Below are 576,716 nucleotides of genomic sequence, written 5' to 3'. Positions count from 1 at the left end.
TGTGGGGAAAGTGTTTTGTGTGTGTCTAGGCCATGTGGTGGGCCGATGGTGACAGCAAGGTCACGGTGGCTCAGGCCTTCTGGGGCCCTGGCTGTGCATATGTAAGTTAGACAGAGCCAGGCATGGCACTCTGAGATTTCATTCAAGGGCATGCAGGCTATTGGCTCGGGGACAATGACCACCAGTGAGGAGGAGGTTGTTCACTGTTCCAAGAGGTCACAGTGGCACAGGGCAGTGCAGCAATGGACTGGGTGTCAAGAAACAAAAGTAGGGGCCGGGCTACTTCTCATTGTGGTTTCTTAGGAAAGAATATAACCCAACGCCAGTTCTGCAGTCTTGAACTACCCTGATGCAGGTGGTTAAATAGAGTGAGACTCCATGGGAGACTCAGACCAGTGATGGTGAGTAATAACAGTCTAGAAACAGACTCAGTCTGAGAGATGGCACTCTCAGGGTCATCATAGGCCACCGGCCAGAGCATTAGACCCCTCTCCAAAAAGACTGAGGTTAATACAGCATTAAAGACTGGGAGATTGTCCTCGTTTGGGTGACTGCTGCTGGGATAAAACACCGGGACCAACCAAAAGCAAGTTGAGGAGGAAAGCGTTTATTTGACTTACACTTTCATATCGTAGTCCATCACTGAAGAAAGTCAGAACAGGAACTCAAACAGGGAAGCAGGCAGGAGCAGATGCAGAGGCCATGGAGGGGTGCTGCTGACTGGCTTCCTCACCATGGCTTGCTCAGCCTGTTTTCTTACAGAACCCAGGGGTGGCCCCACTCACAGTGGACTGAGCCCTTCCCCACTAATCACTAAGTAAGAAAATGCCCTGCAGACTTGACTGCTTACAGCCCAGTCTTCTGGAGGCATTTTCACAGTTGAGGTTCCCTCCTCTCAAGTAACTGCAGGTTATGCCAAGTTGACGGAAAACTAGCCAGTACAGGGGCCAAGCCTCAGGCACCAGCTGTGCATGATCGAGTGTCCTTGGCATCTGCCTTTGGAATGTCACCCAAGATGATAACCTGTTTCTAGTTTATTAAAGAGTTCAGTTTAATGCTTGACAGTTTATCAGTACGGTTAAAATTTAGCTTTATGAATCTGGTGGGCATTTAAAATACGTGCAAAGGTTCTCTAACACTGCCAAGGATGAGGCCTGATGCTTTCCTGGAGATTCATTGTAGGAGCCTGTGTCTAAGAAGCTGAAGAAGCAGAGATTCAAAGGTGCTTGATCAAGGTCAGGCAGGTTGCAGGATCTGTGTGTGTATCCTCTCTGGGTTGCTTGACCTGGAGAATGTGGAACCGTCGTGAGGACCTGAGAGGCAGCAGGTGATTCTAGGGATCGTGTGATAGGAAACTCTCAGGACTCACTAAATCACGTTTAGGTAGAGAATCTCTCAAATTCTGGCTACTTGGAATTTTCACAGCCTACCTGCTCCTCACACAGAGCCCGCAATGAAGTCGGATGGCTTTCTAAGCCAGCTAACTGCTGGAAGGGCACAGGATGGGCACTCCAGCTGCCTGGATTTGGGGTCTCTACCACCTGCACACAGGCACCCATTCTCCACGCAGGGACAAGAACACTGTGGTCCAGGAACCACTGGATGTTTCGTCTGGAAGCCACACACCAAGCTTTTGCCTGTGGACTTTTGTCCAAGCTTCTCTCACGGCCCCTAGAATCACACAGCCCCTGGAAGGAAAGGATGTAAAACCATTTGAGGCCTGGGAGGTGACCCACCACAGACTCCCACACAGGCCTATCTGCACCCACTGGGAATGCTGAGCCTGGCTGCTGCTTACCCAGGGGAGGCAAACCCTAGCTAACAGGACCAACACCCTAGAAACTTCTCAGTCAATAAGAAGGGATTCTGCCGGTATTCTTGCTGCCAAATGCCATTAATAAACTAACTGAAAAGCCAGGGCCAGGATTGATTTTTCTCAAATTTACAATGAAATACTTCAGACACACACATGATTAAAAAGATAAAATATGAAGTTCCAATGTGCCATTCTCCATCTTGAAAATAAAGCATTGACTTCTTTGGCTGCAGTGCCTCCCTCTCCTACAGAAACACCAAGGCCATCCTGGCTATCGCTCCTGGCATGAGAACCAACCAGGAGATTCCATCTGGATTTGTAGTATTGGCATTCTCATTTTGGTTTTGGGCTTTTGGGTTTTTTGAGTTTTTTGTTTTGGTTTGTTTTGGTTTGGTTTCAGTTTCTTTTGTTGTTGGTTGTTTTGTTTTATTTTGTTTTTGTTTTTCGAGACAAGTTTTCTCTGTGTAGCTTTGGCTGTCCTGGACTTACTTTGTAGACCTGGCTGGCCTCGAACTCACAGAGACCCACCAGCCTCTGCCTCCCAAGAGCTGGGAATAAAGGCACGGCCACCACGGCCAGCTTGTTTTGGTTTTTACTTGTAAGATTTTTGTGTGCATGTGTACTCTGTATATACACCTGCATGCTTGAAGGGAACATCAGATATCATTATAGATGGTTGTGAGCCAACATGTAGTTCTTGGGAATCAAACCCAGGACCTCTGGAAGAGCAGACACTGTTCTTAACCGTTGAGCCATTCTCTAGCCCCTTGGTTTTGAATTTTAAAATACTGAATTGGAACAATCATCATCATTTGAATAGAGAGAAAATCATTTATCAGTAAAAACAGTAGTTTTTTTCCCTCCCTAATAAGGATTTTGTGAGTCTACACAGGACACCATTTCCTCCTCAAAGCAGCCATGGGAAGCTGTCCTTGGCACTTCCTTGCGGAACTTCATCTCCACTGAGAAGTGGTTTAGGTTCTCCAGTAAGACACTCCAACCTGTGTCTGTGGGCAGCACTCAAGGGAAAACAAAGGAGAACCCTCACTTCTGAAGGGATGCCAACCAAGATCGCGTCAGGTGGTAGTGAGCGACGGGCCTTCCATGTCCCTCCTGAGACAGTGGTTCCCTCCCAACATGGAAGTCTTGATGCCCACAGGGAGCTACATATCAGACATTTACATTATAACTCACAACAGTAGCAAAATGACAGTTATGAAGTAGCATTAAAATAATGTTATGATTTGGGGGCGGGGTCACTGCAACAGGAGGAACTGTAGTAAAGGGCGCAGCATTAGGAAGACTGAGTACCCCTGTCCTAAGAGCTCAGTTATGCTGGAGAGATCCTAGCCCCCTACAAGGATGGCCCATCAGCAGGACAGATGGGCTTTCTGATGAGCCCATTGCTGAGTTTGAGAGGCCCCAGCTGAAGCTGATGGATGGGACAGTGACCAGCCAGCCCTAAGAGCCTACTCTGCTTCTTGTTTCTTGTTTTTTGTTTTTTTAAAGACTTATTTATTATTATGTATACAGTGTTCTGCCCGTATGTGTGCCTGCATGCCAGAAGAGGATACCAGATCTCAATATAGAAGGTTATGAACACAAAGTGACTTCGGAACTCCAGTGGCCAGAGGCACTGAACCCTCTGTTCCCTCCTATTCGCACCTGCTCCCGAGCATGCTTGTAACATGGCAGCTGTGGTTAAGTGGGGACAGTCACCTCTGCCTGAAGGTCCAGGCATGTCTTCTGTGCAGTATCCATACACTTCTGGTATCTGCTCTCTACCCATGGTATCCTGGGTCCTTTGCAAACCAGTCACAATAGCCTGGGAAAGGCCACATACTCTTGGCTGGGGCTTAACCAATCATAAAAATCTAGGGGACCCTTGCAGCAGAGGATAGGTTGATTCTTCCCTAACTCCCCACTTGGGCAGTGAGGCACAGACAGGAGGCCTGGAGTCACAGCCTCATTGTCTGCTAGGTCAAATTAAAAGGGAGAATTCCTCTGTGATCCCCTATTGATTTGCTATTGAAGGACACACTTTTACATAAATACAAAGTTCCTTATAAACTCCTGGGGCTTAAAGGCACCTTGCAGTCATAAAAGTAAAATAATTTGCAAATTGAAAATAAAAGCAAACTACCAAACTGTTACAATTCAAATTAGCAATATTAATGTGCTGCGATATGCTGATTTGGCTAAAGTAAGGCTGATGCTCACACAGCAAGAGGCACCATCTGCCAATGGACAGCCTCTCCCGGCTCAGTGCCTTGATTACAGCTTTTACCTTCCACTTCAGGCTTCCCTTAATTTCCAAATGGATAAGTGCAATCTTTCTTGGGAGACCCAAAGAGGCTAAGGTGCCAGTTCCTCATGAAGTTGTCCTTGAACAGCCCAGGGAGCTGGAGTCATCCTGGAAAAGCTGGAAGTCCAACAAGAAAATGAAAATGAGACCCAGACAGGAGTTGCTGTCCCTGTCTTGCTTTGAAGCTGGCCTCAAGCTCCTGGGCTCAAGCGATTTTGTGCCAGCCTCCCAGGTACCTGGGGCAGCAAGCACACCACCACACCTCGGCTGGATTTTAGCCAATTTAAATGTGTGGCTCAGTAGCATTATGTAGAGTGCAGTGCCCCTCAGCCATCCCTATCACATACCTAGGACAGTTTTCTCTTCTCAAACTGAAATTCTACCTGCCAGACACTAATTCTCCCAATCTCCCTCCCACCAGTGACAGAAACTTCCAGTCTTTGACCCTGAGCTCTCTGGGTATCTCATAAATGTATAATTATCCAGAATTTGACCCTTAATTTTTTGCTTTATTTAATAGCTAATATTTAATAAATAGCTGCCTTATTTTTTCTTTATCATGTTCTGAGATTTACCTGCATGGCTACATGTTTCAGAGCTCTCTTCCGTCTTCACATTGAATCACGTCACTATGTTTGGACATGCCACACTGCCTGTCTCTTCATCTGCCGATACACACTTGAGTTACCTCCTGCCATGTCTGCAATATTGAGAGAGGTGCTTCCACAGACATCAGTGGGAAAGCATCTGCTGGAGCTTTGCCTCTCACTTCTTTGGGACACATACTTACCAGTAAAATAAAATGCTTAGGCAAAGTTTATTTTCTGTTATGCCAGTCAGAACTAGAAAAACAAAACCTTGCAATCTGCTATACACATGAAAACAAAATGGATCTAGTTGCTTCTCCATCCAGGACAACTTTTGTTTTGTTTTTTGTTTTTCAAGACAGGGTTTCTCTGGGTAGCCCTGACTATCCTGGACTCACTTTGTAGACCAGGCTGGCCTCAAACTCAGAGGGTCTGCCTGACTCTGCTTCCGGAGTACTGGGATTAAAGGTGTTGGCCACCTCTTTGTTTGTTTGTTTTTGTTTTTTCGAGACAGTGTCTCTCTTTGTTAGCCTTGGCTGTAGTGGATTCGCTTTGTAGACCTCGAACTCACAGCGATCCACCTGCCTCGGCCTCCTGAGTGCCAGTATTAAAGGCATGCGCCATCACGCCCGGCAGTGTGCCGCCTCTTACTGAATCACCATAACTAAGAAATAATGAACATAATAAAAACTTTAAATGCTCAGTGTGGTGGGACACCCGTAACCCCAGGACTTGGCAGGTCGAGGCAAAGGATCAGAGTTCAAAGTTAGCCTTGGCTACATAGTGAAGTAAAGGTTAGCCGTGCTTCATGAGATTCTGTCTCAAAGTCGCTCCACCCAGCTACCCAAAAAACAAGAGGTGAGTGGGGAGATGGTTCAGTCGGTAAAGTGTGTCCAGGTCAAGTGCGAGGGCCTGAGTGGGATTGCCAACACCCACACTGCTCTGGTTTCCTCCTCGCCTGCGAAGAGCAACCATGGGAGGAATAGATTGCCTCTAGCTATTGTCCATCATCAAGGAAAGCCGCACAGGAGTGTGAGGGCAGTAACTGAAGCAAAGGCCGCTCTGCATATTAATCCCGGCTGTGATGTAGAGTTTGTGGAGATTTCCCGCTGGACCCCCGCCCCTACCCGCTGTGCAGTATGGTTTTGATTTTATGGAATCTCACTTCTCAGTTCCTGGGATAGTGTCCTCGGCTGCTGTCGCGTTTTTCAGAGAGTCTTTGCCTGGCCCCGTATCTGGAAGTTTCTCCCCTCTGTTTTCCTCCAGCAATTTGAAAGTTTCAGATATTACATTAACATCTTTAATGTATTTTGAATTGATTTTTGTGCACAGTGGGAGAGTTGGATCTAGTTTCACTTTTCTACATGTAGACATTCCACTTTTCCCAGCACCATTTGTTGTAGAGACTGTCTTTTTCCCACTGTATGGGTTTTTTTTTTGGGGGGGGGAGGGGGGTGTCCAGGGGGCATGTTTTGTTCCTGTTTTTCTGCGACAAGATCTCTCTAGTACTAAGCCCTGGCTCTCCCGAGCTCAGGGAGCTCCGCCTGCCTCTGCCTGCCACCATGCCAGTACTAACACATGTTTTTGATGGCTTTGTCAATTTTAGGTGGCTCTAATTGTGTGAGTCTGTTTCTGGGTATCCTATTTTATTCCATCAGCCTACACGTGGTACTTGTGTCGACACCATGTTGCTTCTGCTCCTTTGGCTCAGTGCTTTGAGATGGGGTAATCTGATACCTCCAGCATTGCTCTTGCTGACTACAATGGACGGCATTGGCTATTTGGGGCCTTTTATGTTTCCATATGAATTTTAAGATTTGGTGGAGAATATCAATGTAATTGTAATAGGGATTGTGTTGAATATGTAGATCACTTTTTTTTTTCCAAGATAGCGTTTCTCTGTGTAGCCTTGCCTGTCCTGGACTCCTTTTGTAGACCAGGCTGGCCTCGAACTCACAGAGATCTGCCTGCCTCTGCCTCCCGAGTGCTGGGATTAAAAGCGTGCTATAATCACGGGAGGGCTTTCTGTCTTCTAGTGTCTCTATCAATTTCTCTTTTTTTCTGTTGTCTTGAGGTTTTCAGTGCAGAAGTATTTTATCTCCCCGGTAAGGTTAATTCCTAGGTATCTTATGTCTTTTTAAGACATTGTGAGTGGGACTTCCCCCCACCCCCACCCCGATTTCTTTCTTGACAAGTGCATTATTGACATCTAAAAGACTGCAGGCTATGCCTGATGATTTTGTAGTCTATTCCTTTACTAAGTGTGCACTAGAATGAAGAGTTTCTTTCTTTCTTCTTTTGTTTGTGTTGTCATTGTTTTTGGTTTTGTTTTTGGAGACAGGGTTTCTCTGTGTAGCCTTGGCTGTCCTGGACTCACTTTGTATAATACCAGGCTGGCCTCGAACTCACATTGATCCACCTGCCTCTGCCTCCCAAGTGCTGGGATTAAAGATGTGCGCCACCACGCACCCCCATATTTATTTATTATGTGTACAGTGTTTCACCTGCATTTATGCCTGCAGGCCAGAAGAAGACACCAGATCTCAGTATAGATGGTTGTGAGCCACCATGTGGTTGCTGGGAATTGAACTTTTGGAAGAACAGTCAGTGCTCTTAACCACTGAGCCATCTTTCCAGCCCCCAAGAAACTAAGAGTTTTTTTTTTTTTTTTTAGCAACTTTTGTTTATGAGAATATATCTTTAGGAGCTAGAGAGTTGGCTCAGCAGTTAAAAGAACTGGCTGTTCTTCCAAAGGACCAAGGTTCAATTCTGGCTTTTATATGGTAGCTCATAACCATCCACTAACTCCAGTCCCAGGGGACTTGACACTCTCTTCTGGCATGCTTGGGCAGTGCATACATGTGGCACACAGACATACATGCAGGAGAAATACTCATACATCATCATCATCATCATCATCATCATCATCATCATCATATTTCAAACAGGGATAGTTTGACTTCTTCCTTTCCTGTTTGTAGCCATTTTATTTCTTTTTCTCACCTTATTGCTCTAGCTAAGATTTCAAGTACTAACTTGAGTAAGAGTGGATGGAGTGGGCACTTATCTCATTTGTAGTTGTAGAAGAAATGCTTTCAGTTTCTTCTTATTTAGTATAGTGTTGGATATGGTTTGAATATGATGCTTTTGCTATATTGAAGTATGTGATTTCTCCTTAGAGTTTCTTCAGAGATTTTTACCATGAAGAGATGTTGAACTTGGTCAAAGGCCTTTTCTGCATCTGTGGGATGATCTTGTGATTTCTGTCACATACCTATTGTATTGCCTCCATTGATTCACATGAAAACAACCCTGAATTCCTAGGATGAAAACAACTTGGTCATGATGTATGATCTTAATGTGTTCTTAAATTCTATTCTCAAATATTATATTGAAACTTTTTCCATTTATGCTTGTTATTAAAGACATCACTTAATTTCTTAAGATCATCTTTATTTTTTAAAAAAGATTTTTTTTTCTGAGACAGACAGGCCCTGGCTGCCCTGTAATTCACTATGTAGACCAGGCTGGCCTCAGATTTATAGATATCTGCTTGAATTTGCCTCCTGAGTGCTGGGATTAAAGGTAAAGTGCCACTATGCTCAACAAGATCTCCCTCTCTCTCTCTCTCTCTCTCTCTCTCTCTCTCTCTCTCTCTCTTCCTGTCTGTCTGTCTGTCTGTCTGTCTGTCTCTGTGTGTGTGTGTGTGTGTGTGTGTGTGTGTGTGTGTGTGTGTGTGTCAGGGGGTGGGGGCAGTGCCCTTAGAGCCCCAAAGAGGGCATTGACCCCACTAGAGCAGAATTACAGGGGGTTGTGAGTTGCCTGACATTGGTGCTGGGAATCAAATTCAAGTTGTCTGAAAGAGCAGTATGTACTTTTAAGTGCAGAGCTGTTTCCCTAGTCCTGTTGTTGAGCAATTTTAATATATCATTACTAACTATAGCAACACACTGTACAACAGATTTTTTTTGGTTTTTTGAGACAGGGTTTCTCTTGGCTGTCCTGGAACTCTCTTTGTAGACCATGCTGGCCTCGAACTCACAGAGATCTACCTACCTCTGCTTCCCGAGTGCTGGGATTAAAGGCATGCGCCACCACGCCCCTGACTACCACAGATCTTTCTAATGGCCTGTTTTCGAAGAGACCAGGTCCTTTGTCCTTGAGTGCATGTTGTACTTGTGACAGGTGTGAGAAGTCACTGAGGTAAGGTTCAGACTCCATTTGGCTGCTCCCACAATAGTATCATCTGTGTGGTAGACTAATCATCACCCCAGATCCCGTTGTCTCTTACCATGAAGATAGGGAGAGATTCTGGTTCATGACTCCAATAGATTCCTTATTTGTTTCTTAGTGATGCAGTGCTGTAGGAAAGGCACAGCCCTTAGTGTAGGGTCTAATTCATGCAAGATGAGTTAGGCTCCCTGCTTAGCAGTTCTTGGCTGGCTCCACATACCAGCTCTGAAATACCAAGCTGCTTCCTGAGCGTTCTCAATGCTTCCAAGCTAGAATAGAGTGTTAAGGTTCAGAAATGGGGCAGGTGAGATGAACGACAAGGAACAATCTCTGTCACTCCCAATCACTGTAAGGAACCATGGGCCCAGCACTGGCATGCCAGGCAGAGAACATGCCAAGAGGCTGGCCATTAGGACCACAGCTAAGACCGCGAGCCCATTCCACTTTCAGAGGGATGTACCTGGCAAGACAGCAGCTTGTGACAAGATCTGATCTGTGGTTTGTGAAGAACCTTGACTTTATCCCCCAGTCAAGAGTAAGTTTCAAAGCATCAGTTAATAAAGTCAAGGAATTTTACACTATTACTCAACTCAGGCTTAAAAAAGAAGGAATTCTGACAGGCATAGTAGTGCACACCTGTGATCACAGCACTCCAGAGGCTGAGGCAGAAAAATTGGGAATTTGAAGCCAACGTGGGCTACAGAGTCTCTCTCTCTCCCTCCTTCTCTCTCTCTCTCTCTCTCTCTCTCTCTCTCAGAAGAAGAAGAAGAAGAAGAAGAAGAAGAAGAAGAAGAAGAAGAAGAAGAAGAAAGGAAAAAGAAAGAAAATGTGGGCATGGTGGTACATGTCTTTAATTCCATCACTCAGGAGGCAGAGGCAGGTAGATCCCTGTGAGTTCAAGGCCAGCCTGGTCTACAGAACAATTTCGAGAACAACCAGGGCTACACAGAAAAACTGTTCTGGAACACAAAAACAGAAACAACAGCAACAACAAAAAACAAGAAGAAGAAAAATAAGAGAGAATTCTTCTTCAAGAGCAGGGCAGTGCAATCCTCCCTCTCCCCAAAAGTGACTAAACTTGGAGGCACTGCCCCAAGGTCCTGGACAGCGGCACCTTCCCCTCCCCTCCTCTGCTCCTCCTCTTAGCTTATTTTATTGATACATGATAATGCCCACATTGGTGGACATTCCCCAGAACTTTTTCTTCTTCTTCCCTGTGTGAACCTTCAACGCCCAGTCCTTGACTCCTTAAGATTATTGTCCAGAGAGATGTGAGACTGTGGCCCAGGGCTTTCTGAGAGCTGCTCAGAAATCCTGACCTGCCTTTTTTGTGAGGGGTGTTGGCTGTGGCCTGGTGACTTTTTTTTTTTAGTTGTGTCAAACTCCTCCTGCCTTGGCCTCCTGAGGAGAACCACCAGGTCCAGCTTGGTGAGATATTTGTAGGTCCCTGTGATTGTATCAGCATCTATTGCCAACTTGTTGCCGATGAGAAGCTCTGGGGAAAGCTGGAGAACTGGCTACCAGTGCATAGCATTAAAAGGGGTGTGTACTTTTTAAAGATATGAAAGAAGAAATGAATCTTGGAGGAAGACGAAGCCACCTACAACAGTCATCAGCGGAACCCCGGGTCCTCCTGAGCTTCGAGAGAATGTCACTGACCCTAAAAAGAAATTCATTTTCAGGAATTATTTTTAAAAGCTTGAGCCTTTCCAGCAGTCTTGCAACATAAATCATGCCTTTCATGAAGACCCATAAAACACTCAGCTGTAGATGAGATGGAATCAAGACAGGTTCAATCTGCGGCTTAGCCCTGAGATGGGCCTCGGCAGGGTCCTGGGTCTCAGAGAGGGAGATTCTCAAAGCGGGTGCCTGCCTGGCTGCCACCATCTCCACTCTCTGGGTTGGTAGGAGAGGCTGCTCCCATCCTTCCAGGGTAGCACACGCTCTGCTGGAGCAGGTCTCTGACAGACACAGCAGGCAGCCTCTTCAGAGCCAGCCTCCAGCACAGCAGTGGTTCACAGAGGCAGCCTCACTGGAGATTCTTTCATGTTGTTCTGGTCAAGCTAGCATGACCTAGCCCTGGCCATGATTTCCCACAGCCCTAGCTCCATGTCACAGTCCATATGAGATCCCAGAACAGCAGCCTGCTATACCTGAAGGGGCCCACACAGAGGTGGAGACCTTCTGAGAGACAGCAGCCTTCAAAATGACAGTTGAAACAGTTCCTCAAATTAGAATAAGCCAGGCACAGGAGTACATGCCTGGAACTCCACCTCTTGGGGGGTGGAGGCAAGAAAGAAGGTCAGGAGTTGAAGGTCACCCTTGGCTATGTACTGAGTTGAAGCCAGCCTGAATGAACGCCAGGAGACTGTCTCAAAATACAAAAAGTAAATAAACAGACGAGAAAAATAGGAACAGCAAGTAGGAGCCTTTGTTGCTCTTTAAGAGGACCAGAGATTGGTTTCTAGCACCCATGTTAGGTGGCTCACAACTGCCTATAACTCCAGCTCCAAGCATCCGAAAACCCTTTTCTGGTTTCTGAGAGCACCTACACACACACACACACACACACACACACACACACACAGTATCTCAGCCAGGTGTGGTGGCACACACCTTTAATCCCAGTACTCAGGAGGCAGAGGCAGGCGAATTGCTGTGAGTTCGAGGCCAGCCTGATCTACAAAGTGAGTTCAGGACAGCCAAGGCTACACAGAGAAACCCTATCTCGAAAAACAAACAAACAAAAAAGTATATTATGATTTATAACAGTAAAACATTATGATGCAGACAGAGTCGATGGTCAAACTTTGCAAAGACACGGTAAGCAAGTCCTCAATAGTTTCTGCCGCACAAATTTGTCTGTCAGAGATATTGGGCTAGAAGGCCGAAGATGATGCTCCAATGTTATAGAGAGTGTTGGGTGACTGTTCAGGCAGCAAGTTGTCTCTGTCATTTCTTTCACTTTGGAAGTTGCTAACCTGCACTTCCAGTTCACTCAGGTATTTAAGTTTTATTCCTTCTCAAGTCTCTGATGGGGTTGAGGATGAGATAGTTTAGTCTTACAGTTAAGCTTAGTTGGTTAGGGGTTAAGATATTTTAGATCAAGATAGATGTTTTAAGTTAATAGAGGTGAGATATGATAGATATTGATTTTCATTCAGAAATTTAGAACCAACAAAACAGGAAAGATGTTTACTTCAAGTTTGACAAGTACAAACAGCCAAATCACTATCAATGTAACATTTATATAATTCCTTATTGTTTCATGGGTCTTCCTGCTATATGTAGTTTATTATATTCATGTGTAATAAAATAAGTATATATGCTAAAAAAGAAACATATAAAAAATGAAAAAAGTTACAGTTATGCGTAGGCATAGTGGCACATGCCTGCGATCCCAGAACTCAGGAGGCAGAGGCCGGTGGATCTCTGTGAATTCAAAGCCAGCCTGGTCTACACTTAGGGTCCAGGACAGCCAAGGCTATATAGAGAAACCCTGTCTTGGAAAAAAAATTACAGTTATGAAGTAGCGACAAAAATAATTTTATGGTTAAAGGTCATCAAAACACGAGAAGCTGTCCCTAAAGGGTCGCAGCATTAGCATGATTGAGAACCACTGGTTTAGAAAAGAGTGAGCAAGCATGCGGCACACAAATAAGGCTAGCTGGGAGGCAGGTGCCTACAAAGCTCAGGCCCCAGGCATCCTTGAGACCTCTATGTCATGCTGCTGCTAGTGTTGGCCTAGAGGTAGGTGACAGGCGGTGGTGGCACACGCCTTTAATCCCAGCACTTGGGAGGCAGAGGCAAGCGGATTGCTGTGAGTTCAAGGCCAGCCTGGTCTACAAAAGCGAGTGCAGGACAGCCAAGTCTACACAGAGAAACCCTGTCTCACAAAGCAAAAACCAAGGGTGGTGAGCTATGTAGCCCCTTAGAAGTCCGGTAGCCCAGTGGGAAGCTAATACCTGTGTTTCCCACCAGAGCTCTGAGTCAAAACTGATAAATCCAAATAACTACCACCAGGCATAGTCAGGAAAAAAAATCAAATTTGTTAAATAAGTTTATTCTGGATCTGGAGAGATGACTTGGAGGTTAAGGGCTTTTGTGGCTCTAACAGAGGGACCCAGCATGGTAACTCACAATCATTTGTAACTCCACTTTTACCCTTTTTTGGCTTCCTGGGACACTGCATCGATAAGGCACACAGACATACATGCAGGTAAAAGTACTATACACATAAAATAAAAATAAATGAACTTTTAGGATTAAAAAAAAAAACCTTGCTATTTTAATATAGCCCCCACCAGGCAGGCACTCTTCCTCAGGCTCCAAGGCTGGATGCTAGTGTACACAGCCCTGTGGCCACGCTCCATCTGCCTGCACGAGGGTGGTCCAGTCCGGAGACACGCATCCTTTACCTAATGCCTCTGACTGTCTGGAACAAGATGATCGAATGACCCTTCCTTGGTTGGACTTTGGGCATCCTCCTTTATATGAAATAAATCAGACTCCTTAATGAACAAAGGCCTCCATGATTGCCAAAGCCATGAATTAGTTTGTGCTCTACCTGCGGGATCACAGAAGTGCAGTCGTTACAATTAATGGGCCCCATCTAAACATGAGGGCCTCCGCATCAGGTGCTAACGCAGTCCATTCTGGCATCCTTATCGCCCTTTAATGATAATTGATGTACCTGGGAAGACTGTCAGCTGCATCATTTCCCACAGGTGCTTGCCCCTCCTGCCGGCCATCCAGGATGACAAGCAACGTGGTTTTGATGAAATCCAAATTTATTAGGGTTATTAAAAGTCATTAATTATTTGGCACCCTCTAGATTTCATTTGCTTCATTCTTAATGAAAATTGACAGCTTTATATTTTTAGGCGTAAAAAGTTGAATTTAGCTTTAAATACTTCCTGTCCTAGTTGCAGGGCTTTGGGACTCCCCTATCTTCCCCAAGTTTCTGTTCTGACCTTGCTCCCCAGGTATTGATTAAAAATAAGTTCTGTTTCGGGCAAACAGGTCATTTGTCTTCCCCTGAGTCCCCTTCCACAGCCCCCGTGGAGATTCCCCACCAAACTCAAGGACAGTGTTTTTGGCCCAGAATAAGCTTTGGGAGGCTCCCCAGAAAAGACAGGGCTAGAGACCAGAAGCCTCTGCATCCTGAAGTGAACCCCATGATATCTTCTTCTCCCACAAGTGTGTGGGGGTGGAGGGGGCGCCGCTTGGGTGATCACCTAGGCTCAGCCAGAGGAAGGAGCCTTGTGTGTGGCCACTTCAGCCAGGCTTGGCAAGTAAAGGTGTGAGTGTCCTTAGGAGGTGGCCTGGCTGAATTCTTTTCCTCCAAACAGAAAACAACAGGTTGTCCAGAACCAGGGTGGGACAGAACCTCAGTGGGGGCGGGGGAGCGGGGAGCTGTTTCTAGAGGACTGGTTTCCGGTCTGCAAACCTGTCCTAGCAAAAAGAAGCCATGGCACTCCCTGTGCTCTTCGTGATTCGCTCTGGGAAGAGAGTTAGTAATGAAGATGCCCGACACTGGTAGAACTGTGTGCTACTCCCCAGGGAACGGGCTCGGTTTTCCTGAGGTTCGCCTGATGTCTGGGAGAGGCCAGCACAGGCTCCAGCCGCTCCGGCTCCGCGGCTCTGCTGTGCTTGCTGCTCACTTAGGCAGAAAGTTTAGGTGCAGCACAAATTATGGGAAGAATGTCGCTACATCCGTCATCCTCCCTCAGGAGCAGTGGCAATTTGAAGAGTTTTAGCACTCTGAAGGTCAACATTAAGAACTGAGTAATTAATTACCACTGATTTAGGGATAACATTGTGCCAATTAATCAATTGCTCAATGTGAAGAATTGACAATTAATTGACGGTTTTGTTCCAGCCTGGCAGCACTTTTGGAGTTCCACTGAGAATGAGATGAGCGCTCTAAATTGAAAGGTTATGAGGGTATCTTCCAAGCTTAAAGTGGAAAAAAATAAAATAAAATAAAAGTGAGCTATTCACAAAACACCGACTTGGAACATACCTGCCTTGACTTAGCGCAAAGCTGTTTCACTGAGCGGCGAGCCGTACACACTGTGGAAATGAAAGTGGGATCTTAATGATTGGCCAGCACGTGCCCATTTTATCCTGTAAACAACCATGGTTCTCTTTACAAACACCCTAGGAATTATGAACTGCTTCATCTTCCAGAGGGTGAGGTTGCTCTGGGGAGCAGCCAGGTCTTTTCTGAAAGATTCAAAGAAGGTTTCTCTAGGCCTTCTGAACAGTACTGAGGGTGTTCACTGCTCTAAGGGCCAAATCCAACATCACAAAGGCTACAGCCAGCCTTTGGGCTAAGATGACATGTCCCTCCTGACCCACCAAGGCAGGCAGTGTGGAAAGGCAAACCTGGGAGGGAAAGCCTCAGGACTCAGCCAGGCCACAAGCAAAAAACAAAGCCATCGATCTAGAAAGCCAGCAGATACCTTTGAGTCTTGCAGAGGGCAGAAGGCATTTCAGAAAGCCTGTGAGATATGGGGTGAGTGAGAAAAAGCTTAGAGTGTGGGGGAAGATCTTGGCTACTCCTCCAACCTCTAGAATCACTTCTGTCATTGATGCCTCTGTTCCCAGCTTTCCGGAATCACCTGTGACCTCTATGTCCCTGTCCTCGGCTCTGCTGGATGTCCCTGTGTTCCCAGCCTCTCTGCTCCTCCTATTTTGGCCCAGATTCCTCTGTTCTTCGTCCCCACCAAAGAAGAAAGGTGTTGGAGCACAGGAGGCTTTCCACAGGACCCTTCCAGAGGAAGTACAGTCAATAAAGCTAACTCCAAAAGACCACACTGGACCTACCGCCATCACAGCGGCTGGGGCTGATGTTTAGGAAGGAGAAATCTCTCCATTGCTATCTGAATAAAAGAGAAGGAGCCGGGGCGTGGTGGCGCACGCCTTTAATCTCGGCACTTGGGAGGCAGAGGCAGGCGGATCGCTGTGAGTTCGAGGCCAGCCTGGTCTACAAAGTGAGTCCAAGACAGCCAAGGCTACACAGTGAAACCTTGTCTCGAAAACCAAACCAAAACCAAAACATAAAAAATTAAAAAAAAAAAAAAAGAAAGAAAGAACGAAAGAAAGCAAGGAGAAAAATACAACCAAAGAGGAAGATTCGAACTGCCCTGTGGCTAACGAGCTTCCTCCAGTCCTCACTGAACTTCTCTCAGGCCCTAAATGAATCTTGCCACCTGGCTCCAGCAGCCAATTTCTCCCAAAGACAATCTCTTTGGAAGTCTTGCTCATTTCCTCTGATTAGCGCAGAAAGCCCAGCCAAGTTCCTGCCGGAGGATAGAGGAGGAAAACCAAAGAAGACACTAGAGCTCCTGTCAGCGGTGCAGCCGCGGAAAGATGCCCACTGCCCCTCTCTGAGGTCTATCTTTTTATCCAGGTCCTGAGTCACCAGGCTTTGCCTCTGTGAGTTCCCTGGGAGGGCGGAGAGGGCTGAGCCTCTCTTGCCTACAGGGGGATCAAAAAATGGAGGCTGGTGTAGGAACACACACAGGAGAGGCTGGAGGGGTCACGCCCAGCCCAGCTGAGGTCAGGAACCCAGAGGTCAGCATCGGTGTGGCCAGGACCAGAGGTGCTGATGCAGCTGTCAGGGAAGCTGACCCCATGGGAAAGGAATGCAAGGAAGCAGTGGCATGGACTGTGGCCCTGAGCAATCCTTGGTCCCCTCCAGGCTCCTGGAGTAACCGCTGGGCACAGAGTCTGGAGATCTGCCATCCCTGAGGAAGGATATCTATGCACCTGCTACGAGGTACAGACAGCAGGGACGCCCGTCTCATGCATGTCACAAGTAGTCTAGGGTAGCTGACAGGGGCAGCATCTCGAAAGTGAGCCAGAGATGCAGGCCCTTGCTATCTGTGTCACTTCCTAATACAAAGGCTATTTCTGGTGTCAGGCTGGCAGAACTTTCTGGACTTCATGCCCATTTTCTGATCTCGTCTCATTTGGCTGAACTTCTCAGAAGTCATCCCTCAGCTGTGGGCATTCATTGCTCTGAACTGAGTTACACAGCAGCCTCCCAGACACCATGCTGATTGGACATATAGTGTCACATGAGCACTTGAACATTTCCCACTGGTCAGAGTGGTACCATTTCCTACAACGAGGAGGCTGCCATCACTACGGGTGAGCTAGAGTGTGAGATTTAGCCATTTCCCAATGAACACACGAGGCCTAGACTGTTGGAGCAAAATGCAATGTAAGAGTTTAGTAAAAGCTGCCTGGCTGGAAAAGGGGGACCACCATGACCTGAGCTTTGTCATCCCAGGCAGGAAGTACCTCCAGCATGCTCATGAGGAAGGGTGACCTGGAAATCGTGACTCTCCACAGGGACATCCAGCTTCTAGATCAAAATGTTCTTCAAGAGTAATCTCAGGTGGAGACCGCTGGATCATTTCTCTTAATTAGGAAACCAAATTCATTGCAGAGCTGGGATTCCAAGAAGTGAAATCTGTCCTTGTGAGCTCACAGCCCGGTCTCCAAGTCAGGCCAGCGGTGGCGGCAGCAGGTGCTGGCCCTCTCCGCTTTCTGAGGGTGCTCAAGCTCCCCAGGGGTAGACAGCCCAGCATCCCGTTCTAAGAAGCCCAGCAGCATCCATGAGCCCATGCGGTTGCAGCCTGGCCATAACGTAGCTCTTTCAGACGCTGCTGGAGCCTGTCCATAAGGAGGAGATAATGAAAAACGCTGCCCAAATGGCAAGGATAATACAGTTAATGCATTACTGCTTTTATTATTTTATCATCTTTCATTAATTGCTGGCAGCGTGCCTGCGGGAGTTGGTTCTATGGAAAGGGCTTTTAGTTAAATGTCTGAGTGAAACGACCACTTAGAACCTGGGAACAAGGTTGAACCAAGGTTCACTCGACTTCAGTAAATCTTGTCTAAAGGGGGTACAGGGAGGCAAGAAGGGGCTTTCTTCAGGGACGGCCGAGCCCTGCGAGGCTTAGACACCCCAAGCTATTCAGAACCCACAGTCTCAAAAATCTGAAGAGAAAAAAAAAATCTAAAAGCCTCCCCTGTCTGTCCTGTGTTGGCGTGTGACCTTGAACAGGTGACTTGCAGTCTCAGCTTAGGTCCCTTCAGCTGCATCTGACTCAGCAAACACTTTTCCTGGCCCCAAGCTAATTACCTGGCAATTTAAGGGTCACAGCTCATTGTTAATAGACGGAGGAGGGGTGTGAACAGGCTGGAGACTGCTGGGTCCCAGTCAGCGCCTCCCTGATGCCTCAAGCTGCTCTTCACACTCTGCTTCCCACGCCCTCTGTGGACTACAACACAGTCCCCGGGAATGAGGCAGGCACAGTGGGGTGGAGATGTTCTCCTGGTCTCCCACGACCCATCAGGGGGCTCCCCACCCCCCACCCCATCCCCACATTGGCCCACCCAGAATACAGAGACTTACAGCACCTAACTCAGCGTTTCACACCAGCTCTTCACACTTCTCCAAGCAACCCCGCTTCACTCACAGCTAAGTGGCACTTGCTGTGCCCACGGTGTGCATGTGGAAGTCAAAGGACACCTTGCAGGAGTTAGTGTCCTCCTTCTACCATCTAAGTTTCCTCACCCTCACCCCCCACCTTATCAAACAATGGCAGCAAGCATCTCTAGCCACTGAACCATCTTGCCAGCCCCCATTTTTAATTTTAAAAGGAACTGCAAGCACTTAAGGAGGCTAAGGAAAGAAAAGGGTGAGTTAGAGGCCAGCCTGGGCTATTTAGCTAGAAAAATCTCAAACAAACAAACACCCACAATGAATTAAAAACAAGAATTTTTTTTTTTTTTTGGTTTTTTGAGACAGGGTCTCTCTGTGTAGCCTTGGCTGTCCTGGACTTGCTTTGTAGACCAGGCTGGCCTCAAACTCACAGTGATTCCACTGCCTCTGCCTCCCAGGTGCAGGGATTAAAGGTGTGTGCCACCACACCTGTCCAAAACAATAAATTCTTAATGGAACTACTAAGTTTCTTTCACCGTAGTTATACTCACATCCTCACCAGCAACCTGTGAATAATTTAATTTTTCCGGATTCTCATCATCTTTTGCTACCATTACAGGTTAAAAAAAAAAACCATTCTAATAAGTGGGCATCTCTAGTGAGCAAAGGGTTGATCCATGAACATCTGTACAGCAGGTAGCATGGTCTGGAAACACTTGTCAGTGGGCAGCTGTGTCCTTTCTCGAGACCTTCAGAGCCCGCCCACAAGAGACTGAAGACTTCCTCTGAAGAACTTGACTAAAAGCAGGGCTCCCCACCTCCTTGGGGACGCACACACGGGGAAAGTAGAAAGAGGAGTTCTCAGAAGGCAGGCAGCCATGAGCCGTGTCACCCCCACCTCACCCCACCCCAGCCAGCACTTGAGAAGGAGGTGGAGGTGTCTGGGTATCTTTGTATCCAGGAGCTCCCACACCCAAAGCCCAGCTTGTCACCTGACCACACACAGAGGGTGACAGAAGCTGAAGGTGCCACCACACGTATACCGTCTGGTGCTGTGTAATAAACAGGTCACTTCCGAGCATACTGATACAAAACAATGTGTGGTTTGCCTGCCGCTACAGAATCAGCTTCTACAACAGCTTCTTGCAGGGCTGTTAGCTGGGTCTACTCCCAGTTAACCAGGGCCTCTGCTCCTCACCTCATGGGCCTCTCAGTTAGCTTGCCTGGGATTCCTCACCAGCATGATGCTGAACCTGGTGACAGGAACTCTAGCAAGTAGAAGCCACTGGTTGACAAAAAGCACAGTAAGAAAAGAAGAGGTCAGATCCACTCATGCTCCACACCCTGGGCTCTCCCTGAGCTAGAAGACCCAGATGCTGGTGCCCTGCAGCTCACAGAGGCTGGTGGCAGAGGGCGCCTGCAGAAACTGTTGCACCAACCAAGGACAATGCATGCAGCAAATCTAGAGGCTCTATTCAGATCTAGCCAATGGAAAAAATGCATTCTCCGCAGTTGTGGGGAGAGTGGGGACTGACTCTGACATGAACTCTGGTATCCCCTATTTGATCACTTCCCCCTTGGTGGAGAGGCCAGGGGGACACTTAGAGGAAGGGGAAGCAGGCTCTCTGGATGAGACATGATAGACTGTGGCCATATGCTGGGGAAGGAGGTCCCCTTCTGTCAGAGGTCTCGGGGAGACGGATAGGGCGGAAGAGGGAGGGAGGGTGGGAACGGGAAGATACAGGTGATTGGATACATTATAATAAGTAAAAATTTAAAAATAACAATCAAAAATAAAGGCAAAATATTCAAAAAGAAAGAAAAGGGAAAAAAGGGGGGAGGGGAAAAGAAAGGAAGGGAGGGTCTGTTTTGCTTCCCAGGGTGGAGGGTGGGCAGGAGCAGCTCTCAGCTGTGGTGGCAGAATCTGGAGGCTGCTTGCTCACATCAGGGCAGAGCAGAAATCAAGGCAGATAAATGCTGGTCCTAAGGCTTAAGGAAACCCTGCAGGGGGCCTCGGCTCCTTCACAGATCCCTCAGAGACCTCTGTGGGGGCAAATTTGCACTGAGGTTTATGAGGTTAGTGGGGGCCCAGAATTTCCAAATAACCGAAGTGTTTTGATTGTCCCTCAGCCAAGTTTCTTCTACTCCTCATCCCACCCCTACCCTGTGTATGTACGCAGGGGTGCATACATGCATTTGTGTGTGGGTACCTGGAAGCCAGAAAACAAACTCAGGTGTCCTCAGGTACTGCCCACCTTCTTCTTTGGGGGTGGAGGATAGGATCTCTCACCGACCTGGAACTGGCTAAGCGGGTTGGCTGACTCGATGACCCATGAGTCCCAGGAGCTGCCTCCCTGCCTCCCTAGGATACTGTGTCACACAGCCACACCAGGTTTTAAAACAAACACAGATGACAACAACAACAACAACAACAACAACAACAACAACAACAACAACCCAAACCAAACTGGGTTCAATCCCAAGCCAAGCACTTTACCAACTGAATTATCGTCCCAGACTCCACCCCAACCTCCGGGTATTTTGATCCTGAATCAATTATCACCAAATTACTCCCCATTCTCACATCTTTGCCCATATGTGATCAGTCTACAGCCAGCCAAACTGTGTCCTTTGTGGAAGCCGCAGAGGTGAGGTCCGGAACAATCACCTACTTCAAGGACCCCCAACAGGACTAAAACTGTCCAAGAGCCTTGAGATAAGACTCAGTGCTGGTGCCAGATGCCAAGTCAAGAAATGCAGCCTTACTGGATCTTGACCCAGAAACCTGGGAGGTGATGTTCTGAAGTGTCCAGTGTTTGGAGCTGGAAACTAGGACAGGCTCATTTGTGTGTAGGACACTGATTGCCAACAGTTAATCACCAAGGGTAAGTGAAAGAAATCATTCCTGCTCATTTGCAAATGGAAATCAAACGAGGACTTTGCCGAACACCAGCACTTTCATTTCCAAATGCAGGTTTGCTGACCTTGGGTTGCCTGGCAGGCGCAGCTGAGTCCAAAAGTCTGCTTTGGGCACATCTGGGAAAGCTCAGGATGTTCTCAGCATCCCTGCTCATCTCGTGGCAGATCTATTTAGTCCAGGAAGTCTGGACCATTTTCAGATGCTATGAATTCGTGTGCACACACAAATATCCACGTCTTCCCTCTTTATTGCTCTACAGAGACACAGTTCACCTTGCTTGAAGGGCCCCAGCAAATCATGCTGAAACTCTTCCAAGAGCCAAGCGATACACTTATTACCACCCCCTTCTTGGTGAAATGCAAGCCCCAAGAGTGTTTGTGTCACTGAAATGCTCATATACTGGGGGAGTTGTGGGACTTTCCCCCCTCCATCCCCAACTGAGGAATGTTTTCCATTTACAGGGCAGTTTGTTAGTACTGCAGTTTATGCCCTCAAAGGAGTGTGCACTGAGTCCTGGAGTAATAGCCCTGTGTATGCAGTGTGTAATGGATTTCTCTCCTCGAAGTGGGCTTCATTACCATGATTTATGGCTGTTTTAATGTACACAGCCTTCTCAAACAACTTAGAGTTGATTGTTCTGGAACTAGACTTGGGTCCAAGATTGCTCTGGAGCAGAGCCATTGTGCAAAAAAGTTATCATTGTCCCTGAGGTAAACAACCTTGGACCACCGGCATCAGATTTGCCATGAATGATGACCAGTCACACATTCATGCCCAGAGCCATCAGGAAGCTGTTTCAGGCGTGATCTCCACTGCTATCCTTGAGTGGCTCGGTACCACCCAGCTGGAAGGCTGTGCACCCTGAGTAGCTCCCCTGTGTTCACTAGGTGTTGTCACAGCGCTGTGACAGGAGAGCTGCAGGCAGACCATCCACTGTCACCAAAACAAGCTCTGGGCTACCAGAACCTAACCAACTGAGCCCTGTGGCACTGGTTTAAAGATGTTCAACTAATTAAGAATGGCTTAGTGTACTGTCATTGTGCATGGCCATAATGTCTCCCTAAACCGAATTTACCTTCAGGGAAGGGCTTTCTCAAAGGGCTGAAAGCACAAGGGAGGAAAGACATGCTGGAGAGACCCTTTTGCTTTATAGAACAGAGCTGTCTGTGTGGGCTTTGGCAGGATAGGACTGGCTTCCAGCCCAGAAGGTTCCAGAAGGTGCAGAGGGGCTTCAGAGCTCAGCAAAGGAAAAGAAACACTGTGCAAGTCATATCCTGAAGTGAGGACCACAGTGACATCCTCAGTCCAAAGGCTCCAGACCATCATGTCCAAGAGATAACCCCATTGTACCCAGTTATAAAAAGCTTTCCAGAAACAAGTGACCATTGGATCCAGAGGGCAGGGTCCTGTGCTGGAGACATCTTCTTCCTTAGAAAACTGAGCTCAGAGCTGGGGGGTAGTGGAGGAAGCCTCTAATTCCAGCACTCAGGAGGGAGAGGCAGGATGGCTGCCTGCAAGTTTAAGGTCAGCCTGATCTCCATAGTGAGTTCCAGACTACCAGGGCTACATAGCAAATATCTGTATCAAAAATAGCAAACAAGAGGCTGGTGAGATGCCTCAGTGGTTAAAGGCACTTGCTGTGCAGCCTTGGCAACCTGGGCTCAATTCCTAGAACCCATGTAAAGGTGGAAGGAAAGAAGTGACTTTACAAAGGTGCTCTCTAACCTCCACAGGTGTGGTGGCATCCTCCTGTGGTCCCAGCTCTCGGGAGGCAGAGGAAAGTGGATCTCTGTGAATTCAAGGCCAGCCTGGTCTACAAAACAAGTCCAGGAGAGGCAAGACTACACACACACACACTACACACACACACTACACACACACTACACACACACACACACACACACTACACACACACACACACTACACACACATACTACACACACACTACACACACACACAAACACTACACACACACACACTACACACACACTACACACACACACTACACACACACACTACACACACACACACTACACACACTACACACACACACACTACACACACACACACACACACACACACACACACCTGTCTTGAAAAAAAATCAAACCAAACAAATAAAGGAATACCAGCATCCAGAGGGCTTGGTGTATCTAGAGCCTCTCATGTAAGCATCTGGATTTCTTTAAGAGACGACAGTTTTAGAGCTCAGAGGCATTCTTGCTTTGCTCTTCTGTGTGGCCCTCAGCTGGTGCCTCCAGCTAGGCAACCATGGCGCTGACCTTGGCTGGGCTTCTGTCATGTTCCACTCTGGTTTCTCCTGATAGCCAGGAGACACTAATATTGCCATTCTTTTCATGAGGCCTGATGAGCACTTGTGCAGCTTGTCTGAGGCCCCCTGCTAGTGATAGATCAGTCCAGAATGTTCAGTACCACCCACCTGCCCCTTTAGGACAAACACAGGATCCTCCATAGGGGACATGTGGGGGCAGATATTGCCAACTGGCCATGTCAGAGGGCTGGAACAGAGGTCCTGTGGCACTCTGTTCTGATGGGTGGCTGGGTCTAAGTTGTCTGTGCTTCTCCTCAATCCTCAATCTTGCTTCTCCATGAGCAGGGATCTCCTCTGAAAACCCGAGGTAAACTAGTGCTGTACCCACCCCTAAGAGCAATTGAGAAGAACCCGGCACAGAACCAGGGGCCATTGTCTCAGTGCCAAGATCCCTTGTGGATTGCTGGGCGTTTAGAGTAGCAGGTCATCTGGGTTCAACTTCAGGCTCACTTCTTCATGTTTAATGTGAGGATGTTGACAAACATTCTTGTTCCCTAGAATGACAGAGTATCTCTCCAGAGTCCTTGCATGAAGGAAGTTCTGTGATGTGAGATGCCAGTGGGGGCTGCAGGTCTTTGGACCTGTAGAAATGGATCTACGTGGAAAAGCTTTCCACAGACATGGAAAGTGCTGGGTTTCCAGACCACACAGCCCTGTGAATCCTGGCTCAGGATTCCCCTACTGACCCTGAGTCCCAGGACGACTCCTGGCTCCTGGTATCCCTACAGTCCTCTGGTAACACAGGGACAGAGATCAGCCCTCCACAGGCATTTCTGGGTACAAGAAAGAGATGGAGGAGGTGACAGTGCAGAATCTGTCACCACAGAGGATTGAACAAAACCCAGAGGCTTTCAACAGGGTGTGTGGACTGAAAGAACAAAGAAAACAGCAATAGAACCAAAGCAAGACCCTCAGAAAGGAGAAAACAAAGGCAGAAATAAAAAGCATGTCTGTAGAAACTAAAGATTCAGTTCAAACACCCAGGACCGAGCTAAAGAGCTGCAGAAACACTCTTCCCAGACAGGGCAGAACAACGAAATGGAAACCCTAAGACTTAAAATCCTAGAGGCTACCTCAAAGAGGATGATGAACATCAAAGAACCTCCTTATGGAGATGGCTTCAAATGTGGCAAACAAGCCACTGGGAAAAATGTCCTCATTTCTACCACAGACGGAATTCTGCCTAAAAAAAAGGGCAAGCTTAGATGCAGACAGAGTTGATGGCCAAACTCTGCCAAGACAGGGTAAGCAAGTCCTCAATAGTTCCTGCCTCACAAATATGTTTGTCAGATATATTGGGCCAGAAGGGTGAAGATGATGCTTCAATGTTATAGAGTGTTTTGGGTGACTATTCAGGTAGAAAACTGTCTCTATCATCTTCTCATTTGGGAAGCTACTAACCTGCACTCCCTGTATACTCAGGTAATCAATTTTATTCCTTTTCAAGTCTCTGATGGGGTTGAAGACCAGATGGTTTAGTTTTACAACTAAGCTCAATTTTTTAGAAGTTAAGATGTTTTTAGGTCTAGATAGATGTTTTAAGTTGATAATGATGATATATGATAAATATTGATTTACATTCAGAATTTTAGACACGCCAAGATAGGAAAGATTTTTTTTTCTTCAAGGCTGTCAAATACAAATAGCCAAAACATTGAGAATGTAACATTTATGTAATTTCTGATTGTTTCATGGTTCTTCTTGTTGTAGGTGGTTTATTGTATATATGTAATAACGTAAATATAAATGTAAAAAATATTTAATAAAAAACAAAAATAAATAAAATCCTCGAGGGCTACTGGCCACCTAACAAGAGTTCTGCATAAGGAGAGAAAACAGCAGAGAATTCATACAAGACACTCACCCCAGTGTGCAGAAAGGTCTTCTCATGACACACGCTTCCAGCACCATCAGAACTAAAGAGGAATGACCCCACATCTCAAGGCTTTCTGGGGAAATTGCCCACTAAAAATCCCAAGAGTATCTCTTCAGGAATTTTCCTACAGAGTAATAAGACTCCTCACATCTCTTTAAAAATATTTATTTATTTTTAATTTATGTGTATGTGTGTGCCGGTGTGAGTTTGTGTGCACCATATCCATGCAGGAATCTGCGGCATCTAGAAGGTGTCAGATTACCTGGAGCTGGAGTTACATACCGTTGTGAACCACCATGTGGGAGCTGGGAACCAAACCTGGGTCCTCTGCAAGAGCAGAAAGTACCCTTACCCACTGAGCCGTCTCTTCAGGCGTATCAAATTTCTTACTAGAAATAATATACAAAATGCAAATGAATTAAGGCCTTCAACCCCGAAAGACTGTTTTCAGTCTTAGAATTTTCCAAAATATGAGCAATTAGCCACCAGTGATGGTTAAAAATAGATAGTTAAGCACTCAGTAGAGAAAGGTGCTTCTTGAGTTCAAGGCCAGCCTGGGCTACTTGGCATGTTTGAGGCAAGCCTGAGATACTAGGGAGATACTATCTCAAAGTGAAGGATGGTGCTATATAACACCTGAGAACATCACTCAAGGAGGTATTTCAGGAAAATGGAAAAAGAAAATTGTGTAAGAAAGATGGAAGAGAAAAGCATTTGGGCTTTGGGCCCTTCCCATAGGTGGAGGGGTCCACCCCATGAAGGCCTGTGAGCCGCATCCAGCCAACAATGACTATAAAATGTCTTCCAATGTAAGGTAACAACTTTTGTAACACTATGAGATTTTGGTTTTGCAAATTAAAGATTTTTAAAATCATGTCTGCGTGTTTGCAAACGTCTATGTGTGAGAGCCCATAGAGGCCAGATGGGGCCACTGGACTCCATGGAACTGCAGTTACAGGCACTTCGAACATCAAGTCTGAAGGCAGAGAGGCCCTGCTTCCAGGTCTAGCCATACTGACTGGCCTAAGCAGAATGTCATTTGTACAATCCACAAAACAGTCTGAGGGACTTGGGAGGTGGTGTTGCAGTTAAGAGTCTTCCTGAACTTTCAGAAGATCTGAATTAGGTTGGACCCAGCTCTGCCTGTAACTCCAGCCCTTAGGTATCTGAAACCCCCTTCTGGCCTCTATTGGTACTGCACACATTTGGCATAACACACACACACACACACACACACACACACACACACACACACACACACACACACACACACAATTAAAAATAAATGTTAAAAAAGCTTTCTTGGTGTGTACTTCACAAACTATACAACCTATAGTGCAAAGCATGGTGTTCAGTGGCTTTTAGCATACTCACATTTGTGCAATAACTGTGAACACGTTTACTCCAAAGACACTCCCAGGGCCAATTGGTAGCACACCTCCCGACCTATTCTGCCAATACACTCACCCCTTCCTTTGCCCCATGCAGCTAGAGTCTATTTTCTGTCTCAGGATTTGCTTTTGGGGGGCATTTCACGTTACTAGAAGCATATACTACATAGTCTTTTGTGACTGGTGTCTTCTGCTTAGCATATTGCTCTCAAGGTTCCTGTGTACAGTGCATTGCCCTTTCACAGCTTTGTGGATGGGCCACACTTTGTTCTGTGTGTCACATAACTCCCGAGAACATCACTTAAGGAGGCTGTCCAGTTCCTGGGCAGTTGAGGGTGTTTGTGCATATTTGTGCATGAATTTCATGTACTTTTGCATTTTTATTGCTTAGAAGTGTGTACTTAGGAGTGGATTCTGCAGGTCATACAGCAAGTTTAACTTTTTGAGAAATTTACAAACCAGTCCTCAAAATGGCTGTACATTTCACATCCCCATGCCATTGTGCAAGGGGCCTGGACAGCCCAGCAGGTAAGAAGTGGTGGAGCATGGTGTGGTTCTGACTTGTATTTTCCCATGGTCTGTGCCATGGACTGCCTTTTCAATTTAGAACTGTCTTGTAGACAAAATGGAGAGACTTGATTATAATGACAAAACAGAGTGTCAACATAGAACTTGAGCCTGTTAAAATGACAGCTAAGGAAAACTAGAAGATAAAGGAGAGGGATATAAAAAGAAACGAACACATCAAAGTCTTCTTTTGTTGGGGAGGTACAAACTCTGGTGCCCCATATTTGACCACGTCCCCTGCATGGGGAGGCCTGGTAACACTCAGAGGAAGGATAGCAGGCTACCAAGAAGAGACTTGATACCCTATGAGCATGTACAGGGGGAGGAGGTTCCCCTCAGTCACAGACATAGGGGAGGGGAGTAGGGGGAAATGGGAAGGAGGGAGGAATAGGAGGATACAAGGGATAGGATAACAATTGAGATGTAATATGAATAAACTAATAAAATATATTTAAAAAAAGAAGAGAATGAAATATGTTCATTTGAATAACATCAGGAAACACAGAGAAAAGGAAGGAGGCACCCGCAGGCCTGAAGTTCACACTCTATTTGGTGAGGGGGGGTGGATATTGCCAGTACATGGTGCTTATGTAGGTTCACGACAGCAGAAGCTGTATGGAATACATACAATATGTAATGTACTTTATTTTACATTTGAGAAAGGGTTTCTTACTAGAAAACCCTGGCTAGTCTCAAATTTGATATGCATACCAGGCTTACCTCAACTCACAGCAGTCCTCTTGCCCCAGCTTTATTATGTATTTACAATACTTCATGTTGTTTATTTCTTCACTGGTAGAACTAAAGCCATAGGTTGTTAAGAGTACAGTGGAGGAAGGGAAACTTTCATCTCACTGAAAATGCACAGAGTTCACTGCTGTGTATTGAGCTACTGTATTCACATGCCAACCTGAACTATACAAACGGAGCTCTCTCTCTCTCTCTCTCTCTCTCTCTCTCTCTCTCTCTCTCTCTCTCGTGTGTGTGTGTGTGTGTGTGTGTGTGTGTGTGTGTGTGTGTGTGTGTAAGCAACCTAGAAGAATGTTTAAGAGTCGGATGGGGAGAATGTAGGCTGGCTTTAGGGAAGAACTTGGCTTATTATAAGTCACAAAAATACTTTCTCATAGTTTTGATTTTGGTTTTCTGTCTGCTTGCTTGCTTGCTTCTGTTGAGACAGGACCTTGCTCTATAGCCCAGGCTGACCTGAGGCTTGTGATTTCTGACTCAGCCTGCCAAGTGCTGTGATCATACACGTTCTCCAAGACCCTGCTTGTCCACATGAGAGAGGGCATGCATGCATGTGGAGGCCGGAGGTCAACACTGTCTTCCTCAGCCTTTTGCAGTTTATGTTTTGAGACAGGATCTCTTACTGAAGCTGGAACTTGTTGACTGTACAGACTAGCTGGCCAGCAAACCAGGAATCTTCCTAGCATTCTTAGGTAACAAACATGCAGTCCCTTCTTGGCTTTTTATATGGGTCTAGGAGACCAAACTCAGGTCTTTCTACGTCTGTGGTACTCACTTCACCAACTGGCCCATCTCCCTATCTTCATTTTAAAATGATAAATCAGTTCTACATTCATAAAAATGTCCCTTCGCAAAATAGGAGGTGGAAATTTCTCCTGGTTGTGTGGTTTGTTTTTTTTTTTTCCTACCATGGCTTCTTTCTGAATGGTCTCTCTACTGCCTCTCAGCACATGATTACAACGTCTTCTAAAGTGTCATCCTACTGTGCAGCAGTGGGACTCTGCCCATGTCCCCTGGCCTTTCTAAAAGCCCCATTGTCTGAGCAATTGCTCAGAATATTTCAGTATGAGTGGCCTCTGCTAGGGGCGAGGGGAGAGTCATTCAGAGCATGCAGGTGCCAGTTAAGGATGCTGCCTGACTCCTCGGCTGTGAGGGACACTATGAGTGGGTGAGCCGAGCAAAGCATGTGAGTGTTTAGCAGTATCACAGTGGCAAAGACATTCTCACCACACCAGAAAGTCCAGGAGTGACAAAAGAAAAAAAAATTGAAACATTTTGATTAAATAAAAGCATAACGCTTTGCAAAGAAAATACTCAAATCAAGCCAACAGACCAGAAACAAATTGAAAATGGATATCCATAACATATACAGAATGCTGAAAGCTAATCTTCTCAATTTGCAAAGAGCTCCTAAAAATCAATAGGAAAATACCTAATAATCCAAGAGAAAAATCGAGCCAAGGACATAAATAGATGAGTCTGAGGAAAAGAAATACCAATGAGTTTTTATTCTTGTTTTGTATTCTTTTCAGGCAGAGTCTTGCTGCATAGCCCTGGCTAGCCTGCGACTTGCTATGTGCTACAGACTGGCCTCTAACTTGTGGCAATCCTCCTGCCTCTGCCACCCAAGTACTGTGACTAGGATTACAAGTGTGTGCACCAAGTCTGGTTTCAAAATTTTTTTAGGCTTTTTTTTTTTTTTTTTTTTGTTTTTAGAGACAGGGTTTCTCTGTGTAGCCTTGGCTGTCCTGGACTCCCTTTGGAAACCAAGCTGGCCTTGAACTCACAGAGATCCGCCTGCCTCTGTCTCCTGAGTGCTGGGGTTAAAAGCGTGCACCACCATGCCCGGCCTTCAAATGTTTTATAGATAAGAAAAGAGCACTCCTATTCCCAAGTCCACCTGAGAAACCTGTTGTTTTTCCCCATCCCAAGGGGATTCTTTCATTCCTCTTCAAGCCCTCCTTGCCACCAGCCTCTCTGGGTCTGTGGACTGTATTGTTATTGTTGTTGTTATTATTATTATTATTATTATTATTATTATTATTATTATTATTATTATTTGGCTTTTCAAGACAGGGTTTCTCTGTGTAGCCTTGGCTGTCCTAGACTCGCTATGTAGACCAGGCTGGCCTCGAACTCACAGCGATCCGCCTGCCTCTGCCTCCTGAGTGCTGGGATTAAAGGCATGCACCACCATGCCTTTAATGATTATCTTTTACTTTATAGCTAATATCCACCTATAAGTGAGAACATACCATTCTTGTCTTGTTGTGTCTGGGTTACTTCACTCAGCATGACTTTTTTCTAATTCCATCCATTTAAGTGCAAATTTCATGTCATTATTTTTTACATCTGAGTAATTCTCCCTTGTGTAAATGTACCACATTTTCTTTATCCGTTCTTTGGTTGAGGGACACGTAGGTTGTTTCTAGTTTCTGGCTATTATGAATAAAGCTGCTATGAACATAGTTGAGTAAGTGTCCTTGTGGTACGGTGGAACATCTTTTAGGTATAAGCCTAGGAATGGTATAGCTGGGTCTTGAGGTAGACCAATTCTAAAATTTCTGAGAAACCACCATATTGATTTCCAAGGTGGTTATACAAGTCTGCACTCACACCAGCAGTGGAGGAGTGTTCCTCTTGATCCACATACTCCCCAGCATGAGCTGTCACTTGTATTTTTACTTGTTGTTGTTGTTATATATTTTTGTTTCTTCAAGACAGAATTTCTCTGTGTAGCCTTGGCTGTTCCAGAACTCCTTCTGTAGACCAGGCTGGCCTCAAACTCACAAAGCTCTGCCTCCCAAGTGCTGGGATTAAAGGCATGTGCCACCATCATGCAGCTTGTTACATGTGTTTTTAATCTTAGCTATTCTGATAGGTGTAAAATGAACTCTCAAAGTCATTTTGATTTGCATTTTCATGATGTCTAAGGATGGTGAACATTTTAAAAGTGTTTTTCACGCATTTTGAGATTCCTCTGTTGAGATCCTGCTTAGATCTCTATCCTGTTTTTTAACAAGGTTATTTGGTTTGTTGGTGTCTAGTTTCTCGATTCTTTATGTATTTTTGACGTTAGCCCTTTGTCAGATGTAGGGTTGGTGAAAACCACTTTTCCATTCTGTGGGCTGCTGTTTTGTCCTAGTGATGGTGTCCTTTCCCTTACAGAAGCTTTTCAGTTTCATGAAGTCCCATTTATTTGTTGTTGATCTCAGTGCCTGTGTTATTGGTGTTCTGTCCAGAAGTCTCCTCCTGTGCCAAGGTGTTCAGGGATATCCCCCGTTTTCTCTTCTTTCAGGTTCAGCGTATGAGGTTTAGTGTTGAGGTCTTTGATCCACTTGGACTTGAATTATATAAGTTGTGGGGAGGCATTAATGACTGGAATTGGGGTGGGGCACATTTTAGGAGCAAGGTAGAAACCTAGTGCAGTGGAAATTCCATTGGAATTACTCTGCAAGAGTAACCCTGGCATAGACTCCTCCTAGTCATGAGGGACACAGAGCCCGAACCGTCCATCTTCTGTAGCCAGGCAAGGCCTCAAGTGAAGATATTGGGACCGCAACCCAGTCACAAAATTTCTGACCTAAAGTTTGTCCTGCCTGCAGAGTGTGCTGGGACTAGTCATCAGAGAAGCCAGAAAGACTCCATCCATCCAGCAGCTGATGGGAGCAGATGCGGCATCCCACAGCTCTGGGAGTCGTGCGGAACAGGGAGGGAGGATCAGAGGAGCCAGAGAGGTCATGGACAAACCATGAGAACACGGCCCACCGAATCAACCGACGGGGAATCAAAGGGTCTCACAGAGATCGAGGAGCCTGTAGGGGTTGACCTAGGTCCTCTGCACATATGTTAGGGCTGAGCAGTTTGGTGTTCTTGTGGGATTCCCCACAGTGGGAGCTGGCGCTGTCTCTGCTTGTGGGACCCTAGTCCTCCTTTGCGGTTGCCTCTTCCAACCTTGATGTTATGAATGATAATGTGCCTGGTCTTATTGTAGCTTGCTATGCCCTGTTTGGTTGATGTCCCTGGGAGGCCTGCTCTTCTCTGAGGGGAGGTGGGGTGGGTATGGATCTGGGGGAGGAGGAAGGTGTAGGGGACACACTTGGGGGGAAGGGAAAAGAGAGGAAATTGCAGCCAGGATGTAATACATGAGAGAATAATAACAATAAAAAGATCCCCATCTTCACAAGAGACAAATGCAAATTACGAGCAATACTACTAAAATACTATTTCTCACCTGCCAGGTTGGCAATGGTCATCAAATCCAAGTTGAGGTGAGTGAGGAGTAAGGCCCTTCTCACATAGACAGGAAAGGAAGGCAAATATAAAAGGCAATTTTGTATCTATCAGATTTTCAAATGAACACACACTCTACCCCAAGGCTTGCTGCAAGCAGCCTTGCAAATGCACATCTGGCTGCACACTTATAATGCACATCTGGCTGCACACTTATAATGTACATCTGGCTGCACACTTATAAGGCTTAATGATTCCAGAAGCGTAAGAGTTCATCACAGTGGAAGGATGTAGCAGTAGGCAGGCATGGTGGCTGGAACAGGAAGTGACAAGTCACATCCTCAACCACAAACCTGAAGCAGAGAAAGCAAAGTGGAAGTGGGTCTCAAAGCCTGGCCCCAGTGAGGTACTTCCTCCAGCGAGGCTGCACCAACAAAACCTTCCCAAACAGCATCACCAAAACTGTCCAAGTACCCAGGCACAGAAGTTATAGTTCTCCTCCAAACCACTACACCAGGACTAGGCCTGCTGGCATGCACCTGTGATCTGCCGCTCACGGTAGAGGCACCCCAGAAACAGCCCAGCTCCATAATGAGGTTTTGTTGTTTTGTTTTGTTTTGTTTTTGAGACAGTGTCACTCTACATAGCCCTGGCTGTCCTGGAACTCAGTCTGTAGACCAGACTATGCCTCAGATTCACAGAGATTTGCCTGCCTCTGCCTCTTGAGTGCTGGCATTAAAGATGCACACCACCATGTCTGGCTACATATAGAATTCGAGGCCAGCCCCAAGTTACACAAGACCCTGTCTCAAAAAAAAGGAGGAAATATATAATAATAAAGAAACCTCATGAATTGAGTAAGAGGATTTCGGAGGCTCAGAGGGTGGCAGGAAGTAGAAGGGTTAGGTAGCAGACATGCAGGCATGGCCCCTCACCAGGGACAGGCCAGCTAAAACTGCCTGATACCATCACTACTCTGGGACGAATCCTCAACTGTCCATTTTTCTATGTCATTCTCTTCAGGTAGCACACATGAGGAAGCTGCCTTTGGATAAGCTAAGCGTGATGTGGCAGAATCCTTTCAGCCCTTGTGGGAGATGCAGGTTCCCTCCCCTTCACTCTCAGGTTGGTAGCAGGAGCTTTGCAGGCATCACTAAACACCTAGCACAGCACTGGGACTCATTTGTTCCATCAATCGGTATTCATGCAATGAGCATCAGGACAGTCTTTCCCAGCCCTCCTGAGAGAAGTAGCCCTGGCCCCAAGTCTGGGCATCTTTAAAACTATGCCTTGATGTTCTTCCTAGAGCCGGCTACATCAAGTATGAGCCCACAACCAGAAGAGAATGCTGAGCTGGTCGATTTCTCCTCTTCCTCTGAAAACAAGAGACCAAGAATTACCAACTAACAGAGTTGAATATTCCAAGACAGAGTCTAAGCAGAGGCTAGTCAATGTGTGCACGTGTTTGCACGTTTATGTGTGTGTGTTATACTTGGGTGTGCACGAGCATCAGTGTGTGTGCACCTGTGCACATGCGTGCACACAAACACATGTAAGCATAGGTCATCTGTCTCCACAAAATTGGGAGAAAAGCCTTGTCTTCCACAGCTCAGTGTGTCTTGGACACACATAGCCCACCTCTGTTTGGCTCTTGTCTGCAGTGTCTACAAGGTGGCCAGGTCTTTCTTCAGCAAGACTGTGCAAACCAAGCAGGCCTGAGGCGGTCTGAGTTCCTCCTATCTAGAAAACCCTTATTAAAAAGACACCTTTGCTGGGTGTGGTGGCACACACCTTTAATCCCAGCACTCTAGAAGGCAGAGGCAGGTGGATCCACAAGAGTTTCAGGTCAACCTGGACTAAAGAGCGAGTTCCAGGACAGCCAAGGCTACATAGAGAAATTCTGTCTTGAAAAACTAAAAACCAGGCCCGGAGAGATGGCTCAGAGGTTGAGAGCACTGGCTGCTCTTCCAGAGGTCCTGAGTTCAATTCCCAGCAACCACATGGTGGCTCACATCCATCTATGATGAATCTGGTGCCCTCTTCTGGCGTGCAGGTGTACATGTAAATACAACATTGTATACATAAATAAATAAATAAATCTTAAAAAAAAAAAAAAAGAAAGAAAGAAAGTAAGAAAGAAAACAAAACAAAAAAGAAAAGAAAACCTAAAAACCAAAACCAAAACAAATCAAACAACAACAACAACAACAACAAAGGTACTTTCTACACAGGAGCACAGGGAAAGGGGTTTGTGGCTGACCTGACCCCTTTCATCCTTCTCCTGCGCATATAGGATGTAGGACCACAGGGGGCTATGAGGCCTTGGGGCACTTCTCTAGCTTAGCCCCTACTGAGTACAGTGGCCAGGTTGGATAAAGATGCTTATCTCAGCCAAAGGCAAAGCTGAGCCTGTGTGAAGTTCTCTAACTAGACACTTTCTACCCTGCCCCATGTACCCACCAAATGCAGGCTTTGCCCCCATTGGCTATTCCTGCCCTCTTCACAGGTGCGATAGCCCAGGTCTGCCGGACTAACCAGGAGATTCTAAGGCCTTTGTTGCTACTTTCCGCTTGTGAATAGACACCTCTATTATCACAGGGCAACAGTGTGCTACATCTGAACCCCAGCTGACATGTATTAATCAACTGGGCACCATGATAAACGGCTCTGCCTGACACTGTCAGCGCAAGCTCTGCTGGTTTATAGCTCACTGCCTTGATGGAGGGAATTCGAAAGACCAGGAGAAAAACCAGCCAACACCAACACACGCCTCTACCGGTCCACACAGCGGCCAGTCTACCCAGACATGGAATTAGAGGCAAGTCCAGGGGTCTGGGTAAAGCAGGCTCACTACTATTTACTCAATTCTACCAAACCTCTGAGACAAGAGAACGGGACACCATTTCTCTACTCAGAGGAGTTTCCCATGTCATAAGATATGATATGCATTTCTGGTTATGTCCTCTTCAATATCACAGGCTAGAATCCTAATGACCCCCCAGGGGCCTTTGTATTTGAAAATAAGATTTTCGAAGATGTAACCAAATTAAGATGAAGCTGTTAGGATGGTTCTGAAGCCAGTGTGAAGGTAACATTATGGAAAGAAATTGAACACACAGGGATGCCATGTGAACAGGGAAGCAAAGACTGGGTGATGTAGCTACCAAATGAGGACCACCAAGAATTGCCAGCAGCCAGGAGAGGCTAATTGGGGCTGAGACTCAGCCTTGCTCACAGCCCTCACAGGGAACTAGTGCTGAGGACACTTTGACCTTGACTCCCAGCCTCTAGAAGCAAGACCATACATCGCAGCTGTTTAAGCTGACCAACGGCATACTTTGTTACAGGATTCCTAGGAAGCTAATAATACAATGTACATCGTAAGTCAGCATGGAAGTCGGCCTCCCTGACCCCATGAGTAATAGAGCCAACACCAGATCCATAGACACAGGTCACAGGGATAAATGTGTCCCTTACCAGTTCATTTAATTACAATGTAAAATAAGAACAGTTTATTGAACAATTGGTATAACTGAGTCTTCACTCTTCCCTCAGCAATTTGCCAGAACGGACTTTTCTTTTCCTTTTTCTTTTTTCTTTCTCTCTCTCTCTCTCTCTCTCTTTTTTTTAAGATAGAGTTTCTCTACGTAGCCCTGGCCATCCTGGACTCACTTTGTAGAACAGGCTGGCCTTGAACTCACAGTGATCCACCTGCCTCTGCCTCCCAAGTGCCAGGTTTAAAAGCGTTCACCACCACAGCCTGGCTGGACTTTTCTTTTTTGAAGCAAGGTCTTATATAATCCACGCTGGCCCCAGACTCACTCTATATCATAGAGTGGCCTTGAACTCCTGACCCTCCAGCCTTCACTTCCGCAGTTCTGGGATTACAGGTCTGTTTCACCATTCCTGGTTGCTGTGGTGCCTGGGATGGTACCAGGAACATGTTAGACAAGTGCTCTATCAATGGAGCCCCATTCCTTAGCACCATGACTGGAGGGTCTAATTCAGGAATATTTCCTTCCCATGATCCTGGGGTCAGCATGAAGGGGTCCTTCCAGAAAGGTACAGGCTGGCTGGCTGCTGTGTGCTACCAGCTGCCCAGGGATAGCGACTCTGTGACCCAGTTAAGGACTACGGCAAAGCCAAAGACGCAAGCACATGCCTGCATTAGTGAAAGGGGCCGCCCACACCACTACTGACTAATGGTTTGTTTGGGGCCAGAAAACTGTCTCCTGTGAGAAAATATATTATTCTATAATTTCCTTAAAATATTAGAAGCGGGGTGCTGCTGCAAGAGGCCAACCTGCGTGTATTGGCACTGTCTGCAGGAGGACAGAGCCGAAGGGCTTGGGGAAGCTGAGCCTGCTCTGCCTTTTGACTTTGGAAGGCTGTCCGCGATGAGGGGGCTTTTCTGTTCTTCCATCCAGCAGGGCCCTGAACCCGCCCAGATTCGACTACTAAAGTACTTTGAAGGAATCATGCTCTGGTGGGCAGACACATGTGGGTAGACAGAAACAAACCCCGCAAAATCCTGAAACCTACAGAATGCTGTATTGGGGAAAGGTTTGTGAAGACCTCGGTGTCACGGTACACAGGGTTTTAGCCTGGATCGTAGAGATCATCAGGGAGGCTATGGATAAAGTTCGATTCAGAGCTGAGGAGACAGCACAGAACTCTCCGGAGGGCCCGGGTTCAATTTCCAGCACCCACATAACAGTTCATAACCATCTACCCCATGTTTTAGGAGATCCGGATAGAAAAATCATGGACAATTGGCTATGGGACTGACCCCTTTGTATCTGGAAGGGGGGGGGGGAATCTCCAGGAAGATGAGGAAGTTGGGGTGAGAGTCATGTCAGACATTAAGAATATTGTGCTTGCTTGAAGTACCCAGGCAGTGAGGGGCCACAGAGGGCAAGGGATTGAGAGCAGGATGATTAGAGCTACTGTTTCCCATCAAAGCAGCAAAAAGTGGGTCACTTTGCCTTTTGTTTAAAATGAAAAAGAAACCATCTCACTTTCACTATTTGCAGTATCTGTAATTAGTTATTACAGGGGAAAGGTCTTGTTCCTCACACCCACAAAGGAGTGGGGGAACTCTTCATGCGAATACGCAACCAGGACAGCAGGGTACAAGTGAAGGAATTAAAACCGAGGTGGGGGGTTGGGGGGGTGGGGAAGGGAGGGGGTGGGGGAGGGTGGTGGTGGTGGGGGGGTTGCCTTAGTCATGTTGTATTGCTGTGAAGAGAGACCACGACCACAGCAACTCTTCTAGAGGAGAGCATTAACTGAGGCTGGCTTTCAGTTCTTGAGGTGCAGCCCATTGTTGTCATGGCAGGGAACATGGAGGCAGGCAGGCAAACACTGTGCTGGAGACGGAGCTGAGAGTTCTACTGGATCCTCAGGCAGTAGGAAGGAGAGGGAGAGAGAGAGAGAGAGAGAGAGAGAGAGAGAGAGAGAGAGAGAGAGAGAGAGAGAGAGAGAGAGAGAGAGAGAGAGAAGAGAGACTAGGCCTTGCTTGAGCTTTTGAAACCCCATAGCCCCACCCCCACCCCCAGGGACACACTTCCTTCAACAGGGCCACGCCTCTTAATCCCTCTCAAATAGCACCACTCCCTAATGACCAGGCATTCAAATCTATGAGCCTATGGGGAACATTCTTTTTTAAAAATATTTTTTAATTTATTTAGATTACATCTCAATTGTTATCCCTTCACTTGTATCCTCCCATTCCTCCTTCCCTTCCTCTTTTACCCTGTTCCCCTCCCCTAGGTCTGTGACAAAAGGGGACCTCTTCCCCCAAAATATGGTCACAGCCTATCAAGTCTCATCTTGTTAGCCTGCTTATTCTGAGTGCCACCAGGCCTCCCCACCAAGGGGAAGTGGTCAGATATGGAGCACCAGAGTTCGTGTCAGAGTCAGTCCCTGCTCTGTACACAACTGTGGAGAATGTGCTGTCCATTGGCTAGATCTGAATATGGGTTCAATGTTTATTGCATTTATTGTCCTTGGTTGGTGCAATAGGTTGAGCAGAGTCCCCTGGGTCCAGATCTGCCCTTTATTATGTTCTTCTTGTGGGGTTCTAGGACCTTCTGGATCCTTTTATTTCCCTATTCTCCCATATTTCCCTCACCTAGAGTCCCAATAGGAGGTCCACGGGGGCCATTCTTATCGAAAGCACCACAGAGGGCTTGGCAGAATAACATCAACTTCATGCACAAGGCCCCCGGCTCCAATCTCCTATTGTGCCTTTTTTGGAAAATAGGGATTCAGGTTGGTGGCTACTCAAGTAGCAACAGAGCTAGTAAGTGACAAAAATGTGTCAAAACCTCACCATCATTTTCAAAGCAGATAGAACTGTCAGGGGGTGAGTCTGCCAGATGTCAGAGACAACTGGAGCAACCCAGAACTCCTAGGTCCCCACTGGGGGTACAGTAACACCTCCCAAGTTCTGGCTTCTTCTTTCATCCTGTGATCTGCTCCCTTCTCCTTGGTCAGAAAGCAATTCCTGGGGAGCCATGGGACTCAGCTGGCTAGGAGCCAGAGTAGAAAGGAAAGGATGTGGCCAGGACCCAGGGCAACAAGCCCAGCTGAGGGCCGTAACGCTCCTCTATGGTCTTGCCCTCCATGGATGCTCTCCTGATCCCCCACACCACACTCCCAGCCTCACCACTGCAATAGTTCGGAAACTAAATTTAATCTGTCAACAGCACGTCAGCCCAACGCCCACCTGGCCCAGGACTGCTGAGCACTCTAGGGGGCAAGCCTCACAGAGCCCAGGAGCCTCTGTCGCAGCTCCTCTGGCCAGGCAGGCCTTGCAGGGCACAGTTAGAGCAGCGGGGATGGTGCCGGAGGAGTGCTGGAAACTCAGGCCTCCAGCTCGTCTGCCTGTACATCTGGAGTGATTAGCTGGCCACTTCCTTCCTCCTTATCACATCTATAATAGCAGGTCATGTTGGGCTACAGACACCACCGAGAGACACGGAATGGAATAATGGAACCCTCGTATTGATTCATTCAGCAGCAGCCAAGCTTGGTCTAGAAAATACAGTAAATATGGGCGGTGTCTGCATGAACTAAAACAATTGCTGGCTTATTAGCTCTTGGCACCCGGAATAGGCCTGGGATTGATGCCTGGGATTCCCTCTAATCTTATCTATTTTACAAGCGGGCCGGTCTTCCCACCTCTTTGTAAGAATTGCAGTTTTACATCAATTACATTTCAATTAGCATTGCAGATCTCCCTTTGCCTTCCACTAGCAGGCTGCACACGTACTGAATGTCAATATTTTCTCTCATTTTATTATGCTAATCCCACGAGGAGTTGGGGAGAGAGGGTCCCTGCTGCAGTCTGAGCTGTCCACCCTACTCAGATGCACCATTTACAAGCAGCCCGCTTTCCCGGGCAGGCACTTCCCACATCCACAAAGCCATGCAAAGCTAATGGGCTGGAGTAAAAAGAATGTGTCTGCCTAAGTGACCTCCTCGTCGTCGTCTTCGTCGTCGTCGTCAGGCATCTGAGTAGCGAGAAGTCATACAACTCCTCCATCTGTGTATCCATCAGCTGCTGTTCCACCGCACAGCCGGCAGATGCAGAAGGGACCAGAGCCGGAAGAAGTGAAGCTCAGAATCAGGTGTAGGAAGTGAGCACTGCTCGTGTCCTGTGCTCAATGTGCCTCGCCCTGTGCCTTCGTCCTATGTGAATGCCAAGGCTGACCCTACAGTCATGATAATGGCTGTTCCTCAAAAGAGCAAACAACGTGTATTTGATATCTCTGTCCTCTGCCAGCAGGAAGAGGCAGACAGTCCCCACTGAAGGAGGACTTCAGTACAAGCGAAGTCTGTGACACACACACACACACACACACACACACACACAAAAATGTTCAGGTTTTCAAGGCAAAGCGGCTGCTCCAGAGTAGAGGGTGCTGGGTCCAGCAGGATGGTCCTGCACGGAGGCTAGCCTTGCCAGGACCCTGGGCAGTTCTTCAGAAGGCATCTGTAATTCATCCTGCTCTGATGGAAGAGCCAGGCCTTTTCTTGCCTGCTTCGGGGCTTCTACCAGCCAGTCCTCCCAACTGTGGGTAAGCCTAGGTCAGGCCCAGGACCTGGGTATCCTCCTGACCCAATGACCTGCTGATCACTTTCTCTTCTAAGACACTGCCACTGTGTCCTCTCTGCTCGATGATTCTTCAGTCTTTCACAGATGCCTAAACCTATTCCTGCTCCATTTCTGTCCATTTCCTCTCTCATCCATTCCTGTGCCTCTTCCACTCACCTGGAAATTTCCCCTCACTTCCTGTTCTGTTCTCCCTCCAGTCTCCTGTCTTTCCCCCCCACTGAATCATACAAATCTTCATGTCTCTGAGGCCTGCTCAGATAAGAACCTCAATTCAACCTTGTGGCACCTTCCCTCACGTGGTCCTGTACAAATGCATGTTAGATTCACATCCTCACACACTGAAACTCCTCAACGGTCGTGTTATGGGTAGGATTATAGCCTCAAGAAAAAAAAAAAAGGTGATGTCTCTACTGCCTTAGCATGTGACCTCATTTGGAACTAGGATTGCTGCACATGCAGTTAGCGAGCATGAGGTCATTCTGGAAACCTGGACTACACAGAGAGACCTGCCCAAGGCAGGTAGAAGAGGAAGAGAAAGAGTTCATACACTTGAGCACGAGGCTGTGGTGCAGTGGTAGAGCACTACCACTGGGGTTCCAAACCCAGGACAAAGAAAGAAAGAAAAGGCAGGAGGGAAGGGAGGAGAGGAAGTCTCTTCTTGAGACTGAGGAGAGAGAGAGAAAGGGGAGCAAGGGATGGAAAAAGAGAGGGCCCTTATATTTTCTAAGGGCCACTGTTGGAACCTGTCTGCCTAATGCTTAGCGTAGAAGTTTTGTTTGCTGTTTATTTTCAGTCTGTCTTATTGGCCCTCTGCCAAATGACCGGAGATTAGACAGTGGACATCTTTGGGGTTTTAGGGCTTTACTCTGCCTACCACATATATCCATTCTAATGACAGCACTGACTCCTTTCCTTCACCCATGTCCCTTCCAGGGTATGGGCATGGCCAGGGCCTCTGCTCTTCAGAGAGGATGGTGGCCTGGGCAGGAGAGATGACTATAGAGGAAACTCTCATAGACTTGAGAGAATCATCTCAGTGAGGTGGCAAAAGTGAATCTGAAGGCCAGAAGTCATTATTTCCTAAGGCAGAAGAAAGGCATGTTTGGAGGAGGCGGCCAGCCTCTGGGCCTGGGCCTGGGCCTGTGGGGCTGCAGACCAGGTGCTTGGGGAAACATCGGCAAAAGCAGGATGCAGGAGTCCAAAACCCATGCAGAGATCCAAACACTGTGGTTGTCTGTGTGGGGTAGCAGTTAGACACTTGAGACCTGATGAAAGCCTCTTGACACTGGGAAGAGATTTGAGGAGCTGTCCAGTCCCAGAGACAAGAGGCCTGAGGAGAAGCAGCAAGGAAAGTCCAAGAAAACCTGAAATCCAAGACATAAGTAACCCACAGCATCCGTTGCTAGATGCAAACGAAGAATTAAGTGGCTGTTGGCAACACCATAGGCTCTGAGCGTAGGGGGAGGAATTCCAGGGTCATGGAAGGGCAGGGCTGAGTGGAATGGGCCCACGGACTATGGAAGATCGCCATTAGCCAAAGGAGAACCCAGAGCAAAAATTTAGCTTCTGAATTCCAAAACACACTCCAAAGCTGCAGAGTTCAAGACAGAGAGGCTGGCATGGGATAAGCACATGTCAATAGGGCAAGAGCCTCTCTTGCTTAATCAATATGTTTCAAGGAAGTAACCAAGATGTGCCAGCACCAAAGGGATGCTCTGCTCCAGACAGATGCAGGGACAACTGGATATCCACGGAAAAAGAAAGACAGCCTCTTTCTTGTGTTATTTTTATTTTTGGTTATGAGTTTAGCCTTTAACAGCTGAGCCATCTTTCTAGCTCTTTTGTTGTTTTGTTTTTGTTTTTGTTTTTTAATGCAGCCTAAGAGGACCTGGCTTAATTCCCAGAATCCACATGACAGCTTACAATCATCAACTTCTCCTCTGGCCTTCACAGGCACCAGGCATGGTACACAGACAAAATACATTCAGGCAAAATATTTGTACCCATAAATTTTTTTTAAAAATCCATTTAAAAAAGATAAATAATGATAAATAAGTGCTGGAGAGATGAGAGAGAAAGGGAAGCATTTGTGGATTATGAAGAGAGGCTGAACTGAAGCCGCAAGGGTAGCGAGGAACAACGTGATGTGAGTAGCCAGTGCTGCCACCTGAGGCCTTGGTGAGGTCCTGGCCCGTGAGGACCACATCTGGGTCCATGGCCCAGCAGTGTAGGTCTGTGTCGATGTCCATGGCCTATGTTACTACTAAAGGCCATGTGGACAACCCAGGTCTGGGTTGCACCCTGGGGCCATGTTGATGTCAGGGGGCTGCACAGAGTTCGCCCCGCTCCTCAGTGGCTTGGGCAAGGGAAATACGGCCCCAGCCCTTGAAGGGGCTGCAGAGCATGCCGCGCACCTCGCCAGAGCAGTGCTGGAGAACTGGCCATGGTGATCAACTCAGCTATGTTCAGGCCCAGATCCAGGGCTTTGAGTTGGTCCATCTGCCCCATCTGTGAACTGCTGGAGTATGTGAGTGGGCTGGTCCTTCGGAACCAAAGCTTCGGGATCTCCGTGACACCAGCATCAACAGGCTATCCAAGAGGAGTCTTGGTGAGGATCCAGTATTGATGGTGTAGCAGAAGCCAGAGACCAAACCAGACCAATGACTCATTGTAGTGAACATTTGCAAGAAAAGCTGTTTAGGCAAAAAAGCATACTGTGTGACAAACCATGAAGCTTCCTGGGTGAGAGTTTTATTTTGTTTTGTTTTATGGAGGAGGTTGTAAGGGTGGAGGAGATGAGGAGATAAGTAGGACTGGGGTGCATGATGTGAAATTCACAATCAATAAAAAGATTTTTAAATAGATAAATACCATGTTAACACTGTGCGTAAAAGATATAAATGAGTATATCTTTAAAGAAGATGGTGGTCTAACACCTGAAAAAAATGCATGGCATCCCCAGTGCTCTAAGTAAAACCACACTGAGATACAGCAGCACACCCACTCAGCTGCCTGGGATACTGAAGACTCATAATGGGTGCTGCAAGGGTGCAGATGACTTCAGAAAACATGTTTGCAGTTACTCCAGAGTTAATGCTCGATGTGGTGGTGGTGCACATCTTTAATCCCAGGACTCAGGGAGGCAGAGGCAGGAGGATCGCTGTGAGTTCGAGGCCAGCCTGGTCTACAATGTGAGTCCAGAACAACAGGGCTACACAGAGAAACCCTGTCTCAAAAAACAAAATGAAACAAACAGAAATGTCAGAGTTGGGTCAGTAAGGCAGCCAGTGTAGTGTCTCATGTTCCCTGTTACACACTCCTTTTTCCACTGCTCATCTCCCTGAAAGGACACATGCTGCTGTGTGTGGCTTTGTGTGGGTTCTGGGGAGCTGAGCCCATCCTCACACTTGTGCAGCTTCCTTCCTTCCTCTCTCTCTCTCTTTCTTTCTTCCTTCCTTCCTTCCTTCCTTTCTTTCTTTTTTCCTCCCTTTCTTTCTAAGGCAGGGTTATACTATGTAGACCTGGCTGACCTCTACATTGGTTATGTAGATCAGGCTGGTCTCAAACTCACAGATCTGTCTGCTTCTGCCTCCTGAGTGCTTGGATTAAAGCCCCGTGCTACACCTGGCCTGCTAAAATTTTGGTGAGGGCTCTAGGAGGCAAGCACACTCACTAGTCAGTTTGCCTCTGTTCCATGTCAGAAGTCAGGCAGTACCTGACATTACACATGCCCAAGGCTGTGGCAGATGGAGCTTCTTTCCCAGAGCTCCCAAATCCAAGATAAGCAGCTGCAGCAGCGGGGACACCCATACATCCGTGAGTCTCCAGGTCAAATGGGCCAACCTGGTAGTGCCAGAGCCTACTCTGGTCCTTTGCTGTGGAAGTCCTTCTAGACGATAACAAAGCTGATAGTCCCTTGCTTAGTCCTGGAGTGAGTCTGAGGACCACCAAATCATGGTCTTCCAAGAAACTCTTACTCCTGAGTCAGGAAACCAGAATCCTTTAATTTGATTTGAGCCAGAGGCACTGCTGAAAAATCATCTCTGGCCATCCTTCTCTCTGTAACTATCTGTGGGTTTGACAAAACTTTGTGAACATCAACAAGATTTTCCTTCACAAGGAAGATGATTGACAGGTGGGCTGCAAGGGCACTTTGCCCTAGGGCAAGGATGGCCCAAGTTTAAGTTGACCTGACCGTAAGAGGAGGTTCTGCTCAGCCACAGCAATGCTTCAGGAAGAGAATGGCTCCTCTAGAAGAGTGGCCAACCTGCATGGAGGAGCCAGTACTGCCCAGGGAAGGGGCTTAGGGACATTGGTCACTGGTAGAGACCATACCTCTTTCATACTTGCCCAGATAGCCACCAGGGCAAAACTGAGCCCCAGGCAGGACATGAGATAATTCGGGAATTATAGCCACCAGTCCAGGATAATGGACAAATGACTAAAGACTCTCACAAAAACCAATCAATACATGGGTGGCCCTCCTACAGGTTGGGTAGGTTTTGATTTTCCAAGACAGAGTTTCTCTGTGTGCATCCTTGACTGTCCTGGAACTCGCTCCGTAGACCAGGCTGGCCTCGAACTCACAGAGGTCTGTCTGCCTCTGTGCATCACCACTCTCTGCCATGGCTGGTCCTTCTAATGAAGTGGAGGGAGCTACAAATATGATATTCCTCTTACACCTCTCTGTTCAAATTGCCAATTAAGTTCCTACTCAGAGAGGAACAGACTCTCAAAGGGCAGGAAGGCGGCATCTAGATCCCAGGGTGCCAGGCAACTCTGGTGATAGACCTGACCAGCTGCTGTTGACCTACTCTTGACCCCACATCACAGTGTTCTGGGGAAAGACACTGACCTTGTGTGAGATGGCTCCTAGATGCTGCCAGTCTCACTGCCCAGAGGCCAGCTTTTTCTCTCTTGTCCTGATGACTTTGACCCTTTCTGTTTCAGCTCTTTGTAGATTGTGGCTTGTCACCCACTTCGCTGGGCTTCAGTGAGAATCAGAGGAAAATGCCAGCTGCAAAAGTCATTGGGGGACCACATCTGGCCTCTGCATGAGCTTTTATGTTTTGCCTGGGCCCACTCCAAGACACTCATATGGCAGCTGTCTGTAACTCCATTTCCAGGGGATCTGACACCTTAACACAGACACACAGGCAGGTGAGACACCAATGCACATAAAATAAAAATAATTCCTAAAAATATAAATTTAAAAAAGAAAAATGATGCATTTATCTCCTACAGTTGCCAGAACATAGTGAAACTGGGAAGGCCAAATAACAAAAATTAATTCTCTCATTCGAACAAAGTATATAATACACACATTGGAAAACACCAAAATGAAACCTATTCTTTCACAAAATGATTCTATACTCATAGAAATGTCATTCTCTCAGAGTCTAGAGGACAGGAACCAATGTCCTGGTGTGGGCAGAGTCACCCTCTCCCCAGCTTCCCACAGCCCTTGGCTTATGGCAGCATCAGGCCAGTCCACACATGACACTCCTCTGTGTGCACGTCTGTCTCTGTTTATAAGGACACCGCCCATACTGGATTAGGAGCACCATAATGACCTCCTCTTCCTACAGCGGTCAACTGTGAGGACCCTCTCTCCAAACAAGGTCTGAGGTACTATGGATTCAGACTTCTGTGTCTCCTAACCAGGAGAAAGCAGGCCTCTGTCAAAGGGACAAAATGCAGAGCTTTGCAAGAAATCCATGACATGACACTTTCCAGGACCATTAGCTGGATGACCACAAAAATTAACTGGAATTAGGACACCCTACAGAGATAGTGTCCATATTGCAGGATGCCCAAATTGATCCACCAAACAGCACGGTGAAAACAGGACAGATTTACATCACAGTTGCTTTGTGGGGTTCACTATCAAAACGGAGGCAACTGATGAAATAAACAGCGTCAGGAGAGCTCAGTATTAAACTGTCATTTTGTCAATAAAACGTCATTTCATCAATATAATGTCTGTGTGCCTGAATGCTTCTGCATAGCTAATTCTGCTGATGCATTAGGCAATGTTCTACACACTATTAATCAAAAAAGTAGTGTCAATAGAAGGGCAATATATAAACCCAGATATAAAGATTACAAACCTCTCTGAAAACACTTCTCATCTAAGAATATTTGTATTCTTTTCATAGAACTGCAATTTGAAAAATTAGCCAATGAAAACCAATCAGAGTAATACAGAGAAGTCCCCTGGGAAATTAATTTCTATAAAACATCGTTTGATAAATTGAGCTTAATGTTTGGAAAGTCTTCTGACGATGAAAATGGTCACTTCCCTGGTGCCTCGGGGTGGCTCTCCTACCTAGAACCTGGCACCTGACAGAGCTGTGGGTCCTTGAACGCAGCCTGAAGCTGCAAGGCTCTGGACAGCTCTGTGGAATTTACGCTGTTTAGATGCTCCTGCTTCCCCACCCGCTAGCAGGAAAGTAGCTCTTTGCAACTGGCCAAAGCCCCTGGTCCTTCACTGCTTCCTGCTCTTGCTCCAGCCTGGGACTCTTGGCACTTCCTCCTTTCACTCCTGGTCTTATTATTACCCATGCCCTGTTCCAGCCCTCATCTCCTGGCCTGAGCCTGCATCCCTCCGAGAGGCCTCTGGAAGCCAGATTCCTATTCTCAAAGGCCCTGATCCTGAGACCACAGTGTGCAGGGAACTTGTACTCCTCACCTGGGATCAATAGGGACAAGGGACTCAGAGAAAGAACTCCACAATAACAACAGAAACGCACTCACAGTCTCCCCAGAGGATTTGTGGTTTGGGTTACCTTGTCCAGAGCAGGTTCTGCCGAAGATTGGACCTACCAGACCTTGAGCCTAGCACAGCTGAGCCAGAAACCCTACCTGCCCAGCAGGACCTGGGGCTGTGCTGATGCCCAGGCCCAGACCCACCTGGAGCAGTGGGTCTTACCTGCTCCATTTGCTGTTCCTGCCCAGATTGATCCTAGAGAGGTACTCTAGGCTCTGGACACAGCGACAATGGCAGAGATCTGCATCTGGCTTCCTGGAGCTGGCACGGGACTCTCTGCTCCTGCAGTAAGAGATTTCTCGGGTCCTGGAAACCTACAAGAAGAACTTTATGACAGGCAGATTTGGGTCCTGGGGTCCTCCTCAAACTAAGGCACCAGCCAAGGAGAATATAGGCAGTAAACTTCGAACCCCTACCAAGACCTAGCCGATGAACATGATATTCTCCACCGTTGAGTGGAGAGTGCCCCTTTTCTGACCACATCCTCTGGATGGGGAGGCCTGGCGGCACTCAGAGGAAGGATAGCAAGTTACCAAGAAGAGACTCGATATTCTAAGAGCATATATAGGGGGAGGAGGTCTCCCTCAATCACAGACATAGGGGAGGGGAGAAGGGGGGAAGTGGGAGGGAGGGAAGAATGGGAGGAAACAGGGGAAGGGCTAACAATGGAGGTGTAATATGAATAAATTAATTTAAAAAAAAAAAGAGCTTTCTCCATTGTGTGCATCTGAGAAGAAGGGTTAATACCAATACCAACTACTCATGGAAATGGTAAGACTTGATGGTGCTTGGGAATGAGCCTGGCTTCAACCCCAGGTAACCTAGTGATTGGCTTACAAAAGCTGACAGTTTGATAAAGGCTCAGAGCCCCTGATCTCGCTTCTGCCACCTGCTCTCCTGTGGGACTGACCTCACCCCTGCCAGGATGTGTGAGACTCTACCATGCAGTGGTGGTTTGAATACGAATCCCCCCCCCCCATAGGCTCATATATTTGCATACTTAGTCATCAGGGAGTAGCGCTATTTGAGAAGGATTAGGAGATGTGGCCTTTTTGGGAGAAGTGTGTTACTGGGGGTGGGAGGGGGGCTTTGAGGTTTCAAGAGTCCATGCCCAGTGCATGCTCTCCCTTGCTCTCACTCTCTCAGTCACCCCTCCCCGTCCCTCCCACTCCCCCACCCCCCACCCGTGCCCCCATCCCACCTGCCTGCAGATGGAGACGTAACTGTAAGCAAGTAAGCCCCAATCAAATGCTGTCTTTTTTTTTTCTTCTTCTTATGACACATATGTAAGTGCTGCCTTTAGAATCAGAGTCACAGCATTTGTCCCTGCTCTGCCTTATACCATCTCTATAGTCCTGGACAAAGAGCCTGGAAAGCCACTTCATTCTGTGAGACTGCCATGTGGCACTTGCCCAGTTTCTGGTCCTTACATGGCTACTATGATTAGATAATTCTTTAGCTTGGACAGAGTGAAAAAGCTGAGACCAAGAGGGCATCTTTGGGAGATTCTAATCCCCCAGGGTCTGGCAGAGCGGGCATCTGAATTGCTTAACCACTTATGTACTTGCTCAAGACCTGGCGGGGGCCAGTCTGGAAGGAAGGGAGGTCAGGATACCCTGGTCACAGCCAGAGAGGCTCAGGTTGCAAACTCCCAAAGTCAAAAGGCAAAAATGTGAGCAGAATCCAACAGACCTGGGTGCTTTGTTCAGGACACCTGCGTCTCAAAAGCACACAACCCCCCTCACCTATAGGTACCAGGCATGCACATGGAGCCATCTCTTCAGTCCTTCTGGTAAATATTTTATTTTTAACAAAAAAATTAACAGTATTAGAGAAGCATTTTGTTTTCTCATGAAATTTTTCAGAACCGACACTTGACACACTTAATTCCAAAGGGCAAAGAAACACTGGTGGAGATCACCTGACACAGTCTTTTAAAACCTCTTTAGCTGGCAAGAAAGATACTATTAGTTCTGTATATCACTAAGAGGGCCACGTTGGAATCTAACAGTCCTTATTAATTTAATTATCAAACCAAATTTGCAATCATTACAATCTCTTTGAAAAGAAAAATTGTATTATCAATATATTTCCCATCAAGTATTCCTAGGAGCTTACAATTATCTATAGATATATTCACACTCGGGAAGAGGTCCTGTGTGTTAAATATTTTATTTCCATCTGATAGCATTTATCATCTAAAAATGTTTTATAACAGTTTGGGAAGGAATATCTTTTAAGTTCTAGGCCATCAGTTAAAAGGAAGGTAATTTTGATATATTTAAGTCATGCAGCAATTTTTATGCATATTTTGACTAGGTTGGAGCCAAGCAAGTGTTTTCCCTCGGTGGTGATATAATTATGAAAGATTCACTAACTAAAAATAAGTGGAGCTTGGACATCATTTAGGATGACGAAAAGGCGACAGTGACGCCGATGTCGAGAATATTAATAAAATGTGTTCTAAATTGCTCTTTAACTAAATCAATAACCCCACTCAGGGCTTAGATCTCTAGTGTACAGAGGGCAGCTCAGGAGAAGGGACGGCAGTGCCCTGCAGGCCACCTCAACATGGTGAGGGCTAATGGAGCCCTTCCTCCCCTCTCTTCTATGCAGCCCTTAGCTAAGTCCTCAGTCTTGGGTCAGAACCAGATGGTCTCTGCTCAGCTCAGAGAATCTCTGTCCCATGGGCCAGGAAGAATGCCTGGATTTGCTTGGTAGGTTGTTTAAATGTAATGCATCATTTTAAATAGATCTATATGCGACTATTAGATTTACAGGCCAGAGCTTCTTGGTGCAAAGCTTGGAGCATAGTGGCATGCTCCTGTAATTCCAGCACTTGGGAGGCAAAGGCAGGCAGACCTCTAGAAGTTTGGGGCCAAGAAGAAGAAGAAGAAGAAGAAGAAGAAGAAGAAGAAGAAGAAGAAGGAGAAGGAGAAGGAGAAGGAGAAGGAGAAGGAGAAGGAGAAGAAGAAGAAGAAGAAGGAGAAGAAGAAGCGGCAGTAGCCAAGTAAATAAACTACAGAATGACTATTACAGATAAATGTATTGCAATTTATTTTATTCATTTATTTTACTTTATATGTAAGAGTATTTTGCCTACATGGTGTCCACAAAGGCCAGAAGAGGACATCGGATTCTCTGGAACTCGAGTTACAGATGGTTGCTACCCACCACATACATGCTGAAAACCACCCAGGGTCCTCAGGAAGAGCATTTCGAAAATACTAAGCCACCCCTCAGGCCTCACAGTGGATTTATAGTGAGCACGAAAGTGAAAGATCATAAATCATCATAGTAGACTTTTCACTTAAAAAAAAAAAAAAGACTAAAAGAATACACAAATCCGGAAGAGAAAATAAGGGTGATAACATTAGATACTAGAAGCATCTTCTGGACTCCATGGCACAAGAACAACATTCTGGTGCTGGCAAGATGCTCAGCAGGTAAAGGTGCTCGCTGCCAAGCCTGATAACTTGAGTTCAGTCCCTGGGTTCCCTGTAAAGGAAGAGGATAATGGAGTCCTACAAGTTGTCCTCTGACCTCCACACATGTATTTCATCCCCCACCTCTACACACACACTAAATAAATAAGCACGCACACACATATATTGTCTTAACATATATATTCTTAAACATAAGATGTTTAAGAAAAGCATGCCGAGAGGCTGGAGAGATGGCTCAGCAATTAAGAACACTAGCTGCTCTTCCAGAGGACCCAGGTTCAGTTCCCAGCACCCACATAGCAACTCACAAATTATGAATTGCAGGCCATCATGGCCTACAGATTAAAATCCTGTCTCAAAAACAAAACAACCAAGCCAGGCGTGGTGGCGCACGCCTTTAATCCCAGCACTTGGGAGGCAGAGGCAGGCTGATCGCTGTGAGTTTGAGGCCAGCCTGGTCTACAAAGCAAGTCCAGGACAGCCAAGACTACACAGAGAGACTCTATCTTGAAAAACAAAAACAAAAACAAAACAAAACAAAACAAAAAACCCCAAAAGCAAACAAACAAAGCAACAACAACAACAAAACAAAGCAACCCACCTAGCAACACCCTAATTTCTGAGCAGTGGTGGCATACACCTTTAATCTCAGCACTTTGGAGGTAGAGGCAGGCAGACTTCTGTGAGTTCGAGGCCAGCCTGGTCTACAGAGTGAATCCAGGACTGTCAGACTACATAGAGTACCTGTGGGGGGGGGGGCAGAGATCACAGAGTGACAATTTCTTGTTTGTTTGTTTTTGGCTTTTTGGTTTTTTGAGACAGGGTTTCTCTATGTTATCTTAGCCATCCTGGACTCTCTTTGTAGACCAGGCTGGCCTTGAACTCACAGGGATCCGCCTGCCCCTGCCTCCCGAGTGCTGGGATTAAAGCTGTGCTCCACCACGCCCAGCTCAGAGTGACAAATTTTATAACAGATAAAGAAATTATATTCATAACATATTAAAAATTGTACACAGAGAAACCCTGTCTTGAAAATCCAAAAATCAAAACCAAACAAAAAAACAAATAACAAAACAAAACAAAACAAAAACCAACAGGGAAAAAAATAATTCCTTGCAAGATTTTACCAAGAGAGTTCAGAGGTCATAAATGGTAGGGACTCACCAGGAACCAGAATGAACATCTGGTTTATTCTGTGGTCAAAGGGGTGCCCAACATACAAAGTTCACCCATGAGAACCTTGCCAAACACACACACACACACACACACACACACACACACACACACACACACACACACACACACCCCTACCTCACTCTCTGATGTTTTACATGTGTTTACAACTTTGTGTTAGGCAGCATTCATAGGTATCCTTGGCTGAAAGTAGGATACGCTTCTACAACACTCCTCTTTAAAAAAAAAAAAAAAAAAAGGAGGATCATCAAACGGTCCACACAGAGCCCCTGGGTTATTTCCCAAGCCCTCTGTTCTGCACACATTCCGGAATTTTGAATCCTAGAAACTAAAGACCTAACCCCAAAGAGCAGTCAGCTGTGTGTCCAAGACAGTCACCTCCCTGGGCTCCCTAGAGGACTCCTGACTCTTGGTTTTTCAAGGCCTAGCAGCTCTGGGGAAGGCAAGGTCAAGCTTGCCTGATTTAGGATATCATTAGCTGTTTATACAGTACCGAAGCAGCCCATGACGTATGAAAGATGACTTTCCGATCTCGGGGAATAAATCAGGTCCTGCGAGTGATTCCACTTAATACTTAGCTTGAGCCAATAAAATATTACACCTGCTATTACTCAGGGCAAACACAGCCCCTTCCATTTGTTTATTGAGGAAACCATTTATTTGAGGACATTTAATTGCAATAGTGAAGCCTGGCTTGGGGGTTAATCCCAGTTTATCGATGCAATTAAAAGCAGTGTGTGCTGTGTCTCATATTTATTATCTAGAGGTAGAATGTTGACACAAGCCGGTGTGGAGATGGGCGTGCTTGAGAATATCCTTGCTGTGCGAGGTGTGAGGTAGGCTTGCTGTCTCACAAACACCGAGTGCTGTGCGGCTCTGTGTCAGCGTTTGCAGAATCTAATTGGGGAAAGACTTCTAATTTGATTTTACTTGGAGCAGTATGAGTTCAAATTGTTATATAGATCCAGCGCTTGTTTGGTTTCTTGTCAATGATTCATGGGACTTTAATGCCGGTGGGCAAACAGTCTCTTCATCACCAACTTGGCAGGCTTCACAGTCACCTTGCCCTGACTCTCACCTCCTGGCCCTTCCCTGATTGCTGGGTCCAGTCCTGTGTTACCATCTCTCATCTAAGTCAACTCCTGGGTGGCCGTCCTGAGGCTTGTCTCCTTGGTGCACACTTACCTGGGTGCTGTGAGAAGGGGCCGGAAAGGCTGCCCCTTGCTGAGATCACGTCACTACATCCGAGAAGGCAGCTGAACTGTGTCTTTGGGGTGAGGTGACTAGGTCAGTGGGTAAGAGGACTTGCTGTACAAGCACTAGGATCTGAGTTCAGATCCCAGTACCCACAAAGAAGCTGGGTTCGGCTGTAACACCTGTAAGCCAGCTCTCGGGGAACACAGACAGGAAAATCACTGGGGTTTGCTCTCCACCAGCCCAGCTCCAGGTTCAGCGAGAGATCCTGTCTCAAGAGAATAAGACAGAGTGTGACAGAACGGGACACCTTACGTCCTCCTCTGGCCTCTGCTCAAGCACAGAAGGGTGTAATTGCACATGTGTATGTCCACTACATTCACACACACACACAAATTAAATTTTGGGCTGGAGAGATGGCTCAGTAGTTAAGAGCACTGACTGCTCTTCCAGAGGTCCTGAGTTCAATTCCCAGCAACCACATGGCTGCTCACAACCACCTACACCCTCTAATGTCCTCTTCTGGCATGCAAGTGTAGAGCACTCATATGCATAAAATAAATAAACAAAATCTTTAAAAAATAAATTTTTTTAAAAATTAAGTTTTAAAAAAATGTCTTCTTGGGATTAGAGAGTTGGCTTAGCAGTTAAAAGCATTGTCTGTCCTTCCAGAGGACCCGAGTTTAGTTCCCAGGCCCCACATGGTAGTTTGTAGTCTTCTTCATTCCCCAGGGATCCTATGCTTGCTTGCTTTCTATTTTTAAAAATTTTGGGTTTTGGTTTTTCAAGACAGGGTTTCTCTGTGTAGCCATGGTTGTCCTGGACTCACTTTGTAGACCAAGCTGGCCTTGGACTCACAGAGATCCACCTGCCTCTGCCTCTGTGGGTGCTGAGATTACAGGCATGTACCACCACACCCAGCTCCCAGACACTCTAGATCAAATGGTACTAAATATAAAGATTCTATGCCTTTTTTGGCTTCGCCAGGAAACAAAAATTCATATGGTCTCTCTATATGGTTCATATATATATTCATATGTGCATATATATGATCATATATATTCATATGTGGACATATATTTATTTATATGTTCATATCTATGCATATATAGGCAAAACCTTCATATACGTAAAATAAAATTTAAATAAAAGAATTCCTCTCTCTCATATACACATTCTCTCACACACACACTCTCACATATATGCATTACATCACACACACATACCACACACACACCATGCACACACAACTCTCTCTCACATACACATTCTCTCACACACACACTCTCTCTCACATATACACATCACATCTTACACACACACATACCACACACACAACATATACAGATACACATATCATACACACACCACACATACACACACACACACACACACATGCTCTCTCTCTTACACACAGCACCCCATACATGCACACACTCTCACACATGCACACCATACACATGCACTACACATACACCTATGCACACCATGCACCATACTCACTCTCTTTTACATACACACACACACCATACACCATATACACAGTCTCTGTCACACACACACACACATATATATACATACCACACACCATACACATACACCACACACACCATACACACTCTCACACACGCGCTTTCTCTTACATACACCATATCCTACACACATTCATTCACACATACGTCCACTACACATACACCTACACACACCATGCACTATACTAACTCTCCCTCTGTCACACATACACACATATATGTACACACCATACACACATACTCATATACACACTCTCACACACATGCTCTCTCACACACGCCACACCCTACACACACATACATGCACTACACATACACCTACACACACCATACACCATACTCATTCACTGTCTCTCTGTCACACACACACACACACCACACCATACACACTTTCTCTGTCACACATACACATATATACGTACACAACCCTCTCTTTCACACATACATACATACACACACACCCCATAAAACATAATAACAATTTAAAAGAGTCAGTAACATCTCTACATCTCCACATACAATCATGTATTATCTGAAAAGGCAACTAAAGCAGTCCCATAAGAGAGAGAGAGAGGGCTGGAGAGATGGCTCAATGGTTAAGAGCACTGTCTGCTCTTCCAGAGGTCCTGAGTTCAATTCCCAGCAACCACATGGTGGCTAATAACCATCTATAATGAGATCTGCTGCCCTCTTCTGGCCTGCAGGCACACATGATAAATACCATAAATAAATCTTTAAAAAAAAAAAGAGAGAGAGAGAGAGAGAGAGAGAGAGAGAGAGAGAGAGAGAGAGAAAGGGAGAAAAGAAGAAGAAGAAGAAGAAGAGGAGGAGGAGGAGGAGGAGGAGGAGGAGAAAACAACCAGGCACAGTGACACACATCTTTAGAGGCAGTCAGATCTCTGTGAGTTCCAGGACAGCCAAGAGACCCTGTCTCAAACAAAAAAACAAAAAACAAAACAACAACAACAAAAACAGAAGACGGGGGCTGGAGAGATGGCTCAGTAGTTCAGAGCACTGGCTGCTCTTCCAGAAGTCCTGAGTTCCATTCTCAGCAACCACATGGCAGCTCACAACAATCTGTAATGAAATCTAATGCCCTCTCTTCTGGCATGCAGGTGTGCATGCAGACAGAGCATTCATTTACAATTTAAAAAAAAGATGAAGAAAGAAGAAGAAAAGGAAGGGGAAGGGAAGAAAGGAGAAGGAGGAGAAGGTAGAAGAGGAAGAGAAGAAACTTGTACAAATTCAACAGAGGTGAAAGATTATATACATTAAGAACTGTAAACCACTGGTGAAAGAAACCAGAGGGCTACAAACAGTAAGGCAAAGCTCATAGAGAGAAAGGCTAAATTCATGGATCTGAATTCACACTGAAAAATGTCTTACTTCCCAGAGAGATCTACAGACTCAATAAAATCCTTAGCAGAAGTATAGGGGTGGGTTTCACAGAAGAAGAAAAAAAATTAACTGTGTGCAGTGGTTCGTGGGTGTAATCTCAGATATTGGGAGTCTGAGGAAGGAAGATTGTCCTGAGTTCAAAGCTAGCCAGGATTGCATAATCAATTCCAGTCTATCTAGATTTACAGAAAGGGAGCTTGTCCCAAAAAACAAACAAACAAACAAACAAACAAACACACAGGGACTGGACAGGCAGCTCAGTGGTTAAGAGCATTTGTTGCTCTTGTTGTGGGCCTGAATTTGGTTCACAGAACACATATAGTGATAAACAACTCCACCACAACTTCAGTTCCAGGCAACTGCAACCCTACACATATTTCTGGCCTCTGCAGGCACTAGTCATACATGTAGTTAGTGCTCATACATAGATGTAGGCAAAACACTCATTCACATAAAAAATAAAATAAACAAACCTAAAAAAAAGGATCCAGAGGGTCCTAGAAACCTACAAGAACATTATGATGGGCGGATCTGGGCCCAGGGGTCCTGCGCAAACTATGGCACCAGCCAAGGACAATACGTGCAGTAAACTTCGAACCCCTACCAGATCTAGCCAATAGACAGGACATTCTCCACCGTTGAGTAGAGAGTGGGGTCTGGCTTTCACACAAACTCTGGTCCCCCATATTTGACCACGTCCCCTGCATGGGGAGGCCTGGTGGCACTCAGAGGAAGGATAGCAGGCTACCAAGAAGAGACTTGATACCCTATGAGCATATACAGGGGGAGGAAGTCCCCCTCAGCCACAGTCATAGGGGAGAGGAGTAAGGGGAAAATGGGAGGGAGGGAAGAATGGGAGGATACAAGGGATGGGATAACAATTGAGATGTAATATGAATAAATTAATAAAATATATTAAAAAATAATACACAACCCAACACACTAACCAGCGGACAGACAGGGCGTGCTCACCACTGAATGTGACTCAGCCACAGTAGAAAGAAGTCCGGCTTATCCTTGCTCCATTCTGCAAAGTTACCCAGAGGAAGACTCACCCACAGAATCGAGACAGTCAGACCCAGACCGACAGGGGGATGCTGTTTATACTGCATGATCCACTTCTAATTAGACAGACGGAATGAGTTGTGGGGTGATGGCTGCAGTTAGTGAAGTACAATCCCTTGGCAGTTATTAAGAGGGACGATTCTAAATGTTCTCAGTACACACAGTATGTACACACACACACACACACACACACACACACACACACACACACACACACACACTTGATATTCTATAACATTTTATTCACACGAAACTATATTGTTCACTGCAAATTTTGTGGTTTGGTCAGTTATTCCTTTAAAACCCTATTTTCCTCTATTGGTTATCTTCCCCATTCTTTTTTGGTTTCTTTTCTATAATCTGCATCTTGTATTTCACATTTTAATCTCTAGTTGTATTTATGTTTAATACGTACCTCTCAGGAGTTGCATCCAATGAGTGTCCTCCTTTGAGTGCTCCTTCTTAGCCTCCTCCCCTGCCTGCTCCCCACCCCCTTTCCTTCGCCCCAGGCCTCCTACTGAGGCATTCCAGCAGCCTATAGATGGCCAGCCACACTCCTTCTCCCCACCTGCCTGGAGCAGTGAGCTGCTCCATCCAGACCTCTCTCTACTCCCATCACCTGGTGTTGCAAATACTCAGGTGATTGAGCTGTGACTTTTTTTTTTTTTTTAAATAAAGGAGGACGGCAAATTCTCCTCTCTGCTTGCCTACAACCACTTTTCATTAAGGGTTTCAAGGTGAGTTTTAAATCCTATTTCTGCAGCTGCATCTGTTTGCTAGACTCTTTCTCCCCCATCCCAAGCCCTTGAATGCTGGGATCACTCACAGGTGTGTAGCAGCATGCCTTTATAAACCTAGGAGTGAACACTTGGTGTTCTCCTGTTCATCCAAGGTGTTCAAACAGTCTGTTGCTAAGCATGGCCCCCCCCCCCCCCCCGCCAGACTCGAAACTCTTAGAGGACAAAGACTGAGACTAAGATCCTGGAGGCACCTGGGGTCTGTCTTCAGGTAGGGGGCACCATATGTCAAGCTTACAGGGCAGAGGTCGCAGGCCACACCTCTCCTGTGTAAAGTCCACCCTCAGTACCCAGTCAGTGAAGGACCTGGACCAGGAGCTTGGCCTGAGGTCACATGCAGCAGTCACACTGTATCGGCTTCTCAGGCAAGGGATGGAGAGGTGCTCAGCAGCTCAGAGGACAAAGTTTGCCTCCCAACAGTGCCTCCCAACCACCAGTTACAGGAGATCCAAAGACCTTCTGATACACATACATATGTGTGGACAAAGCACTCAAATAGAGACAAAATAAGTAGCTAAAAAAACAAAACAAAACAACACAACAACAACAACAACAACAACAACAACAACAACAACAACAACAAACCCAGCTTTTTCCAGACAGGGTTTCTAACTCATAGAGATCCACCTGCCTCTACCTCCCAAGTGCTGGGATTAAAGGTGTGAGCAGCTGCCACCACCACCTGGTATAACAATAAATTTTAAAAGGACTCTCAGCTGGTTTAAACCACTTCCTCTCCATGAGCTACTGCTATATTTAAAAACCACAAATGAAAGTGCTTTCCTTACATTTGATTATTTTATAGTTGTCAAAAATGACTCTGGAGATGGCAAAATAAAATTTTCATAATGATGACACTGAAACACAAAGATATAAAACTGGTTGGCAAGTTAAGTAATGTAGAAATTGAGGGGACCAGCAGGACGTGTAAGTGAGAGGTGATGCAGTGCTGCCTCCTGATGAGGTCTGGGAGGAGTTTCTATGACACACTCCTTCACAGATAAATGCCAGCCTCTGTGTTTGGCTCTTCCAGAAAGACTTCTTCCTTTCTCACCCTTCCCTCGTTTTTTTTTCCCCCCACACACATTTTTTTCACACATGCATACTTGTCCTCCAGCACAGAAATGGTTCTCTTAGAACCAAGCTGGTCACACAGGCCCTAGAAAGGTCTCTCCAGCTTAGATTGTGTTGAGTAGCCTAGCTGTGGACAAGAGAGCAGAAAACCCATATTCCAAGAGTGACTTGGAGCAGGGAGGGACCAGTGAGGTGGTGTGGATGAACAGAGGCAGGAAGGTGGATCTGTTCTACTCTGGCAAGTGAGCAAACAGCTGGTCTCTGGCAGCTGCTTTAATCATGTTCAGACTGAGTATCCACGTGAGAGGTAGCTCCTTCGGTCTGGCCTCCCCTGCCCCCACCCATCTTTCCATTCCCCACCCCAGCCCCCTCACCCCGACTCTGGTCCTGAGTGGAAGAGGACCGGGGAGATGTATGCAGATGCAGGTCAGCTGGTGCTCTGGAACTGCTGAATTTATTATTCCCGTTAACTACCTCAGTGGACAAGCACTGAGGGTACCTGAGACGAGAAGCTCAGCGAAAGGAACTTTCAGATTAAAGGGATGTTCGCAAGTCCTCTGGGAAAGTCTCCCTCCCCGCGCCACAGGGGTCGGTGTTAGAGACTTCTGAAAAGGATCTGTTCTCATCCTGTCAGACTCTGAAGTAGTGAGCTTCCCTCTCCAGCGGACCTCAAGTCCACTTCCTCTTAAAAATGTGATTGTACCTGAGGCCTGGTGGCAGAGGGACATTTTGATGTGGGGGTCTGGGTCTAAGGTCCTACTTCTGCAGGGGGCCCCCCGCGTTCGGGGTCTGTGCTGTCGCCAGAAACTCTGTGGAGACCTGTGATCCTTCCTCCCACTAACTGTGAGGAACAAGGAAGGACACTACCTTCGCTGTGGTATGGATGATCACCGTTGAGCAGGAAGGACATGGAAGGCTTTTGTGATAGCCCCCATCCCCCACTCCCACCTCCTAAAAAAAGTAACAGTGTAGACAGGAAGCCTCGAATGAACTCTTAAAAACTGTCATGGGGATGCTGAAGAGTAGCTCCACACAAGCGATGGCTTCTGGCGAAGGTACAGGAGGGGACGGACTCAGTTCTATTTAAGGGGCAGGCCACTGAGAGTGTGACCATGCTCCAGTGAGTATAGAGCACAAAGTGTTTTGTTTTGTTTTTCTTATTTTCTTATTTTCATTTTTTTTTTAATTTCTTTTTTTGGAGGGGAGGTCTCACAAGGGGAGGCAGACATGGAAGGACTGGGTGATAGGGTACGTGACGTGAAACTCCCAGAGAATCAATAAAAATATGTAGGGAAAATATGATGTAGAGAAGTCGTAAACACACACACACACACACACACACACACACACACACACACACACACACACACACACACACCCCTCAGGAAAGAGGCCTAGGCTTAGAGGGAGACCACTTCCCTTCTTTCATCTGGTGTCCCCAGATGCTTGGAATGTGCAAGTTTTGAATGACAAATACCCCCAGGCAGTCAGCAGGGCTTTGCAGAGGTAAATCCAGGTGATAGGCCGTGTTGTTTGGACAGTCGTTTCTACCAGGGGACGAAAGAGACGTGATTTCCAACCCAAAGTAGCTGTTTTCCTAACTTTATTCCCCTCATGGTGTGGAGAAGAGGCTTTTGGACTCTGGTTTGGCAGACACCATAATCTAGAGCCCCACTCGGGGAGCCCGAAGCTAGGGAAGATGAAACTGGCAAAGTGCAGCCTACCTCCTGGTGCACAGTTGATGTAGTGCCTCGTGGGGCCTTGGAGGAGATTCTCTTCTGCAGCTTGGCAGTCCGTGGAGGACCTGCCTCCTAAATTACTCTGCAGCCATGAACACACCAAGATATGTGGAGTACTGAGGAAGCTGAGATTGAAACTGTTGGTGGCTGGTGGCCCAGCGCTGTTGAGGGTCTGAGGCATATGTATGCCCCATCACTGCAAAGGCAAGGGGATAGGGTAGAAAAAAAAGGGGGATCCAAAGCCATATATTTAAAAGTAACTTTGTGAGTAGAAGTGGTGGCACATGCTTGCAAACCAAAGGCAGAGGCAGGAGAAAAGGCATAAGAAGGTTGGGGGGGGGCAGCTTGGGCTATGTAACTCCAGAGCTGCAGGCTAGAAAGAAAGGGCCAAGAGGCACACGAGGGGACAAGGTCCACAACTGACCAGCATCCTCATCTTTCTCCGCTTTGAAGGGAACACAACCCCTCAGATATTGAACTGCATCCTTGCCGATAACCTTCTGCAGTTCTGCTTGTCCCCAGACTCAGTAAGCTGGACGCATTGAAAACAAAAAATTCTGGACAAAGGCCCAGGCAGCTGGTCTTTGGTACTGGACTGTGCATGCGGGATCTGGGGAGCTCGGAGGGGCCATGGAGCGGGGCACAGACCCCAGGAAGGAGACCTATGGGGGCCAGGTGTTTAAGACAGATGGGGATGAGTAGTTAAAACCCACATTATATAGTTCTGTCTAGTATAAAACTGAATGCATTGACCTATATATTCTAACTGGAAACGGACTTGAGTCGCTTAAAATATTGCAACGTCGATAGGACTAATTAATTGGAAATAAGAAACGAAAGAATACAATTAAACGAGAAGAGAATCATTTTCTAATTTAATAGAGGGACATTTATAAAGATCACAAGCTAAAAGGCATCGAATGATTCTATCGACATTCTATTAAATCAGCCCCGCGACCCCGCAGGGAGGAGGACTCCGCAGGCGCTGCCTCTGGGCCTGGGTCCGCTGCACCCGCTGCACCCGACTTGCTTGCTGCACCCCAGTGGCTGCGTAGGAGCTGGGAAAGGACTGGACTCTGCCTGCTGCTCGCCAGACCTGGCCTTCCGCTCCGTGACTCTGACCCGCCACTCTGACCGCCCCGGCCCTGGGGGATCCTGTCTCCCTGGCCAGAAGTCCGGGTTCGCAGATATATTACAACAAAATTACTAATTGGAAAATGAAATTGTCAATAAAGCACACCCCCACGCGTGTACTATATCTTTAAATATTATGATGTTTTATTAGTCCCATTTCCTTACAATAATTTATTGCAATAAAACAGACACTGCAGGTCCCCTTAAATTGTCTTTTCATAATGAATAAATTTAAGCGGGCTAATTAATATATAAACTAGCCCAATTTGTCAAGCTGATTTGTATTTTAGTTAATTGTGAAAGTAATTACCACATGGTCAAATTAACAGCTTTCTGGAAATGACCAAGCCTGAGGTTTTATTTCCTTCCTGGGTGAAGAAAATTCATTTTTCCAAGCTCTTGATGTGATGAATAAAAGTCATAAATCTGGGTGATTGGTGCAGGCAGAGTCTAAATGGCTTCATATTTCATTTTAGGTTTAATAGAAATATTCATGCTCTGTTTTAATGAAATTAAATTGAAGGGGGATGGGACCCTGGAGGCAGCCCTGGATGGGGGCTTAAAGGGACAGTACACATTTTCCTTTCTTCACCTAAGGGCCAGGGCTAGAGGTCACCTCCATGTCACTGCCCGCTGATTGAAGGGGCAATTCACACCTGGACCAGCTGTATTCTCATCAAGCTGGTTCCTTCTAGTTCCTTCTCCCGGAAAAATCAGTCACAAGGGTCCTGCAGCAGAAATGAAGTGGTCAGCGTGCTGCAGGCAGGCCTGTCTTGGACCTGCCTAAGCGGTTGATATTCTCCTGCACCCAGCTCCTGGGGGCACAGACACATCCTCAGAACCACACCTCTGGTCAGTCGGCCCCTTCTACTGCACATGATCCCCCAGGCTCCATCCTGCCTGAGGGTGGCCTGGCCTAACTTGAATTAGAGAGAGCACTCTTTCCAGATCCGAAAAGACCTAATGTAGTCCGGGGCCAACCCGCTGCAGTCAGAGAAGGGAAGGAAGCCTCCAGACTGCGCAATTCTATCTACCGTACTCATGTTAGGGTTCCCCAGCTCAGGGAATGTCTCATCAACACCCCTCCCTGAGGCAGGTCCTGATTAGCCCGGGCCCCGAATGGTGCTGACCTGTGACTTGTTGATTCCGTTGAACAAATACGACTTTGATGCGTTTCCAGCCGGAGTGGTTAGCTGATGAATTGACAAAAACTAATCAGCTTTATTGGGAAACAGGTTTAAGGGCACGGGCGTGTCAATAACGCTCAGCCTGACCCCCTCGTCCATTAGCCAGGCAGGCTGATTAGAGTAAGAAGACCCTCTCGCCGATTGCACCGAAATTGCTTTCATAAACTCACATTATTAGCAGTCGATGTGAGCGGCTAATTTAGAGAAGACATCCAGGCCCGTCACATCGATCATCGGGTTTATGTATCATTATCTCATTTACAGAATGTCGCAGTGTAATATGTGTTTTTGGCAATAGGCTTGGCCTCACGCCGGCCTGTGCGCCGCTCCTTTTAGCTACATTGCAGGGAACCTACTCTCCGCGTGAACAAGGAAGCCACCTTACACAAAAATGCACACATGCGCCCAGGCTCTCAGTGAGCATTCATTTGGTGTATACACTTATGGACACATGCTCTTACATGCTACCTGTGCTGCCTGTCTCCAGTCTCCAGTCTCCAGCTGGGATGCTGAGGTAGCAGCGCCTTCTCCTTCGATCCCCTGGTGTCAAGCTCAACACAGCGATGCGCACAAACCTCGGAGTCAGATGAGAGTTCGAGGTTCGGTTCTGGCACCAGCATACAGTGACCGTGGGTGGAGGTACAATCAGCCCCCCTCTCTCAAGGCCTTGGCCACCCAGTTGTCAAGCGTCCTGGGATCTACATGCCTGCGAAGGCCCATCTCAGTCCCCGCCTGGCTCGGCCCTGACCTGCCCTCCCCTGGGCGGACCGTCCTCTTCCCCTGGCGGCTGCAGTTCCAGGCGCAGCCAGATGCGTCTAGGCGCCCCGAAGTGGGCCACCTGTTCCGCTGGGTAATTATTTTAATGTAAGGGGGCCTAGAGTCACCACTTTGCGCCTCCTGCAGTGACAGACGGCAGCAGAACTGCAGAGCGCTCACAGCCTTTCAGTGGAATTTCCCAGATGGGCCAAGGGGAGGCCAGGGCGGGTCACCAGGGGCCCTTTAACGAGTTCATTAGCCAAATTATCTTGCCCGCAGCACAGGGCCCAAGAGACTCTAGGGAGGGCTTGGGAGAGAGGGTAGGTCTTTCTCCCTCCCAGCTGGTCTTTGCAAGAACGGTTGTAAGTGAGAGAGAGAAAGGACACCCTCCTCAAAGTGGCCTAGGAACACCAGAGGCAGCCTGGTATCTCTGATGTGACTATACGCCTCCGCCACTGGTATGAGCCAAACCAGCAAAGACCTCTGTCGGAGTGGTGGGTTGGTGGAGGAAGAATTATAACAATTGGGAAACAAGGAGACCCTAACAACCAATGCAATGTGCTTACACTGGGGACCAAACTCAGTGCAGATTTGAAAGTCATCCCTGGGACTTTATTGTGTGCTTCTTAAGCAAAGAGCCAGGTCGGACATCTTGACGCCTTGGTTTGTCCATCTGTAGAATGGGGGCTAGGTGTGTTTCCTTCCACAAGTTTGTGAGACCGCTGCCATAAGAATGCGGCACATGGAAAGAGCTTCTGGGGTAACCCAGCTGGGTCCTTCTGGCAAAAGGATAAGGCCCCTCTTAACACCTGTGGTAAGAGGCAGAGGCAGGATTGAGGTGAACCTGATCCTAGACATAGATGGCTGGGCTGGGGGCTAACCCGCACTGCCACCTGTCTTCCCCCGACCCCCAGCTCTGAGATGCTGCCCACGAGGGGGCTCAGCATCCCTGCCCCCCTCCCTTGTCCTCACTCTGCCTCCTGCAGCCTGAGCTTCTGCCACCTCAGCAAGTAGTGAATAGACCAATTAGCCAGGACTTCCTGCCATTATCTGCTGTAGACTTGGGCATTAGCACGCCCTGATTCACCATAATTTCAAGTCAGAACACACTAAAAAATTCACTCACCGAGGCATTAAAAGGTTCCCGGGCAACATCTGTGTTTGTGTATCTGCGTTTCTTCCCTTAGTGTTTGAGCCACGGCTGGGATTGCTGTTTTTGTTTTTGTATTTTTAAAGCAGGCATTATATTGTTTGCCAGTGCTTGTAAACTATGTTTCTGGGGCCTCAAGATTGCTAGTGTCCAGCAGTATAGCCTTCTCCTTCTGCCTATCAGGGGCGAACTAGTGGTTTAGAAAGGTGTGGGAGTGCCCTCAAGAACAGCAACTGGAGCCTTTGCAGAGCCAGGCTTTGCTTCCAGAACATGCTTCACACCGGTGATGGAAAGCTGGCTTATCATAAGCACACTGCTCTGCACTTCAAAACGTGTTGGTCCTTTCTGTGGAAGACTTAGCAGCCCAGCAAGCAGGTAGCAGTGGGGATGGAGGCAGGGCTGCACAGCCACTTGGCGCTAGCTCCTGTTCTCTGTCCTGACAATGGTGTGAAGTTACTACACAGCGAATTTGCAGTAAAATGAAATGAGACCTTGGAGCAAGACCCACAGGTTTCCTGAGAAGTCCCTTCTTCTGAGGGTGCTGTCCCTCCCCACCCCTGCCCCTAGAGGATTAAAAGAACTGAGGTGATCCCTTTTAGCCTTGTTTCTCTTTATGACCCACAGTCACGCTTCTAGGATGTGTAAGAGAAATTGAAAATGTTTTTGGCTTCCTGGGTCAGAAAGAACCCAGTGCAGGGCTAAACTCAGCCTCTTTCCATGTTCCAGGGCATACAGGAAGAAAGAAAGAAAGAAAGAAAGAAAGAAAGAAAGAAAGAAAGAACGAACCATCTTCAACAACAACAAACCCTTGGTATCTAGAATACATTTTCAAATGTAGAATACCAATCTGTTGCTGGGATTTTGCGATTTTATATCTGTTTTTCTCCCACACCCCTTACAGCCGAAGTTGGGCTGGGTTTTGTTTTTTTGTTTTTTGTTTTGTTTCTTCTTCTTCTTCTTCTTCTTCTTCTTCTTCTTCTTCTTCTTCTTCTTCTTCTTCTCCTCCTCCTCCTCCTCCTCCTCCTCCTCCTCCTCCTCCTCCTCCAATGAGGAATGGGGCTGGTCCAGCACTGTAAGCTTTAGCATAGAGGGGGGGGGGCAGAGGATGCTGTCTAACAAACAGGAAATCCAGGTGTGCAGGAGAAGCAGCAGGGCTGGCAAAGAAAATGACTGCCCAGTGTCCTCCTCGGCAAGAGCAGTTCACCTCAGCCTGGAACAGTGGGCTTCAGGTCTCCATCTTCTGAGCCACACTTGCAAATTGTCCCCTTTAAGAGCTGAACTGGGGATGGGGGGGGTGTCTGAGGAGAGGAGTCGGAGAAGAAGTCAGCAGATCAAAGGATGGTGATAAAGGAGTTGATGGTACCTCTGACCCTCTGGCTCTACAGGGGCTGTGATGAATGGGGAGAACTCAGCAGACTCCCCTTCTCCTGATCCCTACCTTCCCCCAACCCCAGGCTCTCCACTGGAATCTGTGTGTCCTCGGGCTGGGGGATAGGTCTCCAGGGAAATTCTAACCACTGATGCCAGCCAGGCCTGAAGGAGATTGGTCTATCTCCTTCCAGGTCCAGCACCTACCCTCTCTTCTTGCTTTCCATACTCCTGAACTACTTATATAGCCTGGGAAAATGCCACGCCCACCCCCATGGGCTTGTGTCCTGGCTCTTGCTAGTCACACTGCACCCTCCAGCCTCATTTTTCCTGAAGGGAGCCTTAAAATGTTGATCTGAGTTAACGCCCATGGAGGTTCAATAGGGCTGAGAAGTCAATCTTCACGGGCTTTTCTCCATGAGACTGGGGCAGGGGGTTATTTGTTTCAGTTCTGGAAACAGCCAGACAGATGTGTGGAGAGAGGTACAGGGAAAGCTCCCTTCTATCCAGTCTCCCAGCCATGCCTTCAGGCCTTTAGCCCTTTTATTAATGGCTATTGTAAGCTGTACCTGCCACATGCCACAGGAAGGGAAACTCAGTGCTGGCCTGACATCTGTAAACATGGGCACATACAGGCTTTGCCCTGAGTTCCTGTATAATTCCAGGTGTAAAAGATGTAACTTATAACATCTTTTTTTAAAAAAAGTTTTATTTTTATGTTTTAATTATGTGTGTCTTGTGTCTATTTGTGGGTATGCATACATGAGTGCAGGTACCCAAGGAGGCCCTAAGAAGGAATCCAACCTCCTGGAGCTGGAGTTGCAGATGGTTGAGTGGATGCCGGAACCCAACATGGGTCCTCTGCAAGAGCAGTGCTCACCCATAAACCCTGAACTGCAGAAATGTCGACCCACTCCCACCATCTTATTTCTTTGTGGTTGTTTGTATAAATCAACACTCCTTTATCAGTCATGAGAAGAGGCTCAATTCCAGGCTGTAGTCAGTCAGTAACTTGCTTAATGCAAGACCCCCCCCCCCAAAAAAAAAGAGATCCTAGGCTGTCCACCCTGATCACCCTAACCCTGAGAGAACATGACCAGAGAGGCAGATGATTAAAGGTACAGCTGGCCTTTAATCCCAGCCTCCTTTGAGTTAGGAGAGTTCTTCCTCCCTACTCCCCCAGAGCCTCAATTGGCCCCTGCGGCAGCTGGAGAAAGGAGCTACCTGGAGGCACAGGGCTGGGAACATTGCTGGGACCAGACCTTTGATCTCTCCTGGAGCCCCTAGTAAGCCCCCTTCTCAGTCCTAGGCTGCAGCAAAGCCAGCTGGGCTGGGTCAATAGACACTGGGAACAGGAAGAGACCCAGCATGCTCACTTCACACATTGTAAAACACACAAAGATCCCAAGTCCAGATAACTCTGTCTCTCTCCCAACTCCCACCTCTCCGGGATACAAATTTCCAGGCACCTCCAACGTGCATTAATTTATGCTCAAACAGAAGCAGAATTTATGGTCATATTTAAGCCCTATGACTTTAGAGAGTCTGTTTGGCCCAATACCCACTTTGCCAAACGGAAACTATATCCACCAAGTCCAGCATGCAAAGGTTCCCTTTTACTGATACAGCCTCACTTGGCCCACAGGTGGTGGGCACTGGGGGATGAGGGCCTGGTGAATGCTCAAGCTCCAGACAAAGCAGAGAGGGGTTTGAAAAGGATTTAGAGGCTTTTGGAGCACACCCCCCCACACACACACACAACAAACAGACAATTAATTCTTCTGTTAGGATGATTTCCCTAAGGAAATGCATCTCTAAACTCAGTAGACCCAACACTGTATCATCTACAAAAACAGCCGTGGTGGCGCAGTGGTTCATGGAGAATGCGGGTCACTGAGGTCCACCACAGGGAAATCTCACCTGCAGTCATTCTCTTCCTCCTTCTCTTGCTTTTGTCCTCTTACGCCCAGACAGTTTTTCTCTATGTAGCTTTGGCTGCAGTCCTGGAACTTACTCTGTAGACCAGGCTGGCCTCAAACTCTCAGAGACCCACCTGCCTCTCCCTCTGCCTCCTGAGTGCTGGGACAGCCATTAGGGTGTCTTTCTTCTTGGATCTTTCCCATTGGGACCAATCAACCTATCTCATCTGGGAAAGGCCCATCGGCCTTAAAGCCAAGCTCCTGCAAGTGCAGTGGGGTCAAGACTGCATCCTGGGGGGACAGGACGACAACCCAGCATCCTTACTTGTCTGAGTTGGGCTTCCTCCATATGACAAGTAGCAGAGGATCTCAGGTCTCCTGTATAATGTGTCTTGTCCACAGAATCAGGTGGGGTGAAGGACTAGGGCAATACAGACAGACAGAAGCTCCACGGGCAGCAGGTGGGACCTGTGTGGCCCCCAAAAGCAGATATAGTCTTAGCTTCTTTGAACCTGTGCTCCAAAAAACAAAGATGATTAACCCCCCCCAAAACCAAACAAAAACAAAAAGCAAAACCAACTCTTGTAGGATCATAACAAAGATTTAGGATGAGAATTACAGAAAACACATAGAAGAGAGAAGGTATTCATAGGACAGAAGTGCTCTGTCAAGTCTCTCAAGGAGAAAAGTATAATCTTTACATTTATCTTTCAAAAAATATCTCTCATGAAATAGCCTTGCCTGCTACTTTTAAATCCACCCCGCACCGATCGTCTTAGGGGTCCCCTGACCCTCCCTGACCCATTTCTGACCTTTTATTAGCCTCTCACCTGCTTAGGAACCCAACCTGCAGGAACCTGGAAATCCCTGCCACTTTCTTCCGTGTGGGAAAGGTGCCTGAGGATGGAGCTAGCAAGAAATCCGTGTTGGTGGCCGCTTGATTCCCAACCTACTTATTCATTCGTTACACTAAAAAAAAAAAAAAAAAAAAACCCAAACACCTCTCTGGGAGCGCTTTTACTGTAAATATTTGATGTGTGTGCAGGATGAAGTCTGCATTCACACTCCAACACCTTGTTCAGTCGGAAGCTATCTCTTGATTTTCCTGAAGGCGGCCGGCAGGAGGAGGCACTGTAGCTCTCTTAGCCTTGGGGATGGTGCAGTCTGTGGGTGCAGTCCTAGGCAGTCTCCCGCAAAGCTTTCCGCGCCCTGCCGAGAGAACTTTGACGTCACCCAGGCCGGGCTGAGGGGGTACCCATGCAAACGACCTTCAAGTCAATGTACATCTCTCAATCAAAGTGTTAGAAAACTGCTCTCTCTGGCCACCCTTATCGAAGTGGGAGCTCCTGACAAAGATTTGTGGGCGTCAAACTCTCACTAACATTAACCCTGCAAACATCGGGAGGCTCTGGAGACCTTAGGGGGAGGGCAGATAAGAAGGTTTGACCCGCAGAAAGTTGGTGACTAGGACGCAAACTACCTTCAGGCGCCCAAGACTCGGGACCTCCAGAGATTCTGGGAAACCGAATGGCCTTTAGTGTGCTATGATCAGGGTACCGGTTTGGGTCCCTACTGCGTATGGGGGTGAAGAACCACGTAATACCCCAGTGCAGACCAGTCCACAACTCCCACAAGGTCGCACGAGTAGCTTGAGTAAGATAAGACTTGGCCTGTGGCTTCTAGAAGAAGGTGTCACGGGGATTCAGAGGCACTCACTGGGACAGAGAGTTACCAGCTCCTGCCACCCTCTCAACACTAACGAAGCGGCAAGCTTGCATTCAGTCTCCAAACTCTTCCAACCTGCCTCCTCTCGGCCACCGACGTTGCACACTACCCGCTGCTTAGGACCTGGGGGCGCAGGGGCGGAGCGGCAGGCTAATTGGACCGTGACAGGTGCGCCCCTTGTCCAATCGCCAGGCGGACACCCCTCCTCGGGCCCCCGCTGAGACCGCCAATCCCAGACCGCGCTGAGCTTCAAGTGTGCGGAGGGGCACAGGTCCCCACCAAGGCGCCAGCGGCCTCGGTGCGGTCGCTTGAGCGCTCAAGAGCAGAGAGCCGGCCTCCCCAACCCAAACTCGCAGGAGCGCTCGCGTGGGAGTTTATTCCATGAGTGGAGTGCAGTCTCTACGAGGACTGCCAGGAGAAGGCTTCTGGACCATGGTCGCTCTCGCCTGAGCTTCCGGCTGCGACTTTAATTATTAGCAAATAATCGCAGTAACAATTCCGAGCCCCAGGGCTGGCCACCGTCACGCTCAATCTCTGCAAGCCCGCTCACGACCGCATCTTCCACCCTTGGCCCTGATCGTCAGCTCCAGTCTAGCCGATGGAAAAATCCAAAAATTTCCGCATCGACGCCTTGCTGGCGGTGGATCCCCCGCGAGCCGCCTCCACGCAGAGCGCGCCTCTGGCCTTGGTCACTTCATTGGCGGCCACAGCATCTGGCCCCGGCCGCGGCGGCAGCGGTGGCGGGGGGACTAGTAGCGGGGCAAGCCGCAGCTGCAGCCCCGCGTCTTCGGAGGCTACCGCGGCGACCGGCGATCGGCTGAGGGCTGAGAGCCCGTCGCCCCCGCGCTTGTTGGCTGCACACTGCGCGCTGCTACCCAAGCCGGGATTCCTAGGCGCCGGAGGAGGAGGCGGCGCGGCGGGTGGGCCAGGCACTCCCCACCACCACGCGCACCCTGGTGCGGCTGCAGCCGCGGCTGCCGCTGCGGCCGCCGCCGCTGCCGGCGGCCTGGCACTAGGGCTGCACCCAGGGGGCGCGCAGGGAGGCACGGGCCTCCCAGCACAAGCGGCTCTCTACGGACACCCGGTCTACAGTTACTCCGCCGCGGCTGCAGCGGCCGCCCTAGCGGGCCAGCACCCGGCGCTTTCGTACTCGTACCCTCAGGTGCAGGGCGCGCACCCTGCGCACCCTGCGGACCCCATCAAACTGGGCGCGGGAACCTTCCAACTGGACCAGTGGCTGCGGGCGTCTACCGCTGGCATGATCTTGCCCAAGATGCCGGACTTCAGCTGTGAGTACCTGCGCAGCACCCGGGCCAGTTCTCATGCGCATCCTCCTCTCCTGCACCCCCTTTCTTTCTGCCCTCGGCTCCCAGCAAGCTGTGGAAGCGCGCAGCGAAGCCGCCACGGTTCACCCCTGGGCCTTTGATGCCTCGCGTGGGCCGCGGGGCGTGAAAGGAGTAGCGAATTATTAAGATGGCCACAAGCAGGCCTTGCTTTCTTCTCGTTCTCTCTTAACGGGCAGGGGAGGTTGGAGGTGTGAGGCTGAAATCTAATGATTAACCTGGAGGCTGGAGAAGGAAGTGCGCGGGAAGGCTAGCCAAAGAAGGCCTCGATTGGGGCAGGTTTTAGGGTTACTGAAACCGGGGACATCCGGGAGAACATGAACTTGGCCAAGGGTTCCGTAATAGGCTACGGAAAGCCACATCAATGGGTCCAGAAGTAGCTAAGGAAAAAATGGTCTCCTATAGTTACAGTCAGCTCTTCCTTGGCCCTTGTCAGCATTCAGCATTCTGCCTTCCTCTGAAAGGCAAGGTGTGTGTGTGTGTGTGTGTGTGTGTGTGTGTGTGTGTGTGTGTGTAATGTGCGCGGGGAGTCCCTGCATACACTGTCCAAGAGAGTCTCAGGGACTCTAAATAGAAAGTGTCTGCTTGGGTGCCCAACACCTTAGGGAGCTCCCGTTCAAGGTAGGGACAAAGAAGGTCCAGCCTTCTGTTTCTTCTCTGCCACCCAAGAGGGACAACCTTGCAGGAGCCATTTCAGACTTCCTTGGCACACACAGCATCTGTGTATGGCACCCTAGCTCTTGACTCCTGCCCTGTGCCCCACGTGAGTAGGGGCAAGCCGCGTTTCCATCAGGATGATCCGAGGATGTATATAGCTTTCCCCTGTCAGCCGCCCAACACCCAAACAAAGAGACCCCATTGTTTCCGTCTGAGTGGGTTTGTTTAGACTGGGGAGATGCAGGCACTTGAAGGAAAGAAGAAAAAAAAAAAAAGAAAGAAAGAAAGAAAAGAAAACAGAAATAAACACTTGCCAGAATTCAGATTCCTCTGCTGGAAGCGGTGCTTGTGACTAAACAGAGAAAAACAAGGGCCCCAGAGAACTGCAGAAGTAGCAAGGTGGTGAGAGAATCCCAGCCTGCACACTTGTTTGCTCACAGCCACCCAGGCTTTTCCCAGCTTGGCTCCAAGAAGGCCAGCCAGCCTCATTTGTTCATTCTCAACAAAGAGGGAAGGCTCCCATTAACCACAGTTGGGCTGCATGCAGCTCAGAGATTAATGAAATTATTCCTATCTACTAAGTCCTGGGCAGGACCTGAGCCTGGCCCAGGGACCCAGGAAACCTCTTCAGATGGAAACCTATCCGTGAAGAACGATCCAGAGAGGAGCTGGGCAGTGGGCACCAACAGGCCTCTATGGCTCTGGGTTTCCTGGCCACTCAAGTGCTCCCTGGTGGAGAAAGGATATTTTCGTGGAGGCCATGGTCACTCAAAATCCATGCAAGTGGGACCCTTCTGCCAGCACGCCCAGCGCACGGTGTCTCATGGTGGCTGCATTAGGAAAAGGATGCCAAGTCCAACAGACTCTAAGGAATGCAATAGGGAAAGGCTGAGTGTGTTGTATTCCAGAGACTTCTCTCTCACCCGGGAAAACTAGCTTTTTAAAAATTGCTTATTTCTAATAGATAGCATTTCTCAAATGATCCTTTCCAAGACAGTGTTTTAATTAGAGTTCTAATGTATTGTCAAGTTGGGAATTCGTAGCCTTGTTTAACTAAAGCAGGGGGCGTGGAGCTTCCTATAAAGCAAATTGCTCATCCCAGGGGAGCCTGAGCTCATCCCAGCCAGGGGCTGGCCTCTTTCTTTCCTTTGCTTTCTTTCTTTTATTGTCTAACACTCTTTGGACTCCTGGGAAATCAAGGGAAGTTTCGTTTTGAGGTCATAAAATTCTCTGTGATGTAACCGTGCGAAATTATGTAAATAAAACTGGACAGATCTCTTGGAACACACACAGAAAGCCAGACCGACCCACTCCACAGCTCAGCCTTTAATTTGAGTAATGAGAATCATCCGAACAGGCTTCCGGTCCTCAGCCTTTGCCCTCCGCACCAGAAGGAGGAGGGAACTTGTCAAAGCAGACTCGGAGACCCCCTGATGAATGCTGTCCTTACCCTTCCTTCCCCCCACCCCACCCCCTCCGTTTAAGATGATGGTGGGATGCAGAGGATGGGTGCTCCTCCTGCTTGAGGCGAGGGAAGGCCGTCCAAGAGAACAGGGGCGACTTGGTTTCTTGCTGGTCCAGCCCAGCTACCCAAGCCTTTTAGACCAACTCTCTTCCTACCAGTGTTCATTCTGGTAGCTGCTACCCCTCCACCCCCCACCCCCGCGACCCTCAAAAGAAAAGATTGTCTGTTGAGACAAGCTCCCCACTTCCACTTTGTCTGAGATGTGGGTCTCCCGGTCCATGGGGGAGTAGGCACTGATGTTGAAGAAGAAGCCCATGTCTGCAGGGTGGGCTCTGGAGGTTGGACCCTAGGAGGATAAGGGCAGCAGTGGGTGGAACTCAGCAATGGACGAACTTACAGAGACTTTTTGCCCTTTTGGTCCACAGCCCAGGCGCAGTCGAACCTCTTGGGGAAGTGCCGAAGGCCTCGCACTGCCTTCACCAGTCAGCAGCTGCTGGAGCTGGAACATCAGTTCAAGCTCAACAAGTACCTGTCGCGGCCCAAGCGGTTTGAGGTGGCCACCTCGCTCATGCTCACTGAGACTCAGGTGCGTGCCTGACACCGCCCTCCCCCCAACACCCTGTAGCCTGTTCCCCCTCCTCCCCCCAAACCGTCCAGGCGGGTGCTGCTTTGGGCAATTGAATCCCAGCTTCTTGACATTTCGGTTAGGTATTAATTCTCAGTGGGCAAGGTTCTGGGGTGACCCAGAGCATCTTTCTGCACCTGGAGGTTTGATTCAGTAACTTGACGTGCAGGCTGAGAATCTGTATTTAGCAAGCTATTCTGGAGAAGGTGTCCCTCAGGCCACATTCTAGGAGTTTTGTTTTGATTTTTTTTGTTTACCCTAAAATGGTACCGACTTACGAACTTAGTTATTTGCCAGCTGCCTTGGTGCCTCGGTAGACCCAGGGCGTAAAGGGTTCCCAGTTGGGGAGCTAGGGGTACCATGTTCATGGGGTTACTGATAAATAGGGTGGATGTAGTGGCGAGAAAGTGGAGAGGCTGCTGCCCAGTCAGTCAGTTTCTAGTCCTCTAGGGAAGCCCCTTCTAGAGTGAGGGTGGGCCGAAGGGCAGGGGTGCTCGCATCCTCTGGATTTGTGGGGATGCAGGTGGTAGGTTTCTCACGCCAGCTTATCCCTGCAGGTGAAGATTTGGTTCCAGAACCGCCGAATGAAATGGAAACGCAGCAAAAAGGCCAAAGAGCAGGCTGCGCAGGAGGCGGAGAAGCAGAAGGGCGGCGGGGGCGCGGGCAAAGGCGGCGCAGAGGAGAAGGCGGAGGAGGAGCTGCTGGGGCCCCCGGTTTCGGTGGACAAGGCCAGCGGCCGTCGCCTGCGGGACTTGCGGGACAGTGACCCGGATGAGGACGAGGATGATGATGAGGACGACAACTTCCCCTACAGCAATGGCGTCGCCAGTGCCCATGCCGCCTCTTCCGACTGTTCATCCGAGGACGACTCGCCTCCCCCAAGGCCAAGCGGGCCGGGGCACCAACCTCTGCCCCAGTAGTTGACCTAAGCGCGGCAGCAGGGACGCGCAAGACGGTCACCAGGCTTCTTCGGGGTTCCAACCTTGTCCTGTGGCCTGCAGCCAGGTTGGCAATCTCTCCTCGGACCATACACATACGTGCAGGTGCGGGCTGGGGTGAGAATATTTTGGGAGAGAGGGAGAGAGGGAGAGAGGGAGAGAGGGAGAGAGAGGGAGAGAGGGAGAGAGGGAGAGAGGGAGAGAGAGGGAGAGAGGGAGAGAGGGAGAGGGAGAGAGAGAGAGAGAGAGAGAGAGAGAGAGAGAGAGACGCGCCAATGTGAACTTTTGTTGTTTTACATTTAATTTCGGGTTGTGTTGGCCAGAGGTGTTTGTGAGACCATTTCTAGGAGTGGCTCCTGCCTGACTCCTTCTTCATCAGAGAAGGGGGCAAAAAAGACAGTGTTAAGTGACCTAAAGCTTGAAACCTCCTTTGGAGCCAACCATTCTGCTGAGAATTAAAAACAGAGGGAAAAAAGAAAAGAAAAAGGGGGGGGGGGAAAGGTTTTATGCCTATGTATGAGGGAGGGACGGGGTGTCATGATCATTCAGACTGCTGGAAAAAAACACCTCAGAATGGTAGTGTATTTTTGTACATTGTATTTATATATAAAGAAAGAAACGTATACTTATGCATGCTAAATTATTATTTAGCTTCTCTATCCCCCAGGGTGGAGATGGAATGTAAAATAAATTGGTTTTGTACTGGATGAGAGTCGGGGTAAAAAAAAAAAACCTTTAAAATTTTAGAAGGAGAAAATTTAACTCAGGACAAGTTAAGCAAGTGCTCCTGCCACTAGGCTGCTCAGCTAGCCTAGAAGATGCAAATCTTGTGGGGTTTGACTGTTTGGGGTAGGGTGTCTATTTCGTGATTATCAGCAAAGGCTAAATATCAGAATGGCAACTGGGTGTCAAGACCAGCTCCGTGCCTGGGCCCCCAAGACCGAGCCTGTTTCCGGAGGCTGAAGGGACAGGAGTGGGTGGGAGCGCAGGTGTGAAATGTTGCTAAAAATATCCAAGGCCAGGTGTCAGAGCTAGCCAAGGACCTGGCTGAAACCCTGTGCTGCGGCGTGACTCTTAGATAAGTTATTTTGAATAGTTCATTTCCCATTTACTTGCTGGATCTTTTAGCGTCATTAGCTTGGAACATGGTATTTGAAAGTTTTGGAGAATAAGCTGCCAACAACTAGGTGTTATAGTATTTGGGGTCCTAGCGATCGCGGGAGCTAAGCAAGCACTTTTCCGGGAAAGGCGCTTAATGGAGCCGTGAAACGCATTCTCCTTTTGACCCGGACCCCTCCGCCAGCACTATGTCCCTTGTGCTAGCCAGGAACAATTCTGTTGGATCTGTGCAAATGTCTTCTGAGAGGACAGCAGCGGGAGGCAAGAATGCCCCACTCCAGGGCTGCAATGGCTCTGGGTTAATAAACCTCTGCAGCGAACACCATCAATCATCCAGCCTCTAGACCATGTGCAGCACACATGCGGGACCCAGCCCTAGGCTCGCGCGGCCTCTGCGTCCAGACTCTGTCTAGAGGACATAGGTCCATCGGGTCTGGCTTGTCCCCACTCCCCATTCCCTTTGGCTGTCTTAGTAGCCAGCCTCCGTCTAAGACCTGCCAAAGAGGGACCCCTCACCGTCACCTTCCACGGGCGGCCTTCCCTCCGTCACTTTCTCTTCTACACCTACTTGAGGGCGAGCAGCCCCCTCCCCTTGCTTCGGCCCTCCCTCCCACCCATCTGGTGAGAGTTCAGAAGGGCCCGGAGTTTCATTTGGGTGATTACAGAGGGGCCAGCGGGGCGCTCCTCCATCTCTGAGCCAAGCCAGATTAATATCCTCCTGGCAGCTCATTATCACCCCGGCCTCCTTCCGTCGAACCCAAGCAGGCCTAGGCGGGGCTGGAAACCAGGCAAAGCAGCTGCTGAGCGCAGTGCAAGCGATCCAAAGGCGTTTTGGGGTGAATCCAGACTGAGTCTACAAATGGTGGAGAAAATAAAGAGCTTGAGGAAAGAAAATAGGAAAATCTGAGACAGTGGAGAGGGAAGCAGACGCCCCCTTTTCTTCTTTTTAAAAGATGTATCTTTAATTTTTGTTTTGTTTTGTTTTTTGTTTTTGCCGGGCGGTGGTGGCACAAGCCTTTAATCCCAGCACTCCGGAAGCAGAGGCAGGTAGATTGCTGTGAGTTCGAGGCCAGCTTGATCTACAAAAGCGAGTCCAGGACAGCCAAGGCTACACAGAGAAACCCTGCCTCGAAAAACCAAACCAAAAAAAAAAAAAAAAAAAAAAGGAAAAGAAAAACAAAACAAACAACAACAAAAAAATATTTTTAACACATTGGTGAGGTTCAGCCAGCAGCAGTCTTTTCGCAGGTTTGCAAACATCTGGGGGTTACTTTCCCTCTGAGGTGGCCTTCCTAGTCTCAGACCTTGAAGCTCTAAACCCCGTGCAAACAGAAAAGGGGGAGGTCTGGGCCTGGGATGAAGCCTCCTCACTACTGACCTAGGAACTCAGGGTACCCTCACCCCCAAGGGAAAGTCGCTCCCCTGGAACAAAGGCCAGGGAAACAACCACAAGGTCCCCCTTTCGTTTCTCCCTACTCGGGTACAACACAGCAGCAAATCTCTAGTTTGGCGCGCACATCCGCCGGCCTCAGTGTCTCAAGCCAGCAGCTTAATCGCAGCGGAATTTATCTCGCTAATAAATTTAATGATCAATTCGTTCTTGTCACTGTAGCTCTTCCCCAAATCAATTATAGCAAATTTAAATATAATCACTGGCTCGGTCTAACAACTGCCTGGAGGCCTTCTGGCGCGTGTGGAAGGCCGCGCCCGGCCCCCTCCAGGCTCCGCACTCAGGGTCACGGACTTGGCTTTGCCACAGGCAGGAGCTGCCTTGGGCCTCTCCTTCCTCTACACTCTAGCCTCTGCGACCCAGGCCGATGAGGGTGTGGATGTGGAAGCTTTGCAGTCTAAAGATTTGGGTTCCCAGAATCAATCCAGCCTGGTCTACATAGTGGGCGTCCTGATGTCCGGAGTATCATACTCAGACATTCAGACATCCTCATGTGACTCAGCCAGCAGCTGGCCAAGTCTAGTCCTTCAACCTGAATGTACTTCTGTAAAGCAAGGCTACAGCCCGGCACTGTAAGGTCTGGGTCCGATTAGAGGCCCCCCATCTAAAGCTGACCTGCACTCCCAGCTCTGTTCTCTTATATTTTTGCTTGTGAGCCTAGCATTTAATGAAGGGAGCCATTTCTCCAGCCCCCAGCTCTGTTCTCCTAGCCTAAAAAAAAAAAAAAATCTGACTCTGAATACTTATTTCTTTAGCGATTTGATAAAGCAACATACACTACAAGGGGCCTTTACAGCCCTTGAGGCTGAGGTGAGAGACCATGCAGACAGGTTAATTAATAGAAGGTCTGGAAGCCCAGAGCCAGTAGAAAGTACTCTTTTCACAGTAGCCTGCTCCTGCCCAGCGTGCAGATGGGAGTCAGCTTGGAGAGGGAAACTTCTAACATTATGATCCCTAGAGGATGATTATGACCCCCTAGGGGTCAACCAACTAAACAAACAAACAAACAAGGAGACTGATGGGAATCCATCCCTGAAAAATTTCAAAGCCATGAAGGACACAGTAAACAGGAAAGTCCACGTAGAAAAGACAGAAAACATTGCAAGCCAATGGGCTAACATGGAAAATAAAGAGCTACAATTCAGCAACAGCAAAAACCCAAACTAAGACTCATATATACAAAGGTCATGCAGTGGTGGCTCAGTCCCAGCACTTGGGAGGCAGAGGCAGGTGGATCTCTATGAGTTCGAGGCCAGCCTGGTCTACAGAGCGAGGTCCAGGACAGCCAACGCTACAAAGAAAAACACTGTCTTGAAAAACCAAAATAAAAAAGTGTGTATGTGTGTGTGTGTGCACACCCGTGTGCATATACATATGTCTGTGTATATGCTCATGTAAGCGCAGGTGCCCTTGGAGGGTAGAGGCAGCAGATCTAGATGCCCTGGAGTCACAGGTGGTTAGTGAGGCCTTACGTGGGAGTGGGTACTGAACTCAGGTCCTCTGTAAGAGCAGAAAATGCTCTTAACCACGGAGGGTCTTCCTACTCCAATGGCAACATTTTAGACCTGCCAGGCTTACAAAGTCTTCTGGTTGTTGCCAAGGGGTAGAAAAAGATGGCAGGGCAGTGGTCCTCAACCTGAGAGGGGTATTGACCGATCCTGTCATAGGGGTTGTCTATCAGATATTCTTCATATCAGATATTTACATTATGATTCATAGCAGTAGCAAAATTACAGTTTTGAGGTAGCAATGAAAATAATGTGATGGTTGTGGTCACCACAACATGAGGAACTGTATTAAACATAGGAAGGTGGAGAGACCCAGTGCTCCGGGGGTTCACAGGGCCAGAGCTTCAGTTTGGGAAAATAAGAAAGTTCTAGAGATTTGTTAATTACCTACAAGACGCGTTTAGTTGCCGTTATTGTACTTTACACTTAGAAATGTTGGCGAAGAAGTTGGGGGGGGCACATGCCTGTCACCCCAGCACTGCGGAGGATGGTGGATCTGAGCTGGTTTGGTGATGGATGGTGTCTGGAGCCTGTAATCCCTGAGCTCTGAAGGCTCAGGCAGGAAGATTGCTAGGGGCCAATGTGGGCTGCATAGCAAGACTCCATGCTAAAAAAAAAAAAAAAAGAGGTGAAGATTGTTTTAAGCTTCCATTCCCAGCCTCTGCATTCTTACCCACCCCTGACACACACACACACACACACACACACACACACACACACACACACACACACACACACACACACACACACACGTCCTTACAAGTTAAGGCAGGAACTCTGGAGAATCAGCAAGCTCCAAGCCCGATGCTGTCCATTAGCTTTGCAGGGCTAAGTGCGGTTCGGTGCCCCGCCTCGTGCTTCAGAGTGGTTCCAGCGCACACCTCTCAGGATTACCAGCAAAGGAGCCCAGCAGTCCTCCCTATCCTCTGGGGTGCAGGGCCAGTTTGAGAGTGTCCTCCTTAGAGTCAGTCCCAAGGCTAGGGGGAGAGTAGCCCTGGGAGGCGACCTGGAGGTGTTGGAGACCCTCTCGGAAGCGTCGCAAGGGATGGGTGCCATGCGGAATGCTCCCCGCTCCCCAATATCAAAGTCCCGCGGTACTCTGTGTCTCCCTCAATAAAATTAATCCGTCGGAGGTGTGACCTGTGCCAAGAATGCCGCAGTGTTCAGACTACAAGGGCGAGTATGTTTTTCAGATTTGGATTTTATGGTCGGATTAAAGTTTATTTTCCATAATAGGACACCTAATAAAACGCATAAAGCCGGCCGGTGCTCCAGCTGGTGGCCTCGTTTAACACTTTCACTTCGTAAATCACTTAGGGCGCGCCAGGTGTGCGGCGCGGGCACGCGGGGCTGGCGGTAGAGACTCGGGTCCGCGCCTCGCACCACCACCAGTGCAGCTCTTACCTCCCAGAGTCCGCATCCAGCAAGGGTGCCGGGTCACCAGCTCGCAGGGTTCCCAGCCACTCGGCCCCGCGCCGACCCCGCATTCCGCCGCCCGCGCACCTGCCGCCCCGCCCCGGGTACACACGGAGCCTGACAATGTGCCGCTCCAACCCATTGTCCCGGGCGACGCAGGGGCGGGACGCAGGGTGACACCCCTCGGAGGGCGCGGCGAGGGCGAGAGCGCGGTTTACCCAGCTGGGGAGGAACAAAGGCGTGCGCCTTATCTCCACGGCCCGCGCAACCGACTCTGGGCAGCTCTGCGAGGGGTCAGGCCCGGGGCGCGGGGCGGGACCTAGGCTGGGACCGCGAAAGAGAATTACCACCTGCCCTTGGGCTCCACTAAGTGGTGACTCTGGGGGACTCCTGGGATGCTTAGGCCCACTCCCCAGGACCTTGATCAGCAGGTGCTACAATAGGCCCCAGGAGCTATGAATATAGTAGAAGGGTGCGCTCTGGCCCTGGGTTCAGCCTTAGCGTACCTGCCGCTCCCCATAGGCTCCTGTAATGCTCCAGGAAGAGTTGTGGGTGCCCTCATGAAAAAAACAAGGAGGCAGACAGCGGAAGTGTACTAACGGGAAAGGCACCGTTAGTGTTGAAAGCCTACCTGGTTTCACCAAGATGCTTGCAGGTTTTATATTTGTTATGCCTTAATTTTCCTGACTAAAATAGTTCTTCCAGCCATAATATTTATTTTTATGCTGGAATTCAATAAAAGAAAGAAACGGAAGAAAACGAAATAAAACCTCCAAAAGGGGGCAGGGAGTGTCCCAGGCGGTTGGTGAGCCTCGGTTTGTTCAGCTCTCTCAGCTCGGGGCTCCCAGGTGGTCACAGGCTGCCTGGGTTAAGCCCTGGCTTAGCTGCCTCTTGCAAACTATGGCTCAGCCTGTGCTGGAGGCCCTTCCCTGCAAACAGGTCTGGCTGGCCCTAGCTCTTCAAGTCAGAGGCCAACGGAGACAGGAAACTTGCAGGGTATTAAAAAAAAAAAACAGCAATAATTTACAAGGGGAATGTAAATCGTGTCTTCCTCACACTGCGGCAGGCATCTCACCTTCGCAGTGTCTTTATGCTAGGTGTACAGGTTTATGATCAGCCTTAGATTAAGTACCTCTGCCAGCCAGAGTAACTAATCCCTCTGTAGCCCCTTTCTTTTCTTTCTTTCTCTCTTTCTTTCTTTTGAAACTTTAATTTATGTGTATTTGCCTGTATATATGTCTGTGTACCACTTGTATGCAAGGTATCCTTAGAGCCCAGAAGAGGGTGTTGGGTTCCCTGGGACTGGAGTTACAGAAGGTTGTGAGCTGCCAGGTGGGTGCAGGGACTCAGACCTCAGGGCCTCAGCAAGAGCAGCCAGTGCTCTTAACAGTTGAACTTTCTTGGGGCTGGAGAGATGACTCAGAGGTTAAGAGCACTGACTGCTCTTCCTGAGGCCCTGAGTTCAAGTCCCAGCAACCACCACCATCTATAATGAGATCTGGTGCCCTCTTCTGCAGGTGTACTTGCAGGCAGAACACTATATAGATAATAGTAAATAAATAAATCTTAGAAGAAGAAGAAGAAGAAGAAGAAGAAGAAGAAGAAGAAGAAGAAGAAGAAGAAGAAGAGTTGAGCCTTCTCCTGAGCCTCTTCCAGCCTTCCATCTGCAAAAGAGCACTACCTGGCTCAATAGATGGCCCATTCAGTCAGCCTCTGGTTTGGCCTCATTTCCCTTTTCCTCTGCACCTTGGATGAGACTGTGACTGACCAATGGGGCACTTGCACATACAATACAACCAGAGCCTTAAAACATAACTGGCACTCTGTCTACTGCTCTTGGTAGCCAGTGGGCACTTGGAGAGGCTGGCTGGAGACACCCCTTCCCCAAGACAAAGATTTTAAGGCCCTCCTTAGGCTGTAGTACCCAGAGGCTCCTTGATACAGTGAGGACCTTGTCACAGCTCATATTTCCTAGCCAAGCCGTCTTGACGTCCCTGAGCTCTGGCTGGTCTACAGTTCCCTAGCCTGCTGCCTAATTATCAAGCAGTATTTATGCAGGTACCTGACACTGCCAAACAGAGGACATGTGGAGAGAGCTTGAGCCCCTAAGGGAGGGGCCTGCAGAGCTGTCCTCCACACATGCAAAGGCACTGTCTTTCACTCTTACTTGGCTGCTTAAGTTCAAGGAGCCTGTCTGACAACACATCAGGATTAGGGTAGCTCAGATGACAGGGATGCTGGGTAACTGGTAACAGACAGAAGTTTCTTTCTTAAAAAAAAAAATTATTTATTTATTATTCTGTATACAGTGTTCTTCCTGCATGTACACCTGCAGGCCAGAAGAGGGTACCAGATCTCATTATAGATGGTTGTGAGCCACCATGCGGTTGCTGGGAATTGAACTCAGGACCTCTGGAAGATCAGCCAGTGCTCTTAACCTCTGAGCCTTCTCCCCAGCCCCCAGCAATTTATTTCTATCTTTTTTTTTTAAAAGATAAGTTGTCTATTTATTTTTGTTATGTACATTGGTATTTTGCCTGCATTTGTGAGAGAGTTGGATCCCCTGGAACTGGAGTTACAGACAATTGTGAACTGCCATGTGGGTGCTGGGAATTGAACCCAGGTCTTCTGGAAGAACAACCAGTGCTCTTAACTGCTGAGCCATCTCTCCAGCATTTATTTCTGTCTCATGTGAACAGGCTGTCCAGGGCTGTATTTACTGATGCACACAGTTGAGTTTGACCATACTCACTGATGACTAGACTCTTTCATTTGGTGACTTTCCCTCCCTGGCTCCATAACCCAGCCAGTAAGGGGGTGGGAATAAGTTTAGTTACTTTTTACAGGGCTGGAACTAAACACCTGACAAAGAAAGTAACTTACAGGAGGAAGGATTTATTCGGGTCCAGGTGGGCCTGGTGGTGCACACCTTTGATTCTAGCCGAGACAGGCAGATGTGTGAGTTCTAAGTCCTGCTCTACAGAGTGGTTAACAGGATAGCTAGGACTACACAGAGCAGCCTCGTCTCAAAAATGAAAATGGGGCCCGGGTATTGTCCGTCTTGGCAGGAAGGCCTTCCTTACATCTCTTTGGAAATGACTGCAGGTGCAGATATATCCTAGGTGATTCTAAATCTAGTCTAGTTGACAGTGGTAATTAGCAGGAGATAAGGACTGATGAGTGCGGCTCCTCTGTGCTTCTCCCCGTCCTACTGGCTGGCATTTACCACACAACCACACAGAGCCTCTGGGGACAAGGAGGGAGTTTCCACTTTTAGCTTACCATGGACTTGGCTGAATTGTGCAGCTTGCATGGTAGGGTAAAAGGATATTGAGAAACAACAAATCCTGTCACAGGTACTTGATATGAATCTTTTGTTACTGTGGCAAAATGTACATATTATTTGCCTTTTACTGTAAACGGCGCCATACATATGGCAACCTCCACTCTCTTATTTCCATCTTCCAAACCTCAGCTCTGAGATCTGCAACTCAGTCTCTGAGCGGCCAAAGACAATCTGCCCCACTCTTGTGCTGCTGCCTGTTTCAGGAGCTTGGTTCATTTTTTTAAAATGTAAACATTCTTTAATGTTTTTGGCTTTTTGAGACACGGTTTCCCTGTGTAGCCCCGGCTGTTCTGGAACTTGCTCTGTAGAGCACATTGGCCTTGGAGCTCAGAACTGCCTCCCAAGTGCTGGGGTTAAAGGCATGTACTACCACCCCTGGCAGAACCTAGGGTTTCTGTTTTTTGGTTTTTTGAGAGTGTCTTTCTGTGTAGCGCTGGCTGTCTTGGAACTCACAAGTTGCAGAGAAGGCTGACATCAAACTCACAGCGATCTGTCTGCCTCTGCCTTCTGAGTGCTGGGATCAAAGGTGTGCGTCACCACCGCCCTCCCTATTGTTTTTGTTTTTTAATGTTTCATAATGTGTGTGTGTGTGTGTGTGTGTGTGTGTGTGTGTGTGTATGTGTGTGTGTGTGTATTTGCACCATAGCACTCATGTGGAGGTGAGAGGACAAATTTATGGAGTCATTTTTCTCTTTCCACTTTTTTTGTTTTGTTTTGAGACAGGGTCTTACTGTGTAGTCCTGATTGACCTTGAACTCCTTAACAAACTGACTTCAAACTCACAGCGCTCTGCTTGCCTCTGTCTCCTGAGTGCAGAGATTAAAGGTGTGCGCTGCCACACCTGGCTCTCCTTCAACTTTTATGTGGGCTCTGGGGATTGAACTGAGGCCACCAGACTTGCACAAGAAACTGTCTTAGCCTCTGCTAGCCCATCTTATTGGCACTTTAAAAAACTACTCTTAGGAGCAGAAAAGCGGTCCTCTGAAAGGTTCCTTTTTGTCTCCGCAGACATAGAAAACATCATGTCCTCGAACAGCTTGCTTTTGAACTTTTCAGAAAAACCTTGAGACAAGGGGTCCCAGAAACCCTAGGGGAACCTCTCCCGCCCTCCTGTGGGTAGCTGTGTCATTACTAAATCCTAGCTCAGCACCCAGCACCCAGCACTCCCTTCCCTTCTATGGTGCCCACACAGTCCACATCTAGAGTTTTGGAGGCCTTCCCCTCTCTATCTTCATAAAACAAAGTAATTTGCTTTTAATGACTCCTGGTGTTTTCTTTCCCAGTTCTACTGGAGCAGATAATGTCTGCAGCCTTCCCTGCAGGTTAAACCGCCATGACCTTCACAATCAGAGAGCAGAAATAAATTATATTTGCTCATATATGTTACTCTGTCTCAGGGCCTGGCTGCCTCCTAATCGCAAATGCTGTGATAGTGTTTTGCTTTTATCAGGCCTCTCCCTCACAGGTAACAAAGCATTTATTATGCCATTAAGAGGGGGGAGTGCCTGAGCCAGCGGTTTGCACTGTGACTACAGTGACACTTGGACTTCGACCCTGGGACTCTCCCACGGTAGCAGAGCTCCTTACCAATTATCCAGGCTGTGAGAGACATAAAGCCTTCAGACTTGGGTGACATGGATTTGGACTTGAAAGGACCAGGAGTATAAGCTGGAAGGTGCATCTCCTGGATTCCAAGCTGAACACTGGTGCTGGGACCAACTCCAGCTGCGTCCCAGATGCCCTGTGGCTGAGCTGCGTTTCTGCTGGGGAGCAGGAAGGTGCTCTGGAGTCCACTTGTAAGTTCTGTTCCTTACCTGCCTTGGGGGAGATAGGCCAACAGGGTGTGGACTTCTGGAGGGCAGGGTCCTGGGAGGCCACTGGGCCCTTTGTTTCTGGGCAAAACAACTCCTAGCAGACCTGGAAGGGGTGTGGGGCTATGTTGAGATGTCCCAAATGGTGACAGATGGCACTATAACACCAGGACTCTCTAAGGATGTGTCTGGGTTCTAAGGCAGCCCAGACCTGGACAGAACAATCTAGATGAATACTTCTGCCATCCTGGAGGACTAGCTTAGCACTTCTTTGAAAGAGCAGAAGGACCCTCATATGTTCATACACAAGTGACACCTGTGTGTAGCAGTCTCAGTTTGTGGCATATGTACCATTGTTTTACATTCCCCAGGTAAAGCATGAGGTGGCCGATTCCTGCACCTTTCCCTAGGCCCAGCCTTCTGCTCCAGTGTGACACCAGTACTTATCCACAGTGTGTTTTACCAGCAAGTCCTGCTGCTGCTAAAGTGGAAATGCAGGCCTATCACTTGCTGAGCCTCACCAGAAGACAGAGGGCTTCCAACCCACCATCACCATCCACAGAGTGCTGCTGACCACAGACCACCATGGGGTATCATCCACTGGGGCCAAACCCACTAATCAAATGGTGGAAGGGAAGGACAAAATAAATGCAAATAATCACATTGTGTTTTTGATGAGTTGACTGAGTGTTTTATGCCATTTGCTTTTCCGTAGCCTCAGGCTCTGGATAAGTACTTATGGAAAGTCTGGTTTGCCTTTGCCTGCTTCCATATCCTGTCTGATAATTACGCCTTTGGGCACAGCTGCTTGGGGTTGGTTCCTTCTAGGAAGTCAGTGTTTTGACCAAGGCTTTGCAAAATTAAATAGTAATAGTATTAATGATTTTGGCCCTGGTTTTGTGATGTGCCATCTCAGATCCTGCTCACTGAGATGCTGAATGCCAGGCTCACCTGGGTGCTTTGGGTCTTGTCATGTTTGAAAGCATCCCCAGGATTTGCCTTACTCCCCCTGCCCCTAGACAGGGTTTCTCTGTGTAGCCCTGGCTATCCTGGAACTCCATAGACCAAGCTGGCCTAGAATTCACAAAGATCTACCTGTCTCTGCCTCTCAGTATGAGTACTGGGATTAAAGGTGTGTGGTACCACCACCCCGTTTGCCTTACTCTTATTAGGAATTATTTTCCTGGAGTGAGAAAGTGTCCTACCCATCAGCTTTGAAGTATTATAAAACAGATACTAGGTTTATGACTGTAGCTTGTTTACAGTGCTCCCATATGATACTGGGCTTAATTCCCAGCTCTGTATAAATCTGGCATGGTGGTCTATGTCCGGAGTCCAGCACTTGCGAGGGTCAGAAGTTCAATATCATCCTCATTTACCCATCTAAAATATGAAGAAGAGGAGGAGGGAGAGGAGGAGGAAAGAAAAGAATAGATAGATAGATGATAGATACTAACATAGATTCTTATAATGACAATCATGACAAATCAAGAAGAAAAGCTGAGGTGGCTTAGCAAATAAAATGCTTGCCTACAAGCCTGAGGGCCTGAGTTCAAGCCCCAGCAGCTACATAAAAAGCCAGGTGTGACTGTATAGTCATATAATCAATCCCAGGGCTAGGGAGGGAGAAACAAGGATCTGGGGCTTGCTGGCCAGCCAGCCTAGCTGAATCGGTCAGTGATTGTCTCAAAAACTAAGTAGATAGTTCCTGACACCCAAGGCCGAGACACACACACACACACACACACACACACACACACCACGGAGAGAGCCAGGCTCTGCTCTCAATCCACAGTAGACAAGCCCTTTCTATGGGTCAGAGTCTACTAGGTGACCAACAGAGCACCAGATCTTTTGACAGACAGACCATCTAAGAGCAATAAAGCACTGACTGGAGTGCCCAGGGCCACAAGTTGTCAGGGGTCAACAGATTGCCAGCTCTCTGTAGGGCAGTGACACAATGAGGAACCACTGAGGACAGAGACACATGCGGTCACAGGGGCTGTGTGCACAGCAGCCCAGCTTGCTTGCTCTTGTTCTGCTGCGGCTCCCATCTCATACCTTGTCCACAAAGATGTCACTAGGTCTCCCTTAGTACCAAGTGTGTCTGCTGTGGCAGAATGACTGATCCACCTGGTTGGTGAAAATTTCTCAGGTTCTGAGACAACCCCACCTAGCCATGGACAAACCAGGGCTGGTGGTCACCTTCCCAGCACCTCTGTCAATAGGAACAGTAGGAATAGATCAGTAGAAAGAATAGCACCTTGCCTGGTCTTACAGTGGATGGCAATATCCCTGGGGATAGCCAGGTAGGGAGCGTGGTAGGAGTGATGAGCCTTACAGACCGATGCAGTTCGGGGACTCTGGCCTTAAGATGGGCCTGGGTCTGATGTGTTTGGTCCCTCTTGGCCTTACCAATGCCTTGTGGTCCACGGGACTGTCATCACCTGGCTACAGTGGCACCACACAAGTGTGAGGCTTTCCTTTCTAGTTACTTTTTGAATAGTTCAAGGATAACAGGAATGGCATTTTTATTAACAGTATGCAAGACCACACCCCAAACATGGGCCTTGGGCCTCAGAAGGTAATGCTGGGGCTTTAAGGTGGTGATGGTGGTTGTCAGGGAAGGCAAGCCACATGCAGCCTTTCCTCCCACCTGGCTTCATCTCCGCATGCCACCTTGGAAGAGAAACCAGGAAGACGGTTCCTATCCAGGTCACTTCTGGTTATGCCCCCATCCCTTTTGTAATTCCACTGGTGGCCCTGGATCAGTTGGGCGTGGTCTTTGCTGGGGGACAGTGTATCTGTGTGTGTGTGAGTGTGGGCATGTGTTTAGAGGTCTGAGGACAAGCTTGGGGTTCCACCTTGTTTGAGACAGGCTCTTTTGTTGTTTAGTTTATACTTGCTGTATATGGGGCTGGCTGACCCATGAGCTTCGGGGATTCTCCTGTCTCTCTGTCTGCCATCTTGCTACAGAGAACCAGGCCTTCAGATGTGAGCCACCACAGCCAGATTTACTGGGGTCTAGGGATTCCTGCTCAGATCCCCACATTCCACTGAGCCATCTCCCCAGCCCATGTCTTACAGCTCAAGCTAACAAAGGAGGAAGAATGACAGATAAAAGATAGCTGTTCCAAGACCCAGGTCACAGTAGACACTGATGAGGTGTCTACTGCAGCAGGCAAGCCAGAAGGGAACTGGATGATGACCCTAGCCAAGACTCCTATCAACAGGGGATATGGTACCTGAAATGGCTGTGTCCTGAACCAGGCAAGACTTCCAGCTGGGGGGAATGGAAACCACAACCCACCTACAAAACCTTCCACCCAAAATTTGTCTTGCCTATAAGAGGCGCAGGAATAATGATGGAGCAGAAATTGAGGGAATGACTAACCAATGACTGGCCCAACCTGAGACCCACCTCATGAGAGAGAGGCAACCTCTGACACAATTAATGATACTCTGCTATACTTGCAGACAGGACCTAGCATAACTGTCCGCTGAGAGGCTTCACCCAGCAGCTGATGGAAACAGATGCAGAGACCCACAAACATTAGGTGGAGCTAGGGAATCTTGCGGAAGAGGGGGGCAAAGGATTGAAGGAGCCAAAGAGTTCAAAGACACCACAAGAAAACCTAAAGAATCAACCAACCTGGGCCCGTAAGGGCTCGTAGAATCTGAACCACCAACCAAAGAGCAGGAATGGGATGGACTTAGGCTCCCTACAACATATGGAGCTGATGTGTAGCTTGTTCATCATGTTGGCTCCCTAACAACTTTAGCAGGGGCTGTCTCTGACTCTGTTGCCTGCCTTTGGATCTCTTTCCCCTGACTGGGCTACCTTCTCAGGCCTCAATCGGAGATGTGCCTAGTCCTACTGCAACTTGATATGCCAAAGGAGGTTTAATATGCACAGAGGGCTCCCCTTCTCTGAAGAGAAAGGGAGGGGCAAATGGGGGCAGAAGAGAGGGAGGGACTGGGAAAAGGGGAAGCTGCAATTGGGATGTAAAGGAAATAAATTAATGAAATGGGAAAAAAGCCACATGTATTTCATTAATATGAAATTTAAAAAATAAATAATAATAATCATGGGAAAACTATTCCCAGTATTGGGGCTGAAGGGATGAGGGCCCAGAGGCTGAGCACAGGACCTGGATTTGATTCTCAGCACCCACTGGTTGGAGCCTGCCACTCCAGATCCTAGGCATCCAATGCCTTCTTCTGATCTCTGCAGGTGGTCACACTCAAGGCAAAGCATTCATACATATAAAATAAGTATATCCTCTTTAAAAAGGTTCCCAGGGTGTAGGAGAATTTAAAATGGGGAGCAGGGTGTTCTATATAAAAGAAAAATAAGAAGTAGACATGACATTTGAAACACATTTGTTCCTTTTTATGGAAAGCGGCTATAGAGATAGGCCAGCCAGGAACAGCATGCCTGGCAACCCATATGACATGCGGGGCTCCTGTGCATAGCCTCAGGGGCTGTGAGTGTGCTGAGGGTATAGAAGTCTGCATGCATGGACAGGGAAGGCTGAAGGTCAGGAGTGAAGTCTGCTCATTTGGGAAATAGTGTCAAAGTGTATATAAGCTTGGATATGTAACTGTATATGCAAACATACAAAAAAGTGAACATGGTTAGCCCTGTAGATTGTGAGCAACCAGAGAACCAAAAATAAATTACAAATAAAGACAACAAGCTGCTCTTTTCTTGGGAACACTTTTGAGAAAGTAAAATGAATCAAATAGCCCGTTATCAAGATTTATTAAGAATACCTGTCCAATTGTTTTTCCTCCCTCTGACCACCTGACAAAGGTGCTGTTTTTGCTTTTCTCTCTCACATGTGCTGGGGTAATTGACTGCCAGCAGGGAGCCTGTCAAGGAGTGACTGACAGCTTGTTCCTAGGCTGGGAATCAGGGGCACAGCCTACTGTGAGGTGGTCAGTTACCTTCAGAAACTATGCCCAATTTGGTTGCAGAAGTGATCTAGGGACCCAGGCAAGGTCAGCAGCAGTCACAGCCTAGTCTGGACTCGTGAAGGTCACAGTCACTCAGCATGGGCAAAGGACACAGCTGCACTGTGGTCTTCAACATGCATGAGAGCCACGGCCTGGAGATCACCCTTCAACCTGGACCTCGTCACACTGGGCCCAATGTCCCCTCTCATAATCGCATGCAAATGTAATTTTTTTCACTATTTTCCTTCTCTACTCAAGATAAATGTCCCCTTCTCATGAGCTCCACTGCTAAATAGACAAGTCCCTCCCTACCACTGTGCCAGTACAACCCATGGCACAAGACATAAAGGTGAGGAAAGGCAAAGTGGCCCTCCCCTGGCAAGGCTGCCTTCATGTGGACCGTTAGTCCCCCTGTGGTTACATGATCCACACCCAAGCATTCCAACAGACATGGGCTTTTCCTGGGCAGGGTGCCGATGAGGCTCTGCAGAGCACACAGCAGAGCCCTTCCATCCCAGAACCTACACTCCCACCATGTGTGTGCCTTGACTGGACAACTGTGTGGGCTATGTCCAGAGGTCCATTCACAGCACTCTGCCCTACTGCTCTGCTCTCCTCCAGGGGTCCTAGACGCTGGGGGTCCACAGGCTCCTCCCAGAGGTGGAATGGTGAGGTCAGCTTGGCTCTGACAGCCATAGCTTAATCCCTCAGGTCTTAGAAAATGTCCTTGGACCTAAATAGCCTTTCTCCACACCCCTGCCCTCAGCCTCCAAATTTGGGGCAGCGTCCGCTACTGCAGTAGAGTGGTTTGTTTCCAAAGGTTTGTGGGCTGGGAGCGGGGGCCCCATGGTGCCAGTGTGGGGCCTGTGAAGCATTTAAAAGGAGAGCCTTCTGGGAAGTTATCAAGAGACAGGTGCTGCCCTGGGAAGGTACTGGCACTGGTTTCCTGCAGTGATACTCTTTGTGAGCAGAATGCTAGGTTTCTTCTTTCTTTCTTTCCTTTCTTTTTTTCCCTTTTTTGAGACAGGGTTTCTCTGTGTTATCCTGGCTGTGCTAGACTCACTTTGTAGACCAGACTGGCCTTGAACTCAGTGTTCCACCTGCCTCTGCTTCCCAAGGGCTGGGATTAAAGGCGTGTACCACCACGCCCAGCCAGAACAGAGATCATTCCAACATCTTGGGGGATTTGAACACTAAACAGATGGCACATCACCTAAGGGCCCTGATCTTACCATCTCGTCTCTTCAGGAGCTCTTCAGGATTTCAGCATAGGCATCCAGCTGGAGAGCAGGCTGCAGCAGGAGAGGCTGAAGCATCTTCATGCCTGGCCTCAGGGCTGACTTGCAGGATGACCTTGGATAGTTCCAATGGCCAGGCTGTTGTAGTGTTGGGAGATGTACTACCAACCTCAGAAGAGATGCAGGGGTGTGAGAGCGCAGCAGGAAGCCCATGCTCCCACACCTGCCTCCATAGGTTTGAGCCAGAGACGGGACCTATCACAGAACTCCCGGGTGTCCCCAGTTCTCATGCCAGGTGGGACAATGGTGAGTGGGCATGTCTGCCCCACTCTCCAGCTGTGCTCCTGCACGTGTCCAAGCTTGCAGCTCTCATCACACCTGGAGCCCTTAGTGAGCAGGAGAACCTGGAGGGTGGGATGAAGCTGGCACGCCCAGCCATTCACAACTCCCAGGCTGACTGACCAGCTGCCCCCACATCTGCTTTCTGTCTTGTCACTCTGTCCCATAGTCATTATGTTCAACGTCTCTTTGCATAGTTCCTGCCATGCAGCACCCCCTTCAGCCCATCTTCTGGCATCCTTGGCCGACTCGATGAGACACAGCCCCACTGGATGCCCCAGCTGGGGGAAGCTGGAAGCCTGAAGTTGCATGCCTTGGAGTCCATTCTGATGCAGTCCAGGCAGCTGTGGCAGGCATGGGAATGGAAGCAAGCTCCCATACGGTGAGTGTTGACAGCTCCAGGGTTGTGGGCATGTACAATGGCCTCAGGAGATACAGAGTGCAGAATGGTATACAAAGCCAGGCAGAGTCTTAATGTGGTTTCTCATGAGAAACCGAGAGAACAATGAGGCAAAATATGGAGAGCCCAGAGCATACACACCTCACATCACCTCAGAAGCCTACCGAGATAGCAAAGAGGCAGGCCTGCATGCAAGGTGGGGTGAGGGCCCCCAAGAGCCACAGCCAGCTGGCTTTAACCCACAATTCCTGCCATGTAATCAGAACCACAAAAAGCCACACAGCTGCTGCCACTGGCAATAAGCCATAGGCTCACAGCTGTGGCACACCAGAGGCCCACATCTGGTTTACTGATAAACAGTAATATCTGGAATTTCAAAGGTTCCTTGTTCTGGAACATGTCAGAAGGACACAACACACAGTAAAACTTCATGACTATAATGGTTTGTTAAAAGTAGTTTACAATCTATAAATCAGAAGGGTGGAGGGCGGGCTCAAGTGGAGTACACACAGAAACCACCCTGCTGTCTACATTTCAGAAATGAGAACCAACCCTCTTAAGAGCATCAGGTGCTTTGGCTCTGCCCTCAGCGCGGGGGCCCAGAGGCCCAGAGGCCCAGAAACACATCTTGAAGTAATCACAAAGCTGCCTACAGCCTTCCAGTCAGCCAACCTAAGTCCACGTTGTACACTATGAGACCGAGCAAGTAAGTACTGTTTGTGACACAGAAGGAAGCCGTAGGTAAGGAACGGGAAGGGGGTGACTGCTGAAGTGTTGGGCAGGTACCTGAGTCATCTTGGTGAAGCAAACACAAATGTTATGTATAAACATATGAATTACATATGACATCCATAGGATTCCCCCCCTGTTCTGTAAAAGGGATGGGAAGGAAACCCGGTATCTCAGAAATGAGTGGCACACTGTGCTGGCAAGTTTACATCAGCTTGACACAAGCTAGAGCCATCTGAGAGAGGAGCACCTCAGTTGAGGAAGCCACCTCCAAAGACGGTGCTGTAGCTGGGCCTGCCTCTTTGCCCTCTAAAGCTGTAAGGAAAGCCATAGACAAATGTCTTCTTTTTTAAGACTTGCCTTGGCATCTCTTCATATCAACGAAACAATAACTAAGAGGAGCTCCCTTCTGCCTTGAGACAGAGTCTCACTGTGTAGGCCTGGCTGGTTGTGCTGGTCTGCCTCTGCCCTGTGAATGCTGGGATTAAAGGCATGCACCACCATGACCTGCTTTTTTACCCTTGACGTCATTATCTTCTCTTACACCAATTCTAAAGATTTGATTATTTTATGCCTGTGTGTTCTTGAGTGTATATGCATGCACCATATATGTGCAAGTGCCTGTGGAAGCCGGAAGAGGGCATTGAATTCCCACGAAGCCAAGTTACAAGTAAGCTGTACAATGTGGACCCTGGGAATTGAAGCCAGGTTTTCTGTAAGAGTAGCAAGTGCTCTTAACTGCTCAGCCAAAAAAAAAAAAAAAAAAAAAAAAAAAAGGGTTTCTCTGTGTAGCTATGTAGCGCTGGCTGTCCCGGACTTGCTTTGTAGACCAATGATCTGCCTACTCTTCCTCCCAAGTGCTGGGATTATAGGCATGAGCCACCAAGCCCAGTTGCTAATGAGCATTCTTAAACCTGAAATACAGAGTTTACTATAATGAGGGTATGAAAATAATTTTTATCCCTAGCATAAAAGAGACAAAATATTCAAAATATTATATTATATTAAGCTGTTAATAGATACATCAAGAAGTGTTAAGTGTGACACAATAAAATAAGTGCACACGTGAGAACACACTATGGAAAAGCAATAGGGTAGTAAAGTTAAGTTGCTGTCAGCTTAAAATCAGCATTAGAGGGCTGGAAAGATGGCTCAGAAGTTAAGAGCATTGTCTGCTTTCCCAAAGGCCCTGAGTTCAATTCCCAGCAACCACATGGTGGGTTACAACCATCTATAATGAGATTGGTTACCCTCTTCTGGTGTGCTGGTGTATACATACAAGCAGAACATGCATACATAATAATAAAATAAATCTTTTTTAAAAATTAGCATTAGAATTAGAAGATCTTTATGTAAGCCTTGCGGAAATTACAAAGAAAAATCCCCATAGTGGAGACAGAAAAGGTAAAAAGAAAGATGTCAAAGTGTGACAGTACAAAAGACTCATTAAAACAAATCAAAACAGGAACAGAGAGGAGATGCAGAGCTGGCCCCAGTGGTGTGGGTGTGGGAGAGCTAATAGGCTGACCAACTCAGCTACCACCCAAGGTCACATCAAGGGCTGTGACTTGGCCCATCCCTAACACCCACCTCAGCTATGATCATGTGATCATGTGAAAGGGCCAGTCCTGCAGATCCAAAGCTGCAGGGTCTCCATGACACAGGGCAACACTGAGGATCCACTGCTGATAGTGTAGCAGAAGCAGGAGGCCTCAAACCAGACCAATGATTCACTGCAATGAACATTTCCAAGTAAAGATGTGTGGGCAAAAAGGGTGTACTGTGTGACACACCATCACACACGAAGCTTTCACGGTGAGACTTTTGTTTTGCTTTGTTTTGTTTCTTTTGGGAGGCTGTAAGGGTGGACGGTGGATCTGGAGGGATGGGGAGTTGAGTGGGATTATAGTGTATGATGTGAAATTCACAAAAGAATAAAAACTTAAAAACAAAAATGAAACAAACAAAATCTAACAAATCAAAGAAGACGACAACCAATAAAACAGCAGTAGCTACACTTAGCAAAACTCAACTTTATTTTTCATTCTTACTTTTGCAGTGCTAGGAACTGAAACACAAACTGAATGCAAGTGATTTGTTACTTAGAAAACCGTGAATATCCCATATTCCTAGCCCAATAATATGAAAAGCTGAACTTCTCTATCGAAAGATAGGTGGATGGATAAGAACAACCTTCCTCTCCAGCTGCCCCAAGATCTGACAATCACCGCGCCAGGGACTTAATCTATAGCTAAGGACACAGGCAAAAAGTGGAAAGTGAAAGAACGAGATATGGAGTAATGGAAAGGAAACAGGGCAGACACAGATAAAAGGCCACGTCTCAAACTGTCTCAAGTGCCACATTCCCTCCACTCCTCAGTGCAGTCTCTATCAAAATCCAATGGCATTTCCTTCCCACAAAAACAGAAACAAATACTCCCAAAATTCATTTATAGTACAGAACATAAAGAGCCAAGTGAACTTGAGAGAAACAAAGCCATTTACTTCTCCCTGATTTCAGACATCATGGTGGCTGTCATCAGAGCAGAATGGTCCCTGCACAACAGACAAGAGGACCAAAGCAGGATCAATTCACACTTACACAGGGTACAAAGATGAGACAAAAGAGTCATGTCTCAAGAAGCAGTACCGGGAAAACTTTCAGGATGGGTTAAGGCATTTGTAAATCCTGTATCTTATCTGGGGTTAATATCCAAAATACAAAGGGAACTCATACAACTAAACAAAAGACAAACATCAAACCCCAAAACTTGATAACAAATGGGCAAAGGATCTGAATAAGTTTAAGTATGAAAAGGGTCCACATCATTAATCATGAGGGGAATGCAAATCGAAGTCATAATGCGGCATGGCCTCACACTTGTCTGTACGGCTACTGCTAAAACAACAGACCATCACAAGGGACGAGGGGTGTGAACAAAAAGGGAGCTCTTGTACTGTGTGTGTGGGATGAAAATTGGTACAGCCATTATGCAAAAGAGTGGGGGAAGTTCCTCAAAAAGCTAACAATAGAAACGCCACAGGGTACGATAAGCCCACGGCTGGAACTGAGGTCGGAGTTCACTGTAGGAGCACCCACAAGGGCCTGAGTGTTCAGGGATGGGTAAATGGATACAGAGAACATGGTCTAAACGCATGCTCAGCCATCTCAGAGAGAACAGTCCTTCATTTGTGACCACATAGATGGCACCACTGAGTGAAATAAGCCAGATACAGGGAAAACAGTAGACCTCACCTTTCCATGATTGCTAAATCAAACTCAGCAGCTGAGTGGATGGTGCTGGTCAAGGGCTGGGGGCAGTGATGCTCGCAGGTGCCACAGCTAACAGCTGTGTCATGTACTTAACTCACACACACCCAAGCCACCAGTATTAAGGGGTGGGAATGGGCTTTGGAGGAGGGGATAGCCCATGACTTGGTGGTGGTAAGTTTCATGTGGGCCTACTTTCCCCCAAACTCATTAAGCTGTACATACTGGAACTGTACAGATGTTTGACTGTCAATCAGACAAAGTATTACAGTAAGATGGAGAGATGGCTAAGCAGTTAAAAAAGCACTAGCTGCTCTTCCAGAGGACCCAGGTTCACAGTACTCCCATGGCAGCTCACAACATATACACAGGCAAAACACATAAATAACACATACATAAATAAAGCAGGCCGTAGTTCCTTGCCTATACTCAGGTAGAATGGGGATCTAGGTGTCCATAGTGATATCAAGTGGAGAAAAGGGTGCTGCATCTTAATGCAGACCTGAACAAACACAGAGGAGATAGAAACGTCACCTCTGTCCAATCTAGGATCAACACAGAAGGCTAAGCCTGAGATGTGCAGCTACTTCCTCCATCTGGACATGAACATGGCCTTCTTGTATCCAACATGTTTTGTTTTTTTTCAGGAAAAGTCTAATGATAAAGGGAAGAGTCTGGTGATGAACTAAGTATGAACAACCTTACACAGCCTTGTGCCAGCAGCTTCTGGGATGGACCCAAGCCAACCTCCCATAGACCCACGCCAGCCTCAGAACTCTGGTGGTGACACACTACAGAAAATGGCTTTAAGTTGGGTGTGGTGGCACACGCCTTTAGTCCTAGCACTCAGGAGGTAGAGGCAGGTGGATTGCTGTTAAGTTGGAGGCCAGACTGGTCTACAGAGAAACCCTGTCTCAAAAAACAAAACAAAACACAAAACAGAAAAACAACAACAACAACAAAAGCTTTAAAAAGGTTTATTTTTTTTTAAATTTACATCTTTATTTTACAGATTAATGTCTCCATTTTCTTTCTTTCTTTTTTTTTTTTTTGGTTTTTCAAGACAGGATTTCTCTGTGTGGCCTTGGCTGTCCTGGACTCACTTTGTAGACCAGACTGGCCTTGAACTCACAGCGATCCGCCTGCCTCTGCCTCCCGAGTGCTGGGATTAAAGGCGTGCGCCACCACCGCCCGGCTTTCTTTTTTTTCTTTCTTTCTTTTTTTAAATTTTATTTATTATGTATACAGTGCTCTGCTTGCATGGCAGAAGAGGACATTAGATCACGTTATAGATGATTGTGAGCCACCCTGTGGTTGCTGGGAATTGAACTCAGGTCCTCTGGAAGAACAGTCAGTGCTCTTAACCTCTAAGCCATCTCTCCAGCAATGTCTCCATTTTCAAAAGTGATTCTATATATGTGTTTGTTGCTGTTGTTTTGATGCTGTTTTTATGAGACCTTTATGAGGTCTCAATTTGTTCTGGCTGACCTGGAACTCACTATGTAGACCAGGCTGACCTCAAACTCAGAGATCTGCCCGCCGATGTCTCCCTGAGTGCTGGGATTAAGGCATGTGCCACCATTCTTGACCCAGTTTTTGAACTTTTAACCAATATTTTAGAAGATAAGCCGGCTGGTGGTGGCACACGCCTTTAGTCCCAGCACTCGGGAGGCGGAGGCAAAGGCAGGTGGATCGCTGTGAGTTCAAGGCCAGCCTGGTCTACAAAGGGAGTCTAGGATAGCCCAGGCTACACAGAGAGACCCTGTCTCAAAAACAAAACAAAACAAAACAAAAAGAAGAGAAGATAAAAAAGCCATCCATATATGATCTTGATCCTCCTCTCATGGCTTTCCTTTGATCTGCTATCTACATACATATACATTTGACCCTGGGTCAAAGCATCCAAAAATAGAATATTAAACCAAGACAGAGCATGGCATTCAGAGCAATTCCTCCTGTTCTTACAGGCAGGACAGGCCTTTGAATTCAGTCATGTCTCCTAGTCAGATGCTCACTACTCTTTGGCTACATTCTCAGGATGGCTTTGCCTTGTAAAGACTTGGATGCAAGGCCTGCTCTTTCTCTCAGCAGACTGGCTTCCTCAGCACTCTGGTGAGCCTGTGTGTGCTTCAGTAAGAAGTGGCTAATGAAGAGCTTCAGGCCTTCTCGCAACATTCCCAGCTTTGGGTTGTCAGACACTCTGAAAGGGAATTGGAGACACATGTCAGGGAGAGGCTTGTCTTCCCGACCTCAGAGCTTGGTGCCTCAAGAAGCAAGGCAAAACCTAGTTTTAGGCATTTTGGGGGTTGGGGGGTTGGGTGATGGGATAGAGCCCAAGGTCTTGCATAGCATAGGTGTCTCCTAGTGAGACACCCCAACTGTGTATTTTTAGGCAGAGCCTTGCTATGCTGTCTAAGCTGCCCTCAAACTGCTGGCCTCCAAGAATCCTCCTTGACTCAGCCTCCAGAAAAGCTGTAACCATAGGAATGTCACTATATCTGGCTTTTAAAAAAAGGGTAACCCAGAGTGGTCTCAAATTTGAAATTCTAATGCCTCAGTTTCCAAGGTGCTAGGATTCCTGGCACCCAGTATGCTGGGTGCTGCCATAACTGGTGGTACCCAGTTTACTTATTTATCTAATGTATCTACCTACCCATCTGTCTGTCTGTCTATTTATTTATCTGTGGGCTTGTTTTCTTTTTTTGTTTCCCCTTAGACAGGGTTCCTCCAAGTCCTGGCTGTCCTGGAACTTGCACTATAGACCAGGCTGGCCTGAGATTCAGAGATTTACCTACCTCTGCTTCTCAAGTGCTGGGATTAAAGGCATGTGCCACCACAGTTTATAGTTGTGAACTACAACGTCCAGCTTTCACCTAAGAATTTCCTGAGGACTAGGGACAAGGCTCGGTGGTAGAAGCATATGCTTAGGTTGGGCTCAAGTCCCAGTACCTCATACGTAAAAAATGAAATGAAACCCAAGGAAAGACTTAACATATCTACTTGTTATAATTTGCACAGGCCTGGCTTTAAAAACTAACAGCAATGAAATGGTAGTGATCTCCATGCTAGCTCAAACAGCAATCTCTGCCTTTTCCTGTGTCTCATCAGGGAATACCAGGCACATACCTTGAAAAAATTAAACCCAGGTCTTCTTCTTCTGTTTCCATCAGCAGTGCAGTCAACACTCTCCGTAGGAAGTGGACTCTGGGTTTATCCAGTTCACTGAACTCAACTACCTAAGGGTCAGGAGACAGGAAAGCATCATCATGCTGATTCATCTTACCATGATTTGTGACCCTTCCTGCTCTGCAACACTGGCTGCCAGGAGCCAACTGCTGGCAACGACAGAGTACTGCTGGCAGGGTAGGCTGCTGCCCAGGCTGTGAGCTATACAGCCCTATGAGCGCCTGGGAGCATAGCTACGGGGGATATACACTCCAAACCTGAATTTAATTTGTAGAGGGGAGACAGGTCTTGCCTCTGTATTTTGAGGTAGCTCTTTAGTTACAACTCCACACAGAGAATTTGGTTATAGGAGAGGCCAATTAGCACATACATACTTCTGTTTTCTAGAAAAGAGACACAACTGCACAAAGCCTCAATTTTAGCAGGAGGATAAACACACTGTACCTACCCTGTGCCCACCACAGAGAAGTCACTAATTAGAGAGCCACAGACAGCAACATGGAGAGAACACAAACTCGAGCTGAACTTACAGACAGCTTTACCATCGTGTTCAAGCATGCTTTCCTTAATACTTGGGCTTTTCCTCCAAAAATTTGGGCTTCTTTATTCTTTCTCTAAATCCTCCAATGTTATCACACACACAGCTATGTGTTTTGACTTGGGTCTGACTTCCATGTGAGCTTGAATGGACTGCATGATCATTTTCCCTTCTCTCTTATGGCAGCTGTTGGGGTTTTACAGCTTGTCTGTAGTTGCCCCTTTAAAAATCCTAATAAAATTGTTCTTGATCTTTATAAAAAAAAAAGCTTCAGGAGGATAGAGTATGGTGAAAAGTACTGCCCAGAGAGGCTTGAGCTATGCCCACATATGCTCTGCTTGCAGATATAGGCACAGGAAAGCACAATAGCCTGGGAACAAGGCTGTTTTGAGTAGATCCTCTGAGGCAGGTATGATGGCTCGCACCTTTAATCCCAGAACAAAAGGAGGCAGAGGCAGGCGGATCTCTTTGAGATAAGAGGCCAACCTGGTCTACAAGTCAAGTCCAGGATAGCCAAAGCTATACAGAGAAACCCTGTCTTGAGAACCCCAGCCTCTCTGCCCCCCAAAGAATAGCTCCCCTGAGAAGAGCAAGGGACACAGATAAGAGCCCAGGAACAGGGTCAGGGATGTGCCCTGAGCCCTATAATAGCTACTCCTGGTTGTCAACTTGACCTCTGGAATTAACTGAAATCCCAGGAAGTTGTGAGGATTCTCTGATGAAAGGCAGGAAGGACAAACACACAGGACATAGGAGGCTGCCCTGCAGAGCAGCAATGTTACACACAGGACACAGGAGGCTGCCCTGCAGATCAGCAGTGTCACACACAGGACACAGGAGGCTGTCCTGCAGACCAGCAGTGTCACACACAGGACACAGGAGGCTGCCCTGCAGAGCAGCAGTGTCACACACAGGACACAGGAGGCTGCCCTGCAGAGCAGCAGTGTCACACACAGGACACAGGAGGCTGTCCTGCAGACCAGCAGTGTCACACACAGGACACAGGAGGCTGTCCTGCAGACCAGCAGTGTCACACACAGGACACAAGAGGCTGTCCTGCAGACCAGCAGTGTCACACACAGGACACAGGAGGCTGTCCTGCAGACCAGCAGTGTCACACACAGGACACAGGAGGCTGCCCTGCAGAGCAGCAGTGTCACACACAGGACACAGGAGGCTGCCCTGTAGATCAGCAGTGTCACACACAGGACACAGGAGGCTGCCCTGCAGACCAGCAGTGTTACACACAGGACACAGGAGGCTGCCCTGTAGATCAGCAGTGTCACACACAGGACACAGGAGGCTGCCCTGCAGAGCAGCAGTGTCACACACAGGACACAGGAGGCTGTCCTGCAGACCAGCAGTGTCACACACAGGACACAGGAGGCTGTCCTGCAGACCAGCAGTGTCACACACAGGACACAAGAGGCTGTCCTGCAGACCAGCAGTGTCACACACAGGACACAGGAGGCTGCCCTGCAGACCAGCAGTGTCACACACAGGACACAGGAGGCTGCCCTGCAGAGCAGCAGTGTTACACACAGGACACAGGAGGCTGCCCTGTAGATCAGCAGTGTCACACACAGGACACAGGAGGCTGCCCTGCAGACCAGCAGTGTCACACACAGGACACAGGAGGCTGCCCTGTAGATCAGCAGTGTCACACACAGGACACAGGAGGCTGCCCTGCAGAGCAGCAGTGTCACACACAGGACACAGGAGGCTGTCCTGCAGACCAGCAGTGTCACACACAGGACACAGGAGGCTGTCCTGCAGACCAGCAGTGTCACACACAGGACACAAGAGGCTGTCCTGCAGACCAGCAGTGTCACACACAGGACACAGGAGGCTGCCCTGCAGAGCAGCAGTGTCACACACAGGACACAGGAGGCTGCCCTGCAGACCAGCAATGTCACACACAGGACACAGGAGGCTGCCCTGCAGAGCAGCAGTGTCACACACAGGACACAGGAGGCTGCCCTGCAGAGCAGCAATGTTACACACAGGACACAGGAGGCTGCCCTGCAGAGCAGCAGTGTCACACACAGGACACAGGAGGCTGCCCTGCAGAGCAGCAATGTTACACACAGGACACAGGAGGCTGCCCTGCAGAGCAGCAGTGTCACACACAGGACACAGGAGGCTGCCCTGCAGAGCAGCAATGTTACACACAGGACACAGGAGGCTGTCCTGCAGAGCAGCAGTGTCACACACAGGACACAGGAGGCTGCCCTGCAGAGCAGCAATGTTACACACAGGACACAGGAGGCTGCCCTGCAGAGCAGCAGTGTCACACACAGGACACAGGAGGCTGCCCTGCAGAGCAGCAATGTTACACACAGGACACAGGAGGCTGCCCTGCAGAGCAGCAGTGTCACACACAGGACACAGAGCTTAGCACTCACCCTGAATCCCACCCCCCACACCCCCGTGCCTAGGCTTCACTGTCTTCAGTACTTGTGCTTCAAGGCTCTGAAGGCTCCAAGTGCAGGGGTGGAGAACTATCGTCTTATGGTATTTGGCAGTGAAGATCCACAAGTGCATCTTTAGAAGGAGAAAAGCCTGAGCTAGTGTCATCTGAGAGAAGGAAACCTAACTGAAAACAAGTCTCCATAGGATGAAGTGATTGGTGTAGGAGGGCTCAGCCCATTGTGTGTGTGGGGGGGGGCATCCCTGGGCTGGTGGTCCTGGGTTCTGTAAGAAAACAGGCTGCGTAGTGTTCCTCCAAGGCCTCTGCATCATCTCCTGACTTCCTTTGGTGATAGACTGTTATTGGAAGTGTAAGTGAAATAAAGCCTTTTCTCCCCAAGTTGCTTTTGGGCATTGTGTTTTACCACGGCAATTAGTAATCCTGAATTCAAAGTCCTACTTCACTCTATGTTCCCCACGGAGCTGTGAGCAGTTCAGCACTGTATAACCAGGAACAGGATATTAGCCTCACTTGATTATCAAACAGCCTGTTACTGGGGCTGATGAGATAGCTCAGCAGGTAAAGGCACTTGCCACCACCCCTGATGTGCTCAGAACCCATGTGGTGGAAATAGATAACCAATTCTGTTGTCTTCTGACCTCTGGCACATATGACCTTCCCCTCCACCCCCTCCCCACTCAATAAAGCAGAATAAAACAAAAACAATCCCGAGTCTGTAACTAGACACTAATTCTCTAAGTAAAATTTCATAATGTGGTAGCTGGGTATTTTCTGTGATGGCTATGACAACGAAAACACTCCCAGTACTCTGGGAGGCAGAGGCAGGCAGATCTCTGTGAGTTCGAGACCAGCCTGGTCTACAAAGTGAATCTAGGACAGCCAAAGCTGCACAGAGAAACCCTGTCTTGGGGGGAAAACAAACAAACAAACAAACAAAAAAAAAAAAAAAGGAAAGAAAGGAAGAAAGAAAACGCTTCATAGCTGGAGGGTAGGATGGCACACCTTTAATCCCAACACTCGGGAGGCAGAAGCAGACAGATGTGAGTTCAAGGCCTCTCTGGTCTACAGATGGAGTTCCAGGAAAGCCAGGGCTACACAGAAAAACCCAGTCTCGAAAACCAAAAAGAAAAAGAACACTTCAGAAGCTCAGAAAACGCATTTAAAAAACAAAAATAAATAAAAAGAAATATACTATCTTGGCTGCTTTTTCTAATTTCTTGCATTATACAAACCTTTAGAACAGAAAGTGGAAGTGATTTTGTCTTCAACAAGTGTGCCAGCAGATGAACCAGATTTGAAAACTTAGTGCTTGGCAAATTTTCTAAGTCCCGAAATTTGTCCCAAATGCTGAACTGGAAAGTCATCTAGTTAACAGTAAAGAAGAAAAAAAAGTTAAAATGTAACAAATCAGTGGAGGACTCAGCTGGATCCCACTTTAAAGGTACTCTATTCCTTAGTTACCTATCAATAAGCCAAACCAGGACTAAGAACAACTTCACTGTCCTTTCCTGACACCATAACAGAAGTCCCTTTTGGTTGTAGTTTTGTTCCACATATCAACAAATGGGTTTGAAGAAACATTAGCAACTTATAAAAGAGACTGGTACCCTGAAATACTCCAGTCAGCCTGGCCACAGTCTTTCCAGCTGTGACAGACAAGATGCCTTGGGCGGGACCCCTTTTACCTTACCCTACCTTTCCAATGCACAGACGTCGTCTTCTTCTTTTTTTGGTTTTTCAAGACAGGGTTTCTCTGTGTAGCCTTGGCTGTCCTAGACTCACTTTGTAGACCAGGCGGGCCTCGAACTCACAGCAATCTGCCTGCCTATGCCTCCCAAGTGCTGGGATTAAAGACGTGCGCCACCACCGCCCGGCTTCTAATTACCTGGAATCTCCTTTCATAGCTGCAGAACTTGCTAGCCAGGAAAGCATAGAACGGGTTGTAGGTTTTCTCTTGCAGGCAGCAATCCATGAGGATATGAACGATCTCTCTCTCCTGCTGGTCCTTCAGCCCAAGCCTGTAGACAAACAGCCAGAATAAGAACATATCTTTTCAATTTTTAAAAACTTGTATCGATCCTTTGTGAATTTCACATCATGAACCCCAATCCAACTCATCTCCCCATCCCTTTGTATCTGCCCTTCGCCCTTGCAACCTCCCCCACAAAAGAAAGTAAGAGTTAAAAAAAAAAATCAAACAATGAAAAAGAACCTTATGGTGGAAGCTATAGTGTGTCACACAATATACCCTTTTGTCCACACATCTTTACTTGCAAGTGGTCACTGAAATGAGTCACTGGTCTGGTTTGAAGCCTCTGGCTTTTGCTACACTGTCAATACTGCATCCTCACCAGGACTCCTCTAGGATACCCTGTTATTGCCCTGTGTCACGGAGATCCCACAGCTTTGGATCTGCAGGACCAGCCCCTTCACAAGCTCCAGCAGATCATAGATGGGTAAATGTTGGGATGTGCCAACTCACAGCCCTGGCTGTGGCCTGAAAGGTAGCTGAGTCAGTTAGCTACCAGCTCTCCTGCATCCACACCACCAGGGCGAGCTTTCCAGTACTGCCCTGGCTAGCTGATCCAATGCAGCAGCCAGCAAGGGTCAGCTTCCCTGCTCTCATGTCCTCGGAGTCGGCTCACCTGTGCCTTAGCCACAGGGTCAGCTCTACTGTGCCGAGGCTGGTGAACGGCAGGACCAGCTCTCCCACCTGCTACAGGCAGCAAGGGATGATGGAGGTCTGCTTTCAGCTTTTATGGCAAAATCAGCTCCTTCCCGTCTGCGGTGTCCAGTGGGAAGTGAGTTGGTAAAGACGGTGGTTGCAGCCACATATTAGGCCACTGTCCAGTCTTGTCCCTAGCTTCTGTGGGCCTGTTTTCCCAAAAACATGGCCAAATGTCTTGTAAGGCGCAGCACAATGCCCAAGTTATATAGAAGCTACAAAGCTGAGGACTGGTTTATGTTGTTAGGTGGCTGTGGTGCTGTGTAACAATAACCCAACACTTAGGAAGCTGAGATGGGAGATTTGTGAGCTCAAGACCAGCTTGAGCTATACAGGCAGACGTGTCTCAAACCCCCAGACACCCTCTCTACAGGTAAAACTCACAGGAAACTCCATTCTGTTCTGTGTGCAGTCCTGTGAGTATGGACAGGGTCAGGTAGCAACCACCACAGTGGAAACACAGGAAGTTCCACAGCCCCTAAAACTCCTTCTTCCTTTGTAGCAGGCACTCTCTCTGAAACACAGGCCACCATGACAGTTTTCTGTGACTCTAGTTCTGTTGTGTGAACATGTCAACAGTCCTGAAGTGGCTGTCCAAGTCTGGCTTCTTGTCCCAGGGAAGAATCTTTTAAATTACTCGTGTTGTGGTGTGAACCTTGCTGCTCAGTCTTCTGCAGAGCTGACAGCCAAGAATCACACGCACCAACAGGACCACAGCTGCTCTACCCGTCAATGGGAGTAGACATGAATGTGAGCTTTGGCAGTTAAAAACAACTGACTGCCCTTCTTCTTTCTGGGGAGGAGCAATTAGAAGTTGAACCCACAGCCCTGCACATGCCAAGTGGACCTCTACCACTGAGCCCACTTAGCCCCAGCTGTTTGCCCTCTGAATCCAATCTCTGTAGAGAAAGGCAGCTCTATGACTTAGGAGAAAATAGCAACTCTGCTGTTGGTCGTACCCACGCCTTTTCAACCAACCAACCAACCAACCAACTCCAACAGAAGCAGCGCTCTGCTCAAGGTGTGTGTGGGCCATCCAAACAACCAGTTTCATTTCAGCGGCACTCATCAATCCATGGGGTTAAATGTCCACAAGAACAGACAGTGATTAAAAAAAAAAAAACAATTGCAATGCTGGAATGCTAGAGTCCAGGGCCTCACACTGTTGGGGTACAAGCCAGCCTGGCTAATGAGTTTGATAAATAAAAGTTGGGTGGGCAAGGAGTAACTGTTAAGTCCGGTGCAGCCTGGAAGCATGATTCTCCAGCGTTAGCCTCACAGTGCTAGGACGATAGGCTGTACCACCTTGCAGCACTGACTGCGGCAGTCAGTGCTATTGACATTCAGTAGACAATAAGGTCTCAGAAACGTAAGCAAGCCCAGGCTTCCATTATCAATAAGGCCCAGTTCAGAAAACCCAATCATCAGACGTGCACTTATTTCTAAGTTTAAAGCAGATAAAGGAAGGGGTTAACATTCAATTGTTTAGAAACATGTAGTAAAAGTTACAGTTATGAAAACCATACTATAAGTCATATATATACATATATATATGTGTGTGTGTGTCTTATATTAAGAGTCAGAAAGGTGGAGATAACAATTCCTGACAAGCAACAGTCATGGCTGGTCACCTAATACTGCCAGCCAAGCTCTCAAATCTTGCACTACACAATGCTATTTACCAATGACACACTACTAGGGATCCATGTCATATGAGGGTCACATGGGACTCAGAGGCCAGGTGAAAGGACAGTAACAGGGATGACTCAGTTGCTCAAATTATCCAAAAGCAAAAACCTCAATCAACTTACTTCTGTTACGCCTATTAAAGGTCAAAATGCTCTCACCAATGCTTACCTCAACAGCTTCTCAAAGGCATCCAGGAAGTCCTCACTCGTCATTATAGTGCAGAAGATGTTCCTTCTGACGTCAGTGTTCATTCTCTGCTTTCTAGCAAGCTCCAGCATCTTGGAGCTAACCTGAAAAGAGAGAGATCGGTGCCCAGACCCTCCCACGTCCTCAGAAACAGACACATTTGAGCACACGGTGACTGTGAACTGTACGTATATAGTGCATGTAAATATCATGCCTGTACTCTTAGGCAATGCCTGCAAAGGGAGAAGAGCTCAGTAGGAGCCTTCTCAGGAGGTGGAGGAGACCTGTGCACAGCTGAAGACCAAGTTCATACAGCTGCTACCACAGCCTCAGAGCCACAACTACCAAGTGAGACGAGGGTCCCAGGCAGGAAAGACAAGAAGGGAATTGGAGCACAATTTGAACGCACAGTAGGGACTAGAACCTATACCTCGGGGAGTAGCATGCACCCAAGTTCCAACAACAGCTCCTCTCAAATGAATTTCATTCTCACGCCTCTCACATTCCATTTCTAGATTTTGTCTGAATTGAGTTTGGAACTTTTTAAGAACTCTTAACAAGCAGAATGACAGAGGAATCATAGCCGACACAAGCTACTTCTATGACACGTCCTGTGCGGTACCCTTCAAGAACTCAGCACTAACAAGGGAGGTACTTTAGACAGCGCAGACTTCTGACACAGCAGGGAGCCCATGGCCAGGCACTGTCTTCATACCGTTCCTCCAAGTGGCTTCTGCAGGTGTGCGTGATGACTGTTGTCAATCATCGGGGTCCCACTCCATGCAGACCCCACTATCCACCAGCGACCAGTCTGCTCTGCATTCAAGATGCCATCCCATGAGATTCGAAGCCGAGTCTCGGAACCCGAGCCAGCACTGCGTACCTGGTTAAAAGAAAAGGCTTCCTGAAGGGCCTCAGCTGGCTCACACTCTGCACTTCTGTCATGCTCTGTTTGACAATGGCAGTTTTGGTGTATGACTATGGCAATGAATGATGGACAACTGGGACAGTTAGCTTGTTTGGAAAAGTGCCACAAAGAGCCATCAACAACCAGTGTCCTGTGTGTGAGGTCTGTGTGCCCACCAGCCACATGTATGTAACCTGGGCTCTGCATCAGTGACTATGACATGGTGACCATCTCATGCTGACTGGTAACACTATATGTGGAACATCTGAGGAGAGCTACTTGGTCCAGGTGGGGCCTGGCCTTCTGAGTAGCAACAGAGAAAGCTATCATACAGTTCAGCACCTGGACAGTCAATAAACTTGATGGTTTCTATGCATGGAGGCTCCGCAATCTCACTACAGATGTAAAGTTTATTTTTGTTTCTTTCTCTTTTTTTGTCAAAACAGCAGTTCTCTGTGTAGTCCAAGGCTGTCCTTGAATTTAGGAGATCGGCCTGCCTCTGCCTCCCGGAGTGCAGGGATTAAAGGCGTGCACCACCACCGCCTGGCGAGATGTACAGTTTCTAAGACTTGTGCTGAACATAGGCTAAACCATTGTCACAATGGGTCCCTAATGACACGGAGGTTCAGGACAAGCCAGAATAGGGTGTTACTCACCAGAGCTCTCTGTAACTTCCTCAGTTTCTCCACAGGCTCAGGATCGTAGCCAGGGATTTTACGCATGTCATTGTTCTTCAGAGCCAGCATCGTCTCCAACATAAACCGTACCTTACAAGAGACAAACCACCCAAACTCTCATCAGCAGTCACTGGCGATTCACAGTGGAAGCAGAGGCCACCACTGATCCGCACACTGACAGCCTAGATGCAGTCTCGCCTATCTTCAACACTTCATTCAGGGAGGCAGGATTTTCAAATAGTGGTATCTGCACCCTCAGCACCACCCAGAGGCTTTCCCTCCTCCACTCCACAACCCCAGGCCTGGTTTGAGGGTGACTCAGAACCCTTCCTGGCAAACCCATCCCCAAGACTTATCTAGATGCCAACTTGACTATTCAGAGGCAGCTCTCCTGCACGGCCCACAGGGTGATCCCAAACTCTCATCCAAAAGTTACTCAGTTCTGACTCTGAAGGCTACACCCACTGCCACCACAGCCTATTTTTGTTTCAATATTCCTGAAGCCCTTTCCCCTGCTCTGGCCACCTCCCATCATTCTACACTGGGGTCAAAGTGGCCACCAAAGTAGAGCATCTGCCAATGAACTATTAGCTCAGATCTTCCTCCACCCAAGAAGAAAACCTGGTTCCCTGGGCCCATGTGTGACAGGCTTCAGACCTGGCTTATCGTCTCTCTAGCCAAGCCCTGGGCTCCCACACTGGTGTCTCTTTGAGGGCTTCTCAGGTGCTGTCCTAACCCCTCAGGTGAGGTGGGACCTATGAGTCCATTTTACAGATGGGGAATTGATAGGTAAGACCAAGCCTCTGCTGCTCAGAAGCAGCGCCACACATCTGACCCAGGCTGACACTCAAGCCTGTGCGTAGCCTCCTGGGAAACAACTTGAGGGCAAACAAATCCATTTCAACCATAAAATATGTACGAGCTCTTGAAGAAACCAGTTCAAGCAGTGTATGGTGGTACACATCTGTAACCCCAGCACCGGGAAGAGGATCATGACTCTGAGGCCAGCCTGGGCTACATAGTGAGACTCCATCTCAAAAATCCAAGGAAACAAAACAAAGCCCTCACAAACAAGGTCAGTCTGCAGACTAAAGACAAAAGCACACCTAGCTAAGGCAGAGAAGAAAGACCACTGGGGCATGGACACTACAGTGAGCAGCCAAAAACTCATTTACGTGCTGTCATTCTGCTTCATGGGTGCTCAGCAGGTCATGTGGCACTCCTACCCTGTTCTGGTCCTGAAACTTGCTGCCTGCCCCACTGGCCTTGGCCTGGGCTTCTGTGATCAGCTCCTTAAGTGACAAGGCGTCATCTTTTCTCAACGAGAAGCCCACATTTTTCAGCATCAACAGGATCAGCTCAATGTCTTTTTCCGTGAAAGTTCCAACAAGCTTCTTCAAAATGTCAAAGATGAGCAGAGACTGTACCACGTGGAAGTTGTACAAATGAGCAATCATGGCAAAGAGGTTGTCCAGTTCTTTCCCCTCACCTCCATCTCTATAGACATCATCAAACTTCTTTACCACAGCCTCAAGGAAGCAAGCACCAACCTGCAGGAGATGGAAAAAATGTCACCACGTCACTCTGGGACCTTGCATGAACACCTACCTGTACAGTGCAATGTGACTACAGGTGGCATAAGAATTCCAGCAGGGGCGTTGATGACTAAGAATGCAGACTTCAGTAACTAGGGCTTCTTCATACAATGAGAAGATTCCAGACAACAGACACAGTACTGAGTGCTTGCCTGGGCATACGGATCTTTTCTGTAAAGATACTCTCATATCTTTAGAATCATCAACCAGGTGGCTTTTACCCAGATATCACTGTAGCTCCCTGGGAAAATTTATTTTAAAAAAATGTGCCACTGAGATGGCTCAGTATGAAGGAGCCTGCTTCCCATCTGGGGACATGAGTTTGATGTTAGAATCCATGTAAAGATGATAGCCAGGAAATGGCACCAGGCCAAGAACTAGCAGAGGATGGGTGAAGCTGGGCAAGATGACTATGGCACTGTCCTCTTGCTGTTCTGGAACATTCTATTTATAGTGTCTAAGTGTGTGCTGGGGAGGAGGAAGGCCAGGACTTGAACCTATGATGGTTCTGAACGAAGGCAATAAAACCTGAAGGCAGAAATAGCAGTGACTCCTGCTGGTGGCATCATCTTGTGACAATTTTCTCTTGCAGAACATCCAGCTAGGAGCCGAGTAAGGCAGCTGTGATAGATGGGGGAGAAAGGGCTGCTCACACAGTGCTCTGGGGCCGACAGGCAGGGCAGGCACCACTGGGTGTGATTCCCAGCATTTGGTCTGGGTCTCCAGGAACTAGGCAAGGGTGAATATGTTGTGGGCAGCTGGTCAAAATCTGGTTCAATGTCAGTGGATTTAAGCTAAAATTCACATGAGGTATGGCACGTGTCTACAGGAGGGCTCATGAGATCCATAGCCAGCTCTGAGTGTAATGGGCAAGCGCACACAGGATTGCTAGACTGCAAAACAACGATGCTGAAGAATCCAGAAAGATACAACAGACTGGCAATACTGATTTCTGGAGGCCTAAACTAAAGGCCTGAGGCTCGATCCCCAGTTCAGGACACCTTTCCTAGCAGTACATCACCTTACACCCAGGCACAATGTTAACACAGTCGGCATGCTTCAGAGCAAGAAACATTGAGATGCTAATTCAGGTATGTTTTCAGCACACAGGTATGTCCAACGAAGCAACAGGCTAAAGTTTAAATTCTATTATGTCTTTAAAATTAAACATACTAGTACAACTTAAAAATAGGAACAAAAATCATGTTATCACTGAATCTATATGTGACTTTCAACACAAATCTGCAAAGGCCTGAACGTTAAGTGACTGAGGGAAGGTCCCTCTAAGTGGCTGAGAATGCCTTTAGCATTTTTCCTTCCATGAGTTCCTGCGTGGCTTTTCTCAGCAGTTTAATGGGAACCAGCAGCATCCTGAGAGTGTAGCGTATCTGGCAGCTTTAGTGGATGCCATTAGCTAAAGTGCCGTAATGACTTCCCCCTGAACAAGTCATCTCATTGTCCTTCATGCTATTAGCAAAGGTTGAAATGGGAAGCAGGACCAATAATTTCAGGTTTTCAAACCAAGCAAATTCCTGATGCGCTGTGGTGGTCACATCTATGACTTTTAAAATAACTCACTCAAATGCTGTTAAGTCTGTTGAACTGTCTCAGTGTGGTCTAGGATGGGGAGGCACCACAGCAGCCACAAAACACTGTCAATTACTGTGATCATAGGGCACCAGGAAAGCGGTCCAGGGCATCCATTACACTTTGTAATGGCAAGAAAATGGACTCAGACATTCATATGTGAAAATAAGCATAGTGCTTGGGGGAGGAGGGACACCACAGAAGCACAATTCCTAAGAAAGCCAGGGCGATATTGCACAGCAGGCTTCTGAGGTAGTTAGGCCACGGCCTTCACTTCTCAACCTCACTGACCATGCTGGAGTACCATTCCAGATGACATGGCTCAGGTACAGGGAAAAGGCACCCACCTCTATTCCGACCGTGTGGTGAAGGATGCTGACTAAGAGGACATGCTCCATCATCAGTCTGCTGGGCATGGCTGAGGCAGTGACGCAGGCATCCATGAGGGCAGCAGTCAGCGTGTCTGTCATGTGCTTCCTGCTGTGGGCCATGTACAGCTCCTCTAGCTGCCCACTTATAGACGCCATGTTTGGCTCACTCAATCTGGAGTGGAGTGTGAGCAGAGAGTCACTGATACATTCTATTTTAAGTATATGTCTCACTCAGAAACCATGCTGACTTCACTGCAAAACCCTGGTGCATACTGCTCATAACACACTCTAGAAGCCTGAAATAACGTAACCGTCTTTGAGCAGAGCACAGCCACTGAAGCATAGCTTGGGATACTCTCTAAGTCTGTACATATGCCCACAGCTAACCTGATCTAATATCCTCCCCAGAGGCAATGATCATTCCTAGGTGGTGAGTTAAAAAAACTTGAGCTGGAGCCAGGCGGTGGTGGCACACGCCTTTAATCCCAGCACTTGGGAGGCAGAGGCAGGTGAATCGTCTACAAAGTTAGTCCAGGATAGCCAAGGCTACAGAGAAACCTTGTCTCAAAAAACAAAACAAAACAAAAACAAAAACAAAAGAGAGAGAAAGTGTAAACTTGTATATCTCTTGGATAGCACAAACACTTGGCTCTTATAGCTAGCGTGTCCCTGCGCTTATGCTGAACATGCTGTAAAACGACAGGAAACGGTGAAGTGACAGGATATGATGGGATTTAGTACAAGGAAATGAAAACTGCCGGGCGTGGTGGTGCACACCTTTAGTCCCAGCACTCGGGAGGCAGAGGCAGGTGGATCACTGTGAGTTTGAGGCCAGCCTGGTCTACAAATTGTAGTCAGAACAGGGTGCCCCCCCCCAGGCACCCTGGAGGACACAGAACCACGCCCTGCTCCTTCCTGCTTCTCAGAATGACCCAGTGAGCTGTCTTCAAACATGGCAAGGGCAATATCAAACAGCCGAGCATCCTACTTCTTCACGGTTAGTTCAGTTATCTCACACCAAGAACAAGCATCCAAAACCTTGTCTAGTCCTGCCCCCACCATCTGCACTGCAGATAATGTCTATGGCTTAGTGATCGTAGATCATAATTCTGCAAGGTTACCTGTTAATTAGGCCTTTAACGTGTTTCTTAAGCCTTTCTAGCTCTTCTTTCTTACGGACATCCACTGCTTCCTCACCCCTCAACCCAGGTGGGATGTACTTTTCGCCACTTTCAACACCGTGATTCTCCTAGAAGACAGGAGTAAAATTGCAACTAAAATTTACCAACCTCATGAGAACTTGGGGCAGCTGTCATCGCCCCCTCCCCCGCCCCCCATCAGACAGGGTTTCTCTGGGTACATAGCCTAGGCTGTCCTCGAACTCAGAGGTCCACCCGTCTCTGCCTCCTAGAGTGCTGGGATTACCGTACACACCCGGCCTGGGCAGCTATCGTTACAGGATATTGCTGTTTAATGAAGTGAAGCTTTATAAATACCTAGACCGGCCCCGGGTAGGGCTGCCCCTCAGCAGGCTGCGGCTGACACTATGTGTCAGTGCTAATGCTGTTTGTTCTGCACCCTGCCCTCTCACCCCGTTTGGAGTGACAACCTAGGAGCCCTACAGATTGTTTGTGTTATACCTCATGTTCTGGGTCATCCTCCGAAGAACTTTCACTCTTTTCTACGACTTCTGCAAAGCGTACTCTCTTCTTCCCTTTACTTTCTGCTTCTTCCCTTTCCAAGTTCACATCCTCCTCATCCTCCCGCTGCGATTGCGAGACTGAGTCCTCCTCACTTTCCTCGGAACTGCTCTCCAGGTCACTCTCCAAGAGTGTCTGTGCAGTCTCCACCTTGGCTTCCTCCTCTTCCTCGCTACTTTCGTACAGGCCTCCGCTTTTCCCACATTCCAGGGCCCCCAGGATGTAGTCCAGCCCGTCGCGCGCGAAGCTCAGCGGCACCGAGTTACCATTGCCCTTCTTCTTGCGCTTGTTCAGGCCGAGGCATCGCTCCAGCTTCCGGATCTCTCGATCCTCCTCCTCGTTGGCCGCTAGAAGTGCCCGTTTCCTGGAGGCCGCGGTGGCAGGACTGGGCTTTCCGGGGGCACCTTTGGCTTTGGCTTGAGCTGAAGTCGCCGTGGCTTTGGAGGAGGAAGGTTTGGCCTTAGCCTGGGTCGCCGAGGCTTTGATGTTAGCGGAGGAAGCCTTGGCTTCAGCGCGAGTCGCTGTGGTTTTGGCGGGGATCAGTCGTATCTCAGTGGGCAACGGGGTCTCCCGGCCGCCGTTAACGATACCTCCCTCTTGGTCCCCTGCCCCAGAGCCCACGGTCCTCTGCAGGCGCCGCGCTTTCCTCAGGTGTCGCTTCTCCTTACGGAGCTCCTTGCGGCTCTTTCGCCCACCGGGCCGGGAGCGCGACACAGCGCCGCGGCCCTCGCAGGTCTCGCTCTCGGAGGTAGCCCGCACGAAGTCCTCCACGGCCAGACGCAGCCGTTTCAGCGGCCCCTTCCCGCCGCCCGGACGGCGGCAGCTGCCGGTACGCTTCGTTTGAGCCATGCGCCCGTGCACTCCAACACGGTCCGCAGCACCCATGCCTGCAGACGCCGCTAACTTCCGGGATGTTGCGCTGCATCACTTCCGGCAAGGGCGTGACTTCCGGGTGAGCGCTTCTGTCGACCAAAAAGTTGGGATGGGAGGGAGGTGCCCTCTGCTGATCGGAGGGCTGCAGTCACAGACACTAATAGAGTCCTTTGAAAACTGAAGCGCTAGTTCTTTGTTTTGGTTGTAGCATAACTTTGCACTTCGCACACATCCTGGCATTTCCGTGCAAGTATGAGTAACCAAGGAAAGGTAGCAAATGCTGTTTTTCTGTGTATCTTTTCTCTTTTCTACTTTGAGACCGTTTCTCAGTCTGTAGCTCAGACGGACCTTGATTTCTCAAGAATCTTTTGAGCTGAATGCCATAGCTCACGCCTTTAATCCCAGCACTAGGGAGGCAGAGGCAGGCAACTCTCCGTGAGTTAAAGGCCAGCCTGGTCTACAAAGTGAGTCCAGGTCAAGCCAAGGCTATACACAGAGAAACCCTGTCTTGAAAAACAAACAAACAATCAAACAAACAAACGAGCAAGAGGTTGGCTTTTGTAAAATGACTGTGATGATACTGCTGACCTTATGGGTATGAATAAAGATCAGGTGAGGTAACAGTTGTGGAGAGTTTAGAACAATGCTGAATACATGTCCAGAGGCAGGAGCTGACAAGGTTACTGCTATTGCTGGTAGCAATGGTGCAGCTCCTGCTTGAGTTGTACAATTTGTGACTACAGGGACCATACAGCCTAGTGTCTTCGCCAGTGATAGGACATCCTGTAGAATCCCACGGGATACCAAGAGAATGTCTTGAAGGGAGATGGGCTGCTGACTAGCGCAGGAGGAGAAAGCCTGTCTGGAAGAGGATGCCCTGCCTGTGTGATGGTTGCTGTGCTGGTTGGCTTTTTGGTAAACTTGACACAAGCCAGGCTCATTTGGGTAGCGGTGACCTCAGTTGAGTAGGCAAATCTTGGTGGCATTTTCTTGGTTAATTATTAGTGTAAGAGGGCCCAGCCCAGTGTAGGTGGTGCCACTTCTGCCCAAGCAATCAGGGGGAGGTATAGGAAGAACAGGTGTGATGGAGCTTGTGACTCCTGGGAAAGACCATGGACTCAATCAAATTGTAATTAAATGATTTATGGATTACCTGCTAGCAAGAGGAGCAATCTCTGAGCCAAATTTGAAATTGTCATGAAGGAAGGGTATGGGGAAAGGTTTTTTAAAGGAGAAACCCACAAGAAGACCTTCAATATCTATGTAAGTAAACAAAGACTGGCATGATCTGTCAAGTTAAGTGGTTAAGGCAACTCAAAACCATCTTTGGGTATCTGTCTAAACAAGTTAGAGAAGACAAAAAGAAAAGAAAAACAGTCATATCATATCGAGTAGATGGTCAGCATTTTGGGGGTTTGTGGAGAAAGGGGTGTCACTGACTCAGGGTTACTGGGAACTTATCTTCCAGGGACTGCAGTCAGAGACAAATGGCCAGTATGTGCCAAGATGGATGCTTAGAATAAAATGGAGTTAAAGAATTTAACCATCACATAGAAATGGCAGCTGAACAGAGCTTGGGAGAGATCCAGCAAACACTGTTCTTCTGCCGTCTCTGCTGCAGTTCTTACCTCCAGGTTCCTGACCTGAGTTCTTGCTGTGACTTTGCTGCTGTGATGTGACAGTGTAAGCCAAATAAGCCCTTTCCTCCCCAAGTGCTGCTGGTCATGGTGGTTATTGCAGCTACAGAAAGCAAGCTGTGACTGGGTTTATGATCACCCGGGACACTGATGCTCTTTTTTGGTTCGTCTGTTGGGGCATATCCAGAGGGATGAGCTTTGCATTACCTCATGGGCAGGGTCCAGATGAAATGGAAAGGAAAAGGAGCAAGCCAGGGGCACTCGAATTGTCCTTCTCTCTGCTGCCTGGGCAGTTGCCATGTGAACACTCTATTGTGCATGTTCCTGCTGACATCATCTGAACCAATCTTCTAGGCCTTTCCTGCTGTGGTGGACAGACACCCTCTGGATGATCCCAAATAAGTGTGCTCTTCTGTAACTTCCTTCTGTCAGGCCTTCTGCCACAGAGACACAAAAGCAATGGATACAGCCTTTTGAGAGACAGATGGAGTGTCTGTCTAAAGCAAGGGGGTCTTGGCTAGTTTTGTGTCAACTTGACACAAACAGAGTCATCTGAAAAGAGGGAAACTAAATTGAGAAAATCTAGCTGTAGGGCATTTTCTTAATTAGTGGTTGATGGAGGAGGGCCCAGTCCATTGTGGGTAGTGCTATCCCTGGGCTGGTTCTATAAGAAAGCATGCTGAGAAAGCTAAGAAGAGTGAGTCAGTAATCAGCAATTCTCCATGGCCTCTGCATCAGCTCCTGCCTCCAGGCTCCAGATCTCCTTGAGTTCCTGTCCTGACTTCCTTCCGTGAGGGACTACGATGATGTGGAAGTGGACTCCAAATAACCCTTTCCAACAACCTTGGTTTGGTCATGGTATTTCATCATAGCAATAGTGACCCCTAACTAAGACAAGAGACATGGGGGCTCTGTCTGAAGAAATTACATGGAGGACCTGCCCCCAAGAAGTTAGATGGAAGTTCCGTGTAGAGGAGGGGGACACTCGCTCTGTTTGGAGAAGTTAGATGGAGGACTTTCTTGGGTTGAGGACCACAATGATGGACACTCTGGTTTACCCAGTGTGGTATGACTTGGAATTTTGTCACTGCCTTTACATCATGAGGTGTCATGGGGTTGAACTATGAGGCAGCTGTGTGCTGCCTCACTGGCTTCCTGGAGGAGGAGGATGAAAGAGTCATCTGGAGGAGGTTGTAGAAAATAATGGAGAAGGCTGGAACCTTCTTCTGAAAAGGCCAGATAGAGGCCCTTTTCCAAAGAGGCTTTCCTGATACCCTAAGGTCTTGAGAGGATCTTCATGAACAATGTGTTGGTATAGATGTGGGTTACCTTTGTAGTGGGGGAGCAGTGAGAATCACTTTGCTGGAGTGGAGGGGCAGGCACTGGGCAAGAGGAACACAAGACTGGAGCCAGAGCACCTGTCTCCCTTGGCCGCTCCTCCATTTCAGATCTTTAGCAGCTCTGTCTCTAATCTACAGTATCACAATAAAGTGGGATGAATGTCTCAGCCTTGAAGGCCCAGCCTGTGTTAGGCAGGGTATGACCAACCTCTGCTTTGCCCTTAATCTTCCAAGGGTTCCAGGTAGGAGTCCTCCATGCTCCCACAGGTGTGAGAGGTGCTCCACTAGCGGTCCTGCTGGGATTCCTTGTGGTTGGCTGTCTCCGTGCCGGTCTCTAGAGAGCAAAGCTCAGATTTGGTCTTGCTCTGCTTCTGCAGTGCAGCCCTCCTCACTCCTGGAACATAAGAGCCATTCTGACATTTGCTGAGCAAATGAATAAGGGAAGGAGAAAGAAAAAAGAAAGGAAAGAAAAGGAAGTTTCCTGGCTAGTTTGTGTCAACTTGACACAAGCTAGAGTCATCAGAGAGGAGGGAACCTTGATTTGGAAAATGCCATGAGATCTGGCTGAAAGGAAGTGTCTTAATAGTGATGGATGTGGGAAGGCCCAACTCACTGTGGATTGTGCTGCCCTAGGCTGGTGGTCCTGGGTTCTATAAGAAAGCAAGGCACAAGGAGGAAGCTAGTGAGCAGCACTCCTCCCTGGCCTCTGCATCAGCTCCTGTCTCCAGGTTTCTGCCCTGTGTGAGTTCCTGTCCTCGGTGCTTTTGATAATATGAAACTGTGAGGGGAAATAAACTCTTTCCCCTTTGTGGTGGTTTGAATGAAAATGTCCCCCATAGACTCATAGGAGTGGCATTATTGAAAGTGTGGCCTTGTTGGAGTAGGTGTGGCCTTGTTGGAGAAAGTATGGGGGTGAGGGTAGGCTTTGAGGTTTCAGATGCTCAAATCAGGCCCAGTCTCTGTCTCTCTCTGTCTCTGTCTCTGTCTCTCTCTTCCTGCTGCCTGATGATCATGATGTAGAACTCTCACCTGCTTCTCCAGCACCATATCTGCCTGCCTGTCACCATGCTTCCCACCATGATGATAAAAGACTAAATCTCTGACCCCAATTCAAGGTTTCCCTTATAGGAGTCACCGTGGTCACGGTGTTTCATCATAGCAATAGTAACCACAACTAAGACAGGAAGGGAGGGAGGGAAGGAAGGAGAAAGGAAAGGTGGAAGAAGGTCTTTCTATATACTTTGGGGCTGTAAGGCAATGGGGGGGTGGTGGAGGTGAGGTCTGAGAGGCTCCTGATCCTCTGTCTTTTCCTCTTGGAGTTCTTATGTAATGGCTCGACTGAAAGTCTAGGGGCTCCATTTCTCTCCATGAGCCTTGGACAGCACTTGCCTATACAGTGTTGTCACACTGGCCTTAAAGAGGGACACTGCTGGCCCTGTGGTAGAACTTTGGTGTTCTCACCAAGTTGTCCACAGGGGAATGAGATGTTGTTTATTATGAGTTAGCTGTAGGTTACTCATCCTTTGACACGCTCATCCATTCATCAGATGAGTAAGGAGTTATCCTGGACCAGTGGCCTTGCTGACATCTCTCACATCGTGTAAAAGGAGAAACAGCTGAAGTTATATGTAGTAGTTTTCAGTATCCTTAGTTTACAAGCCAACTGTTTATCACATTAGGGCATGGATCCATAAATAAACTTGAAAGCAGTAATACATCTGGGTCTTCGCAGACCTCAACTTGAGTCAGTGACTTGTAAATATATTTGTCTGTGTCATTGGTCCCTTTATTATTAATGCTGTGGCTTTCACTGTAGTTATCAATCTCACCCAATTACCAAGGTCCTTGAGAAGCCTTTGTTCCCACTGGTCTGTCCAGCCCATCTGCGCAGTGGAAGGCTGCATCTGAGACTTTCAGAGGCATTATCCCTTCCTGCTAGTGCTTTGATTTTCCTCTACTTTCCTCCTATTCTCTCTGCGTTTTTCTATTATCAAGCCCACAGGTCCCTAAACTGTGGGTCACAAGTCTATCCTGGGTGTTATGAAACATTTGGTAACTGTAAAGGCTTTTGAGTCTGCAGCAACCAAACAATAGTTTCAAATGGACTACTCCACAAAGGCAGGTATTTCTGGCTGTGTTTAACTGTGTCATACCATGTGACTTTACCACAGCCCTGGTCTGCAGCCCCAGTTCTGTTTTGCGAGGCAGGGGCTCACTCTGTAGTTCCAGCTAGTCCGAAATGTGCTATGTAAGCCAAGATAGATTTTAACTCACAGATATCTTCCTGCCTCTGCCTCCTGAGTGTCAGGCTTGATCACAGGGATGAGCTACCACATTGCCTGTTAGCCCTGGTCCTGAACCTGTAACAGACACACTTTGTATTACACATGTCATCCATGCCGCATCATGACAAACACTGAAGCACAGGTTATGAATTGTAGTTAGGTTTTGCTGTTGTTGTTGTTGTTTCCGAGACAGGGTTTCTCTGTCTTAGCCTTGCCTGTCCTGGATTTGCTTTGTAGACCAGGCTGGCCTCAAATTCACAGAGATCCTCCTGCCTCAGCCTCCTGAGAGCTGGGATTAAAGGCGTGTGCCACCAAACCCAGCTGACTTGTACTGTTTTTACTGTACTGTACATGCAAAGTTTTCTGCTCCCACAGAATCAACAGTTTAATTACAGAACACAAGGACTTAATGTTTTCTACTTCTAGTCCTCAGTATACAAGAATCAAATGTGTCTATCTTTAAATTATATTATGTTAAGAGTTTTTAGTTTTAAAAGTTGCTCTTTGATGAGGCTGGAGAAGAAGGCTCAGTGGTTAAGAGCATTTTCTGCCTGTGCAGAGGACTCAGGTTGTCAAGGATTAGAGTTCAGAGCCAAGCACCCATGCCGGGAGGCTCCCAAGCCTCTGTAACTCCAGTTCCAGGGGATCTGACACCAGCTTCTGCCCTCTGCTGACACCAGCGTGCACAGCACCCACACATACATGTAAGTAAAAATAAAATTAAATGTAAAAAGGAAGACAGACCCTATACACCAGTAAAGTCAGAAAAAGGTTTTCATTGCTGCTGTCTTATTGCTGTGGTAAGACACTGACAAAAGCGACTGGAGAGAAAGGGTTTGTCTTGACTTACAGGTCGAGGAGAAGTCTGCTGTGGCTTAAGGCATGGCTGCAGGAGTTTGCATCCACGGGAAGTAAGAAGAAATGTTGGTGCTCAGTTTACTGTGTCCTGTTTTATGTAATCTAGGACCACAGCCCACATATAGGTGGGTCTTCCCCCTTCAATGCATTCTACCTAGATAGTCTCTTACAGACATGCTCAGAGATTTGTGCCTAAGGTGATTCTAGACTCTGCCAGGTTGGCAATACAGACATCAGAGTTGATGATTGAGTTTTATAAAGTCATGGGATAGTCCTGGAAGATGGCTCTGTGGTTAAGAGCACTGGTTCTTACAACACATAGTGACTCACACTGTCTGTAACTCTAGTCCCAGGAGAGCTAAAGCCTTCTTCTGACCTTCAAGGGCATCAGGCATGTACATGACATACATACCTGTATACATACATACATACATACACACACACATATATACACATACATATAGGCAAAACACATACATATATAATGAAGGAGGAAGTCCACTTCCAAAGAGCAGCTGCCAAGAGCTGGGGATCCTCCATGGCAAGCCATTTATTAAGATACCCCACAAGACTGACTGCATCTGGGATATTTTTTGTTTTGTTTTGTTTTGTTTTGAGATAGGGTTTCTCTGTGTAGCTTTGCCTGTCCTGGACTCTCTTTGTAGACCAGGCTGGCCTCGAACTCACAGAGATCCACCTGCCTCTGCCTCCGAGTGCTACGATTAAAGGTGTGCATCACCACCACCCAGCCCTTAAATGTTTTTCAAAGATACATGTAGAGTTATCAAAATGATAAAAGCTTTAAAAATTTATTTATTTAATGTATATGAGTGCTCTATTTGTGTGTACACCTGCAGATAAAATCTTTTTAAAAAGCAGCTATGATCAAAAATTAGAATTTATGCCTGTGAGCTAGACATTGTGGCACACGCCTTTAATATTAACACTCTGGAGGCGGATTTCTTGAGTTTGAGGCTAGTCTGCTCTACCTAGAGCATTTCAAGCCAATCAGGGCTACATTGTAAGATTCTGTCTAAAAACAAAAAACCCAAAATGCGCATAAGGTTATTATGTAATTCAAATGCTGTTTTCAGTACAATACCCTCCACTCCAATCTGGTAGCAGTCATTGTTCTGAGATTCTCCTGTCTCAGTGCTATGTAAACACTGCTACCCAGCTGTCCCCTGATATGCCAATAAAGCAGTTTATAGCCAATCACTGAGCAGAGGAGAGAATAGGGCTGGACTTCCTGCCAGCCAGAGGAGGAGGAGGAGTTAGAGGAGGAAGTAGGCAAAGGTCCAAGAGACACCAGGAGAGGAGCTGAAGCAAGGAAGCTACAAAGTGCAAGTATCTCTGGGATGTAAGTTGGGAGGAAACCAAATTAGCTTAGAGGGTTAAGAACTGAGTAATAACTGTTCAGTTCTTGTGTTGTGAAGCTTATTATTAAAAAAAAAATAAAAGACTCAATTATTTGTGTGATAGCTGGGTTGTGAGAAAAAAAAAGAAAAACAAACACAATTTTATAAAACTAACACTAACAAAAATGTGTCTGGGTATAAATTCTCCAGAGTGGAAGAAGTTTTAGTGATACCTGTGGGGCTGTGTGTTTATTTTTTTCAGTGCTGGGGAATCCGTGCAGATGTCCTTGTGTATCCCAGGCAAGCACAGTACCACTGAGCTAGTTACCTTGGCTCTAAAATTAAAACTCAACATTTATATTGTCACAAATTTTATATTGTTCTTTCTGATTTAGTAAGAAAGGTTAAATATTTCTTCATTTCTCCTGCTAAGGACAACTAAAATAATTGCAAAAGAAATGCAAAACAACCTAAGAACAATCTAAGAAAAGCTGAACGCTGAGAAGAGAGACTCACTAGAGATGCTGGAGCCAGAGGGTACTACGGACTGGGTTTCCTGGGTTTTCTTTCTGCCTTCTGTGTCTCCGAGTTGGAAGGGAAGAAGGAGAAACCCAGAAACACCAGCCAGCACAGACGAAATGAGCTGCCTTTCATAGTCAAATAACCAGGAAAGGGAAAGCCTCTAACACAGGAGACGAGGTCTCACTCTGTAGTGGTGGCTGTCCTGGAACTCACTATATGGACCAGGCTGTCCTTGAACTCACAGACATCTGCCTGCCTCTGCCTCCTAAGTGCTGGAATGAAAGGCATGTGCCACCATGCCCAGCACTGCGATAAGCTTTTAGATGAAGACTGCTCCATTCAAATCAAGCTCCACAGGAAAACCAACCCCTGAGTGTCAGCGAAGACTAGATAGAGTTAGGGCACAACATCCATCTTGTGACGCCATCAGGAGACAGCCAGTGTTTGTGCTGCATGGTGCCATGGGAGACCATATAGAAAACCTGGACTTTATACCTATCTGGCAGAGATGTCAAAATGTTTATTTTAACAAAAACTTTTAACACAGCTATGATAAAAATGCCTCAGCTAGTGAAATAAAAATCCCAGAAGATAAATGCAAAATATAGAGAAAAACCAAGTGGAAATTTCGGAAATGAAAAAAAATGAAATAATTAAAATGAGAAGCTCAGTGGGTGATTTCACCTACAGGGTGAAGGGGAAAGAGGGAGAGTGAACTGGAAGAGAGAGGTGGGAATGTCAGAGAAGGACTGACAGAGAAAATAGACTCGGGGCTGGGAAGAACAGCTTCAGGAAATAAAATCTGACAATTGCATCCCTAGAGCCGCAAAAGAGAGAGGAACAGGCTACAGCAACTGTGAGCAAAGCTACATGAAGAAGTAGTCACAAACTACCACAGAAAGCTTACAAATAGGTTTCCTGTTTTTACTTTGTTGCATTGATTGATTGATTGCTTGAGGGCATCTTAGAAAGACAAGGCAAAACATAGATACAAATAACATAAACAAGCTGGGTGTGGCGCAGGCCTTTAATCCCAGCGCTGGGAGGCAGAGGCAGGAGAATTTCTGTGAGTTTGAGGGCAGCCTGGTCTACAAAGTGAGACCAGGACAGCCAGGGATACAAGAGATACCCTGTCTCAAAAAACCAAACAAACCAAACAAAACCAAACAAAACAACCCCAACCAAACAAATAACATAAACAAAATGAAAAATCAATGGCAGGTGTGAGAATATTGTATTGTATTGCTAGTTACACAAAATGTCAAGGACAGAGATTAACAGAGGAGATTTAAAGAAGATGAGCCAGTCACATGCAGTTGAAGGAACTCACTTCAGATATCAAAAATGGTAGTTTGAAAGAAAAAGTTGACAAAGATATATCTGATGTAACATGAAAGGAAAACATGGTTGGTTAGTGTAGACTTAGATTTTTCACAAACTTACTTTATTTAGGTTTTTTTGTTTATCATTATCATTATTATTATTATTGTTGTTGTTGTTGTTTGAGACAGGCTTGCTCTGTGTAGCCTTGGCTGTCCTAGACTTGCTTTGGAGACCAGGATAGCCTCGAACTCACAGTGATCCACCTGCCTTTGCCTCCCAAGTGCTGTGATTAAAGGTGTGTGCCACCACACCCGGCTACTTAGGGTTCTTAAGTGCTTCTACCTACCTCCCTTCCAACCCACCAACCAGAGGTAGGGTGATTCCATTCTTCATTGTCAGAATACCAGCAGTTCCATCAAATAGCAAACACCAAACAGCAACACGAATCAGTAGCAGCAGGAAGATCCAGCAGAAACGGCAAAACTCCACCAAGTCAGCACGCGTCAGAGGACTCGGCCAGAGTGCCACGCATGAGAAGGTCTCTGGAGCATTTCTCTCTGCTAAGAGAAGCGTAGAAAAACAAAGACCAGAGAAGCAATGTGAGCCATTGCAAAGCTTAGTGGTGCAAAAAGCATTCTCACTGTCTGTGGGTTTCTATTTATAGTCTCTTCTCAGAGTCTACCGTTGGATGATTTCAGCTGGCCAAAATCACAATGCTCACACAAGACAGCTTCCAGCAAAACCTCACATGACACAACCGAGTTTTTAAAGGAAACCAGAAACTACCACTTCAGGTTAATATCCAATAAAGTAGGCTTAAGACCAAAGAAAATTATCAGAGACAGAGAGGAACATTATATAGTAATATTATGAAACAGAAAATTCAGCAATCCTAATTAATATACACTGTTGTATAGCTATTATGCATTGAAACATTTCCTCAATGTTTCAAGAGGGGACTGATAAGACTAAGAAAACTCAAAAAGTTTTAAGCACCCTCTTCAAGCATGTGATGTGCTGGCTTGTTTTATATCAACTTGACATAAGCTATAGTCATCTGAGCAGAGGGAGCCTCAGTTAAGAAAGTACCTGCATCAGACCAGGCTGTAGGCAAGCCTGTAGGGCATTTTCCTATTTAGATATTGATGTGGGAAGGCCCAGCCTATTGTGGGTAGTTCTATCCCTGGGCTGGTGGTCCTACGTTCCATAAGAAGGCAGGTTAAGCAAGCCATGGTGAACAAGCCAGTAAGCAGCACTCCTCTGTGGCCTCTGCATCAGCTCCTGCCTCCAGGTTCTGGCCCTGTTTGAGTTCCTGTCCTGACATTCTTTGATGATGTTCAGCGATGTGGAAGCATACGCCTAATAAATCCTTCCCAAGTAGTTTTGGTCATGGTGTTTCATCACACCAAAAGTAACTCCAGCTAAGATAAGTCAATAGAAATTGCCTCCATCAGATTAGCCTGTGGGTAAGTCTATGGGGGCATTTTCTTTATTAACGACTGTTGTGGAAGGCCCCAGCACACTGTGGGTCCTGAGTTGTATAAGAAAGCAGGCAGAGCAAGCCACGAGCAATGAGCCGATAAGCAGCACCACTCCAAGATTTCTATTTCAGTTCCTGCTTCCCTGTTCTTGCTTTGAGTTCCTGTCCTGATTTTCCTTCACGAGGGGTTGTAAGCTGTAAAATGAAATAAACCATTGCCTCCCCTATCTGCTTTTGGTTGTGGTGTTTACCATAGCAACAGGAAACAAACTAGGGCAATGTAGAGACAGAGAACTCAGCAATTCGAATTATACAGGCTGTAGTGTAGCTCTTCTGTATGGAAACAGTCCTTCCTTCATAAGAAGTGGAGTAAACATCGGACCCCTACCCAGATCTACCCAATGGACAGGACGTTCTCCACAGTTGAGTGGAGAGCGGGGACTGACTTTCACACGAACTCTGGTGCCTCATATTTCACCATGTCCCCTGGATGGGGAGGCCTCGTGGCACTCAGAGGAAGGATAGCAGGCAACCAAGAAGAGACTTGATACCCTATGAGCATATACAGGGGGAGGAGGTCCCCCTCAGTCACAGTCATAGGGGAAGTGATTAAGGGGAAAATGGGAGGGAGGGAGGAATGGGAGGGTACAAGGGATGGGATAACAACTGTGATGTAATATGAATAAATTAATTAAAAAAAGCTTAGACCCTTTTCTAATAGTCTCATGACCCCTCCCCAGGGTTATACAAGCAGCAGGTGGTTGCTGGGGAGAAGGTGCCTCTTCTGGTGGAATTGTCTGCAAGTTGAGCCAGACGCTCTAGGGATCTAGCTCCCGTCTGAAGGCAAGGAAATTGGGCCTCTTAGCAGGGAGAGCCAGGAGTATTGGAGGGCAGACCTCTTACAGCCCCTTGCAGCTTGCTGAGGGGTTTCGAACCAGAATGTGCTCCTGGGACTCTGTAGAATGCGTGCTCCATGGTGCCAGTACGAGTTAACTGGCTGGAGATGGCACACGGGTGGGGGGGGGGGTGAGACCTGTGTGTTAGGAAGTGGTATGGGTGCGGCTGGAGCTGAAATCTTCAGCAGATGTTGAACTCTGAGTAAGAAGGACTCCCCAGAGCATGCAGATGGCCCACATCGCCAGAGCCCTGAGGTGCTGGATACTGCAGATGAAGGATGGGGAGATGTCCTGGGCCGCCATCCTCACCTCAGAGACGTTCTCTCTTCCCTCTGAGACAGCGCCACACATGATGACAAATGTAACAGCTATTCATTGAAACGTTCCCATGCAGCCCGTAGTGGAGAGTCCTCATGTGCCCTTGGCAGCACCTACGTGAGTAGACACTGGTGCTGCTGGACAGATGGGCTACCTCACACTGTGCCCGTGCAGCTGAGTGGTGCTATCAATCCGCACAGGGACAAGGGGCAGGCCAGGCTCCATTCCTCTCATCCCTGTGCCCACAGTGGGTGCTGTTGCTGATGGCTGGGGTCTGGGCCAGGTGTTTTCAGGTCCTAAGAATTGAAATAAAGGCCTACACAGGTTTGCAAATGTAGCAAAGAAACCTCTCCCAAGGAAAGTGGTAAAAAGGGCAGTTTATACTGCAAGAGAGCAGTGGTCCATGACAGTGAAGCTACTCAAGGTTACTGTTTGGGGTTTCCTTTTATGGGGTTCAAGAGATGGAAGGCAGCCAGGCATGGTGGCGCACGCCTTTAATCCCAGCACTTGGGAGGCAGAGGCAGGCAGATCTCTGTGAGTTCGAGGCCAGCCAAGTCTACAAAGTAAGTCCAGGATGGCCAAGGCTACACAGAGAAACCCTGTCTCGAAAAAACAAAACAAAACAAAAACAAAGACAAACAAAAGAGATGGAAGGCTTTTGGCTACTAAAGGTATAGTGAGTATGGTTCTGTTTTAATTGGTAGATTAGGGCACATAACCATATTTCTACTGCTTGTACCCTTTCTGATAATATATCTCATTTTAATCATATGCACACCCATTTATGCATAAGAATATGATCATAATAAGAAATGTTCCTTAAAACTTTGCTTGAGTACATATGTACCTAAAACCACTTCATACTAGATTGGCCTATATATATATTGAGGTTATGTGGTGGTTTGAATTTGTATAGCCACCATAGGCTCATGTGTTTGAATGCTTGGCCCATAGGGAGTGGCGCTATGAGGAGGTGTAGTCTTGTTGGAGTATGTGTGGCCTTGTTGAGGGAGTGTGCCCCTGTGGGAGCAGGCTGTGAAGTCTCCTATGCTCAAGCTATGGCCAGTGTGGGACACAGTCTTCTTCTCCTTGCCTGCAGATCAAGATGTAGGACTCTCGGCTCCTCCTGCACCAGCCTGCCTGGATGCTGCTACGCTTCCTGCCATGATGATAGTGGACCAAACCTCTGACAGTGTAAGCGAGGCCCAGTTACAAGGTCTGCTTCATACGAGTTGTCATGGTCAGTGGTGCTGCTTCACAGCAATAAAACCCTAACTAAGACAATATATGTTTGAGTATAAAGTGTCCAGGTGTGATGGTTGTCAGCGTAGGGGAAACTTACCTCAGCTCAGAGAGGGGTGTACACTTAGCCCACGCAGGTGCGAGTCTGAGGCTGCCAACAGATGCCTAGGTGCATGGATGAGGGGGGCGGGGGGGGGAGGTGTATACACACAGCACATTTAGATAAACAAGCTCAGCTACCAGATGGATTATTAGAAGAAGGATGTACACAGGCCAATCCAAGCGGAGTCCCAGCTGCTAAGCTATTATCCATGCTCTCCTGCCTCACAGCCACCCTTAAACACAAGAGCAAACGCCTCTGTGACACATGTGACTTCAGCACAATACTGTGCGAAGCCAGAGCTCAATCATTTCCATCTGTCTATAGCCTGAGTGACAGTGACCTGGGATGGATTATGAGAGCCCTGTCATCAGTGAGGCCTACTGACACACCTGAGGGAGAGCTGCACCGGGCAGTGGTGGTGCAGGTAAACCTCCAAGTTTGAGATCAGCCTGGTCTACAGAATGAGTTCCAGGAAAGCCTGGGCTACACAGAGAACCCTGTCTAGAAAAAAAAACAAACCAACAATAATAAAGAGCATAGGGTCATATGTGCATCAGCCAGGCAGTGGGGCTTCTTGGGCTCCCACAATGGCCACTAGTGCCCTTTCTAGTGACTGCTCTGTGTACAAGGTTGCAGCATCTGCTTTACTGCAGAGGATCAAACCCAGTGGTCTCCCGTGGTTGGTTTCCTTCTAGACCAGTGATGTGAAGGGCGTGGTACCATGAGTCATTTGGAAATAAAGAAGCAGAGTCTGGGCTGGATGGTATAGCTGTGTTAGTAGGGTGATTTCCCAGCTTGCATGAAGCCCCAGAGTTCCCTCCAGCAATAAACTGGGCCTTGTGGTGAATACCCACAATCCCAGCATTGGGAGATGGATGCGGGAAGGTCATTGTTGCCTGGAGAAGCTGTGGTCAGCCCGGGCTACATGAGACTGTCTCAAAATAAACACTCAAAACCTAACGTTGGAGGCAATTGGGAGGAAGAGAACCTCAGGTGTCACTGCTTTGATTTTAAATGTTGACAAAAGCCTTTTTGAAATGAGGAGCCATTTGCTCAAATCCCCTCCCCATAAAAAAGAAGAAGAAGAGAAGAAGAAGGAAGAGGAGGAGGAGGAGAAGAAGGGAAGCAGAGTCCACAGACATGTTCTGCATGATGGCAGCACATCTGCGTGTGTGTGTGTGTGTGTGTGTGTGTGTGTGTGTGTGTGTGTGTGTGTGTGTGTAACTTTAATAGGATGCAGCCAGCTGCATCAGGACCGGTGAGACAGCCAAGTTGATGCCTGATTTGCAACTGTATTTTACTTAGGTAAGCCTCTACCTCCCTTCCACCAACCCCTTAGCCCTGGGTAAGAGAGAACAAAGGTTAGTGGAGAGAGGGCGCAGGCCCCTTCCCTCCTCCTGGCTGTTTAGGGTCACTTGGGTTCTTTTTGGGGCAATGCCAATCTCCATCAACAGCAAACACAGCAAGCAGTGTCCTCCGTCTGTCTCCAAGCCACCATATTGTCTGTTTCTGGTCTCTCCAAACTGCTATATGCCACAGGCTGCCACCACACAGCACACCTCTCCTATTTACCTTCCTCAGAGTCCTAGAGCATGTCCCTCTCCTTGCCACACGAGGCAGGCCATTACCAGCTGACAAAGACCATGCCCTGCAGGAGGCAGTTATCCACTGTGGACACACTAAAGTCCAAACTAATATCCCACACTTGGGATTAAGACAAAAACATATTTACATAACATAACTGAGTTTACAAAGAAACCAAAACTTCCATTACATGGGTCTCTACACCAACCCTGCTAACCCGAGTTTAAGGCCCAGGTCCCAAATGGAGGAAGCAGAGAACCAACTCCCATTTGTTGCCCTCTGACCACAACCCACAAACTGTGGCAGATGTGCACGTGGGCATACACACACACACACACACACACACACACACACACACACACACACACACACACACACACACATTTTATACTTTTCTTTTAAAGAAGTGCTTAGGAAGCTGTGGTGTGCAATGCTTTGGGGTGATCAGGCCAGGAGTCAGCCTGAGGAGCCTTTAATTCTTGAGTAGTGGACAAATGAGCTTATTACATGCATTCCCCCTTTCCCGCATAACAATATCCACTAGCCCCTGGTCTTTGGCTTTACAGACCTATAATGTTTAAAGATGCAACCTCATAGCTGGGCTGGGCGGTGGTGGTGCACACTTTTCATTCCAGCACTCGGGAGGCAGAGGCAGGTGGATCTCTGTGAGTTCAAGACCAGCCTGGTCTACAGAGTGAGTCCAAGACAGCCAGGGTTATGCAGAGAAACTCTGTCTCGAAAAACAAAAACAAACAAACAAACAAACAAACAAACAAGATGCAACCACAACTACATGGTTCACATAGCCTAGAATGATCTTGAATTTGTTATGTAACCCAAACTGGCCTTGAGCTCCGGATCCCTTTGCTACCACTTGTACTTGCGCTGGGATTGTAGGCATACACTGCCATATGCATGCTTGGGCCCGTGGAGGCCGGAAGAGGGTGTTAAATTCCCTGCACCTGGAGTTAGAGATGATGGTAGCCGCTGTGTGGGGGCAGGGAACCAAACCAGGGTCCTCTGCAGGAGCAGCCAGTGCACTAAACTGCCGAGCTGCCCCTCCAGCCCCATATCAGGAATGGTTTTAACTTGCTCTTCTAGATTAGACTTGAAGCTGTTAAGCTGCTACTGTAAGCTGGGACGCAGGGATACCTCTCTGTGCCGGCTAGCCATCTTCCTTGGAGTCGGAACACCGGACTTCTCCGAGAGGCCATTGTTTCAGATGGCTAATGTCCCTAAGCCCTGTGACATAAAGCTGTCATGAGGAGTTGTCAGTTAGTTTACTGCAAGGCCTCTTTGAGGCATAGGTTAATATATTAATGAAGACGGTGGCTGCTACCCTCCATTAAATAATGACCATGAGTGACTGGAAGGAAAACATCCCTGTGTCCCCTGGCAGCATGCAGGATTGATGGGGATGGATTGCCCTGCCAGGAGAGAGCAGAAATATGACAACCTTTATTCCTCTGCAGCCTGGGTGAGGGTGTCTTCATTTCTATGTTATTATTTTTAAAAACCTTTTACGATGATTCTGAGCTAAAAACACATTAAATCACATATTTAATTATATTGAAACAGGACCCTGAGATTCTGTCACTAATCTAGCCTAATCTTGACATCTCCTCTTCTAATATTTTATTTCTCTTTGGGTCATATTAGTCAACTGGGCATAGGCAGCAGTATTTATTTATCTTGCTAGTTTATTTTGGTAAAGTAGTAAATTATGGTAGAATTATAATAATTCCCCAGTTAATATGCATCTCACAATCACATGCAGATGGCAGTTTGAAATATGATCTAGCTACAATATTGGCATCGACACTGCCTTTTCCACTTTTCTAGGACAGCTTAAGTGGTTTGGAATGTTCTAGATTTTTCCTAAACCACTTTTGTTTAGAGTTCCATCTGTAGTATTACTTCCGTGTGCAAATCCAAACAGAGCCACCTGTTTGTGTGTGTGACAATGAGCTTTCAAGCTAGAGAAGCTGGTGAGGGGTGGGGCCTGGTGTGGTCCTTGAAGGGCAGCAGGCCCTGTGCTAGGTGCTGTCCTGTACCTGGAATTACCCCTGGCAGGCAAATCTCTGCAAGCCCAAATGCTGCTACCCTAGGGCTGCCTGCTTAAAGCCTGGTGGAGCCAACACCGTGCTTTATACCCATCCGTCACATTCCCCTCACAAGGCCAGATTCATCAACTTCTCAGCTTTTTCACGGCCTGGTCCTGTGTTTAGCTTCACTGATTCAGAAATCCAAAGCAATGGAAGACTCAGAGTTGGTCTCAGGCCGTTCATGCTCATGACTATGAAGACATCATGAGGTGGGTGGAGTCACAGCCTGAAATGGGTGTAAAACCAATGCACTTGGGTCCCTGCTGCAACCAGCTCCCAGCTGTCTGGGTGCAGGTCCTGATAGAAAACGTAAACCCCTCAAGACAACTGGGCTCAAGGCTACAGCACCAAAGGCATAGAGGAAAGGGATTCTGTAAAACGAGCTGTTGTTGACTCGGTGCTAGGTGACACCATCCCGGAGGATGCAGGCACAGGGCACGCAGGTCCTGGGTGGGGGCCATGGAGTCGAAACCTACCACCAGCAGCTGCTGCCCAGGGCTGCAGCCTCTCACTTCCCTGATGTCTAAGCAACTTCCTTGAACTGTTCTGTAATGGTACTTCTGAGAAAAATTCTCTCATTTTTCTTACCTTCAACCATTAATTAATTTTTGAGAAAAGGCCTTACTATGTAAACCAGGCTGGCTTGGAATTTGTCATCTTGCCTCGCGAGTGTTGGGGTTAGTTTACATGTGTGCATCAAGTTTATTTCGCTGTTTTGTTGAAGGTACAGATATTGTTTTGATTTTTTTTTCTTGAGGGGCTTATCATCTAGCCCAGGCTAGCCTAAAACTTGAAGCATTCCTCCTGTCTCAGTCTTCTGAGTACCAGGATGGCTGCATGGGCCATCACATACGTGCGTGCACAACTGCTTATTGTTTGAGACGTTCATATAAGCATGTAATGTATTTTGATCATCCTTACCTCCCACTCCCTCTCTGAACTCCCCAAAGCTCTTGATGGCACCTTCCCAACTTCATCTTTTCCCATAACCCACTGAGTCCAGTAAGTGTTGCCTACACACTCCTGGGTTTGAGGCCATCTACTGGAGTACGGTTGAGCAACCAGAGACCACACCCTCCTCTAGAAGTCGCCAACCACTCAGCTAGAGGTGGGGACTAAAGAGAAGTGCCTCTGTCAACTGGCTTGACCTCAGTGCAGGGATCCGTGCCTGCTCTGAGTTCTTGAGCACAGCGGTCCTCCTCTGTCAAGAAGACACTATTTTCTTTTACAATCTCTCTGCATCCTCTTTTGAGATGGTTCCTGAGCCTTGGGGAGGAAGCTGCACGGAAACAGGCTTCATTGTCATCATGTTCTCCCCCACAGGAAAGATGCTGTCCCACTCTGCCCCTGACCTTTCCCCACAGGAAAGATGCTGTCCCACTCTGTCCCTGAGACGCCCCTGCCTTTGGTTGAGTTGAGTTGAGTTGAGTTGTGCTGTGACTTGGTGTGAATTTCTTTGGATTTGTTCTGTTGCAATGTGCTTTGTGACTTGAATGCATAGGTTTGTCTTTTTGATAAATTAGCACATCTCTTGACATAATTTCCTTGAATATATGCATGCTGTTCTTAGCTGGGACTCTGATGATCTAATGCTGGGACTTTTGTTACTGTCTTGAGTCTCTTGGCCCAGACCTCTCTGATATCTCGTTTTCTGTGCTGGTTATTGTATTTTCAGTTTTCATAATGTTCATTTCTTCTCCTTTAAAAAAAAAACAAACCAACAGGCTCTTTTTCTTTACTAGAGTTTCTAGTTTATCACTTGTTTCCAGGGAAGTTACAGTTATTCACGGAAACTTTTTTATTGCCTTCTTAACTTATTTGTTAGTTCTCGGGGTCAAATTCAGGGCCTCAGACACAGTAAGCACACACTTTGCCATGGAGCCACACCTTCAGGCCCTGAAGCATTTTTATTCATGGCCACTTCAGTTTTGTGCCCAGTAACTCTGACCCCTGATGGTCTTGACATCGACACTGTCTGATCTACAGTCTCTTCTCAGGCTATGATTCTCTTGGCTCTTGATCAGACAGGTCATATTTTTTATTGCATCCTGGTCATTTTGGCTAAAATATTAGGAAATTGGGAGATGACTGGGAGGGGTTTGGCGCCTCTGTGTGCTGTTCTCTGTCTCTGTCTAAAAACATAGAAATGAGTGGATTGGGTCTGGAGTACAGACTCACAGCTACAGCTACACACTTCCTGGGTCCTCCCACCAGGTCCTGGGTGCAGCAGGGAACCCCTTGCCTGGACCTGGTAGCACTGAATTGCTTCCTGGTTCAGGCCTTCCACAAAGACCAGGCTGCCTGTGCAGTAACTGCTCACTCTCATCACTTTTTCACACTGGCCTTTTGAGAGGAGGAGGGTAAAGTTGAAGCAGTTTAAGCCTTGTCTCTTCTGGTCTGTGGCGAGTGGCCCTGGACCTTCCACAGGGCCAGTCTGTGAGCCTCGTACTATACTATTTTGTTCATAAGGTAGAAGTGAAGATTGGGACTTTTACAGCATTAGACACTTGATTTCTAAGGCAACTCATTTAGTTATTGTCCAGAACCTAGTCTGTTCACTGTACCACTCTGATCTTTAGTATTATCAAATGCCTAGAAGGAATTATCTGCATTTGAATTCCATTAGGCTAGAACATTTGTGCTTTCAGAATAAACCTCATCCTATCTAATACTGAAAATTAACCTGCTTATTCCCATGAGAACTACAGTGCTTCTTGAACAAATCTCTCAGAAGAGGAATGCTGGTTGGTTAAAAAAAATTTTTTTTATTATTTTACGAGCCAACTATATAAAAAGATACAGTGGCTTTAAAAGACATCACATACCTCCCCCACCTAATGTTACATACTTATTTGCCTGCTTTTAGCAACTAAGCTTTCTCATTAAATTTTATCACACTCCCCACCAGGCCTCCTGTGAAGATACGTGCACAGACATTGTTAGCATGCATGCTGAAGAGGAGCAGTGTCAGGGAGAGTAATAACTCAGGACTGCACACTGACACCTTCACCAAGGCTGCCTGTGGCATCACTTCGAGGAAGAGGGGTCCTCAAGAACCCACATATGTGTTCTCTCTCTCTCTCTCTCTCTCTCTCTCTCTCTCTCTCTCTCTCTCTCTCTCTCTCTCTCATTGAAGACTGACGGTGGGACAGGTCTTGAAGTCTTAATCTTTAACTCCTTTTCTGTTTGTTTTATGTTCAAGACAGAGTTTCTCTAGTCTTAGAACAGGCTGGCCTTGAACTCAGAGATCTGCCTGCCTGCACTGCGATTAAAGGTGTGTGTCACCATGCCCGGCCCTCACTCTTTATCTCTTCAAATTAGCAATGAGGCACTGGGCATATGGCTCAGATGGTAGAGTGATTGCTTCTCATGCACAGCTCTGGGTTTGAGGTATAAGATACCTTCCCTGGAGTTGTTGGTCAGGGAGTCCCCAAAGACCCCCCAAAATACAGCCTCTTACCACTGTTGTTGGTTATCCACTGGAACTTGACAGTGAGACGCAACTGATACACAAGATGTTGGAGGAGCACACCTTTAATCCTGGTACCCAGGACGGAAAGGCAGAAAAACCGCAATTCAAGACTGTACAGAGAATTCTTGGCCAGCCTGGGCTACCCATGTCTCAAACAAATGAAAAAAAAAATCAAAGTCCATAGTTAATGATAAAGTTACAGGACAGGAAATGAAGTTATCTCCTGAATTCATACAGTGTAACCAATATGTATCATTTAGCCCAAACTCCACTTCTATATAGTATCTTTAAGACAAAATTGTTACTTGCCTATATTGTAACTGCACTGTCAGATGACATGGTAAAATACCAACTGTAAGGTAGCAGTGTAACAGAAAAATTACAACTATGTTGGAATACAATCCAGTACCTCTAGCTGGCAGAGACACAGACACAGACACAGACACAGACACAGACACAGACACAGACACAGACACAGTCTGTCTCCCTACCCCCATTCCCCCCTTCTGCTAGCTTCCTAACTGCTGAAGCCAGGCTTCAGCAGGGACACTGTATCACCAAGGCACTCAGCACAAGTATAGGCTTAGGCCAAGTCTGTGGTTACTGTGGATGCCAGAACAAGCCCAGAACACCTTTGCCTGGGTGACAGAGCCAAAGGCTTTGAAGATGTGATTAGTCAGCACTGTAGGCAGACCAAAATCATTATTACAGATGGGCTCTTCAAATCAGCAGTTTTCAGCGCTCAATAAACATCTATCCAGGCTGTCAGCACAGGGAACACACCTACCTCTATCTTCAGAATACCAAAGCGTGTTCTGGGAGCATTCATAATTCATAAATTGTGGATGGATGTTTTCTCACATGCTGGCCAATATAACTCATGCAGGGATTACTTCTCGTCCTCGGAGCCTCCGCTGCCCTGCACACTATAGGAACGTCAGGCCGGATTTATCTAAGAGGGTCTCGGAAGGAGGGGTTATTAATGGCAAGTGGGTCTCCAGATAGAGGAAATCATAAGTACTTCTGAAAAAAAAAAAAGAAAGAAAATCCTTTTTATTTGAAAGGGCTATAAATCTGCAAATAATCTTGAATTCACAAGCAAACCTTTAATGCAATAAGTTGATAGCAGATACATTACCTAAGAGGCAAACACATAATTATCTTAACATCTACCACGGCTGGAAATGTAGTGAAGTTCCAAATTAGAATTCATTTTATAATAGTAAAAATATACAATAACATTTTTGCTTTTTTGAGTTTTAGCTTTTATCCTCATATATAGAAAGACAAACACAGACTGTTTATAACTTAATACCCAGGCTATCCAGGAAGTCTTTACACTGTCCAATTGTGGAAAAAAACAGACTTTGATGACAAGGAAAAGGAATATTTGAATCTCTTTTTTGAAGGGTTGGTTGGACTGGGCATGGTGGCGCACACCTGTAATCCCAGCAGCCTGGGAGGCAGAGGCAGGCAGATCTCTGTGAGTTTAAGGCCAGTTTGGTCTACACAGTGAGTCTAGGACAGCCAAGGCTACACAGAGAAACCCTGTCTCAAGGAAAAAAAAAGTTGGCTTGGCTAGTCATTGTGGCTTTAATTATAGCATCATGTGGGGGAGAGGTAGAGGGAGGTGGATGTCTGTAAATTCAAGGCCAGCCTGGTCTACATATTGAGTGCCAGGCTAGCTAAGGCTACATTGTGAGCCCTTGTTTAAAAAAAAAAAAACAAAGCTGTTCAGCAATCAGCATAGGCATCATTTCTGGGTTAGGTCATACATTATGTCCACTAAGCTGGAACTTTTGTGGACTGAAGAGGCTGTTAGGGGCTGGGCTGTGTGCACAGGTGTGGTCCAGCTGTGGAATAGAGTGTCTAGTATGGCCAGCACAAAGGGATGCTTGTATCTATGTCTTTCTTTGTATTAACATCTAACAATACATAACTATATCTACATCCAAAACCAGTAACTAGATCTGTATAAATAGTATCTATATCCATAATCATAATTGTGCCTTTGTTTGCTTATATCTATACCTATAGCTGTATTTAGGACTGCCTCCATATGTGGGTCAATATTACCAACTCTTTTTCTTCTCTCACAGTTTTTTTTTTAATTGTTGAAGCTAGTTTTTTAAAAAAATAATTTTACTTGTTGGGTTATTGAGAAATTAAATAATGTGAGTTGTGGAAATCTGTAAGATACTACACAAAAGTAAATATGATAACTGACTAAAATTTCTGGACCTAGTTTGGGAGGTAAAATAAGAGGGTGAGGTTTTGTTTTAAAGTTCTGTAGAGAGTCATGGGTTCGTATGCTGTATCCACAGAGGGAGCACCCCCAGCCCAGGAGCAGAGAACTCTGGTGTTGCCCTTACTATCCTCATCTGGGCAAGGAAGCTGATTGCCATCCCCCACCTCCCACGTTGATTTCAACTCTAAGGCTGTGTAGGAAGAATTAAATGTAAAGATAAGTATGGATGCTGGGAGTAGTGGCAGAGGCAGGCTGATAGATGTGAGTTCAAGGCCAGCCTGGTCTACAAAGAGAGTCCAGGACAACCAAGGCTACACAAAGAAACCCTGTCTCAACAAACAAACAAACAAACATGATCAGTAACATTAACTTTGGCTGAAATTATTTTAATACTCTTAGTTCACTATAGCTTGGAACCCTTTCAGGAAAAGACAGAGCGCGAGTCTTCCTGGATCCCAAGCGCTGCACGTGGCACTTGCGCCCCCTAGTGGTGCTCATGGCCTATAGTGTGTTGTCAATGCCTCTCAGCAGTACAAAGGTTGCACAAAAAAGGCTTCTCCCTCTCTAGATCAATTAAGCAATGGAATGGTGGTAAGAGACTCCAGCTAGCTCTTCCAGGGAGGCTGTGGGCCTTGCCTTATAAGATTTGAAATTGTCTGTGCAAAACAGAACTCTCACCTCAAATGGAAAGAGAAAGAGACTTTATTCTAGGGCCAAATATTAGTGGCCAGGGCCTGGGAACACAGTCAGTTGCCCTGAAAGACAAGCTCCACTGAGGAAGTGAGTACATGAGATATCACTAGTTATAGAAAAAAGGAAGATGCTGGGCATGGTGGCCCATGCCTTAAATCCCAGCAGAGGCAGGTGGATCTCTGTGAGTTCAAGGCCAGCCTGGTCTACAAAGTGAGTCCAGGACAGCCAAGGCTACACAGAGAAATCCTGTCTTGAAAACAAAAGAAAAACAACAGGAATAAAGGAAGTCACAATCAAGAAATTTACCAAATAAACTGGTGGAGACTGCAGGTAGATGGCTTATAGCAAAGCAGGGGAGATTCTGCTATAGGCTCAGATGCAGTCTGATAGCAATCTTAGCTTTTGGGTTGCTGGAGGACAATGTAGTGAGCTAAGGGTGCCTTTTAAAGGTTTTGATCATCACAAAGATATTAGATCAGACGTAGGAGTGGGCCATGAATGGCTACTGAGGTGAATAGAAATAACCCAAGATAATTCCCATCTGCAATATTCTGATTCTCAACAATCAGTTGGTCTTCAACACAGGTGTGGACTTTTTCTTCCTTTAGGAACTTCAGTTTCTAAAACTGTACCAGGAAAATATATTAGCCAGGGTACTCTAGAGGAACAGAACTTATAGTATATATGTGTGTATGTATGTATGTATGTATGTATGTATGTATGTATGTGTATATATATACACACATATATATACACACACATATATTCATATTCATAGTGTGTGTGTGTGTGTGTGTGTGTGTGTGTGTGTGTGTGTGTGTGTTAGTAGAATGGCTTACATACTGCTCCAGCTAGTTCAGTAATGGATTTATACTAAGAGTCCAGTAGTTGCTTGCTTAGTCTATGAGGCTGGATGTCTTGGTTGGTTTTCCAAAATTCCAAAAAAAGCTGTCTCTAAAGCCAGTGAAGAAATAGACTTGCCAGCAAGAGTAAGAGCAGGCAGGCAAAGAAAGCAAGCCTCCTTCTTCCATGTCTTTTAGATAGGTTGTGTCTTTAAAAAATCTTTTTATTGATTCTTTGTTAATTTCACATCATGCACCCCAATTCCACTCACCCCCTGTCCATTCATATCCACCTTCTGCCCTTGCAACCTTCCTTCAAAAGAAAAATAGAAACAAAAAACCCCAAAGCAAAACAAAAAAATACAACCTCCCAAGTCCCCCCAAAACAAAACAACAATAACAACAACAAACCCATCTTGTCGTGTCCACATACCTTTCCTTGCAAATGTTCATTGCAATGAGTCACTGGTCTGGTTTGAGGCCTCTGGCTTCTGCTGCATGATCAATACAGGATCCTCACCAGGACTCCTCTTGCATACTCTGAGTCATGGAGATCCTGCAGCTTTGGTTCTGTAGGACCAGCCCCTTTCATGCACTCCAGCAGTTCGTGGGGCATTTGGGATGGGACAACTCAAAGCCATGGATCTGGTCCTGGGTGGTAGCTGAGCTGGCTAGCCCTCCAGCTCTCTAGCATCTGCACTACCAGGGCTAGCTCTCCAGCACTACCCTGGCTAGTTCACTCAATACCTCAGCTGGCAAGGGGCAGGAGCAGCTGTCCTGCTCTCATGTCCTCAGGGTGGCTCACTTGCACCCATGGCCACCAGGACCAACTCTACTGTGCTACCCAGGTGAGGTGTACTCTCTTCTGAGCAACTAGCTGGTAAGGGGGCAGGGACAGCTCTCCTGCACTCATGGCCCTGGAGCCAGCTTTCCTGGGTGCCAAGGAGCCTGGCCCGGGGCATCTCTTGGGGCCCATGCCACCTCATGGCAGATACATGACAGTCCCAGTTCTCCCAAGCTCCTGGCCTCAGGGCTGGTCACTTGAGCTCCTAGCACTAGGGCCAGCTCTACCCTGCTATCCAGGCTTGGTGCAGGGTCCATTCTCTGAAGTGCTGCTCCTGGCAAGGGGTGGGCCAGCTGGACAGTGAGGATTGGGGCCAGCTCTACAAAGCCCTGCAATGCCCTTGGGCGTCAACATGATCCTAGGTGGCAGCTCAGACCAAGCATGTCCACATGGCCTTTAGTAGTAATATGAAGCATGGACCTCCCCCCTGCATGGCCGTGGACCCAGACATGGCCCTTAGTGGCAGCGTGGGGACTTTACTATGGACTCAAATGGCAGTGCAGGCTACTCACATTGGCTGGGCATCTCCACCCTCTTGTCTCCAGTTCTGCCTCTCTTCATGGTGCTCACACCATTCCGCTTCTCTTTCCCGCCCATCTCTCCATCACTTACGTGCCCAGGATAATGACTTCGGCCAACGCTCACCGGTACCGCATGGTGAGCTGCAGGCCTTTGAGTGTCTTCCCTGCAGGTATGTCTTAGGGCTTCTATCATTGTGAAGAGACACCATGACCAAGGCACCTCTTATAAAGGAAAGCATTTCACTGGGGCTGGCTTACAGGTCAGAGGTTTAGTGTCGTCATGGCAGGAAGCATGCAGGCAGACATGCTGCGGGAGGAGGAGCTGACATCGGGATCAGCAGGCAGCAGGAAGAGACTGCTGTACTGGGCCTGGCTTGAGCAGCTGAGACCTCAAAGCCCGCCCCCAGTGACAAACTTTTTCCAACAAGGCCACACCTCCTTATAGTGCCAGTCCCTATGAGCCTGTGGAGCTAGCAGAAGGTGCGGCTCAGATTAAAGGTGGGTCTTTCTGCCTCAGAAGATAATCGGGTCTTCCTCCTTCAAATAACCTAATTAAGAAAAGAACCTTCCAGGTGCACCCAGCCTCTTGGGTTTTCGTTAATTCCAGATGGCCGTCAAGTTGCCAACCAAGAAGAGCCACCACAGGAGACAAGCCACATACACAGCAATACAAGCAGTGTCAACACTCACTCTGGACTGTGCCATGTGTCACAATTAGCTACAAAAAGCAACACAAGGTTCTCATCCACTGTTCTGTTTGGTTTCGTGTGTTCGTCTTGATGTCTTAAACCCAGTTCTGTCCAGAGTGAATGGCTTTTCTCTATTTTTCTAGTCATAAAATCTTGCCATGCTCCCACCTACAGCTTGGAAGTAGCCTCTTTTGTCTGCTCTCTGGTGGCATTTGTCTCCCTTGGTGATTTGTAGTCCATTTGCGAGTGACATGTTTGTATGAAGCATGTCCAGCAGCATCTGACATCTTCCATTTAAAGCTTGTGTGATGGACAGTCTGGGGGGAGGGGGGGATTCCTGGACACAGGGCTGTAGCGCACTCCTTGGACAGAGGGCTGAGAGTGGCGGGGATGTTGGAATACCACAGCATGTGGGTACAAAGCTGATGGATCTTTCCGTCAGGGATTGTATGCTGCCTCAGTGAGCTTTCCAGCCCCTTCTTCCAGCCTCTGCAAAGGTGCTTGCTGGTGCTGAGGTTGCAGCCAGCAGCTGGGAACTGGTTCTCAACAACGCACCAGGACTGATAGGGGAGTGAGGCTGCTGTGCTCTGCTCTGCATGCCCTGACCCTGTGGTAGAGATGACTTCAGAGTGGGAGAAACCTGGTCTCGGAGATTTCACCACATGTTTTTGTCTGATGGTTTTGCCAGTAACCTCAGAGCCAAGAGCTGACAGAAAGATATTGGCTCCCTTAAAGTCACCCCTCCTCTTTGGCCAAGAAGGCTCAGATGTTGCACCCATGCTATTTCCCAGCTTAATTCCAATCACATGTCATCAGGCTTTGGGGACGAGGCCTAAGGGAGAGAGAAATTACATCAAGTTGGCCTAGAAAATAAACAACTGAGAACAATCAGGAACACCCAAGTCTGGAACAGGGAAAGTTGCCGTGATTTACCACCCGCCTACTTCCTCCTCTGTCACCCTCAGCTCACCCCTGGGTTGGGTCTCAGGCCTAGAATCCCTGGGCAGGCCGGCTCCAGATCTGGGACCCCCAAGGTTCTATACCTGCTTTCCCATGTCCTGGGGCGTGAACCTCCTCCTCTCCCTTAGGTTAAGTCCAACTCCAAATGTCCCAGGCCCTCCAGGCCTCTGACTTCATGCTTAGTGGATGCTCCTGAGCTAGGCTCTGGGCTGGCTGGTCAGGGGAACCACATGTGTAGTTCTGGGGGAAATTCACTGAAGTTTCTATGGATACTGTTTAGATCTACCTGGTCAGGGACCAGTGAGACTGAAAAACAAACTGCCATGTCCTATTTTCTCTCCTGCTTGGTCTCTCCTGCCTTTGTCTACCATTTGGAATACTCCTGAGGGGATGCTTCCCTGGGAAGTGTTTTCCAGAAGCACTGGGCTACCCAGCCTCATCCCAAAAGACCCTCCAAAGTTTACAAAAGTGTGTGAAGAGCAGAGTGAGGTATGCTCACAGGCATTGTTTAGTGGGATCCAAGCCAGTAGGAACCAAGAGTAACCTGAGACTGGCTAAAGAAATGCAGCCACATTAGCCTGTGGACTACTGGTCAACCATGAGGAAGAATAGGATCTAGGCACACTCTACATGGGAAATTAACCAGGGTGTGTCGGTAAGCAAGCTAGCAATCATAATGGCAAGCTACAAAATGCTTATGTATGTGCAGGGAATTCTAGAAGAACTTTAACCTCAGATGCTGCACAAATGTGGCAGATGCAAGGAAGATGTGTGTGTGTGTGTGTGTGTGTGTGTGTGTGTGTGTGTGTGTGTGTGTGTGTGTGTGGCGGGGAGGGGGGGTGGCAGGGGGACAGGCACAGCACTCAGACATGACTTCCTTTCAGTTTCCGTCTTTCTCCTCAGGAAGTATACTTCAAAAGCTACTGTGAAGCAGGACTTCCCTGCCATGGTTCTTCTTCCTGAAGCATTTATGAGCCAACTGCCCAGCTGGAGTGTTTTCCAGGCGGAGTTTCAGAATCTGGCTTTGAAGTGCTCATTCCAAAGGCGTATGTGAGAACTTTGTGCATGGGCATGTCTGAATCAGCTCTATCCTGTGGGTCCCAGACAGAGCTGGGTTAATCAGCATCTCTAGCGGTTCTAACTAATCCAACCTGGTTCTGAATGTTTTCTGACCACAGGAAAACATCCTATCCTTTGCCTGATTCAGCCCCTGTGACCTTGAAGCATCCTGTTTTTCTCCTAGATCATGGCCCAAGTTGCCCAGGTTTTTCCTCATCCTGTTAGCTGACTTCCTACCATTCACTGTGTGCCCGAGGAGCCCAGGGAGCCCTTTCCATGGTTGGGCTGAATTTCACTGGATCAGACATTTGGATGTTGGATGTTTGTGCTGTCCAGAGCTAAGGGTAGAATCATGCGATATCTGAACAAATCTCTCACCTTAAGTCCAGTTAGGCTTTGCTTTCCCAGAGACTCTGTGATGCGGAAGTGCAGAGTCTGCATCTGCCATCACTGTAGACATTAAGCCAAGCCAACTGCACATGAGGTTAACAGCACCAAACTGATTACATGTATCCTGGCCATGCCTCTTTGTCTCTCCTGCTAGCAGACTCTTGATCATACATCATCCTTTTTCTTCTTCCCTAGACAGGTTCTTGCCAGGTCTGGCTGGTCTTGAACTTGCTATTTCATCCAGGGGACCCTCCAGGCTCAGCCTCTGCTTTACAAGGATTACACACATGCCACTATCTGTGGCCTTTAGCCTTCATTATTCTTCAGTGAGAGTCAGTCATTGAAATTTACACATGTAGCCTTAACGTCAACACCTTTTAAAAATCAGGGACTGACATCAACGGTAGACGTGGAAATTGTAGAGGCTAAGATTCCAGTGGATGCACATAGCACTCCATGATTCCCTGAGCCAGCTCAGGTTCTGGGTCCACGTGTTTCCTCTGATCATTTCTTATTAACCTCACCTCTTGTGGCCACCTTAGTCACAAATCCACACCCCCCCCCCCCATGAAAGCTCCTTTCTTCCAGGCTAAGCATCTTTGCTTTTGTTTTCAGAGACAGACTTGATATATAGCCCACCTGAGCTTGGAATTCTCAATCCAATTCTCATTAGCCTCCCAAGTTACAGGATTGAGGCATGTGCCAGCTGTTAATACTTTCAGCATCCTTTCCTTCTTGGAAAACTATGAGGATACACACACACACACACACACACACACACACACACACACACATCCTATCTATCTATCTATCTATCTATCTATCTATCTATCTATCTAGAGGATTTCTCTGTGTAGCCTTGGCTGTCCTAGACTCTCTTTGTAGATCAGGCTGTCCTCGAACTCACAGTGATCCACCTGCCTCTGTCTCCCAAGTGCTGAGATTAAAGGGTGTGCACCACCACACCTGGCTGAGGATTGTGATATTGACACATACCTATACATATATAAAACATTACAGATGTCTCCCCTCAGATCCAGTGTTTCAGATGATGACCAAGGGATGAGATTTATAAAAGTCCTTACATCCAGTGGCTTATGTCAGTTACTTATGACAGCCATATCTGGTGACTATCCCTACTCCCTCCCCAAGCCCCCACCCCCCATTTTACTGCTGAGAAAACAAGAGCAGAGAACAGATAAGTACTTGACAAGGTTAGACACCCAAAACTGAAGCTGGTCTTCAGACTCCGTGCTGTTGAGACAAGGACCTTAACTAATGTGTCCAGTGATCAAAAATCTCAGTTCATCTAACCTTATCCAGGTTTTGTGCAGGACATGACACAGTGTGACACTGTGTTTAGACAGTGGAGTCACTGAGCATATGGGGCATCAGTACTGGGGCAGGTGCCCATGCTGTCTTTGAGGATGACTGGAGTTGGTACCTCAGTGTTGCCTAGAAACTACAGATGATGTGATTCCTCCTGCCATTCACTCCCAACTCTCTCCCTCAATATGCCTCCTTTTATCTCCTCCCTCCTGAAGTCTCGCACACTACCCTCCTTTCCTTGGCGGCTAAGCTTGCTGACTACTTCCCTAGGAAAAAGTGATGAGCAAAAGATAGATCTAACATACTGCTGGTTCAGGCTGGTTTGTGTCCCCCAAGGCCCAGAACATCAGAATGGGACTGACTTTGGAGACAGGGTCTTTATAGAGGTAAATGTAAATAAAGTCATCACAGTGGTCCCTGATCCAATGGGATGCTTGTCCTTGGAGGATGAGGAGATCAGAACACAGTCACATACAAAAGATGATCTGGCAAGGACTGAACACAATATAGTAAGATAATTAGGAATTGATAGATTTTTATTTGTTTGTTTGTTTCTCTGTAACTTTGGCTGCCCTGGACTCGCTTTATAGACCAGGCAGGAATTGATGGATTAAAAATATTTATTATGATCATTTGAATACATAATTTAAGCATGTAACCTTATGCAATTTAATTTTAGAGTAATGGCTGTGTTTAATAACCAGCTTGCAAAATTCCTAGAAATTAACCACTAGTTCTCAGGAGCCAGTGCCAATGGCCACTTGGGGTCCTACTGACTGTTTACCACCTACTGAGTCTTAAAGCCCATTTCTCTACAGTTTAGATTTAGATTTTATACTTCCACTATGCTGTGGTATCAGATTTATGTAAAGATTGCAAAGATTGAACAAAGAGTTCCCATATCCCTCACATCCAGTTCCCCCTCTGTTGACATCTGACTATGGTATATGTGTCCCAGCTAATAACCAGTTGAGATACACTGTTAATCTGAATCACCTCTGCTCTGGGACAGCTCCTCAGAATTCTCTTTTCAGTGACCTTGGCAATGGTGGGAATCCTGGTCTGAGAGTCTGCAGTCAGTGTTGTCCCCTCTTTGTACACTAGGCAGATAATGTGGGGAGGCAGATTCTCTATGTTGGAGTTGATGACTTTCGCCGGCCAGGGGCGGGTCCCCTCTGGCCCTCTTCCTGCACTTCTCAAACTGGTGGCTGGGTTGCAGGGGGTAGGGTGAACATCTTCCAGCCGCTGTGGCCCTGGCGACCCTCACGCCCTGCTCCCCTCCCCCCTGAAGGCCCCATTCCTCACTAATTCCGACACCCACTACGAAATGCTCGCAACATTACGTCTGCCTGGTCGCACTTGAGAAGCAACTCTTGAGTGGAGCTGCCTGCAAGCTGTGACGGGAGCTTCAGGACCCACGCTAGAGTGGGCTGCCTTTGACTCATCCACGTTCAGTAAACAACTCTTGATCCGACCCACACTCCTGTAAGTCACCCCATGAAGCCCGCTGATATACTAAACTGTATTTGAGTGGCCTTGTTTCTTTGGTCTGCCATTGGTTTCCTGTATGTGGTGAATAGGCTTTGTTCACATCATGAGACATTCTTAGACTTCTTAATCTGGGACTAAGTTAGAACAAACATTTCTTGTATGGATTACCCAGTGCCAGGCATTTTGTTATAAGAATAGAAGATGGACTGAAACAACTTTTAAAGTAAAATCCTTAGGCATCATTCCTTTAACTGAGGCCCAAATCAACAGCGGATTCATTGTAGCTCTAGAACCTGGTTTAGAGACTCCTTGTGGGGCTGGAGAGATGGCTCAGCAGTTAAGAACACTGTCTGCTCTTCTAGAGGCCCTGAGTTCAATTCCCAGCAAGCACAGGTGGCTCACAGCCATACTGGATCTGATGCCCTCTTCTGGCATGCGGGTTTAGAAGCAGACAGAGCATTCATGTACATAAAATAAATAAATCTTTTTTTTTTTTTTAAAGAGTCCTTGTGCTAGAGATGGAAGAGCCCCCAGTGTGGAGCTCTGCTCTACCACACAGAGCTTCCCGGTTGAATCAGGGCTCTCTGACAGGTGGGTGGGAAACTCAAGCCCTGAGGGCAAGGGGGCTATGGGGTGGGGTGGGTAGACAGGGACCCTGATTACATGAGAGCTGCCCCCTCCCCTCTTTTGATACCCACAGCCTGACAGTTTATCTAGACTAGGTCTGGGAAGCTGCAGGCAGTGGCCTGTGGGACTGACAGAAACTTTGTCACCTCATCCCAGATTAGTCTCATTTCTCTCTGACATGTAGTCTCATATCCAGGCAACTAGGGCCCATCTGCTCCCTCAGAAAATTAGAGGTTTCACAGAGGAAGAAGAAAAGGAAGACTGCCAGCGACAGCCGGAGCCTGGCACTTGAGGCTTCTTCCCTGGGCAGGGAGCTTACTGGAGCCAGCTTCTAGAACTCCACAGGTAGATGCTAGCAAGATGACCCGTTCCTGCTTCAGTCATCTCACAGCCGTGACTCCAGCCTTTTGGACATGTTGGACACAGGAGGCCTGCTGCTCTTGTTGCCCTCATTGCTAACTTACAGATCTGTTCTTAAATTGACATCTTGATTGGCATCCCAAAGCCCTCTGAGAGCTTTTGAGCTGTAGCATCCACAGTCTCTTGTTTGATACCCCCAAAGCTGATGAGAACACAGGTCCATAACTCCTGGAACCTCTTGGCTAGGCACCTCAGGGCCTGCCGAGGATGTAGAGCTGGGGACACCACCAGGTTCTCCTGGTTGGCATATCTTGGCTACCAAGGGTTTCAGAGTTCATACTGTTATTCCCATATAGCGAATAAAATTACAGTTTGTTCTATTGCTGTGCTGAGATGCTGTGACCATGGCAACTCTTATAAAGGAAAGCACTTAATTGGGGCTGGTTTACAGTACACACACACACACACACACACACACACACACACACACACACACACACACATTTTCTCCCTTTTCACCATATGGGTTTTTTGCATAGATATTATGGCTTCCAGTCTAATGTTTTCATGGTATTCCTGAGTGTATGAACAATAGGTCTCTGCTTCTTGTGTCTTTTCTTGGCTTCTTTTCCTTCTGTTTGTCTTGTCCAATTTTGATGTGATAGTTTTTGTTTTATCTTATTATATTTTATTATTATTCCTTAGAAGCCTGTTTGTTTTCCTTTCTTTCCTTCCTTTTTTTTCCAGACAGGATTTCTCTGTGTAAGAACCTTGGATGTCCTGGAATTCTCTTTGTAGACCAGGCTGGCTTTCCTTTCACAGGGACCTGCCCGCCTCTGCCACCACAAGTCCTGTTGTCCCTTTGTTTTCTACTGAGATAGAAAGGGAATGGATCTGGATAAGAGAAGGGGATGTGGGAGGAACAGGAGGAGTAGAGGGAGAGGACACCATAATCAATAAATATATGTGAGGGAAAATTTATTTTTAATAAAAGGAAAATAAGAAAGTGCTTTATTAAATATTTAGCAGATACATTCTGTGCTTTATATATAATGTATATGATACAAAGAGTAACAATACAACAGAGTAGTAAAACCCCACTGCCAGTTTAAAATATCCCATCAAAGCTCTATTACCACAAATACCCCTCACCAGTCCCTGATCTGACCCCCATTTCCCCTGCTTTTCTTCTGCTTCTATTGCACATTTGTCTCATTAAATAATATATTCTTGTTTTTCATTGTTTTGATTTCTATAAATGGAGCCATACCTATTTTCCTGCGGCTTTCTTTTGCTCAACACTTTGTTTTAGAGATCAATCTGCATTGTCTCTTGTGGCCCTTTGCGATGGCTATTCTTAGCTGTCAACTTGACTATAACTGCAATGAACTTCAATCCAGAAGCGGAGGCCATACCTGAGCCCATATCTTGAGTTGGGAAGACACACGCCTTTAATCCAGAAGTGGGAAGACACAGCTTTAACCTGGGCTACACTCTCTGCTGGAAACCTATATAAAGACAATGGAAGGGGGAAGGTTTTGCTCATCGCCTGCTTGCCCTCGCCTGCTTGCCCTCGCCTTGCTAGCATATCCATTCCTTCACTGGCATTGGATCCTACTTCTTCAGGATTCTAACATATGCAGAAGACCAGCTGAGACACCCAGCCTTGTGGGACTGAGCAACTACTAGACTCTTGGACTTTCCATTTATAGCTAGCCATTGTTGGATTAGCTGGCTTGCAGCCTGTACATTCCAATAAGTATCCATATCTATATATCTATATCTATATCCATTCTAGAATGTTTATTTTCATTCCATAACTTTCATGACTTTAGAGAACTGTGACTAATCCACTCTTATGGATTTTTTTTTCTCCAGCACACTGTAGCTCCACACACATGTAATTTTTCTGCTTCACTGTTGGTGGGCAGCTGGGTTGTGGGAGACTTGTACTCATTCAGGAATTGCAGATGTAGCTTCGTGTCCATCTCTCCTGGTTCACACGTACAGGGCCTTCTCTATGTTGGTGGGCAGGAGTACACTTGCTAATTATTTTCAGCTTTACAAGACAAGGCTCCCTTATGTTCTGGAGACACTGTATTGGTTCAGCTGGTGCACAGGATAATTTCCACACTGGAAAGGATCCACACGTTTTGACAACATCCCACACTGTCAGACATGTTTATATTTTTCCAGGGGTGTAACAAGTTGCATCATTTAGGTTTCAGTAGTGTCCTCCAAGTATTGAGGAAATGGGACATCTTTTACAATACTTGCTGGTTATGCCTTTCTAATAAAAAGCTTACTAAACAGTACACATTGGTAGCCAGGGAGTATTGTTTCCTCATTTTAGGTAGATTGGCTCACACCTCACTGCTTTAGCAAAGCACTCTCTCACCTTAGGTGATACAATTCCATCCTCTAGGTGTTAGTCCCTTGAGCCTGCTTTCTACTCCCAACCTGTGTATGTTGGCCTGAATGAAAATGGCCCCCAGAGGCTCACGGGGCATGGCATCATTGGAGAAAGTGTGTCACTAGAGGTGGGCTTTGAGGTTTCAGAAGTGCAAGGCAAGCCCAGTTTTGCCCTCCCTTCCTGCTGACTGAGATGCAGAACTCTCAGCTCCTTCTCCAGCACCATGTGTTCCTGCAGGTGACCATGCTTCTCCATGACAGTAATAGACCAAAGCTCTGACCTGTAAGCCAGCCCCAGTGAAATGCTTTCCTTCATAAGGGTTGCTGTGGTCATGGCATTCACCTTACAGCAGCTGACACCCCAACTAAGACACTGCATGGTAAGGATTCTTGCTACAGACTCTCAACACAAATTTACCCTGTATACCTCTTATCACTTGCACTGCCTTTACAGAATCAAATACACAGCTCTGAACTGTTGTGGATGCTTTGGTTTCTTTAAAAACTCAGTTATATTATGTAAACATGGTTTTGTTTTAACCCCAGGTGTGGGATATGGGGGCTGCTTCAGTTTGTTCATAGCTGTTGACAGCCTCTTGAGAGGGTGCATTGTCTTTGCCAACAAGAAACTGCCTCCTGGGGAGGCATGGTCTTTGCCAGTTGAAAAAACATGAGGGTTCAGGGAGAGAGAGGAAGGAGGGCTGTGGGCAGAACGCTTGGAGGAGCAAGAGAAGACTGCTGCTGTGTTTGCTCCATCATCACATCCTGATGGTGGAGATTGGTAACACCTCAAAGATCCTGCAGGCAGGCCCTAAACAGCAGGAAGCCGCCACAGAGAACTCTGCCTCTTCTCCCCATTAACCATCTTTCTCTCCTACCTGGTGTTGGGGTGTTGGAAGGGATTGGGGTGGAGAAGGGAGGAGGAGAGAAAAGAAAGCAAAATAGAAATAGATGTAAAAGTATGCCCGCACTGAATTATCACAGTGAGTCTCTTGTCTTGATCCCTACCTGCTGTCCAGTCTCTAGATGCAGTAAGGCCACATGACAATTATAGCAGGGTGCTTGCTGACACCTCCCAGAGACAAATTCAAAGCCCTTATAGCGGTCTAAACTGTCTTAGAGTATAACTATATTAGAGGTAGTATTTTTTCTACTTAAAAAATTACATTTTAAAACTTATGTGTGTTGTGTACACTCATGGGCCATAGGGTATATGAGGAGGTCAAAGGACAATCTGTGGGAGTTGGTTCTCTCCTTTACCACATGATTCCTGCAGATGGAATTGAGGGCACCAGGCTTAGGAGCAAATGTCTTTACCTGCAGAACACCTCGCTGGCCTAATGAATCATGTTTAATTGGTGTATGTTCATTGTACATGATTATGGGTATCATTAAGGCATTTTCTTGAAGTGTATTTTTATCATGGACACTTCCATGCATTCTTCTTTTCTCCCTTCTCTCTGGCTAATCCCTTCTTTCCCCCAGACAGTCTTGCGTCTACATACATGTCATATATGTCATAGACATATATGTATATAGTATTTTAGGTATCAATATAAAACCCGTGGTCCATAAATTCAAACTCATTTGAATTCAGCCAGTTGGAAGTTGTTACTTGTTCACCATCTGCGGTAGCTGGAACACAGGCTGGGAGCAAGCCTCAGGTACTCCGGTCTCTCCAACCAAATGAACCCAGAAGCAAAATTGCAAATACAACTTTAAGGCCAGGCCGTGGCGCAGGCCTTTAATCCATGCCTTTGGGAGGCAGAGGGGCAGCGGGGCAAGGACGAGGCAGAGGCAGGTGGATCTCTGAGTTCCAGGACAGCCAGGACTACATAGAGAACCCTGTCTAGAAAATACAAACCAACCAAATAGTCCTTTACATTTCAGTTTTAAAGCAAAACAAAACAAAAAATCCCAGAATGGCATATTTAACAGTGCTCAAGAGTAAGGGCGTTGTTTAAGGTCTACTGAGGGCCCCGAACCTGACCCTAGTACCTGAGCCATGTGCAGGGCTGGGGGCCCGAGGCTATCTCTGTCCTCCAGAAGGGCCTCGGCTCTCTTATCGCTGCAGAGAGGTTGGACTTCTGGCTTGCGCCATGAGCTCTATGCTACAACCGTTTTCTGTCTTTGCACTCGAGTGGGAGAGAAATTTTCTGTAATAGACCCAAACCCGACTCTGCCCAGATCTTCACACTGGTCGAGCCCAATGCCAAGCTCAGATCCAGAGAGCAAGACTGAGGAGCCTGGGAATTATCTAGAAGCTTCAGCAAGTGAGAGAGGGCGGGGTGCACCTGTGCCTAGATCTCTGCACCTCTTCGAATCCCGCCCCCAACAAGGGTTCCGCCTCCAGACCTCACCCCTCCCTGGCTCCTCGGTCCCGCCCTCATTCCCAAGCCCTGGGCAATGGGCGACATGGCTGGATCCCATCACTTTTGTTCCAGCTCCGAGATTTCGGCCCTGCCCCTCCACGCTTCATTGGCTTATTTCAGTCCAGGACTCAAAGAACCCCGCCCCCATACCTCCCGCTACACTCCCCGAGGCGCCTAGCGACCCTCGGCCCAGCTTTCCAGGCGCCCAGGCGCGCGTCTCTGACGTAAGGCGCCCTCCGAGTGACGCACTAGTCCCGCCCTGGCTTCAAGCCCCGCCCCAGGCTGTGGCTGTTCCCCGCCTCTCGCGCTCTTAGTTGCTTCTCCCCGAGCTGAGGCGGCGTTTTCCGAGCTCGCTGCGCCTTAGGTTCCGTTCCTGTGCGGCCGCGAGAGGCTGTGCAGCCCCGGCGCCCGGGGGGCAATGGTGCGGCGGAGCGCGCGGACGAGGGCGGCCCTGAGGCGGGCATGAAGGAGGATGGAAGGGCAGGACGAGGTGTCGGCGCGGGAGCAGCACTTCCACAGCCAAGTGCGAGAGTCCACGGTGCGTGGCCGGGCGGTTTCCCTGGTCCTGCGCGGCGCGGTGGAACCGGGAGCCGCAGCGCAGACCAGCAAGGTCCCATAGCACGGTCCCCGATTCCCCTCTACCCCCCACCCATGCCGGCCTTCCAGCGCCCCACCGGGTCTGCTGCACACCCGCGTCACTTAACGCCTTCTGTCACCTGCGATTCCGTCACCTGCTCCCCATCTCGTCACCTATGTCTCTTTCCTGTCACCCCACTGCCCTCTCTTCTTGTAGGTCTCCCTCGCGCCACCAGCGCTCCCTCCTCTCCTCACCTATGCCCCCTCCCTTCACCTGCACTTCCTGTCCCCCTCCCGTCATCTTTATTCCTCTTCCTGTTACCTGTGATCCTCTTACCGCTGAGCCCCTCGGGTCATCTGTGCCCCCTCCCATCTCCTGCGTTCCCTCCTATCATCTCTGTCTGCCTCCAGTCACCTGTGTCCACCTGTCACCTGCGCTCCATTCCTCTTCCATCACTTGGCGGCTATTCCCATCACCTGCCCTCTCCTCCTGTCACCTGTCTCCCAATCACCTACACTTAGCTCATTTCTCCTGTACCCTTCCCACGTGTTCACGCAACTCACCTGCTTCTTTATCACCTGCTTCGCCATCTTCACCTTCTCCCTCACCTGCGCCCATCCCGTATCTCCTGCTGACTCTCAGGGTGTAGGGAGCTGCCTTTTCTCTCCTAGCCTTGCATGGCACATGGGCTGAGCTGGCTGTGGCTCAGGTTAGGTGGTGCAGACAGTGCCTGGCTTCCCAAACTTCCAGCCCTGCAGTGGCTCTGGCCTCCCCCCCCACATCCCTCCCTCTACTCCCTCCCCCCCCAGCCAGGACAGAGTTAAAAATTTCCAGAGGGTGGAAGAGAGGTCTCTCCTGGGAAGGGTGAGAGCAGAAGCTGTGAAAGATGGACCAGCTTCGTCCTGCTGCTTCTAGCAGGCCGGGAAGCCAGCTTGGCTTCCTAAGGTTTCCTTTGATGAGCATGTTTCGGGATACCGTACACTATTATAAATGGATTTATTTGTATCCCCATAACTCTGTAAAGTATGTCCAAGTTCCATATTTGTATCCACCTCCTTTCTAGCTCACTTTCTCTGTTCAGTCACGCTCTTGATTTGAGTCAAACAACTTGTGGTCCAGAGTAGTCCAGTTTGTGCACTTACTGATTTTGAAAATTAAGAATTGGCTTGCCAAATCACACCGGAGTAAAAGAGATGCATAAATATGAGCTGACAGTTTGGTACAGTGTATTTAGTTTTATTTTTATTACTTCTTTGAGTATTACATACAATGTATTTTGAGCATATTCACCCCTCCCCAATTCCTCCCAGACCTCTCCCCACCTACTCAACTTTGTGACATTTCCCCCCCTTGAGACAGGGTTTCTCTGTATAAGATGAGCCCTGGTGGTTCTGGACTTGCTTTGTAGACCAGGCTGGCCTTGAACTCAGAGAGATCTGCCTGACTCTGCCTCCTGAGTGCTGGGATTAAAGGCTTGTGCCACCATGACCTGCTACTTTGTGACATTAAAAAAGAAAAACCCATTTCAATCAAATTTGTGCTCTGCCTATACTCTTGACTGTGTGGCCATTCATTGGAACATGACTGAGCTATCAGTCGTCAATAACTCCTCAGATAGAGGTGGGACTACATGGCTACCTCCCCTCTCCATGCTGAGATTTTTTTGTCTGTGTTGTCATACCACTGTCAGTTCATTTGTACAAGTGCCCTGTTGTAGCTGAAAAACACTGCTTCCTTATGGTCATCCACTCCCTCTTTACAATCCTTCGCCCCCCTCTTACACAATTATTTTAAACCTTAGGAAGAGGGGGAATGATACAGAATTCCTGCTTAGGGCTGAGCATTCATTCTGTGGTCCCTTATTCTCTGCACCTTGACCAGTTGTGGGTCTCTGTTAACTACCATCTACACAAAGCATCTCTGATGAAGATGGAACAGTGCCTTAGTCTGTGGGTCTAACAATAAGTCATTAGGAGTTAGTTTAGTGTGATGCCCACTGAGCAGAGTAATACTAGTAGGTTCTCTCTAGACCTATGGCCTGTCTGCCCACAGGTTCCTGTCTCCAGTAACAGCCTGGTATGGGGTTCATTTTGTGGCTTGGACCTAAAAGCCAATGAGAAAGTAGTTGGTTATTCCCACCTTATGCCACTAGGAAGGAATCTATAATTGTAGGTATGTCCTAGGTGCATTCCTTACAAAACATAATTGACTAATGGTTTCAGATGCAGAAATAGAATTTAGCTACCGTGCCAGAGGCCTGCCTTTCCGTCAACAGCTGTAACTTATCTCCTTTAAGAGTAACTGCTGCTTGACATCTAAGGCTGTAGGTTATTTTTTGTTTCATTTAAACATATTGTTTATTTTATACATCTGAATGTTTTGTCGGTACTTATATCTGTATACCATGTATGTGCCTGATGCCCATGGAGGCCAGAAGACGACATCAGATCTTTGGGACTGGAGTTACAAGGAGGTGTGAGTTGTTATGTGGCTACTGGTAACTGAATCTGTGTCCTCTACCATTGAATGACAATGTCAGCCCAGGGAAGTGACAGCTTCACTCATTCCTCTGTGCCTGATGGACCTGATGGTGGACATTTGTTAGTTCCTGAAAGTTCTGCCAGGTGGATCTGCTCTGGCACACTCATGAGTCTGAGACATAGCTGGTACAGCAGCATAAGTGTGCGTTTACGTTCTGGGAGCTGTTTTTGGGAAATCCTAGTGAGCACAGGTAGATGTGTTGTAATGCCTGGTAATATGCTGGAGTACCTGTTTTGCGAAATTTGTAAGTATTACTTCTTGTTTGTGGTGTGAGTGGATATCTAGTTTCAGCAGCATGTATTATTTTCCTCATTGAATTGTCATTGTGCTTTGTGAAAGCTCTGTATTACATGGTTATATTTCTAGCATTCCTATTCCATTCCATTGGCCAATACTGCATTCATACTATACATTCTCGATTACTTATGCTTTATTTTCACTTTACAAAAGTCCTTTGATTGTATTCTTTCTTTCCAGATTGTGATGCTTATTCTGGCTTTTGTCTCTCCACATAAACTTTAGAATCAGTTTGTTTATATCTACAAACTTGCTTAGGTTTTGATTTGAGATTGCATTTAGTTTGTAAACCACATAGGAAGAACTTACATTTTTCTGCTCATAAACATGGACTATCTTCCATTAATTACAATTATTTTTAGATTTCTTTCATCAGAGTATTATAGTTTTTCTTACAGGTCTTTTAAATGTATTTTGTTAGATTTCCACATATTTTGATAATGTTTATTCTTTTTTTTTCTCCTTTTTCCTTTTTGGCACGGTAGTGTAAATGGTGTGTGGTTTTATCTTCAAATTTCACTTGTCCCTGGGCTGGTGGTACACACTTTTCATCCCAGCATTTCACAGGTAGAGACAGGCAGATCTATGTCATTTCAAGGCTACCTTGGTTTATATGATGAGGCCAGTCAGAGCTATATAGTGAGATCCTGCCTCAAAACAAAAAGAAGCAACAACAAAACTGATACCAAAACAAAACAAAAATTTCAGTTGTCCTTTGCTGGCATATAGGAAAATGGTTGACGTCAGTGATATGACCTTTGCTCTTGCTATAATTATGTATTAGGCTCCAGGTTTTTCTGTATATTCATTCAGTTTTTTTTCTGTATAGATAATACAGGCATCTGTGTACAAAGGCAATTTTACTTATTAATTGAAGTCATTTTTCTTGTTTTCCTGCACTAAATAGGATTACTAGCAGTGTGTTAAAGAATGCCTTGCTGTAGACCTTAAAGAGGCTTTGCGTTTCTCATTACTAAGTCTGTTAGTTTCTGGTACTTCGTAGACAGCTATTCTTTAACAGTTGAGGAAGGCCTCTAATCTTAGGATGTTTTAAAATTCACATTTTCTCTAGTTTATTTGGTTTAGGTTTATTTCTTTTATGATAAATTAATGTCTCCTAGCTAAAATAGTGTTTTATTTATCATTTCAAAATGATTTATTTATTTTTACTTCTGTGCACTAGTGTGCTGCCTGTATGTATGTCTATGAGGAGATTAGATCCCCTGGATCTGCAGTCACAGGCAGTTGTGAGCCTCCATGTGGGTGCTGGGAGTTGAACCCGGGTCTTCTGAAAGAGCAGCCAGTGCTTGTAATCACTGAGCCATCTCTCCAGTTCCAAGTTAATACATTTTTATTTAAGGGATTTCACATGTGATCCCTTCATTGTCCATCAAGGTCACTGAAGTTCAGGATTTCTGGAGATAGCTCTTTCTCAAAGAATAACTGTTTAATTCAGTTGTGCTATCAGCCCATAATTCTTTTATCTCCCCGTGCATTAAAGATAGACATATTCATGAAAAATTCAAAGTTCTCCACTGGAGAATCTTTGGTATCAATTTCTTCAAAATTTACTTTACAATTTAGGCACCATTTAGTGTAGACATCCCAGGTCCCTAAGAATGAATTTAGATTATATTGATTTCTATCACATTCAGAACACTATGGATCAGTATGCAGGTTATGCCAGTGTTACACTGAAGCATCTGTTCATAAGTATCTTCAGCTCTGACCTCATTCATATTCAAGACAAGCCTCTTTTGATATTTACTTGTTCATCTCCTTTCCAGGGCTTTCTGTCCTCTGTCCAGCAGCTTCTTTCTTAATCTTCGCTTGTTATATATTGACATTTTTTTTTCTTTGGGAATTTCCAAACTTATGAATTGTCTTCTATCAATTTGATATCACATTCATCAGAATCAGGACGTATTCTCTCCTCATCTTCTGTTAATGGATCTTCAGTAGGAGAAGCAGGGCCATTATCATCTGAAAACTCGTATCTTTGTCAAGATCTTCCTTTTCTACATCTTCATAAGCATGAAATTGCTTCAAGGATACTTTAGTATTTCAGGATGGTTAAACATTTATCTTGCAATAGCCTGCACACGCCAGGACCATGTGCGCCACCCCCTCCTCCTTTACCAAAAAGCCGTCTTCTTTATCTCTATCATCCAAGTAAGAGAGAAGCTTGGCACTTTACTTTTTTGGTATATGATGATTCATCACAGTTATTTCTTCCTTTGGGTTATATCATTTTTTAAATAAAGTGCTCTAGTGGGCCTTTTTCATTGTGTGAGAGCCAGAGGCTCATACAGTCTAGTTCAGCCCTGAAATCTCCTTGCGTAACTGAAGGTGAACTTGAACTTCTGGCCCTTCTACTTCTGTTTCTCAAGCGCTGAGAATATAGTTGAATACCATCATTCATGGTTGAAAATGTTTTACAATCACAAATATCTAGTGGATATTAATTATACCAACAATTGGATTTTATTAAGACATTTCTATGTACTCATATGTCTGGATTTGATTGTGTCTACTTACTTCTCCCTTCTTTTGTTCTCTTACACACCTCCTGGTCCTTTTACCTTTCCCTAATATTCCCTCTTCTACTTTTAGGTCTTTAATAAAATCAGTTTCCACTTATGGAAGAAAGCATGTAATTCTTCTCTCTTTTCTTTCTTGTCTATCATCACTTAACCCGAGTTCCTCTATTTCCATCCTTTTCCATGCAAATAACATAGCTTCATCATCCTTTACAGCTGAATGATTCGTGTGTGTATGTGTGTGTGTGTATGTGTATGTATATATATATATTTTTTTTTTTCTTGGTTCAGTCATCTGTCAACATTTAGGCTATTGTGAATGGTACTGTAACAAACACAGGAATACAGATTTTACTTTCTTTGAGCATATACCGAGGAGCTGGGTCATATGTGGGTCTGTTTTTAGTTTTTTTTTTTTCCATAGTGGCTGTAATGATTCACATGCTTTCCAGTGTATATAAAGGTTCCTTATTATCTACATTTTCATCAGTATTTTGGATAACAGCCATTTTGGTTGAGATGAAATGGAGCCTCAGTGGAATCTTGATTTCCGTTCCCTTTTAGCTAAGGCTGTTGAACATGTAAAAAATATATTCATTGGCCATTTGTGTTTCTCCTCCTCCTCCTCCTCTTCCTCCTCTTCCTCCTCCTCTTCTTCATGAGAAGTATTTGTTATTGATTGGATTATTTGTTCTTTTGCTGTTAAAGTTTGAGTTAAAACATTGTGGTTATTAATTTTTTTCAACTCTGGGCTGACACTTCACACTGTTGTTTCCTTTGCTTTTATTAAAGACCTAAAAGTAGAAGAGGGAATATTAGGGAAAGGTAAAAGGACCAGGAGGTGTGTAAGAGAACAAAAAAAGGGAGAAGTAAGTAGACACAATCAAATCCAGAAGCCTTTTAGTTTGGCGTAATTTCACTTGTCAGTTCTTGCTTTTATTTCTTGAGCTAGTGGAGTCCTACCAGGCAGTGGTTTCTCTGTGCTTCCCTCTAGTAGTTTCATCTCACATTAAAAACTTTGATCTATTTTTTAGTTGATTTTTTTGGTAGGGTGAGAGATAGGGATCTAGTTTCAACCTTCTCCATGTGGGCAATCAGTTTCCCCAATACCATTTGTAAGAGGATGCCTTTTCTTCACTATCTATTTTTGGAACATTGTTAAGAATCATATAGTTATAGTGCATAGTTTATTTCTTGGTTCATTATTCCATTGGTTTACATGTTTGCTTTTATTCTGTATGCATGCTGATTTTGTTAGTATGGCGCAGTAGTGTATTTTGAAGTAAAAAATGGTAGTACCTTCAATCATACTTTTTTTTTTTTTTTTACTTAGGATTGTTTTGTATATTTGGGGTTTTATGACGCCAAATAATATTTTGGTTGCTTTTTATATTCTGTGGAAAATGTCAGTATTTTGATTGGGTGCATTGGATTTGTAGATTGCGTCTAGTAGTATGCCATTTAATAGTATTAATTATCTCAGTCTATGAACATTGGAAGTCTTTCCATCTTCTAGTGTCTTCTTCAGATTTTTGAGTGCTATATAGTTTTCATTATAGATGTGTTTAATGTTTTTGGTTACATTTGTTCCTACCTATTTTTATTAACTTTTTTTTTCAGTTATTTTGTTTTTGAGATTATAATTATATCACATACCCTTTACCTTTCCTTTCTTCTAGTCCTCCAATATACTCTTCCTTGCTCTTTTTCAAATCTATGGCCTCTTTTTTCATTAATTGTTGTGGTGGGCACGCCTTTAATCGCAGCACTCTGGAGGCAGAGGTAGGTAGATCGCTTTGAGTTCGAGGTCAGCCTGGTTTACAAAGCGAGTCCAGGACAGCCAAGGCTAACACAGAGAGACCCTGTCTCAAACAAAAAACAAAAACAAAAACAAAAACAAGCAAAAAACAACAACCAAAAAAAAAACCCACCAAAAAATTGTTGTGGTGATTTGAATGAAAATGGCCTTGTAGGTTCATATATTTGAATGCTTGGTACCTAGTTGGTGGAACTGCTTAAGGAGAATTAGGAGGTGTGGCCTTGTGGGAGCAGGTGTGTCAGTGGGAAGTACTTTGAGGTTTCAGAAGCCCATGTTGTTCCCAATGAACTCTTTCTTTACCTTGTGTTTGTGGATGCAAGCTTTTAGCTACTGTTGCAGCACTATGCTGGAATGCTGCCATGCTCCCTGCCACAATGATTATGGACTCACCCTCTGAAACTGTAAGCCCCAATTAACTGTTTCTTCTATAAGTAGCCTTATTGAAGTCATGGTTTCTCTTTACAACAATAGAAAACTAAGACAGAAGTTGGTACCAGAGAATGAACTAATGGTGTGATAGTGCTGAATATGCTGGGTTTTTTTGGGAAATATGTAAGACTTTGGAACTTTGGAGTAGGAAAGTAGTTTAATGCTGTTAAGTGGGGTTTAATTGACTATCATAGTAGGAGCTTAGAAGATGTTAGTGCTGAGAACTATTTGGACAATTGAACCGGCTCAAGAGGTTGGATAGGGACACAATATTAACATCTGGGCTAGACACTGCTCATGATATCTTGGCTGTTGCTTTTTGCCCTTGTAAAAATCTGCCTGAGGCTGAATTGAAAAGCTTTGGATTACTTTCATTGGCAGAGATTTCAAGACAGTCAAATGTTGACTCTACTACATGACTGCTAGTGATCACTCTTATGTAGGCATGCAATGAAAAAGAGCAAGCAGTGCAAAAAGAAACCCAAAACAGTTTAAGGAGAAAAAGAACACCAGAAACTTAATGTTGGAGCCAAGGTTTTTGCTGAGATAAGGAGATGGAATAAAGGGAGTGGTGCCCTTACAGGGAGATCTTATCCAGCTAATCCTGCAGCTTGTAAAAGGAAAGGCAAATGGAAATATCTGTTCCTAGAAAGAAGCAACAAAGGAAAGTATATGTTAGTATAATTCCAAGAGGGGCCAGGCTACATCCTAAGCAGGCAGCCGAACTTGGCAGCCTTGGCCTGTGGTTCTGGCCTTAGAGTCATGAAGGATACAGGGGTAAAGGGTCTCACACTAAGGGTGCCACTCTTCTTTGGAAGTGTCTCTTCATTTTCTATTTTATGAAATAATTTAAGGGTTTACTTTGTCTTATTTCTACCTTTTAAATTTACTTCATATTTTTAAACTAAACTTCAGTTTTATCTGGGAATAAAAATTGAAACTCAATCCCAGCACTCAGGAGGCAGAGGGAGGTGGATCTCTGAGTTCAAGGCCAGCCTGGTCTACAGCGTGAGTTTCAGGACAGCCAGGGCTGTGGTAGAGAAACAGTTGTATGTGTAGCCATCTTTCCATTCATCTAGCCATCCATTTGTATGTATGCGGTGCATTGAAGTCTGGAGCTCACGGCATTAGACTGGCTGGCTAGTAACCCCCCACCATCCACTTGTCTCAACTCCCTGTTTGCCGAGGCTACAGATGTATGCTGGTGAGCCTTGCTTTTATGTGTGTTCTGTGGATCTGAACTCATGTTCCCATGCTTGTATAGCAAGCATTCTACTCACTGAGCCATCTCCCCAGCTGGTTTCATCTTTCTTATATTAAAAAACAAACAAACAATTTGATTCTTTGTGTCTTTTATTAATCTGGATTTCAAGTTTTCCTTGTCATTGGGGTAATTTCAAAGAAGTACAATTTAAAATTGCTTTAATTGGTGGTTATTTTGTAGCCTTTCAGAATACTTAGGTCTGTCTATCTTTTGGATTAATGATATTAACATTAATCTGGTGCCTCTCAGTAAAAGCTCTTGGCTCTCAGGTTGGGTAGACGTTTCTGGTCCTGCTTGGTATCTTTCACTTTTAGATTTTAAATAAAAAGCTAAATAGTAAAATTTTATTGTATTTCACCAGCTTGAATCTAAGTTCAGTGTTATACCTGGAATTTAAGATGATAACTTTTAACAATATATATTAAACTTAAGCCATTGAAGACTAGGTCCCTCAGTTCAAATCAGGAGTAAAAGCATATGGCTTCCAAGGGCTTGGCTTGCCTTCGCCACAGGCTAGGCATCACTGAGAAGTGCTGTGGGTTTCTCTGGGAGGGATTTCCTCAGAGCTTTGTCGTCTCCTGTCAGCCGTGTCTCACCTGTAGTGGTGAGTTGCTGGAATACTTCTTTTTTTGTAGGGATTTGCTGTTGCTGCTGCTGCTGCTGCTCCTGGAGTGCAGGAGATTAGAGGGCATCATTGCAGCTTGCGTTCAGCTCACTCATCCTTGAGGTTCTCAAGCAAAGATGTGCTCGTTTAGAGGAGAACCTGTGTGCATCCACCTTGGGAAACCACACTGTAGTCTGTTCATCGGCTTCTGTCCTGGTCTTTTGTGGGTGTATTTTTGTATTTATGGCTGGTAGCTTTTATTCCATGTGAGTGGCTCTTAGGTTTTTATAATTTGTAGCTTTACCTGTACTCCTAAATGTATTGCTTCCTTGGTTTCCTTCTCTGCATTCTGGCTCCTAGGGCCTTTTGTTCATTAACTTTCATTATTTATTATCTACTTCTGTATGCACTCCCTGGAATTTCTGGAATTCCTGTCTTTCACTTTTAAATGTCATTTAAAAAATCCTAGACATCTTTGGTGCAAACTTATTTAGGGGGAGTGTTGAAGGTCTATTTTAGTTTAAAGTTTTAAAAAAAAATTTTATTTGAGCATTTTAAACAAGCATACAATGTTTTTTTGATCCTATTCATCCCCTAACTTCTCCCAGATCCACTCCTAGCCTCCTTCCCTTCTCCCTTCCTCTTCTCCTCTCCCTTTTCTTCTTTCCTCCCCTCCCCTCCCCTTCCCTCCCTTCCTTTCCCCATCAAGTCCAGTTTGTGCTGCCCATATACTTCTGAGTATGGGGCCATTCACTGGCGTGTGGTTGACCTACCCTCTACCAGTGGCATAGCCTTAAAGAAAACTGACTCCCACCCTCAGAAGACTTCAGCGGTCAGTAGCTCCTTAGTGAAGGGGTAGAGGCTTGTGAGCTTCTCCGCACTCCATGCTGGAATCAGGTTGACTGACTTGATCTTATGCAGCTCTTGTTCAGACAACCCAGACTACTCAAGCACTTTCTGGGGCTGGAGGCTAAGCCTGAGGAAATGACAGAGCTATGAAGAACTTGTGGATTGAGGGTGTGGTCTTAGGAGTCAGAGGGGCACAGCTGGTAAAGCCTGAGGAAAAGGGAAGGTATCAGAGAAGGGAGGACACTGCTGACAGAGGTTGATGCATAGAGGCTGAGGAACCTTAGGACCTGCAGTTTGGCTGTTGGGTTATCACCTCAGTTCCTGGGGCCTTTAAGCTACCCAGTGGGTATGGAGTCAGATCATGATTAGAAGAGTGAACGAGTGAAGAAAAGGCAGAGAGAGGCCTGTGAAGTACACTTTACTATGTTGAAGAGTTTGACTGGAGGTTGGAGGGGTGCAGGAAGAGAAGGGGAGAAGTAGATTAGGGAGAAGGGAGAAATGGAAGGTATCTGGGCAGTTAGGATATCAGGTGGCTGAAATTTCTTGGGGACTTGAGCTGCTTCATCTCAGTATTGTAGAATCAAGCATCATATTTTACATCATGGTCAGGCCTCAGGTGTCAGGAATTCTAGCCTGGGTTTGTCTGGAACTTTAAAGGCCTAATCTCACTTTGTTCCTTGCATGCTTCTCTTTTTTATTTGTTCTCTCCTTCCATTTTCTATATAGAATTTTGATTTGATAAATTGCTAACAATTTTAAGGGAATAAAAGGCAACAAAAGAGGTAATTTATGTCCACCTCTAGACAAACCTACTTACCCAGCAACTGAACTCAAGTATCTGTGTTCCCCTTCCGCCTTTTCCTTCTCTAAGACTGAGGATGCCAAAAGTGGGTTCAGTGATGCTTGGTGCACATTTAGGAAGTATCCGCAGCAGGACCTGCCAGACACACAACCTGTCAAGATGTCATATAAGGAAGATATGGAGGTCTGATGTAGGATTAGTGGAGCTGCCATCTTCCTCCTCCTCCCCTCCCTTAGGTCTGCTCCTTTCTCTTTCCAGTTCATCCCAGAGTCTACTTCAGCCAGTCTTTTGTCTCCTTCAGAAATCAACTCTTGTCAAAGTTGCAAGGACTTCCGTGGTGCCTAATCTCGCTGTCGGCTGCACCACAGTCATTATGGTCCTTCTCCTCTGCTCTTTTCCTCCCTACCAGCTTATTCCTCCCTTCTCGATTCAGAAAGATTTTCTGTCAGTTCTTCAGCTTTGTGGTCATTTCAGCATTACTCCATTTCCCTCCTCTTTTTTTATGACTGCTGGATTACCCCATTCTACCTTCTGTAACTTTTTCACCTTAAAAAAAAAAGCCTCCTTTAAAAAAACAAAAGCCTCCTGACTTGGAATTCCTCTTCACAATTCCTTTGTTTTGTTGTAGCGCCAGAGAAGAACTCTGCTTGCGTTTCTCTTTCCAGCTCTTGCTGGAATCCACTTTAACCAGGCTTTTATCTCCTTTACTTCAGAGAAAATAACTCTTGTCAAGGTTGCAGTGACTTCCATGGCACCAAATCCAGTTGTCAATACTCTGTCCTCATCTTGCTTGGGCTGTCAGCAGTATTTGACACAGCTGCAAAATTCCCTTTTCCTTCATGGGGCTCAGGAAATGTGCAGGCGTCGGTGCCCTGACCTTGGTAACTGCTTGTCTGGCAGCCTCTGCGCTGATGCTGAACATCTGTGAGCAGACCTGCCTTCCCTGCCTGCCTCAGGACAGTGTGTCATCTGCTGGTTGTTGTGTATTTCATAACTTGTAGTCTAGCCTTTCCCCCTGAGCAGTGTAGACGTGTATACAGACTACTCACTCAGCTTTCCACTGTTGTAGGGTATATCTCAAGCTCAGCAGGGCTCCTTCCTCCTCCCAACCATTCCTTTTGCAATCTTCCCCGACTTAAGACAACTCAGTCTTTCCAGTTTCTCAGGACTAGAACTTTGTGTTTATTTTTGCAAGTCCTAGCAGGCCTGCTTTCAAAACACCTACAATTCAATCATTTAATGCTGCACACCATAGATCTGAGTGATTTCTCTCTCTCTCTCTCTCTCTCTCTCTCTCTCTTACACACACACACACACACACACACACACACACACACACACACACACACACACACAGTCTCTGTCTCTCTTCCTCTCTCCCTCCTTCCTAGCAGCTGGGATGAGTTTCTTCACTGAATCTGATCATGTCACCTCTCTGTTCAGAATCTTACATGGGTTCCCATCTCCCTCAAGGTCGGAGCCAGCTTGTTAGTTATCATGTGTAAGTACCAGCACCTGGAATCCTCTGTGCCCTGGACTCATATTAATCCCTGTTTCATCTCTTATTTTTCTCTTTTGTTTGAACACACCAGAGCCACTTTGTCTCAGGCTCATGACATTACTATGATTTCTGCATTACACACTGCTGGTTTTGCTTCTCTTGTCCTACCATTCTTCCTCAGATGACATCCTAGTGAGATGAACCCCCACTGCTAATGGTACTACCTATTTTCTTTCGTCTTTTCTTTTTCTTTTTTTTTTAGACAGTGTTTCTTTGTATAGCCTTGGCTGTTTGGACTCACTTTGTAGACCAGGCTGGCTTCGAACTCACACCTTTGTGCTGGGATTATAGGTATGCTCCACTGTACCTGGCTAGTACTCCCTATTTTCTTAGGCCCATGCTAACCATCCTTAAACATAAATTTAATTATCTGTTACCTATTTATATTTATTGTTCCTTTTCGCTCTGGCATGTGAATGTCACAAGGGTACACCTTTGTTCATTAGTGTCCCCAGTGTTAGAATGGATTCCTGGATGTACTGAGTCCCACAGTAAAGAACAACTAAGTGAATGAACTCAGGAATCTCTGTTAGTCATCTGACATCCTACTTTAACCCTGTGATTCACGGCCAAGTTCCTCTTCCCTTGCTTGTGGAGCCTGACCTCCATTGCATTGTAGAGCACTATTTCTTTGCCAACATTTAGTTTTCCTTTTGACCTATTTTCTGTGCTCCAGAGGATTTCAGGAGAAGGTTGTAACTCTAGTCTTGAGGCTTCCGGAACAGGTGTTAGGATTATCTTCCATCATTCTCCACATGTATTATGGGATGTTGACACTCAGTTCATAGTGTTCCTCTCCATTTTCAGTGTTGTTTTCTACGTGGTATCACTACAGGGGCGACTACCACCCAGGTCCAAAGTCTTTGTTATCTATGTCCACCAACTCATCCAGAGAGGTTCAAGCTCAGGGCAACCCCTAGATTTCAGCACTTTGAAAGTCTTCTAGTTTTTTTTCCCCACATGCTTCAAAAGCTCGAGGAGGCTTTATTTTTAGCATTTGGTCTTTGATGAATATGCTGTTTCTTGACCTTTTCTGTTTACCCATTTATTGTCTCTGCTCTGATAAAAATAAAGTATAATGTAGACATATGACCTGAGTAAAAATGGGCAAAGGACCTGAGTGGACATTTTTCAAAAGAAGATATACAAATGGACAGCAGGTGTATGAAAATGTACTTAGCATCCTTTGTCATAGAGAAATGGGAAGCAAGACTCAACTCATACCTGTTGGAGTGGCTGCTTCAAAGGACAAGAGAGAAGTTCTGTTGAGGATGTAGAAAAAGGGAAGCCTTGTGTACCACTGGCACCAAAACAGCATGGCGTGCCCTCCAGAATGCAAAGCAGATAAGCCAAGTGGTTCATCTCTTCCACTCTGGATCCACATTCAAAGAAAATGAATTGGTTTATAAGAGGCATTGTGCTCAGGGCTCACCATGTCAGGTCATAGAGACAACTGTTGGGTGTGCCAGTAGAAGAATGTGTAAAGAAAATGTGGTGATCCTTATGTGTACCATTCAGCCTTAAGGAAATTGTGCCATTTGGGACAACAAGGGATAATCTGGGGATATTTTGCCAAGTGAAGTCCGCATGCATAGGAAAACAAGTACTGAATAATCTCATCTGTACATGGGATCTAAACAATTTAGCTCATAGAAGTAGAGAGTAGAAAAATAGTTGTGAGGAGAGAAAGGGGACTGCAGGTTCATGTGTGGCCAGTGGATGCCAAAGTTCTTAAGCGTGCGGTTAGTAGGCCTGCTGTGTGACCTAGGGATGTGGCGAAGAGCAGTGCCCTGTATATTAAAATCCTTGAGAGTATATTGTAAGTTCTAGTCAGTAAAGATGGTAAGCCAATGAGCTCCTTCTGTTACTTATTAGCATAGTGGAGAGGACACTGCCATTGTGGGGAGCAGAACCCCTCTATATAGCAATTCTGTGCAGTTTTTATTAAACAAAGTAAATGGAATTTACCTTTAAGACTTATACCAGGGTTGAGTAAAGAAATTTCATTTTGATATATGGTATATTTATTGAACAGTTGTTTTTAATCCATGTTGATGTGTAATGTGTTGAATCTGTCTGAGTGTGGTACCGTTACACCCTCTGCATGAGTGATGCTCTTATCATGCTTTGCTTTTCAGGAGGGCGCGTGTGTTCACCGTTTTCACAATAGTTGAAGCTGGCTTGGCTCTTTACACTGCCATATGACTTTGGAAAACATTGTATCAAGTTATGAAAAGAGAAACTCCAATGAGCTTTCTCACCAAAACAGTATTGAACTCGAATACTTGACCAGTTCACATATTAATATATATATATATTTTTTTTAGCAAAATGTTATATTGGCTCTGTTTCTTAACAATTATACTGTATTATACAACCCAGCTATCCAATACAGGAGGGAAAAAAGGTTAAAAGGAAACAAGAATAAACCTTCCGGGTATCAGTTCCACTGGATGGATCCCTAGGTGTCTCTGGGCCTGCTCGCTGGTCCTTTCCCCGATTCAGGGCCCTCCTGGTCCTTTTCCTCTCCTCTCCTCTCCGCCTGTGTCTCTCTCTCTAGGGGTGCAATGGCCGGGCACCCTCAGGCTCCCTCCTCCCATCGAAAAGTTCGATTAGAAACACAATAGCCAGGCTAGAGTCGCCCGGCTGGAGTCCTCTGTTTCCTGAATTCTGGACCCAGGATGGCTCCTCTCAGTCTATCCCGGTGTCCATCTCAGTGGGGTCTCTGTGGTGTTTCCAAGTGGCAAAGGTAGTCAAAACTGCTTTCACTTGGGACAAAGCCTGCCCTTCTTTCACAGTGTTATATTCGTGAACTATCCAGAAGTTTTACTTTTCAATAGTTTAGATCCTTCATTTCCTTTAGATACCAAATATGTACCTTTTGTTGGCTATAAAAATAACAGACAATCCATTTATCCACAAATTTCGGGAATTCCTTGTTTTTAATAGCTGAATAGTATTCCATAGTGTATATGTACCACAGTTTCTTTATCCATTCTTCTATTGAGGGACACTTAGGCTGTTTCCATGTTCTGGCTATTATGAATAAGGCTGCTATGAACATGGTTGGGATTGAGCTAGAAATGATCATAATGAGTGAGTTAACCCAGAAGCAGAAAGACTCAAATGGTATATACTCACTTATATCTGCATATTAGCCCAAGGGGCATGTCCCACGAAAGCCTTCACTTACCAGGAAACTGAGACAGACGGGAGGACATTCTAGTGGGACTCTAGATGAGAGAATCATGGGAGAATGGCAAAGTAGAAGGATCCAGAGGGTCCTAGAAGTCTACAAGTAGAACATTATGATAGGCAGATTTGGGCACAGGGGTCCCGCTCAAACTAAGGCACCAGCCAAGGACAATACAGACGGTAAACCTTAAACCCCTACCCAGATCTAGCCAATGGACAGAACACTCTCCACAGTAGAGTGGAGAGTGGGCTATGACTTTCTCACATACTCTGGTGCCTCACCTTTGACCATGTCCCCTGGAGGGGGAGACCTGGTGGCACTCAGAGGAAGGACAGCAGGTTACCAAGAAGAGACTTGATACCCTATGAACATATACAGGGGGAGGTAATCCCCCTCAGGAACAGTCATAGGGGAGGGGAATAAGGGGAAAATGGGGGGGAGGGAAGAATGGGAGGATACAAGGGATGGGATAACCATTGAGATGTAACAAGAATAAATTAATAAAGGAGAAAAAAAAAGAAAAAAAAACCAGACAAAACGTAAATGACCTGCTAAATTTCTTCCTTTCAGATATGTTTTCTTCTTTTTGCCATTCTCTACATTGTTTCCTACTTCATCATTACAAGATACAAGAGGAAATCAGGCAAGTAGAAACGGTTTTGTTACAGCTTTCATCAGAGCTGGGTGGCTAGGGTGGTATATGGGCTCCACCCACACGCTGCAGCCATGCTGACTATGCTGCTGGTTGAAGTAAACAGTTGCCTGGTACCGAGAGCACCAAAAATAACCCCGAGGGACCGCCTGCTCAGGGTCACCCTCCTAGGCCACAGTCCTTGCTTACTACATTCTCATGTCCAACTAAGAATAGTGCTGGCTATTTAGTACCTGGGAGATCCCGGAGTTTATGGGGTGTTTGGTTCCTTGTGGCTGGCTCTAGCTGAGTGTCCTATTCATCCCATCCCTCCCCCTTCATTTTCTCACTACAGAATCGTCTTGTCCTTCCTTCCTTCCTTCCTTCCTTCCTTCCTTCCTTCCTTCCTTCCTTCTTCCCCCTCCTCCTCTCTTTTAAAAGATGTATTTATTTACTTATTTTTGTTTTGTGTGTGGTGGGTGTTTTGTCTGCATGTGTATTTGTATACTGTATGCATGCCTCATGTAGAGGCCAGAAGACAGTATTGGATTCCCAGGAACTGGAGTTGCATTAATTGCTGGGAATCAAACCTTGGAGCTCTTGTTTTTAAGAACTGAGCCATCTCTCCAGCCTCCGTTTTCCTTCTCTAAAGAAATGTAGAATTTCCAGTATCCATAATTATACTGGTATTCAATTATATAATATCCTTGTATTATTTCACTTAGTCCTGAGTTAATCAGAGGGTTTTTCATATCTTTATTTTTTTTAATGGACTGATCAATTCACACATTTTTGGGTTAGTGTTTTATATGTACTCTATCATGCCTTACTGCCTTCTGCTCATTCTCAGCTATTGTCTCTGAAATCATGTGTGATGTTGGGCTCATGGCTGATGCTGTATGATCCTTAAGGGTTCTATGTATCAAGGATTCTTTGATATAATATCGTCAGTTTAAAACTCATCACACTCGAGAGAATAAAGAAGCAGCTCTTGTTGTAGTATGCTGCTTTAGAGCCATCACCTGGCTGTAAACTGCTAAACATGTGAAGATTTGCAGATTTAAGACAGTACCTCAGTTATTTTAAAGATACTCGGTCACATGGCTTCATAGATTATACACATAGAAGAAAGGAGAGGATGTGATTGGAAAACATCAATGCATTCTTTAAAGGAAAGTTAAGGGTGATGCACAGGAAAATGTAGACTTAGATGATCTTTAGTTTAATCCAGTAGTTTCAGGGAATGAGAAGGACTGTGGCCCTTGTTGATGGACTAGGATGGACATGGAGAAGGAGACAGGGAACCTTTCCTCCAGACATGGTGATGGACTGGGTGTGGGAAAGCAGGATGAAGATTAACCATGAATGTGATTCTGTGGTGTCTTTGACGGTGAAGTCTGTAATTCAGGGTGGACACTGTAAAGGATCACCCAAACACACCATTGACTGAGGCAAGTGAATCCAGAGACTCAAGGAGAACCTTTCAGGGCAGGAGACAGATGAGAAGCTGGACGGACTGGGAGGGTTTGCAGTATTTGTGTATTTACGCAGTCTTTTTGGCTGGTGAGTTTATGAGCGAGGACAAAAGAGATGGTGTCTAGGAGGCCAGAGAGAGGATGGGGAGTGAGGACGGTATCCAAATGAAGTCGGCCTGCTACTTAAGAAGGTATAGAAAATGATGTTTTTTCTGTCTGTAACTTGGACAGTGCTTTTAAATTGAGGAGATGCTGTCCAAGGTAGTTTAGGGTGGTTTAAGAAAATCTTATTTCCTTTGCTAATAAAAATTCAAATGAAAGAAAAGCCATTATTAAGTTCTATTTTATATTAGAAATGTCTGTTGGCCATTAGCAGCCAGAACATTTCACTCATGAGCAGCTTATCCTGACTTATGCTGTATTTCACAATGGTCCTGTGGTTCTAAGTTTTATTTTCTTGAGACTAGATATTTGTAAAATTTTAATTTATATGTGCCAGTTAATCAGCATTTTTCAGAAAATCACAACTCACTTATTAGTTATAACCACTCTAGATGTTATAATGAAATTTACATTTGGGTCTTTGCTAAGGTCAACAAAATACTCCTTGAAAGTCTTTGCCATTCAGTAATTAAAATTTAAAACTGTATTTTTGGTATATTTATAGATAAATTCATGAAACATTTTTGGAGATAAAATAGTAACACTATAAACATTTTTGCAGATGAACAAGAAGATGAGGATGCTGTAGTCAACAGGATATCGTATGTACTCTAAAACTTAATTGTTCTGTTTATAGTTTTGAAATTAAAGTCTGAAGGAAATAATTGCCTAAAGTACTTATTTTTGTTAATCACAATCTTAAAAAGCACATGTAAGCAAATACACATGGTTAATTTGGAACTGATTGTCTCTTGCTAAAATATGCTTATTCAAACTGAGAGTGGCACATGTCTGTTATGGTAAGGGGGAGGAGTTCAAGGCTAGCCTCAGCTACATAGTACGTAAGACCAGTTTAGACTATATGAGACTATAGTCCCTTTCCTGCCAAGTGCTTATTTAAAGAAATGGCACATTTCATCTTCAGGAGAGTTAATGAGGAAAAGGGTTTAAAGGTGGAACAGTTGTAAAGAAAGACCTAGTTTGGCTTAGTGGGCAAAGGCTTGTAGTCTCAGCACTATAGAGGCAGAGGCAAGAGGATTGAGAGTTTGAGGACAGCCTGGCTAGACAGCAAAACCCTGAGAAACAGGGAAAGCAGTCAAGCTGTCAGTTGTTTGCTCCGTGTCCTGCCCACATAGACTTTTGGTCAGAGTGACATGTTTGCCTGCTGAGAGCACATAGGGGCCGATTGCCTGATTGTAGGTCCCTGATGTGTGATGGGGAGATATGATAGAGAAGTACTTTAATTTTTGAAGTATCAAACTGAATGGCAAAGAGTTAAGATCTTTCTACTAGATTTTGCCTATTAAAATGTGAGATCTGGGACTGGAGAGATGACTCAGTAATTAAGAGCACAGACTGCACTTGCCGAGGACCAGGGTTTAGTTCCCACCACCCACATGGTAGCTCTCAACCACCCCAACTCCATTTTCAGGATAGCCAACAGGGTGACAAGGTCTCCATGAGAATGTCGATGTCACCATGGATAATGAGGGTGTCCATGCCAAAGGGAGCCTGCCACGAGTGTTGGGTGTTCAGGTGGGGATGTGTGAGTGTCAGGACAGTTCAGTCCAGAATGGGGAGCTACCTAGACAGGAAGATATGTAGCTGTATAGACCTGGATCAGTATGTAGGAACTTGGTTCCCTGTACAGTAGGGATGCTTGATTAAAGTCAGTAGGAACCAAAAACCAATTGAAAAAGAGAAAACAAAAATGACTACTGAGTCATTGGTTTGGAGTTGGGATTGTGTCAGTATGAACACACGGTTTACAATACCTACGAGTAGTAGAACTGCAATATAAAAGTGAATGTGGCCTTGTGTTTGTACATGCAGAGTGCACACTATACTCCTCAGCTTTGTCTGTCTCCTGAGGCTGTCTCCCAGTAGCAGAGACTCAATATAATGCCCAGGTAGTGTTTAAATAGAATGTTGTATTAGAACCAGGACTCTTTTTTTCCCCCCAAAAGCGGTGGTTTATTAGGGTGAGCTGTAGTGCACGTTGGTTTCTTTAGTAGTTCTAAGCCGATACAGGTTCCCCACTAAGAGGTGTCATGGGGTGTGACTGGGTGCCGTGACAGTAACAAATCAGTGAGCCACTGTGATGCTTAGAAAGTTACACTAGCAATCAGGAGAGAGAGAGGTAAGTGTGAGGTGACCTAGAGGAGGGATAGGAGCAGAGCCCTGTGGTGTCAGAGCACCCCCATTGTTCTCATGGTGGTCCGCAAGACACCCAGAAGCTGAGGGGGCCATGGTGGAGGGAGGCAGTCTCCCTGTCTCTAAGGAGGAACTGGGGCTTAGTGCTTAGTGGGGGTTAGTGCCCCACTACCTGCAGGTGGTGCCCTTTCCTAAAAAGCTTTTCAGGCACTGAGTCCATCATTGTTGGAGAAGGTGCTTGGTTCTGGCTTCTGCCGCCTTCCCCGGAGCGGGGCTCCTCAGTGGCCCCTTCTCAGGCGGAGCCCTGTGTGTCCAAGCCTTCTTCCCTCACTCCAAGTCCTCTGCATCCTGGTGACGGGGTGAGTGTGAAGGCCCACTTGGCAGGCCTCCTCCAGTGCCAAGGGTGGATTCTGCACAAGGCTGGCTCAGCTCTCTACAGGCAGAGCCCTGTGCTGGTCCTGATTTTGTCATGCAGGTGCACAATGCACTCAGTGTCCCTGTGCCCCCTTCCAGGTTTCATAAGCCGGGTCCTAATTTCAGATCATTTTCCCTTTTGTTATTGTGAGTGGTTCTTTAACCAGATACAAATGCATCTCTAACTGAAGTCATGCGCAAGAGCAGCCAGCCCAGGTGCTGGCGTTTGGTTAGGAAATAGTGGCACTGTCAGCGTGCTTTTGGGAGCAGCCCCGGTGGCTCCAGAACCAGGACTCTTAAAGGTTACTAGAAGGGCTGGATAGGGAAAGCCCAGATTAATTTTGTAGTTTACTTGTACAGAATGTAAGAATGTAAGAATTATTGGGAAATTGTAAAGGAAACTGTTCTTTAAGGATCCTCATACCAAATTGAGGACGTCAAAGTAAATTATTCTAATGGAGTTGAAGCCACTGCAGATAGTAGGATGATCGTGAGTCCATTCTGATAGTAACTAGTCGATGAGTAGATGGAAGAATGGCAAGAGTAGGTTTCTCTTGTAATTTCAAACTTACCTTCCCATAAAATACTAACTGAAGGAAGAACATCTTAAGAGTAGAACATCCTGGTGGTCCCTGCCTTGCCCTGGGACCAAGAAGACAGGGTCAGTAGAGAGACAGCAACTCTAAGTCACCCGTGGGCTGCAGAAAAAAAATCATAGAGCAGCAACTTGTGATATTCCTGCCTTGTGGACACCAAAATACACCAGTCTAAGACTGAATTCCTCGCTTCCCCATGCAGCCTGCCTTCTGCTCGTCATGAGACACCAGCCTCTCAGTTGCCTTTGACTCCTCCTCTCTCATGATTCTTGTTAGGAGTCATGTTGGCTCTGTGTTCAGAGTCTGACTTGTCTTACCATTGTCTCTTCAGTTTTCCTTGCTGATTTTATTTTTGTAGTGCTTATCACCTTTAATATATTATGCAGTTACCTATTTATATTTTGTTGTTTATTGTCTGATGCTCTTGTAGCATTAAGTGATGCTTCACTTAGAAGCTCTGTGAAGGCACAAATGAACATCTTGTTTACTATTCTAACATGCCAGGTATAGTGCTGGCTCAGAATCAAGTGTTGGTAAATATCTGTTTAGTGAGTGAGCATCACAAGAGACTCCCTGGATCAGTCTGTGGAATGGGCCCTTCAGGTAGTAATACATTCTGATGCTCCCACTGCTTAAGAACCACTGATCAGAGTGAGCACTTGGGGGCTGAGTTCACAAAGCTCGCCTTTATTGATTAGCCAGAAAAGACCGTGACAGTTACTTTTCTCATCACTGTGACTCAATACCAGTCAGAAGCTAATAAAGGAGGACAGGTTTGTTTTTACAGTTTCACAGGCTGCAGAGTGGCAGTGTATGTCAGTGTTTTGTTGCTTGCAAATGGACCAGAAAACAGAGCAGGCATACAGGCTAGAACCAGCGATAGATGAAACCTAGTGACCTATTTATGCCAGCCAGGCCACACTTCATGGAGGCATAGCAGTTTTCAAATGGTGCCACAAATTGTGGAATGTGTCCTCAAAACATAAGCCTGTGGGGACACTTTAGAGTCAGACCAAAACACTTCGAATTACAGGTTGGTATATTTCAGTTAGAAAGGAGGGAGTACTGAAGAAGTTGTAGAAGAATTTCAAGAAAGAAGTGGTGGCACTCAGAGGAAGGACAGCAGGCTACCAAGAAGAGACTTGATACCCTATGAGCATGTACAGAGATAGGGGGTCCCCCTTAGTCACAGTCATAGGGGAGTAAGGGAAAAATGGGAGGGAGGGAGGAATGGGAGGATACAAGGGATGGAATAACATTGAGATGTAATATGAATAAATTAATAAAATATATTTAAAAAAAAAAAGAAGTGCTTATCCACTTGAAATCTCCAAGGTCCAACTTTTGAGGCCCAGCTCTTGTTTGCTCCCTGGAAGTGTGTGGCAGGCCTGTTGAAGTAATTTAAGATGGCCTCACTCCATTTGCCGTCACTTTGTGAAGCTACTTTACACTGTCACTTGTAGATGATAGCCTTCTGAGTTGCTGGTGACATTTAGCATCCAAGTGAGCTCTGCACTCCCTCCTGCTTAAGGAGATAGTCACAAATTGCAGATATTCAAGAAAATATTTTGTTTTACTGCTACCATAATCACAAAGGTACAATATTCTGCATATATGATATTTTTACTACTCTGTTTTGGAAGGTGACATTTCCAAATGTTTTATGACTGTTCAAGCAATTTCTCTTCTATACTGTTCAGCTTTGGGCCTTATTTTAAAGGACCCTTTGTCACTACTAGCTTTACCACATGAGCCTTTTATATGTGGTGGCTTTTTGTGAGCAGCAGAAGTGGCTTTGTGCTCTCTGGGTAGGATTATCACAGTAATAAAGTATGGGACAGAGCCTCCATAGCGGTTGAAAAGCAGCAATATAGTAATGCTGACCAAATATGCTGGGTTTTCTGGGCCACTTGAGACTTGCTGATTTATCTCTAAACAAATGAGCTCCTTTTGCCAGGTCATGGGTTTCTAATATTGCATTTGGAAGTTATGTTGCCCTGGTGTGTGGTCAGAGTATTATGTGAGCTAAGAGGAAAAAGGAGCTGATCTTACTAAGAGGAACAAGAAGGTAGGGATTGAGGGACTCATGACAAGCAAGTGATATTTGAAGTCTGTCTTGCTATTCAGGTGCATTTGTCATGTGGAGTATTGTAGGGACACTCTAAAGTGAGGGAGCAAACAACCTTTAGGCACAGGCCTGGAACCCATGAGATCTATCCATTTGAGGGTTAGGAGGTAGGGGAGTAAATGTAAGGTGAAATGTATCCTGCTGAGGGGCCTAGCGTGTTGGGAGAGCAGTGCAGGCCCTGGGATGGTGAGCATTTGGATTTAGCCTTGACTATGCCATTGACAGGGGTGATGCTAATCAGGATGGTGGACCTCTGTGGGCTGGAGCTGACTGTCCAGCTGAACAGCTTTTCTGAGTACATGCCCGTCATTTTCTGGGTCGGTTCATGATGCTCTGTGTCTGAGCTGAGTTTTGTTTGCAGTGCTCCATAGTTGGTTTTGATTTACTGAGCCCAGGGGTTTCCAGGGTACCTGTGCCTGTGTGGAAATGCACATCTGCTGTTTGTTTGCCACAGGATGGCACTGAGTGCAGGATTACTTGATTAATGCCTGGGCATTTACTATGGCTTAAAAAGAAATTTGCATTTATTTTTACATTTTATATAAAGCATGATGGATACTCAAGTTTTATCTTTAATGCTAAGTAAGTTTTCTTTGCCATTACTGCTGCTATGTCTTCTGCCTCCCTACTTTCTTTCCTCCTCCCTTTCCTTCCCACTTCCCTCTTCTCTTTTTCTCCTCTCCCGTCCCCTCCCCTCCCCTCTCCTCTTTCCCTGTCTTCCCACCCTCTTCTTTCTTTTCTGAGACAGATTCTCACTATGTCGACCTGGCTAGCCTGGCACTCTATGTAAACTAGGCTGGTCTTGAACTCAGAGAAATCTATGTCTCTCTGCCTTGGCATTTATTTACTTATTTTTAATCTTTCTCAAAATTAGGTATTTGTTATAAAAAATTTAAAACTTTCCAGAAATGTGTAACTGAGAAGTGAAAGTCCCTCCTGATTGCAGTCTGTCCTGTGGGTTGTTATAAATGATATAGATTATGAAATAACACGTTTCCTGATACTATGTCAGCACTTCTTGGTGCCAATAGAGAGCCCACTTTGTATTTATTGTCAATATTTCTTCAGTTTCTTTTGTTGGCTTAATTTATTTTAGATTCTTTTTTAGTATATTGAAGCTTATTATTTAAGAAGTATTGAAGTAGTATTTGAAATATTGATTAGGCTTATAGTATTATTTACTACTACTCTGCTATTTACTAACTATAATTTAACTATGTTTAAAGAGATACAGGGGCTGGTGAGATGGCTCAGTGTGTCAAGGTATTTGCCATGTGAGCTTGGGGACCTGAGTTCAACATTGGAATCTTGTGTAAAGGTAGAAGGAGAAAAAAAGATTCCACATAGTTGCCCTTTGACCTTACACATATGCCATAGTACCCCCTTCCTCCCCTGGCATCATACATGCACGTCCAGATAGTAATGATAATTTCTTAAGCATGTAGCACTGTCTTCAGTATATAGATCTTTCAGGACTACATTTAGGGATTTGGCTTGGCTGCTCTTTCTAGATTCAGTTGGGTGTCTGTGATGGGATTCTCATTAATATTGTGACACTGCTTTCGTGCTCATCACTTCCCAGCCCCCCAGTGATGATGCCTCTTCTGTCTTGCAGGTTGTTCCTGTGCACCTTCACTCTAGCGGTTTCAGCTGGTGCTGTTTTGCTTTTACCATTCTCAATCATCAGCAATGAGATCCTGCTTGCCTTTCCTCAGAACTACTATATTCAGTGGCTAAATGGCTCCTTGATCCACGGTTAGTATATATTACTTAATAGAATCATCACTAATGCTTCAAGGTTTTTTGTTTCGTTTTTGTTTATTTTTTATTTTATTTTTTACTGCACTGTATGTTATAGGGTTTTCTTAGTTTCCTTCGCAATTTGTAACATCTTCCAGTAAACTATTGTCTTGTTAGGGTTTCTATTGCTGTGATAAAACACCATGACCAAAAGCAACTTGGGAAGGAAAGGGTTTATTTCAGCTTCACGCTTCCATAGGAACTATGGTTCATCACTGAGGGAAGTCAGGGCAGGAACTTGAAGGCAGGAGCTGATGTAGAGGCCATGGAGGGGTGCTGCCTACTGGCTTGCTTCTCAAAGCTTGCTTAGCCCTGCTTTCTTATACACCCCAGACCACCTGCTTAGGGGTGTCAGAAATAGTGTGTCACACTATACCCCCAGCTGGCCTGGACATCAGTAGGCCAGCCTTGAACTCACGGCAGGTCTCGTGTTTCAGCCTTTTGAGTGTGGGATTATAGACGTGAGTTACTAGCCTGGGCATTTCCTGTGATTTTGATTCATTTAAATATCTTAGGAAACGACTTTTGGTTCATCTGGTTATGTCAGAGGACCTTAGTCTCTCCTGAAGACCTGATGGAGCAGAGGCTTCAGTGGCTATTTTGTTTTCTTGACATTTTAAAACATGATTGATGATGTAGCTGGGTATGGTGGCACACACCTTAATCCCAGCACTGGAAGACAGAGGCATGCAGATCTCTGTGAGTTCCACCTCATGTAGGACTACACAGTGAGACCATTTTGAAAAGGAAAAAAAAAAGCTGACAGTATAGATCATAGGGTCTCTTCCTTGAAGTAAGGTAGGTTTGTAGTGCAGCTGTAGCTCATGTTTTCCAGCAGACTCGGGGAATATCTGTCCTCAGGTCCTTTCTCTCTCTCTTTTTTTTTTAAGTTTTCTTTTTTATTTAATTAATTTATTCAGATTACAACTTAATTTTTATCCCATCACTTGTATCCTCCCATTCTTCCCCTAAGTAGAATAGTTAGGCTTGCTTTTAGGAGTAGATCTAACAGAAAGTACCTGTGTCTTAACAGTCACTTCGTATGTGATAGCTGTTGTGTGTGTGTGCCCGATTGTTCTCTCTGCTAGGACAGTGACAGTCACTTCGTATGTGATAGCTGTTGTGTGTGTGTGCCCGACTGTTCTCTCTGCTAGGACAGTGACAGTCATTTAGTATGTGATAGCTGTTGTGTGTGTGCGCCGACTGTTCTCTCTGCTAGGACAGTGTAGGCTGGATTGTTAGCTTTCTTATTACTTTCCGTGTCCATGCCATTTCTATTTTCTTAGTGTTGACTTTCGGGGCCAGTGCTGTTAATTATATCATTACTTACTGGATTGTTAGTGTCAAACTAATTTTATTATATTTATATACATTGTTTACAAACACGAAAGGCAGGTAAAATTGGAACACCTCACTGTGAGTATTTTTGTATGGACACAAATAATTCCCCTTATCCCAGTGAAGAGATGCTTTATAATAGTGAAGACAGGCTGTGAAACAATATCTTGAGCATTAGTCAGCAACAAGTATTTACTATTTTTTTAAGTTAAGCAATTTTAGATTTTTTTCCTCATTTATGAGCCTTCCTGTGAGTTAATGGTAAAATGTCTTCCTTTAACAAAAATTATCTGACTTGCCATTTGACTTAGAAAAAGTTTTATCTGCTGGGTGGTGGTGGCACATGCCTTGAATCCCAGCACTGAAGAGGCAGAGGCAGGTGAATCTCTGAGTTTGAGACCAGCCTGGTCTACAAAGAGAATCCCTCTCTTCTAGCATTGCCTTTCCTGCTGCTGGCGGCTGGGGAGGCTGTGGAATAGAGCTGCTTTTTCAGTTGCTGTGGTGGTGTTTGTGCGGAAGCCTCTAGAGAGCGACAGTGAGTGTGACGTGACCATGGGCCCGTGTAGTTGTGAACCAGCAAGCTGCTGGCTAGAAGGACCATTCTGTGTGACGCAGGAGCAAGCTTTATGCCTTCTCTTCTTGGGAAGGTTCAGGAGGCTTTGTTGCAGAGAAGATGACCCTGGGCCAGCTGTAACTCTAGAATGGGCAGGAATACCAAAGCGTACAAAGTAGGAAAGTACCTCAGCTCTTTTTAAGTACACGTATGCACCATGGCTTTATAGCACGTGTACCTTGAATCTTTTGAGCACTGAATCTGTGCTGATGATCTTTCTGCTCTTCATATTCTTTGAAAACATTTTAGTGCGTGTATGTTCACCTAGCAGTCTTCAGCGGTTACCTTGTTGCTTTCAGGAGTGAGACCACTTATTCTTCAGTGACTTCCAACTGACATGAGGTGGGGGCTGAGTATTCCCAGGTACCAGGCAGCTTTCTCTCCTCTGTAGACGCTTACACTGTCCCCTGTTGGGTATCCAGGGGATTTTCACAGTGACTTTTGAATTTCTCATAGTTTACGTAGATAATTATAATGGAAATTAGTAGGCTGATAAATATCATTGCCAAACTATTTTCTTGAAGTATGTGCTTATATTCTTCTGACAGATGGTGCAGGTGCCTTTGTTTCTAACACAAACCCAGCAGCATCAGATACTGATATCTTTGTTGCTAAGAAATAGTTTTATGAAAAAAATAGTTTTATGATTATCATTAGAAAGATTAGTGATCTTTCATTTTAGTTCATCTATGCACATCTAGTACATATATACTTTGTCATGCCCTTTTCATTTTCTGATTTTTATTTTTCTGCTGAACTATGTGGTCTCTTTATATGTAGAACTAAACCTCTATCTAATGCTTATTTATAGTTGCTATTTTGGTTTTTAATTTTGTGTATGTTTTGGGGATATGGAATTTTATATTTTGTATTGACTGCTCCTTTTCTTTCCTTGGTTTCTCTAGTTGGTTTTCTGTGTAGAAGATCCTCTTCCACCATGAATGTGACAAACACTGTCTTCTTGTCATCAGCTTTGTTTGTGCCTGACTGTTTTTGCAACCCTCTGGAGTTCTCAGAGTAGTTTTGTCCCTCACCCTCCAAAGCTCCCGGGCCTAGTGACACCAGCTTACTAGCTCTCTCTCTAGTGTTTTTAATATACTACCTTTTTATTTTGGAAGTTATCCCATAAGGGTCTGTTTCTTGGCTTTGGAGTCAGTTAGACCTAGCTTTGCATTTCAGCTCTGTGTTTTACTCTTAGTAGCCCTGAGCAACTATTTCTTTTTTTCCTTCGAGACAGGGTTTCTCTGTGTAATAGCCTTGGTGTCCTGTACTTACTTTGTAGACTAGGCTGGCCTCGACCTCCCAGAGATCTGCTTGCCTCTGCCTCCTAAGTGCTGGGATTAAAGATTTGCGCCACTGCACCCCAGCAAATTGTTTAAATGTTTTAAGTCTTAGTGTTTTATCTGAAGATTGAGCAGAACAACTAGTTCAGCTGGCTGTGTTTTCATGTGTGGAGAATGGAGTGTATATAAAATATCCACCTCGTCTAATGCCTGCTCTAGCGTAAGAGGAAGTCAGCAGCAGCTTTCATGAGTCCACTGGATGATGGCCAGTGCCTGGAGAAAGAGGCCACTGTTTATCCACAGCTGCCCCTGTCCTTTTGGGTTATCCTGTCTTCTTTATCCTCTTGACTAATGCCCCCCTCTGCCCAGGTACCATTCCTTGGTGAGTATTCCCATAGGAAACAGGCATCTGTTTTATTTTTATGCAGAGAAGGCTGAAGAGCTGGAGCCATCCACATACCTGTAGAGACTGCAAGTGCTATAGACTAAACCAAACCTTGGGCCCTTCCTTTGCCCTCCGAGAGAACAGTATACAGGAGGGAGCCTTGATTCTGGGCCACTTCTTCATGAAATCACTTTGTTCTACAAGGGCCTGCATATGCTGGATCACACATATATCATTTCTACTTGATGCAACAGTACTTTGTGTGCATGCCTAGATTTTTTAAAAAAATTAATTTTAATTTTATTAATTTATTCAGATTACAATTAAATTGTTATCCCATCACTTGTATCCTCCCACTCCTCCCTCCCTCCTGCTTTCACCCTAGTCCCCTCCCCTAGGTCTAAGACGGAGGGGGACTTCCACCCCCACTATATGGTCATAGGCTATCAAGTCTCATCTTGGTAGTCTGCTTATTCTTTGAGTACCATCAGGCCTCCCCACCAAGGGGAGATGGTCAAATATAGGGTACTAGAGTTCATGTCAAAGTCAGTCCCTACTCTCTACATAGATGTGGAGAATGTCCTGTCCATTGGGTAGATCAGAGTAGGGGTTTGATTACTATTGTATTGTCCTTGGTTAGTGCAATAGTTTGAGCAGACACCCCTGGGCCCTGATCCACCCATCATGATGTTCTTCTTGTAGGTTTCTAGGACGCTCTGGGTCCTTCTATTTCCCCATCTCCTATATTTGTCTTACCTAGAGTCTCAGTAGGATGTCCTCACATCTATCCCAATCTCCTGGTAAATGAAGACTTTCGTGGGACATGCCTTCATGCCTAGATTTTTTGATTAGAAGTATAAGATACCCCTTTATGATAGACAGCTCAGCCCTATCATAGTCCTAACGTCAAACACTTAGATTTGGTGAAAGCATAGTATCAGGCCAAGAGTTATTTCTCAAAGGCAAGTAGTTATCCACTGTTGTTCTTTGATTCAGCATGCCGTACATTTTAAGGAGTGGAGGAGGCAGAGGTGTCAAAGTGGCATAACTAAAACAGGGATAAAACGATAAAAGGTGGATGGAAAAATCAATTTGTAGTGTTTCCTTTTTGTGTTTTGGGCGCTGTTATCAAGTTAGTCGAAAGACATGCAACTTATTTCTGCATGATAAGCAATGGTAGAGTGGAACATGCTCTGGAACTAGAGAGGCAGTGGCTGAGAAACGTTCAGGGTCGGCCACACACAACGGAAGATCTCACTTCACCATGACTACTTTTCTACCATGTGTGCTTAAAATTAAAAGCCAATAATGGTAAGTTTTTGAGAGTGAAGAGCGTAAGAGACTTAAGTTTTAGCCTTAAAATCTGGAAACATTTCTCTCGTTTTGAGGTATTTTCTCCAGTCGTGCCCAGTGGTTGCTTCACTTCTGTTTGCTGGTGCGGAGATACACATTGACAACTGAGTCTCTAGCTCAGGTTCAGCTGTCAGTGAGTGTCAGTGACCTGGCTGGTCTCTGTGAAGACTGCACTTTATTTTGATTTATCAGGAACAGTGAGCCAGGGACACCATGAAGGAACAGGACAAAACCCATCTTTTCTCTCAAAGTCTGTTTTTAAGCTCTAGAGAAGGCCAAACAAGCTTTTAGATTATCAGCAGCCAAACCTATAAGGAAGAGATATTTACTTATAAGTAATTATTAAAAGATAAGCCTTAAATTTTATTGTACCATATTATATGCTACTAATATTTTAGTAGTGAATTGACACTTACAGTTCAGTCTGTTGTCACAGTTTGCATCAGCAATACTGTTTATCATACAAAAACAAAAACAAAAAACAAAAAACAAAAAACCAGTCTTGGTGTTTAGAGTAGGAAAATGGCTTAGATTATATCCAAACTGTGGATTGGTTTGTTCTTCATTATTGATGGGAATGCCGGTAAATATATTCTGTTAGATAAAGAGATTGGGAAAAAGGATACTTAAAATCTGATGTACCCCTACATCACCCTGTTTATTTTGTAATACAAAAGCTCAAATCTAGGGCCTTGGTTCACTGTTTTTTCTTGTAAGGCTATCAGATCAGTAAAATCTCTAACAGTAAGGTTCTGTCAACATGAATTGAATATTGTAGTTTGGACTATTTTGTGATGCCAGCAGGTGGCGGTAGAAGATAAAGAACCGATAGTGAGCCAGCAATTTGGTCTTGTTTTTGGACCTCCCGCTGAAATGTCTTCTGGAGCTGGGCATTGGGTACTTACCTTCAGTGGCTTTCTGTGGATACTGACAGACAAACCACTTTTCTTAAGTTTTGCATTCTATTATATTGAAGTGTATAATTTTAGCCTTTTGAAGCAGCAATTAGACAATTTTTATATTATAAATTAGTATAAATATATACAATAAAATATGTGTAATGTCAGCAACAATAATTTTCAATACTATTGTATCAACAAAATTTGATACAATATAATTGTGTCAAAATTGTAAATTGCTTTTAAGAAAAAAACTGTAAATTTACTGAGTTGACAAGTCACTTTGCTGGGCATATTGAATATACATATATTTCTTTTTCCGGAAAGGACTAGTCTTGTACTCTGTTTCCTCCTTGCCTCCACCTCCCAAGTGCTATATTTAAAGGTGAGCCACCACACCTGGCTTTAAATGTACCTGTTATGTTTGTATGTTAGGCAGACTTCTAATGCTGAGTTCAAACTTCCTTCTATGCATGGCATTTTATAACTAGATCACCATAGTTCAATTCATTTTTCTTGTGGTATGGCAAAGACATCTAATTACATCACATGATATGTGTAACTGTGTGACAGTCTCTTGTAATTTTTTTTACTTGTTCAGAAGACACTGTATTCTTTTTTTGAGATGGGTTCTCACCACAAAGGCCTGCCTTGCTGGCCTCACACTTCTGATGAACCTATTTCTACCTCCCTGGCCCTGGGATTACAGGGTGCACCCTGGGTTTTTGGCCCTGATTGTTTTTGTGGACTAGTTCAGGCTCTCACACTCATGCAGCAAGCACTTACCCAGCCAGCTCCCCAGCCCTGTCTTAGTTTTACGTGAGTGAATTGGTTAGAGTAATTGTCATTATTTTCTGTGAGTTTTTGCATAAAGCAAATTTTACCTTTTTTTTTTTTGAGACAGAGTTTCTCCCTGAGCTGGAAGTGCAGCTGTCTCAGCTGGGCTGGCTGGGCGGGATGCTCTTGGGATTGCTCCCGTGCTGGCTGACAGGCAGGCACAGGCAGGCACAGCCATGCTGGCATTTTGTGTGCTTAGGTCCTCATGCTTGCAGAGTACGTGCACTTACGCAGTGAGCTGGTTCCCCAGTCCTGCTTAGTTTTTTGTCACTCGTTTTTATGAATTTAAAATGTCATATAACAGTTTTTATTTTAAATAAAATTAAGAAAAAGTAATGGTAAGGAAAGAGAGGAGCTAGTTTTAGTTATAATTCACACCATTTTCTTTTCCTTACTTTGTCTGAGTGCTGGTGCATTAGAATGTTTCAGTTTTTTTTTTTAACCTTTATTTAAAATTTTGGGTGTTGTTTTTCTTCTATTCTTACTAAGAGTAGAGTTGTGATGCACTTATCAGGAGAAAGCCCAGGGACGGAGTTGAAGACCTTTCAAGGCTGTGATAGCTGAGCAGTCTAAACTCTGGCTGTCAGATGTAAAGTGCTTCTCACTCAGATGACTGCTGTAAAGACAGGTAGGCTCCTTTAAGTCACAGATAGGATGAATATCTTGTTTTTGGCCACGACAATATAGTACACTGGGTATATAGAATATATCTAATGTGTTGTGTTATGCAAATTGAAATGGAAAGGTGTTTTGGTGTTGTGTGTGTTTGTGTATATTTGTATGGGTGCTGTGTGCCCGTGTGTACATTTGGAGGTTTAGAAGTCAACCTCAGGTGTTATTACTCAGGAGCCACCCACTTGCCTTTTAAAAACTGGCCAGTGAGCCTGGGAGGTCCATCTGTCTCCACCCACCCCTGCCACCCCCTGCTCTGGGATTACAAGCATATTTCACCCCACCTTGAGTTTTACATGGACACTGGGGCTGAACTCAGTTCCTCATGCTTGCAAAGCAAACACTACCAAGGGAACTGTCTCCCCAGCTCCTCCTGTAGTTTGAAGGTGTTTTAGGAGTCTTTGTGTGTATGTCTTTGCCTGTATGTACACAACTGAAAAGATAACTGTAGTATTGCTTTATCCTATTTAATTGGCTTGTAAATACTTTACTTTTTCATTCTTAGAAATGGTTTATCTATTTTGTGTAATTTTATTGAGACAATGATCTTTGTTTAGTCCACTAGGAGCAGGGGAAGCTGTTCTTTTAGAGGTCTTCTTTCCCAAGAATGAATACTAGTAGCAGGTATGGGGCAGTCACAGAGCCCTGGACCTCTGCAGGCACTGTGTCGTTTGTGGCCCTTCTTTGCCATGTGTAAGGTGATCTTCCTCCCTGTTTTCTCCCATGGACTATCCTCTCTCCAAAGCTCTGCCTGCAGGTGTCATTACACTGGGGAATAGGGCCCAGTTTGGGAGTTTGGTTACGTTTATGTCTATGATAATGTTAAGAGCCTAATTCTCCCTCTCATGAGCCTATAGATTTCACACAATGCCAGTCAAAACCTTAATAGGCATTTTTGATGGAAATTGATACTTAATTAACGTTCAGAGAAGAAGTCAATGAATTTCAATGACCTGAACAACTTTGAAGACAAGGAGCCTGGAGGACCTTCTACTTCAGGATGGTGTCAGTCTGTAATGATCAGGGGTGGCGGCAGCATGAAGGTCGAGCAGCGTTCAGTCCAGCTGGGTATGGAGTTCAAGAACACATGCATAAGATAAATCTTAATGAGTAAAGATAATTTTAACCAATAGAATGGGAACAGTTGGATAGTCACAGACAAAAATTGACCGTTAGTCTATACCTGGCACCTGGAGCTCGAGAGATCATAGATTTAAATGATAAATTATAAAACCACAAAATGTACATTTGCAAACAGAGTCTCTGTGACACTAGGCCACACCATCATTTCTCTATGATATCAAGATCAGGACCCATGAAAGAAAAAGTTCATAAATTTGGCTTTGTTGAATCTGGTGAACTATTCTTTGATTATAAAAAGAACACATAGACTGTGAAAGAGAACTGCAGATTTTTTACCTGTTAAGTATTTGTTTTGGGGGCATGTGAAGAACTTCCTTTTGCTGGTGGGAATGGAAAATAGAACCAATTTGGAAAACATTTTGTCAGTTTCCTAAAATGTTACACAGCTCCCATTCTCTGCCATCTTGTGCTGCACACTATTCAGAGTCAAAGCCTATGTCCATTGCAAAGTCTGGGCATGCGTGGTTAATGACAGCTTCATCTGTGATAACCGTAAGGTGGGAGCAACTCAGATGCCATCTACAGGTGAGGCAATTCAGTAGGGCTTCTGTATGGTCTGTGCTGTGGTCACAGATCATAGTGACAGAAGCCAGATCAAAACCAAACCAAACCAAACTAACAAAAAACAAAACAAAATCCAAACACAGATATTGTAGAAAATCTGTGTTGCTGTTGTTCTCTCTCTCTCTCTCTCTCTCTCTCTCTCTCTCTCTCTCTCTCTCTCTGTGTGTATGTGTGTGTGTTTCTGGTGACAGGGTTTTTCTTTGTAATAGTTGTGGCTGTTCTGGACTTGCTTTGTAGTCCAGGCTGGCCTAGAACTCACAGAGCTCCACCTGCTGTGATTAAAGGTGTGTGCCACTGCACCCAGGTGAAAATCTGATTTTTTTTTTTTTTTGGAGTACAGAATCAATGGTTACTTGGGGGTGGGTAAGGACACAGAGGCATGAAGTACAGATTCTATTAGAGCTTGTGGAAATGTCTGAGGCAAAGGTGCTCATTATCTGTGGGTATGGAGCCAGCACTTGCCAAACTGTGCACTCGTGTGTTAGTCAGATGTATGTTGCCGTAATAACACCTGAGGTTGGTGCTTTGGAACGAATTGTTTGCCTTACAGTTTGGCAGTTCAGGAGTATGGGTCTCCTCATGATTGTCTTGATCTTCACTTACCAGAGTAGTAGCTAGCTCTGTGCTAAATGTACTAAGATCACAGAGTGGCCTCTTTTTACACCGACTGTCTGTTTCTGTTTTTTGAGACAGGGTTTCTCTGTGTAGCCCTGCCTGTGCTGTAATTCACTCTGTAGACTAGGCTGGCCTTGAGTGCTCAGAGATCCACCTGCCTTGGCCTCCTGAGTGCTGGGATTAAAGGCGTGCACCACCACACCTGGCTACGATGACTTTGTAAGAATGATGATGTAGTCCTGGGAGAAAAGTAAAGTATTAATTCCCTCACATTGCTCTCTAGAATCTAAGCATCTTTCATGAGGCCTTGCCCCTACAAGGTTCCACTCCTTCACCATTGCTGGACACTAGGCTTCTCCGACTTGGGCATGGGGGAGGCACATTCAAGCTGTAACTGAATCAGAGCAGTGCGTATAATGTACTGCTCAGTGAGACTATTAAGATGAATATGTTTATTTTTTGTACACATCATGATTTTCTTCATTTTACATTGACAATTAAAATTTAATTCTAAGGTTGGATTTGGGAAGCTTAGGAAGTTGAATTTATTTTGCCCAAAGATACCTAAACAAATTAGGAAGTGTCTTCTGGCTGTAGATCTGACATTTCTTTTTCTTTTGGTTTCTTTTTTTTTTTTTTTTCTTTAAATGAACTATCTTACTAATTTTAATTTAATTTAATTTTAAAAAAAGATTTATTTATTATGTATACAGTGTTCTGCTTGCATGTACACCTGCAGGCCAGAAGAGGGTATCAGATCCCATTATAGATGGTTGGAGGTCACCATGTGGTTGTTGGGAATTGAACTCAAGACCTCTGGAAGAGCAGACAGTGCTCTTAATCTCTGAGCCATCTTTCCAGCCCTTAATTTTAATTTTAAACATTAAAACAACTTATGTATAATCATTACATTTGCATGTTTGTGCACAATGTATGTGCCTGGTGCCCATGGAAGCCAGAAGAGGGTCTTGGGTGTCCTGGAACTGGAGTTACAGTTAGTAGTGAGCTGCCAAGTGAGTACTGGGAATTGAACCTGGGTTCTCCAGAAGAGCAGTAAGTTCTGTTAACTGCTGAGCTGTCTTTACTGCCCCAGTCTGGGAGTTTGTAACTCGAGGTTGACTGTAGAGCAAGGGCCCTTGTCAGAAGGTTTGGATGTTGCCCCATGTTGCTACAGTAGGTTCTTAACAGATATAGGTAGTTTCTTTTTAAAAAAAGGTTTTCTGAAAGGGCTATCTGGCATCTAGTTTTATAAACACTGTTTCCTCTAAGTTGAGTATGATCCTTGACACAGTGATACCTTCTTTAACACAAGTTACTTAAAATTGTTGTTTTCCACCATACCTAAACAAAGCACAACAGTTAATGATGTATTTCCATGATGTAATAATTGCATAATAGAAGTTTTTACCCTACTTCATATATCTGGAAAGCCTTAGAATAATCCTGAACAGTCAAAATAGGGACCAGCGACTGCACACGTAGTTTGTGTACTGACCTGACAGCAGAGCGTTGGTCCAGGTCCATTCATTCTTTTGTTAAATATAGTTCCTGAGAAGTTGTGTCGTGGACCCTTCACTCAGAACAGGTTAGGGGTGAGGACACTGTGGATGGACACATGGAGATTGCTAGTAAAGAAAATCAGGAGCTGATACACCTGGGTTGGGGAGGGGAAAAGAAACAGGAAAGGAAGAGGCAGCATGCTAGGAGCTAAAGTCCTGCAAATTTCCCAGTTGCCTCTGGGGAAGTGATGGTTAATAAAAGCAGACAAGTGTAAAGTACTTGTTCTGTGGAGGCATTGGTCCAGTTGTCGTACATCACATGTGATGGTACACGCCTCTGGTCCCAACACTCAAGGTGTGGATGCAGGAGGATCAAGAGATCAAGGTCATCTTGGGCTACTTAGAGAGTTCAAGGCCAGTCTGGGATATATGTGATGTAGTCTCAGAAAAGAAAAGACATTGATTTTGTGTGTGTGTGTGTGTGTGTGTGTGTGTGTGTGTGTGTGTGTGTGTGTGTGTTGAAAAGATTAAATGTGCATTATGTGCATTAAATCTAGATTTCTGGATAAGAAACTGAATTATTTGGCCATGTCCCCTTGATGGGGAGGCCTGATGGCACTCGGAGGAAGGATAGCAGACTACCAAGAAGAGACTGGATACCCTCGCATCATATTCACATCCCCATCAGTCACAGTCATAGGGAAGGGGAATGGGGTGAAAGCGGGAGGGAGAGAGGAATAGGAGAATGCATAGGGTGAGATAGCAAATGAGATGTAATATGAATTATTTTATTTTTCAATTAAAAAATTAATAAAAAACCTATGAATTGATGCTATTAATTATCTTATCTACTAAATTATGTGAATATCTTTAGATAAGTGATACAAGTGTTCAGGAGTTTAGTTCCCTGTCTTCCACACTGTCCTAGGAGCAGGATGTGTTTGCATGTGCGCGCGCGTGCACACACACACACACACACACACACACACACACACACGCTAACTCATGCCACACGACATTGTTTGTTCAGAGAGCAGTGTGCTGTGTGGCTGACCTCTAAATGCTGTAAGCATGGGCTCTAATGGAAGGTGTGGGAAGAACAGTACCTGGTTTTTAAGTTGCATGCAGTGCTCTGAATGCATTGTTATAACTTTTAACTTTGACTCCACTTTTAAAGTACAGCCATCATTTTAAAGCTCAATTTTGAATTTTAGTGTTTTTTCTTATTAAAAAAAAATGAGTGTTAGGCCAAACACTGTGCCAATGACATCCTTGAAAGTATCACTTTCTGAATGTGTCTTTATTTTCATTGCCCACTTGGGTCACGGTTTCTTCCTCAGTTGGAATTATTTGTTAGAGCTCCTGTGATATGATTATCAGGGTGCTCTGCAGCTTGGCAAGTGACAGCCTCCATTGTGGGATTAACAGTGCTGCCATTCAGGGACTCCTGTGCCTAGAAAAGAGTTCACGGAATATCTGTAAGGCATTTAGAGCAGTGCTGGGCTCAGGGGTCCAGGAAGCGTTAGTCTCCTCTAGGCTGTCTTGTGAGACTAGACTAAATGGGGTGTGTATATGAAATACTTAGTTTGGACCTGGTATTTACTAACTGATAAGCAGACACTAAATGGCTCTAATTAAAATACTTCAGTGATGATATGTCTAAAGAGCTGTGTGTTTAGATCTCTGGATATGATAGCTTTAGTTAATTTACTTGGGGGAAGTGAGAAAAAATAAATAGTTTGTATATTGAGTTACAGATAAAATTACAATAGATAAAAATTACAGATAAAAATGTTTAAAGCAAATATGTAAATATTTTTAATAGCTAAGTTTAGTCATTTCAAACAGTTATTGATTTTTATTTTTAAAAATAGAGATCTTGATGAACATCACAATTTGGTGAACTTTGAAGCAATGTATCAATATCTAACCTGATTTTCTTGATTTTTTAAATTGTTATCTTTATAGGTTTGTGGAATCTCGCTTCTTTGTTTTCCAACCTTTGTTTATTTGTGTTGATGCCCTTTGCCTTTTTCTTTCTGGAATCAGAAGGTTTTGCTGGCCTGAAAAAGGTAAGTAAATTGAGTTTAGATTAAATTTATTAAATGATAAAGTAAATATTATGTGTATTAAACTAGAAGTTGGTATAAACAAGCAGTTGAATTACTAAATAATGTTGTTGACACATTGTTGATGTTATTAAAAGTATTACACATGGATTACCATGTGTACTCGATGGGGATCACACTTATGGTACACACCCACCTGGAGGAATGTCTTTTGTGGAGCTGATAACCTGACATCAAAGCTGTTAGGCCCTTTTAGGAGGCCTCATCTTCTTCAGAGCCCAGTAGGACACACTTACATCTTAATGTAAAAGCTATTCCATGTCTAATATTTTTGGGGTAGTGATATATTACAAAGTCACATACTCTGCAGGAGATAGACCCTTACGGTACTGAGAACGGCTCATCTTATATAATTTGGAAGACTTGGGAGTGAGCACACTGGGAAGCTTTTTGAGAACACCTGAAAACACACTATGACGTTATAGTAGAGGAGACTGACTCTGACTTTGAGTACAGAATGTCCAGCCATAAACTTTTGGACTATAATGAAAAGATTTAAGTAATTAATACTTGAAAGAGTGAGTTAGTGTTACAATTGAAGCATCTTATACTTTTCTGAATTTTACTTCTATTCCTATTGTAATATATGGAGTGAATTATGCTTATCTATCTTATAAATTTGACCTGGGAAGTTGAAAACTGGGTTTCCTGTATTTGTTTCATATAACTTGTCTCCTTTTTGTATGTGGCATATGAACATTTTGGGTGTGTGTTTACATAGGTTCTTGCAGGTCCATGTAAAGGACAGAGATCAAAATCAGGTGTCCTCAGTTTCCTTTCACTGCATTTTTTTGAGACAGGGTCCTTGATGAATCTAGAACTCATTGGTTTAGTTCAGCTGGCCAGCCAGTGAGCTCCAAGGATCTGCCCATCTCTGTCTCTGTAGCTCTGGAGTTACAGATACACACCCTTGCACCAGCTTTTACCTGAGTGCTAGGGGTTTGAACTTAGGTCCTCATGCTTACAAGACCGAGCCATCCCAAATCCCCTTACATTTATGAATTATGTGTCATTCTTGCCCAAGAATATGCAGATAACCGTGCTGTTTCAGTTTTTGTTATGCTGCCTAAGGAGCACTGTTTATATGGGGTCTTAGGAGTGAGACTGTTTAACACTTGACAGTCTGAGCAACACAGAGAAAGGGCCACTGAAAGGTCAAGTGTTTTTGTGGACTGACCTTGTTACTTCAGATGTGAACACTCCGCAGCTGAAAGCTGTCAGTTAACTTCACATTTAGTAAATGTACCAAGATGAGACCGGATTGTGCTTTGCTTTGCTTTGCTTTCAAGGTCCACATTGAGAAAACTGCTTTTGTATGTTGGCGTTATTTTCTATTCTTATGTATTAAGATTAACAATTGAAATTATGTAATAGAAAAAAAAATTACTTCATTTTAATTTAGAAACCCGTGATAGCTGGGCATGGTAGTACATCCCTTTAATTGCAGCACTTGGAAGGATCCAAGTTCCCCCAAGATCAGGGGGATCTCTGAGTTTAGTGCCAGCCTGGTTTACAGAGAGAGTTCCAGGACAGGTACCAATCAGCCATCCAGCCATCCATCCAGCCATCCATCCATCTAACCAACCAAACAAAAAAGAAAGCTGCTTTACTATTTATAGTTTCTTGAAGGAATTATACAAGATCTTATCACTGACTTAGTTCAAGTTCTCCTTGTATATGGCTAAAACTGAGGCCCCAAGCTAGTCAGTTGTCTAAAGACCCCATGTATGAAATAGCAGGCATGACACCTGACATTCCCAAAGGGTATGTTCTCTCTGTAGTCCAACATTGAAAGCACAGGAGGGCAGCATGAAAAAGAGATGGTCAAGGATAGACTGTGGAAGGGGAAGACAGAGGATCAAAAAATGCTGACAGCAGAGGAGCTGTGCTGTTATCGAGTGCAAAGAAAGGGGAGGCATCACCTGAAACCCGTGGCCAGAGGGCTTCTAGAATATGTACAGAACACACAGCCTTACAGAGTGCTGCAGAGAATGGACAGCCTGCGGGGGAGGCCACTGGAGATGCTTCAGAGGTTGGGTCTCTGAAGAAGTTGGAGGTAGTTTTTCGTAGATATCTGTCTGTTCATCAGAAACAGAGTTAGCAGCTCTCAGTAGAAGTTACTGTGCTGGGGCTGCTCGTGAAGCGCTCAGACTCTGCAGTCACCAGACAGGCTTAGAGCAGTACAACAAGAAAAACAGTAAAAACAGCACTCGGACCGTAAGGCGCACCCAAATTTCCCACCCCACTTTTGAGGGGAAAATGTGTATCTTATGGTCCAAAAAATACAGTATTTTAAAGGCTTGCCCTGTGGTCTTGAGTTCTGATTGAATTGATGAGTGCTGGAGGATGGGAGCAGTAAGGGCACAGGGAGTCAGTCTCAGGGTAAGGTCCTGGAGGCTTCAGCTCTGGCAGCTAGTTTAGGTTTTATGCTGTAGACAATAGGAGCTGGAAAGAATTTTTCTTGAGTTTTTTTTTTTTTTTTTTTTTACTTAAGTACTATTGTACTTAAGTGTAGTAATAAGTCTGTATTTCATTGTTTCACATTTGTCACCAAGGAAAGGAGTGCCCTGGAGCCCGTGTTCTATCCATTGCCAAGTGCTGTTTGGGAGGGGTTCCTACAGCAGCACAGATGTGTAGGTGTAGTTGTGTAGGCTCACTAAAACCACCTGCTGATGCCTGCTGCTTGCACAGTTCCTCCTCTTCCTAACCCTGCTCTTGCTTCACTGTTACTCTCGTTTGCTGTTGTAGGAGTATCTGCTCAGTTCACGCTCCTTATGAAGATGCTGTTGTTAGCTAAACAGATCATAACTTGAGGTGGCCTGTGGTGTTTGGACAGGCTTTGCCTCTGTGCTGTCTGCGCTGACCAGCCAGGAAAGAGACTCAATTATAGCTTGTGAGGCAGTTAATAAAATCATTGGCAGATCAGGAGGTAGAGGCCAGGAGGTGTAGAGATCAGGAGGTGGAGGCCAGGAGGTGTAGAGGCCAGGAGGTGTAGAGGCCAGGAGGTGGAGAGACCAGGAGGTGTAGAGACCAGGAGGTGTAGAGGCCAGGAGGTGTAGAGACCAGGAGGTGTAGAGGCCAGGAGGTGTAGAGACCAGGAGGTGTAGAGGCCAGGAGGTGTAGAGACCAGGAGGTGTAGAGGCCAGGAGGTGTAGAGACCAGGAGGTGTAGAGGCCAGGAGGTGGAGAGACCAGGAGGTGTAGAGACCAGGAGGTGTAGAGACCAGGAGGTGGAGAGGCCAGGAGGTGGAGAGGCCAGGAGGTGGAGAGATCAGGAGGTGGAGAGATCAGGAGGTGGAGAGGCCAGGAGGTGGAGAGGCCAGGAGGGAAAGGCCAGGAGGTAGAGGCCAGGGTGACTACCATCAATCTGACCTGGGAGCTAGGGGATGAATAGGTATTGTAGAAACCAATATAAATTTTTTTTCCCTTAATGCTAAGGTTGGAAAGAGATGGCTGTGGCTTGGAGGTGGAGTGGGGAGGATTAATGGTGTCCAGGAAGCCTGGCTACACTGATATACCAAGGAGAAAGGACCAAGGAAGGGAGATCTGGGGTGTTGGGATTAACGTTAGATTAAAGGCATGTGGCACCACATCCAGCTCTCTACTGTATTATTCTTATTCTTAGGTTTTTCGAGACAGGGTTTCTCTGTGTAGCTTTGAACTCACAATGATCCACCTGTCCCCGAGTGCTGAGATTACAGGCATGTGCCACCAGGTATTATTTTGATGACTAAATGAAGTAATTTATGTAAAAGTACGCAGATTAGGATTTAACTACCTTTTTTTTTCTTTTTTACTTTCTCAAAATCATTTGTTTTTTTTTTTTTTTTTTGACCTGCAATGTATAAGAATAGTGAGGAGACAGCCCTCAGAAAATAGAAGCTTACACCATAGTAAGACAGAGGGGGACGGGCAAGATGATTCGGCAAGTAAAGGAGCTGCTGCCAAGACTGATGACCCGAGCTCAGTCCCCAGGACCATGTGGTAGAAGGAGAGAACTGACTTCTGCAAGTTGCCCATTGACCCCAACATGTGCACCGTGGCACAGGTGCCCTCAACAAACAAGCAAATAGATAAATTCAATTAAAAATAAAAGAGAGATGAAAGGCTCTGAAAGGACATGGCCAGTCCTCTAGACCTTAAATGTGCTGTTTTCCTTAGCACAGTGATTTAATTAAGACGTATGCAGTCTGTAAGTGCACTGGCTAATGAGTGTGCTTATCGAAATCAGTGGCCAGCCCTGAGTAATGACACATTATCAGGTGGTCTAACCTTCAAATCATTTTCTGCACTTTGAAGTATGGAGTGTAGAAACAAAGCAAGTCAATTTTAGCATTAGGAGCTGCATCCTTTGACAAAGAGCTGGAAGCCTATAGAAATGGTCACAATGTTTTTAGATTACGTGATCAGTGTTATTTTAAAGTGCTTATGTATTTTTTTTTCATTTTAAAATCAGTTACAGGAAAGAAAGCTACAAAGTCTGTTAGCAATGTACAATAAATAATTTTTTAGTGTCTTGCCATCTAGTATGGCATTTGGGTCCTGGGGGCTACCTACACAGGTCTTCAGTGTTTCTCAAGAGCAGCTATCTGTGTAGCTTCTGAGGCTGCGTCAGAACAGTGAACTTCACTCTGAGGCTGTCGTTGGTGCTGCCATTGAAGATGAGTACATGCAGTCATGTGTGCTCCTGGCCAGCTGTTGGCTGATTGACTTCACTGGACATATCTGTTTCTGACTGATACTGGAGAGAGACTAGAAACTGTGTAGTGTGAATGTACCCAGTGATTTGAGTCATGACAAACTTACAGTCTGGCTGGTTCCATTTCCCGTTCCCCTGTGACCACCCTCCTGGGCTGTTTTACTGAGTCTACATCTGGTATATTCTCTAAGTGGCACATGGCCCCCCATGCATCCATGGATTCCCCTGGGCAATCGATTTTAAAACAGCTCCTTGCATATTGTGCAGAGATGCGGAAATTGGCTACTGACTACAGGATGGATGCAGAGCTTGAACTGAAAAAATCCAATGAAGCAGAATTCTCTACTTAGTTTTTAATTAAACAGCTATGTTAATTCAAACAGGACACTTTAGGCCTGGGGAGCGGGTCATATCCTCTAAGGGCTGTAAGTAGCCTTTCTTCTATCTTTTTACACTGGGGCGAGTTGCTGTTTTATTAGGGCCATCTCCTCCTCACTGTTTCTTTTAAGAATTCTCAAGTCTAAGAGAATATAGTTTTGAAAAGTGATATTTTTTAACAGTAAGAAACCTGCTTTTGTCTTAGGAATTTAACTTTCTCCTGCAGTGAGATTTCTTAGGTGTAGACTATTTTGCTGTCACTCACTTGCACTGCCATAGGCATTGGGTTGTGTGTGTTTGAACCTGATTCTGTGCTTGGATTTTAGCTGATAGGAAATGCCCATGTTGAGTTTGTTTTGACCTTAGGCGTTCTTTGGTATGAGAGAGTCAGTGGGTCTTAGGGGTTGGAGTCATGTCAGGGCAGACCACAGTGCTGGGACTATCACCTTTGGTCAGTGGTACAGTGCTTTCTTCCTCTCCTGTTCAGAAAAGACCTCTTGGATATTGACAGTAACTCCAGGTGGTGTTTCTGATTTCATAGTGAACTCTAGAGGTTAGCCCAGCAGCCAGTGTTTAAATGAGAGGAATATATCTGATTCATTTTGTATGTTACAATCATATTTTGAATTAAAACATTATAAAGACAAAATAAACTTAATTAAGTGGGAAAAAGATTGCACCATATGATTTCTTTGTAAGTACAATGTAAATGTAATGACAGATTAATTCATAAGCCCAGGACTTTTCTGGTAGCAGATTTATATTGCCCTTTACTTTAATGCCCATCTTTGATTTGAAGTCCTGGCATAAAACTTAACATAACGACAGCAACATCCTGACCAATTATCCAAACCATCCAGCCATCCTAGAGTGTCCAGAACCTCGCACATGATCTGTAGGATTAAGAGGTTAGCTCCTGTAACTTCAAACAAAGTGCTTTCATAATAAAAGTAAAACGCACAAATCTGAGGTCACTTCCTCTCTTAATTAGTTGCCCTGGCCAGGTGGAGGCGAAGCGCTCCGTGCTGGGCTCAGGCTGTCCATAAAGCCAAGCAACATGACAGCACAATAGAGGAGGAACAAAGATCGCTTTAATATGTTTCTATCCTGTGTCACAGTTTGAGGTTGCCCTGGTTTATGTCGCTTTTGGCAAACTTACATAAAAGTGACCTTGTACTGTATTTTATGACCAGATGACTTTTCCCCTCACTGGCTAATTTGTCTCAGGCCTCCATCTTAAAGAGAAGTGAGTAGGAAGTCCAGCCTGGGACTCCATGAGCTTTCATTGCATTCTTTCATTATTTTTGCTCGTTTTTTTGCCACTGATGATCCATAAATTGTTGGAAATGAGCGATTAAGGAAGTGCTGCTTAGTGTTAGTGGCAAATGCGCATACTCAGTCTGGTTCTGCTGGGTGAGAGGAAATCACAGACAAGAGGAAGGCTCCTGCTGGGAACCTTGCAAGGAAATTTGACTTGGGCATGTTTTGATCTTGGCATTTATTACAGAAAATGAAGTCATATCTCACTAACTGTTGCTATGTGTTAATTTGATTCTCCCAACACCTGCAAGAAAAAGATGTAGTCATGTATTAATCAGAGCTCCTGGCCCTCCCCCACTTGGGAGCCCTGGTTTCTTCCCAGAAATAGTAAGGATAGGATCGGCTGTTTTCAAAACACAGGAGTGCTGTTCTGTGAAGGGTGGTAGTGCAGGGCTCTTGAGCGTTTCATATCTGGAGGTACATGCAGGAACTCAGAGGAGTGATCATGAGGAAAAGAACATAAGACATTTCATTTAATGAGTGTTCAAATTTATAGTTTATTTGGCTCCTAAGTGAATAAAATAAATAAGATAAATAAAATGAATAAATACAAATCAATTTGTATTACCACCCTTCTTAGTACTCTTGCATGTGTGAGGGAACTAATTATATCTTTAGTTATAGGATCTGGTTTTGTTGATGGCAATTGTTTTCTTAACCCAACTCAGCTTTCAGGCCCTATAGTGCTTACATTTGATTTGTTAAGTATTTAATTTTCTCTGCATCTATAAAAAAATGATAGACTTCTACATATAAGGCTAGATTGTCTTTTTATTTGCGTAGTAATAGTTTTGAACTCAAGTCCAAAACTTGACTGCTATGTCCAAAACTTTCCTTACCTAGTATGCCTCAGATGTATTTCTCAGAGTCTCTTCTTTGAACCTTGCTGCCCTCACCTGTGTCCGTAACATGCCCAAAGTGTTCTGGGAGCACAGTTACGTGCTGTACTCATGTGTGTCTAGTATTTGCTATGAGACACTGGAGTGTTGTGTGTGCGTGGGGGGGGGGGGTTACTTTTTTTTTTTTACATCATAGCAGGGCAGGAGGATTACAAGTACCTGGCTAGCTTGGCCTACAAGGCATGAAGCCAGGTCTCAGAAGAAGTCACACTGTATCATCATGGGGCACTTTTGTTATCTATCTCTTGCACTATAAGGTCTGGTTTACTTAGAAAAGCGTGGGTTGTAAAAGATGGACAGTGCTGCTTTCATAGGGAACCAAACCTCAAATTTTATTTTATAGGATGATTAAATTAACAAACATCTCAGAATGTCTCATAGTTCAGCTCTCTGTTAAATGAGAAGAACTTCGTGAGGGAACAAATAAAAAGCTTCCAGCTTCACATTTGAAAGTAATATGTTTTTAATTACCATGGTCCCAGTGCTTACATTCAGAAAGCAAATTTATAGAAATAATCATTGCCAATTAGAAACTTTCCCTCTGTTCCCCTCCCCTGTCGTGGGGGGATTGAAAACTACCTACTTTTGGTTAAAATGAATTTTATTTGGGAGTGAAGTTAGAGGTCAGGTTTAATGCTGCTGGAGGCTTCTTAGTTACAGTATCCCACGCCTACCAAACAGTGCTCAGCATGCACCATGCAGTGTAAGTTGTAGGTCTTGTTCCTATTTACTTGCCTATAAAAATCATTTTTCAGGATGTTGTCCTGGTAACAATTTGCAGTGTCTATGAAATGTTTGCCAGTGTCTCTGAATCTACACAGCAGAAACTGGCTGAAGCTTGGTGCAGTGTACTAACTGACAGCCTGTTTACGTTGTTTGTATACCAGGGATAGAAGTGACAGCGGGACTGTTGAACAGCTTAGTTTAAATGCTGTTTCAAGTTGTGGTGAACTATTCTAGTCATTGACAGTGACAGTACGTCAGACAGACTGCTTTGCACACCTTCAATTAAAAAAAAAGTCTAGTCTTGGATAAATACTGGAGTGATGAATTTTAAACAGTAGACATGTTAAATATACTATACATGTAAATTTATCTTTTAGTGGGTAAAATAAGATCAGCAGGGAAACACTGAAAAAAGAGGGGTACATTTATAACCAAAATGTTAAAATAAATATATTAAAATAACTTTTGTGAGAAGAGTTCCTTTTTTCTTGTAATACAGTAAAAAAAGAAAAGTTTAAATATTTATACTTCCTTATTCTAACAGGGATTACATATTAAGTTTTCATTATGCAATAATGAGTCTTAAATTCTCTAAGCAGCTGATTTTAGCATAGATTTATGAAAGGCTTACATTTTTGAAAGACTTGTTCTATTTTATGTGTATGAATGTCTTGCCTACATGTTTGTATGTTTACCGCTTGTGTGCCTGGTGCCCAAGGAAGAGCATGGCAGATCTCCTGGAACTGTTGTCACGGGTGATTGTGAGCAACTATGTAGGTGCTGGGAACCAAGTCAGGACCCTCTGCAGGAATGACTGCAGTTGCTTCTAACAGATGAGCTACCTTTTTAGCCCCAAGGCTTACAGTTTTCAAATGGTTTTTTTAAGGGGCCAGAGTTATTGCTTAATCATTGTTTTATTCTTTTAAAATACATATAGTTTATGTCATATTTCTGGTATATGTTTTTTTTTGTTTGTTTATGTCTTAGTTTTTTGTTTTAAAGACAGGTTTTTTTCTATGTAGTCCTTGCTCCATGCTGTCCTAGGGTGGCCTTGAACTCACAGAGGTCTGCCAGCCTCTACCTCCTGTGTGTTGGGATTAATGGCATGTGCCACCACACCTAGCATATGTTTATTTATTTATTTTTTTGTTACAAAAAATTTAATGAACGACTACCTTATGCTGTGGTAAGAATTTATTGCATTAGACGACAACTTGCAATACCTGATTTCAGATCTTCTTCCTGATTGCTCACTTGGAGACTCTAACCACCCTCTGTTTTTTTGTTTTTTGTTTTTGTTTTTTCTGTATCTAGTCTCCCTTCCCATACAAAGTGCCTTCTAATTTTGTTTTCTTAAAGGTATAGCTGCTTGTATAACTCACTTGATACAATTTTTGATGGTCTCTAATAGCTAACAAATTTGTATAAACTTACATTGCATGCCTTATGCACAGAGTGCTCTGAAAACGTGACTCCTTTCTAAAAAAATTATTAGATTTATTTATTTATATTTTATTTAATATGCAAGTGTGTGCTTGATGCCCGCAGAGGACGGAAGAGGGCATTAGATTCTTTTGAACTAGAGGTACAGGAGATGGCGCTGCTATATAGCCATTGGGACCAGAAGCCAGGTCCTCAGCCCGGGCAGCAGGGAGTGGCTTTAACTGCTGAGTCATCCTCCCAGCCCCACTGGGAGGCTGTTCTGCTGAACTTTCCCTCTGCTGGAACCTGCCTGCTACTATCTTTCCCAGCTTGGAGTCTAAGCCTACACATTGTTGCCTCTGCATAGAATAGTCCCTCTCTGTTTTATCTGCCAGCATCCTTTTTTTTGACAATTCCACCAGGGTTTTCTAATGTTATTTATGAATTTATGAGAAATTATGAGAAGGCCCAGGAGTGCTCCATACATTACATGTATGGGGTGTCTTTCATTGATTGTCTTAAAAAATGTAAACTAGCTGATGCCAAAATTAAATATGGCTAAGTAAAAAGCTTAATTCTGTGTATTACTAAGTGTATAGTTCTCAAGAAAGCAAGAAAAAACTCGGGAATTTGTAGAACAGCAACAGCAACAACAACAAGAAGCCAGTAACAGCAAAGGAAGAACAAAACCCAGATAGTAAATGAGCATGTAATCGCATAGACCTCCCCTCCCCGCCCCCAGGGACGATTATTGGGACCATCAGCTTTGATGTGAGCCCATCCTGCATGGAGGAAGTGGCAGAATGCCTCCTTGTGAAGAGTTGTCAGCCACGGAACAAATGGATTTAAAGTGCAGGTATGCCTTGCTACTGACTCAGAAAGGCTTTCAGGTACAGCTCTTGTAGCAAGACATCTTCTCTGGGAGTTTATCCACCCACTTTTATCTCCCAAGAATTTGAGGTTTAGTTTTATACTTGTATTATTAGAAAACCCCAAGCCAAGAAACTAGGATAAAAGTTACTGAAAAGCATTAAATATTATTTCATTATTCAATTTAATGTATAATTCTATCTGAACATGTAATACTTTTAAGTATGTATTGGTCAACAGTGGCTTATAAAACGTATCTTTTTTAAAAAAAGGCTTATTTATTTGTTTGTTTGTTTATTTATACATCTGCAGTCCAGAAGAGGGCATAAGATCCTATTATAGATGGTTGTGAACACCATGTGGTTGCTGAGAAATGAACTCAGGACCTTTGGAAGGACAGCCAAGTGCTCTTAACCACTGAGCCCCATCTCTCCAGCCCCCATGTAATGCTTTCTCTCTCTCTCTTTTTTAAAAAAAGATTTATTTATTTATTATGTATACAGCATTCTGCCTGCAGGCCAGAAGAGATGGTTGTGAGTCACCATGTGGTTGCTGGGAATTGAACTCATGACCTTTGGAAGAGCAGTCAGTGCTCTTAACCTCTGAGCCATCTCTCCAGCCCCTGTAATGCATTCTTAAGGCAGGTTTTAGAAAGCTTATTTGATGACATGTGCTGTCAATGTAACTGTGGAAAAAACTCAGGACTTGACAATAAACAACACATAATCAGCTCACACAGAACATTTTCTCTGGCTTTTTGCATCTTTATTCTTAATGTCTTTCTTGGTAATTTGATAGTTAATTTAGCTCTTAAAGTGCTTGTCATCCTTTCAAAGCAGGTGTGTATTCTATTTCAGTTACTTTTTCCATGAGTTTTTGTAAGGATCTAATATTTTAGCTAATTTAGCTAATTTTGTAGAGTGATTTTAAAAAGCAAATTAAAAATTTTAATCTATATTGCTGTCCTGTTTTCCTAGAAAAATTTATACAAAACTATCACCCCTACCTTTTATTTTTTGATGTTAAATTCTTATTCATCACTAGACACCCTCACAAGACATATGCCATCACTAGGCATATTTTAGGACTTTTAGTTCATAAACTTAAAGCATCAGGAATCATCACTAATTCTTCTTACTTTCTTTTTTGATTTTAGCCTGTGATTTCTTGGCAGTTCTCCAAAAATTGTTCTCATCTACTTTTTGTCTTTCAGGGCTCTCCAGGCTGTTGGTAGTACATATATATTATTTTCTAGATGCAGTTCAGATTACTGACTACTGATACATGCTGTGGTCAGGGCTGAGAAATTGCAGTGATTGGTTATTTGCTGTGCCCTCCCCCCCCCCCACCTTGTTATCCTGAACCTGCATCTCCGATTCCCTTTATTTCTTGGCCTTTATCTGAGATGTGGCAGTCATATTATTCTTTACTAACTCTTGTGTTCTGTCCTTGTTTCTGGCTCAGAAAAGATTCATGTCCTCTATCTGAATCTGATCAGATCTCCATCTCTACCTTTTTTACTGCTTTGGCCTCTCATGACCTCACTACCCTCTTTAAGAAAGGTAATTTTAATCCACTCATAACTGCTGAGACTCCAGAGTGACACCACAGTACAAGTCCTTGCTGAGTGCCCCTGGGTTTCAGAGTCCTCATATTTTCTTTGCCTGTGTTTTTTGGCTTGCTTGGACACCTTCAAATGGCACATGGTTTTGGCTAATTCTCTTGTACATATTAACAACTGTCTATTTTCATTAATATTTTATGTCTTTAGACAATCTCACAATTTTCCTGCTTCAGCCTTGTAAGTGCTAGGATTACAGGCTTGAGCCACCACATCTGACAATATTTTAATTTAAATATTTTATAGAAAGCCAGCTAACCTTAAATTGTGTTTCATGTCATTCTTCGTATTTGTGTTACTGTACAATGGTTATTAGTGTGAGAATATTTTATTTGTCTTCTCTGCTGTGGGGGTTTGAATAAGAATGATTCCCATAGGATCATATATTTGAGTGCTTAGTCATTAGGGAGTGGCACTACTTGAGAAGGATTAGGGGTGTGGCCTTTTTGGGATAGATGTGGCCTTATTGGAGGAAGTGTGTTACTGGGGTTAGGCTTTCAGGTTTCAAAAACTCAACCCAGGCCCAGTGTGTTTCTCTTTCTGCTGCCTGAGTTTCCAGATACAGGACTCTCAGCTACTCCTCAGCACCATGTCTGCCTGCTTGGTGCCATGCTCTCTGCCATGAAGATGGTGGAGTAACCCTCTGAAACTGTGAGCAAGCCCCCAATAAATGCTTTCTCTTACACGAATTACCTTGGTTGTGATGTCTCATCACAGCAATAGAACACTGACTAAAACACCCACTTTAATAATGTATTTTGTATACTCAAATTTTCTGTTGCCAGGAAAAAAAAATGTTCAAAACTTGGAAATGGGCAAGAGAGACTGAACAAGAGCATGAAAAGGAGCGTTAACTAAGAATAGAGCACATGTCTTGTGTAGTGGAGACAAAGTTCATGCTTGCCCTGTTTGGTGCATGACTCTGAATATTTCATTTTATTGTCCTCTGGGATTTTTTTCCTCCAACTTCTGTTACCACATTGTCTGTAGATTTCTGAAGAATGTGTATCTGCTTCAAATTTTCCTTTGACCTTGTTTTAGTGAAAAGTAAATTCATATGGCTATGTGGTTGAAGGATATGAGGACTTGAGTGGTCAGTGGGAGAATGGTGACCAGAATGGTAACCCACCAAGGGATACAGAAGGAGGCATAGGTCCTAGTGGTGTGAGAATGGGTCAAGATAGCCTGGACAGAGAACCAACCAGACCCACCAACACCAGAGAGGAGATAATAAAGGGACTAAACCTGGAAATCAGATCTTTACTGAGATTTTTACTTTACCCCAATCAGAACATGTATCATTAAGATAGAACAAACAAACAAACCCAAATGCTGTTAAGGATGAGAGGAAAGAGGAACACTTATACACTACTGATAAGAATGTAGGTAGGCTGGCCATTTCAGTATGGGATTTTTCTCAAAAAAAAAAAAAAAACTAACTAAAAATGATCTATGATACTATTTTATGGTCCAAATATACTTCTGGAACCCAAAGGCTCTGGGTTACTGTGACATTTAATTCTAATTGACTGGATGGAATCAGCATGCATGTGTACCTCTAGGTGTGCTTCTGAGGGTGTTTGCAGAAAGGTTTAACTGAAAAGGGAAGACCCACCTTGAATGTGGGTTGCATCATCTTGTGGGCTAAATAAAGTGGAAAAAATGAACTGAGCAGCAGCATTTCTGTCTCTTAGCTTCCTGACTTCAGATGTAATGTGGCAGCTTCCACATGTTCCTACTTCTTTGCCTTCCCCACTATGACTGATGCATCATCTTCAACTGTGAGCCAAAATAAACCCTTTCTCCCTTAAGTTGCTTCTTGTCAGGTGTTTAGGCACAATAAAAAAATAACTCATTCAGCACACGCAGAGATACCTGATGTGTGTGTGGTAATGTTTACAATGTGTACTAATGGAATCAGCCCAAGTATCTTTCAGTGGATGACTGAACACACACACACACACACACACACACACACACACAGTGTGGTTTGCATTAAATGGATGGAATTGGAGAATCGTCACATTAAGTGAGGTCAGGCTGCAAGACAAAAACTCTATTTTCCTCTCATGAAGACCCTAGATTCATTCAAAATATCTATCTATCTATCTATCTATCTATCTATCTATCTATCTATCACCTATCTATCTATCTATCTATCTATCTATCTATCTATCTATCTATCTATCTTTCAAATGTGAAAGCAGAAGCTTTCTGGATACTGTCTATCTGGGAACAGGAAGATTAGTGGGAAGGAGTAGGGGAGAAAGGGCCAGGGTATAAGGGTACATTATACTTGAGTCTTTATGAAAATGTTTTTGTGAAATCCATAGCTAATACAATGAAGATGAAAACCAGTAGGATAAGAGTTCATAAACACTGTAGGCAAGTGAATAAAAACGAGCATTTGAGAGAAGCCAACTGTGCTGGCTAGTTTAAATCACCTTGACTCACGATAGAGCAGTGGTTCTCAAGCTGTGGGTCATGACCTCTTTAAGCTTGAATGATCCTTTCACAGGGGTTGTCTAAGACCATCAGAAAATATTGGTTATTTACATTACAGTTCATAATCATAGCAAAATTATAGTTATGAATTTGCAACAAAATAATGTTACAGTTGGGGAGTCACAACAACATGAGGAACTATATTAAAGGATGGTAGCATTAGGCAGCTTGAGAACCACTGCATTATTGTCATCTGAAAAAACGGAACCTCAGCTGAGAAAATGCTTTCATAAAATCATGCACTAGGACATGTTCTTAATTAGTTATTGATGAGGGCGGGCCTAGCATATTGTGAGTTGTAGCATCTCTAGGTTGGTGGTCTTAGGTTCTATAAGAAAGCAAGCTGAAGCTGAGCGTGGTGGCCCACACCTGTAGTCCCAGCACTCAGGAAGGCAGAGGCAGAGGTAGGCTGATCACTGTAAGTTCAAGGCCAGCCTGGTCTACAAAGCAAGTCCAGGACAGCGAAGGCTACACAGAGAAACCCTGTCTTGAAAAACAATCAAAACAAAACAACACAACAGCAATAACAACAACAAAAAAAAAAAAAAAAAAAAAGAAAAAAGAAAGAAAGAAAAAGGAAAGAAGGAAAAAAACCCTGAACACATGGCAGTAAGCAGCTTCTTCACCAGCTCCCGTTTCCAGGTTCCTGCTCTGTTTGAGTTCCTGTTCTGACTGCCTTCAGTAATGGACTACAGTATAGAAGTGTAAGACAAATAAACCCTTACCTTCTTGACTTACTTTTAGTCATGGTGTTTTATTAACTAACTAGGACACCAGCAGTAAGAGGCACTAGTTGACCTCAGAGGTAGGAGACAAAGAGACTTAATATTTTATCCAGCGTTTGAGATATTCTGTGACATAAGGACTTAACAAGACTGTCTAGTCCTCAGTACTGTGTTGATGGAAGTCCTACTTTTTGATTATTTAAAATTCTGTCTTGGTGTTGCTCTAGGTCATTCTCATTGGAGAATTTTTTCTTATAAAATCTAGTGAGTTTGATGGGGACATATTGTCTTGGCCTTTCATATTATTTGTGCTTTTATGATGTGACCTGTGTCTGTGGACTTCTTTGGTCAGTTGTATGCCTGAAGTGAGATTCTAGGCTGGTGTAGAAGCTGCATGACCAGAGCTAGGCTTGGGACTATGGGGATAGCGCAGGCAGTGTAGCTTCTGGGTGAATAGAGCAGGCAAGGCTGGTTTGTGAACAGTGCGTTTGGAGCTAGAACTTGAAGTGTGGAGATGGGCAGATAGGTGGCCACTAGGCAAGGCCTTTGCATCCAGCTGTACTTTTTGGTTACTTTATTGGGTTGTTTTAGCTACCACCCTTCTCTACCCCAAATCCCTTCCAACTCCCCAATACTAGGTAGAGAAAAAAAGTATGGAGGGAGAAGGATCTCTTTAGATTACTTCCTGCTGATTAGGCGTGTCCAGTTCCTTGGGGCAAGTCCAGTCTTTATCATCAGGATATCTCTAGCCAGCAAGCAGCAGTCCAACAAACAACAAAAGCGATCAGCAACCAGCAAAGCAGCAGGGGGCGGCAGCAGCCACCTTTCTTGGGGGCTCTGGCATTGGTATACCTTTTCAAAGTCCCCAGAATTCCAAACGTAAACTAGCTTCAGCTGGCAGAATCACGCCCTTCCTAGAGCACGAGACAAATCATGGCTGCTGTAGACAATCCAAAGCATCCCAATATCTCCTGGGATTAGAACAAAAACATAGTCACATAATATTTCTGTGTTTTTTAAAGAAACCAAAATTCTCAGTACAGCCACATGTCTGGATCTAGGCCCAAGAATGTAGAGATGGTGCAGGCAGGCTTGGTTCTGGCGGGGCTCACCATGGAAAGCAATATGAGAGGTGGGTAACTAGAACAAGGCCGGGGAGTTTTGGGGATCCCAGTCACTTTTTAATGTGAATTTTGTAACTAGAGAATTGTTAGCATAGAAATAGAAGGAAATAGCCTTTCTGGATAGCCAATAAAATATCTTGATGTGATGTAGCATACTGAGATACATCTCACATATTTGAATTATATTGAACTTTTGTAATTCAGTACTTTACATACTAACTTCTTAGTTACTTTTTAAGTCTTAATTCTTAGAGAATTTCATACAATATATTCTGATTATATTCACTCTACTCCTCTGCCTAACTCCTTTTAGGTCTACCCCTACCTCCCTCACCATCCTGACTTTATGTCCTTTTAAAAAATCTGATTGGATCTGCTTTCCATATATTCCTGGGCATGGAGCCATCTACCAGAGCATATTTCTTAAGAAAACTGACTCTCCTCACCCACAAGCCTTCAGCTGTCAGTAGCCCTTCAGGTAGGGGTGAGAACTTGTGAGCCCCTCTTCCTTCTATCTGAAATACTGACTGGCTTGATCTTGTGCTGGTAGCCCCAGCTTCTGTAAGTTCTTGAAGTGCTGTGGTCTGTCATGTCCAAAAGACGCTGCTATTTCACTCAGGGCATCCCTGCTTCTGCCTTTTACAATCTTCTGCGATGGTCCCTGAGCCTTTTGGTCAAGGGGAATTCAGTGTCACAAATGTCCTACTTGTGACTGAGTACTCTACAGATACTTATTTTTTGTCTTAAGTTTGTGTGTTAACCGTTGTCCACTGCACGAGGAAACATCTGATGAGACCTGAAAGCTGTATTAATCTGTGAATATAGAGCTATGAATTTAGAGATAAGTTAGATGTTAGGTCCACTTAGCAAAGTATTAGTAATAGAGTCACTTCTGGGCTCTGTGAGTTCCCCAACATCTTGTTGTTGGCCAGATTTGAAGTATTAGTCATGTGTTTCCTCCTGTGGATTGGGCTTTAGATCCAATCAGAAAAAAGTTGGTTACTCTATAACATTCATGCCACTGTTGTACTAATGAGCATATCTTGCCATAGTAGTCACTTTATTATAGTCCACAGGGCTCACAGCTAGCTAAGACTGTTGGTGAATTTTGCCTCCTAGGAGCTCTTACAGCATCTTCTAGGACTATGAAAGCTAGCCATTAGGGAGGAAGTTTTAGTTAGTCCCAACTTGATCTCTCCATATCATGTAACCAGTAAGTGTGATGTTTTCATTAATAGGAGTTTAACATCAAGTTCGGGGGGGCAGCCAAGAGTGATGGCAATAGCCTGTATTGTTCTGGAGTCTCCAGGATGTCTGACCAACAACTAGAGGGGAGGTATCCCACACCGAGGATTGAGCTTTTTATTTGGCAACCTATGGCTTCAGGGAGGAGCACAATCCCTTGTGTTGGATAGCTTCAATTAAACGCAGAAATATATATGAAGCTTATAAAATGGCAGATTTCCATATTGCTTTTTCAAACATCTTCCATTATTTCTCCCTCACTCCATTCTCAGCCACACCCTTCTATCCCTTTCCTTACTTCAACCTTTCTCCTCACATATTTTCTTTCCCCTCCATATTATACGTGTTCTGCTATCCTTACTCCTTTAAGGTCTTTCTTCCTGGCGTGGTAGCGCACGCCTTTACTCCTAGCACTCAGGAGGCAGAAACAGGTGGGTCACTGTGAGTTTGAGGCCAGCCTGGTCTACAAAATGAGTTCCAGGACAGCCAGGGATACACAGAGATACCCTGTCTCAAAAAGAGTATTCTTTTCCCCTGCCCCCCACCAGTGGTCTGTTTGTAGCTCCCTGGATTCTACAAGTACTCCAGATTAAACACAAAAATCTAATGATTCTAAACCTAAGTCTATATAGGAGAGAGAATGTATGATATTTGTCTTTCTGGATCTGAGTTACTTCACGTTATGTTTTCTAGCTTCATCCATTTACCTGAAATTTTAATAATTTTATTTTTTTTTGTAGCTGGATCAAATTCCACTTTATATTTTCATTATATATTTATAATTTTATTATATATTCATCAACTGATGGACAGTTAGACGGTTTTCCTGTCCTAGATATTGTCAGTAGAGTCGAATAATGAACATGTTTTGCTGTCGTAGTAAATAGAGTCCTTTGAGTATCTGCGTATCTTAGTTACTGCTGTACTGCTGTGTGGAGGCACCATGACCAAAGTCACTTTTATTTTTATCATGTTATAAAATACAAGTGTTTATTGCAGAGCAGTGATAGAATTTCAGTGGTAAAGAAACTTGCAGTTCATAACAAAGGCTCTTATATACATCTGGTGTCGTGATTGACATTCCAGGTCAGGCATCAGTAGTTAAATAAGTCATGGTAAAAATTAAACCAAGAAGTTACCTGTAAGAAAGAGACATGACTTCTTTCCAGAAACGGAAGCCTGGATTCTGGTTAACCTTTCGTACATACAAAAATTATTTTTAAAAAATTCTAGACAATCACAAATATAAACTAGGTGACTAAAAGACAATGGCAGCTTTTCGTTATGCAGTAAAACCGTGGATCTCATCATCAGAAAAGCTAAGATCATGTAGCAACCGTATCCCAAAGTGACCAAAGTCACTTTTAAAAGAGCATTTAATTGTGGGTTTGCTAATAGTTTCAGAGCATTAGTTCGTGATTATCATGGTAGGGATGTGATGGAAGGCAGACTGGCATTGCCCTGTCTGCAGTAGTAGCTGAGAGCTCACATTTAATCTGTAAATTGCAAGTGGGAGGTTGTGGGGGCAGAGAGAGAGAAAGAGAGAAAGAGAGAGAGGGGAGGGGAGGGGATGGGAGGGAGAGGGAAGGGAAGGGGGGGTGGAAAGGGGAGGAAACGGGAGAGGGGAAGAAAGGGGAGGGAGAGGGAGAGAGGGGAGAGAGGAGAGAGACTGACTGGGTCTGGAGCAGGTCCTTGAATCTTTAAAGCCCATCCCCAGGGCAATACCTCCTCCACGACTGAACAGTTCCTTACCTAATGGGACCCGTGAGCCCTTGGAGGCCATTCTCATTGAAACCACCACAGTGCCAAACAAGGATTCTGTTGGGACATAGGGTAAATCTGTTTCTTGCTTTTTTGCTTTGGTCTTTTTTTTTTTAAGACAGGGTTTCTTTGTGTAGCCTTGGCTGTCCTTGCTTTGTAGACCAGGCTGGCCTCAAACTCACAGCGATCTGCCTGCCTCTGCCTCCCTGAGTGCTGGGATTACAGGCACATGCCACCATGTCCGTTTTTCCTGCTTTTTGAGGAACTTTGGCTTTGATTTCCACAGTTGCAGCACCAATTTGCATTCCTGATAATAGTACTTGAGGATTTCCTGTTCTCTACATCCTCACCAGCATTTTTTGATTTTTATTTTCTTAATCTTAGCCATTCTGACTGGGACAAGATAAAATCTCAAAGTAGTTTTAATTTCCCTGATGGCTAAGGATGGTGAACACTCTTAAAAATATTTTTTTAGCCCCTTGTTTTTCTTCTGAAGACTCTGTGTTCAGCACAGTAGCACTCTTTTTAATTGGGTTGCTTGGAGCTGGAGGAGCTGGCAGGAAAGTTGTGGCATTGATAGTTTCAGGTGTTGACATAAACAGAAAAGTGGATAATGATGCCATATATTGAAGTCCATATTACTGGTAAAGCAAATGAAACTATGAGTTTAGAGTAGTGCTCAGGCTGCCTTTGTGATGATATCTTAAGGGTTTATGGATCTTGGCCACATAGGATGATCTGCTTATGTGACAAGGTCAGGTAGGCTTAAGGAAACCTGAGCATCTTGCTAGCTGAGTTTTTTGGTTATAGGTGGGGCTGATGTTAAAATCAATTTTCTTGATATAGACTTCCACTATGTAACTCAGGCTGGCCTTGGACTTACCTTGTATCATGTTCTGGCTTTTAACTATGTTTTTAGTCTGAGCCTTCTGAGTGCTGGATTGCAGCCACGGGCAGCCAATTCTCACCTTAGTTTTCTGTTGCTCCTTTCTTAAAATAGCTGCTTGTTTCTAGAGATCAGGTATTAAGCTGTGAGCCTGGTTCCTTTAGCTTCAGTGGCCTTCCTTGCCATATACACTTAGGAGAGCTGACACATCTGAGCAAGTGTGCAAAGCCTGCACATGCCATGACTCTTCTGGATAGGTAGGAAAAAGCCACTTTACCTCTGATATCAGCACACGGTGCTGGGGCACTTCTTCTGTGTCCTGTGTTCAGGGTGTGGAGGTATGATGTCAGTGCTGTCTGTTCCTGCAGTTCAGGTGTTAGCAAAGACCAACCCTTTAAACCACTCTCAGTATGAAATGGACAAATGCGAGATTACTGAGAAAACAGAAACCACTTGTAAGTTTGCTGTTAGAGGCATAAAACAAGGATATAAACCTTTGAACTTATTTACAGAAATAATCATTTGGTGACTTTAGGAGTAGGGATTTCTAGCTTTGTCTATCAATTTTCAAATTGACAAGTCTTGTCTTTCAGTCTGTCTTTTTTTTTTTTTTTTTTTTTTTTTGAGACAGGGTTTCTCTGTGTAGCTTTGGCTGTCCTGGACTCTCTTTGTAGACCAGGCTGGCCTCAAACTCACAGCGATCCGCCTGCCTCTGCCTCCCGAGTGCTGGGATTAAAGGCGTGCGCCACCACGCCCGGCTCAGTCTGACTTTTTGAGGTCAGAATCTGTTTTACTTAAAAAATGTGCACGATTCTTCCTTATTATAGTCAAGCCTTATAAACTAGTTGAATTCCCATTTTTGAAAAATGAATGCAATATAATTGGTACACTATCTGTAGAGTTCTTGGTGTTGCTGTCTTCAAGCAGTTCTCCACTTGGTCACTAGAGGACTCCAGAGACTGCTAGGTGCCTTTCTTGATCTGATTGTAGATGTCAGTGTCTGTGTCCCTGTGTCAAACAGTCTGGCATTCCTTGATTAGAACCACAGATGGAAGTCCACAAGTGTACTGGGAAGCACTAGGAAAATAACAGTAAAAATGTTTATGCAAAGGACACACTCAGTTCTGATGCAATTTGATGAGCTGAGGTGGATGGGAAGGGGGCTCCCCTTTTCTGAGGAGTAGAGGAGAGTGGATGGAGGTAGAGGGAGGGAGTGTGGGACTGGGAGGAGAGGAGGGAGGGGGCTATGACCAAGATGTAAAGTGAATAAATAAATAAATTAATAAAAAATAATTTCACAAAAAACATTTATGAAAAATGATGGCATTGTGATTTAATCTGAGTTTAATATTTTAAAAAATATAATTTTGAGGGGCTGGAGAGATGGCTCAGTGGTTAAAAGCACTGGCTGCTCTTCTAGAGGACCCTGTTCAGTTCCCAGCACCCACAGGGCAGCTCACATCTGTCTGTAACTCTAGTTCCAGAGCTTTTGACACAGGCACACAGACATACATGCAGGCAAACCACAAATGAACACAAAATGAAAATAAATTAAAAATATTTTTAAAATATAATTTAAATTTTTAATTCTTTTTTTTTTTTTTTTTTTTGAGACAGGGTTTTTCTGCATAGCCTTGGGTATCCTGAACTCATTTTGTAGACCAGGCTGGCCTCGAACTCACAGAGATCTGCCTACTTCTGCCTCCCTAGTGCTGGGATCACAGGTATATGTCACCATACCTAGCTTAAAAAAATAATTTTGAAGTCACTCTAAACATAAACCATAAACATTTAGGGCTTTCTCTAATAAATATAGATTTATATTAAAAACATAATATAAATTAATTAAGTATGAATATATATTTTCTACCCTCCTAAAGGGCAAGGATATTTTTATGCTTTCAGATAGAAGCTTGGTTGCTCATGAGATAATATAAAGTATTAAAATGTGTTTGCTGTTGTTGTGTTTGAAGGGAATTCGAGCTCGTGTGTTGGAAACTCTGGTCATGCTGCTGCTTCTGGCATTGCTGATTCTTGGGATGGTGTGGGTGGCCTCCGCCCTGATTGACAGTGATGCTGCCAGTATGGAGTCTTTATATGGTACTTGATTATTTTCTTAGCTAGTTCCTATGATGGGCACCTGAGTTTGGGATACAACTACATTTTATTTATGTATTAATGTACTGAGACAAGATTTTTCTGTATAACAAACAGCCTTGGCAGTCCTGAAACTTGTTTTGTATACTAGCTGGCCTCAAACTCCCAAGAGATGTCTGCCTCTGTATCCAGAGTGCTGGGATTAAGGGCATGTGTCACCATATCTGGCAGGATTTAAAAGATTTTAAATAATTCTTTGTGTGGCTAATTCTCTGTTAATTTACAGAATTTAGATGTCTTTAGAGATACTTAAGCAAAGCAATGAATATTTACTTGTTTCAGAAGACTAAGCAGTTTTCCATATACTTTTTATTATTTGTCTTCTGTTCTTAAATTTCAGCGGAGCATTTTCTCCCTTTGAAACAATTTTTTAAAAAGGTTACTTCTTATTTTCATACTTTAGAACTTTTTATTTTGTAATTTAGAAATTAGACTTTAATACACTCAAATAAGCAGTTAAAATGTTTATCACATAATACTGCTTATCAAAATATAGATGGACTGTTTTAATGTGCTATACTTCAGCTTATTAAAATGCGTTGATATTTTCACAGATCTCTGGGAGTTCTACTTGCCCTATTTATATTCCTGCATCTCACTGATGGGATGTTTGCTGCTTCTCTGTAAGTACTCTTTTTTGTTTTTGTTTTTGTTTTGTTTTGTTTGGTGTTTTGAGGCAGGGTATCTCTGTGTAGCCCTGGCTGTCCTGGAACTCTCTTTGTAGACCAGGCTGGCCTTGAACTCACAGAGATCTGCTTGCCTCTGCCTCCTGAGTGCTGGGATGTGTGCCACCACTCCCAGCTTATAAATACTCTTCAATGTGATGCTCACAGGAAAGTGACGCTGTCTTGTACCCTGGAAAATTGTGGCAGTTTCCTGATGAAATTTTTAAATAATGGAGACTGTTTTTTGAGTTGTCCCTGACTTTTTAAAAAATTGTTCCCAATAAATTTTAATAATAATTGGGCGCCTTTGTTTACTAAGGGTAGGCTTTTATACTGAATTGAAGACACACAGGAACATACACACATGTACTACAAAACTTTTTTTTTAAATGGCTTTTTGAGACAGGGTTTTTCTCTGTGTAGCCTTGGCCATCCTGGAACTCACCTGTAGACCAGGCTGGCCTCGAACTCACAGAGATCCACTTGCCTTGTCTCCCCAGTGCTAGGATTAAAGGTATGTGCCACCACAGCCTGGTTCACAAAACTCTTAGCATGTACCCCATGTACATATTCTTTATGTCTACCTCTAGTCCAGGTATAATACTGGGGTACTTTAAATGGAAAGAATAAAACTTTATTTGATGAATTTGTAGTCTTTATTTAAAACTTCGTTTGGTTTTCCTGAAGATACCAGACTCTTGTTAAGCATTGGTCAAAGGGCTTGTGACTGTAGTTGTCACTTTTGGATACCTCCTGGCTCTTAGTTCTAGCAGGTGAAATGTTGTGTGTCCTTTTCTTGGGTCTATTTAATTTGTTTTAAACAAGAGTGTTCAATCTTTAGGATCTTGACCATTGTAGCCTTCTTTCATTTTCACATTTCGTGTGATATGCCTGGCCACCTCACAATGCCCTGGTTCTTTGCTGGGGAGTGGAAGGGCTTTCTGACAAAGTACCTGGAGATGAGACTATACCTAAAATGCTCTGTAGGCTGATTTTCCTGCTCACTGGTAGCCTGTCTCTCTGAGTGATGAGGGCCTCTTTTCTCATTTTTTCAGTGTGTACCCCAGTTGGCCTTTCCCGTATGTTCACAGTGGTGGGCCAGTTGCTGGTGAAGCCAGCGGTAAGTATCTTGTTTATGTTTGCTAAATACTTGTGTTTATGTATTTCATTATGTAACAAAGATTTAAAAATTAAGGACAACATTTTTGTTGGTTTATAATTCATATTTTTAACTTTTTAAATCAAGTTTTTAATCTTTGCAAACAAAATCTGTTTTTGCTTTTTAAAGTACTAACTATGTGCACTTAAGTAAAAGTTTGTACAGAAAATTTCAAGACAAACCTTGCAGGTGTCTGTAAGTATTTTGTGTGTTCATTGCCCTGCATCCAACAGTAATTTTTTCTATTTCAAACTCGATCACATAGCTGACCAGGGTGTAGATGCCTCTGATTGTAGGGTATGAGAGTCCTGGGGATTGCAAGCTCAAGGCTATTTGGGGCACAGAGCGAGAGCTGTCTACAGCTAAAACAAATACATCAACCAAAGCTCCCAAACAAACACAAAACAGAGACAAACCAAAATTGACCATATCTATGCTTTGATTTATAAACCAGTTTCTGAAAATATGTGCAATATATCTTGAATTATATTTTGTGTTTTAGAAATGTTAAATATTTATTTTAAAATGTCTTTTAGTGGATATTATTATAACAATCTGTTCCTATTTTCTGGTCTTTGAGCAAATTATTCAGATTATAACTTCTTAGCTACTCCTAGAAAATCTGTTATTTAAGTTAACCCCCCAGATCCTTATTGCCCGCAAACTTGAGTCTCAGCTATCTACACAGTTAGTATTCTTCCCGTGTCGTGTGCTGCCCCCTTCCGCTCCTTCGCAGACTGTCAGAGCAGTTTGAAGCTGCCTTGCTGTGGCCACAGGGCTCTTTGCTCTCTGTTTTGGGCTTGCTCAGTCTGCAGTGCTGTGTACCTGCCACGGTGTCCAGCAGTCTCATGGGGGGAAGTTCAGCTACCACAGTGGTCACATTGCACTGCCTTCTCCGAACTTACCTGGGCTAGTGACCAGGGCTACCTGCTGAGCCATTTTGGCCATGTGTCTGTCCTCCCTCTGGGGATTTCATTAAGGGAACCTACTAAGGCAATATTATGGTTCTTGTTGGATTTTGAAGTTACATCCTCTCATTCAGTTCCTTTTAAAAGACGTTTTGGGATACCAAGCTCATTTAGTTTCTTCTACTTGTTTTGTTTTTCTACTTTCTGTAGACAAGTGTTCAATTTTCACTCTTGTTTTGAAGTTTTGTTATTGCTCTGCCCTGTGCTCTGAAAGTCCTCTGTCATTTGTATCTCATCAACAGATGGTAGTGAAAAGACAAGGAAGCCACTTATAGTTTGCTAAGCCCTGTTGACTAATGCAGAGCCACCAGCTCCACCTCCTCACTTCTGAGTGCTCTGTGTGTCTCTCCATGCTGCCTTGTTAACAACACGTTCACAGCCTTAGTTGTTTTTACTTTCTTCCTTTCTTCTACTGTCTAGTGACAGTGGCAGGTTACTGAGTAATTGGATCTGTCCCATGCTGGCTCTAAGTGCTGTATGTGACACTCAGTTTCATTTCATCTTGGTGAGTGGGGTGATGGTTATTTTTTAGGTAAACTGGCTTTAGTCCAGGGAGGCTGAGTAGCTGGTCACAGAGCCAGATAAGCGCAAGCTTGAACCTGCAGCTCAGGCTCCAGAGCACTGTCTGTCTGTCTACCATGAGTCCCAGAGTGGTGATCTCCTCAGGAACTTGCCTTCTCTCTGGCTCCCTCTGCCTCAAGTGCCTGCTCCTTTTGTGGAGTCAGTTGTCAGTCAGGTCTGGCGTTTTAGCTATCAGAAACATTGGCCGAAGGTTTTTTCCCACAACTGGAAGTAGTTTTTCCCTCTGACCTTTGCTAACATTTTTTACTTAAGCCTCAGTTTTGACGTTTATGTTCATTCTCAAAGTTACTGCGTGGAATTCTTATCTTGGTTGCTGTCCTCATGGAGTGCCCATGTCTGAGCTCCTACTAGTCCATGGTAGCGATGAGCCAAGGCCCTGAAAGACTTGGAGTTTCCCTGTGATGTTTAGCCTTCGCCTCTTAGGGTATGGAGTGATGAAGATGCTGGGACACTCAGAGGCACATGGCACGCATCTCTGTGATTCTCCTGTGGTTAGAATTATCAATAGTTCACACTCTAAAATGACAGTCCTTAAAGTGTTAGGTATTAGAACAGGGAAATGGGATGGATTTAAATTCAAACAGTGGAAAGTGATGGGAAACAGTGACAGAGAGGACAGCTCTTGTCTCTGCCCCTTGTTGAGTAAGTCTTGGGCTACTCTCTCATTGGTTAGCCAGGCGACTGAGTATAGATGACTCCTGCTTAGGACCTCATGCTCTCTGGCCTTGGTGAGCTCTTTGGAACGTCTCCTTCCCTTTCCTCCCCTTATGTGATGGTCGTTCTGTGTCATTGTTTATTATCTACCTATTCATTTTGTTTTTATTTTATTATACCCAGTGTGGATCTGGTGGCACATCTATTCAGTGGTACCTTAGTGGCTGAGCAGGACCACAGATACTTGTACAAGGACTAGAAAGCAGAGGATGCTTTACGAGTGTTTTCAGATGGGGATCACATGATTTTAGAGCAACTTGTCAGGTTGGCAGGTGAACAGAAACAGGTATCCCCATCCTTGCTTTTCTCCAGCAATTCTTCCCTTTTTATTGTTTTGCTGGAATCAGTAGCTTGGGCTTGAGTGATAGAGAGCACTGCTGTTAGGCCTGCTGCCCTCACACTTCCTTCAGAGCCAGAAAGACAGACTCTTCTCCTAGGACAACTACGTTAACAAAGCCGGAAGTGAATAGCAGTTTTAGGTTTTACAGTTTTGAAGGCAGTGAAGAACTAGTGGTGATTGATGAATTCTTTACCTGCTTGCTGTTACAACATGCTGCTGCGTGTGTTATGTAAGCACACTGCTTCTCTAGGGCTTTGTCTCAGGTGGATTTTATGACTTCATCTTCCAGTACTCCTGGAAGTACTTACTGTGTCCAGGTAAAAAAAATGGGATGTCCTATCTGTCTCCAGAATAGTTTATGGGGTTTTTGTTTTGTTTTTTTAATTTTGAGACAGGGTCTCATTGTGTAGCTCTCCTAGCCTGGAACACGCCATGTAGAGGAAGCTAGACTGCATATGGCTGACTTGGCTTGAGCCATCTCTCCAGCCTCCAGCTTATAGGGTTTTGATTTACAGAGTAGATAAAAAACACAAGGGAGACAAATATTACACTAAATGATCTCTTCCTTTTAGCTCTGAAATAATAGCTTGTGCGTGAAGTTGTATTTGCTGTGTCTCTCTCTGTTTAAAATTTATGTCCTTGTTAGCCCCTGAGAATGCTACAAAGTGTAATCCTTTCAGCCTTAGAATATCTAATTTAGATGCATGTAGATTTTGTTACATTGAGTCTTGAAATGTTTGGTTAGTAATAAAATAGAAAAGCATAAATGTATTACAAATAAAGTATGAAAAATATATTAAAACTTCCATAAGTTAAATAGTCTGGACATTTTAATTTTGGGGTCTTAGTTTTGAGTCAATACAACACATGGTCTTAGAACAGTAGGCTGCAGAGCCTGAGGTGTCATGTACGTGAGTGGGTCACACTGCATTATTTAGTAGTTTATCTTTTAATTTAGATTCTTGAAGACCTGGATGAACAAATTTATATGATTACCTTAGAAGAAGAAGCACTCCAGAGAAGACTCCACGGTATGTGTGTTAGTTACATAGTTAAATCAGGCAGAAATCTTGTAATTCAATAGAGACAGGCAATTGAAGAGTGGAAATATCACCCTCTCAGAGGCTTATAGGTGACAAAGGAAGATTGTGAGAATTAGTGAGAGATGGGTTAGGGCCAGAGAGCTAGCTCCCTTGGAGGCAGTAGCCACTGGGGTCCAGCAGACTTACACCATAGCTCCTTGGACATCTACAGTTAAAAGGTCTGCACGATACCTCAGTGCCTGGGGTCTGCTTGTCTCCTTCCTGCTGAGAGTTGACGGTAACAGTAGTCTTCCTTAGGAGACCCTCAGGAGATTTTTATACCAGCCTTAGCTTAGTCTTGCACCACTGCAACTATTCTGGCTAGCCTTTACAGTGATTTTAGGGAAGCTCCATAATAATGTGTTGCTGTGATTGGCCACTGTGGGCTATTTCAGATGGAAACTGATAGGTTGAATTGTTTATTATATAAATGATTCTAGGGCCAGGTTGACATTTGATTGTATTAAGGATTGTAAGCTTCTGTAGTTTATTGGTTCTCTGGTTTATTGGTAGAGGGGGAAAAAAGAACATTTTATGATTTGCTATTTTAAAGTTTAAAAATATTATATATATATATGGCTGCATGTATATCTGTGTACCATGTGCATGCAGTACCTGTGGATGACAGAAGGCATAGGGTATCTTGGAACTAGAGTTACAGATGGCATGAGTTGTCATTTGGGTACTGTGAATCAAACCTAGGTTCTCTGAAAGAGTACACAGTGCTCTTAACTACTGAGTCATCTCTTGAGACCTAATGATTTGCTATTTTTAGGAAAGACTAGAAGTAGGCCTTTACTAAGGTAAGCCATCCTCATGGATTTCATTAAATATGGCATAATGTTAATTGTTTCGTTGTAGCAATTATTTTATATTTTAAATTATACAGCAAAAATATGTTCTACTCTTGCTCTGGGAGGAATTATGGAATAGCAGGAGCATCAGACTCTAAAAATGCATTCATGGTGCTGCTTTGTGGAACCAATGATGGCATATTACTAATGTGGGCTAGTGTGTAGGCTGTGGGGTATTATTAGAGGCAGCCTTGGGATGTGTGTTTTCTCCAGTGCAGTCGTACAGTGCCCTGGAGGGACACTACACTTGGCTGGTGGTAAGAAGGACTTCGCTGTAAGGCTAGCACTTGTTTTACCTTGAAGGTAGCATGGCGTGTTGTGGCCAACACTCTGTACTGGCATGGGATTCCCATGTCTCTTTAAATGTATTAGTGTAGCTGAAAAATGGAGTGCCTGACTGTGACTTCTCCAGTGTTCTCTTGATACTTGACAGTGCTGCTGTATAAACTGTTGAGTGGTTTTGTTCTTTTTCATAAGACATGTTAATGAAATAGCAAAGCTGTGGTTGGGTAAAGTATCAGTGCCCTGAAGAAGCCATCCTGTCCACAGCCTGTTCCCTTTCTCCTCCAGGTTTGGCATCAGATGTGGTGCAGATGAATTAAGGTGATCTCAAGATGATAGACTAGTTGACTGATGGAATATAAGTAAATAAAGAATAAAAATATATAAGGCTCTAGTGCCCAAACATATAAGAGATTAGGAGGGATCTACCAAGTTCTACACAGAGTTCTGAATTCCCTGTGTCTCATCCTGTTCCCTCATAACCTCCCTCTCATGCTGCCTGGAGACTCAAGGCAAAGAGTGTACTAAGGCCTCACTCTCTGTGACAGGGGACAGCAGATGAGTCCACAGTGTCTGGATTCCTGACCCTATATTTCTAAGTGTCTTATTTCTGACAGGGTTTCCACGTTTCCTAGCTCCTGTAACTTTAGCATGTGCTCCTTAGCTGAAAATTAGTTCACCTGTGATTCCTACATCCTTCCTTCTCCTCTTTCTGCTCTCTCTAGCACCGTTATGTCCCCATCACCTTTGTGTGGTGACTGTCTTCTCCCAGCTTGTCTTTACTCCCAGGGTGGCTGGTACATTGTGCAGCACTGCTGTGTTCTTCCCTGCATGCTATCCGCTCCTCCTGGGTTTGCTAGGCATCCTGCTCTCTCCTCCTCTCCAACACTTTGATTTCTTGTGGTCCTGCCATTCTTCTACCAGGCCATTCTAGATTCTCCTAGCATAGTGGACCCTTGTTCCGCAGAGCTCTCTTTTCTGATGGCACGCTCTGATCTGATCTGTGATTTTTTTTCTAATGCTTTTTATGACCTTTTCAGCCCTCTATTCTGGTGCTCTATTTTTTTTTTTAACCACTTTGGAAAGCTATCTGGCGCTTTCTCAGAAAAATGGGAATAGGGCTTCCTCAAGACCCAGCTATTCCACTCCTTGGAATATACCCAGAAGATGCACTACCACACAACAGGGACATATGCTCATAATGGCCAGAACCTGGAAACAGCCTACGTGTCCCTCAGTAGAAGAATGGATAAAGAAACTGTGGTACATCTACACTACTCAGCTATTAAAAACAAGGAATTTCCAAAATTTGTGGACAAATAGATTGAACTAGAAATTGTCATAATGAGTGAGTTCACACAGAAGCAAAAAGAGCTAAATGGTATATACTCACTTATATCGAGACACTAGTCCAAGGTGTACGTCCCCATGAAAAACTGTACCTACCAGGAAAGTGGGTAAGAGGGGAGGACATCCTATTGAGACTTTAGGTGTGAGAAGCCTGGGAGAATCTGGTGCTCTATCTATTTAACACCTTAGCCTTGCCCTCTCTAGTGATCCAGGGCCTGCACATTTCACACTCAGGCATCTCCACCTCAAGCCGGCCCTCCTATTTCTTCAGCTCTTTTCCTGTGATCCATTTCCCATAGTCCTTCATTAAAGACCCAGCATGCCACTCTCTCAGTAGCCTTTACTCTACCTGCCTTGTATCTCAGCTTTCTTGTCTAGGCTATATTGCCTGGCCAGGGTTAGAAATGGAGCCTGCCTGCGTGCTTCCTCGGGCTGGTGCCTATGTTCTAGGGCTGTGCTATGCTATGCTGTATCTGGTGAAGCCAAAGCCTTGCCTGCTCACTCTAATGTTTGTGTTTCCTCCTGACTATGCTGCCTGCTCTTCCTTCCAATATGTGACCATTCCTTAAGTTTACTTTAGAGTCTTTGAATGACTCTTCTTTTAAATTATTTCTTTTATTTTTTTTATCATCGTAATTACATCTTTTCTCTTTCCTCTTTCCTCACTACAAGCCCTTTCATATACCCTTCTTGCTCTCTTTCCAATTTGTGCCTGTTTTCTCTCATTAATTGCTGTTACATACATGTATATATGTATACACACACACACACACATTCATATATATAACCTACTCAGTCTATGTTACTTATGTGTATGTTTTTAGGGCTAACCATTTGGTGTTGGATAACCAGTGGTGTGCTCTTTTCTGGGGAAGACTATTTCTCCCATTCTCAGCATTACTTAGTTTCCTATAGTTCTTTATGTACAGTTGAAGCCTACCAAGCATTAAGAGAAGGAAATTGAGGGTACATCCTGATCTGTTGGGATTGAGAAAAGCGGGAGTGCAAGAGCGTCTGGGTGTGGGCTTTTGAAACCTCAGACATTCTTCAGCAATGCTACATCTCTTAATTCTTCTAATTCTTTCCAACCATTACGATCTCTGGTGACTAAGAATTCAAATGGCCTACAGAGGCCATTCTTATTCAAACCACACTCCTATTCACAATACCTTCAAAGAAGATAAGACATCTGTGAATAAACCTCACCTAGGAAGTGAAGGGCCTCTACAATTAAACATTTAAGTCTCTGAAGAAAGAGAGAGAAAGACACTAGAAAATCAAAGAACATCCCATGTTCATGGATTGGTAGAATTAATATTGTGAAGATGACGATTTTTACTAAAAGCTATTTATATATTCAATACAATCCCATTCAAAATCACCATCTCATTCTTCACAGAAATAGAAGTAACTATCTTATAATTCATATGGAATCACAAAAGACCTGGGATAGCTTAAACAATCCTGAGAAAAAAAAGGACAATCCTGGAGGGATCACCATTCCAGATGTTAAGACATTACAGAGCCACGTGATACAAATAGTGTGGTGCTGGCACAGAAATAGACATAGCCCAGTGGAACAAAATCCAAGATCTAAACATGAATACATGTAATTTCAGCTGTTTAATATTTGAAAAAGGTGTAAAAAGATAGCCTGGAGAAAAGAAAGCATCTTTAATAAGTGGTGTTGGAAAACTGGATGACCACATGAAGGAGACCTGCAGCTATCACCGTGCACAAAAAACAACTCTGAATGGAGTGAAGGACTAAAGGCGAAACCTGAATCCTGTCAACTGCTAGAAGGAAAGAGGCGATGCTGAATGTGATGTAGGTGGAGGAAGGATTTCCTGAAATGGACTTGACTTGCTGAAGAACTAAGGCCAACGATTGACAAGTGGGATCTCATAAAGCTAAAAAGCTTCTGCACACCTAAAGAAACAATCACCCAGGTAAGGAGGAAGCCCACAGAGCGGGAGAGAAGCTTCGGCAGCTGTACATCTGACAGAGGAGTAATATCCAGACTACATAAAAACCAAGCCAAAAATACAAACTACCCATTCAAAAAAGATGGGCCTAGGACATGAACATAGAGTTCTTAAAAGAGCAAAAATAGGTTACCAAATATATTAAAAAAAAAAAAAAGGACATACTCCCTAGCAACTAGGAAAATGAAAATCTTAACAACTTCAAGATGTTATCTTACCCCAGTCAGAATGGCAAAGATCTGCAGCACAGCTGACGACAGATGCTGGACACAATGTAGTGGAAGGGGGCCTTATTCACTGTTGGCGGGATGGCATACCACCACAGTCATTATGGAAATTAATGGATAGAATTCTTGAAAAGCTAAAAAATAAATGTATCATATGACCCACCTTGCTCAGATGCCATTACATGTCTCTTCTCTGACCCAGGATCTAGCTGCTGCTATGCTGCTCTCCCCTCTGAGCTGGCTCATTTCCATCTGCATGGGACAACTGTGCTTTTTTTTTAAATTTTGTTTTTGCATTATCCATACAAACGTGCTTACTCCTATAGGAGGACAGGAAGAGCCATGAAACGTTCAGTGTAGTGAGGACAGAGATCATGTCTATTAGGTTCTGTGATACCAACCCTTGCCCAGTCCTGCAGCTGGTCTTTCGAGGGGACACTGCATGGTGAAGGTCCTGCTCTGGAATACAGGCCACATCTCTTTGAGTTCTGCCTCCGCCTGGCCTAACAGATTGCCCTCTGTCAGGCCCGTGGTGTTCCTAGAAATTGTAGTCCTCTACCATGACTCTGACATAGCATGAGGCCCAGCTTGCAGGCTGGATGCTGATACTTCAATGAGGGTACCAGAGGCTGGGAAAGGAGGGAGTGGGAAAAAGAGGAGATGATGCTCAGAGGTACAAAGTCTTAGAAGAGAAAATATTATGAGCCAGTGCACTGCATAAAGACTATAGTTAATAATGAAGACAAATGCTGGCAAAGATTTTGTTGTTTACTGCTAGGGGAGTGCAAACTGGTACAGCCACTATCTAAGTCAGTGTGGATGCTCCTCACCAAGATGGAAGTGGAGCTGACACATGGGCCAACTATACTATTCTGACACTATACAAAGGACTCTGTAGAGATACTTGTTCATCAATGGGCACTGCTACTCTATTCACAATAGCCAGGCAATAGAAACTGCCTAGACATTCATCAACTGATGAATGACTAATGAAAATGTGACACATTTATGCAAGGGAATGTTTAGTTGTTGAATGAAAGTCATTCTGAGTGAGGTAACCCAGATTCAGAAAGACAAATATCACATTTTCTCTCATTTATGGATGTTATAGAGTCAAAGCTTACATCCACAAATAGAGAAAATATGTGATATATACATACACATGTATAGAACGTTTAAATGGGATTACCCTGAAATGGAGCAAGGATTCTCCTACTGAGTGCCACAGGCTAACAATCCAGTGCTAGGTTGGCTTGTAGACACCTAAACATTTTAGTTTATTGTCAATGCCTTTGGTTACTCTCTCCAAATTTGACAATTTGGAGACTCAATTGCTGAAGATAGCACATACATGCAGACATCAAGCAGCGTCAAACCCGGAAGTTTCATTCTTACTGGCTAGCTTTCATAAGGCAGGAAGGCACTATGCAGTCTACTAGAGATGAAAAGTAATTACCACTCTTATTCAGCTGTGAACCCTGGGAGCTATAGTAACAACTGGCCTGACAATACATAGTTGTGATATGGAAGTAGCTTTTCTTCTATGTTCTAGGTCTTGACCTCAAAGCTCGTCTTGCAGGACTTGCCATATTTGTGAGCACAGCAAGTATCAGTCATACACCGTCATGTCCACCTCCACTGCCTGCTGCCTCCCCTTACCTGCTTTATTTCTCTATGGTCCTTCCACTCTGTGATATACCTGTCTCTCCACATTGGACATAGCTTCTCAGGGTAGGGAGCTTTGAAAGTGTTCTTCTCTACTGTGCAAGGTACAGGTTAGGTATGGAGAATATATGTACCCTGTGTGTGTTCCTTGCATCAGTGGGTAGTTAACAGACAGAGTAGGGTATGGTGGCACATGCCTTTAACAGCAGCACTTGGGAGGCAGAGGCAGGTGGATCTCTGAGTTCTTAGCCAGCCTGGTCTACAAAGTGAGTTCCAGGGCAGCCAGGACGACACAGAGAAATCCTGTCTCAAAAAAACCAAAAAAGAAAAAAGAAGAAAAAGAAAAGAAAGAAAGAAAAAGAAAGAAACCAGACAGAACCAAAGCAGAGCATTAATAAGGCAGGCAGGGGAAGTGAAGTTCAGTGGGAAAACAGAACCTCAGTGAACATGTTCAGGAAGGAGATGCTGAGGCAGAGTGAATGGATGAGGTTGGGCAGGTGTAAATAAGGTGTTTTCCCTGCTGTTGTACCTACAAAATCTGAGCAATCAGAACTGTTTACTTCTAGGACCTCTGCAGAAGAGGACCCCATTATGGTAATTGGGTAGAAAATCTTTTATAATTTCTTCCCAGTGTTAAGAGGATACATATATCATTAACATACTTAAATGTTTAAGTAATGCAGCAGCATTAATTGAAATAATTAGCTTTTGTGTGTGTTTATAGCCTATGGGTGTACTGGATAACTTTAGAAGTTCCATAATGAATAGAAATTATTTTTTTGTTGTTTGAGTTTAAATCCTTCACAGTTTTTTTAAAGGTAATTTATTTGAAAATATTATAGTCTTTGAACTATAATTCAATTATGTTAGGTATTCTTTTCATCTTCATGATAAAAATTTGTATATCATTTTTGGAGGGGGTAGCAATTTCTTGCTTGCTTTGTTCTAATTCTTTTCTCGGCACTGAAGTTTGAACCCTGGGCTTCCTTGTACGTGCTAGGCAAGCACTCCCCACTGAGCTGTCTCCAGCCACAGGATTCTAATCTTTTTTTAAAAAGCCTTTCTTATTAAAACTTACATTGAATCTTTATGCTTAGAGCACAGAAGAGGTAGCAGGTTTTTCCAGGTTTTAATACTTGTGGACGCTGAAAAATAAAAGGATTGAAAATAACAAGACCTGCCAGGTATGGTGGTACACACTTTTAATCCCAGCAATTGGGAGGCATAGGCAGGCAGATCGCTATGAGTGTGAGGCCAGCCTGGTCTATTAAGCGAATCTAGGACAGCCAAGGCTACATAGAGAAACCCTGTCTCAAAAAACTAAAAAAAAAAAAAAAAAAAAAAAAAAAAAAAAAAAAAAAAGAAAGAAAGAAAGAAAGAAAATAACAAGACATGTGTGTCTGTTCAGCCTCTTCTGCCTCAGGCAGCCCATGTGCCTTTGTCAGTATTTGACTCTTACACTTAGAAGCTAAGTTTCGGGCTTGTGATGGATGATACTGAAGCCCAGGGTTTATCTATGGCTGTGTTGCCATGGTACCTTCTGGCCGGACCGTGGGCAATTGCGTTGCTGTTTATCTGACATCATTCATATGGCCAACACAAAAGCTTTCTTCTTGGCTTTCTCCTAGGGATTTCTTCTAGGTCCTAGCAGTAATCATTTGAAGACTTATGTGTGGTAGGAGTGAGGTGGTTTCCCAGCTGTTGTGGCCACAGAATCTGAATAAGCAGAACCATTCCACACTAAGAATGCTTGAATCATATTCATACAGAATATCACATATATGGTACACACACACACACACACACACACACACAATCACTGAGTAAAGAATATCTCTTTGAATAGGGATATAAACACCATATGTAGAGTACTATAGTAGGCTATATGTATAGGTCACTGTATCTATTTGCCTATACATACACATAAACACATACACACATATGCCACTGTAGGGAAATATCTTGGACTTTAACTCGGGGCTTCTATGCAAAGTGTCTGGGCACAGTCAGCCTAAACTTGATTATGTATATGCAAAAAGCATTTGTGTATATAGGAATGAAACAGCGACAGAAGCTGTAATTTATTTGTCTTCTTGAGCCCTTTAGTCACACTTTCACTACAAGAAAATATACTCCTAACAAATGAGTTGCCACAAGATGAAATGAGTGGCTGTGGAAAATATAAACTAAAATTCAGGAGGGAGGCAGCTTTGGGAAACAAAGCAGAAGATTGTGGATCATGTGTCATAGTCAATAGCATTTGTAAGAGAAGTTGTATTATAAAATTCACATTTTAAAAAATGGAATTTGTGTTGAGTATATGTCAGCTCTTTTTAAGCATAGTCTGTGTGAATAACAGTGTTACCATATTTGATGGCAGCATCAGACATGGAGGGTAAAGGGAGGTCTTCACATCCTGTCTAGTTTAAGTTCTACAGTACTTGTACCTGAAATAGAAAAGGGCCAAATCATCATTTTGAGTGTACTTAACATTATATAATATTCCTAAAGCAGGTTATTTTAATATTTTTGCCCTTTGTTTAGAGTTATCATTAATAATAAAAGTAGTTTTGCATATCCACAGTTGTACTGGATATCAGAAGTCTTATAATACCAGGTTCATTGTCACAGTCAAGTGACATCAGAAAGGGACTTTAATGTTAATAACACAGAAATGGAATGTGTGTGCCTGTATCTCCATCTTGTGTACAGAGAGCCTCAGTGTTAATACACAAACAAGATCCACTGGAGACTTGGACATGAGGCTTCGGCCTCCAAGTGCCTCTTTATTAGCTTTGTGCAGCATGATGTGGTATGTCTGGGGACAGTTCTTTTGCTCTGTAAACCAGAAGGAGCCTTGAGCTTGAACAGTTGCTCCTGTCAGTTGAAATAATTATCAGAGTTTGGAAGATCTCCCATTCTTGGAGATGGGATTGCTGGCCAAATTTAAAGTTATAAGCAGTTAAAATTTTAGAGTTACTCAAATTAGATTTCTTCTTCTTTTTTTTTATTAATTTATTCATATTATAAGTCAATGGTTATCCTATTACTTGTATCCTCCTGTTCCTTCCTCTCTCCCGCTTTCACCCCATTCTCCTCCCCTCGGTCTATGATCGAGGGGGACTTCCTGCCCACTATATGGTCATAGGCTATCAAGTCTCATCTTGGTAGCCTGCTTATTCTTTCTTTGCCACCAGGCCTCTTCACCATAGGGAAGTGGTCAAATAAGGGGCACCAGAGTTCATGTCAGAGTCAGTCCCCGCTCTCCACATAACTGGAAAGAATGTCCTGTCCATTGGCTAGATCAGAGTAGGGGTTCAATGTTTACTACTTGTGTTGTCCTTGGTTAGTGCAAAAGTTTGAGCAGACCCCCCTGGGTCCTGATCCACCCATCATAATGTTCTTCTTGTAGGTTTCTAGGACCCTCTGGGTCCTATTTCCCCATCTCCTGTATTTGTCTTACCTAGAGTCCCAGAGGGATATCCTCACATCTATCCCAATCTCCCGGTAAGTGAAGACTTTCGTGGGACATGCCTTTTGGGCTAGTGCTCAATTATAAGTGAGTATATACCATGTGAGTCTTTCTGCTTGCCACTTTGGAAATCTATCTGGCACTTTCTCAGAAAACTGAGAATAAGGCTTCCTCAAGACCCAGCTATTCCACTCCTTGGAACATACCCAGAAAATGCTCCACCACACAACAAGGACATATGCTCAACCATGTTCATAGCAGCCTTATTCATAATAGCCAGAACCTGGAAACAGCCTAAATGTCCCTCAGTTGAAGAATGGATAAAGAAACCATGGTACATTTACACTATGGAATACTACTCAGCTATCAAAAGGATGAAATCTCGAAATTTGTGGACAAATGGATGGGACTAGAAATGATCATACTGAATGGATTAGATTTTCTATTCTACCCCTTTTTGTTTATATGCTAAAAAAAAAAAGAAATACAAAGAGAATCTGCTTATACTAGAGATTGCTACTTCAGAATAATGTCACAGAATACCCTGAATTACTTAAGGTTCAGAATTGTTTGTGGAAACAATTGTATGGCATCAAGCTATTTGAATTGTGTACATGCCTAAGTTGAAATGTATATTTGTTTAAAAATATACTGTATATTTTAGATAACATCTTCCCTTGTACAGCTGATGCTATCATATATTGAGACTGCCTTATCCATTGGAAAAAGTATAAGGACAGCTCAGTTACTGAAGAATGCTAAAGTTTGGGAAATTCTGTTATCTTGGGAGCAAAATATTTTCAGTACCAAACCAGTTTTTCAGCTTAAGAATAAAGCTGGGAAGAATGCCTTCAGCTATTAGTTTTCCTGAATCCAAAGACACGGGTGGGGCAGGATCAAAAAATACTCATTTGATCAAAGTTATTGGCTCTGAAGGTATTCTTACCTGTGTAAGGAAGATGAAAGGTGTTGTTTTTATTGCATGCTAGTAACAGTGTAATTTTGAACTAATTGGTGTTGAACTGCCAATCACCTGGGGGGAATGCAAATAGATACTCTTACAATTTCCTTTGAGGTAGTGAAATCTTATGTCGGGGCTGGAAGAAAAACAGAATAATACCGTTAAATTGACCTTAAATGAGCTGCTTTGTGGTTTTCTTGGAGAATCCCTTTTTATATTTTAGACTTGTTCAAACAGGTTTTTGTCTACAATTTGACTTATTGACTAGACAATGCTGACACTGAACATTTTAGGTTTGTTTTGAAATAATGATAATATAGTTTTTAGGATATTTTTATTTTTGGTGCAACATAAATTTACATAATAGTCCAGTGTTTGTTTACAGTGTGTTATAAGTACTTCATACTAGCCATTGTTGCCTTTTGGTCATTTATAATGAAAGATTCTGTCTCTCTAAGCTTGCCTTTTGCTTGGGCATTAATATTTTAGCAAGTAATGAAGGAAGGGAATGTCCTGGAAAACTGTCAATTTCAGGCAACTTTTATGAGGTCAATAGGAATGTGTTCTTGACTTTTATGTGATAGATAGTACTTACCAATCACCTTTTGTGTATCTGGAGTTACAATACCTAAAATAAAATAAAAGCACATTTCAGAAATGTGAATTGGAGTGATAGCTCCAGGGAATTGGAGTGATAGCTCATTGGTTGTTCTACCAAAGGACTTGGGTTTAATTCCCAGTCCCCACACAACAGCCTACAACCATTTATAACTCCAGTTACTGGGAGTCTGACAACCTCTTCTGGCCTCTGAGGGCATTGCATACATGTGGTGCACAGACATACATGCAGAGAAGACATGCATAGATGTAAAATTAAAAATATCACTTGAGATATTTTTCTTTGAAGAAGCATGCACTCAGTGTTCTAGATATTGTATTGAGCCGTGTAGGCATACCATAAGGTAGGCTGCTAGCTTCTTCACTTACATTCAATTTGACACCAGAAATGCTATGTTGGTAGCAAAGTTCAAAGTTCAGAATATTTATCATATAGTCTCCAAGCTTTAAATTGATTACTGGAAGTGAAATAACACTTAGATATTTTGCACTTTGCTTTAAAGATGCTTGACAATCTTACAGTGCTGTGCTATCCTTGGCAAGTATTCTTCTTTCCTTTGGAGATGCCCACTAACTTTGTAACCTAGTTGTTTCCTTTTTGTTTTGATTGTCAGAACCTCAAAACCAAGTTTCTTGTCAAACTCTGCCAGTTTTGGGTCACAGTGCCTGAGTTTCTGTGTGCTATATCTAGCCTTACTCTTGTAAAACTGTAAGTTGAATATTAACAAAATAGTGAAGCCAGGCCACCCTGGAGACAGCACAGAACCTTCAGCCAACAGGTGGCACTGTACCTCTGCTTTTAGTGATGAGTGAAAATGAGAGGGGGACAGATGGGAGACTTAGGATCTGTGACTTTTCTAGGCCTTGAATTTCCACAGTGAAACCTCTGTGGCCCAATGCTTCTTGGCGTCCTTGCTTGAGAATGATTACTGTTTGCTCTGACTAGTCAGGTTAGCCTTCCTTCTTCTGCTTCAGCTCTTTGGCTACTGGCTCTTTAGTCCCTGAGACCAAGAGTTGTTTGAAGGACCAGTTGACTTAATTAGGTGTAAAGGAAGCAACAATGAAGACAGAAAACAGAAGCAGGGGCACTTACTCAGGGCCAGTGAAGAAGAGGATCACCTAGCAAGTGGGGCCTACTCAGTAGTTAATTGGAGAGACAAGAAAGAAGTTGTACCTGTCCTCCAAAAGCAGCCTGATGTGCCAAGGAGATGTATTAGAACAGAAAACAAAACTGTCTAAAACTTAGAAAGCAAATAAAATAAATAATGCTTATCCAAAGGTGCCCAGTCCTAATACCCAGAACCTTTGAATGTGTTACTTTGCATATATGATCAGATTAAAGGTCTTGGTACTCTGTATGCTGGTGGGCTGAGTGTAAAGCTTAAAGAGAATGACCAAAGAATGGAAAATGCAATGGCAGCACACGTGGGAATGATTTGAGGCAGGCATGCAAGCCGAGGAATGCAGGTACCCTCCAAGTGCTAGAAAACACAAAGGAATGATCCTCTAGAATGCCCTAGGGACACCTTGATGGTGTGACTGTAGATTTCAAGAACTACAAGACAATAAATTAGTGCTATTTTGGGTCTTAAACTTTGTGGCAATTTGGTCTAGCACCAATAGGAAATTAATATAGTCTTTCTGAAAAATAATCACCTGGTAGATTGTAGTAGAGAAACTCTTGTGGAACACAGACAGGAGTATAGGAGAAAGTATTAATGAAATAATAAATGTGGACTACAGAGGTAAGATACTAATGTAAGCACATATCTAGATGGAGAGAAAATAACAAATGAGAAAAGATGGTCAAGTAAATAACAGGAAAAATTCAGGAGGCTGAGATTTGAGTGCAAATTCAAAGCCAGAGAGGGTCACAGGAGAGACTGCCACATGGATAGCGATAGCCCTGCTTGACCAGTGCTCTATGTTTCTGGCCCTGAACATGCATTTAAAAGATTGAAGTTTATAAGAATTCTGACTTCCAGAAATGATGTGAAAAAATGCTTACAAAAGATAGTTCAACAGGGCTGGAGAGAAGGCTCAGAGGTTAAGAGGCACTGTCTGTTCTTCTAATGGTCCTAAATTCAGTTCCCAGCAACCACATGGTGGCTCACAACCATCTATAATAAGATCGGGGGCCTGTCTGCATGATATGTTGGTGCAGTAGTAGCACAAACATTGTAGGAGTAACCAACCACTTTCTGATTGGATTTAAGGCCCACTCCAGGAGTTGGAACCTATTTATGACACTGCTGGGGTAGCCAAGAACCTGAGACTAGATGGCTACAGGCCTAGGGGGAAACCAAATAATATTGTCCTGCTAAAGGAATATAGCAATAAAATGACTCATAAATATACATACATACGTACAAACACATATATATATGTATATACATATATACATATATGAATTTGCTGTACCCATACATCAGTGTCTTGCTCAGCCACCATCAAAAGTTAGATGAGTATTGCTACAGAAACCCACAACTGAACAATGTGCAGAGTCAGAGATTTTGCAAAACTCAGTTTTAAATGGACATCTTCATTAAACCCTTCCTACTTTCTATTTTCTTTTTCTTTCTCTTTAGAAAACAAACAGGCAAACAAAAAAACAAACCAGATTCTTTTAAAAGAATAAGCACAAGAAACACACACACACACACACACACACACACACACACACACATAAAACAAAAAAATCAGAAACAGTAATACACAAATGTTACATTAAAAATGTTATTGCTTTGGCCTAAGATTGTTAATAAAAGACACAGTCTGAAATGTACTTTAAAGCTGCTAGCACTACGCTGAGCAGAATCTAAACTAATACAAATCTACTCCTAAACTATGGCAAACAAACTACTCTAAACTGAGATATAATACATATACCCCAAGCATTTGCCATTAAGATGCTCCTCCAGCCATTTCCCCCTTCCTTCTCCTACACCATCTACTATCTCCCTCCTCCCAACTGGCAATCCTCCTTCCTCTCCTCCAAGAGGTCCTGCCTTCCACTTCCTGTCCTTCTGCCCAGCTGATTGGCTAAACAGTGCTTTACTGACAGTTGTTACATCCACTCAGCATACCTACACACACACACACACACACACACACACACACACACACACACACACACACACACGAAAGTGGGCGCTCGCAGAAGACCTGGGAACTATGCAAAAGAGGAAGTGGAAAGGTTGTAAGGGCCAGAGGGGATAGATGACTCCAAGAAAACTGTCCTCCAGACACAACAGTCTGATGCACGTATGACCTCACAGAGACTGTGGCAGTGTGCACAGGGCCTGCATAGGTTCAAGCCAGACAAGGTCCCAGCCCTGAGAGGAGAAAAGTAGGTGTGAGCTTCTGTCCCGGTCCAAGAAGCCACCTCCAATTGACAAACACTTGCAAAGAAAAATTGATTTTCTCCAATGGAGTCTCACTGAGTATATTAGCCATATGTAAGGGTAGGCAGTTCCCATGTCCAGCAGTAGATGGACAACAAAACTAAACAAAAAAATGAACTCAATGGTATTTTTGTAGATTTTATTTTTGGTCTCAATATTGCTTTGGGCATTTGTCTGCCTTACTTGTCTTTCTCTTATATATTACAGTTCCAATTTTTTGTTTTATGGCTTTGGTTTGCTTGTGTGTGTGTGTGTTTATTGTATTTATTTATTTATTTTAAAATTCTGGTTTTTTTTTGTTGTTTGCCCATTTTCTAAAGAGAGAGAAAAAAGAAAGGAAAGAACATGTTGAGTTGGGAGGATGAGAGAGGTGGGGAGGATCTGCGAAGAGTTGGCAGTGTAATGTATGAAAAATTATTTTTAATATATATTTTTTAAAAAAGAGAGCTCAGTGTCAAACTTAACATTTGCAGCTTGCTACAGGCCACTAAGTATTGTATACAATTGTGAAGAGTTACACACTTTCCCTAAGATGTTGCTTACTGATTAGGGAAAAAAAATCCCAATATTCATATATTCATTTCACATCTCTGCATTGAGAACTGAATCTATGGCATTCTAACTTCTATACTGAAGGAAAAAGGTAGCATCAGTCTGGAAGTATTTTAGGAAGAAGATTTAGAAGAAGGAGTGAGAAGCACCGAGGAGGTGGTTAGCCAACATGGTTGTAAGGGCTTCACGTTAACACAGAACGTTGTACAGAAAGGCAGGCTGCATGCTGAGGCTGTTTATACTGATATTATAATGGAGACTCTATCTCAGTGAGAGAATTACAAATGAGGCGGTAAGCACTGAAGTACCCAGGGAGTCTGGGGAAAGAACCAACAAAAATCCTGTAGCTGAGGGAAGAAGGGAAAGAAGAAGTAGAGGCAAGATTTAATAGACAGTCCACAACTTTGTCCTGCCTAGAGAGAAAAGCCCCAGGCCTCTCACAGTCTAGACTGTGGGGGGCACAGTTTAGTCCCTTGATGTCACTGTTGCGCTGCTGGAAAACCACATGGAAGCTTGCTCTGTCTCCTGACTTTGAATTATGTGAAACTATTTCCTTATTTTAAAGCTACCTGGAGTGCTGTGACTTGTGGAAAGCATCCTGATAGGTACATGCCATTTCATGGGTGAGAAAAGTGAGGTTCAGAGAATCATAAACCTAAGAGAAACTTGGTTTTCTCCAAAGAGGAAACCACAATAAAAATTTAAATTTAGCAGATGGGAAAATGTTGAATTAGCCAGTTTAGCAGAACAAAAGGAGCCCATTCCTAAGTCATCTATGCTTGACTTATACTTTAGAATTCCCCAGAGTCACAAAGTGGCACCACCAGATGAGATAACATGAGCTAAGAAAGGGAGTGCTTGTTGAAAACTGTCATGAAGTGGCTTAATCTCTACACCCTTTGCCTCCATCCTGGGTACCAGGCACTTGCTCTTGTCCATCTTAGTAGAAGAGTAAAGATTACTCTCTGAGTAAAACAGAAGGTCTCTGGCCTGGTGGTCAGAAGGGAGTGCTCATAGACGAGATGCATAGGCTCCTTCCTTCTCCATTTGCACAACTGAGCTTTAATCTGCCATGGGGCTCTAGCAGTAGGGGCGCACTGGAGTATCATGAGTGGCACTCTTGTCAAGACCTCCCAGAAGTTGCCAGTTCAAGTCAGCATTTATTTCTAATGGCTTCATTCTGAAACATAAATAAATAGTCAAGACTCTAGTGTCTGAGGAAAGCCTCCCACGTGAACACAAGCAGACATGGGCATGCAGATGTGGGTGCATGGAGGAAGAATGGCTCAAGATGAACCCCCTCCCCTCAGGTGGACAAGAAGGCCATTTTCATGAGAAAGGCCAAGGCTCCATCACCTAGGACATCCAGTTGACGGAAAGGGTTCTTGAACCTTAGAAATAAGAAAACAAGCCAGAATGACAAGAATAAAGTAAAGGGTAAGAAGTAAGAATGTTAGAAACTCTTCGCTGGAGCCAGCCTCTAGCTAACACCCTCTCTCCAGACAGGGGTAAGAGAGAAAATATGGTGAAAAAAGTGTCAGGATCAAGAAATTGCTCTGATATGATATGTGAATTTTGGGATTGAAAATACTCACCTATGCCTAACTGCACAGACATGTATTCACAGCAAGAACACTGGGAACAAAGAGCCTGCAGTGTGCAGTGGCCCTGGCAAGTGGACATTCCTGGGGGGAGAACTGCTGTGGAGTTCTCATAAGACTGCTGCAACTGTAGGCTTCAAGGCTTATCTCCAGCTGGGAGCGTGCTGTTCTGCACAGTGGTTCTCTACTTTCCTGATACTGTGACCCTTTAGTACAGTTCCTCATGGTGGGGTAACCCCCAGCCCTACCATAAAATTATTTCTGTTGCCATTTCATAGCTAATTGTGCTACTGTCATGAATCGTAAATATCTGTTTTCTGATGGTGTTAGGTGACTCCTGTGAAAGGGTCACTTGGCCTTCTAAAAGGGTCACAACCCACAGTCTGAGAACCACTGTATTAGAAGGTGGATCTTAGCTGCAAGAAGCTAGGGGCATGTCCTCGAAGTCTATCTTGTCAGTGGTTTCTTCCTTTCTCTGCTTCCTGGCCACCATGAGGTGGGAAGAGTCAGGAAAATACCTCCTGACGACATGACATTAGGAAGAAGCAGGCTTTAGACAAATGTAATCAAATGTTTGAGACTGAGTTTTGTGCACACTTCATTCTGATAAGGATAAGACTTAAAATTCACTGAAAACTAAGACAGTGTGGAAAGCTGATGCACCGCGTATCCTGAATGCAGTTACAGTATTTTATTGAATATAATTAGGGTAAATTGGCGGTAGAAGGCAGACTGAATGGGGTGGGCTACTTAACTTAGCACATCATCTTTTTCCAGGGCCTGCTTGCCTTTTCTCTCTGAGAAAGCCACAGCTTTGCAGTTTTCCTTCTCCCTTTCCCCTTCCTGAAGAAGGAAGCATACCGCAGCTTTCATTCTGGAGTCTAGGGACTTAAAGGCCCAGATGATTGGGTCAGCTTCTTCCTGCCGTCCTGTGTTCATCAAGGTTCCAGGGACAGATGACTGAAGGAGTCTCGAGCATTCTTTATTACATGTCATTCTGCCTTTAAAGAATGCTTTTTTATTTCTATGTTTCAATGAAGAAAAGATTGACATAGAAAGAAGTTGGATTTGGTTGGACTGTCCTCTCTGATGGGGAAACCAGTGCAAACCAAAAACTCAGTGGGTTTATTACATTGAGTTGAATATCAGGCAAGGTTCTTGCCTATAGCCAAACAAGGAGGCAGGTTTAGTTAATCTGTGTAGGAGCTGTCTTTGTAGAGGAGCAATATTGAGGCTGTAAATAATCCCGGGTAGAAAGCTATGGTGGACATTTCTACACTCACAATCAACATTTCCCATGATGCTTTGTGGTTCTTGATATGGCAACACATCGTCACTCAAGACTTCATTCGTTCAGGGCTTTCTCTGCTCCCCATACTTCTGTGACAGAATTACTGACACTGGGGCTTCATCAGCCTGGCTTCTCTGCATGCTTGCATATGTTCTTTTATTAATAGTTTTCTTTATTCTTGAGAATTTTATACACGATCAATGCATCTGCATCACTGCCCCTCTCTATCTCATCTCCTCCCATTCTCCCAAATCTATGAACTTGTAAGTTATTATTGTTATGTGTAAGCACACACTCATGCACAAATGTGTATATAATCTACCGAGTGCACTTAGTTTTGCTTGTATATGTATGTATCCAGGGCTAACCTTTACTGGAAATGGTCATTATGAAATGATAAAATATATGATCTATAGGAACATGTAACAGTCGTAGAGTTGTAATAAGGGAGACCCTCAGCAGCCAAATACACATGTATATTGAAAACAATCCCTTCACAGGAGGAAACCTAACCTGGCACATTTGTGTCTGAGATTTCAATTTATCTGTTTCAGAATTTAAAGATCAAGCAGAAAGAATAGGCAGATCCTATACATAGACCACTGGAGAAAAAGGCAGAAAGTAGGAATGGAGGAAATCCACATGAGAAACAGGAGATGTGATCTGTTGCATTTAGGAAAATGGACATTTAAGTAGCTTATCACTTTGGCAAAAATTCAACAGTTGGTCACACCCAGTGCTAATGATGATATATAGGATTTTTCAAAAGTTACTGATAGCAGTTGAAACTATTACAATAATTTGAATTATTATAGTACATAATAATTTGGGAAATGGAAACTTTAAAAAGCTCTTGAAACTGTAATGGCCTACCACTCGAAGTTTGAAATTGGTCTCACAGAAATAATAGAAGCAAAGGAACGGGAGATGCTAGTGTTCACCAGGATATTGACAAGTGCAGTAATGCTGAGTGAATTTGCAGCACATGCAGCTTGTGGCATGCACACTCAGCTACTGGGACATGCTTGTTGATAGGCAATAGCCAGCAGTCAACTAACTGGTTTGGCATTTGCATAAGAACTTGCATGAGTAAGGAAACTATATGTAAGAAAGAAGTTAAATATGAATGTGAAGGAAGCTGTGGAAACACCAGCCACACTGGTGATAATTGTCTTCTTAGAGAAGGTCTTGAGTCCTTGCATTTGCTCTGGTAATCACGTGAAGAAAGATGATATAATAGATCAAGTAAGGAAAGACATTTTCCTAAGAATGTTTTTCAGTCATCAAGAGCCTTGGTTGCTCTAAATCAGCAGTTCTCAACCTTCCTAAGCTGTGACCCTTTAGTACAATTCCTCATGCTGTGGTGACCCCCAACCAGAAAATTATTTTCATTGCTACTTCATAAGTATAATTTTTCTACTGTTATTAATCATAATGCAAATATCTGACATACAAGATCTCTGACATGCACCCAGAGGGGGCATGACCCACAGGTTGAGAGCCTCTGCTCTAAGCAGTGAGCTTTTGCATGTCTGATAGCATCATGGGTTCTTCCCAGCTATCAGTGAGTTCCAATGTTTTGTATTTTAACCTGTGGTCCCCCTGCTCTCCAGCGTTAAGGCCTTCACTGCTACTCTTAAAAATACTTTTGCTTTGATAGGGCTGTCTTCATCAGTGGAATACAACATAATGGAATTGGAGCAAGAACTTGAGAATGTAAAGACCCTTAAGACAAAATTAGGTACTGTACTTTTTTTTTTCTTGGTTTATTTGTTAGTCTTGGTTAGTTATTAAGACTGTAAAATAGTCTTCAAATATTTGAAAATTTATGAAAACTTAGTTTGTGTTAAAATATTTCTGTGTTCAGAGTCATTGTCTTTGTTTTGGAAAACGGTAGGTATATATTTTCTGAAATTACTTTTTTAATGCTTTATATTTTTTACATGAATGAATGTTTTGTCAGCATGTCTGTGTGGTATCTCTTAGAACTAGAGTTGGCAATGGCTGTAATCATCTTGTGGAGGTGGGCAATGAACTTGGGTCCTTGGGAAGAGCAACAAATGCCCGAGCCATCTCTCCAGCCTGGGAAGTTGCTTTTCAAATATGCTAATTTTCAAAGATGTTGGGTTTTTATGGAGTTGATGCACACATGCCACACAATGGGTTTGGAAGTCAGAGAACAACTTGCAGGAAGAAGGAGTAGGTTCCTTTCTTCCACATGTGGGCCTTGGCAGGCTGGTGGCAGGTATACTTAGTCAGTGTGTCATCTTGTTAGTCCTGCTTGCCTTGATTTTGAGAAATAATATGTGAAAGGCTTCTCTGTCAATGTGATTTTTAAAGAGGCCTTTTTTTTTTTTTTGGTTTTTGGGTTTTTGGGTTTTTGGGTAAACACTGATACAAGGTAGTTTGATTGTGATGTGCCTTTATGTGGTTTTCATGGTCTTTGGTTCATCAAGTTTCATGGATTGGGGATTTGTACTTTTCATTTAACTTGGAGAAATTTTGGTGGTTAATTTCTTCAAATACTTTTCTCTTTTTGTTACCCTTTTCAGGGACTTCAGTTATTTGCAGGTTGGCTGTAGCTCAAGACTGACACACTCTCTCTCTCTCTTTTTTTTTTTTAAATCTTTTCTCTCTATGTTTGGTTTTGGATTGTTTCTGTCGCTATGCTTTACTCATCTCAACCTCTCTTCTGCAGATCAGAGCTGTCTGTAACCCCAACTGCGGCGTTTTGTTCTCAGACACTGGTTTTCAGTTTGGCTTGGGCCTGTTATCCTCATGCGGTTAACTGATACTGTTCAATCTGTTCTTCCACCTCTGTGTGTGTGGGACTGTAGTTATGATTCGCCCCCCCCACACCGTGTGTGTGTGTGTGTGCGCGCGCGCGCGCGCGCCTGTGTGCTCATGTGTATCTGTGTGCATGTGTATACCAGAGGTTAATGCCAGGCTCTTCTTTGATAGCGTGTTTTTTGAAAAAATTTTTTCATTGACTCTGTAGCTTACTGATTTGTCTACACTGGCTAGCCAGTAGTCCCCAGTAACTGTCCTATCTCTGCCTCCTCAGCTCTGGGATTGCATGCATGTATCATTATACCAGGTTTCCTCATGAGGATTCTAGTCATCAGACTCAGGCTTTCATGCTTGCACAGCAGGTACTTTACCAGTCAAGCTGTCTTTCCAGCCCCTCTGAGAGCTGTGCTGGCTGTCTCGTGTTTGGTCAGTTTGACACAAGCTAGTTCAGTGATTCTCTACCTTCCTAAATCTGCAACCCTTTAATACAGTTCCTCATGTTTAGTGACTCCTCCCCCCCCCCCCAATCATAACATTATTTTTGTTGCTACGTCATAGCCATGATTTTGCTTCTGTTACAAATTGTAATGCAAATATTTGTGCTTTCTGGTGGTTTTAGATGACCTCTGTGAAAGGATTGTTCAACCCCTAAAAGGGTTTCAACCCACAGGTTGAGAACTACTGAGCTAGAGTCATTTGGAAAAAGAGAACCCCAATTGAGAAAATTCTCCCACTAAATTGGACTGTGGACATTTAAAAAAAAATAATTGATGTGGGAGGACCCAGCCCATTTTGGATGGTACCACTCTTAGGGAGGTGGTCCTGAGCTGTGTAAGAAAGCATGCTGAACACCTTGAAGAGCAAGCTAGTAAGCAGCATTCCTCTGTGGTCTCTGCATCAGTTCCTGCCTCCACACTCCTGCCTTGCGTGATTGTTCTGACTTTCCTTTATAACAATGGACTATAACTAAGCTGAAATGAACTCCTTTCTCCCTAGGTTGCTTTTGCTCATGGTATTGTAAATCATAGCAATAGAAACCCAAAGTAAGACATGAGTACTTCTAATATCTTTGTCTGTGAATTCTGACATCTTTGTTAGCTCTTGATAAGTTTCAAATGATTGGTTTTGTTTTATAGTATTGTTTTTATTATATGTTCTTTGCATGCCTGGCAATTTTTGATGGGAAAATAGGCATTTTGAGATTCTGGAGTTTTTGCATCCCTAGGAGGAAAAAAACTTTGGTTAGGAGTGCCTGTAATGGATTCAGTTACCTGGCTCTGAAATCTTGTTAGGCTGGACCAGAGCGGTGCTGCTCCAGGGCACCTGCTCCACTGTGTGGCATCTCTCCTTGTGGCCCATGCAACTGTAGGTCACTGTTCAGACATGCTTGTCTTGAGCCATGGACTGTGTCATGTCTCAGGTAAATATCTAAGTTGAATACCTTTGTAGACATTTAGTGTGCTTTCTTTGTCCTGCAGTGTCATCTCTGAGACTTATGAGTCTTCTCAGACTCATATTTCATGTTTTCAGGGTAGGAATGGTTCCTTCTCCCAGCACTATGTTCTGGAAACTTTCAAGATGGTAAGCTGGGTCATTTAGGTTTTTATTGTTTGCTGTTCCCCAAGGCTGTTGTTTTCTCATGATCAGAAGTCCAGGGTTCTGAACATTTGTGTATGTGTGCGTGCGTCCCCCCCCCCCCCCCCGTGTGCCTGTGCACACACATGTGCACACATGCTTATTCATGCCTGTCTGCTTGCCTGCTTTTCTTTCTCCCTTCTCTTTCTTTTGTGACTGTGGTGTGATGATTTCTTCATTTGGGAAATTGTTGGTCATTACAGTATTATTATTGTTATTTTTTTCTGAGACGGAGTTTCTTTGTGTAGCATTGGCTGTCCTGTGTTACCATTTAAAAAAAATCTGTCCTATTGTCTCTGATTTCTTCAGAATCTAGTTAAACACACACTTGACTTTTCCTCATTCTTTTATCTTTCTTTTCTGTGCCCTAGTATCTCATGCTGTTTTCGAGACTGTTTCCCATTTTAGTTTCTCCTAGCTGTGCCATAACTGTTGTTTAAACTTTTTATTGACTTTTTTTGAATTTTTAATTTTAGTTACAGTATTTTTCATCTCTAGGGTTGTCATTTGGATATTTTCATTGGTCCAGATTATTTGTGAGTTTGGTTGTTTTGTCACTTATTTAATTGACTATCAATTAAGGCCTCTTTCTATTAAGTCTGTGTGTGGACCAAATGAGGGTCTGTTTCTTTTTCCTCTTTGCCTCTTGGTAATGTTTGACTTACTTCTGGATATCAAAATTGTAGAACTTGGAGGATATTTCCTCTTTTGGGTAGGCTGTTAGAGTCTGTTTATTTTCCTAGGGTATTTCTTTTCACTGGTGCTGAGGGAAAGCCAGAGTGATTTGACTCTACTTCATGGTGAACTCCAGATTGGGTCTGCAGCTTTGCTGGGCTCCAGGGTTCTTAGTTACATCTCTCCATTGTTGTTTTCATAGCTTTTCCATTACAGAAGTTTTGAGGAGGAAGGAATCAACAAAGCAGGCTTACTTCTTTATCTGTCCCCCACCCCACACCAGGGATTTTGCCCTCTCAATGTCTAGCTGCTTTGGTAGCTCCAGGCTGTTTGGTTTGGTCTCCTTGGTTCTGTTGGGTTCCTGAGAGTTTCTCCTTAGCATTGCTGCTTTTGCCTCTTTTACAAAAATAAAGGAAAAAAAAATCCTCTGTATGTGCGTGTGCGTGCATATCTATTTGACTATGTGTGCCACATGTGTGCAGGTACCCACAGAATCCTTGGAGCTAGAGTTACAGGTAGTTGTGAGCCACATAATATGGGTGCTAAGACCCAGACTCAGCTCCTCTGGGTGAGGAGGAAGTGCTCTTAGCTGCTGAGCCACTCCAGACACCTGCCCTTGTCTCTTGACTTCCCTTGACTTCTCAGACTTGTGGGTTCATGCCAACTCCACATTGAAAAAGGATGCTGGGAAAGGATGCCCACAGGAAGGGCTCACCTCCATCTCCTCACACATCTCCAGCCTCTTGCTTTCCTTATCTTGTTACTCTAATATATCTATAGACTGTTGTGATGTGTTCCTCGTTGTTCATGTGCAAGTTAGAAGGGGATGTTTGCTGATGTATACTTATGTAATGTATATGTATATAGACTTTGGAAAACAAAGTGTTCAGCTTTGGGACCCAGGACTGGAGGGAATTGTCATTCATAGTCCTTCATCCACTCAAATGTCTGTTGATATCAGTACATTAATGTGTGTCAAGCACACGTGTCATTATCCTAGAAGTGAGCTATTTATTAACAATATATTTCCTTGAAAGCAAAACTGTCTTTACCAAGCTGAAATTTAAACCTCATGGGATTGAGCTTTTAATTTAGTAAGCTGATTTTAAGTGGATTTTTATAGTTTGTAGAAGAGAATCACAAACAGTTGATCTTAAGATTTATGTTTTTCAGAAAGCAAAAAAAAAAATGTGTACTGGTTATATTATAGTGAGATATGATGACAATATGAACCTGGAGAGAAATTTTGGAAGTTGCTGAAATCTCTATTTTATTTTGTTTTTCTTTCTGATAGAGAGACGAAAAAAGGCTTCAGCCTGGGAGAGAAATTTGGTGTATCCTGCTGTTATGGTTCTACTTCTTATTGAAACAGTAAGAAGTTATTTGCTGGCTTGAATAAAGTGTATTGTCTTTAGTGTTCCCCTTAGCCAAGCCCTTCCCAGTAAATTGGGTTTCTACTAACAGAATCACAATATGTCTGTATTTCAATTTGTAAAAATCCAGCAGAGCAAAACCGGGAATGAATGACAATTAGATAAGTCTTTAAGGTTGCACTTCCTCATGCAGCAGGAACTACAGGTTTTGCTTGAGGAGAATTAAGAAAACAGAGCATGGTTGCTGCTCCAAAAGCTGCAGGGGTCAGATTTCTTTCTGAGATGAGCTGTGGTAGAGCTCACCCCAGTAGAGTCTGGAGCTATGGGCTTCTCACTGAGAAGTCTGCACAGTAAGTTCATCTTCTCTCTTAAGCTTTGAAATGAAAAGCTACAGAATGTTTGGAATTTGTCTGGAGTTCTTGTATATACTCATTATATACTGTCCCCATTCTAAAAGACACATGTGATGTGTATTGTTAAAAGCAGTGTTTGGAACTGAAACCTGACAGCTCCCTTTCTGTTGCAGTCCATTTCTGTCCTCTTGGTGGCGTGCAATATTCTTTGCCTACTGGTGGATGAGACTGCAATGCCAAAGGGAACAAGGGTAAAGTTGAATGCATTCAAAAGTCTTTCTAGATGTGTGTCTGAATATTTTGTGTAAGTTCATAGAAACATCTTTCCGGATGTAAACATTTCAAGCCCTGTGAATTTCTCTGAATAAAGAGCTTCCACAAACATGGTCATCGTGTGTGTGTGTGTGTGTGTGTGTGTGTGTGTGTGTGTGTGTGTGTGTGCATATATGCTGATATCTACACACACACATGCTTTGGTTTCTAGGGCATTATTTTTCAAGTATGGGTTATTTATAGACTTCATTATAAGACTTGATGTTGATTTTTAAATTTTTATTTGTAATTTAAAGAAAATGCATGGTCTAAAATAGTGATGTATAAAGAACAGATTAGCTAGACTTAACAAATATATTGTATATCGGAAAAAGTGGAGGGAATTGTGTGTCAAAAGTATCACACGTATTATGGAACTCTCTTAAAATGTGTGGTTAATGGAGGAGAGTCCAGATGCACTTTGCTCATGAGTTAATTTTTATGTGATCTACAGATGATTCCATTGGTCGTGGTGGCACCTAAGAGACTGAATGTTTGAGTTTGAGTTCAAGGCTAGCCTTGGCTACACATGAAGACTCTGTCTCAAAAATAATCCCAAATTGGGCTGGAGAGACGGCTCAGCCGTTAAAGGCTAGGCTCACAACCAACAATAACCCCAAATTTACAAAGTTGATTATTTTATTAGAATCAAGCAGTTACCATATTTTAAATATACATTATATTAAGATATCCATCATTAAACATGTATAGTTGACATACTACCTCTTGTCATTCTTTGTAGTCCTCTTACCTGAGCCTCCTAAGTGCTGAGGTTCCAGATTTATACCACTCTATTTACCTCGCAAGGTTCCAGGTGTCTGTAAAGTTTGGAAATACTCCTTTTCTAGTGCTTGTGGGGTGTGTGTGTGTGTGTGTGTGTGTGTGTGTGTGTGTGTGTGTGTGCGCGTGTGCACCTGTGCACATACACATACATATATATACACACATGGGCATGTGTGTTTATGTTTTGGGACAGGATCTCATGTAGCTCAGCCTTGAAGATCCTCCTGTTCCTACCTCCTGAGTACTGGGTTTATAGGTGCGGGCCACCAGACCTGGCAGTTTCTGAATATAGAAAGTGGTATTTGATTGACATTTTGAAGTTCGTTTTGTTTTCCTAAGTCAGCAGCTTTTCCAATCCTTATAGTGGTGACTTTAAAACTCTCCTGACTTGCTGTGTCACATTTCTCTCTGAGCAAGAAGTTGCCATTTTTTCTCACAGAAAAAAGTCAGTCCCAGTCTTAATTCCTTTCCTTTCATGAGATGAAGAAACCTGCTTTTAATTTCTTCAGCCATTTTCTTGACTTTGCTATCCAGCAGCATGTCTGGGACCTCCTGCCACCTTTTATTACCCTTGTTTTACTCAGCAGCTCTCAGTGGAGTGCCTTCTGCACAGGACACTCTAGCTTTGTCTTTGTCTTTGTCTTATATCACAATCCCAAACCATGAAGCTGCTCCCGTGACTTCTGTTGGCTCTCACTTCACTGTAATCGAGCAGAGCAGCAGGGTGCATTTTGTGCCATCCCTTACTGCACACTACAGTGACCTATGTAGGTAATTTACATTAGAGTATATATAATGTGCAAAATGTCATCTATTATTTTATATTTTATTAGGCTGATTATATTTTGTTTTATCTCTGCTGTTGTAATTTAAGATGACCAGGGGAATGGTGATTGTCTTCAGAGATTATTCTTTAATCTCTAGCTGTAAGCTTTGAAACTATTTTTCCTACTTTAGTAAAGAGTGATGTTTACTGTCAGTATTTGAACACTATTTGTTCTGTTTTATCTAACTTCTTGGTAAATGTAGGTCTTGAGATTGGGCTAATATTTATGAAAATTTATACACTGCTTTTTTTGTTAAAATTACTTTAGTTTTTAATTTTAAAAAAAGTGCTACCAATCACACTTTTGTAACTGAATTATCAAGGAAAATTTGGGAAAAGAAAAATGGTTATACATTGCTTTATTTATAACTATATCTTAAATTTGATAGGCCTTATAACATAATTTTTATATGTTGCTTCTCCCTTTGATTATATATTATTCTACTAAAAAAACAAAAACAAAACAAAAATCTCCCCAGAGAGTAGGCCCGCAGCTCATCTGGGCACAGGTGAGCAGTTCCCAAGGTTGCAGGAGAACTGGCACTGAGGGCATGAGAGCAAGTGAGCCATCCCAGTCCCTCATCAGCTGCAGAACTCAGGAGAGTGGCTCTTGCACCTTGCCTGGGCAGCATAGTAGAGCTGGCTCTGGTGCCATAAGAGAGCGGTGAGCTGGGCTTGCCCCTTGCCTGGGCAGTGCAGGAGGAGAGCTGTCAGGCTTACCAACTCAACTGCCACCCAGGCCCAAATTTAGGGCTTTGAGTTGGCCCACCCCAACACCTACCCCACCTATGAACTCTGGAGTGTGAGAAGGAGCTGGTCTTGCACACCAAAAGCTGTAGGATCTTCATGACACAGGGCAACAACGGGATAGCTGTGAGGAGTCCTGGTGAGGACCCAGTATTGACAGTGTAGCAGAAGCCAGAGGCCTCGAACCAGACCAGTGACTCATTGCAATGACTCATTTCAAGTAAAGATGTGTGGACAAAAAAGTATACTATGGGACATACTGTGACATTCTGTAGCTTCCATAGTGGGATTTTTTCCCCCCTCTTCTTTTTGGATCGTAGGTTTGCTGAAATGAGTAGGATTGGGAGTGTAATGTGAAATTCACAAAGAATCAATAAAAAGGTTTTTTTAATTAAAAAAATAAATAAAGTAAAATAAAACCTAAGTAAAAACAAACAAACAAACAAACGAAACCTCCCCAGAATGTCTAAGATGTTTTTCTCAGATAGCAGATTATTCCATTTTATAGCAGTAATCACAATGAAATCATTTTGGCAAGTGACTTGAAATACATTTGAGGTAAACCAGGTTATTTTTGAACTGTTAAAATTATTACCATGCTGGTGAATTTGTGACGAAGTCATTTAGTCTTCAGGGGATTCGTGTTGTCTTAAGGTGTTAAGAGTTCCTAATTCAATTGTCTTGTGTAATGGCATCACTGGATTCTGAGGAGTGTCTTCCCTGCAGGGGCCTGGGATAGGAAGCGCCTCTCTCTCCACTTTTGGCTTTGTGGGAGCTGCACTTGAAATCATTCTGATTTTGTATCCTTTATTCAGCTGAATGTTATGTCTGTTAACAAGTTTTCTGTCTAGTTTCTGGGACAATGGTAATTTACTAAGACACTTGTCTAGAAGGAAAAACAAGCCAGTCCCCCTCAAACTTCTGGCTTTTTGTTTTGTTTTGATTTTCCCGTGGGCTTTAGACTTCGAGAAATGTGCATTCCCTTGGAGAGGTTTTCCTTCATTCTCACAGCTATCTCATGGTGTCTTCTGTTGTTGGTTTCTATAGCCTCAGATTTTTTGGAAACTTTACACCCAAGAAGGATGACACAACTATGACAAAGGTAAGGTAAAGTCTTAGGTGCTAGTGGTCTTTCTTTTGCTTCCAAGACAAACAAGTGTTTTAGTTAGGAATCACCCTGAATGGCTCATCTAGGGTGATAGGTATTTGTAAGTAGCAGACACACAAAGGAAGATTTTCAGCATGCTGAGTGAGTGGGAAAGGATGTGCTCTGTGTAGCTCTGTGTAATTTGGACTGCGTCCATTCACTTGTAAATGCACAGAACTATAGAACTTGGTAACTAGCTGTGGAAGTCTCCTGAAAGGACCCCTTTTCCTCTTAAAGAAAACGTATTGCTAATGAGTAACTTGGACTGTGCTGACTACTTCAGGAGCTTGTTTGAAAGCTGAAGAGCTTAGTTGCTACAAGTAGTAGACACAAAGTATTTCAACTTTGAATAATTAAAATGAGAAGGAAGAGCTCTGTTCAGAGACAGTGCAGACTGAGGCTAATTTGACTTTTTACAATGTACCACTGGCTCCAGAACAATAAAAGCTGGAACCTTACATAATAAACGGATCTTTGTAAAATATTCTCACAGGTTGCCTAAAAAGAATGGCTAAAAGCTGTTGGCCTGTTTCCCCTTCTATTATATAGTCTATATTTACAGCCCATTTAAGTGTGTGTGTACGCTCACACTTGTATGTATGTGTGTGTATGCTCTAAATATAAATTTTATATACAGCATATCTATCTGTCTGTCTGTCTGTCTGTCTATCTATCTTATCTATCCACCCTGTATCCAGTTTAGGTGATTAGAAATACTAATTGGTGTTTTCAGTGCCTCTTATTGAACGTGAAAGAGTTTTTGTTTTTAGTGGTTTCACATCTAAGAATTGAATCTTATAGTGGTTAAATAAGTCAAAATAGATATTATATAAGAACTTGGCAGTGGGGCTGGAGACATGGCTTAATGGTTAAGAGTACTGGTTGCTCTTTCAGAGGAACTGAGTTCAAGTTCCAGCACCCACACAGCAGTTCACAACTGTCTGTAACTCCAGTTCCAGAGGATCTGCGACCCTTGCACAAACATGTAGGCAGAATACCAGTGCACGTAAAAATAAATAAATCTTTTAAAAAAACCAACAACAAAAAACCAAAGAACTTGGCAGCAGTCAGCCTTTAAGATGTAGTCAGAAGTCCAAAAGCATTCTTTTTTTATTTCATAGGCAATGCTTTTAAATCAACAACTATATCAGTAATATAAAATGTCTGATTTATGTATTCTATGACTGTATATCTGTACTTACATGTATTTTGTGGAATTTGTAGATAAAACTTTAAATGGAAAGTCTGGTTATGCTTAAATTCTGCGCCAATGGTAGTGTCACTAAGAAGTGGCAAGTGCTCTGCGTATCTGTCTGCATGGTAGCTTCCCGGAGTGCTGGGAGCGGGCTCTCTGCCCTGCTGTTTCACTGTGCACCATCCTCTCTCTGTCCACAGATCATTGGGAATTGTGTGTCAATCTTAGTCTTGAGTTCCGCTTTGCCTGTGATGTCAAGAACACTGGGTAAGTTTGACTCAGAAATGCTTGTTAAAAATCCATGTCTTTATAGATAGCTTTATTAAATTACTTTAACTTTTGCTTTGTGAATTATTTTCTAAAAATTACCTTTAAAATATACGTTTCCTACATTATTCTATACTTCGTTTGTGTATAGGGCCATACCAAAGCAAGTGCTTAAAAAAACAAAAACAAAGGCCATTTATTTTTTAAGCACTTAAAAAATTCCTTTCCTAAACAATAGACTTTTTTTTCCTCACCACATTAACAAGTTAGCCTCTTGAATCTTTTAGTGAGGAAACTGTGACTTCAGAAAAACACTTAAAAAGAAAAGAAAGACATGTTAATGCCTAGAAAATATTAAAACAAATTTTCATATATGAAATATATTTCCAAATGTATCATTTAAAGTGTGCTTTTTAAAAGTAGAAATTTATAAACTTGTTTTAAGCTGCTGTGCTCATGAGAATAGAGCTGGGCACGATGCTGTGCAGTCCCTGGGAGCACACACCAATTCAAAGGACACTTTAGTCCTGTGCTCTCCACTTGCCTGCCAATCATAGCATTTCCTTACATTGTCAGTGTACTTTTTTTTTTTAATTTTAATATTTTAAAAGTAAAAGAGAGAATTCTGTTTGTCACTGAAGTAGTTGAGTCATAAGTCATTTGGCCTTTTTTATAAAGCACTGTTCTAGACTGTGTTCTTAGCTAAATATTTTAGGCAGTGGTTTCCTTTAGGCAGTTCTATATAATTCTCTAGTCTTAGGTTTTAACTTTGTAAATTAATGTTTAGAAAATGACCGACAGCTTCCATCTGTGAACTCCGTCCCTGGCTTCAGTAGCAGTTGTAGGCCTGAGGCTTGCTCTATTCCAGGCACCACCTCCAATGCTGACAAGGTTCATGCCATCAGTGTTGCATATGTGTCAGGAAGTGGGAGCTTTGTAGTTTTCTTCATAATTTTTATAAAGTCTTCTGTGTTTTAATAAAAAGTAGAATTAAAGCATAAATGTGAAAGAGACCTTGATCCTGCAAGCTGTTTAGTGAGGATGCCTCTTTCGTGTTTGGTTGGTAGGACACATCTGCTTGTGGTGTGCAAATCTTGAAACATGAAGCATGCACATTAGTGCTGTCATTTGAAGCTAATTGCCACATCTGTTAGGACTGTTCAGCAGATAATGGTAGTGATCAGCCACCTTTCCATTTTACACCTATGCAAATCTTATTTATTGTGTTTTGTTATATAAGAGTAATTGATAATTATTAATGTATTTCAATTTTGTGGGAGAAAATCACCTGCTGGGTATAGGCTTAATACAAAGAAAACAAATTAATGGCAAAATTTACTTTTTGAAGCCTGACAAATTAAATTCCTGAGTAGTTTGCCATAGAGATAAATAAAAAGAAAAAAAAACCCGATGGAACAATTAAAATGCAGCTGAGAAGCTCTTGGACCCAGCTGTCCAAACAGGATTAGTGGAGTGCGCTGCGGTACAGTGAGTCATGTGGCGCCGTGTAAGACAGCGGCATGCACTGCAATGCGTGTTATGCCCAGTGGCACTGAATAGATGAAAAGAGTAAATACGTTAAACAGATTCATGGAGGCTTTCTGCAGTATTAAAAAAGCAAAGTTCTAGACTAGAGATAAAGCCTTATTTTAGTATTATGGGAAATGCAAACTAGAGAGTTACTTTGTAATTCTTCTGTTAACGCTTTAGGATCGAGTCTTTGATTTTAAGAAGGTGAGATACAGATGAGTGTGCCCCTGCTGAAGAGCAGGATTGTGGTGCACCAGCTGAAAAGCTTGAGAGCAGAATAGAGGATGCATTAACCACATCCCTAGCTGTGAAAAGTTCCCTTTCCTTGCCTCTCACAAGGAGATCTGACCTCCTTGCTCCTGTGAACTCAGTCGACAGCATCTGCCATTAGGAGAAATGGGGACACTGCAGAACAGAATATAGAACCAGCAAACAACTTTTCTCTGTCTCAGTGATAGTTTGGTGAAGAGGGTGATTTCAGTTGTGAATTGAAAGTACACTGAATCCAGAGTAGCATAGTTAGTTTGATGATACGGTTGCTTAAAAAAAAGAAAATGCCCTGTAGCTGTTTTCTTTTAGAGATCTTAGGCTGCTATTGTTGATGCAGTCTATAGCTCAAGGTTATGTGACATAACATGCTCATTGAGGCATTACTCTCAGATAGCTTATTACATTTGAATGGGGAAATGTATTCATTGAAAAAATGTCTACTAAATAACTTAATAAGCTTATCATTTACTACAAAGAAGTTGTGAGGGTTACTTTGAGCAGGCATTTTAGTCAACGAACTAATGTAGTTTATTGTATGTAGCAAATGTAAGATTTTTACATTCAGCCCTTTAAAACCCGTAAGAGCATTTCTGTGCGTCTGATGATCGAATGCATTGTTCTGCTGTGTGGTCAGACTTTGGTTATAAAGAATCCCTATTTTGGCATAGTGGCTGCTCTTATCTTAAGTAATAGATTACTGTGAAATTTAAAACAGTCTGAGTGTGACTAGAGGAGGTGGTTGTATATAATTTGGTATCTCCAGCTACTCGTCATCTGAGTCCCTAACCTGTCATCTGGCAGGAGATTAGGTGGATTATTCTCTTTTGTTGCATCTTGAGGCAGGGACTTTGTTAGAAATAGCTGTTCTTGAAGAGGCTGTACTTGGCTAAACTGTTATTTTTTACTCTGGGCTTTTACTCTGGGCTTCAACTGTTTGTGTTGTGTTTGCTATAAGATAGAAGCAAGTGATGTTTTCACAGATATTCATCAGTGGCAGATGTGAAGCAGAAGTGTAATTTATATATTCTAATTATGGTATCTAATTATGGCAAAAGTAGTTTCAAAATCCACACTGAAAATTTCTCAGGAAAATTGTATACAATGTCATTAGATCTAGTTTCATTAAAGATGATAATAAATAAGCAGTTTCAATAAACTTATGTTTGATTACTAGTGTTCCTTATGTGTTTTCACAGTAAGTTTATAGATCTGGCTAGGATGTCTAAGAATAAAGAGTTGCTCAAAGTGTCCTGCACCACATGTCAGAGTCAGGAGAACAGCAGGTGATGGTCCTTAGCTCAGCCTCCTGTCAGGGCCATGTTTCCCAGTGCTGCTCATGGAACAGGCCGTGCTGGTCATGGCAGGCAAAGTGTAGTTCCTATGCTTTAGTTTGTATGAAAGTAATTCCTGTTGGGATTATCTGCTGAGAAGGAGTCTTAAGGTTCACTTTAAAATGTGGAGTGAAGATGCTGTTGTCAAGCTCTACAGTTACAGTAATGGTCTTGTTATGGTAGTTGAGTGAGTATGTCCAGTGGGACACATGCAGCGAGCTCTAAGACAGGGACTGAGACAGCTATCTCAGTTGCAGGACTCTTCTATATAAGCAAGTGCATGAAGAGATTGCTTTTGTGAAGAGCATTAAGAGTTAGATTGGACTGAAGAGGCTTCTGGCCATTTTTTAAAAAAAAAATCTAAAACAGTATTTTCATTAATTGTTGAGACTATCATGCATACATACAATGTATTTTAATTATAGTCACCCACTCTTCTATCATGTCCTTCCCCCATTTATTTATTTAATCACTTTACAGCCTGATTGCAGCCCCTCCCTCCTTGCTTCCCAGTCCCCTTCATGTCCCCCCTTTCTTCTTAGAGAAGGGGAGGCCCCTCCATGGGTACTAACCCACCCTGGCACATCAAGTCGCAGCAAGACTAAGCACATCCTCTCCCACTGAGGCCAGACAAGGCAGCCCAGCTAGGGGAAAGGGATCCGAAGGCAGGCAACAGAGTCAGAGACAGCCCCTACTCCTATTGTTAGGAGACCCACATGACCAAGCTGCACATCTGCTACATATGTGTATGGGGTCTAGGTCTAGCTCATGTCTGCTCTTTGGTTGGTGGTTCAGTCTCTGTGAGCCCCATGGGCTCAGGTTAGTTTACTCTGTAGGTGTTCCTGTTGTGCCCTTGACCCCTCCAGTTCCTATAATCCTTCCTCCCACTCTTCCACAAGACCCTGAGCTTGGCCTGTTGATTGGCTGTGGGTCTCTGGATCTGTTTCCTTCAGCTGCTGGAAGACAGTTATGCTAGGCATAACTGCAAGCATAGCACAGTATCATTAATAATAGTGTGAGGGGTTGGCTCTCTCCTATGGGGTGGGTCTCAAGTTGGGCCAGGTACTGGTTTGCTACTGCTGCTGATTTGTATTACTCATTAGTGTTGGGCCATTCACTGGAGCATGGTCAACCTACCTAGAGGTCACATCCTTATAGAAAAATGTCTCTCCCTCTCCAGAAATCATAAGCTGTCAATAGCTTTCCAACCAAGGTGGTGGGGGTCATGAGCCCCTCCCCACTCCATGTCAGCATGCTGCCTGACTCAATATTGTACAGGTCTTGTGCAGGCAACCACAGCTGCTATGAGGTCATCTGTTTGGAATCTTTCTGCCCCCTCTTCCTTGATGAGATCTGAGCCTTGGGTGGGAGCTGTGATACAGATTTTCCCTTTGTGGCTGAGCACTCCACAGATACTTAATTTTTGGATTTTGACCAATTGTGAGTTTCTATATTAACTACCGTCCAGTGCTCAAAGGAACTTCTTTGCAGAGGTCTGAGAGCTGCGCTAATCTACAAGTATTAGAGACAATGACTTTCGGGGCGGGTTGATACTATATAACAATAGTGTGTTCATCCACGGGACATATAAGTTCTCCAATCGTGGGTTCTTGGTCAGATTTGTAGTACCAGGCATACACTTCTTTCTGTGGAGCAGGCCTCAAATCCAGTCAGAAAGTAAATGGCCACCCTGTAACATTCACGCCAGTGTTGTGCCCTCCATGCTTGTCTCTCCATGGGATTGTTACTGTAGTTCACAGCTGGGTAAGACTGTTGATGGCCCTCTCTACCCCAGCAGCCTGTATACACCTTCTGCTATGGTGAAAATTAGCCAGTAGGGAGGAAGTTTCCTGTTGAGTGCCACCTTGATTTCTCCATGTGCTGTGGCCTAAGTGGTCTGACTGTGTTTTCAATCCTAGTCCCTTCTTCCGTTTCCAGAAGCCACTTTGTTTCACAGCTTCTAGAGGTGTGCGTGCATATACTCTATAGGAAATGGTATTTGTCACCTGGATATTACTGTTTGAAATTCTTTTGTGGTTTTGCTATTCCTTCAAAGAGTCTTAACTTCAGTGGGAGTTAAGAAGAAAAGGGCTTGAACTGATTTTCTCTGTCAGCACTTAGACATCTATAAACAGTTAATTAGGTCTTCATGTGCAGGCCACTGCTGACTCCTGGTTTCCCCATGCTGGAGCATTCAACATTCCTGATCTCACCTCCATTTCTCTTCTTCATTATTTCCACCTTCCTTCCACCGCTTTTCTCTTCTTTTTTTCCCCCTCTTCTTTCTTTGCCAGTTCCTTAACCGTCTCCTTTCATTGCTCTGTCCCTACCAGTCATCATTTGTTTGAAAATTCACATGTCTGATCACCTTCCCCCACTCCGAGCTTGCCCCATGCTAAACAAAGATGCACCTAACTCTGGGTTGCCCTGGGGTATTACTCTATGCCGCACGGGTCATTGCAAAACAGAGCATGTTGTCTCTCACTCGTCTTTGGAACACTTCCATCCAAGAGGCTAGGCGAATCAGAAACTTGAAAGTTAGGCCAGTGTCTCTGTCATCTTGCATCCGACCCCTTCCTGCCCACCTTGCTTTCTTCCTGAATGACAGAGGAACCCATGTGAAAGGAGTGGGTTCTGGGCCTTCTTGTCCTTTTTTTATTTTGAGGAGAGTAGCGTAAGAGGAGAGAGAGAGAGAGAGAGAGAGAGAGAGAGAGAGAGAGAGAGAGAGAGAGAGAGAGAGAGAGAGAGAGAGAGAGAAAGTATCTCTGAGAGACTGCTGGGCCAGCTCTGAGGAGTTCTTTCAAGAAAGGGGCAGACTTCATCTGCTCTGAAGGGCCCAGATGTTCCCATCTTTGGTTCTTTCTTGAACTCTGGCTGTTATTCTCCGTGATTAGATTTTAGATAATATTTAAGTTCATTTACTGAAGTTCATCCTACTACTTAAATAAATTGCCTTCAATTAGAAAAAAGTGAGTTTGTAGCAAATATAGTCATGAAAAATGATAATTTCAGACCCACTTCTCCATCTCTAAGCTTTAGCTCACACACTCCTGGAGCCTCTGTTCTGACCTTCCTTTACTGTGCCAAAGGCTCCTCGTTTTCTGAGGTGAAGTGAAATCCTAGCTGCAGGTAAAAGTGTCTCAGGTTCTTGTACTTTCAACTTGGCCATACACTTGCTTGTTTGAATTGATGCTCTTAAGAAACTTTACTTTCCTTAATGGACAAGAGCCCGCTTCCTGCGTTGTCTTTCCTTTCAGAGCCTTAGTGCATAAGGTCCTGTGATGTCAGGGAGGCTTCTCCTTGAAGATGGCTGTTCTTAGTGTAGATGAAGTAATTTCTGCAATTCTCCAAGTCATCTCTTTCATTCTCAGCTTGCTGTTTGAAAAGACCCATACAACAATAGCCAAAAGGTGGAAATGGCCTGTTGTCGGACAAGAGAACAAGCACACTGTGGAACACACATCAAGTGGGTTGTTACTTAGCCACGGAAGCCAGGCCAAAGAGACAGAGACAGGCGGTGCTTACCAGAGGCCTAGGGAGGAGGGAGGGAGAGTGGCTTGGAAAGGGTTTCAACTTTGCTAAGATGAGGGAATAGTTTCACACTCCTAAGATAAAGGATGTGGTGATGGTGGTTGTAAATAATCTGACTATTATTAACAGTACCAAGCTGTGCATTAAAATAATTATATTGGTACATTTTATGTTACATGTCTTTTTACCACAATTAAAAACAGAGGAAAAGAAAGTCTTGTTATATGGTGCAAGGTGGATGGAACTTGGAAACATGTCATGTGATACAGTCTGTCCACAAATGGCCAAATGCTGTATGATTCCACTGATAGAGGCAGGGTTGAGGAGAGAACCACAAGGGAAGCTGCCTTGTGGATGTGGAGTTTCCCTTTGGAGAGGCTCACTTGTGCCTGAAGTGGTTAATTATATGTGATGTGACTTCCATAACAGTTATATAAAAGGAAAAGCCATTGCTCAATATGTGCACAGTGAGTATCATCCTGTCCCCTGCCATGACACTGTCATGAATGTGGAGGCCTGACTGTTTGGCCTTGCAACCCCCTTCTAATTATATGACCATGGTAGTGCTCAAGGGGGCAGGTGAGAAGGACACTGCAGGTGGCCAAGGTGATACAGGTAGTGCCCACCCTGGGCACCAACTCCACCCATCTCTGTTCATCTCCCCTCCCCTTTCCTTCTCTCACCCTCTCCTCTTGGCAGTACTAGGGATGGACCTAAGAGCTGTATCCATGCAAGGTAAGTGCTCTACCACTGACTGAGCTACAGCCCAGCAGTCTTCTGATGAACATGCATACACTGGCATGGAGGGTCGGCTGTTGCCTGTTTATTGATGTCGTTGGTGTAGATGTCTTCTGCCATGTTGAATATGCCCTTTCTATCCCTGCTTTGCAGGAATTCTTACCTGGAAGGATGGTGGATTTCGTTAAGTGGCTTTTATGTGTCTACTGAGACGATCACATACTTTTTAAAAGTCTCTAATATGTTGAATTACATTAGTTCTCAAATGTTAATTAGCCTGCTGTTTCTTGGGTAGGCTCCATGTTCATGATGTATTATCTTTTTGGGGCTGATATGATGATGCTTGCCTGAGGACTTTTCATTGTTTTTGATGACATTGTTCTGTGGTTCTCCCTTTCTGTTTCAAGCTCCTTTCTGATTTTCACGTACGTGTGATGCTTTCCTCATTACAAGTGTTCAGGAAAAGACTCTCTATTTTCCCTGGGTAGTTTTAGACTTGTTTCTCCTCCTCCATTGCCCCGTTGCTTACTGATGATAGTGTCTGGTTTGGAATTTACTTTTGGAAAGGCTTTAGCAACGGTTCAGTTTGTTCTGTGGAAAGAGCCCTACTCAGCTTGAATAAGTTTTGCTAATATCAGCAACAGTGTCAGGTCTGTGGGCAGCTCCCTCAGCTACCAGGAGTGGAGACATAGCATTGGCACAGCTTTCTCATGTTTTCTTCCTCTCCTGAGCAGTGTGCTTACATGTGTTGATTTATTGATCCTCTCAGAGAAGCAGCTTTAATTTCATTTTTTCCCTGTCTCTACTTTCTAGTTCACTGATTTTTGAGGTCTTTTTCCTTTTCTGATATGAGTGCTGCTTGGCTGCAATCCCTTTCCCATTGCAGGTCCCCTCCCCTTCTGTGCGTTTCCCCTGGCCCCCTGGCTGCATCCCTATGTCCTAGCTGCTGCCTCCCAGGGCTGCCCCCTCTGTTGTGCTGTGTGTTACCCACCCATCCCTACCCCTTGCTACACCTTCCTGCTCCTGATCACCACCACACAGCTGTCTCACCCTTATTTATGTACCCCAAACCTTCATACAGAGCATTTTAATTTTCTTTTTTTTTTTTAATACATTTTTATTAATTTATACATATTACATCTCAGTTGTTAGCCCATCCCATGTATCCTCCCATTCCTCCCTTCCTCCCACTTCCCCCCTACTACTCCCCTCCCCTCCCCTAAGTCTGTGTCTGAGGGGGACCTCCTCCCCCTGAATATGCTCATATGGTATCAAGTCTCTCCTTGGTGACCTATTATCTTTCCTCTGAGTGCCACCAGGCATCTCCGTCCAAGGGACATGTTCAAATATGGGGCACCAGAGTTTGTGTGAAAGTTAGATCTCCTTCTCCACTCAACAGTGGAGAATGTCCATCGGCTAGTCCGGGTAGGGGTTCAAGGTTTTTACTGCCTATTTTTTCCTTGGCTGTCGCCACAGTTTGCAGAGGACCCCAGGGCCCAGACTCGCCTATAGTTTTCCAGGACCCACTGGATCCTTCCATTTCCTCTTTCTCCCAGGCTTCTCCCACCTAAAGTTTCAATAGGATGTCCTCCCCTCTTACCCACTATTCTGGTAGGTACAGTTTTTCATGGGGACGTACACCTTGGACTAGTGTCTCGATATAAGTGAGTATATACCATTTAGCTCTTTTTGCTTCTGTGTGAACTCACTCATTATGACAATTTCTAGTTCAATCCATTTGTCCACAAATTTTGGAAATTCCTTGTTTTTAATAGCTGAGTAGTATTCCATAGTGTAAATGTACCACAGTTTCTTTATCCATTCTTCTATTGAGGGACACGTAGGTTGTTTCCAAGTTCTGGCTATTATGAATAAGGCAGCTATGAACATGGTTGAGCATATGTCCCTGTTGTGTGGTAGTACATCCTCTGGGTATATTCCAAGGAGTGGAATGGCTGAGAAACACTTAAAGAAATGCTCGACCTCCTTAGTCATCAGAGAAATGCAAATCAAAACGACACTGAGATTCCATCTTACACCCATCAGAATGGCTAAGATCAATAACTCAACTGACACCTCATGCTGGCGAGGGTGTGGAGAAAGAGGAACACTCCTGCATTGCTGGTGGGAATGCAAACTAGTACAGCCACTTTGGAAAGCTATCTGGTGCTTTCTCAGAAAAATGGGAATAGGGCTTCCTCAAGACCCAGCTATTCCACTCCTTGGAGCATTTTAATTTTCATTTTGTTAAAAATACTTTTTCTTTTTTGACTCAGGATATTTTGAAGTATGAGATTTTGTTCCCAAAGATTTGGGAATATTTGAGAGATTTGCTTGCTAGTAAATTTTACTTTAGTTTCTCTGTTGATGTCAATGTGAAGGAATGCAGTGTGTGTGTGTGTGTGTGTGTGTGTGTGTGTGTGTGTGTGTGTGTGTTGAGCAGGATTTATAGCCAGTGTGCAAACCATGAGAAGAAGGAAAGGACATATGTTTCATCTGTGTGCTGTTTTTCAGTGTCAGCTCCACAGCATGGCAGGTGCCTTCTTGCCCTCTAGATCCACTTGTTCAGACTGCTGTTGAGAAAAGGACTATTATTGTGACCTTCTCTCTCTCCTCTACCTCTGTCAGTTTGTGTCACATGCTTTAAAGCTCTGGTACCAGATGAGATGCATAACCATGGACTCCCCAGCGCGCTGGCCCTTTGTACCAATGGTAGTGGGGCTCATTGTTTAACTGGTATAACTCTTCTCTGAATCTCCTTTGTGTCATAGCTGTGTACGCCTGTCTGGATCTGGATATTTAGAGCATTCATATCAAATTTGATTCCCGGTGTGATCCCGTCTGTTGCCTGTTTCTCTACATACCATCTCTCCCTTGTTCCCCTGTCTGCTTCATCTGCATTCTTACAGATAAACTTCTCCTTTTTTTTTTTTTCTAATTGACAAAGCTCTGAGAAGTTAACATCCTGGTACTTTAAGGTATATGCAATATTACAATTCTATGAATTGGGCAGTGATGCCCATAGGGTGTCAGCTGTAAGCTGCCTTGATTCCTTGGAATGCATATGTAAAAGGGGTATTGCTGCATCATATTAGAAATTCAGGTTTTAAGTTTTTGAGAAACCTTCATACTGATTTCCATTGTGGCTACAACAGTTTACATTCTAACCAGCAGTGAATACATTTCCTTCCCACCTCCCTACCCACCATGTTCACCAGCATTTGTTGCTTTTGGTTTTTGTTTGTTTGATAAAAGCAGTATTGACTGAGGTAAGACAGAATCTTACTTGTATATGTTTTGTAAAGATATTAGATTTTTTACCCCCAATTTCTCTTTTACCCCCAGGTTTCTCTTATAATCCTGGCTGTCCTGGACTCACTTTGTAGACCAGGCTAGCTTTGAACTCACAGAGTTCATTAAAGGTGTGTGCTACCACGACCAGTTAGACATTATTGTGTGTGTGTGTGTGTGTGTGTGTGTGTGTGTATTTATTAGTCATTTAAACATTTCTTTTGAGGCTGGGTGTGGTGGCGCATGCTTGTAATCCCAGCACTTGGGAGGCAGAGGCAGGCAGATCACTGTCAGTTGGGGGTCAGCCAGGTCTGCACAGCCAGTTCAGGACAGCCAAGGCTATACAGAGAAACCCTGTCTTGAAAAATTTTTTTTTCTTTTGAGTACTGTTGGTTCAGTTCAGTTGTTCATTTGTTGAATTACTTGCTCCTGTTAGAAGAATTGATGGCAAAGATTTCTCCCTTTTTGTAGACTCTTTTCATTGTTTCTTGCATCATGAAGATTTCTAGTCAGATGCAGTCCCATTTGTTTCCTCTTGCTTTTGTTTCCTGAGCTGTTGGGGTCCTGTCCAGTAAGCCTGTGCCTATATCTTGTAATATTTTTCATACCCTTAGTCTAGTAGTTTTAAAGCTTTAGGTTTTTACAGCAATTTTCTTTTTTTCTTTTCTTTTCTTGGTTTTTTGAGACAAGGCTGGCCTCGAACTCACAGAGATTCACCTGCCTCTGCCTCCTGAGTGCTGGGATTACATGTATGCCCCACCATGCCCGGCTAGTTTTACAGCATTTTAAAATCTATTCTGAGTTGATTTTTTTTTACAGGGGAGGCAGGATCTAGTTTTGGCTCTTAGTGTAGACACGCAGGCTCCTGTAACCTCTTGTTAAGGAGGCTTCCTTTCTCCAGTGCTGTTGGTTCCTTTGTCAAGAATCAGATGGCTGGGGCTCACTTCTGTAATTCTGTTCTACTTTGTTGGTGTCTGTGTCTGTGTTTGTGCTAGTACCATGCCGTTTTTTGTTACTACAGCTCTGTGGTCCACTTTGAGACTTGTGCAACATTTCTTGCAATGAAAGTCTGCTGGTAATAAGCTCCATGCTGTTTGGATGTGCGAGATGTCTTTATTTTGCTGTAGTTTAGAAGATATCTTTGGACATGAGACTTTAGATGATTATCTTTCATAAACTTTTAAGAATATTCTCACTTTGTTTTCTCCTTTGCATTGCTTTGACAAATTTTCTCTTACCATTATTTCTGTTCTCTTTTCTTGTAGAAGGTTTAGCCATTTGATTACTGTGTGCTTAGTCAGGATCCTTCTCAGATTTTTTGCTCTTTGAGTTCATTATGCATATGTGTCATCAAATTTGAACTATTTCTAGCTGGTAATTTCTAGGCCAATGTGTTTTCAAGGAATTTATCCATGTTTTTATCTCATAGGGACTCTGTGTATGTGCACTTGTGTGTACATGTATGTGGGGGGTATTATGATATGTGTGCATTTGTGTGTGGCATGTATGTACTTGTGTAGGTGTTCATGCATGCGTGTGTGTGTGTGTGTGTGTGTGTGTGTGTGTGTGTGTGTGTATGTGTGAGAGAGAGAGGGGGGGGAGAGAGACAGAAAGAGAGAGAGAGAGAGAGAGAGAGAGAGAGAGAGAGAGAGAGAGAGAGAGAGAGAGAGAGAGAGAGAATAGTCCAAAGGTCAGTCTCATGTGCCATTTCTCAGGCTCTGTTCATCTTAATTTTTCAGACATGGTTTCTTATAGGCTTTGGGATCACCTGAGCAGAATAGTCAGACTGGCTGGCCAGCAACACCCAGGAATTGAATCTATGTTTTCATAGATCCTGGGAATTGAACTCAGGTCCTCATGCTTGCCTAGCAAGAACTTCACTGGCCAAGCACCTGGCAACTCCTCTCAGGGACTCTGGGTAGTAAGTGCATCATTAGTCACTATTAATTTCCTTGTTCTGTGTTCTTTTGCTCTCTTTAAGTTTTCCAGTCCCTGCAGTATCTAATGAGCTCTTAATGCTATCAAGTTTACATTGCACAAGTTTACATTGTGCTTTTCCTTTATAGGTCAACTCCACGCCTTAAAAGTTTTTTTTTTTTTAACTTACTTGGTAAGTTCAGTCTTGCCTCTAGCTCCTGAACTATAGGAGAGGCTGTGGCCACTGGGAAGAGTCATTTCTGGGTTTCCTGCTAAGTTCTCTTCTGGGCTCCGCTCCAAGCAGCTCTGCTCACTAAGCTGTCCTCTTGCTGAATGCTGAGGCCCCTTTCCTCGGGGAGGGTGCTGGCCTTGTTTGCTCCTCAGTGGCCTCTTTAGGTAGGATGCAGCACCATTCAGGGGCTATTTTGCTTGCTTGTCATCTCTCAGCAGTCACTGTCCTTCATTACTTGATGTCCAGTGTCTCACAAACCATCATTTAGATACTACATCCAGTATTTAAATTTATTCAGGCAGGTGGGAAACTCTTGTCCCTTTTATTCCCTTTTGGCTAGCAATTGAAGCCTGCAGTCATATTTCTAATTGTTATAATTTAACAAAAACATATTTTCACAGTAAGACGGAGCATAGGAATACTCTGATATAGGCAGCTCACAAACAAACAAACAAATAATTTTTAAAAGTGGGGGCTGACAAGGTACTCAATGGGAACTTGCTGCCAAGTCTGATAACCTGAGTTCAGTCTCTGGAACCCACACGTGGTAGAAGGAGAGAATGGACTTTCTCAAGCTGTCTTCTGACCTCAGCATACTTGCTGTGGCACATATAGATCCATGCACATAAGATAAATAAATGCTTTAAAATTTAATGAAATAAAAATGTTAAAAAGGCATTAGAAGTTAGCCTTTGATTTTGAATTGCCATTCTACCCCCAGAGCAGAAGCTTAGTTTTGTAATGAGTTTGTGTTTCATAAGCAGGACAGTTAGCACACTGTGCCTGCTTATACCAGCCCTGAAAGCAAGGATGTTTAGAATGATTGCAGATTTTATTGCTTGACTGTCTCTAGGCGATGCTTATTTTAGACATTATCTTAGCTAAATTTTTTCAAAAGTCTGGTTAGGGGGAGGGAATTTGAAAAACATAGTGAGGGTGGTGTTGGAACTAATCATTATTTGAGTTTAGAGATTAATTTTTAATACAAATTAATTTGATAAGAACACATGGATCGTCTTTGGCACCTTTACATTAAAATCATGGGTGTTTTGGGTCAGATGTTTGTGTACTAGGCCAGCTTGTATACTTTACTGATAACATCGCTTTCAGGCCTTTTGTGTCCTGCACTTTACAAATGCTCTGAATGGCCTCCTACAGCTTCGCCAGCATGAACATGCTTGCTCTGAGTAGAAGTTGACTCAGGTGGGCTAAAGAACATGTGTTCTATTGACTTATACAGTGGGTGGGGCAGCCTGCACTAGTTCTTTTAAACATGTGAATAGAAAAAAAGGTTGTTTTTGAAGGAATTACTCACAAAACATTCTCAATTGTGTCTTTGTGGGGGAGGCAGTACATTGCTTGTCATGAAGTGTTGTACCCAGTTCATATGACCCTGTGCCTCACTGCTGTCTAGTAAAGCCTCTGTGTGTGTGTGTGTGTGTATGTGTGTGTGTGTGTGTGTGTGTGTGTGTGTTGCTTGTCTTTTAATAGTGATGGGATGGGTGAAGACCTTGAGATATTTGACCACAGGTATTTACTAGTTTAACCTTGTTGTATTTTAAAACACAGTTTTAATTCCATGTATAAGTTTGGAAATACTGTACATTTATATAATAAGCTTTACCTCAGTATTGTTACTTTTTCTTGTTGATAATTTTAATTTGAAAAAGACATTTTTCTTATTTAGTTGTTGCTGGGACAAAAGCCACCTAGCCAGAATTTCAGAGAAATGATTGTTTTTTGCTTCTAAGTAAAGAGTTATATATGCTACCTAGAATAATCTTTTGGTTGGTTAATATCAGTCGGGTGTTACAGTAAATATAAAATGTTAATTATGTTTATTATTAAAAGCTTACAGTTACTGTGGTGGTTTTGTTTAACCTGCCATCAAACAATAAAAGTCATAGACACCTGATAAATTTTATTTTATTTTTCTTTTTGGTTTTTCTAGGCAGGGTTTCTCTGTGGAGCTATGGCTGCCCTGGACTCACTTTGTAGACCAGAATGGCCTCGAACTTGAGTGCTGGGATTTAAAGGCATGCACTACAATGCCCAGTTCCTGGTCCATTTTAGATAAGCCTTATGTTACCTGGGCTGTGCAGATATAAACCCCTTAGGCTGCCTTGTAACCACCCAGCACACATGCCATGCCATTGCTCTAGTCATCCCTATCTGGGCTGTTCCCATCCAGCATCCACGTTAATAGTTGTTTTTCTCCATGCCAATCAGAGTAAATTCCCCCTGGCCATGTAGTTCTCTCTATGCTAACTCATGGCCGTCCTGCTTCCTCTTCTTTCCTCCTCCTTCTTCCTGTGGTGATCCTCTCTCTCCTCCCCAGCAAGCCTACCTAACTCTGCTCTGCCTAAGTGTTTAGGCAACTTTATTGAACCAATCAAAGATAATTTGGAGGCAAAGATTACAAATATTATTTTGGAGTACATGAGCAAGCACACCTGGGGGGAGGCAAAATAATTATCAATCAATCACAAAGCACCAGGCCATGCTGTTACAGTCAGTTTTTTCCCTGAAGTACATCTGGAACAATAATGTCTTCAGACCCAACCCTGTAAACTAGCATTTTTGTTCTTCTCGGGTTTCTGTATATGTCTGCCTGAAACAAAGCTTTTGAGCAAGAAACTGTCCTTCGCCTAGACATCCTGTTAGGTCTGATCCCTGACTTTCCAGGTGCCAAGTGGGTCCATTTCTAGGGTCTGTGACCAACTTACTGTTTTAGAACTTCTGTGCTCAATGTGGGGGGAGGGGGATTACCTCTGACATGAACCCGTGTCCCTGATTTGATCTCTTCCCCTTGGTGGAGAGGCCCTGCGGGCACACAGAGGAAGGGGATGCAAGCTCTCTGGATAAGACCTGATAGGCTATGGACATATGGTGAGGGGGAAGGGTCCCTTCTGTCAGAAGTCTAGGGAAGGAGAATAGGGTGGAAGTGGGAAGGGAAGATACAACTGAGGGGATGACAATCAGGATGTAATATGAATAAACTATATTAAAAATATACTAAAAAACTTCATTAATCTTCACTTACTGTAAAAATACTTGGGCATTGTCTTTCAAAATTACTCGCATTGGTTGCAGGTGGCAGGGACTTACTTAAATGCCCTGTTTTTACTGCACTGTTTGAGTAGGGAGATTTCTGCTGTCCATAAGCTACTCTGTGAAGCTCTCAGTAGTGTTTGATGGAATTGTGTTGGAGCAGGGCTGAAAGCCAAATTCAAATGTCATTTGATGATGTAAGAGTGAGTCAAAGGCATTTTTGACATCACTCATAAAATCCGTAAATGGCCTATAGCATATGCAGAACATAAATGTACAGTCTGATAGAAGTATCTGTTGATTCTCGTAACTCTTTGTTATAGATCCATACAGCCCCATGTAGTCCTGCAGCGTCTTCCGCAAGACCCCACCATGCCCTCCTTTTCCACTCTACTCAACCACCTGACTTGTAGGATTTATTTACTTATCTGTAGTCAGAAAATCTTACCACTCATGCTCTTTCTGATGAGTATTGGACCTATGACACATACTCTTTTAGTTAAAAGACTTCAGATGTGTGTGTGAATTTAAGTAACTTAAATCCATGTGTGATGCAATCCTCACACACTCCCAGTTTCCCTCTCTTATCTCATACATCTGTAGTGTTAGGTTCTGCCAGTGGTGCATTGGAAGTATTCAGTTACGTGATGAGTATTAAGAGTGTGTAAGGTGTTGCCACTGGAATTGGGCTGCAGGGTGGGATAGACATCATTTGTATGTAATGAGTGGGGAGAGCTGGCTCTAGTGAACGGCTCCCGAGCTTGCTCTTTAATGCAGGCGAGAGCCCTAGACAGGTGGTGGCAGGAACATGCAAGTGACAGGCCCAGACATGAAGATCAGGGCTGGCTTGGGTTGCCCTGATGGAAGACATCTGAAAAGTCTGTGGAGAGTCTGAGCTCATTTCAATTGTGTTTTGTTACAGATCTGAATACACCTCGCTTTATTAAAAATTTCTAATTATTATTATCATTTTAAACAGGAATTACTAGATTCGATCTACTTGGAGACTTTGGAAGATTTAATTGGCTGGGAAATTTCTATATTGTATTATCTTACAATTTACTCTTTGCCATTGTGACAACGTTGTGTTTGGTCAGAAAATTCACATCAGCTGTACGAGAAGAACTTTTCAAGGCCCTAGGTAATCTTGAGGTTTATGGGCAATTTTTTTTTCTTTTTGCTAATCATGACTTTGACATTTGAGTCTCTATTTAGTTTCTAAGTGGGCATGGAAGTCAGTTGCATGCTTGACTGGTTGTGATTGGATTAGAATCATGTACTGCTGGGCCTCATCTATAAGGTGTGTGAATTGGAACTGTGGTGATTCTTATGGGGCCTCAGTATAGGCCCTAGGACATCCTGAAAACTTGGGACTGGCAGTCACGCTTGGTTCTTACCATGACAGTGATGAGAATGACTTGGTGTCGAAGGCCATGTTACTATTATTTACTTGAAGCTTTTTGGGGATGGGAGCTTGGATTTTCTAAGTATACAAGCAACCTATGATTCTCTCCAGTAAACCAAATAAAAATGAAAAACAATGTTAGCATTCTTGGTACAGTCAGGACAGGGGTTTTGTTTTCATTGTGTTGTGGTGGCATCAAAGCCTGCTCCAAGCCACATGTCTTGTCTGCACCACTCCTATACTCATGCTGAACATAGTCCAGGCTTGATGCTTTAGCATGAGCAGCACTCTGGAAATCTCCCAGGCTTGCGGCATCCACCTCCATAGCAGTAAAGAAGGTTTCCTATGGAAAACCACAAGAAACCCTAGCACTGATTTGCCTGACACCACTTGAATGCTTCTGTTCCATATAGATTGTGGTTTTACTTGTTTCAGGAGACAGCCTCAGTAAATTCATTAAGGCCCTAATTTCAAAAAGCTTAAACTATAGGAGCAGCAATAAACCTTCTTATAGCACTGACATTATGATTTTGATGTTTAAAAGGATGAGCTTTGAAGAAAAAACACCAGGTTACTATTCCATGTGTATTTTGTTTGTAGCATGCACTATGAGGGGATAGCTGATTGACATATTGCCCTGAAATGAAAAAGCCACAGCTTAATGGAAACACCAGATAATTTATGAATTTTAGTGCCTGGGTTTCACAGGAATCAGAAACTCTCAGACACATGTTTAGTTGAAACATGATTTTTAGCTAGGACCTCAGATTGGTTCCAACTTAGCTACAACTGAGATGGCTGTAGTGTATAAATGTTGGCGTCTTGCCGTGGCTCTTCTGCTAAGGTAACAAGTCAACCTGCCAGAGGCCACTGTGTCATGTCAGCAATCTACCCATAAGACACAGTGGTGTTTTTAAGACTTGTGTGAAACTTTCAAGAGATGTTTGCTTTCTTTTTCAAACGTTTTCTATTATCTTTTTGTATATTATTTAGGGGGCAATTCCCTGTAGAGAAAAGATCCTCTTTAAATATAGGTTCAAGTGGTCCAAGATGTGAAGTCTCACCTTATTAATCCATCCCTAACAGGTCTTTTCAGAGAACATCTGCACAGTGGCCATGATGGTTGTGTTGACCAAGGGACTGTTTTGGGAGAAGTCTACAGATGAGTGTTGCAGCTTTATCAGTCCTGTGTCATACCCAAATTTAACAAATGAACCTACTTAAGTGTTCTATGGTGAAAGTGTAGTTCTTGGTCAGGAATGTGGCTCAGTAGTAGAGTGCTCGACTACCATAGATGAGGTCCTGGGTTTGATCTCCAGCATTGCAACCTCCACGGGTCTTTTCTGGTCACCCAGTCCCTTAGCAATGCTCCGTTCTCACACTTATCCTATTTTTTTCTGCAGGACTTCATAAACTTCACTTGTCAGATACCTCAAGGGATTCAGAAACTACAAAGCCTTCTGCCAACGGGCATCAGAAAGTACTGTGAGACCTGGCTGCCTCGGTAGCATTCTGCAGCAAGTCCTACTGACTCCTGACTCACGACATTCCCCCCCCCCACCCCCACAGATCAGCTTGTGGTGGGGTCTGGGCCCACCTGCCAGCGCCACCTTCTCATAGGCACTGAGAACTTGGCATTATTGATCTGTTTCTCATTTGAATTTCCTTATTGACCTTATAGCTTTTTCTAGAAACTGAGGAAAAGCGGCATGTCTACAGCAGGGAGCCATCTGGATGAGAGGTGAAGATGTGCGAGGAAGCAGATGTGGACTTTCTTATGGGAAATTTGGGTCTGCAGGCAGAAGCCTGCCTGAGAGTCACCTGGTACCCCACACCATCTTCAGGAAGTCCTGGAAACTGCCATACTAGTAACAAACTGCATTTTCTATTTCCTTAAAAACCAAAAGCAGAATTTGCAATTTATGGTACAGAATCTTCTTTAGAGTTTGAGCCAGTGGAAAATACTAGATTCTTTTAAAACCAGGGCCTTCATGGGCTGCCCCAGGACTATCTTTTTGTGGTAAGCTGCAGTAGGAAGCATATGTGATGGTAGATTTGGACAGGTTGTGTGCATACACCTGATAATACTTTTCACAGTACAGTGCCAGGGTTGTATACACTTGTAATGTAGACTTTGCCATATAGGCCATATGTATATCCACTTTTTAAAACCTTTTTTCAAAAACTGATTCACTACCTGTGCTTGTTTGCCTGTGGAACCCATAGACAGAGATTGCTTCTTCATGTACCACAGGCTTTGGTGGCTTTCATATATTTCATCTTAGGTCTTCACCCCAGGACAGCTACCAATGTGAAACCCAGAGCTTAAAGGTCAGGTTCTCCATGGAAAGGCAGGTGCAGTGCAATATGAGCTCATACGTATTCAGTTGTTTAGTCATAATTGTTGGGATGGTTTCTCAACTCCTGAGTCTACTGATTTAAAAAAATGAGCGCATGTGTTGTCCCTAGGTAGCACACGATTCACAGAAATATAGCGATATTGATATGCACTATATGGATAAAAAAAACAAAAAAAATGGGGTTTGTGTTCAGAAAAAAATAGTAAAGCATTTTTTCTTAAATTGTTGGATTTACTTTCTTTCGGAGAAATATATGAAAGGCTGTATCTGACCTTTTTTTTTTTTAACTTAGAAAACAAGAAAATGTAGTTGTATGTTTCAAGCCATTGAGTATACACTCCTTTACTTACACCATGGCATTCCCTGACACCCCAGGTTAGTTTTAAGGAAAAGGAGCATTGGCGCTGTGGCTCTGAGTGACTCCGTGCATACTGCCAGCACGCACTAGTAGGTTCCTGAGTGTGAGCTCCTGCATTAGCACAGTGCAAGTTGACTACTTTCCAATTTCCCTCATCATTTTGCCTACATTAGCATTAGTGCCAGGCTGTTTTTTTTATTGAAACTTTAAGTTTATCATTTGAGCAGACCAAGTGAAGGAGACATCAGAGAGCAGTTTCCTACTGCAGTCACTTCCAGTGTACACCATTTGCCAACACTACCAGACACACAGCTCCTGGCTAATCTGTAAGGTGTTTGAAAATTTCATACATTATTAAACTTTTCAATGTCTGTCTCAACTTTATTTTGTGTGTGTGTGTGTGTGTGTGTGTGTGTGTGTGTGTGTGTGTGTGTGTGTGTTTTATGAGTAAAGAGCTGAAGACAACTTTCAGGAGTCAGTTCTTTTCTTTCACCATGTGTATACTGGTAACTCCGCTACCTTTACCTGCTGAGCCATCTCACTGGCCAGTCCTAAACTTGCTCATTTGGAAGTTCTTAATTTGAAGATGGGTGCCAGGCTTAAGTGACCAAGCTTAGCCAGATATATGATGAATTTTAAAACACTGGCTAGAGATATTTGGATCTCAGGCCCTCCCTCTGTGGTTGTTCTACTGCATGGTTACCATCCTTTAAGGGTCACTGGTCCCTCTCCTGGAGAGAGGGTTTGAGTCCAGGTGCAGTCACTGCAATGGGTATGTGCTGTAGGCTGGCTGAAGGAGAACTTAACAAGTGGACAGCGGGATGCTGAGGCTTCCCTTCTGGGTTCGCAAAGACAGGCACTCATGGGATTCTTGCATTGTAGTGATGTTTTACAGGGACTGCAGATAGCTCTGCCAACAGATAGCTCTGTTCTCATCTCGCTAGTCATAGTGCGTTTCATTTGTAACTGGATGAGGCTGCACCAGTGACTGTTAATCCTTTTGTTCTCACACCTTGAATTTCCTCTTTAAAAGGGCATGAAGCTGAAGCAGGCGTGGTGGCGCACACCTTTAATCCCAGCACTTGGGAGGCAAAGGCAGGCGGATCTCTGTGAGTTTGAGACCAGCCTGGTCTATAAAGCAAGTCCACGACAGCCAAGGCTACACAGAGAAACCCTGTCTCAAAAACCAAACCAAAACCAAAAGGGCATGAAACTGGACATAGTAGTGTTTGCCTTAATCCTAGTACTCAAGAGGCAGGAGGATCCCTGTGAACTCAGAGCCAGCCTAGTTTACATAGGGGTCCAGGCAAGCCAGGGCTACATAGTGAACTTTCTCAAAAAACAAAACAAGGGCATGGGGGTTGGGGGTGGAGTGGCTGGAGAGATGGCTCAGTGGTTAAGAGCACTGGTTGCTCTTCCAGAGGACCCAAGATTTGGTTCGCAGCATCCACATGGAGGCTCACAGCCATCCGTGACTCTAGTCCCAGAGGAGCTCAGTGACATCCTTTTCAGGCCTCCATGGGCACTGCAGGCACATGTTGCAGGAAATCACTCCTACACATAAAAATAATTAATACAATTTAAACAAAAAGGGTACAAAGCACTTTAGTTATAGATCCTGATAAGGGGATATAACAAATGTTGTAGATTGTAACATTGATTTTCTAGCATATGTTTTAGATATCTATCAGTCATTATCTATGTCTGTCTGTCTGTCTGTCTGTCTGTCTGTCTGTCTGTCTATCTATCTATCTATCTATCTATCTATCTATCTATCTATCTAATGTAAAATAAGGTCTGGCCTAAATATGAGAAGCTGGTGAAGTTGTCCAGCCCTTCAGTCATACCTCTCTGGGACTGACTGGTGAATCAGAATGACACCTGTTGGGTGTGCTTCTCACAGCCTCTGCGCTGGAGCTTGTACTGGTGGCAGCAGTGATTGTTGCCACCTCTGTTCTGGCCAAGTGCAGTAGATGATCCCTGTGGTCAGTAGCACAAATTCCCATCGGTTCCAGTTTATACGTTTGAATTGTTATAGGATCTTTAAATATGTGAACATATGCGGTGTTGATTTTAAACTGTAAGTAACTGGCATGATACTTTTCAAATGTCTAGCTACATTGGTAAATTTTTGTTACATATTTTCAAATTTTCTGTTAGTCTTGTCTCTGTTAGTCTAAGAATTTCTAAAATTCTTAGAAATTAAAGTTCAGTACTTGATTTATAAGCCCTCGCACATATAAACATCTATTTAGTCTTCAGTGATAGCATCAACAGTCAAGAGCACTGCCTGGCTGCCTCTCTGTTCAGCGCTAGAGCACGGCGATTCTCCTGATGACTGGCAGAGGAGGAGCTAGATGCTCTCCTGCTTTCCCTTGTGGATCAGTGATACACTTCTTTGTAACCCAAAAGTCATATTAACAGTTGAAAACAATGCATCTTAAGTTATTTACTGATTCAATCTCATTAGACGTGTTTCTGATTTCTTCCATAGAGGAACTGAACTTCAATCCAAAGTTCTACAGAATGTAAGTGCTGTTCACACTGGCTCATTTGCTGGCAGTGTGCACAGTTCTGTGAACACCAGTGGCTTCACACTTCACCCCACAATAAGAAATGAATGTCCTCTGTAAGTGAGTCTACATGCATACCAAAACACATATAAGAATTTAACAAAACAGTGACATTTTTTCCTTATGAACCATGCTAGAATTTTCTAATGTTTATATACATATAAACATTATATATTATACATTACACATATACATATATACATATATATATATATACATATATACATATATATATAATACAAGGCACAAACTAATCTATTTCCTGGCCTATTAGTACAAAATGGGAGGTAAATTTCTACTTGAAAAACAGCTGGGTAAACTTGTTCTCTAAGGTTTTCTGAGTGTTGTCTTTTCCTGTTGTGAAAAGTCCTGCTGCAAACATGACACCATGGCACCAAGGACATAAGCTCCTACAGCATTTTTTCTTTTTTCTTTTTTTTCTTTCCTTCTTTCCTTTTTTGTGGTCTGTGATTATACTGGGACCCAATAGTATACCCAGAAACTTAAAAGGACACAAGCCATGTTGTTGAGACCCCTATTTGTCCCCATAGCTTAAGTGTTTGCCGAGCCCGACCTCTCCTCTATCACAGGCTTGCATTGGGTCATGCTACAGGGTAGGTTACTTTGTCTTATATTTCTCATTGTGAACTCACATGAGAGACTGGGAAGTGAGGCAGGTGTACAGGAGCATGGGGACAGAAAGTGAATGTTCGAACCTTCCTGATACATGGGCAGCTCTGAACCCCATCAAACAGGAAATGCACACCTCCATTTCTTGTCTTTGGAATGCAGCCAAAAACAACTAAAGGTGTTTGAGCTTGCCCCATTCGTGAGTATGGAAGCAGGTTAGTCCAAGCCATCCAGATTCCAGTGACTCCCATTGGCTTGTTCAGGGTCCTCAGACAGCAGATGAACCTTGGTGGCATCATTCCTGTGTGTTGATGGGGCTTGGGACTGAGAGCAGCCACCTTAGTTTGCCTGTCTGCGGACATTGTCCATGCTGAGCCTCCTCTGTTCTTTAAGTAAGCCAACACTTAATGCAGTTCAGTAAGCAGATGTCAGTAAGATGCTGTGGGTCTAAGAGGAGACCAGTTTTATGGCTGTAACCTGCAAGGCCTTAGGGCTTGAAAATAGCAGCAGTTGCTACATTAGAGTTGCTGCCCTTGCCGCACACTGCCTGAAGCCCTTGCTTACTCTGGAAGCTCCTAGAAGTCCAGCTCCGGCTACACTGCCGAGGACAGAACTCAGTAGCTAGAGCCTGAGAAGTTGATATGAGCCCTGCACAGGAGTTTCCAGGGCCAGACACTGAGCCTTGTGTAGGAATGGAAGGTAGTAAGAACCTATAACGTGTTCTTAAACCATCACCTCTGTCTTGAGTGGTAAGAATAACAAATAGAGGGCCATGTAACATTGTAGTTTAACAATGATATGGCTGTCTCATGTACATGGAAAGGAAGAAAAGAGCCCTACAAAGCCTAAGGCTGGACTCCACCTCAGCTTATCATAGGCTTCTAGAGCTCTCACTACTCTGAGGGCAAAAGCTCAGAACAGCTGCTGTTGGCTCACATGGACCACGTCTGGACCCAAGTACCCTGAGAATGTGCTGCTTTGGTGGTGTCTTAGTCAGTTTATGAGTTAGTGAGCAGTGCACCTAGGGATGGGTCAGGCAGGCCCTGTGAAACAGCAACCATAAAAATGTGTAAGTGTGCAAGAATTCATGTGTGTCTACCATGTGGGGAAAAAGGAAGACTTTCTAATTGCCTACAATCCAGAGCATGCAAGCCCCCTAAGTATGGTTAAAGTAAACACGGGAGTGGGCAGAGAGAAGCAGGGTTTGTCTTACAAGAATGCTGAGATATCTGCTAAGCTACAGCAGAGAGCAGTTCATTACAGTAAAGACTGCTCTGAGGAAGAGGCCACAGTGGGGGGGGGGGGCAGTGCCTTCTGTGGCCTCTGAGCCTTCTTACTGGCATGAGGTATCCCAATCACTGCATTGGTTTCCATGTGACACCTGACTAAAGATACAATGGGATGGTAAAAGTTTGTACTGTCCTCTCAAAAGGCCACTTTTCCATAAGAAATGGAGCTGTATTGTCTTGACTATTGCCCGATGGCTGAGACCCTGCTCTCAATGCTAGAATATTTACTACTGTCAGAACCCCAATGAAGTTGATGCCTGATGTGTTCTTCAATCCAAGAGACCTGTTGCCAACAAGTAGCATCCATTCCTGTGTCAGTACATCATCAGAGGAGTTCACAGGGGGGACATTGACAGGTTCCAGGGAATGGCACTGCCACCTCAGCTTGTGCATGGCCTCCTTCCAACATCAGAGCACTCAGACTACTGCAACACTCGCTGCATCCCCATTAGACATAGAGACCTCTGCAGCTGAGTCTTCTGAATGGAAAAGTGGTTCTCTGACATGCAGCTTGTCTCTGCCACATGTTTAAAGTATTCTTCAAATTAGCCTCCAAATGTTGAAACAGCATGTCTAATCATTAAGAAATTTTAGTATAATCTAATATATATGTAGCAATTCACAAATTATATATCTATCTATGCATATATTATAAACCAACAAAAGAGAACCATTTAAAAGGATAAAAAATTAGAAAAGTGAGTTTTAAATACTTCTTACACTGTGTAGGGGGCAGTTCTGAACCCTGGCATGTACCTTTGCTTGCTACCTGCTTCTCACACAGGCTGGGATACTGTCTCATGTGGGCACTGCCTCCCAGCAGTCTTCAACATGCTCTTCCCCCAAAGAAAGCAGATTCCCTGGTGTGGGCTGAGGCAAAGGAGACTTAAATGCCTGGGATAAAAGGAGCCAGGGAACTTGAAGGGTCTGTAGGCTGGATACCCCAGCCTCGATTGCCATATACTGCTAACACTGTTGAATGGGTCTTTATCTGTTCCAGTGGCCAGGGGCCGTCTGAGCTGTGCACACCAATCTTAGCACCATCATCACTCTGTATCCAACCTGGAGTTTGAACTGTTGCCAAAAAACAAAAACAAAACAAAAAAAAACCCAAAACTGTATCTGTGCTGATACGTACACACATTTTTCTCTTTTGTGTTCTTAGTTTTTAAGTAATATAGTGCAGCAACTATTCACAGAGCACTCATCTCTTCCTAGACATTGTAATTCATAGGTGATCTCAAAGTATACTGAGAGATGTAGTTGGTTATAAGCAAATGCTGCGCTGTTTCATATCAGGGACTAGAGCATTTGTGAGGTCTGGCATTAGAGTGTGACACCGACACCAAAGAATTCTGTGGCTTCAGGGATTTTTCAGTTGTTTCATATATGAACAACAGGAATCTGCAACACCATCATTAACATTTAATTCACCTTGTTTTGATGTTGAATACACTGGGTTTTTTTTTTTCAGTTTACATGTTAAAAGTACTTAACTATAATATTAATCTACTACATAAAAATAAAAGGAAGATTCTTATGCATTGGATAAGTGTCAGTTTCCTGGCTGTTGGCCAGACACTAGCTACATTTTAAGTAAAACTTTCTCATTTATTTCAAGTAACTAAACTCACAAATACATAAGCTTCTTTTTATGTAATGAAGACTACAGTTAGGTAGGCCCTTATTTCTTCTACATCGTAAAAAAGAACAGACCGCAATGTAGTACTCAACCCAAAACTCACTCAGCTCATCGAAAATCGGTAGGCTTTTCACCCCTTTCTTGTTCTCACTTTAGATTTAACTTCCTGAACATGAATTCAGCATTCAAGAATTTTCTTTTGGTAGCTGGAGCGGCAGAGAGGACAGATGTGGAAAGGGACATTGTCTCCCAAAGAAAACTCCTCCAAGGCCAGAAGGCAGGCATGGTGGAACAGGTGTGCACAGGACAGGAGGACTGTCTCTCGGGGACGCTGATTGCTGGTCCCTACAGCTGCTTGTCGGCAGTCACCATGAAGGGAGAGTGGAGTCAGGCAGATGGAGCATTCATAGATCTCACGGTGAGCAGCCTGTAGCACAAAACAGACACGGATTTGTTAAAGGAAGACCCTCCCATTACACTCCACAGTTACTCAGACTTACAGTAGGGACTATATCACAAGACACATGGGCAGTACACTGAAAATCTTAAATAATCAAGATGTGAGATGTAGAGATTGTAATAAGAATACTTTAGAACTGCTGAGCATTAATAATAAACAGTGCCTCTTAATTAAAAGTGGAAAATTATGCCAAGTGTGGTGGTGCATGCCTTTAATCCCAGCACTCAGGAGGCAGAGGCAGGTGGATTTCTGTGAGTTGGAGGCCAGCCTTGCCTAGAGAGAGAGTTCCAGGACAGTGAGGGCTACAAAGAAACCTTGTCTTAAAACAAAACAGTGGGAAATTGCTAAGCACTTGGCTGTACTGTTGGAAGTTTTAAAACATCCCCAATTTTGTTTTAAGCCTTTTTTTTCTTTTACCCCCAATTTACTATTTCAAGTTTCCCCTCCATCTTGGCTTTGAGTTACTGCAGAGCCCTATTCTCCTTCCTTAGGCTGCTGCAGAGGCAGGAGGAGGGCAGGAAGCATTAGGCTTGCCCTTTGGGGTTTTCATTGTTCCCAGCATCCACCACTGAACTTTAACATTTCAAAACGAAGGACCCTGATGGTCATCACTGAGCTCATAGCAAAGGCCCAGGTGTCCCTGTCCATGCAGAACTCCGCAAGGCTCCACCCTTACACACCAGTGACTGCAGCAGGAAGGAAGCTGGTCTGAAGCCTACCTGCACTTGGATTTTCTCCCAGTCCTCCTCAGTGATCTCATGGCCACACCTTTCATCCAGCTGCTGAAGAATGCTGCGATTCACAGCCAAGCAGAGGTCAATTTCTGAGAAGAGTTCATCTATGTTGATGTTGTATGAGCACAGGATTCGCTGGCTGATCTCTGTGAACTGAGAACAGAGCCACAGAGTGGAGCTTCTGGGACAGGGCAGTGGCTCCTGAAGAAGGGACGTGCCTTCCCTTCTCCAGAAGCTCTCAGGTCCTGCCCTCATCTCTGAGCACACACACACAAGCTGCCTGTTTCACTCCTCAGTTGTCTCCTTTTGTCATCTTTAGGGGACTTGCCACTCTTCATCATTGAAAGCCCAGTTAACTGCTGCCTAGACACAAGTCCTTATTTCTGTAAGAAGTTGCCCATGTCACAGGAGACTATTAAATGTTTATACATTTCTCTTGCTAATATATATCTTGTTGGTTGGTCTAAATCACAGGATTCCAGCTTGAGAGTTTTGGAGATACTTTAGGAGATACTTTTTCCTCTGTTATAGTTAGCAAGGATGCATCTGGGACTAAGGCTGACAGGAGGGAGGAACTAGAATCTTGCTGAGGACTTACACAGCACAGTGTAATTCTTGGCACTGCTTCCAGGCGTGTGGGAACTAGACCTAGCTCTAGGCGTGGCTCACAGCCATCTTCCTGTGAATCTGTGGCTGCAGACTGTAGACGACCTTATTGCAAGCAAAGGAGAGGACCAAGCAAAGGGGGGACGTTCTGGTTTTTGTTTTCATCAAGCTCTAGGGTCACAATTCGAAATGCTTCTTGCCTAATGACTTTACAAATCTTCCTCCAGACACATAATCAAGATGGATAACTAAGATCCCTCACTACAGAACAGACCCTTGGGACTTAGGTTACATTCTACACTGGTGGTGTCAGTGCAGAGGCAGCATATGCATGCCACCTCAGTATCAACCTTAAGTAAGTCTCTAGTGTTCCTCTAAACCCAGTTCTTTATAAAGCTACATACACACAACCAATTTAGGAAAGCAACTGGTCTTAGGACAAACAGCTTGGGCATTAGGTGCTGGATGGCTGTGGCAGGGCCTGCATTCATCTCCTAATGGCATGAATAGGAGCTGCTGGAACTATAGGACTCCAACACTTTGAAGACACACTGGTGTGAACTAGTGTACACACACTTAGGAATGTGGAGTATGATGCAGCATTCTATAGGTTCCTGGGCAAGTCCCCTGCCAGCTTTACCTACTGCCATTAAATACACAACAGTTAAGAAGCAGTTCTTGACCCATCTGTGTGCCATCTCTTATTCTCTGAGTTAAAGGCTTGACACTGTGTCTGCCCTTCCTTCAAGATGCTGCCGCCATATTTCAAAAGTCTTATGAGTACTATATTACTTAGTAGATAACTTTTAAACCTTAGTGGGATTTATATTAAGATAGTAAGTCATGTTGGTGCACACCTATAATCCTAGCATTCAGAGGACTTGAGGTAAGGGATCAAAGTTTGAGGCTAGCCTGAGCCATATGAGACCCTGTCTCAAAGTGATTTTTGTTGTTGTTGTTGTTAGTGTCTTGCTTACAAAGTTGTATAGGTTTTAGGTGTTCTTCCCCAACTCATTTTTCTGTAAGTTTTCATGATATTTTTAGTACAACGTTTATTAAAAACATACATTATTGGTCCAGTGCTTAAATGTCATAGTAGTTGTGGTTTTAGTTACTTAAAACATAATTGTAGGGAATTCTTCACAATTACCTCTGGACAGAAGTTCAAATGTAAACAGATGACTGACTAGATGGTACTACTTCACACAGCATCATATTATAATAATATGCTTAGAAAATCAAATTTTACAGTATTCATGGAGGCTGGGCCTGATAGGCACAAAAGCACTCTCCAACCATACATGACTTCGCGTTTCACAGATACTTTCACAATTAGCTAGATCAGCTAATCTAGCCCTGTTTGTTCTTAGCAAGTGGGTCTCTTCAACCAGTGGTGCCTTCCTGGGCCCATCTGTTCCAGATAGGAAGAGAAACTGTGACCAAGTTCTTCAGAGCATGTACTCACTTGTGACACCCAGTCTTTATCTGCTGTCCAGTTTAAGATAGAAAGAGAGGGACTCTGACGAGGATGAGTGTCCAGCTTAGTTGTGAGGCCCTAGAATCTGGTCACCATGGCTCTGCATCAGTAGCTTCTAGTACTGTGCATTGTGTTAGTGCCACCTTGAGTTTTTAGGAACAATTACACTGGCAGGGATGTTCAGGTGGGTAGTAGTAGTGCAGTCACAGAGGGTCTGCAGGGTCCCGAAGCCAGCCTCTCAGATGGGCTGGGAAAGAGAATCATTCCCTGGATTTCAATTAGGCAATAAAGACTGGGTTTCTCTGAGCAAGAGGAAAAACATCTGCTGTTGAGGAATCATATGAGGAAAGGCTGGGAGAAAATGAGTCTATCTAGTCACTGCAAAGCAGCACATGACATACAATTACCTAAGCTTCCCGCCATGATATAGTTGCTTTGAGGATTTTCTGAATGACCTAAGAGTTAGTTATACTATGCCATTGTGTGACAGAAAGGCAGTTGGAGCTATATGTGCAATGCTAAAATTTCTAGTAATCACTTTGAAAGTCTTCTAAATTAATTTTTCTCACCTAATATGTCCAAAATACCATCTCACCATTTTCATTTGAATGGCTATAATGGGGTATTTTACATGCTGTTCCCCATCTCAGGTCAGACCTGTCTTGTTCCCAGGACTCAAGGCTAAGTGGCATTAGTGTGGACATTAGAGCACAAGTCCTGGGAGCCAGTTCTCTCCTCCCATGTAGGTCCTGGGGGTTGAACTCCAATCAGCAGGCTCCACAGCAAATGCCTTAAAAGCCATCTCACTGTCCCCATGTGGGAAACAAAACAAACCTCTGTTTTCCACCAAAAATTTCTATCTTTAGCTTTTCTTTTAGTCACCTTAAAGGTGAAAAACTTTTCTGTTCTTTTAGCTCTAGCCCTATAGATGCATATGCCAGTTATCACAGTCCAAAGTTAACCAGCTCTTTATCCTCTGAGCCAACACATGAGGACCTCTGCATGCTTTCACTCAGCTATCGTCTCCCGGTCCAGTCTTGCAAATACTAGAGCTCTGTCTTAGCTTGTTAGGGATACACTGCCATTCTTGTTTGGCAGATTCAGTGGCTGAGAGACAACCTTCTCCCCTGTATTTACCACTTATACATAGACTTCCCATCTAGGGCCATTTTCTTTCTTTAGGGAATGCAATCTTCAGTGCTCCTCTTAAGAAAGCATTTTAGAGTCATAACAGCATTGCCCGTCTTAACTCATGTCTCTCCTTGTCGCTGTTCTTACAGTTTTTCATTTAGTTCACATAGAATTCTGAGCTGTTTCATTTCCCCTAGATGGTGCCCAGTCTTCTGGCTTATACTGAACGTCTGAGACATCTCTCTGTGTGGTGCAGGTGCTGTTCTTTGAGCAGCTTGTCAGGTTCCTCTGTTCCTGAGGTCTTCCACAGCATTACTATGCGTAACAATGACCACACCTCACCCCCACTTTTAAGTCATATACAGGGGCCTTTGTTCTGGATTTGCTTCAAATCTGGAAAATCCTTTCCCTTTGCTGCTTCAAGCTCTTCCCTTTGTCCTTTATATTCATGCACTTTTCCTTCTCAGTTCTAAGAATGAGGTAGAGCCAACCAACACCCTCTCCCCTTGTCATTTGTCTGTCTGTTTTTTTGAGACAGGCTTTCTCTGTGTAACACCCCTGGCTGTCCTGGACTCACTTTGTAGACCAGGCTGGCCTTGAACTCACAGAGATCTGCCTGCCTTTGCCTCCGCCTCCCTGTCCCCTAGTGATTTGTGTGAGACACTCTTAGTGAAAGGAGAAGGAAAAGGTGACCAGGGCAGCTGGAGCCCTTTCTCTGGGAAAAGGTGTTCACGAGCCACCCTAGTGCTGTGTGTAGAAATTCCATCCTGGAAAGAAGCTCATTAAGACTCAGGAAGTAAACAACTCACAGTCTCTGCAGGTCCCTGAAACTGAGCACTCACAAAGGCTCCTTCCCCCAAAGATTATATAAACAGTAAGGACTGCTCACAAGAGGAGCTCTGTGACTTATCTAGCTACCAGCATGTCATGTGGAGGGCATCTCCATGCTGTGGTAGGCTTCCTGTGATGTATCTGGTTTTGAGTCATCCATCCTCCTGTAAGTAACCTCAATAAACTCGTTAGTTCACCAAGTTGGCCTCTGTGGTATCTGTCCTTGCTGTTGGTGGTTCCCTTTCTGGGGTGATAAGACACTGGTTCACATCTTCCCAAGAACAGTGTCATACAATACTCAATGTAATGTGCCAGTGAGGAGCAGGACTGAGTTACAAAAACAGAATTCTGGAATTGCAGTGTGGCCACAGCCCAGGCAGGCAGCTCCTATAGCACTGCAGCTGTTCTGCTGAGAAGTGATGGGCATGTGTGTAGGCAGGCAATTGTTAACTCTGCTTCCTCAGACCTGTACTTAAACAGATACCGTACAGTGTAAAGCTAAGTGATACACTCGCGCTATTAACTTACAATGTTACTCCAAACATTAAATCACAATGATATAAAAGGCCAGAGAAAAGGGAAAATTGTATTTTAAAAAATTCTGTTTTCATTTCATGGCTTGATCCTGTCACTTGGAATACAGTATTCATATCCCTCACATAGCTGTCATTAGCTCGACACTTCAATGATCGGCACACCACCCTTTCCTCTGGGAGGCTCTCTTGAGAAAACCATGTTGGGGAGCATGGGGTCTCCCTGCCACACCTAGTCACTCTCCTCAAGAAGCATGAGACATTAAGTGGGCTTCCCAGACATGGCGTTTGAGTACCATGGCTGGCTGCTGAGTACCACTGTTCCTTCCCAGCTACCCCTTGCAACTTACTGCAGTACTAAATACTATTTGCTCCTGAGTTCAGGCCTGCTCATTTGCTGCCAGGAAGCACATCATGTCGAGATCTCACAGGCACCCCAAGTAGCAAGCCCAAGGGGTCCTCCCCAACTCCAAATAGAGCTAAGTTTGGATGTGTGAGCTCAAGTCACAAGACCACACCTATGGGTCTCTTTTCCTCAAGATCCTACACTGATTCCTGAGCAAATCTGTGGTCTGTCCCTGAGCACATCCCTGTGGGCACTGCCTATGACTTATGGCTGTTCCTCTCCAGGAGCCTCTCAGGCCAGCTCCAGCCCACCCCAAAATAAGGTGCTTACCACCCAATGAAACATTGGATCCTGCCAGCTTGCATGCCAGGCCTGTCAAGACATCCTTCAGGGGTGGCAGGGGTTCATCGGCTTTGCTCTGTTCACATTCATCTTCCCATATCCCTTGTTCAGAATAACCCCGTCTCTGTCCCCCCCTCTTTCCTGTCTGTCCTCATGGCACTTACTGTTCCTTGAAATTTAACATTTTTTGTTTTGTTTTATTGAGTCAGAGTCTCTCCTTGTAGTTCTGGCTGGCCTGGAACTCAGAGAGGAATTCACTGCCAAACAGTAACACCACCTCTACACCTATAACTCATACCTCTTAATTTTTAAAAATGTTGTAAACCTTATTACTTTAAATTTTATACTTCATTAGTTTTAAAGAAATTGTTTTTAAACAAAAATAATCTTTCATATTTAATTATGGTTAAAGCCTACTAAATACATTTTATTCAATCAAAACAAAAGTTCACTTTTATCACTTGCAAGCATTACCTGATAAAATAGGAAAAGGCTTACACCATTTCCGTGGGGCTTGTTAGTACAACATGTTGGGGCTGAGCCAGTATTTAACAGGCAGGGTACAGCCTTGAGGATCAAAGACCACAAACACGACTCTTCTAATGAAGAGTTCCTAAAGCGGTAGGAGCACACCCACAGTGCTGGTGTCCTGGGACCTCAGGCTCCCGGGCATGAGGGGAGGGCAACCTGTGCTGTATTTTAGAGCTCGGGTGGCCAGAGCTGGGGCTGCACCAGCTTTCCCCATGTCTGCTACTGATGCAGAGCCATGGTGACCAGATTCTAGGGCCTCACAGCTAAGCTGGACACCCATCCTCCTGAGAGTCCCTCTGTCTATCTTAAACTGGGTGTCACAAACGAGTACCTACTCTGAAGAACTTGGTCACAGTTTCTCTTCCTGTCTGGAACAGATGGGTCCAGGAAGGCACCACTGGTTGAAGAGACCCACTTGCTAAGAACAAACAGGGCTAGGTTAGCTGATCTAGCTAATTATGAAATTATGAAAGTCTCTGTGAAATGCAAAGTGATTAGAGAGTGCTTTTGTGCCTGTCAGGCCCAGCCTCCATGAATACTGTAAATTCCTTTTCTAAGCATATTAGTTATAATATATAATATGATGCTGTGTGAAGTAGTACCATCTTGTTAGTCACCACTGACTTCCGCAAAAGCTGTCTTGAAAGAATCTTATGGTGTGGCCCAGGTGTTTGCTCAGTTCTGTGAGTAACTGCTGCCTTTTCCTCTTCCTGCAATTCATGTGTTACGGTGACGTGGGCTGAAAGTGATCTGTCCTCCACTCTCCCAGTGGCCTTCTGGCTCTTGGGGGTCAATGGTATCTATTTTGTGTACATTTCTTATCTCTTCAGATGAGTACCACAGATCTAGGGAAGCCCCTGGTTCATCTATTTAAGGTCCTTAGCACTGAAAAAAAGTTGACTTTCAGTTTGGAAAAGATTAGAAATGAGAGCAAATACATGGCCTAAATGTACATATTTGGAAGCAGCACAATAGGAATTCTTTCCTAGAGAAGGGAAAGGTGAATAGGAACAATGCTTGTCTAGATTTTGAAGGGACTTCTGGTGGCAAAATTCAGTAAAACACCAATGTTTAGGCAAAAACCACGACACTGATGTGAAGTTGTCAACACTGAGGACATATCAGGGTGTGTTTCTAAAGGGAGCAGAAAGGACTGCTCTTGTTCCTTAGAACCACAGCTCAGCTCAGGAACAGCAATCTTTGCAGGACTAGCGCTGTGCCCAGTAGCTAGCTCATGTTAGCAAGTGGGAGGCTTCAGGTTAACACTTGAAAAAAGTCAACACACATTTACCGAGTGCTCACTGTAATCAATTCAAAGCAACTACTAAGTATTTCTGAAATGTCAAACTCTTGTTTTCAGAAATTCTTATTTCCTCACTTATGTGAATTAATAACCTTCATAATTCAAAGGGCAAGGAAGACAAGAAAAACACGCCAACTTAGTTGTAGTTTTTAAACAATAATGCTTAATATTATGAATTTCACATAAACAGATAAACATATAAAAAGTCAATTTAGAAATATGATTAGCTTAGCATACTTTTCCTTTTAAGTTTCCTATTTTAGATGTTTGATAAATTTAATAACCAAGAAAGAGTCCAGGTCATTGATATGTAAAGCAATTACTGGTCATTTGCAAGCAGTACACTAGCTAAACATTAAAAAAATACCAACAAAAGCATTTAGGTGGACTCTGTCTGCTCAGGAGAGTCTTAAGTGATCCATCTCATGTCAGCAAATTGCTTACTAATGTGTTGACTTAGGGCCACCCTCAAAAGCAAAAAGAAAAGCCTGGAATTTACAGCGTATCAATGCATCAGTTGATAAGCTTTTACTGGTTTAATATCCTTCCAGGCTTGCAGCTTGGAGCCACTTCAAGTTAGCAACAGAATGTTTGCCATCTCTATGTGATAAAGGAAGTCAAAGGAATGAACAAACTTCAGGACCATTATGCTGTTTGGTGAGATGGAAATGAAAAGCTAGAGAAGGCACAGGTTGGGGGTGTGTGGGAGCTGAGCCCTCAAGTCCAGCACCTGACAGACTGTTAGCCTCACCTTTCAAACAATGGTCTGGACTTTAGCTGGCGCAGAGATAACATAGTGCATTTGGAAAGTTTTAATTGCAGCAATAAAAGACCATGCCTCAATTATATGACAGATGCTAGCAGAGTTTCCAGATAAGGATCAAAGGCATCCAAGGAGTGGCCACTGCACTTTGGGCCACACTAGGCTTTCTGTACACACTGCTGGGGAATTAGCACATCAGCTTTCCCGACCTTTCTAGGTCCTTTGATCTGAGTTCCCAAGCAAGTAAGTGTATGAGGACTACTGTATCAGCCAGACAGGTCCAACACCCCCTCACTGAATTTTAATCCTGACACTCAACAGTACAAAACCCAACATCTGACCTTTGTAGTTCTTACCACAAAAGTTCAGTATGCTTGAAAGCGCCTGCCTTGTCACACTGCACCACTTTGCTGTGCTTCTGTTTTGCTAGCAGCATGCCGATGCTACTTTAAAGCCAGGCCACTTTAAGAGAACTTCTTAGTGCATGGGAACATTTTGCTTGTAGAATTTAGGTGGATAAAACCAAAGAAAAGGGCTTCGTTAACTCTCCCAGGAAGAGAAGGGGGAAATGCCGAACCGCAGTTTGTGTATAAGCGAGATAAATTATAGAATCAGAACGACCTGAGCTAACCTGATCCAGAACACTGAAAAAAAGATTCATCTCAGCACAGGAAGCATTCAAGGACAAAGCTCCCGGGTGGATTAGTACCTCTTTCTTTTCTATTTGCTAAGACTTCTTTCTTTCCGGCCAGGCTTTCTGCTGGATCTAGGCCGCTGGATCTAGGCTTTACCTCTGCGCATCTGCTGAGGTCAGTTTTGTAAAGCAACAGAGCAGCTCAGCAGTCATTCTCCTGGTGCTGCGAGTCTTTTGTTTTTAATTGCTATTATCCGATACCAAAATAAATGGTGTATCTAAAAGTCTGTAATTGTGGTTCCCACTGAGGCACAGATCACAGTGGCTGCTGGGAAAGGGGCCAGCTGCCACTCCTGCTTTCCTGACTCAGGGAAGCAGTGTCTACCCATCCTTGACAGGAACGAGCCAGATTTAAGATTTATTTCTCCTAGTGACTCAATTTTTTTTTTTGACTAAAAGTGTAGAAATGAATTTACATTGCTCTTTGTTCATGGTGAAAACTGAGATATATCTTAAATATGTCGTAATTTCCAGATTAAAAGAACTATTGCCATCCATAAATGATCTGCCACTTCCACATTGTTATTCACTATGGCCTGTGTACTAAAATCTCCAGTTTCTGACTTGAACCTTCAGTCTGAGGTGTTGTGCAGTCAAGATGGGCCAGCAGGCATGTGGGGAAACATAGGGCCTCCCATGTCCCTAGAATGACTTGGTATTTCTGTTTGCTTGGTTTTTTGTTTTTGTGTTTTTGTTTTTTGTTGTTGTTGTTGTTTTGTTTTGCTGTTTTTTTGAGACAGGGTTTCTCTGTTATAGCCTTAGCTGTCCTGGACTCCTTTTGTAGCTGAGGCTGGCCTCGAACTCACAGCGATCCACCTGCCTCTGCCTCCTGAGTGCTGGGATTAAAGACGTATGCCACCACGCCCGGCCTTAACTTGGTATTTCTGGAATGTTCCTAACTATGCTACAAAGCTAGCTTCTCAGCCTCACCAGAGCACTGTTCATCATGGCTTTGGAATTTGTTCTTAATGTAGTTATGACTATGAAACCTCTAGGTGCACTGGTTCACTTCAAACTGACTTTAATTTTAGTAATTATTTTTTATTTTGAAGACCTTCATGGGTTCAAGCTGCAGAAGCACTTAAACACTTTTAGAAGTATAAAGTAAGGTTGGACATAATTATGGGGAAACAATAAACCTGGGCTAACACAAAGAAAGTGAAAATAAATTTAGAGAGGCAATTTCTTTTGCAAAAAAGGGTACCCTAGAACCCAAACCAGGCTGGTAACTACCCCTGGCCAAGATGGCCTCTGTGCTTCATTAACACAGAAACGGATGCACAGGAAGTGACTATTTCTTATCCTACAGGTGGGAGCTGGACTTTGTAATCTGATGGGACTGGCTAACTGGCTTGAGAGGGAAGGGGGTCAAGGGAATAAGGGTCCTTGTTGGGCTAACTACTGTTGACAGAAAAAAGCTTCTCACATACTGAGGCACCAGGGCCAGCAGTTACATTTTTATTTTAGATATACTAACATCTAACTATTAAAGCATTTTTATTTACAACCTTATGCTACCGTATCTGGGGCTGGAGGATGGCTCAGTAGCTAAAGAGCACTTGGAGCTCCAGCATGAGGGCCGGAGTTCAACCCTGAACACCAAAGTACAAAGCTGTGCATGGCTGCCTAGGCTTGGAACCCAGCAGAGAGGCAGATCCCTGGGCCCTGCCGACCAGTCAGTCTAGCTGAAACAGCAAGCTGAACCAGAGTTCAGTGAGACCCTGTCTCAAGGAGAGAAGGCAGAGACCAGTGTAACAGGGCACACTCTGGCTAAGCACGCACACACACTGCACCTAAACACACATACATTCACACTACTTGCACACACACTTTTACAGCCCTTCTAAATGAAAAACATCAAACTTATTTTTTACTGAAACCATTTTTCTTGTAAAAAATAAATAAAATGTTTCCATTAGTATAAAACTATATTGAACAAGGCAGTGTGCAGTGCGGACCTGCACATGCATTGTTGGGCCACAGTACTTTTTGTGACACTTGCTACTCAGTTGTCCTATTCCCACTGTGAAATAGTAATTTCATTTCCGTGATGAAAACTTTAATACAAAACACAAGAAAATGGTTGGAACTCCTAAAAACATTTATATGTCTGCCAGGTAATATTATTCCACTAAACTTCATTTCTTATAGTGTTATTAGAAGTAAAGACGACTGCTTTGCTGTGACCAAGACACGGTGCTGTCCAGTGTTCTCAACCAGGTTTCCTTCCTGCTGGTCTTGGGAGGCATCCAAAGGTGCTGGGCCTCAGGCCCTGGCACCCTCTGCCGCAGTGGCTTCTGTCCTACCCACTAGTTGATGCCTTCCACCTAACAAGGTACTGTGCCCAGGAAGCAGCCTTTGATCCTCGTGCCAGTCAGTGTTTGCACACTCACACCTCAGCAGCGTTGGTGGATCATGTGATGAAGTAAGGCTCTTTTGCTCTCTCTGTATGAATGAACTAACATTCTTAGCATACATGATTTTATATGATGATCCATGTGGCTTTCTACTGTCCATTACTTACTGTGGAGTGCAGCTACCAATTAAGTTTTGTATTCAAAAGATTTGTCTTTTAAAACTGGGGTTTTAGGTGCTGGGGTTAAAGGCGTGTGCGACCACTGCCCAGCAAGACAGATTTTATTAGAAGTCCTTTCGTGGTTTGACTACGTTAAGCTGAAGGTGTGAACTATTATGAAGGGATGGTTTCCCGCGGCCACATCTGATTATGGTGGTTGTACGAGATAGTTACCACATATGTACTTTGAATTTGAACACCTAGTAGTCTAGTTTGGGTAATTTTATATGATGTTTGTGCATTTATCATTTGCAACACACACCTGCTATACTTGGTCTCCTTGCACTACTGCTAGGCAGAGACCGGTCAGACTGCTCTGGTGCTGAGCAATCTAAGGCTTCACTGTCATGGTTTGATGTGTAGGAACATTTTTGTGTGGTGACAAAGTTTCGGACAACTCTAGATCTCTAGATGTCAGTCCTTCCTTGCTCCCCCCTGCCCCCCAGACACACACACACACACACACACACACACACACACACACACACACACACACACACACACACACACACACACACCCCAGCTGGGCCTAGAGTTTGTGCAGAGTCTCCTGTTTCTTCATAGAAGCTTTGGAGTTACGAATGGCACTCCTAGCCTCTGGCTTTTACATTGGTTCTGGGGATTTGAACTCAAGCCATGACACTTGTACAGCAAGGTCTTTTATCCACAGAACCATCTTCTCAGCATAACAGGAATATTTTACAATTATTTTATTAAAAGCAGAACAGTCACTGATGAAGAAATTTCCTCTTAATTTTAGTGAAATAAAAGTCAATGCAAGTGTGCCTTAGCAATCCTGCACACCTGCTGACATGGCTGCATTTCTACCTGCCTGAATCTGAGAGGATAGGATGCTAAGTCCATCTTCGGATGAGCTGGCAAAGTTGGTGGGATCTGGAAGAGCAACTCCCAGATAACCCTGAACTTTATTATATCCCCACCTTGCACTCAATGACATTTTAATGCACTGTTTATTAAAGTGCATATGAATTCAATAATCCTCCTAATTGCATGGATTCTTTTTTGCCAGAATAAAATTATGTTGTGCATGTCAACCACATTTCCTATTCCTTTCTTCATCCACCTGATGGTGTTCATGCAGGGTCCTTAGCTTGTCTGATGGGAAGAGAGGTATAGTAAACATGGCTGTGTAGCTATGTCTGTTAGAAGATTTGGGACACTTAGGGATGTGCCCAGGAGTGGCACGGCTACAGTGCATGAGGGTTCACTTTTTGTTTCCTGAGAAACTTTCACGTGGAGTTTCATAATGGGTAGGCCAATCAATAGTCAGCCGCAACAGTGAGAGTTCTCTTTGCCACACCCTGGCTTGCCTTCTTGCTACTAGCTCTTCTGAACACGCTGAAATGGGACTAGCAGGACAGTTTTGATTTGCATTTCCCTAATTTTGGCTGTGAAGAGTGACTTTTTAAAAAATGTTTATTAGTCCTTTGAGTTTATGTTGGGACTCGTCTGTGCAGTTCATTTGGCTATTTATTGATTGGGTACGTTTTGGTTCTTTTTTGTTGTTACTATATAGTCTAGACACAATCTGATGAGTAGTTGGCAAGAACTTTCCCTCTCATTCTGTAGACTGTCTCTTCACTCTAAACTTTCTTAGGTAACATAGAAACATTTTAAATTTCATGAAACAGCATTTGTTAATTCTCAGTATTATTTCCAGGGCTGTTGTAGTTCTCTTCAGAAAATGTTAAAAACGGTTCCCTTATGTTTTCTTCTAGTAGCTTCAGTAACGTACATGTTTCATTTGGAATGGAATTTTCCACCGGACAGAGAGGGATCTGGTGTCATTTCTCATGTTTCTTAGCACAACTAGTTGAGATTTGTTTTCAATGTGTTTTCGACATTTCTGTAAGAACTGGGTGGCTGTAGACTGGTGTCTATTTCTGGCTTCTCTTCCACCCTGTTGGTCCCCTTGTCTATTTCGTCATCAGCACTGTGTTGATGTTATGACTGTGCAGTATACTTTGAGATCAGATATTGCACCTCCAGCAGGTTTCTTTCTGCAAAGGATTGTTTTGGATATACTGTACTTCCATATGAGTTTTAGGCTTTTTTCTAATCCCATGAAGAATATTATCAGAAGTTTGATGGAGACTACACAAAACCCGTAAATTGCCTTTACTAAAGTGGTCAGTTTTCACAGTATGATCCTGCCACTCCATGAGTATGGGAAGTTTTTTTTTTTTAATATTTTAGTGTCTTCATCAATTTCTTCAGTGTTTCAAATTTTCATTGTCTTTGAACTCTTTGGTTAGGTTTATTCCTAGGTGTTTTATTTTTCTGAGGCTACTGTGAATGGGACTGCTTTCATTTCTTTGTCACTATGCTTGTTATTGGCATGTAGAAAGGGTTTTTTTTGTTTTCTCTTGCTATTTGACTAAAAGTGTTCACAAGAAGTTTCTGAGCCAAGCGCGGTGGCACACACCTTTAATCCCAGCACTTGGGAGGCAGAGGCAGGTGGATCTCTGTGAGCTAGAGGCCAGCCTGGTTTACAAAGCAAGTCCAAGACAGTCAAGGCTACACAGAGAAACCCTATCTTGAAAAAAAAAACAACAAAAAATGTTTTCTGGGGCTGGAGAGATGGCTCAGCAGTTAAAAACACTGACTATTTTTCCGAAGGTTCTGAGTTCAATTCCTCACAGCCACATGCTGGCTCACAACTATCTATAATATAATCTGAGGCCCCCTTCAGACATGCAGGTGTACATGCAGATAGAGCACTTGTTTACATAAAACAATAAACCTTAAAAAAAAAGAAGTCTTTTCTGATGGAGCCTTTCGGGCCTTTTCAAAATAGGTCATATCATTTGCAAAGCATACTATGACTTCCTTTCTCATTTGTACCCATTTTACTCCTTTTACTTGGTTTACTGATCACTCTGTCAAATAATTCAAATATTATGTCTGTATTGTTCCTGGTTTTAGCAAAAATGTTTTAAGGGATTTCTCCACTTAGTATAAAGGTGGCTAAGGTTTGTTATGTATGCACTTAATCTGTTAGGGTATGCTTGCTCCTTCCTAAGTTTCTTCAGGCCTTTTATCATGAAGGGATGTTGAACTGACAAAGGCCTTTTCTGCATCTGTGAAATGATCACAGAGTTTATTTCTGTTCCTGAATCCATGTACTAAAATGCATTTGTTGTTATGTGGATGGTCAGCCATTCTTACATCTTAAGAATGAAATCAACCAACCTCATTATGTTTCTCATGGCTTGAATGTGACATACGGCCTATTGTCTCAGTTATTTGAACACTTGGTCTTCATTTGGTGTCACTGTTTTGAGAGATTGTAGGAGATCTGTGACTGTGTCTGAGTTGGAAGTGGGCTGCTAGAGTCAGTCCTTGAAGGTGACATCTTCTGGGCTTGTAGTCTGTTTTCTGACTACCAAGATGTGAATTAGCTATACCACAAGCTTCTGCCATTATGGGTAAACTTCTCCAGCTGTTTTCCCCTTCTTTTCTTCCTTCCTTTTTTTTGGGGGGGGGCTGGAGGGGGTTTCAAGACAGGTTTTCTCTGTGTAGCTTTGGTTGTCTTGGGACTTGCCCTGTAGTCCAGGCTAACCTTGAACTTACAGAGCTCTACCTGCCTCTGGCTCCCAAGTGCTTAGACTACACGTGTGCACTACCACCCCTGGCTGTTCTTCCTTTCCTGCTGTGATGCCCTTCAGGCACTTTGAGCCAAAATAAACTACCTTTCATTTCCATTGGTATTTTCTCATAGCATTCAGAAACTGTGCTGGCTAATTTTATGTCAAGTTGACACAAGCTAGAGTCATTGCAGAGGAGAAAGCCTCAATTGAGAAAACGCTTCTGTAAGATCAGATTCTAGGCAAACCTGTAGGACATTTCTGATTGATGGGGGAGGGCTCAGCCCACTGTGGATGGTGTCATTTCGGTGCGGTGGTCCTGGGTTATATATGAAAGCAGGCTGAGCAAGCCATGTATGTGGAGCAAGGCAGTAAGCAGAACCACTCCATGGCCTCTGCATAAGCTCCTGCCTTCAGGTTCTTACCCTGACTTCCTCTGACGATTAACAGTGATAATGAAGCATAAGCCAAACAAACTCTTCCTCCGCAGTGTGCTTTGGTCATAGTGTTTCATTACAGCAGTAGTGATCAGAACCGGCACAGAAACGTAACACAGTAGTGCCTGATCTTTTTAGTGTGCTATGGAATTCAGTTTTCCCAGTGTTTTATTAGGAATTGATCTATAATTTTTTAAAAAGTTAGCTTCAAGCAAGGGTTTAGGGATACTCTTTTCCATTTTATTTGCAGGGTAGTTTGAGGGTCATTGCTTTAGTCTTTAAAGGCTGAGGAGAATTTAGCAGTGATCTCTTTGGTCCTGGGCTTTTCTTTGTTGGGAAACCTCATCCTTGCGTCAAGCTTTTGTGTTTATATCCTCTTCATTTTGGTAGTTCAAATGTATCTGGGAATTTATCCATTTATTTTAATCTTTCCAATGTTTGGAAATATTTTCAAAATGTTCTCTAGTAGAGAACCCTGAGCTGCCCATCAGCTGCAGCTGTGTAGGGGGCCTAGGTCCAGTCCATGCTTGGCCCCTGTTGGTGCTTCAGTCTCCACAGCCCCTCTGGGCCCTGGCTAGTTGGCTCTGTTGGTCTTGTGGAGCTCCTGTCACCTCCAGCTCCCTTTCTCCTTCCTCCCACTTTTTCACAAGACTCCCTATGCTTCCCCCAATGTTTGGCTATGAATCTCTGCATCTGTTCCCTGTTTCACAGTGCTGCTGCCTCAGAGGACAACTCTGTTAGGCTCCTGTCTACAAGGGGCTTTCTCTGACATGGACTCTGTTGCTAGGTTTTTGATCACTGCCCCCTGATGGGACTGCCTTGCCAGGCCACAGGGGAAGAGGACAGACTCAGTCCTGATGTGACTTGATGAGCTGGGTGGATGGGGGGGGGGGCTCCCATTTTCTGAGGAATAGGGGAGAGGGATGAGGAGAACAGGGAGGGGAGTGGAGCTGGGAGGAGGGGAGGGAGGGGGCTACAACCGGGATGTAGAGTAAATAAAGAAATATTCCCTAGTCACACTCTGGGATTTCAATGGGCATGTGTAATGTTCCCCTTCCACCTCCAGTTTTATTGCTTTTGGCCCTTTTATATCTTTTGGTTAGTTTGGCTAAAGTCTGTTGGTCCTGTACATTGTTTTTATAGAACTAGCTCCTTGTTTCAGTGACTCCGGGGCTCTTCCAGTCTCCACCTCATCAACTCCTGTGCTGACTGTATCATTTGGTTCTGATCTTGGGTTCACTTTGCTCTTGTTGGAGGTCTTAAGATCTGTCTTTGTTAACGTATAGTACCTCTGGGCTTTTAATGTTAACGTATAGTACCTCTGGGCTTTTAATGTAAGTGAGCCCTACTTCTGTGAACTCTCCTACAGCACTGCCTTTGCTGCACTGCCAAGATGCCAACAAGCTGCTCTCCTTCTCATTCTGTTCTAGGAGCTTTACAATGTCCTCCCGGTGTCTTTACAATCATTTCGGAGCATGTTTGCTTGATCTCCACACATGTGTGTAATTTCTAAGGTTTTCGTTACTAGTTTCTTGTTTTATGCCACCGTGATCTGATGTGTTATTTTGATTTCTTTGTATTTATTGACTCTTGTGTTAAGGCCTAAAATGTGATCTATTTTGGAGAAAGTTGCCCTAGGCTCCTGAGAGGAATTTGTGCTCCATAGGTGTTGCATAGAATTCCTAAATGCCAACTTGAGTTATGGTACAGTTTAACAATTGAGTTTCTCTGTTGAGGTTTTGGTCTGTGTTATCTGTTGAGAGTAGAGGTAATTGTCTCTCAGATTACTGTAACTGGACCTATCTGACCCTTAATGTCTAGGAGTGTATGATTTACAGAGCAGGGCATACCAATGGCCAGTGCTCATATGCTTCATTCACTGCATATTCTTGATGGACTTTTCCATTTATAAGATTGTAATCACCTTATTTATCGATTCTAATTTCAGACTGAAGTCTGCTTTTTATGAATGTACACATTCAGGTGGGTATGTGCATACAGGTACAAGTATATGCCAGACAGGGATGTGTGGTGCCTTCCTCAATTGCTCTTCACCTTATTTTTGTAACAGAGTCTCTCACTTAACTAGGCTGGTTGACCACTGGGCTCCTAGGATCCTCCAGGACCCCCTGGGATTACAGGTGTACTCTGCTTTTACTGGGTGTTGAGCACCAGGTCCTCATGCTTGTGCAGTATTTTACCAGCTAACCCATCTCTCCAGCCTTCTCAGCTATCAGCACAGCTACACGTGCTTGTTTCCAGCTTTGACTTCCTCAGCATAATGATTTCCATTCTTTTACTTTCAATCTGTTTTCTTCCTATGGACAGTAATAGTTTGTTCTTGGTTGATGGTCAAGAACATCAGACCACAGAGGACACAACTGCCAATGTGCTGTCCTTCTCAAGGGCGTGCTGTTGATGCTGGAATAGACTAATAAAGCCAGAGGGGCCCTGGAAGGCCTGCACGCGTTTCCGAGCCTTCCCTGCAGCAGGGAAGGTGGTGGTGAGCAGGGAGATCTGCCTTTATTTGATGGCTGGTCCTGGTTTTCCTTATCTTATAGAGACTGAAAATGGGTTTTCTCACATGGAAGGAATTATTTGGAGAATTTTAAAAGCTCTAAGAAAAATGACAGTGGGGCTAATTTGTAGCAAGTAAAGATACAACAAATGTTTTCAGTGTCTGAGAAACATTTTGAGACATCAAGCAAAGCCATCAGGGCTGGGCCTCATGATGGGGCTCCCTTTGCTTCAGACTACAGCCTCATGAACCTCCACAACATTACTGGGCTCTGAAAACAACTATCAGCAGTGGGTCTCTCACATTTTCTCAGACCATGATGCTGTACCACAACATCACAGATAAACATTAGTGTAGCGAGAACCATCACCTGATTGTCAAGACTGCCTTCTGTTACAGCAAGTATAGCTTAGACTTTCTAAAGTTATTACATGGACACATGGGCAAACTATCCACCTATAGAAGGGTAAATAGTTGTCAAGTCTGGCTTAAAATTTTGCAAGAGCAAACAAGGTCACAGACACTCCATTTCCTCCTCTGAGATAAATGAGTCTCTTATGGGACCAGGAAGTGAGTGGTTGTGTTCACTTAGTCTTGTGCCTAAAGAAAACAGTAACTAAAAAATGAGTTAGAAAATAAGTAACGATTTTTTTCATTAAAGGCTGTCTGTTATCACTCACCATCCTACATGGGAAGAAGAAAGAGTGAAACTAAACATGCCAATGCTACCTTCTGTAGGAGATGACAACAACACAGTGTGACTATGAGAAGCCGATCCTTCTCTTTTCTGAGATGGTCTTGCTGTGGTGCCCAGGCTGTCATAAAATTCCTGATTCAACAATCTTTCTACTTCAGTTTCCCAAGTGTTGGGACTATAGACATGCACCATCACGCCTGTCTGAGGAGTTTATCGCAGTGATCTGAGGCTGGCATGTTGTCATACCAGTGTTACCGTAAACAAACACTGAGTATTAAAAACCTACATGAAAATTAACTTGGGAAAGATATTAACGTTTACAACAAATACAAAATTTCAAGTGCCTACTCTGTGTTTCTTTTTAATTTCTTTGATTCTTAAGTCAGTAGTGGCACCCACATCCATGTGAGGAAAAGAGCCCCAGAGCACCTACTGATAGTAGCTAGACCTGCCATGCTTGAGCAGGCATGAGAAAGGCTCCCCACTCAGGGATGGCTACTTCTAATACTTGTTAGTCCTTTTTATACAGGCAGAGACACAGGAAACTGATAAACAAGAACCCAAAGTCCCCACCAGATAAACATAAAATGCAGAGCGACCCTAAGCAAGCACAGACAGGAGCTGTCTGTTTCTATAATGTGGTGATCTTACAAGGTACAGCCAGTTACAGGAAGATGATGTCCGTGAGGTCTCCATTTTCACTGATGACCCAGGCATAACTGGGGCCTTTTAGAGTTTCAAAACTCAAGTTTGTCTTCTATTACTAGAATATGGCACCTGACTTAAACAAACAGCACAGGATGAAGCCACCGAGTTAAGCAGAAAGCTCTACAAGTGAAGTAAGCTGCAGCTGCACTGCCTGTAGCTTTGCCAGTCCTGAATGCTCACTCATACACACCTACCTTTTCCTCAAAGAACTGTCTTCTTAACTTGGTATCGGTAGGAGGGATTATTTTTCTCAGGTTTCTGTACCACTTTCTAACGATGTACCCTCTCCAATAGGCTTGGATTCTAAAACATAGAAATGATGACCATTATTTAAAGATAATAGCCTTATTTTTAAAATTTAAAAAAATTATATGCATATGAATGTTTTTTCTTGTATGTATGTCTATACCACTGTGTGCCTTGTGCCCATGGAGATCAGAGAGGCATCCAATTGCCTGGAAACAGAGTTACAGATAGTTGTAAGGCACATCAGGTAGGTGCTGGGAATTGAACCTGGGTCTTCAAGAAGAACAACTGGTGCTCTAAACTACTGAGCCATCTCTCCAGCCCCTAATGGCCTTATTTTAAGAAGTACTTCAGTATTCCTCCCAGCCTGAGCCTTCCTGGTGACCCTCTGTGTTTGTGAACACAGCCTGAGCTGCACACTCGCCTCCCCTCTGCAGGGCACTGAGGCCCCTCTTACCTGGTGGCACACTTTACTCTGAACAGGCGGGCTCCGTCATGGATTACTCTGGTTTGATATTGGCTCTTTCTACAGAGGGGACAGGTTTTTTTATTTGTGAACTTTTCAAAAGCCTGAAGGCATGCCTGAAGAAAAGGATTTTACTTCAAACTTTACAAGTACTTACTTATAAACAACACTTACTTCTAATGTAATTACAGTGTTTTTTTCTCATAATTGAGATGCAGTCCAATTTAGATCATGAAGTGTAGTTTCATCAGATGTTAACACCTTCCTCATGAAACCCGTTCCAAAATGATTTTCCACAAGAACATGCATGCAGAGACTTCAAAAACCTCTGAGAGTCAAGTGGTGTAAAGGTAAAATGCTACATGTAAGACTGCCATGCAAACCACTGGCAGGAAGTAAGCTCTCAGCAGCTTTGATGTGCCGCAGAAACAGTCTGCTACACAAACCCCTGTGCTTCCGACACACAAAACCTGCGGTTTTCACAACAGGAGGAGCTGTAGTATCCTAAAGCCATGTCTCTAACTACACATGGGGCTTGCGGATCAACAAATGGCTTTTTAAATGAGGGAGGGAGGAGGCCGGGCCTGGGGTGGGATTACTTACCTTGTGGAATACGTGTGAACAGGAAAGCAGCACCTGAGCACCAGGAGAGAGCAGGAGTCCTAGGTCAGTACTGCACCCTCTGGGAGAGCAAGCTGCACAGCACATGCACACCCCCGCAGCTCTAAGGTTGATACAGCGCAACCACACCTTCTAAGCAAAGCCAGTGACCCAGGACCTCAAAACACACCGTGCTTGATAGTAAGCTCATGCAAGGAGTGCCAAGGCAGACACTGCGGAGCGGACAGGGTTGGGAGGGAGGAGCCCGTCCATGTGGTGTGGACTTGGTACAAGGAGGGGCAGAGGCTTGATGAACACACATTTTTTTTTTTATAAGGCTTTGTTTAGCTAAGTCACACTCCTTTTAAAATCACAGCTTACTGTGACATAATTCTGAGAATCTTACATTTAAATAGGAAGACATTATAGGGACAAATTATATTTTCCTTTTGAAATGGAGATCAGGTGTGTACAGAGGAAAACTTCATCCTTCTAACTCAAACTCCTTACCCAACAGGGATGTTTTGTTTTGGAAAAACAAAAAACAAAGGTAGCTTACAGCCAGTAAGGAAGAAGGATTTTAGACACTGGCACTGGAGAAAGTGAGTGGGCCAAGGCACATCTTCCTGTTTTCAGGGGCCATCCCCTGTGGCTTTGCTCACTCCGCACTTTTACGTGGGATTAAGGGAATAAAATTTAGAATTGCACTCATAAACTCCTAAAACCTTTTCCTTTAAGAAATATTTAACTTATGTGTATGAGTATTTTGCTTGCATGTATGTCTGTGTACCATGTCCATATGACGCCCATAAAGGCCAGAGGAGAGTGTCAGATTCCCTGGAACTGCAGTTCCAGGGGGTTGTAAGTACCGTGTGGGTGCTAGGAATTGAACCCCAGCCCTCTGGAATAATAATTCTTAATGTGTAAGTCATGTCCCTAGCCCCCTAAAACCTTTTCTGGACCCTTCCAATGGTAAGCTTAAATTTAATAAATTATTATATAAAACTATCTGTGGACTCAGGTATTCATTTTTAATATAATTTTTCAAAGTATGTTATTGATAGATGCCAATTTGCTCTGAATAATGTAATTCTTATTTATTCTAATATATAGTATTAGATTATACTTTTTATTTAATTAATTTATTCAGATTACATCTAAATTGTTATCTAGAATATTTTACTTTTACATGTCCATATAGGAAACAGTTTATGGTGATAGTTACACAAGTGTGGACTAAACTCCTTTTACATTTTGCCGTAACTTCTGAGTTGGCGTGCTATGAATTACCTGAGTTCTGTTCTCACTTTAGATGGTGTCTTCTACTGCAGAGAAAAGAGATTACTTGAAAATATCTTGAAATTATTCAATGTTGGGAAGATTGGTTTTATTTCTATTTATTTATTTTTGTGTTTGGGTATTTTGCCTGCATGTATGTCTGTGCACCATTCGTATGCCTGGTGCCCATGGAGGGCATAGGCTCTCCCGGAACTTGAGTTGTGAGCCACCATGTGTGTGTTGGGAATCAGCCCTTGATCTCCTGGAAGAACAGCCAATATGTACTCTTAGCCACTGAGCCATCTCTATAGCTCAGGAAAACTGTTTTTAACTAGAAGAAACCTAATGTGCAAATACTAAGTGCAGCTCAGCACGACAGTGCTAGTGTCCTTAACCAAACAGAGCAACAAAGTTTACTGAGGTGCTTACACAGACCTCGAGATACTTAAGTTTTCATTCGTCACACAACTGGGTTAAGCATGTACAGGACAACGAATGAGGCTGGAAGATTCCCTGCAGCTTTAATGATCCTGCTACATGCCAGCACGGAATTACAAACTCTCCTGCATGTGACAGTTCTGTGGTTCAGGGGCTGACTGAAATCTTTCCAGTTTCCACTTCCTATATAAGATTAGGTCCTACTGGAGACAAGAATGAAAGTGTACTTCAAGCATCTTCCTAATTCACACTACGGAGGAACAAAAGTGTAGTGACTGTGAGCATCCTTGCTGATAATGAAGCATCTTCAAGTCTGAGGAGTCAGGACAGCCCACGAAGCTCTGGTGGGACCCAAACCGGGCTCTATGCTGGTCTTCTCAGTCTTCTCAGCTGCCGATTCAGTGTCCACCAGGCAGAAGCTAAGGTTACACTCTGTGCAAAAGCCTTTGAGGGGTGACCATCAGTTTCTCCCAAATTCTGAGAGCATGAATGACCTTGGCTTCCTGGAGTTAACTGTTCAGTCAGGCACAGCAGTGGGTGTGTGCGGGTCATAAGTTTTCTATAAACCAGGGTTTTCTACAAACCACCCAGCTTATTTCAACAGATGTGTGAACAGTGATTTTTACTTCACACCAGGGTCATCCCATAAATTCTTTGAAGATATTCAACTATTCTTTCATGCAAATGGCATACTTGAAGTGTTATGCCAGTAAGTGGACACTGTCAAGTGATGGTGTTCAGACACAGACAGACAGATAGACACACACACACACACACACACACACACACACACACACACACACTGGGTGGTAGAGAAAATGTTAAGTATTTGAAAGTCACAAGAGAGGGTGGAACTGGGTGGCTCACTGGTTGTTTCTAGGGAACCGCACCTGGCTGGTCTAAGCTTTGACTGTTATGTACCTGGGGATGGAGCTCAAATTCTTCCTTACATATTGGGCACGGTTGCATGGAGTCCCCTTGCAGGAGGGATCTCTGTTTCACTCTCTGCCACTCATCTGATGACAGTGGCAATGGGGGAGGGGCCAAGAGGCCTAGCTTCTGGGCTACAGGAAAGAAGACACAATGTAAGTTCACGTATGTTAGCACATAAAGTCACATTTCTAGGAGACAATCTGCATGCAGATATTCTGGGGGAGGGGTGTTATAGCTTAGCTTTCACAACACACAGCACGGTGCTTTTCAATGATGGCATGTGGGCAGTGACAACACCTGAAGTCATCAGTAATGATTTATGTTTCTACTATACAGACTTTGTCATCATTCTAAATACTAAGTGATTTTCAAGCAAGCAGGGTTGACATTTAGTTGTTATAGAAGTTGAAGAACATCATTTTTTTTTTTTTTGGCCATGTTCCTTCTTGTTTCTCACCTAACTTAACTGGCGGCCTGCAGCACTGCCTTCTGCACTTAGCCGTGCTCCCCTACCACTGCCCCTTACCAAGTGTTCATCAGTCACATGCTTCCCAAGGATACATGCCTTAACTAAGAGGTTTATGCATGCCCATCAAGAGCTCACAGCCCACGGGAAGATTCACTTTGAAAAAGCACCTGCAACATTTCTGGCTAAGGGCTGCTAGGACTGCAAGTGCAAACCACTATCTACAAACTGCTAAATACTGTTAAAGGTAACTAAAACAAACCCCTCGACCTAGCACAGGATCTTTAATGGTACACAATAAGTGCCACAGGAATGGGAGCTATTGCAGCAGCCATCAGAAAGAACCTGGGTTCTAGAAAAATCATGGTAGAAGTATCAATGTATTCTGAAAGGCTTGAAGATAAAGGTGACCTCACAGGTAATGGATATACTTTTAAGGTAAATAGAATTTAGTCCATGTCTTCCCAGAAAAAGTTAACGGAATAGATGCTCAACTCATGTAACTCAAGAATTTGGATATAAAGAAAACCAAAACACCAAGGAGAAAACACAGTACTTAAAAGCTGAATAGCTATGAGAGCACTCAACATGGGACGTAACAGCAGTTCACAGGGATGTGTGTATCTGCATGCAGCTGCCAGCAAAAAAAGTTTGCAAACATACATTCTACTTAACATGCTAGGAAAGGGAAATACAACAAAGCGAAAGAAATAAAAGGGAAATAACAGGGATAACGGTAGGAATTCCAAGAAAACAGGAGGCAAAGTGGAACCAGAACCAATAGGTATGAATCCAAAATGTACTCTTCTCAAGAGACATTTCTGATGATATTGGTTTAGATAAAATACAAGGCACAATGAAAAAATACAGAAGAAGAAAGAGAATCATAAAATACCTGTCACAAACAGAGATCGCTCATTCAGTAAAGCGCTACACACACGAGCACAGGCTCTATCACCAGCATCTATGTAGAAGACTGCTGTGGAAGCGTGTTCCTACTACCCTGGTGCTGGCAAGGAACCTTGGAACTTGCTGGCCTAGGTGAACTGGTGAATTCTAATTTAGTAGGAGACCATGTCTAAAGATTAGGTAGAGGTGACTGATGATGATCCTGGTACCAGCTTCTAGCCTCCACATGCATATGCCTCTGCATGGGGAAACATACACAAACTGGAAAAAATTATGTTAAGAACACATGTATTCCAAATTCACCTGATAATACTGGTGAGCTGAACTCACTTCAGTAGATTTAGTTCTGGCAAAACATGCAAACACTAAAACCATCAGGAGAAGAAAAAAAAAATTGAGTTGAGCTCAGAGCCATCAGAATCAGGGCCTCTCCTGTCTTGTTTAGTACCTACCACACTGGGCAATAAGCTCAGCCTTTATTTATTCTTGGACTAATGATGAGCCTATGACTTCCTGTAGGTGAAGTGCCTCCTACTGTCAAAGGCCAAACTCTGAACTGCAGAAACTTGTATCTGTAATGCTACCCCCACCCCTGCCCCAAAGCCTCAGAGCTGAGAACAGGCTTTCTTGGAGAACACCAGGGAGCAGGCTTTCCTCTCCGGGTGCCTGTATCTCTTGGCTGGCTATTCTGCACTTACAATGTGGAAATTTTCTGTTCCTCACCCCAGCAGCTAAAGGAACAAAGGGGTGCAAACCAGATAACTGTCCAACGAATGAGCTTCCTTTCTATGTGGTGCAGGCCCTCCTACTGCCACCTGGCTCTGTCACCTACACTATAACACAACAACCCCAACCAAGCCCATTTTCTGTGCTTAATAAGTTAGAAATCTTTTATTTCTAGATTTCCAGTATAAAATTATTTCAGACTTTCAAAGATTATAAGAATGGTATAAAGAATTCTATGGTCTTAACATGGTGGTCTAATGATGGACACCAAGGAATTAATGCTGAGCTGATTATCAACTGCAGTCACGATCCTTTATCCGTGGTTGTATGTTTTGAGGTTTCAATGGTTCACAGTCAGCTCCCATCTGAAAACATTCAATGGGAAATTTCAAAAAGAATTTTAAAGTTTTTATTTGTTTGTTTGTTTTTTGTCAATCTAAGCAGGCTAATGAAATATTACGCCGTCCTGTGCTTCATTCCTGTCTATAGTGTATCTAGGCTGTATAAGCCCTTTGTCCCTCTGCAGTCATCTTGGTGATCAGATACACTGTGGCTGTACTACAGCCTTAAGTTTGTTATCTAGACAAACACATCAGAGTTGCTGGTCACTTAGATGTGACCAAGAGAGGAAATAAAGGCCTTCCTTAAAGTGAGAAAGGGTTAAGATTCTGATTTTACAGAAAACAACACTATACTGCAGTTGCCAAGGTAAGAGCATATCTATCTGCCAAACTATAAATATGGAAAAACAGATCCATAAGAATTTAACAATTATACTTCTGAATCAGTGATGTAGGGCTATGGTGGGAGAAGTGAGACTTTCTCTCAAAGGGGGGAAAAAAAAGGTATGGCCCCAGTGCATGACAGGGATCCCATCATGGATGAACGAGGGCATCTAATTTGTGGATGCTATTCAAACTGATGGCAAAGTGTTTCACCAGAAAGCATGGAGCCTCAGAAAATTTTGGCAAAGGAGTCCCTTGAAATGAAGAACACCACGACAGTTCAAGTGAAGGATCACTACACAGATTCAAGGAAAGGTTTGGGCTGAAGAGTGTAAGCATCACTGCTGCCTCACCTGGAGGTGATGAAGCTTATTAAGGAGGAAGGAGACCACCGGAAGCTGGCCTTCAATTCAATGTAACCAGGCTCTCCTAAAAGATGCCAGATGGAACGTACATTCAAAGACACAAAGATGTAGACACATACCTGTAACCCACGCACTCAGGAGATTGAGGCAGGGAGACTGAGAGTTGAAGGCCAGCTTGGGCTATATAAGGAGATTCCCAAAGCCAGCAAAATTATGCAAAGGAAGGCAGCAGGGCTTACTGTATAGAAACACAGACGCGACTCTGGGATTATGTGGAGTGCCAAAGGGCACATGATAAAGCCAGGCACAATGTACATACCCAAGAATTCACACTCACAAAAGCAAGTCACCTGCCCCTGTTGCTGCAGCTTCATCAGAGTATTGCTGACAGCCATCTTGTTTATGGGATAGTTCCATCAATAACCCTTCATCTCAGAAGTGAAAGCAAAACAAAACAACCAAAGAAACCTTGGCAAACAAAAAGCTGGCATTAGAGCCTTAGTAACAACACACTTGGCTGCCAGGACCTGCCGATAAAATGAAAATGTCAAGGTTGTATTTTTACGCCAAATACACCATTGTTTCATCCTTGTAAACAGGGCACCATCCAACTTGACAGGGCTACACTGGGTTAATTAGCATTAAGCCAAAGGGCAAAAGACCAGATTAGCTTACCTAAAGTTAACGGAGGCGGTGTGGGGTCTAGAACGTATTCTTTCTCTGGATCCTCCACTTTGGGGCCCTCTGTAGTTTTTCTCAGCCCGGTATCCACTGTGGCCATTGCATTTCTCTTGAGAGGTTTTGATTTGTTCTCATTCCTTTGCACTTTTGTCTTACAAGGATCTGCTACTGAGAGATGTCCAAGTTGGAGGTCATGTAAAATGTGGTCCTGCAAGGCGACTGCAGTGACTGCTAAATTGCCTCTTTTGGACGAATGATCCTAAAAAGTGTGCAGGGGGATCTTATTTACCAGAACAGTAAGTAACATCATGTAGAAGAAAACTGAGGCTTGGTGCTCCACTGACGCTATAGGAATGCCAGGGCGACAGCTAAGTCAGAGCAAACCCCAGGCCCAACATCCATCCATGTTAGAAACACAGGGAAATCTTTTCATTTAATTAGTGGAACCTTAATCATAAACCAATAAATTCAAACCTGTATGTGCTTAAGTAAGCTCCTGCTGTTTTGCTGTAACTAAATCAGACTCCAGTCAAATGCTAAAAGGAATCTTGTTCTTAAGTACAAGATCTTTGGTGAAAACTTTTAAGCATCTCCTGCAGAACCAGGTCCTTGAGCCAGGAGGGGCCTGCAGGCAGTACTTGGAGACTTACTGTATGTTACCCACAGCACACACCTCCCACCCACTCCCAGTTTCTCATGGACACAGGTTTGTAAACTATTTTTATAGCTGTTGAAGGTCCAGTTAGACTACATCCCATGGGTGAACCCATGTGTGTGGGTTTTGAGGAAGATGGAATACCTTAGTTTTTAACATGCTCAATCAGGAAACACTGTGGTGTGGCTTCCCCAAACTCTAGCATCACATTACAATAACTTCCATTCTTCTTCTTCTGTGAACAGAGAATGAGAGTGTATGTAAACACGCAGGTCTACCAGGGCCGCGCAGAGGATGCTAATTAAGAAAGGCAGCTACAGACTGGCACGAGCTATCCCTCCCGATCTACACAGTTGCAACCCAGTCCATCCCTGTCCTCAAACAGCTTAGCACAGTGCTGGAAAGAACGCAAATATAAAGAACAGTCTAGCAGTAAAAACAGTCCTAGGGCAAAGTCTTGGACCAAAATCAGATACTAAGTAAATGCATAACCCTTAAAAACATTTAACCCGAGTCTTGAAGAGAAAGCAATGATGCCCTGTAAACCAGCATGGTGTAGTTTTTCCCTCCAGAGAGAAAGGAAACAATTCAGAAGTGGATGTAAGGGGCATGCTGGCCACTTTTAACCTATCAACACACAGGTGGGAGAGAACGGCTTTCCACTTTTGGGGGCAAGCTTAAACATCTCTGGCTCAGCTTTTACATCCATAAAACACACAAAAATACTGACATTGAGTGATTATTACACAAAAGAAGAAACACCCCGCCAAGGGCTTTCAAGGGACTGTTCTGCAGGAGATACCCATAAATGGTTACTGTTGCTCCAATTCCCTTAAAAGCTGGGGGAATTAAAAAAAAAGCTGGGGGAATTATTTGGTATTGACCTTTTAAGTTTTGGGACCACAGAGTTATTTTTTATGAAGGCAAGTGTCCATAATATTCTACAGTGGAGAGAAATAGAGCATGTTTAAAAAAAAAACAACCTGGGGGGTGGTACTATCTTGCAGGAAGGTGCTGGCAGCGCAGCTGGGCCACATGTACGCATGCCCGGGGCCCTGGGTTCTACCCCCAGCACTGCAACAATGAAAAAGATTACAGGAAAGTGAGTCCCATAGGAAGTCGTGTGTGAGACAACTGATTTAAGACTAAGAAAAGAACCCAGCTGCTCTCCAGCTCCTTCAGAAGCCTGGGGCAGTGTTCAATGTGCCCACCTTCCTGCTCCTTTTCAGTTCTGGCATGAAGATCTATGAAAAGCGTTTGTACTCAATGTTTCTTATCATCGGCTGGAGAAAAGCATGCAAAATACCGAAAGTCACTGCCATTATTTCCTAAGTTCAAAACGCCTGTAACTCAGCAAAAATCAAGTGTGCATCATATCAAAAATTGCTTAATTTTCAACAAGATTCATACCATCGTTAAACCATAGGTGGCTAATTAGTCTACAATTTTATCTAGTTTTTATTGTACTCTTGTGACTAATATCAAGGTGAGAGCATTAAAAAAAATACCTCATCAAAGTCCCAGTATCAGCAAATTATATAATTCAAAATACTGAAACGTGCCAGATCTAGTATGAGAAAACATAAAAGGATAAGAGGTGACCTGTTAGTCTGGCAACAGAAGAGAGGTAAACAACTTCAGCTGACACTAACAGCCACAACAAAATACTGCCTTTAAGTCTCAGCTTGCACAGGGTTAGGAGGTTGTGCCAGGTAGGAAATCAGCACGTGATGACAAGGCAGTTAGTCGCCAGTACTCTAAGTGATCAAAAGACAATATACACATCACTAAAAATGCATAGGAAACACGGCATATAAATTTAAACTAATCCCACAGAGCCCAGTGATGTCGTTGGACGTCTGGCCCATGGTACACCACACGCCATGGTCAGCGCAGGCAGGACCCGCGGGCGCCCACAGACACCCGGACCTCCCACCCCAACACTACGCGACTTCACTGCCTCCCTCTGCACCAAAGATTCTCTACGCCTTGGACAGCGCTGCGGGACAAACGCAGCCGGCCTTCACCACCACCTGCCCAGAGCCGCTCCTCGTTTCCAAGGCAACCAGCAGCCTCCGCGCTTCGAGTGCGCATGCTCGCACGCTCCGCCGGGTCTTCAGTGCGCATGCTCGCAACTTCCACCACCTCCTCCTCCGGCGGACCAGACGCCCTCCGGGCCTCACCAGCTGCGAGCGCCTTGAGGCACGGACGCTTTGCGTCATGGCTCCGCCCCTCGCGGAGTTGTCAGCTTCCGGACGCTGGGGAGGTTACGTCGTCGTGGGCCGCGCGCCGCGGGCGTGTGTGGTGAGGCGTGCGCGGCTCCTCCCACCTCTTCCTAGGCTGTTTCTTCCGCGTCCTTCCCGCGGTCGCCGGCTGCGCTCCGGTCAAGCTGCGCGGTGCGTCCCGGGGGGTGCGCTGACCTGTGCGGCTTTTGTAGTGGGTTCTCTGTCGCCCCCTCAGTAGGGAGATTTGTTGACAGTCTCTCGATTGTTTCGCGAGCAATGTGGCGTCGCCACCTGGCTTCCCAGTGTTCCTCTCACGGTGGCTGCATTGTCCAGCCTTGGCTCCCGGTAATCGCCCTAATTATCAGCCTGTTGCCGGGTGCTGCCCTTTTCACGTTCGTGTCTCAACCCTCTGCCATCCCCCCCACCCCCCACCCCTGTGGCTCCCTCCAAGCCCTAGGGTGTCATGGCTGCTCTGAAAGCTAAGGTGAGGGTGGAGAGAGCTAGCTATCTTGCGCCTGCTGACTTTCCCCAGGGTACCTAGCCCCGCAGCACTCGGTGCCATCTCCTCTTACCCCTCTAAATCTGCACCCCGGCGCAGACCACTGAATCAGTCTTGAACCCCAGGGGTCCTTTAAAAGTCTCTCACTTCTTGTGCCAAGTAGAAGTCTGTATTGATTTTCTCCTGCCTCAAATGACAGCGTTGTAAGTAAATTGGAATACAGTTCACCTGGAAGTACAAAGAAAACACAAAAATGCAAAGCCCTGCACACATAAAGTCTACAGAAGTTACTGAGCTGGAAAATGGTCTTCTGTCACCAGAGTCCGAAAAGTCGATGTAAATCTAATATACATGATACATTTCTGGAACAATATAATTTTAAACTCAAAAGTTACAACTCCCCCCACCCCACCCCCCGGCAACGAGCTTTCTGAGTTTGCTCTATTTGAATCCTGTAGAAGCAGATTAAAAGCAGGCCAACTCTGAGTAAGTTTTGTTACGAAATTTTCACGTGGTGGTTAAAGTTCAGGTGTTTTCAAGAACTAGTACACTCTTAGCTTATGTTTCCATAAGTTCTACCTTTTTGCAGTCTTAACACTAGTCTTTATTGAAGCCTAAGTGGGAGAAGCTTTTAGATACCATTAACTAGACCTGAGTTTTAAACCTACACTTATTTTTAAGATGTCTGGTTTTTGGCAAGTTGCTTTGTTTTCCTAAACATTGGTTCTAGTTAACAAAGAGGGCCTTGCTTCATCATCAGTTATCCCCAACAGTAGCCCTGGAAGTTACTCTGTGAGTGAACGTGTGGCCAATTGAAACTGGTTGGAAACCCTGGTACCATGATGATGGTGACATCATGGGGTGGGGGGTGGGGGTCCTGGCTTAGCTGAGCCAGCCACAGGAACTCAAGTGGTTGGGGGGGAGGGGCGAATTTGGAAAATTCCTTTAATTCTTCCTGCTGAATGTGGGAACAAGAAAAGACACGAAACTGCAGCTGCATCTGTCCCATAAGCATCATGGGCTAAGAGCCTGAAGGTGTGGGGCCACCAGGTGAACCTTAGAAGGAGGATTATACAGGAAATGGAAGAATTGGGATTTGGACCCAGTCCAAGATGGGTGATGTAGTTTGAGCCCTGCAGCTAGCCTGGCTCTTGGTCTTTTTTCTTAGCCTGCTTCATCTATCGTGGGTCTGATTTTCTGTTACTTGGAGCAGGAAGAACTTCAGTGAAAATGGGGGTTCTTTTAAGACCTTCAGGCTGAGGTGAGGTTAAAATGTGATAATGTATGTGAATTGCTTTGGACAGTGCCTACTGATCGTTCTGTCCTGAGGTATTCCTCTCCAACTTCATAAAGTTCTTTTTACAAATCTCATTTAAAAATTCCCCACCGTATCCAAATGATTAATTCCTGATGTTTTGTTAGGGTGGCCATTCTTCAGTTAGTCATAAATATTTTTCTTTAGTCTTTTGCTTAAAAATTTCACCTTGTAATTACTACTTTGTGATAGTAGTATTCCCCTTAGGAGGAGTCTCTTTTGTTGCTCAGTGTGATTCAGACCTCAGGACCTAAGACGTACGTTAACTTATCCTCCTTCCTCAATGGCGTGAGTATCTGGGACAATATATATGAGCCACTATGTCTGGCTTATGTTTTGATTTAAATATTGCTTTTGCTGCATCCTACAAAATTTGAAGACTAGTGGTTTTATTTTCCTTAGTTCAAAATATTTTTTAATTTCTTTTGAGTCCGGTAACATGGTGCTGTGTCCTGGCCAATGCAGATACCTACAAAAGGGTTGCCAGTCCTTTTACCCACGCCTTAGAACATCATGTGAGTTATAACATCTGCCACTCATTTCTCTTACCCTAAGTTGTAATCACCCAGTTATCACTCTTTTTCATTGAATGGAAAAACAGACTGGCTCTGAGTTTCTGTCCTAAATTATCTTCTTTTTCTCTGCATGACTTCTCTGGACAGTTCTCAAAAGTCAGGTCTTTTGGTGGCAGCTTCCTGAACTTCTCATTTGTTAAAAAAAACCACTATTTTTAGACAGGGTCTTACTATGTATCCCAGGGTGGCCTGTAACTTGTTGTGTAGCCTTGCTGGCCTCGAATGGACATCAGTCCTCCTATCTCCTTCCTGATGGCAAGGAATGCAGCATCATGCCCAATATTTTGCATCAATTTTTAAAAGAAATTCTTTGAGGTAAAATCCCATAGAACAACACTGGCCATCATAGAGTGAATAGCTTAGTGGCATTTGATATGCCCACAGTGTTGTATAACTACCTTTCTCTAGCTCTGAAACATTCCTGTACTGCACAGTGGAGACAAACCCCGCACCCATGCAAAGAGTGTCTGCCCCAACCCAACCCCTAGCAGCTACCAATTTGTATTCTGTGCCTATAACCTTAAGTGTCTGGCTTCTTTTATGTGGCATTTTTGAGGTCCCTTAATGTCTTAGCATGTACCAGTGCATTGTTCCTTTGTATGACTGAATACTGCTATACACTGCTATATCACATTTGATTATATGATCATAAGTTCACAAATAGGAGCACTGCCATGAAACTCATGTTTCATTTCTACTCTTACCACTTTTTTGTACGTGAAATCACTGGTCAGTATGTGTGACTTCCAGACTGCTTTTCACAGCAGTTGCTCTACATTTTGTCCTCACACACAAAGTCTGCGGCTTTGGTGCTTCCATATCTGTCCTAACACTTGGTGTTTTCTGCTTTTGTCTTGACACTGAGACAGGCTTTCCGTATTACCCTAGGCTTACATTGAATTCATGATCTTTCTGCTTCAGCCTCCTGTGTAGTGGAATTTAGATGTGAGCTACTATGCCTGGCTTCCTTTTTTAAAAAATCCTATTAGTTCGGAGATTGTATAATGGCTTTGTATCTTCCTAGATGCAGGTGAGGTGGTGGGTTTTCATGTATTAGCTCTTTAGTAGGAAGTGTCCTGCTGACAAATCTTTGACCCAAAGATTGTGGTGGGCATGTTCATTCTTCTGATGGGCCATCCACGGTGATTCTCATTTCTGTTAGGGTTTTGAACTTGTATTCCCTTTTGATTCTGTCTTCTTCCCTTCGCTATACTCATATTTCTCATCTCCCCTTGCATGTGGCTTATGTGTTTCACCAGAGCAAGGCAGGTTACTTAGTAAAGAAAAAAAGAGCTGTTCAGTGTGATGCAACCAGCTTGACTCTGGAGAGAGCCTTGCACTGGATGCTATGCAATGGTAGGAGTTTCTGAGTCAGGCTTGACCAGAAGCCTTACTGAGTCAGAATGTATCTCAGGCTTTTTATAACAAAAGAACAAATTTTGGGTTCTTTTACCTTGACCATAATTCTAACCTTACCTTTTATTCTTCCCAAGAAGATGCTCCAGTGGCCTGAGGACCTCCCATTATGTCATCACTGCCGTAATGAAGAGCAAGCCTAGCATAACCACTGGAGAGCAGACAACATCTTAACTATATTAGCCACTATCTCATTACTCACAGTTTAAATCCCCTCTTGGTTAACTTCAGACTCTTCCATGGTTTCATTTGCTGCTGCCTTCTGGCTTCAGGAAGTGCATTTCTTGCCTGCTTGCATGCAGCGTCTTTCCTGTTGAAAGCTGGGCATGTGCATTGAGTGATATGACCTAAAGCCATAGGGTTTTCGTATGAGATCTGAGGCTTCTTAAGTTGGGGTTGTTGACTGTTGGAGCAGAAAGGAGGTCAAGGTTTTCCGTGTCCTCTAGTCTTATTTTAGCTCCTCACACCCACCCCACACAGTGTCTTTGGGTTTTCCTTGGGACTTTTTAATGAATTCTGTGACCTTTGGTACCTGAGCTGTCGTTCAGAGATAGACATGCTGTCTGTATTAGGGCCTAACTGAGAAGTAGGGCAGGATGCGCAGGAGTGCACCATGCTAACTGTATCATGGCGTGTGACACTATTTCTGGAGAGACATGAGCACATCTGTTCACCTCAGATAGGGAACTGACAGCAAACCAAAGAAAGTATACGGCCAAAGTCCAACACGGTGATAACTTACAGGAGTGTGTGCGAGGAATTACAGGAGCAGTAAGGACTCAGACGTCTGCATCACCAAGAGTCCACCCTAGCATGGCTGACAGCTGTTAGAAGCTCACTGTACTTTCTGCAGGCATCAACAGGTTGGAGACTGTTTCAGGCAGCTTAGGTAGTCTGAGCCTCTTTTAGACCTCTCAGCTTGTCTGAGAGTCCTCTAGGTAACTTGGCTGGTCTCCTCCTTTATGGTGACTTGGCTATTCTGCAAGTCTTTTCTCTGTAGTCCTTATTGCATTTGGTCAATTTTAGGGGCTTGCTAAAGCTTTTGAGTTGTTTACTTCCTTAGCTTAGCCAACTTCCATTTAGGCTGGAATGTTTGACCTCTTGTTAAACATCCTGTGTCTTAAAAAGCTTCCCTCCAAGGTTTATCATGGAGGAAATTGCTGCACAGACCTGGCCTTCTAGCCCCACTGATCTAAGCTATGCTGATTTTCTTGAGCTAGTTGCTATATGTCGTGGGGCATGACATTGGGATTACTTACAGGAGTGTGTGCGAGGAGCTACAGGGGCAGGGACTGTTGTCCGTTTGTTTATGCGTCTCTCAGTGCTTCCATGTACTGCATCAGTTTCCACTGTTACACTAAGATTGTGCCACCACCTTTTTGTACTGCTAACCAAGGGCATTAAGAAACAAGACTTGCTTGTCTGATGAGTCACTCACTCTATAGGTTGGTGATTATAGTCAGGCTGAGGAGGAGGTTGTATTGGTCTCGGCTGGGATAAAAGGTAATTTTCTTAAAAAAAAAAAAAAAAGAAAAGAAAAGAAAAAAGAAAGAAAAAGAAGCCAAAAATAAGTAATATTCAGATGGCGCCCATGGGCCGTTGGATCACCTAAGCTGGCTGTGTGGGGATGGTGAGGCAGTCTAGTCGGTCCATAATGCTTTTGTGCTTGCTTCTGTGCATGTGCATAGGCAGGAGAGATATGGCAGGAGAGCCAGGTTTAAATAGTCACCACATGCTTGCTAGTGAATCTGCAGTTTTGCTCCTACCCTATTTCTAGTGTGGCCGTGGTTATTCACTTTGTTCAGGTAAGTGAAAGTGGTTGCACATAAGCACATAAAGAGAAGACAGCTTAATGGCGGTTCAAGCATCATAACATGAAATATATCGTTACTTAACCTTTCAAGTAAGACATCAGTCCATGAACTCAGTATTTATGAATTCACAGATAAGTACTAAAAATAAGCTATTCTATATTACATACCTGGCTTTTTCCATAAATAAAGTTTCAAAGTGAATACTTTTTGTGAAAAATTTGAAGTTGTGAATGGCTTTTTAATTCATACAATATTTGTTTGCATCCATTTCTTTTGTCTGGACAGTTTCTTAGCAAAAGTAACTGATCTTGCTGACAGGTTACATTTCCACACATATTAAATCTTTTTATTATCCTTAAAATGAGTCATGAAGAAATTGTGTTGATCCTCAAGAACAGCAGCTGTGGGTTATTTAAGTGCATCTGGGTCCAGTGCCTCAGTTGTGGCAGTGCCCTCTTGTAATTGCCCTGAAATGTTTTCTTACTTGAGATCCTCTGTCTGTATGTGGAGGCCAGACTTTAGAATAAGACGATTTGGAGGAATAGTAGCCATAAAAGTCAATAAAGATCAAGGCATGGCAAAGTAATGGAGAGGGGAAGCATTTGGAAAGAATAACAACATATGCAGGCAGACATGGCTTGAGAGGACATGGATGGACTTATAAAGAGCAGTTGGGGCCATTCCTAAGAGTGGGAAATGTATGAGGACTCCAGATGTATGGGCCCAGGTGTATAGACTTCAGGATTATGGGTACCTGGGATGTGGGCCTCAGGTATGATGACTCCAGACATATAGACCCCAGGAGTATAGAATCCAGATGTGTAGACTCCAGGTTTATAGACCACAGAGATGTGGACACCATGATGGTGTATTACAGGCCTGGGATGTGGACCTCAGGGTGTGTGGACTCCTGGTGTGAGGACCTAGGATGTATAACTTCCAGATACGTGAAGTCTACTTGTGTAGACCTTGGAGTATGTGGGCCCCAACTGTATATACCCCAGGTATGCAGACCTCAAGGCTTGTAGGCCTCAACCATGTGCATGTCAACGTGTGGGCTGCAGGTGTGTGGACTGTAAGTGCACATCCTGTTGGATGTAGGGGCTTCAGAGTGAGGCTTAAGAATTGAGTATATGAAGTTGGAAGGAGGCAGTGTGTTCTGCCATATTGAGCCAGATTCTTCCTTAGTTTCCTCAGATATAAAAAATATTTAGAACTAGCAAGGTGGGCCAGTGGGTGAAATGCTTTCTGTGCAAGGCTGCCCACCTAAGTTCAGTTCAGTTCCCTAGAACCCGTGTGAGGGGGGGAGGGGAGAACCAGATACTCCTGAAGGTCATCCTCTGATCTCTACTGCATGTCACATACATCACACACACTAATGCTAAAATTTTTTAAAAATTGGAGAAGAATTTTAGATTCCCAATAGAAAGGAAGTTCAAGAAGAACCTTTTAAATCTGTTTACTAGCCAGGTGGTATTACACATGCTATTAATCCCAGCACTCAGGAGACAGGGGCAGGTGGATCCCTTGAGTTCAAGGCCAGTCTGGTCTACAGAGCAAGTTCTAGGACAGCCAGGGCCACACAGAGACACCTTGTTTTGAAAACCAACCAACCAACAAACAAATAAATGTGTTTATCATTTTAGACAATAACTCTTGAGTATGCAAACCCAGGTTACCATGCTTCGCTTTTGTACAGGTCAGAACTTCTGTGGTTTCTATTTGGTGGATGCATGCGCGCGTGCACACACACACACACACACACACACACACACACACACACACACACGATGGGCCAAATGACTCTGGTACCCCAGTTTGTCATTATTCTGTGTATGGTTATAAATGCATATGCTAATGCATGTGTTTGAATAAGGTAGTGCTATAGCATGGTGGTAAAGTGTTTATCTAGCGTGTGCAAGGCCCCATTTCCATCTTTAGTACCACAAAGAAGAAAGAGGGAGGGAGGGAGAGACGGAGACAGACAGAAAGAGGAAGAGGTGTTCAAATCTGTTTTAGAGAAGTTAAGTCTGTGTCCCAATTTCTTCACTTAGAAAATGGCAGACTAATTCCTCCCTTGCAAGATTTTGTAGGGAGTGAGTAACACACTCAGCTTGCACCTTGGGATGGAGGCTCTGAGCAAGAGGAGGCTGTGCACTGGTGGTGGCATTCTTGATAGAGTGTGACAGCCCATTCCTGCTCTGTCTGAAACTGTTCTTTGTAGAGAGCACCTGTAGCTGAAGCCCACAGGGAAAGCCACTGGTTGTAACAGCATTATTGAACATTGCCAAGGCTGGTGATTCAGTCTGGTCTGGGATAGATAACACCACAAATTGTTTCCAACCAAGAAAATGGTGCATTAGCATGTTTGATTTGAATGTGTACTATTCAACTTAAACCTTACAATGAGCTTTGAACAATAGCAGGGTGAAACCGCAGTCCTTTGAACAGTAGGGATTTCAGAACTTGTGGTATGTGGGCTCTATTTATGTCTTTTTCTTCATATTTGAAACTCCTTGTTTGAAAATGTAGAAAGTTCTATCATTTCAGACATCAGAATTAGCATTGAAAACACAGGATTCTTAATCAGGTTGATGAAAGTAATTTATTGTTTGCTGTGTCAAACATGGCATGCTATTTGTCACATTGTGGTCTGAATGTCTTTCTAGAAGCTTTTGACTTTGATCTAAGTCAAAGTACAATAAGTAGCACAGATGACAGCACAAAACCCCCCATAACACCAGTGATGTGCATTGTCACTCAGAGACTCTAAACCAACAAGTACAGAGGTGCAGAGTAAAGAGCTACCTGACTTTAAAGAGGCTTGTGCTTTCTTGTGAGAGCAGACCTCTGCCTCTCTCGGCAGAGACAAAGGTGTAGAACAATTTATTGGTTAAAGATTGGGTTCACTGTGTGCAGTCAAAAGGCGCCTCTTCAAGGCCAGATTCTGGTCCTTGCCTGCATTTTTAGGTAAACACTGGCATTTAAAAGACCTTGCAGAGCCAGGCTCCCAGCACATAAAAGCGGCTTTCTTAAACTGTCATCAGAGTGGATTTTAGAACGTGCTTTTAATACTTACAAGGTTGATGTTTGCCTTTTAAAAATGCTATTTGAGGTAGCTTTTTATTTAACTTCCACCTCGGCATGCCTTTTACCTGGTTTGTAGCAGCATTAAGGAAACTTACCTTGTTGTGAGACCAGACAAAGATTTAGAAAAATGTTGCACAATGTGACCTTTAAAAAGTCAAGGCTTAAAAAACAAAATAAGACAAGACAAAACAAAACAAAACCCCAAAAAATAAAACAAAACAAAAACCCCCTTGTTTAAACAGTATAAAAACTGGATGAAAAACAAAGGTATTTAATCTCAAGCTGAACACTGAGTCTCAGATTCTTTTATTGAGTAGAGTTGATTATTCTGCAAGATCAATTGTTTATCAGCACTGGGCTTCTATTTCTGTCTTTTTTTCTAGTTCTAAACAAATATTGCTGAAATCAAGAAAATGTTAAAGAGACGGATGGGAACCTTTGCATGTATGTGGTAAGCTTCAGATGCTGCTGCTGTGTAGAGGTACAGGAGCTTGAGCTTGTGTACCGCAACCTTACAACATTACTGCATGTACAACATACCTGCAAGACAGTCTGCCTAAGTACCCCCTACCAGTCCTTAGCTTCATGCTCTACAGTGAGATGGGCTTGTGTTCTTAAAGTCAAATATATTGAGGTAAAAATAATACTCCCTTTCCATGCCCCAGTTCTATGACAAGTGCAGTCACATGACCACTACCACACTCAAATTTTACGACATAACCACGGCCGCAGAGATGCTCTCTTAGGGTTACTTGTGGTTCCTCCCCTCAGTGGCAGTTGGCAGCTGGCAGCTACTCACCTGTCTGCAGTGCCTATAGCTTTGCCTATTCCACAGTGTTACATTCAGAAAGATTTACAATATGTAACTTTTGAAATCTGGCTTTTCTCCCTTGGCAGAATGCACTAGAAATCCTTGCATGCAGCTACACGCATGCACAGCTTTTGTTGCTAAGATTTATTCCACCAGTGACGGCACCTCTCGGTTTTCTCCTTTGCTGGTTGATGGACATCTGGGTGCTTTCCAGTTTTTGGAGACTACAAACAATTTACTATGAACATCCCTATAATAATTTCTCTATGAGCATGTGTTCGTATTTATGTTGGATAAACATGAGTTGTTGGGTTCTATGGTCAGTTTGTTCAACTTCTTTCCTGGAGCTCAGTACATGAGTTCTAGGGGGCTCACACCATCACCAGCATGTGGTACTGTTAGTTTTCCCTCCCTCTTCCCACTTCCTAATTATGAGCATGATCATCCTGGTTTGAATTTCCAAGTGCAGAGTGATACTGAGGCTTTTTGTTTGTCAGCCACACACTGTCTTTGATGATATATTTGTTCAGACCTTATGCCCACTTAAAAAAAATGACATTATTGTAGTTCATTGTATTTTCTGGAAAATACAAAATTAATTTGCAGAAAAGAGAACCTGTGATTTTTTTCCAGTCTATGGTATATATTTTTGTTTTCTTACCAGTGTCTTTTGTTGGATAAACATAAGTTTGATGAAGTCCACTTAATCAATTTCTGTTTTCATGGATTGTTTTTGGTGTTAGGATTTGTCCTATGACTTCTAAGAGTTTTGCAGAGTAACATTTTACATTTATAGTTACGATACATTTGAGGTAATTTTTCCATCAGGTTTTAGTTTTGATTGAAGTTAATTTCTGTGAACATCCAGTTGTTCTAGCAGCTGGTTGAGACCAGCCTTTCCCTTGGATTGTTCTGTGTCTTTGATCAAGTGGCCATGCCTGTGAGGAGCTGGTTTTGGATCTGCTCTGCTCCACTGACAGGAGTTCCTTTCACTCTGATTGTTGCTGCTCTCTTGCTTGCTGCAGCAAGAGAGCAATTATCCACCCTGTGCTGTGGGTGTCCTCCAACACATCCTAGTTTCTACAGTTATTCCATAGTTCTAGCTCCTTTGTCTTTCCATGATCAGTTTGGGATCAGCTTGAATTACACAAAAGTCTTTGAGGGGTGGGATTTTTGCTGAATTAAATTCATAGGCTGATTTGGGAATGAACAATGAGAGGGACCCATCTCTCTCCGGGCACTGGGAAGGTATTAGATAATATTTAAACACTGTTAAGATATGTTGATTCAGTATTTGTATTAATGATATTTTTTTCAAATTTTCTTTGACATCTATTTTTTTGCTTTGTGCGTATCACTGTGTACATGTGGAGGCAGAGGACAAGCAGCAGGTGTCCATTTGCTCCTTCTCCCACATCGAGTCTGGAGATAGACTTCAGGTGCTCAGGCCTGGCAGAAAGTGCTTTTACCCAGTGTCAGAGCCCTACTGAGAAGTTCTTTAAGTACTTGAAGTAAGCATGTCTCCTGTTGTTTCTATTCCAGTGCAAAAGCAACGATAGGGGTGAGGTTAGACACACCTATAGGACGCTATTGGATCCTTTCTAGCTACATGCCCAGACTCTCGAACAAAAGGACTGTCAGTCAGAAACTATGTGACTCTTATGGTCATTTTGAACATGTCTTGAGGAAACTGAACTGTGATGGTAGCTGGTTGTGTTGGCTCCTGAAGGCGATGGACTATCAGGGATGGCTTCAGTTTGTCCTGGACATTTATTTGCTTTTGCAGCCATGGTGGATCCGACTACAAGGGCTTTAACCTAGACCGGTGGTTCTCAAATCTTCCTAATGCTGCTGTGACCCTTTAATACAGTTCCTCACATTGTGACACCCCCAACCATAACATTATTTTTGTTGTTAATTCATGCCTAATTTTTATACTATTATGAATTGTAATGTAAATCTCTATGTTTTCCCATGGTCTTAGGCGACCCCCATGAAAGGGTCATGCAACTCCCAAAGGGAGTACTTCCTTTGGTGGTTTGGCAGAGGGGCTGCTGTGCCCCATGCAAAAGAGACTTTGCCATGATTGGTACAAACACAGACCTTTATTTGCAAACACACCATCTCCGGTTACTTAAGCAGGCAGGTCAGCATATCTTGTGATACTGCTGGAAGATCCACTCCTGTTCTGCCTCCCCAGTGTTGCTCAATAGGCTCAATTACTGGCTTGTCTTGTAGTCTTGTCTACTTTAGTAGAGCAGACTGAGCTGGTAATAGGAGGGAAGAAGTATCAGAGATAGCAGAGCAGTGTCCATGGCTGAGGCAGCACAGACGCAGCAGCAATGACATCCAGCCCCTTGGCAGGATGAGCTGCAAAAGCAGGAGGCAGCCAGCTGTTGGGAAGCTGAAGACTTAGAGCTGAGTGATTGGCAGACAGTGACTGCTGCACTGACCTCTGCAAGAAGGGGTAAAACACAGTGCTGGAGGCCTATGCGATAAAAGCAGCAGCAGCAACAGAGCATCGGTGGCTGCCTCCCAAAGGGCTTCATCTATGAAAGCAGCCAAGGCAACAGCAGGTAGCTGGACACTGAGGGAGCAGCAAGAGGACAAGAGGAACTGAGGAAGCAGAGAAAGGTTAAGAACTAAGGGTAAAGAAGGGTTTCAGAGAGCTGTGAAGTCTTTAGGCCCAAGATCTCAGGTCCCAGGCCCTGAAGCTACACTGCTCACTATTATCTAGCACTCAGAAAACCCTGACTTCCTAGACTGCTGATGAGCTAAATACTTGCAGAGGCAAGGGCCCCTTTAATGGAGTTTGCTTGAGAACTGTAATAGAGCTGCTGTTAGATGCTGAGAGATACAGGGTTACCAAAGACCAGCACTTGAAGAGCTTCAGCTAGGCAGAGCAAAAGGATCCCACAAAACTGACTGGTAACATAATTGATAGCCACAAAGAATCATCTGTTTGGGGGGGGTGCCTAGGCAAGAGGGTGATAAATGGTGATGACCTGTGCCTATATTCCTTGTGGGTGACAACGTGGTAGGCTGGACTTTTGCCTTTGTGTAAGCAACTATTGATATGCCTATGCGTAGCTTCCTCTGGATAAACCTCCATGTGAGAGGTGCCAACCCTTCTTGTTATTTTGGAATAGTGTTCACTCTAGTCATTTGATTGTGCATATTGATTTGTAGCTTGCAATATCTCAAGTCTGATATTTAGCTTGACTGCATTTAGCATGGGCTGCATCAGATCTGCAGTTTTTGCAGACTTTTGTGCACAGACTTTGATTTGGTAAGAACTAAATACCTTAAGAACTATTTTAAGATTTTTGGTTATGCCATAGTAGTAGCTTTTACATTGGCTTATGAGGTTTTAGGTACTTTGAGACATATCACAGTAATCTTTGTGATAATTTCTGAGATTTAGGCTTTGTAACTTGGTACCTGGAGCAAACATCATCATCATCATCATCATCATCATTATTATTATTATTATTATTTATCTATATGTAACCTGAGCTGGCCTGTAACTCCTAATGCTCTTGCTAAATTCTGAGATTATAGGTATGTGTTACCATGCCTAGTTTATAGAGGGAATATTTATACAATGAAAAGTCCTAGAAGAAAATAGCAACATCACTGTCTGTGTGCTTTGTCTCATGAGATACTTTGTCTGAATAGAAAGGGCTAACATAGGAAACATATCTAGTTCCCCAAAGAGCCACCCTTTGCATGTCTAATAATGAAGGGGGGGCAATGTAAGTCAGAGAGGACAAGAGAAATGGCAAGCATTCCTTGGTAATAATGCCTGGCTTTAGTACAATCTAGGAGACCAAAAACATTGGCTAGAGAATGGGCCTCTGAGTTGTATCACCACCCACCATCTAGAATTGTTTTGTACAATGTAGAAGTAGAGAGAAATACCATATTCCAGTTTTTGTGAAATTATACCAGGGCCATAGACTGAGAGATTATTGTTGGACTTGTATAGCTGCCACCTCTAAGTCTCCAGTGTCTCAGTGGAAGTCTTTCTTTTTATTTGAAAATAAATTCTTTTCTCATACAATACATTTAATATCTCTCTCTCTCTCTCTCTCTCTCTCTCTCTCTCTCTCTCTCTCTCTCTCTCTGTGTGTGTGTGTGTGTGTATACACACGAGAGCCATGGCATATGAGGGAAGTCAGAGAATAACTTGCAGGAGTCATCAGCCTTGGCAGCAAGTGCTTTAGCCACAGAGCCATCTCACCAGCCTTTATTTGTGTTCTCTTGCTACAGTGCTTTTCTATCTTCAGTGTATAAGTCTTTTCCTCCTTGGTTAAATGTATTCCTGAGGATTTAGTTACTTATTCTTATTTGTTTATGGAGTCTTACTTTTTGCCTCTGCCTCCCAAATGCTGGTATTACAGGCATACATTATTACATCCAGATATGTGTTTAATTTTTGGTGTTATTGTACATGGAACTGTTTGATTAATGCCTCCTTTAGACAGTTAATTGTTAGAACAAAGAAAATTTTTATGTTCCATTTATCCTTTACTAATTGTTGTATATTTTACTTCCTGTAGATCAGTATAGTTTAAAGAAAAATGTAATCTACTTGGCATAGTTGGTGGAAAAGCCCTCCCAAATGCGATCACTGTCTGTCTGACTGCCAGCCATGTGCCTAAGTGAGTTCATTCATTCACCATCTGTCTGGTATCCAGCAGAGTGCTAGAGTGTGTTCATTCATTTGCTCCTGTGTCTGATTGCCAGCAGTGTACCTGAATATGTTCATTCATTCACTACCTGTTTGCCAGGAATGTGCTTGGTATGTTCATTCATTCACTGTCTGATTGCCAGGAATGTGCCTGGCTATGTTCACTCATTCACTGTCTGATTGCCAGGAGTGTGCCTGGCTGTGTTCATCTACTCACTGTCTGATTGCCAGGAATGTGCCTGGCTGTGTTCGTCTACTCACTGTCTGATTGCCAGCAGTGTGCTAAGCATAGTGAGAACAGGGTGAAGCTCATATTTAGAGCAATTTACAGGCTAGTCAAGAAGCAGTTGGGTTAAAGTAGTTGCCAAAAATGAATTGAATTATGTCCTCAAAAGACAAAATGCTCAAATAGGCAAATACCTGGGCAATTAGGGAAGGTGGTAGCCTTTTAGAACCATCAAAGACTTGGAATGAAGGACGGCTGTGCAGGAAAGGAGAGGATGACAAACCACACTTCAGGGGACCAAGTCCATGGAGCAATGAAGAAGCTATATGATCTTCTGAAGTCAATGAAAGGGAAGGAGGACGGACAGAAGGGAGAGAGAGGTCTTGGAAGTCACACACTCTCCATCTTGAGATCCTATTCTGGGTTTGAGTTGATGCAGGAATACAGCTTATTCAAGAGGTGTTTAGGCAGGCAACCCAGGGCTTAAAACAGAAGGATTCCTCATCTGCCTAGCTGCCTTCATAGGTACCAGAAAGGCTTAGACAGGCAGGATGATCTAGCCCACATGATCCTTAATTGTGGAGACCATAGAGGTGATGGGGCTTCAGTGTGAGGAATGTAGAGGAGCAGAGAGATGGAGAGAGAAGGCTTTTGGACACTGAGATGAGAGAGAACCTAGCTCTTCCTAAGGTGTTGATATTTTCACCCACATGTGTGGCCTGGATTTTGTACTTCAGGAAGTCACATGAGAAGGATAAATAGTTGAGGGAGAGTACAGCCTTGCCAGGGAGAAAGCTAATAGATGGGAATAAGGCAGGGACATGCAGATGCTATGGCTCTGTGTTGGTGGCATATTGAAGACATTTCTTTCATTAGTGATTTTAAAGATTTACATGAACAGAAGCCTCTTTCAGAAATAATGAAAGTACCTACAAAGTTGAATCTCTTCATAGGTGGCTTTAAGATCTAGTAATGAAAAAGTAACTGGCATCATGTTTATAAATTCTTAGGTTCAAACATCAGCAGTAACGGCATGCATGATACTAGGAAATATTACTGTCACCTCTTGAGTCATAGTAGTTATTATTCCTCCACCTTAACTGCAGTGTGAGAATTTCCTAGTTTAATGTTGTCTTTTTTTTTTTTTTGTGGTACATGGTTCACCTGTACAGCCCTGGAAAGCCCTTCCCAGTAGGCTGCCCCAAGCAAGGTCTAGATGTATCTCAGAGCCCTGCCTTCTAACTGTAGACATAGCCATCCAAGTAGCAGAGACTAGCTGTACAGCTTCTATTTTATGGCGCTATTAACTCAGAGACACCATTACTGAAATGTAATTTTTATTATTACAATTAAAGACTGATTTGACTTTATGAGATCATGTATTTTTATTTTATGGAAATTTTATAGGTAAATTTAATTTAAAATATTACCTTATCTTTAAAAAAAATAAGCAAGCAGAGAGTTACAATTATGATGGTCTTCTCTTGTCATCTATTGTTAAAATTTTTTCTTGCAGTAATCAACGAATGACTGACCAAAAGTCTCAGGCTTTGAGGTTACAAACCATTGTTGGCTTATGAAATATATCACATCTACTGACCAGCCTGGGGAGTATAGGTCAGTGGTAGAGCACTTGCTGTGCATAATGTGCTAGGTTCCATCCCTAGCAGTGCTCCATCCATCCATCCATCCATCTATCCATCCATCCATCCATCTATCCATCCATCCATCCATCCTCCCATCCATCTACCTATCTGCCTGCCTACATACCTACCTATCTACCTACTATCTATCCATCCATCTATCTACCTATCTACCTACCTACCTATCCATCCATCCATCCATCTTGGCACACCCCCTCACAGAAGGTATATCTCATCTTTAATTAAATGCATTGCTCATTTTTCTCAGCATTTTTTAGTTGATTTCCTTTCAGCTGATTCTACTGGAAAGAGATTCTTTAGCGCAAGGTAAACTTCTATTATTATGCTATTGCCTGAGCATTGCAGAGTAGTAAAAAATGAAACTAGCTATTAAACATGCCCGCTTCTGTTCCTGACATTTCAGGAGCAGAGGGAGTTTAACAGTGAGTGCTGACCCTGTGTACTTGTGTGAACTAGACACACAGCTGCTTGGGGACCGAGCAAGAGAACTTACAGCTTTGGAAGTTTCTGTGTGGTTCACATTGTATGTTACTTTTCTTTTTTGCAAAAGGAGATAAAGGTATATTTGCACTAAATAGATTAAGCTGTTAGTAAGCACATGTTCATTGAATTTTCTAATGGTGAGGGAAAAGAAAGTGCTTTGTTATACGTTGTTACTGGCATTAACAAAGGGAGAGCAGAGCCTGCCTGGATCCCTAATGGACAGAGGGTAAATCTCAAAGGATCTATGCAGTGAGTTGCATTGAATTATATATATTCTCCCATTTATTTTGACTAAAGCTCATCCCTTTTCTCTCACATGCCTGTCTTGAAAGAGAAACCTATTTCGTTTTCACAATCAAATTAGAATAAGAACAAATACCACTACTCAGGAACATGTACTTGTCAAGGGTCTTGTCACTTGCGGTGACTGAGTCCCAGCGTAATGAGTGACTGCAGACACCTCCATGTACCAGCTTCATCTTGGGAGCTAGACTGTCAGCAGTGCCAATGGGGAGGATGTGTTCAGCTATTGTGTCTTATCCTGGCCTGTGGGGTGGGTAGCCCTGTAAAGCCTTCATGGAGCAGGGCGCCTTTTTCCTGTGACTAACTGCAAAAAAGGAGAAAGAAAGAATGCTGGGTGTTTAGAGATATTTGCTTGGAATGTTTTGGCCCTGGAAAGAGCCCCAGGGAATGCTAAAGAAGGAGAAACAGCATGGTCACCCAAGGGAAGTGGTCTTTTCAATAGTCCCAGTTTTCAAATATGAGACCTTGGGGTTCAACTAGCATGTGCCAAAGTATGCCATAAACCCAGGGTTAAAATGAAAGGCTTGACACCACTCAGTAGGCTTTTGTAAGGTATGGTTCCTTGGAGTCACTAAGGTGAGTGCGAGTTACATTGCTCTTCAACACCCAAATGTTGAAAGGGATGATGAGAGATGGTCCAGCATGCCACTTCCACATGCAGTGCTAGCACTTCTGGGAATTCAGCATGAAGACTGTCCCTGTTAGTTAGTCCTAGATGAAGAAAATCACAGAGGACTTCTCACTCCCTCAAGGAGAAAAGGACTAACTGGCTAAGACAGGGCTGTGCGGGACATGATACCGCCCTTCAGAATTCCCAAAGTTGATTCTGCAGGGCATCTCTGTATCTGTTCTCTTTTGCTAACCACTCTGGTAGTGGGGTACACATGGCAAGGGTAGGCCCTAAGGGTAGAGTAGAGACCCAGACTTGTTAGGTGGCCTTGGCTTTCTGGTTATGCTCACTTTACTTGGGTCAGCTGTATTTTCTAATGATGAGAACAGGAGATAGAAACTTGTCAGACATTGTAGGATTAGGACCTCAGAAAGGAGCAATTCTCCTTCATGCTCTGCTTCACTGACTACCAGTTATGTCTTGGCCAGAAGCCAGAACTGTCCTTGGGTCTATCTCTAATTCTATCTGTCTTCATCATAGAAAGACTAAAAATGTTTAGGGGCATTGTTGTTTTTATTTTTATTTTTATTTTTTATCTTCCTTCAGTGTTCACATAGTAGCTTATGAGGTGACTATACAGTATCCACTTTATTGCTATCTTGACCTATGTCCTGAAGCCATGCTATTTATTTGTCTGTTCTTACTGTTGCAAAGATTTTCGTGAAAATTGAGTTATAGTATACCATGAGCCCTAGGGTGGTTACTGAGCTCTGATAACTTTGTTTGATTTCATTTCTGTAGCTGTTCACTTAGTACTTGTGGCTTTCAGGAAGCACTAGACTATGTAGATGAGGAAGATAGCCTTTGCCTTTAAGACTGGGACACATGTCAGGAAGGCCTCATGCACAGAGCCTTACAGGAAGGTAGGTGAAGGCACAGTGTGCTTTGTGCTCTTGAAGAAGATGTGCAGTTCAAAGAGTGACATGCTATAATCTAGCAAGTTCTTAGAAGCACAGTTCCTATATATTTCTTTAAAAGCAGTCTAAGATATAGTCAGATAGTAGGTTGGATAAAGGAATTAACCTATTGGAATGAATAAGACAAGTATTCAAGGTTGTAGGTTATTAATAATTATAGTTCTACTGAGCATCATTATACAATTATAAATGCAATTTAATAATTTACCAGAATCATAGTAATACCCAGTCATAAGAAAAGTGAGTGATGAGATCACTGAACTAAAAATTACAGAAGCTCATGGAAATAAATGGAAAATGACTTTCATATGCCACAGTCCTGGACCTTCCCCAGACCAGATGCATTCATGAACTGGAAGGCACAGTATTGTGAAAGTAGTCTTGGTGCAATTCCAATCAAAATATTGCCAGAAATATTTTATAGAGACTGATAGATATTGTAAAAGTTCCATGAAAATGAGAAAGATCCCCAAAATAGCCAATGGTTCCTTTCATTGTCACATAAAAATTGTCATTGACTGAAGTGGCCAAGATGCATACAGAGCGTATTCTCTCTCTCTCTCTCTCTCTCTCTCTCTCTCTCTCTCTCTCTCTCTCTCTCTCTCTCTCGTGTGTGATGTCAGTTAGCCATGCTATTTTCCATATCATTATTCATGTCTCATGCCAGGCTGCTGCAACAAAACACTGCAAACTGTAGTTTAAATGATGTACACTAATTTTCTCAGTTCTGGGGCTGAAATCCAAGATCAAGGTTGTAGGTAGCATGATCAGGCAGTTAGTTTACTTCCCACATAGGCTGTGGGCACATGTCAGGATCCTGGGATCTCTTCCCATAGGGTCACCAGTCCTATCAGATGGGGGTCCTACTCTTATATTTAATCTTAGTTATTCTTTAAAGAACCTATCTTCAAATGTGGTCATGCTGGGATAGGAGCTTAGCACATGAATAAGGGTTATTCAAACAGAGATGATATAATTTCTTTCTTTTCTTAGAATTCACAAGCATATTCATATTCTTAAACACTAAATTTTAATTTTTTTCTCATGCATGCACATAAAGCTAAATATTTTCATTATGTTGCCACAAAATCCATTTCTCATAGTTTTTCACACACATTTATTCTTTCATTCCTGATTAAAATTTTTTTTTCTGTGAAATAATGACAGTCAACAGGGTCTCATCTCTTTTGTCTATTTGGGTACAACAATGCAACTTATTAAATGCTTTATTTAAGCACTATGCTATATAAACTAGACTGTACAGCCTGGATCCAAATATGCACTCTAGTGCTTACTAGTCCGTTGATAGTGGATTAATTATCTAATTAGTTTCTTCAACTCAAAAATAGGAAAAATGAAGTTGCTTGGTATGTGTAAGCACATACCGTATTTTTCGGACCATAAGATGCACCTGACCATAAGACGCACCCAGTTTTTTAGAGCAGTAAAACAAGAAAAACAGTAAAAACAGCAATCGGACCATAAAGCACCCCCCTCATTCTGGAGGAAAATGCTTCTCATGGTCTGAAAAATATGCTATATGGTATATGAATGTGTAGATGTGTATTCCAGTGCCCTTGTGGCAATTCCATCTTGGTAGTCAGCTTGGCTGACTTTATCTGGGAGAAACGAAAATCCAGACATGCAGGGCACACCTGGGAGAGTTTTTCTTTCTTAATTTGAAGTAAATCTACTTCTAATATGGACCTTTGAGATGGGAAGACAGTTGCCTTCAGTCAGATTTTGAGGAGGGAAGACACACCTTTAATCTGGGCTACACCTTCTGGAATCCTATATAAGGACATGAAGGAAGGAAGCTTTTGTTCTTTGCCTGCTTGCTCTTGATCTCACTGGCAAGGCCATTCCTTCACTGGTACTGGAGTCTGCTTTGGAATTCCAGTGTGTGTGGTAGATAAGCTGAGACATCCAGATCTACTGGTCTTGACATGAGCATAAACTGGATTCTTGAATATTCCATTTATAGCCAACCACTGTTTAATTAGCCGGCCTTTCTAAATATGTAGAGAGATTCATTCTATAAGTTCTGTTACTCTGGAGAACCCTGACTATATGCTATCTTTTCTGTTCTTTGAATTCCCCCTTCAGGGTACTCTGATTTTTGATGATTGGGTTCATGTGGGTTTCAAAGGCCATTTCTTTGCTTGGGGCTCCTGCTCTGCAGATACAGTACAAGATCCCGAATGGTAGTATCTTTGTCTTGCTGGCCCATGGAGCAGCTTTCATGATTCTGCATTTTATCTGCAGGGCTCAACATTTATCTGCTACAGAAAGAGGTCATGCATTAAGACCCTTGCATAGGCACAGAGGAATCCTAGCCCAAAGGAACCGGATAATCAGAATAAACGCAATAACTTTCGGGCTTGTCTTATTATTCTTGGCTTCTGGAGTTTTCTTTTTGTTAAGCTCAGTTATATATTTTAAACAGATTAGATTTTAAATGTGACAATAAATGGAAAGGCAATGACTATACCAGTTTATTCCTGGAAGTAGGCTTCAACCTGCAGCCTCACAAGGGCATATGTAGACTTCAACCTGCAGCCTCACAAGGGCATATGTTGAAGTACAATTTTTGTTTTATTAGGTAAATGACTCCTTTAACTGGCCTGAAGTCTGAACCTTAAAAAAAACAATGCATACAATTCATTCAATCATAAGATTCATCTCAATTCAAACAATCTATACAGTATCTTTCCCAATAAATTACTGAACCATAGAAGACTAGGCATGAGCCATCTTGCAATACTCTTGAGTGTAATAAGTTTAAGTGGCTATGCAGGGGCAAGGCATTATGTATACAGTGGTAGTCCTCTCAAGAGGATAGTGCAAGAAGCAGGCTGCAAAGCCTTTCCTAGTATCACATGGCTTTGTCCACTGTTGGTGTATGTAATTTGTCTAACAATTTGGTATTCTCTATCCTCACTTCTAAGGACTACTTTAAGGCCATGACTCTTTCCTAAAGTCCTCTGCTTACTTTAGTAAGCTGATAAAACTGAAACCCACTAAGATCGGCAATTTTGGATTGGCATATTTTGAAGGCATTTGAGGAATTCTTTGGGAAGAGGAAAAAGTGGAAACAGCATGAAATGCACCTCTGGATATACCGAACAGTCTCAAGAAGACTGCTCTTGAAGACTTAACATTATTTCAAATTTCTTCCTTTTTGTTTTGTTGAATTTCATTAAAGTTTAAATTATAAAAAGAAGCAACTCTTTTGCACTTTGGCTGACTGCCTAGATCTGTGTTAAATTGGGTCTTATAAATATTCTATAAAGTTCTATGTAATGGACTTGCTTTCTTCTGGCAGCAAGCCTGTGTAGACGGCATTTTAAATATTTATGCTATTTTTGCAAAACTTGATGAAAACATTTCAGGTATTAATAGTTTTGTTAATAAATTACTCAGCACCAAAACAATACATTATTAAGAAAATCTTGAAACCAATCAGTTTTGTTTTGATGCTTGGCAAAGGTGCTGCGAACCTGTAGACCAGCAATTCTCAACCTATAAGTCATGACCTCTTTGGAGGTTGTAGATCAGATAACCTGCATATCAAATATTTACAGTATGATTCATAACAGTAGCAGAATTAGAGTTATGAAGTAGCCATGAAGTAAATTTACGGTTGGAGGCCACCACAACATGAAGAACTGTAGTAAAGGTACCAGCATTAGGAAGGTGAGAGCCACTCATGTAGATCATCAATTTAGCACAGCTCCCATAATGGGAGGACTTAGACATGCTCAGAGTAAGAACACTTGTATTTGTCCTCAGAAAGGAGGCACAGCCACAGATTTATGCTCTTGGCCTTGTTGGAAGAACTAAGTTCACCCTACAGTCCTATTGGGCATTGTACCTTAGATAATTCTCTACACACCCGACTAGCATCAGTCACTGTAATTCAGAGTGTGTGCACGACTAGTGATAAAAGCAGTGTGATCAAATTGTACAAGAGTCTTTACCTTAGCACATTAGAAACCACAAAAACATGAAGTCATTTGTTTGTCCTTTCAGAATAGTTTCTTTGGGAAAAATTTTAACATGCTCCCACCATGGGGAGGGAGCACATATTTACTTTCTTATAATCCTATAACTCTGTAACTGTATTAGGGCGTTCTAGAGTATAAAACTTAGAGAATGTATTCCCTCAATATATAGAAAGGGAATTTATTAGAATGACTCATAGTCTCCAGTCCAGCAAGTACAACAATGGCTTGCTCTGAATGGAAAATCCAAGAATCCAATAGTTGCTCAGTCCACAAGGCTGGTTTTTTCAGCTCCTCTTCAGTATACACTGGAATCCTGAAGAATTAGGCTGTATTGACAATGAAGCAATGGACTTGCCAGCAAGGCAAGAGCAAGCAGGCCAAGAACAAAAGCTTCCTTCCTGCATGTTCTTACATAGGCTTCCAGAAGAAGGTGTGACCCAGACTAGAGGTGGATGTTTCCCACTCAAAATATCTGGATTAAAGGTGTCTCATCCTACCTTCTATATCCAGATTAGAAGTAGATCTTCCTACTTTAAATTAAGCAAAACAATCTCTCACAGGTATAACCTCCATTTTTGGGTTTTAGTTGATTTCAGATGTAGTCAAGTTGACAACCAAGAATAACCATCACAATAATTAATTCTAAAAATTTTAAACTTACAGTGTTTTGAAACTAGCCTTGTGAGTCCCACTCACATCAAATTCTGTGAAGGATCATGTGTATGTATATACATGAGTATAGAATTATGTACATTTGTTCTGTTGGCTGCCCTGTCAAAGGAAAGGCAGACTTGGGAGCATAGACTCAGTGTGGATCCAGTGATACCTCCTCAGACCCCTCCAGTAACCACAAACAAGTCCATTTTTATCTTACCGTGCCCTTGCATATTTTTGACATGAATCTCTGGTACTTTTATTTTTATAGTTCACTACTCATCTTCCTTCAAAAGGCTGCAAGGTGAGAGGTGAAAAACACATTCTTTTCCATTCTGTAGAGTAATGTACAACCAAAATAAAACAAACAAACTCCACAACCAATAAACAAAATAAACAAAAATAAAAAAAAACAACCCTCCCCCCAAACTCACATGTTACTTTGTAAATGTTTTATTCTTTGTGAATTTCATACCATGCACCCCAGTCCCACTCATCTCCCTGTCGCTCCATATCTACCCTTCTCCCTTGCAGCCTCCCCCAAAACAAACAAACAAACAATCCAACCAACTAAACAAACAAATAGCTCTATGGAAGCTGTGGTGTGTCACACTGTACACCCTTTTCCCCAGACAGCTTCACTTGCAAATGTTTAGCGAAGTGAGTCACTGGTCTGGTTCGAGGACTCTGTCTTCTGCTGCCTGATCAGTACTGTGACTCCTCTCAGAAGTCCTGCTGTTGCCCTGTGTCATGGAGATCCCAATGCCCTACAGCTATCCTGCTTCCTGCCCCCCACCCCAGGTAAAAGGTGGGGCCAGCTCTCCTGCCCACTACTGCCATTAAAGGAGCAGGTTCAGCTTTCCCATGCTCTTGCCTCAGGGCCAATGCTCCCAGGCAGCTAATGCAGGGGCAAGAAACTTACTTTTCTGTTGTTGTGAAGAAACACCATGATCAAGACAACTTATAAAAGCATTTAGTTGAAGGCTTGCTTATAGTTTCAGAGGGTGAGTCCATTACCATCATGGAAGGGGGCATGGCATCAGGTAGGCAGGCATAGTACTGGGGGAGTGAGTAGCAGAGTGCTTACATTTGATTCACATGACAGAGGCACAGAGAGACTGGGACTGGCATGGGCTTTTGAAACCTCAAAGCCCACGCTCAGCGACACACATTCTCCAGCAAGGCTGCACCGTCTAATCCTCCCTAAACAGTCCATCAGCTGGGATCCAAACATTCAAATATATGAACCTGTCTTAGTTAGGGTTTTATTGCTGTGAAGAGACACCGTGACCACACCAACTCTTATAAAGGAGAACATTTAATTGGGACTGGCTTTTAGTTTCAGAGGCTTAGTCCATTAACAGACAGACAAGGTGCTGAGGAGGAAGCTGAAACTTCTACATCTGGATCAGCAGGCAACAGGAAGTGACAGCCACACTGGGTGTGGTTTGAGCATCTGAGACCTAAAAGCCTGTCTCCAGTGATCACTTCCTCCAATAAGGCCACACTTACTCCAACAAGGGCATACCTCCTAATAGTACCACACCCTATGGGTCTTTGGGGCCATTTTCCTCAAATCACCACAGAACCTACTGGAGCCATTTTCATCCAGACCACCAGACCCAATAAAGTAATTTGGTTGCAAGTACACTTAGGAACTCCTGGTTGAAAGTATTCATCAGAACATATATTTTAATAGATTTTTTAAAACAATGATGTATTACTATCCATTACTATCATTATCTGCTTCTGAATATTGGGGCTTTGTGTATACTTTCTTTTTTCTTTTAAAGGATTTTTCATTCTTGAACCAGAATCTCATGCTTTCTACCAACAAAAAGACAAACAAACTGCAGACAGTGTTCATAAAAGGCAATGGGCTTATATATAGTTTTGGCTAGAATTCTAGAGGGAAATTTTTTCATCTTTTCTTCCATCTTACCAGTTGTAGTGCAGCACCTCAGGCTTAGTGTGTGTTCTCAAGATTTTTCCCTGCCAGGGGACTTTCCTGCTTCCTCACTTGCCATGTATTAGTTGAGACCTTAGAAACTATAATTGTTTCTGGGTCTTATTTCCTTTATCTGTAAAATGATGGTTAGAAACTGAATCTGCTTCCTAGGGCTATTTTGAAAGCAAAATGTGATAACAGGGGAAAAAAAAACCCGAAGAAGTCTTGGCATGCTGACAGCACTCAAAACTCTGGCTTGGGTTTACAGAAAGGGATCACAATATGAAAACTCTTGTGACTTTATTTTTTGACATGCTACCTATTTTTCAATGACTGTCTGTTGCTGAGTAGTTGAGGTATTGTCTCTTGGAAGTGTGCACTCCCTGTTTTTTCCTGGCTTCTCATTGCCCACCATCTGGTTAAGCTATGGAATCATTGAGTCTAGTTTTTATATGCCTGTTGCTTAGGGATTGCTCTAGGCCCTTTTCCTTTTTACTGTATGTTCTGCCTGGCTGTGACCTTCTCTGCCTCTGTGACTGAGGCTTGCTCTCATCTGTAGAATCTCTATGTCCATCCAGATCCCTGTATGGAGCCCCTGGACAGCAACTTCACTGTGTTGGCTATCTGTGCTTGAGTATTTATTTTTTAAAAATATTTGTTTTTATGTACATTCATGTGTTGCTGCTTGTATGTCTGTGTGAGGGTGCCAGATCCCCTGGAACTGGAGTTACAGACAGTTATGAGCTGCCATATGATTGCTAGGAATTGAACCCAGGTCCTCTGGAAGAGCAGCCAGTAATCTTAACCACTAAGACATCTCTCCTGACCCCTGCTTGAATATTTAGATATGTTCAGTTGCCAAATGCTATTTCCTCCTAGGAATGGTGTTCTTTCCTGTTTTCCTGTGCTCACAAATGCAGGAACCAGTCTCCTTGCCTTTGTTTTTCTAGATTTCCACTTCCAGTTAGTTCCCTCACTCACTAGGGTAGACCTGTGGCGTAACAATGTCTCTCCCGACTCCCTCCCTTTGATCCCTTCCTTCTTATTGCCATCACCTCACTGGGAGTGGCTAAGGTTCTTTGCTGTCCTTTAGGCATGCTGACCTTATGAAGACAGCTGGCTCTGCTGTTCTGTGCTTTTAATTCTTTACAATCTTTCTATGTTGCTTTACTCATTTCTTCCTGCCTCAGCTTCCTGGAACCCACCTGTCTAAATCACAACTTTCCACGTCCTTCTCCATCTCTGATATTTCTTTTGTCTGTGTCTTCGAATATGTTATCCCTGATTGGACTCTTTCTCCTTCAGATTCTTCACCTCCCCCAGGTCCTTGAAGGATTTCTCAAGAGAGCAGGTGCCCTTCCTGAAACCTGTGATCATCTTAAGACACCTGTCATTTCTCCCTCTAGGCTTAGCATGATGCCAGATACTTTTGGGTTGAGGTCAATTTACTGTTGAGACCATTTATAAATGGGGAAAAGGGGGCTTATTTAAGCCTACACTTCTAAGCTATCACTGAAGGAAGTTAAGGCAAGAACTCAAGGTAAGACCGTGGAGCAGAAACCATGGAGGAATGGGGCAAACTGGTTTGATTTTGACCTCCCACATCAATTATTAATCAAGACATGGCCATCTGGGTGTGGTGGCCCACAGCTTTAATCCTCTAGAGGCAGAGACAGTCAGATGACTGTGAGTACTAGGCCAGCCAGGACTACACAGAGAAACCCTGTCTTGAAAAACCGAAAACCAAAACAAAACAAGATATGGCCATAGGCCAGTTTGATTTGGGTAGTCCCTCAATTGAGACTCTCTCAGAAGACTCTCAGTATCAAGTTGATAGCTGAAGCCAACTAGGCCATCAGGTTACTAATGACCTTGTTGGTTATACTCCTGGTTGTGTCCTGGGTGCCACCATTTCTAAACATGTATATTTTCCTGAGTCAGACATGTATAGCAAGTAACACTACACCCAGGCCGTTTTCAAGAAGACAAGATATCAGTTACCACTGCATAGTGCCTTATCATTTGGTTTCCTTAAGGAGGTCCTATCATTATGCCCTATCATTATGCCCACCTGTATAGGTAGATAAGCATCAGAAGGTTGGATGACTGTAGGATCTGAGTTGGCCACTGGTTTTTGGGGACTGTATCTAGAACCTGTGGTCTCTGCCATACTCTACTGTGGCACCTGAATCTGCTGAGAAGGTAGGTATGAGGTAGCTAGCTGTCTTGTCTTATTTTGTCCCTACACATGTCAAATTAGGCACAAGGAAAACAGATGTGCACTGAGATGGATACAAATGCCCAGAACGCATACATGCCCTCCTTTGCTTCCCTGGAGATGCATGTATGAATTGTCTGGGCGGAGAGGCCATCACTGGAGCAGGACTATCTGTTCCTGGTCACGAAGTGCTGACACATTGGCTTAGCATATGAGGGTTTGAAACCATAGTTTTGACTTTTAATGCCATTTGGAAATGTAAAAGCTTCCCCCCCTCCAGTTTTTCCCTTTCTGACATTTCGTCTTTGTTAAGAGAGTAGTACTCCTACTAATCTGACTTCTTATTACCAACTTGGCAGCTCCATGTAGGAATAGTAACTGGGAGAACGTCCACATGGAGGCTTGACTAGCAAGGACCAGGGAGCTTGTCCACGGAAGCCCATGACAGTTCATGCATATTCCAGCCCTGTGAAGCAAGAGGCAGGCAGGCCAGTCTGTTCTTGGAAAGTGAGGAAACAGTATAGAGACAGTAACTTGCCAAATCACAAACAGTGAACAATCTTGAGTTCGTAACTTGTTTTTCCGGGGTTCTTCCTACTGTTATCCAGCTGTCCTTAGTTGACACCGCTGCACTTGCTGCAAAAGTGGCAGACCAGCTTTAACATGTGGACAATTGCCCATTACTGTGGGCTAGTACCGTATGGCACAGTGTACTTTGGACTCTTCTGGGTCTCTGTGGTTAAGCTTGGTAAATTTGAGTCAATCATCATGGTCGTATACATGAGTAGCTGGTTTCTTTTCATTACTTAAGGACCTTCTAGTATATTAAATCTAGAATATAAAAATTTTAAATATGAGCAAATTGCATTTGACTTACCTTTTTCCTTACATGGCATTATTCTGTGTTGTAGTATGTGTGTTTATCAGACATTTAGGCTTCATGACTGCACGCCGATACTAGTGTTTATACTTGAACCTCTGATTCCTCCAGCTAGTCTTTGAACAGTGTTTTCAACTTGTGTAAAGCCGGTGCCAAGTATATGACTCAATATATTCTACTACTGAGCTGTACCCTAGACTCCCTTTCATTGAGTGTAGGCAGCTGAGCAAGCCTTGAGTGAATGTGTAGAGCGGATGGAATCCTGAGTGAATGTGTTACTGACATGAACGTGACCATATCAAGAACCCCAACGCATCAGACTTATGGGGATGGCAAAGCCGTCCTTGGGTTATGTTCATAGAGATGATAAAGGCTTTCTGTGGTCTAAATGTGGATGTTGATAGTGTATGCAAATACAAGTGTTTAAAGATGGACCTAGACAGAACTTTTCCTATCCTAGTTCTAGCCAGCAAATGTCAAGATCCTCCTTTTTTTTTTTTTTTAAAAGAAAAACACTTTATAGTCCAGGTCCTTTATTTCTTTTGTACTTTAGGCCATGAATTCGAACGAAATGGGCTCCAGCAGCTAGGCTCCTTCCCATTAGACCTCACAAAGTGAGCTTCTTTGGGTGGTGCAGGCTGGCGCTTCAACTGAACCCAGGTGCCCTTCTCCTTGGCTCCCTTCTTCTGGTCATTCTCCTACACACACTTCAGGAAGCTGTCCCCTCTCCTAGAGTGCCTGGTGTGCTCAATGCGCACATTGATTCTCTTGGCGAGAATCTCGCTCTTAACCTGCTTGATCACAATGATGCCCACAGCTTGCTGGGTGACATTGTAGACTCTTCTGGTTTTGCCCTGATAACACTTATGGGTCATTCCATTTTGAACAGTACCCATTCCCTTGATGTCTACAGTATCACCCTTTTGGTAGATTCATATGTATGTGGCCAAAGGAATGACTTCATGCTTCCTAAAAGGCCTAGTGAACAATAGCAAGTGCTCCTCCTCTTTCCCTTTGTGTTTGTCATTTTGGCGAGTTACTGCAAGATGGCTGCTGTGGCCGAAAGGAATGATTTCACTTTTTAAAAAAATAGCTGAGTAATATTCCATTGTGTAAATGTACCACATTTTCTTTGCTTGAGGGACATGTAGGCTGTTTTCAGTTTCTGGCTATTATGAATAAAGCTGCTAAGAACGTAGTTGAGCAAGTGTCCTTGTGGTAGGATGAAGCATCCTTTGGTTATATGCCCAGGAGTGGTATAGCTGGGTCTTGAGGTAAATTGGTTCCCAATTTGGACACTGTCAACAGGACAAAAAAACAGCTTACAGAATGAGAAAAGATTTTCACCAACTTCATATCTGATAGAGGGCTAATTTCTAAAATACATAAAGATCTCAAGAAAATAGACATGAACAAACCATATAATACTATTAAAAAATGGGATACTGATATGAACAGAGAATTCTCAATGCATCTAAACAGGAACCTCAAATGACCAAGAAGCACTTAAAGAGATGTTCAACATCTCGGCATGTGCCATGTAGGGAGAGCAGGGTTGAAGACTAGAGGGCTTGGAGATAGAAGAGGAACCGAGGGTAAGGACATTTCTGGGGGAAGCTGGAGACCTATGACAGGGTAGGTTCCTGGGAGCATATGGGTGTGACTCTAGCTGAGACTCTTAGTAGTGGGGGTCATAGAGACTGAAGAGACCATCTCCTTGCCAGACAGGACTTCTAGTTGAGGGAGAGGAACACCAACCCATCCACAAAAACTTCAACCCAAAATTTACCCTGCCTACAAGATGTGCAGGGATAAAGATAGATCAGAGATTGAGGGAATGTCCAACCAATGCCTGGTCCTACCTGACACCCACCCCATGGGAGAGAGCTGATCCCTGACACTATTAAGGATACACTGCTATGCTTTCAGATGGGAACCTAGCATAGCTGTCATCTGAGAGGCTCCACCCAGCAGCAGATTGAAATAGATGCTGAGACTCACAGCCAAACATTAGGCATAGTAGAGCACAGGGAGCCTTGTGGAAGAGTAGGGAGGGGAAAGATAGAAGGACCCAGAGAGGACAAGAACTCCACAAGAAGACCAATGGAGTCAAATAACCTAGGCCCAGGGGGTCTTACAAACACTGAAACACCAACCAAGGACCATGCAATCCCTTGACTCGTCCGAGGCCTCCTACACACATGTAGCCAATGAGCAGTTTGGTCTTCATGTGGGTCCCCTAGTAAGGGAAGCAGAGGCTGTTTCTGACATGGACTCTGTTGCCTGCTTTTCAATCATGACCTCCTGGTGGGGCTGCCTTGCCAAGCCTCAGTAGAAAAGGATGCACTCAGTCCTGTTGTGACTTGATGTACTGGGGTGGGTTGGTGTAGGGGGCTCCCCTTTTCTGAGGAGTAGGGGAGGGGGATGCTGCTTTATATGAGTTCATATTAGCTTTGCTTATATTGATGAAAAATTTTTGTTTAAATAACTTTTAGTGTGCCTAAGATCACAAAGCAGTGTCTTTAGGGGCTGAACTTGATATATATATATATATGGAATTGACATCAAATGTCCCATAACAGTGGGCATGAACAGCTTTTCACAGTGTAGCCCCTGGGGCTCTCAGCACTGAGATAACTCACAGTGCTTCTGCCAGCTGCCAGGTGGAGGTTGGTCTCTCCCTTAACTCTGGTTGAATTCCCTGGAGGAGGAAGAGAAACTGGAGGAAAGAGATGAAAAGTTTTGAGACTAGAAGGGTCTTTCTTACCTTGACCCAGGGACTAAAACACTGGACACCCAACAGTAACAAATATCGACTGGAAGCAGTGGGCCATTGGGTTTGTCTCACACTGATGATGGTTAAAGGATGTGCACACATACAGGAGTTGGCAAACAGAAGCAGGTTATATTAAGGAAAAGTGAGAGACATTTCCAAGAATGGGAGTGGGGTGGGGTTCCAAGAGAGAGAAATCCTACTGAGGTGCTGAGGGTTTTTGTAGGGCTTACAGCAGACACTGGACAGCTTGGTAAGTTCTCTAAGCATTTTCAGGGTCCAGGCACAGTGTGAAGGCATTCTGTGCTTGGTCCCTGGAGCCACCATTGACATAATTGCATGCTGTTTATGTGTTAGTTTGTGTAGCTGAGATTGCCCTCTGTCCATATTAGCTGGCCCCTCTGCCTGCCACTGCCAACATTGGCTGGTGTTACCACCCTACAACCTTGTAGATGTTGCTGCAGGACTCCAGTCTTGGCTGGTGTTTTGCTGATCAATTAAGTAGTTAACTATTTTCTTTCTAGTCTCATGGTTCGGTGGCATCTTCTAGCTTTGCCACAGGTCCTCTCTCATAGGTATGGGAGGAGTTTCCCTCAGTTGTGCTGGCCTGGTTTGGAGGGATAGGAAGTGGATGCCACTGTCTCAGCTCCCTCCTGTGGTCTCGCCTCACCTGCTTTGTCTGCTTCCCTGTTTGTCTAAATTTCCCAATCTCTTCTCTTTCCTTCCTTCCTTCTGAAAAAACAGTACTTTATTCCTGTTTTCTCAACCTTGGTTGATCTAAAATTGAGCGTTTTATAGAGGTTATAATGTTTTTGGAGTAACAGAAGAGACAGTAAAGAATGCTCTTAGATGTATGGCAAATAGACAAACTCATGGGAGTCCAAAATGAATGAAAGTTAGTACATAGAATTAGAGAAATAAGAACAAAGATAATTGGGAAAATGATGTAAAACCAAATGGTACACAGAGAGGCAGCCACTCTACATGCGTCTATTGGCCTTCATTTCTTTTGTACTTGCTAATGAGCATGAGTGCCAGCAGCTGTTTCTGTGTTAATTTTATAAGATGCCTTATCTCACTTTATGGAAGAATAAGCCAATGAGGAAAAGGACATGTGATTGCTTCCTTGTAAAACATAGAAACGATGACCTCCAAGTTTTTGTAAGTAATTTTTAAAATTAAATTTTATTACATTATTACTGTTACTGTGTTTTGAGACAAGGTCTTGCTATACAGCTTTGGCTGACCTGGAACTTGCTGTATAGAACAGGTTGATGGAGGACTCAGGGATCTGCTGGCTTCTGCCTCCCCAGTGTTGGGGTTAAAGGTATGTGCTACCACACACAGCCCTAAAACAATTGTATTAGATTTATTTTAGTGTGTGTGTGGGGAGTGTGTTTAGCATGTATAGATGTAAACTACACATGTGTCTGGTGCATGTGGAAGTCAGAAGAGGATATTGGATCCACAAGAACTGGAGTTATGGTGGTTGTAAACTGCCTTATGGATGCTGGGAACCAAAACCAAGTCCTTTGCAAGGACAGCCAGTGCTGTAATATCAGCTGTCTCTCCAGCTCCCTGTTTGGATAGAAACTATGATCTTGGAATGTAAACATCTTGTGTGCAAATTGGGAGCTTTTGTATCTGTTGTTTCTTAATTACTTCCACATCTTTTTCTCTTAGGTTTCTGAAGTTCTTTCATTTGAGATTTGATAAAAAGATTTTTGATCCTTTTTGATAAATAGAAAACTCAAAATCAAACAGACCCTCTAAAAACCTTCCTTTTTTAAAACATCATGTTTAAAAAATTTTTTTCTTTTATAATACACAAATAGCTAGGTAAAATCTCTGGCAATAACAAGGCTGATCATTACAACCACATCCAGGAGCAATTTCATATTCTGATAGATTACTTAATAATAATTACATCCACCCTGCCGTGTAATTAGATGTTTATTTGCAATGTAACTTTTATATTTCATCAAACTGATGTGATTTATACAGTCAAGATAATTATCCTGTGATTACAAGCTGTGACCTTGAACTATACTTTAATAATTAGTTACAGTTTCTGAGGTAATTAAATTGTTGAGGCAGATCTTGCTGGGCGAGTAGGGAACTAACTACATGCAAATGAGTACTCCAATCCATAGGTGCAATGATAAAGAATCATGGATGACCTCATTAATACACAGCTATTAATGCCACCTTCTACACCACAGGGCCCTGCTCTTAGCACTTAGTATAGCTCAGGTGTTTGTGTCCACCTTTACTGAGGACCAGCTCTTGGGAACAGGTTTTACTGCCCTGAAAGCAATTCCAGAGGCCTTTACACTGAGAGATTCAGGAATGGAGTGGGATTCTGCTCTGCCAAGGGAGAAGCAGAAGGAAGTCTTTCCAACTGTAAAGCAAACCAGGTAAAACATCCTTCCTTAGAATGTGAAAAGACACATGGACACTACCATCAGAGCCACAGCAAGAATGGCCACAAGTTGAGCATGCTCACAGGCAGGGGAGATCAACAGGGCTGCCATGTAGACCTGTTAGATTTGCTGTGCAGACAGATGCCCTGTCATCTGAGCTACTGTGGTCTAGTCTTCCTATTCTTTAAGGCAAAGTTTGCCTGGCTGGGAAAGAGGACGTTCTGCCTGGTCCTCACCAGCTTTTCATAAGCTGAACTTTTGTCCTTTAGCCTTATGTTTACACCATTGGCTTCTGAGATTTCTTCTCAGGCTTGTTTCAAAATGGAACATGGGTAGAAAGAGGCTTGGCATCACTGGCATGATCAAGTCACGCTGTCAAACTAAATGGACGTCTGAGGGACACTTCAAAAGAACCTGCAAGACAACTTAGCATATGCCACAGAACAGACTGGGTATGAACATGTGGGTATAGAAGTCTGTAAACTTAAGCATGTTAGTTTCCCATGTCAAACAAAGCTTATCTATCTCATTATTCACCAGACTGTCTGTCTGTCTGTCTGTCTGTCTGTCTATCTATCTATCTATCTATCTATCTATCTATGTATCATCTATCATTTTTCTCTTTTATTGAAAAAATTTTCATACAGTATATTCTGATATTTCCTTTCCTCAACTTCTCTCAGATTTCTCCCATCTCCTGACTCACCCAACTCCTTACCCTTTATCTCTCTTCCTCTCTTTAGAAAGAAAACAGGCAAACAAACGAACAAAACAACACAAGTAAAACTAAAAAAACCCCCCACAAGAAGTACACACACAGACATAACCCACGAAAATACAAAATTGGAAATGCTAATATATAAACAAAAGATCAATAAGACAAATATGCCCAATCAAAACAATATGGAACAGAAAGTCTGAAAAAATATCATTCAATTTGTTTTGTGTTGGCCATCTACTGCTGGGCATGGGGACTACCCTGAGGTATGGTTAATATACCCAGGGAGATCCCATTGGAGAAAACTAATTTTCCCTTTGTAAACAGGTGTTATTTGCTGATAGCTTCTTGTTTTAGAGGTGGGAGCCTGTGCTCACTTCCCCATCTCAGTGCTGGGACTTCATCTGGCTCGAACCTGTGTAGCCCCCGTGCACACTGCCACAGCCCTGTGAGTTCATATGTGCGTCAATCCTGTCCTGGCTGGAAAACACTGTTTCCTTGGAGTCCTCTATCACCTCTGGCCCTTACAATCTTCCCATCTCCTCTTCTCCATAGATGCCTGAGCCCTGAGGGGAAGGGTTTCATAGAGATATCCCATTTAGGACTGAGAGTTCCAAATTCTCTGACTGTACATTATCCAGTTGTGGGTCTCTGTGGTAGTTCGCATTAGTTTCCGATGATGGCTGAGTTTATGGGTATAGCAGACTGTTGTCAGAGTCATTATGTTCCCTAAGTGAAACAATAGTGTTTGGTTTTCCCATAGGCCCACAGCCTATCCAGTCTAAGGTTCATGGCCACTGAGCAGTACCAGGCATGGGTTCCAGCTCTAATCAGAGAGTTGTTGGTTAATTCCACAATGTTCGTGCTACTATTGCACCAGCATGTCTTATAGGCAGGTCACCATTATAAATTGCAGTTGCCAGACCTATTTGATTAACTCCCCCCTAACTCCAATTCTCCTTTATCATCAATAATCTATCATATTTGCACAAAAAGTATGATTTGCCAGTTTGTTATTATAGCAGCCTTTTTTTAAATCAAGAAAGTTAGGACTGTTTCATATTTTTCACCTATTGCCATTTTAAACCCTGACCAGTGAGTTATCTTATTTATATTATCCAGTCTTTCTAATCTTTGACACTCAAAAAAAAAATGACTGTCCACCAGAATTTACTTGTTTGTAATTACTTATACTTATTTTATGTTTCCAGATTTATGGCAACATTTATTGGGTCCCATCTATTTGATTAGGCATATTTTTGTGATTATAATATTGCTTCAAAGATTAATTTACCAAACATATAATTTGATGCTTTTAATTAATAACATGGCACACTATGAAACTCAGTGAGATAACCTAATGGTCAGGCCTTACAATTTATGAACTATTAATTACCCATTAACTTATCTACTTAGATGACCTGAAGATCCATCAGCTTGATTGAGAATAAAGATCTAAATGATCCTAAAGGTATTTTATGTAAATTAAAAATATTCTAGGAAAAGTTAATCTTTGTGTAAAATAAGGCAGAAAATAGTTGATTTTTAAAGAGTGTATTTCTACCTTCTACTACCAAGCAAGCAGATGCTCCTCTGAACAGCACTGTGTGTTTCTCAGTTATCTCCCTAATAATGTTGCTTACGTGGCCGACTCTTTTCATTCTTAAAGTGTGTGTGTGTGTGTGTGTGTGTGTGTGTGTCTGTGTCTGTGTGTACGTGTGTGTAGTGAAATCAAAGATGAATCCTGTAGCTCTGGACTCATAGTATTAGGCATAGATGTAACTGGGCTTCATTTACTAAGTGTGCATTACCTCATCCTTTGGTTCTAACTATGGATTTTCCATAAATCTCCATGTGGCTAACCATGATAAACTGCCCAACACATCACAGAACAAGGCAGTGCTTATTAGCACTTGAGAAGTTATTGATTCTTGTCCTGATTAATTTTTTATGGGTCTCTGTTGTATTAATTCCAGAGGAAAGACTTGGTTCTACTGCAGAGAGCTTGTTCATGGCTTCTACCTCAGTGACAAGATTTTTAATGTTACCACTATTAGTCTAATGATGACTTTTCTGGCATTGATTTTTTTTTGTCTATTTATCAACAATGAGCACTTTTAAATTGAATTAATTTTAAGATGTGCCAGTAAAATGTGGCTCCGAATATGCGTTATACTTAAGGGCAAAAAGAGATTTTTATTTGTGGTTTAAGATTCAGTTTATTTTTTCTCATGCAAATTAAAATATGCACATTTTTGGTAAAAGGGCTTTTTAATAAGTGAAATTAATTTTATTATGTTTTACTCTTGGTTTCGTGTTTCTAAGATAATAGTGTATTAGTTTCCATCACCAGGATAAATAGCCTCATAGGAGGAAAAGCTTTCTTAAGCTCTGGCTTCAGCCCATGGTCACTCTGTTGCCTTTGTTTTGTGGTGAGGTAGGACACCATGGTGGGAGCATGGAGAAAGAAGCCACCAGATATGGGCTCTGAGGGATAATTAGGATCAGACTTTAGCAAGAAGTGCATCATGCCATGAAACTATAATGTATGAAAATTTGAGTATCTTTGGCCCAGGTGGGTAGTATACTTCATGGCATAGAGGACATCGGGGTGAAGAGAACTAAGGTACCTTTAATGCATTTGAAAGGGTTCTGATGGAGGCTTGGGGGTAACTGGATCCCCATATTTCTGTGATAGCTGCCTTCAGAATGAGTCCTTAACCTCAGCAGATACTGGAAACTGCTGCCCCTTAAAAGCAAACCACTTCTCTGCCAGTTTCCTGACAACATGTCCATTTCTTTGGGAGTAGGGTCAAACCTTAAATTTCTGTCAATGAATTAACACTGAGTCTGCCTATCCACTGCTGCCAACATGTGTTTAATCCAATCAAACTTGGTTAGACTTGGTTAATGAGTTATTGCTGTTGACAGGGATAAATTAGGGTAGAGGTTGATCTAGAATGGCAGGGACCTAAGGGGCACGTGGAGAAAGGCAGGACAGGCTGACAGAGTTTGCTGTGCTAGGACTGTCTGCGTGGGCTCTAATTACAGCTTTGCCTTTCAGATGTTAAAAGCGATAGGAGGCAACAGCCAGCAGCTCTGCACTAGATGTTCAGTGCTAGGGTCAGAATGCTGTTTGTGACTGTCCTTTCCAGCTTCCACTAAACCACCTGTACTGTAGAAGGACCACTTTCACAAAGGAATTTATTTGTAGGCAACAATGTGAGTGTGTGTGTGTGTGTGTGTGTGTGTGTGTGTGTGTGTGTGTGAGAGAGAGAGAGAGAGAGAGAGAGAGAGAGAGAGAGAGAGAGAGAGAGAGAGAGAGAGAGAGAGAGGGAGAGAGCGCAGGCATATGTATGGATACCATGAATGTGCTATCATTTTATCCCTAGGGCCAGATGAAAAATACACATTTCCTTGCTGTGAGGAGAAAGTGGGCAGGTCAACTTTGACCTCAGGGGGGAGAGGCCAGTCCCTGTGTGCCACATTTGCAGCTGTGTGAAGCTTGTTGGTTTACTTGAGGTCACAGTTTTGGAGCCTGGGGAGTTGTGTTTAAATGGATGTTCTGATTAATTGCGAGTTAACCAGTGAAGATCATTCTTTTAAAACTTATTTTAACTTTTATCTAAAATCAAAAAGATCTGGATTTGAAAACTAGTTCCATCATTTACCAGCATTTTGAACTTGGGCAAATTACTTAATCACTTTTATTCATCACTCCAATCTTTGCCTCTAAGGGTTCTTACAAGGATTACATTAGGTAAAGTGTGTTCTAACAGAGGCACTGTGAAAAAAATGGCAACCATTATTATTTAATGACCCAAAGTTTTAGGGAAAGCTTTGGTATGAGGTAATAAAAATAATTGAATCTTTCAATAATGAGTGATGTTTAATTAATTAGTGAATATCTATGTGCGGGAATTGGGACAATAAAGATGAAAAAGTTCCCACACCCCAAGAGGTCAAATCTGCAGGTGGCTCTTTCCTTGAGTGGAGGCTTCTAGGCCATTTGCTCTGGGTTAAAGGTGTGGAGTATCAAGCAGAGGGTTAGTTCTACTGGCCTGCTGGTAAGCCACTGTCTTCATATTTCTTCTCTCACTAAACATATCTTATTCTGGTAAAGGCAACATACACTGAAAAAACTTGTGTAAACTTGGGATTTTGTTTGGGTTTTGTTCATTAATATCAAAACTGAGACGAGTAATGTGAAACACAACTAACTGACTCACAAGGAGAGGAAGAGCTTCCTGAGTGTCTGCCTAAGGAAGTCAAATACAGGGTGTGGGTTTTATTTATTTATTTAATCACTTTATAGCCTGATACCAGCTCCCTCTCTCCTCTCCGTCCAGTAACCCCTTTAGGTCCCCCTTCCCCATCCCTCTCTCTTTCTCAGAGAATAGGGTCCCTAAGAGGTACCAACCCACCCTGGTACCTCAAGTCACAGCAAGACTAAGCGCATTCTCTCCTACTGAGGCCAGCAAGGCAGCCCAGCTAGGGGACAGGGATCCAAAGGCAGAGAACAGTCAGAGATTCCCCCTACTCCCATTATTAGGAGACTCACATGATGACCAAGCTGCATATCTGCTATATATGTACAGAGAGTCTAGCTCTTTGGTTGGTGGCTCAGTCTCTGTGAGCCCCCATGGTCCCAGTTAGTTGACTCTTCTTGTGGTGTCCTTGACCCCTCTGGCTCCCTCAATGCTTCCTCCCACTCTTCTGCAAAACTCCCCTAGTTATTGTTTGGCTGTGGGTCTCTGCATCTATTTCTGTCAGCTGCTGGATGAAGCCTCTCAAAAGATAATTATGCTAGGCTCCTGTCTGTAAGCATAGCAGAATGTCATTAATAGTGACAGGGGTTGGTTCTCTACTGTGGCTTGGGTCTCAAGTTGGGTTAGTCATTGGTTTGCCATTCCTTCAATATCTGCTCTATCTTCATTCCTACACTTCTTGTAGGCAGAACAAAGTTTGGGTTGAAGGTTTTATGGGTGGGTTGTCCTCTCCCTCCACTGGAAATCCCACCTGGCTACAAGAGGTGGAAACTTCAGTCTCCATACCTGCCCCTGTTAAGAGTCTCAGCTAGAGTCACTCCCATAGACCCATAGACTCCTGGGAGCCTTCCTGGTCTCAGAGATGCTTCCCCAACTATTTCCCAGTCCTCTCTCCATGTCCTCCTCTTCCTTCCCCTCCTGTTCCCTCCCTTATCCCCTCCTTTCCTTCTCCTCTATCCCCCAGCCAGTTGCCCTCCCCATCCCCAGATGTGTTTCCAAACAGCAGGAGATAGCATGTCTGGGGAAGGTCTTAAAGAGGTATTAGACCACAGGTACAGGCAGAAGAGTACCCAGGTCACTGGTGCAGGGAGGGGAAGCCACTGTCTCCTGGAGACAGAGGGCTTTGAAGCTGGAGAGGGGAAGCCACTGGGGAAGCAGAGAGGGCTTGTAAGGCTGCAGGCCTATCTGGCTTTGGCTAAGTACAGTAGGTAGAAGGTGCTCCAGGGGTACTGCTCCATAAGAAACCATCAGTAGCATGGGATTTCAGGATGTTTATATAAAATTGAAAATTAACTAAATTCAACTTAGCAAGTTATTAGCTCCGGGATTGGTTGGGAAAATAGGTAAAAGGAGAAATGTGTCAGGCCTTTAGTTACATTAACAATGCATTAAAATGCCAGTCAAAAGCAATCAAACTAGATGGCTAGAACCTCATACAACATAGTAAGGCCTGCACTTCCCTTCTCATTTCCCTCCCTTCCTCTTGCTCCCTCTGTCTCTTTCCTAACCCTTCTCTCTCTTTCTGCACACTCATGTGGAATACCCACTGCAGAGCAGATCACACTATTCAGATTCTGCACACGCATGTGGAATACCCACTGCAGAGCAGATCACACTATTCAGATTCTGCACACGCATGTGGAATACCCACTGCAGAGCAGATCACACTATTCAGATTCTGCACACTCATGTGGAATACCCACTGCAGAGCAGATCACACTATTCAGATTCTGCACACACATGTGGAATACCCACTGCAGAGCAGATCACACTATTCAGATTCTGCACACACATGTGGAATACCCACTGCAGAGCAGATCACACTATTCAGATTCTGCACACTCATGTGGAATACCCACTGCAGAGCAGATCACACTATTCAGATTCTCCATCAGCTTGACACTGTGGGAAATCAAAGCTTCCCCAAAGCAAAACCCCAAAACACAAGCCCTGGGACAAGACAAGCAAGACATGACCTGTTCTGTAAGGACCACCGTGCTGTTGCAGGGAGGGCCCAGGGGGTACTCCATGGGGTACAACTCCTCCATCGGCTGTTCAAGGCCTTGGGATTTATCTGACTTGTGAATGGGAGAATCCCTTGTCCTGGGAAGAAAAGTTTCTGTTTCTGTAGAGTAGATTTTCTTCCCCTAAGTACAGCATCTCATTTCTGCTCACAGTATTGTTTCTCCCCTTCCTTCCTTCCTTCCTTCCTTCCTTCCTTCCTTCCTTCCTTCCTTCTTTCCTTCCTGCCTTTCTGTGTCTTTATCCCTCACATGCTTCCTAATTACACCTTGTCTGGGGGCACATGAGCTATAGGATTAATTCTAAAATCAGTATCTTTGAAGGTTGGGTATATCGTAGCTTCTCTTGGGAGCCATTTATGGCTGGGATATTATCATTTTATCCCATCAGTCTTTAATCCACTATTGCTGCTTCCATTACCCCTAAGGGAATGACTTTAATCAATGGATTGCCTCTGAGGCTTTGGAATTCAGATAGCAGTTGATGTGGGCCTGGGAGGTTATGCTACTGAGGGAGGCGGGAGAAAGGAAAGACTAACTGTAAAGAATGTGTTAACTCCTTCGACCCTCCCTAGAATATTGGAATACCCCTCTCACTCATTCCTTTCTTCCAGTCTGGTCATTGAAGGCTCACTGGGTTAGTAGCTTCATGATGGATTTCCCATGAGGCAAAAGAGAAGAGTCATTGCTGTTAATTGTTTTTCTATTGAATGGGGCAGTCATAGGGACTGTACAGAAGACAGTCAAGAGGGGCCCTGACTCACTGTCCTCTGTGCTGACACAGGGTAGTTAAGATTCTTAAATGCTCACAAGCACAAAAATAAATCTCTCCATCTTATAATGGGCATTAGCGTAAATCATTAGTGCACTTTTTCCGGAATGCTTTAGGGAAAATTACTGAAATAGATACATTTTGGACCATTTACTTAACCCTTGAACCAGCTGCTTTCTCTGAGACCTGACCTGTACAAGTGGCTTGGGTAGTAGCCATGACTATGTAGCCTGAGCACCCATGGTTGCAGCGGGCAGGCCTGGGTGGGTGCTGATCAGGGCTGAGCCAGCTGGACTCTTTATAATGAGCCCAAGGCTATGGAGGTAGCTCAGTTGGTAAAGTTTGTTTTGTAGCATAAGAATCTATAAAAAGCATCTGGGTGTAGTGGACATGTTTGTAATCCCAGGGCTGGGGAAGCAGAGACAGATGGGTCTCTGGGGCACTGGCCAGCCAGCCTAGCTAAACTGGTGACCATAGGTCCCAGTGAGAGATCATCCCAAAACAAAACAAAATAACAACCTTTAAGGTGGATGGCTTCTGAGGAATGACAGCCAAGGTTAGCCCACAGTCTTAGAGCGTGCATACTCTCTCTCTCTCTCTCCTCTCTCTCTCTCTCTCTCTCTCTCTCTCTCTCTCTCTCTCTCTCTCTCTCTCTCTCTCTCTCTCTCTCCTTCCCAAAATTAGCTGTTGTCTGCTTTCTATTTGGGAATGCAAGAAGCTTGTATGAGCAGTACAACAGGTGAGAGAAGTTAAATAAAAGGAAAGACTGAGGAAAAACTGATCAGAAAAGCTGGGGAGTCCAAATTTGTGATGCAACATTGTAAGATTCTAGCTTCTCCCTTTGCAAGCATTGTGAGCAACCTGTCATTTGACTGTGAAGTGTTCTTTCCATAGGAGATTGCAGGTAAGGAGGAATGCAGGGCCCCCTTGCCGGTGGAAGCATTAAGCTAGTCCTTACCTGAAACACTGATTGTAATTCCCATGAGCTCTGCTTGAGTTTAGTGTTTTCCTCTTCTAATGGACAGTAATTGAAGTGGATTTATTATCTAGATTATTCCCTAGTTCAAGATATCACTTAGAAAGATGGGGCTATAAAATGAGATTCTCACAGTCCAAAAGCCACAGTAGCCCATGGGTTCCTCCAGTCCGTGTCCTCCCTGTAGAGTACAGTAGGTCTTTTGTTTTGTTTTGTTTTGAGTTTTGAACCTATATTATACATTGGGTATACTGTCTTTCCTCACTTTAGACACATTGTCAGTTTTCACAGGCAGTTTCTGGAGTTGTTTAACAAATGAATGGATGCTTCCAACAACTATCCTAAATGACTTCCCTGAGATTCCGTCTCCTTGAGGCTCAACTTGACAATTTATTTCCTTTTAATAATTTCTATGGCTAGTTGATAGGCTCCCTCCTTGTTCACACCTCCCTTTATACTGCTGCTCCATGGGAGACTGATTCTTAGATAAATCTCATCCTAATACTTTGTAAAGTCTACAAGGCACATACACAACAGGTTGTAGTTCCAGGGTCTAAAAGTCAAGTTATAGAATGTATTGCTTCTGGTCTCACAGTCCAGGAAAGCAGACAAGCCAAGTGTTAAATAAAGTAACTGTAGAGCAGAGACAAGCAGTGGGACCCAAGAGGAGAATCAGTTGTCTGGGGAGCAGGGCTGGGAACCACAGAGAAAAGCATTACTCAGACCTTGAAGCATAGGGGGTTGAGGGTCAGAGACACTGTAAAGCCTTAACGCAGGGGCACACCTTTACAAGTGTTTCTGTGTGTGCCTTCATGTGCATTCGTCATAGGGCAGGTGAGCAACATGCTAGTTGAGAATTGTGGACAAGTGGAGAGCAATAAAGATGATGCCTGGGCCTGAAGAGCTGGGCTGGGCCAGAAATACAAAGACCTTTAATGCTACTTTTAACTGGAACATTAAAATGTTCATAGACAATTGGCAAAATATGAGATTACAAGGAAGCTGAGTTGACTACTCTTAGGAGGCTGTGTGTGTGATGTCAGAGGAGTCAGAGTCTAATTGTAAAGGCTTATACATTTCATGGACATATTTATCTAGATAAACTTGTAAGACAATGCATTAAGCTAGAATGCTGTTTAATTAGTTTATAACATAACAGTAGTAAAAGTCTGGGACTATGGCAGGGTTATAAAGAGCATGAATCATAGCAAACGGGATGGTGAGCAAGACTCCAAGGCACCTCTGGGAAGACTGATCTTCCCCATGGGATGAGAATCCTGGCAGTTTACTGTGACCCCAAGTTGTGTTAGGGATGCTTTTATTCCTTGGAGCAGTGCTGCATTATTAGGGTCAAATTTTTATATCAATCTTGCTTTCTTCATTGGTTTCAAAATTAACTGAGCTTGTATGTAGATCTCCACATGATTCACCAGTGTTTCTATCTTAGTCTGTTTTCTGATACTATGGCAGAATGACACAGATTGGATTGTTTGTAAACAGTAGACATTTATTTTGCTCCCCAGAGTCTGGGGAGATCAAGAATATGGTACTGGTATCTGGGGAGGCTCTTTAGCTGTGTTCTAGCATGATGGCAGAGTAAACAAGCATATGGGTAATTATATTAGACCAAATGAGCGCCATCTTTAGATAATCCAATGCTCTGTGAAATAGTAAACACAGTAAGCTTGGGAGGCCTTTGCTTTTGGAGACAACTTCAGCTGTGTTACCTGCTTGAGAAGGCTGTCATTTGGTATGAGAGACAGGATGGAAAGGGTAGGGGTTGTCTCGACTGCCTGTCACCCTTCTTAGGAATTAACAGATATGAGGTAGAGGCCCATCGTGCCTGCTGCTGGGTCTTCATTTACATCCACCAGCAGCTCCTAATTGGGAAGAGTATTGAGGTCCAATTGGACCATAGACATGTGATTCCTACATTGGAGTAGTCCCAGCTGCCAGCTGTGTCTCTGCCTTCCTATGGATGCACACTCTTACCCCTCCGTTAGAAGGTGTACATGCTGACTATTCACCTGCTCCGTGTTCCAGACGCCAGACACAAGAACTGAGTGTTCACTGGCTCTTTTATTCCCTGAAACCCAACCAGACATGGAAGTCTGTTTGACAACTGCTTTATCTCATTCAAAGATTCAGGTTTAACAGTGCTAAATTTCAGAACACAGCATTAGCTGTGCTGACTTTTTCCCCTCTAAGATCTTTGGAACTTTAATTTTGTGCTCGTTTGTTTTTGTCAACTTGACACAAGCTAGAGTCATCTGGGAAGAGGGCTCCTCAGTTGAAAAAATTTATAAGTCTGTGGGAGGGCCCACTCCACTGTGGGTGGTACCACCGTGGGCACATGTTCCTGAGCAAGCTGAGGGCCATATGCTGGAAATCTGCATGTTGACATATCAGTGTCCATCATCCTGGGCAGTATTTAATAAAATTTGGCTAAACAGAAAAAAGAAAAAGATAAGTAAGCCAAGAGGAACAAGCTGATTCCCTATGTTCTCTGCTTCAATTCTTGCCTTGAGGCTTCTGCCTTGCTTGAGTTTTTGCCCTGACTTCCTTCAGTGATGGACGGTGATATGACAGTGTAAGCCAATTCCTTTCCTCCACTAAGTTGGTTGTGGTCATGTGTTTATCACAGCAATAGAATGCAAACTAAGATGATTATCAACAGAAAAGTTGCTATTCTATATACTAAGGAATTGTAGAATGCTTTTATAAGAATGAATGACATCTAACCAAGACATTTTTCTTCTATATTCAAACACTTTCTCCTTCTTTCTTTGTATTGACTTTAGCATCCTTCAACGGATTCTTCCTACTTAAGCATGCATCCTCACACACTATGATGTCACAATGTATCCATCAGGCAACAGGCCAGGAGATGAGATAAGAGTGTGGATGATGCCAGCACTCTGGGGTCTGATTCACCAAGTGTTCTCATTGCTGTGGCAAATAGAAGTACAGCAAGGCAGAGGGGATTTCTGCTCAGTGCCACTTATTTCACAGTTCTGACTTCCGTGAGAGGCTGAAGTGGGGAAAGGCAAGGTGTCTTACTTAGGGTTCCTATTACCATGAAGAGACACATGACATCTCTCATAAAGGACAACATTTAATTGGGGCTGGCTTACTGTTTCAGAGGCTTAGTTCATTATTGTCATGGCAGGAAACATGGTGGCATGTAGGCAGACATGGTGCTGAGTGTTCTCCATCTTGATTCTCAGGCAGCAGAGGGAGTCTGTGAGCCAACTGGACAGACTTGAGCATAGGAGACTTCAAAGCCCATTTCCACAGCGACACAATTTCTTCAACAAAGCCATACCTACCTCATCAAGGTCACCCCTCCTATGACAAGACATTCAAATACATGAGTCTATCTAGGTGGGCCATTACTATTCAAACCACCACACAAGGATTCGTGTCCTTAAATCTATAACCCAAAATTTACATTGAAATTTAATATAGGGGACCGGGGAGATGGTTTGGTGGATAAAATGCTGGTATTGCAAACATGAAGACCTGAGTTTGGCGCCTAGAATCCACATCAAGAAAGCTGGATGTGATGGCATTTACTTGTAATCCCTGTGCTGGGGCATCAGAACTAGGTTCCTGGAGTAGGGTTGCCTACTTGGGGGAACTCCAGGCTAGTGAGATACCCCATCTATTTTTCTTTAAATTTTTTTCATCTAATATATTTTTCCTCTCGCAATTTCTCTCAGAGCACCCAACCCATTCATGTTTTTTTCTCTTTCTTAAAACAACAACAACAACAACAACAAACAAACAAACCTGGAGTCCAGTTTGTATTGGTTAATTATTCCTGAGCAAGAGGCCTACTCTGGAGTGTGGTTGATAGTCCCAGTGGTCCCTTCCCAGAATCTATTAATTGCAAATAGCTTCTTGGCTAGAGGTGGAGCTTTGTGCCCACTTCCTCTTCTCTGTTTTGAGATTTTGTCTGGATTGAACCTGTGCATGTTTTGTGCAAACTGCCACAATCTCTTGAATTCATATTTGCATCAGCCCTGTGGTTTCCTTGGAGTCACCTATCATCTCTGACTTTTACAGTCTTGCTGCCTTCTCTTCCATATAAATCCCTGTGGGTTACTGTTGCTGTGATGAAACACCATGACTAAAGCGACTTGGGAAGGAAAGGGTTTATTTTACTTACATTTTCATGTTGTGGTTCATTTTTTAAGGAATTCAGGACAGGAACTCAAAACAGGGCCAGAATCTGGAGGTGGGAATTGATTCAGAGGCCATTGAGGAGTGCTGTTTACTGGCTTGCTCCTCATGGCTTGCTTAGCCTGCTTTCTTATAGAACCCAGCCTTGGTACTGGTCCTGGGACAGCTCTACCCACAATGGGCTGGGCCCTTCCCATTAATCACTTATTAAGAAAATGCACTACAGGCTTGCTTACAGCTAGATCTTATGTGACATTTTCTTAATTAAAGTTTTCTCCCCTCAGACCACTTCAGGTGTGTCAAGTTGACAAATTTATCTAGACAGTCTGTAAGCCTTGAGGGGGAGGGATGTGATAAAGACATAAGGCTGAGTGGTGGATGTGAATATGTTTTTGTTTTGATCCCCAGTGTGGGATGTAAAACTGTCTCGTCTTTGTCAGCTAGGAATTGCCTCATGTGGGTATGTGGTCTTTGCCAATTGGAAAACATCCTGGTGAGGACTCTGAGAGGATATAAATAGGAGCCCCCCCCCCCCCCCCCCCGCCTCCAGCAGACCAGAAAGACATCACTTTGTGTCACTTGGCTTTGCATCACTTCCATCACTTCACTTGGCTTTGAAATGCTCTGGAGAAATCTTCGAAGAGGCTGCTGCCAGTCCCTGCTGTTGCTCCTTCTGCTACTGATTCCTGTTGCTGGTTATCTCGACAGCTGGAATCTTGAAAGAAAGAGTGGAATTGTTCCGAGGAATTGAATCTAAAAAAGTCTAAAGGAGCCGGGCGTAGTGGCACACGCCTTTAATCCCAGCACTCGGGAGGCAGAGGTGGGCGGATCATTGTGTGTTCGAGCCCAGCCTGGTCTACAAAGTGAGTCCAGGATGGCCAAGGCTACACAGAGAGACCCTGTCTCGAAAAACCAAAAAAAAAAAAAAAAAAAAAAAAAAAAAAAAAAAAAAAAAAAAAAAAAGAAAGTCTAAATTCCCTGTCCCTACTAACCTTCTTTCTTTCCTAACGGGCCAATGAGTTAGAAGGCAGGTAGAGGCAATAAGGAACCCATATAAAGTAGGTTTTTAAAAAGATCTTGTCTTAAAATTCAAGGTGGGTAGCACTGGAGGAATAATATTATCTGAGGTTGTACTTTGGCCTCTGCCTGCACTTACACATTAATGTGCGCCCTTTCTCTGAAGCAGGCACATATACACACAAATGAAAAATTTAGTTAGTTGGAATAGCTTTAAAGTAAAAATAAAAATGAGTCTGGGTGCACAGCTATGATATGAGCACTAAGGAGGCAAAGGCAGAAGTACTTTTAAGAATTCAAGGCCATAGAAGGATCCAGAGGGTCCTAGAAACCTACAAGAAGAACACTATGATGGGCAGATCTGGGCCCAGGGGTTCTGCTCAAGCTATGGCACCAACCAAGGACAATACGTGCTGTAAGCATCAAAGCCCTACCCAGATCCAATCAATGGACAGGACATTCTCCACAGTTAAGTGGAAAGTGGGGACTGACTTTCACACGAACTCTGGTGCCCCATATCTGATGATGTCCCCTTGATGGGGAGGCCTAGTTGCACTCAGAGGAAGGATAGCCGGCTACCAAGAAGAGACTTGATACCCTAGGATCGTATACAGGGGGAGGAGGTCCCCTTCAGTCACAGTCATAGGGAAGGGGAATAGGGTGAAAGTGGGAGGGAGGCAGGAATGGGAGGATACAAGGGATGGGATAACAATTGAGATGTAATATGAATATTATCAATTAAAAAATAAGCTGAAAAAGTTTCAGGTAAGGACAAGTAACATATCTCTAGAACCCAACTTCTTGGAATAAATGACGTGATTCCCCCCGCCTTCCCCCCACCTTCCCCCTGCCCCCCAAAAAAAGAATTCAAGGCCAGCTTGGGCTACTTAGTGAATTTGTAGCCAGCTTGGGCTATGTAATGACCTATCTCAAAAAAAGAAAAAACCCAACACCAAACCCATTCAAACAAGCAACATGCAGACAGACAGACAGACAGACACACAGACAGACACACAGACACACACACACACACACACACACACACACACACACACACACACACACACCTACCTTACTGTCCTTTAATAGTTATTATTATTGTTTTGAAAAAAGTCCATAGAGTTTTGTTTGCCTTGGAAACATACAAGGCAGTTTATACTTGTAATTCTAGTACTTAGGAGACTGAGGCAGGGGAAGCATGAGTTCAAAACCAACCTGGGGTACATAGTGAGTTCTGGGCTGACCTACAGAGTGAAACCCACTGTGAGAAAATCAGATTTTTTAATGTCATATGTGCTGATTTATACATATGTACAGCTTTAAATCTGTATGGTCTAGCTCTTATGAATTGTGTATTGAGACAAGTTTCTAACTCAGTTAACAGAGTTAAGTTGTCAGTATTTTCATTCCTCGGTATCCTATTGTGAATATAAAGGTGCATTCTGACTTAACTCAGTCATTTTAGCACCAGTTAAAGAAAATAACACTATTTGACCATGTCCCCTGGATGGGGAGGCCAGGTGGCACTCAGAGCAAGGACAACAGGCTACCAAGAAGAGACTTGATACTCTATGAGCATATACAGGGAGAAGAGGTCCCCCCTCAGTCACAGTCATAGGGGAAGGGAGTAAGGGGAAAATGTGAGGGAGGGAGGAATGGGAGGATACAAGGGATGGGATAACCATTGAGATGTAATATGAATAAAGTAATAAGATATATTTAAAAATAACACTAACAGTGAATTCATTTCTAGTTGCTGTAGTTACTCATGTGAACAACCTTACAATAGACACTCTTCAGTGTTCACAATGGCCTTCCCTCTGGGCTGGCTCTGGGAAGCTTGGTAAAAGATTCTGCAGATTAAAAATTGACCTCTATGGTTAAATTTCTATCCAGCAACTTCTAGCAATCTATACTCCTACTGACAACATGTAAGAATGCCGGTTTTTAAAATTTTATAAATTACCAGTTACCATTTAGGTCATTGCCAGTCTGTTATACCAGAACTTTACTTAGTTTTGATTTGTTTATTCTTTGATTTATTTGATTCTTTATTGTTTATTGTTGTCCTAGAACTTGCATCCTCCTGCCTCAGCCTCTCCAAATTCTGGGATTATAGGGGCCTGGTAACATTCTTGCTGTAGTCTTTGTTCTTAATTTTGGGCATCATTTCATATGCATGGGAATTCTTGTATTTATTCTTTTGTAAACTGTCTATTCTTATTTTTTTTAATTTTAAATTATTTATTTGCAGTTCTGTGGCAACTAGAATGTTCAGTATTAAACTCAGAATGCTTAAGTATGAACATTTTGTTAAATTGTAGTATCACTATAGCTCTGAGCTAGTAATTAGCAACATTGTTGACAGTAAATAGTAAACTAGTTGACTGTGAGGGGAAAAAAAACCTAATATAGTTAAAATTATACAGCAAATAAAATATTAACTTGAACTACTGCTACTGTTGCATATTAAATTGATTATAAATTGGAAAATAATAACATGTCTCTTGGTTTCTTTTCTGGTCGCTTGCTGTGATAAAACATCCTAACAAAAGCTTTAGGAAAGAAAGATCTACTTGAGCTCACAACTCCAGGTCACATCCTTCCATAATTAAGGACAGAGATCAATGAGTGCATCAGCTGCCTTCTCCACCGTTGCGCAGTTCAGCATCCCTACCTAGGAAATGCTCGATCCACAGCGAGTGAGTTTTCACTTCGATTTCTTTAACGGAATAAAAATAATCCCCCACAGGCATGCCCACAGATCACCGTGATATAGACAGTCCTATTCTGATACTCTCCCCACCATGATTCTACATTATTCCCAGATAGTAATTAAAAATAACCATCATCATATGAAGTTATTCTTTTGAAAAAAGTTTAAACAGACATAATTATATTGCACATAGGTTAAAGGGCATAATTGTTTACTCTACCAGTTGTCATTTTTGGTCTTCCTTCCTCCCTCCCCCTTTTATTAAACACAGATCTTTTCTCATTCAATATAATCTGAATACAGTTTCCCCTCTCTACTCCTCCCAGTTCATCCCCAGCTCCTCCCAGTTAATCTGGATCCACCCCCTTCCTGTCTCTCACTAGAAACAAAACAGTGATAAGAGGTCAATCTCAGGTGTCCTTTTTCTGCTTCTCTCCATCTTTTTTTCCCCCTTTGAGACACTCTCCCACTTAACTGGTGCTCTTCATTTTGGCTAGACTGGCCGGTGAGCTCTGAGGACCCACCCATTTAGGTCGCTCACTACTGGGGTTACAGATATGTGCTGTTGCATTTGACCTTTATGTAGGTGTGAGGAATCTGAACTTAGGTCTTCATGTTTGCACAACAGATACTTTACCCATTTTGATGATTTGAATGAAAGTGGCTCCTATAGGCTCATCGGGAGAGGCACTATTAGGATGTATGGACCTTGTTAGAGGAAGTGCATTGCTAAGGGGTAGGCTCAAGCTAGGCCTGGTGGCTCAGTGTCTATTCCTGCTGCCTGCTGATCTGGATGCAGAACTCTCAGCTCCATCTCTAGCACCATGTCTGTCTACATGCCACCATGTTTCTCACTCTGACAATAATGGACTAAACCTTAGAAACTGTAACCCAGCCCTAATTAAATGTTTTCTTTTATAAGAGCTGCAGTGGAAATGGTGTCTCTTCACAGCAATAGAAACCCAAACTAAGACATCCAGGAGCCTCTCTCTAGCCTCTCATGTTTTATTGATCGTTTGTTATATCATTAACAGAATGTTCCCTTTATAATAGCATTATACTAAATCTTGAAATAAGGTGATATAATTATTTTGTTACAAAATAGATCCTTTGTTTTAAAATTAACTTTATGGTTAAAAAATTGAGATTTTGTTTGGGATTACATTGTATCTATATATCAATTTGTGTTTAATTGCCATCCTAGAATCAACCTTCTAACCCATGGACACAGGAGAGCATTCTGTTTATTTTACTCTGTTATTTCTTCTTAGTCTTGCCTTAGAACTTTTAGAGCATTGATATTACAATACTTAGTCTCTAAGTATATTAGAATTTTGGGTGCTTTTATGAATAATATTTTATAGTTTCACCTGTTTGTTTTAGGTATAGATGCAATTGATTTTTAAATTTAAAATAATAATAATAGTTGCTGTTATTATTGTAGTGTATGATGTATATGCGTGAGTGTGGGTACATGGGTGTGTGTATGTCACAGTACACATAGTCATTAGAGGATGGCTTTCTGGAGTCAGTTCTATCTTTCCAGTGTGGGTTCTGAGGATCAAACTTAGGTTGTCTGGCTTGTAGGGAAATCATTTTTTTTAATTCAAATGAGATCTCTCATTGGCCCAATTTTTGTATTCTGATCTTGAATTCTTTGCTGAACTTGCTGGTTTGACTAGTTTTCCTCATTGCTTAGTATACAGTAATAGCATCTTCAAATATAGATAACCACACTTTGATTCTGCTTGCTTTTTACTGTCTTTCTCTAGTGGGATGCTGGTTAGGGGAAGTAGAAGTGATTTTCTTGTCAGATTGCCAGGCCTAAGGAGTCATCAGTGTTTTATTGTTAAATGTCATGCAATAGGCTTTATCCTGACACCTCTATCAGCCTGAGGAAGAATCCCTTTATCTCTGGTTTGCTAAGAGTTTTGCAAAAAATATTATCAGTGTTGGGAAATTATGCACTTCATACCAATAACTATTATCTGTTTTATATCACTTTGTGTGTTGCAGATTACTTTTGCTAATGTTTAAACTTTTTTGTATTCATATCCTCTAGGGTGATTGTCTATAGTTTTTTCTTGAATTGACACATCTACTTTGGTCTCTTTGCTTTCCTCAAGACTTGGTAAAGTTTACCAGTGAAGATATCTGGGCTGAGGACTCTGCAGATGGGCTTTGTGAGAGGTCAAAGTCTATTTCTTGGCTTAGTTTTGCTTTTTCTATATCTTTCTAGTGTTTCTTAGTTTGATTATCTGCTTCATTCACACAACTCATTTGTGCTTAAGTGGTAAGGGGTTTAGTAGCATTCCCCTATTATCCTGTTCGATCTGAAGTATCTATCATGAAGTCTCCTCTTTTGTCCATTTCATCTTCTCTGTTTCTACCTAACATGAATAAATTCCACAAACTGTTCTTTTCTAGTTTCAGTTTGATTTCATATTTTCTCTTTATTATTCAGTTTCTTCTATTTACTTTGAGTTCACTTTGATTCACATCTATTGGCAGCCCAAACACCTCATTTTGTGTCTATATTATAATAACACAAGAGGACATCTTTATTGTAAGACATTCCAGTAACATACAGGATAAAGTGATGTTCATCTAAACATGAGCCACTGTGTGGTGACAAGGAGGTCAAACATATACTATTAAATGCAGATAGGTGCACATTTTGCATGTAATTTAAGCTTTTATCTTTTCTACTGTTTCTCCTTTGCCTCAAAATTGCTCCGGAATTTTCTCTTAGTGTTACACATGAGAGTGCCATGCACTGCAGATACGCTGAGACACATAGCTTTGGTTGATTGTCCTATTACTATATGAATTTACCCACACACTGTTTTTCCTTAAGTGTATATATTATATAATGAATAAATAATAAGCAGCCCCGAGAGAACCTCTGAATGCATTGTTTGGTTCTGTCTTGTTTTTAACAGTGTCAGCGGTACTGAGCTGCACCTTGTAGAAGTATACATGTTTTCAGTTTCTGAGGGAGGCACCAACAACTAATACTAATACTCCCAGCTTTTTGAGATGGAAATAGATATAAGTGGCTATATAGTTTTTTGCATGTTGCTATATTTGTTGAGAAAGTAATAATACATGCTTTTCTATAGGGAGAAGGAGTTAGAGTGCCCTCTTCTCATCTCTGACATAATTATCCGCCTGCTGTGCTGGTGACTGTGGTGTCTGGGCATAACCAGTCAGCACAGTGCCCTTCGCCTTCTTGCTGTGATTGATGAGGACTTTATGTTCTGTCACCCAACAGAACCTTTCTCACCTTTAACACTGTGGTAACACAACTGCATTTGAACCAATAAGCAGTATTTTATTTTTGACACACAGGTACTTTACATGTTCATATTAGCCAGTATTTATGGTTTCTGCTTTGATGTCAATCTTAGAGAGTCCTTTCCACTTACGGATTGCACCAATAACCACATAATTATTTCTATTATCTTTTTAGTCTTATCTCTTCCCCTTCAACTTTAATCAACTTCTAATTTATTTTAAGGTAAGATATGAGGTAAGGAGCAGGCATAATTTTTTCCAAATGCCAATATAGTTGTCCAAAGTATTGTTCCCTCTCAGTATTGTTCTCTCACCTCACTTCCTGCTTCTGTTTCCTGCTCTCTCTTTCTCCTCCCTTCCACTCTCCCACTCCCCTCCCATATTTCTCTCTCTTCTTTAGCTACACTGGGAATATTAGGCAACCCCCACCCCCTTAGCAGTGTCCCTGGCCCTTAGGCACTACTTAGTACAAGGATTTACACTATGATGATTTTAGATGCCTCCTTTGTTGTAGAGGGAATTCCTATATGTCAGCATCTTGTTTTGGACCATATATTTAGCACTGGTACATAGGATTATTTATCCTCCCATCTGGACTGTTGTCAGTACTCTTCATATATTTGTTTTCTGGTTGCACTAGTCTGGTTGCACTTGCTCTTTTGTGTGTGTGCATATAAGACTGCAGGTGAACTGTAAAAACTTTTGACTTTGAAATTTCTAAAATAATGTTAATATTTGGATGGAAATTATGTTATTAATTTAGTGAGAGCCAACATTTTATAACATTAAATATTTCCAGGAAAATATCTATTCTCTTTTTTAGGTTTTTCTTTATGACCCTGGGTGCATATATTGCATAATAGTTTTGTTGTTTCAGAGAGTGGAAGAGTGAGTGTCGTTAGAGTTTAAGAGTTTGTGCATACACCTGCAGACATTGCTAGTGGCTTGTCATGTGATCACTACAGCGTGAACCCATTTTCCTTTATAAATTGATGTTTCAGTTTTTACCCTATATTGCCTACATGAGATACTGGGGTGTTAAATAGTTCTTCCCTTGAATTGTGGAATTTGGGGGAGTGTATGCAGGGGATATTTAGTGCCGCCTTTGGAGGTTAATAGCTTAGATTTCTTCCTGGACTTGGAACAGGAGGACGTGGTAGCTGCATGGACTGTTGCTGAAGTAGTTAAAAGCCATCAGGACTAAATTCCTTCTGTGAATTTCCCATGGAGATAGAGGATAAGAACCATGGATGGCATTGGAAGAGAGAAGAGGAACATCCCAACCTCTCATTGGAAAGCCTAACCCCTCAGGTTTGGGTGACTGCAGGGTGAAGGAAATGCCGAGCATAGAGGTTAGGACTGAGCAGGCCTCTCTTCACTTCCGTTTAGTTTTTGTTTTATCTTTTTGAGAGGTGGGAAAGTTACATCTGCATTTTGAACACACACGTAACTGGGTAAGCTTTCCTGCCTGACCAACTAGTGAATGAAGAAGAACCTTCCCTGGATACTCAGTGTCTTCTACAGGTTAAGAAATATAGACAGCGACAGTCTCTGGCCTGCATCAGGTGGGACTTTGGACTGGCATTATGCCTCTGCTGCCTACGTGTGGGATATCTCTAGATTGTGAACTGGGAGTACAGAAAAAGTCTTGCTTACTTATTTCCATAGTAGTTGGGCAGGGGTTAGTAATGAAAAATTTGAGCCTGCAAATGAGATCTGTAAGAAAACAAACTCTGGGTTATGTACATTGACCAAGTATTTGGGACGAGTGTGAAGAAACAGAGTTGTGATCTTTAGAGACAGTGACTTTGTACACTATGAAGAGGTGTTTGGTGAAGCTCTTATCCACAGTCACAGGGACTCAGTTACAGACTGTTGGGTGCCAGATCCTGGAGCTCTGCTTGGGATTGAGGCAGTCTCAGAAGGAAGAAGAACTTTCATGAGCCCTGGTGTTCTTTTGTAGATACCAGGGTGGAACAGCTCCAGGAAGGCCTGTCTGTAGGGTACACGGCCATGCAAGGAATGGGAGCAACTACGTGGAGTCTTCCCTGAAGTCACTCAAGGCCTCCTGGACTTGCATAAGTAAGTCGTTTGCTCATCATCTTTGATCTTTGATTTAAAATACCATGTGGGTTTTAATCTTTTGTTGGTTTTATGGATTGCACAACTCCCAGGCTGTGACTTACTTGTCTCTGCAGCCCTTTTTATTGTGCTTTAACATTTTTCACTACAAGCAGGTCTCTGGTGCTCTTTGCTTCCTATTTATCCTACTTCAGGTTTGCAGAAGTTCATAAGTTCATGGCTGAATTATGCTGTTTGTTTTGTAAAATTTATTTATTTTTGAGGTGGGGTTTTACTATGCTGGTCTTAAATTCCTGGGCATAGCATGCATCTGACCCAGACTCCTGAAGAGCCTGCACTAGAGAGACAATTCCACAACGCACAGCTGAGTTTTAATCTACTTCTCACACAGTGATCTCCCTGTGCAAATGGCAGGTATAGGAAGGCCTTTCCCATGCCTTAGGGCTCTTTTACGCTTTTCCTTGCCTCTTTCATTTCCTGGTTCCAGCTCACAGCCTTCCTTCTGCTGAGTCACAGACTGTAAAACCAATCTGTTAACTTCTTAATTTTAATCATTGTGTTTTCCAGTTTTAGAGTGTGCACTTGGCTCTTCCTAAGAATGATCTGGTGAGACTGCCCAGTTCTCACTTTCCCCCATCAATTCCTGGACCATATTTATAATCCTTAAAATTCCTTATCTGATCATTTCAATAGGTACATCAAAGATGGGTCTCTTTCTTCTAGTTTGTCTATTCTTGGTTTTTAGTTTGATGGTCCTGTCTTCTCATAGGTATGATATTCCCCCGCAAATGCAAGGCATCTTGTATGAATAAATGTCAGTCTTGTGTATCACTTCCTAGAAGGCTGTGCACCACCTAGGTAGGCTGGTGAGCTGTGATTTAGGCAAGGCTATACATATGACTCTTCTAAAATCCTCTCTCCAAGCAGGTGCTAACCTCTAGTTCCAGATTTCTCAGCAACTTTCTGGGAAATCACTCCTGTGGCTTAGTAGCTCCTTGCCCTTGAACTTTATAGTGCACGTATGCTAAATCTAGAATAAAACAAAAACTGACATCCCATTAGAATTGTTCACCACCCTAAATATGGCTAGGATTGGTTCATCAGTGGAGACATTTCAGTATTTTAATTAATTAGTTAATTAATTAACTAATTTATTTATTCTGTTTGTGTGGATGTACATGTGTGTGCACATGTGCATGTAGAGGTCAGAAGATGGCTTTGGGTGTTGTCCTTCGAGAACCTTCCATTTATATGTCTGTTGAGGCAGGGTCTCTTCTTGGCTTTGAACTCCATACAATAGGCAAAACTAGCTGGTCCCAGCGCCTTCAGGGATCCTCCGTTTCTGGGATCAGAAGTGCAGGCCATTCATAGGGTCTGGGGCTGGAACTCAGGTCTCCATGCTTTCGAGGCAAGTGCTTTTCCGACTGAGTGATCTCTGCAGCTCCCACTTGAGTGTTTTAAAACAATTTCAGTTGTTCTGGTTGGCCATGTCTGATCCATCATCCTGATGTTAACTAAGAAGCACAGCTCTTTGCTAAGGCCTGTGTTCCAAGGCACAGATGTCACTGTTGTGCTGACTGGTGGTAGCATCCTTGTCGAAATTGTAATGCCTTTAATGGTTTGCCTTTTTAGCCCAGGGTGAACTAATCAGACAGCTGTGTGGGGACATAAATCACAGCATATTCCTGGGGAACCTCAGATGAAATAAATCAAAGATCCGCCCCTCCATCAGCTCTTCAATCACTCTTTTTAGTCACATTGGAAATATGGTCCATGCTGTATTTACACTGTGATGGTAAGGAGATGTTGAACATCAATGTGGGATATTAAAAATGACAAGTTATATGGGGAAGAGTGTGAAAAGGTGTTTATACTGACATGCAATATCTAGGCTGATCTACAACTCAATAATAGGTATCATAAATCTAAGCGTGGCCCCTGAGACCGTGTTCTGGATGAGTAATAGAGCAGGTCAGCATGCTCTCCCTGATGCCGGGCAGCATCATGGGCTTCAGTGGTCACTGTTCACTTTGAGTTGTGATGCTTTTCTGCACTGGGTGTGGCTACCACCATTGTGCATCCCATCTTTGCCATTGGGATTTTTGAGTTGTGTTTTCCTGTGTCTGGTGCCATTCACCCACTCAGGCTCTCCTTTCAAAGCACTGAAACATATGAATGGTAATAAGCTAAAAATCATAATTTTATTTCTCCTCTTATCCTGGACACCTTGTTCACTTTCCTCCCCTTTCCACTTACTTTGGGAGCTTGCTCAGTTTGTTCTTTACTAATCAGTTGGAATAACTGTATTAAAAGTGTATTTATAGACTTCGAATAATTTAGTTTTAAAAATTAAATCTTAGCTGGGAAGTGTTGCACATGCCTTTAGTTTCAGCTCTGAGGAGGCAAAAACAGGCTGAATTGAAGCCAGCCTGGTCTATAAAGTGAGTTCCAGGACATCCAGGGCTATACAGAAAAAAAAAAAAAAAAAAGAAAAGAAAAGAATAACAACAACAACAAAACCACAAAAAACCAAAAAACAAACCCCAAACATAATAAAGTAAAATAAGATTGAAAAAATTAATTGACTTATTTTTACTTTATGTGTATGAATGTTTTGCCTGCAAGTAAGTGTGTGTGTGTGTGTGTGTGTGTGTGTGTGTGTGTGTGTGTGTGTGCCATGTGCATGCCTGAAACTTGCTGGAGCCAGAAGAGGGACTTAGATCCCATAGAATTTTAGTTACAAACAGTTGTGAGCTGCCATGTGGGTGCTACAGATTGAACCTTTGACCACTGAAAAAGCAGCAGGTGCTCTTAACAGCTGAGCCATCTTTCCAGCCTTAAAAATTTAACACTTAATTGCAAATGGGAATTGTGTGCATTGTGATTTGATCAGTGTTTGGATTATGGAGAGAGTTAAGACAGCTAACTCCTATATCCATCACTTCACCAACTTCTCTTTTCTGTGAGGAGAACATTAAATATCTATTGTTTGAAATTTGCTATCTATTTTTCATTTTTATTAGTTCTTTGAGAGACCTTATTCACTCTATTCCCCAACTCAACCCAGATCTACTCCCTTCCATACCCACCCAACTTTATGTCTAGTTTTTTTTTTTAAACACACATGGATTCTAATTTGTGCTGTCCATATATTCTTGGATATATATTCTATGGGAGCATGGTCAATTTACTAGAGACTATACTCTTACACAAAATGGATTCTCCATCTCCTGGTAGCTCCTCAGCTAGTGGCAGTACTGCATGCTCTCCTCCCCTCTCCAAACTGAGATTTGGTCTGGCTTGACCTTGCATAGGTCTTGTGCATGCAGTCATAATGCTGTGAGTTTGTGCAATTGCCCTGGTGTGTCTGGAGCGCATTTCCTTGTAGACTCTGGATCTTTCTACCCTTTCTTTCTCAGTGATCCCTGTGCCTCGGGAGGAGAGAGGATGATACAGACATTCCACTGTAGGGTTGAACATTCTTCAGTATATTATTTGCTGCACTCTGACAAGTTGTGGTTTTCTTCATTAATTACTGTCTATCACAAAAAGAAGCTTCTCTGATGAGGGTTGAAGGGTGCATCAATCAGCGGCTATAATGATAACAATTCTATGTTGGGCAGAGTGATAGTATTTGATGCTCCTCTACGGCCAATTTCCTGTCTAGCCACAGGTCTTGTTCCAATAATAGAGCCAGGAATGGATATTATCTTACGAAGTAGTCTTTAAATCAAAGCAGAACCATAAAGTGGCTGGTTACTCTCATGACGTTCATGTCACTATTGCACCTGTGGGGGTTTCTTGCTGGATCAGCCAGTATTATAGTTTGCAAGGTTCACAGCTAGATAAGACTGATAGTTACTTTTCTCCTCTGGTTGTGTGCTTAGTACCTTCCAGAACTATTAACGCTAGTCAGTAGGCATGACACTTCTAGATCAGTACTAGTTTGGTTTCTCCATGTTCTATGACTCAAGTATATAGTGTTTTCAACATAGGGTCTTAATCCCTATGCTTATTGTAATGTAATCAAGTACATTAGCAATAATCTGCAATGTTTGGGCATCTGTAGGATTTCCCTGACCAACAACTCCCAAAGAGGTAACTAAATGTTGTACTAGGCTTTTTATTTGGTAGGTTGTGCTGTCTAATTGGGGCATTGCCACTCTGTAATAGGGTAACTCTATTTTAATTCTTTTTATATATGACTATATGCATATTTTAGGAAGCTTTGATAGCAACAAGTTTCCATGTGACTTTTACAAATGGTCTAGAGTTATTTATCCCTCCCTGTATTACCTCTTCTACCCTGCCCTCCCATCCCCAGTTTAGCTCCTCCAATGCCGATACTCCCCTTGAACTCATTATGCCACTGTATTTAATCTTCCCTTCCTTGAATTCTTCTCCACAGCCCATTACTAATTAATTGACCTCTGTGGCATTCAAAAGGAAACATATCTTTAGATTCACACCTCATATCTACCAATAAGAGAAAACATGGGGCATATGTCTTTCTGTGTGTAGAGTTCTTCACTCAGAATGTTTATTTTCAGCTCCATCCATTTACCTGTGAATTTCATAATTTTGTTTTTCTTAATGACCTAATAATTCTTCATTGTATAGATGTATCACATTTTCATTGTTTATTCATCAGTTGATGGACATCTAGGCTGTTTTCATTTCCTGGCTGTTGTGAAAGCAACAGTGAACATGGATGAACAAGTATCTTTATAGTAGGATATGTGCCCAAGAGTAGTATACTGGATCATAGATGGGTCTGTTTCTAGCTTTTTGAGGAGCATCCACACTAATTTCTACAGTGGCTGCACCATTTTGTACTCTCCTAGCAGTGAATAAGTGTTCCTCTGTCCATGCATCCTTGTCAGAACTTGTTTTCATTATTAACTGTGATCTTCATGCAGCACATAATTTATAGCACCCACTCCTCTAAGACTTTGCACCTCTGAGCATCATCTATTCTTTTCCCACTCCTCCTTTCCTAGCTCTGGTAGTGTCATTAAAGAAGCATCAGCATCCATCCTGCAAGCTGGGATCTCTGACAAACTTTGTGTTATGTCACAGTGAAGGACCTGTACTTCCAGGGAGCACCACAGATGTAACAGGGGACAAGGTGGTCTGTTAGGCAGGTGGAGGCAGAACTCAAAGGGATGTGGCCTGTTTCCCAGACCAGGGCCTTTGCCATGCACAGTGTTCCCTTGGGGGATTAGACACAGGCCTGGGTGAAGGGTGGCCTCACAGATCCTGATACATATGGCCTGGGTCTTCACTATACCAGGCTTTTCTAGACTGGCCCTGCACTCTTAAGAGTGAGAACTTTTGTACAGGTAATGCAATAGTTCCCCGAGTCGCAGACCAGATGCTGTTTGGTACTCTGGTTTCTATTTTAGGGGCTGCAGACAAAAGTTCAGGGTGTGGTGACCATGCCTCATGGAAGACAAGTTACTGTGACACTGAGGCCCAGTGAGCAGCTCTGCTGGAATTCTTCTGTTTCACCTTGTTTGAAGGTAGCCTGAGAAACAACCAAGTGTAGATGGTACCATTGGATGTTGTAACCCTGCTGCAATGATGACAGCGTGGGGGTGTCTATGTGGCCTAATGGCTGTCAGTAGCTTCCTGAGACTCCTGAGGTAACTTTGTCCCTTGGTCTCTCTGCATTGAGACTTCTCAGGAAGCAAAGGAACACCACCTGGGCCAGCATGGAGAGGTGGGTCTGTGTACCAACCAATTGTCAATGGATATACTCACTCTCTTCTCCTTCCCAGCATGCAAGCACCTTTCAGTGTTGTGCCTGGGAGAGCTGTTGGTTTTTTTTTAGCTCAGGCCACTCTCTCACAGTACTCATAGCTGAATGTGTAAAGGAGTCACAGTTAGCAATGTGCCTGTCAGAACACTGCCTTTACTGTTGATGTCTCTGGTCATTGCAAATGTTCTTTCATTTTCACTTTGCCTAGATTGCTGAGCTGTTAGCAGTTTTGTATGTCAGCCCAGATAAGTTTTATAAGGAAAAGCTGAGTAGGGAGGAATGGTGTTCTCAGTAGAACACACTGGAAGATTTCCACAGACCTAAAAGGTGGCCCTGCACATCCAGGCATGAAACACACACAGAGTTTCCTGTAGTTTCTGGTGGAAGTAGTACTCAAGTTTGTTGGGTGCCTGGAGCAGAGGCAGGGGAGTGCACAGAAGCCAAAGTGTTCCCCTCCTTACTCCCTGACCCATTCAAGCTTTAATTGCACAGGGAGCTTGACCAATGGCATGAGAACTTGTAACAAAGTGGCTCGACTCATTCTGCCTTTATTGTCCTCTGAGAAGTGAGACATCCTTCCGTCACAGTCACATGTCTTTATAATGTTAAGAAGTGAGGAGTGATGACATAGTATCTCCTTTTCTAGCTGAGAGCCAAGACCCCAGGACTTCAGTGATGCAGGTATCCGGAATCCTCCTGGCAGTCCCCCACTAGGTGATGCTGTGTTGTCAGAAGCAAGCCCAATGAGTGCAGAGTAGAGTCCAGGCATGCCGCAGGAGGCGTGCTCTGGATGGAGTAGCCTGGCTTCCTGCTAATGAGGGGAATTCCGCCAGCCCAGGAGCATCTTTCACAACCTGCATTTTTGTTTGGTCTCATGTGAAGGCTTGTGCTGCTGTCAGAGTGTTTTCTAGTGTCCTGCCAGCTCTGACGAAGTTAGCCCGCTCTGAACACTTTGATGGTCGACGAGTCTTCTGATGGGAACATAGCAGAGGTGCTTGGAAAGTCCTCAGCCACAGCTGGAGTAAATAGCACACGTTCCCCCTTCACTCAACCCTGTTTGGAGCATCTGGATTTCAGCAAGTCTGGAAAGATTTGGGTAAAGCTCATAGGAGAAGCAGGAATCTCTTTTTCTACAAAAGACACCAGTAGAGTTTCCCTCCAGAAGACTATTCTAGAAAAGAGGTTGTATTGTCTTTACCCAACCATTTTATCAAGGTCATTTGATATAAAAATTTTTTGCTGCGGACCTGGGAGGAGAGGCTTCCCATGGTGGCTGTTTTCACAAATCACTGGGGGGTGGGGCTGAGCTTCTGGAAGATGGCTGCGTGGTGGTCCCTTCAGCATCACTGTGTGCTGTGTTCCATCTGCCATTCCCTAGGATGCAATTTACTTTCAAGGATGGTGTCTTGTGGGTGGATATCCCAGGAATGGGCAATGGAGCCAGAAAAGTAGCCTTCATGGCTGAATTTACACTAAAATGTGAATTTTCCTGTGTTTTATGGCATATCTATTATCCACTCATGTCCAATCATTACTATGAAAATGGACCACACTGAAGACTGTGAGTGTCTGAACCAGAACAAAGAAGGCATCACACCTATGACCAGTCTCTTCAGTCTCTGTTTCAGATGATGAGAGCTCCAGGCACTTGCCAGCTCTTTAAAATGTAGAAACTCTGGCTTATTTGGGATGAGGTAATTTGATGAACGTTTTCCTTATTTCCCTTTATCATCATGCTGCAATTAATTGGGCAGAAACAGAATGCAAATGAAGATGCACCAGGTCAGGGACCACCTGTGCTGAGGGATGTGGAGCTTGACTGTGATTTAGGAGGCAAACTCATGAAGCTGAGGCATCTGGAGAACAGCAATAGAGAGGACTCTCACACAGGCCCAGCAGACTTGGAGAAGTGGGGACAGGGAGGGTCATTCAGATGGCCTGGTTATAGAGAGATCTAGCCACATAGGTATTACCTGTGTCTCCCAAATGAATTGGGCCAACAGTCACAGTCACAAGAGTCTGGGTGATAGAGCTCATCTTGGGTCTGCTTGACATGGAGCAGTGCAGAGAGGAGAAGAGGGTGTTTGATGTCACAGAGCTAATAGGGACACTATAGTGGCTTCAAGGCTAGAAGATGGCCCAGTGAATGTCTCACAAAAGGTTATGTGCACAAGTATCAACAAACTGTTCACTCACTCTAAAGAAGTAGAGTTCTCAACTTCAGAAACCCAGGTCCTGAAACACTGTCTTAAAACTCTCATGTTAAGTGTGGAGTTTACATATGCATCTACCAAAGGCAGTTCCTGTGGGGTCTGATCTATCCTTCCAGAATCTCCTAAAACCACTGTGGTAACAGAGGACTAAAGAAGGAAGGCTATCAACGGGATGAAGAGTGAAGTACCACAGTATAGGTGAAGGCAGGCCAGACACCTCAGGGCTAAGCAATGAGAGCTGTGAATCAAGGAAACTGAAAAAGACACTAGAAGACAGAGGACCTCCCATGTTTCTGGGCTGGCAAACCAATATTGTTAAAATGGCCACATCACAAAAACAAACAAAACAAAAACCTGTACTGATTCAAAATTCCGGTGACATTCTTTACACAAACAAACAAACAGACCCTGAAATTAATATGAAAGTGCAAAAGGCCTCACAGCCCTGAAGTGATTCTATTTAGAACTAGCAACAATAGATAAATGACAATACTGGATTTCAAATTATAACACAGAGCCATAGAAACAAAGCTAGCATGATAGATGCACAAAACCAAACACATAGGTCAATGGAATAAAATAGAAGACCCAGAAATAAGCTCACACAAATATAGTCATATTATTCTTGAGAAAGGAACAAAAACATGCATTGGAAAGAAACACAGCCTTTAACAAGTGATGATGGGAAAACTAGGTATCCATATGTAGAAGAACTAAAACTCTATTGTTCAACTTATACAAAAAAAATGTATTAAAGATCCCAACAAAAGACTTGAAGCTTTGAACCTACTTAGGCAAAATGTAAGAAAAATGTAAGATACAGCCATAGGCAAGGGGACTTCAAAAAACTGAAAAGAATCTTCACAGAAAAACAAAACAAAACAAAACAAAACAAACAAAAAAAAAACCTCCCAAAGCCAAAGCAACAGAATTAAGAGACAGCCTACAGACTAAAAGAAAATGTTTGTCAAGTACTATCCAACATAGGATTAATATCTATAATATATAAAGAACTAAAAAGTCTAAACAATTAATAATCAGTCCAGTCAATAAGTGGGCAAATAGGCTGAAATTATGATGTTTGCAGGAAAATGGAAATTCCATGGCAAGTGAGAGAAGCAGACTCTGAAAGCCAAGCATAGTGTGCTTTCATATGTGGGGTGGAAGAGTCAAAGTGTATTGTATACATGTATAGAAATGTCATCATGAATGATTACTATGTAATTAATATATTCTAATTAAATGAAATTAAATGTCTAGCATACTTTAGAAGTATGGGCATATTTTTAGTTCTTTCATAAAAATAAACAACTGAGTAGAAGACTCTTGAAACTCATTCTAATTAGAAGTAAATTCAGTCCAATCCTTAAACAAGAAATCTCTGGACAGAATAGGAATGAATTTTCCCAAAGTGTCCGACATTGATCATCACTTATCCTTTTGGTGGCTGCTCCTAGTCTTCACACAGCTCAGCTATGGTAAATACTCTGGAGGATCATACACTTGGCAGGTGTGGTACAGCTCTGGATCGCATGCGGGTTTTGGTGTTGTGTTGTGGGTAGATGTATGAATCGCTCATTTCCTGTATTGAAATTCTCATCCTCATGATGACTATATTTGGAGATGGGGACATGTGATACACACTAAAAAGAGGCTGGTATGGGGCACCTGCCCAGTGCAGAAGAGACACCAGAACTTTTCTGTGTCATAGGAGAGCCAACAAGGAGGAAAACCCAAGGAGAATCCTTGTTATCGTTCTAACTGTGGATCCTAAGAAAATAAATGCCTAGTTTGCAAACTGACCAGCCTGGGATGCTTTGATGTGACAGCCAAGCTGAGTGGGGCAGACAGATAGAGAAGTTGTCAGAGTGGGGGCAGCTTCAGGAGAGGTGAAAGAATTTAGATTTCTGGGGTCATCAAGATGTCTCAATAGGTAAAAGTACTTGCTGCCAAGTCTGATATCCTGAGCTCAATCCCAGAACCTACACGGTAGAAGAAGAGAATCAACTTCTCTAAGTTGTCTCTGACTTCCACATATCTGTCTTGTATATGTGTATTCTCTACTCCCCACATGCATACAAGATGCTGGTTTGTTGTTCTTGTCAACATGACACAACCTAGATTCACCTGGGTTGAGGCAATGTCAATGGAAAAATTACTTCAATCATATTGGCCTGTGTCCACATCTGTGAGAGGTTGTGTTGACTGGTGATTGATACGGGAGGATCCAGCACATAGTGGGTGCCATTGTCTTTAGGCAAGTGAGCATGGATTGTATAAGACAGCTAGCTGAAGCTGGGTGCTGGTGGAGCACACCTTTAATCCCAGCACTCCAGAGACAGGTGAATCTCTGAATTCAAGGCCAGCCTGATCTACAGGGTGAGTTCAGGACAGCCAGGGCAACACAGAGAAATCCTGTCTTGAAAAAACAAAACAAAAACAAAGATAGAAAACAAAAATAGAAAGATAAAGAATGATTAAAAAAAAAAAAAGAAAAAGAGTAAAAGAAAGAAAGCTAGCCAAGCATGACCTAGTGAATGTAGCATTTCTTCGTGGTTTTTGCTTCAGTTACTTTGTGAGTTCCTACCCTCATTTTCCTTCAATGATGAATTATGTTCTGGAAACATAACAAATATATAAACAAATAAATACATAAATATAATAAAATTTAGAGATTGTTTCCCGTCTCTAGGGAGGGCATGCTTCCAACTCTGTGTAAGGACATGCTTAAGGCCCTGTGGAGATGTGAACCTCTAGTGTCAGAGTTTATGCTGAACACAGTCTGTGTCTGAACACTGTCCTTCACCACAGCATTCTGTTTGTGTAGGCTCTCGTGGTTTCATCACCCTCCCACTGTATTTTCAGGTGAAACTCTGTTCTATTTCTCTTCTTTCATCAGTACTGTTACCACTGTGAATGTCTCTCCTGGACCATCAGGTAGCCTAGACCTTAATCTTAAGAACCCAGAGGACTTGAGCCTTTATACACCTCTAAAGGATCCATGAGTTTTGCTGTTCTTCATTTATTGAAGTCCTAACTTCTCAGAATGTAACTAACTACATTTGGAGCTAGGACCTTCAATAAAATGAGTTCAGTAGACTTATCCCTAATCCAGTGTATGTGATATACTCAGGATACACATGGCACACAAGGACGACCATGTGAGCACACAGGGGAAGGACAAGAGAAGCCTAAAGAGGAACCCATCTGCTACACCTTGGCCTTCTTCAACCAAGTTATAGTGAATACATTTCCATTATTTAAGCTACCCAGCCTGTGGTAATATGTTATGCCACCATCAACAAAGGAACATCCTACCAAGATGGGCTACCTGATAGGAGAAGGGGAAGGCCAAATGGGTCCTGGAAGCTCACCACACTTGGGGAAACTCAAGCTTATGTGATTAATCATTATTCACAAGATATCTACAGTATATCAACACATGATACATGCTATGTGTACTAGGGACATAAATGCTGATGCATTTGTATGAAGGAAACACAGCTTTAAACTTTGTATTCTGAGAATCCAAGTCATTTCACATAGCATATAACATGGAACTAGTCCCATTCCATGAAGAAGACATTGACCATATCACTCATTATTTTTATTTAAATGACCATTTTAAAATAGTGTATAGGTTTACATGTGTAGTTTTAAAGTAGCAGAACAGGGGAGAAATGGGAAGCTTTTTGGTCACTGTGTCAATAGTAAGCAAAGCATATCCTAGTGTTTTTTTACTTGCTATTCCTGACAGGTCACTATAGTTCAAGTAGGGAAAAGTGAAAGCCTCATACCATAAGAAGAACGGCACAGCTCTTCATCCACACATGCGCAGACACACTAGCCTACCTGTTCACTCACATTTACACCCTGCACCCATTGATCACGACTTTTTTTTGAATATGCAGTAGTGTCATATCAAAATGGCCCTGGGAAGATGACTGTAACATATAGCAGAAGGTTAACTTAATTTTTGTATTAATTCTTTTAGTGTTTTATTCCATGTCTTTTGCTCATTCACTCCTACCCCAGATCTACTATCTCTTCTCTACTCACCTAACTCTATAACTTTAAAAATAAACATCTCTTTAAGCTGTGCTGCCTCTGTATTCTTGGCTGTTTGGTTATCCACTGAGGTGTGCTCAATCTACCAAGTCAATACTCTTAAAAAAACACCCTGAATCTCCATTTCCCAGAACCCATCAATTGGCAATACCTCCTCTACCAGGGGTTAGGCCTCATGCCCACGTTTTTTGTCCATGCTGAGATTTTTGTCTGGCTTTTTTTTTTGCATAGGCCTTGTACATGCTATCATAACCACTGTGAGTTCATAGGTGCAACCGCCTTACTGTGTTAGAAAAACACATTCCTTGCAGTCATTATCTACCTTCTGGCTTTTACACTCTTTGTACCCTCCCTCCTATAGAGGAAGGAGAGTGCCATAGACATCATATTTAGGGCTGAGCATTTAGCAGTCATTTCTTTTCTACACCTTGACAAGTTGTGGGTCTCTCTAAGAAGCTTCTGTGATGAAGGTTTAGAGGTGCACTACCTATGGATATAAAGATATAATTAGGAGTTGGTTTAATACTATGCCCATTTGTTTGTTCCTTGCTGCTGGAGACACTGCTCTGCTGGGGTTAAAGGATCCCAAGATGGCTGAGAGTAAACTTGCTCTAAAAACTGTTGATTGGGTAGCTTTTGGGGGAAATCATACCCCCAAATCAAAAGATAACTGCAAACTCCCTTAAGTACTGTAATGAGATCCTCCACACCAGGTTGGCTAATCTGTCTGAGAAACCACCAGCGATTGACTGGGTTTACTGCAAAGCCAATGTGGCCAAGGCAGACTTGGTGGATGATTTTGAAAAGAAGTATAACTCCCCAAAGATTCCTGTGACTGAGGATAAATACATGGCCCTGGTGAACCATGAGGAAAAGGAGGATGTGAAGAACTGTGCTGAGTTTGTGTCTGGATCCCTAGTCAGGATCCAGGAATATGAGAAGCAGCTGGAGAAAATGAAGAACATAATTCCTTTCGACCAGATGACCATTGATGACCTGAGTGACGCCTTCCCAGAAACCAGCCTGTCAGAACCTGTGCAGCAGGCCAGGAGGGAGCCCTGGCCTACATTGAAATAAAGCATTTACATAGTGTAAAAAATTAAATACTATCCCCATTTAATAGAGTAATTGTAGTAAGTTCTCCCTTAGAGTCTATGGCCAGTTGTCTAGCCATGGGTTCCTTCTGTAATAGCAGTTCCAGGCATGGGTTTCAACTTGTGGAGCAGGTCTTAAATACAACCATAAAGTAGTGGTTGATTATTCCTGTAGTGTTTGTGCCACTCTGTGCACCAGTGGGCATGTCTTGTTGGGCCAGTTGTTATTGTATCAGTGGTCACAATTGGATAAGATTGATGTTACTTTTCTCCTCTGATCACACATAAAGCATCGTCACACTGTGAAAGCTAATCAGTAATTGGAATAGGTTTGGCCCCATAGGCTTATGTATTTAAATGCTTGGTCAGTAGGGAGTGGCACCATTAGGAGGTGTGGCCTTGTTAGAGTAGGAGTGGTCTTGTTGGAGGAAGTGTGTCACTGTGGGGCCAGGCTTTGATGTCTCCTAAACTCAAGCTACACCCAGTGTGACAGTCTCCTTTGGCTGCCTTTGGATTAAGATATAGAACTCTCAGTTCCTTCTCCAGCACCATGTCTGCCTGTTTGCCACCATGCTTCTGCATGACAATAATAATGTCATGAACTCAGCACATCTTCCTTTTCCTCCTTGTTCACCAGGGCCATGTATAATCATGGACAATAATGGACAATAATGAACAATAACGAACTATAAGCCAACCCCAATTAAATATTTTTCTTTATAGGAGTGGCCGTGGTCATGGTGTCTCTTCACAGTAATAAAACCCTAACTAAAACAATTGGGATGAAATATCCCCATCAGTTCTAGCTTAGTTTCTCCAAGTTCTATGGTGTGAGGTGTTTTCAGCGATAGGGTCTCTTAACTCCCAAGTTCTGGAGAGTAATCAAGAGCATCAACAATAACCTGCAATAATTGGCTGTATGTAGGATCTCACTGACCAAAACTAAAGAGGTAACACAACCTGGCACTGGGCTTCTTGTCTGTGATGTCTTGTAGTGCATTGTTATAGGACAACATGTATTATAGGGTAACTCCATTTAAACTTTTTATATATAGGTATGTGTATATTTAGGAAGCTTCTATAGTTGCAATTTTATATATAAATTTTTGAAAGATCTTTAAGTATATTTATCTCTCCTTGTATTCCTTCCTCTACCCTGTTCTCCATCCTTTATCCCAATTTTTCATTCTATTATTACCCATTTACCGTGCACATCACAGTGTTCTATATCCCCTCCCTTGATAGATCTAATTTCATGACCTCTACAGATATTCCAAATGAAATACACATATCTTTAGATTTAAAGCTAATATCCACAAATAAAACATGGGCCTGAGTTATCCCACTCAGAAAGATTATTTATCTGTGAATTTCATAATTTTATTTTTCTCAGTGAGTGAGTAATATTTCATTGTCTATTCATCTGTTGATGGAGTTCTAGGCTGTTCCCATTTCCTGGCTGTTGTGAATAGACCAGCAATGAATGTGAATGAATATTTCTATAGTAGAATATAGAGTCCTTTATTTGCATATCCAAGTGGTAGAGCTGGATCATGTGGTTGATGTATTTCTATTTTTTTGAGGAGCAACCATATTGATTTCTATAGTGGCCACATGAGTTTGAACTCCTACCAGAAATGAATAAGTATTCCGCTTTCCCTACATCTACACTGGCATTTGTTGCCCTCCTCCCCCTTTTTAAAAAATCTTAGCCAATTCTGACTAGAGTAAGATGAAGTCTCAAGATTGGTTTGATTTGCATTTCCTGTGTGGCTAACAATGTTGATCATTAAAAAAATTCTCAGACTAGGTAGTGGTGGCGTACCCACCCATTTAATCCTGACACTCAGAAAGCAAAGGCACATGGATCTCTGTGTTTGAGTCTAGCCTGTCTGTAGAGCAAGTTTAGGACAGAGAAACACTGTCTCAAAAACCAAAACCAAAACCAAAACCAAAACCAAACACCACCACCACCACCACCAAAAGTTCTCAGCCATTTGTATCTCCTCTTTTAGAACTCTGTGTAGTTCCATGTCCCATTTTTTTCAATTGGGCTATTTTTAGTTCTTTGTGTAGTATGGATACTAAATGGCATCAGATGAATAGCTGGTAAAGATTTTTACACCTGTTCTATAGGCTGCCTCTTCACTCAAACAATGGTGTCCTTCTGTGCAGAAACTTTTTATTTCTATGAGGTTCCATTTTTCAATTGTTGATCTTAATGCCTACACTAATGGGGCTCTGTTGAGAAAGTCTTTTACTTTGCTAATGAGTTCAAGCATAGTCTCTACTTTCTCTTTGATCGGGCTTCAAGTATTACATTGAGGTCCCTGATCTATGTGGAGTTGAGCTGTGTACAAGGTGAGAGATAAGGCTCTAGTTTCACTTTCTTCATGTAGTTAACCAGTTTGACTAGCGCTATTTTTCTTAAGATGTCATTTTTCCAGTGTGTATGATTTGGACCCTTTGTCAAATCAGGTGGATTTTTAGTATGAGTGTAAGCTTGTATGTAGATCCTTAATTTTATTTTATTAATAAATGTCTGTGTTTATGCCATTACCATGCTGTTTTTCTTACTGTAGCTCTGTAGTATAACTTGAAATATGGTATGGTGATACCTTCATCAGTTTTGTTATTGTTCAGGATCATTTTTGCTGTCCTGAGTTTTTGTGTTTTCATATGAAATTTAATTAGTTTCTGTGAAGAATTACACTGGAATTTTGATGGGGATTGGATTGAATCTTTAGACAGATTTTGGAATGTTAACTTTTAACTATCCACAAAATTAATTTCCTTTAGCATGTGTGTATGGAATTTTCTTGTCAGATCTTTGTACGGTCCAGTTAACAAAGTTGAATTGGTGCAAGCTAGGAGGAAGTAGGGAGCAAAAATCAAGGAACCAGGTTCAATTTTTAGGCGCTCAAGACGTACCCAGCCAGGAGAGAAGGCCTGGTAGCAGTGTCTAGTGAGACTGTGCTATGAGGACCTGATGTTTTCAAGGGGGAAAATTTGAAGTAAAAAAAAAAAGTTTAAATATAGTTACATCATGTGGAATGATAATGCTCCCCCTAAGAGCCATAGACCATCTAACAAAAACCCCAGTGTCAGACAAGGAAAAACTCCCTTCAACTTGCATATATGTAAGACAATGATTATAGAAGATTATGAATCTGAGAGGGTGGGGGGCATATGGGAGGATTTAGAGTGGGGGGAGGGAAGGAAGGAAATAACAAAAACTACTCATGTATAAAATTCTCAAAAACAAACAAGAAGGCAAGACAGGCTCAGGCAGAGGGCAAGGCTGATAGCAGTCACTCTTTTGGATGGTACTGTTTCCCTTGGCACACCTTCTAAGGTCTTTCGAAAATGTCATTCTCAAGGGCATACCTTTGTCTGGTTTCAAGTTGGTACTTCCTCAAGGCATTGGCTGATACTGCACACTGCTTAGAGACTAATGAGGCGAGGAGATGCCTTCTAATAGGAGTCAGATAGAATTGTTTTTAGTTCTTGTGGGAGGGATTAAGAATATAAAAACTGAGATGAGCGTGCTTCCCTGTTTGCTCCAGCAAGCATAAGTAGTTACGGTAGATATTAGTAGGAATCAAGATGTGTGCCAAACAGTAGTGATGGATGACTTCATTCTTCTATTATGAAAATGTTAAAGAATAGAAATAAGAGAGTGGATAGCAGTAAGTTGCTACCAGTCACTTTCATTAGTCATTAACATATTAGCATATTAGTTTGCTGAAGGATCAGGAAGTAAAGGAGAGATGTTATGAACACTGCGACATGTCATCCCTCTAGCGCTTGAGGAGAAATCCATTCAGAATTAAGAAATGTCCCCACGTGAACACAATGCCATTACCATACCATACAAAGCTGACAGTGATCTATGTGCCCTCAATTTGATAGGTCATTTCACCTCAGTTTTTCTTATTCTTATATTGTGCTTGTCTTTGTTTGTTTGTTTGAGGCAGGGTATCTCTGCATAGCCCTGGCTGTCGTGGAACTTTTTCTGTAAACCAGGCTGGTCTCGAACTCAGTGATGCTCCTGCCTCTGGAGTGCTGTGATGAAAGGCATGAGCCACTACCACCTCATCAATATTGTGCTTGTTTAGTGGTGGTGATAAGAGCATAAGAGCAGTACTTTCTTCCTCACAAGGCTTCTGTGAGAATCTGGAAAGCAGAACTTAATGCCTTGAAAGAATCAAAGCACTATACTTCCTTGATGGAGTATCTGTTTGGATGTAAGGGTTCTCAGAGATATAATCAAGCCTCTCTCACACCATCATCCTGGAAGGGATGATGTGTACCAAGAGATACCACTCATATGTAACTCTCAAGATAGGCATCCCATGTCATGTTACACAAGATGAGTCCCATATTGGATGGACATAAAAACAGAAGCCAAAAAGCAAACTCACAATTTTCTGGACAATTGCCACAGCATAGTCTATGGATGACACCCTAAATGAAATCCTTGGTTATGATGACAAAATATTATCTAATCATACTAAACCCTGTCAATCCTTCAAGGATTTACTTCTCCAGGTTTGACTCCTGCCAGAAAAAGATTCCACATAAGGCCTCTCAGCATAAACACAGCTCTGTCTTAACTCAAAGGTGATTAACTAAAACTGAAGTCACTAGGGTAGGCTTTAATTCACTTTAAATTGTAGTTTTGTAAGAATAAGGGATTACAACACAGATACATACAGAGGCAATACCACATGAGAGCACAGTGAGATGATACCATGTGCTAACTGTATTGATTTAGGGGATTTATTGGACTGGCTTGCATGGTAGTGAGTGATAGTTTAACAACTTACTGGGGACTGCCTCTGACATGAACTCTGGTGCCCCTTATTGGATCACTTCCCCTTGATGGGGAGGCCCTGGCACACAAAGAAAGGGGAAGCATACTACCTGGATGAGACCTGATAGGCTGAGGTCATATGTCAGAGGTCTAGGGGAGGGGGATAGAGTAGAAGAGGGAGGGAGGATGGGAATGGGAAGATAGAACCAAGAGGATAACAATCAGGATGTAATCTGAATAAATTAAAAATTAAAAAAACAATGTACTCAGATGCTGATTTTTGTGCCCTAAGATCTTGTTGTCGTCTAGATGGGGGCATTGTCATTTCTTTTTTTTTTTTTTTTTTTTTTTTTTTAATACATTTTTATTAATTTATACATATTACATCTCAGTTGTTAGCCCATCCCATGTATCCTCCCATCCCTCCCTTCCTCCCACTTCCCCCCCCTACTCCCCTCCCCTATGTCTGTGTCTGAGGGGGATCTCCTCCCCCTGAATATGCTCATACGGTATCAAGTCTCTCCTTGGTGACCTATTATCTTTCCTCTGAGTGCCACCAGGCATCTCCATCCAAGGGATATGATCAAATATGGGGCACCAGAGTTTGTGTGAGAGTTAGATCTTCTTCTCCACTCAACAGTGGAGAATGTCCATCGGCTAGTCCGGGTAGGGGTTCAAGGTTTTTACTGCCTATTTTTTCCTTGGCTGTTGCCACAGTTTGCGGAGGACCCCAGGGCCCAGACTCGCCTGTAGTTTTCCAGGACCCACTGGATCCTTCCATTTCCTCTTTCTCCCAGGCTTCTCACACCTAAAGATTCAATAGGATGTCCTCCCCTCTTACCCATTATTCTGGTAGGTACAGTTTTTCATGGGGACGTACACCTTGGGCTAGTGTCTCGATATAAGTGAGCATCTGAGTACACAGTGCACAAAACAATCCCCCAGCACTATGCACTGTATAATATGTAAAAGTATCTTAAAACATTTTATATCCTATTACAACAATTTTGGCAAACTGTGTTTTCTAATGATTTCCCTGTTTTTTTCTACATTGTTAGGCTTATTAGAATAAATTTGGTTGTGATTACCCTCTTAGATACTTAAAACAAACAAACAAAAAAAAAAAGTGTGACAGTAAACAAGAGTTGGAGCAAATAACATGAATGTTTCCTCCATCCAACACGATGGATTTCAAAAACAAAAAAACAAAAAGCTGCCCCCAAATGGAACAGTCTTTTATCCATAGATTTTCATCTAAATTATCTGTTGCCAGGTTAATGTTATGCTTTGCTGGTTACGTTTACCAGTATAATGAGTGGTTTTTAAATACTTTGTAATGCCATGTTTGAAATAAAAGCATTTTGGCAACAACTAAAAAAAAAAAAAAAAAAAAAAAAAAAAAAAAAAAAAAAAACAATGTACTGTCTATACTCTTGAAAGGAAGAGAAACCAATGGTGCTTAGCCCATGAAACTGGGTCCTCAGTATTCTTTTAAAAAATTAATTCACTTTACATCCCAGCTGTAGCTTCTTCCTTCTTCTTGTCCCAGTCCCACCCTCCCTTCCTTTCTCTTCCCCCACTCCCCCTCTCATACCTCTCAGAAAAGGAAAGCCCCCTCACCACCAGCCTGCCTTAGCACATCAAGTCACATCAGGATGAGTACATCCTCTTCCTCCATGGCCTGGCGAGGCAGCCTTGCCAGGGGGAAAGTGATCAAAAAGCATGTAACAGAGTCCTTGTCAGAGACAGACCTCACTCCCCTTACTAGGGGACCCACATGAAGATCAAGCTGTCCATCGGGAATATGTGTGTAGGAGGGTCTAGGTGTGACTCATGCATGGTCCTTGGTTGGTTCTTTAGTCTTTACATACCCCACCTTGGGCCCAGGTAGATTGGCTTTGTTGGTTTTCTTGTGCAGTTCCTGTCCCTTCCAGGTCCTTCTATCCTTCTCTTCACTCTTCCACAAGGCTTTCTGCACCCTGCCCATTATTTGGAAGTGAGACTCAGAATCTGTTTCAGTTCATTGTGAGTAGGGCTTCTCAGAAGACAGCTATGCTAGGCTCCCATCTTTAAGTATAGCAGAGTGCACTTAATAGTGTCAGGGGTTGGCTCTCTCCCTTGGGGTGGGTCTCAGGTTGGGCCAGGCATTGGTTGGATATTCTCTCAGTCTCTGCTCTGTCTTTATCCCTGCCCATGCTGTAGTCAGGGTAAATTTTGGGGCAAAGTTTTTGTGGGTGGGTTGGTATTCTTCTCCCTCCACTAGGAGTCCTGACTGGTAAAAGGGTGGCCTCTTCAGTCTCCATGACCGTGGCTACTAGGGGTCTCAGCTAGAGTCATCCCCATGTCCTTCTAGCAGCCTACCCTGTTGTAGGTTTCCACTTGTCTCAGAGATACCCCTACTGTGGTTTCTCTTCTTTCTGTCCCATATCTGATCCCCACCCTCATTTCCCTCAGCAGTCTCTCTCCTATTCTGTTCCCTCTCTTCCACTGTCTATTCTATTTCCCCTTATGAGAATTTCAATCCAAGTTGGGTAGAGCCTCTCCTGTAGGCCCTGCTTATTACTTAGCTTCTTTGGGTCTGTGAATTGGAGTATGGTTATCCTGTACTATGTGGTTAATATCCACTTAGAAGTGAGTAAATGCCATGTGTACCTTTCTGGGTCTAGGTTACCTCACTCAGGATGATCTTCTCTAGTTCTAGCTATTTGCCTACAAATTTCATGATTTCCTCCTTTTAATGGCTGAATAGTATTCTATTGTGTAATTGCACCACAGTTTCTTTATCTATTCTTTGGTTGGGGGACATATGAGTTGTTCCCAGGAGTGATATATCTGGGTCTTGAGGTAGATCTATTCCAAGTTTTCTGAGAATGTGCCAGATTGGTTTTCAAAGTGATTGTACAAAATTGCACTCCCACTGGCAAAAGGAGTGTTCCCCTTTCTCCACATCCTTGCCAACATGTGCTGTCACTTCAGTTTTTGATCTTAGCCATTCTGACAGGTGTAAGGAATCTCAGAGTTGTTTTGATTTGGATTTCCCTAATGACTAATAAATGAGATTTATTGAGGATTTCTTCAAGTGATTCTTCACCATTTGATATTCCTCTCTTGAGAATTCTCCATTTATCTCTGTACCCCATTTTTAATTGGGTTATTTTGTTTGTTGGTGTTTAATTTCTTGAGTTCTTTATATATTTTGGATATTAGCCCTTCATCAGATTTAGTATTGGTGAAGATCTTTTCCCAATCTGTAGGCTACCATTTTGTTTTGTTGACAGTGTCCTTTACCTTACAGAAACTTAAAAAAAAGATTTATTTATTTATATGTATACAGGGTTTTGCCTGCACGTACACCAGAATTATAAATGGCTGTGAGCCACTATGTAGTTGCTGGGAATTGAACTCAGGACCTTCGGAAGAGCAGCTAGTGCTCTTAATCACTGAGCCATCTCTCCAGCCCCTTACAGAAACTTTTCAGTTTCAAGAGGTCTCATTTATTAATTGTTGCTGTTAGAGGCTGAGCTGTTGGTGTTCTATTCAGAAAGTTGTTTTCTGTGCCAATACCATGTTTTTTTTTGTTTTTGTTTTGTTTTTGTTTTGTTTTTTTTTTTTTTACTGTTGCTCTATACTATAGCTCAAAGCCAGGCATATGGATACCTCTAGAAGTTCTGTTATTGTATAGAATTTAGCTATTCTTATTTTTTTGTTTTTATATATGAAGTTGAAAATTGTTCTTTCAATGTCTATAAAGAATTGTGTTGGTATTTTGATAGGAACCACATTGAATCTGTATATTGCTTTTGATAAGATGACCGTTTTTACTATGTTAGTCCTACTGGTCCATGAGCATGAGAAATCTTTCCATCTTCAGATTTTTATTCAATTTTTTTTCAGAGACTTGAAGTTCTTGTGATACTTGTCTTTGACTTGCCTAGTTAGAGTTACACTAATATACTTTACATTATTTGTGGCTATTGTGAAGGGTGTTGGTTTCCTAATTTCTTTCTCATCCAGTTAGTTGTTGGTATACAGGAAGGCTACTAATTTTTCTTTTAATTAATTTTGTGTTCAGCCACTTTGGTGAAGGTATTTGTCAGCTGTAGTAGTTCTCTGGTAGAATTTTGGGGATAACTTATGTATACTATCATACCCTCTGCGAATATGGATACTTTAATTTCTTCCTTTCTAATATATATCCCCTTTATCTCCTTTAGTTGTCTTATTGCTCTAGTTAGGACTTCAAGTGCTATATTGAAGAGATATGAAGATAGTGGACTGCCTTGTTTTGTCCCTGATATTAGTGGAATTCTCTTCATTTAACTTGATATTGGCTGCCAGCTTGCTGTATATTGCTTTAGTATGCTTAGGTATGGGCCTCGTATCCCTAATCTCTCCAAGACTTTTTATTATGAAAGGATGTTGGATTTTGTTAAAAGGCTTTTTCTGCATCTCATGAGACAATCATGTAATTTTTTTCTTTCAGTTTGTTTATGTGGTGAATTACATTGATGTATTTTCATGTGTTGAATTATCCTTGCATCCGTAGGATGAAGCTTACTTGATCAAGAGGGATTATGTATTTGATGCGTTCTTGGATTTGGTTTGTGTGTATTTTTAAAATTATTTATTTATTTACTCACTTTACATCCATGTCATAGCACCCTCCCTACTCTCCTCCCAGTCTCCTTCTCCCTCTCCCTTCCCCTATTTCTCAGAAAAGGAGATCCCCTCCTCCACCTACCTACTCTAGCTCATCAAATCACGTCAGGATTGAGTTCTTCCTCTTTCTCTGTGGCCTGGCAAGGCAGTCCCATCAGTGGGAAGTGATCAAAAAGCAGGCAACAGAGTCCATGTCAGAGGAAGCCCCTGCTACCCTTACTAGTGGACCCACATGACGCCTGAGTTGCCCATTGTCTACTATGTAGAGGACCTAGGTCCAGTCTATTCATGGTCCTTGGTTTGTGTTTCAGACTCCATAGGTCCCTCTGGGCCGTGGTTTGTTGGCTCTGTGGGTCTTCTTGTGGCGCTCTTGTTACCCTCAGGTCCTTTTGTCCTTCCTCCCACTTTCCCACTAGGCTCCCTGTGTTTCACCCAGTGTTTGGCTATGAGTCTCAGTATCTGTTTTGAACCACTTGTGGGAGGAGTCTCAGAGGACAACTCTTGATAGGCTCCTGTCTGCAAGCATAACACAGTATCATTAATAGTGTCAGGGGTTGGCTCTCTTCCATCAGACGGGTCTTCGGTTGGGTCAGGCATTGGTTGGCCATTACCTCAATCTCTGCTCTATCTGCTCTAGCTTTCTACCTGTACATCCTGTAGGCAGGTTTCTGTGGGTGGGTTGGTGTTCTCCTCCCTCTGTTAGGAGTGTTGTCTGGTTAGAGGGTGGCCTCTTCAATCTCCATGGCCCCTGCTACTAGGAGTCTTAGCTATAGTTCCCCTCATATTCTCCCAGAGGCCTAGTCTGACTCAGGTCTTCAGTTTGTCATAGAGATCGTGCCACTCACGAGTTGTCCTTTCTCTAAAGGCCTTCTCACCCCCCTTCCCCACTCTCCCAGATCTGATCTCCACCCTTATCTCTTGCTGTGTTCTCTCTCATAACTTGTTCCCTCTCTTCAACCACAACCCTTGCCTTCTTATTTCTCCTTCTGAGGGAGGTTTAAACATTCTCATTTGGGTCCTCTTTGTTATTTACCTTCTTTGGTTCTGTAAAATGGAGTATGGTTACCTTGTACTAAATGGCTAAAGCCACTTATAAGTGAGTACATACCATGTGTAGCTTTCTAGGTCTGGGTTACCTCACTCAGGATGATCTTTTTTAGTTCCATCCATTTGCCTGCAAATTTCAGCATTTCCTTGTTTTTAATAGCTGAGTAGTATTTCATTGTGTAAATGGACCCACAGTTTCTTTATCCATTCTTCAGTTGAGGGATGTCTGGGTTGTTTCCAGTTTCTGGCTATTATGAATAAAACTGCTATGAACATAGTTGAGCAAATGTCCTTGCTGTATGGTGGAACATCTTTTGGGTGTATGTCCAGGAATGGTATAGCTAGGTCTTGAGATAGAGCTAGTCCCTGTTTTCTGAGAAAGTGCCAGATTGATTTTCAAAGTGGCTGTACAAGTTTGCATTATTCATCAATGGACAAGTGTTCCTGTTTCTCCACATCCTTGCCAGCATGTGCTGGCAGTTGAGTTTTTGACCTTAGCCATTCTGACAGGTGTAAGATGGAATCACAGAGTTGTTTTGATTTGCTTTTCCCTGATTACTAAGGACATTGAGCATTTCTTTAAATATTTTTCAGTCATTCGAGGTTCCTCTGTTGAGAATTGTCTGTTTAGCTCTGTGCCCCAATTTTTAATTGGGTTATTTCATTTGTTGATGTCTAATTTCTTGAGTTCTTTATATATTTTGAATATTAGCCCTTTGTCAAATATAGTGTTAGTGGAGATCTTTTCCCAATCTCTAGGCTGCTTTTTTGTTCTATCGATAGTGCCCTTTGCCTTACAGAAGCTTTTAGGTTTTATAATGGCCCATTTTAAAATTGTTGATCTTAGAGCCTGAGCTGTTGGTGTTCTATTTAGGAAGTTGTCTCCTGTGCCAATGAGTTCAAGGCTCTTTCTCACTTTCTCTTCTAATGTATTAAGCATATCTGGTTTTATGTTGAGGTCTTTGGTCCACTTGGAGTTTACTTTTGTGAAGGGTGACAAATATGGATCTATTTGTAATTTTATACATGTAGACATCCAGTTAGACCAGCACCATTCATTGAAGATGCTATCTTTTTTTCAATGTATGCCTTTAGCTTCTTTGTAAAAAAAAAATAAAGGGTGTGTGGGTTTGTTTCTGGGTCTTCAATTCAATTCCATTGATCAACCAGTCTATTTCTATGCCAGTATCATGCAGTTTTTATTGCTGTTCCTCTGTAATATAGCTTGAAGCCGGGAATGTAGACACCTACAAAAGTTCTATTGTTGTATAGGATTATTTAGCTCTTCTGGCTGTTTTGTTTTTCCATATGAAGTTTATAATTTTTCTTTCAAGCTCTGTAAAGAATTGTGTTGGTATTTTGATGGGGATTGCATTGAATATGTTTATTATTTTTGTGAAAATGGCCATTTTTACTATGTTAACCCTACTGATCCATGAGCATGGGACATCTTTCCATCTTCTGATATATTCCTCAATTTCTTTCTTCAGAGGTTTGAAGTCTTTGTCAGACGTCTTTCACTTGCTTGGTTAGATTTACGCCAAGATACTTTATGGATTTTTTTGTGGCTATTGTGAAGGGTATGGTTTCCCTGATTTCTTTCTCAGACCATTTGTTGTTTGTATACAGGAGGGGCTACTGTTTTCTTTTTGAATTAATCTTGTATCCATCCACATTGCTAAAGGTGTTTATCATCTGTAGGAGTTCTCTGCTGGAATTTTTGGGGTCACTTATGTATACTATCATATCATCTGTAAGTAGTGATACCTTGACTTGTTCCTTTCTGATTTGTATCCCCTTGATCTCCTTTAGTTGTCTTCTTGCTCTAGCTAGAACTTCTAGTACGATATCAAAGAGATATGGAAAGAGTGGGCAGCCTTTCCCTGATTTTAGTGTGGTTGCTTTGAGTTTTTCTCCATTTAAATTGATGTTGGCTGTTGGTTTGCTGTACATAGCCTTTATTATATTTAGATATGGTATGTATTCCTCATCTCTCCAGGATTTTTTGTCATGAAAGGATGTTGGATTTTTTCAAAGACTTTTTCTGTATCTAATGAGATGACCATGTGATTTTTTTCAGTTTATTTATATGGTGGATTACATTGATTTTCATATATTGAATCATCCCTGCATCTCTCAGATGAAGCATACTTGATCATGGTGTATGATGTTTTTGATGTGTTCTTGGATTCTGTTTGTGAGTATTTCATTGAGTATTTTTTGCATTTATGTTCATGAGTAAAATTGGTCTGAAATTCTTTCTTTGTTGAATCTTTGTGTGGCTTAGATATTAGGGTGACTGTGGCCTCATAGAATGAGTTTGGCTATGTTCCTTCTGTTTCTATTTTGTGGAATAGTTTAAGGAGTATTGGTATTAGCTCTTCTTTGTAAATCTGGTGGAATTCTGTGCCAAACCCATCTGGTGCTGGGCTTTTTATTGGTTTGGAGAGTTTTGATGAGTACTTCAATTTCCTTAGGGATTATAGGAGTGTTTGAACTGCTTACCTGATCTTGATTTAACTTTGCCAGGTGAACTCTATGAAAAAAATCATCCATTTCCTTTAGATTTTCCACTCTTCTGGAATACAGGCTTTTGAAGTAATATCTAATGATTCTTTGGATTTCCTCAGTGTCTGCTGTTATGTCCCCCTTTTCATTTTTGAATTTGTTAATTTGGGTGCTATCTCTCTGGCTTTTAGTTAGTTTGGCTACAAGTTTATCTTTTTGTTGTTCTGTTGTAGCTTTAATCCATGGTAGTTTAATAAAGAAAAATGTGTTAGTTCAATTTTCTTGTATTGGTTGAAGTTTGCTTTGTGACCAACTATATGGTTGATTTTGGAGAAGGTTCCTTGCAGTACTGAGAAGAAAGTATATTCTTTTGTGTTTGGGTGAAAGGTTCTGTAGATATCGGTTAGGTCCATTTCATTCATGGCATCTATTAGTTTCATTATTTTTCTGTTTGGTCTCTGTTTTAATGAGAAAGGGGTGTTGAAGTCTCCCACTTTTAATGTGTGTGTTTCTATGTGTGATTTAACCTTTAGTAATATTTCTTTTACAAATTAGGTGCCCTTGCTTTAGGGGCATAAATGTTCAGAATTGAAATGTCATCTTGGTGAATTTTTCTTCTGATGAGCATGAAGTGTCCTTCCTCGTCTCTTTTTATTAACTTTGGTTGAAAGTCTGTTTTATTAGCTACTAAACTGGCTACTCCAGCTTGCTTTTTGGGTCTGTTCATATGGAAAACCATAGTCCAGCCCTTTACGCTGAGATAATGCCTATCTTTGTTACTGAGGCATGTTTTTTATGTGCAACAGAGTGATGGATTCTATTTTCTATCTATTTTGTAAGGCTCTGTCTTTTTATTGGGGAACTGGGTCTGTTGATGTTGAGAGATACTAATTACTAATGATTGTTAATTCTTGTTATTTTGATGTAGAGTGTAAAGTGCTGTGTGTGGTGTGTGTGTGTGTGTGTGTGTGTGTGTGTGTGTGTGTGTGTGTGTGTGTCTGTGTGCACACATGCACCCATGCTCCTCCCCTTTTATAATGTTTTTTTCTCATGCGGGGTTATTTATTTCCTGTGTCTTCCTGGCTGTAGTTAGTCTCCTGTGGTTGCAGTTTTCCTTCTATTATCTTCTGTAGGGCTGGATTTGTGCATAGATGTTGTTTAAATTTGTTTTCATCATGGAATAGCTTCTTTTCTTCATCTATGGTGATGAAAAGTTTTGCTGGGTATAGATTTAACATTTTCTTTGACTGATGTATCAGTTTCTTTAATTACGTCTTCTGCACCTAAGATTCTTTCTGGAAATCTGTTTGTGATGCCTGTGTCTGTAGTTCCTGTTCTCTTCCTGAGACTTTTTTCATCTCCAGTATTGCCTCCGTTTGTGTTTTTCTTTATTGCTTTTACTTCTATTTTCAGGCCTTGGACAGTTTTATTCATTTCTTTCACTTGCTTAATTGTATTTTCCTGTATTTTACTAATGGATTAATTAATTTCCTTCACCTGTTTGAATTTGCCTTTATTTCTTTAAGAGATTTATTCAGGTCCTCTTTTAAAGCCTCTATCATCTTTATAAGGATGGACTTAAGGTCATCATCTTTTGATTCAGCTGTGTTAATGTGTCCAGGGCTTGATGTACTAGGATAGCTTGATAGTTCTGGTGATGCCATATTGCCCTGGCTCTTGTTGATTGTGTTTGTCCCTGGTGTTGGCTAGATGTTTCTGATGCTGAAGGGCTCCTCAGGGAAGCAGGCAGAGCCTTGGGTCTGATAATGGAGCTCAGGGTATAGCAGACTGCTCACTTCTTCTAGTTGGATGTTTCTGGGGACTTGCTGGCCTGGATTTTCTTCTGCTGGCTGTGTCCTAGGTGGTCAGAAAAAAGGTTGGGTGGACTCTAACCTGGCTGTTCCTGGGGACCCACAGGCCTGGATGATCCTGGGACTGTCAGGCTTCCTCCAGAGGGGAGGTTATGGAGCTTTGCAAGCTGTGTTCCCTGGCAGGCAGCGTCAATATTCTTGATACTGTGCTGAAAGGCTGGAAACTTCCAGCGTAGGCATGGTTATAAGCTAATATGGAAAGACCGAAGAAGAGGGAGTCTGATTTCATCAGACAATGGTGGCAGGAATAGACACATTTTATCTGGAGCCAAAGGAACTTGTGTAGTGTTCTGGCTTTTACCTTCCCAGCCCGTTGGACTGTGCCACTCACACTCAGGGTATGCTTTCTTCTTAAGTCACTGCCCCACATGCCATTCTTCTCTATAAATGCATCCCCTCTTCATTAGACATGCATTCATAGTCATATTCATCTCTTCCAGTCAACGAGGCGAGACCAGCCATCACACAGCTAAGGAAGGAAGCTTGAAGAGGAATCCACCTGCTACCTCTTGATCTTTGCCTTCAGCTCCAGGATATGACGAGTAAGTTTCTGTTACTGAGTCCACCCAGTCTGTGGTGCTTTGTTCCTCAGCCAAGGAACAGACTAACTTTCAGGGGACCCCTGAGAGGAGGATGAGAAGCCATATGGATTCTGGAGGCTCATCACACTTTGGGGAGCCCAACCTTGCTGGTTTAATCATTATTCACCAAATGTCTGTGGTATGTCAGCATTGGGTGCATGCAGCAGGCACCAAGTACGTGTCCCTGTACATATATGAAGGAAACACAACTTTAAGCTCTGTATTCTGAGGATCCAAACCATCTCACCTGGGGTGAAATATTGACTCTTAAGTAACTGTAAATTTTATTTTTGGCTCTGACAAACTTCAAAGTCTACTTTTATTGGCATCATCTCTGCAATAAATAGCTTCCAAAGGCAGGGCACAGTACCACATACACCTCTTATACCATGAGAGCTGCCATGACAATACACTAGTGGGATCTCAGCAGTTTTGCTTAGTAGTTCAGAAAGCCTTACCTCTCATTTCTGACTAGAGAGAAAGGCAGAAATTACAATGTACTAATCTTGGTTAATTTTGTGGTAAAATAAAAGAGTAGCCCTTTTATAATAAAAATTTATTTTTGCATGAGGCAAATAGCATTTCTTGTCCTGGCAAGTATTTTAGCACCTCTACTTTCTTGAAGAATTCTATCTTATTTGAAAGGGGGATAGAAGTCTTGATGGGACCCCTGATATAGTGTAAGAGAAAGAGGAGCCTGGCCCAGAAGAGGCAAGGTGTCACAGGACAACTCTAGGAGCTCAGCCACACCCGTGCAATACTCTGTCATATTTCTGATGCTTCTTCCTAAAGTTCAAATCTCACATCATTCATCATTTGCTCTGTAACCTTTACTGAGTCCTAAGCATGCGGACAGCTCTTCATTTGTGGTGCTCTGGTGCCGGATAGAATTTGAATTGGTAACTGCCGCTTTCCTACCTTTTTCCTTGTGACTTTGGGCAATCTTAAGGCTTCCAATTCTCCCCTCATAGATTTGTGATGCGATGAAATGAGAAGCCAAGCCCAAGTGCTCATCCTACCACCTGGGAGAGGGTGGCATATACACAGGAGACAGTCATTTTGCTACCAACATGTGAATGATTCTCATAGATTTCCAAGCCCTTTCACCATGCCCATGTCTTTGCACAATGTACCATGTCATTTCTTTTCCTTTCTTTCTTTCTTTCTTTTTCTTTTTCCTTTGGTTTTCTGAGACAGGGTTTCTCTGTGTATCCTTGGCTGTCCTGGACTCACTTTGTAGACCAGGCTGGCCTGAACTCACAGTGTTCTGCCTGCCTCTGCCTTCAGAGTGCTAGGATTAAAAGTGTGTGCCACCACTGCCTGGCTCTATCACTTTTGAGTTCAAGTAATTATGCAGACATGGCAAGGAGGATGATAAGGGAAACGGGTATGAAAAGACAAACCTGAGTCTTAGTTTTAAGCTGCTGATAACACGTGGATCCTATTTCCTATTTCCTCTATGACAATAAAAAGGACATGATTTGATGACTGATTTAAAAATTGGGTTTATTAGGCCTGGTCTGGTTTTTAATGTTTAATTTTTGTGACAAAGTTTTGTGTAGCCCAGGCTGACCTCAAATTTGCCATGTTTGACGTGGGTCATATGTATACATGAATGTGGACCTAGGATGATCTTAAACTTGTAACCATCATGCCTGTACCTCCTAAATGCTAGAACTGCATATTATAGATGTTCATGATCACCCCCAGTTTCTGTGGTACAGGGCCTTGAACCTAAGAAAGGCTAAGAAAGCCCTCTGCCAACTGAACTGCATCCCAAGGCATAGAAAGCCAGATTTTACAAACATTTCTTTTGTGTGTTTCATGTCATGCACCCTAGTCCAGTTCATCTCCCCGTCCTTCATGTTTTCTCTTTGCCCTTGCAGCCTCACCTCCACATTAAAGACAAACAAACAAAGCATAGAAAATATCTCGTTGTGGAAATAGTAGTATGTCACAGTGTGCCACTCTGTGTACACAGCTTCACTTGTAAATGTTCATTGCAGTGAGTTATTGGTCTGGTTAAAGATCTCTGAAAGCCAGATTTATTTTTAATTCTGTACATGCTCTGTGGAAAAGTTCATAGTCAGTACCTTTGGAAAACATTGAACATGTTTTTTTTTTCTGTCTTGGAGAATTAGTGTCTTTAAAAGCCTTGGGTTAAAAAAAATGGTAGTGTGATCAAGATGAAAAAATTCCAAAGTTGTTTGGGTGTTGGAACACTCTTCCTAGTGTACAGCACTCTTTGACATCCTGTGACTCATGACTTGCAAACACACTCCAGGAAGTATTGGACTAGAAGGCCCTTCAAGTCCTTTCCAAGGTCTATTTTTAGGTACAACAGCTCTCCTTATCTCTCTAGTAATTACTTTTCTGTTTTTTTTCCCCCACACTGAACATCCTTTCCAGTCTTTGCTTCTTTTTTCTGGCCTCAGTCTAATCTGTGTCTGGAGAGGTGAGTTATTTGAGTCCCTTTCAGTCTTTTTGTTCAGACTGCAAATGTATGAATCAGGCAAATAAAGTCTTCTAAAGTCTCACTTTATATAAAGTATAATTATAATACTAGTCTAATAATCAATGGAATTATTACTTTTTCAAGAAGGAGATGAAACTAGGGCCACAGAATTAGCAACAGTAAATTTAGCTCTTGAACAATCTACTTGTAATGCTTGAAGCATGGTGGTTTGGAGTGACAATGTGTAATGATTACAGTAACATTTACTTTGTTCTTAGGGGTCAGAACTTCAAGAGGGGAAGCAGTAAAGCTGGTGTTTAAAAATGTCACTTAGTCAGAGCCATGACTATCTCTCCCCTCCCCTCTCCTCCTCCTTCCCTCCCTTTTCCTTCCTTCTTTCTTTTTTGTTTCTGAGACAGAGTCATATTTATCGCAGGCTGGTCTTCTGTATAATCAAAGATGACCTTGCACTTTCTGTTTCTCCTTCATTTACCTCAGGAGTGCCCAGATGATCACTATGCTGTTTCAGAGATACATCATGTGAAAACGTATTTCATACATGTATAAAATGTCTTTGATCTTACCCACTTCCTTCCCCCTCTAACTCCCAGACCCCTTCCCTCATGCTCCTTCGAAACAGTATGTCTTCTTCCTCCTCTCCTATAACCCACTGAGTCCAGTAAGTGCTGCCTGTGTGTACATAAGGGTAGATCATCCACTAAGGAGCATGGAAGACACAGCGTCTAATGCTGAGATTTTACTACTAAATGTAGCAACTTTCAAAATTTCATGAGCTACCAGAATATTTTAGAGAGTAAAACCATTCCATTGTTTTATAAAACACAAAAAGCGAAGCTAGAAAGTTATAAGAAAGTTTCACCTTGACCTTGAGTAACCAGGATATGTATCATGAGGAATACCCCAGTCAACTTCTTCTACAGGGATCCTGCAGTTCACAAGGTCCTGGTGTTTCTCTTCCTTGGCTGTCAAACTCCATGACTATTGGCCCTACCATTACAAATGCCAACAAATAAAACTCGTCTTCCTTGTGTTAAGATTTCTGCTGGTTTTCTGGGTCAGGATTCTGAAAACGCATTTCATTTTGTCTGTGCAGTTGCCATGGAGGCTGGCCTGAGGGCACTGGGCATGTCTGGCTAGCAGGGATAGAGTCACTGTGAGGCTAACCTCAGCGTCAGCACCACTGGCTTGAAGGGAGATGACGAGAACAACTCTTCCCCAGTGGCGCTGTTGGGCTTCAGACGGTGGGTTTTAGAGCTCCGACCTCAGGGATTCACTCATAGATTCAGTGAGTAGTGTAATGAACTCAAATATTAAAGAACTAAGAACATAGCTGAGTGACTATGGAGTATTCATCCCTAACTGGGACAAATATACTATACCCTCCAACTCCCACCAAGGCTCAGGGAACCCAGGAATAGGGGTAGAAAGATTGTAAGAGCCAGAGTTTTGGGAGGACCTGAGCAAAACAGTGTCTTCTGGACATGACAGGACCACTGCACAAGTAGTTGTTACCTGCATCAGACCTGCACAAGATCAAGCCAGCATGGAGGGAAGAGGGGCTCATAAGCTTCCACTCCTGGCTGAGGATCTGCGGATGGTTGTGGCTTCTGGGGAGGGAGAGTCGGCTATTTTCCTTGAGGATGTGAACTCTCCTGGGCCTACCATGCTCTAGTGGGTATGGTGGATGGTCGTTTACCCATGAGTACATTAGCAGCACAAATTGGACTTGGCACTTTATAAAAACAAACAAGCTGAAACTAGTGACATAAAGTTGGGGGAGGATAGAAAGTTGGTAGGATAGATTTGGGAGGAGTTAGGGAGAGAAATGTGGGTAACCATGATCAAATACAACCACAGAACCCAATCACTTTCACATCCATCACTCTTCCCATTATTTTTCAGGATATATGAACTCTGTGCTTATGTGGTGAAGACTCAACCCTTCTTGTCTTAACTAGGTGCTGGTCTCTTGTGATGTGCATTATAGGGATCTTATTGAGTTGTTCCCCACTGTAGGATGTTTACATCCACTATACCTCACCTTGGTCAGATAGTTATTGGAATGTAGAACAAAGGCTTGAATGTAGTAGAAAAATGCTTTGGTGATTAGAAGTAAAGAACATTATTTTTCATTGTTGAAATATTATATTTAATTTTTGTAATTTATAAGTTCTTTGGGAACTTAATACAGTGTATTTTGGTTATATTCATTCCTTTCATCGGCTATTCCCTAATTATGTTTCCTTTAAAAATTAAAAAAGAGCTGGGCATGGTGGCACACACTTTTAATCCCGCACGTGGGAGGCAGAGGCAGGTGGATTGTTGTGAGTTTGAGGCCAGCCTGGTCTACAAAGTGAGTCTAGGACAGTCAAGGCTACATAGAGAAACCCTGTCTCGAAAAACAAACAAAAAATAAAATAAAAAAAGATTTAAGCTCATCAAGTTCAACTTGTGCTGTCCATATTCTTCGATATGCATGGTCAATCTGCCAAGGTCCACATCCTTAAGCAAAACTAACTGACCCCCTCTCAAGTCTCATAACACTTGTCAGGTGCCATTATCAACTCAGTTAGGGGAGAACTGCATGCCACTTTCCCTCTCCATGTCAGGATTTTGCCTGGGTAGAGCCCGCACAGATCTGCATGACATCACAACCACCAGAGGCCACATATGCAATTGCCCTGCTGTGTCACAAAAGCATTTTCATTGTACTCATCTACTGCTGCTGGCTCTTAACAATCTTTCTGCCCTTCTTCCTTGGTGTTCCCTGAGCCTTTGGGATGAGGGGTGTGATATTAATGTCCCATCCAGGTCTGAGCATTCTACAGTCTCTTTCTCTCTATACCTGGACTGTTGTGGGTCTCTGTATTAATTGCTATATACTGAAGAAAGAAGCTCCTCTGATGAAGCTTGAGAGGTGAACTAATCTATGGGTTTAGTGATAAGTCACCAGGAGTCAGTTTAACACTGTAGCTTTTTTTAGCAGAATGATAGTAGGTTCTCTCAAAGAGTATTTGCTTTTTCTCCCCACTGTTTTGGCTCTGATAATGGTTCCAGGTATGGGTTTCATCTTATAGAGTAGGTCTTAATCCACGTCAGAAAGCAGTTGATTACTTCCATGCCATTCACGCTATTGTTGCACCAGTGGAGATGTCTCGGCCGGAAGGTCAGGGTAGCTCTCAGAGTTCACAGCTGGGTAAGATAGAAGATTGTTTTTCTCTTCCTCCTCAGAAATACTAAAGCTAGCCAGTAGGGATAAAACTTCTAGGTTATGACTAGCTTGATTTCTCCTCAATGTAGTGCCTTCACAGTAGGATTTTACTGCCAAGTTCTAAAAACAGGCATCTATCGATCTGTTGTATCTACTTTGTGTGCTAGGCAGTGACAAGCAAGCAACCTCTTCAGGGACTTCAGTGCCTCAAAGACATTGAATATTTCTGATAGCTCACTGTGGTAGATCTGTGTCAATTGGATACATATTGGGGTTATTTGTGGGAAAAGAAACTTCAATCGAGGAATTGCATTCATTCAGTTGACCTGTAGCACAGTCTGTAGGGAATTTCTTGGCCAAGTCCAGTGTGGGTTGTGCTAACTCTGGGCACATGATCCTGAGGTGCATAAGCAAAACAAGCTCAGCAAGCTTTGGTCAGGTTTTTGTTACAGCAACAGAAAGCAAATTAAGACACTTACCAACATTGCCAACTTATGACTTTGTGTCCGTGGCAACTCCTAACATTGATGGCTCTTTTGGCAGGTGCTATTTTTTTTTTCCTGCAAGATTTGCCTGTAGAAGTGAGTTTTGAGCAATCTAGGAGCCAGAGTCATACTTGGATGGATCAGGAGGGAGCTCTTGGGAGGCTGTCTTGTGCTCTTAAGTGAAGGGACTGACCAGCTTAGTATTGATTATGATGATCTTTGCTAACACCACTCATGTAATGAAGGTGTCTACTGCTTTTTCCCTTAGCACTGACATAATGGGCCCTCTCAGAGTTGTTCTTTGTTTAGATCAGTAGCTATGTGGGCTACCATCTCCTTTACCTGCCATTTGCTTTTTCTGCAAGGAAACTGGAGGATCTTTTACTTAGCTTTGCAGAAATCTCAGTAATTAAAGGTATCTCTCATCTTCTGACCTTTTACAAGAGCTAGAGGGTGTCTTCTGGCTCCTGCTTTCTTTGTGGATGACCTTTTCTTGTCTCTCATTTTCAGGGAGGATGCTCAAGCCTTCTGCCTTCTCCTATCATATTTGCATCCTTCTTTCTTGCTGTTCTTTTTCCTAATTTGCCCAAATTAATTAAGCCCTGAGTGTCTGCTGATCCTGGTGCCAGGTGCTAGCCAAGGATCTTATAAGACTCATGACTGTTGATGATTAATCCTGGACAGGACAAATAAATGAGTTCATTAATGAGAAGTGTTTGGCACTATGTGATCAAGTCTGTATAGCTTTAGCTCCACTAAAACCTGGCAGAGAAAAAGGTGCCAGGACAGAGTATGGAAACCCAGATTCACTCATTTAGGAACTATAATTTGGACTCAGGGAGAAGGCTAGACTTATAATGTGGTGTTTAACAGTCTTGGGAAAGGGAAAAATCCAGAAGATCTCTGTCTAGGTTTTGCTGAGACTATACAGTGGGATTTCTGCACTCACACAGTTCAGCATCTGCGTACAAATGAAAGTCAGGTCAGGAAGTCTCAACAGGAGGGAAGGTGGCTGCCTGCTCACATTATAGTTTGCCCATAAGCAGTCATTGTGTTTTTCTCAGGCACCTCAGATTCTGTCTCCCCAGCAGGCCTCAGCATGCACCCATTGTGGCCCTTGTGTAGGGTGTTGTGCAGGGTGTTATTTGCATGCTGTTGTCACTGAGCTGTGTGATAAGTTTGCTCTGGCCTCTTTAGAGACAGCTATGTCAGTGAAGGAGACTCACAAGTCATCTGTTTCAGGGAGCTACTCTTCCAACCTGGGAAAAACTTTTTTTTTGCATTTACTGTATTACTTTGTGATTATCAACATCCATTTCTCCAGAAAGAGCTTTCACATCACGTCATGTCACGTCACACCACAACACATCACACCACAACTCATTATCTAGGGCAAAAGGGACATTGAGAAATGTTGGCCATAAGGTATATTAGAGTACTTTACCAAGACCAAAGGGATTATCCAGGCATTAAATTGAATAATACATTTTAAAAGCATTTGAAATTTTAAAGAAATATGCAAATAGTTATTATTTATTGAATACTTTTTAAGTGTCATACATTGCCCAGGAGCTCTACAGTATGTCCTGCATTTTCTGGTGAATAAGACTATTGGGCATGTAAGATGATCCTCAACTTTTTTTAGTTAAAATACAGAGTTTGGAATATACTCACCTTATAACACTACCCTTCTTTCAACGCATACTCTGTGCAGCAGATTCTGGCATGTGTCTATTTGCATCCTCTGGTATCTATATTCTACTAGATAATTCAAGTTATCTTCCAGAGACCAGATCCTAGCTCCCACAACCACCACCCATTTTGATGAGCGAAAGCTTGAAGGTCAGGTTACCAAGAACACACCTTGACAGATTTAGTCTGTGCTTGGTCTTTCTGGCTCCATTTGTAGTGGGAAAGCTCTTCTCTTGATTGCTCTGCAGATGATAAGCTGATAATGTAGAAGATGGCTTTCATAGTTAGATGTAACCTGTTAAGGCTCAATAGCTGTTTATTCTGAGGTGACTGCATTTTTCTATAACTATATCTCTGTTTATCCATCCGTCATCCTTTCATCCATCCATCTATCATAAAAGTACTTCCAATAATGTCTTTCCAGATCCTTATTGTTTTATCCTACTAGGTCCTTACAGCAATGTCTTCCAAGGCCCTTACTATGATGTTCTCCCAGGTCCTCATAGTGATGTCCTCCTATGTACTCATTGTGGAAACGTTCTTGTTTGTTTATTTATTTATTTATTTAGTTTTTTTGAGACAGGGTTTCTCTGTGTAGCCTTGGCTGCCCTGGACTCACTTTGTAGACCAGGCTGGCCTCAAGCTCATTGCAATCCACCTGCCTCTGTCTCTCTAGTGCTGGGATTAAAGGTGTGTGCTACTACTGCCCAGTGGAAATGTCCTTGTTGAAGCTCACTGCTTGGTAAGTCTCTGTATAGCTCATTTCTCCTGGTCTGGATACCAGAATCTCAAGAAAGCTATGTAAATGGGCCCTGCACAGTATAAACCAACTTTCTGTGGCAGTGCCTATGGGTGTTGGTAGGATACTCCATCCAAATAGCAATCTTCCTAGTGAGTGGATTTTTCACTAAGGAGTGAGAGTGACCTATGTCACTATAGGCATAAATGACAGTCACTGTGCTGTTACTAAGTGCAATCACGTACTTCTGCACACATTGCCACCAGTCATATTTTTCTCATTTCATAGAGGAGAATTGAGTCTAGGCCGACTGACTTCCTGAAAGAACAGGAGTGGAGTGGCCAAGGCTGACAGTATAGAGACTTCCAGGGTTTGGATTCAAGCAGTTGGACTGCCCACATGACAGAGTGTGTGGCAAGAGGACTAGAGGTTGATGTAAAGGCTTATTTCTACTCCTTGGTGTTTCTCCAATGAGAAAACTCATGCCTCATTGAGTTTTAGTTGGCATTGTTAGACACAGTTTTGACCTTGCTAGTGTGTTCTAGAAAGGGATTCCTGTTCATGGAGACTCATAGGATCCCAAACAGATACTAACTCCCTATGCCCAGTCTTCCTTCATTCTTGATGTCTTTTGTTGAGGGAGAATAAACTTTCCTAGTGTAAGGCTTTGTTTAGTTCAGAAGTCACTCAAAGGAATCAAATGCAGTTATCCATTTTCAAAGTTTTCCTGTATCAAACACAGACAAGTTTGTTTTCTCCTCCAAATTATGTACTAAATAACAACAGCAATAAAAAAAGATCCAGGAACTATTTCTTTTTTCCTTTTTATTAATTCATTCATATTACATCTCAATTGTTATCCCATCCCTTGTATCCTCCAATTCTTCCCTCCCTCCCACTTTCCCCTTACACCCCTCCTCTATGACTGTGAATGAAGGGGACCTCTTCCCCCTGTATATCCTCATAGGGTATCAATTCTCTTCTTGGTAGCCTGCTTTCCTTCCTCTGAGTGCCACCAGGCCTCCCCATTCAGGGGACGTGGTCAAGTATAGGACACCAGGGTTTGTGTGAAAGTCAGTCCCGACTCTCCACTCAACTGTGGAGAGTGTCCTGTCCATTGGCTAGATCTGGGTAGGGGTTTGAAGTATACTGCACGTATAGTCCTTGGCTGGTGCCATAGTTTGAGCAGAACTCCTGGGCCCAAATCTGCCTGTCACAATGTTCTTCTTGTAGGTTTCTAGGACCCTCTGGATCCTTCTATTTCCCCATTCTCTCTTGTTTCTTTCACCTAGAGTCCCAATGGGAAGTCTTCTCCTCTGTCCCACTTTCCTGATAAGTGAAGACTTTCAAGGGACATGCCCCTTGGGCTAGTGTCCAGATATAAGTGAGTATATACAATCTGAGTCTTTCTGCTTCTGGATTAATTCACTTATTATGATCATTTCTAGTTCAAACCACTTCTCCACAAATTTCAGAAGTTCCTTTTTTTTTTTAATAGCTGAGTAGTATTCCATAGTGTAAATGTACCACAGTTTCTTTATCCATTGTCCTACTGAGGGACTCTTAGGCTGTTTCCAGGTTCTGGCTATTAGGAATAAAGCTGCTATGAACATGGTTGAGCATATGTTCCTGTTATGTGCTGGAGCTTCTTCTGGGTATATTCCAAGGAGTGGAATAGCTGGGTCTTGAGGAAGCCCTATTCCCATTTTTCTGAGATAGCACCAGATAGATTTCCAAAGTAGTTGTACTAGTTTGCATTCCCACCAGCAATGAAGGAATGTTCCTCTTTCTCCACATCTTTGCCAGTATGTGGTGTCACTTGAGTTTTTGATTTTAGCCATTCTGATGGGTGTAAGATGGAATCTCAGAGTCATTTTGATTTGCATTTCTCTGATAACTAAAGACATTGAGCATTTCTTTAAGTGTTTCTTGGCCATTTGATATTCCTCTGTTGAGAATTCTCTTTTAGTTCTGAGCCCCATTTCTCAATTGGGTTATTTGGTTTGGTGGTGTTTAATTTCTTGAGTTCTTTATATATTTTGGATATTAGACCTTTGTCAGATGTAGGGTTGGTAAAGATCTTTTCTCAGTCTGTAGGCTGTTGCTTTGTTCTGTTGACAGTGTCTCCTGCCTTACAGAAGCTTCTCAGCCTCATGAGGTCCCATTTATTAATTGTTGACCTTAAAGCCTGGGCTGTTGGTGTTCTGTTCAGGAAGTTGTCTCCTGTGCCAATGTGTTCCAGGCTCTTCCCCACTTTTTCTTCTAAAAGATTTAGCGTCTCTGGTTTTATGTTGAGGTCTTTAATCCACTTGGATTTGAGTTTTGTGTATGGTGACAAATTTGGATCTACTTACATTTTTCTACATGTAGACATCCAGTTGGACCAGCACCATTTGTTGAAGATGCTATCCTTTTTCCATTGAATAGATTTGACTTCTTTGTCAAAAATCAAGTGAGCATATGTGAGTGGATTCATATCTGGGTCTTCTATTAGATTCCATTGGTCAACCAGCCAGGAACTGTTTCTTGAGAAAATAATTATAATAGAAATGAAAATGTGTTAATTTTGGAAAAGCAGCTAGAGCCCAGTTTTAAATAGAACTTACATCATGAAAGTAAAATGAGTATGTTGGGATGGTGGAGAAAGATACTTCTGCATTCTCACATTTCTTTGCCAGTGTTCCACCATAGTGGTCTTTTTGGTTTTATTTTTGTTTTTTGAGACGTTTCTCTGTGTTACAGAGTCCTGGCTGGCCTAGACTCTCTTTGTAGGCCAGACTGGCCTTGTACTCACAGATCTGCCTGTTTCTGTCTTCTGAGTACTGGGATTAAAAGTGTGCACCACCATGCTCAGCCTATGATAGTGGTGTTATAACAACATGCAGTATTGTTCTTGGAGATTGTGCTGGGGTTTGTGAGGGCTACAAATTAAAACACTAAAATGAGTATTATGGTAGAGACGTAAACCTTAAAGGCTTTAAGAGGTCAGAGCACTCCATAATGAAGAGAGATATTGATTTGGAGATGGGGGATGGAATGGGTAGACTAATGAACTAGGAATCAGATAAGTCTTACCCAAACAGCAAGTATCAAGGAGTCTTTAGGACAGCCAGAGCCCCCTCTCCCCCATCCAACTCAGAAACAGGCTATATCCTCCAGGACCCACAAGGCACCCAAATGAAATGCAAAGTGGAATGAATGGTTAAGATGAAATGTGGCCTTCTTAGGAAGGCACACAGTGTGTTTGCGGTGCTTATGCATGGACATGTCAGGACAACGGCAGAGGTGTTGCGGGGGGCGGGGGAAGCTCATACCACTGTGAAGAATAAGAGGCTTAAAGTAAAAACCATGTTGATTGCTTATGGTACGCACTGTGTTCTTTAAGCCTAGATAGAAACAGTAAGATTTGGCTCCTGCCTTTAAGAAGTGGCTGTGACATCACTGGGACAAGACACATACACAGCATGTAAGCACTTGTCAAATCACTTTGAACTGGCTGACCTTGTGGCTGGATACCTTGTTGGCAGAAACAGAGAAGTACTAAGGAGCCATTTGAGAGAAAGAGTCTCACACTGGCTTGCAACATCCTGCGTGTGTCTAACAGAGAGGGAGTTCAGGGAGAGGGTGGAGACAGGAAGTGTGATGAGGTTACCTCTGGCAGGCAGAGTCTGGTTTGACACCATCCTCAGGACATGGTTGGGAAACTGTGTAAGAAGATAAATTCTTTAAGAATCTACAGCAAGACAACTGGCACGTGTCTGCAGTCCTGTGCTGTGGTAAGAATGCAAGGACCTGGGTACCTGCAGAGAGCTTGCTCAGACCTGATGGCAGGGAGGTAACATTGGGAATAAATCAGGCCATTGATCATCAGGCTTCATAACAGCTTAGAGAGGAGGGATGCTGAAGAAAAATTGCAACTGTTGGTACTAGGATGCTGCAGTAGTCACAGCCAGATGGGGAGGAATATGTGTGACTAGCATGAATTCTGCATTTCAAAAACCCAGGAAAATCGTGTATCCTTTGTGGTGTGTGGAATCCAGCAACTCCTCCCAAGGGAAATAAGAGAGTAGTCATACACTTGGCCTAGTGCATAGCATACAAGGAGAAGTGGCGTAGAAAGGACAGGCTCTTGTTGGAGCATGAGGAGAGACATGGCACTTTTAGTTTAGAAAGACCAGATGGGGTGGGAAGGAGGGAGAAGAGGACTGGAGAGGGAAACACAGAAACTAGAGCTGAGTTGGCTCTCATGCGTTACTGGGGTCAGAATGTGGAGAAATGGCAGAATAAATCGTTAGATCAGAAGCAGCAAGTGATTGGCGGTTAAGCATATTCATAGATGTATATGCTTGCAAAGTGAATAGGAGAGTAATGGCTAAAAACATAAGCAAGCTGAAATGATCAATTCAGTTAGCATGTTTGCCAGGTAGCAGTGTAGGGCTGCGCGTGCACACACACACTTGTGTACACACAGGCTTTATTAAGGATAGTTTACATGAAATACAATCTGTTCACTGAGCTCAGAATGCTTCCATTGTCTCAAATTCCCCCATGTTTCTCTGCAGTCAGCTGTAGCAATAGTTCATTTGTCTTTATTGCTGAGGGATATTTCATTGCATGGGTGGATGATATTTGTTTATTCATCAGTTGATAGACACTTGGGTTCTTTCCAGTTTCTATTATGAAAAATGCTATATGAGCATTCGCATAAAAGTTTTCATGTGGATATATTTCTTCATTTTTCTTGGGTAGGTGCCTGGAAGTGGGATTGATGAGTCTGTTGGTAAGTGTGTGTTTAACTTAATAAGAAATCTCCAAAATGGCTTCCTACATACAACAGTGATGCATGCATTCTTTCCTTAAGTGAGCTTTCGGTCTATAAATTTTATCAATCTTTTAAAAAGCCATTTTTTGCTCCATTGACTTCTATCTATTTGTTGCTCATGGTCCCCTTCATTGACTTCTGTACTATCTTAATTATCTTTTTCCTTTTTTACTTTGGGTTACATGTTTTATTTACTTAGATTCTGAAAGTGGAATTCTGCATTATTGAACACTGACTTTCCTCTTTCTTGTTCTTTTTTTTCTTTTTAGATTTTTTTATTTTATTAAATAAAAAGTTCGATTTGTTCTTCTCTTATATATTACATCCTTAACATCGTTTTCCCTCCCTCCTTACATCCCAGTTCCTTCATCCTCGTCCACTTCTCTTGCATTCCTCTTCAGAAAATAGAAGGCCTCCCATGGATATCACGAAACATGGCATATCATGTTGCAGTACGACTAGGCACCAACCTTCATATTAAGGTTGAAAGGGGCACTCCAGTAGGAGGACAGGGTCTAAAAGCAGTCAAAAGAGTCAGAGGCAGCCCCTACTCCAACAGTCAGGAGTCCCACAAGAACCAAGCTACACAGTCATAATCTATATGCAGAGGGCCTAAGTCAGACCCATGCAGGCTCTCTGATTGTGGGTTCAGTCTTTGAGTCCCTATCAGCCTAGGTTAGTTGGTTCTATGGGTTTTCTTTGGTATTCTTGACCCTTTTGGTTCCTATAATACTTTCTGTCTGTCTTCCACAGAATTCCCACCTAAAGTTTGGCTGTGGGTCTCTGCATTTATTTCCATCAGTTGCTGAATGAAGCCTCTTAGATGACAGCTAAGCTAGGCTCCTGTCCACAAGTATAGCAGGGTACCATTATGAATTGTTTCATTGACTCCCTTTTTTGCTGGTCATGTTTGGTTCTATCCTAGGTCCCGTTCCTAGCCCTCCAGTCAGTGTTGGGGTTAGACCCCCTCTTACACAGTGGGTCTAAAGCTGGACCAGTCATTTGTTGGCCACTCCTATAATTCCTGTGCCACCTTTACTTCAGAACATCTCATAGATAGGGCAAATTGTAGGTTGCAGGCTTTGTGGCTAGGTTGGTGTCCCAATTCCTCCACTGGAAGTCTTGCTGGGTTATAGGAGACGGCTGGTTCAGGCTTGTATTCCCCATTACTAGGAGCCTTATCTAGGGTCACTCTTGTAGATTGCTGGGAGTTTCTATTGCACTAGGTTTCTAGCTCATCCTTGAGATGTCCCCCAATTCCAGTTGTCTCCCCCAGTATTCTCTCATTTCATACTCCCCCAGCCTACTCCCTACTGTTCCTGTCCCCATTGGCCCCCAGTCCATCTGTGACATCTATTATATTTCCCTCTCCCAGTGAGATTCATACATCCCAACCCCCTTGAGCCCTTCTTGTTACTTAGCTTCTCTGAGTCTGTGGGCTGTGGCATGATTATCCTTTACAGCTCACATCCACTTATAAGTGAATACATACCATATTTGTCTTTCTGGGTCTGAGTTACCTCACTCAGGATGATTTTTTAAAAATAGTTGTATCCATCTGCCTGCAAATTTCATGATGTCATTGTTTATAACAGCTGAGTAATACTACATTGTATAAATGTACTACATTTTCTTTATCCATTCTTTGCTTGAGAGACATATAGGTTATTTCCAGTTTCTGGCTATTATGGATAAAGCTTCTATGAACATAGTTGAGCAAGTGGGCTTGAGTTTTGTGCAGGGTGATAGATATGGATCTATTTACATTCTTCTATATGTTGGCATTCAGTTAGACTAGCACCATTTGTTGAAGAGCTTTATTTTTTCTATTGTGAATTTCTGGCTTCTTTTAAAAAATATATTTTATTAGTTTATTCGTATTACACTTCAATTGTTATCCCATCCCTTGTATCCTCCAATTCTCCCCTCCCTCCCTCCATCCGTCCTTCCCTCCCTCCCATTTTCCCCTTACTCCCCTCCTCTATGACTGTGACTGAGGGGGACCTCCTCCCCCTGTATATCCTCATAGGGTATCAAGTCTCTTCTTGGTAGCCTGCTATCCTTCCTCTGAGTGCCACCAAGCTTTGCCATCCAGGGACATGGTCAGATATGGGGCACCAGAGTTCATGTGAAAGTCAGTCACCACTCTCCACTCAACTGTAGAGAATGTCCTGTCCATTGGCTAGATCTGGGTCTGGGTTTGATGTTTACTTCACATATTGTCCTTGGCTGGTGCCATAGTTTGAACAGGACCCCTGGGCCCAAATCTGCCTGTCATAATGTTCTTCTTGTAGGTTTCTAGGACCCTCTGGATCCCTCTATTTTCCCATTCTCTCTTGCTTCTCTCACCTAGAGTCCCAATAGGAAGTCTTCTCCTCTGTCCCACTTTCCTGGTAAGTAAAGACTTTCATGGGACATGCTCCTTGGGTTAGTGTCCAGATATAAGTGAGTATACACCATTTGAGTCTTTCTGTTTCTGGGTTAACTTACTCATTATGAGCATTTCTGGTTCAATCCATTTGTCCACAAATTTAGGAATTCCTTGTTTTTAATAGCTGAGTAGTATTTCACAGTGTAAATGTACCACAGTTTCTTTATCCATTCTTCTGTTGAGGGATTCTTAGGCTATTTCCATGTTCTGGCTATTAGGAATAAAGCTACTATGAACATAGTTGAGCAAATTTTCTTGTTATGTGCTGGAGCAGCTTCTGGGTATAGTCCAAGGAGTGGAATAGCTGGGTCTTGAGGAAGCCCTATTCCCATTTTTCTGAGATAGCGCCAGATAGATTTCCAAAGTGGCTGTGCTAGTTTGCATTCCCACCAGCAATGAAGGAGTGTTCCTCTCTATATATCCTCACCAGCATGTGGTGTCACTTGAGTTTTTGATTTTAGCCATTCTAATGGGTGTAAGATGGACTCTCAGAGTCATTTTGATTTGCATTTCTCTGATAACTAAAGACATTGAGCATTTCTTTAAGTGTTTCTTGGCCATTTGATATTCCTCTGTTGAGAATTCTCTTTTAGTTCTGAGCCCCATTTCTCAATTGGGTTATTTGGTTTGGTGGTGTTTAATTTCTTGAGTTCTTTATATATTTTGGATATTAGACCTTTGTCAGATGTAGGGTTGGTAAAGATCTTTTCCCAGTCTGTAGGTTGTTGCTTTGTTCTGTTGACAGTGTCTCCTGCCTTACAGAAGCTTCTCAGCCTCATGAGGTCCCATTTATTAATTGTTGACCTTAAAGCCTGGGCTGTTGGTGTTCTGTTCAGGAAGTTGTCTCCTGTGCCAGTGTGTTCCAGGCTCTTCCCCACTTTTTCTTCTAAAAAGATTTAGTGTCTCTGGTTTTATGTTGAGGTCTTTAATCCACTTGGATTTGAGTTTTGTGTATGGTGACAAATTTGGATCTACTTACATTTTTCTACATGTAGACATCCAGTTGGACCAGCACTATTTGTTGAAGATGCTATCCTTTTTCCATTGAATAGATTTGGCTTCTTTGTCAAAAATCAAGTGAGCATATGTGTGTGGATTCATTTCTGGGTATTTGATTCGATTCCATTCATCAACCAGCCTATTGCTATGCCAGTACCATGCTGTTTTAGTTACTGTTGCTTTATAGTACAGCTTGACATCAGGTATGGAGATTCCTCCGGAGGATCTTTTATTGTACAAGATTGTTTTTAGCTATTCTGGGTTTTGTTGTTGTTGTTGTTGTTTTTCCATATGAAGTTGAGAATTGACCTTTCAATGTCTTTAAAAAATTGTGTAGCTATTTCGATAGGGATTGCATTGAATCTTTAAATTGCTTTTGGTAAGATGACAATTTTTACTATGTTAATTCTCTCAATCCATGGTCAAGGAAGATCATTCCATCTTCTCATGTCATCTTCAATTTCTTTCTTCAGAGTTTTGAAAAAATTTCAAGCAAGTCCTTTACCTGCTTCGTTAGAGTAACTCCTAAATATTTTATATTGCTTGTGGCTAATGTGAAGGGTGTAGTTTTCTTAATTTCTTCCTCTGCATGATTGTCATTTGTATATAGGAAGGCTACTGACTTTTTTGAGTTAATTTTGTATCCAGCCAATTTGCTGAAGGTGTTTATCAGCTGTAGTAGTTCTTTGTTGGAATTTTGGGGGTCACTTATAATTTCTGGCTTCTTTATAAAAAATTATGTGTCCATTGTTATGTGGCTTTATGTCTAAGTCTTCAGTTCAACTCCATTGATCCATCTGTCTGTTTATTTGCCAATACTATGTAGTTTTTATTACTATAGCTCTGTAGGACAGCTTCTGTAGTACAGGTGATAACTCTGGAAGATCTTTTATTGTATTTAGCTATCCTGTTTTTTTCCCATATGAAGTTAAGTATTGTTCTTTCAAGGTCTGTAAAGAGTTGTTTTGGAAGATATGCACTTTGGTCTTCACATGGGTCCCCTAACAACTAGGAGTGTCGAGGGCTGTCTCTGATTCTGTTGCCTACCTTTGGATCCCTTTTCTATAGCTGGTCTGTCTTATTTGGCCTCAGTGGAGAGGAAGTGCTTATTCCTGCTGTGACTTGATGTGACAGGGTGAGTTGGCATCCTTTTATGAGAAGGGGACAGGATGTTAGGGGAGGGGGATGTAAAGGTGGGTGGGCCTGGGAGGAGAGAAGGGAGAGGGGTCTGTGATCAGGCTGTAAAGGGATTAAGTAAATTGATTAATGCAGAAAAAAGAAAATTTACATTAAAAAGTATTGTGCTGGATATTTTATGGGGATTTTGTTGAATCTATAGATTGCTTTTGGTAGAACGGCCATTTTTATTATATGAATCTCACCAATTCATGAGCATGGAAGATCATATCCATCTTCTGATCTCTTTTTCAATTTCCTTCTTTAAAGCCTTAAAAGTTTTTATCATACACGTCTTCCATTTGCTTGGTTAGAGTCACAACAAGATATTTTATATTTTTTGTGGTTATTGTGAAAGGTGTTATTTCCATGATTTCTTTCTCAGCCCATTTGTGCATGGGGTGGTGGGGGCGGGGAGCTACTGATTTTTTTAGTTAATCCATGTATCCAGCCACTTTGCTGGACATATTTCAGCTGTAGGAGTTCCCTGGTGGAAATTTCATGGTCATTTATATGTTTGTCATCACATCACCTGCAAATAATGATACATTGACTTCTTCCTTTCCAATTTGTATTTTTTTGATCTCCTTTGGTTGTCTAATAAGATGACAGCTCTAGCTAAAATTCAAGTACTATATTAAATAGCTATTGAGCGAGTAGACAGTCTTATCTTGGGCCTGATTTTAGTGAAGCTACTTTGAGTTTCTTTCCATTTAACTTGATGTTGGCTATCAGCGTACTGTTTATTGCCTTTATTGTATTAGGTATGTCTCTGTATCAAGACTTTTATCACAAGATGATGTTGGATTTTGTCAAAGGCTTTTACAGCATCTAATGAGGTGGATCATGTGGTTTTATTTCTTAAGTTTGTTTACATGGTCGATTACATTGACAGATCCTCATATGTGTTGAACCATCTCTGGCATGAAGCCTAACTCATCCTGGTGGATGATCTTTTTGATGTGTTCTTAGATTCAGTTTGTAAGTATTTTATTGAGTATCTTTGCATCTATGTTCATGAGGGAAATTGGTCTTGGCCTCGTAAAATGGATCTGACAGTGTTCCTTCTGTTTCTGTTTCTATTTTGTGGAATAATATGAGGAATATTGGTATTAGCTCATTTTTAAAAAATGAAAGTCTGGTAGAATTCTGTGCTAAAACCATCTAGCCCTATTTTGTTGTTGTTGTTGTTGTTGTTGTTGTTGTTTTGCTTTGCTTTGGAGATTTTTAATGATTGCTACTATTTCCTCAGGGGTTTATAGGTATATTTAAATTGTTTATCTGATTTTGATTTCACTTTGGTAAGTGGTATATTTCAAGAAAATTGTGCAATTTTTTTAGACTTTTCAATTTTATGGAGTATAGGCTTTTGAAGTAAGACCTAATGATTCTTTGGATTGGATTGCCTTGTTGTCTCCCTTTTCATTTGTGATTTTGTTAATTTGGATAGTCTATATCTGCCTTTTAATTAATTTGGATAAAGGTTTGTCTGCCTTGTTGATTTTCTCAAATAACCAAACAATTCTTCATTGATTCTTTGTATTAGCTCTTTATTTCTATTTTATTAATTTCAGTCCTGGGTTTATTTCCTGCTTCTTTTGGTTCTAGAGCTTTCAATTTTCTTTTGTTGCTAGTATGAGATCTCTCTATTTTCTTTATGAGGTTTATTTATTTCCTCTTTAAGGACATCTATCATTTTTATAGTGTTCTCTCTCATTCATATATATATATATATATATATATATATATATATATATATATATATATGTTTTTCTGTGTATCCCTTGCTCTTTTTTTTTTTTTTTTGAGATAAGGGTTCTCTGTGTATCCCTGGCTGTCATAGAACTCACTCTGTAGACCAGACTGGCCTCACACTCAGAGACTTAGAGGTCCACCTGCTTCTGCCTCCTAAGTGGTGGGATTAAAGCTGTGCACCACCACTGCTAGGTTCAGAAAGTTGCTTTTAAGGTTGTGCTTCAGTTGTGTTGGGATATTCAGAGGTTTCTGTAGTTGGATAGCTAGGCTCTGGTCGTGCTAATTTGCCCTGCCTGTTGTTGATTGTGTTTTTACACTGGCATCTATGCATCTGAGTTTAGGGTAATTATAAGTTGAGGTGCTGGTTTCTGAGCTTATCTTCATTGGATAGATGTTTCTTCACTTGGTTTCTGTTTTCTGTCTGGTCTTCTGGTCTGAGTGGCTTCTGGTTCCAGTGACACAAGAGTCCTCAGATCCAGTAGGTGTCCCTATCATGGTTTTAGGTACCAGTATTGCCTCTGGGGCTCTGGGGTTCTGAAGAGCTGGCACGGCCTCTGGGGCTTTGGCTACCTTGTGGCTTTTGTTAGAGCTGGGTCTTTTTATGCCAGAGTTGTGGGTTGGGATGTGGCCATGAGGGGAGGGAGTAGTGTCTGGGAAGCTGAGCAAGCTCTACAGAGAGTTGTGGGCTGTGAGCAGGGTCTTATCTGGGGTTCCAGGTACAGGCATGGTCTTTAGTAGAGCAGAGTAGGATCTGCCAGAGCTGTCAGCAACTTTCCTCTTTCTTATATCTAATACAAGTTTTTAGGGGTGAATTTCCCTCCAAATCCTCCCTTAGCTGCATCTTAGAAATTTCAGTATGGTACATTTTCATTTTTACTTTGTTTAAGGTATATTTTTCTTGAGACTGGTCCTTTGACCTGTTGCTTATTTATATTGCATAATGTTCAAGTAGTTTCCTTTTTCAATTTAAAAACTGATTCTGCTGTGGTTAGAGAATATACTTTTAATGATTTCAGTCTTCTAAATATAGTGAACTTTAATTTATGGCCTGCATGTGACCTGTTGTAGTGAACACTCCACATGTGCTGACGAAGAATGTGTATTTTCTGTTGTTGTCTACAGATCTCAAATGCTTTCTCCCTTTTCATTTCTTGTGGTTCTTGGGATGGACCCTGATATTATCCCATGGTAGGCAAGCCATGGCCAGGGGGCTTCCCTCCCGGCAGCTCTGATAGCCCTGCTGAAGTCTTCTGCAGCCTCACTGGTTTTCTGTTGACTTAGTCTGTGATTATGGAGTAAAGAACTGTGAAATATCTACCTGTGATCCTTTGTCTATTTCCTCTTCTTGTATTTGGCTTGTGTTTTTTCTTGCTGTATCTGGTTATATACATGAATGCCTAATTTGTTGTTTTTGCTAATAGTGCTATGTCACCATATTTGTCTGAGTGTTCTTAAACATTAGTCATTATGCAACACATCTCTTTCTGTTGAGTAATAATGTTTATTTGAACACCCTTCCATCATGTTCTCTTTTTTGTATCTTTGAATTTATGATGCAGTGTACATACTTATGAAGACAGCATACAGTAAGATCTTTATTTTACGTCCAGTCTAGCAACCTCTGCCTTGTGACTGGAATGGCTAGTAAATCCATGTTTAATAAATTTACTGAGATGGTTGAATTCAGGTCTGCCATTCTCCTCTGCTGTTCTCCCCTTCTTTTGTGTTAAATATTTAAGCAAAGCATTTTACCATTGTTTCTTACTCTGGTTGGAAATATGAATTCTTAGTTGTTCCTGCTGCTGTGACTTCACTTTCCTAACATGGACTCTAACCATTTGTAACCAAACGCCTAATTACATGCTTTCTTTCATAAGTTGCCTTAGTCATGGTCTTCTGTCTCAGCAATAGCAAAATAATACACTGCTAATCTGGAAGTTAAAGTAAATATTCCTCAACTGAACCCTCATATCATAGCCCAATGTTATGTGAGTCTTTTGATAGCTGGCCAGATCGTGTTGGGAAAAGTACAGAAATTTCCAGACTGAGAAGTAGCATGAGTTGAATCATAGTCACAGAACTAGTGGCAGAAGTATGGATTCTGCAACCCTAGGCAAACATGCTGCATATCATTTCACCTATATCCCAACTGAGAAATTGATTCATGTGCAATCACAAATTATTCTGCAGGAATATGGAAGAAAGAGACGTGTGTGTCCCTGTTCTTCCTCTGTTAAGTTACCACCTTAGCTGAAGGATATTGTGTTAGCATTATGCTACAGTTGCCACGTACTTGGCCACAGAGGTGAGAGGAGTTGAGTGACAGATGAGGGGTAACTCAGTCAGAACTGGTCTCCATTGCTAGGTATCTTGTACTTGGGATTCTGCCCCCCCCCCCCCACCAGGAGCTGCTTCCATAGGGCTAGGATATTGTATGTTAGGGCTCACTTTAATCTTAAGTACATCCAGTAAATGATGAGTACAAAGTACATCCTTACCTACAGTGTGGGTATACTTTGTACACGTTGGTCTCATGGTTTATACCTCATCAATGGTGACTTCAGTGCACAGGGTAGAGAAGGGAGGAACCAGGGTAAGTCGTTCCTTTACTTATGGCACCCACTGTTGAAGCCTCTCAGCCGGCCACCTACAGCTGCCTCTTGCCCTCTGCTCTGTCCCTGTGCATTCACAGTTGATCTTGTTACAGAGTTCTTTCAGTTGCACAAACCATAAATCCCCTCAAACTAGCTTCATTTAGAATAAGGATCTAGGGAACTCATCAATGCCAAAGACAGGAAACGAGAGACAGCTGAGACTCCTGTGAGCAGGAAGTGGGGTCAAATGGTCAGAAGTTTGCGCCATGGATGGCTGTGCTGTCACGTCTTTATCACAGCCTCTCCTTTGACAGACTGGCTTCTCTGCTTAGGGTTGAAGGTCTGTCTCTAGGCTCTGGTTCCAGATCCAGTGCCACCACAGTGCCTTGTTTCTTCTGGAGTCTTTGGCTCAAAATTTTAAGAGCTAATGTGGCTCAAGGCAAGTGCTATGCACCAGATAATCCTTTAGGTGTGCTGGAAGGCAGGGATCACAGAATCTGTGGTTTCTTGCACCCGTGTAGGAAAAAGCCACAGATTCAAGCAGGTGGGCTGGGCTATGATCATCCCTAATGCGCGCGAGGGGCTTATCTGATGGCGGCGTTCCTTCCCGTTCACTATACTGCGGTGTGCCCATGCTGTCTCTGATGTTGTGTGCTACTTCTAGTCACTCTCCACACTCGATCCATGTAGCTCAGGCTCTTTTGACTATTTCAGGGCACCAGCATTTGTTACATATAGTTCAGAAACCTTCCCCACAGCTGTCTGCATGTGTCTCCTTCAGATCTTCCCTTAAGGGTTATGTTCCTTCAGACATGCCTTGAGTGCCATATCCTGTGTACAGTGTGCTGAGAACAGCATATTCATACCTCAGGAGTTTCCCCCAAAATGCATAGCTGAAGTCTGTCTTTCTGACTGTAAGAACAGGGTCACACCAAACCCTAATGAGGGACACTTGGTATTGTCAAAAGTTCAAGGCCATTGAGGGCTTGCCTCAGAAGGACTGAGGCTCATGAACCAGAGAGACAAGAACGAATCGGTATCACAAGAGCACACGAGAATAATGGCGCCGGCCTGCAGGGAAACTAGGGACTCTGAAACCTGGATTTGTAGGTACTCTGGCTTCTTGGTGGCACAAATGTGCCACACTTATAAGGTATTAAACATGGCATGCTGAGAGAAGTTTCTCCGTGCCATCTTACGGTTTTACTATAAATATTAAACTTTTTATGAAAAGAAAGGAGGGAAGGAAGAAAGGAAGGAAGGAAGGAAGGAAGGAAGGAAAGAAGGAAGCAGGTTCCCAGCATCTTCACATTCGTTCCTTCTGCTGACTCCTTGATTAGTTTTCCTCCATAGCATTCACCACAGTCTGGAAGGGAGACATCCATGAGACTTACTCATTAGGACACAAAGTCCACGAGGCAGGATCCTGCTTGTTTTGCTGGGTCCCCTGACTGAGATCTACAGCATTTGGTGAGCACAGGTGACTGGGGGTCAGTTCTTTTTGTAGCTGATGTGATGGTTAACCTTCATTGTCAAACTGACTGAATTTACAGTCACCATGCAACATATCTCTGGGCATGTCTGTGAGGGTGCTTCCAAAGACGTTTAACTTAGGAAGGAAAACCTGCTTGTGGTGTGGGTAGCAGCACTGTGGTCTCTGTCTTAGACTGAATAAAGCTAGCTGAGCACTGGCTTTCATGCTCTGTGCTTCCTGCCTGTGTATACACCTCTGCCATGATGGAAACAAAGAACCCTTCCTTCTTAGCTGCTTTAGTTACGTATCTTGCCACAGCAACGAGCGTCTAATATACTTGGCATCAAGACCGGTGGCTCACACTCCTGGCTAACAGTGGGTTCTAATGTGTGGCCTCCATGTGCCTGTGCCAGGGCAGAAGACTGTCAGTCAGTCAGTCAGTCAATGCTGAGTGTGGCTACCTGCACCTCCCTCCTCACGTGCAGCCATTTCCATCTCCCTTGGCTTCCAGATTAAGCATAGCCTCCACATGTCCCTACACTTGGCAGAGAGATGATTTCCACTCCCTGCATTCCCTGGTGCCCGTCGTCATATTCCTGTTGGTCACCAGGCCTTCGACTCTATGACCTCCAACACAGGACTATGCTCAGAGTGGCACAGTATTTTCTTGTTTTCAGAAACAATGTGGTGAGAGGCATCCTGTGCCTTCTGGCCTATGGATGAAGTCAGAAGCTGAGTATGAATGGGAAGAGTAGGAGGGACTTTCCTGTCCAGTTGCCTTCTCCCTTGTAAGCCCTTTTGTGGGTTTGGGGGACTTGTGTGCAAGACCAAGGTCATCTTGTCAAGTGGCTTGGATGTTCTGAATGTTAAAAGTTAAAAATAAGCAAACCACACAGTAAACACAGGTGGAGATAGAAGAGTCTAGAAGAACATTTTGAAGACAGGAAGTACACTGTAAAAGTATTGAGTTAGTGCTGCCAAGGCAGAGTGAAAGAAATGTCTTAATGGATGGTTTCTTTGCAGAAGAATCCATGGGTTGTTAGCCCTCCTTACAAAGGCAGAAGAAAGGGAGTTGGGTGGAAGCAGCAGAGCTTGCAGTGCCGCACTGAGTTGCTGTTGCTGTCAGACTATCTGACGGGTGTTCACAGAGCATCACATCCTTGTGCCAAGTCTACTGTGACATTATGTGGTTTCTTCCCTTGTCATATGGGTTCTTCCAGGCCTTAAGAGTCCTGCCAGGAATTCCTATGAGAGCAGAGGGAGGACACTTTGTTGCACAACTGTGTCAAATCTCATATGGACCTCAGGGGTCTGAGGTTCTGAGCTCTGACCTAGGCTTGCTTGAGAATCACTGGAGAACAATACTGTTACTTGAACTTCTCATAAACCATGGACTACCAGTGTTGAAAGGGGGCACACAAAATATAATTATTAAGTCCTTTTCTGCAGATGGGCAGTTGAGGCTGAGAAAGTCAAGTGAACTTCACACTTTAGCTTCCCAGTTCTTAGTACATACATCCCCCCTAGCCCCCAAAAGAATCCTTGAGAAGGGCATTTTGGGACTGTGTGATCATCATTGTTTAGGAAGTCTGGAGACTCACAGACCCTTCTGGAGAAGCAGCTGTGGTTAGAAGACCCAATTTTACATAACAAATTATATCTGAGTGAGAAGGGTTGCACATTGGAGCAGATCGTGGTGAATGGTACGGGGCTGATAGGGAGAGGAAAAATGGACTAAAGAAAGCAGAGATGAAAACTGAGCCTGGTTGTTCCCCAAGAGATGGAAAAGAACAACTTCAAAGGATTTTCTGGGATGTTTGGGGAAGGAGCCCAAGAGCATTGTGAGGCCATGGTTAAATGTCTTCCCTTCTCTGCTTTCTCAGTGATTGGGAGATTTGAAAGTAAAGACACATTAGAGAACCCTGCTTCTTCACACCCTGGAGAAGAGTCTCTAGAGTCCTAACCTGCCAGCATGTCTCAGGCATTAGCACTTTAACTTCCCTGTGGTATACGTCAACTTCAGCTTGATCCTGCTTACCGATTGCCAGGTTGAAGGCCACGCCTGGAAAATGAGAAGGTCTGAATAGATCTGACACAAGTGGCTTGACTTTAGGAGAAGATTAAGTTGTCAGATCAGCGTGGTGGAAGTCAGCCTTGTATCTTCTTGTTTGTGATTCACTTAAGAGTTTCTGAAGTCACAACCAACAGGGACACTGGGTGCCCACAGAGGCGAAGGCAGATATTAAGCAGCTGGACTTGGTTATCAGAAATGCTATGTGATGTGGTTGCCATAAGGAATGTGATGAAATGGTGGTGTGATGTGGCTCATGGCTGCCTCACTCATGTCATTGTGATGAAAACTTATGGAGGACTGGCCAGCGGGGTGTTCCAGTGGCCCCACACAGAAATGAAACTAGCGTCAATGGCAGTTTCTTCTCTATGGAACTTTCCTTCAAAAAAAAACAAACCTATGCTTCCTGCTGCAGAGCCCACTGTCCACGCCACTGAGGGGCAAGCAGGCACTGGCAGAACCATGTCTATTGAGGCAGTCGGAGCCCAGGCAGGGAATAGACCCTCAAAATTAACCCAATCTGTGTGCCACAGAAGACAGCTTCTTCGTGAATGTGAACCCCAGACACCTTTAGCCTGCTGAACTTTTCTATCAGAATCTGAAAAGTGGCATGATGGTTGTGTGTGTGGCATGGAGTGTGGCTACCTCATTTGAGTCACAGTGCTGTTTAAGAACGAGGAAGCTGCACCATGGAAATCTCAGTCCCCTGAAAGAGGCCACTTTGAATATTCTGTCACATTCCCTGTCTCTTTAAAAAAAAACTCAGCAGTGGTCATTAGATTGTTAGGACTTGGTGGAGTAGATGTGTGTGCATCAGGGTATGTATTGTCTGTGTGTATATTGTGTCTATCTGTGAATGAGTGTCCAGTCTGTACTTTGTCTGTGTTGTATCTGTGTGTAACCATGTGTACCTATGTGTATCTTTGTATGGACATCATATGTTTTTGTATACCAGTCTGAGTCTCTGTGTGTGTGTGTGACTTTGCCTGAAGGCATTTCTATGTGTACATCTAACTGCATGCTTGTATGCTGCTCTGTCTACTGTGTATGCCTGTGTGTATATCTGTGAATTTGTATATTGTCTGTTTATACTTCTGTATGTAGGTGTGTGTGTATTTCATGTGCAACTGTGTGTTCCCTTGTGTACCTCTCTATGTGCATCTGGGTGTATATTTGTGTGTTTCTCTGTGTCTGATTTGTGTGTGTGAGTGCACATGTGCATGTGTGTGTGTGCCTGTGTGTGCATGTGTGTGTGCACATGCGCTGTGCTTGCACTTTTCCTCTTAGACATTTGTCAGCCAGGGATCCTCTGAGAAGGCTCACTCTCTGGTGAGTGTGTTGGCAGACAGACAGTAGGCAATCTGCACAAGTGTCCACCTGCTGCGGGGGTGTCTTTGTAAAAGGGAGTTCAGCTTACCTCTTGGTTTTCCTTTGCTTAATTGCAGGTGATGATTCAAAAAAGCCTTCACCTGTTTTCGCCTGGCTTTCATCTTCGCAGACAAAGCAGGCTGGGCCGGGCCTTGATCCGGGCGTGCTCAGGACCGGTATTAAAGGGGCTGGATCAGCCTCAGGCTTTTAAGGGGTTTGGGTTAAACTGATGAGCATGTATAATAAATTGAAGCTTTGTTGTTTGGCAGATTTTTTTGTATTTGTTATTCTTTTATCAGCTCAGAGACTCAGTTGAGGGGAGGTCCTCTGTTTCCACATTCGGGTTTGCTTGGGATTTGTTATTGACTGGGATGGGCTCTGATGGTACAAACATTTTTGTTATGCTCCTATCTCTTACAGCAGAGCCTAAATCCAAGTATCCAAGTAGTTTGATCTCTAGAGTTTAAAGTCACAGCAGAGTACACAGGGTATGGTGGACTAAGGATGTGTCTTTCAGTGGCCACTGGCACTCTGGTCTCTCCCTGGCATTTCCTCCTGGATTGGGGTGATGCAGGGTAACTTTTTTGTATCGGCTAGGGGCTGGAGGGTATCCATTAGTTTCTACCTAGAGTATTCTGTTGTGGGTTTGGTTCCTTGGAAAATTTTCTACTCAGAATAAACCAAAGGAAACACTGAAGAGTGTGCACGTCCCTGAATCATATGCCCTGGAGACAAACAACACCTTAGAAAAGGTGAAACCGACAATGCCTCTGAACTGTCACACACATCAATCATCAATGGCTGGAGCTAACCACACCAGGCTGTGATGACACCACACTTCTGCTCTGTGTGTGGGGGGGGGCAGCCAGCATATGAAGTAACATGTTGTGCTTGTGTGTGTGAGCAAGTGGGTATTGATTATTCCTTTCAGGTAGAAGAAGGCCTTATTAATCCTCTCTCTCTTCCTCCAATAGGTATGCTGTTAGGGGTGTTAAAGAAGTCAGCGCACACAGGAAGATTGTGTTGGCTGTTCTCAGCCTTTACTCCTCCTTAGGTGGAGGGGATTGAACTCTGTCTGTACATGCTAAAAATGCTCCACTCTCTCTGTTTAATTCTTTGTAAATACAGTGGTGCTCTCCTCCCCTCGAAGGGCTCCCTCCCGCAGTTTCATTCACTGCTATGCCCAAGCTAATCACATCTCTTGGAAATAATACGAGAAAGTTATGCTGTTTTACTCCATCAGATTTAATAAGTCTGGATGCTTTCCAAGGACTAGGCATTAATCACACTTAAACCCAGGCCTTGATAGTTCATCCGCCCGGAGTATTCGTGTCAGAGACATAAAACAATCTGCTTTAATGCCCACCGTCCTCTTTAAATTGAGCACTTGCCTTGTGTTAATAAAACCTGCTTTGTACCTAGGGGCTGGGGTAAAGACTGGGGGTGGGGATTTTTTTATACCATCTAAAACATTTCATGGGTAAAATTTTCTTTCTTACCTCAGTTTTAAAGCTTCATAGTGGTTTATGAAAAAATTATGCCATAGGATAAGCTTAGAATAAGAAGGAATTAGTCATACAGTGGAAGTGTCCTCTCAGCTTGGCTCATATGGAGAAGGTGGAGAGAGCGCGGTCCTGACCCGACAGAGTTCTTCATCTCAGTATTTGCATTCCTGAGGACAGTGCAATTGCCCCTTTCCAGTAGGTACATGTCCTATGATTGGCTGTATATATTGCCATGATCAGAAGTTCCAGCCAGAGGGAGACAGACAACAACAGAAGTGAAAAACATTTCCTTTATGAGCAGTTCAGGTCTGTGTGCCTTGGAGGATCTGTAATAGCTCCTTAAAGGGAAACTGGGCTGCCCTCCATCCCAGGATGAGGAAGCTTTTCACAGCTTCCTCCCCCTTCCTTCCTTCCTTCCTTCCTTCCTTCTTTCCCCCTTTCTTTTTTTTTTTTAAGTTAGTTTGTTTGAATCCTTCTTATAGTAGAGTTGTTTTAATATTTAATGAAACTGATAAAAGCTTTCATTGGTGACATTTAGCTAGAGGCTGCTGTGTCATGAAGACAGGTTTACTCAAGTAGACAAAGAATACAGCAGAAGCTGTGTCCACGTGGATGATGGCCAGGGCCTTGACACCGGCAGCTAAATTGATCAAGATTCTTGGCATAGAATGTGGTCATTGCAATTGCCTTCTAGGGGCCAAGACAGAGTTGCTGTTAGTCTGTGTTCTCAGGCCCTAACTCCTCTATGGAATAAAGGGGATTCCTTGTATGCTCAGTCCTGACACATAGGCTTTAAACTTCAGACTTTAGAATGTGGCTCATTAGCTAGCACGCCATACAAGGTGCAGACCAGAGATGTTTCACGGTACATTGCAGATCCAAAGAAGTGCTGGAAAGGGCCATAATAGGCTGAGGATCTCAGGCATCAGAGAATGAACAAGGGGGAAAAGCTGGCCCTCACCCATCTGACCCAAAGTCTCTGCCTTCCCACTCCAGTTCTCTTGACCCGTCATAGCTTCACTCAGAATCCTCAATGCTGAATACAAGGATTGAAACACACACACACACACACACACACACACACACACACACACACACACACACGAACACAGTGTGCAAATGAGGAAAAACAACAGAGAGAAGGCAGTTTCTGATCATAGAGCAGCTGAGTAATTGGGAATTAGATTGCTGTCTCATTGCTTTTGTTTCTCTTTTTAAAATCTACACTGAGCAGGATCTATCTTTAGAAAATAAAGTTCATGTACATATGGAATTTATTTGTACCAATTGTGTGAATATCTAACATCAGTACCTATCTAGGCATAGATTTTAGAGTTAGAATGTGCTCACCATTGTCATAGTCCACTGGTCACAGATGCAATCTACACATGCTTGCATTTGTACAAATTCAGTGCTTACTTGGGACAGTCATCCCAGTCATCAAACTGGTACAGCCTGGTAGCATGGCTCACACAGATGAGTTGATGTTGGAAGAGGGGACTTGTGTTTCCTGGGTCGTTCGGTGTTTTGTAGGAGAGGTACAGTCTTTCCTGGAAAAGGTCTTAATTCACATGACATCAGACTATGAAGTAAGTGGCGTCGTATGATTCATTCCTCAAGCATTAACTCAAGAAGTGCTCCTGGAATGTCTGCTGTGAGCTGGCGGTTTGCAGACAAGGGGGCTGACGGGTGAGCACACAAGGTGGTGTTCTCACAGACTTTGGCTTCCACCGTGGAGAGGGAGGATAACAACTTCTAGTTTACAGAAGGTCAGTAGTTAGCACTGACAGGACCTGGAATGGAACGCCTACCGGCGATACGGGGTCGGCAGGTGGAAGGCTGCGATTAGTATGGCCAGAGAATTACCCCATTGATGCAGAACATTCTAGAAGAGATATCAATGCATTGAGCAAGGGTATCCTTAAGGTACCTGAGGAAAAGAACATTCCAGAAGAATCAGGAAGTGAAGCACTAGTGTGCATGGCACCTCCAGGGAACATCTAATTGTTTTCCTTCAGTGTGTGTGTATGATCTTTGTCTGTGTCAACTGAATGTATGTACAACATACGTGTGCGCTGCCCTCAGAGGCCAGAAGAATGTCAGATCCCCTGGAACTGGAATGAGGAAGCTGCTCTGAGCCTCCATATTGGTACTTGGAACCAAACCTGGGTCTTCTGGAAGAGCAGCCAATGCTCTTAACCACTGTGCCATCTCTGCAGCCCTCCAAGATATGATGAAAATTCATGTGTAAGTAAGTTGCTTTCCCAGCTAGATATATAATAACTAGGAATTGGGACTTTACCTTTGGTGTAGCTTTTCCCTTCATAATATTTAGTCCATGTTGAACTTGTAACAGGAGCCTGACAGATACATGTGAAATTCAATATAATCAATGATTTAAAATATTAAATGAATATTAACTATAGTAAATGGCTAACCAGCTGGTACAGGGCATTTTCCAAGGGCAGGGAAGACTTTGACTGGTTCCATTTTTCTTTTTCCACTGCCTCTCCAGTAAGATTTTATATAGTCTCATCAGCTCAAATTAATAATCAAACACTAGCCAGGAAATGGTCTAATACTAGATATTTAATGGATTTTTCTAACTACAGAATGTCCAAAAGATAAAAGTTCTTCCTTTGAGATTCTATAGTTAGGTAGAATCAAGTGAGTAATTACAGCTTATAACAGTGCACAAAGGCACATCCAGCATTCCATTGGCATCCTTACAATTATTTCACAAATATAAGTAACAAACCATAGCACTATATACATTAAATATATACAGGTTTTTAATGTATACATTATACTTAAAATCTAAGAGGAAGGTACACTTTGTTTAGGACTAGAGGGCTCTCTGAGAAGGATGGATGATATTGGAATGAGGAACCAGCACTTGGTGCATGTGACTAATGTTAGGACAGGCCTCTGCAAGTTAGATAAAGTGGAATCCTTTGGGACAACCTCAACCTTATTTACACAGAAGTCAGAGCATATATGTGACTCTCTATGTAACATATTTTTACAGCATTTTACAGAGGTTTAAATATATCCTGAAGGGAGTGAGTGCAAAGGCCCTGCAGTAGAAGGCCTCTTGCAAGAGGCTATTTCATTGAAATTTCATATCTGTGTTGTCTGTGCAGTCTATATTCATCCAAGCTAAACTTTGGGTGGTAGAGAGGACAAGACCAAGTCAGACAACTTCACATGTTAGTACACCCTGTGAGTACATCCGTGGTTGATAGAACTTCACATGTTAGGACACCCTGTGAGTTCATCCATGGTTGATAGAACTTCACATGTTAGGACACCCTGTGAGTTCATGCATGGTTGATAGAACTTCACATGTTAGGACACCCTGTGAGTTCATCCATGGTTGATAGAACTTCACATGTTAGGACACCCTGTGAGTTCATCCGTGGTTGATAGAACTTCACATGTTAGGACACCCTGTGAGTTCATCCATGGTTGATAGAACTTCACATGTTAGGACACCCTGTGAGTTCATCCGTGGTTGATAGAACTTCACATGTTAGGACACCCTGTGAGTTCATCCATGGTAGATAGAACTTCACATGTTAGGACACCCTGTGAGTTCATCCATGGTAGATAGAACTTCACATGTTAGTACATCCTGTGAGTTCATCCATGGTTGACAGAACTTCACATGTTAGGACACCCTGTGAGTTCATCCGTGGTTGACAGAACTTCACATGTTAGGACACCCTGTGAGGACATCCATGGTTGATAGAACTTCACATGTTAGGACACCCTGTGAGTTCATCCATAGTAGATAGAACTTCACATGTTAGGACACCCTGTGAGGACATCCATGGTTGATAGAACTTCACACTGATCTAACAGCCACAGATTGACTGTTAGGTCATCCAAGGTTGATGAAAAGGTGTGTGTATGTGTGTTTGTGTGTGTGTGTGTGTGTGTGTGTGTGTGTGTGTGTGTGTAAGTTTTCTTTTTAGCATTTTTTATTTTATTAATTTATTCAGATTACAACTCAATTGTTATCCCATCACTTCTATCCTCCCATTCCTCCCTCCCTCCCTCCCTCCTGTTTTCACCCTATTCCCCCCCTAGGTGTATGTTTGAATGTGAGTTACCTGAGTGGAACCCTCAGACTGTGCTTGGGATTTTACAAGCAGTTTACTAAAGAGTACCTGAATATACTCACAAGAGAGGACACCCATAAACAGCCAGCTGTACTATCAGGAAAAACCACTGAAACTGAGTTCAGGGTACTTATTCACAAGTGCCAACAGAACATGAAGGAAGCCAGGGACTCTATACAGTTGCTTTGATGGTAAAACCACAGTGGCTCTATAGGGGGCACACTTTTAAATGAGTATCTCTATCAATCAGGGGAGAGCACCCTTACACGGGCATCTCTATCAGGGGATAACACTCTTACATGGGCATCACTATCAGGGGGAACACTCTTACATGGGCATCTCTATCAGGGGAGAACACTCTGACATGGGCATCTCTATCAGGAGGAACACTCTTACATGGGCATCTCTATCAGGGGGAACACTGTTACATGGGCATCTCTATCAGGGGGAACACTGTTACATGGGCATCTCTATCAGGGGGGAACACCCTTACATGGGCATCTCTATCAGGGGGAACACTCTTGCATGGGCATCTCTATCAGGGGATAACACTCTTACATGGGCATCTCTATAAGGGGGAACATCCTTACATGGGCATCTCTATCAGGGGGGAACACTCTTACATGGGCATCTCTATCAGGGGGAACACCCTTTTTCTTTTTCTTTTTTTAAAATTTATTTTTATTAATTTATTCATATTACATTTCAATGGTTATCCCCTCCCTTGTATCCTCCCTCCCTCCCATTTTCCCCTTACTCCCCTCCCCTATGACTGTGACTGAGGGGGACTTCCTCTCGGGGGAACATCCTTACATGGGCATCTCTATCAGGGGAGAACACTCTTACATGGGCATGTGCAATGGACACTTGGGCTTCCCCATGGGGATACTGTGTGAAACAATTCAGAATGCACTTTAATGACTTTATATTCATAACTCTACCCTTGGCTATCTTGGGGTTCCGCCCATCATTTCACTTTTGGCTGTCTTTGTATGCCTAGACTGAGCATGTTCCAGGTCCACAGAATATTTGAGAAAGACAGACTGGCTCGAGAAGACTTGTGGACTGCTTGTTGTTATCTCCAGGGTAAACTGAGGCACCTGTGCTGTGAAGATGCTCCACTGACGTAGATATGAAAAAAGAAAGAGTTTGGCAGGGGGCTGGGGGTGGGGGTGGTAAATAAGGAAATAATAGATTGAAGGCAGACTGAAGTCTAGTAAGGCAATCATTAACTCATATATCACACTGTGTCTGTCATTTAAGGCACATGGGCAGCCCTGTTCCTATGACCCTTCCACTAGCAGGGCATGTTACCTCTCTATTGCTATAGTTAGTTCTACTTGGTTCTTGAACGTTTCCTCAGTAGGTTTTCCAAAAACCCCGGCATCTCTAACCTCCTAGAAACTCAATTGCAACTTAGACTTCCCTTTCAAAGCTTCTTGCATAGCTCATTCATTCTGACCTGCCATTTGTTGTCTTGCCTGTCGGGCTTTTCTCTAAAACCTTGGTGCAAGCCGTTATGATCTGCTATGTCTTGCATTCTGTATTCTGAAAAACCAGCACATTGATGATGTCAAGATATGCCAATGTGAAAAGTAGTTGTTTTCTAGCCCTATGCCAGATCATGCTGCTAGAGCCTCTGAGCTCCTGTGCAGCTGAACTCTGTACATCTCCCTGAGGGGCCCTTTCAGCATTACACCCCAGAAACACCATCTTGGGCACCCTCTTTTAAATAAGTTTGTATTTTTACATGTGGGAGCCTTCAGTGTTTGAGGTTTCACTCTCAAGGCACCTCTCCTATTGTGCCAATGTGAAGTTCATGGCCTACCTTCTGTGCTCGGCTCTCTTGGCAATCATAGTCTGTATTTACTTTTGGGCTCTTGTGCTCTTGGGCTCTTGGGTGCAATGCACTTGCCCTCAAGGTGATGGTTTCCACATCTTTCAGATTCTTCTTCTTCTCCTTCTTCTTCTTCTTCTTCTTCTTCTTCTTCTTCTTCTTCTTCTTCTTCTTCTTCTTCTTCTTCTTCTTCTTCTTCTTCTTCCTCTTCTTTCTCTTCCTCTTTGTCCTCCTCCTCTTCTTGTTTGTTTGTCTCTTTTGGGTTTTTTGTTTACTTTTTTGAGACAGAGTTTTCCTGTGTAGCAATGGCTGTCCTGGAACTCACTCTGTAGACCAGGCTGGCCTCAAACTCACAGAGATCCACCTTCCTCTGCCTCCTGCATGCTGGGACTAAAGGTGTGTACCACCACTGCCATGCTCTGCGCCATTATTTATTTTCCCACACTGAATTCTCCCAGGTGCTCCCCACCTCCCTACCCACCAACTTCATGTTTTCCTCTCACTTCAAAATTACAAAACAAAAATGAAAATAAAAACAATTCGAACCCCAGAAAGACAAAAATAATACTAAAGCAAAATAAAAAGTCCCCCTCCTCCTCCCAAAAGCAAAGCAAAACAAAAGAAAACAACAAAACAAAACAAAACAAAACAAACAAACAAAAAACAACCAAAACTCAAAAACCAAAGCAAAATCATGGCATCCACTTTGTGTTGACCAACTTTTCCTTGGCATGGAGCCTGTCCTGCAGTGTGGACACTCCACTGGAGAAAATTAATTTTTCCCTTCTAAGCAGGTATCAGATATAAGTAGCTTCTTATCTAGGGGCGGGACAATGTGTCCACTTCCTCTTCTCAGTGCTGGGGTTTTGTGTGGTTTAACTCTGCATGCTGTCACAGTCTCTGTGAGTTCAAGTGTCCATCAGTCCTGTTGTGTCTGAAAGACATTGTTTCCTTGGAGTCATCCACCACTTCTGGCTCCTCTTCCACACAGATCCCTGAGCCTTGAGGGGAAGAGTTTGATGAAGGCATCCATTTCGGACTGAATGCTCCAATGTCTCTCACTTCCTGGACATTATGTAGTTGTGAGTCTCTGTGTTGATTCCAATCTATTGCAACTCTCTCTGGTAAGAGTTGATGGATCGATCTATGGGTATCTGTTCCTGTTTTTAAATCTCAATTTTTATTGTAAACTTATATAAAAGAGCAGCTAGCAATAATCATGCCACTGATTATTCTGCTGTATTAAAATAATCTCTATCAAATTAATTAATCTAAATTCAGTTTTATTTGAATTTTTTGACACAGTCAAATAGTCACATTGCTTGCTAGAAAATGATGTAAATTTCTCTACTCCTGTTCCCACTGGAGTCATTGTTCCTATCCGAAAGCTCATGTCTACAGGCCTTCACTATAACACTTCTTTCTTTTTTCCACATTAAACCATTATACATTCCTCCTTCAGTGGCCTGAGCTCTCCTTCAGGCCTGCCCAGTTTCTATTGATAGGACAGAGCTAATTGGACTGTAGGTTATTGAAAAGCCAAGCGAAGCAGACCAAATGACAGAGTGCTGTAGGTGTGTGCTCCGGGTTCTGTAAGAAGGTTTAGCTGGAGCCGAAGTGCAGAGGAGGAGCCTGAGATTGTACTCACCTTGCCCCAGGCCTAGGTGTGCTGGCTGGCAGGCTAGTCTGGGACACAAACCACTGAGCTTTGTGCTTGCACTTTTCCTTCTCTTCTTCAAATAAAAGGGTGAGAGATGGAGGCGGCAGTTTTCAGTTATGTGTGGTGATGATTAGTGTGGATTGTCATCTTGGCAGTTTCTGGAATCAGTTCAGAGACTAGCCTCCAGGCACACATGTGAGGGATCACTCTGACTAAGTGTACCTCTTGGTGTGTCTGTGAGGAACTGTTGACTGGGTTAATTGGATGGGAGGCAGCATCATTCCCTGGGCTTGAGTCCTGGGTATCATAAGGGCAGAAGCTAGCAGCATAGCACTTATCTCTCTGTTTCTTACTGATGACTATGTCATGCCTCTAACTCCTGCCACATGGCTCTTTGGTCACGATGGGCTATACACCCTTAAACTGTGTGCCAAAATGAAACTCCTCTCCTTTAATTGGCTATTGTTGGCGTATTTTATCACTGTAGTGATAGGAAGTAATTAAGACTATGTATGGCTTTAGCTTAGGCCTGGGTGGTGGTTTCACTCCTAGGCACTACTCTTTAAAATACAAGTTACTTTTGTGTCACTATGACCAAAATAACTGACAAACTGAGGGAAGAAAGATTTACTTTTGCTCATGGTTTTACACTTTAATCTATCTTAGTAGCCATGTCCTGACATTACATGCCATGGGTATGAAGTCATGTGGCCGAAGGTCCTCACATTATGATGGCCCAGGATGAAGACAGCATCCTGAGTTGTGGGCTGGCCTATATACCCTACAGTATCCCTACTGACCTACTAGTCCCCAGAATAGCACCACCATCTGGAAAGAACATCTAAAACTTGAATCTGTAAGAGGCACTTCAGCTTCAAGCCGTGTAACAGTGATGTGCTACTTTGAAGTACAGTCCATATCTGCTTTGGTTCAGTATAATTTATATATATAATTTTGTTCAGTGTCCTGAACAAAAGAGTGTATTCTTTGAAAATAATTTTGCTTATGAAAAAACACTGGCTTAGAGCAAGGCTTTCTTTTTAAATTAAAAATATTTACTATTCACATATGCATGTGATATATGTTGACCAAATCTACCTTCCATTCTCTTCATGCCAGTTCCCCTCCAGTTCTTTCCAGCGCTCTACCTGCCCACTTTCCCTGCACTCATCGAGTCCGTTTAGTGCTGTCTGTATGGGCCCTGTTGTGGCCTATCTACTGAAGCATGGCTAGCTTCTCTGAACTCACATCCTTGAAGAAAACTGACTGTCTTCCCTGGTAGCCATCAGTTGCCAATAGCTCCTCTGACAGGAGTGAGACTTCATAATCCCATCCAGGCTGGGATTTTGGGTGGCTTACTCTTGTGCATGTAGTCACAGCTACTAGTAAAATTATGGTATTGCCTTCTCGTATAGGCTCTGAGACTTAGTTAGCCACAGCTTTTTGGCTCAGTTAACAGTACTACGCATGGATTCCACCCTGTGGAGTGGACTTCAAATATAATCGTAAAGTTATTTGTTCTCCTCATAACCATCTTGTCACCATTGCATAGGTGAGAGTATCTTGCCAGACCAGGTGTCATTGTAGCTCATGGCTTTCACAGATGGACAAGACTGTTGATGACATTCTCTCCTGGTAACATGCACAGAACCTTCCATCACTATGAAAGATAGTCAACAGGGATAAAGCTTTCAAGTCAGAGTAGGGGGTCTGATGTTTACTACTTGTATTGTCCTTGGTTCCAATGGACAGGACATTCTCCACAGTTATGTGGAGAGTGGGGACTGACTCTAACATGAACTCTGGTGCCCCATATTTGACCACCTCCCCTTGCTGGGGAGGCCTGGTGGCCTCAAAGAAAGACTAAGCAGGCTACCAAGATGAGACTTGGTAGCCTATGACCATATAGTGGAGGTGGAGGTCCCCCTTGGTCTTAGACCTAGGGAAGGGGAATAGGGTGAAAGCAGGAGGGAGGGAGGATCAGGAGGATGCAAGTGATGGGATAACAATTGAGTTGTAATCCGAATAAATAAATAATATTAAAATAAAAAACCTTCGAGTCAGTACCAGCCTGACTTCTCCACATCCTATGATTCAGATATGTGGTGTCTTCAGCAATAGGATATTACTGTGAAGGTCTGGATCATAGCCAACCGCAGGGTCCATAGCCTATAAGGTTGGGGGGTGGCATCAATGAGACACTATTGACCAACAACTCAAAAAGAGGTAACCCATATTTGGCACTGAACTTTTCATTTGACAGCCTACGGTATCTTGGGAAGGCACTGTTCTTCTATTATAGAGTAAAAACGTGTGTGTGTGTGTGTGTGTGTGTGTGTGTGTGTGTGTGTGTGTGTGTGTTAGGAAGCTTCTATAGTAGTAGATTTTTATAAGGAATTTTCAAACATCTTGCATTTATAATAGTTTATTTTGATTATGTGTATCTGTGTGTGTCTGCATGTGGATATGTGCATATGAGTGTAGATGCTCACAGAAGCCACAGGCATTAGACCATCAGAGATGAAGTTACAGATGGTTGTGTGCTGTCTAATGTGGGTTGTGGGACCCAAACTTGGGCCCTCTGGAAGAGCAGCAAGTGCTTGTAATCATGAACTCATCTTTCCAGAATGTTTCAGTGGTTTTTTAATGTGGCATCCTTCCCATAGTTCATCTTCTACCGTGCCCACTTATCTCTCAATCTCATTAAGTTCTTCCTGTTCCATAATCCCCTTCTCCTATTCGTACCACTTGGATTCTATCCCCATTTCTTTGAATCCTCCTCTCACGGCCCCTTTCTAAGGCTCCTGCCTTCTATGCCTACTCCAGATTAAACAAACATATCTAAAGATTCAAAACTAGCATCAACATATGAGATAAAGCTTGTGGTAGTTATCTATCTGAGTTTGGGCTACTTCACTCAGAATGATTGTTTCCAGTTTTATCTTTATTTGCAAAGTTCATAATTTTTTATGGATGAATAATATTTTATATGAATCATATTTTTATTATCCATTCATCAGTTGATGGAAATCTACTCTGTTTCCATTTCCTGGCTATTGTGAAAAGAACAGCAATGAACATGCAAGAGCAGGTATCTCTCTGAAATGATTACTAGAAATTTTACACACTACAAAGAATTTTTTGCTTAATTTTTGCAATTGATATCCTCCCTCACCTTTTTCTTTTCCTGCCTTTTCTTTTTTTCCTTTTTCTTCCCTTCCTTCCTTCCACTAATCCTCATCTCCCCATCCATGCAACCATGTATCCATCTATCCATCTGCCTATCTACCAACCCACCCATCCATTACACGTACATGCATTCCATAAACTTTAGTCCTACTGACAATTTTCTTTAGGTTTAGATTTTTTCTGTTTGTTAAATTTGTCTATATGTTTTTAATCAATCTAGAATTACATTTAGGTATCTTATATCTGAAAGAGAACCTATGAATCCAAGTATAAAAGTGACAGTGGTGTCATGTACTAATAAGCGCCTTAAAAATATGTTTCAATTTTATCATAGTATTAATTCAAATGAATGACTAATTCTGGGAATTCCAGATTGTGGTATTAATGGTGGAGGGTGATGAAGAGCAAGGGAGAATTTCTGCTGTCCCCTGTGACCCACTGCCTGTAAGATAAGAGACCAGTTGTGACTACTCCTGGGCCATGCTTGATGTTAACAATTAGGTAAAAGTTGAGAAGGTAGCCAACCCACTCGCCTAAGCAGTTGGCACATATGAAAATAATGTTCAAATTAATCCCCAAGGCCCATAGTAGTTTTTAAGCATTTTATAATGTCAAACTTTGTTTTTGTGACTACCCCATTGATTTGACTACTAAAGATACATTATAATTTTCATTCAAACAACATTTATTAGGTCTGTGTATCATTGTGCTAGATACTGGGGCAGACAGAAGGGGTGTAGCTACAAGGAAAGCTTATGAAACCGTCCCTCTAAGAGCCAGGAATCCTGTAAGATGAAATATAATCTCCCTTTATAGAGGAAAGAATGCTCTGTAAAGTGCAGGGTCTTCCCAGTGAGGGTGGTATAGATTTCTTCCTAGCCTAAGTGTGGGGTGTGGTTGTTTTCCTCATCCTCGTCTGATGTGTATTTCATCTGCACTATGATATATATTGTCTACTCCCAGAACCTGACGGGCTCATGGCCATCTCAGAATGCAAAATGCATTTAGTCCAACTCAACACTATAAAAACAGGGAACTTTTAAAAAATTTATTAATTTATTCAGATTACAACTCAATTGTTATCCCATCACTTGCATCCTCCCATTTCTCCTTCCCTCCTGCTTTCACACTATTCCCCTCCCCTAGGTCTATGACTGAGGGGGACCTCCTCCCCCACTATATGGTCATAGGCTATCAAGTCTTATCTTGGTAGCCTGCTTAGTCTTTCTCTGAGTACCACCAGGCCTCCCCACCAAAGTGAGGTGGTGAAATATGGAGCACCAGAGTTCATGTCAAAGTCAGTCCCCGCTCTCCACATACCTGTGGAGAATGTCCTGTCCATTGGGTAGATCAGAGTAGGGGTTCATTATTTACTATTTGTATTGTCCTTGGTTAGTGCAATAGTTTGAGCAGACCTCCCTGGGCCCCGATCCACCCATCATGATGTTCTTGTAGGTTTCTAGGACCCTCTAGAAGGACCTTGGGTCCTTCTATTTCCCCATCTCCTATATTTCTCTTACCTAGAGTCCCAATAGGATGTCCTCACATCTATCCCAATCTACTGGTAAGTGAAGACTTTCACGGGACAGGCCTTTTGGGCTAGTGCCCAATTATAAGTGAGTATATGCCATGTGAGTCTTTCTGCTTCTGGGTTAACTCACTCATTATGATCATATCTAGTACCATCCATTTGTCCACAAATTTCGGGATTTCCTTTTTTTTCATAACTGAGTAGTATTCCATAGTGTAAATGTACCACAGTTTCTTTATCCATTCTTCAACCGAGGGGCATTTAGGCTGTTTCTATGTTTTGGCTATTATGAATTAGGCTGCTGTGACCATGTGTGGTGGAGCATTTTCTGGTTATATTCCAAGGAGTGGAATAGCTGGATCTTGAGGAAGCCCTGTTCCCAGTTTTCTGAGAAAGCACCAGATAGATTTCCAAAGTGGTTGTACTAGTTTGCATTCCCACCAGCAATCAAAGAGTGTTCCTCCTTCTCCACATCCTCGCCAGCATGTGGTGTCACTTGAATTTTTCATCTTAGCCATTCTAATGGGTGTAAGATGGAATCTCAGAGTCGTTTTGATTTGCATTTCTCTGATGACTAAAGACATTGAGCATTTCTTTAAGTGTTTCTCAGCCATTTGATATTCCTCTGTTAAGATTCTCTGTTTAGTTCTGAGCCCCATTTCTCAATTGGGTTATTTGGTTTCGTGGTAAAAATATGGAACTTTTAAAGTGAAAGCAAGACTTTGCCCAGCTTATTAAACATTCTGGAAATCTAATGTAAAATTATGACTGAGAAAAAATTAATATAATCTTCAAGAATAAAAACAAAAAAGCCCAAAGTAGAGTCAGGCTACTAAGACTAAAGGCACTATCTCAGCTATGAGCCTCTACAAGATAAAAGTATCAAATCACATACTTCTGATATATAATTGGAGAATGTAAATAGTCTTATTGAAAAGGGATAGTGAAAGAAAGATCAGAGCAAAGCAAGACCAATGCCCATTAGAATAAACATTGATCCCAGTTGTACTTTATGTAGTTCATGTGGTTACATGATAGGGACTTGATAGGCTTGGGCAGCCCAGCCCACGTGGCTCTGTCTTTTGCAGTTCACAGAGCCTCTCTCTTGGATTCACCCTACTCAGTGCCTGCAGCTGTGTAGATGTCCTACATCCTATGCAGACGTTCTCCATTCCTGGCATCTCCAGTATTCTGTGGTTTCTATTGCAGCTTGGGTTACATCTGCTCAGCTTCACACATTGGCTTTTTAGGGACTCCCTGTAAAGGGGCTGGCTCTGCTACACTGCCTCTTTGGATTTTCTCTTGGATCTTTGTGTAAGCCATGGTGACCTTGTAACTTGTGAGTTCTGCATACATGAAAAACGAGTACTATGTGAAGTTGGACAAGTTCTAATGCCTGCTTGGGATGCAATTGGGTAGGCTGAGTGCTTGTTTGGCCGATCCCTTGGCTGGCCTTTTTTTCCAGCAGCACACCCAGGCTTCTATCTTTTCAGGTAGTTTTAAAAATATATTTTATTAATTTATTCATGTTACATCTCAATTGTTATCACGTCCCTTGTGTCCTCCCATTCCTCCCTCCTTCCCATTTCCCCCTTACTCCCCTCTCCTGTGACTGTGACTGAGGGAGACCTCCTCCCCCTGTATATGCTCATAGGACATCAAGTCTCTTCTTGGTAGCCTGCCATCCTTCCTCTGAGTGCCACCAGGCCTCTCCACCCAAGGGACATGGTCAAATATGGGGCACCAGAGTTCATTTGAAAGTCAGTCCCCACTCTCCACTCAACTGTGGAGAATGTCCTGTACATTGGCTAGATCTGGGTAGGGGTTCGAAGTTTAGTGCATGTATTGTCCTTGGGTCCAGATCTGCCCATCATAATGTTCTTCTTGTAGGTTTCTAGGACCCTCTGGATCCTTCTATTTCCCCATTTTCCCATGCTTCTCTCACCTAGAGTACCAATAGGATGTTCTCCCCTCTGTCCCATCAGGTAGTTTTTTTTTTAAAGAAAAATATTTAGAAAGCACTTGCCTCTTTATACCTAGGGCTTTACATAAGCTGTGTTCCTTATTTCCTCAACACAGGGACACAGCTCTTCTTTAATGACATGAATCTCTTTATAGATGGTAGCCACATAGTTTGTCTTGCCTTCTCTGAAACTTTCCTTGTGTTCATGCTCTTTTCTTGCATATTTTTCAAATAAACTTGTACATTTCAAAACTTTGTACTTTACATTTTGCTCTGGATTCTCATTATGAATCTGTTATTATGATGACCAGCCATTATAAGGGCTCATTAAAAAAGCAGCCATTAAAATATGCCATGGTGTCTACTTCATCTGAGTGTGTGTGGAAAGCAGATATCCTCCTACTTTGAACATGGGCATGAGCGTCTCCATCATGTGATATGGAGGGCAGTAGCCATTACTGTTCAGTGTTGAGGGTGAGTGTTTGTAACCGAGTGCCGTAGAGGACCAGTGTTATGCTCGCTGGACTGTAGAAGGCTAGCGTTTTTTAGTCTGAGTGTGTAGGGCTGAAGGTGAATGTCTTTAGTGTGGGCGTGGGGCATGAGTGTCTTGCTAGTTTGAGTATGGAGTTACCTGTGGAGTGTAGGTATGTAGGTGTCTTTCTGTCCTTGGGAGTGTGAGGAAGAGATGATGGATATGCGCTGTACTCAGTCTCAAGTGGTGACTGGCAAGCATTGTCTCCAGGTAGGGATACACCAGGGGCATCTCTCCTCATGGATGAGATTCTTTTTTTAATAGAACAATAAACACCTTTATTACATGAGATATGAATGGTTTACTTGCCTTTCTGGGGTTTGGTTTTCCTCAGATAGAGCTCCAGCTCCTTGCCCTCTAGCACATTGCTCTGCCACACTGGCCTGGTCTTGAGGCAATACAGGCAAGAAGCATGCCCAGCTGGAACTGCTCTTCCAGAAGACTGATGATTTTGGCATTCTTTTTCTTTTCATCCTATTTCTTCTGAATTTTCTTTGATCTTTTTTGTTGTTGTTGTTTTGTTTTTTGTTTTGTTTAAAATCTCTTCCTCTTCAGGAGTCAGCTTGGCCCCCTTCTTGTGGCCCAGGGGTAGTGCATAGTGAGACTTGTACCACTGTCGGTATGGGGTGCTGTCAATAAGCATGATGCAGCTCCTCACCAGAGACTTGGTACACACAAGCTCGTTATTGGATGTGTTGTAGACAACATCAGTGATCCCTGTTTTATGAGTACAACACTCAGAGCCCCCCACATCCAATCTCAAGGCATGGTACTTCTTACTGCCTTCTCAAACTCAGGCTGTGTGTATGCGACGAGGGCCGATCCTAGTGTTGGTAGCAGGCTGTCCTAGCTCAGACTTCCGCTGATTCTGGTAGGGCTTTCTCTTATCTCGGTCTTTCAGCGCTTGTGCCAGTTCTACCAAGAGATGCCCACCGCTCGGCGCTGGCTGAAAAAAGGAAGCACAAAGCCTCAGTCCAGTTTCTATAACCGGGACGAGGTTCTTCATGCTTACTTAGGACCACCCTTTGCATCTGAGATTACAGTAACTTCCACACCCACTAGTTTCCATCTCCCATAGAGCTTTCTTGACGTCTGGATTTCTACAACCTTGTACACTGTATGTATTTCCTTCTTAATAGTTTATATCTCCTTTTCAAATAGAAATTTTCATGATATTTAAAGAACAAGACTCTAAAATATTATGTATTAAGCCTGGAATTTCTCAACATTTAGAAACTGGACCACAAATACTATTCCTAGCTTATTTAACCATTTCACCCAATTTTATTTGTGTCCCTACAAAGGTATTATTCATCCCAAATCAGCCAGAAGAGAACAACACTTCATTTCCCTTAAGGGAGGGGTTGGGTAGGTTTTTGGTTGCTTTCTTGGGCTATAAGTGTTTATTTTCATTGGGGGTGGTTATAGGTTACTATTGGTCTTATCCAGAGAGAATGAGGTTGGACTCAGGGATGTCTCTCTTTTCCTTTATCTTTTCTTTCTTAGGTTTGGAGATAGGGGTTGAAAAGAAAGAAGGGGGAATATAGAAATAAATAAGATGACAAGACAAAAAGTAGATTATTAAATTTACTCCTCAACTTAAGGCCTTAAATTTTACTCACAGGGTTATTTTTAATTCACTGGTATAGAATTTTGTATATTAATTCAAAGTAAGTTTAATTTAAAAATCATTTCAAAATGAAAACACTTAAGTAATACATGTTCTTACAGAAAATACAGTTAACCAAATATAAGAAAAAAGATTTACCCCAGCACTGCATTAAGTGGTAAGCTTTTTAACTTGTTGGTTCAGTAAGTAACTTACGTGCTTCATGGTGGCTTTGCTGTGATTTTTATATAATGAAGTCTCTTCTCAAAATGCACATACATGCACATATGAACATATATTTGTTTACACGTATATATTTATAAAGTACAAATACTGTTGTGTAAAATTTTTCATTAATGTGTTATTAGAGTCTTTCTGTATTAATAAGTATTTTTCTATAACATTGTGTGTGTGTGTGTGTGTGTGTGTGTGTGTGTGTGTGTGTGTGTGTGACAGAGTCTCACTATGTATCCCTGGTGGGTCTGGAACTCAACAGAGATCTGCCTGCCTCGTCTCCTGAGTGCTGGGATTAAAGATGTGCATCACCACACCCATCATTCCTCCTCCTTTTTAAAAACCGCTTCTCAGTTCAGGCTCTAGAATCACTTGGGATTTTAAAAAAAGATTCCAAATTCCAGACTGAGCCTTAGCTCGATTAAAGCAGACTGTCTTGGGGATAGGTCTCTGGCATCAGCGTTTTAAAAGCCCTGAGGGTGATTCTAATCAGGAGTCGAGCCTGGGGACCATGGTCTGTTGCTTTGCTTTATTAATATGTGTTCTAGCAAATTTAGCTGCAATCTGAATTTTGGTGAAAGAATTGATAACATTTAGTTGCCATTAGACTAAAAGTGCACAGCTACAAAAGTGTCATATACCAATCTGAATCATTAGTCTTATACATGAAGGGTTAAAGTTGGTGACAATCTAACTATTTTTGTTACACATTGAAAACTTGAACATGCAGTCCATATTTGGGGATCTTTTCTCAGTCATCTGTTGTGTTACTTTTCCTGAGGACACACACAAATCTGTCCACTTCAGATAGGGCACCCACAGACCAAGAAAAGGATTCCACATGAATCTAATCTTGCACAACCATTAAGTTCACTGAGGTTACTTAGAGTGAACTTAACAGGAGAAGTGACTTAACAGGAGAGGGGTGACTTAACACTGCTGTGTCATGGAAAAGCTTGCCCCAGCGTGAGTGATAACTCAAAACCTGTGTCCCTGGAGCTCTGCACAGAGCTTGAATGCAGCTCCATGGAAGAGTCTTCTGGCACAACTGTCTGCTGGTTTTATGACTTTGGGGAGAGGCCTTGTGAGTCAGGTAGCTTTCTGGGCTTTTTGAGCCTTGTAGTCTCTTTAGCCTGCGGAATAGTCTGCACTTTCCTGCTGGAGGGACTCTCACTAAGATGAAATAGCTGCTCAGTCATCTTTCTCTTCCTTTTCGTCACTGCAGATCAATCCCCCAGTTCCCAGTTGCCTCCTGACAACTCATTTACAGCTATGCGTGGATCTATGTGGAATGTGGTGAGTTTTCTGCCTTCTGGCTAGGAATGTCTTGCTTTTTAGGCAAGATTTATTACAACCTAAAAACTTGCTGCATCTGGACTTTAAGACTCCATACTGTCAATCTAATGAACTTTTGAGATCACTTGCTCAGTAGTGGCACCTATAGTGGAAGTGGGCCAGCAAGTGAGGCCTGTGAATCTGCTGGGAGCTGCTGCTCTGGGAAGGACCTATCTGGCACCTCAATGGGCTATGAACTTAGTAACTGAAGCTCCTGTAAATAAGGGAGGTTAAGGGACCTGTGCACCAATCAACATGTTGTGCTCCCTGAGAGTGGACATGAAGTATCAAAGGGGAAGGGTTTGGAATTGAACTAAAATGAGGTTCTGGATGCCCTATTGATTACAGGTCTCTCGTCTGTCTCTGTGCTTCATGGTGGTTGTGCTGTGATTTTTATATATGAAGCCTCTCCTTGAAATGCCTTACTTGGCCCAGAGAAAAGTGACAAAGTGAGTAGCATAACAGCGACTTTTGGGTCTTTCCTGGATTGAAGTGTGATTTTGGACTTCCGTATCACTATCACGGCATGCTAGTCCTGAGTCACCATTACTGTTCCGTCCCTCTAGTTCTGCAGTTCTCAACCTGTGGGTCTCGACCCCTTTGGGGTAGCATATCAGATATGTATGTTATGATTCATAACTGTAGCAAAATTACATTTATGTAGCAAAGAATTTTATGGTTTGGGTTTACCACATCACGAGGAAATGTATTAAAATGTCACAATATTAGAAAGGTTGAGAACCACTGCTCTAGTTTAAAAACCTCACCTTGGAGAATTTTGATGAATTGAAAATTAAAGACTTGAGGATTAAAACCAAACAAGGCAGGACAGTGATTTACAAGTTACTTAATAACCCGGGGATCTCTAGCATGGAACACATTAAGTGGTTATTCATGCAAGAAAAGCAGCTCTTGCACTCAGGAAGTGGAGGCAGGAGAATCAGGAGTTTAAGGTCATCCTCAGCTATGTAGTGAGTTTGACACCTGCCTAACATAAGGCCCATTTCCAAGAGACAACAAAACCAAAAACATGTGAAAAGCATTACTGAACTTATCATCTGCGTGCCTCTTAAGCTTGGAGTCTTCATGGCCTGGAATTTGGAGAAGCCAGAGGAGGAGGATGTCAAGCACTCATCCAGGGCCTATTTGCAGGCATTGGTCCTGCTCAGAGCATTCACTGCCATTCTTCCTAGGCTCTGGAAGCCCACACAGTTTTCTCATGGCATGGGAGAGATTTTCATTCAGTCTGGACCTCTCCTTTGCCGAGTGCTTCTGTCAGCGTGATAACTGAAGCCATGTTGTGATCTTCCATTTCCCACCAGCTATCCTTTGGACATGGCTCTCTCTGGACATTCTTCCATCTCCTCTAGAGTTTGCCACTCCAGCCATGCTGACTTCTTCCTTGATGTGTCATCACCTGCTTCTGTTTTGAGGTTTGTTGAGTGATGAGGAGACTTAGCATTGCAGACAGCCACTGTGCTCATAGGCATTGCTGCATACATTCAACAGTACCACACAGCAGCAAACTGCTTTCTTAGGAGGTATCCAGTCATCCATGGCCCATGGCTGCTGGCTTTGCAAAAGTGGGTCATTGAGACCTATTTCTACTCCTGCATAAGGTGTGGAAGATCTTAGCGAGGCCTCAGTTCACAGGGAGCCACTCTCTGGTGTGGTCAAATGTCTGTGTGTTCAGTGATGTCTTCTGTACTCACTGAAGGTTACTTCCTTCCTCCCAATCCATAGGGTTTTAACATATCTTTGTGGCCTGACTATGCTGCTTCGGATTCTTGGATAAGAAGTCAGGTTACAGAGGAATTCCCTGGGCTGCTCCAGGCCTAGGATGAAGCTGCCAGGCTTTCCTACAAAAAATGCCCACAGGCTTTGCCAGTGTGGAGAATGTTCCTTCTCATCCAAACTTGAATGATGCTTGCCTTTGTCAAATACAACTCCCCCCTCTAACTACTGAAATCAGTATACCACAGTCTTCTGAATCTGTGGACTTGGTGAATGGCGTTCATGAACTTTCAAATATGAAGATACTCTTGAATCTCTGAAAGCCCCAAACCTGGCCCTGGTGGGAGGAATCATATTTTCTTACTAGCTGTTCTGGAATTTGTTGCTGTTTTATTTAGGACCTTTGGTGTGTGTATTCACAGCTGAGGGTGGCCTTGTCTAAACTGGGTGCCAAGTCTGTACTGGCTGCCTGGATAAGATCAGGGATTGTCTTCTCTTATTCTCTAGGACAAGGATGGTACAAGGTCAGAGTGTTTGTTTCCTGAAAGAACAACTTTTTTCTTTTTGGAAAAATCTCTCCCCCCCCCTTTTTTTTTTGGTAGAGCCTTCTTTTCCAAGTTGTATTTAGACAAGCTTGGTTTTCTTTTCTTTTTAAAAAAATTAGTAATTTATTTATTTGCTTTATATCCTACTTCCTCCTCTCCTCCTGGCCCCACCCTCCCTCCCTCTTCCCCTCTCCCTTCCCCTACCCTGCAGAAAAGGGACCTCTCCACACCTACCCCTCCCAGCACATCAAGTCCCATCAGGGCTGAGTTCATTCATTTCCTCAGTGGCCTGCAAGGCAGCTTTGCCAGGGGGAAGTGATCCAAAAGCAGCCAACAGAGTCCATGTCAGAGATAGCCCCAGTTCTCCTTACTAGGGGACCCACATGAAGACTAAGCTGCCCACTGGGTACCTATGTGAATGAGGCCTAGGTCCTTGGTTGGTGCTTCAGTCTTACAAGCCCCTCTGGGCCCTGGTTAGTTAGCTCTGTTGGCTTGCTTGTGAAGCTCCTGTCCCTTCTGAGTCCTTTCATCCTTCCCCCAGCTCTTCCACAAGGCTCCCTGTGCTCTGCTCAGTGTTTGGCTGCATGGTGGAGCCTCTCAGAGGACAGCAATGTTAAGCTCCCTCTGCAAGCATAGCAGAATGTCAGGGGCTGGCTTGCTTTCATGGTGTGGCCGAGGATTGATCGGACCTTCCCTCAATCTCTGTTCTGTCTTTATCCCTGCACATCTTTTAGGCAGGATTAATTTAGGGTTGAAGTTTTTGTAGGTGGGTTGGTGTTTCCCTTCCTCTACTAGGAGTCCTTTCTGGTGAGAGCCTCCATGTATCACTAGAGGTCTCAGCTAGAGTCACCACCATATCCTCCCAGGAGCCTATCTTGTTGTAGGTCTTATTCTATTCTCAGAGATGCCCTTGCACATGGCTTCTTTCCTCTCTGAAAGCCCTCTGTCCTCCTCTTCCACCCCACCCCACTCTCTCCATATCTAGTTCCCACCTTCATTTTCCTCAGCACGCCTCTCCTTTCCTGTTCTCTCTCTTCAAGCACTTCCTGTGTCTATTTTATTTTCCCATCTCAATGAGATTCATGCATCCTTCCTTGCTTCCTCCATGTTACTTAGCTTCTTTGGGTCTGTGAATTGTAGCCTGGTATTGCTGTTCCATATGGTTAATATCTGTTTATAAATGAGTACACAGCATGCATGTCTTTCTGGGTCTAGGTTACCTCACTCAGGGTGATCTTTTCTAGTTCCATCTATTTACCTGCAAATTTTATGATTTCCTTGTTTTTTTTTAAATAGCCAAGTAATATTTCATTGTATAAATGGACCACAGTTTCTTTATCCATTCTTTGTGAGGGACTTCTGGGTTGTTTCCAGATTCTGGCTATTATGAATAAAGCTGCTATAAACATAGTTGAGTAAGTGTCCTTGTATGGTGGAGAATCTTTTGAGTATATGCTCAGGAGTGGTATAACTGGGTCTTGTAGAGATATTCCAAGTTTTCTGTGAAAGTGCTAGATTTATTTTCAAAGTGGTTGTACAAGTTTGCACTGTCACCAGCAATGGAGGAGTGTTCCACTTTGTACACATCCGTGCCAGCATGTACTGTCAGTTGAAAAAATTTTTTTATCTTAGCCATTCTGATGGGCATAAGATGGAGTTGTTGATTTGCATTTCCCTGATGACTAAGGACATTGAGCATTTCTTTAAGTGGTTCTTGGCCATTAGAGATTTCTCCATTGAGAATTCTTTGTTTAGCTCTGTACCCCATTTTGTTTATTGGTGTTTAATTTCTTCAGTTCTTTATATATTTTGGATATTAGCCTTTGTCAAATGTAGGGTTGGTGAAGATATTTTCCCAATCCCTAGGCTGCAATTTTGTTCTGTTGACAGTATCCTTTGCCTTACAGAAGCCTTTTCGTTTCATGAGGTCCCATTTATTAATTGTTGGCCTTAAAGTCTGAGCGGTTGATGTTCTATTTAGGAAGTTGTCTCCTGTGCCAATGAGTTCAAGGCTGATCCCCACTTTCGCATCTAATATATTTAGTAGATCTGGTTTTATGTTGAGGCCTTTGATCCACTTGGATTTGAATTTTGTGCAAGGTGGATAAATATGGATATATTTGCATTTTTCTATGTGTAGACATCCAATTAGACCAGCACCATTTGTTAAACATGCTTTTCCCCCAACTGTATAGTTTTGGTTTCTTTGTTAATAATCAAGTGTCCATACATTTATGGATTTATTTTTGGGTCTTTATTTTGATTCCATTGATCCACCAGTCTGTTTCTATGCCAGTACCATGCAGGGTTTTTTTTTTTTTTTATTGTTGATCAGTAGCACAGTTTGAGATCAGGGATGGAGATACTTCCAGAAGTTATTTTATTATACAGGATTGTCTTATCTAGTCTGTTTTTTGTTTGCTTTTCTGTATGAATTTGAGGATTGTTCTTTCAAGGTCTGTAAAGTATGATGCTATTTTGATCGGAATTGTACTGAATCTGTAGATTGCTTTTGGTAAGATGGCCAATTTACTAGGTTAATCATACTGATCCATGATCATGGGAGATCTTTCCATCTTCTGACATCTTATTCAGTTTCTTTATTCAGAGACTTGAAGTTTTCATCATACAGGTCTTTCACTTCCTTGGTTATACCAAGATACTTTATATTACTTGTGCCTATTGGGAAGGATGTTATTTCCATAATTTCTTTCTTATCCCATTTATTGCTTATATACAGGAAGGCTACTGATATTTTAAGTCAATTTTATATCCAACGACTTTGCTGAAGGTGTTTATCAACTGTAGGAGTTCCCTGGTAGAATTTTTGGGGTCGCTTATGTGTACTATCATATCATCTACAAATAGCAATACTGTGACTTCTTCGTTTCCAATTTGTATCCCCTTGATCTTCACTAGTTGTCTTATTTCTCTGTCTAAGACTTCAAGTACTATATTGAATAGATGTGGAGAGAGTGGACAGCCTTGTCTTGTCCCTGATTTTAGTGTTCTGTATGTTTCTTATATGTTTATAGGCATCTCTTTTTTTTTAGGCTGGGGAAATTTTCTTCTGTGATTTTATTGGAAATATGTTCTGGTCCTTGGATCTGGGACTCTTCACCTTCTTTTATTCATATTATTAAGAGGTTAGGTCTTTTTATTGTATTCCAGATTTTCTGGATGGTTTTTGTCAGGGATATTTTAGCTTTAATATTTTCTTTGACTAATGTATCAATTTTTATCATATCTTCTATGCCTGAGATTATTTCTTCTATCTCTTCAATTCTGTTGGAGATGCTTGCATCTGTTATTCCTGTTCTCTTCCTTAGATTGCGCTTTCTTTATTGCTTCTACTTCCACTTTCAGGTCTTGGATAGTTTGAATCATTTCCTTCACCTGTTTAATTGTGTTTTTCCCTATTTCCTTAAGGGGTATATTTGTTTCCTCTTTAAAGTCTCTGCTTATTTGTTTGTATTTTCCTGTATTTCTTTTTTTTTCTCCTTTATTAATTTATTCTTGTTACATCTCAATGGTTATCCCATCCCTTGTATCCTCCCATTTTCCCTCCCTCCCATTTTCCCCTTATTCCCCTCCCCTATGACTGTTCCTGAGGGGGATTACCTCCCCCTGTATATGTTCATAGGGTATCAAGTCTCTTCTTGGTAACCTGCTATCCTTCCTCTGAGTGCCACCAGGTCTCCCCCTCCAGGGGACATGGTCAAAGGTGAGGCACCAGAGTATGTGAGAAAGTAATATCCCACTCTCCACTCTACAGTGGAGAGTGTTCTGTCCATTGTCTAGATCTGGGTAGGGATTTAAGGTTTACTGCCTGTATTGTCCTTGGCTGGTGCCTTAGTTTGAGCGGGACCCTGTGCCCAAATCTGCCTATCATAATGTTCTACTTATAGGCTTCTAGGACCCTCTGGATCCTTCTACTTTGCCATTCTCCCATGATTCTCTCATCTAGAGTCCCACTAGAATGTCCTCCCCTCTGTCTCAGTTTCCTGGTAAGTGAAGGCTTTCGTGGGACATGCCCCTTGGGCTAATATGCAGATATAAGTGAGTATATACCATTTGAGTCTTTCTACTTCTGGGTTAACTCACTCATTATGATCATTTCTAGCTCAATCCATTTGTCCACAAATTTCGGGAATTCCTTGTTTTTAGTAGCTGAATAGTATTCCATAGTGTATATGTACCACAGTTTCTTTATCCATTCTTCTATTGAGGGACACTTAGGCTGTTTCCATGTTCTGGCTATTATGAATAAGGCTGCTATGAACATGGTTGAGCAAATTTTCTTGTTGTGTGCTGGAGCATCTTCTGGGTATATTCCAAGGAGTGGAATAGCTGGGTCTTGAGGAAGCCCTATTCCCATTTTTCTGAGATAGCACCAGATAGATTTCCAAAGTGGTTGTACTAGTTTGCATTCCCACCAGCAATGAAGGAGTGTTCCTCTCTCCCCACATCCTCGCCAGCATGTGGTGTCACTTGAATTTTTTATCTTAGCCATTCTGATGGGTGTAAGATGGAATCTCAGAGTTGTTTTGATTTGCATTTCCCTGATGATTAAGGAGGTTGAGCATTTCTTTTTTTTTTTTCCATTTTTTTTATTATTAATTTATTCTTGTTACATCTCAATGGTTATCCCGTCCCTTGTATCCTCCCATTCTTCCCTCCCTCCCATTTTCCCCTTATTCCCCTCCCCTATGACAGTTCCTGGGGGGGATTACCTCCCCCTCTATATGATCATAGGGTATCAAGTCTCTTCTTGGTAACCTGCTGTCCTTCCTCTGAGTGCCATCAGGTCTCCCCATCCAGGGGACATGGTCAGAGGTGTGGCACCAGAGTGTGTGAGAACGTAATATCCCACTCTCCACTTTACTGTGGAGAGTGTTCTGTCCATTGTCTAGATCTGGGTAGGGATTTAAGGTTTACCGCCTGTATTGTCCTTGTCTGGTGCCTAGTTTGAGTGGGACCCCTGTGCCCAAATCTGCCTATCATAATGTTCTACTTGTAGGCTCCTAGGACCCTCTGGGTCCTTCTACTTTGCCTTTCTCTCATGAATCTCACATCTAGAGTCCCACTAGAATGTCCTCTCCTCTGTCTCTGTTTCCTGGTAAGTGAAGGCTTTCGTGGGACATGCCCGTTGGGCTAATATGCAGATATAAGTGAATATATACCATTTGAATCTTTCTGCTTCTGAGTTAACTCACTCATTATGATCATTTCTAGCTCAATCCATTTATCCACAAATTTTGGGAATTCCTTGTTTTTAATAGCTGAATAGTATTCCATAGTGTATATGTACCACAGTTTCTTTATCCATTCTTCTACTGAGGGACACTTAGGCTGTTTCCATGTTCTGGCTATTATGAATAGGGCTGCTATGAACATGGTTGAGCAAATTTTCTTGCTGTGTGCTGGAGCATCTTCTGGGTATATTCCAAGGAGTGGAATAGCTGGGTCCTGAGGAAGCCCTATTCCCATTTTTCTGAGATAGCACCAGATAGATTTCCAAAGTGGTTGTACTAGTTTGCATTCCCACCAGCAATGAAGGAGTGTTCCTCTCTCCCCACATCCTCGCCAGCATGTGGTGTCGCTTGAATTTTTGATCTTAGCCATTCTGATGGGTGTAAGATGGAATCTCAGCGTTGTTTTGATTTGCATTTCCCTGATGATTAAGGAGGTTGAGCATTTCTTTAAGTGTTTCTCAGCCATTTGATATTCCTCTGTTGAGAATTCTCTGTTTAGTTCCAAGCCTCATTTCTCAATTGGGTTATTTGGCTTGGTGGTGTTTAATTTCTTGAGCTCTTTATATATTTTGGATATTAGACCTTTGTCAGATGTAGGGTTGGTGAAGATCTTTTCCCAGTTTGTAGGCTGTTGCTTTGTTCTGTTGACAGTGTCTCCTGCCTTACAGAAGCTTCTCAGCCTCATGAGGTCCCATTTATTAATTGTTGACATTAATGTCTGGGCTGTTGGTGTTCTGTTCAGGAAGTTGTCTCCTGTGCCAATATGTTCCAGGGCCTTCCCCACTTTTTCTTCTAAATGACTTAGTGTCTCTGGTTTTATGTTGAGGTCTTTAATCCACTTGGATTTGAGTTTTGTACAAGGTGACAAATATGGATCCAGTTGTATTTTTTTACACATAGACATCCAGTTAGACCAGCACCATTTGTTGAAGATGCTATCCCTTTTCCATCGAATGGATTTGGCTTCTTTGTTGAAAATCAAGTGAGCATATGTGTGTGGATTCATATCTGGGTCTTCGATTCGATTCCACTGATCAATCAGCCTGTTGCTGTGCCAGTACCATGCTGTTTTAATTACTATTGCTTTATAGTACAGTTTGAGATCAGGTATGGAGACTCCTCCGGAGCACCTTTTATTGTACAAGATTGTTTTAGCTATTCTAGGTTTTTTGTTTTTCCATATGAAGTTCAGAATTGAACTTTCAATGTCTTTAAAAAATTGTGTAGGTATTTTGATAGGGATTGCCTTGAATCTGTAGATTGCTTTTGGTAGGATGGCCATTTTTATTATGTTAATTCTCCCGATCCATGAGCAAGGAAGATCATTCCATCTTCTCATGTCATCTTCAATCTCTTTCTTTAGAGTTTTGAAATTTTTTTCAAACAAATCCTTCACTTGCTTAGTTAGAGTAACTCCTAAGTACTTTATATTGCTTGTGGCTAATGTGAAGGGTGTTGTTTTCCTAATTTCTTCCTCTGCAAGCTTGTCATTTGTGTATAGGAAGGCTACAGACTTTTTTGAGTTAATTTTGTATCCAGCCAATTTGCTGAAGGTGTTTATCAGCTGTAGGAGTTCTCTGGTGGAATTTTGAGGGTCACTTATGTAGACTATCATATCATCTGCAAATAGGAATAATTTGACTTCCTCCTTTCCCATTTGAATACCCTTGATCTCCTTTTGTTGTCTTATTGCTCTGGCTAGAACTTCTTCCTGTATTTCTTTAAGGAATTCATTCATTTCTTCTTTAATGGCCTCTATCATCTTCATGAGTCTATATTTAAGGTCATTTCCTTGTTCCACTGCTATGTTAAGGTATCCTGGGCTTGTTGTAGTATGATACTTGGGTTATAGTGTTGTCACATTGCCCAGGCTCTTGTTTGTGTTCTTGCACTGGCCTTTAGCCATTTGCTTGTCTCTGGTATTGGCTGCTGTTCCATTGGGGCTTCCAGATTCCAAGAATGCACATAGGTGTGAGGATGCATGGGGCAAGCTGTTTACCATTGCTGTGTTCGCCCTGTGGCCTGGTGGTTCCTGGAATGCCTCAAGGAATGCACATAGGGGTGAGGTCCAGGAGATGGAGGGCTCAAAGAGCCAGGGGTAGCTCACAGCTGCTGTGTTTGTCCAGCAGCCTGGTGCCAGCAGGTGGCTGGCAATAGTGATCTCACCTGTTTTCCCCAGGTGGCTGCAATGGCCTCCAGGGATCAGGGTACTCTATTAGGAATGGAGTGCAGAGGGGACAGGGTGGAACTGTCATACACTGCTAGGTTTGTATGGAGGACAGGGCAGGTTGGGAATTGTGGTCCTTGGGGCTCTCACCTGGTGGTCTCAGGGGGCTGTCATCCTCTTGCTTTGGTTTCTTTAATGGTAAAAAGGTTATTCTGGAAGCCAAGACACACATCCAACACACCCAAGCACCCAAATATACAGTCATACACCCAAACACACATCCTTACCCAGACACACATCTTGGTTCCCACAGGAGAGGCTTCATCCCTGTATGCCTCACCCTTTGAGACTGTTGGGAAGTTCTTGGGAGGTGGAAAGAGCTGCTTCCATTGTGGTCGAGGCAACAGTGCTTCTGCCTGAATCTCTAGGACTAAGCCCTCACCTTACTCTGCACTAATTTACGGGACTGACACATCATATCTCTTGTGAGGCTTAGGAAACTAAGGGAATAGCCCATAGTGGGCACTCTTAAGTTAACTATACTTTTTAATTCCACAACAAAAGAGGCAAGAAAGGGTCTAATTATGTTTATCCCTAATAAATTCTAATCTAACTATAACTTTATCTTTTATAATGAGGCGAAATTTACATGACTAGTTAAGCATTTAGTGATTGTTAATGATTAAACAGTTAAAAGTGAACTGTCTTGTGGCGTGAGGAGTAGGCACCAGTTCAGATTGTCAAGCCATTTCACTGCCCCAGAGAACCCCTACTCGTTAGACAGTGACTCCCCTTCCCTCCCCCTCCAGCTTCTGATAACCCCCAACCTTCTTCATATTTCTATGGATTAACCCATTCTGGAACATTTCTTATAAGTGGAATTGTACAAAATGTGATCTTTTATATAGGGATCGTTTTTACCCTGTAGGATGTGTTCAAGATTAATCCTCATGCATTAACACATATAAACCAACCAGTGCTTTGCATGATTGAGTAATATTCTATTGTGTGGCTATACCATATGCTCCTATATATGCACCCTTTGGGCATTTAAACTGTTCACACCTTTTCTAATATCAATAGCACTGTTGTAAAGGTCTGGGTATACTTTCATTCAAACAAACGTACATTTCAAGGCTTTTGTATATAGACCTTATTGTGAAATTGCTGAGTCATGTGATAAATCCATGCTTAAGTTTTTGAGTGATCCACAAATTATTTTCCACACTACCTGTTCCATTTACTTTCCCTATCAGCAATGTCAGAATACTCTTAACTCTCCATGTCCTTACCAACATTTGCTATTTGCCATTTTAAACATTATTGCTGGGGGCTGGAGAGATGGCTCAGTGGTTAAGAAGCCTGTTCTTCCAGAGGACTTGGGTTCAATTCCCAGCACCCACGTGGTGGTTTGCAACTGTTTGTAATTTTAAAATCACACAGACATACATATAGGCAAAACACCAATACACATAAAATAAAATTAAATTAATTAAAAATTACTTCCATCCCTGAGACCCATAAATGTACCTTTGTACACATCAATTTCTATATCTTTCTAATTGTATCTTCACATATGTTTGTTTCTATACACAGAAACAGATGCACATGCATACATACACATGCACATACTTAGGCTCTTAGACTTTGGCATAAGAGCTCAGTGGGAGTTGTTTGACTACATTTTAGCTTTGGATGTACTCAAATGAATGGTGGCCATTTAAACCTACACATTGGGGAACCAAACCTCAGGGTCACCCCTGTCGCTGCAATGGGATACCTGCTGTAGCCACCCTCATGCCTCCTGTGGTTTCCACAGACTATCCCTCCTCTGGCCTCCCCTTCCCCTCATAGGTATGACCCAGCTCCCAATTTGGGTAGACACCCTCTGCTCAACCATAAGCCAAAACTGCCAGAAGACCAGGTAGACTGCCTGTGGACCTTTTCCATTGCCTCTGTTCCCCCAGACCCTATCCTTGGGTTTCCCATAGCACTACAACAGATCATCTCCTCTTCTGGCCTCCCCTTCCCCAAGCCTCCAATATTAGCAAGTATTCCCTATGAACCTGCCAGCCAAGCATCAAGTAAAACAGATAACACACAGCAAACACACTCTCTGAAAACCCAGAAAGGAAACAGAAACCAAGGAACAAAACACCCACTCAGCAGAGACAAACCCAGAAATCAACATCTAGACTGGTAATCACCCCAAACCCCAGATGCCTAGACACCAGTATAAGAACACAGTCAGGAACAGCCAGGTCAATGTGTCTCTACCAGAGCTCAGCTATCCTAACATAGCAAGCCCTGCATATTCCAACACAGCTGAAGCACAAAACAAAGACCGTAAAACCAACAATATCAAGATGATAGAAGTCCTTAAAGAGGAAATGAATAAATCCCTTAAAGAAATCCAGGAAAAAACAAAGAAACAATAGGAAAAAATGAATAAATCCTTTAAAGAAAGCCAAGAAAACCTGAACAGTTGAAGGAAATTAATAAAACTGGTCAAGACCTGAAAAAGAAAATAGAAGCAATAAAGAAAATACAAACTGAAGAATTCTGGAATTGAAAAGTATAGGGATGTGAACAGGAACGACAGAGGCAAGCTTTACCAACAGAATACAAAAAAAAAAAAAAAAAAAAAAAAAAAAAGAGAAGAAAAACTCTCAGGCATTGAAGATACAATAGAAGAGATGTATATATTGGTAAAAGAAAATGTTAAATCTTAAAAAAAAAATCCTGACTCAAAACATCCAGGAAATCTGGGACACTATAAAAAGACCAAACCTAAGAATAATGGAATAGAGAAAGGAGAAGGAACCAAGCTTGAAGGCCCAGAGTATATCTCAACAAAATCAGAGAAGGAAATTTTTCTAACCTAAAAAATAAAAGATGCCTATAAAGGTACAGGAAGCACACAGAACACCAAATATATTGGACCAGAAAAGAATTTTCCCCCACCATATAATAATCAAAACACTAAATATACAGAACAAAGAAAAATATTAAAAGTTGCAATGGAAAGTGACCAAGTAACCTACAAAGGCAGACCTACTAGAATTATATCTGACTTCTCAATGGAGACACTAAAAGCCACATGATCAGGACATATGCCTTGTATACACTAAGAGACCATAGGTGCCAACACAGGTTATTATACTCAGAAAAGCTTTCAATCATCAAAGATAGAGAAAATAAGATGTTCCATGATAAAGTCAAATGTAAACAATATCTATATACAAATTCAGCCCTACAGAATATGTTAGAAGGAAAACTCTAACCCAAGGAGGTTAACTATACCCACAAAACCACAGGAAATAAATAACCTCATACCAGCAAAATCAAAAGAAGGAAAACACAGCACCCCCCACCACCACCACCAAAGTGATAGGAACTAAAAATTATCGGTTATTGATATTTCTCAGTTATCAGTGGTCTCGGTTACCCAGTAAAAAGACACAGAATAATAAAATGGACGTGGAGTCAAATCCATTCTTCTTCTGCATACAAGAAAAACACCTCAACATCAAGGATGAAATTTACCTCGGGATAAAGAGTTGGAAAATGATATTCCAAGCCAATGGACCTAAGAAGCAAGCTAGTGTAGCCACTTTAATATCTTACCAAAAACAAAACAAAATAAAACAAAAAACAAAACAAAACACACACACAAACAAAAACCAAAAGCCAAAAAACAAAACAAAACAAAAAACCCTCAAACCAAAATTAATCAAAAGCGATGGGGAAGGACACTACATACTCATCAAAGGAAATATCCATCAAGATGTCATTTCAGTTCTTAACATCTATGTTCCAAACAAAAGCACACTCACTTTTGTAAAAGAAACAACTACAACTACTACAGCTTAAGTCCCACATAGAACCCCCCACTGATATTGGAGACTTTTTTTACCCCACTCCCACCAATGGACAAGTCATCCAGATAAAAACTAAACAGAGTAATGCTGGAGCTAACTAATGCCATAAACCAAATGGACCTAACAGATATTTACAGAACTTTCCACCCAAACACAAAAGAATATCCTTTCTTCTCAGCCCCTCATGGAACTTTTTCCAAAATTGACCATACACTCAGACACAAAGCAAGTCTCAACAAATACAAGAAAATGGAAATAACTCCTTGCATCCTCTAAGACCGCCATGGAATGAAGATGGATATAGACAACATCAGGAAGCTTACACACTCATGGAAACTGAATAGTCCTATACTGAATGAATACTGGGTCAAGACATAAAGAAATTAAATTCTTTTTAGAATTTAACCAAAGTGAATACACAACATACACAGATTTATGGGACACAATAAAAACAGTGCTAAGAAGAATGTTCATAGCACTAAGTACCTACATGAAACTGGAGAGATCTTATAATAGCAACTTAACAGCACAGCCAAAGGCTCTAGAACAAAAAGAAGCAAGCACACCCAAGAGGAAGAGCTGATAAGAAATAATCAAACTGAGAGATGAAATAAAATAGAAGCAAAGAATCAATGAAACAAAGAGTTGGTTATTTGAGAAAATCAACAAGATAGACAAACCCTTACCCAACTATCTAAAAGACAGAGAATATCCAAATTAATAAAATCAGAAATGAAAGTCCAGTAAAACTGAACTATAAACATTCGATATGGTAGTTCCTCAGAAAATTGGGGATGCAGCTCCCTCTTGCCCAGCTATGCCACTCCTGGGTGTACACTCAAAGGATTCTCTATCCTACCACAAGGACACTTTGCTCAGCTATCTTCATTGTTACTTTATTCATAGTAGCCAGAAACTGGAAACAACTTAGATGCCCCTCAGCTGAAGAATGGGTAAAATGTAGTACATTTACACATTTTTTTAACAGCTGTGTTTTAAAAAAATGACATTATGAAATTTGCAGGCAAATGGATACAACTAGGAAAAAATCATTCTGAGTGAGTTAACTCAGACCCAGAAAGACAGATATGGTGTGTATTGTAAGTGGATATTAGCTGTTCAGTATATGAGACTCAAGCTGGATGTAGCAGGGATGCACAGTTCTCCCTGAGAAAGGGAACTATAATAGATTTTGGTGGTGGACTGTGGGCAGGTGCAGAAGGGAGTGGGAGGGATAGGCTGTGTGTGGAGGAAGAGCTAGAAGGAGAGAGTGTGGAGAGAGATAGCTGAAATTGGGAAGCACTTCGGCGAGTGGTTTGGACACCTAGTACAGTGGAAAGTCCCCGACATCTATGAGGGTGACCCTAGTTAGGACTCCTAGTAGGGAGAATAGGGAGTCTGAACTGGCCGTTATGTGTAGCCAGGCAAGGGGCTGGGTTTCATTCAGCGGGGCTATTGGCATAGGGAGTTCTGTGACGATCTCTGCACAGCCCAGACCAATGACAGTACAGAGGGTCACTCTCTGAAAACTGACAGCAGAGCCCCATTGCCAAGGATAACATCTGCAGTGCTGAGGTGAAGCTGATGCCTGCATGGAGCCTTACCACCTATGTTCTAGTCTCTGGTGGAAGAAGGCACTCTGCAGGCTGTGGAAAGAGAAACCTGTGCACCCACCCAGCCACAAACCCCTTGACCTGTCTTGTCTTCAAGATGTTCTGGGGACAATGGTGTCCCAGAACTTATGGGAATGGACAACCAATGTCCAGTTTAACTTGAGGCCCCACTACAAGAGGGAGCCCATGCCCTACACTGCCTGGATGGCCAGGAACTGGAGACTGGATAGCTCAGACCTAGGGTAAAAACAAACACAACTGAAAAAAATCAGTGAAATGATTGGTAATGATACTCTGCTATACTCACTGATCAGTGCCTTGCCCAGTTTCATCAGAGGCTTCCTCTGTCTGCAGATGGGTGGGTGCAGAGACCCACAGCCAGACGTTTTGCAGAGAGTGAGTCTAGGTTGCAAGTTTCCATCAGGTTCCTCCCCTCAGAGCTCTGGGTACTTCAAGGAAGAGAGGGAGGAAAAACTACAGTCAGAGGGGATTGAGGACACCAGGAGAACATGGCCCACTGAATCAACTAAGCAGGACTTCTATGGGCTCACAAGACTGAAGCAGCAAGCATGGGGGCTGCACGGGTGTGCACAAGATCCTCTCTGTGCTGTGCCTGTTAGCTTGGTGTTTTTGTGGGACTTCTAACAGTGGGAGCAGGCGTATCTCTGACTCTTTTGCCTGCTCTTGGGAATATTTCCTTCCTATTGAATTGCCTTGTCCAGACATGATATAAGGGCTTTTGCCTTGTCTTATTGCATCTTGTTTTGTCCTGTTCAGATATTGTCTTGTGCAGACCTGCTCTTTTCTAAAGGGAAATGGAAATGGAGTAGATCTGAGGAAGAGGGGAAGTGGCAGGGAGAGTAGTGGAGGGAGGTGAAACTGTGGTTGCGCTGTGTTGTATGTGAGAAGAATTAAAAAATTAAAAAATTTAGAACATATTCATTGGATATATCTTCACAGTTTCTATGGAGGGAGACCTCTGAGTCACACAGTAAGATTGGTTGAGGGGACAGGGATCACATCATGAAGAGATGACACGACTCCCTGAGGGTACATTACCTGAGCCCTGGGCACTGCGCAGGCAGAGCTGGTTTGGGGATGTCTTCCAGATTGGAGGAGGGGGTGAACTTAGGGTGTGTGGAGCTGGTTTTTCAGGTGCTGCATGGGACAGCTCTATGCACTAAGTCTGGGAAGTGGCTTTTGGTTGCCGGAGGTGCGGTGATCAATCCTGCAGTGAAGAGGCTTCTGGGTGGCCAGTGGAGAAGGGAGCCAGGAACCTGAGATAGGAATTCTCAAATAAGGGCCTCAGGCGTAGATGGTGGCATTGGCTGACATTTGGAGTCATCTGGTTCCAGGAGCCAATAGGTCATCATCACTTTTTGGGTCCAGAGCCCAACCAGGGGAAGCTCGTGGACCTCAGTTCCCCATGTATTGTAAAGAGGTTAGCATTCGTTCTCTAAAGCCTACCCCACCCTGGATCCTGAGAGTCTTTGGGTTTATTGTGTACAGAAAGACAACCAGGTAGGGAAGTTTCTGTCCCATTTCTTTTGCCCTCGCTTCTTTCTCACAGTTGTTATGGCAGTCCTGACTGTGCACATGAAAGAGCTTCCTCTGAATGGTGTGAGATGGGACCCAAAGACCTAGGCCTATTCATTTCTTCTTTGTCTATGGACTGATGGAGGCCACTGCAGAGCTTCTGGGCTGAGACACTCTGGGCTGAGAGTACCTGTGCTCTCATGAGATGGTCTGAAGATAAGGGAGATGCCTCCCCACTGTGGGTCCACAGCTGGATGCAGGCAGCAGACCTTTCAGTAAAAAGTTTAAAGGAGTGCCTTGTCAAATATTGCTTGCTTGGATGTCATCTCCTAATGAAGGTGTGTGGCAGGCCGAGGAACTGAGATGAAAGTGGACTGAGAGGAAACTACATAGCAAGCTTTACATGTTCCTCTGTCCACGCATAGCTCACTTTAGGGACATTATCAGGTATGCTGAGAGGAGGCAGGTGCTTGTCCCTGTGTACTTTCTGCTGCTATAACAAGATGTCTGAGGCCAGAGGATTTTGTTGTTGTTTTGGGCTGGGGGTTGAAAGTCTGATATCATGTGTAGCCCTAATCAGCACATCTGGTGAGGGCTTCAGGCCTCATCACACGGTGGAGGGTGTCACAACGGGTGTTTGTGTGTGTGAGAGAGATGGGGGGCAGGGTTCTATAACATGGCCTCTCCCAGAATAGCTCACTATCCATTAACCTGTTAAAGAACACATACAATCTGCTCTCATGACTCATAGAAAGATACTGTCAGAAGAAGGAAGGGGGAGGAAGAAGAAGGAAGAGAAGAAGAACAGCTTCTTTTCTTTCTCTTCTTCCTATTTCTCCCCTTCCCCCTTCCCCCCTCCTCTTCCTCTGGGAGACATGATGAATCATGGCTGAGCTTTCTCTACAAAGCAAGTAACATGTAGGTGACATCTGGCATGAGAGTTGTTTGCATGTTAGACTGAAACCAAGAAGAAATTAGAGCCAAGCAGAAGACTGGCCAGGTAGCACTTTATGTCACTCACAGCTCCATACATGCATCAACTAATGTCAGTGTGGCCAGGCATGGTGGCTACTACCTCTTAGACTGGGGACACCTACAAGGGCAGATTTCCTTCCCATGCTGTGTGTAGACAGATGCACATTGCAAGGATGCTCCTGTATTAGGAAGCAAGTATATATTCTGCTCTGGAATGTTTTCTGTTTTATTTTCTCATTTGAAGGATTAACTTTTCTTCAAAAAGGAAAGCTAATTTGGGGGGGGGGGAAGATTAATTGTGAAGAATTAACTTTCAATTCTTCAAATCAACTTTAGATCTATAACTCTAGAGAAAATATTGTGTGGCCTTGGTAAATGGGAAAGTGCCTATGCCTGGCATTTTGGTGACAAGGAGTTGGCAGCATTTTCATCTGGCTAGCATACAGGAAGGACCAGTGGATGTTACTGTGATTGGGAGCTCAGGGTTGACAGCAGCAAAATAAGATCCTTGCTGGTGAGAACAAACAGTTCCCAGGCTCATTTTCTGGTTGTGTTTGCTGTTAGTGGCATTTCATGATTTAATGTGTTGAAAGACAAGTGGCATTTGAGTGTGAGTGTGTGTGTGTTTCATATTCTGCATTTCAGCTAACAAAGAATAATTAATACTTTAGGTTGTCTAAATCAGCTCTCTGTGGGCACCAGAGGGCGCCAAGCTGTAGGTTCTTAAACCTTGTATTAGCTCATTATTTTAAAAATGAATTTGGGGATTATAGCTGCTAGCATTCTGGGCTACTAGAAGTTGTTTTACATTTCAGTTTGTGAACAAGAGGTTCAGAGCCTTTACTGATGGTCTCTGTTCTCATCAATGGCTATGCTAAAACAGTCCTCCCTCTCACACTCTAATTTTCAGGAAAAATGATAGGGATGCAACTCTGCCAGAGGCTGTATTAGGCAAAGCTTGGATGCCTTTCACCCCCTTATGACTTAAAACTTTTTTATTCGTTCTTGTAACCTGTTGAAAAGTGATTTTCTAAGAGCTACTTATATTAGAATATTAGTGACCATTTTACTGGAAGAACAGATGCAGAATGATGTTTATATAAATGACTGGGGTGCTGGCAGAGCCTCAGCACTTGGTGACAACCCAGTGATTTACATCTACAGCAGCACACGTTTGTAATCCTGGCATTGGAAGTGGGCAGGAGAATCACTGTGAGTTTGAGGCTAGCCTGGTCTACAGAGTAGATCTGAAAGAACATCCTAAAAGAACACAGCCAGGGCCTTTTAGATGGCTTAGGGATTAAGAATGCTTATGCTGAGCCTGGTGATTGCATTTGATCCTCAGGGTGGAAGGAAAGAACTGTCTCCTATAAACTGTGCTCTGATTTCCATACATGCTACGACACACACACACACACACACACACACACACACACACACACACGTCTAAAATTCCAATTCAAACAGAACACCTCATGTACTTGTCATTTACTTTGGACCTCTAACTCTACTAGTGCTCTTTGTGTCTGTACAGATAACAAAACAGCTGCCATTGGATGTGCTGGATATTTTTTATCTTGACAAATTTGGTTTTCCTTGTGTTCATAAGAGCATTAAATTAAGAATGCTCATCATGAGCTTATAACTTAACAGCAAAAATTCCTTGGAACTTTGATTTGAACTCTGCAGTGGGAAACACAGAACAAGGGAAGATGTGCACACGTGGCCGTTCTGTAATGGATGCACTCCAGTTTGAAAGCACTGTTTACCCTTGCAACTAATGCAGAGTAATACACAGCACGGGTGCTTCACACCGTCAGCTCAGCTCCTTTGTTGAATTATACATTCTTTCAGATGATCCTTTATTTTTACCAAAATACCTCTCCTACTGCATGTCTATTTTGAGGTTAAGAGGAGTCTTTTCTTTCTTGGGCAAGACTACTCATCCCTCTGTTCATAAGACAAAGGATGCTGTAGGGAGTGGACAAGCAGCTGCCAGACACAGTGGCAAAGAGGAGCTGGGAGCCTCTTCTTCAAAGCCTGTTGCAGGGTGGTCTATGATGGGGCAGGCATGTGTCAACTAAATGAGGAAGCAACCTCATCCCAGCTGAGATGGGAGTGGGGCAGAAGTAGAAGGCCAGGTGGACATTGGAAATAGAATTCATATGATGTGATCTTTAGGGAGTAAGGTCAGGGCTTTGGACCAGTGTAGGAGTCCCTGAATCTAAAATCTCTAGGTCTGAAACCCTAGAGAATAAGATGGGTTTGGGAGCACATGCAGCATGTCTTTCTGTGCATCCTCTGTAGTCTCTCTGTTTAATCCCCCTATTTCAATCTTTGCAGCATGGCCATGAGGGAGTATTCCAGGCTTCCTGTATCTAAACTCTTTATCTGTGGTGATCTTCCAGTCAGGGCTGCTAATAATCTCTTAAATTGTGGACCACAACCCAAGTGAATAGTCAAGAAAGATGATCACGATGCACTAGTGACAGGTTTCTTGATGGGAGACTGATATAAACTCACTTGCATATTAATTATGCTCATTGGAGGCCATGTCTTCACCCTGACCATGCTGTAAAGAATTAATAACTGTCCCTTGCAATCTCATTACAGTGGGATGGAAGACTACATCTTTCAGCCTGGAAGAGAAGTGTGCCCTTTATTGTATCATCCGACATTTATTCACTCCATCAATTATCCGGCAAGTGTTGATTAAGTGTGTTCTAGGGTTGTCTTGGGCTGGGCCTTCTACTACATCACACAGACTTTGCCCTTGAGAGATCTGTCAAGTTGTGCCTCTGGCTGGTTCTGTGCTGCCTGCCAGTTCTATGCCCTTGGATGCTTCCTGACCTCTGCATATCATATAAAGGATTGCAGGTAGCCTTTGGCATGTGGAGGGACCTCATTAATGAGGTTTACAGTCATGAAATTTAGGTGTTGACAGTGAGCAGGGGAGGAATAAATTGTGGAACTATTTCTTGTTTCAAACTCACGGCCCTATGCCTGAGGATGAATGATGTGGGACTTTGGTCTAGGTAGGGGTTGTGATTCTTGCCTACTGGGCAGTTGCAAACTAAAACCAGCAGAGAACAGCATGAGGTTAGGCAAGAGCCCACCTCTCTTATGGAGCTGAGATTAGGCTCACCAAGGCAGCAAGAGCTGCTAAGATGGTTAGGAACAGTGACTGCTTGGAGGAGATTACAGAGAGCACACAGAAGGGTGCCCTGTAGCACAGGAAGCCACATGAAAGACAGGTAAGGAAGGAACAGGCATTTTACCACCTTCGGATGAGTGGGCAGTTTCCCTCACTTTCCTCTCAGCCATCCACTGAGTCATGGGCTGTGGCTGGTCTTATGGTTGAATGGTGAGTAGAGGCTCCTTTCACCAAGTGCACACTCAAAGAGTTTGAGAGCCTTCTTCTCCCAGCCGCTCCTGTGCAGTGTCATCCATCTGTAGCCCTCATGTGTGCACTCTGATGGGGAAGTGAGCCGCTGGCTAAGTGGGTGCTCCCTCTCAGCTGCTGGCTCATGCGCTCCGCTGTCTGCATGTCTGCAGCCTGCAGCCCTGGGCTTCCTGCTCCGGGAAGGCCTGGAGCCTGCAGTTCTTCTGTTGCTCTATCTCCCTACCCCCATCCTGGAGAAAGCTATACAGTTAGGCACCCTTGGGAGTCAGCAAGAATGCCTGATCTTGGCGGGAAGTGCAGTCTGTTGTTGTGCAAGCCAGACAGGACCATAGAGTTGGTGAGTCGCTAACTTGGGGAGCTTTTTTCCCCCTGTCATCTACAACTCCTGACTTCAGCTCTTCTCTACTTCAAGAATTCCAACCATTCCAGGCAGGAAAACCACTTCAACTCTTAAGTGACAAAAAACTGTGCTGACTCGGAGAGGGCCCAGTGTCCGAAGGGTCCTGTCTTTTTCTCCCTTCACACAAAGCATTCATCTAATTAGCTGTTTACTGTGGGGCAGGGCTAGCCACTGGCCTCTGTCTTATAGAGCAGGAATGTGGATTTTGGCAGCTTATTTGTCATGACCAATCCATTGTGAGAGAATTTGTAGAATTTTTGTGTTTTGTTTTTTCAGATATAAGGCTCAGTCCATGCACTGAGTCAAAGCCTAAATGGGCTCAGGTAACATAACATCAGTAGCTTCTGTCTCAAAGAGATTGGAGGGACAATAAAACACAGTCACTACTAAATTATGCCATGGACTGAAGGAGAATTTGCCGTTAATTGGATCTAGGCCCTCTGACCTTTCCACAGGAAGCAAACTAAAGGTATAATAATTTTTATAAAGATGAGTGTTCTGGACTTCCAGTAATTTTTAAAAGAGCACTGAAATATTTTCTGGACTCTGAAAGAACTCTGACTTGACTGTTGTTGAGATAAATAGAATTCTGATTTCTAAGATCTCCTTTCTTCACTTCTTGCCCCCACAAAGTGAAGCTGACACAGGCAAGGAACTGAATGATCACTTGCATTCAAGAACAAAAGTCTAACTGAGCTAATGCACAGACCTGCTGATGAAGTTTAAAAATCTCCTGAAAATGTGGTTACACAGGATAACTCGCACACCTGTCAGCCACAGTGCATGTGGGCAGTGATGTTTCCTCTCTGCAGATTTACAAAACTGAGGCCACCATGTGGGGAGGAAGGAGGGTCCTAAAGGTTTTCCAGGTCACCTGGCTTGGTGAGAGAGGAAGTCACAAAGCTTTGGGTTTTTGCACTGAGTTATGTATAGTTTTGCTTTTTGAGTTCTGGCTATTTTACATGCCCTTTGCTCCATACTGTCTGAGTCACCATTGGTCTAACTCACACCGCTGGCTGAAGATTCTTATCGTTTTATAACTGCTGTTTACTGTTGCTTGATAGGACTGAGAGAGGGCAGTGAGTTGGTTCACACTAATAAAAAAAGACCCGGTCACTTCACGGCAGTTAGCAGTATGAGCCCTGATTGGTGCTGGGGCTGTGTGTGACCCCCCCAGTGGACATCTGTGATGGCTCAGCTGCTGATGGAGACAACTCAGGAGCCTTTGAGTGCATCATGTGGTGTTGGAACAGATTTGGCCATCAGTCAGTTATCTTTTTTGTATTACAAACTTAAATTAACTATGAAATAATTCAACTTTTAGATGTAAGTTTGTGGCCTGGAGAAAGCTGCATAGACCTCTCACTTAAAAGAAGTTGTGGGAAAACCATGAACCAATCATTTTGTTCTGCAATTATTGTAATATACAAAAATCTGTCTCCTCACAATACTTCTATACATTTATTTCTGTAAAATGATTCAGAACCATAGATGCCTCTTTTCATGTGCCTTCTTTGTGCAGCTGTGGAAAGATAATTAACTACATCCATGAAGTAGCTTAAAGTAAAGACATGCAATAAGCAATTATTCATTCGTCTGTCTGACTGTCAAGGGTTGTTTGTAAGTGAGGTCAATAAGATGTTGACTACATGGCTGAGTGCTTTGTTTGAAATAAGGATGTGTGATCTTTGAATGAAGTTATTAATGATGTGACAAAAATCTTGAAAAACACTCATTCCAGTGGCAAACTCTAACAAAAGCCTGGTAATAACAAGTCAGTTGCAGAGACACGAGCTTTGCAAACAATGCCATCCTGCCCCACCCCCCAAGCCATGTGTGTGTACCTCTGCATCTATGAGCACTTGCTCCTGTGAGTACATGTAGAGGCCAGGGTTGATGTCAGATGTCTTCCTCAATTGCTTCTCCACCATATTTTTTTGAGGCAGAGTTTCTCACTGGAGCTGGTCCAGTCACTTCAGCTAGGCTGGCTGACCACAGAGCCCTGAGGTGCCCCTGTCTTCGCTCCTAGTGCTGGAGTTACAGGTTCACGCATCTGGCTGGGTCTGGCTTCTGTGTAGGTGCCAGGGATCTGAACACAAGTTCTGGGGCTTGCTCAGTAGGAGGTTTACTCACAGAGACGTATTCCCAGCCCAACCTGTGGATTTTTGCTTCAACAATACTGAATAAGACAATCAATAGTGTTGTTGCATTAATATGTGGCAGAGCTGGTAGTTTCTCTGGTGAAGGTGGCATGCTCTTTCTCTCATTTGCATTCCATCAGGGTAGATGGTAGTTACCTAAGATTTCACTGCAGGCAGCACCTTAGCTCCAGCATGCTAAGCATACAAAGGCATACTGGAGGAGAGGTATGGTGCAGAGGGCATGGGTGTGTGAGCTGGGAGGTTGGGTATAGAGCAGATGCTCTGTCTTCAGATATCCATGTTAATGAATCACACAAGTAGACTGCATTTAGGGCTCATTTCTTCAGATAAAGGAAGAGCCAGCCCCGTTGTTCTCCTGTACCCACTAGCAAAGCTGAGGTAACTGCTGTGATGTGAAAAGTAGACAGCATCGGGAAGTGTCTGTCTGGTCCTGGGGACTGACCTTTCTGTTTTCTTTGGCCCATGACACCAACTGAAAAGGGATGTTCTTATGTTCTTCTGTAATCAGATTTTGCAGGTAACAGGAGCTGTGGTTCTTTTGAAAATAACTCGAGAGAAATATGGTTTTTGCTTTTTTATTTTAATTAATTAATTAATTTATTTATTTATTTTAGCAGAAAACTGCAATAAACTCTTTTCCTGTATTTTTTTATAGCTTAGGTGGAAGGACTACTTATACTTTATACTTATACTTTAATGAAGTATAATTGATCTCAGGACCTTAGTTCTGGATTTATTTGGCTTTCCAGGTGCTTACCTGTGTTCTTCAGAGCTCACAAACTCATTTTTGTTTCTTGGAAGGAAGGCAGAATTCATCTTTACCACCTCAGACCTTCTGCTGGCTGATTCCCAGTGGATGACTCACTTCTGGACAAAAGGTTCTATCTCTTGTCTCTATCTCTGTCTCTGTCTCTGTCTCTGTCTCTGTCTCTGTCTCTGTCTCTGTCTGTCTCCATCTCTCAGTCTGTCTCTGCCTCCTGTCTTTCCTGTGCACTGTGCTCCTTAAGGCTACACACAGTTTTCCCCTTGTCATATGATAGCTGTACCTGTGTCGCATGCGTGTTTCATTGTCTCTAAGATTGGGGCTGCTTTTCCGAGCCTAGGAGGAAAGGGGCCAATCGGATTCTTTGCTATGCTCCGTTTCAGACTGTTAGCATTATAAAAACAACAGTCTTGGTTTGAAGGGAGATAATCGGAGCTTATTCTGATTAAAAGGAAGCAAAGTATTTTAAGTGGCTGATGGGTGAGGGGAAGGCAGGTAGCCAGGTATCTGATAGGTGGGATCTTAGCTGGTGTTGACAGCTGAGTTTAGAGAAAATGCTGGGAGCAAAGAGTGTTATTCTCTTCCAAAACATCCAGCTATTTGTTTGAATATTGCGGGCATCTTTCAAGAAGAGTTTTCAAACCTGTTTGGACCTTCAAACACTAAGTTCTTCAGTTCACATTGTTGAAGTCCTTTGAAATCTCAGTGGCAGTGGTAGCTGGGTGTTTTATTAGAAAGTACCCTGTGAGTAAAATGTGATGGGACTGCTCTTACCAATGTACTCAGCTGGCCTTTAGTCTGCTTCTGCTAAAGCTCTTTATTATTTACCCAAAATTTTGCTTGTGAACTTTGGAACTAATGTTTATGATGTAGTAATTGATAGAGAGCATGGTAACCCAGCCACCCCAGCTCATTAGAATAGCCCATGCTGTGTACACATCTGTCCTGTGGACTGATCTCTCTCTCTCTCTCTCTCTCTCTCTCTCTCTCTCTCTCTCTCTCTCTCTCTCTCTGACTCTTTTTAAAAATTTAAATTTTAATTTGTTCACTTTACATCTAGATTGTAGCCTCTTCCTCGTCTCCTCCCAGTCCCATCCTCCCTCCCTCATTCCCTGCTCCCTGCCTCCCCTAGTTCTCAGAAATCATCCGACCCCAGCTTATCAAATCTTGTTTGTACTGCCTGTATCCTCTTCCTCTGTGGCCTGGCATGAATGCCCTGCCAGGGGAAAGTGATCAACCAGTGGGCACAAGAGTCCATGTCAGAGGTAGTCCCTGCTCCCCATATTATGGGACTCACAAGGAGACTGTGCTGCCTATTGACTACACCTAAGCAGAGAGTCTAGGTCCTCACCATGCATGGTCCTTGGTTGTTGCCTAGTCTGCAAAGTAAGTCCAGGATAGCCAAGGCTACATAGAGAAACTCTGTCTCAAAAAACTAGAAAAAGGAAGAAAGGAAGAAAGAAGGAAAGAAAGAAAGAAAGACAGACAGACAGACAGACAAGGCAAGGAAACAACATAAATATTTAGAGAATGGCTTCCTCCTCTCTTGGGAGAAATAAGCTTGATTCATTCATTCAATCATTCACTCACTCACTCAGCAGATATTGGAGGAAGGATCTACCTTTCATGCCAGATAAGATTTTGGTGTCTTCTATTATATTAAGTGTAGAAAGTCAAGCCTGGCTTTTATAGAATTGGCTTTCTCTTATGAAGAGACTATAATAGGAAAGCAAAGAGCACGTTACCCATTAGGTCAGTGTCATGAGAGATACCTTGCAGTGGGTATGTGTGTAGGATGGAGGCCTAAGCATTGCCTGGATTTCACCAGACAATAGCTGAGGATGTCCAGGACTGCAAAGACGTGTGCTACCAAAGGAGGCTGAGGGAGGGGCCTGGACCAGAGGGATGGATGGACTTACGGAGCAAGCGATCAGGAACTACACACAGTGCCCTCTGTCTGGAGTTGACAGAGACAGAGACAAAGCTGTAAGAAGATGGTAGCCTTTGTGTGTCCCATTGGAGAGGTGAATTGTTGGATTTATGATAGAAAGTCATTGCTCTGGTTTCCCTTGTGTTGATTTTGATGAAATATGCACAGCATAGACTTACTAGGCTTCCATTTCCAGTGCCCAGTTCAGTGGCTTTAGAGCATTTGCTTGGTTGGGTAGCTGCCATATTGCTCATCTCCAGGTGCTCTCACATTCCCAAACTCAACCTCTGTCCCCATGCTTCTGATGCTTCCTTCTACTTTCCATGAACCACTCTAGGTGCCTAGAGTCCACAGAGGTGGATTCATGCAGTATTTGTCCTTTGCAATTGACTTATTTCACTGGCATAATGTCTTCAAAGTTCCTGGAGAATTTCTATAAAGAGTTCACCTTTGGTTTACCCATTGATGTGACTATGGACAGCTGAATGGCTTCTACTTTTGGCCTGTCATGAGCATTTCTATAACATCAGTTGGCATACCTGCTTTTCTCTCTTTGAGACTAGCATGCCAGTCCCAGTCCCAATGACCAGGGGCAGTGCTCAATAGTGATGTTGTTCTCATATGTTTTGAAGGTAAGGCTGTATGTATTGCTTCTAGAGACTGGAGATAGAAGGAAAAGGACAAGAAGGAACCCTACATGTCCAATGTGAGCCACTGACAGAAAGGTACTGGGGACAGAAAGCCAGTGCACTAGATTTTGACATTTGCAGTCTAAGATGCTCCCTAGATATCCGTGTTGGGGGTGGAGTGGGGCTGAACAAGTGGACACATGAAGCCAAGCCTCAGTGAGTCTCTAGATGTGAATACAGGCAAGCATGCAACAAATGATCTTTATTTGGCTACAAGACAAGACGGCCTTAGGAACACTGGCCCGGGTGCCAGCCTGCAGATACAGCTGTGTACCCAGGAAGTGCCTGGGAATATGCAATGCAGGAAGGTAGGACTTACTGCTTAGCATCAGGGTTACAATGAAGTTTTCCCACCCTATTCTACCCGGGTTTCTGACACTGTGCTTTGTTAGTACTTTGCTTCCCTGTCCACTCTTCTGCAGCAGGCTTGTTGATCTTGAGGACCGTTATCTCTCTCTCACTCCTTAGCAGTGTACATTGTTCAGTCACAATCATATGAGGATCTACATGCTTCAGCTTACAACTGATGACCAAAAGCTCATCGCTGTCAAGACTACTAATAGGAGGCTTCCAGGCATTTCTCATATGAGAGTGACAGAACACCATCAGCCAGCACACAGTGTCCCCAGCACAAATCCCTCTTATGGCTGGAGTAATGTCTCAGTCCCAAGAAGTGGCCTCTGTCTCTACTCAGCACTCAGTACAGTTTATATTTATACAAATTATATTTAATGTGTGTGTGTGTGTGTGTGTGTGTGCTTGCGTGTGCGCGTGTATACATGCATGTGTGTGTGCATGCATGTACCTGAGTGGTATTCAAGGAGCCAGAAGAGGGCATCAGCTCTTCTAGATCTGAAGTTACAGGCTACTCAGTGTGTGTGCTGGAAAGGAGCATTGTGCTGGCTGGTTTTATGTCAACTTAACACAGCTTCTTTTAGAAGACAGTGTTTCTACTAGATTAGCCTGTGGACAAGCCTTTGGTGCATTTTCTTAATTGGTGATTGATGTGGGGGTGGGCTCAGCTCACTGTGAGTGGCACCATCCCTGGTTTTTTGGTCCTGGGTGCTATAAGAAAGCAGGAGCAAGCCAGTGAGCAATGCTCCTTTATGGCCTCTGTATTAGCTCCTGCCTCTGGGTTCCTGTCTGGAGTTCACGCTTCACTTTCCTGAATGATGGACTATAAATTGTAAGATAAAATAAACCCTTTACTCCCCACATTGCTTATGGTCATAGACTGTTACCACAGCAAGATTAACCCTAAGACAAGCAGTAAATATTCTTAATGACCGAGCTATTTCTCCAGGCCCCCTTTTTTCCTGTTTTAGATGACATGATAACAACCAGTAATTCTGGCAAGCTTTAGCTACATATTCCGACCGCCTCCCCCCACCCCCATCAAAGTCTTCCCTCATTCAAGGCGCAGTCCAGGATCTGCCCTTTGTGGGCCTTCTTCTTACCACTGTAACCTGTGTTTGTGCTTCCTGTCCAGGAAAGCACACAGCATATTGGGCTGGACATAGAATCTTATGATTTTGTGTGGACGCCTTGCTTGGCAGCTCAGATGATACAGGCATCTGCAGTGAGTGGAAGTTCCTGATGTGCTTTCTCCACTCAGGTTCTAGCCCAGTAGATGCGAGAGAGTGTCTGCGGAGAGAGTATAGGTTTGCACTTTGTACTCTGTATGCACTGAGTGTTTCAAGTGCATGGTTTGTTCTAAAAGACATGAAAAGCTCCTGAGGGAACACAGCCTATCATTTTAGCCACCGTGCATGGTCTATCTTGGAGCAAACTGATACCCGGATGGGTGCTCAAGTGTGAAGATGAAGCTCTTGGTGTGTTCCCATGTGGTTATGCACTCACGGCAATCTGGCTGCAGACTAGCACCAGGGCACTAGAACTAGTTCATTAAGGACTGTATGCTAAATGCTGGAGAGCTCTGCCCCTACTTCCTACCCACGTGTGAGGTTTCCACAGGGTCAGATGTTTCTAGACTAGGGACATTGGTGTGTTGGAGAATTTTGGCTTCAGTTGGCTCAAACATTAGTGAGCACCATCTGAGAAGCATGCACACATTCTGTTGGTCTGGATCAAATGTGAAGGGTTTTAGTTATCTGGTAGAGAACTGTGGGGCGCAAGTGCAGAGAGGCCAGGACCTCTTCATATTGCACTGAATCTGCCTTTTGTCTGGGCCTTGCCATGGCCTGTGAGGCAGTACCCCAGATCTCAGGAGTGAAGGGTTTACTCTACCATTACTAGAAAGTATATTAGCAGATGTTAGCTCTGCCCACCCTGCAAGGGGACAGACATGCCTAGAGCATTTCTCTTCCTTGTAGAAATGTTGTCCACAAACTGATGGAGCAGGTGTACAGAGGCGTGGTGTTGTGCATACTCGGGAAACCTCTAAAGAACTTGTGAGCTCATGGAGACTGAGACCTGCTTAATTCTTGTCTCTCCTCAGGCTTTGATCCTAAGGCCTCCTGCACATGCCCCACATGTAAACTTCATCTCAGAGTTTGCTTCCCACATGACAGCTGACCTACTGACCACACCTTTGTGTTTGTCAGCAAGCATTTGATAAGCCACCAGCTTGCCCCACCAGCCTATTTTCCACCAAGAATAGTCACAGGAGGAGGCAAATTGTACTAAATTATAATCCATTCTACATGTGGCAGTTGGTCTAAATTAAGCAAACCAGACCCTACACTGTGCTTGCACACACCCACATGGCGCTGTCAGTGGTCAGCCTTCAGAACGAGGCTGGACAGTACTCTCTAGAGCTCAAGCTTTCCTCCACAGACAGCATCAGCCAAGCCAGCTCTCTCTGGGTCGGAATGCTGCTGGACGCCCTGAGTGCTGTGCCAACCTGCCACAAGACTCCCCGCCCTATGGCATTTACTCTCCAAGTTTTTACTTCAGGGTTTTCAGTTTTTCTTATTTGATCTGATAGCAATCTATTATATATGTATTTTAAGTAACAGCAGAGTCGTGTGAGCAGATTGCACCAGAAGCTCCCTAAAGGCAGAACAGGGTTTTTAAAAGGATACTTCTATAAGCCCTCGTGTTTCCTAACACCATGGCTGCTTGATAACAGGCATCCTGCACACACCCTCAAAGAATTAAGGAAGCTGTGAGGCTTCAGACTCTGGGTCTCAAGCTTGAGCTGGGCAGGCAAAAATGCCTTAAGTGGTTACCAGGGCAAGGTAGGCTTCTATAAGAATCTCTTTCAAGACTTCTGGTCTTCTGGGAATTCTATACCTGAACAGTAACCTAGCAGGGATCAGATTGCAAGGCAGAAGTCATCTGCCGAGGGTAAATAGTGCCCAAAGTTTTATTTAGTAACCTCCCTTTACAAACGATATATTTTTTTTCTCTAAGTGAGAAACAAAACCAGAATTCTACCTGGAGTTAAACCTAAGCAAACAGTGGTGTGCACAATGGATTAGGGCAGCTGAAACCTGAGCAGGCCCCACCCTTAGCAAAGGGCCGAGCAGCCAAGTTTGCCTTTGATGCCCTCGCCCCTTGCTGGCTCCACCTGCACCAAGATCACTCTCCCCAGTTGTCTCCATGAACTTCAAAGCTGGGACTCCACCCACAGACCAGCTCCACCTAGCCAAAGATCCAGGCAGAGCCTTTCAAGGAGCCAAATTAGCAGCTTCGAGAATCAGCATTAGTTTCTTCTTGCTGCTAGTTGACTTTGAACTCCCTATCACAGTTTTCTTTCTGTGTCATTGGCTTTGAACTTCAATGCTTCAGTGCCCGAATTATCTCGTTATAACTGCACCCGCATCTGCCAGACAGCCGCTGGGATTCTCGTCACTGCCTTGCTTGGACAGAGCTCCGGTACCCGCTCTCCTGTCTGAGAGATGCTCATGGCCTTCCTATCTTTGAGTTATCTCATTTATACTAAGTTGCTGGGAGCTGGAGAGAGAGAGCTCAGAGGTAAAGCCGGGCTCAGCTCCCAGAACCCACACAGAAGCTTACAGTTGTCTGTAACCCCATTTCTAGGGGATCTGATACCTTCTGGCCTTTAACAGGCCATACTTACATTTAAGCAAAACACTCATATAGGTAAAATAACTGGTAAATAAGTAAAAAACTAGGCTGCTACAGGTTGGAAACGTTGCTGGTATTGTAGCACTTGCATGATATGCACAAGGCGTGGGATTAATCCATAGTACCACCAAAATGAGAGAGAGAGGTGGGGAGACGTCAAGGATTATTTGGGGGCTGGAGATGTAGCTCAAAAACAAATCCCACAACAACAAAACAAAACTGTAGGCTACAAGGACAGCAATAGAAAAAGATTGGGGAATGTTAGACTCATCTCTCAGGCTTAGCTGGGATTGGAGCTTTTCCTCTTCCCAATGTCACTGAGGGAGAAATAGCCTCCACATTTCTAGAACTCTGGAAGACCTTCTATTTCACCATGGTTTCCTTTTGATGGTAGCTTGATAGTCACATGAATACCAACTCATCTAGGCGGGCAACTGCTTTGTAAATGGGTTCCCAGGGCCTGTTTTCATGAGGATTTAGTAAGAAAATAACTCTGGCAGTTAGATGTTCTTTCCACAGGACACAGCACTGCCACTCTTCCAGTGTGACTTGCAAAGCCAGAGCCAATTACATGTGGGCTGTGCACACACACACATGGGCATTTCACTTACTTGGTATGGAAAACACCGTTGCCACTTGTCAGTGAAATAAAAATGAACAGTTATCTAAATTGTGTTCTTGTTAAGTGCAGAAATGTTTGAAAGCCAACAAAGAACTCCTGCATAGCATTTTCAAGTTAGTCCTGTCCTTGTCTCCTGGACATGAGCTGCCAACCGTAGAAGCAGGCTCTCCATGGTGTCAACAGGGTTCTTTGTGTGGGTCTGCAGCTACTGTGACTCCCTGTTCATAGAATGTGGTAGCCAAAGGACGAGAGTCTTTGGGCATATCTGAGGCTGTCCTGATTCCATGGCATTGGGTGGGCTAATTCTTCTGAGTGAAAAATTCTTAATCCTTTCCAAATCTTCAAGCATTAGCCCATCCTGAAAAGCTCAGCTCAGATTTTCTTTAGTGAATCTATTTTGGAGATTCTCCCTCTGGTTCTTGTGGTGAGTTTGTGTTGCTGTGAGAGATGGTGATGGTAAATGTGACAATGACTGTGATGTTCTCAGCACCCAAGGTTGTGTGTCAGTGTCTAGTTTAGTCCTTATCAGGAAAGAGCTAGGTGAATGTGTGTTCTCCTTTAAGCCTAGCTTCAGTATGAGGAGGTGAGCCACTGGGCCTCATGGAATAGATGCTTTGCCTATAGAGCAGGCATGTGGGGACAGTGCAGGGATTCAAAGAGGGACACGGGGATGGATGCAATGCCCAGAAAGAGGTCACAGTGTAAGGGCCATTTCAATGCTGAGGACTGGCAGATTTCAGCACTTGGAGATTTTTTTCCAGGAACTGTGGAGAGCAGGGTGTCAGGCTGGGGATGGGTGTGGTATGAGGAGTTAAGTCACCCTAGTTGTGGGACAGGAACTTGGGGATGGTGAGACAGACAGACCATTATATTAATAGCTTTCTGATTCTGTTTCTTAATATTGTAATTTCAATCCTAATGACTTCAGCCACAATCTCTTCCCCAGTAATTAAGAAATCTTGAAAGTTCTGGGTCCTCAGATGAAAATCTCTTTAGCAGAAGCCTCTTCTCACATAGACTCTTCTCCAAGTTCATCAGACTAAAGTCAGGGACCAGAGGCTCCTGCAGCCTGCAGTCAAGTCTCCTCTTAGTACTGTTCCTGCAGTCTGCAGTCAAGTCTCCTCTTAGTACTGTGATACACTTATAAACATGTGGCCTACTTGTTTCCTTTATTCGCCACGTGTGGACACCGATGGGACCTTGTCTGAGATCTCACTTCTCTCCTGTTGATGCTACAGTCTGTCTAAGGAGACTGTCCTCCCCCCTTGACCCTGTGCCGGCATCTGGGACTCCAGTGTCCCCACCTCAAATGTCTTTTCTTCCTCTCTAGTCTTCAGAGGTCTGTCTGAGGTCACTGTTTTCCCCACACATTTCTGTTTTTGCTTCTCATATAGATCTGGGGTGGCTACAATGGCCCACACTCCACTGCTCTTAGCCCCACTCATGAAATCACATCTCCTTTCCAGCAGGGACCGTAGCTCTGGATTCTCACTGTTGGCTCAGGGAAAATCTGACTTAAAGGAAGACTGCACTTCCTCTGTAAATCATAGCTTCACCTTCCAGGGCAAAGGCATACGTGGAGAAGACAGTATTTCTTTTTAAGATGTCTTGGCCCTTTTCCCACCATGAAATTCACCTGCCATGGTGCTTGGCTTTGATCTGCAGCTAGTCTGTGTTCTTCCTTTAGAGTCAACTGCCTCGCTTTTCAGCCCAACCTGTCATGCACTTCAGATTTAGAGGAGCGGCTCCCACTTCCTTTACTGTTGATCTCTGACCTCTTGTTTAGCTATGTGTGTCTTTTGTGGGTCCACTCTCTAAGCCCTCACTGTCAGCTGTGTCATGGTTTTGAAACATGACAATCCATATCTGTTAAAAACGGAGTGGCCAGTAGTCAGCTCTTAAACAAACTATCTCGCAGCTGATGGCCTTAACTCTTGAGGGCATTGAAGTCATGCCCTGGGAACTTAAACCAGCTATGAATCCTGATGGCTTGCCTATGGGGATGGAAAAGGAACTTCAGATGTATTGAAGACTGTGTGGGAAAGGAAAGCTCTTGATGTGATCTTGTGTAGCTGGCAGTGGCATCTTTTGGCATCTGATGTGCTAGCAAACCCCTTCACAGCTAAAATCTAGTGTCATAAAAGCTGGGGCATGTGCTCTTCCCCAAGATATCTATGGATATCAGGTAGGGTTCCTGGGGGAGCTCCCCTTCTGCCACCTGTTCAGGAACACATTCATCGCACATACAATAGACAGAAGCACCTGCCATTGTCACCCACAAGGCCTGCCTGCCTTACTTCTTTATCTGAAAGTGTACAAGTCTTCCTGAGGGCCATTGATGGGTGACGTGTGGAACCAGAGGGACAGATTCCATCTTTGCATTCTGAAATCCCCGCTTCTCGCCTCAGCTTCAAGTTCTTTGTGCTCCTTCCTTCTAACTGGATGACCTCCTCCAGGACTGCTTCCACCATCTTTCCACTGTGAGCCACCACCTCAGTATCACTCCATCATACTCTTGTGGCTATGGGAACAGTGTGCATTTCGTTTTTATGCACATTACAGTGACATAGAAATCCCACAGGAGTCACAGTTGCACTCTGTACCTTGAAGTTGATGCCATCGTTTCTAGAACCTTATGTTACTTACTTTCATACATTTTTCTTTTGTCTTTAAAATATCTGTATGTATGTATTATTAATATTTATATCTATGTGTGAGTGTGGGCACATGTGTGCCACTACATGTGTGTGGAGTTCAGAGGACAATCTCACCTTGTACCTTGTCTGAGATAGCTTCTCTTCCTTGTTGCTTAGCAGGCTAGCTGGCCTTCCAGCTAACAGGGAGTCTTCTATTTCTGCCTCCCATCTCACTGTATGGGTTCAGGATTCCATGCATGCTGCCATACCTGGCTTTAGCTGTGCTCTGGAGATTTGAGCTCAGGTCTCTCTGCTTGCATGTTGAGTACTTTACTTCCTGAGCCTTCTTTACAGGCCCTCCTTTCACACTTCTTTGGGGAAAGGTTTACAGAGTTTTGTAAGTTGTTACTACTTTTAGCAATGTAGGTGTCTTTGACTTAAATGTTCCTGGGCTGCTCAGTTTCCCTAAGTGGATTTTTAAGATATTGGGCTGGATCTTTAAGGAGGCTTCTAACAGCAAATGTGGTTCACTCAATTACACAGCACTTTAGTGTGACCAAAACTATAGGAGATCCAAGCACGAGCCTTTCTTCCTTCATGTTTATTTGATAATTGTGGGCCATTAAAAATTTGGATTGGTTTTAAGCCTCTAAGCCTATAAACATCTCACCAGCCTTTTCTTGCAACCCCTGTTGGGGTAACAGGAACAAGTGACACTGGTATCAGGCAATGTGCTACTGGCTGAACAGAGCATAGACCTGCAAGCTTGAGAATTTTTATTTATTCTCACCCATATCATTAACCTGCTCTTTGCCTTTGGGAAAGTTTCTTAACCTTGCTGAGCCCCAATTTCCTCATCTGTAAAATGGAAATAATAGCTATGATCCACCCATGGGATTTGTGGGACTCATAAGATAATGCATATAATGGTGTTTGGGAAAGGATTACAGTGAAGTCATGTCATATTTACATTTGACTTATGTAAATTTGGTCTTATGGGTCTGGGAGAGAAGCAGAGTTTATATAGGGCTCAGTCTCTCTGCTGGAGCCAGTCATGTGGTTACAGGTATGGGTCTTCTTGGCACCCATGTGGAGCAGCCTCCTGCTGGGCCAAGTGTGCTGAGTGGGCTTTTTGCCTCACAGCTTCTTTATATGGCCAGGAACTGCCCTGTGTGCTCATGTGCCTGTTGCAGGCTGGTGGATGTTTAAGGAGAATGTAATCGGAAACTCACTGCTTTCTTTGTGAGATTAATGCTAATTTCCCTGAACTCATGCTTTCAGAGATAACTTTGGATGGTGCTGGGGTACAGCAAAAGAGGAGCTTGGAATCATTAGATGAAAAACTGCTGCCATGGAAGCAGGGTGTTCTTGTGTGTGTGTGTGTGTGTGTGTGTGTGTGTGTGTGTGTGTGTGTGTCTGTGTGTGTCTGTGTGTAACAGGATAACTTTGGGCATCACTCCTCAGGAGCAGTCTACCTTATTTTCTGAGACAGTGTCTCTTACTGAACCTAGGGCTCAGCAAGTAGACAGGGATGATTGACTAGTAAGCTCAGGACCCCCCTGCACTCACATCTCCAGGGCTACACCTCCACCTCCAGCTTTTTATGTGGGTGCTGAGAGTCAAACCCTGAGCTATCTCCCCAAGCCCCTGGTTTTTGTTTAAGTCAAAAAAACAAAAACAAAACCCATCAAGGAAACAAGCCAGAGCTGTTGAACTTCTTCACAGCTGTTTTGTGACCTGATGCTGTTTTTGTAGGTTTAGATATGGGAGGGACAGCAATGTTTGGGGAAGCCCAGGTCGCCAAAGGTCTTTATTTGGTGTTGAGTTAATTATATACATAGAAGTGAGTCTAACTGGTCCTATCTCTAGGATCAAAATACAGGAGACATAAACATACAGAGTTCTCTCCTTGACAATAGCATGAGACTTGGAAAACATAGGGCATTAAAGTAGGTACTGCAGTCAGGGTCAGAGATGAGAAAACAGTGCATGGAGGGACTCGCCCAGCAGGGCCTGCAGCCACTTTGCTGGGGGGAAGAGGACATGTTCTACACACATGTGACTAGTTCATCCAAGGACACTGGAATTTTCACTCTGAGTGAATTAATGGTATACTTCCTAGAATCACAAGAACTTGTAGAACTTAAAAAAAAATCTGCAGTGGCCTGAGTTGGAGTTCATTCTCGCCTCTAAAAGATGGTACCATCTGTTGTTCGGTACACAAATAACATAGCCCAAGCCATAAGGACAGACACAGTGTGCTGGGTGAGGGAAGGAGAAAGCACTTGCACTCATGCGGTTTAAAGGCTACCAGCATTTTAACACAGCCTTGAGTCTGTGGGAAACACAAAATATGGAAAAGCAAGACACGCCATTTCCAAGTGGTATGAGGTGATTCATTGTTACGGAGCAAGTCAGGAATGAATGCTAGTGACTGTCTTAACTGCACAGATGTCTTAGGTCCTTAGAATTCTGGAAACCTGTCCCTTTGAGAAGTGAATCAGGGCACTGTGTCCCAGACCTCCTAGCAGAGCATCTAAACAAAGGCCCATGCCAGAAATGGCCAAATGTATAGCTGGCTGTCAGTCCCTCTGAGAGTTATACACAGAAGACAGCGCCACCCACTGCAGGCTTTCCACTGCCCCATTTGGAATCCTCCCACCCCACAGGACACGTCCCTGTGGTCACTTCCCTTTGGCATTTCTTTGCTAACTCTGGCATGGGACTGAGGTGCTCACTCACCTCATTTACACACTAGAAAAGGGTCACGTCCACAAGCCAAAATGATCCAATGCCGTGGTCATAAAGATTGATGATGTGGAAAGTGCCCAGAGACTTACCCAAAGCCCAGCGCTGCATTTAACCTGTATTTGTGCTTCTTCTTTGGCCTCTTTCCTTCTTTCAGCATGCATGTGGACCCTGAATAAAGAAGTCTTTCCTCCCAGGGAGTTGGACAAGATTTCTGCTGTCTGTCTCCTCCTCCCAATCTCACCTCTGACCTCAGCAGGCCTGTCTACTCCTCCCTCATCATCATCTGACTCTCCAGCCTATGGGAGGCTGCTTGGTTGTTCTGTGTGCTTCTCAGCAGCTGCAGGTCCCTGACCCTCTGCCGTCAAGTGACTATGTTGGTGCTTTTGTGTGTTTCTTCCTGTTGTGGCAGATACAAGAAGCCTGCTGTGTGTGAACCTTCCATGACTCATGCAAGCTCGAGAACATTGGCAATTTGATTCTGTATCTCTGCTGAAGCTCTGCTGGGTGCTGTGCACACAGTCAGACTTAGATGTGTTTACTGAGTATTTGGATTCAGCAGCATCTTCTAAGATGCATCAGCTGCTTTAGGGTACGTGAGCCCAAGTCTACACACAGCATGCCACTTAGTCTCTGTGAGGGATAGTAGATGATTGGAAGTCTCTTCAGGCAGTGCTGGTACAATCTGTGCTTTGTACCTCTTACAATGTCTGCACATCAAGTCGTCACTGTCTCTTTTGTTCCAAAGGTGTCCTCGCTGGGGACATAATCCTGTAAAAGTGCTTGTAATCTCTCAGATGAGCACAGCAAGAATGAAAACAGAGATAAATGATCAGCTTACTGGGTTCGTGCTATGCTCCCTGCCCCCACCTCACAAAGTACTAATATAAGAATAGGGACAAGACACAGCATTGGGTGGCCAAAGTGGGCCTCCTGAGGATATGACATAAAGATGAGACCCCAGTGTCCAGAAGAACCCATGCCTGTGAAACCAAGGCAGTCATTCATGAGCCAGAAGGCCAAGTTCAGGTATCTGTATAGGAGCATAAAAGAAATGGAAAGTGCAAGCATGCTTCCCTGTTGTATACACAGGCATCTGAAAGAATGGTAACTCACCAACCCAACATTCTCAGAAGTACAACTGGGGATATGGCTCAGCGAGCCAAGCACTCACTGGGTAAGTGTTGGGCTCAGACTTAGTGCTCCCAGGGCCCACATAGGCACCAGGTGGGCATAGCAGCCTTCCTGTAATCCCAGAACTCAGAATATGGAGATGAAACCCCTGGGGAAAGCTGCTAGCTAGACTAGCTGAATTGATGACCTGTGGGTTCAGCTGAGAGACCTGCTTTAATATACAAGGTAGAGATCAATTGAGGAAGACATCTGGCATAAACCTCTGGCCTCTATGCACATGTGTACCACCCACACACAAACATGCATACACATACAATAAGAAAGAAAACGGCTTCATGACTTAGGAGGGATTTATTCTTAGAAACCTCCCTATGTAGTGCATATATTCATAGTCTAGAGAAGACCCCAGTGGGTCACAGAAAGAACTTCTATCCACTTATGGGGAAACACCTTAGAAATCAGGGCTAGAAAGACATTCCTTAGCATTCTAAGGTTCTGTACAGAAAAAAGGAAAAATGAGTGACAGATTGTAGAAAAAAGGCTGTTTATGATTAGGATCAAGACAAGTGTGATTGACAGTCACACATATCCTAATCAAAGGAATAGGTCAAGGAAAATACATTATGGGCTATATGATATAAGGGTGTGAAGGAAAGACATAAAGCTGTCATTCATATAATGTGATCATATATACACAGGACCAACAAAAACTTGTTAAATTAGGAGTCTAGTATAATACTAGATTAAAAGTTAACCCATGTTCTGCAGTAGAATTTCCCTCATTCATAGATGACAACCAGGTTCTATAACATAAATCCTTGTTCAGAACAGTAACTCATCTGTGTTAACTGACAAAGATGCTGAAGGCCTCTGTGAGAGAATGCAGAGGCTACAGAGGTGTCTTGGCAGTGAATAGCACTTGTTGGTCTTCCCAAGGACCCGAGTTTGGTTCCCAGAACCCACATGGTGGCTCATGGTGTTCTCCTTTGACCTCTGTAGATACACCATGCATGAATAAAAGAAAGAATGGAAGGAAGGAAGGAAGGAAGGAAGGAAGGAAGGAAAAAGTGAAATCTTTATTATGAAACATAAAGTAGTTTTTGATGAATGAAAACATACATTAGGTTCATGTATAGGACAATACAACATTGTAAAGATTTGTTATGTTCCAATTTAATCAAATGACTTCAAAGTAATGTTTTATTTTATCTTATTTTATTTTAGGCAGTCTTACTATATTACACCAACTGGTTGGAACTTGCTCTGTAGATTAGGCTAGCATTGACCTCAGAGATCTGCCTGTCTCTGCATCCCGAGTGCTGGAATTAACGTAATCTGAATATAACATCTAGTAAGAGCCCAAGAAGCTTATTTATTTAGAAGAATAAAGGCCCATATACGATTGTTTTAAAGGAGGAATATTTCCAAAGTACATATTAGAAGGCATTAGGAAGCAGTAATGAGCACAGAACTGAACCACATTAAAGCACACAGCATTGGTGAGAGTCTGATGGAGGGGGCCAGTGGGACAGGACGTGAGTGCAGAAACAGACCCACAGTGTCACTTGCTATCTGATCAGACCACTCCCACACCTGGGAGAAGGACGCATGGCTTAGATGGAAGATAATGTCGGCTCTGCATTTCTTACCAGTTATAGACGCAAGCTATCCTGGGCCTGGAGGGATGGTTCAGCAGTTAAGAGCACTTTTAGAGGATCTAGATTTGATTCCCAGCCCCCACATGGCAGCTTACAGTCACCTGGAGCTCCAGTTTCAGGGATTCAGACACCTTGCCTTTTATTTACTTCTGGCAGCAGCCCACAGGCATGGGCATATACATGTATGCAGGCAAAGTATTTACACATAAAATAAATAGATCTAGAACTTTGTTTAAAAAACCATGTGATAAAAGTAGCAGTGAAAATGTTGTAGGGTGTCTCTGTGATCTTGAGGCTGAAGACTTTTTAGGAAGACCACAGCTGTAAGGTAGAGAAGATATGGAGGGCCTTCCTTCATGCCTAGGACGTCTCTTCAGAGAAAACACGTGGAAAGAAGGTTGGTGGGAAGTTATCTGTAACATCCAAGCCAGAATATGTTAAAAAGGCATGCAAGGATCAGGAAAGCAAAATAACTCAAATAGAAAAGCAGGCAAAATGATTTGTGTCAGGGATTTCTTAGGGGAGAAAACACAAATGGCTAAAAGGACTCATTGATGGTGAGCCAGACTTCATGAGCAGAGAGTCAAGAACTTCTCTGCCTGGATTCTTTCTTATGGCTGTGCATATGTCCCAGTTGCTGAGGTTTCCGACTTCTCCCTCTACCGGGTTCCACCTACAAATACAGAGACTAGCTTGGCCTCGGACACACCTCCTTCTAGTTCACATGGGGCCAGAAGGCCCAGCCTGGCTGCTGCTTGGAATGCTTGAAACCTTAGTATTGACCATGCTGCTGGTTTCCGTATTTTCCTGCACAGTCCTATCACTTCCATGTCGCATCTCCCATTATAAGGAATTGGCTCACAGGGCTGTGGAGGTCAACAAGTCTCACCATCTGTCATGGGCAAGCTGGAGACGTAGGAAAGCCAGTAGTACAATTCCAGTCTGAGCGTGACAGCTTGAGAACCAGGGAGCCAACAGTGCAAATTGCAGACCAAGGCTGGGAGAAGACCCAGTGTTCCACTTTGGCATGTAAACTGAAGGCAGAAGGGAAACATCCATCCTTCCTTCCTTCCTTCCTTCCTTCCTTCCTTCCTTCCTTCTTCTCTCCTTACCTCCACATTTCCTTTCCTTCCTTCTTTCTATTCTTCCCTCCCTCCCTCCCTCCCTCCCTCCCTTCCTTCCCCCTCCCTGTGTCCCTCCTGTCTTTCCTTCCTGTCCTCTCTGACTTGTCAAGGAACACCCACTTTAGGCAGGGTGTTCTATTGTACTGACTCCACTGATCTGAAACCTAATCTTATCAGAAACACCCTCTCAGGCAATTTGGAAACCATGTTTAATTTGGAAACCCCGTGGCCCAGTCAAGTTAACATTAGATTAACTATCACAATGACACACAAATTTCAACCTGAGATTTTCCATCTCAAACTCTGCTTCCAGGGAGCTGGGTTTAGTTTGTTCAGGCAGTTGTGATTAACTAGCACAGGGTAGGGGGTTTAGAACAACTCACAGTGCTGAGCCTGGGAATCTGAGGTTAGGATGCTGTGTGGTCAGGCTTCGTGAGGGTGGTCTTCATGTGAAGGAAACAGAGCTAATGAGCTCTCTCAGTCTCTTTCATAGGCCACTAATCCCATTCATGACTCTCCATCATTAAAATTTCACAGTGTTCCAAAGGTCTTCCCTCCTAATACTGATCCCTTGTTGCCGGATTTCAATATAGGGATTTGGAGGGCACAAACATTTAGTCCATTGCAGAGCCCCACCCATAGGGCTAGAAAGTTACGTGTTGCTCATTTCATGCAAAGTTTTTTGCTTCCCTTTGTGCCCAGAAGCCCAGAAGACACATCCCCACAAGGTGTGCAGATAGACAGTGGTGCGGGTATTTAACATGTCCATCCTAAGCAAGATATGGAAGAAACAAGACCTTGAACATGGTTGCTTCTTCCAATGGTGAGTCTAGAGCAGCACATTACAGATGGCAGCATCTGCTTCAGAGACAGATAGGAGGGGGACAAGAATTGCATGACAGAAGTATTCCAAACTGTAGTAAATGTGGCTAAGTGGTTCCAGTGTGCTTAGAATGATCAATGGCTGGCTAACTGTCTATCAAAATGCTGCAGTTGGAAACCAGGCAGAGAGCACAGAGGCACCAACTAGTGTGGGCCCGGCATTCTGCTAGCAATCTATACTTGTTAAGATATCAGTTAGGTATCAGACATCATGTGATATCTCATGACATGGTAACCCCACTCCAAGGTGTGCCCAGAGAATGTCTAGTGTGGGCTCATAGGAGGCAGCCTGTGAGTCCGTTAAAGAGGGAATGGCTAATCCATATATGGCCAGTGGATCCTGTAGACTATAAGGTAAGTGATGGCATTAGGTATCATTCAGCCCTAAAAGACAACAGTACTGCAGCAGTGAGAGATAGAGTAGGACCTAATTTATTACCTTTTGTTTATGTTAATCCCCCCCTTCTCTAGGCATTGTCTGCTGAGTGCCTTCCTTAACTTTTTATCCCCTAGAAGATTATATCTTCATTTTTATTTTTAGGCATTCAACTGTCACTAATATGATATTTTCCACCCAATTTTTAAAATGAATTTTATATTTACATTTCTAAATGTTAATTCAACATCCAAAACAATGCTATAAACAAGAAAACCAGCACCACAATCTAAATCCATTACTGTCAGCACAGTCCCATGCAGCTGTCAGCTGAAGGCAGTGTGGTATATGGTAGAAGCTGTGCAGAACACAACTCTTCCTGAGGTGGCGGATTACTTAATATGAAGAAACTCGTTTGGAATTTTGGGTTAAACACGTCTTGGAAATAATGGATTAGAGGCTCCTACTTAACATTTTCATAATTAAAAAATAGTTAACATGATGAGTAGAGATGTAATCATGAGAATAATGTATATTATGTGCATATATATCACATTAAAAGAGGGATCAGAGTAGAGTTTGGGATGAAGAATATAGAGAAGAAAGGGTTTGCTTGCTCAGATTGATGGCAATGCTCATCCATAGGCATCTCACTATCTGTCCTTGAGTTTATGGAAAGAAGGAGCTGCCCTGTTGTCCCTGCTACTCCTGCCTCTTCCACCACTGTCACCATCTGCCATCTTGTCCATCACTGTACCTCCACCATAATTACTGACACTTCTGCCATCACAACCTCTACCACCAATGACATCACCTTCACCATCACATAAGCACCTCACCATTCCCCTCATCTACTGCACTTCCACGACCTCCACCATCACTGCTTTCGGTGCTCTCACTGCCACAGCACATCTATTTCACCCCATAGCTTCCAATAATCACTCCACCACCACTCCCACCACTATTACCTCCTTTCCTTCTCCCACTGCTACCTCCATTATCATCACCATCACCATGACTGCTTCCATCACCACCTCAGCCACATCCATTGTCACTTCCATTGGCATTACAGCCATCTCACCATAGCCAGATCTTCTCCTAGATCACCACTCCTCCATCACAATGACCACCACATGCATAATCACCATCTCACCACCTTCACCGTAACTACCTCTGCCATCATCATTAGCACCACTGTCGTCACCTCTACCTACACCACTGCCACTGCTACCTTTACCACTACTGCCATACCTCGACTGTTACAGTCTCACCATTACCACCACTGTCATGACCACCACCATATCACATCTACCCCAAATCCTGTTACCATCACTACTTCTACCTCTCCCATCTTCTCTTCCCTAGTACCAGTATCATCATGACCACTGTCATACCAGTTCCATCTCATCACCATTGCCACCATCGGTGCGATCTATATCACCACTACTGCTATACTACAAAACCAACCACCAAGAGAATTGTCCAAAGGAAGTAGCAAGCACAGAATCCATAAAACACCCCATCACATTATTAGTGGTGAAACTTACTGGTTTCTTGTTCTTACTGGTGAAACCAGGGTCAGACGCTGGGAGGACTAAAATACCAGTGAGCACCACATGGAGGAAGGAAGGTGAGCTGGTAAACAAAGCGCTGAGATCTCATTCAAGACTGGTGGGCAGGGCTGGCCCCAGTATTCTGGTGCACCAGGAAAAGGTGAGTCTGGTCAAGGCAAGTAGCATGTCTGCTGATCCCACTCAGACCAGCCCACTGTCTACCCGAATCCTGGTCTGGTATTCTGAACACAATGCATTGTTTCATAAGCAAAGAATAGCTTCATCTTTCCTGCCATCTCTGTCTGGGAAGAGTCTCCTCCTTACGGGAAACTCAGCTCAAGAGCCTCTCTCTCCAGCTCAGCCACAGGAGGAGCCAAGTCTTCACTCCATAGCTTTTAAGGCAGTTTACATGATGTTGCATAAACTGAGAACCTTGCTTATATAATCCTCTCTATCCTTACCACTCCTACCTTTAAACATCCGCTGATGTTCGTCTTGTCTTCACTTAGTCGGTGATTAGGAAGGCTGTACACACTTAGCGTCCTTAATCTTCCTTCCTAAATCAATCCTGGAAACCAGCCCCTTAATGTTGTTGCTGCTGCGCTCATCTCTGAACCTCTTCCAAACCGTCTATCTTGTTTGTATCGAGCGCTTGGCCCTCAAAGCTGGAGGCTATGGGGTAGGAGTCTAGGTGCTGCATGTCCCGCAGCATGTGGGCTTCAGCCAAAGCCCCACACCCATTTCCTTCCCATTTCCACCTGCAGACAGAAGTTGGATTTCTGCTCTCTGTAAATTTCATTTTTCTTGCAGGATTGATTGCTGCTTATCTTTCAGCTTATTAGAGGCTAAAGACTAGGTTTGGGAATATGAAGGGAACTTGCATGGCAGTCTTCCCAGGGTCCAAGGGCTCAGTGGCTCCTTTTCTTAATCCTCACAGTAATTGTATTTGACATGATGCAGGATTCAAGATACTTTCCTAAGAGTCTGTGTGTACGATACTGATGGTAGATCTGTAAAATAGGGAGGCAACCTCCAGGGTCCCCTTCTGTAGCTGCGTAGGCCTGGAAAGAGGGTACCAACTACCTAGGCCCAGGGCATTTGTTCTTGGGTATCATTTGCCCTCCCCGAACATCCCCCTCACAGTGTGGCCATGCTTTTTCATCTGCATGAGTGTGCACTGTGAGCTTCTTTCTAGCTCATAAATCTGTTCTTATGCCCTCTTCCTAAAATAATTCTCGTAATACCCTGATAGACATTCCCAGTTGGCCAACCTGTTACCATGTTCTTATTTGTCTTCTCATCGCAGGCTTTCTGCTCGCTACAATATCTATGACTTATTTATATGTTGTAAATGCTAGCAGGAGTTACCAAGCAAACTACATGACGGTCTGTCAAGCTTCACTCTGATTAGTTCTAATGTAGGGCTAGTGTTACTTTCCAGCCCCAAAATATCTGACCACCAAAGTCTGCATTTCATATGAAGGGCTGTTGGGGTGGGAAGGCCAGGCCAGCCCTGCCCTTGGGCCAGAAGTGGATGGCAGGAGCTACCCTTGCAGTTCTCAGTGCACAGGCTGCACCTGCCTGTCCCAGCTGCAGCAAGTGGGGAGACGACATTGATAGCTTAGTGATGCCCCATGTGAACAGACAAGAGCGCAAAGTGGCCTCTAAGGCAGTTTCCAAACCAGCCTCCACTGCCGTTTTCAGCCTTGACTTCTATTTCCTGCTGCAGCATGTGCCATTGCTTCTTCTCTCAAGGAACTTGAACAGGCAAGAGGAGCACTGCTGTTGATGCTCTCCAAAGTGCTCACTGTTGTGTGAAGCTCACTGACAGACACGAAGAAAATGGGGATAGAGGGATTCCCCTGCTTTAAAGTGTCCTTTTCGGAGCATACTTGTTGGGATGCACACCTCCACAGTGTGCCTCCCTTGAGCTGGGACACAACGAGGAGAAGGGGCTTTGCAGGTGAGAGCACATAAAGGTTCTCGAGTCACAGTACTGGCTGAACATTACACCTGCAATATGAACTCACTAGGAGACTTCTGTGAGATGATGGTGTGGTGTGGAGTGTGTGTTTGTGTGTGTGTGTTGGGGGGGGCATCTATAGCTAGGGAACACCACGGCTTGTTGGAAGTTACCAGAATGGGGAGGCAAGGATGGAGTTGATTCTCGTCTGGGCCACCTTGCCCTCAAGTCTCCATCCTGCAGATCAGGAAAGCATGCATTTTTATTGCTTCAAATCTCTGAGTTTGCGGCCATTCATTCTAGTAGCCCTATGTAACAAATACAGAGTGGCTCGGTAATAGGCAGAGAGCAGAAGTGTGAGGTGCAGGGGTCCCTCTTGGGACCTGACTCTCTCAAACATTGAGCACCATGCTCGAGGTACCTCTGGGGTCCTCTGGGTGAGAGATGTGACAGGTATCTTTGGGAGCATTGCCTGACCTGGTTGGTTTGTTATCAGCAGCAGGCACTCGGGTTCTGGCCTGGCTTCCAGGCAGGTGAGTCCCTGGGACCTCAGTGAAAAGTCTTCATTGTAGCTGCATGTGATGGGAAGCAGTGAGTAATCTGCACAGGCTCATGTTGGTCCCTCTTCTTCCTGAAAGGCCCTGCTATGTGACTAGCTGCTTCATGCTCCTGCCACCATGCCTTCCGTGATACTGTGAGCTCCTCCCTCGGAGAGACTGGAATCATTTAACTGTGAATGCTGGGGTTGCTTTTTCTTCTATCCTCTATCTTGGGGTGAGACTGGCTGGGATGGGTGGGATAGTTATCAACTTTGGATTGAATCTTAGGACACTAAACAAACCTGGAAAGTATGGAGAGAAGCTCAACTGCTGAGGTGCATAAGGCAAGGACCAGGGAGAGGTAAGCAGAGAGAGAGAGAGAGGGGTGGGGGTGGGGGAGAGGCTGTGCTACCAAGGATCCCACTGTAGCCCTCTGGTGTATGTGTGTGAGTGCAAACAGTGGGTGGGAGACAGTTTGGTAGAACCGGGATGCAGTCAGTAGCCAGGGATAGATTATAACCTGAAAGGATGTGTAAGAGAATGAATGGGCTGGGACACAATTGCAAATGCCCTGAAGTCAAAGTCTGGCATGCTTCCTGAAGAGATAAAAATAAAGCAGAGGGCTAGGGATGTGCCTCTGTAGGCAGAGTGCTCACCTAGCATTTGTAAAGCCCTGGTGCCCAGTGTCACTAAACCTTAAATGGAGGTGTGTGCTTATAAATGCAGCACTCAGGAGGTGGAGCAGGAGGACCAGAAGTCCCAGGTCATCCTCAGTTACACAGCTCCAGCTTGGGCTACACGAGAGCCAGTTTCCAGCAGAGGGAAAAAACAGCACTGCGGTTTAGTGGGGAAGAGGGTCATGCTTCCATCTGGTGGCTCAGAGTTGTGCCTGGGACCCACGTGGAGCTACATACAGCTTGGTTATTTATTCATGTCCATGTGGCAACAAATCTTCTAATCTTAAGATTCTAGGTGTTTTCAAAGTATAGAGCGTGTTTAACTTCCCTTGAGTTTAACTTCAAAAGTAGTTAGCAAATTAGGATTCAAACCTTGGCATCACGTGACTCCAGCAGTCCACCAGCCTGGGGCAGCCTGTGCTGTAACCTGCTGCCAGGGGCAGAGCTCAGGGAAGGTTGTGCCTTTTCTCAAGAAAACCGGAAAATGAAAAGGGCAAAAGCATCCAGTGCACTACGCTGTTGTAACCAGCTCACTGTTTTCCCTCTTGCTGGATGATCAAAACCACCCTTTGCTAACTTAGTAGCAGGAGGGAAAAAAGAGACATGAAGAGCCATCTTAGAAATGAGATCATCTTTTCATGTTTGTGTGTGTTAATGATCTCTTTCATTTGAAGCAATCGTAAAAGCAGGTAATTATTGTTATTCCTAATATCCTAATGCCAAATTGTCAACCCAAGGTGCTGGGGGTGTCGGGCTTGCTGAGCCCATGTGTGAGGGAACACTGTTGATAAGATATATTAGCACTATTTGACCATTAGCATAATTTGACCAAGGTAGCCAAGGAATATGTCAGCAACTTCACCTACATTTATGCGCTTGTTTGCTCAGTGTCGGGCTGCCCACTCTGGAAAATAAGAGCAATTTGGAGAAATGCATGTGGCTTAGTAGCTGTGGAGCAGCTTTGCCTGTGAACACCTCAGGCGTTCTGGAACACTCTGGCACAGGAGGCTAGTATCAGAGGTTTCTCCCTGCAGCCAATGGGGCCACATCTCTGTCTCACAGCTCTAGAAATGCTAAGCAGGTAATTAACAAGTCATAAGGCACAGGTGTGCCAGGTGAAGTTTGGTAAATTGCTTTTGATCTAAATTGAGATGCTTTGGGGATTTAACTTCTTAGACAAAAAGGGCATAAATAAATAATCAGGATTTTAAGGCTGGAACTTGCAAGCAAACTCTAAAATGTCTTAATGCATTGGAGGAGGTGAAGCAAGGAGGTGGGTGAAGGCTGGCGGAGGCTGGCATGGCGTTGGTTCTGCTAAGTAGCTCCGTGCTGGAGTCTGGTGAATGCCACGTGGTCTGGAATGTTCCCTATGGGGCGTGGTCTGCTCTTGCTGCCTCCAGTTTCAATTCTTACACCCTAAGAGGTAACAAGTAAGGAGAGGTCAGTCATACTCACTGGGTCCGGACTCTGTCATCCAGGTGTGGCTTGTCAATCAATAGGGATGTAAGGCTCTAGGAACTGCTGTAAGACCCAGTGTTCAGGATCTCTTTGTGCCACACATGAGCTCTGGCTGCTTGTCTGCATCTGGTGCCTCCTCCACAGAGAACAAGCCACTCACCTAAAAAAAAAAAAAAGACAAAACAAACAAACAAAAGCACAGATTCTCCTGCTCTTGGAGATGGGTCTCTTTCCACCACCGTCAAGTCTCTATGCTGGTGTGCTGGAGCTGGTCTTATAGCCTCCACTTTTGACCCCTTACCTGTGGTGGAATTTGAGCCTTGGAAAGCAGCACAAGGCCTAGGAGGACATTGGTGTTTGGGTCCCCAGCTGCTTCTCTGTTAATCTCCACTGAGGTTGGGAGGTCATAGCTTTCTTTGCAGCCACCAGGGGTACAGCAGCCCCCTACTGTGCACCTGCACTGCTGGCTCTGCTCTGCCGTGCTCCAGTTATTTTCAGGGTGCCCATGGGAAGCCCTGATCCTGTCTTCCCAGCATGGGTTGGGAAGTGCAGACTTTTGAAGGACCTACCTTCTGTGTCTGGTGCGGTGCAGAAGCGAATATGGCTTGTTTTGCTTATTGATCTATTTATTTAGCAAGTAGTGAAGCCACACACTTGGTCCAGAGGACACAAAAGGCAGGAGCTTGTCCCTGTCTGTGAGTAAGACAGGAGGAAAACCCACATCACACCTCAGGTTCTGCAGCACAAGCCTGTGGGGGGTGAGCAGAGCACCTCCAGACCTCACTGTGTAGCAGTTCTGGGAGACGGATAAAGTGACGATAGGAAAAGCATGATGGGCAGCGTGCAAGCCGAGGTGTGGAAAGGAGAAAGGCAGAATGGCTGCGGCTCAGTGCTGGGAGACCATGGGATGCACTCAGAGACTTGTCAAGGAGCTGGGCAGGCTCTGGCTGGTGACTTGGGGAGTTTGGAGAGCTACTGTAAGGAGGCATGGTGGGTCTCTCATGTGCTTTGATGGCATTGCAAAATGGCTAGGGTTCCACGCACCTGTAACCAGTGCTGGGGAGGTGGAGACAGGAGGATCCTTGTGGCCCACCAGCCAGACAGCTAAGCTTGGGCTCAGTGAGAGAGAGCCTGTCTCAAAAAGCAAAGTTCAGAGCAATGGCAGAGAACCCATACTGACCTCTGGCTTTCAGGAGCATGCATGCATACACATTTGTCGGTACCTGCACACACATGCACAGACACAAGCCTGCATGTCCATATGTACATACAACACATAGCACAGCAGAAGCTTCCACCAGATTGCATGATGTGTGCACAGCCACGTACTGATCTCCATCACTCCTCCAGATACGCTTTTCTCAACTCTAGAAAGGCCTCTGGCTGCATAAAGCACTGGAAAACTTTCTGGAAACTCCTTTAAAGAATCTTTTTTTTTTTTTTTTCAAAATTCCAGTGGGCACAGGACAGAACTGTGACCTTCCCAAGGGGACTGAAGGCATCTCACAAGCTTGTCCCGCCATTCACTCAAGGGGTCACGGGCCTTGCTAAGGGCTCTGCCACTGCACACCTCTATGAAGTGTTTTTATTTCAGAGCACTCTTCCAGCTCTCAGCTGTAGTACTGGCTTGTAGAGTAAGATGCTTTGTTTGGGGAATTGTAGTACCTTATTTTTAAAATCATTTCAGAATTTTCTACTAACTTCTAGAAATAGTGCAAGCATTTTTGAAAGTGTTCTATTTTAGGACTTTCAGTGCAGCGTCTGTATGTATATATCTCAGATATGCTGGGTTTGCTGAGTCAGCATCAGTGAATCTCCCTGAGACAGAGGTTGCAATGTGGTGCCACCCATGACGGAGCACAGTGCTTCAGAGAAACGGGGCTTTCTCTCTCTCCTTAAATTGTTACCTGGGCAACCCAGTCACGTGACACAGACTTCGAGCCTGCTGTTGACCACAGCCCTCTTGGCCTTAGAATGGCAGGTTCATTTTCACCTCCTGCTTCCCAAACAAAGCTTTAAATCTAAGCAGGTGAAAGAGAACTGCTGTACATGACGCACTCCTCATCTAAGTCATGCTCCCGCTGTGTTTTGTGATTTGTAGGAGCGAGGACTTCCTTGCGGCTGGCATGCCACCTGCTTAAGCCTCTAACCCACAGAGCACTCTGAGGATGTTATCAAACATCCTAGACACAGAAAAAATGAATTGTTATAAAATGCAATGCCCCAAGCTGGGTGTGGTGGCACATGCCTTTAATCTCAGCACTTTGGGAGGCAGAAGCAAGTGTAGCTCTGAGTTTCGAAGCCAACCTGGTCTACAAAGTGAGTTCCAAGACAGCCAGGGCTACACAGAGAAACCCTGTCTTGAGAAAAAAAAGTTTGACTTTTCTTATGTTAGTGGGCCTGGAAATGAGAAGGTTTTTGTTGTTGTTTTGTTTTGTTTTTAATATTTTACTATTTTAGTCTCTTAGAAAGAGATGGTCTGGAGCTGGAGAGATATTTCATTTGTTAAAGTACTTGCTGAGAAAGCAAGAAGATGTGGGTTCAATCTGCAGCAGCCATGTAAACATCCCTGGGGCTCTTTGGCCAGCCAGAGTAGCACACTCAGCAAGCTCCAGATTCAGGATGAGACCTTCTGTGAAAAATCCAAGATGGAAAGCACCTGTAGACAGCTCTGGAGGTTGACATCTGACCTCTGTATGCAAACACACTCACACACCTGCACACACACACACACACACACAGAGGGAGAGAGAGAGAGGGAGAGGGAGAGGGAGAGGGAGAGGGAGAGGGAGAGGGAGGGAGAGAGAGAGAGAGAGATCGTTCCACTACAGAGCTGGACCCCTTAGTCTCCAGGACTGCAAAGGGCAGCAGTGGAGCAGTGGGACGCCTGCCTCAGGCTGATCCTGCAGTTTGGCATTCGTCTGTTCCATAGTGTTCCTGAAGAATGACTTTCAGTCCTCACAGAAGACATGGGCTGAATGTCCCTCTAAGGTTTCTATGTTGAATTTAATTTTCATCATGAAGTATTAAGGGAAGTTAGTTTCACTGTGAGGTAGAGTGGTGGGGCCTTTAGGAAGAATTAGGTAAGGTCATAGGGAGAGCTTCCTGATTAAATCCTGGCAGCTTCCTAAGAAGAGAGAGACCAGAGGACATAGCCACGCTCCTGCCTCTTGCCATGTAATATTCAGTATAGCTGGGGCTCTGCTCACAAGAAGACCACCACCAAAAGTGGCCCCTCTATCTTGGGTCAGAACTTGAGTTGGTAAACTCCTTTTCTTCATACAGTAGCTTTCTTCAGGCATTTTGTTATAGTCACACAGAGTGGCCTAGTGTAGGCATCTTATTCAGAGGTCCAAAGCTCACTTCTGGCTCAATCTGTGGCTCAGTCCAGCACCTTGAAACAAGCTGTCTTCCTAAGCATTTTTATCAATGTTTATTTATTCATAACTTTAAAAATAGATTCTCATGATTCTGACTTTGTGTTAAGAAAGTCAAGTGTGACAGCAGGCCTGTGAAGAATAGTACCTAGGCCAAGGAGCCCCACTCAGACACAGCGGAAAGGGGCCCCTGATCAACTGCTTAGTTCAGGGTCAGGAAAATGGTGGCCAGTGTTGAGCAGTGGTCAGTCTATCAATATATTAACTATCTTAATATTTTGGTATGCAGGCTTCTGATTCTTTAGGAGTTTTGGCCTCCCTCCATCCATTCCCCTTTAATTTCCATCATAGAGTGAAACCAAAGTCACTTGGCCAGTGGGGGGCGCTCTGTGGGGACTTGTAAATATCTGAGAGTTGAATTAAGATCAAGAATAAAATGTCGCGCTGCTGTCAGATTCTCCCTGAGCTCTGCCTTCGGGGATATCTCATAATTAGGACAAAGGGATATTTGAGATTACGCCTTAAATAAACTGGGGCAGAACTGCTTTAAGCCTCACCAACTATTTTTAGCTCTGAGGCAGAAAACATGATTTTCAGGGCTGAGCTTAACTTGGCTTTGGCACAACTTAGGGAAATAAGGCTGGGAGACCTTCAGTATCTGTGGGCCTCAGAAGACCACATTAGAGTAGAAGCCTCTAGGACCACTACACACCCTTAGGGGCCAGGCTGGAGCTGTGTTCAGCCAGGGAACAGGGGGAGGTGCATTCTTGTGCTGTGTGGTTTTTCCTAGGGATTCATGAGCAAAAGTCTACCAACCCCAAAGAGGGAATTGACAGTAGACCAAAGAAATAACCTCGCCTGTTTAGCTTGTGAGCTATTGAGTTTATTGGGGTTACGTACTGGGACACATGTGACTCAAAGGCAGCAGTGTGATGAGAAAACCCACCTCAGCCTGGGTGACGAGTCAGGAAAACTTCACTCTTACCATTTTCTCATAACTTGCAGGTCTGCCCTGGTCCCCTCACCAGCAACTGCTACTTCTTAGATAACCTTGGGGAGGGGTCTTGTAGGGCTTGTGAGTCTTGTAAGTTTCAGTATTTCCTGAGTCTTGTCACCTGCCAGAGCTTCTCTGGTCACTAGAGGAAGGAATGTTTCCTTTCTGAGGAAACGGCTACAAGTGAGCCAGGGCTGAGATCTCAATGGATTCCTTCCCAGCACAGTCATGTCTTTCACTGGCAGGGCCAATTAGAGGCCTGGGCTCCTGTGAGGAAAGAAGAGTGAGGAGGAGTAGGGCTCAGTGACCTTGGCAGAGGAACTTTCTAGTCTTATCTCCACAATTTTCCCCTGTGAGAACCAAGGTGCTGAAGGCTGACTGTGGGGATTGTGGGAACAGGGACATGACTTCATCTTCTTTCTGGGTCTTGCCAGCAAACCCTTCCCACAGAAGAACAAGAAGAACTGGGCAGACAGCATCTTATGGGATGCCAACTTGGAGTTTTCTTGAAGACAACAACCAGGCCTGGGCAATACCTGCATTGGGCCTAAACCATAAAGGGTTTTTTGACTCAGAAAAATGCAACAAAATCTGATGAGGAAAGGACAGAGCTAAAAGAAATAAGCCTCAGAGTTTTCCTTCCGGTCAAACGCAAACTTTTCGGTGAAAATGATAGTAAGAATCTTTGCTACTTCTAGTGTCCTGGAATGACTAGGACGTTCCCCCTGCTCTCTGGCCTCCTTGTCTGAGGAGAGGTGCTGGCAACTGACATCCACGCTCTAGGCTGCTTTGAGGACTTGATGACCAGAGGGTCACCACCCGGTACAGATCTTTGGCTGTGTGCTACACTCATGGAATGATGATTCCTGGCTTTCCCTGACATAATGATGAGCTAAAGGAACTACAGGCTGCCTGCCATGGTGTCGCATCTCCACAGCCCGGGGGATGCTGACAGTAGTGCCTCTGGCTTAGGGAGGGTCTGCATCTGGCCAGGGCCTTCTCCCTAGGTTCTCCCTCAATAGAAAGCATGGGAAGATGAGAGAAGAGAGTCAAAGCTACTTTCATATTAACCCCTCTAGCAAAAGGGCATGATCCACTCATGAAGGCTCCCCGTCACACAGCCCACCCGTCTGCACTGCCGCTTTGGGGATCCAGTTTCCAGCATGCGAACTTTGTTTTTGTTTTCATTTTTCTTATTTAAATAATTTATTCAGATCACATCTAGATTGTTATCCCCTCACGTGTATCTTCCTGTTCCCCCCTCCCTCTTTCACCATATTCTTCTTCCCTGCCTGTTGACACCCACCATATGACCACATCCTGTCAGGTCTCATCTGGGTAGCCTTATTCTCCTTCCTCTGAGTGCCACCAGGCCTCCCCACCAAGGGGAAGTGTTCAAATATGGGGCACTAGAGTTCATGTCAGAGTCAGTCCCCACTCTCCAGACAACTCTGGAGAATGTACTGACCATTGGCTAGATCTGAATAGGGGGCCTAGGCTTACTGCATGCATTGTCCTTGATTAGTACAGTGGTTTGTGCAGGCCAGCCTGGGTCCAGATTCAGCAGCTTCTTGTAGGTCTTCTTGTAGGTTTCTAGGACCCTCTAGGTTCTTCTATTTCCCCATTCTCCCATACCTCTCTCACCTGGAGTCCCAATAGCAAGTCCCATCATCTGTGCAGACTTTGGATATATATGAAAATTACACCACTTTTGACTCTTTTAGTCATCTTTGAAAAGAAGGTGACAAAGATGACTTTTTTAATTACATAAATTTATTAGGTGTATTTATGTTATATGTGTTTTGCCTGCATGTGTGTATGTGTACAATGTGCACACTTGGTGCCCAAACAAGTCAGAAGAGGGTATCGGAGCCTCTGGAACTGAAGTTATGGATCGCTGGGAACCACCACGTGGGTGCTAGGAATTGAGCTCAGGTCCCCTGTAAGAGCAACAAGTGCTCTAACCATTGAGCCATCTCTGCAGCAGGGCAACTGGGCTTTGAAGGCGCTTGTTGCGAAAGTGCCTTGGTGTGCATGTGAGCATTACTATATCGGAGCAGTGTGTTCCACAGCACGTATTATCCTCTAATGCCTTTCCTTCTCAGAGCAGAAACCTAGTTGTTCAATCTTATTTTATTTTGAGATAAGGAAGGCCTCATAGCCCAGGCTGGCCTTGTAGCTGAGGCTGGCCTCCTGATCCTCCTTCTTCTACCTCAGAGTTGTGGGTTGAAAGGTATACACCTTTAGTTGTTCATCTTTAGCTGGCATCTTCTCTCAGATGTTACTTTCTTCATGTCTTGAAGGCTAAGTCTGTGTTGCGCTGTGAATGGCCACCTCTGCAATTGATCGTGCACTGCTAAAGCTGAACCGCATCCAGGCACAGTGGGTCCAGACTGTGTGTGTACATGTGTTCACTCACCTGCACCACACTCACCTTGCTCTTTGCATGCCTCAGCCTGTATTACTCTTTCTTCCAGGAAGACTCTGTTCTGTCCATCTGACCCTTGAACTTCACACTGTTAGTGGTACCCGGATCACTTAAAACACACCAACTGCATGGAAATGGCCAGCATCCCCACAATGAGACCTTTCAAGGATTCAGAGCCCTTTCCTTCTAGGAATGTGGGTGCTTTGCAAGAAGTCACTGTCTCCCACAGATTTAGGCAATTAGCTTGGACTATAATTGAATGCTGAAATTCAACACATGTGTTTGTGTTTATTTTCCAATTTAATAATTGTGAGGATACCTTGAGTAACACCTCTGCCAGATCTGCTTTCATAGCGTATACAGATAATTTGGTGTCACTTTCCCCAGCTAAGTGTGGCGGACTGTGTGGGGGTTATGGGAAGACCTCATGGGAATCCTTCTCTATCTTACCACGCCCCTCCCAGTAGCCTGGAACAACACAGGTAAACCTTCCCGAGCTACTCTATCAAAAGACAGGCGTCACTGCAGGCTGAGTACTCCAAGCTTCTCTCCAGATGCAACTGTGGTGGTTTGAACGAGAAACATTTGAACACCTATTGCTAGTTGCTTTCAGTCCTTGGCGAAGGTTAAGAAAGTGTGGTTTTGATGAAGGAAGTGTGTTACTGAGGTTTTGAAAGTTTTATATATAGACCTAGGGGAGGGAATAGGGTGAAAGCAGGACGGAGGGAGGAATTGGAGGAAACAAGTGGTGGGATAACAATTGAGTTGTAATCTGAATAAATTAATAAAATTAAAATAAAAAAGAAATCTTTATAGCCTGGCTCCACTTTCAGTTGTCTACCTGTTTGTCTGTCTATTATCTTCTATCTGTCTATCATCTATGTATGTATGTATGTATGTATGTATGTATGTATGTATGTATCTATCTATCTATGTATCTATCTATCTATCATCTATGTATCTATCTATCTATGTATCTATCTATGTATCTATCTATGTATCTATGTATCTATGTATCTATCTATCTATCTATGTATCTATGTATCTATCTATCTATCTATTCCTCTATCATCTATCTAATCTATCTATCTCTATCTCTCTTCTTCACTCTTGCAGTTCAATATGTGAGTCCTCGGATTCCTGCTCCTGTGGCCATGCCTGCTTCTTACTGCTGTGCCTCACCACCATGACTAACTCTTATCCCTTTGCCACCATAAGCCCAGATAAACACTTCCATAATTTGCATATATATACTTTATTAATTTATTCATACTGCATCTCAATTGCTATCCCATCCCTTGTATCCTCCCATTCCTCCCTCCTTCCTGCTTTTCCCCCTACTCCCCTCCCCTATGACTGTGACTGAGGGGGACCTCCTCCCCCTGTATACACTCATAGGCTATCAAGTCTCTTCTTGGTAGTCTGCTATCCTTCCTCTGAGTGCCACCAGGCCTCCCCATCCAGGGGACGTGGTCAAATATGGGGCACCAGAGTTCATGTGAAAGTCAGTCCCCACTCCCACTTAACTGTGGAGAATGTCCTGTCCATTGGCTAGATCTTGGTAGGGGTTCCATAATTTGATTTTTGTCGTGGTGTTTCATCACAGCAACAGAACAGTAACTAATACTGCAACTACCATGGGTGCAGTTACCTAGTAGTCAGCTTAATCAGTTGAACTCTTTCTTGGAGAGAAGGGGAGGTTTGGGGAGTGGTGGTCTGGGATTAGTCCACAGCAAGGGATGTGAAGATTCTAGGTCTACATTGTCAGACAGGATCTAGACCCTCCGCTTTTCTCAGACACAAGGAGTAAGTGGAGACTGAAAGGATATACACACAGAGTTATCCCATATGGCTCTGGCCAGACTCCAAGTTCTGCCAGCCTGGCTCTGTGCTCAGAAATGCCTCAGAACACCATTGAGAATTTAATTAATGTGCCATCTATTTTCCAGATTCCTGACACAGTGGGCCTCAGCCTAGAGCACCTAGGAGCATATTGCTGCCCTACATGGTAGTTTCACATCCCTATGTACATGAAGGGAGAGCCGAGTTCTTGGGTTAGAGGACTGTGACTTATTTGAGAAGAGAAAGGTGGTATGAAGCTTTCTATATGGTGTTTGAGTTCCTGGGAAACAAGTTTACATGTCACCATTCATCTTGACTGAGGAATGGGGAAGCCTTAGGCAATATGTAAGTATTGGGGAAGACACATAAATTGTTAAGGACAAGACATGACCTAAAGGAGAGGATGAATTATATCAAAAGGTCCCACAGTGGATGCTGTACTCAGGGGCCTGTGCTGCCCAGGGATATATCACTGTGCTTTCTCTCCCCTTGATGGTGGGGTCCTACCCTCTACATGTTCCCGAACTTCTCATCTACCTGCCTTTTCCACATGCTTTCATCAGACCTCTGTATGGCTGTGCACTCTATATGCCCTGGGCACTGCCTTCTGGATCTACTGGAATCACTCACTTATCCCCTGGGCTCCATCTAGGTCGCTTGGGCTGGGGAAATGGCTCAGTCCTTACCACCTCTTACAGAGGACCTGGGTTTGATTCTCAGTACCTACATGGCAGCTCACAACCACCTGTTTCATGGGTTATGATGCTCTCTCTGGCCTCCTTGGGCCATGGCAAGTGGCATGCAGATACATATACAGGAAGAATATTTATACACATAATCTTTTTAAAAACTAGGAGTTCAGATACTAGGCCGGGACTCAGATCAATGCCTTGCTCAACCCTCATCAGAGAGGCTTATTCTTCAGTAGATTGGAATTAGCACAGAGAATCACAACTGGACAATTTGCAGAGAGTGAGAGACTTTGGAGCGCTCAGTCTTAAGTGGGATGTCTTCATCAGAGCCCTCTTCTTAAGGCTCAGGAATCAATGCAGAAGAGGAGGCAGGTGCACTATAAGAGCCACAGTGATGGATGAACTCAAGAAAACAGTGTCTTCCAGACACAACAGGACTGATGAACATATGAACTTAGACACAGGGGCAACATGCACAAGACCTACACAGGTCCAAGCCAGACAGGGTCCCAGCACTGACAGGGGAGGTGGACACAAAGCCCCACCCTAGCCAAGAAGCAGTTTGAAGTTGATACCCACTGTTAAAGAGAACAGCAGTTGTCTCCACTGGAGTGTCCAGAGTAAGTCAGATGCCTAGTAGTAGTTGCCCAATACAGAATAAACTCCATGCTTTTTTAAATGGCTTTTTGTTTTGACATTTTTGCCTTATTTTTTGTTTTCATTTTAGTTTTAATTTTAGACTTTTGAGAGAGAAAGAATATAAAGTTGTGTGGGTAGAAGGTAGAGAAAATATGGGAGGAGTTGGGGGAAAGGAAAAACATGATAAAATACATTGTATAGATTTTTTAATTAAAAAGGGAGATAAAAAAGAAATAAATAATTTAACCTCAAACGTCCACTGGAAACTTCATTTATTTTCCTTTGTGTGCACTATGTTTCTTAGTGTACAATAAATTACCAAACTTTCTGCACCTTTATGCCCTCCTCAGTCTGTGCTCACTACACTTTGGTACCCAAGTCCCTGACCCAGCCACACAGTGCCACGGTGCTTTTTGCGCTTATTCCATCTGGCAGCTGCTCCTGAGGCAACTGCTTCCCCTCCTCCCTGCTGTAGCTACATCCTGGAGGTGCTTCTGTGCCCCCAAACCCCACCCCAACACCATGGTTCCTTTGCCTCTGCTCTACACTTTGGCCTTGTCTGTGCACAGGCCTCCAGGCCATGTGCACCTCCCACCTCATAGACTGATCTCTCCCTGACTCTAGCTTGGTCTACCTCTTCAAGTCTTCATCTCCTGTCTTCTCACAGACATTGGGATATCCCACAGGTTCCTCAAGTGTATTCCCAATTGAATGCACCCATTCTCAAGTCTGCCGGTTTCCATTTTTCTATTCTAATCATATAAAGGTCTGTTTGGGTCTTTTCTGATATTTTTGAGATCTCCCATGTACTACCCCTTTTCCTTCCTCACCATCCCTGGCTACTTTGCCCCAGCCTTTGGATCTTCCATCATAAGCCTTCTTCCTGTCCTAGCCATGCAGTGATGACCACCGGGGAACAGCACTCTGAGATTTCTGTACCATGGTGCTGTAGCATTGCAAGAAGATGGATTCTAATTTGTCTTTAGCCTTACTGGGTTGTAAGCTTCCAGTGTAGGATCCATGGTAAGTGCTCAGCAAATGCAGGCTGAGTAAAACAGCTAGAGTTCAAAGTGGTAATACACTATAAATATTTTATGTGTGCGGTTTGTATATTTAAACAAATTTATTATCCAGGTGTGATTAGCATGGAAGGGCTGTACATGTTTAACATATGATGCACTGGGCTTAGCACACATTTGTCACTGATAGCCAATGAATGGTTTTGGAGCAGTAGTTTTCAGATTTGAGGGAAAATGTAGACTGGATTCAAATATCTAATTTTAAAATTTCCAAGTTAAGAGATTAATTAAAATAATATTTTATTTGTGACAATTCCATGAAAGACAAAAGTTAACTTAAAAGAAACTCACTGGGTGCCCAGTCATGATTTTTTTTTTAAACTCTGAACACCTCTTTGTAGAGAGACACCTGTCTGGGCAGAGATGGTTCACTGGCTGTGGGACTGCTTTCTCCAAGAGCAGCATAAAGTCTTGAGATGATGAAAATGGAGCTTTGAGCTGTGGCTCGAAGCAAGTATAGGAGATGGCATGTAGACTGGGGTGCCAGTGAGGGAGGGATGGCAGCTGGGATTCTCCAGAGCCACAACCAAGTGGATGCATAGTAGACGGACAGTGGGAAATGGCTGTACGTGGTTAAGGAGGTTGGTTGGTTTGAGTTCTACGGGTGAGTTGGCAAGCTGGAGACCCACAAGAGCCCACGGTGAGCTACCACACCGAGTGGCCTCTGTAGAAGAATGAATGAAGAAGGCATTCAAATAATGTGTGCAGATTGCATTTTTGAGTACAAAAAAGAGCAGTTAATTAATGTGCTTGATTCATACATGAGCTATGGTTAATACTTAGAAAATATGCTTTCTCACTGGGATCTTGAAGGTCTGATTTAAGCAAGCAAGGCACCTATGTTTACTTGCTGGCCACAGTATGATGGCATCTCTGGGTGGAAACTGTTGTCACTGTTTTTCCTCCTTCACCCTGGTAATAGCATTTTTGCTATCAATACATGTTATTATGTATGAAGTATACCATCAGGCTTGAAAGTACAATCGAACATGATCTGCAAAATTATTTCATCTTAACAGGGCAGACTTTGGCGGGAGGCAACTAGCACAGCATTTTAAAAGTTAATTAAACAGGACTCTGCTTGCTGAAAGTGACTTTTAGTTATGCAGCCTCCTGTGATGTCTAAAATTGTACACAATTAAGGGTCAGAACCATGTGGAGTTACTCTTGCTTCTGGAACAGCAGTAAGATTCAGATGCATTTCTTGGAATAACCCACCAATTGTGAGCCACAGTCCTCTGGGTTCTGCAGCTGAACTGCTTCGTTGGAACCAGAAAAACAGCACATTATTAGATGGTGGTTTAACCACCAGCAGATGCTGTGATGATGGAGAGAGATGGTTCCCAGCCCTCACCTAGATGGGGGAGGTGGGCATTATGTAAACACGCACATGGAGACATTTGTGTACATGAGAAGACTGTCACAGTGTTGTGCACAGCGTGGTGAGATAGGGTAGGGAGGTGCCAGTTCTGGGGCAGCGACACTCAGTTAGGCTTGCGATGTGCTTCTGTGGTAGAGGCTTGATAAACGGCTACAGCTGGAGGAGACACTTGTTTTGCACCAGGAGAGGAGCCGAGCTGCCAACTCATTAGCAGAACTATCAGCAAGTGGATAGCACTTCCGGTCTGGGGCTCAGGTGAAGGAGTGCTCGTGGAGAGGGATTGGTCAGCTCTGGCCACTGTGCTGTCTGGTGGGGCAAGGTGAGGACAGGCAGTATCCAGGTGGCCCGGTAAAATAAAGTCAGACAGCATCTCAGTAACAGCACAAGGGACAGAAGTCAGTTTGCACTGGGCTTCAGGCTAAGAGACCACTGAAGTGTGTGTCCTTCGAGATCATCCAGTGATATAATTCCCAGCAGATCCTGCCTTAAATCTCAATTGTAAAGCCTCAGTTAAAAATTTAAAAAGTATCCAACCCAGCTATGTGGGATGGGAGGTGAGGCCTGGGGCCCTGTCCTGTGCCTGACTCTCCAGCCCCTGGGACCCATCGTCATCCTCTGGACCTGGATTCTTGGGGACACAGCCTGAGTATAAGTGACTGAGGGCGGAGCTAGAGACCGCCCTGAGTGCAGCTTGGCTGGTGAAAAACAGGGCATCCAGCGGCTCTTCTTGGAAACTGAGCTCCCATCACCATAGATGCTCCTCGTGGGCAGTATCCAATGACTAAGGTATAGTCTGGGTTTGCCAGCGTGGTCTGCAAACTCTCTTAGTGAGGCATTGCTGTAGTGTCCTGATTTCATTCCAGGTTAATTTCCATTAGGTACATGTGAGTTATGGTCTAGACAGCAGTAGTTCATTCATGCATAATCCCAAGTGTCCCCACAGTTTCCCTCTTGAGTTACTGAGGGGGAGCTAACAGTGTTTGGGCCTCTGTGGTGCTGTACTTCTTGCAAAGTGCTAGTTGGTAGTAACACAATCACACAGTGACTGAAGGGTGGCCTGGGGACATGAGCACCCTGAAGTGCCCCGAGGTTTTATGGAGCCTCCTTTCCCTTCTTCCTTCGTTCCTGCTCCAGCAATACATAGCCAGCTCATGCTGACAGCTTACCCTCACCTCAGACCCCTGCCAATCTTCCTGAGCAGCAGGCATAGCCAAATCCATTGCCCGTGGTTGGGCCACATTTGACCAAAGAAATGGCCCAACACAAAATAGTGACCATTGTGAGGGGTTTGGCTTTCATTCTATAGTTCTATTGCCAGTTCTGAAGCATGAACTCTAGGTAACATCCTGGCTCAGTGACCAAAGCTTGAGCACACTTGCTGGGTGTGTTGTAAGACATCCAGTCTCAGCCATAGGCGGTACTTGGAGCTGCCTCCCCTCTGAGGACTCACATGCTCGGTACTCACATCGCTGGCCTTCGCCTTCTACTTTACAGATCAGACTTTGGGTACAGATCAGACTTTGGTGGGAAAATTTGAAGGGAAGGGTGACTGTCTCCTTTTTATGACAGTCTCCCCAACAAAGGCTTCCCAGACTGAGTCTTAGAAGGGACCCTGTGACAACCTGTTGGGTAAATGATGTGATGGTCATTTGCACTTCTAAGTAAAAATGGGAGGAATTGTCAGCTTTACGGTCATTCTTCTTGTAGATACTGAGAACATGGATCATCAAACCTGCCCAGGGATGTGCTATGACCTCACTAGTTCTTCATTAGAAACTTTTGTTATTACTGTTGGTGCTTATTGCCAGAGATGTCAGCAAGCAGCTAATCCAGTGATAAAGTACCCTGATGGAACCGTTGCTTCCGCAGAAATCTGTCTTTGCAATGCATGGCCTTAGAGTGTAGGTGGCCATTTGTATTAATGGATCCCAAGGACCAGTATATTAAATAAACAGCATTCAGCTCCTACAGATGACACCACTGGGGCTCCTAGATCAAGACAAGACAGCAATACAATCTCCTGAGCATGGCTCTGCTCCTTCGGATTAACAAAACAATGATAACTGTCCTAAGCAGCTATCTCTCTTTGCTGGGGCTGTAGGAGCTCTCCTTTTGAAGTAGAGAAACTCAGAGTTTTAGATGAAGTCTGAAAGTCTAGACTGCAAGCTGAGGCTAGAGGATGGGGTGGAGAGTCCCTCAGCAGACAGAGGGCTCTAAGCAAAGGTAACCTCTGCTTCAGCATCTCTGGCTGGTGTCAGAGTCCGCATCACTTTCTAAATGTTAACTTCTAAAAGGACTGGAGGTGAGGGCTCTCCCAGAGCTGCTGTGGAGTCTGTCACCACGGAGGATGCTGCATGTGAATTCGCGCAGGTGCATGGCCTCCCTGCACGTGGGAGAGAGGGTTGAGTCTGCCTGAGGGCGGCAGGAAAACAGCACTGAAGCACAAGCAGGAATGTGTACCGGGAGAAAAGAGCAGAAATGAAGGTGTTATACTCCACCCTCAATCTGAATGTGAGTGCCCTCAAATGCGAGATCAAAATGAAGACAAGGGGCAATCAAAGTCCTCATTATGAGAAATGAAATAGGTTTTAGTTCTCAGGAAGAAGCTGGACTGTAGAGCTTCTGCTGGGGTCAGAAGATGCTCATTTTGGAGTTTTCCCCATCAATCCTCAAGGTCCAGTGCAGTGTCCTTGACGGCGATGAGGACAGCAAGACACCTTTTTAATGGAGCATGTCCTTGCCTGTCCACAAGAGAAGGGGCAAGGCACTAGTTCACAGCAAGGAGGACCCTAGAGATTTTAAGATTGTTTTTTGCAGCTCTAGAGCAGGATGAGAGGCTCAGGGTTCTAGAAGCACCCATAGAACCTTAGAATTTTCTGTCTGTGCTGAGACTGCTCAGCAGGTGAGAGCAGTGTTCCTGGCCACCCCAGCCATGGATCTCCTGCTTAGAGGTAGCAGTGCAAAACTGGGGTTTTGATTCTTATGGCGCGTAGAGTTTGAGAGCTGTGGCCCCATGCTGGCTCCCACCCAGATTCCAAGGAGCACTATAGACAGCCTGGGACCTAAGCAGATGCTAGTCACAAGGGCCCTGCTGTTGTACATGCTGTCAGGGCAGAGGCTTGTGGAGCAACAGAAGTGGCATCGAGAGTGCAAACTACAGAGCCATCCATGGACTGCCCCAGGCTGGAGATCCTCAGCAACAGGACTCCATTGGAAAGCTGATGGGGCTGAGCCCAGTGAACTGAGGGGTCAGACTGCCAGGAGTCAGGTGACAGTGTATATGAGTGAAAGATCATCCTGAAGTTTGAAGAGCTCACAGCTGCTTTGCCAGGTTTTGGATAGGGCCTGACTCCCTCCTTCCTGGGACTTCCTCTTTTTAGAGTGCAGATGTCCTTCTTGTGCCTACCCCACCATTGGGTTCGAGGCAAGTCTGCCTTGCATATTGTAGGCTCACAGCATGGAGAAGCAATGTCAGGGTGTACGTAGCGCAGGTTGAGGCCTTCAGTGCTTGTTAAGATGAGACTCTGGACTTGGGGCTTTTGAGTTGATGCTGAAGTGAGTTAAGGCGAGGACCACTGCTGCAGTGACTAATGTAAGAAGGACATAAGCTTTAGACCTGGCAGGGGGCGATGGGATGATTTGAATGTTGGTCTCCAAAGTTGATGTGGGAGTCTATATTATGGGTTTTTTTTTTGTTACTATGACAAAATATGTGGGAAAGCATCTTAAAGAAGGAAGAGTGTGGCCTGCAGACAATGGCTCAGAGATTAAGAATATATGCTGTTTTTCTACAAGACCCAAATTTTGTTCTCAGCATACATGTCATGCAGCTTATAACCATATGTAGCCTCAGTTCCAGAGGATCCAATGGCTGTGGCCTCCTCAAGCATCTTAACTCACATGCACATACTTATATGCAGACACACATACCTACACATAATTACAAATAATAAAATTAAGTATTTTTAAAAATAAGGAAGGGTGTTCTTAGTTTGTGCCTCTGTGGCTATGAAACAAACAAACAAACAAACAAACAAAAAACCAAAACAAAAACAAAACAAAAAACAAAAACAAACACTCTGACCAAAAGCAATTTAGGGTAGGAAAGGCCTTATTTCGTGTTACAAATTCTAGTCATAATCCATTTTTGAAGGACTTCAGGTCAGGAACTCAAACAGGAACTGAAACAGAAGCCACAGGTAAATGCTACTTATACCACATTTGCTGGATCATACTTAAGTAGTTTTCTGTTTGTTTTTTTATTTTGGCCAGCCTCACCTGTCTAGGGATAGTGCTGCCCACAGTGGACAGGGGCCTCCCACATCAGTCATCAGGCACGATAAACTCTTACAAATAATTCTGATATGGGCCTCAACCAGGGTTCCCTCTTCCCAGGCGATCTGGGCTGCTGTATTCCTCTAATGGTAGAGGAACCAACGCAACAAGTTCACTTGGCTCACAGTTTGAGGATGCAGTCCTTCACAGCAGGTCCATCATGGCAGCAGGAGTCCTAAGCAGGCTAGTCACATTCTGCTGAGAAATGAGTGCTGGTCCTCAGTTCACTTGTTCCATTTTGCCTTTCCACACAGTCTGGAATCCTGTTCCACAGCGTGGCATCAACCACATTCAAGGGGGAGCATCTCATCTCAGTAAAACCTCTTGACAATGCTTTTATGATAGACCAGAGTTATGTTTCCAAGATGATTCTAATCTGTCATGTTGAAGGGCACCCATCATAGAAACTAATTTTTAAAAAAGATGTGTTTATTTTTATGGTGTTTTGCCTGCATGTATGTCTGTGTGAGGGTACCAGACCCCCTACAACTAGAGTAACAGACAGTTGTGAGCTGCCATATGGGTGCTGGGTATTGAACCCAGGTCCTCTGAAAGAGTATCCAGTGATCTAGTTTTTTTGTTTGTTTTGTTTTTGAGACAGGTTTCTCTGTGTAGCCCAGGCTATCCTTGACTCACTTTGCAGACCAGGCTGGCCTTGAATTCACAGTGATTTGCCTGCCTCTGCTTTCCCAAGTGCTGGGATTACAGGCGTGCACCACCGTGCCTGTCTGCAGCCAGTGCCCTTAACTACTGAGTTCCAGCCCTGAAACTAACCTTTCAATGCAACAGTGCTGAAAGGTGGTACCTTCGTGAGATGGTTAATACAGCTCTTAGAGTTGGCTTATTAGGATACAGGTGTGCCCTCATTGTATCCTCCCCTCCCCTGATATTCTCTGGCCCTTCCATCTTCTGCTGTGTCATGGATGACAGCACAAAGGCTCTCATCAGATGCTGGCCCCTTGATCTTGGACTTGTCAGCCTCCAGGACTGTGTGAAATACATCAGTTCTCCATAGACTGCCATGTGTGTGGCAGCCACTGTATAGCACAGAGAGGGCTAAGACCCTCTGGGAAGCTGAACCATCAGGATGTGAAATAAGGACCAAGTGCAATGTCCTCTGGTGAGCTGCCTTGAGCCAAGGACCAGTATGCTTTGGGTATGTATATGTGGTAGGGAAGCATGTCTACGCAGTCCTGCCCCATAGGATAACATGTGTCTCAAGTAGAAGCTGATTATGAGAAGTGCTCAACAAAGTGCTGAAAACTGGCAGTGGCTGATATCATTTATCCATTGTGTTATGACACCACAAATAAAACCTGTCTTAAAACTGCTCTCAAAACGCCTGCCTCTACTGTTGCATGAAAGGACAAGAAGACATGCCGTTCTCCTGTCGCAGTACCTGAGGCCTCTGAGGGAACCTTTAATTCAATTCATGTTCTATTACTGCATGTTGCGCGTCAGAAATATTTCCATGGCTGTGACAAATACTTGAAATAAAGCATCTGATAGGAAGAAAGGGCTGTTAGGCTTATGCTTTCAGAGGCTTCCTTCCGTGGCTACTTGGAACCATCATTTGCATAGCTGAGCAAAGCTTTGCATGGCAGTTAGGAAGAAGAGAGAGTGAGAGCAAGAAGGAGAAAGAGAGCAGGGAGGGAGGGAGAGAGAGAATGGCTGGGGCCCCATCTTCACAGGCATAGCCACAAAGACCTAACTAACTTCTGCCCCCTGGGTCCACTTCCTAAAGCTTCTACCACCTGACATCACAGGCTGAAGGTCAAGTCTTCAACACCGGCCTCTCCCTGGAAGCTGAAAACCTAAACCACAGCATCTTATGCCCATGTCTCAGGATATGGAGGCTCAAGTAATCAATGAGAGTGATAGGATGTTGCCTAGATGTTTCATCTGTTTCATTTTCTGCTTCGGAAAAAAAAAAGAACCTTGACTATACAATTTTGTTTACAGAGCAAAATTTATAATCATGCTGAGATCCTTGTTGGCACGTAAGCTTGCAAAGGCAGGTTGCCTGGGCCTTGCCCCTTTCACCTCCCCACCCCAGAAGGCTTACCTGATGTGCACCTAGAATTTGGTCCCTATCTTTGTGATGACCACCAGGAGAGTAAGTCTTAGTGGGTATCTGAGAGGAATATTGCTGGGGTGTGTGGCTACAGGATTGTCATGAGCCAGGAACACTGAGGTGAAAACAAAAACAAGAGGGTGGCGAGGGGTCCGCAGTCAGACCTCTCCAGGGTTCCCTAGGCTGTGCACAGCACTGCTACCAGATGCTGTTAGGGAGGTCACTCCCTAATTTGCTACATACATTCTTAATGTCTCTATGTATCTGAGGAAGACTTCTTATAAGTATGGAAGCTTTAAATTCCTACTTGTAAAAATTGTTTTTAAGCCCTTCAAGTGAGTCTTTAGTGACAGGTAATTGGCTGTTTGCCTACTGTTTTGTATTGATTTAACTCTATGCCAATGGACACAGGTGTGCCGGCTGTCTCTTCTCAACTTCCAAGCATCAGTGCTTGGCAAAGACAAGAAACTGTTGCATAATAAGATGCTCCAACCCCCCTTTTCCAGGTTTAGCCTAAAGTCTTTTTAGTGGTTGCGTCTGAAACCTTTGTAGTGAGCCAGAGTGCTTTTCTGAGTTACATGTCAATTAGACTGCACTTACAGAAACAGCGGCCTATAGGGGCACCTCCCCCGCCCGTGTGTGTGTGTGTGTGTGTGTGTGTGTGTGTGTGTGTGTGTGTGTGTGTGTACTTGTGTGCATATCTATATGCACACAAACAAACATGTATATACACATAAGGTACAAATGGACTTAAAAGAAATGAATAATCTTTATAAAATCAACAATTCTTCAGGTAAAGATAGTTGTCTTTTAAATTACTTTTCATACCCTTGAAGAGGTTATAAAGCTGCCTCAGCTTTACACAAAGGCCATTTTAGTTCACAGAGCTGAGCTAATCCATGACTCTCCACCTACCCCTCTCTCTGGAGCTGTTTCCTCCACTGTAGATTTAAATACCAAGGCATATGTCTGAGCCACAGTCTCCAAACAGAATTTCTCCCAAGATGTTAACTGTTGCTTGATGGGCAAGTTCTGAGATATCCTGTGCTAGAAAAACATTTGGCTAAACCCAGCTAAATTGTAGGCCTTTCAGACATGCTACCTTGACACCAATAGGAAGATGGCTCCTGGGTCTGACACATATACTCACACTTTTCCTTTCCCCTGGTTTTTGTTGACATCTCTCTGCACCGAAGGGTCTGTAGAGACTCTTGGAAAAGTGCTCATCTTCCCCAGCCTTTCTCTCTGTGTTCTCTTTTCCATGAAGGAGGATGCTGCTCCAGTGAGCTCTGAGGAGACCCTGCCCTGTGGCTTCCCTGCCACCCCAACCATCTCACTAGAGAGGATGGTGGTTAGTAGAGCCAGTCCTTGGGCTTGGAGAAAGTTCTCTTTTACTGTAACCAAATTGACCTCCTTGGGCTAGTCCTAACTCAGTTCCTATAGGTTATTTGATTGACAGCTCTGCAATCTGGGAAGGCAATCAGCACCACAGCTGCCCCTTTTACACATGGCTTTCATTTTTTGCATCTTCCCTAATTTATCTTAGTGTGAATCCTAGGGCTTCTTATGTCCCAGCTGCTACTTTTCTTTGCGACACAATGGCTAAACTTTTTATTAGCACTGGTCAGCAATGACTCTGTGGTCAGCATTGACCCTCTGTGGCCAGCTTTACATGTGTTGCCAGCTCAGTTCTGTGTGACCAGAACTCTACCCCTTCTGGTACCTTCCTCTGTCTCCTGTCTTCCGTGAGGGGAACATTTTTGCCCCATCATGCCCTTCCTGCTGTGGTTGTCTACCTGCTCACAGGTCAAGTGACCATAGTTTGAAACCTCTGAAATCATAACCTCATAATGAATCCTTCTGCCTTTAAGCTGATTTGATCAGGTATTTTGTCATAGCAATAAAAAACTAACACAGTTAATATACTTTAAGAGCCCAGTGATTTGTGCTAATAGACTGTTTGGTCAATTCATTGTAATAGTAATGGTCAGTGATGGTCTCATACATCAAAGAAAAATTGGCTACAACCGCTGCTGTCATGTGGGGAGATGGCGATACTCTTACCCAAGCCTAGACTCTTTTCTGGATATTCAGAAGAAATCAGAAACCTGCAGAAACTGGAAGTAGGGATCTGAGGGAGAGTTTCTACAAGAGATTAATTCTGAAGATCCAGTTATTAGTGGAAAAGCCAAACCACCAAGGTAAAGTTTAGATACTTTCTAATTATAATTGAGCTGGAGAAATTAAAAGCCCTGTTCAAAGGGAAGAGACACTGTGTGTGCATTTCCAGCCCGAGAGCTAAATTTGGGAATAAACCCAGTGGAGATAATAAGAAATTCAGAACACACCCCAGTCATTTTAGGGGCCTGCCAGTATGAATCTAGGCAAGGCTGCAGTCCTGTTAGGCCTGTCCCAACACTGTGGACCTCAGCCTGTGGGCCTGGCATCGGGAGGCATCTGTATTTTCTAATGACAGGTATTCAACCTTACAGAGGGCAGAGTAAAAATGTTCTTACTTTGCCAGGCCTGGGTGTTTATATGGCTCTAACAAAGTGCCTTCACCTTTTCAGCTGATTTTCAAGATTCTGTGTATGAAAGGGATGGGGGAGGGGAGTGATTAGCCTTGGTGAGAATGATCCTTCCTTACCAAAGTTGATGCCCTAATATGCTTTCCTCTGTTATTAGGGGGGGGGGGAGGTTGAGAATTACAGATGCACAGTTTGTTGAAATAGTGTTAATTTCTACCAAGATTAAATTATAGCTCTCAGTGGTGACCTCTCAGATTGGTAAGGGCTACTGCATTTGCAAACGCTCTTCGGCAGTAGATGCTTTTCTGTCACTCTGTCTCCTTCATCAGCTTGGGATGTTGATCACCCTACAGTGACACATTCCTTTTCTTTACTTTGGTCATCTCTGTGCTGGTCAGATTATACAGCTAGATCCCAGAGCAGGCTTGAGTGACAGGTGCAGATGTTTCTCCTTACCACATGGTAAAGTGGATTCTGGCAGGAGCCAGAGTCCCACAGGTGGAAATTGGTACATGTGTCATGTGATCTTGCCTTTGGTTCCTAATACCAACATCCCATTCCTCCATGAGCCAACGTTCCAATCAGAGTATAGTGGGCAGCACATTGTCCACAGTGTTACAACTTGGCCTGACTCTCCCTTTAGGATGCTATATGAGTATTTTATCTGCACACTTGCACTTCCTCGTCTGTAGGAAAGCTCTTCATTTGCAGTATTGTTGTGATCCCTACAGTAGTGACGCATATCTGAGAGGCCGAGAATCAATCCCGCTTCCATTCTGGTGCCAAGCAGGCATCAGCACTGTGTAAGGGCTCAGCTGGAAGACTACAGAAAACAGCAATTTGGGTAAATTCTAGTGAAGGAATTTATCACGTCAGGATGCAAAGAGGAGTTTGTTATCAACCCCTGAACCTCTCTGGGCAGGGCAGTATGGACAGGAGACATCCATCATTGGGTGAAGACATTTCCCATAGTCACAGCTGGGCTCCTGGCACCACATGTGCAGAACCCAGGCCTACTGCTGAGTGCCCTACAGTAGCACCCACACCAAATTATTGGCCAAAATATTATTAAGTACTACTGTCAAGACCTTGTGATCTAAGATGCTACTGGAGATACCAGAGGGAATGAAAGAGTGAACAGAGGAAGACAGAAATGAGGAAAAGTGACCAGACAAATGGAAAAGTACCCAAAGTCCCACGTGTTTTTTTCCCCCTTAGGAGAATAGGGGCAGTATTTGGGATTGATGATGAAGGCTATGGAGTCACATGAAGTTAAAGTGTGCATGCTGGGCTGAGGCCATCCTGGAGAGCACACACACACACACAGCCTGAGTGCAGCATAGCAGGAGAGGTGTGTCTGAAGGCTGGAAGCTCATTGGTAACCAGTGAGGCTGGCAAGGGTTGAGGAGGAAAGGCTGTGGAGTGTGACCAGGTCCAGAGATTCACCACAGTGGATGGAGCTGTCTCTGGAAATGAGTGTTGGGAGCAGTGTGAGACCAGGCAGGGCACACCTGGAAGATGTGGAGGGCTTGTGTTTGTTTTTACTATTTTTAAGCATACATTTATATTCTTATCTTGTCTATGCTTTCCTTAACAACACTGAATTATTTTCCTCAGACATATACCAAAATCTAGCTTCCTTTAGACTGCCAGAGTAAAATATTAATCATTTTGCTTATTTTAAATCTATATAGCCCTATACAGGAAGATGTAAAGAATCCTAAGGTTAGGCACAGCCTGGACCTGCTCCCTCCAGAGCCAGCTGGCTTGCAGCAAGTGGAAAAGGTTTCCTTTGCTTTTACATGTCCAGGTTCCAGTAAAACCTATAATTTGGAAACACAAGAGCATGATAAAGGCTGCTGGTGTTCACCCGGGCAGGGGAGGGCGCGAGAGACCATTTGGTACCAGAAACACTGTTTGAAGACTCCTGGTTTCTCAGGGATATTTCTCCACAAATTAGTTCTACCAGGGAATGTGATATAAACTGAAGCATCGCAATGCTGTCCATGACAGGTGATGACTATGTACACAGGAAGTGACAATGCCACAGGTGACTGTGTCTGTGAGTGGTGACTGTGTTTACAAGTATGAGTGACCATAGGAGGTGACAAGGCCACAGGAGGTGACTGTTTCCACAAGAGATGAGTGACCACAGGAAGTAATAATGCCACAGGAAATGATTGTGTCCACCGGATTTGTGTGGCCATAGGAATGCTTGTGGTCATAGGAAGTGACTGTCTCTTCAGGAGGTGACAGTGCTACGGAAGATGACTGTGTCTCTGAGAAATGACTTTGTGCACAATAAGTATGTCTGCAAGTGATGTCTAGTTTTACTTCTGTTGCTATAATAAAATGTCCTACAGCAGGTTACCAAGAAGAGACTTGATACCCTATGATCATATAGAGGGGGAGGTAATCCCCCTCAGTAACAGTCATAGGGGAGGGGAATAAGGGGAAAATGGGAGGGAGGGAAGAATGGGAGGATACAAGGGATGGGATAACCATTGAGATGTAACAAGAATAAATTAATAAAAGAGGAAAAAAAATAAAAAATAAATAAATAAAATGTCCTAACCAAAAAATCAACTTAGGGGAGAAAATGATTTATTTGGCTTACAATGCCAAGTTACATACAGACCATCATTTCAGAAAAGTCAATAGGAACTCAAGCACGCCATATCCATAGTGAAGAGCAAAGAGAAAATAAACACATCTTTGCTTCCTCGCTCTCAGCTAGCTTTCTCTTCTCATAAGGAATGGTACTGCCCACAATGGGCTGGATATTCCCTCACCAACTTACAGTTAAGACAGCCCCACACAGAAATGCCCACAGGTCAACTTGATGTAGATAGTTCTTTATTAAGACTCTCTTTGCAGATGGTTCTAGGTTGTCTCAAGTTGACAGTTACCAGCACAGCTGGTGACTATGGCCGTGGGTGACTACCGTATCCACAGGAAACAACCATATATACAAGAGGTTACTGTTTCATGGGAAGTAACAGTGTAGTTTTATGAGGAGCAGTGTGACTGGCAGGAGTGAGTTCTCTGATGATGCTTTTAAATTCACTGCCCTTCGTGGGTTGAGATGCATGGAGTCAGTCCTGATCTAGCATCCGATCTGGATGTTGTGAGACTTCCTGATGGGAAAAACAAAGAGAGGAATATCTGATGTTAGTTGTGATAATTATCAGACACATGTGGTTTCTGCTTTTGTGGGAAGCAAGGGGGCAGTCCATCAAAAGCAGATGTTCAGGTTTATGGCTATGACAAGGGCTAGCAGCGCAACCTCGACCAAGGACTGTCACAAGCTTAGGAAGCCATACACAAGCCTGCTCCGAGGGCCCTAGAAAGCCTCCAACAGTCAGAAACCAGCAGATACCCACTTTGGAACACAGAAACTAAACTGGTGAAAAATGTCAAGCTCAAAACATTTTACAATCATCACTTATGACAGGAGAAACCAACAGGGCTCCTGGGCTGAAATCAGGGGAGGTTGGAGTTGGCAGATCATCGGGAAAGTTAGAGAGATATGACCAGGAGAGGAGGCCAAATCTCCAATCAGTGTCTGACCCCTGCAGCACACTTTGGGTGTGAAAGGACTCATCTAGAAGTCGCTGCCCACTCTAGAATGTGGTTGTTGAGTTCCAAGTCAGCCTGCTGAAAGAAGAGCCCTTAGGAGGTGCAAGAGTCCAGAGCCTATCACGGCTCCTTCATGACGAGGTGTGCTTATTAACAACAGAAACAAACAGTTGTAGGAGAAGCAAGAAAACCTAAGCCCTACTCAGGAAAGGAGTAGCTGTGAATAACAGCAAAGGCTGAGGAGCAGTTTTAAAGCAGCCAGAGTTTACATGCGTAAATTCAACACACATGAAAGCAGTTGTGCATAGAGGATTGGGCCGAACCAGATTTCAGAAGTGAACGGTGGATCTGGGGGAACTGGGGGGAGTGGAAGGAGAGGAAACTGCAGGCGAGATATAACGTATGAGAGAAGAACAAAAAAGTGAACTGTACTTTATCTGAGGTGATACAATAGTGAAACACACTGTAATATATTATAGGTATATATTTTAATCCTTAGAGAAGACACCAAAATTTTTAAATTATGGATCTAAAAAGTTAGTACAGGAATAACAGGAACACACCCAAAGTCTTTGCTGATCCCCGAAACAGACAAGGTAGGAGAAATGGAGAAATAGGAAACAAATAATAAGATGGCAGAACCAAACTCTGCCTTTTTAATGACCAGAAAAAAACACAAAAGGATTAACCTACCAGTTAGAATTGACTGCAAAGGTCTGCACGTAGCTGATCAAACAGGGATGGGTAGAGAGTAGAGTAGGCCTGGGGTGTGCCTAGCGGCAGAGTATTGCCTGGCATGTCCCCACATCTCTGGCTTTAACTGTGGCATCAAAACCAAACCAAAACAAGTACCAAAGGAAAAAAAAAGTCAGGACAACAACAACCAGCCAAACAAAGTACCAGACAAAATAGAATTCACTGTAAAGCAGGCTGGCAAAGGGAAAGGTAGAATACTCCATCAGTAAAAAGTAATAATTAAATTTCTGTATCTGCTTAGTAACAAATACATAAGCCAAAGATGGCAAAGGAGGGAGGGAGAGATAAGCAGACATATACTACACTGTGTTTTAAAATCCCGTTCTCAATACGTGATATAAAACAGCAATACAAAATGGTTAAACACATAGACTCTCAATTATAATTGAAACACACACACACACACACACACACACACACACACACACACACACACACGAATGTAAAAGTAAAAGTTAGTCTAAATTACAAAATCTAAATGGCTTATCTGGCAGTTATGGGAATCTGAATCACTTACAAGCCCACATGCACTGTTTGCCAGGACAACACACAAAACTGCTCTCCACGCATCTGAGATTATCAGTGTTTCTTCTGACCACAGCAGAGCAACATTTAAATCAGTACCAGTGATGACTCCAAAAAAAGACTCAATCATTTTCATGTTATACGAACTGCTGTAAATCACATACATCAAAGAAGAGTTTTCAATGAAAAAAAAAAAAAACCAAGCAAGTTAAACTGAGTGAAAATGAATATACACATAAAATTTTACAACTAAAGTCATGTTTTGAAGAAAATATTTACTTCTGAAATGCCAATTTTAGAAGACTTAAAACAATGAACTGATCTTGTATCTTTTTAAAAATTAATTTATTCATTCACTTTACATCCCGATGGTGGCCCCCTCTCTCCTCTCCTCCTGGTCCCACCCTCATTCCCTCACTCTTCCCTTATCCTCTCTCCCCTATTCCTCAGAAAAGGGCAGCCCCCCCCCACCTACCCACCCCAGCTCATCAAGTCGCATCAGGACTGAGAGCACTTCCTCTTCCCCTGTGGCCAGTCAAGTCAGCCTCACCAGGAGGGAGTGATCAAAAAGCAGGTAACCCAGTGCATATCAGAGACAGCCCATGCTACCCTTACTGGGTGACCCACATGAAGCCTGAGCTGCCCATCTGCTACATCTGTGTAGGAGGTTTAAGTCCAGTCAGTTTTGGTCCTTGTTTGGTGTTTCAGTTTTTGCAAGCCCCTTGGGGCCCTGGTCTTCTTGTGGAACTCCTGCCACCTCTAGGGCCTTCTATCCTTCTCTCAGCTTTTCCACAAGATTTCCTATGCTTTGCTCAATGTTTGGCTATGAGTCTTCACATCTGTTTGGATCTGATGCTGGGTGTAGCTTCTCAGAGGACAGCTCTGCTAGGCTCCTGTCTGAGAACAGAGTATTGTTAATAGTTCAGTGATGGGCTCTTTCCCATAGTGTGGGTCTTGGGTTGGACAGGTTATTGGTTGACCATTCCATCTTACACAAATCACAATGGCAAAGATAAAAAACTCAAGTGACAGCACATGTAGGCGAGGATGTGGAGAAAGGGGAACACTCCTCCATTGCTGTTGGGAGTGTAAACTTCTACAACTACTTGGAAATCAATCTGGTGCTGTCTCAGAAAAATTGGGAATAGTTCTACCTCAAGACTGAGCTATGCCACTCCTTGGTATATACCCAAAAGATGCTCTACCATACAACATGGACATTTGCTCAACTATGTTCATAGCAGCTTTATTCATAATAGCTAGAATCTGGAAACAATCTAGATGTCCTTCAACCAAAGAATGGATAAAGAAACTGTGGTACCTTTACACAATGGAATGCTATTCAGCTATTAAAAACAAGGAAATCATGAAATTTGAAGGATAATAAATGAAACTAGAAAAGATCATTCTGAGAGGTAACCCAGACACAAAAAGATACACATGGTATCTACTCACTTATAAGCAGATTTTAGCTGTATAGTACAGGAGAAAAATACTACAATTCACAGGCCCCTAAAAGATAAGTAACTAGGAGGACCCACAGGCAGATAATTAAATCTCACTAAGAAAGGGAAAGAGAATAGACATTGAAAATGGTTGAAGAGAGGGAATAAGGTAGGAGAGGGAACACAGAGAGAAGTGAGGGTGGAGATCAGACCTGGGGAGAGCAGGGGCAGGAGGACAGAGAGAGGGCTTGCTGAGAACAGAGAAACTATGGGTGGAGGCATCTCTGTGAAAAGCTAGGGACATAGGACAAGGTAGGCTTCTGGGAGGATATGGGGGTGACTCTAGCTGAGATTCCCAGTGTCAGAGGTCATGGAGACGGAAGAGGACACCCTCTAACTAGACAGGACTCCTGGTGGAGGGAGGGAAACACCAACCCACCCACAAAAACTTTGACCCAAAATTTACCCTGACTACAAGATGTGCAGGGATAAAGATAGAGTAGAGACTGAGGGAATAACTAACCAATGCCCTGATCTTGCACTTTAAAAAATGTCAAACACATGAGCACATTAGATGCACCAGAGGTAGCAGGAAGGACTGATGGAGATCACAGTAGAAATGCAGAAAATAGGACAGCACAAACATGCTAGGGCAAATAGCACCCAGACTGGCCTCTTAAAAACACTACTGCTAGAAATCATCATAATGAGTGAGTTCACCCAGAAGCAAAAAGAGACAAACGGTATATACTCACTTATATCAAAACACTAGTCCAAGGGATACGTACCATGAAAAACTTTACTTACCAAGAAAGTGGGTCAGAGGAGAGGACATCCTATTGAGACTTTAGGCGAGAGTAGCATGGAAGAATGGGGAAATAGTAGGACCCACAGGGTCCTGGAAATCCACAAGAAAAACTTTATGACAGGCAGATCTGGGTCCTGGGGTCCTCCTCAAACTAAGGCACCAGCCAAGGAGAATATAGGCAGTAAACTTTGAACCCTTACCAAGACCTAGCCGACGGACATGATATTCTCCACCATTGAGTGGAGAGTGAGATCTGACTCTCACATGAACTCTGGTGCCCCTTTTCTGACCACATCCACTGGGTGGGGAGGCCTGGCGGCACTCAGAGGAAGGATAGCAAGTTACCAAGAAGAGACTCGATATTCTAAGAGCATATATGGGGGAGGAGGTCTCCCTCAATCACAGACATAGAGGAGGGGAGAAGGGGGGAAGTGGGAGGGAGGGAAGAATGGGAGGAAACAGGGGAAGGGCTAACAATCGAGATGTAATATGAATAAATTAATAAAAAAATAAAAACAAAACAACCCACTATTGCTAGAAGCAGAAAGAGTCAAATGGTATATACTCACTTATATCTGCATACTAGCCCAAGGGGCATGTCCCATGAAAATCTTCACTTACCAGGAAACTGGGACAGAGGCGAGGACATCCTATTGGGACTCTAGATGAGAGAAGCATGGGAGAATAGCAAAGTAGAAGGATCCAGAGGGTCCTAAAAACCTACAAGAAGAACATTATGATAGGCAGATTTGGGCCCAGGGGCTCTGCTCAAACTATGGCTCCAGCCAAGGACAATACAGGCCGTAAACTTCAAACCCCTACCCAGATCTAGCCAACGGACAGGACATTCTCCTCAGTTGAGTGGAGAGTGGGGTATTACTTTCACACGTACTCTGGTGCCTCATATTTGACCACGTCCCTTGGATAGCAGGCTACCAAGAAGAGACTTGATGCCCTATGAGCATATAAAGGGGGAGGAAGTCCCCCTCAATCACAGTCATAGGGGAGAGGAGTAATGGGAAAATGGGAGGGAGGGAGGAATGGGAGGATACAAGGGATGGGATAACCATTGAGATGTAATAAGAATAAATTAATAAAATAAAATTAGAAAATTAAAAAAAAACACAACTGCTGACTTTCACACGAACTCTGGTGCCCCATATTTGACCACATCCCCTGGATGGTGAGGCCTGGCGGCACTCAGAGGAAGGATAGCAGGCTACCAAGAAGAGACTTGATAGCCTATGAGCATATACAGGGGGAGGAGGTCCCCCTCAGTCACAGTCATAGGAGAGGGGAGTAGGGGAAAATGGGAGGGAGGGAGGAATGGGAGGATACAAGGGATGGGATATGCAATTGCGATGCAATATGAACAAATTAATAAAATATATTTAAAAAAACACTATTGCCCTGCGTCAGCCTTCCCTAAGAGTAATTCAGAGGAACTACAGAAAACAGACACTAACAGTGCTGTTTAAAAAAAGGTGGGGAGTTGTTTTATATTGAACCAACATGACAAGATATATATATATATATATATATATATATATATATATATATATATACATACATACATACATACATACATACATACATACATATATATGCATATAAAACAACATCATGGAAATACACTCTGATAATTGATAATTTACTAGTAAATGACAAGTGACAATGGAAAACTTCTCAAAAAATTTACTTGTTAAGGGAATGATACAGAATAAAATTTAAGCACCAAATATCTAATGAAACTTTCTATCAAAATAACTTTCCTAAAGGTAATCTCCAAAGAAGAAGTTGTAACAATCATATAATATTCTTTTCTAAAAACAGAAAATGAAGATTTCCCAATGAATATTATGAGATCATCATGATCTGACAAAGGGATACAAGAAAATTAAGGACGTATATGCTGACATCTGTAACACAATCTTAACCCATTGAACCCAGTCACATAGGAAAAGATAACACAGTGCAGGCTGTACCCTGTGAAGCTGGCTCAATGTTTGAAAATCAACATGGTCCACCAAAGGAATGGAATAGAAAGCTGAATATTTACCTCAGTGAGAACATGTTATACAGAGATCTGTCTTCATTTATTTAATCATTTTATAGCCTGATCGAAGACCCCTCCCTTCTCTCCTCCCACTCCTATTCTCACACCCCCTTCCTTCCTTCCCCCTCTTCTCCTTCTAGAAGGGTGCCAACCTACCCTGGCAATCAAGTCGCAGCAAGACTAAGTGCTTCCTCTCCCACTGAGGCCAGATAAGGCAGCCCAGCTAGGGAAAAGGGATCCAATAGCAGGTAACAGAGGTAGAGACAGCCCCCTGAAATTGTTAGGGGGACCCACATGAAGACCAAGCTGCATATCTGCTACACGTGTGCAGGGCACCTAGGTCCAGCCTATGAACGTCCTTTGGTTGGTGGCTCAGTCTCCGTGAACCCCCATAGGCCCAGACTAGTTGGCTATGTAGGTCTCTTATGGGGTCCCTGACCCCTCTGCCTCCGTCATTTCTTTCCCTAACTCTTCCATAAGACTCCATGAGTTCTAGCTATTGTTTGGCTATGGGTCTCTGCATCTGTTTCCATCAGCTGCTGCGTGGGCCTCTCAAAAGACAGTTATGCTAGGCTCCTGTCTGGAAGCATAGCAGAGTATCATGAATAGAGTCAGGGGTTGGCTCTGTCCCATAGGGTATGTCTCAACTTGGGCTAGTCATTATTTGGCTGTTCCCTCAGTCTCTTCTCCCTCGTTATCCCTACACGTCTTGTAGGCAGGACAAATTTTGGGTTGAAGGTTTTGTGGGTGGCTTGATGTCTCCCTAACTCCACTGAGGTCCCACCTGGCTATGGGAGGTGGCCACTTCAGGCTCCATATTCCATGCTGCTAGGAATCTCAGCTAAGATTACCCCCATAGACTCCCAGAAGCCTTCTCCTTCCCAGACATGACCCCTCACCAATTTCCTTTCTCTCCCAGCTCACTCTCCACACAGCTGATACCCAATCCCCTCCCAACCCCCATCTCATCCACTTCCCTCACTCCATCTACTTCAGATGTCTATTTTAGTTTCTCTTCTGAGTGACATTCAAGCATCCTCCCTTGAGCCCTCCTTCATTTATTTAGCTTCTTTGGGTTTGTGGATTATAGCATGATTATCCTGTACTTTATGGCTAATATCCACTCTTAAGTGAATACATATACGTTGTGTGTCTTTTGGGGTCTGGGTTACCTCATTCAGGAAGATATTTTCTAGATCCATCCATTTGCCTGCAAATTTCATGATTTCCTCGCTTTTAATAGCTGAGTAGTATTCCATTGTGCAAATAACAGTGATAAATATGGATCTATTTGGACTCTTCAAGCTTCAGATCTCCAGTCAGAACAGCACCATTTGTCAAATATGCTTTCATTATCCCATTGCATGTTGTTGGCTTCTTCGTAAAAAATAAAGTGTCCATATGTTTGTGGGTTTATTTCTGGGTCTTCAGTTCGATTCCATTGATCCACTAGTCTATTTCTATGTCAATACTGTGCAGTTTTTAAAAATTACTATTGCCCTGTAGTACAGCTTGAAATCAGGGATGGCAGTGCCTCTAGAAGTTATTTTGTTGTACTGGATTGTTTTAGCTGTCCTGGGTTATTTTTCCATATGAAGTTAAGACTTGCTCTTTTTAGTTCTATAAAGAATTGTGTTGGAATTTTGATGGGAATTTCATTGAATCTGTAGATGCTTTTGGACAATGGCCATTTTTACTATGTTAATCCTGCCAATCCATGAGCATGGGGGATCTTTTCATCTCCTGATATCTTCTTCAATTTCTTTCTTGAGAGACTTGGAATTCCTGTTATACAGGTCTTTCGATTGTTTGGTTAGAGTTATCCAAAGATATTTTATAGATTTTGTGGCTATTGTGAAGGCTGTTGTTTCCATAAGTTCTTGCTAAATAACCCTGTTTATCACTTGTATAAAGGAAAACTACTGTGTGTGTGTGTGTGTGTGTGTGTGTGTGTGTGTGTGTGTGTGTGTGTTTTGAGTTAATTTTGAATTTAGCCATTTTGCTAAATGTGGTTTTGAAATCACTTATGTATACTATCATATCATCTATGAATAGTGATACTTTGACTTCTTCCTTTCCAATTTGTATCCCCTTGATCTCCTTTAATTTTTTTTTCTTTCTGTTTGTTTATATGGTGAATTGCATTGTGGATTTTTGTATGTTGAACCATCCCTGCATCCCTGGGATGAGGCCTGCCTCATCATGGTGGATGATGTATTTGATGTGTTCTTGGATTTGGTTTGTGAGTATTTTATTGAGTATTTTCACATCAGGTTCATGAATGAAATTTTTCTGAAATTCTCTTTCTTTGTTGAGTCTTTGTGTGGTTTAGATATCAGGGTGACTGTAGCCTCATAGAAAGCATTTGGCAATGCTCATTCTGTTTCTATTTTGTGGAATAGTTTAGGAGTATTTGTATTAGCTATTCTATGAAAGTCTGGTAGAATTCTGTGTTGAAACCATCTTGCCCTGGGTTTTTTGGTTGGTAGACTTTTAATGACTGTTTCAATTTCCTTAGGGATTAAGGTCTATTTAAATTGTTTACCTGATCTTGATTTAATGTTGGTAAGTGGTATATATCAAGAAAACCATCCATTTCATTTAAAATTTCCAATTTTGTGGAGTACAGGCCTTTGAAGTAAGACCTAATGATTCTTTGGATTATCTCAGTGCCCGTTGTTATGCCCCCCCCTTTTCATTTCTGATTTCATTAATTTGGATTCTGTCTCTCTGCTTTTAAATAGTTTGGCTAAGGATTTCTTTATCTTGTTGATTTTCTCAAAGAACCAGTTCTTGGTTTTGTTGATTCTTTGAATTGTTTTCTTTTTTTCTAATTTATTGATTTTAGCCCTCAGTTTGATTATTTCCTGCCTTCTACTCCTCTTGGGTATGTTTGTTTCTTTTTCTTTCAGAGCCTTCAGGTGTGCTTTTAATTACTAGTATGAGACTTCTCCATTTTATTTATGAAATCACTTAGTGCTGTGAACTTTGCTTTTAGCACTGCTTTCATTGTGTTGCATAAGTTTGTGCATATTGTACCTTAATTACCATTGACTTCTAGAAAGTCCTTAATTTCTTTCTTATTTCTTCCCTGACCCATTGGTCACTGAGTAGAAAATTGTTCTGTTTCCATGAGTTTGTAGGCTTTCTATTGTTTCTGATGTTGTTGAAACCTAACTTTAATCCATGGTTATTTCTTTTATTTTTTTTAATATCTGCTGAAGCTTGTTTTGTAACTTATTATATGGCTTTTAATATTTTTCTTTGTTATGCATATTTAGTATTTTTATTATTATGTGGCAGAAGGATTTTTTTCTGGTCCAATCTATTTTTTTTTTTATCTACAAGTTTCTGGTATGTTTATAGGAATCTCTTTCTTTAGGTTGGGGAATTTTTCTTCTATGATTCTGTTAAAAATATTTCCTGGGCCTTGGAGGTTGGAATCTTCTTCTATTCCTATTATTTTTAAGTTTTGTCTTTTCATAATGTCCCAGATTTCTTGGATGTTTTGTATCAGGAGTCTTTTTAGATTTAACATTTTCTTTGACTGATGTATCAGTTTCTTCAATTGTATCTTATATACTTGAGATTCTCTCTTCCATCTCTTGTATTCTGTTGGTCATGCTTGTGTTTGTAGTTCCTGTTCTCTTCCATAGGTTTTCCATCTCCAGGATTGCCTCGTTTGTGTTTTCTTTATTGCTTCTATTTCCATGAACAGTTGTATTAATTTCTTCACCTGTTTGATTATACCTTCTTGTATTTCTTTAAAGGAATTATTAGTTTCCACTTTAAAGGCCTCTATTATCTTCATAAAATATTTATGGTCTTTTCCCATTTTAAAAGCCTCTACATCTTCATAAAAATAAATTTATAGTATATTTCAGCTGTGTTAGGATATCCAGGGCTTCCTGTAGTAGGATAGCTGGGCTCTAGTGGTACCATGGTTCTAGGTTCTTATTGATTGTGTTCTTACATTGATTATCTTGCTGTCCCTATGGTTGGCTGGATGTTTCTGACGTGGGACTCCTCAGGAAGTTGGAGCCTTGGCCCTCATAGTGGAGCTCCGGGGACAGAGCACAGCGTCCCTCTGCTGGCTGTGCCCCAGGGGAAGCAGGCAAGGATGGAACTGGCAGGGAGGGTTCTAAGCTGGATATTCCTGAGCCCCCTGCCCTGACCTCCTCAGGAAGGTGGGTGATAGGGGTCCAGAGATAGCATGCAGCTCATCTCTGCTGGCTGTGCCTCAGGTGGATCAGGAAGGCAGGGAATTTGTGGGGAGGGGGTCTAAACTGGTGTTCCTGGGGTCCCTGTAGGCCTCCTAGCAAAGGCAGGCAATGAGGTTGGGGTACAATATACTGCTCATCTCTGCTGGCTGTGCCCCAGGTGGATCAGGCAGGTACTTTGACAGATATTTAAACCCACTCAAGATAGAATCTCCTAGGAAATTAGGAACAACGAAGAAGTACTTTCACTTCCTTGGCATGAGAAAAGGAACCACAGAAACTGTCAGGTGACACAGTACTTAATGTTGAGAGACTGAGTCACTCAGGCTAGAAGGATGCCAAGTCTCTCTGTCATCTTTTACGTTCAACCTGGGACTGCAAAGTCCAACTAGTATATAAAGACAAGAGAAAAATAAAGAGCACACAGACTTGAAGCCAAGAGGAAGAGTTGTCCTGTGTACACAGGAAGCCCTGATTATTGACAAGAACAACAAAACAAAGCAACAGAAATGACTTATTAGAAAAAATAGATACACATTTTCAAAGTTTAAAAAATGTATTTTTAATTTATCAATCAGCAGCAAGAATGAAAAATATGATCATTTCATGTAAAATAACCTCAAAAGCATGAACTACTTAAAAGTAGAAGTAATAAAAAACGTGGAAGGAATCAATTTAGAAAACTATAAAGCACTGCCAAGAGAAATGAAGAATCCCTAAAGGAACAAAGAAATGGACCATGTTCATGAATGGCTGGTAGCCGTCTCTGATGTAAACTGTGCATTCTGTTCGGTCACAGTCATAATTCCATAAAAGTTTGCATAGCTAATTCTAATATTGTTGTTACTAGGACAAAACAGAGACTAGTTTGTGACTGCTGCCTTCATGTGTTAGTAGGTACAATAATCAGACTGCCGTTAGAGCACTGAGCCCTCACTAACATGGGTCATTGATTTTTAACCAATGCCTTTAACACTACTTATCCTTAAAACCCAGACTAACTCACAGCACAGCCAGTTATCAGTAAAAGCCAAACTAACTCACATCATAACCAGTTATCAATTTGATTTGGATCATAGGCATCAAGGTAAAAACGGAATTATGATGATTTCACAAGAAAACACTGGGGACTATTTCCATAACTTGGGGGATAGGTGGCAGCCTGTTAGGGAACATAAAACAATATCCACAAGAGAGAAAACAATTATACCTAATCCAACTACACAGAAACTTTCTGGTCTTAAAGAGGTGGTTTAAAGAGAAAATGAATAGGTCCACTTGGGCAGAGACAGTCCAAATGCACATAGGTGACAAAGGAATTGCATTAGCACCATGAGAACCCACTAACCAGTAAGAAGAAAAAGTCATTCTAGGTAATGGGGAAAATCTCAGCAGTCAGGACACAGTGGAAGATGTGCAGTGGCAGACTGAGCTGCAGATACTTACCCAATATCACGATGAGCTCGTGAGCCTACACTGTTACACGCCTGGTAGCAGCAGGAACATTTTACAGAGATGAAAATTTGGACTTTGTGCAGGATATTTAAAATAATAACATCCCTTAGTATTTTTGGCAGTTTCTGATAAAAATTAAATGTGCTGACCCTTTGTTCCAGTGGTGGTATTTATGTGTTTCTTATGAGCAGACAAACAGAGCAAACAGAGAGCACACATCTGGAATGTCTGCACCTCTACCCTCCATGGCTAATGCTGGAAGGAGCTCAGTGGCTCCCAGTAGGTGAAAGATGAACAAAGTGGTGTATTTACTCATACCCAGAATACCATCAGCCTGTGGGAAGGAGTAAGCTAGTGGCAGAGTCAACTATGGGCAGCCACAGGAAGTGGGTGGAAGTTCCATAAAACAGAAACTGTGGGCATCTAGGTTATTGCAGAGCTGGGAAATGGCTCCTGAGAGTCCCTTAGAGTCCAATGCCAGGTGTGTGTGGCCCTTGGGAGGCTGTGACATCTCTGGCTTCCATGATGCTCAGTCACCACCAGATCTGTGGTACTGCTGTCTGACAGGGCTCAACAACTGTCCTGCTGGAAATAGAATGAGTGCAGGACTCCAGGGGCCTGTGATGTGCTGGACAGGGTGACGACAGAGAGCAACCAGGGCAGAGCCAGGCAGTCAAATGCCTGAAAAGTGCTCTTGCATCTTTGCTCTCCTGCTTCCAGAGTGGTCCAGGCTACTGTGAGGATCTTGGTGCGGATGGGGACTCCAGAAAAGACAGCCATTGGCATTTGCGTTCTGTGGCAGGGTTTCAGCAATTCCCCTGCATCCAGGCATGCAAATGAGAAACCAAAGAGCCATAGGACAGTGGAATGTTGGGCAGCGGGACCCATCTGTGTTCAGATATATAGACTGGGAACGCAAGAGTGAGCAGCATCTGAGAGGCTTGAAATTTTATTATTGGTGATTTAAACCTAAGGTTTTGTGCATACTAGACAAAGTATGCACCCTTCTACCCTCTACCACTGAGCTACGTCTCCATCTCCCTATTCCCCAGCCCCCTCTTGTGCATGTGTGCGAGTGTGTGTGCGCGCGCAGGTTCCATAGTATACATATGGCAGTCAGAAGACAACACACAGGAGTTGGATCTCTCCTTCCACCATGTGTGTTGTAAGGATCAAATGCAGATCGTCAGGCTTGGTGGCAAACACTTTTACCATCCAAGCCATCCCTACTGTTACTTTTTTGAGACAAGGTCTTATGTGTTTCGGGCTGGCCTCTAACTCCCTACTCTGCCCCTCCTCCAGTGTTGGGATTATAAGTATGTGCCACCACATCTGAATAGTCAAACAGTTTGGCTGCTTGATCAGAGAAGCGGGCTTTGACAAGCCTGCTGCTGAGGGAGGAGTGCTCTCCCCATTGTCTTCTGGCTTACAGAATTCTGGAGGATGACACAGGGAGAGGCTGTGCTGCAGAATGATGCTGGGGTTCTGTCCCACTGTTCATTAGGCACTCAGGATCTCCTCTGCTCTGTTCAGCTGCTGTCATAACCCCAGCCACTAGTAGCTATTGCTTGTTTCTTTGCATCTTTCTGTTTACTAAAGCAGTTGTTGAGTGTGTGATTGACAGTGGATAACCGTGGGAAGCATTTTCTGTTTCTTTCTTTTTTAAAAAACTTTTTTTTGCAGATTAAATTCTTATGTAATATCCAACTTTATTCAGAGCATCATACAATATATACTCTGAGGGCTAAGAGGAGTCACATGAGTGAGCGTACAATCACCAAGGGCAAGTGGCACTTGGTGAGGAAGCTGCACAGTGGATGAAACATACTTTCCCATAAAGGCATATAAACAAATAACAGTAGCCGGTTGTAAGGAATACTCACGCCTGTGCTCTATACCTGGGAGGAACACAAAAACACATTCCAAGAACAGTTCCATGTTTTGAAGAAACTAAGGTCACAAGACTTGTTCTTTTGGAGTTTTATCAAACGCACTCAATTCTCACATAGCTCCATTCTTGGTATGTCAGCCACACTCCAAGGCAGGCCACATCCTCAGGAGTTCATCAACACAAAATAGACTCCATGCTTCTGTTATGATTTGATGGGTTTTGGTGTGTTCTTTCTTTTTTAAAAAGAGAAATAAAAACATGAATTAATTGTACCATTCCTTCTTTCCTAGCTCCTACCCTTCCCATGTCTGCCTTCTCCCAAATTCACAGCCTTTTATTTTTTTTAATTTTAATTTATTATAATTTATTCAGATTACATCCCAATTGTTATCCCCTTACTTGTATTTTCCTGTTCCCACCCTCCCTCCGTCTTCCACCCTACTCCCCTCCCCTAGACCTCCACCACATGACCACAACCTATCAGGTCTCATCTGGATAGCCTGCTTCCTCTTCCTCTGTGTGCCACAGGCCTCCCCACCAAGGGGAAGTGATCAAATTGGGACAGCAGAGTTCATGTTAGAGACAGTCTTAAAAGCAGGCAGTCCCTGCTGTCCAGGGTTGTGGGGAAGGTGGGGACAGCCTCTGACATGGTAAGCATTTTCAAAGCCAGTTTTTAGCTTTTGAAGATGTTAAAGTGGGAGGTCCATACACAATCCAGAAGCAAGTCCTAGGAAGTCTATATTTTCATGAACTCCAATTTGATACTTTACACTACTTCTTAGAACTACTTCATGCCTTAGCTCACATGTATCTTCATCTGCTTCCTAACAAGTACAACCTCATTACACCCATCTTTAGACGAGAACTCAAATCCTGTTCCTGCCCAGAGCTGTTCCTGGTGATCCTTGTCATAGAAGAACAGAGGTGAATGAAGGAAGGATACAGTAACACTTAGCAATGTGGACTAATGCCTGCTGCCCTGGTCCCCTTAGCCATTTTTCCTCTGCTAAGGGGGACTAGAAGTGTGACAATAGGGACAGAAAGAGCCAAATGTCCCCAGCAATCCATTCTGCTCTGTCAATCAGGAACCTTACAGTGAGATGTTCATGACCCTTATCCCTGTCAGGACAGGAAATCTCAGAATGCTTCATTCTCATGGCCTAGTGAACCCTAGATCTGTAGCAAGGAGGTCCCTCTGAGGTGGGACAAGCCAAAGGCAGCGCCATGGTGTGATCAACTCACTTCCTCTTGTAGAAGTCAGCCAGGGGAGGAGCTAACAGCAAGAGTGGACAGAAGGTGCCCTGATCCCTGCCTGCCATAGACCTGTGGTTCTAGCTGGGTAGCACATGTTAGCCAGTCAGACAGAGGGATCACCTAGTCACCCTATGTGAAGCCCAGAGGAATTTGTACCATATCCAAGATGGCACTGCAGAGAGATGTGGTGCCCCCTGCCAGGTTACCAAGCTTTACCGATGGTCTCTGCAAAGGGAAGGAAACCTAGATATCCCTGGGTTCTGCTGAGAAGCTAAAGAGGTACCTGGTGGCCTGTGTGCAAGCAGATGTGTGGGACTAGAGCAAAGAGAGGCTATTCTAAGGACTTCATAATGAGGGTCCAGCCGCTTGGCTGCACTCAGGCTTCAGGACTGTGACCATGAGTGGCATCATGCATGTCCCATATTGTTGATCTGGGACCATAAAACAACATATACCTTGGAAACAGGACACACTGACTGAAAGCTGATCAGCCTGGGGAGGGCCAGGGTCTACTATTCTTTGTTTTAACCTATGGCCTTTAGTCACACACATCTGGAAGCACACACTTCCTCCACTGGCACTTACCCCTGTGTAAGGAACCCTATGTCCTGTCATGCTTGGCTGGTGACCTCGCTGCCTCTTTCCCAACCTCTCTGGCAGAGTGTAGACGATTCTGAGAATATCAAGCTTTCTAATGTGTGTACTTCATAGCAGTTGACAAAGGTCAGTTGATTGAGAGAGTGTTCAAGGATGGTGGTGAGGTATGCTCAGCCTCAGGACCAGCCACTCTCAGCCTGTGGTCTCAGCATCCTCTGAGAAGTGATGTGGATCCTGTGAACCAGTGTGTGGCTCAGCCTTCATTCACGCTCATAACTAATCAATGACACTGATGGGAAGTAGCTCAGCTTCATTCAAACTGTGTCTTTAAAAAAACTGAAGTACAAGATGACTTTTTTTAAACAGGAGAGGCTGATTTATTGAAATAGTGTGTGCACGTGTGCATGCATGTGTGTGCGTGCGTGCTTGCGTGTGTGCGTGCGTGCGTGTATATACATGCCCTGGAGCTTTGAGATTTGGCCTTCTGGGTGGACCAGCCATAATGTACAATGGATATCTGTGTTGTCATTGTGAGAGTTGAACTTATTTAAAAGAAGAAATAGCTCTGTAATTCAGAAATTAAATAAAAACTAAGGCTCTCTTAAAAAAAAAATAGGGTCTGGAGATAGTTGGTACAATGCTTGTTATACATATCTGAGGCCTGAGCTTGACGCCATTATCGATGTGAAGAAGCTGTGTGTGGCAGACTTTCAGTCTCAGAGCTGGGAAGATGGGCTCAGGTGGATTCCTGGGGCTCACAGGCAGCCCACCTCACCTACTCAGTGAGCTCAGAGCACTGTGAAAACCTGTCTCAAAACACAAGGTGGATGGTGCCTGAGGAAAGATACCCGAGGTTATTATCTGGCCTCCATATGTGCCGCACCGCCACTACAGAAGCTCACAAAGAGAAAGCTTAAAAAAAAAAAAAAGTAAAACAAACAAACCTAGCAACAGCAAAGAGTAAGAGTCCTGAGGAACGATGTCCACGGTATTTAGCTTCTGCATGTATGTGCACACACACACATTCACCACCCGCACAAATACAGCAAATAAGATTGATTAAAATGTTTACAATTTTCTAGATAAAACAAGACCCACCAATATAGGAGCTGGGGACGTAGCTCAGTTGGCAGAGTGAAGTTTATCATGCCCTGGGTTTGATGAGGAGGCGCACAGGCTGGGTAGCTGGCGCATACCCATCACTTCAGCCCTTGTGAAGTAGAGGCAGGAGAACCAGGACTTAGCTCCCTAAATCGTTTAAGGCCATTAAGGCTGCATAAGACCTGGCCCAGAAAAAACAAAAAGCCAACATGCTCCCTCCCTCACTCTTTTTGGTATTTGTCCTTTCCAACAGGATAAGGAACAGGCATGTGACTGGTGTTGACCCAGCCCGGGGTACCTGGTAATGAAGGGCCTGCTCCCCGCTGTGACCTCAGTCTCAGGGAGTTCAAGTATGTGGCCCTGCTCACTGTGTGGGTGCTGTGAGGTGTGCCTGTCCATGTTCTCCACTCACTAGCTGGGCAGCGTACCTTCAAACCTGTGTCTCCAGGCTAAAAACACCCTAGTGCTCAGCCAGACAGCCTGGAATCCACCTTGCCACCTCTTATGGGCAGCACACCGTCAGAGAGAGGCAAAACATTTGAAATTTGTTGTGCTGAACAAAATCTATCCCTTTAAAAACTTGTTTGCAGCTGTGCCCAATGATGATGGATTTATCACATAAACCAGGGATTAGTAAACAGCGTGTACCCTGTAAAGAGCCCAACAAGTCCTTGCTCATCAGAGCGCTTAATTGCGGTGGTTATATCAAAGCCGTGTAAAACTCCATCACCAGCCACAAGCCAGCCTCTGTGTTCTACATAGGTGCCCCTGCCATTGTTTTTCCACCTGCTAAAATGAAAGATTCTTGGAATATCAGAGTATGTAAAGCGTGTTTATGATGCAAATATAAAGATGCCCTTTCATCTCCTTAAGCTTTGATGTCATGATATGAAGCTTTTGGTGTCCCTCCTTCTAGATCCATACTGAGATGCTGTCTGGTTCCCCAGCCTGTGTGCCTAGTGTAAACACTCAGGAGCCAGGGGCTGGGGCCTCTATTTGCAAGACTGTCTAAACAATCTGCCCACTGCTGAATTAATAGAAAGAGGAACACTGTCTATATGCCTTTCTCAAAGGTTTAGAATAATAAGTTGAGTGTTCAGGTCAGGGAAGCCTGCTAAGTGAGAAGCTGCACAGGGTTTGCAGATGGCGTCTGGCAGAGGGCAGGCCTTCCATGTGCCGGAAGGCCCAGGACTAAGTTCCCCAGATACACATGTCAGTCTCCTGCTCCCAACCTGTGTGAAATCAGCACAGCGTATCTTAACACAGTTCAATCAAGAGGCTCACTTACATCTTAGTTTTGGTCAAGATCTCTCAAACTTTTAGAAATATGGATGGCCAGGTTGTGTCCTAGGCCACTTGAGGAATGGTAACTGAGATGCCCTCTGTGAGGTCTGGGTAAGTCCATCTGGGAGGCTTCAGGGCACCGATGCTGTGGAACTGACTCAGAGCCGTAGTGCTGCTGGGTCACATTATGCTGTAGTGCTGACTATCTGTTACAAAATGTCCTCACTAGAAGAAGACTTCTGAGCATCTATGTGTAAAAAAAGTAAATCTCCTAAAAAGAATAAATAGAAACTATAATTAATTTTTGTTCATTACAGAATTTTTGAATGAATAAATTTAAAGTTACACAAAAGCTACATAAAAATAATAAAATTTAAATTTTTTCCACTGTAGACTATCAGTGGTATGTGTGGCTAAGGGGAGGCATTGTAAGGGAGGCCTACAAAGCAAGTGGAGCTCTGAATGTCGGGACCTGAAACACACTACAAATTTACTTGGGAAGCATCTTCTTATTCATTAAAAAAACCCTATATTATATTGTTTAAATTATCTTATTTCTAGAATGAAAATATGGAATCTATGTAACCAATTACTGGTTCTTCTGTGGCATGTTTTGTGACATTAGGTCTCAGAGAGATCTCCTGAGTTTTTGGAGCCAGAAGAGAGTCAAGCCACTCTTACCTTCTCTGTTTCTCACCGAGCTCCCAGATGAAGGAAGCCTTGCCTGTGGGGGCCCAGCACTGCCACGATGGGCCTTGGAGCTTACTTTTGAGGGATGCAATTATATCATCTGGCTGTGAGTTCATGAAAAGCATGGTCTTGTGCACACATGATCTTCTCACTGACCAGAATGTTTAATTCATCAGAACACTCTTGTCTTACCATCTCCTGCATAATGGCAGTTTGCTCTACAGCTGTTTTTGTGGCTGGAACAGTAAAAAGCCACTCGCAGTGATGAGGGCCTAAATCTGCTGATTGTAGACACGAGGAATTCACAATACCCCATCAGTCACGAGGGGGGCAGACAAGCTAATTGACCCACTTAACAAATAGAGCTCCCCAAAGAGGGCTGTCTTTCATGGCTTAAGTCCCATTAATCAACAAATACTCATTGGGCTCCTGCTGTGCCCCTCATGTGGTTGCTGGAGATGCCTGGGGAGCATGGCATAAATCAAGACCTATGGCCCAGAGCATCCTTTGATTCTCTTGGGAACAGGATGGCGTGTGATGCTGCTGGGAAACATGGCGTGTTTATGAACATGGCTGCACTTAGGGCTCATGGGAGAAGGTGCTGGTGGCAAACATGGGGAAAGGATAAGACAGTGTGGAATAAGAGATTCATCGTGCACACTGAAGGAGGGAAGATAAGACACAGAGCCTGGGCAGCGGCGCATGCTCAGGGAATGGCACCCGGAGTGCTGCACCTCAGGTCCTCAGATTCCTAGAGGATGATAGCACCCATAAGCTATCAGGACTTATATTACTTCTGTTCCATTTTTGCTTGTAAACTTCAAATGCCAGCATCCAGGTCAGAAAAACAACTTGAAGAGGCAAGTTTTTCCATGTAAGGAGCCCCCAACTTTTGAAGATCCCTCCATCCTTTAGGCCTGGCCACGCTATGGGTGAGCAAACATCTTTTGTCACTTAGACGTCCCAGACTGGAGTCAAAACCATGATTGTCGTCAGTTTGTGTTCTCTCCACTACAGAGCCGTGTTTCCCATGAGGTGCAGTGGTAGCATGTGCAGTCACACAGACATCAGGCCTCCATGCGGGGGGGGGGGGGGGACATGATGGAGTCTACTGTGTGTGTTCCTACCTGCGCGCTCAGCTGTTCTTCCTTCTTCCAGCATCTCTCTGTGACACCTTGGGCTGTCCAGACCTCAAGAACAACATTGATACAACTCATGATTTGGGAATCATAGGAACATCTCTCTGTCTGTTAATGTTTTGGGGGAAAAATCAGGAAAAAAAAAAGGTTTTGTGAAGAAATTCTACTTGGATGTGCACACATGGGGTATGAGGTGCTGGGAGTGGAGATTGGTGTATATACACTTCAGACTCCTATGAAGGGAGGAGGAGTTGGAGCAAGTAGGGTGAGCTAGAGCAGGTGGTGAGGAAGGTGGAGGACTTGGCACAGGTGGGGAGGAGGGCAGCTCTGCACTTGCCAGTGTGTTTAGGTTAACGGGCCCCACTTTCTCCAACAGTGTGAGTGGGAGCTGAGCAGATTTCAGGACGAGCTCAAAGGTCGGGATGAAGGTAATATGAGGCCAGGCCGAGACTATTTCCAACAACACTTGATAGTCTGGAGAGGAACTTTTGCTGGAGGGAAACTGTTCTGCCAAAAAATGATTAGTTCACTCCAAGAGTCTCTCGTTTTAAAATTCAGCACCAAAACGCAATCTGCCTCTCTTCTTTGGTTTCACCCCACTTACCTCTCCCACTCGGTCTCTCTGCGTGTGCTTTGTGATTTGATTTACAAATTTGCTATTGGATTTTGGAGGCATTAAGGGCCCTAGGCTGGCGCCAGCACAGCTCTATGTTAAGCCTCTGGTCTTGCTCTGACTTTCACTTGTCACCTTATATTCCTGTTGGGACACACCACAGCACTCTCTCATAGCATCACTTGCAGGGGCTTAAATTGCAGCAGGCAAGATTGGAGTTAGACCTGGGAAGTACAGGGAGACATTCTATTTTTGATATCCTGTGTTCCTAAGCTTGTGCTGCCGGGAATGACCTGGAGTGACATTTGTCAGCCCTCCCCATCAACCCAGGAGTTTTGCATGTGTATAATGTTGTACGTAGAAGCCACCAAATAGGACCAAGAACATCGACGAGTATTGTTGCCTAAAAAGAGCCAATTCTGAAAATTAAATTATAAAAATGTCATTAAATAGGGTTCTAACTTTTCAAAATTTGTCTGGTATCCTCACAGTGCTTCATAGAAATTTTCTCTCAGTAAAAGAAAACTGTAATTACTTTTCAGAAACGTATGTTAAGAAATCAGTTGGAAGAGAGAGGAAAAGAAAAGGAAAAAAAAAAGAAAAGAAAAGAAAAGAAAAGTGGACCCGAGGTTGGAGAGATGGCTCAGTGGTTAAGAGCCCATACTGCTCTTCCAGGGGACCAAGTTTTCTTCCTAGTCTCACATTGGGCACCTTTTAGTAGCCTGTGCCTCCAGCTTCACGGAATGTGATGCTCTCTTCCGGCTTCTTCAGGCCCTGCATTCTTGCACGTGTCTACACACAAATACACACATGCATATAAATAAAACTTTTTAAAAAGTGGGCCAGACAGCAGGTGGTATTTGTAAGGTGACAGCAAATGGCATGATCTGCGGAAACACCACACCCACTCTCACAGTAGAGAAGGTCTGAAGTTTTTTAACTCTCCTCAGAGGCATCTGGAGCTTGGGTGGGAGCAGGTGAGCACCCCGCTCCCCCTGGTATGTCCTTGGCCTGGGTATGACTGAGTGGGTCTGTGTGAGAAACTGACTCACCACTGTGACCAACTTTGTGAAAGCAAATTGTCCTATCCGTACTTCTCCACGCTTTCTGTTTAGTCTCTTCTTGGGTTCCTGCCTCCGGTCCCCATCACCCACCCGCTTCCGGCTCTCTGCCTTCCTAGCATCTGAAGGGAACACAGAGCCACACACCAGAGCCTTCTAGTGCCTGTCCTCATCACACCTGGCTTCATGGCTCGGTTGTCCTTGTCAGACTCTGGTTGTAGCTGAAAAGAATCCTTCCCTCCTCCCCCACTACTTTCTCTTTCCTGAGTCCTCCAACCTGCGTGACTGACAGTCTTTACTGCCACCACCCATGCTTTTAGGGGATGTTCCACACTAGACGTTCATAGTTTAAGATCATTGGAAAAACACTCTCCCTGTCTGTTTCTAAGCTCTGCTGGTCCCTCTGTGTCCTTGTTCCAGGTCACACTCATGGCACCGATTTGCTCTGCCTCTTGAGACTCAGGCAGGACAGCGTGGGAGACGCAGCCTACGTGGTAGTTTGGATGAGAAGGGCCTCCATGGACTCATTTCGTTCAATGCGCATTCATCAGCGAGCGGCACTATTTGAAAAGATTAAAAGGAGTAGGCGGTATGACCCTGTTGGAGGAAGCATGTCACTGGGGGGTGGGTCTTAAGGCTTCAAAAGCCCATGCCAACCCCAGTCTTGTTACCTATGAATTATGATGTAGCTCTCAGCTCCCCCTCCAGCACCGTGTCTGCCTGTGTGCTGCCATGCTTCCCGCCATGATGGTAGTGGACTAAACCACTGAAACTGTAAGGCAGCGCCAATTTAATGTTTTCTTTTATAAGAGCTGTTTTAGTCATAGTGTCTCTTTACAGCAATAGAACAGTGACTAAGACAGACTAAGACAGCCTAGCTTCTCATATGGCTCAAGCTGCTACAGTCACAGCAGCTTTCTCTCCTGCCTGTCTGACTTAGTCACTACTCATTCCTCTACCTGCCTTTCTTCAGATCTTTAGCTTTCTGTGGATTCCAGAAACCCTACCAAGACCCCTAGGTGTTAGTTGTATATGTTTACTGTAGAAAAAATACACTACAACAGATATGGCCACTTTTATACTTAATGACACATTTTTCCACTTTTTCTCCCCTCCCCTTTCCTTCCCTCCCCTTTCCTTCCCTCCCCTCCCCTCCCTTCTCTTCCCCTCTCTTCTCCTCTCCTCTCTCCTTCCCTTCTCCCTTTTCACTTCCTTCTTCTCTGTCATCTCCTTTCTCTTTTCTTCCTTCTTTCCCTATGTCCCTTTCTCCTTCTCTCTCTCTCTCTCTCTCTCTCTCTCTCTCTCTCTCTATATATATATATATATATATATATATATATATACACATATATACACACACACATATATTTACATATACACATATACATATGTATATACATATAAAATGTACCAAGAGTTTGAGTGCTTCTGTGACTTGTAAGAATGTACCAAGTCATTAATAGGATAGATGATGTTTCAAAGCTCTGGCTACCACTTAACTTCCAGACTGGACTTTGGAAGGTCAGCTGCTTCCTGACATGGGACGCTGTCCATTTCTCCAAACACTGGCCAGAGAGAAGGGGCATCTGCAATGTTGTTTACCTTTTCTTTGAGTATCAGTGGGATAATATCTGCCTGGATATTGTGGTTATTTATTTACTACATTATTTTTGTGCCAATTGTCAGTTTTGCAGCAGTCTTAACTCTACAATTTCCCACTTTTTAACCTGCTGGTAATGGGCGGAAATTTGTTTTTAAACCACCCAAGTCTTCCTTTCATTGCATTTATGATTTTTTTTAAGTTTGCAAACATTTAAAAATTCCTGCAAGTTACTGAAACGAGCTTGGATAAGAGGGGCCAGCTGGGGCTCAGGCCTTTCCTTCTCCTGCCAGCACCACGATTTTATTCTTTCTCACCATTTCACTGATCAGTAGAGGTTTGTGGTGCTGTGCTGTATCATGTCACCTCCGCACAGACAATCACTTCAGTCTGTAGAATGATCATTACTTTATTTTTTATTTTATTTTATTTTTTTTGGTTTTTTGAGACAGGGTTTCTCTGTGTATCCCTGGCTGTCCTAGACTCACTTTGTAGACCAGGCTGGCCTTGAACTCACAGCGATCCACCTGCCTCTGCCTCCCCACTGCTGGGATTAGAGGTGTGAGCCACCACGCCCAGCAAATGATCGTTACTTTAAATGACATTTTGATAGACATACGCTGCTTCATGCTCCCTGTGTTTGCTGGGTGCATCTATCCCATCCCCTCCTGATGGCACCTTACTTCAATGATTGGGTTTTTGGTGATCAGAAGTTATTAAGCATAATGAAGATCATCCTGTCAAAACTACATGAGGGGAGGGGGTTCCTAGTGAGCCTGCTTCTTTTCTGTCTTAATCTCGTGAAGATATTTTCCTTCATCACCTTCAGTGGTCTCTCTTGGTTTTGGATTTTCCCTCCTAGTTCAATTATCTTTGTAAAATTAACTTATAGGCATAATGTGGCATAGTAATTGTGTCATCTTTATGAATAACACATTTTATCTAATGGTCCAGAATCTTTACTAGGAACAACATCTCCTTGCCTTTGTGGTAAACAAGGACATCACTTCTAGGCACAGGTTCAGTTATCTCAGACTATCTGTGATGTAGGTTAGTTACCTTTGCCACTGCCACAGTGAAATACCTAACAAAAGCAACGTAAGGAAAGAAAGTTGCTGTGGCTCGTAGTTGGAGGGTGCAGTCCAACATGTGGCTGCCAGTGTTTGCAGCAGCTGCTCACATGTTGTGTCTACAGTCTGAGAGAAGAAGGAGATGGATGCTAATGCTCAGCTCCTTTGTATTCAGCCCAGGATCCCAGACCATAGGATGGTGTCACCTGCAATCAGGGTAGTTTCTCCCCTCGGTTAAACCCTCTTAAAGCATGACTATGGGATTGTCTCCATGGTGATTCTAAGTCCTGTCAAGTTGACAATCAAGTCTAATTAATAATCACATGCTTAACCAATCTCATATCATATTTACAGTAACTTTAAAATATCTGAATATTTTAGCACATCTTTCATGCAGAATTGTTGGAGTTTGCAAGATTCTTTGCTCTTTGGATTTTTGTAACATTTTAGGATCAGCTTGCCAAGTGTCTCCCCCCGAGCCCTGTTTTTATTGGAATTACATTTAGAATGTAGATCAATTTGGAGCGAGTCAGTGTCGTCACCATATGTCCCTGAATGCACCAAATACTTTCATTCACTCAACTCTTTAAATTTTCCTAGTACCATCTCCTGTGCGATCCAGGGTAGTGAGAATAGCCTCTGTGCGTTCCCAAAAGAGGAGCTCAAAGAAGGCTGGCCGGGACACTTGCTAGAAGTCACACCCTCCAGTGGTTGAGGGCTGCCCAAGGAGCCCTAACGCCCCAGCACTTCTGGGAACTCCCTTGCACAGTCAAGGGCAAACACCATGGCTTGAATAAGTGCAGCAGACAGAGTGGAGAGCCCTCTGTGTGGGAGACCACTGAGCTTGGAGCTGTCCATCTAAGATGTGCTGAAGTCAGCTGGGCAGGAGGAGGTAGCTCACTGCTGCTGTCCTAAACACATTGCTGTCATTATATGGGTATGCATTTAACTTCTTATCGTGAGCACACTCTCAAATTCAATCTCTTAAATTCAACCAGAAAGTCTAATAATTACCCATGGATTCCTTTAGAATTTTTAACTTATCTAGCTAAAATCACCTTAAGTAGTGATACCTTTATTGTGTTCCAAGCCTCATACCTTATATTTCATTTTCTTGTAATAATGAGGGATCTAGATCTTTTAGGACAGTCCTGAAGGGAAATGGTAAGGACAGCCAATCTCCTCTATTTCAGGAAGTGTTTACATTCCCCAGTCAAAGCAGCACATTGGCTGTGGATTTCCTGACCACACCTGGCTTTGGGTTAGCTCTTCTAGTCACAGTTTGCTAAGCAGTTTTCAGAACACAAGCAGACATTTAATTTTACCCTTTGTGATCACATCACAGTGCGTCTGCTCACTTGCCCTTTCTTGTGGTGAGTTACACTGGAGGTCACAGATGCTCAGTTGTAAAAAGGTTATTTGCCAGAACTCTCACTGATGTCCATCAGCAGATGAATGGACAAAGAAAACGAGGCATGCATGCACAGTGGAGTGTTAACTCACCATAAAGATGAAAGAAATGCATCATCTATTGGGAGAGAGATGCAACTGTTGATCATCATGCTACATGAAACAAAACAGACTCAGAAAAACAAATACTGCCTGTGCTTCCTCTAATATGTGATCCTAGGTTTTATAGAGAGCTATAAGGTCGTTTATATGTGAGATGAAAGTAGAATGAAGGCCAGCGGAAGGAAGACTGATTGGAGAGGTGAAAGAATATGGAGAGGAAAGGGGGAAATTACGGTAAAAATATATATACCATATACTTAAAAGAAATTATCTCTTCAAACCCAGCATTGCAGTCAATGAGTACAGAACAACAAGGAACTTTTGAGAAAAGAGATGTCAGTTGGAAGAACCCGTGGAGGGTGCTCACTTTGTCAGTTGCACCAAGAACACTAAGAGGAGTTATTTTGCTTGTTTGTTTAATTGACTGATAGATTGTCACAGAGATGCAATGAAGCCTCTGGACCCCTTTCCAGGGGAAAAAAAAAGCACCACCAACCAAACCAAACCAAAACAAACCAAAACAAACAACAACAACAACAACAAAAACAAAAAACAAAAACCCCACCTCAATGCATAAAATAGGGCAATGGGAGCTAAACAAAGAAACAAAGTACTATAAACTATGCCAGTGCAAGGACATGTGTCTTCAAATTATGAAACGAGATGCTGCCATGTAATATATGTGGCTGTAGAGTAACACTGAAACAAGATCCAGTGACAGGCCTGTAATTCTGAAATAGCACCAAGCCCTAAAAGCCATTTTGAGATGGCTTCATTGAGTATCATACGAAGTGGCATTGGACAAGTGACTGGTTGGTACAGGTATTGATCATTGAAGAATGCACATGTTCAATCAGAGATGGGTGAAGAAAAGATGATCGTTGTTTATGTTCATGGAGCCTCAGGTTTTCTCTGTGGTCCCTGTGGAGACGGCTGACCCAAGGTGAAGCCCTCAAAAGCTAACCTGCAGTGTCTTGTTTTCCTGTCGGTTTGAGCTGCATCTCTGTGCCATGTAGAGCTGGTTTTCCTTGCTGTTGCCTGGTCAGCGGGAAGTGAGAGGCCCAACTCTGCTTTTCCCGCTCCTTCTCCAGCCGTAAGAGCCTTTCCCGCCACAGCCCCCTATTTCTCTAACCTTTCTGCTCGTTGGTTGCTCTTAGCACAGTGAACTTGCTTTCTGTTGCCCTCTCCTTGCTTGGCCTGAAGCACTGTGCAGAAAGGTCCTGACATTCTGTTCACTGTATACCTTGATCATCGGTGCAGGCTGTGTCCTGGGGAAATAGATAGTGGCCGAGCATTAGGTGAAGGACTGAAAAAATGCTTTTTTTTTTTTTTTTTGAGTTGTGCTCAAAACTGGCAGCCACTGTATGATGCAGGTATCCTTATGGTCCTGTGGACCCAGCAACATTTATTCAGGTGTCTCTGTGGATGGCTCAGAATATCTGTATGTGTGAGCGAGATGGGCACTCTCTGTAGTCTGCTCACCTCACCTGTGCCATTTACGTTTGTCACCATGTTATAGCTACTACTTCCTTTCACTTTTGCTGCTAGAAGGTCCCACTTTGCAGATGCTGTGCAGATGTTCCAGCTCTACAGTGCGAGCCCAGTGTGTTCCTGCTTCACAGTCTTTTCCTAACCTTATTCGTTTGTTCTAATGGCAGTGATATTTTTATGTCTTTCATTTTGTCAAACTTACCTCTTGTCCTGGGGTGCAGGACCTCATCCCACAGATTCTTTTGAGCAGAACAGGCGTGTTTCCCTCTGTGACCATGGTGGCGGCCAACCCCAGCCCAAACCTTTCAGGCTGGGCTTGAGGAAGGGGAGGTAGCCAAGGGCCACTCAGAGAAGCTGTACTTGGTTAAAAAAAAAAAAAGACTGCTTTTTTTATTGCACAGGTGAAAATACGACAGATTTGGTGCAGTTTGTTATGGTGAAAATTTTATACAGTTTTATTGTGGTGTCATGGTGGGAAGGCAGGTCCCTGTTAGGCAGAGGATTGCTTTGGCCTGACAGATGACATCCAAAGTGACAGGCTGTCCTTTGCAAGCAAACTGCTGTCACACACATTTCCTCGATTATAGAGGGAAAAAGAGATGTGTTTGTTCCGTAGCACTTCACTCTGCTCTGAAGGACTTGGGGCTGCCAGTGACACACATTCCATCATCTCCATGGTGGCTTTGAATTCTCAGCATACTTCTGGGTCTCCAGGTCCTCCAAGCACCGCCCACCCTGTCTCTTATCTCTGAAGTGCGCCGCTATTCATTCTACCAGAAGGCTTTGAGAACAGACCTCACTCAGCCTCTGATTCATCTTTTAATTTGGCCTAAATTAAATGTGAATCCCAATGACGGCAGCATGTGTACCGTGCTTCCAAGGGGCACTCGCTGTCGGTCACGGAGCCATTTTGATTTTACAAAAGCTCCTTACATTTTGAAACCCGACTGATACATCTCAGTGCTATAGTCAAGGGTATGTGTTTATCCGAACTTGCCTGGGAGAAGGGACATTGGCTATCTTGAGTACTGGCCCTGACTTGTAGGGGGAAGGGACAGTGGCTGGCTTGGGTGCTAGCTTTGGCATTGAAGTCACAGGTTGCCCCTGGACTCCAGCTGGGCTCAGGCCTGAGCCACAATCATCTCCTGGGCCTTCAGGACCACCTGGTCAGAGTTTGGCTTAAGTGGAGGGAGGTACAATACATATATTAACTCAGACCTTCCTGGCCTCAGAACCCCAGTGCCAAAGCAGCCAGCAATATTTTGAGGGTTCACTGATATCTCATTCCTGTAGCAGTGTGGGCACAGTAGGTGGGCCTGGGTCTTGGAGAGGAGGAGGCCACAGTCAGACACACCGCTCTATGGGAACTTATCTTCTACAGAAGATGATGAGAGATTCACAGCCCAAGGAGGTCAGGTAGGGTATTGATCAGGTTTATGCATAAAGAAGAAGTATTGGGGTAGGGGGAAGGATTAGAAAGCATCTCATTCAACCTTCCCAAGACTTGAGCTACGTCATTTTCAGCATAGGCGGTGCCATACCTGCTCCTTCCAGCAAGGTACCTTTGATGCCATGTTGAGCACACTAGGAATGGGGACGGAGGAAACCACACTGACCCCATGCACTGGACCCAGAGGACTGACTTCCCAGAGCTGGAGTTCCCAAGGCACAGCTGGGGACTTCTTTCTCTCCTAGGAGGGGCAAAGCATTTCCTATGGCCAGTGATACAGAGCGAGAGGGCCATAGATGACAGCATCAGCAACTAGGTCTAATGGTCTCTTGACAGCATGGGTATCACTGCATCTTCCGACTCTGGCTACAGAATCAGTCAGTGAAGTCCTCATCCCCACTATGGCTGGCCCAGAAACTGCACCCAAGTCCCTCAAAATATTGGTCCAGTGTACACATACCCCCAATCTTTCAAAATATTTATGTCTACTTAGGCACTAGGGTTCTGAGGTCAGAAAGGTTTGAGTCAATATATGTGCTATTGTACCTCCCCATATTTAGCATATTCCTTATTTTTAGAAAATGGAAATATAATCTCATCTTTAATACCTATACTTCCATAGATGGTTCATACAAAAACTTAGTAAAATATCTGGAATTTTTTATTGAACAAGTGTTGGTTATTATCAAATGAACAACCACTGTGTAAACAGCTTCATAAAGCAGAAACCCAGTCTTGGAAAGGAGTAAATGATTTAACACAAACTCATGGTGGTGTATGTTACCTGTTCCAGGGTACAGGCAGAACTGGCAGCTGCTCTCGTCTTATTCAATAGTCTGTGCTTCTGTGTCAGGTATTTCTACACAATCTAAAGCTGAATGCTAGACAAAATATAAACACAGGGCCAGAAGAGAGGCACATTCTCAGAGACTCTAGGTGGAGGGGATCGCAGCAGCAGGCAGTGTGGCAGCGGCAGGTCTATGAGTGTCTTCCATTCCCTCATATCTCAAGGGCAGGTTATGTATGGGGGGAGTGAGGGGCAAAGCACCAGTAAGTTACAGCTTTCTGAAGAGCTCCATGTCTTCCCACTGGAGAGGTCTGTGGTAGCCAGGACAGAGGGGTCCACAGACATGAGCCAATGTGGCATGCAGCCTTGTGTGACTGGAGCTAACTCCAGTGCTGCCCACTCTCAGCCTCTGGATAGTCAAGGGGGTTTCTGCAGCCGTGTCACCCATTCATGGCAGTCAGCAGCTCCAGCTGGAGTGCTGATCTCTAGAACAGTTTCCTAATAGGCACAATGGCACGTGTGCTGTGTCTATGGGAACTCAAGACAGCTGGGGAAAAGCTTTAAAATGGCAATCTGTGTCTCATTGGCACTTACTTAGCAGAGCAGATAGATTTAAAGGTGCCATTTGCCATGCTGGGAGCACATCCTAGGCTGTGGAGCAGGGCATGCTGTGCGCTCTCCCTTAGTTTCTCTCATTGGTCCTCACTGGAGGGGATTCTGGGTTAGAGATGACTGCTGGGAAACAGACTATAAATGGTTCTGTTTTCAGCAACATGTTATTTTCCTCCAAGAGCATCCCACACTCGGTAGGTCTCCTCAGGTGCCTCTAGAAAGACAGACTGCAGCACCCTGGAGCTTTCTGGTGCAGGGTCCTGCAGATGACCCACCTCAAAGAGTAGGCAATTCATCTTCCTTATTCTCCTCTTGGAGTGGAGAGCACAATGCCCCTGGCTATTCCATGTCCTCTGCCTGCTCTAGATCACTTCAGTGTGTGCTGCCACATTTTAATGCTTCTGTAAAACTCCTACTGAGTAGTTTTCATTTTACGAAAGATTCGAAGTCCTCCGTTTTCCTGCAAACCTAAGATGGTGAAATTTGGAGGCCCAGGACTGAGAAGTAGAAGGAAGGGGTGTCCTGGGCAGGTCTTGTGCAGCATTGTTAGTGGCCATTCTGTCTCCTTCAAGCACCTGAGACAACTCAACAGGTGGTCTTCATGTGGATGTCACCAACAGACCTTTCCAGATAACTTTGTCCATCCTCAGCATCTTCCACCTGCAGCTACTACTGATGGTCTGAAACGTGGCTGCATTTTTTTTTTTTTTGATACGCCTTTTCAAACTATGGGCAAACTTCATGCTTTTCATTGCAAGATTTTTCTCCCAGCGTCCACATATTTCTTGCAGAGAGGATGGAAACTCAAAGGACTTGCTCTATGGTTACGGTAGAGAGTGGGAAACAAAGACTCGGGGTCCCAGCTCAGCATCTGTTCCTCCCAGTGGCCCTGGGCCATCCTTCCCTTGGGACCTAATGCTGCTCCTCCTTTGAAGAGAGATACTATCACTTTAGCCAATTCAGGCATCTGCGAGTTAAAAGCTGCCTCTTGAACCTGTGGTCCTTTAAAATTTACGGAGGAACATGCTACATCAGGCTCAACGAGCGTGGCCTCACATAAAGTCAATACTTGTCTCAGAGCAAACACAGTTCTCGAATACAAGGTCAGAGTGAAAGAATTCCAACCCCTGTCCTTCCCCCAACCTCTTGCCTCTCTTCAAAGACCTAAGCGGTGAGCTGGCTCCCTGTGCAGGTCAAATGCGTGTCATAGCAGACACTGGGGTTAATATTAACCTAAACATTAGTAGATTAGATAACCGTTACATGCTTTTAGTGCCAATTAATTTAATAGCTGTTTTTCTTTTTTTTTTAATTCTGCCTTTTACAAGGCAGGGAAATGTGGCATATAGTTTCCTGTGGAGCGTTCTCAGGTGGGTCTATTGTGATGACTGCCACCAATTGAGTGGCTGACACGTGTAATCCCCTCAGACTCGGCTCCAGTGATGTCAGGCTGGAGACCTGGGAGTGGACTATTAAAGAACACATTAAACATGCCCCTTGTTGCAAGATTTATGCTGGCTTATGGTGGGATCACAGTGCTGCAGTGGCGTTTGTTTGAAAACGAAAGGATTACATGGTCTTTGTAAAATGGGGAATTTAGTTCTGGGGAGGGGCAGTGTGAAGGTGATTTATGTCTGTTTATGTTCCCCTGAATCCTTTGATATGCCAGTGTCTGTCACTAAGCATTAGGACACTTGTAATTTCCTGAATCAACCAAGATAAAATACACAAATAATTTGTGTTGAGAACTCCACTGTAACTGTGTAGCCCAAACGGACGGCTTCATCCCGAGCCAGAGGAGGGGACAGCTGCTTGGCTTTTCAAGGTATCCCATCATGCTTTAGGAGTCCAACAGCTACCTACCATGGCGGCCATGGTTGAGGGTGATGCTCTCACCCTGAGCTTTGGTTTCGGGAAGAAGCCATAAGGAATCACTCTGCCGACAGGTCTGCTCTGGGAGGCAGCTGCTTGCCTGGGACCTGATCCAGTGGAGAGCACCACAGTCGCACAGCCTGGACTCGGTTTCCTGTCTTTGTAGTGCTGCCCTGAGCAAGCTGCTTCAAAGGATGCACATTCTCTGAGAGATGAGAAGTGAAGTTCTTTGTCTTCAGCCAAAGACAGAAGTGGTTAGAATCCAGGAAAGGTCCTGGCCTTGCTTCATAAAAACCCTCAGCCACCCAGAGCATGCGGTATTACCGTGGGGAGGTGAGGCTCCAGGGTGTCACTGTGATATCACATCCTCAGGAGACACTCCCAGGCATCAGTCTGGGTCTGCAGGAATGGTCCCAGGAGTCACCCCTCCCCCGAGCTGAAGCTCTGCAGCTCGGGTGATGGGGGTCCCTTGTCTAGAAAGCTCTTTTCTGCATCCCAGCGATATCTATCTTAGAGAGGAACACTTCCGCTGGAAAAAAAGGTTCATTACTGTGCCACCTGGGAATCAAAAATCCTAGAAAATGGATTCCACATTTTTTTCCTACTATTAATTATGCATCAGGAACGGATGGCCTGGTGGAGCCAGCCGTGCGATGGGCGTGAGAGTGCAGATCCTGTTTCTCAATTCTGGAAGGAGGCGTGGGAACATATGAGTCCCACTTCAGCGTGCTCACCTCTGAGAGGGAGGTTGCTGGGCAGGTAGAGAAAGAGCTGGGACAGGCCAGAGAAAGAGTTTGCCCCTCTAACTGGTTCTTTCATTCCAGGCCTTGCAGAATACTGTTCCTCCTAGCGGAGCAGATCCCCGACCTCTCACCTGCACCCTACTTTGCTCATTTGTAGATCAGTTGTTTGTCCAGTGTGTCCTGATACGCAGGGTGGATTGGGGAAGACTACCATCTAAACAGAAGCAACATGTTTGCCCTCCTCTCTCCCCCGTGCACAAAAGAACCTGCAGACACATACTCTCACTCATACACATAAATGTGCAAGGACATAAAAAATGCACACCAGACATACAAACACACACACACACATGTGCACAGACACACTTCCATACACACATGCATTAGCAGTTGGATGTGCACGTTTGCATATTTCTGTCTTTTCCTGAAACCAGTCAGTCTTTACTCTTTAACTTTTCCTGGTTTGCTATCGTCTTTTCCTCTAATGATGTTGAGGAAAGGAGAGGTTGTCATCCATTTTTAAAAAGCATTATACCGAAAGCAATGGGAATAAAAAGCAAAGGGAAATTCTGAGGGCATACCCCTGCTCTCACAGTGTCTCCAGACTCCTGAGTTCTGGGCCTGGATTCCCAGACACTATCAGTTTAAAGCTATCTTAACAAACTCAGTTTGCCATTGGGCCTCTTTCCTTGGCTTTGCAGTGAGATCCTCACTGCATGTTTTTAAAGCCCTGAGCAGCTGCACTTGATCCCAACAAAGCTGCTGAGGCTCCTGGCCACTTTCTGAACATGAGTCCCAAGGGAGAGAAGCCCCTCCCTCTGTATCCCATGAGGGCACAGGCTTGGCTCTGCCTGCTTGTCCCCCTGAAGGTGCTCAAGGGTGGCTCAGACCTCTTCGTAGTACCCCACGTCTGCATTTAGAATCCTATTTGGGATTTACTGAGAGATTCCGTTTTAGAATTGCTGTGTAAAGATGGCCTTTTCCTTCCTTCCCTCTTGAAAACCAATCAAAAGCAGCAAGAAGAATGAGAATAAAAATGCAAATGCTGTCTTTACAACAAAATCGGAGACATCTGTAAGTCTGAAACACAATATAGAAGGGAAGGCTGCCAAGGAGGGAGAGGGCCAAGACAGCCCAGGAGGATTGGGAGGACACCGCAGCTGCAGAGTAGGAGACTCAGTGACCCAGCCCCAGGGAAAAGCAGCCACCGTGTGTGGAAAGAGGCGAGAAGATGATTGGACCAGGAGCAGGTGTCAGAGGCAGCTTGCCACAGAGTCCCAGGAAGCAGGGGGTGCAGAGATGATATGGGGAATTGTATAGTAATTGATACTTCTAAATAAGAAAAAGTGGCGTGTTGTCAAGGCAGGGTACAGAAAAACTCTGCACACATCAGCAGCCCTATTGGCCAAAGCCAAGTTAATGTAGATGAGCTTATTATGTTCATGGGTAACCTGAGCCATAAGGATGGTTCCTGCCTCCTGACCTATGGCCTTGGACTTACGCCACACGTGCTTTACCAAATAGTATATAGTAGGACTCTTCTTACTCAGTTTACTCAGTGATCCGTTGGCACTCCAGAGGTATTCTTTAAGATACCACAAGGAAACTCATTGAATGCACAGGATGAACAGATTTTTAAAATATTACCAACAAGCAAACAACCACTGTGACCACATACATATTTCACCAGGTTAAACATTTAAGAATCTTGAAGCAGGTTACCTTCCTAAGACAAGAGTACATGAGCAAGATAGAAGAGCTCATGAACAATTCCGCCAGGTGAAGTCGACTACAGGTTGTGGGGCTTCAGGGCCACAAACAGGAGGTCATGCTGGAAGCAGCAGAAAGAAGGCATACTCGCAGAAGCACTAAGAAACGCCAACCTGTTATTAAATAAATTAAAAGCACAATTCAGGAAAGAGTTCTAGAGTTAGAGGAGCTGAACAATTCAACAACCCAACAAGCACAAATTACAGTGTTGAATGTCCCTGGGAGGCCTTCTCTTTTCTGAGGGGAGGTAGAGGGGGATGGATCTGGGGAAGAGGGGAGGTGGGGAGGGGAGACTGGGGAGACTGAGGAAGGGGAAACTGCTTTGGGATGTAATAATATATGAGAGAATAACAACAATAACAACAATAATGTTGATGTGGAACAGTATGGAAGGGGGCCTCTGAGCGTTACTGTACTTCAGTGCAAAGGACTGATACCTCAGGATGCAGGGGTCAAGATGACACCAACAAAGGCACCACACCCAGCCGGCCAAGTCAGTGCTCTCAATGACACGATGTTCATATGTTGCTCAAGAAACAAAAAGTGGCAAAAATAATTTCAAGACTGTGTCCAGTTAGAACATGGGTGGTAGTCATCAATACTCTGCATTACACATTGGGTGTGTGCCTCTTCTCCTGGAATCTGGGCGGGTGCAGCTGTTTCTACAATGGAGCCTGGCAGAGGTGTGTAGCCAACAATGACCCTAACTACTGACTCTCTTGCCCCTAATTTTTTTTGATGAAGTCCTGAGCACCAGTGGCTGCAGGATTTGGTGACAGGCTTTGCAGAGGTCATAAAGTGAAAGGTATAACCTGATGGCACTGCAAGCCTTCCCAGAGGAAGGGAGGAACTTTCTAGTCCTGCATACACAACAGGTTATGTGAGCACACAGGAAGCTGATGGAGGCATACAAGCTGATAAGAGGCTTCAAGATGGGACCTATCTGCTGGCACCTTGATCTCAGACAGACAGACAGACAGACAGACAGACACACACACACACACACACATATATGTGTGTGTGTGTAAATATGTATGTATATATAATATATAATATACATGTGTGTATATATGATATGAATGTATATATTATATGTGTATATAATATATATAATCTAAAAACCAATTTATCCTGTAGGATTTTGTACAGCCACTTGAGTTAAGACACACTTCTGGGAAGTGTTTTAGGTAGAAAAGCAGCACAAACAGTAGTGTGTGAGATTTGCCATGTTTGTGTAAAGATGAATGTTGCCATGTTTGTGTAAAGATGAATGCATATTTATCAGATTATTCACAAATACATAAATAGTGTCTTGAAAGTCAATATTTACCTATCTATCACCTGTCACCTAACTATTATCATCTCTTTACCTATCTATCCCATCTATCACCTATCCATCCATCCATCCATCCATCCATCCATCCATTCATCCATCCATCCATCTATCCATCACCCATCCATCCATCATCTATTTATCATAAATCCATAATCTATTTATCATAAATCCATAATCCATGCATCCATCATTTATTATTGAAGTATTACTTATCTGTTATCTATATCAATCTATTACATATCTATTACCTGTCATCTATCCATTATCTATCTATAATCTATGTATGAGTTAATTTTCAATTGCTATGACAAAGCTGTGACTAAGACAACTTAAAGAAAAGTTTGATTTGAGCTCATAGTTGCAGAAAATTAGAATCAATGACCATCATGGGAGGTAGCATGGCAGCAGGCAGGCAGGCATGGTCCTGGAGCAATAGGCAAGAGTTCACATTTTAATCCGTAATCATGAGGCAGAGAGCACCTACGGGGAATGGTATGTATGGGCTTTGGAAACCCCCAAGCCACCCTCCAGCAAAACACCTCTTCCACTAAGACCACACCTTCTAATCCTTCCCAAACAAATCCACCAACTGAGGACTAAATATTCAAATATATGAGCCTATGAGGGCCATTCTCATTTAAGCCACCTCTGCTTGTTTGTCTGTCATCAGCCTATTACATCTATGCATTACCCGTATGTCTATCTATCTGCCTATCGTCCTTTACATCATGGGGTGATTCTCAGAAAGGATGTTTCCCCCTTATGTCTTTACGGCCTTTTGAATTTGTACACATACTCACATATTATCCTAACACCTTGTACAACAAATTAAGAAAGCTTGAAAAGTGAAGAGACATCTTACAGAATCAGATGTTGTACTATTCATCAGATAAGGATGGATACTCAAAATATGCGAAGAACTCAAGAAGTTGAACTCCACATGAACAAGTGATGGTAAAATCAGTAATACTCAAACAACGGCCAAAGGAACTAAAGTGACAGTTCTTAGGAGTACAAGTGGCCAAGCTTACATGGCAAAATGTTAACATCTGTAGCTATCAGGGAGACACAAATCAAAGTTGTGCAGAGATTCCGTCTAACCCCAGGCACAATAGTTATCATCGAGAAAATAAAAAACATCCTTCCACTCTTCAGTTGAGGGACATCTAGATTGTTTCTAGTTTCTGGCTATTACGGATAAAGCTGCTATGAGCATAATTGAGCAAATGTCCTTGTAGTATGTTAGTGCATTCTTTGGGTATACACACAGGAGTGGTATAGCTTGGTCTTGAGGTAGGACTGTTCCTAGTTTTCTGAGAAAATGACATGTTTTCCACGGTGCTTGTACCAGTTTGCACTCCCACCAGCAATGGAGGAGTGTTCCCCTTCCTCCACATCCTCATGAACATGTGCTCTCACTTAGGATGTTTTTATTCCTTTTATAATTACTTTAATCTTTATTAAGTAACTGATTTAAATTGGTTAAAACCACAAAATTATTGGTATCAATAACTGTATTTATAGCTGTAAGATATATAGAATATCTTGAAGATGCTTTAGGTGATTTCATTTAAAAATATTGTAATAGAATAACAAAAACATTAATGATCAAAAGAAAAATGCACTATCACGAAAAGAAAAAGATGTAACAGTTATAGACACAAGACCATTCTTGATTTAAAACATGAAAGAAGAGAAGAAAGCTTTTGAGGGTTTGTACAGTAAGATAATTATGACTCTGAATGGGAAAAGGATGTGAATACTAGAAGATTAAACTATGTTATAGAAAGATTGTGAGAATCTAAACTCTAAGCACAGGGACATGAGAACATGTTGAATTTAACATAAAATTACTAATTCCTTTAATTTCAAAATTCAATACCCTTACATGAAACTAATGCTTGACTCTGTTGACAATAAGGTATTTTTCAAGTGTTGATTTACTCTTAGTAGATTTTCCAAAAAGAAAAATGACTTTAAAGAAGACATTGTTTTAGCGTTATACTAAAAGACATATTTAAAATTTGTGATCAGATTTTATGTTCATATTTTTTATGTTTTCTCACTGTTTAAGCCTTTGCTTATTAAATGCAATTGCCCTAATATTAAGAATAATTTTCTTTTTTGTATTTTATTTTTCATTATTTATTTATTTAATAACTTTGCACCCAGATCCCAGCCCTCACTCCTCTCCTCCAAGTGCCGCCCTCCCATCCCTTTCCCATTCCCCCTCTCCTTCTCAGAGAAGGGGAAGCCCCCAAGGAGTACCAATCCACACTGGCATATCAAGTCACAGTAGTATTAAGTGCATCTCCTCCCACCGAGGCCAGACAAGGCAGCCCAGCTAGGGGAAAGGGACCCAAAGGCAGGCAACAAAATCAAGAGTCAGCTCCTACTCCTATTGCTAGGGGGACCCACATGACATCCAGGGTTCATATGTGTAGGGGGTCTAGGTCCAGCCCATGCATGCTCTTTGGCTGGTTGCTCAGTCTCTGTGAACCCCCATAGGCCCAGTTAGTTTACTCTGGAGGTCTTTTTGTGGTGTGCTTGACCTTCTGGCTCCCTCAATCCTTTCTCCCACTCTTTCACAAGACTCCTCCAGCTCTGCCTATTGTTTGGCTGTGGGTCTCTGATATTTTCTAGTCCCATCTATTTGCTTGAAAATTGCATGAGCCTCACCACCTCTGCTGTAGATGGTGGAGTCATTCCTGGAGCCTCACCACCTCTGCCACAGATGATGGAGACATTCCTGGAGCCTCACCACCTCTGCTACAGATGGTGGAGTCATTCCTGGAGCCTCACCACCTCTGCTACAGATGGTGGAGTCATTCCTGGAGCCTCACCACCTCTGCCACAGATGATAGAGACATTCCTGGAGCCTCACCACCTCTGCCGCAGATGATGGAGACATTCCTGGAGCCTCAGCACCTCTGCTGCAGATGATGGAGATGTTCCTGGAGCCTCACCACCTCTGCTACAGATGGTGGAGTCATTCCTGGAGCCTCACCACCTCTGCTACAGATGGTGGAGTCATTCCTGGAGCCTCACCACCTCTGCCACAGATGATAGAGACATTCCTGGAGCCTCACCACCTCTGCCGCAGATGATGGAGACATTCCTGGAGCCTCAGCACCTCTGCCGCAGATGATGGAGACATTCCTGGAGCCTCAGCACCTCTGCCGCAGATGATGGAGACATTCCTGGAGCCTCAGCACCTCTGCTGCAGATGATGGAGATGTTCCTGGAGCCTCACCACCTCTGCCGCAGATGATGGAGACATTCCTGGAGCCTCAGCACCTCTGCCGCAGATGATGGAGACATTCCTGGAGCCTCACCACCTCTGCTGCAGATGATGGAGATGTTCCTGGAGCCTCACCACCTCTCCTGCTGACAGATGTTTGCATCTTTCATGACTTCCCTCGTATCCTCTCCCTCATATCCTGCTTCCTATAAGCTACCATGAAAACACCATGTACCTTGTTATAGGAAGTGAGACACTCATCTCACAGTTCTGAGAATATGCCATCCTTTTCTGTTTGCTTAAGCAACTCGTTAACCATCCTGAGTCACTGAGTGGGTCATTTCATATCCTCTCTATGATCCTGAATTCTCAGTGACTTACACTGCCCCTGAGGTAAGCTTACCCTTGTTCCACACAGATGGACCCCAGAAGCCCAGCCCAGATGTTCCTCTTCCTCCTAGTGACCCTCTGCACTAGCCTGCATTACTAGTATGTTCCTGTCTTCTCTTAGCAGAGTCACATTTTGAACCTTCTTTCCAATATCACTTAAGCCCCATTTTTCCTTCTACGTCTTTTCAACAACTTCAGCCAATTCTAATCTCTTCTTTTTCAGAAGCTCTATTTGTGACAATTGCTCTTCAAATTCTTCCAATTTATAAGACTCAATCCCCTGCTAAGTGATGAGCTCCTTAAGTTCCCCCTTCTAATGTATTCCACATGGCATCTGTGATGAGGCTGGGAGAAGTGAAGGCTCAGGAGCTGCCTTGTTAGCTGATTGCCAGGCACCCTTGGAGAACACTGCACAGGGTTCACCACGTGCCAGGTGACTCGTCCTCTGCAACATTGTGGGAATGCAATCTCTGCCTGATTGTGTTCAATGGTTTCTATTGTGTTTGATCACCGATATTGTGTGTTCTTCCGGTTGCTGTGGTTTTCCATGACTGCTCTGAAGATCTTCAGGTTAAAGCATTGTGTTGTAACAAGGACAGAAACGAGCAGTATAGACCCATAGTTGCTCTAAAAGGCAAGTACAAGGAGAGGTTTGCAGCCCTGGACAAGGGAATGCAACGCTTCTCCCGGAAGTGTGATCCTGAGCAAGGAGGAGCTGCTGGCCCAAAAGATCTTTTCTATTCTGAAGCCTCACAGCTCTTCTTCCTAAGAACCCTGTCTCCTGGCCGTGTCTCCCCCCAAGGCTGGGTCACTCCAAGAGACTGGGCCAGTCTTCACCTACCAAATGGATGATGGAGAGGAAGGAGGGGAGTCTGATCATGGAAAGGGTCACCTAGTACCCATGACATCCCATACCTTCTATACAGAGACTGTACCTGAGCATCCACAGTGACTGCTCAGACTCAGAAGAGAGTGAAGAGAAGACAGGACATTTGAAAAACTATGAAACATTTTAGGGATTTACATTGGACCCATAAATCTATGTAGAGTCACATCCCTGGATTTAGACAGAGTAATGACCTGGGTCCACAGAGCCATGCCCTTTTCTCCTTGTCTCTTTTGGGTCCCACTTCACCAGCCAAGTTTTCGCTGAATCCACAGAGAGTAGAGCCACTGAACTGGTGTGATTCAGTTAAATGCCCTAATGTTAGAGAAGAGGAAATTGAGGCCTTGTGGAAGAAGGCCTTGGAAAGGAAGCTCCTCTCACAGCTTTAGGGAAGGGCTGTTGTTTCCTATTTGCAGGCAACTCTGACCACCCTGATTAGCTAAGCTCTGTCATTTCATGTTTCCTCCTCCTGTCACTGACCAGCCACCCCATGGGTCCTTGGAGAAGTTACCCAAGCATCTAAGGACTATGCCTATCTTCTGCTTCCTGCCTCATGTTTCTGGAGGCGTAGGTAACCTGACGTGCAGGTCTTGCCTTTTTATTCCAGCCTTCACACTTTCCAGCTGTAAGATGTTGTGTGGTAGCAAATGGCTCTTTATGTATTGAATGCCTGTGGATAGATGCGAATTCCCAGGAAAACTGCCATAGGATAGTGAGCACTTTGGTTGGTCCAGGTAAACTAGGCCTTTTAGTCACTGATTACATTGACAAGATGAAGAGTACTTACTGTTCAATGGAGTATTTGTTTAGTGAACATCCACTATGTGTCCAGAACCCTGTGAAAGTCTGGGTAAGCGTGGGAAGTCAGTGTGAGCTCAAACAGAATAGTCCTGCTGCCTCAGAGATGTGTGTCCACTACACACAGAACCATCCCCATGTCTGTACTGCAGCCAAGGCCCAAGAGCAGCTTGCTGGCTTTGCTAGTGGCAGGGGAGAGTGAGACAGTTACACAGAGAGCATCCAAAAAGCACACCCTGCTTGGTACTGATTACATGTAGGAGCAGAGAGACCCATGCCCAGGGAAAGTTGGGTTCCCCAGGCTAGAGGCTATACTCATTAACAGTTTTCCACACAATTCCTCAGCCATAGATCTGTGTATTGGAAAGACCATGTGCTTCTAATATGAAGATGGGAAGGCTGGATGGCAGGTGCTCTGGTGTATCCGGCCTATAAGGCAGCCCCGCCTCCCCGCTTTCCTAGTTTTGATGGTACATTGGAGATGGATACCAGCCACAGTGGTGCGTCCATGGCTTCTTCTGAGTTCTGTGTGAGGGAACATGGAACAAAAATCTGAAAGATGGACTCATAGATGGCATGTTCACCACTTACCAGCACTCTGACATTCTGGAAAGGCTCTAAAGGGGCATCTGGAGAAGCAGGCTGGGAGGTAGGTGGCAACGGGAGGTGGTGAGGGGTGGCCTGTTTCACTGGTTGGTGTTAGAATTTCATGCATGAAGGGGCTGTTCACATAATAACCCTAGTGTTTGTGCAATGCACCTTGTATGTAACTTGGTAGATTCTCTTCTGCATGGGGACTCATGGAATCTCTATCTGCATATAGTCTCAAGGGAAGGGCCACCTATTACTGGGCACCTAGAGGCTACATGATATGCTCCGGGTGTTTATAATGCCACTGACCTTTAAAGGCTAACATGCCAGCATTTGTGTGTCATCTGCAGATGAAGAGCTTGACAGTCTTGGCTTGGCTGGCAATGGCTCTGGCAGAGCTTCTGGATTCACATCTATGTCTGATCCCTGTTGCCAAACAGCAGACCCTTAGGTGCCTGAACCATTCTCTGCCGTTTCCATGCTTGCACAGCTTGGCTTCCAACCCCTCCCTTCATGGGTCCATCCATGTCCATTCCACTCCTGACTATATGGAAAGTGCATCATATGGTTCCAAGGTGGGCCACTCCGTGTGTCCTATGTCATGCTGTGCCACCAAGTCTGTATTCATGGTGGTATGAATGCCTCATTTGGGAAAAGTATAAAAGTAGAACCATTATGTAACTGTACTTACAGCAGTGGCAGAACAGGCTTCTTTATTCTCATCTTAAATGGAGGGAGAAAAAGGGGGCAGTGGCCAAGGTGGTGAGTGTCAGGGTGGGATCCGCTTCCTGGGACCAACTGGGAGCCTTTGGTTGGACCTTGGCATGGGTTAGCCTCCCTGGTGGCCCCCATTTCAAATATGAGCAGCAGTGGAGGACACGTGGGCCATCACACTAGGGAAACTGGCATGGAGATAGAGCAGGCTTCAGATGAACCCAAACCCTGTAAATCTCAAGTTTGAAACTGGCAGGAGTAAGGATCACACCACCCGAACCCCTGTTCTGTACCTGCATGCTCCAGCCCGCACAGTCTTGACCCCCTACCTGTGCAATTCGCCAGGTAGTCACATAATCTAACACTTGGTGTTGCTCTCCATGCAAACAAAGGATTCCCAGCATCTCAGCCCCAGCCAAGGATAGGCGACCACCCTGAAAATCCCTTCCCACTCCCCACGGCTCATACAGCCCTTGTTCACCACGAATAAACTGCACAAGCTCTTTCACCGAATATTGTTTAAGAGTTGTCAAGACACTGGGAGAGCTAACAGCTAAAAAGCTGTAACACTTGAAGAGCTTGAAGGCTCCTCCCCCAACTCCCATCCAGACCAGGATGCTGCTGACCCACCCATTCCTGTCCCACTTCATCATTCCCAGCCTCAGCACCTGGATGCCCCAAGGGAAGAAGTGAGCTCTAGACCAACACAGCGGTGTTCATACCTCCAAGAACCAGGCATCTCCCTCACGCAGTGACTGAGTGGAGCCCCTGCTCAGTGCAGGCACCACTGCGATCAGGATTTGAGATACTTCCTGGTCTTTCCATCTGAGTAGGGGGCCTAGACTGGAATTAAGCAGGCTTTGAAGGTTTCCAAGAGTTCAGGGCCCGGGGTCATCTTACTTTTAGGATTTTCCTACTGGGAATTCCAGAGCCTCTGGGATAAATGTCAAAGAATACTGCCTGGCCACAGAGCAGACACCAAATTACAAGACTTAGTGTGCTTAATTAATTACCAACATAGACATACAGTTTCAGACAAAAATCACACTGCTGTTCAATGTCGGATGCAAAAGGATTCAGGCTCCACTTTCCTTTGCTGAGCTCTCATTTGGGGGGACAAAGTGGAGCAGGAGAGGTAGGTCAGTGGGGCAATATTTTGGGAGTGCCACTGGGAACACTTTTTTTTTCTTTGTTGCTCTTTTTCTTTCTTTAGTGGTGGAAGGCCATCAGTGTGCTCCTTTAAGATTGCTTAGTGATGCCTGAGCCCATTCAAAGAATGGAGAAAAAGCACAAATGCAAAAGTGTCCACAGCAAGCTCTAAAAAGAACAGCTGGGGTCTCATTAGATACCAGGGCCTGGGGCAGTGGTTCTGAGCAAGGTGGGAATCTCAGCAAGGTGGGACTGCCATGTAAAGGCTGGAGATAAAGTCTCTGTAGACTAAGCAATCACTAGTCATCGAGGCTGATTTGGCCAGAACATTTGTCTCCATGAGAGTCAGAACAGGGTCTGAACATCTCAAGAGAGCAGTGGAGAGCAGTGGGCACAGTATACTCATATGTGAGTGATGCCAGGCAGCCAGGCAGCCAGTTGTGCTTGGGAGGAGAGCCTGCTCTAGAGGGAAGGGGTGAGGCTGGGAGGTTGTAAACATGCTTTATGAAGAATGCCCCAGGTCTGGGCTTTATTCCCTGCTCTCTCTGGCCTGCTCCCTTAATAACTCCAAGGGGGAACCTCATAAAAGAGGCTTCTTGCCCAAAGTTCTCTTAGCATAAAACTTGCCCTTGTGACATTTACAAGTGTCCTTTCTGTTTTAATATAAGTCGAATTTCTTGTTTAACTGATAGAATAGGAATAGTGACACTTGTGTCCCATCATGGCCAACACTTTGAGCGAGGACAAAGGACAAGTAAGGCAGGAAAAGGAGCAGAACAGTCCTCTGGGGCCTCGAGGCTCCAGCTGGAAAAAGCTTGTCCTGAGGTTACTGGGCTGCAAGGTGATGCAGGGATTCCCAGCTGGAGCTGGGCCCTGAGTTCCTGCATTTCCTGTCAGGGAATACGGATGGGGCCTGACACCAACCCAGGATGGATCTTTTCCCTGATGCACTCTGACACCTTCACAGCTGCTATGCCACTTCTCTGACTGGAATGTCCCCAAGCAAGATGACAGCTCACCCAAGCAGTGAGGCACTGTGATAAGACCTGACCCTCACTGGCTACCATCCTCATGGGATTTGGGACTGAAGATAACAGTAGGCTGGCCTAGCTCTGGCCCCTGTGCATACAGGCCTCAGTGTGTGTGTGTGTGTGTGTGTGTGTGTGTGTGTGTGTGTGTGTTGTGATTGTGTGTAGTGTATGTGTGAAGTGTGTGATGTGTGCGTATTTTGTGTGTATGTAGTGTGCATGTGGTATATTTTGTGTGTTTGTGTGTTGTGTGTGATGTGTGTGTTGTGTGTACGTGTGTGTGGTAGGTATGGTGTGTTTTATGTGTGATGTGTGTGTGTTTTGTGTATGTATGTGTGGTGTTTTGTGTGTGATGTGTGTATATTTTGTGTGTGGTATTTTATGTGTGATGTGTGTGTTGTGTGTATGTGTGTGTGTGTGTGGTGGGTATGGTATGTTTTGTGTGTGATATGTATTATTTTGTGTGTTTGTGTGGTATGTGTGATGTGTGTACTGTGTGTATGTGTGTGTGTGGTGTTTGTGTAGTCTGATGTGTTTTATGTGTGATGTGTATGTGTTTTGTGTATATGTGTGTGGTGTGTATGGTGTGCTTTGTGTGTGATGTGTGTGTGATGTGTGTGTGTGCCTCCTAAAGACTTGACTCATGTCAGAAACCTGGTTCCTAGGTCTCCCACACAGGGAGAGGAATTTGAGGACAAGAAACAGATAGGGCTTCTCCTTGATCTTGCAGGGCCTTCTCTGCCTCACAAAGTGTTCCCCTTTGTGGGGGAGTGGCCCTTGCTGGCCTTGGGGGCTGTCTCTTGTCTCTAGTGATTCCAGCATTCACGCTCCCTCCGGATTTAGTCTGGACAATTGTTAGAACAAGGTCTACTATAATATGTTCTCAAGTAGAAAATTGAATCTTATCACCGTGCCCAGCGTATGGCTACATATGCACCTGAGGCCATAAACTCCAGACCACTGTAGGCCTCAGCTGACCTGATTTGGGTGGAGCGTAGCTCAGTATGGGGGTGAGGGCAAAGACGGAGGTAGCAGCAGACCAAGAGAGGGAATAGGAAACACATACTGCTGGAGCCGGCTATCAGGGACCACAGCAGAGCTAGGTGTGTCGGCGGACTGCAGCAAAAGCGGCAACCTGTGGGGGAGGTGGGGTGTGCGCTGGGTCCAATGCTGATGTAGGCTTGGTCTGTGGTGAGATGATTGCTGGTCCATGGAGGTATGTATACTGGACTCACGGTGGGATGTGTGTCAGCTCCATAGTGGGGGGTGTGCTGACATTATGGTAGAAGCGGTCCAAAGTGGAGTATCTCCTGGAAACATAGTAGGATGGGTATGGTAGGGTATGGCCTGGCTCCATGAAGGCGTGTGTCTAAGCCTTACAGTGGGGTGTTCTGTGGTGTGGGTGTATCCTGGCTCCATAGTGGGTTGTGTTTTAGTATATTCTGGCTTCACATTGATGGTTGTGCTGACTTTATGACCTGCATGCCTTCCCTTCTCCCTGCAGGAGGAGGCCTCAATTTGCAATGTGTCTCCTCAGTTGATTAAGTTTAGCTCGAAAGGAGGGCTGAAGAACTGGTAGGTGTAAGGAATATTTTCTAGGGCATCAGAAGTTAGATTGTCACTTAACTTTCACTGGCTGACTGCTTTGTTCATGTAGCATATCCCATAATTTCTGTCTTATAAGATAACAGAGTTCATCACAGCATGGGGCAGCTGGGTTAGGAAGTCTTATCCTTGGTGGTTTTGGTGTTTTCAGGTGTTGACCCAAGGCCATGATGTCATCCTAAATGTTGCCTGGAAATGGAAATTTCCAAAATCTCAACACATTTCCTTACTGCCGTAATCGTCTCAGAAAGGAAACCTAACCCTAAATTTGGATTGATTCTCAATCAGCATCAGCTGCTAGGACATTAAAATCCCCATGTGAGTCCTTTAATGAGGAATTAACAGGCTCTAAGTGCTTGGAAAGTTATGTACTTATTTTATGTGGTGCCAGGGATCGAACACAGGGCTTATTGCCTGCTGGACAATCTCCTTACCCACGAGCTGAGTCTCAGGTCTGGGAAGGTAACTAGAGGCAACACCGAGAAGCAGTTTTGAAGTGAAATTCTTCACATGCTTACCAGGATCATTGAAAAAAGGGTTGCATCCGTATAGCCTTTCCAGTTAAACCAATCAGAATCTTCAGGTTCCTGCTGCAGGCCCTTGGACTGGACTGGAATATTGAAGAACTAACAGACCCTGGGGTATTTTCCAGGAGATCAGATCCTAACAGTCCCTGCTGTCCTGGAGCTGTAGGTATGAGAAAAAAAGGTTAGCAGACAGATATCTCTATCAGAAGTCTTGTCAGTGTCCCTCAAATGATTACCAATTTCTTTCCTTACAGGATTACACCTATAGACTGTCCTCTCCCCCAGTTCCTATATATGGCAGGAGGTATAGATGGTTGTTTAAGCCTCTTAGCTTTGCTCATATGTCCTGCCTTACACCTGGGCTCACCTCACACCACATGAGCTTGTTCTTTGGTGCTCAGCCTTGTTGCATGGAGCCCCTAGTTCGTCTTTAGCTGGAGCTCTGGTTCTTTTACTTAGCACTTTATAGTAAAGTGACAACTCATTCAGCTCACTGTTACAAGCCTTTCCTGTTGTGGTGGCATCCACTCCTTAACCTGGTTCCTTCTCTCTGCCGCAGACTCTCCCCAGGGCCAGTTTTTTCATCTTGGTCATCCTAGACCAAGTTTTCATTCCCCTTCGATCTCCTGGGAACTCTGAGTGTCCCATGTGTGCTGCCTTCTGTACCTCCTTCAGGTGAAGGTAGCACCTTCACTGGCACCCTTTCTGCCTCTCTGCCATCTCCTCCCTTTCTTTCCTGTCATAGAGTTTGAGGCAATGCAGTAGTGGCTTTGTTTACTTAGGTGAGGAGTTAATTTGGGGAAGATACAGCATCCTACACCATGAAATGAGATGCTGCCTAGTTCTCAACGCTGGTGCACAGTATCACGGAAGCTGGCGTGTGTGTCTCTGGTGTGTGTGTGTGTGTGTGTGTGTGTGTGTGTGTGTGTGTGTGTGTGTATGTGTGTGTGTGTGTGTTCTGTGTATGTGTGTTTGTCTATGTATGCCTGTCTTTCTCTCTGCGTATAAGTGGATCTGTTTGTATGAATGTATATATGTGTGAATATCTGTGTTATGTGTATGTATATCTGTGTGTAAGAAAGAGAGAGACAAAGAGACGCAGAGACAGAGATGGACTTTGCTTTGTAGTCTTGACCTTGTTCTTTCAATGCCCACTCATGCTGTAGATTGGTTTAAAGTCCCTTTGGCCAGGCCAATCCCCAGGGAGATCCTCCGAGGATCTCACTAAGAACTACAGTCAACCCTAAACAAAGCTGGTGACCCTCCTTAATGTGTCTTGGCCTCCGTTTCACTTGAGGCTTTGAGAAGCTGAGCTTCCTAGAAAAAAAGCTACTCTCTCTCAGGACAGCTGCCTCAGCATCTTCTCAGCTCCAGCTTCCCATCTGCCAGGAACTCGGGAACCAGCCCTGTATGCAGGTAAGCAAGTTCTTTCTAACAGACCTCTAGCGTTGGCTTCAGTGGAGAATATCCAGACTTTCTAACTTTCAATGGAGTCATTAGGGAAGAGTCCTAACCCTGAATAAGCCCAAGAACATTAGGCCTGGTCCACTTGTGTGACACAACCATGGTTCTCTCCACACACACACACACACACCACGTGTGGCCTGTTCTTTGTGGTGTCATGACACCAGTATGGCAGCAGTTTTCCCAATGAGTGACAGGACTCTCCTCCATAGTGCCTTTCTGGACTCACCCTTTGACATGGATCCCAGAAGACCATTTGGCCACAGTAGTTTCTGAACTGATACCTGCAAATATGGAGGAGTTACCCCCACCGACACACACACACACACACCCCTTCATCTTTTGCTTTCCCAGAAGTCTATTTACTAGTTTGGGTCTCAGCTACAGAAAATGCCTTTGTCTTCTGTGTGCATGTCCCCAAGCCTCCATATTAGGGATCTCTGGACACCCCCTTCTGCATGCAGTAATAGACATATTCATTATTAAAGAAAATGATGGAAAATGAATGCCCATTTCTCTCACAAGCCCTCTACTTTTAGAGCTTAGTACTCAATAACTCTATGCCTATTAAGTACGTCTTATAACATAATAACAGTGTTGTAATGTGATTAGAGATGCCAGGCTGCCTCCTCTAGGACCTGTGAGGAAACTGACAGTCAGAGGTGAGGAAAGGGCAAATGCCACTTCTTCCCTTTCTCCCTTGCCTGCCACCCTCATGAACCCCTGCTCTTAACAAGACTCATACCAGCAGCACCCTCCGTCTCTGTCTTCTTCCTGTCTGTGGTGGTGTCAGAAAGACATAGGCAACAAGGAAGGGAGGGCATGAGTGGGCTGCAGGGGGTACAGAGATGGAGGGATTCACCTTGGGTGCAGCTCCCAGCTCTTACCCATCCTACAGGGCCCAAAACCCAGAACACAGAGCGCATCCCCTTCTCCGAGGAGCGCTCAGGCCTCCAGATCTCTCTTTTGTATGCCCAGCCCGGTCCATCTGTCTTGTGTGCCATCTCTGTAGAAGCAGCTTGGTTCTTTCCAAAACCTCACTTGAAAAGCGGCTTAAGATGGTCCCAACATAGATTATGACAAAACATGACAGTGCCTAATTCCAAGGAGGGGGGACTCCTGACAGGGGTTCAAACTGAGGACATGGTTAGGACAAGGAACTGACTTGGAGAAATTGTACTGCGGGCAGTTTTGGAAGGTGTGGGATGTGTATGGTGCTTCACTGCGGGAAGTGTGTTTCTGGGTGTAGGCCTTGAGTTCTTCTGGCCCTTCTCTGCTCTTGAAGGGTGGATGCAATGTGAGCGTCTGCTTCCCATTCCTGCTACAGTGCCTTTCCCACTGCGGTGGCCTGTAGCCATGGTCAAAATACACCTGTCCTCATTACTTCTCAATTGCTATGATAAGGCACCATGACCAAGGCAACTACAGAAGAAAGTTGATTGGGAGCTTCCAGCTTAAGGGGGCCAGTCAGTGACCATCATGCTGGAACATGGCAGCAGGCACACTCGGCTGGTACTGGGGCAGCAGCTGAGAGATTATATTCTTAATCTCAAGTAAGAACCACACACACACACACACACACACACACACACACACACACACACACACTGGGAATATGGGCTCTTGACACATCTAAACCTGCCCCCAGTGACGCCTCCTCCAACAAGGCCACACTTCTTTCCCAAACCATTCTACCAAATGGGGACAAAGAATTTCAGTGTATGAGCCTGTGGGAATCATTTTCCCTCAAACCACCAGGACGTCCCTTCCTCCCTACATTGTTTCCTGTCATTTTGTTGCAGGAATATGAAAATTAAGTTAATTATTGTGTCCTTTTTAAAAGCTTAGAAAAACACTCTAGAATTTGCTTCCTTTGCTGAGTACGGACTTTTCCCAGGGCTAAAAACGCCTTGTCTCCCATCATCTAATTGGGTTTCTAACTGCACAGGGCTACAGCACACGCTGTAGTTGAACAGATTCCTTAGAGGCTGTGAAATTGGAGGCAGAACATGGACAACTGCAAGGTTCTCTGTAGCCATGTGAACTCGTGCCAGGTCAAATGCAGGGTCTCTTCTTTGACACTTGTCATTGGTGGCTGTTTCCGGTTCCACCCTCCGTGCAACATAGAAATGTAGTCACTGCCTTTGGACAAACTTGGCTACACTGTATTTCCTTGTAGTATAAAATGTGTCTTCAGGTTCTTTTTAATAGTTCTAGTACTTTCTCTTGTAGCCATAAAATACACCTTGGGAACATGGAGACCACATAGGACCTCCCTTCTCTGTCTTCTTCAGCCATTCTTCCTGTCATACTATTTTACCTAGTGGAAGGGATTTGGATTTTGACGTCAGTCTGGAGCTAAGCTGCTGTCAGGCTGCCTGAGATTAAGCAAGCTTGTTGAAGTTTCTGAAGTTACCAGTCTCTATTTTTAAACTTGCACAATAGGTATTAAATTCCCATCTCCTCAGATTGTTCTGAAAATGAATAAAGAAAACCTCTGTGATTATGCCAGTGCACACTCAACATATCTGGGCCCCCATCGAGCCTTGTGATCTGTGAATGGGTCAGCAAATGACATCAGTGCGCTTGTCTGTTTGTGCCTCTGTGGGCCATCTAATTGCTCATCACCTCCTTTAAAATACTTCACTCAAGCTTGAACATGTTACGTTGAACTTCAGGTGTGATGGATCTGAATCAGCTACAGGTAGCCACTGGGCATACACTCCCATGAGGGAATTTCTTGCTTGAATTATTTGAAGTGGCTTTGAAGATCCACCCTAAATGTGGTAGCATTTTCTGGTGGGAGCCTGGATAAAAGGACAGAGAAGGGGAACTTTGTTTTCTGCCTGGCTGCCCTCACTCTCACTGGCAAGTTCCTCTCCGCTGCTGCCACCACTGCTTGAGCCCCTTGCTCTTAGAACTAGCTTCTTCAGGCTTCCAGTGTAGAGTGAAGACCAGACGCTCTCTAGGAATCTCCCAGGCCTTTGGTGCCAGATTGCGACTGCTGAGACCAATAGGCCAAGTGACAACTGCACTCTTGGCCTCTTCGGTGTAAAAAAGCCATTGCTGGAATATGAACACTGTATTGTGTAAGCCAGCCTAATAAATAACCACTTAATATATTTTTGCTCTAATAATTAAACTAAAAACCTCAGGCTTTTGTTTGAAGGACTGAGATAAACCAGGCTTTCTGCACACAGTTGTGGCAAGTGCTCTATAAAGTGCAAGGTGGGGCTTTTGGCATTCCTTCCAGCTGAATTTCAGGCCTGTCCTTAGGCAGGGATGCTGCCTGAGAGGATCAGTGAATCTCGCTTCATCATTAATTCTACCACTTTCTCTCCTGACTTTATGTGTCATCTACAGTTTTGTTGAATATATTTTATTTAAAAAAATTATACTGGAGCCAGGCAATGGGGGCAATTGCCATTAATTCCAGCACTCAGGAGGCAGAGGCAAGCAGAGCTCTTGAGCTCAAGGTCAGCCTGGTCTACAGAGTGAGCTCCAGGATAGCCAGGGCTACACAGAAAAACCCTGTCTTGAGAAACAAAAACAAAAAACACATACACACAGAGATAAATAAAATGATACTAGTCTGGTTCAATCTCTTTTCTTCAGTTACCCAGTTGGGCCAGCATTTATCGATTACAAATGAGCACTCCATGACCCTGACACATTGTCAGTGGACACTGTGACCTCCAGGCCAAGCAGCTTTCTTCAGTCAAGAACATAGCCTAAAAATCATTGACATGGAAGATGATCCAGTGAGAAGTCTGTCCTATGCCCTTCCCACAGTGATTCTCACATATGTGCCCTTTAAACCCATCCAGCTTGGGCAATGCCATTGCACTTTGTGTCACTGTCATGAGCAAGCCTCCCGGGTGTACAGCCACGCAGATGCAAAATGCCAATAACCAGGGCAGTGATACCTTGCAAAGAGCTCTGTGCTAAGGTGTCCTCAGAGGATCCCTGGATCCCGCATAGTGAGCATTGCTGTCTGTGCTTTACAGTCAGGGACCTCCCAGGTCACAGGATAGAAGTGGGGATAGCTGGACTCGAACCCATGAAGCAGAGATTGTGATCCTCCTTCTCTACTACTATTTACTCATGTGTTGGTATCAAGTACCGGCAGGTGTATAGTGTGCTTAAAGTAATTATTGACTTCATCACTTCTTTTGGAAATTGCAAAGAGATAGATGCATCTTTGACTGATAGTTTGAGAATGTTCTTGCTAAGAAAGGGATTAGAGACTAATATCATTTTATTCCTCTAACCCTTTGCTTTGGGTTTTCTTTCATGAAGTTACAGTGTGCATGTTTACATATAGTGCTACTACCAGTCACAACATATTCTAATATAAAGCTAAAGAGCAAGCAATTTTTAAAAAAGGAATTATTTCCCACTTTCCTGGAGTCCTTGCAGGCTTAGCCTGTCCCTATGTTTCACAGCAGCCACGGGGCAGAACACAATGATGTCTGTATCCTTAAGTCATAGGTGGTGAATATGGAGCCTGACGACAGTGATATCGAGTCACACTGTTGCACCTTTAGCAGCAAATGCCATTTAAAAATTCAGTGATGATTCTGGCTCCCTGAGCGGTGACCAGAATAAAACGGCTTTTCCTGGTAATTATTGGGTCAACAGCATGCTTTTTGCTAGTTAGACTGGTCTTCTCTCCAGTACTATTTAACAAAGGTGTAATGCTCCTGCTTTATAGTCCAGTTGTTACTTGAATATCTTCAAGATGGGTCCTGTAAGAACACGCCCACACTCATCAGACAATGCCACACTGTCTGTGGTCATGTCTCCACTGCCCAGATCTTGATCACTCACAGTTTGATTCCGTTGAATTGGATCCTGCTTTGTGCCGTGTGCTGTATGAGTTTTAAACCCCTCAACAAACTGGTTTTTATCAGAGAGAGAATGTCAAGTACTCTCAGCCACTAATGAGCTGGCATTTTCTTGAAATTCTTCAAATAGTTATAATTACCCAAACATAGCGAGACATCTGGCACATGGGAAACAGTCCTCCAAATAGCCCAGTGAGAAAGGCCAGAGAGCTGGGAAACCATTAGAAGGAAGAAATGGACACTAACCCAACAGCATGGCCCCAAGCATTCTGGGAGGTCCCGAGGACACTTTGCTTCCTGCCTCCATCCTTGATTTTTATCATTGTCCTTCATTTTCAGAGATGCTGTGGCCACTGCTGACATTGTCATTTCCTGGGCCAAGATGTCCATTTGCGTGTGCTTAGAGTGCGTCTCTGCTGTGCCTGCTGCATGGCAAGGCTGGCAGATAGCTCAGATTGCAAACCATGCCACCCAGCCCTTGGATATTCTGGGAAGGCTTCCTGCAAAGAAAGCCACGTGAGTATTCACCCAATGTCACCCAGAGGCAGTGGAAATAAGAATATAGGAACATTTATTTTTTTTAAAGAGATCTCAAAATACTTGACCTTGTCCTTGAGTTGATCAAAGCAAGCACACGTTGTCTCACAGCCTTTAAAGTCAGCTGAAATATCTCCCGGGCAGCTTAGAATGTAGACTTCAGGATGTGGGCTCATGCCTACAGCCCAAGCCTGGCCTCAGGAAGGGCACAGGCCCTGCTGAAGATAGTTCACGTCTTTGAGTTCAGCCCCCAGACCCAAGAAGATAAATGCACAGGCTTCACAGATAAAGCCTGAAGGCAGCTTGACCACCAGAGAGTGGGGTCTGCACTTAAGCTGGCTGGTGGGAAGAGTAGAATCCTTCAGGAAATTAGTGAAATAGACAGTGAGAAAAGGTACAAAGACATTTCATGGCCAGTTTGAGTTCCCCAATCCAAAACTGATTCATAGGACTATAGAAGAAAGCACATGGACTTGCCATAGGGTACCCAGAACCACACCACACTTAGTGCACAAAAGCCCCCAGAAGTAAATGCTTGATCATGGAACAATAGGACCCTGGGCATCACAACTGAAGCAGGGCAGAGCGTGAAGAGTGGGCATAGGCAGGGGTTCTGGGCATCAGAGCAATGAGAGCAGGCCACGCTGAACGTGTGAAACGGGAAGAAGCCGGCCCTGAGCTCAGCTGATGCTACCATGGCCCGAGAAGACTGCCAGTCATGTGTGGCCTAGGACGCTAGAATTCCATGCCTCGCTATCCAGAACCCACTCCCTAAAACACACGTGCGTGCAGATACTGCGTGCACTTGCACAATTGAGCTTCATCTCAGTGTGTTGGAGGCTTGTGTCCGTTTCTCTGAGCATATTGTCAACACTATGGAAAAGTAAAGCAGTGGCTGGAGAGCAGTAAATAGCTCTGGGTGATTCCTGAAGCAAGCTCAGCCCCAGAGTTATCTGTAGGGGCTCCTATAGGCTGGACTTTTCAAATAGTGAAGGAGGAAACCTAAACTGTCCTGAGGTAGTTTTCTGACAACCAGAGGATGAGCTCCAGCAAAATTCAAGTTGTTTGGAAGATCATCTTTTTGACACCGTTGACAAATATAGACAGAAAGTCACCACATTCAGAACACATAGGAGTCAGCCTGTAAAAAGGGCCAGGTGAAAACAGAAAACACGGATTCCAGAGCGATCAAATGCAGCATCACTGGGTGAGAAGGGAAGCAGCGAGACTCACATCTAAAAGGTGTCAAGATTCAGGGAACATCCCCAGATGACATCTCACTGAGGCAGAGCAAACTGAAACCTGAGAACATCAAAGCAGGCCCTCCCAGCACCCAGGCAGCAGAATGTGGGCCATGAGTGGCCCTGGGCAGCAATCCTCTCAGTGATGGTACAGAAACTGGTTCTGTTGCACCTGTCACGATTGTCATCTCACTTTTTTTTTTAATCAAAGAGGAAAGAGTCTATGCAGGTGGTTAAACTAAATGGAACAGGTGGAGTCCAGTCAGAGTGATGATGACACATATTTCTACATGTAGCTATCTTGTGATGTCTTAAGTCCTGTAAAGAAACCAACTGAAACAGGACTAGAAAGCTTCCACCTCACACTTCAGAGAAGCAAAGCACTGCAGTGGGGCCGAGTCCAGTGGAGGCCCTTCTCCATTCTGGGCCTGCAGCTTCTCTCTGCAGCAGACTTATATCCATCCTGTTCTCCTTATAGGTAAGCATGAAATAAATACAGTTTATTCTCTCTCTCTCTCTCTCTCTCTCTCTCTCTCTCTCTCTCTCTCTCTCTCTCTCTGTCTTCTTTGTCTGTATGTAGACATAAGCCACAGCAGATATGTGGTGGCCCGATTATGACGTCCATGATTTGTACCATCTTGCCAGACATTGTAAGATAGTTTTTTTCACTTTAGGACTTGTACCAACAACACTGTGTGTATGTGTGTAGATAATGTAGATATGAAGAGAGCCCTCACTGCTGAAAGAGGTCTAGCCACCATTTTCTACATAGGGTTCAGGGGTATATGCACACAGCCTGTGTGCGCACAGAGAAGGGACCTAGGAATGGCTGTTAAGCTATCTCAATGGGTGAGCAGATATTTGCTAAAGGAGTTAGCTGGACACATATGTATGCACATACAAGCGTGTGCCTGTGTGTGTACACATGTGCACCATGTGCACTCATGCATGAATGAGACTGGGGAGCCTAGTAAGTTTCAGACTCTGGGATGGTATAGTATATATGCAAGAGGTTGTGTCAACCAGCATGGAAGAGGCCATAGGTAATTCTTGAAAGATGGTTTATGAACTGGACCTAGCAGTACAGACCTGTAATCCCAGCTACTTGGGAAGCTGAGGCAAAAGGACCAATAATTCAAGGCTTTTCTAGGCTATACAGGACAGAAGGGGGTCACTTAATGAAACCTTGTCTCAAAAAGTAAAGCAAAGACTGGGTATATGGCTCGGTGGTAGAACTCTTGCCGGCCCTGCTTGACTGGGTAGGCATTAAAGGAAGGCTAACTGGAAGTGGGCAATTAGAGATGCAGAAAGGGTGTGTGTGTGATGGGTCATGAGTCTGTGCAGCTTCTCATCCAGGTGTGTTGATGAGATGGTGAGAAGGACGAAGCTGAGAACTGAACTAGAGCATAGCATGACCAGGACCTGACAGTTTGTTGGCCTCGTCAGGGTGAAACAGAATAGAAAGTCAGAGCACTTATGGAGGGGAGCAACTCACTTTACACAATTTCCCCTAACCCTTAGGCTGCACAAATATTTTCCACCCTCTGATTACGAACCAGTTAATACTTTCCTTCCAGTAAATTAAAAAAAAACTTCCACCTCAAAGCACTTAAGGGGCTGGAGATGTCATAGAGGCCTCAGGTGGGGTGGTGGGAGGAGGGAACCAGCTAGGCCTGTGACTCGCTACCCTTTTGGGGGTCACATATATACAACTCACAACAGTAACAAAATGACGTTTATGAAGTAGCATTGAAATAATGTTATGGTCAGGGGTCATCACAAAATGAGGAAATGAAGTAAAGGGCACAGCACTGGAAAGGTTGAGAACCGTTGATCTAGACCCTGCCCCTGGCTAGCCTGTAGCCTTGCCTTCCACCTGCTCCCAAAGTCTCTGGGACCCACACAGTATCTTACTTCTTAATAATGTGTATATTGATATATGTAATCAACAGAAAACGTTTCATGTGAAAGGAAGGAGGATATAAATATGTAGAATATAAACCACTGAAGTACCTCTGGCCTGCATTTAGTAAGAGGCCATTCTGTTTGTGCCAGCTTTTTTCTTCCCGTGAAAGCATTTCAGAGCAAATGCAGACAAAAAGGACAGTTTGTCCCTCAGTTAGTTCTTCATCTGTGAGTTTTCTAACTACTCATAACCACAATGAGAATTATCTGACACATTTAATAATGACCCCCTAACTTTACTGCTATTGACCTGTTTTCATGTTTCTTCAAGATGCCAGTAGGCATCCAACAGCAGGCACTGGCTCGGGAAGGGTTCTGAGGCAGTACTCTTCTGTGTGACTGAATACTGTTTGCTAATGTCAGCCTCACATAGCTGAAGGAGGCTGTGGAGAGCTTGTGGAAGGTTTTCTGGGTATGCTGAGGAGCTCGGTGATAGCAACCCACCCGGAAGTTAGACTTTAGCCCTTTGGCATTTCTCCATGGGTCTCTTCCAAGAGTCACTTTTTATGATGCCATCACCCCCACTACCTTCATGGCCAATCTTGATGGTGCAATGACGATCATATCTCTATGGTGAAGTCCTATTTAGGATCTAGGACTTTGATATAAAATCCCACCTCTGAACATCCAGGGCAGCACAGGTACTGTGTAAGGGGAGTGTCCCTGGGGATGCTTGCCATGTGGCATGGGCCTCAGTATTGAGACTCAGCAATTGGCTCTGGGAATCTTCCTTCCTGGAAGTTGGGGAGGACTGACTGCAGAGCCCAGAGGGCAGTTCACCTCCCAAGGAATTTTACCTCTCCGTGTCCTTTGCCAAATTTCTCTGGATGTTTTAATTCAAGAAAGCAGGTAATATTCACTTGGTTGGTTAAACAAGGGCATGCCATGGTTCTGTTTTAACTTCTTAAAGCTGCTTCAGCTGCAGCATGGCCTGGATCTTTGCTGCCATCTAGGCATGACGAACTCTGGGCTGGACTCGTGGGACATGGCTTCACTCACAGTACTGATGATGCAGCCTGTACCTGCCATGGCTTTTGAGTCACAGCCCTCATTCCTACAAAGAAGGTCCTGGCAGCTGAATTCTAAATGCCTTTGTGAATTCTTGTTCTGGCTGTGAATATTTATGGGTTACTTAACTTCCCTTACGTTCATAGTTTCCACTTGAAAGCAAACCTAAGTGCAAGACCCAGTTCCATGTCTACACAGACAAGGAAAGTTTTAGTGTTGACTGTAGGTTAGTAGTGATGATCTCCAGAGGGAAAAAACAAAGAGCAAGGCCCCCTACCTGCCACCATGTAACTGATCAGGAATGATGGTGATCGTGGGTCAGACAGATGGGCTCCACTAGGCTGGGAGCAGCGATACGAGGCTGGACCTCAGTGATAACACACCTCCAATGAGCAAAGTCCCTCAGGGGAGGATCAGCGAGATCCCCCCCTTCCCTCCAGGGCCAAGGTCAAGGCCACTCAAGCAGTTTGCACAGACACCCTTGAACCATGTGCCCAAATGACAGCTGGTGATGCTGCTGAGTTCTCTTTATCTGGGCTCCCTAACACAGCAAAGGATGGCAGCCATGGGCCAAGCACCTGCCCTGGAGTCCACATACCAGAAACCTTAGGCTCCACAAGCGAGACCTTCAGAGATAAGTAGGCACAGTGTCACGTTAATCCCAGCACTCAGGAGGCAGAGACAGGCAGATCTTTGTGAGTTCGAGGCCAGCCTGGTCTCCAAAGTGAGTCCAAGACAGCCAAGGCTAAAACAAAGAAACCCTGTCTCAAAAACCAAAAAGAAAAAAGAAGAAGAAGAGGAAGAGGAAGAGGAAGAAGAAGAAGAAGAAAAAGGAGAAGACGAAGGTGGTACATAGGCCATGTCAACTCTGCACTTGACAGTGGACGGATGCTCTCATCACAAGCTTGAGTCCCTGATGAAAGGACGTGCTCACCCCTCATCTTCCAGCTCTTCTACTCTAAGCCCTTTGGACTTTCATCTTCCGTTGTGAGTTGATGTAGCTAAAAGGCCCTCACCAGATGCTGTCTTTGACCTTAGACTCCACAGCCTTATTCTTTAGAGTCCCCAGCCTGGGTATTCTGATTAATGGAGCAAAGACAGGCAAGGCCCCCCCCTTAAAGTCAACCCTGCCAGCTCCCAGCCATATCTCAGTTCTGTTGCTGAATAGCTGCTGCTGTGGTGAAGGCACTTTCGACCTTGCCCTCTCCGCCATGGAGAAGTTGGATGGATAATCTCCATGTGGTGTGGAGATGAAAGGTGAACATGTGGGGTCAGGTGGCAGCTGCCCTAGAAGCTGCTTGTACCCCTTGACTGTACACACTGCGCAGAAATAGATACCAAGACATTGTTTCCATGGATAATCGTGTGCTGAGACTTTAAAAATTACTTTTTTTTTTTGTCAGCTGTGGCACGTTTAAACACCCTACATACTTCAGGAGACAGTTAACTTCTGTGTTGTAAAGAAAGATTTAATAAAGACGTGCGTGTTGAGACTTGCTCGCCGGCACTTTTCTGTCTGTGGCTGGCAGCTTGAGGCACAGGCCTTTGACTGTGCAGCCAGGGATTTTTTTTTCCTGCCGGCTTGCTGTACACACACTTTTAACTCTTCATTGTTCCTTACTCTCTAGAGTCGCCTCCAATCAACAGCACACAGCACAGTGTAGAGGCTGGAGTGACATGTGAATAAGTGGAATTGTCCCCAGATACAAGTCTGCAGGCACCTGCCCTCCCTTGCAACCATTCTAGGTGAGGGGTAAGGTAGGGCAAGGCTGGAAATCTGTTGTGCACCAGGCTCTGCGTCCTCGAAATGCACCATGGAAATACCCTTGGGTTCTGCAGCGGTTAAGATCCTATCTCTCTCTTCAAATCATCATTATGGGAGGGAGGGGTAATTTGGGATAGCCTGTTAGCAGTGCTCTGAAACATCCTCACAAACCTTTCTTCTGTTGTGGCCGAGGCATATCTGTGCTTAGCATCTGGTCCGTCTGCCAATACTAAATATCATTTTAATCGTAATGACACGTTGCACTTGGAGAGCTCCCTTTCATCCACGGAGCCCAAAGCACTTTAGGAGTGTTAATTAATGAAGCTCACTAACACCGTTTGAGGTGGAGATGCTGGTGTGGTGCGAGATGGTTCAAGTGGCTCCTTCTGAGGCTCGCCCACTCCCAGGTCTGAGCAGACGTTCCGACAAAGGCTCCCAGCTGCAGGGTTCAACCGAGTCCTAGATGAAAGGCAAATGCTCCCGCTGAGAACTTTCTGGTGTGGTTGCTGGGAGACTGGGCCCAGTCCTCCACCTTGCTTCCTGAAGAGCAACCGGTCCCCTAGCCTACACCTCCATCTTTTCACTCCCTGGTTCTCCTGACATGGAATTTACAAGTCTTGGTTGGGGGAGGGGAGGTCAGCATCAATTCTAGACTCATCAGAAGGAGCAAGGGACTGTGCTGTCCCTGGTCCTGCTGGAGATTAAAGGCCCAGGTCCTGGGTTTTGTCTCCCTGGGATCAGGAGCCATGAGCCTCAGCAACAGCACAGACATCTGAGCATCCTTGCAGTAATCTGTCCCGCAAATGTTTGCCTACTGTCTGCCTGTGCTAGCCACCTGAAAAGGCTGAGATGGGAAGGAATGGAGTTAATGAGCTCCCCAACCAGCTTCCTTTGGTCTGACCATTGTGAAATGACTTGCCAAGATTGGTGAGAGATGCCTTGGGTAAAGGTTGTGCATGTGGGGATCCAAGGGGTTGCCACTGCAGCCTACACAGTCATGGTCAATGTGGATCTGGCACCAGACTGGCTGAAATGCTGAACCTATGTCCTGGTTCCCAGGGTGGCACTACTGGGAATTAGTGAACTTCTTGGGCCTACTGAGAGGTCTTAGGAAACCTTGGCTGTGTCTTTTCAAAGATGTGGGCTTCTGGCCTTTTTTCCTCTCTTGCCATGAGGTGGCTGCTTTTGCCCATCATATACTTTTGCCGTGGTGTCCTTGGCTTCCACAGATCTAAAACAGCAGGCTAGCCCATCTCAGCCTGGACTGTGACAGACTTCCTCTTCCTGTGTTGATTGTGTAGGGCACTATCAGCCATCTGTCACTGGTGAACACAGTGAGGATCCCAGGAAGGTCTGGGGGCCACCTCTTAGCCCAGTCACTGGATTCCAGTGGACAGTGGTCTGGGTAGCTCCTTACCCTCTCAGCAGCTCTTGTCCCCATGGGAGTCAATAGAATTGTCACCTGCAGGGAGTAGGGCCTAAATCCATCCTGGGCCTGAGACTGACTCACTGGCACCTGCTACTCCCTGGCCAAAGGCTCGCCATCCACATGTGAGCAGCTCCCAGTATAGTGGTACCCAGGGGGTACTGGCTGGTTGTATGTCAACTGGACATGACCTAGAGTCATCATAGAGGAAGGAGCCTCAATTGAGGAAATGCCTCCGTGAGATCCAGCAGCAAGGCATTTTCTCAATTAGTGATGAGTGGTCGAAGGTCCTGCCCAATGTGGGTTGTGCCATCCCTGAGCTGGTGGTCCTAGGTTCTATAAGAAGGCTGAGCAAGCTAGGGGAAGCAAGCCAGTATGCAGCGCTCCTTCATGGCCTCTGCATCAGCTCCTGCCTCCACAATTCAGGCCTGTTTGAGTTCTTATCCTGACTTTCTTTGGTGATAAACAACAATGTGGACGTGTAAGTTGAATAAACCCTCTCCTTGCCAACTTGCTTTTTGGTCATGGTATTTTTTGTTGAAGCAATAGAAACTCCAACAAAGACAGGCTGAGTCATTTTTCTTCAGAGGCTCTTTTCTGACAGAATCAGCTTACTTGACAATAGGATTTTGGGGACTGTTTAAAGCAAAGTTAAAATGTTATAGCGGGCACTTTCCTCCAACAGGGCTATTCTGTGAAGTCAAGGTAGTTGAGTCTCTTCTCTGTAGACCACAAAGGAGGGGCTTGCCTGGGGGCAGGCTGTATGAGGCTCCTTCAGCCTGGCTGGAGGGGTCCAGTCCCTCCTGCTTGTCAGGTGACATCTACTTCCATATTGCATAGCCTGGAGCTGGTTACAGCTAGCTGCTTGAAGTGCTCCTGTGTTTCCCAGCAGTAGATTGTCCCGCCTCAGTCCAACCTTTAAACATGAAAGAGTGTTGAAGCCCTGTATGCATGTAGAATGTTCTTCTCCAGGCTAGAGCTGGCAAAAGGGTGCCTCTCCCAAATCTGAACAAGGCCACATTTGCTAGAACTATGCCCACCCCACCCCACCCCACCCCACCCCACCCCACCCCACCCCATCCCCGCTCCTACCCCGAGGCAAAGTCAGAAAGGCAAAGCCATCTCTCTACTTGCAGTTTTACCTTTGGAGTCTGTGGAGTGCAAGAGACATCATCAGGGTATAGCTGGTCTTTGTCCTTTGAATGACAAGGCTCTGCTGAAGACATAGCTTCTTCTCTTCTGTTCTCACCTTGCTGATGTCACCCTATGACATACCATACCCTGCCTGCAAAGGGGAGCTATCAGAACTCACAGCAAAAACATCTCATGGTCTCCTGAGCCCCTCTGGGCTCTCCTGGGCTCTCTAAGCCCACTGGTGTGACTGGCCAGTGTCCCTCCTTTTAGGCTGTAACTGCTTCCACTGAGTTTTTTTTTCTCCAATTCTCTTATTTTTGCCCCAGAGTTGAAAGATACATGATGGAGGAAGTGTTTTGTCTTTACGATTTTGTTTTTGTGCTTGGCATGGTAGCACACCCCTGTAATGCCAGCACTCAGGAGGCAGTGAGCTCCAGGTCAGAATGGTCTAAGTAACTAGCGCTAGGACAGCCAAGACTACAAAGAGAGACGCTGTCTCATAGAGAGGGAGGATTTGCGGTTGGTTGGGGTTTTTTTTTTGTTTTGGTTTGTTTGGTTTGCCTTGGTTTTTGATGTGTGTGTGTGTGTGTGTGTGTGTGTGTGTGTGTGTGTGTGTGTGTGTTTGCCTCCATGTTTCTATGTATACAACATGTATGCAGTGTCCACAGAGACCAGAAAAGGGCAAAGACCCTGGAACTGGAATTACAGATAGTTATGAGCTGACATGTGGGTACTGGGAACAGAACTGGGTCCACTGGAAGAGCAGCCAGTGCTTTTAATAGTTAACAGCTGAGCTGTCTCTGCAGGCCCTGGTGGAGGAAGGTTTTATGTTTCCCACATGGTCAGGCTATTTGTCCTTTAATATAGTTCAGGAGAAAGAATGTTAGGTACAATTTAAAATCCCTCTGAGAAGAGCTTACCATTGGGTTGTGTTTGGACTCAGGTCTTCTGTTTTCCTGGGCTGTGATTCTTAAGGTCTGGTTAATGTGCAGCCCTTAAGGAGAACATCGAGAGGGTCTTTGACAGGTGCCTCATGTAACCACAGTGACAGTGGCAAATATGTAGTGTGCACCCATTGTCCTCCTAAGTTACTCACAGCTTTTGCAATAAATTTCCTCTTCAGACCCAAGATCTTGAAAACCATGGTTGATACCTGCCTTGATAGATTATCTCTCTAAATTGTTCTGGCAACAACTACACGTGGTAGGCTTTGTGCCCAGCTCCTGGTAATTACTTATCTATTCTCCAGTTGGTGAACATGTGGGCTGTTTTTAGTTTAGGACAATGTTGCAAGAATCTTCGTTTGGGGGGTGATGAGGCAGTGTATGCTCTCCTCACTCCTAAGGTTCCCAAAGACAAAGCAAAGTTTTATTGCACCAAAGTTCACCCTGGGGAGCCAATGAGGTTTTTAAGTGTCCTTGCAGAGCATTGGTGAAAGGTTATGGGCATGAGCATACAGGACTCTGGAGCAACCACACTGGAAGGTCTGCATCCAGCATGGATGACAGCTTCCCCAAGGCTGACAAAGGGAGCCTTTTCCCTATTCCTGCCCAGCCCACTTACTCTATTCACTGTCCCCAGGCCTAGAGGCCCCTTGCAATTAGGATGGAACTGGTGGGCTCCATGACCCTTCCCACCCATTCCTTCAATGAGGGAACATCAACAGTCAACAAGTCCAGCTGTGCAAGCAGGCATAGCAAATTTCTGAAGGTGGCAGTTGTTTGTGTGGGACAACAGGCATTAGTGAAGCATGGTAATCTAACTCTCCATGTGTGAGTCTTTGTGGGGATATTTGCATTTATTTATCTTGGGTAAATGCCTGGAGTGAGCTTATTGTGTGTTTAGTTTGACTCGAGAAGATATAAGCTCATTTCTAAAGGGGAGGCACTGTTTTCACCCCCATGTGAGCTGTATGAGCATTTTACATGCCAGCAGTTCTACTCTCTCCAGTGGGTAGGTAGTGATGTCTCTCTGTGTGCGTGAGCTGCAGCTTCTAAATGGGGACAGGTAGTGAGCGCTTCCTCGTGAACAGCTTCTCATCTGTGTTCTCTTTGGTGAAGTGTCTGTTCAAATCCTTTGTCCCTCTATCTCTTTAAAAAAATCATAGTTTGTCTCTTATTATATTCTAAGAGATCTGTATAGATTTTGGCTCAAGCTTCTATCAGATCTGTGTTGTCCAAGAATCTTTTCCCAGTTGGTAGCTGGCCTTTTTATTTTCCTTAATAACACTTTTTGAGGAGCAGCAGTTAACTTTGATGGAGTTCAGTGCCCATCTACCCATTGATTTAGCCTCTCTTTACTCTCTTGGCACAATTCCTTTTCCAAAAATTGAGAGCAGTAACAGTTGAGTTTCCACACTTGCTTGGCCTCATGGAATATTACTATTGTTATTGAAGTGAATATAGTCTCAGGTTTTGTTGTCTTCATAACAACATCAATTTAGAGTTGCCACTTGGCCCTTCTCCTTTCTTTTCCTCCCAGCCCACAATGCTTGCATCTCCGGATCCTAGTCTTCTCTGACACCTGGCATTGGGCTTAGCTCACTCGGCATGATGGCTTTGGTAGTTTGAGCCTTTGCTTTGGAAAGCAGCTTAGTCTGCTTCCTGCCATAGCCCTGCTCTCCCTTGGCAGAGGAGAACCCTGACCTTCCTCTACTGTGCCACTTTGTGGGTTCAGTGCTTGCCATATTTCTTACGGGAACTTTGGTGGTATTAGAACTCTCTGCATGTTTGCAGGATCACTGTTACACACTCTAGCTCTTCTGCTTGTAGACAGACACCAGCACATTACCTTACTATGAGCTGATATTGGAGTCAGCAAGGTGGTGTGTGTTCCACGAACTCTGGCCACTTGTCTTTCTCTAGAAAGTTTCTTGTTTCTTCTCTGATCTGTCAGAATATTTGTCAGGATCTCCACTTTTTTTTTTTACTTGAATAGAACTGCCAGTAAAGTTTTGACTGATAACGATGATAATGGCCATGGATAATAGCTATAACACTGGATGAAGGCATCAGTGAGAGACCTTAGTCTGGAAAAGCGCCCGTGAGAAAGCCCGAGCTGAGGAGTATGTGCTTTCTCCCTTAGAGTCAGACAAATGCAAGGGTGCGCTTTCTCCTCAGCATCGAATGCATGATTGCAGCTGGTCTATATACAGAAAATGAATGAGTCACACACTCAGGATATAAAAGATAAAAAGAATAAGCTTTTCGTATTGACATGGTCACCAATGTGGAAAACCCAAAACAATTTCTAAAAAATGTATTCGAATTTATAATGTTTAGCAAGTGAGAACAGGCTACAAGAGCATCCTATTTGTGTATGCTGGCAAGGAGCAGTTAGACACTGAAGTTAGGATAATGCTATTGGGCTGGGGAAATGGATCAGTGTGTAAAGTACTTGCTGCACACGAATGAAGAACTGTGTTTGATCCCCAGAACCCATGTGAAATGGTTGGGTGTGGCACCTCAGATTCCCAACATTGGAGAGTGGAGGTAGGTGGCTGTTGACCAGTCAGTCTAGCCTACAGGCAACTAAGAGACCATCTGCTATAAAAACTAAAAGGTGGAAGTGTCTGAGGTTGTCCTCTGACCTCTACATGCACAAACGTACATATACATATGAACACTCCCACACATATATACCCTAACATGCATAGAAATGCACATACACTCACACATGCACATACATACATATATAAATAATACTGTTTGCATCAGCAAGAATCAGAGTTACACCTTACAAAATGCATACATGAATTATATGCATAAACAACCAAGCGTAAAACACCTAGGGTGGGACTGCAGTAACACTTGCTGTCTACTAAACTGGCAAAAACAACAGCAAAAAGATGTCAGTGATGAGAAAATCAGTACTCTGATTGGTATAAGCTTTCTGGAAAATTGTCTTTGTAGTATGTATCATGGGCCCTGAGATAATTTCCATACAGAGGGGTCTGGAAGC

At 44.0% G+C, this 576,716-nt stretch overlaps 5 protein-coding genes and 2 pseudogenes across 22 annotated transcripts; 3 read left to right on the top strand and 4 right to left on the bottom strand.

Annotated features, from left to right (window-relative positions):
* The first annotated feature begins 70,404 nt into the window (after positions 1-70,404).
* Positions 70,405-75,216, top strand: MNX1 (motor neuron and pancreas homeobox 1). The gene is made up of 3 exons (XM_084784706.1): positions 70,405-71,331; positions 73,933-74,093; positions 74,690-75,216. Exons 1-3 carry the CDS (start codon positions 70,641-70,643, stop codon positions 75,050-75,052), a joined length of 1,215 nt encoding a protein of 404 aa, XP_084640832.1. The 5' UTR covers positions 70,405-70,640; the 3' UTR covers positions 75,053-75,216.
* A 22,404-nt stretch (positions 75,217-97,620) lies between these two features.
* Positions 97,621-115,177, bottom strand: NOM1 (nucleolar protein with MIF4G domain 1). Its single transcript, XM_084785468.1, has 11 exons — positions 114,189-115,177; positions 113,670-113,797; positions 112,525-112,720; positions 110,222-110,545; positions 108,975-109,085; positions 108,127-108,294; positions 107,394-107,515; positions 104,697-104,829; positions 104,044-104,175; positions 99,783-99,892; positions 97,621-98,856 (listed from the first exon to the last, which is right to left on the bottom strand). Exons 1-11 carry the CDS (start codon positions 115,131-115,133, stop codon positions 98,682-98,684), a joined length of 2,544 nt encoding a protein of 847 aa, XP_084641594.1. The 5' UTR covers positions 115,134-115,177; the 3' UTR covers positions 97,621-98,681.
* Positions 115,178-152,741: 37,564 nt separating this feature from the next.
* LMBR1 (limb development membrane protein 1) lies at positions 152,742-270,255 on the top strand. Of its 2 annotated transcripts, XM_084786955.1 has the most exons (17): positions 152,742-153,019; positions 169,531-169,603; positions 171,791-171,830; positions 178,136-178,275; positions 191,490-191,593; positions 213,804-213,930; positions 214,542-214,610; positions 215,708-215,772; positions 219,374-219,446; positions 239,420-239,500; positions 244,154-244,230; positions 244,759-244,836; positions 247,980-248,053; positions 248,265-248,355; positions 249,796-249,862; positions 266,733-266,894; positions 268,562-270,255. In XM_084786955.1, the coding sequence occupies exons 1-17, from the start codon at positions 152,954-152,956 to the stop codon at positions 268,645-268,647; spliced, it is 1,473 nt and encodes a 490-aa protein (XP_084643081.1). In that variant the 5' UTR covers positions 152,742-152,953; the 3' UTR covers positions 268,648-270,255. The 2 variants fall into 2 exon arrangements, with proteins under 2 accessions (XP_084643081.1, XP_084643082.1); XM_084786956.1 differs by lacking the exons at positions 152,742-153,019; positions 169,531-169,603; positions 171,791-171,830; positions 178,136-178,275 and adding an exon at positions 185,550-185,656.
* Positions 270,256-275,773: 5,518 nt separating this feature from the next.
* On the bottom strand, positions 275,774-306,966 carry RNF32 (ring finger protein 32). 15 transcript variants are annotated; one of them, XM_084786966.1, is made up of 12 exons: positions 306,765-306,864; positions 306,395-306,549; positions 306,004-306,075; positions 305,776-305,866; positions 304,937-305,027; positions 304,132-304,396; positions 300,254-300,396; positions 297,620-297,652; positions 297,008-297,132; positions 296,499-296,607; positions 277,190-277,357; positions 275,774-276,437 (listed from the first exon to the last, which is right to left on the bottom strand). In XM_084786966.1, exons 5-12 carry the CDS (start codon positions 304,949-304,951, stop codon positions 276,189-276,191), a joined length of 1,107 nt encoding a protein of 368 aa, XP_084643092.1. In that variant the 5' UTR covers positions 304,952-305,027; positions 305,776-305,866; positions 306,004-306,075; positions 306,395-306,549; positions 306,765-306,864; the 3' UTR covers positions 275,774-276,188. The 15 variants fall into 15 exon arrangements, with proteins under 15 accessions (XP_084643092.1, XP_084643090.1, XP_084643089.1 ...); XM_084786964.1 differs by having other exon boundaries at positions 304,132-304,302; XM_084786963.1 differs by lacking the exon at positions 305,776-305,866 and having other exon boundaries at positions 304,132-304,302; positions 304,378-304,396.
* On the top strand, positions 306,638-418,624 carry LOC311599628 (uncharacterized protein; the record flags this gene model as incomplete). Its single annotated transcript, XM_084785655.1, has 5 exons — positions 306,638-307,188; positions 362,330-362,448; positions 367,854-367,970; positions 390,926-391,027; positions 418,437-418,624. The coding sequence occupies 3 exons, from the start codon at positions 306,638-306,640 to the stop codon at positions 367,928-367,930; spliced, it is 747 nt and encodes a 248-aa protein (XP_084641781.1). The 3' UTR covers positions 367,931-367,970; positions 390,926-391,027; positions 418,437-418,624.
* LOC311599848 (large ribosomal subunit protein eL21-like) lies at positions 335,750-336,227 on the bottom strand (annotated as a pseudogene). Its single transcript has one exon. The product of its transcript is annotated as a large ribosomal subunit protein eL21-like (transcript).
* A 16,377-nt stretch (positions 418,625-435,001) lies between the features above and the next one.
* On the bottom strand, positions 435,002-436,534 carry LOC311599627 (small ribosomal subunit protein eS8-like; annotated as a pseudogene). Its single transcript has 2 exons — positions 436,526-436,534; positions 435,002-435,615 (listed from the first exon to the last, which is right to left on the bottom strand). The product of its transcript is annotated as a small ribosomal subunit protein eS8-like (transcript).
* Between the last annotated feature and the right edge of the window lie 140,182 nt (positions 436,535-576,716).

This window comes from Acomys minous (assembly GCF_964271855.1).
Source record: "Acomys minous genome assembly, chromosome: 6".
NCBI lineage: Eukaryota > Metazoa > Chordata > Mammalia > Rodentia > Muridae > Acomys > Acomys minous.
This window is presented reverse-complemented; position numbering and strand designations above follow the sequence as displayed.

What these genes read in the sequence shown, in the direction of transcription:
- NOM1 (XM_084785468.1), bottom strand. Translation starts at nt 115,133, where the DNA reads ATGGGTGCTGCGGACCGTGTTGGAGTGCACGGGCGCATGGCTCAAACG. An exon ending in AGTTTCAGGACCAGAACAGG is followed by an intron (nt 109,086 to 110,221) that starts GTAGGAGTGCCA and finishes GTCTCTTGTAAG; the next exon opens with GTACGGTTTATGTTGGAGAC. An exon ending in GCTATGAAAGGAGATTCCAG is followed by an intron (nt 104,176 to 104,696) that starts GTAATTAGAAGC and finishes ACTGTTAACTAG; the next exon opens with ATGACTTTCCAGTTCAGCAT.
- MNX1 (XM_084784706.1), top strand. Translation starts at nt 70,641, where the DNA reads ATGGAAAAATCCAAAAATTTCCGCATCGACGCCTTGCTGGCGGTGGAT. An exon ending in CAAGATGCCGGACTTCAGCT is followed by an intron (nt 71,332 to 73,932) that starts GTGAGTACCTGC and finishes TTTGGTCCACAG; the next exon opens with CCCAGGCGCAGTCGAACCTC. An exon ending in TCATGCTCACTGAGACTCAG is followed by an intron (nt 74,094 to 74,689) that starts GTGCGTGCCTGA and finishes TTATCCCTGCAG; the next exon opens with GTGAAGATTTGGTTCCAGAA.
- LMBR1 (XM_084786955.1), top strand. Translation starts at nt 152,954, where the DNA reads ATGGAAGGGCAGGACGAGGTGTCGGCGCGGGAGCAGCACTTCCACAGC. An exon ending in GCCAAGTGCGAGAGTCCACG is followed by an intron (nt 153,020 to 169,530) that starts GTGCGTGGCCGG and finishes TCTTCCTTTCAG; the next exon opens with ATATGTTTTCTTCTTTTTGC. An exon ending in GCTGTAGTCAACAGGATATC is followed by an intron (nt 171,831 to 178,135) that starts GTATGTACTCTA and finishes TCTGTCTTGCAG; the next exon opens with GTTGTTCCTGTGCACCTTCA.
- RNF32 (XM_084786959.1), bottom strand. An exon ending in AGAGTAAAGTGTGCCACCAG is followed by an intron (nt 296,608 to 297,007) that starts GTAAGAGGGGCC and finishes TCTATGTTTTAG; the next exon opens with AATCCAAGCCTATTGGAGAG. An exon ending in GGGAGAAAATCCAAGTGCAG is followed by an intron (nt 276,438 to 277,189) that starts GTAGGCTTCAGA and finishes TTTGTGCTACAG; the next exon opens with GCTGCTCACCGTGAGATCTA.